Below are 490,456 nucleotides of genomic sequence, written 5' to 3' on the forward strand. Positions count from 1 at the left end.
TGACTGATGAAAATCAGTGACAGCACTTCGGTGATGTCATGTTCTTTGGCATAGACTTGCCTCAAGGCACATAACTGAACAAATGTTCTAGTGATCAGCTATTCATCTGTTTGCTTTGTTTGTTTTTCCATGACATATTTTTCAAATGACTTTTCCCAAGTGGTTCAAAGAATCATACAAATATGACATTGAGGCAGCAAAGGGAGAGAGTCATTTCTTAACTCACTCATCAATTCCCTAGATGAATTATCAAAGAAAAAAAGTGTTAAATGATAAATATATAATAGTAGGAGAATCTAAGTTGTTTTTGGTAAAATAACAGGACTCTGATACTTCTAATTGTTCCCCAAAAAGCACATTTTGCCTATGCAGTGCATATATACATTTTGACCACAAAGTCTAAAAACCTAGATAATGTTTTATTTTTTTACGGATTGAACACCCCTGATTACTTCTGAGATGCAAATCATCTGAAGCAAAGAACCACAGATGGATGTGCAGGGGTTAATGGAAAGACCACATTAATATACCACGATCATTGCAATTTTTCATAGTGCACTGAATTATACATAGCTAACGAGGAACAACACATTAAACATATCATGGAATGCCACTGAACACATCATGTATTATAATATCAACAAACCATTTATTATATGTATAATATCAATATATATGTATGTGTGTGTGTTTCCAGTCTTTATTTGCTGTTTCCAGTCTTTATGGCCACTAGGTGTATATGTATTTACCTCTTCAGCCTTGATTTCTCATCTTCGATGCAGTCCCTTCAATTCAACCAATATTTATTGGGTAGCTGCTATGTACTGAATTGTGTCCCCCTCCTGCCCAAATTCATATGTTGAAGCCCTAATCATCCCCTATCTGGAATGCTTTCCCCTCTTTATGGTGGCAACTCTAGACCTGGCAATACCCCACACTAAAGATACACTTGATGGAAGTTCACAGTCTGTCCTGTTCTTTGTCATTGCAATCATTTTTGGAGACAGGGTCTTTATAGAGGTAATGAAGTTAAAATAGGATCTTTAGAATGTACCTTAATCCAATATTCCTGGTGTCCTTGTAAAAAGAGGAAACTAGGACATAGACAGAGAGAGATGACCATTTGAAAGCACAGCAGGAAAGGAGCTGTCTGCCAAACAAGGAGAGGCCTCAGAAGAAACCAAGCCTGCCGACACCTTGATCTCAGCCTCCTGGACCTCTAGCCTCCAGAACTGTGAGAGAATAAATATCTGCTGCTTAAGCCACCCAGTCTGTGGCACTTTATAATGGTAGCCCTAGGAACTAATACAGCAATCTACTATGAGTTAGACACTGTGACAAAAGACAGAGACTAGATATGCGCCAATAGAAAAGACACAGTTGTTAGCCTGGAGGACAATCTAGTTCTTGATTTCCAGCAACCTAAACACCAGATCCACTTGAATATCTCACCATTATGTACTTCAGATGCCACTTGTCCAAAACTGTGGCTTCCCTTGTAGGGAACAGGCTTTACTTTCTAGAGTACAGAAGGGTTCTAGCTCTTCCCTGTGGCCTCCCTCAGCACAGTGCCTCGAACCTGAGAGGCACTCAGTATCTATCTGTTGCTGTAGCAATGATATCAGTCCTCTGCTTTCAGCATTCTTCCAACCTAGAAATCCTGGAGTCATCTTGCACTCTTCCTCTCCTTCACACCTTTGTCCACTCTGTTACCTAGGCTTGTCAGTTTCTCCAAGTGTATTTTAGTTTCCCTCCTTTCTCATTCCTCGTCACTTCACATGTGGATTAACACAACCAGCTCTCCAATTGTTTCTCTTACTCCAACCTATTTTTCAAAATGTTGCCAGATGTTTCTCATTCATCCCTCTCATCCTTTAATTTGACAAACATTGCTGAACTTTTCTACAAACAAGATGCTATGCAAGGCGCTGGAGAAAACACACATGTGAATAAGACATAGTCTCTGCCCTTTGATGAACTCATGGTCTTTTGGAGGAGTCAGACACATGTGCAAAGGGAGAGTACCAATATGCAAAGTTTGGGGAAGCACATAGTTGCAGCAAATAACATTTTTCCAGAGGAACTGGGGATAAAGGAGGAGACATTAGAACCGTAATGAACAGGAGCAGGACAGACAGAGAAAGGGGACAGGACATTCCAGACAGAGAAAATTCATAATGACAAAGGCTCAGAGTTGGGGACATGGCTGGCACATTCAAGAACAGACTTGATTACTTCCTCTACTGCACGGTTTCCCAAATCTACTGCTTGGTCACCAAGGGCCTTCATAATCCATCTTTCTTTCATCTCATTCTTCCTAGATAGACCTCTTCAGCTCTAATAAAACCATTTTCCCCATTGTTTACTAAAAATAACCTGCTTCTTTCTGCTTGATGTATTTGTTACACCACCCACACACCTGGAATGCTTTTGCCTCTTTACAGTGCAACTCTAGACCTGGCAATACCCCACACTAAAGGAATACTTGATGGAAGATCACGGTCTGCCCTGTCCTTTCCCATTGCAGACATTTTTGTGATGGGCATAACTTTTTAGTTTACTATTAGGCACTAAAGACAAGTCATTCGCTTTCAGTTAGTATGTGTAGCTAACACTGTAGTGGTAGTTTAGTTATTGAGCTCGAAAGCTGGCTTAGCACTCTGTAACATGTGTGTAATCAGAATTTCTGAGCTCCAGTTGGTTGAATTCATTTGTGGTCTGATTGTGGACGTCAGAACACTCACAAGGGAGCAGGTTATGATAACTGTTCTTGCACAATAGTTGGTGTTTGTTCTAGGCAAATATCTGGGCATGTCCAGTTCTACAGATTTTATAGATAAAATGCCCCCCAAATGAACTACTCTTTAAAAATATCTACTGTAACTTCAAAAATATATATTACAAAGTATATGTAATACTCTATTTACTATATATTTATATTATATAGGGCATGTAAATCCTACATGTATGAAAGAAGCAGAAACACCTTTATAGGCAAAGATCAAGTGTTCTGCAGTTGTTAATGTTTGACTGGTACGGGTGAGATGTACCTAGGATGGGCCATGCGAGGCTCTTGCCTCACCCTATAATCTCCCCTTGGCTTTCAGATTCCGAGTACCAGCTAAGTCTCACTTCTTCCGTGAAGTCATCTTAACCTGCTCCAACCCCAGTCATTTCGCTCTTCTCATAACTCCTATTGTACTGTATCTGTATCTGAGCTGAGTTTTTCGTTGTTTGCTGGTTATTTCATGTGTTCTTGCCTTGTCTCATCAACAGTTTCTTGAATGCAGAAATCCTTTTTAAAATTAAAATTAACTTTTTTAAAATCAATTTTATTTATTTATTTTTGGCTGCGCTGGGTCTTCGTTGCTGTGCGCGGGCTTTCTCTAGTTGCAGCGAGTGGGGGCCACTCTTCATTGCGGTGCGTGGGCTTCTCATCGTGGTGGCTTCTCTTGTGGAGCACGGGCTCTAGGCGTACGGGCTTCAGTAGTTGCGGCACGTGGGCTCAGCAGTTGTGGCTCATGGTTCTAGAGCACAGGCTCAGTAGTTGTGGTGCACGGGCTTAGTTGCTCTGCGGCATGTGGGATCTTCCCGGACTGGGGCTCGAACCCATGTCCCCTGCATCGGCAGGCGGACTCTCAACCACTGCGCCACCAGGGAAGCCCCACACATGGGTTCGAGCCCCGGTCCAGGAAGATCCCACATGCCACGGAGCGGCTGGGCCCGTGAGCCATGGCCACTGAGCCTGTGCATCCGGAGCCTGTGCTCCGCAACGGGAGAGGCCACAACAGTGAGAGGCCCACGTACCGCAAAAAAAAAAAAAAAAAAAAAAAAACACTTTGTGTGTTATCTTCAACATTTTGTTTTAGAGATTTATCTTCATAAATATTGATTTAGTTCATTCATTTTAATTGCCAATTAAAGAAAACACATTCATCATTAAAAGATAAATAAAAGAAAGTACCATAATCATACCACTCTGCAATAAACATTTTTGTCTTCCTGTTTTATTTCCTTCTAGATTTTTCCTATATATTTTTTCATGAGTTCATATTGTATATAGTGTTTGTAATTTTTTATTGATTAACATATTGTGAACACATTTTCATATCAAAAATGATTCTTTTAGAAATCATCATTTTCATAAACTCATTGCTGGATATTTAGGGGATTTCAAATTATTTGCTATCATCCCATAATATCCTAACTGATGTTTTGTTCTTACTCCTTGGAATAAACTCATAGAAGAGAAACTGTTTGATCAAAGAGATGCACATTTTAAAGTATTTTATCTAGTGTTAGACTACCCTCCAGAAAAAGGTTGTAACAGTTTATATTCCCACCTGCAGGATATGAGAGTGTGTTTCTTTGCATCCTTGCCAACAATGGGTGGGGTCATTTTAGAAAATCAGAGACTATTTCTTATATTTCTCTAGTACTCCTTAAAGTGATTCAACAGAGCTGGGGACACAGTGGACACTAAGGAAAGAGTTCTGATATATTAATTAATAAGCAGTGTTCTTCCCACTACTTATAACTACTGATTTAAGTAAAAAATTATTCATTATGATTTTGATGGTCCTTGGTCTGCCTACTATAAATTAATACAGCATTTAGAAATGAAACAAATACTTTATGAATTACTGAATCATAAATTAGTGATAACTAGTTTCAAAGGTAATGTCTATAGAAACTACTCTTAAAATGAAAGCTGTCCTATCGTTCTAAGAAGTCTCTTGGGAACAAACAATTCATCTCATTTTTCTAAGAATAGGAAGTACTAAAACTTCTTCTCTGGGAAATAGGACTGTGAAATTAGGATATAAAAACCTTCCCATCCATCAGCTATTAGAGTTTTAAGAATCAGGGAAATTGTGCCAGAGAGGAAGTCAAAACCTCGTGTAGATTTTCATAGTCTCAGCATATTTTAGAACCTGTCCTTTCCTTCAGTATGAAGCGGGGGAAATCAACACTAAAATTTCTGGGGAGAGTTTTAATATTTCTATCCATTTATGAAAGTTCGTTTTATTTAAAGCTACCTCAGGGCTAGTGCAGATAGATGGATGTCCTATTTATTGTTAGGTGATTTCATTCTACAAGGCTCCTGCTGAATTATCAGAAAGATCATACTAAGGTAATAATTGGCTCCACTTTTTCCAATGTACAAATCTTTTCATCTTACGTAGAGTAGTAATCATTCAAATTAGCATAGCTTTAAAAATTACTGATTTGAAACTTCATTTAAATGGATATATCTTATAATTCTTTTACAGTATCTTTCTCTCCAGGCTTGGTTGAAGGTACTGGAATGTGTTTGTAGCTTATAAAGCATTATGCAGTGCAAAGAACATGTGAGTGGGGTCAGAAGATATGGATTCTAAACCAATATCTTCCAGCAATGCCTATTTAACTTTAGGCAAGTCACTTCAGCTCGAGGGTCCATAGTCTTCTCTACTATAAACCAAAAATCTGGCTTAGGTCAGCATTCCCCATGGTGTGTTCTATGGAACACATGTCCTATGAGATATTCCATTGAAAAGAGCGTTTCATGGTCGAATTCATTTGGGAAACGCTGCGAATTTCTAAGCTGACAGTTACCTCTTAGAAATTCACAGTTCATATTAACATAGTAAAACTACTGAAAACCCTTCTCGTTTAGAAACCTGTCGAACTTTAACATTTCTCATTTATTTGATTAAAGGGAATTGTTACTTTTTTGGAATCACACCTACTAAAATCCTGTGAAACTACAGTTCCAAAGAACACGCTTTGGTAAATGATGGATTAAGATCCTTTGAGATGCCTGGATGTGTATTACTACTCTTTCTCATACAGGTATTCAGCCAGTCCCCTGAAACCTGCTCTTCCTTCTGGGGTCTTCATTTCAGCGAAAGCCACCACTGCCATCCAGTCTGTCTCCCAAACCAGAATCCTGAGGGTCATCCCAAGTGTCTCCTTCTTATTCACTCCCTCGTATCCAATCATATATCAAATCCTGTAGATTCCACCTCCTTATTATTTCTCCCATCTAGTCCCTCCTCCCCATTTCACTGCCTCTGCTTTTATGGAGACTGGCGACATATCTCTTCTGGGCTGTTGCCATCACCTCCTAGTTTACTCTTGCCCCCAGTCTGGTTTCCCTGGTCTCCAAAACACAAACCCAGGTGGGGCTTAAAATACTGCAAAGATTTTATTTTTATTTATTAATTATTAATTAAAATACTCCAAAGATTTTTTGTATTATTTATTATTTCCCAAAGTATCAAGTTCAAACTCCTTAGTTTAGCACATGAGCCCCTTTGTTGATGAGATCCTTCTACCTTTTCCGCCCACCACTTTGACCCTTCTCTGTACGCATCCTTACAAAATGGAACTACATGCAGAGCCTCCAAGGCATGGTGCTCTTTGGTGCCTGTGTACCTGCCCTTGTCTGGAATGCCTGTTTTCTCCTTCTTCACCTGGCTAGCTCCTCTCTGTCCCTGAACATTCAGTTCAAGAATCCCCTCCCCCGAGGGAGGCTTTCCGACCTGGGAAATGGACTCCATATTCCAATTGTGATTTCTTTGCCACCTTTACTCACTAGACGGTGCACTTTTTGAGGGCAGGAGCCATCTTGTCTTGTGTTTCTTGTCTTTGCATTCCTAGGCCTTAGTTGAAGCTCAATAAACCCTTGTTAAATAAATGAATGATTTTATGGTTTAAAGGAACTGATGAGAACCCGCTCACTTTTCTCAGTGGCTGAAAGTGACTGTTTTCTAATTAGCCTTGACCAACCTGAGCACTGAGAGGAGAGAGAGTTAGCTTCCCTGGTGGTGCAGTGGTTAAGAATCCGCCTGCCAATGCAGGGGACACGGGTTTGAGCCCTGGTCCGAGAAGATCCCACATGCCATGGAGCAACTAAGGCCGTGCACCACAATTACTGGGCCTGTGTTCTAGAGCCCACAAGCCACAACTACTGAGCCCGTGTGCCACAACTACTGAAGCCTGCGTGCCTAGAGCCCGTGCTCCACAGCAAGGGAAGGCAACGCAATGAGAAGTCCGCGCACTGCAAGGAAGAGTAGCCCCCATCATCGCAACTAGACACAGCACATGGGTAGCAATGAAGACCCAACACAGCCAAAAAAAAAAATAAATAAAATAAATTAAAATAAATAAATAAATAAAAACACTCAATGGTCTATTTTTTAAAGGTTTCGATGAAGTGAATATCTTCCCTGTGCAGTTATCACACAGCCTTGTTATATAGAATTTGATGAGAATACAGAGTTACTATGTTCTGCACTCAGGTATGTATAATTCCAACAAACCTGGTCATGAGGGATACAGGGTGAGAAGCTATAGAAACATTTGTATGAATTATCACTTAAAATGTTTAAAGCTTTTGTTAATTTATTGTGCAAGGTACTATGCTAGACATTATGGCAGATATAAGGATGAATAAACTATTGTATTACATTCATTAGAAAAGATTATAATTTATTGAAATAATTATAATTAGAGGTAATGAATGATGAATTCCACAAGAAAGGAACAGAAGGCTATAGGAATTGGTCAGCAGCAGCATCTTCATTTATATGAGATAACATTATTCTACACAAGAATATTGAAGCGCTTTCAAGACTTAAAATACAAAACTGCAGTTATGTTTCTAAAGTACAGATATCTCAAGTGTGAAATGCAACTAGTAACTGTATTGTATGGTTCTAAATACCAGTTTGAAACAGATTATGTACCAGTTTGGAACAGATTGTGCAAGAGAGACCAAACCACTTCAAAGTCCTCAAGAATATCTGAAAGAAGGAATGTAATTAACCAATCCAGGATTTGGCCCCAGGACAGAGAAATGAACACTCTGGTTCTTAGAAAGGGAGCCAGGATCTCAAAAATGTACAGTAAATTTTTTGTGAAAATTCCAGATACAGATACTCTTACTTAGCAAGCAGATGGGAAGACATGGAAAAGGAATATTCACTGCAACAAATTTCAGGTCACACTCCGGATTTGTTAATTGTTTCAATGCTGTCAACAAATTTGCTTTGCATGTAGCCAGGCAAAAATGATTTAATTCTAGTTTTTTCTTCCTTTGATCAACTTTAGAAGGTCAAAATAAAGATATAAATTAAAATTTAAGTCCAAGTCAAGCCTACATCAAATTAAGCAGCATCTGAGTAACTTAGAGCTTGGTGATAAAGAATAAAGGTGCTATCACCTTACTCCTAAACCATTTCAATAAGGGGTGTGTGTGTGTGACAGAAATTAAGAACGCAAGATAAGCAAATTGCAAAGCTAAAAAATAATCGAAGATAATTGAAATGTCCAATTTCTAAAAGCTTCCTAAAATAGTGCATGAAACTGCAGAGAGAGTCATTGGCCAGAATGTGATTTCCTAAAAAAGGCCTCACACTGCAACAACGGTCAGTTTAAGTGCCTAAGGCCCCATCTGAGGGTTGCTGGAGTCCTGGAATACTCCAGCAGGAAGGTGCACGCATACAAGTCCTTGACAGACGTGCTCAAGGCTTCACTGTGTCCCAGGGCCCTCGGAGAGAGGCCGCTGGACCTGCTTCCAAGGAAAAGCGAGCAGGGGTGGAACAGCACCGTAATTTTCCTCCCTCACTCATTCATTCTCCGATTCACTGGTTCCTGGAGGCGGTTCCCAGGGACGCGCTGAGGAAAGGCGGAGCGCGGGCGGCCCCCGCTGGGTGCGGTCGGGCGCCTGGGGCTGGGGGTGAGCCTGGCGGGCCAGGGGGCGCGGACCGCGGGCGCCCGGGAGGGGCGGGCTCGGCTGCCTGCGCCGGAAGTGAGTGGCGGGTGGCGGGTGGCGGGTGGCGGGCGGGAGTGGAGGGAGCGAGCGGTCGGACTCCAGTCGGTCAGCCCGGCGGCCGCCCTGCCCTCAGCCCCGCCTTCTGCGTCTCGGCCGGACGCGGCTTCATTCGGATCCGCAGCCGCTGGGCGCTGCGGCCGCCCCGCCCGCCGCGCGCTCCGCCCAGCCCCCGCCGCCGCTGCCAGGGCGGTCGGTCAGTCAGTCAGTCACGGAGCGCGCGGCGCGGGAGCTGCGGACCTTCGCGGCGTCTCCGGAGAAGGAGCGCCGCGCCTGGGGAGGAGGCGGCGGCGGCGGCGGCGGCTGGACGAGCGCGAGCGGCGGCTGCCCAGCCCGGGGCCGCCCCGGAGCCGGGCCCGCCGGAGGACCGAGCCGTTGCCACGGTGAGTGCTCAGCCTCGCTCTCGGGCCCGGCCGGGCGCAGGGTTGGGAAGCGCTGCCGTCGCTCCCGCCTCCATTTTCCCGGCGCCCGGCCCCGCCATCCGGGCGCGTTGCGGACGGCCGAGCCTGGGGCGGGGTCGCGGCCGCGGCCGAGGCCGGGGCCGGGGCTGGTCGGACCTTGCCCGTCAGGCGGCCGGCCGGTGTTTGGGGGTCTGCGGGGCCTGGGCTGTACCCTGCGCCCCTGGGGGCCGCGACAGAGGGAGACAATGAGATGCAGGGCCGCCTGGGGAGGGTGCGGTTGGGCTTCTCCGACCCGGCACCGGGGACTGGTGGCCCGGGACCGCGGGAAGGAAAGGACTGTTCCCCCGACTAGCCACAGAAACCAGTGATTCGGTGTCTGGGGTTCCTCGGGTTTCAGTGCTCCCCATCTTTCGTAAATGAGTTCAGTGCAGAGATTTAGGAAGGCGGGGCACCTTCTGTGTCTTCTTTCTAATTAAGCAGGCTGAGTAATTGCTCCATTGCTTTTGAGCCCATCTCTTCTGCGTCTGTTTGCATTCCCGCCGGAAATCCAAACTGCAGTTCATGCGGGGGGGAGGGGGGGAGAAGGAAGGCAGTGTAATAGCATTAGGATGCCTTCGTTTTAAGACGGTTTGAAAGATGTGGTTAATAATTCAGGCGGAGTCTTAGGGTGTCCCCGCGGTGTGAGCTGGAAACCGCGTAAGTCATTGCTTGTAAGCATGAAGACGTGGCTTAGTATGAAATAAGAGCTTTGGGGAAGGGTGTAAGCGTTACATCAAATGTGACTTGTTTGTGTGTATCTCATATATTCTGTGGGAAGGGCAATTGGGGAATCTGAGCGAACTGAACGGTTCACTTAGCCTCCAGATAAGGGTTGGTGTTGTCGGCAGCATTTGTCTTGGTGATGTGGAGAGCTGCCTCTGTGTGTGAAGTCCGCGGTAAAGGAACAGTAAAGGTAACCAACCGGCTAGGGATGGGGCGTGATGGGGTTATTAAAATGGTAGTAGTGAGTCCGTAGGAATATTAAATTCAGCAAGTATTTATGGAATACCTACTATCTGTTAGGCAGGGTGGGGGATATAAAGTGAACAAGAATGCAGCGTATAGCGGTGGAAAGCTCTTTGAAGCCAGGGAAACCAGGGGCGCCGTAAGCACTGGAATTGGCTGGTAGTGTGACGTTGGATAAGCTGTTGAACTCTCAACAGTACGGTTCTCTGTCAGTAAAATGGGAATAACTAAGACCACCTGCTTACCTCCCGAGATGGCTGTCAAAGGATTAAATGAGATAATGTATGCAAAATGCCTAGCACCTTGCAGGGCACCACGGCGTTTTTAACAAATGTTAATTCCTTTTCTCTCTAGCCTACTGCTCCTGAGATTTTCTTGGGGGAAGGTGGGAGAAGTGAATGTAGGTAATTGTAATGCAATGCATTATATAATAAAATGTTGAAGGAGAGGTGCAAAATGGGGAAGTGAAGAGGCGAGGGAATAATTCTAAATTGGGAGCACTGGGGGAAAATTCATGGAAGCTGTGGCATTTAAGTGGAACCTTTAAGGATGGGTAGGATTTCAGCTGATGTAGATGGGCAGGGTGAGGACATTCCTAGTAGAGGTGGAGGAATTGAGGAACAGCAATGGGGGAAGGGCAAAATTAGAGACACTCAAAGGCTTTTTAGCTCTTGTTGAGTCTGACCTTCAAAGATTGTCTCTGTTATTTTGCTTTCTGTGTTGTGAATTTACCAGAAACCAGATTTAGTATATTCAAGTAAGTACAGAAATGTCTACAAAGCTCAATACATGATTTTTTGGATAAGACATTTTGTGGTATTTGGACTGCTTCTCTCTCCTGTTTGAATTTAATAAAGAATTATTTGTAGCTAGTTCCTTGTGATGAATAATAGTTCTATTTGGCAGAAAAAGCCGCTGATATTGTCAGTCAGAGGTCTTACTAAGATTATATAGTGAGTAACTGGCTGAAAGATATGGAGTAGTGGGCACATATTGGGTGTGTCTCAAACTCTTGATCAGTATTGTTTGTTTTCACAAATATTTTAACACTTAATTTTCAGAAGAGGTGTTTTTAACCATTGTCTTGTCTTTGAAAAGAATTAAAATGGCTTTTCTTTTGGTTTTGCTACCTTTTGGTTCCCATCCCATGCATAATTATTTATTAGATGAGCATGGTGGATGGCTATCACAATATCATTCACAGATACTTGGACACACATTATAAAATCTCATGACTTTGCCTTGGTTCTGAAGTAGTTGAATGTCAACATTAGTATTGTTGATCTCAAACACTTATTTTAGGAAAATTAATATTAGCAAAACAAGATATATGACCTCAAGCAAATCACTTTCCTTGGACTCTCAATTCCTTTACCTATAAAGTGAGAAATTTGGGTTAAATCACTGGTTTTCAATCTGTGTTTTACTGAACTCTAGAACTCTGAAGAGGACTTTCAGAGGTTCTCCAGGTGTTTTGAGTTTAATTGCATTAAAATTGTGTTTTAAACCCAGAATAATAAAAAGCAACTACTTTTTGAGATGCACTATTTTAAGTGCTTTACATGTATTGACTTATTTCATCCTTGCTATAATCCTGTGATGCAGGTTCTGTTAATATGTGAAAAAACAGGCACAGACTACAGAGCTATAAAGTGGCAGAGCTGGGTTTGAAAGCAGGCAGCATAACTCTTAAGCTTGTGTTCTTAACTACATTCCTATATTGGCCACCATAATAAATAACACGCAATTTTTTTTTATTGTGGTAAAATATACAACATAAAATTTACCATTTTAACCATTTTTAATTGTACAGTTCAGTGGTATTAAGTACATTCACATAGTTGTGCAGCCATCATCACTATCCATCTCTAGAACTTTTTCATCCTCTCAAACTGAAACTACCCATTAAACATTAACTTCCCACCCCCTTTCCCTCTGGCCCCTGGTAACCACTTTTCTACTTTGTCTCTGTGATTTTGACTACTCTAGATACTTCATATAAATGGGATCATGCAATATTTGTTTTTGCCTTTTATCTGGCTTATTTCACTTAGCACAGTATCTTTTTTTTTGAATATCAAATTTATTTTTATTTTGGGGGGGCATAATTAAACCTTTTATTTTATTATTTTTCTTAACATCTTTATTGGCGTATAATTGCTTTACAATGGTGTGTGAGTTTCTGCTTTATAACAAAGTGAATCAGTTATACATATACATATATCCCCATATCCCCTCCCTCTTACATCTCCCTCCCACTCTCCCTATCCCACCCCTCTAGGTGGTCACAAAGCACTGAGCTGATCTCCCTGTAGCACAGTATCTTTAAGATTCATCCATGTTGCAGCATGAATCAGAGTTTCATTACTTTTTAAGGCTGAGTAATATTTCATTGTATGTGTATATACCACATTTTGTTTATTCATCTGTAGATGGACATTTGGTTGTTTCCACCTCTTAGCTGTTGTAATACTGCTCTGAACATTGATGTACACATATCTACTCAGGTCCCTGCTTTCACTTCATTTGGGTATATACCCAGAAGTGGAATTGCTGGATCATATGGTAATTCTGTGTTGGATTTTTGAGGAACTGCCACACCGTTTTCTACAGCAGCTGCAGCATTTTACACATTTGCAGCTGCAGCCAGCACAAGGGTTTCAGTTTCTCCACATCCTCACCTCAACACTTGTCATTTTCTGTGTTTTTGATAATAGCCATCCTAATGAGTGTGAAGTGGTATCTCATTGTGGTTTTGATTTGTATTTTTCTAATGATTAGGGATGTGGAGCATCTTTTCATGTACTTGTTGGCCATTTGTGTATCTTCTTTGTAGAAATGTCTATCCAAGTCCGTTGCCAATTTAAAAGATCGGGTTGTTTTGCTGTTGTTGAGTTGTGGCAATTCTTTATATACTCTAGATATTAATCTCAGATCCATGATTTACAAATATTTTCTCTTATTCTGTGGGTTGCCTTTTTACTCTGTTGATAGTGTCCTTTGATGTATAAATATAAAAGTTTTTCATTTTAATGATGTCCACTTGATCTATTTTTTCTTTTGTTGCCTGTGCTTTTGGTGTCCAGGAAATCATTGCCAAATCCAACGTCATGAAGCTTTTCCCCTGTATTTTCTTCGAAGAGCTTTATAGTTTTCGCTATTATATTTAGCTCTTTGATCCATTTTGAGTTAATACTTGCATATGGTTTTAGGTAAGGGTACAACTTCATCCTTTTGGTTGTGGATATCCAGTTTTTCCAGCACCATTTTTGAAAGAACTGTCCTTTCCACATTGAATGGTCTTGGCACCCTCTTGTACATATATATAAAATTTTCTCACATTGAAAACAGTAGTGCTGCATTGGTTACACTTGCTTAATTGGGGGGGGGGGAAGCATTCCTTAGAATGAAGCTTCTTTTACTATCTCTGATTATTTGTGAATTTTAAATGGGTAAGGAAAGTTGTAGTTTGCAGTAAGTTTTTTAAAAATTCAGTCCTGTGCATGTCTATTCATATAGAATTGTCTAAACAGTACATTACTATGGCATATAAACTGCGTTTGGTTAAATGACAGGCAAGACTCAAGCCCATTCCTTTGGGGGTATACTCATCCTGTGTAAGTCAATTTGTTTAGTAACAAATGAACATGTAACACTAAGTCCTGATATCATGTTACAGTATAGATGTTTTATAGCTCATTGCAAGTTTTAGGTTTTTCTTGTTTGCCTTGTAAGCAGTTTTTAGATATTGTTACTAACTCATTTTGAAAAGAAAATTCTTATTTAAAAAATTTCTCAAATCAATTTAATTGAAACATATCCTGAGACTGCAAAAGAAACCATTAAAAGCTACTAAGAAAACAAAGCAAGTGCTGCTACCTACTTGCAACTACTTATCTGAGTGAAATAAAAACAAAACTTTACAGAAATAAATGGGTTGTTTAGGTGTCAAGACTAACATCTCTAACCCTCATTTGTCTCTTTGAGTTTTTAATAAATTATATTTGAACATAAAATGGTATTAGCAGTGCTTTTGCAGTTATATATATTTGCCATGCTGCGTAAGATTTCTTCTGGAAAAGTTTTGTTGTGAAATATTAGAAGCCCCTCAGATTATATGATGTCTACACTTCATCCTGTGCTCTTAATCACTGTCATTTTAAGATATAGTATTTACCACACTTTGGGGCAGATGTCTTAAAATACATCACTCAGGGCTTCCCTGGTGGCGCAGTGGTTGAGAGTCCGCCTGCCGATGCAGGGGACACGGGTTTGTGCCCCTGTCTGGGAAGATCCCACATGCCGCAGAGCGGCTGGGCCCGTGAGCCATGGCCGCTGAGCCTGCGCGTCCGGAGCCTGCGCGTCCGGAGCCTGCGCTCCGCAACAGTGAGAGGCCCGTGTACCGCAAAAAAACAAATCAAAACAAAAACATCACTCATAACTTATAAATTGACTTTTTAAAAAGCATATGTTCTGCTATTCATAAAATATATATTGTTACTCTGCTTTAGGCAGAGCTACGCATAATGGAGAAATCAAAGAAATAGGTATATCTCCCCTCCAAAATAGAGAGGATACTAGTTTAAGTGCAGGATACAAGGAATCAGTAGAGAATGTAATTTAAGGGAGCAGAGTGTAAAAAGAAACAGAAGAGACTGGTGTTTGTTAGACTTGGAAAAGAAGGGACAAGTCATCCCTTTACATGAGAAGAAAAGCAAGATTGCGTGGCCCATAATTGATGTCTTGTCATTTGTGTAGCTCTAAAAATGTAAGCCCCCTGGTGAAGAATGGTGAAATCTGGAGAAAATTAGAACTGTGAACATATTGAATAGGCCCAAATATTGTAGAATTACAATAGTAAGTACAGTTTTTAAATTGTACTTGAAAATTGAATGCTTTTTTGGAAATCACTTTTAGAATGATCTTACTAAGTTTGATATGTTTGAAGAAGAGTGTTAGCTAAGTCAGTACAGCAAAATAACTAGCAGTGTGACTTGAAAATACAGTATATTCTTTATGTATCCCAGACTGTACGTGCCTCTATCCATGGTTCCAAGCATAGTTTATTTTCCCTAATTTTTCTAGTCAAAATTCTACTCATCCTTTGAGTCCCAGTTCCATTGCCACACACCTTTGTGAAGCTGTTTGATACTAAGTAGAATTCATTGCCTTCCTCTTCATTCCTCTAGGCCTTACTTGATTTTCCCTATATTGTAAATAATTGTATACTGTCTTAAATCCCCGATTCTGGAGTATTGGATCTAGTTTTACTCATCTGAAGTCTCTCAGTCCCTTAAATATAATAGAAGTGCAATAAAAACGGTTTTAACGAGGACTTCCGTGGTGGCGCAGTGGTTAAGAATCCGCCTGCCAATGCACGGGACACAGGTTCAAGCCCTGGTCCGGGAAGATCCCACATGCCGCGGAGCAACTAAGCCCGTGTGCCACAACTACTGAGCCTGCGCTCTAGAGCCCAGGAGCCACAACTACTGAGCCCGCGTGCCACAACTACTGAAAAGCCCGTGTGCCTAGAGCCCACGCTCCGCAACAAGAGAAGCCACCACAATGAGAAGCCTGCACACCGCAACGAAGAGTAGCCCTCGCTCGCTGCAACTAGAGAAAGCCCGCATGCAGCAACGAAGACCCAACACAGCCCTAAATAAATAAATAAATAAAGGTTTTAATGAAAGCCATCATTTGAAGAATTCTTTATGGTTGGTGTTACATCTCCTGAAAGAATCCATAAAAATCTAATAATGTTTATTTTATTTATAAAGAACAATTCTTTCTCGCCTTATTTGGTTTATTTTATAATGTAACAAATGACTTTAGAGACTTGTGAAGGGAATCAGTGATCCTCTTTATCTGTGAATAGAGTTCTTTATAAATGTTAGTAATGGCTCAAAAACCTTTTTGTTTACCCTAAGTTTTTTAAATAAATATTTGTTTTTTAAAGCAAGCGTAATGAATACAGTGCATTATGTTTGAAAAATCTTGGTTGTACTGCTTAGTAATACGGAAATTCCAAAGTCTGGATCTTAAATTTGTTTATTTTGGTACTTGGTTTTAATGCTTGTCTTAGCTAAAAGGCAGCTCATGCAGGGACACGTACCCCAAAAGAATAACTGCCTCTTTGGCTATACTTTCTAAATGGAGATACTCATTGTTGAATTTCTGTCCATCAATTATGCAGATTTGGCTAGCAGAGTTTGCCCTTTCTATACAAACCAATGTGAGGATTTGCATTTATATGTTTTTAATAAATGTATTCAAAATCCAGGGAAACTACGTATGGAAGGCATTTAAAGAATTAGAAAATGGTTTTTCTGTGTTTAGAGTGTGCAGGTATGAGTATTCAAGATGACACACATTGACTTCTTTTGAAATACAGTTATTTTCTTACTAAAAAAATGCTTCATTTACCTTTAAGGTACACGTAGATTAACTATGTTTTTGTTTTTAAAAACAACTGCTAGGTAGCGTACTGCTAACCGTCACTGATCACAGAAAGTCAGCAAATTTAGACTTTGTGTGTGTATGTGTGAAAGATAAATGCTTAACTCATCTTTAAATTTGACAACTCTTTTAAAATACTTTGCCATGAGACAACCAGTAAACCTGTTTGGTATAAAATATTTAACTGGTCACTCCTCAACTACATCAGCAACATTCTGTAACACTTGGTGCTGTTTCTGCTTCAGCTTGTCTTTTGCGGCAGTAGTTGCATTTGAGGTTAAACCTTACTTCCCCTGCCCCAACTTTCTTTTGTTGAGGTCAAAGCAGCTGCTTCATGAAGGATTAGATAATACAGTTTTTCCATAAAATATTGTTTCTATAAAGGAAATCATTTACTGTAAGAATATGTCTTCCCTGGAACACCAGTCTCTTGTAGCAATTTGCAAAAAGGTGCGTTCTTTATTTCATTTTTTTTTTTTTTTTTTTTTTTTTTGCGGTACGCGGGCCTCTCACTGTTGTGGCCTCTCCCGTTGCGGAGCGCAGGCTCCGGACGCACAGGCTCAGCGGCCATGGCTCACGGGCCCAGCCGCTCCGCGGCATGTGGGATCTTCCCGGACCGGGACACGAACCTGTGTCCCCTGCATCGGCAGGCGGACTCTCAACCACTGTGCCACCAGGGAAGCCCCTTTATTTCATTTTTGAAAAAGATTCCAGCAAATACTATCACTCTTCCCTCCAAATATTTAGAATCATTTAGTACCAGAACACTTAGACTACTTTATATATATGATGTGTGACTGTCTGACAGGTGGCCATAATGAAGAGGCCAGTGTCGTTTTCTATAAGGATACACATGTATTATATTGTATTACATTATATGGTACTTAAAATACATATGTGTATTAAGATAAAGATTAACTAGAACTCCTAATATGTTGTTCTTATACCCTAATGGATCATCACTCATACTTCCTGGGTTATAATCACCTCCATTTTGGAAATCGCTATACAAGCTTATTGAAGTACTGTTGATAATAATGAACCTTTTATATCAAGTTCCATTTCATAGTGTATAATATACTTGTATGAAGCCATCTTAAAAATAAAGCACTTGGGACAAGACATTCTGATTTTCTTACTAATTAGAAAGAAATGTTTGTGGAAGAAAAATAGATAAATTTCAACAAAGTGAGACCTTAATAAAATTTATTCTTTTAAAAAATTTTATTTATTTATTTATTTATTTATGGCTGTGTTGGGTCTTCACTGCTGTGCACGGGCTTTCTCTAGTTGCGGCGAGCGGGGGCTACTCTTCGTTGCGGTGCGCGGGCTTCTCATTGCGGTGGCTTCTCTTGTTGTGGAGCACGGGCTCTAGGCGAGCAGGCACGCAGGCTTCAGTAGTTGTGGCACGTGGGCTCTAGAATGCAGGCTCAGTAGTTGTGGCGCAGGGGCTTAGTTGCTCCGCCTCATGTGGGATCTTCCCGGACCAGGGCTCTAACTCGTGTCCCCGGCATTGGCAGGCGGATTCTTAACCACTGCGCCATCGGGAAGCCCAATAAAATTTATTCTTTACCACAATTGAAGTTATTAGCTTATTTTAGAATCTTCAGTTTGGATTTTGCATTATGCTTTCAGGAATTAGGGTGAATTAAAAGTACCCATTTAAAATTTAATTTAGTAATTCAGTAGTGTTGATAGACACAATTTTTCCATGCCCATAGTGAGCATTTTTTTCCTTGAATCTCTAGCAAGATAGAAAACGTTTCCATGACTCTACCCTTTATCTTTCCCTTTCTTCTCTACTTCTGCAACTGCAGCCACAGTTGCTTCATCACAGATATATTTTGCCTGTTCTAGAATTTTGTATTAGTTGAATCATATGTATGTGTTCCTTTGTCTCTGACTTCTTGCCCTCAGCATGATGTTTTTAGATCCATCCATGTTATTGCTTGTATCAGTAGTTTGTTTCTTTTTATTGTGGAGTAATATATGCAATTGTACGAATATTGAATGTACCATAGATTTGTTTATCCAGTTTCCTTTTGGTGGGCACCTGGACTGTTTCCAATTTGGGACTACTGTGAAGAAAACTGCCATGAATATTTTTGTACAAGTGTTTTTGTGGACAAATGTTTCATTTCTCTTGCATAAAGGAGTGGAATTGCTAGGTCATACGTAGATGTTCCTCTTTTTAAAGACTTGTATTTGAAGAACAATATACACATGTATCATAAACGTACACTTCTACAACCTGAATACTCCTGTGTAACCAGAACATAGATGAAAAAGAAAATTACCAGTGTGCCAGAAACCCTCCTCATATTTGCTTTTCTATACGACTGCCCTGTCATGGGTAGCCACTGCCTTGACTCCTTACTCTAATTTTGCTGTAAAGTCTTTTGGTTTGCTTGTTTCTTTAAATTTTTTTTCTAATTTATTGAGGTATAATTTCCACATAATAAACTGCACGCATTAAAGGATACTGCTTGATAAGTTTTCATACACCTGTTAAGCTATCACTGCAAACAAGGTAGGGAACATATTCATCATCCCCCAGTTTCTTCACATCCCTTTGCCAGTCATGCTCCCCTCCACCTCTGTCTCCGTGCAACCTGTCACTGTAGATTAGTTTGAATTTTCTAGAATTTGATGTATGGAATCATACAGTGTTCTCTTTCAGTCGTTCTCTCTCTCTAGTCTGGTTTATTTCTATGCAGAATAATGATTTTTTTAACAAGTCTATACAAAAGTCTTTATTTTAACATTAAAAAGAAAGAATCACATGTTCTTTCTCACAGCTTTACCAGACTGAACCATCCGATAAGTTACATGCACACAGGGACTTGGCAGATTATTGCACAGCTTTTCAACGGGTTGAGTCAGGACCAAGTGGCCACCTTCCCCACAGCTGGGCTCTGAATAATGATTCAGAATAATGATTATAGATTGATATAATAGAATAATAATTTTTAGATCGATCCATATTGTTTGGATTAGTTCCTTTTTATTACTGAATGGTATTACATTATGTGTATATACCACATTTTGTTTATCCATTCACCTGTTGATAGCTATTTGGGCTGCTTTCATTTCTAGCCTTTTACTAATAAAGCCGCTGTGACATTTTGTACAAATGGAGACAGATATATGTACACATATATCTTCATGAATATGTTTTTATTTCTCTTGGATAAATACTATGAGGACATGCTGAGTTATATAGGGTACATGTATTTTTAATTTTTTAAGGAACTGGCAAACTTTTCCAAACCTGTATCATATTATGTATCCAACCGCATTATATGACAATTTTAATTACTCTACATCCTAGCACTTGGTATCGTTTTCATTCTAGCCACTGGAATGGATACATAGTGGTATCTCATTGTGCTTTTAATTTGCATCTCCCTGATTACTAATAATGTTGAGCGAATTTTCATGTTCTTATTAGCCATTTGGGAAGTGACTGTGCAAGTCTTTTGCCCATTTAAAAAATTGGGTTGTTTTATCTTTTTTAATTTAGTTGTAGCAGTTCTTTATATATTCTAGGTACAAGTCCTTTATCAGATATATTTGTGAATTTTTTTTTTTTTTTGGTGGTATGCGGGCCTCTCACTGTTGTGGCCTCTCCCATTGCGGAGCACAGGCTCCGGACGCGCAGGCTCAGCGGCCATGGCTCACGGGCCCAGCCGCTCCGCGGCATGTGGGATCTTCCCGGACCAGGGCACAAACCCGTGTCCCCTACACCGGCAGGCGGACTCTCAACCACTGCGCCACCAGGGAAGCCCTGTGAATGTTTTTTCTTAGTCTGTGGCTTCCCTGTTTATTTTTTAGTGATGTATTTCAGATAGCAGAAGTTTTGATATTGCACTTCATGAAAATGATCAATATTTCCTTTTATGGTTAGTGATTTCTTTGTCCTAATAAATCTTGGCCCACACTAAAGTTGCAAAGATATCTCCCTATGTTTTTTCCTAGGAGCATTATGATTATAGTTTTCACATTTCAGTCTGTGATTCATTTTGTTTATGGTGTGATGTAGAGGTCGAACCCCACCCCCCATCCCATGTTTATGCAATATCCATTTGTTCCAGCATCATTTATTTAAAAAAAAAAAGTGCTTTCCATTTTTGTCAATTATATCTCAGTAAAGCTGAGGAAGGCCCCCTTTCCTTTCCTCCTTTGAAATCTTCGTTGAAAATATTTGACAATAAGCGTGGGTCTATTTCTGTACTCTCCATTCTGTTACAATGATGTAATTCTCTCTTCTTTTGCTAGAATTACATTGTCTTGATTACTTAGCCTTATAGTGAGTAAGAAGTCAAGGTAGAGGATATCCCCCAAGTTCTTTTCGCAGATTGTTTTGACTATTTTAGGTCACTTGCCTTTCCATATAAATTTTAGAATTAGATATTGGGATATACACCAGGAGTGTTATCATTAAATTGGAAACCTAGTCAATATGGGGAGAATTGGCTTATAATAATATAGTATCTTCCAATCCATTAACATGGTATATCTGTCCATTTATTTAGATCTCTAATTTCTCTCAGCAGTATTTTACATTTTTCACTTGGCATAGAATAAGCACTGCTTGCTGTCCTATTTGTATCTTTTTTTTTTTTATGGCCAAATCATACTTTACACAAGCTTATTTTTATAAGTAAAGGTTTGGTATGGAGATTTTCCATTTGATAACCTTTATCTAATGCATAGATGAAGGGACCACCTGTTCTGATGTGACAGTGCTACAAATAGAGGAGACTGAAACATATCTTTAGAAACATTAAAGCAGAAGCTTACAGCTTTATAGTTATTGGCATAATTCTTTTGACTTGTATGGTTGTGGATATTAATATTTAAAGAGACTTATCTTTATTAGCATAGCCTAGTATTTTTAGAATCAGAAGTAAAACAGAATCTTATCAGTTTAATTGGAGCATTAGTTCTTACCAGAGGAGTTTGCATTTTGAGTTTGCATTTTGTAGTTTGCCTTTTCTTCCCCCTTTCATTAATAATACTAATGGAAATATGCAACTCTCAGAAATGTATAAAGAAGAAAATAAAACATAATCCTACCACCCAGAACTGATTACAGTTAAAATTTTTGGTATATTTTCTCGTGTGTGTGTGTGTGCGTGCACATGCCTGTTTATATAGCTCATTATTGTATGCATAATTTAGTTCTTCTTTCATTTAAATGCTTATATCACTAGCATTTTCCCATGCAGTAAATGCTTTATGAATAATTTACAACATCTGCATTATAATCCAGGATGGACAATAAAACACACTTGAATTTACTGAGTTTTTCTTTTTTTGTGGGATATTTAGTTGCCTTTCCCCCTCCCCGTGTGTGTGTGTGTGTGTGTGTGTGTGTGTGTGTGTGTGTGTTTAATATTTGGCTTTAATGAGCATACTTGTTCACAATCTTTGTCTGTATTTTTAATGTCTTTCTAACATTGTTTTAAAGTCAGAAAAGTTTTAAATTGAAGTGTAAGATATGATAGACATCTACATACTCATCACCAGGAGTAATCAATTGTTTATATTTTGCTTCAAATAATTTGTTGAAGGAGAAATAACAGATAAAACAAAAATCCTCCCCAGATAACAATTTGTGTTATTCTGGTGCATATTTTAGCGCATTTAACAAATGTGTGTCCATAAAATTTTACTTATTACTGTCTGTGCTTTTGAATTTTATAGAAACAATAAATTATATCTTCTTCTAAAATTTGCATATTTTACTCAACTGTGTGGTTTGAAATTATTAGTACTGGTTCTTGTAGATCCAGTTCATTCTTTTTATCAGAATAAGCCAGTTTTTCCATTCCTCTTTTGAGGGGGGTTAGTTAGATAGATAGGATGCCACAGTGAACATCCTTTTACATTTCTCCTGGTGCTTGTATCTTACATATTTGGGCACTTAGAAGTGGTATTGCAGGATCATAAGGTGCATAATCTCCAGAAGGCTCTCCAAAGCGGTGGGGAGTACATGTCCCGACCGGCAATGTTCTCATTGCTCCACATCCTCCCCGCCCCCTGGTTTTATCAGACTTACTGTTTTTTTGCCAACTTGATGAGTACGAAATGGATAATATTTTTTTCTTTAGTATGTTTTTAGAGATATTGTTATTAGGATGGGAGCACAAGGTTCTGTAGCGTATTCAGTGAAACTTTTTATGCTTGGAAATTGTATTCTTTCAGATATCCATTAAGAAATGTTTTCTAATCACACATTAAAACTTTTAAAGAGTTTTGAATAAAAGCATTGTTGTTTATGTTTATTCACAGTGGGGTATAATTGTTTTGTCTAAAGAAGTATTATCTGTCCTGGCTATAAGACTGATATTGGAGAATTGCCTAAAATGCATTAACTCTTATGTTGTGACATCTGTGTAGATAATTTAGATGATTATTTGGCTAACAGAACCTTGACTGATTTTACTTCTTGTGAGCTTTTTGGGGAAACATTTAATTTTTTAAATCATGTACAGTCAAGTAAAAATGTAATATCCAGTTGTAATTTTTTTCATTTCAACAACTGACAATTGCTTATGACACAAGAGTAGAAATGATTTACTGTGGAAATTCTGAATGTATTATTCCTACAAAAGTTGTCTTCCCTAACCCTTTTCCCTACTGTGTGTGTATGTGTATAATAATACACATTTCCAGTTTAAAATATTGTAACATGTAGGCACATTAATTTTAAAAGTAAAGAATATAAAAGATGTAAAAGTTCTGTTCTCTGTTGGAGATTGTAATAAAACTGCCTGAAGGCAGGGACCATGTCTACCCTTTAAATAGCTATATTCTCTGTGTTTTTCTGTACAGTGCCTGACTCATAGTAGTATTTCACTAAGTATTTGTTGGATGAACGATATTATTTCTTGCTAAGTAGTAATCTTAAGTGAAAAATAACTACTTTTTTAGTACAGATAAACACAGACTTAATTCTGTGTGAACCTAGAATTCTGTCAGTATTTATTCTTAAATGGTAATATTTAAGCTTTGGTTTTTTTGGTCTTCTGAGTGAGAAGCAAGCAAGTAAAGGCAAAAAAGTGGTAGTTTTTATTATAAAGAAACTCAACTCTGGATCTTTTTTTTTTTTTTTTTTTTTTGCGGTACGCGGGTCTCTCACTGTTGTGGCCTCTCCCGTTGCGGAGCACAGGCTCCGGACCGCAGGCTCAGTGGCCACAGCTCACGGGCCCAGCAGCTCCATGGCATGTGGGATCTTCCTGGACCCAGGCACGAACCCGTGTCCCCTGCATCAGCCGGCAGACTCTCAACCACTGCGCCACCAGGGAAGCCCAACTCTGGATCTATTTTTAACTGAAAAAGAAAACTAACTTTTTAGCCTAAGAATTCACTTGGAGTCCCTCTGCATGATTTAGGTGTATTTTAGCCTGTGAACGTCCAGTTCTCTCTCCATGACTTCTGACTTGACTTCCTTATTGTCTCATCTCTCTGCTCCTGTATCTTTGCCCCTAGTCCTTGTGGGCACAAAGCGCTTTCCTTTACGAGCCAAGGGTCTCATAAATTTAGTGACTTTATTGACCATTTGGAGGTTTACAAGGGAGAAATCACATGATGTGTATGTAGCCTTTTACCATCTTACAGCCTCTGCACCCCATCTGTGGCTACTTTCCCCAGCCAGCTCTTCAGACCTGCCACCATTTTTTTATCCTGTAGAGCTTTCTCAGAACTTTAGTCCCCCACTCTCAATGTAGTTTTCACAAGGAGTAGCACTGTGTTGTGTTGTCTATTGCTGTGCAATGGATCGCCCCAGAACTTAGTGGCTGAAGACAGCAGCAATCGTTTTATTATTATTTCAAATGGTTCTGGGGGTTACCCAGGCTTAGATGGTTCCCACTGGGAATGTCTCATGCAGTTGAAGTCAGGGGCAACTGGAGCTGGAGTCCTCTCAAAGGATTCCTCACTTACCTGTCTGGTGGTTGAAGCTGGGACCTCAGCTGCGTCTGTGGGCTAGTTTCTACACTTAGCCTTCTTCTGTGGCCTGGGCTTCCTCACAGCATAATGTTGGATTCCAGCAGCAGCTTTCCGAGAGAAACAGCAGGTGGAAGCTGTTAGCACTTTTGATGATCTAGTCCCCGAAGTCACTCAGCATCACTTCCTCCATAGTTCATAGGTCCTCCCCAGAGTCCAGGGAAAGGAACATAGACTTTACCTCTCAATAAAGAGTGTTAAGGCAGATTGTTGTGAGAAGAGCAAATGAGACTGGGGATATTGTTGCAGTCATTTGGAAACTATCATCTGTCTTACTATATCAGGTAGGTTTACTGATCCCCAGCTGAAATTCTGATGAACAAAATTTTATCCACCTTCTTTTATCTGAAAAAATTTCATTACAGATGATGAGGAAGTTATAGATACGTTCAAATGCCACTGCCTTTAAGAATGAAGGTTAAAAAGTAATCTTTAATCCTGCTGTCTCTGTTCGTTGGAGCATTTCAAATGTACAAATGTGTGGACTCCATCCCAGTCTCCCAATAATTAGAATGTACTGGACGGACCAAAGGCATATATTTAAAAGCTTCATGGCAACCTATTAGAGAGGATTCAAGCCTTCTGCCTGTACTCCCCATATATTTACCAGTGCCACACCACCGTCCTGTGGACTCGCTAACATTTTGAAACTTCCCTCCTCTCTTTATATTCAAAGTATATGATATCAACAGAAAACAGTGGTAGTCTGTACTAGAGTGCTAAATAGTGTGATAAGACTGTAAGTAAAAAACTGAAATTTAAACGAACATACAAGCTGTAGTCATCAGGGCAGTTTCATAAGAGTGAACTTAAATTGGATCTTGAAAAATAGATGGAGCTTAGATATGTTTTGTATTGATGGGAAACTCTTCTACTCAATTGGTTGTGAACATTATTTTTTTACTGAAGTATAATTGATATGAACATTATCTTTAATCATTTAAACAGATATCTTGGAGATGGTCAAATGGATCATTTTGCTCTCAAATGTGAAGATTAAATGCAAGGGATCTCTTTTTGATACAGTAGATATTTCTATTTTGCTTATCTGTTTCAGACATGGTTTAACAAAGTCAAAGGCATTCTTCCCTGTGACAGCCTCTGAAAGACTACTGTAGCAGTTTATCATTTTTTTCTATGCCCAAATTATTAAATCTGATTTTAAGTAAATCTGCCAATGGTGTTTAAACCCTTTTAAATGTTTTCATCAACCACCTTCTTAAATAGAGAAGTAAAGAAAACATCATTGATAGAAGCTGGGCCACAGTGAAAATAGGAAGCCCTCAGTAGATGTTACCTATACGCCAGACTCTGAAGTCTTTAATGTAGATTATTTCATGTATGCTTCACCATAAGGATGTGGGATGATTTTACAAATGAGGACACAGGTTTAGGAAGATGTGAAAGGACTAATACAAGTTCATGCAGCTATTCAGTATTCAAATCAGGTAATCTAATAACTGGAGAGCCCCAGCTCTTGACCAAATCAAGTTCATTTTCTTCATCTGGGAATGCCTATGAAACAGTGATGGAAGAAAGGACACCACTTAGCCATCTGTGGAATGACAAATTGTAACCAAGAGTGTCTTCTTTTTTGTATATTGTAGATATGGCTCCAGTCATGTGAACCTTTTAGCTATGATCAAAAACAGTGCAACAAACTTAACACTACCTGACCATTATTAGATTTGGCCAATGTGGTGAGATGAGAATCACTGATATTTTGAAACCTACCCCCCCTTTTCTTTTTTAACCCCACATGCTGTTTAGCCAAAACTTATAATGGTTAGGCATTGTTACTGGTTTCTTTAAGGTTGTAGGAAGATTAGTAAAGTTATTGGGTTTTATTTTTTTTAAATTTAATTTTAACAAAATTTTAATTTTTTGTTTAAATTTTGTTGAGAGGTTAATAAAGAACAGGTAAATGTTTTTTATTTACTTTTTAAAATAATTATTTTATTTTTGGCTGCATTGGGTCTTTGTTGCTGCGCGTGGGCTTTCTCTAGTTGTGGCGAGCGGGGGCTACTCTTCGTTGCGGTACGTGGGCTTCTCATTGTGGTGTCTTCTCTTGTTGCAGAGCACAGGCTCTAGGCGTGTGGGCTTCAGTAGTTGTGGCACACGGGCTCAGTAGTTGTGGCTGGCGGGCTCTAGAGTGCAGGCTCAGTAGTTGTGTCGCACAGGCTTAGTTACTCCGCGACATGTGGGATCTTCCTGGACCAGGGCTCGAACCCATGTCCCTGCATTGGCAGGCAGATTCTTAACCACTGCGCCACCAGGGAAGTCCTGGGTAAATGTTTTTAATCTTTCCTCTCTCTGAGACTTTCTTTGAACTTCAGTTTCCTCATTATAATAAGATGGAAGTGATACCACCTGCTTTCCTGCTTTTTCGAACTAGAGCAGTGTACTCCTAGACTCCCCTAGGTGTGTCTGTGCAAGTGCACACAGGGTTAGGGATTCAGAGGGATTGGGAATGCAGAACCATAGAATAAATGTCACCATTATCTTGGAGTTCTAAATTTATTTGATAGGCAGTTTTAAACACTTTTTCTATTTTAACTTATAGAGCAGAATGTAAAATTAATATGCAATTTTAAGATAAGATAGTTGAATTCAAAATAAATTTTAGGTGTACAGCAAGCCCACTCCAGGGATATTGCTCATTCTGTCACTGGCAGCCACTTTTCATACTTCTTGGAATCCATATTTTGTTGTGCAGTAAGTCAAATTTAATTCTTTCTTGTAATCATGACCATTTCTACTGTTCAGACAAATGAATAGATTGTGGGAGGTAAAACCGAAACCCATAAAAACCCTAACAGTATTAAATTATTAGAAGTCAAGCACCCTGAACAAGTTCTAGACTCCTGCTGAGACTTCATTTGTGTTGGGAATTCGGGTTGCAGAGAAGGTGGAAAAGCGAGCTGCCTCAAGCCCCTCCCTCCCCTTAAGCAGTATGCCTAAAGAGTAACTGGAAAAGAGGTGCTTTTCCTCTGGAATTCAGACTGGAGAGAGAAGACTGATAAATTTGAAGGGATTTAGAGTGAAGTCAGTAATGAAATAATAGAACTTCAGTCAAGAATAGGTTGAGAAGGGTGGGGAGAGGCCTTTGGATTTAACTAGTCCTTTTTTTTTTCCCCAGACTAAAAAAATGAGGTCTAAGGATTTAAATGATTTAGCCCATAGTTTCTGCTAGTTAGTGGCAGAATAAGAATTTCCAGTTTCCTGACTCCTTATCCCAGCTGGCTTAGGCTAGGAACATCTTGCAGACTTTCCTTAAACGGACCAGCTTTTCAGTGTTATTAGATAATAAAGGTTTCTGCTCTTACTAATTCATATTTAGGGCATAAAAATGAAAGATTTACTTACTTGAGTTTTCTTGTTAGCCAGAATTTGTGTTAAAATGTTAGAGGATGTTTATTTAACATCTATTGTTTAAACATTCCACAAACTCGTTCTGAAAATTTCAGTTAACTATAGACTCTCTCCTCTACCCAAAAGAAATCTTGACCATCAGTCTTATTTATTTCCATTTTTGGCTGGTTAATGTCAGGAATAATGAGCCATCTCTGGTTGGTTTTCTGACTCCTGCCACAGTAAAATACTAAGATATGCAAAGATGGAGGCAGAACTACTTTATGTGGGATTTACTAGTAAAGTGATTCTCCCCAACCTTGAGCTTCTATTCAGAATTCTGGTTAATTCTAAACATTTGTTTTAGCAACTGTATAAATTTTGGATTTTCATATGCAGGAATTTGGATTAGCTCCTTTGAAGGATACTGAGAGAGGGAAATGATGGAACAGAATGGGGAGAATCTAAAGCGTGGTATGTAAAGCAGGTTGCAGAACAGGATTACAGAATTTTAGAATGAAACCTTGGAAAGGAGAGAAAGGGATATAAAGGAGGTTGAGAGAAGAGATGCATTGTGATAAATGTATTGATAAACTTCCTAATACTTTGAATTGAATAAATTATTTGCTTAAGACTAGTTTGAGTTAGGTTTCTGTCACGTGCAGAAACCCTTACTAATACTCATTTAACTTTTTTTTAAATTTATTTTTGGCTGTGTTGGGTCTTCGTTGCTGCGCACGGGCTGTTCTCTAGTTGTGGCGAGTGGGGGCTGCTCTTCCTTGCCGTGTGTGAGCTTCTCATTGCAGTGGCTTCTCTTGTTGAGGAGCATGGGCTCTAGGTGCGCGGGTGTCAGTAGTTGCGGCACAGGGGCCCTAGAGCACGTGGGCTTCAGTAGTTGTGGCTCGAGGGCTCTAGGGTGCAGGCTTGGTAGTTGTGGCACGTGGGCTTAGTTGCTCTGCTGCACGTGGGATCTTCCCGGACCAGGGCTCGAACCCGTGTCCCCTACACTGGCAGGCGGATTCTTAACCACTGCACCACCAGGGAAGTCCCTCATTTGTTAATTTTTATAAGAGAGTCATATAACACAGCTGTTGAATCAGATCATATAATATAAAACTATTCTGCTGAAACTAAAATGCATTGTAGAATTTTTTTTTCTAAACCATTCCTCTATTATAGAGAAATTAATTTTAAATGTGTTGGTTCCTTTAAGTTAGTATTTTTGAGAGCCGGATAAATTAGCCCCCCCCTTTTTTTTAAGAAATGCACCTTTAGCTTTGAGTCATCTTAAATTAGATGTCATCTTAAATTTTAAGTCATCTAAAATTAGAAATATTTAACAAAAAAAAGTTGAAATTCAGATGAAGAATTGATTCTTTGGTAGTTGCTCTGGGGTGAAAAATGAGAACCATATGGTCTCTTTCTAGAAGCCTACAACCTAGTTGGGTGTGGAGGGTCATAAGGCAAGTGCACAAATAACCACCACACAATACAAAGCTGATTAGTGATAAATGCCATAGAGAGGTACAAAGTTCATGGGCGTCTCAGAGGAAGTAGTACCTAATTCTTCTTTTGTTTAGCAGTGTTTAAACTTTTTTTTTAGTTTTCTTTAAATTAAGATATACATACATAACATTCACTTTTTTCTTTTTTTTTGCGGTACTTGGGCCTCTCACTGTTGTGGCCTCTCCCGCTGCGGAGCACAGGCTCCGGAAGCGCAGGCTCAGCGGCCATGGCTCACGGGCCCAGCCACTCCGTGGCATGTGGGATCCTCCTGGACCGGGGCACGAACCCGCGTCCCCTGCATCGGCAGACGGACTCTCAACCACTGCGCCACCAGGGAAGCCCTAACATTCACATTTTTAAAGTGTAAGTTTCAGTGGGTTTTAATATTCACAGGTTGTGCAACTTCACCACTATCTAATTCCAGCATAAACTTTTTAAAAAATTCAAATATTTTTAGCTATGATATGCCCTCTAGTTCTTAGGCTCCACCACTCCCTACTGGTCTACATCTGGCTGCCTCTGGTCTTTATATTGGCCACCTGATTCCTGAAGGCATTTAAGTTTGCCTCCAGGCTTGAGGAGTTGTTTTTCTAGTTTCCTGTACCTTGGAAGCAAATGCCCGCATTACCCTGGGGTTGCAGGTGTGGGGAATACTGGCTGCTTGCTGTCTTGCTGAGCATCCTTTTCCCCACCTCTATCCCTTTTCCCACTCTACCCTCTGACTCCTCCAAGAATGGTCCCCACCTCTGCTGCAGCCTTTTGAGAGGGACGACTTCTGTTGCCTTCGAAAGGGCTTCCTTGGAATAAAATCCAAACTGCTTTTCTTGGCTTACAAATCCTTACATGATCTGGCTTTTTCTTCTCATCAGACTAATCTTTCTGTTCCATGACCTAGCAAACTTGTACCCTCTGCCTGGAATGCTTTTCTTTCTGATCTTTGCATGTCTGATTCTGTTTTGTCATTCATATCTCATTTTAAATATCACTACTCAGAAAGGTCTTCCCTGGTCATTGAATCTAAAGCGGCTACTTGCTCACTTTCCACACAACTCTAATTTATTTATCACCACAGTTGTCATGGGTCTGATTTTGTTGCTGTTGTTAATAATTTTCTCTCCACTAAAATGTAAGTTCAGTGTTAGTGGGTCCCTTGTTTGTCACATGTATAACTGCATCCTGAGCTTCTAGAGCAGTGTTTGGCACATAGCATGTGCTTAATACGTTTATTTGTTGAATAAATGGTTGCTTTGAACTGTGGCTCTTGCACTGGTTCATCTGCCAGTATGATTCCATTTCTGTCTTACAGAAATTTGCCAAAAATCTCAGGTCCTTTGATGCCTTTGCCGGCTCCAGCTCTCACTGCCTTTATGAGTTAATTCCCTTTTGTAATTGTTTACTGTCATTTCAATGGAATGAAATGTATTCTGTCTGTCTTTTGACAGATTGAGATGTTTTAGTCAGGTCGAAAACATGAACAACAGCCAAGTTAGGAAAGCATGGCTTGTTTTTTTGACAATACTAAGTAGTTTAGGTTGATTGAAGGGTAGAAAATAAGGTTGAGAATTTAGGTTGAGGCCATGTCAGAGAGGGTCTGAAATCATGAAGAGTTTGTACTTAATTCAGAATGTCCTGGGGAACCCTTGTGGGGTGTTCGAGCAGAATCATGACTTGAAAAGAGTTTTTAAGGAAGATTGGTCTGACAGTGATGTAATAAAGAAGAGAGGTCAGTTAGGAAGTTACTAGAATAATCTGAGGATGATTCATTGTGAATCTGAACCAAGATAGTGGTCAACAAAGTGAAAAGGAGGGCAAGGAGTTAGAAAAATATTTGAGCCTCCTGGTGCTGACACTGATAAATTTCTCTGTAATAATTACAGTTCAGCAATGTGACTTTTTGTTTTAGATGGATTGGTTGATTGTATGGGGAACTGTATTGAATATCTTCTGTCAGTAATGTGTTATAAATGTCTTTCTTAGAATTTTTACATTTATGAGAGATGAAACAGAAAGCAGACATCTCAGCTTTGTTGAGTTGGGGATATTTGGTCAACTCTGGTGCTTCATATCCCTGGATGTTGGCAAGAGGTCAGGGAATACGTTAATGAATAATGCAGGGTGGTACAAGTGTTTCACTGTTTAACTCCCTTTGTTCTCACTAAATGTAACAAAATTTTAAAAATCAAAACATCTTTTAAAAATCCCATCTTAAAGTCTATATTTAGCTTTAGCCTTATTATTTGATTAAATAGTAGTCTTTGATTTAGAACTGAATTCTGATTTCTTCCTGACCTACTTGTGATTTTAACCAACTTTTTTTTTTTTTTCACTTAGTTGCTTTATTTTTACATCTGAAGTTTGGAAATGATTGTCTTTTGCCTCTGAAAGAATTATCTGATGAGTAATTATGTTTCTAAGATGTTAAGCTTTTATTTCCATTAAGTAAAACTAATTTTATGATGACCAAACTAACCTTAAAAAGTTAACTGAGGGCTTCCCTGGTGGCGCAGTGGTTGAGAGTCCACCTGCCAATGCAGGGGACACGGGTTCGTGCCCCGGTCCGGGAAGATCCTACATGCCGCACAGCGGCTGGGCCCATGAGCCATGGCCGCTGAGCCTGCGCTTCCGGAGCCTGTACTCCACAACGGGAGAGGCCACAACAGTGAGAGGCCCACGTACCGCAAAAAAAAAAAAAAAAAAAAAAGTTAACTGAGTAAACCAGGCAAATAGAAATGGTAACACATGCATACATAATGAAAACCATATGTTGGAGAAATATGCAAGTGTTTTTTAGGGTTGTTAGGGTAAACTGCATTATTTTATTTGGTAAAAATATTTTCAACCTACGTTTTTTTCTTTAAGTTTATTTTTGAATTTTTAAAAATTCACACTCTGTCTTCCTAACTAAACTACAACTTCCTGAGGGTAGAGACTGTTCTTTCTTTTCTTTATCTCCCCTGTCTCCCTTCTCTCTTCCTTAATTTATTTTGATATAATTTTAGACTTACAAAAAAGTTGTAAGAAGAGTTACAAACAACCCCCATATTCCTTTTACCTAGATTCACCTATTGTTTACGTTTTGCCTAATTATCATTACTCTCCCCCTATATACATATTTACACACACACACACACTCACACATTTTTTTCTGAGCCAGTTAAGGATAAGTTGCAGACATTATGCCCCTTTATGGCTAAATTCTTTAGCGTATGTTTCCTAAGAATAAAGATATTCTTTTATATAACAGCAGTACAATTAATCAAAATCAGGAAACGTTTCATTGATACAGTACTATGATCTAATCTATAATCCATAGTCAAATTTTGTCAGTTGTCCCAATATTGTCCTTTATAGCTTTGTTTATACACTTAACATTTTTTCTCTGGGTCCAGGATCCCGTCCCAGTATCAAACACTGCATTTAGTCGTCCTGTCTCCTTTAAAGGTTTCCTTTAATCTGGAACATATCTTCAGCCTTTCTTTGTGCTCTTGGCCATTACATTTTTGAAAACTACAGGCCAGTTATTTTATGAAATGGCTCTTATAATTGATTTAGTAATGAATTTTTGTCAGGAATACTACAAAATGATAATGTGTCTTCTCAGTGCATTATTACAGGAAGCATAAGGTTTGCCCCAATATTGATGTTGTTAAGTTTGATAACTTGGTTAAGGCAGTGTCCCTCCAATAATCTGTGGGGCGATACTTTGAGAATATGTAAATGTCGCATCAAATATTCACCCACTAGTTTTAACATCTATTGATGGTTCTTGCCTGAATCAGTTGTTATTGCAGTGGTTGCAGTGGTGATCTTCTGTCATTTCTTCTATGTTAATTAGTTGGCATTCTACTGTAAGGATGAACTTTCTCCCCTTTTATGTTTATTTATATCAGTATAGATTTATGGATTCTTGTTTTAGTCAGTGTTATACTTTTTTTCTGTCATAATTTATTTTGATGCTTAAATTGTCCCAGAATAGGCTCCTGGGACACCCGCCCCCCCTTCCCCCCAGGCTTGCTCCTGTGTCCTTATGACATGTCCCCATCTTTATTGAGCAGTTTTTGGCACTAGATGTTCTAGGGGCTCATCTTGTTATTTTCTCTGCCCCAGCCCTGGAATCATTACTCCAAGGATCTCTGGTGACTTTTTGGGTAGAATATGTATTTAGAAACCAAGAACTGGGAACTAGGTATTCTAATTGCTACTGGGGTGTTACTGCTACAAGGCTCTTTCAGTGGACATACCTATAAACACACATACACATAATATCTAACTTTATTTCTACCCCTCCCTTTATCTCTATCTGTTTAAAACCTTGAGTTCATACTGATGATTCAAAATCCAATCCAAATGGTTTCTCTGCTGCAGGCTACGGCTGTCTGGCAGTCTCCCTTATCCCCCAAAGTATGGGCTGCCTTGAGGGGCTGCATTTCCTGCCGTGCATTTGCCTGTCTTACAGGAGAATAGGGCAAACGTGGAGAAAAACAGTAGTCGACCACCACCCTAATGAAGCTTTCAGTAATTTCAAGACAGTTTCTCCTACCCAATAGGGTAGTAAAGTTGTAGCCTCTACTTTCAGTTGAACCTGAGAGTGCATGAACAGTATTAGCCATCTCCAAAGATACATACTTATGTAGTATACATAAGTATGTATACATTATGTAGATACATACTTATGTAGTATAGCAGGAAAGGTCCCAAGTGTGGAGCAAGATGAATATCCCTGGAAGCAGTTGTGGAAGCCACACCTACACACCCACACCTACACACACACCCACACCTACACACACACCCACATATGTATATATACTGTATTAGTTTCCTAGGGCTGCTGTAACAAATCGCCGCACACTGGGTGGCTTAAAAAACAACAGAAATAATTTTCTCACAGTTTCTGAAATAAACTTGAAAAGCTGGAATATAAATGAAAGAACTTTACACTTATTATTTTTTGGTTTTGTTTTTCAGTTTTTATTGTTTATTTTTTAGTTGCCCTGTGATTTCAGATTATGGTTTGTGGTATACTGTGTAATAAGTAATTATAAAATTGATCATTAGAACATCTTATTTCTGGGAATGGTAGGAGTTTCTTTGTAGTACATTGAACTAAGATTGTTTTTTCCACTTAGATAAGGAGTTCCTGTTTGGGGTTTAGTAGATTAAGAATATCTAGTATTATGAAAATCCAGTGTAAATAAAAGAATGAATATGGTTCATCCTGTTCAAAGAATTCCTTTACTAGGGGCTGTGTTTAAGTGCTTGATAAATAAAACATTAAATTAACAAAATTGCCTTTGATTTGACTTTTAGCTCTTAGGCATTATAATACTCTGTCAACTGTTACAAGAGCTCTTGCTTGTTTTTATGCTTCTTTATATGATCTTTAGTTACCTCACAGTTAATGTACATGATAGTGAAGAGGATGTGTTAGTTACATCCTGGGTTGTCAAAAAACAGAGACATAAATAGAGAAGTAGGTATAATGGTGTGAATCACCTCCCCTAGTATTTCTCTTTCCTCTGAGTAAGGAGGGGTTCACAGTGGCTGGCCCAAGAATAGTACACCTCTGTATTTATTAGGGAGGTTCAGTTCCATGTGGAAACTTCACAAAACTTAGTTCCAGGTGTCAGCTCATTCCCAGAGGACCAGGCCATGCAAGTTTGCTCATGGCCAGTGAGTTTACTGGGCATGCTCCTGCAAAGCCTTTGGATGATATGGTACTTTGCTTCTTGTCTCTTTCAACACTTAGGAGATGGTAGCTTCCTTTATGCACAGGCCTACAAAAGGAACTTTGTTCTTAGAGAATTTGTTAATCAAGATACCTCTATGTTTACCACCTTTCCCCATAGTTAGGATTAATGTTCTCTGAAGTCATGGAAGATATTTTTTGCTTTCTTTGTATCTTGCATAATGCTATTTGTAGGCAAGGTGTTTTGAAGTGTTGGACCCCAAGTAGAACTGGGGCCTTTTCTGTTGAGGGCCACTAACCTCCGGAAAAAACTTAAGTGATTGGTTATACAGAACTTTTTATTTCTTTTTTAAAACTCACCTGATTTATAAATTAATAACAAGCTATAAAATGATGTTTAAGAAAAGGCTCACACTGGAAAAGGATCCTCAAAAACAGAACCTAGTGTGTTCATAGAACATAGATATATATAAATAAAAGAAACATATCAAGCCTGGGAAATTCAGAATTTGGGGAAAAATCAGTTTAGGTTCTCACTTTCACATTTTTTGCAAAACTAAGTTACTTATGTAAAATGCAATAATTACATAAAAGAATGAATAATAAAACTAAAAATTTATATAACCATTTATCTGATTTCTGGGCGGAGAAGAATTTACTGAACAAAACAGTGTAAGAATGTTTTTCACTATTTGTACATTTGGTAACTTAAAAAAAAAAATGTTCAGCGGTGTCTTAAAAAAAAAAAGTCCAACGAAGTTAAAAGGTAAAACCTGAGGAAAATGTTGCTATACACACAACATGTTTAATATCTTAATTCTGTAAAGTGCTCATGTAAATTCAATTGGTTTATTTTATTTTATTTTCTCCTCTTCTTCTTTTCTATCAACCTTGCCTTTATACTGTTTCAATTGGTTTATTAAATTCCCAGCTTCCATTTGGGCCGTTTACACTTGCTACCATTTAGTTCACAACAGAACTGAGTTAAGAGTTGTAGGTCCAGAGAGAAACATACCTCTTGGTGCCCTATTTAGATGAGTACTTAATAGCCCTCTATCCCCCACAGTTCTCACTTCATTTTACATTTTGTTGTGTCCTGTTTCTCTCCTTTGCCTTCTTAGCTCTGACTTCCTCCCTCCTTTTGATGGGTTCTCTTCCTCTTTTCTCGCCTTACTAAATTTAACAGTTTTTTTCCTTACTGTTTCTTTTGCCTGATTTAGGTTTCCTTCCTCTTGCTTTTATTTTGCAAGAGTTGTATCTTGCGCATTTGGGGGCACTCCTTGAACCTGGAAGTCTTCACAGCCCCCCTTCTCTGGCGTCTGTTTTTCTTTAGAATTATTTATCAGATTAGAGCAGCATAGGAGGTGTTTTTCTTTGGAAATGCATTTCTTTTATTTATTTATTTATTTATTTTACTTTTGGCTGTTTTGGGTCTTCGTTTCTGTACGAGGGCTTTCTCTAGTTGTGGCAAGTGGGGGCCACTCTTCATCGCGGTGCGCGGGCCTCTCACTGTTGCGGAGCACAGGCTCCAGACGCGCAGGCTCAGTAGTTGTGGCTCACGGGCCTAGTTGTTCCGTGGCATGTGGGATCTTCCCAGACCAGGGCTCAAACCCATGTCCCCTGCATTGGCAGGCGGACTCTCAACCACTGCACCACCAGGGAAGCCTGGAGGTGTTTTTCAAAACTGTTTTTGTGATAGAGCTACTGAAACATAACTGGACATAACTGAAATTTATTTCTAAATAACTCTGAGAAGAAGCATGGAACTTTCGCTTCTTCCATGGAGGAGGAGTAATTATGGTATGTTAATTAGGAGATCCTGATGCTGCTTAGTTTTTTTATGGTCTTTGGGAGTACTTATTCTAGGTTGTTCTGCCTTTAACCAAATTGTGGTCGTGCAAAACTGCATTACTTTTGTCTTGGAAGTCCTCCCAGTAATTATAACACACTATTGCAGTTCTCAGACTTTTGTGGGCATAAGCAATTCCCTGGGGGGACTTGTTAAAAATGTCCCCCTCCTGGAAATTAGTATTCAGATCTTGGACACGCCATTTTAAAACTGACTTTAAGAAGAAGCACCCCAGGTAATTTTGATGTAGGTCATCAGTAGACCACAGTTGGAAAAATGTTGCCATATGGCATCAAGTCCAAACTCTTTGATATGGCTTATAATGTTGCCCCTACCTCCCTCTCCAGCCCCATTTTCCATGAGTCTATGCCACACATCCTATGCTTCAGGAATGTTAAGCCACCTAGAGTTCTCAACATGTCTTAACCTTCTCACACCTTTATATACCTTGGCACATGCTGGTCCCTCTGCTTATAACCCTCTTCCCCATCTCTGCCTTGCATATTCATTCTTCAGGTCTCTACTGAAGCATCACACCTTTCCTCTCTTCTTCTCAAACGGAATTAAACCACACTGACATAACATACTCTATTGTAGCACTTAACATAGTGTTTCATCATTGTTGGTTTCCTGGTCTGTTCCCTACTAGATTATATGTACTTAAGGATGGAGTCTGTCACGTTGATCTCTCTTCCCCCAGTGTCTGGCACATGGTAGACGTAGAGTAAGTACTAAATAATATCAAAGCTTCTCTTGCCTCTTTGGAACATTAAGCATGCTAGATCTAAAGAAATGCTGTAGTAGCAGCTCTGCACTCCTGTATTCTGAGAGTTTTCACGTGTTTTTAAGTATAGAGCACTTATTTTTACAAAAAGCAATTATTCTTTAAGTGCTTTTACAAAAAGCAAGTATTTTGAATTATTTTTGAATTTTTGAATTAAAGGGACAAAAAGAGTTCGGTAATAAATAAGGTACCTTTGCTATATACCGTGTATTTTTCTTGCCACTTGTGAGTATGTGACTTGTATAAGTTGTACTTCCTCTCAAGACTTTAATTTCTGTATCTGTAATTCTCTCTAACTAATACCCATGGTGGCCTTCTAATGGTCTTTCCCTTTTCTAATAACTCTTATACAGGTACCATGTCCTCTGACTAAAATACCATTTCTCCCCCTACCTCCTTCATTTCTGTGTTTAGTTCTTCCCAGTTGCCTTCTGGAGGAAAAAAATAGGTTTGGCTTTCAAGGTCCTGTATGACCGGGTCCTTTCCTAGTCCTTGATCTTTAAATCTCACTCTTCCTTCTTGTTTTAATTTGACAGTCTCACAAAAACAGACCTTCTTCTTTGCTCTTTATAATTAGCCCTACCTGGAATATATTTATTCAAATCCTTACGTCCTACTCTAAGCCCCACCTTCTTGATGAAGATCACCATTCCATCTTGCAGTGAGGAAATTGAATAGTGAGCCAAAATATCTTCCAAGGGGAAGGTTAATAGGGAAAATATGCTTGCATGTTTTAACTTCATGGAAAATTTAGTGGGAATAATATTGTTTCATACTAAGGCATACTAAATGGATAGTTTTGTTATGTGTAGTGGAGCTTACTATGTATATTATACGTTTTTCACCTGTAGTAATTGAAGCACAATTATTCACTGTTATTTGTGAAATGAAACCAACCAGCATAAAAGCAACTATGGATCATTCCCCCATTACTTCTGTTTTCACTTCATTAATAAAATAAATGTCAACTAGTTTAAAATGTTAGTTATTATTAGCTGTAATCTATTATTTTTTCTGTAATAAACATGAGTTTGAAATAATATTCAGGCTGACTAAACTTTCTCATTACCTGAGTCCTAACTTCCTCGTTTTTTTCCAGTTGGATGTTTGCTAGGCATCTCTCAATCTGTCTTCAAAACAGAATCCACATTCTTCCTTCCTCTGCAACCTGCTCCAAGGAACAGCAGTGGGCAGGACTGTGTGCCTGGAGGGGAGAGTGGGGAGAGTGGGAATAGAGGTCAGAGAGGTCCCTGAAGGCCAGGATCACTCAGGGCCTTCTCGACCTGCCAGCGACTTTGGGCTTTGTTCTGTATTAAGTAAGTCTGCACTTTGGAAGCGTAAACCTTTTCATTTGTGGCAGGGTACATTTGTTCTTTAAGGAAATAGTTTCCCTCGGATATAATGGAGCAGGGAATTTGAGTGAAACCTTAGTATGTTCCTCCTAAAGTACCTCCTAATTTAATAGAGTAATTTAATAGTATTTGTTCTAGTATGTATTATAGTTTCCTTGGGCCTATTTCTACATCATTAAGGAAAAACATCACATTAGAAGCTATCCATTTAAATCCTTTTTTAAAAAAATTTTTAAACATCTTTATTGGAGTATAATTTCTTTACAATGGTGTGTTAGTTTCTGCTTTATATCTAATTATTTTTAAAACAAAATTTGTAAGTTCTCTTTTCTTCTTAAAAAAAATTTCCCCTTTTTGTTTGGAGAGACAGTTGACTGACTAGTGTATAATTTAATTTGCATTTTCTGCTGTCATCATTTCCAGCAGGGGCATTATGTTGGGAAAATTCAGGTTTAGAATTGTGATTTAATTGGAGACAGGACTGATATATAATAAGGAATGAATTGCCTTACCAGATTTGCTGACTTTTAGACGGTGCAGAGCCTATAAACTTTCTTGGGGCTCCTCATTTGGTGTGTGTAGTAAACAGAAACAATGCCATATTGGGGGTAGGAGAATAAGGATTAACATCAGCTTCTAGAGAATGGAGAGTGCTGTTTTAGAGTATAGATCCTTTAAGAAATGTTGTAGGACCTAAATTTTTATTGGAAAAGTCTGTGAATAAAATGTCTAAAGTTCATTTTTGTAAAATAACCCATGGGGTGACAGAAATTCAAGAAAGGACAAAATTGGCAAAAGTTACATAAATAGTAAAAGTCTAATAGTTACTTTAAATTTTTGATTTATTTTATGACTCTGTCATTGTTCCTTAGCATATGTTCCTTTACGTGAGTCAACAGTAGTCTAGATAAAACAAAATTCTTAAAATATTTGAGAGACTTTTTAAAATCCAAATAATCATTGGGTTTGAATAATAGGAAAAAAACTCACAGAACACACCAGACTTTGGTGAGGAGTCTGTAGTTCTATTTGGATCCATGACAATTTAAAATATTCATATTCATTTTGAACCGTTTAGTGTTTGCGCTGTAAAATTATGTTCCTATTGTTTCATTTTTTTTCCAGTGTAGCATCTTCCTTATGGACATTTGCAATGTGTGCTCAGAAGGGAAGCGTAGGCGTAAGTGTCATTATCTCAAAGCAGAATTCTTCCTAGAATATTTTTGCTTCTGGGTTATTGCAGTGTTTAGTTTTGAAGATTAGGGAGGAACAGGAAGTTGACTGTTAACGTTCCCAGTTATGTTGCTTGTTGGCCCTCATTATGAAGACTGAGTATTACTACTCTTAGATGTTCTCAAACTAGCAACTGTTATTCAAATAATTAAGTCACCTGGTGAGATGAGGTTTTTCTTTGCACTAACTTTTTGTTTTTAATGGGTTGATAATGTTTTTTTAAAAATTATTTATTTATTTTTGGCTGCGTTGGGTCTTTGCTGCTGCACGCAGGCTTTCTCTAGTTGTGGTGAGTGGGGGCTACTCTCTGTAAATAATTCAATAATGAATGAAAATCTTAGAAATAGTATTAATACAAGTGAACTATAAAAACCAAATGTCTTTAAGAGCCAAATTTATGCATTGGAAAATTAGTTGATCCATTTTCCATTTGTCAAGGTAGAATGCCCTGATTTATACATGCTTATAGTAGTGAAATTAAGAAATGAGAATCTCTTAAGTGGTTAAATGGGATATGATCTGATTTTCAACATTATTAGAACTAAATTCAGTTTTGATTTTGCAACATCATTTGACCGTTTCTACAAAATTTTATATGGTAAAATAAAGTTTAAAATTTAACTTCATGGCACCTCATCAGATATCTAAAATCCTTATGTATCTCATAACTGTATTTAAGGACTGCAGAAATAATTTTGTTGATTGCTGCTTTGGAGGTATAAGATGTATATAAATTCTTATTCTAGATTAAGGATATCTTTAATCTCTGAAGAACTGTTTAAGCTAACTGACAAGTTGTATTCTGAATATTGCCTAGATCCACTAGAACAAAATTTGTGTTTTCACAAACTTGAGTCAAGAGTCTGGCATGTACAATGAAGATATTCATTGTGTCCCTGGGAAAGTTAATGGGTGTTACTCCAAGTTGAAGGAAAAGGATCTGTGGTCAAGTAAATTTGGAATATGTTGGTTTAAGCAAAGCTAAGCTTTACTGAAGATTTCTCAGAGCCTTTAATATTGAAATATTTTATATTAATCAGATTAATCTTACTTTAGGAATTTTAAGTATCTGGTCAGTCATTGATCTTACTTTGTTTCGTGTAATCTTTTCCTCCTTTCACAAAATAATATGCAAGTTCCGTGTCAGATATCACGTTATTTTATTAGTGGGAAGAAAGAAAATATCTCTTCTTTCAAAGGACTTAACACGTGAAAAGTCACCACATGTAGGAAATTTTGTATATGAATTTCATGTTTTCAATTCCTGTTTTCTATTTGAATTCTAGTTCCTTGAATTTTTTTTTTTTTTTTTTTTTGCGGTACACAGGCCTCTCACCGTTGTGGCCTCTCCCGTTGCGGAGCACAGGCTCCGGACGCGCAGGCTCAGCGGCCATAGCTCACGGGCCTAGCTGCTCCGCGGCATGTGGGATCTTCCCGGACTGGGGCACGAACCCGTGTCCCCTGCATCGGTAGGCAGACTCTCAACCACTGCGCCACCAGGGAAGCCCTAGTTCCTTGAATTTTGTAGGGACTGATAGGGAAATTAGTAAAGGACAAATGGGGTAGAAAGTAAGAGTAAGATAGAAGGAAGAACTAATTCAACAAACTGAACTAGATTAAAGATTTTTGCTTTGTCTTTTCTCTGAAATGCTTTTTGGACTAAGGTTTTCATGATACATACTTATTTGAACAAATTTTTACAGAATAAATAAGATAATAACTTGCTCATTAAAGTCTTCTGAAATTTTTTTTTCTGTGGTGTTTGGGGGTGTTGCAGGATCTATTAGTGGAAAGAACTGTACTACTTTAATATCCTGTGATTAATGGGAGTGGTCTGTGATTTAAAAATCATTGTTGTGGGCTTCCCAGGTGGCGCAGTGGTTGAGAGTCCGCCTGCCGATGCAGGGGACACGGGTTCGTGCCCTGGTCCGGGAAGATCCCACGTGCCACAGAGCGGCTGGGCCCGTGAGCCACAGCCGCTGAGCCTGCGCGTCCGGAGCCTGTGCTCCACAGCGGGAGAGGCCGCAACAGTGAGAGGCCCGCGTACTGCAAAAAAAATTAAAAAAAAAAAATCATTTTTGTAAAGCAACTATACTCCAATAAAATTTTTTTTTTAAAAATCATCATTACTTATGATTCTGGTTATAATCTGATACAGTTTGTTCTTCTTTCACAATTTCCTAAAAATTTGAGACTTAATTGCTCATTTCTACTCCCTTGTTAACCTTGTCTCCACTTATGATTTCGTTTCCTTTTATAATATAATCTCTAGTTTTTAAAGTTTGACTCCAGAGAGTTGCGACATGTATCAGAACATACACTGCATGATTTTTCAAGTTCAATAGTTATTCATTATACACAAATATCTGTATTTCAGATGGAGCAGCTGTCAGATGAAGAAATTGACCATGGTGCTGAAGAAGACAGTGACAAGGAAGATCAGGACCTGGACAAAATGTTTGGAGCCTGGCTGGGGGAGCTAGACAAACTCACTCAGGTTAGAAATTGTGCTTGAAAAACTGGTTGAGGATTTTAAGTCATCACTATGTGCCAAAACTTTACTGTGTAGACATGAGGATATGAATATAGTTTATGTTTTAAAATACTGCTATAAAGGGAAAATGTCCAAAACATTAACAAGTAAATGAATAGTAACTCTAGAACACAAGATATTGTCTTCTGTGGTTATTTTAAGGAGTTAAAAAAAAAATGCTTTTGACAGAGGTTCTGTGCATCTAGAGGGATTTCTTAAAATCTGTTTCATAAATTGAGTTGCTGCCTAAAAAGTTTTAAAGCCTAAAATGTAAAAATCTAAATTTTAGCAAATTTAGTGAGTATGAACACATTTAGCAAATTTAGTGAGTATGAACACATTTTACAATATAAATAATATCCTCACATGCAGATATTTTCTATTACATGATTCCAGAATACTGACAAAATTTCATCCCCGGCTGCATTTGAAAACAGTGGCAGAGCTTTTTCATTTTGTTTTATTGGATCTTCGGTTTTAAAAAAAAGAGAACGACTTTACCCTCCAAACCAGGTCACTTTTTAGAATAAAAGCATATACTATTACAACCCCAGTTAATACATTATATTCAATATATATGAAGATAGTTATGTTTATTAAAGCAACGTTAACTTTATGACAATGGGAAAGAACATTAGAACAAAACTTATTTTCACTCATACTTAAATAATATCTCCGGGAAGAATTTTTGTGTAAATTGCTAAGTATGAGATTTGTTAACCAGTAGAAAAGTAGGTGGTAAGGTGGAAACTTAAAGTACTAGTTTGTTTCTGTATCTCTTTCTATAGCAGTCTGGGATTGAAACTGAGAAACTCTTCATGTAATTCTTACTAGATCATTTTGAAAAGCAGGTATGTTTGTGACCACAGCCTGTTAATGATGAATTTTGAGAAGAACGCTTTCAATCTTGCTAGGATTTCATAAGGATCATGCTCTTCATCTCCTATCAGAAGAAATAACAGTATTTGTGGTGATAAAGGTCTTTTATGTAGTTACCAAACCATTTCAGTTTAATTCTTAATTTTTTTTTAAAAAAGTGATTTTGGCATGGAGATGATGACTAGGCTATGCAGTTCTATGTTGAGGAGAAAAAGGAAAGAGGAAGGAAAGAAGAGGAAATAGAAAATGATAATGCTTGAAGGAAAGTATATGAGGGCCAGCTGTTATGTGTGGGATTTCCTTTTTTTTTTTTGGCCATGCTGTGTGGCTTGTAGGATCTCAGTTCCCTGACCAGGGATTGAACCCAGGCCACAGCAGTGAAAGTCCGGAATCCTAACCACTTGGTCACCAGGGAACTCCCAGGGGTTTCCTTGACTGTGGGTTTTATTGTCCATCCCCAGAATCCTAACCACTTGGTCACCAGGGAACTCCCAGGGGTTTCCTTGACTGTGGGTTTTATTGTCCATCCCTGGAGAGGGGCCAAAAAAGAGCAAAGACAGGTAAATATCAGTCCAGCCACTCTGGGTGGAGTAGACTCCATGCTACTCCACTGTAGATGGCATTTCTACTGAATACAATAAAACCTTGTATTCTTCCCTATATTTTAAATTCCCTGACATACAGATGTGAAGAGCCATTCATCAAAAAAGGTTGGCTCCTAAACTAATGCTGTGACAGTTTTTTTTTTAATGTATGAAGCTGTCTTTAGAGAGAAAACAGGTTAAAACTATTGCATAACATGGCTTGCTGCTAGCAAGTTGCTTTTTAACACTTCAGAAATTTTCAAAAAATATTTTACTTACTAAGTTGGTGGCTGAAACTTAAGTTGTTTATTTCCTCATTTTAGTTAACTACAGAGTCATCTGTGCACCTGTATTACCCAAACGATGTTAATGGATTTTCAGCTTTATATTAAATCAGTTTTAAGTGATTGTTGAATCATCTGAAATTGTTTGCAAAATTTTATATGTATTTGCATTTTTCTGGAAGAAGGTTCATGGCTTTTATCACATTCTCAATGACCTCCACTCCCACCCTGACTCCACCCCCTGCCAAAAAAATATGTTAAAAAACCACTCTACTAGATTACTCATTTCTTGGCATCAAGGAGTATTTCTTATTATTTCCCTTTTTGCCCCAGCACCATGGACACAGCAGATAATTATAATAAGTATTTGTTTATTTAAACTGATGAATAGATTGAGTTTTAATATGTTTTCAATTATATTCAGATTTTACTGAAAATATTACCTACATACTATTCTTCATTTCCACTTAGAGAAGGAGGATTAGGCCTTAAATTGCAGCAGCAGATTTTGGTTTGAGGTTGAAGGAGAATTTCCTAGCTGTTTCCCGAAACTTTGAAATAAGACACTGAATGGCTGTGGATCTCCTTCAGATGATAGCTTTAAAAACTGGATGTTACAATAGCCTGGAGATGGAAACAACCTAAGTGCCCATCATCAGATGAATGGATAAAGAAGATGTGGCACATATATACAATGGAATATTACTCAGCCATAAAAAGAAACGAAATTGAGCTATTTGTAATGAGGTGGATAGACCTAGAGTCTGTCATACAGAGTGAAGTAAGTCAGAAAGAGAAAGACAAATACTGTATGCTAACACATATATATATGGAATTTAAGGAAAAAAAATGTCATGAAGAACCTAGAGGTAAGACAGGAATAAAGGCACAGACCTACTAGAGAATGGACTTGAGGATATGGGGAGGGGGGAAGGGTGAGCTGTGACAAAGCGAGAGAGAGGCATGGACATATATACACTACCAAACGTAAGGTAGATAGCTAGTGGGAAGCATCCGCATAGCACAGGGAGATCAGCTCGGTGCTTTGTGACCGCCTGGAGCGGTGGGATAGGGAGGGTGGGAGGGAGGGAGACGCAAGAGGGAAGAGATATGGGAACATATGTATATGTATAACTGATTCACTTTGTTATAAAGCAGAAACTAACACACCATTGTAAAGCAATTATACCCCAATAAAGATGTTAAAAAAAAAAACCAAAAAAACAAATAAAAACTGGATGGACACTATCTAAATGGATTCAGTTGAAACAAATGAATAAAGAAGACAGCATTCTAATCTAATTCCATGATTCTACAAAGAGACTATTCAGCATTCTTTTTCATTTGAAATCTATTTGATAATTATAAAGAGAAATTAAAATTTTAAAAGACTAATCGTAATATTTACAAATTAATTTAAATAGACACTAAATAACTATTGACCCTTTCCCTGAATTTCTCTGTTGTAAACGCCTTATCTTCCTTATTGTAGAAAGGTTGGAGAGAAAAAAGTGTCATTTAAAAAGATGGTGAGTTGGGACTTCCCTGGTGGTCCAGTGGTAAAGAATCCACCTTAACAATGTGGGGGACGCGGGTTTGATCCCTGGTCAGGGAACTAAGATCCCACATGCCACGGGGTAACTAAGCCTGCGTGCCACAACTACTGAGCTCACGCGCCTCAACTAGAGAAGAGAAAACCTGCACGCCACAACTAGGGAGAAGCCTGCATGCTGCAACAAAAGATCCTGCATGCCTCAACGAAGATCCCGCATGCCACAGCTAAGACCTGATGCAGCCAAAAATAAATAAATTAAATAAATAAATAATTTTAAAATCTTAAAAATAAAAAAATAAAAAGGTGGTGAGTTAACTTACAAGACACCCTACCCTGAAGATCAGTGTGATTGAAGACGTAATCACAGGCAGTATAGCTGGTTACATTTTGCCCTCACCTTAGTAGAGCTTGCAAAGAACAAGGACATTGCATCATTGTTTGAAGTTGTAGCCATTAAGATCTAGGGTCTCATAATTTTGAGTCCAGAATTGTGCCTTATCTCCAGGGTAATTCATTCCAAGAATGAGGCTCTGTTGGACCAAAAACAAATTCCTTTGAAGAGAGAGAAAACAGAATTCTCTGCATTATTTCTTATCTTACCATGCCCATATTCATGTACCTAGCTTATTTTATAGTGAATTTATGTAAAACGAGCTCAGTCACTATCCATGATGTATTCAATATTTGGAAAGATATTTACTCCAAACTGTAACTATCTCAAGTGCCTTAAGTAAGCATATATCTAAAAATTGAAGAAACTATAACCAAAATGATATGAAAACCAATTATACTTTTCCTTAATGCTATTACTTAGAAGAACTTTGGTTGTATTAACTATTATACGACAGTTCACTTAATCATAAAAAAAAACTTTATTCATCTTTTTATTATAATTGAAGCCTGAATTTAATATGACTTCTTAAACTTTGTTTTTTAAAGAGTTTGGATTCTGACAAGCCCACGGAACCAATAAAAAGATCTCCTCTTCGCCAGGAAACAAACATGGCCAATTTTTCTTATCGTTTCTCCATATACAACTTGAATGGTAAGATGTAATTGGAAACAAAATGTAAAACAATGTATTAAGTTATATAATGTAGAAATAATACAGTAACAATTACAAATAGCTCAATATAAAAACCATATATGCATAACTTGACTGAGTTCTTATATTTCTTGATTTGTACATTTTATTACTAATTCAAATCATCACAGAAAAAACCAAACTGGAACATAACTAAAATAGTTTTCTAGTTGAGTTATTAATAATTGACAAAGTACATACTCAGGTAGAATCCTACAGCAAACTTAATTGCATTGTTGTATTTTCACTGGAATAAAGTCCAGTGAAAGTGAAATTACTTGTTACTAATTTAAAACCAGCCCCTCTGGCCTTTATTTAATGAACTCTACCTAGTCAGCTTTTAGTTCTTGGAACTGACATTTCAATCTGTAATTTTTTTTAGGGCTTAACATTTCTCTTTTTATGCCCTCAGATCTTTAGGTATTAACATCTCCACCAGGGCAATATTAACAACTTAGAGCCTCTGGTAAAAAATTGCATGGGGCATGTGGTTAAAACCATGGAACAGTATACAATTTTTCCATTATTTTTATCTTTCAACTCATAATTTTATCCTCCTCTGATTACTACAAATCTTAAAAGATGGACTCTTTGCTTCTAAAATTTTCTCTTGGAATTTAAAACAAAAAACTGTTAGAAATCCTGTATTTGATAGGCGTTAGGCCCAATAGGATGAATTTGTTTGCTTTTCCCCTGGCATTCATTAACTGATTTATAATAGAATGTATAAATTCTAATTCACTGTGTTCTGGAAACATGTATGTTGTTCATTGCAGAAGCTCTGAATCAGGGAGAGACTGTGGATCTGGATGCCCTAATGGCCGATCTTTGCTCAATAGAGCAGGAGCTCAGCAGTTTTGGTGCAGGAAATAGTAAGCGTCAAATCACAGAAACAAAAGCCACTCAGAAGTTACCTGCTAGCCGACATACATCAAAACATGGCACCTTGAAAGGATTGTCTTCTTCGTCTAATAGGATAACTAAACCGTCTCATGCCAACTACTCCCTGGATGACATCACCGCACAGTTAGAACAGGCCTCCTTGAGCATGGATGAGGCTGCTCAGCAGTCTGTACTAGAAGGTACTAAGTCCTTAGTAACTAATCAGCACAGGAGAACAGCGTCAGCGGGCACAGTGAGTGATGCTGAAGTACGCTCTATTAGTAACTCCTCTCGTTCAAGCATCACTTCTGCAGCCTCTAGCATGGACTCTTTGGATATTGATAAAGTAACACGCCCTCAAGAACTGGATTTGACACATCAGGGGCAGCCAATTACTGAGGTAAGTGGATGGAACTTTCTTCCCTGGTATTTCAGTATTACAATAAGGAAGAAATGATATTTTAAAAATGCAGTTCTAATCAACTTTCCTGTTTTTTCTACATTTAAAGTTTGTCAAGAATACCTCTGAGCTAAGCTTTAAAATCAGACTACAGAATATATTACCAGATATAGCAGTATCATAAAGATGATTAAGAAGAGATTTAGTTTCTTCAGTTTTATTCTTGTGACTATTTGAAGTCCTTAAATTAATGTCAGTTGTATCACATGATTAAAAAACTTGAAATATATTTAATGATATTTTGTAAAGTTATGATAGCTATTAAGCTGAAATAATTGCTTTCTAATATATGTTTATTACAAAATAACCATTTGACAAAATGACTCATATCCCCATTATAATTCTCCCAGATTCTAGCTCTCAGGGTTTACTCCATTTTATTGTCAAAGAGTTGGTGTGATGTAGTGAAAAGAGCCACTGGGCTTGGAATTGGAAAACTTGGTTCCAAGTGTTTCACCACCTATCAGACCTACATGAGTTATTCAATCTTTGTGAACTTCAATTTCTCATAAGTAAAGTGGAGCTAATAGTACATGGTCTACCTTCCTCATACGGTGGTTCAGAGAATCAGAAGTGATATGATATGCATGAACAGATTTTAAAAGATGAAGTTTTTCTGGATGTGATGGGGTGAGGGTAAGGAATGGATCTGTGATAAAATAAGTTTAGTAAAAGCTGAGCTTGATGAAGATGAATTCTTTATTGAGTTTTTTTCATCAAGGAGAAGGCAATTTTGTTATAAGGCAGCAGCAAGAAAGAAGAAAACCTATGGGGCAGAATAAAGCCAGCCTTCCATTCAGTTTATATATATAGTGCTCTCTAATACAGGGTAAAATAATTTATATTAATCAATACTAAGGTAAAATCTTATAAAACGTTGTTTAAGGAATTGCAGAGAAATTCAAAATTTACACGTGTTACTCAATATTATTGATCTTCCCACCATTGATTTAATTCATTAGGTTAATTTCCATCCATCAGTAACTCTTGGTATCCACTAGTACTTTGTTCTAGGCACTGTGGAGCACAAAAGAAGCATGAATCATGGTAGTTTGGAGATAAATTTAAGTTTTATTGCTTGTAAAGAAAGTTAGCAAATTACATCAAAGAGTAAACTTTCATTTATTTAAAATGAAACTTTTCTAAGCGGTATATATTCTATAGAGAACTTGAAAACTTATTTCTACCTTGTGATACCTGGGCGTTATATTTAGCACCAGCTACTTAGCATGCATCACTTATATCTTTTAGGCTTACCTGTTGGGAAATGAGCAATATTTTATTAGGGATGAGCTTGTTTGGTTATTCTGTGTTTTGTGTGTTGATATTCCTTCTTTCCAATCAGATTATTTTGAGTTGGGTCAAAATGCATGAGGACAGGTTATGAACTAATTAAGAATCTTGGTGTGTATGTGTGTGTTTCCATCTGTAAAATACACTCATTATAAAGTTCACTCTGTAAAGTACACTCATTATAAGTAACAATTGAAGAGCAAACAAAGTAAAAAGTGAAGTCTTCTAGCAAACACTTCACACAGTATCTAGTGGTATCCATGGGCAAGGATACCAGTGTTCAATGGTATAATATTTAATATAAGACTTTAGTATAAGGTTTGGTGAGTAAGCCAGCAAAAAGCAGGGAAAGGAGTTAAAAGTCTTCTCTGTCCAGCCTGTTCTTTTGCCTTGCCCAGGTGGGTAGAAAAGTGGCTTAACAAATCTGGAACTTGTTTCAATGTACTTTTTTTTGGATCTAGTCTGTTCTAATGCAAACCAAGAAAACTAAGAGAGGCTTGCTAGATCCCAAACCAGTGTATCAAATTACCACCAGACTCAAATACAATTTTTTAAAAAATACTTTAATTAGTTTTGCATGCATGGAGTTAAAGAGTCATATAGTTCTAGGGACTTCCCTGTTGGCACAGCGGTTAAGAATCCACCTGCCAATGCAGGGGACAGGGTTCAATCCCTGGTCTGGGAAGATCCCACATGCCGCGGAGCAACTAAGCCTGTGTGCCACAACTACTGAGCCTGCGCTCTAGAGCCCGTGAGCCACAACTACTGAAGCCTGCGGTGTGCTCCGCAACAAGAGAAGCCACCGCAATGAGAAACCTGTGCACCGCAACGAAGAGTAGCCCCCCTCGCCTCAACTAGTTAAAGCCCGTACGCAGCAACGAAGACGCAATGCAGCCAAAAATTTTAAAAAATAATAAATAAATTAATTTAAAAAACAGTCATATAGTTCTAAAGAGACTTGTTACCAAAAAAACTTTGCTACACGTGCACACACACGCTCATGCACCCTGTATTCTGCTCGCAGAGGTAAGTGCTTTCTACTCTTTCAGCTGATTCTTAGTGTATTTACCTATCATTAAATCTATAAGTATATCGCTATTTCTTGATTTTTTTTCAGTTGTATGTATTACCTACTGTCTTCTCACTTTGGTAATTAGGATATAGTTCTCCTTAGACAGTTCCCCTCTTTTCTCCCCTCCCGTTCCCCCATCCTTCGAATATATTTTGGTTGGGTAACTATTCAGTGTTTATATTATCATGACTGTATACATGCAATTTACTGCTAAACTGTATATACTTCTGTTACATTTCCTTTTGGGGACATTACCTTTTGCTTTTCCTGGAATTAAGAATTGTCTTTAGATTTCAAAATAGCTTTTTGTATGTTTATCACTATTTCTACTCCAAACTTTCTCCCAGTTGATTAAATCTCTTACTTGGTTTGAACAAAATTGGTGTTCTGTTAATTTCATCTTCTTAAAGTTCTTCTTTGTCTTTTGTAGTCTTTATTCTAGTATCATTCTTAGGTCTTTTCTCTCAGGTGGGTAAGCTTCTCCAGAGAAGATTCTTCCAATCCCCTGCATGGAGGGCATATGCTTGGCTGCCAATGCTTTAGCACTCATTTGGGAAAGAAGGCATGGGATGTGGAGTGGTCCTTAACACAACCTTCCATTTAATCCTTTCAAGTCAAGGCTATCGACATCTGGGCTACATAATTCTTTGTTGTGGGAGCTATCCTGTGCATTGTAGGATGTTTAGCAGCATCCCTGGCATCTACCCACTAGGTGCCAGTACTACATACATCCCTCCAGTTGTGACAACTAGAAATGTCTCCAGACATTGCTGTCTGTTCCCTGTGAGGCAAAATCGCCCCCATTTGAGAATCACTGTGTAAGTAGAAAGGGTTAATAATAGCAGGTCTGAGCCCTTTTTTTCATGGGAAATGACCTTGGATTTTCCTTCTCCTGGCATTCTTTACTAGAAACTTGATTAATGAATATATAACGTATCCAGGTAATATTGTTTATTGTAAATTGATGCTGATTGGTGAGTGCATATGGATCAGGAAGACTGTGAGTGAACTATAGAAGCCTGTGAAAAGACACTGAACTTGACTCCTGTTGTGCAATGTGTGACTCTTGTAGGTGAGCATGAACATATCCCTCCAGGGGCCCTGGAACCTACACTCATTGGCTGTTAAAATATGCTCCTGGTTCCTGTGAAGCATGGAGTTTCCCTAAGCCAGGGTGATTTCTGTACTTATTCACATGATCTCTTTCTCTTACAGGGTCCAAAAAAGGCCCCTGGTGGGCTGTATAAACCCCTTCTGAAAATAGCGTGCCTCATGCTAGCATGCTGTCTTTGTCTTTGTCTTTCTGCAGAACTAAATGAACCTGGTGCCAAGCTGTGGTCTTTGGGGTCCTATGAATGAATATCGGTCTGAACCTGAGACTGCTGCTGGTGGCAGGAAAGGAGGAAATCTGGGAATTAACTGCTTTCTTAAATATGCTTTCAACCAGTCCTGCTTTTAGTCCCACCTTCATTCACTTCTGCTGATTCTGGAGTCATTTGAGGCTACAGAATGTAAACTGGGGTGCTCCTCTGCTTTTCTCCAGTGCTGGCTTAGCATTCAGCTTTCCTTGGGCCTGCTGAGTGTTTTTTTTACCACTCAGCCATATGCTTTCTGGCTTCCAAATTTTTGTCATGTCTTCTTATGAGTTTGTCTTTAAAACAGCAGCAACAACCAAACCCTTTATCTATGTTTTAGTGAGATTTGGGGAGGGATTGGAACTACCTCATTGGCCATTCACAGTCTCCTTTTCATGTCTACTGTCTCTTGACCTTGGAGTGCCCCAAGGTGCAGTCCTCAGACTACCTTTCTATCTGTATCTACTCCTTTTGTGATCTTACACACTGACAACTCCCAAATTTTAATACCCTATCATTTATTTAAGGCACATTTCCCCCCCCTACATCTTAGTTCCTCTAAAAACAATGGTTCTCAACTGGGAGCTATTTTGTCCCCCAGAGGGCGTTTTTGGCTGTCAGTGATAGAAGGGTGCTCCTGGCATCTGGTGGGTAGGGGCCAGGGGTGCTGCTAAAATCCTGCAATGCACAGGACAGCCTCCACAGCAAACAAGTATCTGACCCAAAATAGTGCCAAGATTGAGGAGCCATGTTCTAAAGCAGGTGGCATCGGTCACTCACTGTCAGCAAGATGGCAATTACACTGTGTTGTGTGAAGCTGTCTGTTGACAGTTTCTGATAAAGATCAAGAAATACCAGCACTAAATCACCTTAGATTCAAGGGAATACAGGTTTCTTTAGCCAGTGCCTCTCCCCTGAACTCCAGGCTCATGCATCCTATTTCTAATCAGTATCTCCATTTGGTTATCTAATAGGTAACTCAGATTTAACTGCTCTAAAACTGAAGCCCTGATTTTTTTCTCCCAGACTTATTCCTCCTGCAGTCTTCTCCATCTCAGTTAATGGCTATTCTGTCCTTCCAGTTCATCAAGCAAAACCCTTGGAGTCTTTATCTCCTTCTCTTTTTTTTTTTCCCCACCCTGCTTCCAATCCAGCAGCCAGTTCTGTTGCCTTAACTTCAGATTATATCCAGAATTTGATCACTTCTCACCACCTTCACTGCCACCAAGCCAACCCTGTCTTGATACAGATTTTTGCAGTAGTCTCCCAATGAGTCTTCTGTGTTCACTGTTCCCTTAACAGTCTGTTATCCACATGTCAGCCAGAATGGTCCTATTAAAGGTAAGTCAGATCTTGCCCCTCCTCCTTTCAAACCCAAAGCCTTTGTATCTTACTCAGTATAAAACCAAAATCCCTACAGTGGCCTGCAGGGCCTTACCAGATCTGCTTTCCTGTTGCCTGCTCCTGTATTCCTTTCTTTCCTCCCTCCCTTACTCTGTCAGCCATACTGCCTCCCAGTTGTTCGTTGCCAGAAGTCAGAGCTTGCCTCAGAGCCTTTTCGTTTGTCCCCCTGCCTGGATGCCCTTCCCTGTGATAGTACCCCTTTACTACCTTTAGGGATTTGCTCAAAAGTCACTTTCCCAGTGAGGCCTTCTGTGATCACCCTATTTTAAAATTGAACTCCTCTTCCTCTGCCCTGTGATACTTTTTATCTCCCTTTTCTGCTTTATATTTCTCTTTATTTTATCACCATTTAAAATACTATATATTTTACTTTTTTAAAAAATAAATTTATTTATTTATGTGTGTATGTATGTATGTTTGGCTGCGGTGGGTCTTCATTGCTGCATGCAGGCTTTCTCTAGTTGCGGCGAGCAGGGGCTACTCTTCATTGCGGTGCGCAGGCTTCTCATTGCAGTGTCTTCTCGTTGTGGAGCACGTGCTCTAGGGCCACGGACTTCGGTAGTTGTGGCATGCAGGCTCAGTAGTTGTGGCTCGCGGGTTCTAGAGCACAGGCTCAGTAGTTGTGGCGCATGGGCTTAGTTGTTCCGCGGCATGTGCGATCTTCCCAGACCAGGGCTTGAACACGTGCCCCCTGCATTGGCAGGTGGATTCTTAACTACTGTGCCACCAGGGAAGTCCTTTACTTCTTTTATTTTGCTCATCTGTCTTCTCCCACTTGAATGTGAGGTCCAGGAGGAGAGGAAATTTTTGAAAAATTTCTTTGATTCCTGATGTGTCTTTAGCACCTAGAACATTATTTGGCTCGTAAGAAGCAGTCAGATATTTGAATGAGCATTTAAATATATGCACATGTTCAATCCATCTTTGTCTAGAAGTCTTGCACTCTAAAATTATCAGCAATTATTTTCTTTCAAGATAGTGGGCGGAGTGCCATGAGTGAAGTAATATGTGAACATTCTGATAGTGAAACTTTTTTTTTAGACCCCACTAAGTTCTTTAGAGGAAGTAATTATACCTGTTTTAAGAAACCTAGGACAGAATAGTTACTTGCACTGAAGTTTGGTGATACAAATACCAGTTGGAAAAATCAATTTGAGATTGGTACTATTTCGTCTTGGGGATGTGGGTATTCAAACTGCCCATTCAAAAATAAATAATTCTGTGGCTTATCTTTCTGCCTCCTTGCTCTCTGAAGCCAGCAGGGATAGGCACAGTATAATTTCACATCAGGGAGAGTATGTCTTTTTCCCCTCCTTTCTCTTTCTTGACTTTTGTTGAAATACTGTGCTTCCAGGCACTTCACATATGTTTATTTCATTTAAGCTTCCCGCTATCCCGGGCATTATTCCAAAGAAGAGATTAAGTAGGTCAAATAACTGGGAAGTCTATATTTGAATTCCAAAACTACATTTGCCTCCCAACTTTTATCAGTATCTTAAAAATAAAGTGAAGCTGATTATCAAAAATGATTATTCCCTGAATGTTAAAGAATGCTTTAAGCATAAAAATATTTTCCATGGATAAACGTAAAAATGAATTACAGAATAATTTTAGTTAGTATTCTTATAAAATCCATCAGTAATGTTCATTTGCTAAGTTTTTAAAATTAGAATTCATTGTAGTTGAAGTAAATTAGGGCTGTTTATATCTAAAGCAATGTGAAATAAATGTTGCAGCTGACTTGCTGGTACTTTTATTCACATTAACTGATAAAACAATTTTTAATAAGACAGCAGTTTTCAAATTTAAATAGTAATTTCATGTTATAAATTTTATATTAAGTAGGGTCTACTGATAAAAGGTTAGTGCTAAAATATACCTGTATATTTATTTTCTGGTGGGATTTAAGGGAATGATTCCTCTGAATTTGGCATTTTATACACATAAATGTGTTTTTAAAGTGAAAATACTTTTAGAAGCTTTTACTGAAGTTTATGGTAGATTCAAAAAGTTTTGCTGAATCTTTAAGAATATTTGATGATCGTATTATAAATATTTTGATAGGAAAAATTCCCTAAATATCTGAGCTACTAAAACTTTTCAGTGTTATATATTTTTTCCTTATGTACATAGGGTTTTTTAAATGAAATATTTCATGGATACACCATTATAACTTGTGATATGCAACACAGCATATCATAGCTTCAGGGCAATTCCTTTACTTCTTTTACTTTCCCGAACTATTTCAGGAATTAATGTGTGCAGAAATTTTGAGGTATTGGAAAGAAAACAGCAATTGTGTTGTACTATCAGGTAACATTGGCATTGAAGTCCCAAATTATTCTTAGAAAACAGCCTTTTGCTCTGAAGTATTAACCAGGTGGGAGCACAGGGCTTTCTGAAACTTTAAGAGGCCTACATATCTAAAAGATTGGGGTTATTAATTATTACAGCTACATTTCGCCTAAAATTCTAGTGGCTATGTTGCTACATCTCACTGAAATTTATTCACGTGTACCAACTTGGTGTTCAATTCTAGATTTCACTGGCCTAGTGAGATTAATAAAAGGAATAGGTATCAGATGAAAGAAGAACTGAAGATTGGTGAAAGCCAGGGGAAAAGCCTGGTCATCACTCATAGACACTTTTCAGACACACCACCCAGTCAACACTGGCATATATGCCCTGATCCTTATTGGGTGGGTTTCTTAGAAATATATGCAGTGTTTCCTTGAGGAAGTGAAAACGCATCTTTATTTGGTTTTAGGTCTGTTTTGTTTTTGTTTTCTGTTTTGCTTTGTGTTGGGAGAGCTGGTAAAGGACCTTATACTGGCTATATAATGGCCAGTTACATATCTAGGAGAGGAATAAACGGAAGAGGGAGGAAAAGAGAAAATAATATCAGCTACTATATTGAGTGCTTATTCTGTGTTGGGCATTGTGCTTTACATGCCTAACACACTGAATCTGTACAGTGCCTTGTGGAATAGGTACCATTACCTCTATTTTACAATGAAAGGAACTAAGGCAGAGTGACTAAATAACTTTCCCAAGGGTTTGAACCCAGACAGTCAGCAATACCTTGCTGTTTCATCACAGAATTGAAGGAGGATCAAGACAAGGCTAGACTGGCCAGTGCTTCTCAGATCCAGACCTAGAGACAGAACTACATGGGCAGTAGAAAAAAGGCAAAGAGATTTATGCAGCAACATCCCCATCTTGTGGTGTTTTAGTATATTCCCGAATATATTGTTAAAATTTAACAGCTATAAGCTAGCTCTAATCTAAATGAATTGAGGCTTAAATAAAATTCAGATGATGGCTGGTGGTTTCCCACTTTTGATATAATAGTAAAGTAATTATTACTCATTAATGTTTATAGCAACTTTTGGAGATAAATGCTGTCATTACACCATTTTACACATGAGGAAACAGGTTAAATAATAAGCCCAGAGTCGCATTGCCAGGAAACGACTGAGCTGGGGCTTGAAACAGGCCCTCTGGCCGCAGGGTCTGGATTCTTAACCATCATGCTATATTTATTTTTAATATTTGCGAAGAGCATATACACATATCAGTAAGAGATGATGAACGTTTTATTGAAGCATTAATGTGTGTTCACAAACCTCCACTTTCCTCCAGTTGTTATCTAAGGTGTACGCTACCAAAACGAAGTGTTTTATTTTGTAACCATGGTTTTGGTAGAAGGTCATTTCTTGATTATGGGTGGGCTCCTGTGTTCAGATCAGTGCTTCTCTATACATCCTCCCCCCACAAGATTCTGGCTCGTAAATGGTACTTTTAACACGTTACAGGTTCAGTTCAAGAAAGCAGTGATCCATAACTTGCTTTGCAGAGATTTGTGGAGAGTTTTTGAGAGATTGATAGAGAACGTGATAGCTTTATAACAAATGAAAGATTTTGAAACTGAGAAGGTATGGAGCAAAGTTTGTGTGCAGAATTGACCTTCACATTCACTTCTTGTATGTGTTTTGAGCACAGCTTTTAGATTTATGAAAGTAGTGATGAAGAAAAGATAAAAATACTACCAAAAAAAGTATTTAAATAGTAGTAGTATTTTTTGTAGTATTTAAATATTTTATGGAAATGGAACCTATTTAACGTTAAAGAAATGATTTCTATCATTGCATAATCCCTTTTCATCTTTATTAAGATAACAACATTTAATCTTTGTTTGCATATGTACTGTTTTCTATTGTCTTTGTTACTTCCCATATGTATATTCATTTTTGGTAAGGATATGTTGAATTTTAATAATATAATGGTTCCATCATACTGTTTAACATGGCATATAGGCAGCCATCTCTTGTTGAACACCTTGGATTGTGATTTTTTTTAACTAACCAGTAAGTGTTTAGAAATATGACGGGAGCTTGTGTGAGATTGAGCCTAGAGAGAATATATATTTTTTAAACTTTTTATTTTGAAACAATGTCAAATTTACAAAAATTTGAAAGAATAGTACAAAGAACTCATGAAACTCTTTACTCATGTTCACTAATTTTTAACCTTTTGCCACACTTTATTTTTTATGTATATACATTTTTTTCCTGAACCATTTGAGAGTTGGTTGCATTTATCATGCCTTTTTAGCCCTTAATACTTAAGTCTTTATTTCCTAAAAATGAGGATAATGGCATTATAGATTTGATAGGCCTCCCATTGATGCAGTGATTGACACAGCGCTATAGGATATGTTGACTGAGAAAATGTATAGAGGGGAAAGCAAAAACAGTCTTGATCTGGCCAAGCAAGTGGCATGAAGGCCAAGAAGTAATAGTTATTCATACATTCCATAAATATTGGAGCACCTAGACACTGTGACGGGCTGTAAGGGATAAAACTATGAACATAATACACAACGTCCTTAGGAGATTATAATTTATTGTCTGAGGAAAGGGGTGTCAATACAGACAACCAAAGAAGCAATTTTAGTACAGTGAGTAAAGTACTATGATAGGAAAGACAGAAACCTTGGTTAAAAGGTCATTGATGACTTTGAGAATGAATAACAGAATGTATTACAACTCAAAGGATGAAGACTTTGGAGAAGAAAGGTGGATGCTAGATTGCAGGGAATTAAGGGATAAGTGCAAGAGGTACACCGTAGCTGAATTCAAAAGTCAAAAATAATGAAAGTAAAAAATAATAGTTTAACAAGAGGAGGGTACCCAGAAGAATTGAATGTTTTTCTGTCCTTCTCAGCCCCAGTAAGCTAGACCAGTTGAGTATCAGAGACTGAGATATTAGAAGGGGAATGAGTGGGATCTAGGACATGGTTAGCTTTGGAGGGGAAAAAAGGGTATTTACTCATATAGAAGTGGAGAGAAGGATGAGAATATGGGTGTAGTTGTAGGATACATTTTAGGGATGAAGATCCTCATGATAGATGCGATTTTCTTAGAAATGGAAGGAAGTGAGGTCATAGGGAGAGGTTGAAGGATGAAACCAGGAAGTTGAAGAACTTGGAAACTACTTGTTCCCTCTAAGAACAAGCTTAGAGGGAATGACTTAGAGAGAGGAGAAAAGATTAAGAGTACTGCTAAAGAACAGTTAAGGCCCAGTTGGGGTTCCGTATGAATTGGTACTGGACACACTCTTTCTGTGTAGTTCTCCGATAGAGCTCTACTGTCCAGAAGGAGAGTGAGGTTATCCTTAAATTATCAAGGGTTAGGATCATCTGGTTCTTACCTTTTCTATTTTTGCACAGTATAATGAGGTGCATGCAACTTTTCATTACTATTTTGTTTCAATGATTCATTTCAGTGATCTTTTTCTCTTCCTGCATGATAATGAGAACTGCCCTTTTCCACCTCCTTTACCTATCATTTTCTTCCTTCCTGCATTTTCACAGCATGCTATTTCTCTGAGATGTCCCAGCAAGCAGGCCAAGCGTCATATTGACTTCACAGAAGAACAGGCTGAGCTGACACCTGTAAGTTCTGTAAACATGTCCATTGGGACTACTCAAATTTTATTAGCAAAGAGGAATGCATTCTCTACAACTCCTGATGGTGAAACCTTGTCATATATCTCAATTTTTTGAACACAAACAAAGCTTAATAAATAAGCAGAAACAAATGAGCAACTGTATGATACAGTATTATTGAATGTTAAAACTCATGGTAAGAGTATGTTGGTGGTTGTATATCTGGTATAGAGAAATTTTATATCAGAACCTTTTTTATTAAGCTAAGGGCTTCTGTAAATTTCTCAAGATATTGCTAAATTTGGCTGTTCTTCAGAAGGGGGATATCAAGTGTAATGACTCTTCTGCACTGATGCTTAACAGAAAACCTAATTTCTTCAAAAATGTATCCTCTGGTCAGTGGTTGACACACCTGGATGCTTCAGAGCTGCGCTGTTCCATACGGTAGCCACTAGCCACAAGAGGCTATTAAGCACTTCAAATGTTAATCCAAATTGAGATGTGCTATAAAGATAAAAACACATACTGGATTTTGAAGACTTAGTATGAAAAAAAGAATGTAAAATAAAAGATGCTAATATTAGTTTATTTCATCATTTTCTTTTTACTTTTTTAAAAAAGTGGTTATTAGAAAACTTTAAATTACATTTGTAGTTCATATTATATTTCCATTAGACAGTGCTGCTTCAGAGTCATCTATGAAGCATTAAAAAAAAAAAAAAAAAAGTCCCTGACCCGCACGCAGTTGAATCAGATTCCCTCTGACCTTCCCTTCTCCCCTCCTTCCCTTCCTCCCTCCCTCCCTTCCTTCCTGTCCTTTAAAAATACTGGTAGTAACCCAGTGAATTGATTCCACAACCCACTAATGGGTTATATCCTGCTTAGTGAAAAACACTTCTCCAAGCTTACCTTTGGCCCCTCCCCTACATTCTTAAGCATCAGCCCCTCGTACTGTAATATTTGCATTGTCATCTACTTGTCTCTTCCGCCCGGGCAGCAGTTCTCAGTCCTTTCAGTCCCAGTACCCCTATTTTATAACAGATAATTTATAGCAATACTTTTACTATCCCAAATGAAATTCATAGATAATATAACTTACCTACATACCTGTTTTTGTTTTTGTTTTTTTAGTGAATTTAATGCCCTAACACCTAGTATGAAGGAGAAATAGCCAAAAATAATTTATAATATTATAATGTATCTTTCAGGTTTTAAATTATTGGCCATTTAAAAACTGTACTAAAAGACACAATGAAATAGTCAAATCCTATACTTATTTATAATTAATAACTTTGGATTTAAGAAAAGTGAGATCAGAAGTCATTTTTCTAGTAAAAACAAAGCAGAAATATGGGTGGACCCAGAATTAAAACATGTTATGGCACATAATAGCAGACAAAACGTTCCTGTATATGGTAATTTTAAAAAGGGAAATAACCTTAAATGAAGTAGGGATAATGTGCTGACACAATTTATAGATTGCCAAAGAAAAGAAAATGGTGAAGTACAAAATTCTTGCAAATAAGATGATGCTTATTTATAATTGTAGTGACAAAATTATTCCCTGCCTTGTAGTGTGGGATGAGGTAGTGATAAAATGATTTTTATATTTGACTTTTTACATTACAGATTTCTCATTGTGCTATATTTTAAATAATTCTGAAAGATAGAGTAATTGAAATATTTTAAAATAATCTGTGTTAATGAAACTCAGTGAAATTCCTGCCTTTCATGTCTTTTCATTAATTTAACAGTATCTGGTTCTTAATTCTGTTAAAAGGAATATCAGCTCTCTCCTGTCATTTATTTGCATGTGACAGAGTGCACACTGATACTACCAGTTCTCATATTGGCAAATCTTACTTCAAGCTGGGTTTCCATTGGTGAGATGATTTTCCAACATAATGAATAATTCTTGGTAAATGTTGAACGGGAATTAAGTGCAGGCTTCCCTCAATTTATTTTACATGGTAAATAGCATTCCTGGAAGAGTCACTGAATATCAAAATTATATAGAAATACTTTGTTCTTATGTGTAAAATGGAGTTACTGAGTTCTAAACTCAGATTGTTATCAACAGGAATTCCCATCTATAATAAGGACATTAAAAATTCATGTGTGATGTGGGACTTGTTATTATATGACATTGTTCCGTGCTTGCAGGGCATCTAGCATTTCTGACTTCCCTCCTGATAAATACCAGTAATGCCGCCCTCCTCCTCATTGTGACAGCCCAAAATATCCCCAGCTTTTTCTGAAATGCCTCCTTGAGGGAAGCACCACCCAAGTTGAGAACCACTGATATCTCCCTTTGCTCTGTCTCTACCCTCCACCCCACCCACAGCTGCCTCCTACTCATCCTCCAGGACTCTAGGCCTTTTCAGAAATACTTTGCTGAGCCCCTAATTTGGGTTTAGACACTGCCTCTACCTCTTACTTGCTCCTATACCACTTAACATACTGTATTACAGTTGTCAGTTATCTCCCTATTAGACTCTAAACTCTGTGAGAGCAGGGAGTGCCTTTGCATCTCCAGTGCCTGGCATGGTTCCAGGTTCAACGCTGAATAAATAGTGAATAAATGAAAAAAGGAGGGAAATAGACGAGAGAGAGAAAATGGGCTGATACACCAGTGAAATGGATTAAAAATAGGCTATTGACTTTGTGTTGTTAGTGGTAAATGAAAGAAAATATAAGAAGGCCCTATTTAAATGAAGCTATGTGCATTTTTGTTACGAGCCACGTGTACCAAGACTGAGGCTGACTTAACAGTGTGCCCAGAACACTGTGTCTTTCCCTTTTCTCAGTCCTCCACCTGCACTCCACTCTCCTCATCCCTCTCGCATCTTTCTCCAGTAACCAGTTCTCGGCCACCAGCACCTCCCTCCTGAGCAATTCTAGAGCACTGTGTGACGGGCGCCAGTAGGGGAAGGAAGATAAGGCATTTATTGAAGGAAGGTGTTAGCTGCTTGTGGTTTCTAGATTTTCATTTTTTTCTGCTACAAATACTTGTGGCTTAGAGGGAACGTGGAGCCCTGGCCAGTGGTGAAGCAGTGCATGGCTGAGTGACTGTCCCAAACACAAAGGGGTTATGATCTTGTTCAGCTACTGCTTGTAGTCTCATTTTTTTAGATGTGGTGTTTTGGGGGGTCACCAACCATTAATGATTATCCTCTTTTTATTTTAAGGTATTTAAACCTTTCAGTATTTTAAAATCAGTAACTTCTACTTCTGGGTCTTTAAACAAATACAGTTAGATAATATTGTTTCTTACTGATCAGATATAGATTTTTTTAGTGATTTGAAGTCTTGAGGTGATTTGAGTTTGAAGACTGACTAAATTTTGTAAGATCCTTTTTTTTAAGTTTAAACTTGAATTTAATGTCTAGAATTATATTTACCAAAGAATAGTTTGTTTTGATGGCCTCAAGCAGAATTTTTTTTTAATTTGAAAAATAATTATCTGAATATAGATATTCTACTCATTTGGGGGATCTTTATCTGAGAAAGTAACTTTTATGAGTAAGACAGATAGGACTAGGTTTTCAAGAAATTATTTTCTATATGTTCTACATAATTACGTAAGAATACGTTTTTCCCATTATATATGAATAACAAAAAATGAATGAGAATAAGAGCAATGAAAGTTATAGTTGCTCTTTTTAATTGTCCTCAGTTTTCTTCCTGGTCTTAGCTGATTGCTAACCTCAAATTAAATTCAATTTTCAGAAACTTCTGCTTAACCTGGCGTTTTTATAGGTGAGCCAACTAATCTTTACCTTCAGGGGATTATACCATCTAGGTAAATGAGGACCTAGAGATAATTTTCTCCGTTCTTATTATTGTTTGACCTTTTAGTGCTAATATTGATGAAAACGTCCAGTTTTTGTTTTAAATCTTAGGATTTTTTTTTTTTTTAGTGTTTTTTTTCTTGTTTGTTTTGTTTTTTTTTGTTTTTGCTGTACACGGGCCTCTCACTGTTGTGGCCTCTCCCGTTGCGGAGCACAGGCTCCGGACGCGCAGGCTCAGTGGCCATGGCTCACGGGCCCAGCCACTCCGCGGCATGTGGGATCTTCCCGGACCGGGGCACGAACCCGTGTCCCCTGCATCGGCAGGCAGACTCCCAACCACTGCACCACCAGGGAAGCCCTTAGGGTTTTTTTTTTGTTTTGTTTTGTTTTTTGTTTTTTTCCCCCCCAGGAGTAGGTGAAAGGGGCAGGTATGCTTGTAAGGTTCATCTTGAACTAAAAGCTAAAAAAAAAATACAGGCAGTGACATACAATATAGCAAACCCAACACAACATAGTGCAGATATGAGCAAAGATTAAGTTAATATTATTTTCTGTAACAGTGTTTTAATTTTGAAGTTGTGTATCTTGTTATCTGTGACAATGAACTTTATGAGAGTAGGTGCTGTTCTAGTATTTCTCTCCAAAAAATTTGTTCCTCAAGAATAACTTGATATATACTTAGATTTATAAAATATAATATTATAGAATACTTTCTATAACTCTACTCAGCTGTGCCATGCATTGTTTTAAATGGTGGTTAGTAACTACATAACATTAAAAAATAAATACTAACTTAGAATTATTTAGGGATAAGCAAGTCTGAATTACACATATATCAAAACAGCAGCAATTTATACTATATGAGTTTAATAAATACAGTTGCAAAAGCATAACTTACAATGTTTACAACCTTACTAAAAAGGTTTTAAGGGGGAAGAGGACAGTTAGGGACTATGTTATTCACAAATCATTTTTATGAAAATATACTAATTGAATTCATTTAACCAACTTAAGGGAAGACACTTCATAATATTTTGTTTATATCATTCATTTGCTATACAAGTCCTTTACTTGGGCAACACAGTACTGTTAATACTGATATAATGAGTGAATTAATAAAATTTTACTGAAAACACGTGATAACATTAGGCAAAATATTTATGGACATTTTTCCTCTTGGTGTGGCTATCATTGATTTGGTCAGAAATACTTGCAAAAGTTTTAAAACTGAGGAAGGAATAGGGATAGTCATTCGTCTTTGACACCTGTTTATTTGTGCTGTGTGCACAGCAATCAGAAGCACAGCCCTAAAAGACAAATTGCTCTGTGATCTTTGCAGGGTGTGATCCATTTTCCCAGAGCTGAGGGGTCAGCAGGAGTGGGCTAGGGCATGCCTGCTGGCAATGGTGGTATCTTTCCCTCCCCCTCCTTTTCTTTTTCTTTTTTTAAATTTGGTCATATTTCATTGAGTTTAGGTAAAATATGAAATTAATGGTAGAGAATCATTCTTGCTTTGTCAACGTTATATTTTAAACACATAAAACCTCCACTGACTTCTATTGCCTTTTTTGTTTGATTGTTTTTCTCTCTCTTTTCCTGCACAAGCACTCGTATCTGGACAGGGAAACCTCCCTTCTTCTGAGAAACATTGCAGGAAAACCTTCTCATTTGCTGACCAAGGTGATACTTCTTCTTCCACCTGCATGTAAATATTTATTGCCTTATAGGTAGAATGTAATTTCTGTTTTTGACTGTGCTCTCAGATTTCTCAGGTTGTGCTTTCTTATTTTTGCACCTTTGTTCTTAATAGAGGTATTTTTTTCTCTTACTGAAGGTAATTATTTACTGATCTTAATAACTATCAGAAAATACTGAGAGTAGAAAATATTTTCAGTAATTTTTCACTAGTTTTTAACTTTCGTAAATACCTGACAGCCTGCCCAAGTGTGTTGGCACTTTTTCTAGTTTAACATTGTATTTAATTTTGAAGTCTGAAATGATTGTTTAATTTTAACTTACTTCTAATGGTCATCCATGCTGTGAGGTACTTTAGCAAACTTTGTTTTTTAATTTTTGTTTATATTATCAATGCCTCATTTAATTAAACATTTATTTATATAAACAGAATCTTACTTTACATTAGTTTAATCAAATTGGAAGAGAAGGCTGCAATTTAAATTTCTCAGTTCTCTGCCCTCAGAATGGTTTGAATCAGTCCAGCTGGATTTTCATTGGGCTTGCATTTTACAACAATTTAAAATCACTTAGCCACTGTCATCATTAACTCAGGAAGAACAGAATAGGGAAGCTGAACAGCTTTCTACCTCCTCACAAGTCATGTTTTTATTTTGTTATTTTATTTAAATAATGTTAAATTCAAGCATGTCAGACTTGGTTATAGATAGTTTCTGAAGAATATACAAAGTAATTATGGTTTATGTCTCTTAAGTTTTCATTATCGTATCAGAGGGTTTCTTTCTTTTTTTTTTTTTTTGCGGTACGCGGGCCTCTCACTGTTGTGGCCTCTCCCGTTGCGGGGCACAGGCTCCGGACGCGCAGGCTCAGCGGCCATGGCTCACGGGCCCAGCCGCTCCGCGGCATGTGGGATCTTCCCGGACTTTAAAAAATTATTTCTTCTTAACTTTATAAACTTGTGAAAGAAGATGGTAAAGCTAAAATTAAAATCTCCATGAGTAACAGCTCAAAGAGAAGACTCAAGAATCAGCAATAGGACTTCCGGGAAGATGGCAGAAGAGTAAGACTCGGAGATCACCTTCCTCCCCACAGATACACCAGAAATACATCTACGCGTGGAACAACTCCTACGGAGCACCTACTGAACGCTGGCAGAAGACCTCAGACCTCCCAAAAGGCAAGGAACCCCCCACGTACCTGGTTAGGGCAAAAGAAAAAAGAATAAACAGAGACAAAAGGATAGGGACGGGACCTGCACCAGCGGGAAGGAGCTGTGAAGGAGAAAAAGTGTCCACACACTAGGAAGCCCCTTCGCGGGCGGAGACTGCGGGTGGCGGAGTGGGGGAGCTTCGGAGCCGCGGAAGAGAGCACAGCAACAGGGGTGCGGAGGGCAAAGCAGAGAGATTCCAGCGCAGAGGATCGGGGCCGACCGGCACTCACCAGCCGAGAGGCTTGTCTGCTCGCCCGATGGGGCGGGCGGGGCTGGGAGCTGAGGCTCCGGCTTCTGTCGGAGCGCCGGGAGAGGACTGAGCTTGGCGGCGTGAACACAGCCTGCAGGGCGTTAGTGCACCGCGGCTAGCCGGGAGAGAGTCCGGGGAAAAGTCTGGACCTGCCGAAGAGGCAAGAGACTTTTTCTTCCCTCTTTGTTTCCTGGTGCACGAGGAGAGGGGATTAAGAACGCTGCTTAAGAGAGCTCCAGAAACGGGCGTGAGCCGCGGCTAAAAGTGCAGAGCCCAGAGACAGACATGAGACGCTAAGGTCGCTGCTGCCGCCACCAAGAAGCCTGTGTGTGAACACAGGTCACTATCCACACCCCCTTACGGGGAGCCTGTGCAGCCCGCCACTGCCAGGGTCCCGGGATCCAGGGACAACTCACCCGGGAGAACACACGGCGCGCCTCAGGCTAGCAACGTCACGGTGGCCTCTGCCGCCGCAGGCCCGCCCCGCACTCCGTGACCCACCCCCACCCACCCCCCCACCCCCGCCCCTGGCCTGAGTGAGCCAGAGCCTCCGAATCAGCGGCTCCTTTAACCCCGTCCTGTCTGAGCAAAGAACAGATGCCCTCTGGCAACCTACACGCACAGGCGGGGCCAAATCCAAAGCTGAGCCCCTGGGAGCTGTGAGAACAAAGAAGAGAAAGGGAAATCTCTCCCAGCAGCCTCAGAAGCAGCGGATTAAAGCTCCACAATCAACTTGATGTACCCTGCATCTGTGGAATACATGAATAGACAACGAATCATCCCAAATTAAGGAGCGGTGTGGATGAAAGACTCTTGGTGCTGCAGCCAGGAGTTAGTGCTGTGCCTCTGAGGTGGGAGAGCCAACTTCAGGACACTGGTCCACAAGAGGCCTCCCAGCTGCACATAATATCAAACGGCGAAAATCTCCCAGAGATCTCCATCTCAACGCCAGCACCCAGCTTCACTCAACAACCAGCAAGCTACAGTGCTGGACATCCTATGCCAAACAACTAGCAAGACAGGAACACAACCCCACCCATTAGCGGAGAGGCTGCCCAAAATCATAATAAGTCTACAGACACCCCAAAACACACCACCAGACGGGGACCTGCCCACCAGAAAGACAAGATCCAGCCTCATCCACCAGAACACAGGCACTAGTCCCCTCCACCAGGAAGCCTACACAACCCACTGAACCAACCTTAGCCACTGGGGACAGACACAAAAACAACAGGAACTACGAACCTTCAGCCTGCAAAAAGGAGACCCCAAACACAGTAAGATAAGCAAAATGAAAAGACAGAAAAACACAGCAGATGAAGGAGCAAGATAAAAACCCACCAGACCTAACAAATGAAGAGGAAATAGGCAGTCGACCTGAAAAAGAATTCAGAATAATGATAGTAAAGATGATCCAAAATATTGGAAATAGAATAGACAAAATGCAAGAATCAGTTAACAAGGACCTAGAAGACCTAAAGATGAAACAAACAATGATGAACAACACAATAAATGAAATGAAAAATACTCTAGATGGGATCAATAGCAGAATAACTGAGGCAGAAGAACGGATAAGTGACCTGGAAGATAAAATAGTGGAAATAACTACTGCAGAGCAGAATAAAGAAAAAAGAATGAAAAGAACTGAGGACAGTCTCAGAGACCTCTGGGACAACATTAAACGCACCAACATTCGAATTATAGGGGTTCCAGAAGAAGAAGAGAGAAAGGGACTGAGAAAATATTTGAAGAGATTATAGTTGAAAACTTCCCTAATATGGGAAAGGAAATAGTTAATCAAGTCCAGGAAGCACAGAGAGTCCCATACAAGATAAATCCAAGGAGAAATACTCCAAGACACATATTAATCAAACTGTCAAAAATTAAATACAAAGAAAACATATTAAAAGCAGCAAGGGAAAAACAACAAATAACACACAAGGGAATCCCCATAAGGTTAACAGCTGATCTTTCAGCAGAAACTCTGCAAGCCAGAAGGGAGTGGCAGGACATATTGAAAGTGTTGAAGGAGAAAAACCTGCAACCAAGATTACTCTACCCAGCAAGGATCTCATTCAGATTTGATGGAGAAATTAAAACCTTTACAGACAAGCAAAAGCTGAGAGAGTTCAGCACCACCAAACCAGCTCTACAACAACTGCTAAAGGAACTTCTCTAGGCAAGAAACACAAAAAAGGAAAAGACGTACAATAACGAACCCAAAACAATTAAGAAAATGGGAATGGGAACACACACATCGATAATTACCTTAAATGTAAATGGACTAAATGCTCGCACCAAAAGACACAGATTGGCTGAATGGATACAAAAACAAGACGCATATATTTGCTGTCTACAAGAGACCCACTTCAGACATAGAGACACATACAGACTGAAAGTAAGGGGATGGAAAAAGGTATTTCATGCAAATGGAAACCAAAAGAAAGCTGGAGTAGCAATTCTCATATCAGACAAAATAGACTTTAAAATAAAGACTATTAGAAGAGACAAAGAAGGACACTACATAATGATCAAGGGATCGATCCAAGAAGAAGATATAACAATTGTAAATATTTATGCACCCAACATAGGAGCACCTCAATACATAAGGCAAATACAGCCATAAAAGGGGAAATCGACAGTAACACATTCATAGTAGGGGACTTTAACACCCCACTTTCACCAATGGACAGATCATCCAAAATGAAAATAAATAAGGAAACACAAGCTTTAAATGATACATTAAACGAGATGGACTTAATTGATATTTATAGGACATTCCATCCAAAAACAACAGAATACACATTTTTGTCAAGTGCTCATGGAACATTCTCCAGGATAGATCATATCTTGGGTCACAAATCAAGCCTTGGTAAATTTAAGAAAATTGAAATTGTATCAAGTATCTTTTCCGACCACAACGCTCTGAGACTAGATATCAATTACAGGAAAAGATCTGTAAAAAATACAAACACATGAAGGCTAAACAATACACTACTTAATAACGAAGTGATCACTGAAGAAATCAAAGAGGAAATCAAAAAATATCTAGAAACAAATGACAATGAAGACACGACGACCCAAAATCTATGGAATGCAGCAAAAGCAGTTCTCAGAGGGAAGTTTATAGCCATACAATACTACCTTAAGAAACAGGAAACATCTCGAATAAACAACCTAACCTTGCACCTAAAGCAATTAGAGAAAGAAGAACAAAAAAACCCCAAAGTTAGCAGAAGGAAAGAAATCATAAAAATCAGATCAGAAATAAATGAAAAAGAAATGAAGGAAACGATAGCAAAGATCAATAAAACTAAAAGCTGGTTCTTTGAAAGGATAAACAAAATTGATAAACCATTAGCCAGACTCATCAAGAAAAAAAGGGAGAAGACTCAAATCAATAGAATTAGAAATGAAAAAGGAGAAGTAACAACTGACACTGCAGAAATACAAAAGATCATGAGAGATTACTACAAGCAACTCTATGCCAATAAAATGGACAACCTGGAAAAAATGGACAAATTCTTAGAAAGGCACAACTAGCCAAGACTGAATCAGGAAGAAATAGAAAATATGAACAGACCAGTCACAAGCACTGAAATTGAAACTGTGATTAAAAATCTTCCAACAAGCAAAAGCCCAGGACCAGATGGCTTCACAGGCAAATTCTATCAAACATTTAGAGAAGAGCTATCACCTATCCTTCTCAAACTTCCAAAATATAGCAGAGGGAGGAACACTCCCCAAGTCATTCTGTGAGGCCACCATCACCCTGATACCAAAACCAGACAAGGACGTCACAAAAAAAGAAAACTACAGGCCAATATCACTGATGAACATAGTTGCAAAAATCCTCAACAAAATACTAGCAAACAGAATCCAACAGCACATTAAACGGATCATACACCATGATCAAGTGGGGTTTATTCCAGGAATGCAAGGATTCTTCAATATACGCAAATCAATCAAGGTGATAAACCATATTAACAAACTGAAGGAGAAAAACCATATGATCATCTCAATAGATGCAGAGAAAGCTTTTGACAAAATTCAACACCCATTTATGATAAAAACCCTGCAGAAAGTAGGCATAGAGGGAACTTTCCTCAACATAATAAAGGCCATATATGACAAACCCACAACCAACATCGTCCTCAATGGTGAAAAACTGAAAGCATTTCCACTAAGATCAGGAACAAGACAAGGTTGCCCACTCTCACCACTCTTATTCAACATAGTTTTGGAAGTTTTAGCCACAGCAATCAGAGAAGAAAAGGAAATAAAAGGAATCCAAATCGGAAAAGAAGAAGTAAAGCTGTCACTGTTTGCAGATGACATGATACTATACATAGAGAATCCTAAAGATGCTACCAGAAAACTACTAGAGCTAATCAATGAATTTGGTAAAGTAGCAGGATACAAAATTAATGCACAGAAATCTCTGGCATTCCTATACACTAATGATGAAAAATCTGAAAGTGAAATCAAGAAAACACTCCCATTTACCATTGCAACAAAAAGAATAAAATATCTAGGAATAAAACTACCTAAGGAGACAGAAGACCTGTATGCAGAAAATTATAAGACACTGATGAAAGAAATTAAAGATGATACGAATAGATGGAGAGATATACCACGTTCTTGGATTGGAAGAATCAACATTGTGAAAATGACTATACTACCCAAAGCAATCTACAGATTCAATGCAATCCCTATCAAACTACCACTGGCATTTTTCACAGAACTAGAACAAAAAATTTCACAATTTGTATGGAAACAAAAAGGCCCCAAATAGCCAAAGCAATCTTGAGAATGAAAAACGGAGCTGGAGGAATCAGGTTTCCTGACTTCAGACTGTACTACAAAGCTACAGTAATCAAGACAGTATGGTACTGGCACAAAAACAGAAATATAGATCAATGGAACAGGATAGAAAGCCCAGAGATAAACCCACGCACATATGGTCACCTTATCTTTGACAAAGGAGGCAGGAATGTACAGTGGAGAAAGGACAGCCTCTTCAATAAGTGGTGCTGGGAAAACTGGACAGCTACATGTAAAAGTATGAGATTAGATCACTCCCTAACACCATACACAAAAATAAGCTCAAAATGGATTAAAGACCTAAATGTAAGGCCAGAAACTATCAAACTCTTAGAGGAAAACATAGGCAGGACACTCTATGACATAAATCACAGCAAGGTCCTTTTTGACCCACCTCCTAGAGAAATGGAAATAAAAACAAAAGTAAACAAATGGGACCTAATGAAACTTAAAAGCTTTTGCGCAGCAAAGGAAACCATAAACAAGACCAAAAGACAACCCTCAGAATGGGAGAAAATATTTGCAAATGAAGCAACTGACAAAGGATTAATCTCCAAAACTTATAAGCACCTCATGCAGCTTAATAACAAAAAAACAACCCAATCCAAAAATGGGCAGAAGACCTAAATAGACATTTCTCCAAAGAAGATATACAGAGTGCCAACAAACACATGAAAGAATGCTCAACATCACTAATCATTAGAGAAATGAAAATCAAAACTACAATGAGATATCATCTCACACCAGTCAGAATGGCCATCATCAAAAAATCTAGAAACAATAAATGCTGGAGAGGGTGTGGAGAAAAGGGAACCCTCTTACACTGTTGGTGGGAATGTAACTTGATACAGCCACTGTGGAGAACAGTATGGAGTTTCCTTAAAAAACTACAAATAGAACTACCATATGACCCAGCAATCCCACTACTGGGCATATACCCTGAGAAAACCATAATTCAAAAAGAGTCATGTACCAAAATGTTCATTGCAGCTCTATTTACAATAGCCCAGAGATGGAAACAACCGAAGTGTCCATCATTGGATGAATGGATAAAGAAGATGTGGCACATATATACAATGGAATATTACTCAGCCATAAAAAGAAACGAAATTGAGCTATTTGTAATGAGGTGGATAGACATAGAGTCTGTCATACAGAGTGAAGTAAGTCAGAAAGAGAGAGACAAATACTGTATGCTAACACATATATATGGAATTTAAGGAAAAAAAATGTCATGAAAAACCTAGGGGTGAAACAGGAATAAAGACACAGACCTACTAGAGAATGGACTTGAGGATATGGGGAAGGGGAAGGGGAAGCTGTGACAAAGCGAGAGAGAGGCATGGACATATATACACTACCAAACGTAAGGTAGATAGCTAATGGGAAGCAGCCGCATAGCACAGGGAGATCAGCTCGGTGCTTTGTGACCGCCTGGAGGGGTGGGATAGGGAGGGTGGGAGGGAGGGAGACGCAAGAGGGAAGAGATATGGGAACATATGTATATATATAACTGATTCATTTTGTTGTGAAGCTGAAACTAACATACCATTGTAAAACAATTATACTCCAATAAGATGTTAAAAAAAAAAAAAAAAGAATCAGCAATAAAACCCTTTCTTTTGCTTGAGTTTCTCTCCCTAAAGGAGATCTAGGAATAGGGTAGAAGCAGCTTAAAGATGAGGGAAATATAGAAATCTTAAGCATATGGTAGCCGTATACGTTATAACCAGAGCAAAGAGCAAAATTCTTCCCTGTTTCTTAGCTCTTCCTTCTCTGTTCACTCTCTCTCTGGAATCCACTCTCATAGCTTCAACTAGGGTCTCTGTTAATAGATCAGGTCTCTCTTCCTGAGAGGTCGCTGTCAGACATTTCCTGGAAGATGACCAGCACCTCCAGTTCTGCAGGTCTTCAGCTTCCTTAACCACACTCTCCCTGGGGCCTCACAATTTATATCTGTTTTCTTCTTTTGACACCTCTGTTTCTGTACACAATGCTGCCACTCTCCCACTTACCCAGGTTTGAGCCATCTGGTGCCTTTCTTGTCACTTATTATCTCAGAGCTCTAATAAGCTTGTCATAATCTGTAGGATTGGTTGAGTTCACCCATCCATTTCATTCCCATTGCCACCACCCTAAAGCAGCCTCGTATTTTTTATTAGAGCCACGACTCTTGTCTCTATTTTTGCCTGTCCCTCCTCCAGTGCATTTTGTATACTGCTCTCAGATGAAGTATAACATACTACCATTTCCATTGCCTATTTATTCACCAAATATTTGTTTAATCGTGTACTGCGTTAGGTGCTGGGATATACAATAATTTTGTATGAAGTGGACATCGTCCCTGCCCTCAGCAGCTCACAGTCTATTTAGGAATATAGGTAAAAAACGTTTACAAGCAAGCATGTAAACAAACTCTAAATCATGTTAAGTGCTATGAAGGAAACAAGGTAAGTAATAGAGAATACTGGGAGGAGGATTAGGGCTACATTTCCTTTAGATGGTAACATCATCAAAGGCCCTTATAAGGGGTGATATTTAATGTAAAGCTTGAAGGATGAAAAGAAGCCAGCTTGAGGGTGAAGGGAAATGTTCCAAGTAGAGAGGTCCAGGGAGAAAAAAGCTTGGCATGTTTGAGAAGCTGAAGAAACACTATGTTGCTGGAGCCACAGTAGTTGAGTAGTTGAATGAAGATATGAGTATCTTGATTTAGGTTTGGAGAGGTAGACAGGAATCAGATCATTCAAGGCACACTGAGGAGTTCCCCCCCCCGCCCCCCGCTAAATGCAGTGAGAATCTATTGAAGAGAATAACTTCATTCAACAAATATTTACTGAATACCTATTATGTGCCAGACACTGTTTACAACCCTTGAGATATGGCAGTGAACAGAACAGAGTTCCTATAACAGGGAGAGTAAGGTGTTTGCAAGTTTGGAAAAAATGCAGGCAGTAACTTCTCATCTCCCTTTGCCCAAGAGATGTTGATACTCACTGCAGCGTCAGAGCCATCACTACTCAGATCCAAGTGCTGGCATTACTGGTGTATGTGGCCAACATCTGACTCTAGCTACCTCTATATACTGCCCTGCTTTTATACAACAAGACATTTGATCAGGAAGGTGACTCAGTAGCATAGAACCTAAACGTTTAGGGTGGAGTGGGGGATGGAGTCAAGGACGAGGTGGCAGAAACTCCTAGATAACCAGAGCCACAGGGACCTCTCGATGTCAGTGCCCTCTACCAGAGCATGTGGCTGTTTTGAAGCTAAGTTGAGTTTATACCTCTTTCATACCACCTGTGTGGCAGTCTGGTTCCCCTTACCCAAAAGCATGGTGTCCCAGTTACTGACTCACCTCTGACCTGCACTTTTCCAAACTAGGACTTTGTAACACTGGGTAGTTAGAACACAGTAAAATGAACACAGTAACACTGCTTAGGCCAAGAATGCAAAAAGAATGCTTTGTTTGTTGGTTTCCATCCCCAATCCAGTTGTCATTATATCACTGTTAATGAAATAACTACCCCATTATACAGTTCTGAGCCAGGAGCCTCTGCAAAAACAATGCCAACCTATTTCTTCTAAGAGCAGCATTAGTGCCAGCACAGGACTATTTTGCCATAAATGGGAGCAGTGGGCAAAAGACACATTGCTGATCTGATGCCCTTAAGTCTCTGGGTACCATTTGAAAGGCTTTCCCTGACCTCCTGAAATAATAATGCATTTTTTTTCACTCTTTACTCCTTTAACCTGCTTTATTTTATTTTTTTTCATAGAACTGACCACTAACTGACTTATCTCATACCTGTTTCTTTCTTGTCTCTCGTTAAATGTAAGCTCCATGAGAGCAGGAGCTCTGTATCCCCGGCACTCAAGCCCAAGCCTGGACAGTCTCGACAAACATCTGTCATGTAAAAGAATGGTCCTCTAGTGACCATCGAGGTTTCAAGGACTGCTGTACTGTTAATCACCCTTTTCTTTGCTTCAGAGAAGTTGTAAAAATGCTTTTATATTACTGAAAGTCTTTTGTTTTTGATAAGCAGTTTTTATTTACTGTTATCCCCAAAGTGTATGTATGCTATAATCCTTAAGGACAAAAGGGACTGTGACATGGTAGAAAGAGCAAGTAGTTATTCACTTGGTAACTGCCTGTATGATCTTTGAAAGATAAGTCTTTCTGGGCCTTAATTAGTTCAGTGGACATAATAATAATAATGTTAGCCCCTGCATTATTGAGAATTAGATGAGATACATGCCTTGTAGTGTGTGGCAAGTAGGTGTTCAGTTAATATTAGTTCTCTTCTTAGTGAGAGAATCTGTTTCGTGATTTCTTCAGGGGGAAGTAGACTAGTTGTTACTATTATTATTTTGGCTCTAAGCAGTTTTATAGAATAGAACATTTTGTGGGCATTAAACTGTTCATCACTCCAAGTTTTCTTTGAATCATTTTAATTTACACAACTTTATTGTAATCTGTGACACAAACTGGACCTCAAAGAAACTGCTAACTACTCTTCAGCTCCTTAATTTCAGTCCCATTGGTTCTGAACCCACAAAGCCTTAATAATTTCTTAGCTGAAGGAATTCACTAGCCAGTTCTTTGCAACTGTAACTCTTTCTGTAAGTATTCTAATTTTTACGCTGAAGAGAATGCTGTAACATGAAGAGAATGCTGTAACACTTTGTAACCACAGCATTGGCTTTCATTTAATCATAAGATCTTAACGGAGTTTTTGTCCTTTATGTAAATTTGAGGAGGCTTGGCATTTGATGGTTATTGATAGCCACACAGGAGTTTTTCAGGTGGAAAAATAGGTTGTCTCTTGCCCTTTTAAGGGAAGGGGTAGGAGAGAAAGTTAAGTTGTTATATGTGTGAGGTATCTTTTACTTATGTTAAGGATGGTTGTGAGACAAACAGTGTGAACAAAGGGATAGCCCAAAGATAAGGGGCAGAAAACTTAAGACCTACCTGAGTTTGTCAACTTTAACAAACAGAAGAGAAGATGGGATGAATAAAGCTTTGTTCTTTGTATTAAACTTGGCCTGCAGACATTGAACAGAGATTTACCTTGCCTAAATAAGTAAACTATTAGATGTCTTCTAAGTATATAATCTAAACACATCAGCAAAGATTTATTGACCTTTCCTGTATTGCACAGCACTCTGAGCTTAAAACAATTTCTTCCTTTCTATGGTTGTTATGGTTAAAAGTACGATTCTAGCCTAAATATAGTAAATACAAGCCAACTTTCTGAGGAAGAGCATATTACCCATGGGAAGTATAAAATACTATGAATCTTGCAATTTGATACAAATATTTTTATTTCCAGTTTTGCTCCAGTGACATTCAGACTCTAATAGTTAGAGGTATTTTGATCAATTGTTTCTTCTAAAAGCTTCTAGCAGGGATTGATTATCCTTGCTAATAAACTGGAGAAGAATAAACTAAAATTTGCCTAGGTTGAAATTAAGCACACAGTTCTTAAATTCAAATTTGACCAATTTATGTATTTATTAAGAGTAGTATTTTGAGCAAATGGAAGAATAGCTGAGTTTGGATGTTAAAATAGGCCCACCTGGCTGCTCTACATAAAAATGGTTTCTTATTGATGGCTAGGAAATCTGATTGGTTTAATGTATGTTAATTGGTTGTTTCTCTTGTTTCTTTAATCCTTTCTTCCTATGTGTCAACTTTTTAGCCTATGGAGCAGAAACTGATCTGGGAGTTTAAATTAATCTTACAATTGAATGACTTTTTGTCACTGCTTCAAAAGATAGCAGTGGTTGTATTCTATTGTATTTGGTAAATAATATAATAATAAAATGGGAGTATGAAAATACTGTTTTGGTGTTTATAACCAATATCAGAATGCTACATTTAAATTTTTATATTCCATTTTTGAATAGACTATTTTTTAAGAGCAGTGTTAGGTTCACAATAAAATTGAGAAGGAGGTACAGAGGTTTCCAGTATACCGCTTGCCCTCACACGTACATAGCTTCCCCATTATCAACATCCCCCACCAGAGTGGTACGTTTGTCATAATTGATGAACAAGTGTTGACCATTATTATCACCCAGAGTCCATAGTTTACATTAGGGTTCAGTCTTGGTGTTGTACATTCTATGGCTTTGGACAAATGCGTAATGATGTGTAGCTATCATTATAGTATCATACAGAGTAGTTTCACTCCCACAAAAATCCTCTGTAGTCCACCTATTCATCCCTCCCTCTCTCCCTAACCTCTGACAGCCATTAATCTTTTTACTGTCTCCATAGTTTTACTTTTTTCAGAATGTCATATAGTTGGAATCATACAATATGTAGCCTTTTCAGGTTGGCTTCTTTCACTTAGTCATGTGCATTTAAGGTTCCTCCATGTCTTTTCATGGCTTGATAGCTCATCTTTTTTTTAGCACTGAATAATATTCCATGGTCTGGATGTAGTACAGTTTATCCATTTGTCTACTGAAGGATATCTTGGTTGCTTCCAAGTTTTGGCAGTTATAAAGAAAGCTGCTATAAGCATCTGTGCGCAGGTTTTGGGGTGGAGGTAAGTTTTCATCTCATTTCGGTAGATACTAAGGAGCTTGATTACTGGAATATTGTAAGAGCATGTTTAGTTTTGTAAGAAACCACCAAACTATCTCCTAAAGTGGCTGTACCCTTTTGCATTCCCACCAGCAATGACTGAGAGTTCCTGTTGCTCCACAACCTCACCAGCATTTGACGTTTTCAGTGTTTTGTATTTGGGCCATTCTAATATGTGTGTAGTGGTATATCGTTGTTTAAATTAAAACAACGATGGCAGTTCTCTAATGACATATGACATGAGCATCTTTTCACAGGCTATTTGCCATCTGTGTAAGCTTTGGTGAGTTCTGTTCAGGTTTTTGGCCCAGTTTTTAAATTGGGTTGTTCATTTTCTTGTTGAGCTTTAAAATTCTTTGTATATTTTGGATAATAGTCCTTTATCAGATGTGTCTGATAAATATTTTCCCCTAGTCTATGGCTTGTCTTCTCATTCTCTTGAATATTCTCTTTTTCTTAAAAATGTTATTTGGCTTTGAGGAAATCTTCTAAACGTTTTTTAACTTATGCAGATCAATCATAATATCATAAAAGAATTTGGCCTTTTAGAAGCTCATGTTTATGTTCCAGATACACAAAGCATTGATACTATCAGTTTTTCCTCTTCAGACTTTGAGATTTAAATTTGCTTTTCAGAAATATGAAGTGAAATTCGAAATTATGCCTTGGTAAATTTTTCTTCTTTATAGCAGCCATTTATACCAATATAAGGATGTGGCAAATGAGCCATGAAGAACATACAATCATTATCCCATTGAGAAAACACTCATAAAACTTCTGCTTCCCTCTTTATCTTCCAAAATATGATGAAATAACTGATTTAATAAAAACCGCTGGAAAATGCTAGTACTTAGAATTCCTGTATAGAATAGTGCTCCACTCATCAGAAACACATAGGGTTTGGTAATTTAATAATGATTTTGTTTCTCTAAGACACAGAATTCTAGAGGCTGAGAGTTTGTTTGGTTTTTGTTTTGTTTTTTTTTTTTTTTGCAGTACGCGGGCCTCTCACTGTTGTGGCCTCTCCCGTTGCGGAGCACAGGCTCCGGACACGCAGGCTCAGTGGCCATGGCTCATGGGCCCAGCCGCTCCGCGGCATGTGGGATCTTCCCAGACCAGGGCACGAACCCGTGTCCCCTGCATGGGCAGGCAGACTCTCAACCACTGCGCCACCAGGGAAGCCTGCGCATTTTAATGAGAGTTTTAATGACAGTAGTCTAGTTTTCTCATTTTATAGCCTGCTTTAAAAAGAAAAAAAAATGTATCTTATGTTAAAATATACAGTCAACATATTTTATAATTCTGTAATTTGTTTATTTGCATACAGGCGGAGGTAGGATGATTTAATCTTTTAATCAGAGGAGTATATCTAAGAATCAAGTCTTATCTTACTCCTCTCCATTGTTAAAATGCAATTCTTTGTTCTGTGTCTAATTGGGTTTACAGATAGTATTTCCAGACCTTAGTTATTATGTTAATTCACTGACTGCTTTCATTGAAATGGATCAGATTTCTGGCAAACAAACCCACTGTCCTTCCTAACCACTGTTTTCTTCTCTGTTCCACAGAGTAGTAAATACTAAGCTTGAAATGAGGGGAGTCAGCCTAGAGTGTGAAATGGAAAGAGAAGCAGTTAAAAAATAAGGAAGCCAACAGAATTTAGGAGAACAGGGAAGAATCTATTAAATGAATTGAGTTTTTGTTTTTTTGCCCTAGAAACTTTAGCTTTTTAACGAAGAATAACACATGGATTGTGGTTTTTAATCACAATCCAGAGCAGATAAAGTTTGGCTGATGTAAATAGGTTTCTCGCTTTTTTTTTTTAAGTCATATTAAGTAAAGAAATATATAATATGGCATTTTATGTTTTTCTTAGGTATTTTAGATATTTGCTAGAGCAACCAAAAGCTTAGAATTAAAAAGGAATCCTTTATTATAAGCAAAAGTTTACTTACATGAGTCTTTTTCAATTGGAGATTAATGCTACAGTGTACTATGGCCTATTGCTGGAAAGTACAAGTAAGTACCAGTGTTACAGTACTATATGTTGTTCTAGGAGAAAATAGGCAAATGTTTTAAGTATAGTTTTATTTTATTACTACTTGTAATCTAAATTTTATAAAGTAGAAATTACTGTAAGTTAAATATTTGGAAAATTATATTAGTATTTTAAGAACTTTTATCCATGAATTAATAAAAACAAAATTGCATTTAAAGACGCGAGACATTGATTATATTGTGTGATTGCTCCAAAGCAGAGTAAAACCTAAGAATTTAATGCAGCCTCCTCTATTTGTATTTGTATATTAATATGAACATACCTACATTTTTTATTAAGTATTTTTGTATGGCTGCAAAGAGATAAATTGATACTGGTTTTTTGCTATTTTTATGATGATGATATGTTTTCAGTATAACAGGACAGAACATTACTATGCAAAAAATTGCCTGTACTTTGGAGGGGGTATAAATTCAGAGTCACTGGCAGACCCACAGATACCCTCATGTTTTCCCTATCCTGAAACCTGAAATTTATCTGCTTCAGATTGACAGTTGAGAATTAAACTGTTGGATTAAATTAAAATTAAATTACTACATCACTAGAATATGAAAATCTAGTCTTATTATAAGAGATCTTCAAGTCTGCATCTTAAAAAATGTTCCTTTATAATATGTCTGCTCTCACTTTGTGAACACGGTTATTTTTAAATTGTGTTCTATATAAGTGTGTGAAGTTATATTCTTACTGAAATTTAATTTTAGCAGCATCCTTAAGGATAAAAAGACTTCTCAAATAATTCTCATTATTTTAGCATTAGTTTATCTGAAGCGCTTTGTGTTCACAGGAAGAACAGGCAGCAAAATTGAAAGCTGAGAAGATCAGAGTTGCCCTAGAGAAAATTAAAGAGGCACAAGTGAAAAAGGTGATATTTGGGCTTTTTCTTGGTTTGGGATTTTTATCTGTTTTACGGATTTATGAAGAATTGCCTTGTTTATGTAACGTAGCTCTAAGATATAGCAAGCTATAGAGGGGTATTTCTTTCAAATACATTTTTCACATGTATTTTTTTGTGGATAAAATGCATTATAAAAGAAGTACCTTTCTGGTTTTAAATTCTAAAAGGGTAAAACAAAATAGTCTTATTATAATCTTACCTGTTATTTTAATTTTTAAAAATGCATTAAATTTATTTAGTTAGGTTATCTAATACCTAATTTTAGAGTATTTTTCTTGCATAATAAATCATCATTTGTGTTTTAATTTATATTTTAGCTAAGGACATTACTCAGAACATTACTCAATATTGGAAGAAATTTCTAGAATGCCTGTTTTTTGGTTTGTATTTAATTTCCTTTTTTCCTACTATAGCTGGTGATTAGAGTCCACATGTCTGACGATAGTTCTAAAACAATGATGGTGGATGAGAGGCAGACAGTGAGACAAGTGCTGGACAACCTGATGGACAAATCTCACTGTGGTTATAGTTTAGACTGGTCTCTGGTGGAAACCATCTCTGAGTTACAAATGGGTTAGTAGTATCATTGCTATAATTACTTTTTAATTTCTATGTAATTTCAACAGTTTTCATGTTGATAAAAGCAACTTGAGACATCTTTATACTGTATTTTTTTTCTATTATATAACCCTGGCCTTTTTACATTGTTTTTTTCCCCCCAAGTGTTTTGACATTTCTTTGAGTGCAGTATCATTTCCAGTTCACTTTAGATTTTTTTTTGGCCAGAACAAAGTTGTTCTCTTTTTTTAAGTAACAAAATATTCTTTTCCCTTCAAATAAGAACCAAATATATTGAACACACTTACTAAAGACCGTTACATTTATTCACATTTGTACTGAAGTCTTTATACCACCATTTGACTTTCAGGGGAAACATAAAGCACATCTTATTTTTAGCTAGATGTACTAAGTCTTAGTTTCCTATGTTTTGTAGTTTGGTATGGTGTTTTCTAACTTTAAAAATCCCTCATTTTTTATATCATCTTTGACTCTTTTAAAAAGTGTTCTTTTTGTAATATTGTGTGATTACAGAAACCTCGCAATAATTATTTTATTAGGCTTTATTCAATCAGTAATCAATTTCAACTTGCTATTTTGTTTAAAAAATGTATTTGCATTGCTCTTACTACCTATGATATCTTTAAATATTTCACAGCAGTTTCCAGAGAAATAAAAACTTAATTATTAACACTTTTCTTTCAGAACACACATACACAACCCCCAAAACTAAACCATAAGTTAGAAGTTTATTAATATGTATAAACATGTATTCTAATAATACTTCCCTATAACTATTCTTAGAGAATTAGAAAGGTTTGAGTTCATAGATATAGTGTCACCATACACAGAAAATGTTTGGATGATAGTTTTTAGAATATTTCCATGGCCATAGTTAAAGATCCATAACTATCATTTAATCATATTTGGCACAGTGATTCAAATATAATATGTAGTCATTCAGTACTTGGTGAATGAATAAAAGAAAAGAAAACAAGGGACTACTAAGAGCCCAAAATAAGATGGTGGAAACAAACTATGACAAATGTAAATCATTCAATTAAACAACAGAGATTATTAGAAAGGATGAATGAACAAAATGCAAGTGTTTGCTGTTTACAAAAGACCTTTTACCTAAAGACACAGAAAGATTCAAAGTAAAAGGAATGTGGAAAGACACTAACCAAAAGAAAGATAATATTAACTATGTTATTATCAGGCAAAATAAACTTTTAGCAAAACGCATTACTAGAGATAAAGAGAACCATACATCTTCATCAGGCAGGTATAATCATTCTAAATTTTATCTAATAATAGCATTAAAATTTATAAAGCAAAAGTTGACAGAACTACCAGGAGAGATTCACAAGTCTACCTTCATAGTAGAAACTTTTCATCTAAGAATCTTTTCAGTGATCAGTATAATCAGGCAGACAAAAATGAATATAGATATATTTAGAACACTAATAACAGGAAAATATGCATTCTTTACAGGCAGAAATGGAGTATTTCTAAAAATTGATTCTGGTATGAGGTTATAAGCAGCTCTCAAGAAATTTCAAAAAATCATTATCTCTAGAATATGTTATTTGAACATATGTTCAATATATAGGACAAGTTCTTTGATTCCTAATTTGGAAATTAGAAAATACATCTCTGTTTAAATTTAAACAAAACTCATAGATCAAAGAAGAACTCATCTTGGAAATTTTTTGAATGACAAGAAATGAATGCTGTTAGAAGCACTTAATACCAGAATTTATGAAATGTAACTAACATGTTGGTGGTTTTTTTGTGTGTGTGTGGTACGCGGGCCTCTCACTGTTGTGGCCTCTCCCGTTGCGGAGCACAGGCTCCAGCCGCGCAGGCTCAGCGGCCATGGCTCACGGGCCCAGCCGCTCTGCGGCATGTGGGATCTTCCCGGACCGGGGCACGAACCCATGTCCCCTGCATCGGCAGGCAGACTGTCAATGACTGCGCCACCAGGGAAGCCCGCATGTTGGGTTTTTTTTAAGGGTGGGATGGGCAAAGGCTGAAGGCTGAAGAAGACCTTGAAGTCAGAAGACCTAGATTCTAGTCCTGATCCTTCCATGTAGCAGCTGTGTGACCTTTGCTGAAGTCACTTAACACCACGAGGGCATGTTTCCTTATTTGAAAATAGAGGGAAGACTAGATAATCTCTCAGGGGTGTCAGTTAAGGGTTTTGCTGTGAATTACTTCACAAGGTTTCTTGTCTTTTATGCAGTTCTGATGAATACTAACAAAATACTGATATTTTATTTTGGGACAGAGAGAATCTTTGAAGACCATGAAAACTTGGTTGAAAATCTTCTGAATTGGACAAGAGATAGCCAAAACAAGCTTATATTTATGGAGCGTATAGAAAAATATGCACTTTTCAAAAACCCACAGGTGAGACTATAGCTTACAGAGGTCAGGATTCTTAAATGTTCATATTATATAATTCTCTGACTGCTAAGTTAATAGAGTTAAAAGATTGGTAACCACCCGGTTGGAGCATTCACTACTGCCCAGGTGGCAGGCCTCAAAGAAGTTGCCAGTTCTGCAGAGCCAGATGGGATGAGCCTTTGGAGAAGCAGGATTACCTCCAGGGGGTTACCAGGTTTCTGTTCTCTCTAATTCAGAGCCGTTTTGAGCTGTTTATTTGGTGAGTTCCTTATCCCTCAAAGGAAAGTACTTGCATATTTAAGTTTCTCTACTTTTGTCATTTATCCAGTTGACACTTTGATTTATTTTATTTTTTTGAAAACCCAGTAACCTTGATTGTAAATGGTTCCACATTCTAATATATGTTACCTTTATCTATTTAGTATCTTTGCTTATTCCAAAATAATATTTGAGTTAATCCTTCCTAATACCCAAATAGTTTATAAAAATCAATAGGTGAGAGAAAACAGCCCCACTATAAAAAGTAGTAATGAGAAAAATAGTAGCAGTGTTAAAGTTATTGAATAGTTATCCTTCAGGCAGCTTAGTCATGAAACATCTTTACTGGGTATTTTTAGTGAAGAATACACATTTGGGAATACCAACAGATCTTTTTACGGATGATTGTGAAAAAATGTTTCATAAGGCTGATAATTAGAATTCAAATTTTAGTTGAGTCAAGCAAATGAGATCATGGTAGCCTCAGAGAATTTGGGATTTAGATTAAATTTTCTCCATCTGGATCAGTTAAACTCAGCATATTTTAAGGTAATTTGCCTTACTTGTTGTACTTAATAATTTGTAAACCTTTAAGGTCCTGTAAGTGTAGCTTTCATTAGATATACAAAAACATATTTGCTAGCTGTTGCATGTAATATCACCTCAGGATTTGGGGGAGGGCAGTTTACGGAATAATTCAAGATAAATGGATAAGGTAAGGAGGAGGTCAGTGTTAAGCATTTCCGTGAAGATCCCACGAACAGGTTGCTTTTCAAAGGGGTGTTCCCCTCACTCTGTGTAGGCAGGAATCAACACAGGGTTTCTGTGTCTCTAGAAGAAATCATATACATCCCTGTGCCAAGGGAATAGCAGAGTGGGTTTATCCTTTAACTTTCATCTATTCATTTTTCCAGAATTATCTTCTGGGAAAAAAGGAAACAGCTGAGATGGCAGATAGAAACAAAGAAGTGCTGTTGGAGGTATGACTTCCTTCCCTCCTTCCCCTTTTCCTGCACATTATAATATTTCAAATATTAAGCACCTTTTTTGAAGTCCAGAATGTCAGTGCTCTATATTTATAATTACAGTCGTAAATAGGGAAGCCTATTTTCTTCCATAGCCTGTTGGAGAGAGTTCAGCTGTGTGAACATTAGAACACCGAAGAACCTTGTAAAACTTATTATTTTGCCAGGCAGTGTACTAGTGGGCTAAAAGGAGTTATGAGCTTTTAGTAGCTGACAAGTGGGAGAAAAGGCTGGTCATGAAGGATGTGATTGTACTGTTTTATCTGCTTACCCAGAGAGAAATTTGAGTATAGTTAGCTACTTACAAAATATTTCAAACCTTGGCCTGAAATAACTCAAATAATTTTAAAAATCATAATGATTCTTTTTAAAAAATATATACATCTCTTTATTTTGAAGAGTAATAAAACAAATTCAAACATAATTGAATTTTTGGTTTTTGCTGATTTTAGAGAACTAAGGTCGACATTAGTATGTTTGAAAATCTGAATAAACTCTTATTTAGCAACAAGGCTATTAGGAAGATGAAGATCAGCACTAAGCTTTTCATAGGGATGCTATAGCTATAGTTAAGAAAAGTACTCTGCATAATTCCTAATTGTTTTTTTTGTTTTGGGGAGAGAGAAATTAATTCACCTTCATGTGTTCAAGTTTAGTGAGGATTTCTACTTTTCCTTTACTAAATACATGATTGATTTTTTAAATTAAATTTTTATCTAAGTATAGACATTAGAATCCAGAATTTTGAGTTTGTTTATATTCCTTTCAACCTAGTATTAAATATTCTTTGTTTTAGAAGTTTTGGTACATTGATAGTTTTTAAACTGTGAAAGTGTAATCATTCATTTAGCATGTTGCTTTCTTTTAAAATATATTCCTATTTAACGTACAGCTAATCGAAATGTGTTGTTAATTTGGAGAAAAATAAAGTCTAATGTTTATGTTAGCTCTGACACTTTGATTAAATTTAGTGTAACTATGCTGTTTATAAATGCATTTAAGTACCTTTATATGCAACTCAGTTGACATTTCACCTTAGTTTCCTCAAAACAATGTTAGGAAAAAGTTCTTAGGGATTGCCATAGTCGTTCCAGAGTAAAGCCATGTAATGTTTAGAACAGAAAGTTCTAATTGAGGTAAAATTAGCAGCATGGTTTTTATACAGAGGCATTTTGGTTGAATCACAGTGTCATGCATTTCACAGGGGTAAACACAACTTTGTTCTGAGAATCTAAAGATCGTGTCTTTCCAAATCATCTTCTTCTTTTAGGAGTGTTTTTGTGGAAGTTCTGTAACTGTACCAGAAATTGAGGGAGTCCTTTGGTTGAAAGATGATGGCAAGAAGTCCTGGAAAAAGCGTTATTTTCTCTTGCGAGCATCTGGTATTTACTATGTCCCTAAAGGAAAAGCAAAGGTGCGTCCCTTCTGCTGACTTTTAGCTTCCTTATTATGCTGATTGATTTTAATTTGTAGTGAGCATGCTAATAATGTGATCTAGGCTCTGATTTGTTTCAGCTCATGTACGACACACAAAACATTGCTTTGTTTATTGATCTATTATAAGAAAGAAGAAACCTGAAAATGTTCACTCTCTGCTCATTAGTTGGGCCCATCTCGATTCTCTTGGCAAATTTGAAATCATGCTTTTATTTCTTATTTTTGGAGCTTCTGCCAGAGTCATTTTTGCTTGTTATTGTTCGGGGGAGAATACCTTTCTAGGATTACAGGCGTTTCAGCCTTGCTTAGGTAATGTGCTTCTGCTAAGGGCCCCCATAGTAGCTGTCACTTCTGTGCTTACGGGGGGCCCAGCACTGCAGAAGATCTTTACAGGGTAACCTCATCCAGTGTTTACCACCATCCTGAGAGGTACATGTTGTCGCCCCTGTTTAACTGGCGAGGAACCCTGACTTGAGAATTGCTGTACTTGAGATACGCACTACAGGCACTGAGCTACATGATATCTCTTGTTCTTTCCAGAGAGCTCTATCATACTGTATTGTATTTAATATAAATACTATACTATATTTAAAGTCTCTTTAAAGTGCCATCCTTTCCAAGCAAGTCATTGTTTCTTATGAATGGCAAGACAGTAAGTGAAACGGACTGCCTTTTTTGTTGCATCATGGATTTAAAGAAGAAGCATCTGCAGAGAATCTCACTGTCTTGTCTTCTGCAAAATAGCAATAATTTCTACTTGGTAAAGTTTGATTCTCAGTTAGAAGCTGTTACTAGTGATATCTGCTTGTTTACACATTACTATTAATTCAGTCTTTCGGGTGTTTTTTCCGCAGGTGTCTCGGGATCTGGTGTGCTTTCTCCAGCTGGACCATGTCAATGTTTACTATGGACAGGATTATCGTAATAAATACAAAGCACCTACAGACTACTGTCTGGTGCTCAAGGTAAACATATATCTCATTTTAGGAATTTTAATTGATGTTAGACATAGAGGGGGTTATTGGACATCTTAAAATTGTTTGGATCTCCATCGAGTGTCCTATTTTTGCTTTTTTCTGTATAGGTTTTTAAAGGAATGGTAAAGGGAATTCCCTGGTGGTCCAGTGGTTAGGACTCAGCGCTTTCAGCTCCCGGAGCCTGGGTTCAATCCTTAGACGGGGAACTAAGATCCCACAAGCTGTGCATCGTGGCCAATAAATAAATGAAGGAAGGAGGGAAGGAAGGAAAGCCTGTGCTTATCCCGCAGCTGACCCTAGTTAGAGTGATGACACTAGGAAATGGATACTGAATTGTAAGCTTTGAGTCATAATATATAAAATGGATTAGATTATAAATCTGAGACTCTCATTTAATAGCTGGCTTAGTTTAGGAAGACTTAGATCAGAGCCACATGTGGGGGGAAGGGTTCTTTTCCGGTACTAACTCAGCAGAACCAACAGAGCCCGAGTTCAAAGTGGGCTGGTTCTCATCTGGTCCAGAAATAATTCTCATCTCCCTTTTCTCCTGAACTATGGCTCTGATAGCCCACACATGTATTATGATCCATCTAAGCTGTTTTTATTGATTTTTTCCCCCTATATCCAAACTTTTGAGTTTCTCATACTCATCATATCTGTACTTTTGAGAACTGACATTTTTAGTGATCTATTGGAACATTAGGAAAAGGTAACATTAAAAAGTTCAGGATAATTATGGAGATGATTACGTTTTTCTCATTACGTTTTCTCAGTAGCCCCGTGGTAACTACTTAGGTCTACATGTTTATATCATCGTTTGATTTTGCTTTTGTCTGAGAATTGTCAGTTGGGTTTGAAGAGGTGGTTTAGGATTTTGGGGTAGAGTTTTGATTGCTTTGATAAAGTTAGGTGTATTATAATGGTAGCCCTTTATTAAGTGATCGTTTTTGGAGAATACCCTATATCACTTAGTTCCAGTAGCAAATAATTTTTTAAAAGTCAGTATAAAGTAGCTTAATCCAGCAGTTTTCAAAATGAGGTCTAGGGTCCCCTGGAGTCCCTGAGACCCTGTAAAGGGACCTGTGTTGTCAGTGTTATTCTTCTAATAATGCTAAGATGTTTTTTGCCTTTTATACTCTCATTCTCTCAGAAGTGTATAATGGAGTTTTCTGAAAGGTTACATGACACGTGATGATATCTTTGCTCCCCTGGGTAGTGGAATGTGTATTTGTATACTCTTATATTTAACTTTTTCTCAGCTGTAATTTCTTATAAGGTAAATATCAATATAAATAAAAGTTATTTGAGGGTCTCATAACATGGAGACAGTAAGAATTTATTTCAGTGGCTCAAAGTTGTCAGTGAGAACCTACATTCTTTCCATCTTTCCCTGTTCCATCTTCTGCATATGGAGCTTCATAAGCTGCGTATCAGCTTATTCTCAGACCGACTTACCTCAGTCACAAATGGCCACTGCCATTTGACCCAACAAAATCCAGCAGAGGAAGAGGGACTGTTTTTTCCTGTATGTCTTTTTTTAAGAGGAAAGAAATATTTCCCAGGAGTTCTTCTAACAGCCCTCCCTTTGAGGGCCGTTGGCCCGGAGTACATGCCGACTCTTACACCAATCACTGACAGGGAACAAAGCCACCATTTTTGGTTTACACTAGTCAGAATTTGCTCTCTGAGGTGAGGGGTAGACATCCAAACAAATTGGGGTTCTATCAGAAAAGGGGTAGAGAGGAGGAGTTAGCTGTGGGGAAGGCAATCAACAGTGTCTGTTAGGGCCAGAAGTAAGTAGGACCACTGGCTAGTACTTTAATCCTTTTTGCAGCTCATAGAATTCTTAGGTTAAGAATAGTTTTGTTCTAAGGGTTTTCTTGTTTGTTTTTATAATAATGATTTGTATGCTTCGTATTTGCTTTTAGTAAAGTCGGTTAAGCTAAATTTATGTATTTATATTGCCTACCTATTTATATCTAGAAATTTTAATGTATTGAACTGAAAAAAACACCATACCACTGGGTGCAAATAATAGTAAAAATAATGGCCACCATTTACTGAAGAACTCCAGGGTGGAAGGTGCTGCACTAGAAGCACTGGACATGTCCATCTCACAAGTCTGGTCTAGAGTCCCCATTTTCCAGATGTGGAAACTGAGGTTTAAGGGATCAATTTGCCTGAGACCACTCAACTATTAGTATTTAAGATATGTCTTTCTTTCTTGTAAGTCTACACTAGATTTTGCCTATGTAAGTGTTTTATTCTTGAGCGTTTGAGTTCTGACAAACAAACCAAAAAGTGCTGCCACACAGGGTCTACACAAATGCAAATGTAAATATTTGTAGGGCCTGATCCCTTTCATCAGCTTTGAGCTTTAATGACTGAGTCTGAGTCCTTCCAGTGACATGCAGGATACAGGAAATTTATACACACTTGTAGGAGGTAATAAAACACACCATTTGGTAATTAGGTTTTTTCTTAAGATAATAAAAATAAGGGAAGAGCTTATTCATGAAATTTGACAATGTAGAAATAAATAAGATATATGTTGATGTATTATCTGAAAGAGGTACACACTTGGGACACATACGTATGCGTGTATAATTAAGTATCTTAAAGGAAACCTGTGTTTTAAAAAAATATATACCACAACAATTGTTGGAATAGAGCTCAGCTTAGCCAGGTCTAAATTTTCATCCCTTGAGAAATGAGGCAAAGTAATTTAATATGTTAGGTGGGAAGGAAAAAAATGGTTAGGATTTAGGGATGGAGTATGAATATGAACTTCTCAAACACTGTTATTAATAGAAGGATGTTATACATGATAATCATGGAAGTAACAGGGTGGTTGAGTGTTATAGTCTTATTTTTTAGCTTCTTGCATATTAGTTGAGAGAATTGATTTTCAGGCCTATATTGTTTCCAAAGTAATAAATGCATTGTACATATTCAGTAGTTTCTTTTGGTACTTGGACTAAGATGTTAGAGTATCACTTTTAGTTACAGATTAGGAATTATGTCTCAGTCTAATTTTTGGCAGGAAGGGTTTTTTCTTCCCAGGGAACTAGTGGTTGTGGCCCAGTGGAGTTAAAACACCCTGAGTCTGTTCTAGCACTTGCATTTTGTAGCCAAGGTCAAGTCACTCACCTCCCATCCAAGACTCAACTGAAAAGTACATTGGGCTGTGAAGACTAAATCTGATGACGCAGTTGAAAAGCTGCTTATTGCCCAGAGGGCACATGCTGTGGGCAGAGGGGCCTGCAGAGCAGTGCTTAGTCCACAGCAGGGAGCAGCACCCATTGCATCCCAGGTGCTGTGCCCTGTGCTTCTTCCCCCCACCCAGGTGTTCACCTCCAGAGAAGCACTGGAAGCTTCACCAAAGACTCTCTTATATGGAGTCTTCTGATTCCATGAGTTCAGTTAATTCAAAGTGAAATAAACATTCTCCTCCCTTTTTATACTCTTATATTGGTAGATTAAAACTTCCACTGACTTTGTTAAGCTTGGTAGACTTTGTTTCTTTGAAGTGTAGAAGGGGTACTGTGGAGTTTCCCATGATGTGAAGGTTTTTCTGTTTTTTGTTGGTTTGTTTTTTAACTGAAACATCTTGACCTAAAATTTAACACAAGTTTCTTTCTTGTTTATTTTGTAAAAATACTTAGGGCCATTTTATTTGGCCTTATGGATGTTTAAGAGGTATAAATTATTTGGCCATTATTCCAAAGACCTGTAATTTGTCAGGATATGTTTAAGCTTTGATAGACTTTGTTTATTTCTTAGTTCTCCAGGGGACTTAGTTGGATTTTGCCTTTAATCTTGCAGCACCCACAGATCCAGAAGAAATCTCAGTACATCAAATACCTTTGTTGTGATGACGTGAGGACCCTGCACCAGTGGGTCAATGGTATCCGCATCGCAAAGGTAGGTTTTCTTTTGGTTTGATAATGGAATGATGGGTGCTTAATGATATGGTTTTTGTTGTCACGATAATTATCCTGTTTGTTTCATGTTCATGATTTTGCCAGTGTCTAGTTTTCTCAGGCCTAAGTTTCACGTTTTAAATGTCTTTTTTTCTTGGTGATGGGGATAAGCTTTTAACACTTGGTATCCAAGGAATAATACTGCTGGTAAAAGCTTATGTAGCATCCACATGATTTATTTGGGCTTTGGAGAATGCACTGTATGATGCTTATATAGCAGAGTTTAGCCTAAACAAAAGAAATTTTTTGAAAATTAAACTGCCTTGGGGTTGGGCGAAGAATGAATAGGTGGCGCATGGAGGATTTTTAGGGTGGTGAAAATACTCATACTCTGTATGATGCAGTGGTGGGTACATGTCCTATACATTTGTCCAAACCCATAGAATGTAAACACCAAGAGTGAACCTAAGGTGACCTATGGACTTTGAGTGATTATTACATGTCCATGTAGGTTAATTGATGGTAACAAATGTACCACTCTAGTGGGGGATATTGATAATGGGAGAAACTATGCGTGTTTAGGGGCTGTGCATGTATATGGGAAATCTCTGTACCTTTCTCTCAGTTTTGCTGTGAACCTAAAACTGCTCTTAAAAAAGAAAGTCTTAACAAAGTTTTTTTAAAGGACATCTTAAGGGTGATTATACATAATGCTTGAAAGGGTATTTATTCAGTTACTTTTAAGTTAATGTAACTAAAAATAAAATTTATTACAGACATAAAATCAAAGTTGCTTTAAAAGTAACTAAAAAAACTCTTTATATTGTTAATGAACATAATCAGAATCAAGTGTTGACTTCTTGTTGCCTTTCTCAAAATGAGGACAAATAAGAGTGGATTATAATTTACTGGTATGAAAAGAATTTTTGAAGTATTATAGGTATTTTAATAGAGACTATGAGTCAGTAAACAGAAATGTGTCCCCTTTTCCTATCCCACGCATCCATACCATACCCAGTAAAGTACAGATGTCATCATTTACTGCCTTCTGTTTAGTACGGGAAGCAGCTCTACATGAACTATCAAGAGGCCTTGAAGAGGACAGAATCGGCTTATGATTGGACTTCCTTATCCAGCTCCAGCATTAAATCAGGATCCAGTTCTTCCAGCATCCCAGGTAGTTTAAAATGTCCAAAGAACTCTTTACTACCAACAGGAAGGTGTCTCTGTAGAGACTGATAGAAGACCTGGTTATCTCAGAGTGATTTTTTAAAACTAGAGCCATGCCTGATTTCTAAATTATAATCAATAGGTACATGTGCTTTTATTCATTTATTTTTTTATTTTTAGAGGCGATAATATCATGGACTAGTTCCCAAATGTGTTTGAAATGGAAAACGGGTAAAGTGGTAAAGCCGGGAGTTTTGTTGCATATTTATAAAGTTAATTTGAAACTCAATCATATTGCTGAAAACAACTGTTGATGCATAATTGGGGGCAGAAAGTTGCTTGGAGAAGAGTACTCCGAATCATGATGAAACTGCACTCCTTCCCCACAGGTTTCCTGACATTTCAGCAGAGTGGAAACAACTGGAATTAGTTCAGTATCACAGTTAAGGAAGCTATTTAAGTCATCAAATTTTGTAAAGTTTTCAGAGGAAATAGTGATACTCAAAAGGTGCTTATTTTCAGATTCCCACATCCTTTAAACAAGGATGCTGTGATCACATCTTAAGATAAATGCTTCTTTCCCTTCAAAAGTTCCGTAAATGATATCTGTGTCATCTAAAATCATAAATTTTTTCTTTGTTCTAACAGCCCATGTTATGAAATAATTACTTTAAGAAGTATTTGATTTAAAAGCTGTATGACTAGATCTCATCCCTAAATAAAAACACATCGAGAATGTGTATATACATGGGCTAGCGTACACACATATATTCTCTCTCCTGTCCACTGAGAGGGCTAGTAGCAGTGAGAACACTAAGAACCTAGACCTCGGTTTCTCAATGCCATTTTCCAAAACAAAGGATCCCAGGGCTCTGGAGTGGCTGATTCTAGGGCTGTGGCAGAGAATATATAAGATGAGCCTGGAGCATCATGTGACAAAGGAAGTACTCAAAAAAAACACCGCGATGGGGAGTCTATAAAAGGGACCCAGGACCCAACCTAAGAGAGTGCTCAGTGGCCAAAGCTGGAACAATTTGAGCAAGAAAATAACATAGTATAGGACTGCAATCCAAATTATAAAATAAATAGCCATCAGTCCATGGGGATATAAATAAGTTATTGAATTAAATAAATAAATGGAGAAGAAGAGAAAAATCTCCTGTACAGATTTCTAAGTAGATTTATACAGATGCTCTGCCCTCAAGGAGGTGGCACTTAACTCCCCTCTTGTTAAGTGTGGGCTGTGTAAAGTGACTTGCTTCCAAAGAGCACGGAGCGGGGAGGTGTAACCTTATATCTGAGAAAGCTGACAAACCATACCTCGGCCAGGTGATCACGGTAATAAGTCATATTGATAGCATGTGCCCTTGATGCAGTGTGATGAGACTGGCATCTTCCCTCTCTTGGTCTTCCTCCCCAAATCCCTTAACCTCAGAGAAAAGGCATCAGACAAATCAAAATTGAGAGACATGCGACAAAATACCTAACCAGTACTCCTCAAAACTGTCAAGGTCTTCAAAAACAAGGAGAGTCTGAGAAACTGTCATGGGAGACATGACAACTATCTGTAATATGGTAACCTGGATGGGATTCTGATCAGAAAATGGACATTGCGGAAAAACTAGTGAAATCCAAATAAAGTTTGGAGTTTAGTTAGCTTTTTTTTTTAAGTATTGTTTTATATTCTTTTTTTTCTTAATTTATTTTTTGGCTGCATCGGGTCTCAGTTGTGGCGTGCAGGATCTTTTGTTGCGGCACATGGGCTTCTCTCTAGTTGTGGCGCATGGGCTTAGTTGCCCCGCGGCATGTGGGATCTTAGTTCCCTGACCAGGGATCGAACTGGCATCCCCTGCATTGCAAGATGGATTCTTAACCACTGGACCACCAGGGAAGTCCCAGAGTTAGTTAATATTAACATGAGTGTAGGTTCATTATTCGTGACACATGGACCAGAGTATTGTAACATGTTAATAACGAGGTAAACTGGGTGCTAGGTATGTAGGAACTCTGTGCTAGTTTTGCAACTTTTCTGCAAATCTGAAACTATTCTAAAATAAAATGTTTATTAAACTTGGGGGGGGAGAAACCTTTGTGGCAATGGATTAGGAAAGGCACGGTAAGAAGAGCATGTCACAAGTAGGGTTGTAGAAAATGGAATTAAGGGAAAGATGGAGGGAAAAAATGATGTATACTATTTTATAAAAATTTATATAGCACTTAACAATTCAAGTGCTTCCACATGTTACTTTATGAAGTGGTATGGTGCCTTTTCCCACTCCAGCATCATCTATTTGTATACATCGTGTTAAGTATTAGGTAGACTTTTTCAGGTAAACTGTAAAATCATACATATTCATGCTGAAGAGAGCTCAAGAAGTCACATGTTCCAGCCTGTCATAGGCTGTTATCGTAGATATTAGATAGGGATGAAGAAAATAAAGTAGGTTTTATCCTATATTGCTTATATTTTTACCCTGAGGATACTATCTTAACTTTATCTAAAGGAGTTTGTGGCTGTTATCTTTGCAATACTTTGATGAACTTGGCTGGACTTGCTTATTAATATTGCAATCTAATAATGCCCACGTCTCACAGAGTGACTGGATGGGACTAGCTTTAACATTTGAGTCTCCACCAGATGCCAGACATGGGGCTAGGTGCTTCTGCAAGGTTATCTCACCTGACTTGGAGTCCAGTGAAATAATCTTTCCAGTTCCCTCACCCTGGATGTCAGTCAAATTACTCTGTATCCTCAGCCATTCCCAGGTCCCTTGAAGATGTCTTCATGCCCTTCAGGAAGCCAGGCTATGGTACAGCTGCTGTCTTGTGATGTCAATACCTGAATCCCTAGGAAACACCCTTCTTACTGGGGATCAGATTCTCAGTATTGTTCATTACTGGGATAAAGGAAGTAATCATCATGTATAGATCTGAATTCATAAGTGAGAAATCTCTGAGATGGTCTGGAGCAGGGGTATATAAAAAGATTGATTCTCCATGTAATGAAGATATGACTGAACAAAAAAATTCACTACTCTATTCATGGTTCATTAATTCTCTCTCCTTTTTAAATTTATTTATTTATTTTTGGTTGCGTTGGGCCTTCGTTGCTGCATGCGGGCTTTCTCTAGTTGTGGCGAGCGGGGGCTACTCTTATTTGTGGTGCACGGGCTTCTCATTGCAGTGGCTTCTCTCGTGGAGCACGGGCTCTAGGCGCGCGGGCTTCAGTAGCTGTGACACACAGGCTTAGTTGCTCTGCCGCATGTGGGATCTTCCCGGACCAGGGCTCGAACCCGTGTCCCCTGCATTGGCAGGCGGCTTCTTAACCACTGCACCATCAAGGAAGCCCTCATTAATTCTCTTATTTGCTAGGAGTTCTTACAAGACAGGCTGTCAGGATACCAATAATGTTACTTGAACCTTTTATTGCAATTATCGGTTTCTTGTGGTGAACTACTTAAAAAGAATGGAGATTTCCTATTCACCCTAGGACAAGAGAAGTTTTCTAGTGGAAAACACGGGCTGTGTTTGTGTGAAATGAGTCAGGTAAAAGTAACTTGTTGCCGCATCGCATCTGATCTTGAGTGAAAGAGTTATCCAAACATACATATTTATACGTCACAATACTGACTTATTTAATCTGATTTTTGAAAATCTGTTTCAAACAGAGTCTCAGTCCAATCACTCCAATCAGTCTGATAGCGGAGTGTCTGATACGCCACCGGCAGGACACGTCCGTTCCCAGAGCATCGTGAGCTCCATCTTCTCCGAGGCCTGGAAGCGAGGCACGCAGCTGGAAGAGTCTAGCAAGGTAACACGCTCGGGTCAGGGTAGGGGGGAAAGCTGTACTGTTCCAGGGGTGTAGCTTGTTGTTCCTTTATTAGGAATCTTTCTTGGCCTTATTTCAGTATTCTTTCTTTGCTTCTCCTCAGAAATGGACATTTGTGAATTGGCTCTGATGATCTAAGATCTCAAAAAAAAAAAAAAAAAAACCTAGCAGTTTTATCAGTGGCTCAGGATTTTAAGAAATAACACTTTCCACTCTTAAATCAGTTTGGATGGAGCAACAACACCCTCCAGTGCCAATGCCTTAATTTTCCAAAAAAGCTGCTAAGTGTTGATTATTTCTTTATTCGTTATTTAGTTTATTCAGACTCATTCCTCTATCTTCCTTTCTTTTATGCTTCTTGGCATTTCTCTGCACACTGATGAATTTTCTCAATTTATAGTTTATGTGGAAGACTAAATTCCAATTAATCCCCTTAAAATTTAGGATCCCTGAGCCTTGCATAGAAGGTGGTTCATTGACCCTGAAGGACACAAGTATAATTATTGCAAGGCTGTTTAGAAAAATAGAGAAGTTCTTTAGCCTGGTTGAAAGATACCGTATCCAACTGCCTCTGAAGTCCTGTGGGTGACCGTGTCCCAGCAGTGCTCACCTCTCAGCAGGCGAGGGCACACACCATCACAGGGAGCCAGTAGGACACCCGGCCTGGCCATTTTGTTTTCACCCAGCAATCATTGTGATTTTTCATCATTGTCAGTCTTGTCTGAATCACTTACATCAGTACGTTCATCAGTGAGAATTAAGTGGCTATTTCCCCTCAGTTTATTCCTTTATTTGCATATGTGGTTGATCCACTGGACATGGAGAGGGTGGAGGGAGGCGTATGTAGCCCAATGGGGTGGAACACTTTCTCTTAGAAAAATAAATATTTGAGAATTGGTTCTAATGACCTAAATTCTCAAGACACTGGCAGTTTAACTCCCTTATCGGAGGCTCCCACTTTTAAGAAATACTTCTTTTTCCTTCTCGTACTTCATCAATTTGAGTGGAACAGCACTATTTGGTGCTGGTGGTCCACATGTGTCGTAGACAAGCCGGGTTTACACAATTCACATACCTAAAGAAAAGTCCTTTACCTTACTAAACTTTTAATGGTGTTATCCATGTGCATTTTAAATTGTAGAACTACCCAGTTGTCATGAGAAAGGCCAAGGAAAGCAAAGGTCCACATGGTCTGTGACGAAGCAGTGTAGTCCGTCATGGCACGTAGTGTCAGAAAGTCCACGAACCCTGCCATGCAGCAGTGACAGTGTATTTGGGTCTTGACCCCCTGTGTGTTTCTTCTCCTGTTACCTCAGTCTCAGGTGCCAAATGAGAAGGCCAGCACAGCTAAGGTCTACTACACCCCTGCAGCAGCCAAGACAGGGTCAAGTTAAGGTCGGGGGTTGTTCTTTGGAAACACATTAACCTGGGTGACTCCTGTAACCAGATCTTGCGGACTAATGCTTTTATTTTGATGTGCAATTATTAAAGGAACATGTGAATGTCCTGACGGGCATTAGAACTCAGCCCCATAATGAGCCTTCTACTCTACTAACCTAAGCATTCTTGACGCTAATTAGATGTCATTCAGAATTGGAAACAAATGGTTTATCTTGGATGCTCATAGTTTGTTCAAAGAGCCTAAAAGATGTGCCCAAAGTTATTAAGCCAAGAGTTCTTCCTCTGCTCTCTCAGAAGTACTTGAACCACATTCATGCATGAGTAGCTCCATGAAATAAATGACCAGATGTGGTAATTTGGGCAGTGCCAAGAGGGGCCCACATGGGCTGGTCAGCGAGTTGTTGGCAAACTCTAGCTCCTATTTCTAGGTACATTTCCTTTACTCTAGCCTTCCAGAGTTTCCTCTCATTTTCTTCTGGCTTTTTCTGTATGATATTTTTATGATCTTTTGGCATAATGTTTATGAAGCATTTCTTTATGTATTTTCCAGTAAAACAAATGTAAAGAATACCCCCCCTTTACCTGCATTGCTGGACTTCTGTGCATGTTGGATGCAAGTGTCTCACACGAACACGAGTGTGTGTGTCAAGCTCATTCATTCCTGTGTGACTGTGCACGCCTGCTGAACATACTCATACTCTCACGTGTCTGCTCACTAGCATCAGAAAGCCGTCCTCATTCTTCGGGAGGCCCTCCACCAGCACTCCTAAACCCAGTTATGGCATCTGCTTGATGTAGATGCCGTCCTGGACTGAAAGGTGAACTCCAGCCATCACGTCTCCCTTTGCCAGAGTCCGGGGAGGCGCGGGGTGCGGTTCCGTGCTCTAACTCGGGGCAGGGTGTGTGAAAGCCAGAGGCAGAAGCCAGAGGGCCCAGCACCATCCAGACAGCTTGTGCAGCAGGACGTTTTCCCCAGGTTGTTAGGCAGCCTGGCTGTTGGAGAAGATCGTTGGGTAAACACATTTTCTCCGCGCCCTTGCTGCCCAGGGAGTTAGATTTTAGCCTCCCCGACATTGTCCATCTTTATGATCAGCTGCTGCATCCTTTCATGCATGTCTCTGTTTCCTTGCTTTTTAGTTTGACAGTCAAAGCTTACCTCTGTAACTGTTGTGTTTGTTGTGTTTTCTCTCTCCCAACCTCCCCTTTGTCCTCCTTTTAGGCCAGAATGGAGTCTGTGAATCGAGCCTACACTTCTCTCATGCCCCCTTTGTCCCCGCAGCCTAAGCCGCTCACCCCCTGCTCTGCCTCACAGCCCTCGCCGCCCCTGCCGCCGCCGCCCCCGCCCCCGCCGCCTCCCCCGCCGCCGCCGCCGCCCCCGCCCCCGCCCCTGCCCAGCCAGTCGGCCCCTTCTGGGGGCTCGGCAGCCGCGATGTTTGTCAAGTACAGCACAATAACCAGGCTGCAGAACGCCTCTCAGCATGCGGGAACCCTGTTTAAGCCTCCCCCGCCACCAGGGATGCAGCCTCCCTCCTCGACCTCACAGGCAGGGAAGCCTCAGATCCTGGTGCCGCCCAGCGGAGCCGTGCCCCCGCCGCCGCCCCCGCCGCCTCCCCCCACACCCGGCTCGGCTATGGCCCAGCTGAAGCCCGCCCCCTGCGCCCAGGCCTTGCCGCAGTTCAGCCCGCCCCCGCCCCCGCCCCCGCTGAAGATTCATCACGTGCAGCACGCAGCTCCAGCAGCCCCTCCGGCGCCGCCCCCACCTCCTCCCATCCCTGCACCCCTCCCTCCTCAGGCCCCCCCCAAACCCCCTGTGACCGTGCCGCCCGCTATGCCACAGGCTCTGTCACCTACACCTCCTCCTCCCGTCCCCCCAGTGAAAAAGCAGCCAGCGCTTCCTGTGTCTCACATTCCACCCTCTCCCCCTGCTCCTCCTGGCCCGGTCCCCCCGCCCACGCTACCCAAGCAGCAGAGCTTCTGTGTGAGGCCCCCTCCCTCTCCGCTGTCTCCGGCGCCCTCCGTGGTGAAGCAAATAGCCAGCCAGTTCCCCCCGCCTCCAACCGCCGCCCCCACGGAGGCGGCGTCCTTGAAGCCCGCTTCAGCCGCAGCAAACGTCGCCCCTCAGTCCCCGCCTGCTGTGAAAGCAAAGCCCAAGTGGCAGCCCAGCTCTACCCCTGTCCCTTCTCCGGACTTCCCTCCTCCTCCCCCCGAGAGCAGCCTGGTGTTTCCTCCGCCTCCGCCAGCCGCACCCACTGCTGCCCCTGCCCCTGACAAAAGCGGATCTCCGGGCAAAAAGACCAGTAAGACGTCCAGTCCAGGGGGAAAGAAACCTCCCCCGACCCCGCAGCGCAACTCCAGCATTAAGTCCGGCAGCTGTGCGGAGCACCCTGAGCCCAAGAGACCCTCAGTAGACAGTCTAGTCAGCAAGTTCGCAGCGCCGGAGCCCTCGGCGTCTCCCGGCAAGGAGACGCCGCAACCTCCCGCAGCGCCCCCCAAACCTGGAAAACTCAGTCTTCCCGGAGTTCTCCAGCAAGGGGGTGTGTCGGCAAAAGCATCTGTTCTGAGTGGGCGCGGCAAGGACTCCGTGGCAGAATTCCCTTCTCCTCCGTCCGATTCTGACTTTCCACCCCCTCCGCCGGAAATAGAGCTTCCTCTGCCCCCCGTAGACATTCCAGCAGTGTTCTCGGGAAGCACGTCTCCAAAAGTGGCAGTGGTTAATCCGCAGCCACAGCCGTGGGCCAAGTCGGTCAGGAAGGCCCCTCCGCCCACGCGACCCAAACGGAACGACAGCACCCGCCTCACGCAAGCCGAGACCTCCGAGCAGCCGCCAATGGCCACAGTCGTGCCACAAGTGCCCACCTCTCCCAAATCCAGCCTTAGTGTCCAGCCTGGATTCCTGGCTGACCTCAACAGGACACTGCAGCGGAAGTCCATCACGCGGCATGGCTCGCTCTCCTCCTCGCGCGTGTCTAGAGCAGAACCCACAGCCACCATGGATGATATGGCGTTGCCCCCGCCACCCCCTGAGCTGCTCTCTGAGCAACAGAAAGCCCGTTATGGAGGCAGTCATATATCAGGCTATGCAACATTGCGGAGAGGGCCGCCGCCCGCTCCCCCCAAAAGAGACCAGAACACCAAGCTCTCAAGAGATTGGTAGCTACGTAGGACTTTATTTTCGTGGGATCTGTAATCAGTTCTACAGTCAGCTCACCTGATCATCTACGAATTCAGGCGTTCAGAGCCTCTTGGTATGATGTTGCTGTTATTCAGGTAGTGTTCAGCTATATGTGTGTGTACGTGTGCAGGTACACACATAGCTATACATAGGTAGTGTGTGTTTGTATATATATGTATACATATATGTATATGTATATATATAGCTGAAAGTGATTCTATTTATTCTTTTTCTCTCCTAATCTGAAAATGGGTTTTGTGTATTTTGGGTGGCAGCGGCATGGAAGGGGATGTGTGTCCTGCCGGTCCCTTATGATTTCTATTATCTGTCATGTGGATTGGACCAAAAACTTCTGACTTATTTAGAAGGTATTTTATAAATGTCCATGCGCGGCCTATCTGTGCATGTTGTATATTATATATTAAGGATAGATGTATAATGTGCTGCTTCTCAGTTTGAGAAGACAACCAGAATGTTTGGTGTATCTATGGGGCTTTTGTGTTTGTTTTTTCCCCCAGTTGGCTGAAGTTAGAACTGCTTGACTGACATTTCATTACTATACATAAAGGGGCACTTTAATCAGGAAAACCTCTCAGCTTCATAGAACGGGTAATAGTGCAGTGTGGGGAAATTTTCAGACACTTATCTGTATGTGGTCGGTCGTGCATAGAAAAAAGTAAATACATGGTGTAACTCAACCATTCTAGTTGCAAAACTGTTGCCATGATTCCCACAGGAATCTAGGATGTATTCTGTCACAGGTAAGCCCTTCGCCTGTAACACATGGATAATTTAGTACTGTAATCCTGCATAGTTCTTTTTGTACTGTTGGGATCCTTTTCATGAGCTTGTGAAGCTTCAAGTTTGGCTTCATGATTCTTGCTTTGATTTATTGTAAGAGGATATCCAACACGACACCCTTGGAATGCTCTGTCCCAGTGTGTCTTTCGGTCACCAGTTACCTCCTTATGGTGTGTGCTGTAGGTAGATGGTGATACTAGGTGTCTGTAGACAATTGCTGTATCAGGTGTACTCAATCCTTTGTCCAGTCCAGTATGTTGCATCATGATGAAAAACAAAATCACCTTCTGAAATGCGTCTTTTTTGTATATTGCTCTCTAGAAGGATGGATGATTAGAAGAGAACAAAACTGGCCCCTGTGCAGCTGTCATTAATCAGGTTTTTTGTGGCTAGTAACGTGAAATACAAAGAATTCATTTACGTGTGGGACTATCATAGAGGGAGGGGGAAAATGAGTTTTTTGACAGTTTCACCCATAGCGACTGGAGCACACTAGGGTCCTTGCTTGTTGTAGCCTGGTTGTAGAGATTTGTCCAGGTTACCAGGTGTTCTGATGGGAGTTGTATAGTCCAAGTACAGTAAGTGACATTACATATTATGCATATGCAGTTTGCTATAACATAGAATCATTGCTCTAAGGACACACTATAATTCTGTATGCTTCACACTATACTTCTAGATGCTTTTTTTCCCCTGTGAATTTTCCTCGGTAAAGGAGAGAAATGTGTATTGGCTCATCAATTTGTGATAAATGGACCGTCAGGTCAATCTCAGAGCTGCTCTTAAACCAGAGAATAAAAACTAGCCTCCCCAGCAGTGATAAATGAGCACACCTTGTAATGAAAGTCTGTGCCTGTTATGAATAGGGATCACCAGTGCAAACTGCAAAAATCTCTGGCACTATCCCATAAGGAAAAAGCGATGCCAATACAGTGGGGCAGAGATACTAAATAATTCAAGAATAAGCAGAGTTGTGCTATGTAAACAGGATTTCCCTGTAAACCCATTCTCCAACAAAGTACTTCATCATAAAGAGAGAGTAAGAGGCACCCCCCAACTGTCACAGATGTGACAGTACACTCATGTGTTTATAGAGCAATAAGAATATACACCATCGTGCATTTGTTACAGCCCTGCTTCTTTAAAAGACACTTTTTAGGTCTTTTCAGTTGACAAAGTTTTGTGTGCCTGATATTGTTATGCTTATGAAGTGACCTTTAACACATCTGCGTTGTTAATTTAAGCATGCACAGCAATTTGAAAAACATTTGAGAAAGACTGCCGAGCTCCACTGTGACTCATGAGTGAAGTGATTTCCCAATGTCTTCTGCCTGCAGCTTTATATTCTAAGGATCGCCCTTATTTGTGGGATAAAGAGTTTCTAAGAATAGGAATCCAATGATACAAATGTTCATCACTAGGGTTTTTTGTGGTGGTGGTGGTGTTTTTTTATATGAAGGTGGGCAACTTCAGCTCTCCTTGAGGGAAACAAATCATGTGCCCTCAGTCTTCATTCCCTCCGCATTTGAGCCCTAAGATCCAGCCTTTTTTTTTCAGTGGGGGATTTCCTGGGCCTTCTTGCTTGTGTCAGTCTGGATGGTAGCCATCTGAACTGATGCTTCTGATGTATCGTTTTTCTGAAAGAGCAGACATCCTTTAGAACACTAGGGACACTAAAGAGAACAGGGCCAGAGGAGGAGCTGTATCATTTTTACCCCAGTCAGTGGCTTGTTGACTATCTGACAACAGGCCGTTTCCCTTTGTATTTCTCCAAAGACAGAAAAGGCTATTTAATCAACATTTTTTCCTCTGTGTGTGAAACAACTGAATCAAAAAAAAAACCAAAATGGTACTTTAGATACACTTCTAGTGTTTTACTCCCTAGTTTTTTTTTTAATTTTTGAATTTGGATATTTGTTAGGATGTGGTTTCATGGGGGGGTCGGGGCTTTGGAGATTACTGTTATTTTTGTACTGTTCTTCTTCCCTGGTGTGTTCAAGGAAAAAACATACTGCCAGATGACACTAGTACTGTGCCTTCTTTCACTGCCTTCTGCTCAGCAGCTCTAACTCAGCAAAGCTTCTTCAGGTCAAGGAAGAAGATCTTGGCGGCTGTCTTGGCTGTACCGAAAGATGAACAGCATAGATGAACTCACCCTGCTGTGGAGGGCAGTGCAAACAGGTGCCCATTAGAGCTAGTGACTAGATTAATTAGTGACACCCTTAACTTCTACCACATAATTTCAAAATTGGATCCAACCTATGCTTAAAGTTTTGGCACCAACTCTGAAGGGTAGCAAAGCCTGTTCTGGTTAGATTTTTCTGTACTGAAGCTTTTACTACTCAAATGCATTTTTTTTTTCCTTAGCTGCTACAGAATCATACTCTTGGAAAAAGTAACTACTACTGTAAAGGTTTACAGGTACCCACTTAACTGTAAATTGGATTTTTTTTTAATTTCTGGGGCTTTTTAAGATAAGACTGCTGACTTCAGAAAAGTCCTGGGAAACAATTTTCATCAGAACGTCTCACAGTAATAGACAAGGTAATGTCTCACAGTCCTGACATCAAGGTGCTCCTGCCCACTGACGCACATCCTGTTAAGGAAGGGCTGTGAACTCTCTTGGAAGTCCCCTCTCTATGTAAGTTTACTTGCCACTGAAAGCAGTCCTGAGTTTATCAAGAAAGTTAATCTAAACAAAATTGGGGGATCATGAAGAATAATTCCAATAGGGTAACAACTCTGAGGTCAAGGTTATTAATAGCTGTGCATCTAATTAGAGTTTCATAAGCTGCTATTCTGGGAGAATACAACTGCTAATAACTTCATGTCAAGGATGTAAGGCTACGATTAGCCTGAAAAAAACTTCAGGTAATGGTAGGATTGGTTTGATTTTACCATCAGGCCACCAACAGAACCCTTTGTCACCTTTTTTCCCTCAGCTAAACGCAGTTTTATGTTACAAACACAAGGTGATTTTAAACAAGCAAACTAACCTTTTCCTCGTTTTATGTATTACCAAATTTTTTATACAGTTTCCACATAGGTATAACTTATCTCACAGATATAAGTTCAGACCAGTTAAAACTGTATGACCCTGTGTGATTATAGGTGTAATGACTTGCTTTCAATAACACAGGCTTCATAATTTGGATTTATACACTTGATAAGAGGACGTCTCTTTCTAAAAAAATCACTTTAGGTTGCAAGTACCTTTTGCCAACCTGGAATTTTGTTTTATACACTTTCTGTCATTGCATAAAGCAAGTTATTCCTAACCCTATAGGAATATGCGACCACTCACGAAGTTGAGATTTGATCCATGGAGAGATGCAAGTAGTGCAGAATTAAGTATCCCAATATCTTTTAAGATTTATTTTCATTTAAAAATTGAATAGAAGATCATTGTTAACCCCTTTCCCAGACTCCCTCAAACTAAACAAGTGCTCGGTTCTTAATTGTGCCCTTGGAAGATCTACATGTAAAAGAAATCTGAAATTTAGCTGTACTATAAACTTGCTAAGTAAAAATAAGCTAAACACAATATACTTGATAAATACTCGAAGGAAATAATCTCCAGTTGGTTTGCTCTTTGCTTGTTGAAGTAATAAACCATTTAGAAGAGGAAACATCTGCTATAACCCCCAGTGCCTTGAACTCTTTTGGAGGATTAGCATTAAAAAAAAAAAAAAAATCCAACAGGCAAACTTTGAGGTGCTAATGAAAGAGAAGGAAAGTGTTTCTAGTTTGTGCAGAAACAGGAAAAGTGATGGTCTCACGAGAGATGGCTTCATCTACCTAAACGGGGTCTGGCTGCTTTCTACCAAAGACATTTAGAGAAGCGAGTCGAGTCAGGGTGATGGTGAATACTACATATTTAAAAGATGGCCAAGTTCAGAAGTGAATGTTGATCATGGATGGCTATTAATACCAAGCTCATCATCGAAGCCTCAACCTCTTCTTAGGCAGAACATGCTTGTGGCACTTAAAAAAAAAAAAAAAAAATCTGCATTTTGGAAACTGTCCATTGTTAAGTTTATTGTAACCTAATACCAAAAACTGCCATTTTTCATGATTACCACCTCCTATATTTTTCTCTCTACTTGTAAATAATTCCTCCTAGAAAATAAGCATTAACTGGAATGTTTCAAATGATTTTGCTTAATTTTATTATCAGCCACTAGTGAACTCCTTTTATAGAAATGTACATTTAAAATATTAGCTTGTGCTAAATGTCATAAAAACATTGTTTACTGTTTTAAAGAAAAATTGCACATTATATTTAACTGGGATTGCTCCCAGTTGCTGACATCTAAGCTGTGGGAGCTTTGCCATAAATAGATACAATGTAGGAATATACCTTACTGAAGCATGAAAAAGGCAAAAGGAACTGCGTTAAAAGTACTGGATAGAAGACGTTATTCAGATGATTATGCACAGCTCAGTAAAGATGAAGTTACAGTTTTTCTTTCAGCTTTGTAGCTATTATTTTCTTCTGCTTAAATGTACGCTCTCATTTAATTAATTATGTGCCTTGCTCCCTGATTGTGCAAACCTATATATATATAGATATATATAAGAGATATATTCAGTACTACTGACCATGTTTTTGTTCTACTGCTGGATTAAGTTATTTTCCAAGTTACTCTTGCCAGTTACTGTCAGTAAACTATTGTAATGGCTTAGGACAGTAGTCATACAGTCAGTGTAATTTTTCAGCTACGTGTTTTCCTTATGTCAGCTTATCCAATCCTTAATAAAAATACATAGATTTCATTTAAACGTTAGAACTGTACTTGACTGTTTGTTTGTGGATCGGCACCACTAAGAGCCTGGTTTTGCTGTTTATGTCAAGGTACCCAAAACAGAGAGGCTGCAACACGCACATAAAGTGTGAAGGTAAACAAACTATAATTTGATGTGTTCAACTGATTAGCCTGTAAGAAAATAACTTAAGATTTTTTTCTTTAAACAAACAAAATACAACAACTAGGTACGAACTAGTACGAAAAGAGCTGCTTTTTGTTTCAAAGGCTTGTTATCACAATCATGTCTTGGTCTGCCATGTCTGTCAAGGTATGTATAAACGTGGATTCGAATGTATTTACAAATCATGTTATCAATTACCAAACTGGGGCAAAAAGAACAGAAGGTCTCCTTTTTTATATTAAAAGAAAAGAACTGTATGTATTTCGTGGAAAGTGATCAAAACCTCAGGTTCACTTACAGCAGAAATAGGGACAGAAAGTAATTAGTGCAACAGGTACAGATTCTCTCTGACACACTTAAACTTACCACCTTAGAAAAGAGGTTACAGGAGTTCCCTGGTGGTCTAGTGGTTAGGATTCTGGGCTTTCACTGGTGTGGCCCGGGTTCAGTCCCTGGTCGGGGACCTGAGATCCCGTAAGCCACACAGCACAGCCAAAAAAAAAAAAAAAAAAGAAAGGAGAAAAGTTACTTGCAGAAATACATTCACAAGACATTTGGATACACTTTGTAGGATTTTATTTAGGCCAAGTTCTTAGTACACAGCAACAATTAATTCGAAATACAATTTCAAAATTAAAAAGTGAATGTTCCCGCAACTCATCTGGAGGTGGTTTAATGGCACACACAAGAAACGTTACTGGCAACAGACTGCTCCCTCAAATTTTCCTACATGGGTTTTTACTCAACTCATAACACCAACCCTCCCTCCGGGAGCTAAAAGTATAACTGACCAGATCACAAATTGTTTACATTCTTTTTTGTAAACCATCTTGTTAAGAAAAAGATGCATGGACACAAATATGATAAAAACTGCGTTTCCATAGAATTCTGAAGTTGCAAAAGACGTTTCCATTTTAATGTGAAAATAAGCTTTTTGTCTTTTGTTTGATTTTTTACAAAAAACCTCAAGATATTTAGCAAGGATCATTTATACACAGCTAGGCCCTGTCATTTGTCAATTTTCTTCTTTTTTTGAAGAATTATGAGATTCTCAAGAAACAGGAACAAAGATCAGCATAAAATAAACATAAGGTAATGAGCGCAATGCCTGTTTTAGAAGTGTTTTCTAAGGCTCTCTCAAATAAGGCTGTGCTGTGCTCTTTCCAGTGCCCAGACACTGTAACATTTTAGCTACATACACCTTATGGAAAAGACCATTTGTACTGAGTGTAGTTATGAAAGGGTTAAAATGAAGATTACTTTCACTAATTAAGGCTACACTCAATACACTCCTTTAGACAACACTCTGAATGGTATTTATGGAGACATAGCACATCTTTTCAAGTATCTTCCTTAAGACATCCAGTAGAACTTTAAAAGAAACATACAACACAATTAAGACAGTTGTAGAAAGAGTACCAGGCGCTGAGTCAGGAATTCTACCTTTGTTAACTAGCTGTTATTTGAAAAGGAAACATCTAAACCTCATCAGTAAAATGGTATTGAACTAAAATTTCTGAAATCTCATCTAGCTCTAAAATTCTATGATTCTAAGTAAATCATGTGAGGGAAATCATCACCTTAACACTGATCAGGAGTTCCTGGCCAAGGAAGTTCAGAAGTGAACAGATGGGAAGTGATGCAGATCCCCATTCTTTTCCAAGACGTAGCAACCACCTGCCAGTTCCTCCATCAAACACTTTTCAAAGGGAGAGGTGGCCTTCAGGACATGCCATGCTGTCTCCACTGAGGAGAAAAGGTGGTAAGAAAGTACCAAAGTACCAGTTCTTAATGCAGAAAGGTCACCTGCTAAAAGCAAATGAGCATAAGAGGATAAAAGCAAACTACTATCATTTTGATGCCTCTCAAACAGGAAAGTCTTCAGTAATATCAAGAGACTGCTGAGGAGCACAGCTACATTACAGAGACCACTGTGAAGACACATAAAACAGTCTCTCTAGCTGGGTAATAAACAGTGGCAGGAGGGGAAAAAGAAAGGGAGGGATGAAAATGTCTCACCCAGTGACTGTTAGGAATGCAGCAAGAGTAGCAGGCCCTTAACCCTACTGTAGGAACAGGAGGTGCCCCTGGAGAAGATAGAAAGCAAGTAGCCAAAAGATGGGAAACAATGAACAAGACATCTTAAAGGTTTCATATGTATTTCAAACACAGCAGGCTGAATCTCTCAAGTCTAGATTTTGACACACTGACACTTTTGGTTTTCAATTTATTGCCTAGGCCATAACGTCAACAAGGAAGTATATTTTCATTTACATCCCTATGGCCTTTCAAATAGTAATACTTTAAAAAAGGGAACAAACTCTTAACCCTCCCCCCCTTTTTTTCTTTTAAGGAAAAAGGGAGTGGACACAAGTCAAAAACACTTCAAGAGGAAAAAGATTCCCTCTAGCCTGATAAAATGGTTGCTTACTGGTCAGAGTTTAGACTTGGATCATCTTTGCCACAATACTATGTAGCATGTAAGATTTCTGCACTCATTTAGAATTACTACTACCAACCATCTTGTAGTGTATAAAAAGATAAATGGGGGAAACTTACGATAAAACAAATACTACCCTCACATACTATTAATAGCATGCAATCTATGAAATGTTACATACATTAAAAGTCTCCAATGACTTTAGGCCTGGCCCATCATTACACAGTATCCTTCCAAAATGATATATAGAATTCAAAACTATACAAAAATTTAAAATATGCAGAAAATCCAACAGGTGTTATTTTTAAAACAAAAAAATCACACACGTTAGTACTAAAAAATAAAGGAAAAATCAGCTGACCCATGGATCCCTCTGCGGCAGGTCTTCAGTCTGAAGGACTTCACTGACGTCTTCTCGGTTCCCCAATCCAGCAGGGGTCCAACAGGCAAGCTGACCACCACCAACTCCTTTTGCACAATTGTCTTCTGGGCTTCTGTAGGTGTGAGCTGTGGGCACTATTTATTGGATTTCAAAATACCCTCTGCCTTATTAGTCCAGTAAGTTTTCTCAGCGAAAAGCTATTTAAATAACTGAACATCTAATTTCAAAACAGTTTTCCTAGTTACACACCAACACTAAGAAGAGTTTAACCTCTCCAAGTATAGTCTTGGTTGCAGCCATAATGAAGCTGAAGGCTCAGAGGACACTCAAGGGCCATTACTTTGAAGGAAGACAGGGAATAAAGGGTGTCAAGGTGACCTAACAAAGCATGAAGTGTAATGTGTACTGGAGGCAAGTTAATGAAAACTAAATTCAAAGTGCTGGAGAAATCTAAAAAGAGCTAACTTGCAGTGTGTGAGAAAAAAACCTGCAACCGTGAAACAAAAATCTTGATAGGAAACACTGTACCTGGGTCTCAGTTAAATGGTGGTAAGTTTTCTGCTCTGATGACAGAGTCACAGGTGGAATATTAACTCTGTCTACACGATCTGAAACTCCCTCACACCTACCACCCTTGTTCATTTTTCAATCAAGTTCCTCTCTCTGCACTACCTATTATGTTCAAGGCCCATGTTTGAAATATATGCAGCCTACCGCCTCTCACCTTTCCCCCAGCACTGGGAAGTCACCTGGCAAAGCTCTCTTCTGGCCAAGTCACTGGGACTGGGAAGGACCCATGGTGGCTTTGGCCTGTGAGCTGGTTTATCATCACAGTATTCAGCTGCTGAGCAGCAAGGCCTCCTGGATGTTTTTCAATATTATACTGATTACAGAAGAGAGGATTAAAGCCATCTGCCTTCCAAACTCCACTGAATCTGAAGTTGTAATTGTGCAGGTGAAAAAAAAAAAAAAACTTGAATAAGTATTTGGCCTTATATCACTTATCCCACTATTCTTAGTCTGAGAGATAAGGTTCAAATCCTTACCAACAGCAGCTACTTCAAAAGCCAAACACACAGAATCAGGGGAATATTTACCTTTTCTAAGTGAGTAAATTCAGCAGTAGCTGACACCTGCCATAACATTCAGAGAGCACAGCAGCAAGCCTTTTATTCCCAGTGACTGTCGAGACTTGAAAATAACTGCTATTAAAAAAAAAACCAAAAACTATTTATCTAAATAGTGAAAGAAGTAAAGAAATAGTTGGTCTGACCTCTAAGGTCCTACTCCTCAAAACAGCACCTAAGGCAAGGGTTTAGGATGCACTTCTGCAGTTCAACCTCTCTAGAACCTTAGGGACCCTCGTGTCCACCTCTGCACGCCCACTTGAGCGCACGGACCAGGCTGCACCTGTCACACCTCTGGGTGCACTGCCAGCAGTGGCAATGCAGTCTCACACAGCAGCAGCGCAGTAGAACAAAACCACCTTCAGAATGTTTGGAGACTCAAATCATTCTTATAATCTACGAACTAAGAAACATGAAGGGATGCAAGTCAGCTCAACACTAACTCACCTGGTGCACTCGTGCTGAGAGAATGCAGGATTTACAGTGTTGAAGAGGAAATAAGCCATGTGAAACAATTATAAAAATGGTTATGTATGGTATTTAAATATTGGTTCCCCCTCCTCATCCCAGTGGAAGGAAGTGGGGCTGGGGCACACCCTGGGCCATGAGGCTAGCCACAGGCACTGCAGATCATCCAATGCCACAGATTCCGCAGGAGGAGAACTCCCACGCATGTACAGTATTCCTGAGAAAGATCCCAGATTTCTTTTCTGAATCAGTTTTAACCTGATTTGTTTCACATAGTTATGCTGTTATACCTCTGATATATTCAGAAACCGTCACTTTATTTCAGTCCAAACAGCTCAGCATAGTATAAGTGATGGCAGAAAGAGCCATTTGTTCAAACTCAGCTTGCTTTTTTGTTTTAATACTGAGGGATAAACCAAAAAAAACAAAACATAAGTAGTTTTTGTCATTTGAATCCTTCATTCATTTCACTGGAGGGGAATCCCCAGGGCCTTTTGATAATCTGGGAAGACCTGACTATTCCTGTGAGGGAAACACAGCCTTGCTGAGCTTTACTCAGAATAATGCATGATAGACTCGACATAATTCCCAGGAAAGAGCCCAGTCACTCCATTCATAACTCCTTCATACCAACCATCGTCATTCTTCTTGATGACATAAATAATGGCTCCTTCCTGAAAGGACAGCTCATCTTCCTTGTCTTTTGTATAATCATAAATTGCCACAACTAGAGGGGGAAAAAAAGGATATGAAAAAGAATAACGTTCCTAGAAAGGCAGAACCAAATAAATGAATATCTATCCTTTCTGAACTTCTGCAGCACTTCAAACACAGTGACTTTCTAAACACAGGACCCTCCCTGCGAATTCTATTTTCTAATACCCAGTCCTGCACAGTGGAATCCCATCTTGAGGTTAGGTTCAAAACTGTATAAATGGCCAAAAATAGTATTTAGTCACACTTACTGTTCAACAATCTCTCTGAAGAGATACAATCCCAGAATAGGGAAAGATGACTGTTTCTTCAGTTGAGCTTGTGTTAAAGCACCATATTATGTAAAAACACGTACCTTTAAACATTAGAATTAGACTAGTGCAGTGAGATACACTAGGAGAGGCCAGTGAAAAAATGAGAGACTGAGTGAAGAGCAGACTTCCATCTGCTTTCTCACACTTTCTAGAGCCTATGCCCATTCACTGAGAATAGTGGTTGAATTCCCACAGGTTATATGTGTGAATGACGGGCGTCTACTATATATATTCTTTCAAAACACATGCTGCATTATGCCACCAATTTAACATATCCACAGTAACAGACTAAAAGTGTTAAGAAAACCAAGATACCTGTAAGCTCTCCTATGATTTTCATTATTTAAATAACTTGGTAAATGGGGCCTTTAAATGATATCTGGGACAATCTCTGGTTCCTAAGTGTTACATTTTCCTCAATAGTTTAGTTAAATTGGGATACCCTGTAACTTGCTCAGATCCACTTGAAGATTTATCTTTTTTATAGAAAGATCCTCTATGTTTATTAAACCACTCAGAATTTCACTCATATCTCCATCTATCCATTTTAAGAAGCATATATTGACTTTGTTTTCTGTGCAACCTTAATCCTAAATAAATCATTAAGAAACAGAAACTAAAACAGGGACTTTTGATACAGTGCAATTTGTTCCAGGCCTGCTTTAAGTAAAATTCAACAGCTTTCTTAAACTCTGAATATTTGCCATTACAGTGATCTAGGATGCCAGAAAACACTTTAGAGGGACCTAGAAAGCGTTTAGTGTGTATTTCTAACATCTAAACAGATACAATTAAATGGCATACAAGTTTAAAGAGAACACAAGATATGTAGAATACTCAGTATTTCTAGTCAATGTAGTATTTTTTAGCTTTTTTGGGGGGAGTTGATAACATTCTTGATGCTTATAGAAATGCAAACCCACTGAAAAGTAATTCAGAGGAAAATATCCACAAGTCCTGTTAATTCTACACCTTCTGAATCTCTCAAACCCAAACACTTTTCTCCATCATCACACTCAACGCCCTAATCAGCGCAGCAGTCTTTAAACTGGAATACACATATCACTGTGGGGCACCTGAAGATTTTCTAAGTAGCATGAGTGACAGATGATTTTACAGAGTTTCTTTCTAGATCCTCAACTTTTATAAATCCTGCATCGAAATCTGATCTGCTTGAGATGATATCCTCTGTCAAGCATCAGTCATAAAAGTTCTCATTTCCTGTTTATCTTTCTCCTACTTAACAAAAATACAGTGATGTACTATGCTTAAGTATAAAACACCCTGAGTGCCAAAGGGACAATTCAAAATACCAGTGTGGTATTAAGAAACAGAATTACTCCACTGACTATCCCAACCTTTTTGCAACTTAAGCGGCTCCCATTCTTTTGCTTTTAACAAAAGTTAAGGTGGACTTTAACGGGGTTATCAGATGACACACCATATAAAACATGATTTTTAAAGATAGAACATTATTTGATTTTTGGCAAATAACTCTGAAGGATTTAAGAGAACTGACAGTGCTGCATGAAAAATAATTCCATTTGCATCTACTTATTTATGTGAACAAGGTTTTCAGCACCACTGCCTCAGTTGAGGCCCTAATCTCTTGCTTAGAAAGATACCCAACCTGGTCTTTCCAACTCCTATTTTTCTTTCTTTCTAATGCACACTACACTATTATCAAGTATCTTTTTTCAAAAATTAAAATCCAAATACATGGGAACTTAACATTAACCTATTTAAAATCTTCCACAATTTCCCTCTACTATCAGATTTTTTAAAAAGAAAAAAATCCAAAACACCTCAGCCTGGTATTCAAGGCCTCCCATCATTATTTACAACTTCCCTTCCTATACTCTTAGCTTGCCCACTCCCTCCCTACAACCCACCCAGGTCCCCCCAGCACAGGACATTACTCACCATGCCCTTTTGACTCAGAGGATTCCCTCTGACTGGATAGCCCTTCCTCTCTCTCTCCTCTGCCTGAGAAACTCATACTCATCATTCAAAGCACATCACATATACCATGTCCTCTGAGAAGCTTTCTGGACTCCCCAGACAGAATTAATGGCACTATTCATTTTCTGACAATCATTAATGGAGCATCCACTCTGATTTTTAGAGATACAAAGATGAATAAGACAAGGGACCGTCAGTCTTGTGAGGACAGAAGTGTTATCTGATAAGTTACCATACACTGTTTATGCTTCTACCAAGAAGTTATGTCATTGAGCTAGAAAAACACAAGAACAGATGGCTTGATAGAAGAAAGGGAAATAAAACAGGCACTGACAAGTCAATTTGTCACAAATAATTTAACGCTAGTAAACGTTACAGCCAAGACTCAATTCCAGGTCTGTCAGAGTACAAGCTTAAGACAATGTTAAGAAGGTGGGCTCAGGAGTTATGCCACCTAGTTCAGATCCCAGCTGTACCACTTATTACTTTACAGAACATACTTAACTTTCCTAAGCTGCTTTTTACTCAGCTGTATAATGGGTATTATAATAGTGCCAATACCTCAAAGCATCGTTATATTAAATGAGGCAATGTACACACAATACAGGGCCATGTGTAAACATTCTATATAAATGTTAGCTGCTTTTATTACCATTAATAACTATTATGATATATATGATATATATATACTCCTATAACACAAACATCTTCTGTCATATTCTGTAACATAAATTATTTTGAACCTCAATTTCCTAGTTTGCAAAATGGGGAAACTAACTGCCTTACATATGTAATAAGTCTTGCATCATGCCAGGCACATAATAAATAAAAGAAAATATCTTTTCTCTACCCAAGTTAAATAAAGATACTTACATATACAAATTTTCTCCACTTGGCTAATAATCAAGGGTTATGATAAACCTATGCAGTGGTTCTCAACCTTGGAACTTTAAAAAATTCTGATGCCTGCGTCCCATGTCCACAGATTCTGATTTAATAGATCTGGAAGTGCAGACATATTAAACATTCCCTAGGTGACCCTAATATGCAGACACAGTTGAGAACGAGGTCCTAAGTCTAAGATAGCAAAATAAGACATTAGGCAACAGGCTCAACATTTATGCACTCCAACAAAAAGCAATCAGTCATAAGCTGAACACGGTTATTTCTGTTTCTCCAGAAAGAGTAAGGAGGAGGTTATTTGATTTTCATGTTTTAAAAGATTTGAGCTTAACAGAGATTAACTTTGAAAAATATCTTAGGAAACAACTCAGGCATTTTCTTTTAAGCTTTAAAGAGTTATTTGGACTGAAAATAAACTTACTTTCCTCTCTTACAAATCTCTCCAGATTTTAACATGTTCACCGAAGAGGAGATTTTTAACAAGCAAATCTCTTCATTATGCTTTTCTCTTAAGGACTCACTGAGCTGGTTTTTCAGAGCTGAAAACTGTCATCACTTTGTCCAGGACAGTGTTAAAATCAGCTAAGGAATCTGTAAAACATGTCATGGAATCTGTAAAACATGTCCATGTCCAAGGCCACTGGACATTGGTACCCTAGTGTACCTTGGGCTCTTTTTTTTTCTTTTCTTAAAGCAGCTTTATTAAGAAGTAATTTAGACAAAAAACACAATCACTTAAGTTTATATTCAGTGAGTTTTCACAAATGTATGCACCTGTATACATGACAAATGAACAACTTCTACCACAATCCTTACAATGGCCATTATCCCAAAGTTTCCTTATGCCCCCATGTAGCCACTATTGGTCCCCCCAAACCACTCATCTTCTAAATTTCATTTAGATGGAATCATAAAGTATGAGTCTTTTGTGTCTAGATTCTTTCATTAGCATAATGCTTGAGATCCATCGATATCGCTGTACGTACCAGTAGTTTATTCCTCTCCATTGCTGAACAGTATTCCATTGAATGGATGGATAGCCCACAATTAGCTTATCCATTCACCAGTTGAAAGACGTATAGGTTGCTTCCAGTCTTGGCTATTAGGAATAAAGCAGCTATGAACAATCAAGTTCAAGTCTTTGTGTGAACATACATCTTCATTCCTCGTAAATAAACATCTAAGAAGGGACTGCCAGACCACCTGGTAAGTGTATATCTAACTTCATAAGAAACTGCCAACTGTTTTCCAAAGTGGCTGAAACGCTGCATTCTTACCAGCATTGTACACTGTACCAGCTCCTGTTTCACCACAGTTTCTCTGACACTTGGTATTATCAGTGTTTTTAATTGTAGCCATTCCAGAGGGTGTGTAGTGATAAGTAGTTTGGTTCATTGCAGCTTCACTTTGCATTTCCCTGACTAATAATGTTGAGTATCTTTCCATGTGCTTATTTGCAGTTCATACATCTTTTTTGATGAAGTGTTTCCAAACTGTTTTTTTCTACAAGTTGTTTGTCGTCTCCTGAGTTATTTTGCAAATATTCTTCCCAGTCTATATGGCTTGCCTTGTCATTTTCTTAACACCATCGTTACAAAAGAAAAGTTTAATTGAATGAAATTCAATTTATCATTTTTTCTTTTAAGCTTCATGTTTTTTAATGTGTTCTCTACAAAAAGTTTCCCCTAACCCCAGAACACAGATTTTCTCCTATATTTTTCTCTAGAAGTTTCACAGTTTTACATTCACATCCAAATACATTTCGAGTTAATTTTTGTGTATGGTGAGGTAATAAGGGTAGAAGTTCATGTTTTGCATATGGATATCCAATTGTTAACAGCACTATTTTTGAAAACACTATCCTTTCCCCATTGAATTACCTTGCACTTTCGTCAAAAAGTATGTGTGGATCTTTTTCTGGATTCTTTTTTTTTCTGGATTTTGATGTATATTTCTATATTTATACCACACTGTCCTGATTACTGTAGCTTTATACCAGAACTCTGAAATCAGGTAGTTTAAATCCTCCAACATTAGTCTTGTTTTTCAAAATTGTGTTGACTAAACTAGGTCTTCTGCATTTCCATTTAACTTTTAGAATCCCCTTGTCATTTTCTGTAAGAATGACTGCTGGAATTTTTATTGAGATTGCATTCAATTTATAGATCAATTTAGGAAAAACTGTCTCTTAACAATAATGATCAAAAAACATTATTTATTTCAATTTATTTAAGGCCTTTATTAAATTTATCCCTGGGAATTCCCTGACGGTCCAGTGGTTAGGACTCTGAGCTCTCATTGCCAAGGGCCCAGGTTTGATCCCTGGTTGGGGAACTAAGATCACACAAGCCACGCACCACGGCCAAAAAAAAAAAAATTGATCCCTAAGTTTTCATATTTTTGATGTTATTACAAAAGGTATTATTTTGTAAATTTCAATCTCTAATTGTTTGTTGCTAGTATATAAAAATGCGATTAATTTTGCAAATCAACTCTGTAGCCTACCATCTTGCTAAATTCGCTTTTTAGTTCTAGCAGCTTTTTTGTAGATTCCTTAGGATTTTCTATATACAAGATAATATCTTCTGCAAATAAAGATTATTTGATATTGTTCCACATATCTGTTGCTGTGTTTTTGGTCTTGGTTTTTTTCTCTGTGCCTCGTTTTGGATAGTTTCTAATGTCATATTGTCAAGGTTGCTGATCTTTTCTTCTAAGTGTCCCTTCAGATACTATATTTTTCAATCTCCAGAAATTCTATGTTTCTCTTTCTCTTTTTTAAGAAAATATATTCTGCTTCTCTCTCATGTGCATGTTTTCCTTTGCCTTCTTGGATATATGTGGCATTTATACTAGCTATACCCGTGTCTGGTAATTCCATCATCTTGGTCACTTCTGGGTCTGTTCCTACTGACTGGCTTTGCTTTTAGGTATGAGTTATATTTTCCTGACTTTTTACATGCCTTGTAATTTTTGATTGGATGCTGGTCACTATGAATTTTACTTTTTGGTGTACTGGATTTTGTTGACTCCTTTGCACAATGCTGGGTTTTGTCCTGGAACTCAGTTAAGTTACTTGAAATCAGCTGGATGTTTTCAAAGTTTGCATTTTAACATTTGTTAGGGCAGTTCAGGGCAATCTAGAGCTGAACCCCTAATCTAGGGCTAATTTCGCCCCACAACTGAGGGGACACACTTTTGAGGCCTCTTCTCAATGCCTTGTGTATTACAGGGTCTTTCTGTTCTTGCTCGTTCGGGAACATGAACTATTCCCAGGCCTGTAATTTCCAAGACTTTTTCTGCCTACTCCTTTCTGATTGTTCTTTCTCTAATCTCAGGTAGTTTCTTCACATACATGTACAGATCAGTACTCTGTCAAAGATTCAAGGAGACCCTTCTGCAGATATCCAGAGCTCTGTCCTTTGTCTCTGAGTAGTTTACCTGTTCTCCATGGTCTCCCAAAACTCTGTGATCTCTTATCTTCTCTACTCAGTGAGACTTCCAGGCTTATTTGGGTTCCAACTCCTTGCACTGTGGCGTGGAAACTGCCTCTAGATAGCAAAGCTAGAACAATTAAGGGCTCACCGTGTTTGAGTTCCTTCTTTCTGGGACCATAGTCCACCAATGCTTGTTATCTAATGTCTGAAAACCATTATCTTTTATATTTTTTCCTGGATTCATTCCTAATTGTTTTAGGAGGGAGGGTAAATCTGATTACTGTTGCTCTATCTTAGCCAGAAGTGGAAGTCCACTATTCGTTGATGTAAGCTCCCCAGGTGATTCTAACGTGCAGTCAGTTTTGAAACCCAGTGAGTTAGTAGCTTTAACTTTAACAGAAAACTTCCTTCAAGACAGCACACATTTCTTCTGAGCTGACTAGTCCTGATGACGTTTGTAAGCCTGTGTCCCAAAAGTGTCATATGATGGTTAGCTAATATATTCAGAGAAACTTTTCACCAAAAGAAATGCCAAACACCTACTCTGCAAAGAAACTGAGAAACCATATTCTTTGGAAGAAAGTTTCATATGGAGATACTTAAACTGGAATATCTGATATAAGATGCCACAAAAGAATGCTTTAAGGACTTCCCTGGTAGTCCAGTGGTTAAGAATCCGCCTTCCAGTGCAGGGGACGCAGGTTCGATCCCTGGTTGGAGAACTAAGATCCCACATGCCACAGGGCAACTAAGCCCACGTGATCTAGAGCCCACACGCCACAACTAGAGAGCCCACATGCCGCAACTACTGAGCCTGCACGCCACAACCAGAGAGCCCGTGTGCCACAACTACTGAGCCCACATGCTCTGGAGCCTGCACGCCACAACTAAAGAGAAGCCCGCGCGCCACAACAAAGAGCCCGTGTGCCTCAATGAAAGATCCTGCACACCACAACGAATATCCTGCATACCACAACTAAGACCCGATGCAGCCAACGTGAATAAATATTTTTTAAAAAATGCTTCACAGCGTGGGAGTAGGAATAACATAATTTGGAAAGATCATCCTCTTCCTGAGTCATTCCAGAGAAAAACCTCTTTTCAAAATTTCTGCCTTATAGAAACCATTCATAAAAAGCACGTTCAACGGGAACAACATATAATCGTAAATAAAAATCAGTCACAGGATTTTACCAGTGTGACTTCAAAAATCATGAACCTTGTAAACTAAATTAATTAAAATATACAGGCTAATACAGGCCAAACTTTACTTATAAGTAAAAAATAAATAAGATTCTCTTCAGTACCAGCAAATTTCATTTCTACGTACATAGAGGTTTCTTCCCATCCTTCCAGATATCCCTCTGAAACTTACCCTTTTCCAAGTAAGACCTTGGAGCCCACGGTGGGTCCTCTTCAGCATAAGGATCACTATACTCAACCACGGCTGCCTCTTCCTCTTCGTAATCTTCTGGAGGAGGAGGTGGTGGTGGGGACTCATCAAAGACTGGTTCTTCCACAGGTGGTGGTGGAGGTGGTGCATCTGAAACTAAGAATGTATCAAGCTGATAACAAAACTACACACTATGCAAAGTTCAGTGTTTCCTATCCAAGCTTCTATGTTCATGGAGTATAAACCTAGACTTGAAAATAATAATCTTTCAAAAAATAAGTAGGCAAGAGAAGTGTTCCCACCAACTCTACTGTTCCAAATCCCCAAGCTTGACTTTCTCCTCCCTTTGGGTTAGTGCTGATGGATGCTGAATAAAGTTTAGCCAAAATGATTACTACTTTTTACTTAAAATGTTCCAATTACTCAGTTAGCACTTTATAATACATTATTTCATTTAATCTTTACCTTGGGAGGTGGTGTTTTTAATCCTCATTTATGGATGTGTAAACTGGCTTTCCAAGATTAAGTACTCCAACAGTAAGTGGAAGAGCAGGAATTTGAACTCCAATGCCTCTTATCTTAAAAGCTACACTATTATGGAATGAGATCAATTCAACAACTTTAAAGTCATGTTTCATTATTCATTCAAAAGCATCAACTGAAAGCCTACCATGGCCAGCTACGATGCTCAGCACTGGGAATACAGCAGTGAGCAAAAGTCATGGAGACATGGACAACCAAACTTGCATTTACAATTAAGTGCAGTAAGTGCTTTAAGTCATCATGGAAAACAGAGCAGTAGACCACATCTCTTATGTGGGTCAGGAAAGGCTTCCTGGAACCTGAAGGATGAGTAAGAGTTAATGGCCCAGGGTGGGGGTAGATATTTCATGTCAGATGTAAAGGAAAATAACAAATACAAAGCAGGAGCCCTTCAAAGAGCTGAGCAAAGTTCAGTAGAAAGAGGCATGAGGAAGCTGGACAGCACTAAGCAGAAAGGGCCTTGTAACAGTTTGAACTCTATCCAAAGAGCAATGCGAAGCCAGAGAAGGGTTTAAGAAGATAACAGAATCACAGCTGCATTACTTAGCCCGGTATAACTGGTTCCAAATAATTCCAGACTTCTTCCAAACATCAAACTTAATATAGAGTAAATATCTGCTACCACAGAGTTATCTTCAAAATAATGTACTTGAAAGCTATAAAGATCATTCCAAAAGATAGGTATATATCTTTCCAAGGTGAGTGTTTTGAAGAGGACAACATTCATTTGAATGTGTAAGTCCTGCTATGCCTGTAAAATCAGCCACGGCTCACCTCATATACAAAGTTTCTTATTTTTATACATTTTGTAGGTGAGAAAATGTATATGACTATGGAAAGAAATGAGAAAAGATCATCCTAAAAGGTAAATATTGCACACTGTGGTAAATATTGGAGGTGCTCATTGGGGTACCTTCCAAAAAGCAGAGGTAAAATAGACTATTTTCAGAAATTAGCAAACAGAGATGCAAAGGCACCTGAAAGAGACACTGAGCCCTCAGGCCAATAAGACTGGACTATAACCAGTTAAAATACAAGAAAGAAATGTGTCGATACAAAAGGAGCATTTAGTCAGCTATGGAAGCACACAAAAAAGGAGGGACTCAAAGTGCCTGCTCTGTGTCAGATGCTTTACTAAGTGCTGGAGAAATAGCCAGTGAAAAACAAGCAAAAATCCCTGCTCTCATAGAGCTTACATTCTAGTATTGGCAATGCCCATTTCCAAAGGAGCAGGAGTCCTAAGCAACAGAATGCAAATATTTCTATCCCACGGTTGAGGCCATCCCTGTTATGAGATGCATGCATTAGGCTACATCAGCCTCATGACATTATCTCCTTCATTAGTGTAATTCCCCTAGTTCCGATTCCACACCCGTACAGCCTTATGATTGTGACATGGTTCCTATGTAGACTGCTCACAAGAAGAGAACTCATCTATCATACAGACTGTGTTCACTGCTTTAGCAATTCCTCACTAAATACAGATACAGGCCTCCTGCTCTGTAGACATCAGTCTCCTCAGCTTCCTTAATGCTTCTCTAGGAGCAAACTCGACCTGTCAATACAATTAGTTATCTGATCCTGCATGATTCAACACCAGACCACAGGCCAGCTTAAATTCACTGCCAATCTATGAGGCCTCATGGGAGACAGACTGACAATTTGGTCCCCTGGGACCCACCATGGCATGGCCATTTTTACACCTGGAATCACAGGATTGGAAGAAGATTCTCAGGCCGGCCACAAAACCCTAAAACTCCAGTGATAGACCACTAATTGTCTGAGCAACCCAGAGAAAAGTGTGGGATATCCAGTGATTAAAGAGCACCTCCTCAATTAGATGTGATCTTTCTTTTTACATGTGCCTTATTTTATATTTATTTGTCTTATCTTCACTACCAGATTTTAAGTTGTTTGAAAGTAGAGAATTTCATCGTAATTATTTTACCATCCACACTAGCTGCTCATACAATGACTGTTCATAATATTCAAATATCTGAAGTATCAGTGAATGAATGACTATTCAGCCAATCATATATAAATGACATTTTATGCCTAGAATCTGATCTACAGCATAAAGAAGACATAAACTTACTATTTTCTTGGACTCTGGCCACAAATCCCATTAAAGGTAACTGAGGAGTTACCTGTAGGATGGAGGGAGGAGGAGCAAGAGATACTGCAAAAACAAAAAGGTGCGGAGGGTAAGGGGTAAGGGCAAGTTACATTAAACGGAAAGGGTAACACAATAAAACAAACATATAAGGAGGGAAACCGCTATGCATAAACATTTTACAAGCTATCTTAAGGATCCTCTTTTGAGGGATAACTCATTAACACACAAAACAAAGTATTAGGGAAGTTTTAAAAACTTACAACAGGAAGCATTCATCATATACAGATCTATTCTTACATACAATGGCAAATTATCTTTTCATGTCAATAGCATGTCTTCTCAAAAAAAGAATTTCTTCAGATTACCATGAATAACTTGGTTTTCTGAATTTTACCTTGAAGGTTATAAGTTTAAATGTTCATCAACACAAGGGAAAAAACCATTACATGCCAACATCCTAATTTTATACTTTTCATTACTTCATTTAACAGGCAAAATTAATTGGTTTTCAGCCACTGATTAAACAAATATTCACTGACTTCCCACTAAGGTGCAAGCACTCTGCTAAGAGACCAACATCGAAACGGTTCTCTTCGAGTCAGGTCTGTGTCTTTACAATTTCTCACAGTCCCAATTCATGCCACCTACTCCAGGTACATTTTCTCCCTGAAGCTACAGAAAAATGCCAGCCTCATTCAAATCATTCCTCTCCCCCCAAAGCTATCTTTCCCTTTTAAACACCTGGTACAGCGCCTAGCACTAGTGAGCCTTCAACAAACGTCTGACGTAGATAAATACATAAATAAGCCAGGTACATGCCAAACAACTTCCCAAGATTAACTCTACAGTTATGGTTTCCTTCGGAATGGGTATACAGTATGGTGTGCATCTTCTTATAAAGACAGAACATCTTTATTAGCTTCAAATCACAGTGAAGACTAATAAAACTAAAAAGATGAGTAAGAGTCACTGCCCTCAAAAAGATCACATACTAGTTAGGAATGGAAGACAAAATAATAACCCTAACCCAACAACATCTGTAGCACTTCCCTGCAGGTGGTGGTGGTGATGGGTAGTGGAAGAGGCACTGGTGATGGTGTGGTGTCATGGTGGTGACGGAGAGGGCGGTCAGGGTTTGAGTAGGGGTGGGGCTACCCAGAAGTAACCTCTGAGCAGGTGCTTGAAGAAAAGGAGTTCGACAAGCAGACAGGCGTCGAGAAAGACAAGCCGAGAACCAAGTGAGGCAAAGGTTCTGAGGTATAAAATAGCATGACCAGCTCACAGAACCAGAAATATTTCCATATGGTTGGCATAAGATGCCCCAGAGAGAAAGTACAAAACCTGGAAAGATGAGCAGGTAGATATGCAATAGGTAAGAATCTTATATGTTAGGTGAAAGAGCGCTTAGTGGGAACACCTTGGACTTAAAGTCACCTAGCATCAAATCCCTGATTTGCTATTTCGCTGCTACTGGAACGGCAAGTTATTTTTTGAGCTTAATCCATAAATGTGAAATGAAAGAGGTAATGCAACCTACTTTACAGACTAACTGCAAAGATTTAAAAAAAAAAAAACCATGTATGCAGAAAGTCTAACCCAGGGCCTGACACACAAAAATCAAGGCAATAGAAGTGGAAAGAAAACGAGAGAACTTAGTACAGTGTGGACAAAAAGAGTATTTGGTATCTGAGGATTCAGGAAGCATATGAAGGAGTGAAACAGCTCAAGATGGTCTTAGATTTTTATCCTTCCTACCTATGAAGGTAGTGGTGCCATTAACCACATTAACCTTGGTGGGTAGTACAGGGAATGAAATGGGCTGGTGAATAGAAAAGTCAGGGAGAAATAATGAGATGTACGAAAGTAACTTAAAACATAAATATGGAAGGCAACTGGAAAGTCTGGGTTGAATCTGTGGGAAAAATCAAGAGGTACAGAGGGGGCAGTAATCAGTAAAGATAACGGTTGTGCCATGGGTAAGTGCAGGCAGAACATGTACTTATAATGGGCAGACAAGAGTTAAGCAGATAATCCTGAAGAATATCTCAGATTTAAGGGACAGAGTCACATAGCCCTAGAAATTGGTACCTTTCTTTAAAAGATACCTTGTGGTTATGTTTTTCCCTGAAGTCATACTTCTTGGTAGTAAACCCTTAAGCTGTGTGTCTGTGTCCCACTCTCAGAGGCTTGGAACAATTGCTGATATGTTCACAACACCCTGTGTTCCCAAACTTGGGGTAAGAAGACACAATGAACAGAGAAGGCGACAGAAACAAAGTAGATAAAACTGAGAGACAGCAGCAGACAAGCAACTGCACTAGAAAAGTGGAATATAAGATGATGAAATGTCCCTCTTCTGTTAGCACCCATCCCAACCTCCCCTGTAACAGAAAAGCAGGAAATTTCCCACTTCAGTCATTGTTTCTCATCAAAAAAAAAAAAAAAAGACCTTCTAGTACTCAGCTAAAAAAGAATGGTAAGGTACTTAACTTAGAACAGGGGTTTTGTAGGTAGGTTGAGTTTATTATTTTTTTAATGAATATATATATTTTTTTCTTTTCTTGTTTTGAAAGTGAAGGTCTGAAACTCCAGTGGTTTTTTTAAGAAGCCTAACAGCAGCCCAGGTAAAAAACCAGTCCCAGCTCTTCCTTAAACAGAATTACATCGTAACAAAACAAGTTAGATTTTTTTCAAAGCCAATCCAAGGCATGTTAAAAAATTCAGTTCCATATGGAGTTTACAAAGGTTGCCCCAAATTCTACTTTTTTTGCCCAGGGCAAACTTTTTACATCATGGTCCAAATTAATTTAGTTACCACAGCATTTTCTTTCTGGTCATGGAGATTTCATCAGAAAACCTGTGAACCAGAAGATCCTACTTTAGACTAGATTTATCTTCCTCAGAGTCGAACTGAAAATGAACTATTTTAGGAGAATTTAAGCAGGACTGTGATGTGACGAACTGTTTGCAATAATCAGTTCTAGTCTGAGGTATCTCATGAACAGGCAAGAGCAGAAAGTAACTATCAATTTGTTTCCACGCTATTTAGCTAAGATGATTCCTCACAAGACAAAACCCTTTCCCTATAATCACCGAAACGTCTCCAAACTTAGATTCAGTAATATTACGTTCAAACTACACAATAATGAAGTTAACGTGAAGAGAAAGGCTCAAGAAGAGACTGGAGTTTATAGAGAGATCTTAAGTAGAACTATAAGGACTATAGCTTACATTCACTCAGCAACACGGAGGTATACAAACTGTAAAAGGCTCTGCAAGCAAACCAAACTTAGAGGATGAGTCTGTGCTGATGAAATATACAGACTTCCTAAGTATGACCTTCCTGGTTATTTACAAAATCCTGGAGCATCTTCTTTGAGGTTAAAATGTACAAAGAGTTTTGAAGAAAAATTAGGCTTTTTTTTTTACTGCTTTATAAATACTCTAAGAAAATTAGACAAAATAACCACTCTAAATACTATTTCTAAAACCATTCAAGATATCACCTTTAGAGGCCATACATTTGACAGCCCATTCAAGTTTAGTTGCAAATATTTTACATTCCAGTGAGGGAAATAATTTAAGCAATTTATTTTTAAGAGTGAAATATTTTCTAAACATGGATAGTAACTTAGAACAAGGAGTATTTAAAAGTGAATCTAACTAATCATACTCAGTAAGGGAAGCTTTTTTGATGGAAAAGAATAGGGTTACCAAATAATTATCACTCCTGTAGTCTCAGAAGGGTTAAAAGAATTGGGCCATTTTTCTTATTCCTTTTCAAGTGAAAAAAAAACATCGTTTGACATTATGCCGAGAAAAAGTAGCAAATTAATCCACACAGTTTAAAAACATAACTTGTGTTTAATAATCGATGTAAAGGGTCTATTTGGTTTACTTGGTCATCTGAGAATATACTTAAACTTTTCGGGTTTTTCTAGCTTTTTTGTTCTCCCTAGAGTAAACATGCACTAACAAAAGCTAAAGATGCCTAAAATGAGGACTGGAAAACAGCTTCTTGATTGCTCTCTATACTTTGCTAAAGCCCCACCACACCTGTATTCTTCTGGAGATTTATGGTGATGCTGTAAGTTAGCTATCATTTAAAGAATATGCGTTATGGCTTTTCTTTTACAATATCACCAACCCAACATTGTTTTCTCACTGTGTCTTTTTAGTTGTTTTTTAATATCATTCAGGGAAGCCTGATATCTTCCCTGTGTAAAACACCATACTCATTCAGAAATTCCTCTTTCTCATATAACTATATACACTCACACTGCTTGGAACCAACATTCCACTTTATGAATTAGATTTTTTTAGTCTTTGTTGTAAGAAAATATGAGTAGTAGGGGGCTTCCCTGGTGGCACAGTGGTTGGGAGTCTGCCTGCCAATGAGGGGGGCGCGGGTTCGGGCCCTGGTCCGGGAGGATCCCACATGCCGCGGAGCGGCTGGGCTCGTGCACCACAGCTGCCGAGCCTGTGCTCTGGAGCCCGTGGGCCACAACTACTGGGCCTGTGCGCCTGGAGCCCATTCTCTGCAGCGAGGGGGGCCACCGCGGTCAGAGGCCCGCGCACCGCAACAGGGAGTGGCCCCCACTCCCCGCAACTAGAGAAGGACCGCGCGCGGCGGCGAAGACCCAATGCAGCCAGGGATAAATAAAATAAATAAATTTTAAAAAAAGAAAATATAAGTAGTAAAATGTAAGATATCTTTTACCAAAGGCCTTAGTACTTAAACACCATATTACTGATTCCTTACTGTTAAGGACTGAATGTTTATATCTCCCCAAAATTCATATGAAATCCTAACCTCCAATGTGATGGTATTAGAAGGTGGGGCCTTTGGGAGGTGATTAGCTCATGAGGGTGGAGCCCAAATGAATGGAATTAGTGCCCTTATAAAAGAACTCCAGAGACCGAATTAAACTTAAAAGCTTTTGCACAGCAAAGGAAACCATAAACAAAACAAAAAGACAACCTACTAAGTGGGAGAAAATATTTGCAAATGACATGACCAATAAGGAATTAATATCCAACACATATAAACAGCTCATACAACTCGACATCAAAAAAACAACCCGATTAAAAAATGGACAGAAGAACTGAAAGGACATTTTTCGAAAGAGGAAATGAAGATGGCCAACAGACACATGAAATGATGCTCAACATCACTAATCATCAGGGAAATAAAAGTCAAAACCACCATGAGATATCACCTCACACCTGTCAGAATGGCTGTCATCAAAAAGAACACAAATAACAAATGCTGGTGAGCATGTGGAGAAAAGGGAACCCTTGCACACTGTTGGTGGGGATGTAAATTGGTGCAGCCACTGTGGAAAACAGTACTGAGATTTCTCAAAAAACTAAAAACAGAACCACCATATGACCCAGCAATTCCACTCATGGGTATATATCTGAAAAACCCCCCAACAATTTGAAAAGATACATGCACCCCAATGTTCACAGCAGCATTATTTACAATTGCCAAGATATGGAAACAACCTAAGTGTTCATCAACAGATGAATGGATTAAGAGGATGTACACACACACACTGTAATACTACTCAGTCATAAAAAAGAACAAAATGGATTTGCAGCAACATGGATGTACTTGGAGGGCATGATGTTAAGTGAAATAAGTCACACAGAGAAAGACAAATACTGTATGATATCACTTATATGTGGAACCTAAAAAATACAACAAACTAGTGAATATAACAAAAAAGAAGCAGGCTCACAGTATACGTATAGAGAACAAACTAGTGGTTACCAGTGAAGGGGGGGCAATATGGGGCAGGGGGGAGTAGGAGGTATAAACTATTGGGTGAAAGACAGGCTCAAGGATGCACAATATTATGCAACATGGGGAATAGAGCCAATATTTTGTAATAATTGTAAAATGGAAAGTAACCTTTAAAAATTATATTTAAAATTTTTTTAAAAGGCATTGCCAAACAAACAAACAAACCATGGAGAGTTTTCTCTCTTTTTCCACCATGTGAGGATACAACAAGACAGCAGTCTACAACCTCAGGAGGGTCCTCACCAGAACTCAGCCATGCTGGCATGCTGATCTCTGACTTTCAGCCTCCAGAACTGTGAGAAATAAATCTCTGCTGTTTATAAGCTACCCAGTCTATGGTACTTTGTTATAGCAGCCCAAACTAAGACACTTACCAAACTAGGTTAATGTATGTAAATGTACATGTACAAATACATATGCATATTCTTCTTTACCACCAAGGTGCTTCATGTTTATATTGAAAGTAAAGACTGTTAAAACTTGTGATTAGCCCTATTTGTTTCAATGACACTCCTTGCTGATGACAAGATGAATGATAAACTAGTATTCCTATTTCTTTGGCTGGATTAGATTAAGAAACAATGAGAACCAAATAGGATTCATTTTATGTTCTAAATGAAGTGTTCCTTTCATTAACTTGCTTCTGAAATAATCTCATTAGAAAACAATTATTGTGCTCTTAGGACTTGGCACTACGCAGCGGGTGCTCCTTATTTTAATTCCTATGTTATAACGTCATTTCAAACTCAAACCAAATATAGTAGCAGTGCTGTTAGATTTACAGCTCACAGAAAACCTCACTGAATTTACAGTCACATGAATCCCAGCCTGTCAGCTCACTTCCTCAGAAGCACAAATCCATGTCAAGCCTCCAGCTGCAAAAAATATGCTCATAAAACACAAATCTGGGATCACTGTTAAACCAGGGAATTAGCTACTTGAGAAAGCACAACAAATTTTCTCATTTTAAATATGAAAAAACAAGGACCACTGTAAGACCAGTGGTAATAATACAAGAGACTTACATAATAATCTAATGCAAATAAAATGAAAGTGCATCTAACAGCCTTCGAATACTGGCTTACAAAGCATTAAGAGTGTTGCAAGAAGAACTTTTCAAAGAACATAATTTAGTTAAAATTTTTTTTTAGTTTAGAAAAAAGCACTCTGATTATTCAACTGAGTTGTAGCCAGCCTCTTTAAACAGTTACCAAATCCCCGGAGAAGAAAGGCAGAACTTAATTGAGAGAAGTACATGAAAACAAACTAACTAAATTGCCTCACACATTATGCTGAAGGCTCAACAATGGAATATTACTCAGCCATAAAAAGAAATGAAATTGAGCTATTTGTAATGAGGTGGATGGACCTAGAGTCTGTCATACAGAGTGAAGTAAGTCAGAAAGAGAAAGACAAATACCATATGCTAACACATATATATGGAATTTAAGAAAAAAAAATGTCATGAAGAACCTAGGGGTAAGACAGGAATAAAGACACAGACCTACTAGAGAATGGACTTGAGGATATGGGGAGGGGGAAGGGTAAGCTGTGACAAAGCGAGAGAGAGGCATGGACATATATACACTACCAAACGTAAGGTAGATAGCAAGTGGGAAGCAGCCGCATAGCACAGGGAGATCAGCTAGGTGCTTTGTGACCACCTAGAGGGGTGGGATAGGGAGGGTGGGAGGGAGGGAGACGCAAGAGGGAAGAGATATGGGAACAGATGTATAGGTATAACTGATTCACTTTGTTATAAAGCAGAAACTAACACACCATTGTAAAGCAATTATACTCCAATAAAGATGTAAAAAAAAAAAAAATCTCAATTCACTTTATACTTCCCATGAGTGTGAAAAATACTTTCATTAACATCATTCTTAGAGTAGGTTATTTTTCTACTTTAACATATACTTTCAAGTATGTTAAAATCAGACTTACAAAGAAGTATTAAAATATGTACTTAAAACACATTTAAATAAATAGCCTTCAAATAAATTCCACCAAGAGGTGGAATTTTTAATCAGGGTTTTCATAAGACCAGTATTTTGGTATGTACATGTATACAGCATGAAATACCCTTGTATATACTTTCTGAATATCATGTACACTTGGTCCCAAGCTGTAACAGTAAAGCATCTCTCAGCTCCATTACAGAATTGCCCCATTTTGGACTGACACCATTCTTTCAAAACTCTATTTAAGGGTAAGGAAGGGCATAAGGGTCATGAGAAATAATTGTCAAGACTTCCAAGAGGGTCAGGGAGAGAGCTTATCTTCAGCAGAGCTATGAACAGGCCATATCTAACAAATTAAAATTTAAAAATAAAATATTCATTTAAGTACAAAATAGCACCTGTACAAATATGGGTTTGGAACACATGATTTAAAAGTAGAATGTGAGAAAAGACAGGCATATTTGTCAAAATGGAGCTCAAAATGAGTTAAAAAGAATGGCACACCCAAAATCATTAAGTGTGGTCAAAGACAGCAGTGAGATAGATAGATATATGTATAACCGAATCACTTTAGTGTATATCTGAAACCAACACAACATTGTAAATCAACTATACTTCAGTAAAACAAAATTTAAAAACAAACAAGAGAAGAATAACCCCCCAAATTTTAAGGTTATAGATTTTAATTTGGTCACAGTTAACTACTAGGAAAAGAGAAACTACTCCTTTTTAAGACTCATAATGTGATCGCTGGGTAAAACAATGCACATGTATATTTCTCAAATTAAATAACCTAATGTAAATTTTTTAAAAAAGAAGTCTATTTCCATATAGGCAGATGGTAATCACACTACAGTGTGCACTGGTTAGACTATATAGTCATTTATGGTATTTAATTTACAAGAGGAACCCAAAACAATGAGGGGATCTGAATAAAGTTAACAAGAGATTCATTTCACATTCAACAAGTAGTTACTGAGCACTATTCCCAGGATATAACAGATTAAAAAACTGACAAGGTCTCAGGTTCTCATGCACTTTACATTACAATGTTGGCATCCTCCATCCCACCCTCCTACCCTTGGGAGGGTAAGAGAAAGACTTTTTTTAATATGAAGGTAGGTAGGATAGGATAGTACAATGGAAATAACATGGAACTTTGAGTCAGATGACCTAAATTCAAATCCTAACTTGATTATCACCTCAGCCTGTTTCCTCACCTGTAAAATACAGATGAAAACGATCACATGATTATAAGAATCAAATGCTATAAAAAATATAAAAGCATTCTTTAAGCTCTGTTTATGTAAGAGGAGGATCAAATTTCTTCTGCAAGATTTCAAAGGATATAACAAGGTTTCACCAAAAGGTAGACAGATTTCAGCTCCATACAATTCAGGGCTCATCCAAGATGGAATGGGCTGTCCCCTAATATTACAGGTGATCACACATGGGCTTACTGGCCTCTTGGCAAAAATCCAGAAAAACACAGTAAGTTCACGTAACATGTCCACAGTAGTCACAGAGTATAATATCTGCTCTTACCCTCTCTGGGGAAGAAGCAAAACAAATGATTATGTTTAGTATTAAATATGGGCCAGATTAGTTCTTCTGTATGCATGATGCAGCTGAAAGGTGACTGTTATATCTGGATCAGTCTGTCCAAGTCCCAGTTTTTCCATTATAGGTTTGGTAGGAGAATTGAAAAAGATAGTATAACTAACTGCCCACCATAAAGCAGCTTCAAAAATGTCATTTCCCTTTTCCTTTGCCACTTATAAACTCTGTTCATGTATGCTCAACTTTCATTATTTGCTATTCATAGAGCAAGGGTATCTGATTAAATAAGAAGGAAATACTGTTCAGCAAATATTATTTTAAAAAACAAATAATCACTAACACATTAAAAAAGATTCCGTTCAAAAAAATTAAGTTTGGGGCTTCCCTGGTGGTGCAGTGGTTGAGAGTCTACCTGCCAATGCAGGGTACACGGGTTCGAGCCCTGGTCTGGGAGGATCCCATGTGCCACGGAGCAACTAGGCCCGTGAGCCACAACTACTGAGCCTGCGCGTCTGGAGCCTGTGCTCTGCAACAAGAGAGGCCGCGACAGTGAGAGGACCGCGCACCGTGATGAAGAGTGGCCCCCGCTTGCCGCAACTAGAGAAAGCCCTCACACAGAAACGAAGACCCAACACAGCCAAAATTAAATAAATAAATAAATAAATTTAAAACTGTTAAAAAAAAATTAAGTTCTGCAACTTTATATGAAACCATGTTGACTTTTAAAAAGAGAACTGGAAAATACAGTATTAGCAACCTTGTATTCATTCTTCCACTCATTCAACAAATAGTACTAACCACCTACCATGTACTAGTCATTCGCAATTAAAGGTTTTTTTCTGTGTAATTGAAGATTTTTAATTAGATATATTCCACAGACTGCAAAAGAAAATCTAACCTGGGTTCTGGCTATAAAAAGGTCCTCCGTTCATCTGATTCTGAAGGCTTGTTTGTGAAGTTATGGAAGGAGGGCGCCTGTAGGGCAAAGAGCCCCCTATTGTTGGGGGAGTATGGCGAGTGGCAGGTCTATTCATGCTGTAGAACTGAACAGGATGACCTGGAAAAGGGACAGAACATAAATTTGTCACTAAAAGAAAATTATCTCAGACAATGAAATACTTTAGGTACAATGCCTGAATCTTAATAAGATTATTAAAAATAACAATATTTAGCTAATTTAATTGCCATCTGACAAATATTAATGCAAGGTGACAGTTATTTCTCAGTTAACAGTATATCCAAGTGCAAAAGCAGCAAAGTAGGTAAATAAAATTATGATTAGGTTTGGAAAAGCTATATCTAAATAGATTACTAATTAATATTATGATTTTATTAAATTAGTAATTTGATAGGGTTTCAAAATCATCACAATTAAAATTTATGGGGGGCTTCCCTGGTGGCGCAGTGGTTAAGAATCCTCCTGCCAATGCAGGGGACAGGGGTTCGAGCCCTGGTCCAGGAAGATCCCACATACATGCCGTGGAGCAACTAAGCCCATGCGCCACAACTACTGAGCCTGTGCTCTAGAGCCCGCGAGCCACAACTACTGAGCCCACGTGCCACAACTACTGAAGCCCGCATGCCTAGAGCCCGTGGCTCTGCAACAAGAGAAGCCACGACAATGAGAAGCCCATGCACTGCAACGTAGAGCAGCCCCCGCTTGCTGCAACTAGAGAAAGCCCACGCACAGCAACGAAGACCGAACACAGTCAAAAATAAAAACAAATTTGAAAAAGAAAATAATAAAATAAAATAAAATTTATTGCTCACTTCCTCCAAAAAAACACCAGCAATTAAACACTGAAAACTAAACTCAACAAGATGAGAAAAACGTTTAGAAAAGAAAAAGAAAAAATGTTTGACACACAGTTTTATTCCAAAATAATAATAATAGTAATAAATTTAAGGTAGCAAGCCAATTTGTTTAAAGGAAATAATAAAATATTTCAGCAAAAGGTCAAGTGACATAATTCCAAATCACATTTTTCAATCAAAAATATCCTTCTCTAAACTTAGATTATTTTGTCTTAAAATTAGAGTTTAACAAATTTACAATTATGAAAAAAAGCTAAGACACAAAAAGTGTTGTCAAAAATATCTAATTTTTAGTATGATCCTGAACGTGTTCATATTTATCAGCAATTTCATACATTTTGCTCTCTGAGAGCACTTCAACAACTAAGGCCAACAGAAGACACTCTTTCCTAATCCATCCAATTGCCTAGTTCAATCCAGTTCCTAAATTTTATCTTGACTCCAATTCTGCTTAAAATCATTAGCTAAGGGCCTACTGTACAGACAGACCAAGTACTAGAGCACCCATGAGAGAGCAGGCAAGAAAAGAGAAGGGGGAGGAATGGGGGAAGGGGAAGAGTGAGGGAGAGAAGAGGAGGGAAGAGAAAGGTGAGCGGAAGAAAAGGAGGAGGGGAGGGGAAAGGAGAGGAGAAAGGACAAGGGAAGAAGGGAAGGGAAGAGGCGAAAAGAGAAAAACACAACAATTTTTCTTCTTTTCCATGATTGTAAAATGGTTTTACGTGACTAAAACTGATCTTCAGGAACTGTTAAATTATCAAACTTGGATTCATATGGATACTCATATAAAGAATATTACAGAAGCACTCAAGAGCTGCTATAGGATTTACTCTTCATACATACGACAGTATCAAAACCTAAAACTCAATTCTGTTGTATAAAAATCTTGAGTAGTCAAGCTCAAGCACAATCCACGGTCAATTTATACAGCCATGATAAAAATGTAAAAGCATGTAAACTAATAAGCTATTTTTTAGAAGGTATATTTTGTCATTTGAATCACACATTGCTGGCATTTTAGGCATTAGTCTGTAACACCCTAATACAAACCTAGAATAATCAAGTTAAAAACTCTGATATTTAACACCATTATGAATTTTATATAGTTAGATCCAGTCTAAAACCTCCCATGTTATAAGCCATCAGTGATCCAAAGACACTACATAATCAAGACTCTATTCAAACCATTAATGAAGCATTTATTTTGCTTTGAGCTGAAAAACAAAACTATAGTTTAATTACCATAGACCTAACTATAAAAACCTGAAACTAAAAACTTCTAGAAGAAAACAAGACAAAAATCTTTTGTGACCTTGTGTAAGATAAAGAGTTTGTAAACACAACACTAAAAGCACAATCCCCAAAAGAAAAAAGAAAAAAAAAAGAGCAATGAACGAGACCATCAAAATAAAGAACTTCTGCTCTTTAAAAGACACCATTAAGAGAATGAAAAAGTAAGTCACAAAATGGAAGAAAATATTTGCAAATCACACAATTAATAAAAGGCATATTCAGAATATAAAAGGACTCAATAAGAAAACAAACAACCCAATTAAAAAGGTGTGTGAGGGGAAGCAAAAACATTTGAACAGACATTTCACCAAAGAAGATGGCAAATGAGTACATGAAAAGATGTTCTACATCATTATTCATTGGGGAAATGTCAATCAAAACCACATGAGAAACTATTATACACCTATGAGAATAGCTAAATTAAATATACATATATATATGTGTGTGTGTGTATATATGTATATAATGACAACACCATGTGCTAACAAGTACGCAGAGCAACTGGAAGTCTCACACACTGCTGGTGGGCATGCAAAATTGTACAAGCACTTTGGAAAACAATTATGCAATTTCTTACAAAGTTAAGCATTCACTTACCAGACAACCCAGCAATCCTACTCCCTAGGTGTTTACCCAAATGAAATGAAAGCCTATGCTCACACAAAAGTCTGTGTGTGAAGGTATTTGGCAGTTTTTTCACAATCACCCAAAACTGGAAATAAATCCAAATGTCCCTCAATTGGGAAAGGGATAAACAAACTCTGGTAAATCCATTCAATAGAACACTACTCAGTAATAAAAAGGAACAAAACATGTAATAATGCATAAATCTCAAATGCACTGTGCCAAAAAGCCAGACCCAAAAGGTTACGTTACATATGCTTCCATTTATGGTATTTTTACAAAGGCAAACTTTAGAAGAAAAAAAAAACAGATCAAGAGGTTGCCAGGGGCTAAGAATGAAATGAGTGAAATGGAAGGACTGCCTACAAAGGGGGCTTGGAGGAAATCTGGGGATGATAGGACTGTTCTATACCTTGACTGTAGCTGTGGTTATATCACTGTATACATTTGTCAAAACTCACATGAGTCCATACTAGAAAGGGTGAATTTTACTGTATATAAATTATACCTTAATAAAAAAGTATTTGGTGGGTGATTCAAAGATACTACATAAAAGAGATTATATTGATATAAGTTGTTAATAAGGCATTTACTTTGCCTTTTGTTAAAAAACTGTAATTATTCACTCATACAACAAATGTTGATTCAGTGCAGACTAGGAACCAGCACCTGTTATTAAATTATAATTTAATTACTAAAATGTTAACTCTAGGTGAGGGTGATTTGTCCTTTCTGGGCCTACAACTGATTTCAAGATGTATTCCTTACTCTACTGATGCAGGAGCATAACAAGATTTCTATATTTAACTAGCTAGAGTGGCCTAACAGAGTGGTATGTAGATCAAAGGACAGCTCATGTTTACATACACCCACTGCAGAAAGCTTTTCTTAAAAAGTGCTGTTACAGAAGCTATGCCATAAAACACCATCCAAAATGAATGGATTAACATGGATTTTTAAGATGTCTTTTAAAACACTTAAACACCTAGATACAGCAGCAGCACTGCACATATGTTCTATGAAGTACCTTATTAACCAGCTAAGGTGATGTGTGTCCAAACACATACATTTTTATAGTAGATAAGAACTTGTTTACTAAACCAGCATCACTATTAACTTTGAAAATATACTTTGTAGCAATTGAGCCTTTTTCTCCTTAGCCATGAAAACAAACTTTAGGTAGCAATTTTAAAACAGTAAAACACCAGTCAATCTTAAATTACAAACAAACTTGAAATCCTTAAAAAGCCCCCTAACTATGTGTTTCCAGTGCTGCTATAATAAGCAACAAATTCTGTTATAACAGACTTGTACTTTCAAACTGTTATATCAAATATTTCCTATAAAATATACCTTAAAACTACTGTCATACTTTTCTTTTTATTAATGACATAACCTGTAACAAAGAATACTTCTAATAACAACTTCTCAAAACTGTATAGAAGGGACTTCCCGGAGGTTCAGTGGTTAAGACTCTGTGCTCCCAATGCAGGAGGCATGGGTTCAATCCTTGATCAGGGAACTAAGATCCCACATGCCCAACGGCACAGCCACAAAAAAAATAAAATAAAATAACTGTAGAGAAGACAGCTCCATACTAAATTTGCAAATCTCTAGTAAATAAAATTCAAGCAATAAAAAATGTGTATTTGTGCTATTCTACTAGAAAAATGAGAAACCTTACCCTGATTCCCTCAGGAAATTCTATTCTTCGGTCACATGCCATTTTCTAGTTAGCACATTATTCTTCAGATTTTTTTTTAATACAAACCACAAACAAACAAAAATCATAAAGCCAGAGTTCCAAGTAAGAGAAGAGCCAGACAATTGGATCTGCCTGCCAAAGAATAAACCAATACTCACCTGTAGGGGGAGTGGAAGAAACAACAGGGGGAGTTGGAGAAGTGAAGCCATCAGCAAGGGTCTGGGCACCCCCAGCGGCAGTGTCTGGGGCAGTGGAGGGAGGGACAGTAGCAGGAAGAGGGGCAGGGGCAGATGCAGAAGTAGCAGGAAGGGGAGGAGTACCAGCAGAGCCAGCAGGGGCTGAGGGGAAAGAGGAGTAAGAGGCAGCATTAATGAGGCAGTTCCATCAGGCAGGATTAGAAACGGCATTAGAGAACTTAATGTTAGCTACTCGGTGCTTATCAATAACCAAAGAATAGAAGAGAGTGTTAAAAAAAAAAGAATGAGCTTATTATGTTAAAGGATTATTAAGGTTTGCAGCAAATAATTCAAGATGCTAAGGGTAATGTACAGGATTTTAAATTCATTAAAAGCATTCCTTTTTACCTGATACCCACTACTCTAGAAGAAAAGTGCTCCCTTTATATTGTTATTTTTAACATTCTGTAAATATTGATAGTATACAAAATGAAACACAACACACTACAAAATGACAGTATTCCATTTTGAAGTATACAAATCAGAAAATAAAAATATTTCAGACATAAATATCAGGTAAAAAAGAATTTAGAAAAATAACTCTTTTTCATGATTTTTAAAAAGGTATTATCTATTTGTTATTATAAGTAAGTTAAATATGTAATATTCTATCCTTACGTCTTTTCTGTCATGTTTTTAAAACTAAATTTTAACTTTGTGTCCTCAGATTAAACAAGTACATTTTTCTGTTTCAGACAAAAGAGGGTAGCATTTCAGTGACTATCAAGTTCTCAGAGTCCATGAGATTGAACTGTCAAAATTATATCTGCTCAATCCTTTGCTACCAATATGGTTCTCACACTGAGACCCCACTGTGCCCAAAGGCATGCACTGTCATAACACCAGCTGGAATTAAACACGTAACTCATTCCGGTGAAACCTCAACTCAAAGCACCAACTACGCCACAGCACCAAAGACACAAACCCAAATAACAGAGAAGTACGTGAACATAAACTCACAAATCATTTGGTTAAAAATAACAAACGCATAAAGATTTTTCAGCATTTACAGAGTCTTCGAGGGAAAAAAACCCTGATTATGAAGAAAGCCCAGTGTAATTAAATCAGAAATTGAATCCAAACTCAGCAAGCAAGGTGAAGATGAAGCACAATTCATGTTTTACCTGGAAAGACACTGGGAGGAGAAGGTGTAGGAACAGCAATGGGGACTCCCACACTCCCACTTCCACTGTTCTCCCGACTGCTGCTCCGACTACTAGGGTGGCTTCCTCCGCTACTCCCGCTGCTGCTAAAGAAACAGAAGCCACCAAAACATGAGTATTGATATACAGCAAGATACCGCCAGCATTTTCCAGAATTTTCTGAAATGAATACAGCTACAAAATGATAATTCAAAAGCCCTCCACTTAAAAGATGAATTTCTTAATAAAGTAAGGAAAAGAGCTGAGTTCAAGAAACTTGTTTTGGCTACCTTTTAATAAGCATGTATTAAAGAAACTGAGAAAGAAAAAAAATTCTCCATAAACATAGTGATAAATCATGGGGCTTGACACATAAAAATAATATTACTTTCTCTTATTCCAGTTTAATGGCTGTCTGAAGAAACCTCTTTTATAATAAAAAGTTTTCCTAAACAAATTATTTGATTAATTTTATTTGTAATGATATCATGATATACTATCCCATATTTAATGTTTTATTGCATATAGTTTTTCATCTGTAAAGTTCCACCAAAAAACAACTTGAAATTTCCCACATCTGGTCAATTATTTTTTTCAGGTCAACAATAACTATTAATCTTGCAGAGAAATCTGCACTTTGAGATGACTGTTCTCTTTCAACTTCCTGGCTGCTCAAAGTTGCATCACAACATGAGAAGAGAGAGGTAGAATCAGATGAGGTTTGGGGGAGCAGAGTGAGGAAAAGAACTTAGTGCTTGGAAAATGAGAGAGATTTAACTGAAGTTATCTGAACAAATTATGGTACTATGACCATCACATTTTGCGCTGAGGTAGAGAAAATACCTGTAAGTTCGATTTCTTTGATTCACAGAAGCTGTCCTCACAGGGCTCTGCTGCGAGGGAGCCATAGTACGGGCTGGGCTAGGTACGTAATCATTTGGTACCACTGGAGGGCGCACTGGCTCCAGTGTGCGATAGGGGGAGTGCCGCCTACAAAAAGAAGAGCGTATGTATTGTGTGATTAGCAAGTTTCGGCACAATCAATTCAGAGCTGCCAGTAGTGAAATACAGTTTGTACTCGGAGGTAGTAGAACGTGTTTTAATAAAACCCAGCTACCAATTTCAGTCTTCCCTTAAGTATCACTTCTCCATTAGGGTTTTGATGCATATTGTTGTATTTTAGTCTCCAACTTCATTTCCCTCTGCTAATGCGATTTTGTTCATTCATTCTGAGAGCACGAAGATTCTACTACCAGATAAGCCAATGTTTCCCAGACTCTCTTCTTAGATGAGTTCAAATTATTTTAGTGCCATGTCAAATTCCCCCAACTGCACTGCATAAATGCACTAATTATCCTCCTCACCTCTCTCTCCCTAACCAAAAACTCAGACAGGGTAAATCAGTCTAGAACATGGCTCCACAACCCCCGCACTGATGATCAACAGCAACCCTAACAAGTCACTTCCCTTTCTATAAGGTACAGAAATAAAACCATGTCCACACACAGAAATATATAATTTAATCTCATCTCCTTCCATTCTCACTTCACATCCTCCTTCAGCTTTCACCTTGATTGCCCTTACCTCTTACCCTCTTCACAGTTCAACATTTAAAAGGGAGAGAAGGAAAAAAAGATCACCTAAGTCTTTCTACCTTATTTGAAGTACAAAACAGACTGGATTTATTAGCATATCTCCCTCTTTTTTTCAAAATTTCCTTTTAAAAGAAAAGAATGAGAAGAGCAAGAAAGGAAATATGATAGGAAATAGGATGCACACTGGAACACTAGTAATTATTGAGTTAGTTCTCATCTTTAAGTTTCCAAATAACTTTATGACAATGATAAATACTCAACTGACACGAAACTGATATTGTGTAGATGAGATTCTGGTCTTTAACTGGATCTCAAGATGTGAAAATTAAAGAGCTTTCTTTTCCTGAAATGATGTTGCTCACCTGACTTATGTATTTCTCAATAATTCACTTCCCAAAAAGCTCCCAAGGTTCCTTTAAATACTGTTCTCCTGGACCACTCGAGTTTTGGCTCATTGATTCTGGATGAGATTACTCTGCAATGACCCTGTCTACTACGCTCAAAATCTTCTTGCATAAACAAATATACACATTACTAAAAATAAATAACAGGCACTAGACAAGATATTGGGTCAAAGAAAGAAAAAGGAACGTTAGCACCTTGGATTTAAAATACAAAAAAGGGGCTTCCCTGGTGGTGCAGTGGTTAAGAATCTGTCTGCCAATGCAGGGGACACAGGTTCGAGCCCTGATCCGGGAAGATCCCACATGCCGCAGAGCAACTAAGCCCGTGCACCACAACTACTGAGCCCGCGTGCCACAGCTACTGAAGCCCACGCGCCTAGAGCCTGTGCACCTCACCAAGAGAAGCCACCGCAATGAGAAGCCCGCACACTGCAATGAAGAGTAGCCCCCGCTCGCTGCAACTAGAGAAAGCCCGCATGCAGCAAAAAAGACCCAACACAGCCAAAAATAAATAATAAATTTATTTTAAAACATAAATAAAATAAAAGACAACAAAGTTCGGGCATCTCTGAAGTTATGATGTAAACATAAAACACCATAAAATACGAAACTGATTGATTTCCAATTTTTCCCAGACAATAAAAATGTTCTGTTTCATGCAAGAAAAAAAAAAAACCTTTGCTGAGAACCATACAATGAAGACAATGATAAAAAAAAAAAAAAAGGTAAAAAACTAGGGGCAGAGGACAAAACACGGTAGCTGGGCAAAGACCGCGAAAAAGCCAGGCTGTGACCATCAAACGGCTAGTGGTGCCCAGCCACTCTGGTCTCCAAAGACACTGCAGAGCCCTTGCTAATACACAAGGAAAACAAATACTAGTGTATGAGTAAATCTTTAAAATTGGGGAGTAACAGAAAATTTTATTTTACTAGGGTTATCTTGCTAACAATCTTGATTCAAAACCTAATTAAAATCCATTAGATACTATACATGATAGAAATACAGACATTCCACAGGAAAATAAATATTTCCTCTTGACCTGATTCTCCACTCTTACCCTGTACAATTATAACCTACCACACATCATCTACATTCTACCCTGAAGTTTAAATCTTATTTAAGCTACTAGATCCTCTCCTCTCTAATCTAAGCAGAATTTTTTGTCTACCCCGAATAAAATCATCCTATTCCTGGTTGGAAATCATTTTTATTCTTTTGTTTCACACTCTTCTAACTATAATTCCTCCTCCAACATCATCTTTCTTTGCTTGATTAGGTTGCTAGGGTTTTTTGTTTGTTTCTTTTGTTTGGTTGGTTTTTTGTTTTTTGCTTTTTTTTTTTGGTGAGGGGGCCAAAAATCAAGATTGCCAATTAAAAACTTTTAAGCATATATCACAAAGCCAATGGTAGTCAAAGCATTTTGTCTTACACATTTAAAAAAAATCCAATTCATGGTACAGTGACTCTGAAAAGTTGACAAAGGACAAATTACCCCCTTTTACAGATGAAAAAACTGAACTGCTAAGAGGCTTACTATGCAACACGACACAGCAGGAGCAGAGCTGGACCACGATTTTAGTCATCTCACTTCTGGGTGATATTATGCCCACTTGATCATGATAAACCAAGTTTTTATACTAAGATGCTATAGAGGAAAAAAGTCAAGCTTTTCCATCAATTGACCATTTCTCCCAAAGTCAAATCCGAAGCCCAAGTCTGTAGACTGAATGAAAGCTCAGTATTCTCATAAAAACACAAGATATACAGACTTCTGTATTAGGCACAGTATTTTCTTCAGAAGACAAGTTTGAATAAGAAAAATCAACTATAATACAAAAGACTAAAACTTTTCTGAAAATAGGAATTAGAGTGTAATTTATAATAAGCCATGAACTCAGGTTAGGATTTACCTAAAATTTAAAATGCATTAGAAAAATAATTTCTAAACAAAATATTTTTAAAGTATAAAGATGAAAAAAAAAGTATAAAGATGTTTCCCAGGTATAAAGTATAAAAGATGTTTTCCTTTTGGAAAAGTTACACACAAAAAAGATAACCCTAGGAAAAAAATGTTCTCTTTTCAAATATTTAAAAATAGTTTAAACATATATATTGTTTAGTTTCCACACAGCACTACATGAAATGGTTTTCAATTATTACTTAGTTACATACTCACCCAAGTGTCCCTTTCCCTGACATAGGGGGACTGGGGGGTTTCTGAGTTGGAGGTGTTGTACGCGGGAGCCCACCCATCTTCATGTTCTGGGTACTCACCTAAAAAAATTTTGAGGAAAAATCAATTTAACCTGTATGCAGTGAGACAAAGTGGCACTTTCAGGAAATAACATTATGCTATTTAACAAAGGAGGGGAAGGTTTAAATAGGAAAAAAAATTAGAGGCCATGCATTTCATATGCAATTTCTACTCTACTATCATTCTACAGTTGTACTCAAAGGACTCTTCCTAACGTGAGATTTTCAAATGATTATAAAGTTGTATGCAAAGACTTTATTTGCCATTAGGCCATCACACCAACAGATCACTGGTTAGACTATAAGATACTACATTCAATTGAAATCAAATAGGATAACTATAAAAACTTTAGTTTTTATAAAGAGTAACTCAATCAGACAATAATGCCTTTATGCAATTCCTTGTTTTTTAGATAGTAAGTTTATCATAAAAAACAAAAGACATGTTTCCCCCCAAAAAATGCAACTTTAGTTTTGATCCATTGTAAGTAGAGAATATAAAATAAAGTTATATCATATACAGAGAAAATTCCATTTTTTAAAATTGTGGATCAGCCTTACAATTCAGATTTCTTTAATGTTCTCTTATGAAGGAATCACCTACCTGAAAACTGCCAGAAGTTAAGGCATGTTCCTAAACATCTGAACCAGAAAGGTAGGGCTGAGGTATCCCATTCAACTGTGAGCGGTACAATGGCCACTGGCAATGTCCTAGTTCCAATGGGAATTAAACCCACTCAGGCCCAAAATGAAGATTAATTTAGGCATAGGAAAGATGTAACATAGTCCTAAATCAGAGCTAAGCCGTGATTCCTCACTATTCTATCCCCAACTGAAAGTGCAAGTGTGGGACAGTTGGGTGATTTGGGAACCATGGATGCCACCAAAGGAGCAAGTCAGCACTTACACAGAAAGCCCTAGAAATCTGGGTACCTTAAAGAGTTAAGAGAAGTCATGCACAAATATAGATCAAATGCAATCTCAAGTTGTTTGAGATTACCAATTGGTTAGAGTTAATAATGTTTACCACATATGTTCATACCTGACCCTATTTTAAGCCCCTAATATTCTGGATTTCCAAACACTTCAAAACAGGATCTTAACTTTTCTAATAAGAATACATCCAGAGTATTCAAATTATACTTATGAAATGAAACTGCAAGACTTCTGAAATCAGAATACACTTGTAATTTTAAAATATAAATTTTAAGAAAACAAATCATAATTATATAGAGTATTGAGGCTGACAAAATTAACTCTGGCTTAAAGGGAATATTTAAAAATCCTAAAATACGACTTGTTATCTGAATAGGCAAGAAATAATATATCAAGAAACAAACTCTTCAAATGAATAGCCCAGTGAACAAGTTGTGTGTGATGTTAAAACAATCTTTAATGACAAATGATACCTTTGAAATATCAATATTTTTAAAGTTAAGCATTCATCTATAATCCTTTTTTTATTGCTTTTAAACAACAAATACAAAACAAACTGGTTATCAAGGAAGAATAAAGATTAACTTATCCTTGCTCTCCCCCTCATTAATAAGCAGAGGGTATAATTGTATCTTAAAATGAAAATGTCAGAAGTTTTAAAAAATTAATCCACATTTGGGGAAAATTTTAGGAGTAATATGACAAATAACGAATAGCTTTTAAAACTGTATATCTTAATTTATGATACCAGAAGATTTTTAAAAGTAGTAACCGAAGTCCTTTAAGCTCAACCTTAAACAACATAAAACCCAAAGTCACTTTAAGTGATGAAGGAGAAGTAGGTGAGCCAAACACTAAACTACATCAATTTGCTAGAAACAGGAAGGAAAAGGAGCAGGGACAGAAAAAGAGTAAAACAGAATTTTATTCTATACATGGAATAGCTAAAATACTTGAAAACAGCTTTCCAACTTTGATTTGTTTAAGGTTTGGGTATATAAGGTGTTTTGATTAAATTGCAGTATCTTCTCTATAAGTCTTTTAATCTACCCAAAACATAAAATAAACAATCTATAAATTAAAATCTGGTGGACATTTCTATACATAAAACTTGATACATTTTATGATCTGTAGAATCGTCAAATGGTTCTATTTGTTTGGTTAATGGGGTTTGCATGAGTAACTTAATTCACTTAAGAAACCAAAGAGTCCCTGTGGAATGTCCAACTAATCTACTATTTTATACTTCACTGATGCTGTGCTACCTCTGTATTAAGCTAGAAGAGTATTCAATATTTCTTCAAGGTAGCTTTCCTTGTGAAAAATGTTTCTACGCTAAGTAAAACAATGAATATGCTATACAGAATATACATACTGCCATCTAATTTGAGGAAAAGGGAAAAGAACAGGAATAATTGCCAAACAAAACTTCTTATAATATAGAGCTCACCTATGATAAAAGTTAATAAACTGTATTTCACACCTAAAATAATTTGGTAAAAAATTACTTACTGGATACTCATCATGGTTCTAAAAACTACTTTGAGGGAAGTTACAGGGGGACACAACGCTTCCTGAAAAGGAGCAAAACACATGACTGAATTGTGAGTGTGGTGAAGGGGAACTTAACTAGAGAGAGAGGACATACCACAAACTCAGGATAAAGCAACACTGCACCCACTCCATAACAGCAATTCCACTTGAAGCTTTAGAAAATGTAATACACACAGGCAAAACTATCATCTGGCACATGAACGTGTAGTTGGCGGTCCTGAATCATGAACAGGAGTGCTCGTGATACTTTTCAAAGTTTTACTTGGGAACTGGAATGAAACTTTGATGGCTGATTCCAACAATATTTCAATTAATGTGGGTATTTTCTGATGCCACAAAGGAAAAGTCATCATTGAGAGCTGAGTGAAGCAGGTGTTAGCCACATGGAGAAAGAGCAGGAAAGGTCCCTTTTTTTTCCCTGCCAGAATGAAACTCTCAGAACAGAAGAAATACTTCATTTAGGTGATGAAAGTTAATGCACGATCACAACTCAAATAGTTTCCCACTGGCCTGGATGAAGAAATGCAGGTAATACCGAGAGTAAGAGCAATTCCTTTATGACCAGAGTGGTCTGCTCTCCCAGACTCTGGAGATCACTACAACTAGAACCAACCATCAGGCCAACTATTATACCTTACTACTGCTTCTAAAGTGCTCCTATCTTTCCTGCTCTATCCTTTTTTGGTAAATGCAATACCCTCCTTGAACCCTGATATATATATAGTATCATGTATTTCATATATAACACTCATTACAAATCTTAGTGATTTCCAGTACCCTGTGAACTCCAGTATTTTTTATAAAGCTGGCCAGCCAGGTATCTCTAGTTCAGAGCACATCACCTCTGCTATGAAGAAATCTCCCACGAAAAGATGACCTGTTGCAACTTAACAGTGACAGACACATTCTAAAATGATATCTGTGGTATATCCCTCATTTGAACTACCTACCACCAGACTACTAGACACAAGGGTAAAAGAATATGAAAAATAAAAGAAGACAAAGGTCTGTAAAATGATTTCTCTGCTTTTAAGGAACTTATTTTAGAACTAAGACCCACATGTTTAAAACAAAAAGTAGTATCTACAAATTATATCGAAATCTCCAAAAAAGAAATATCAATGCAAGACAAAATGGCTACAGAAGGTTTCATAGAGAAAAATCTGAGCTGGAGTGTTAACAAGTCTTAAAAAGAGCAAGATTTAAATATACTAAGAGAAGAGGAGTAGTATGTATAGGTTGTGTCTGGATGTGGCGTAGTGAGAATGGGCAGCAGCTGTGGTCAAGCATCTCTAGGCTTTCGTTCAATGCCCAGTATCGTTCCCCATTAGTTCCATCCAGTGCATAATTTTCTGGCTTCCTAGAGATCTTTATCCCTCTCCTCAGAGGATATATGTTCCTACTTCAATTCTCAGAGCCAGCAGGAAAAGAACCAGGAGATCCTCTGAAGGAGATCAAAGCTGAAATCAGGAATTCGAGTATGACTTCAGGAGAGATGTAAAATTTTTAGTAAGAGAGTTAGAAAGACAAAAAGCCTAAGGTGCCAAGAGTCCTAAAATAATCTAATACAGAGATAAGGGAATAAGAGATTAGGATTAAGGGGGGAAGAACAAATAAAGTAAGAAGAAGAAAAGAGGAATAAAGATGGACAAACTTCTGCTTGATTCTGAAAACAGTTTCTAACAACTGGCTTTTGACAAGATAGAATTGGTGGCTCAAGTCTGGAACTGATAGGCAAACCCAGATGAGTCTTCCAAAAGTTGCTGTTATTGTGGAGTTTTTCTCCCAAGTGTTGTATCGAATAAATGCTTAACAATGAACCCTCAGCTGTACCCGAGAGCTAGAAATTTGAGAGGCAATTTATCATCCTTCTGTACTGTAGGGAATGACACACAAGGTCACATGCAAAGTGAAAAGGTTAGCCCATTTTTTACATAAAGTTATGGATCTTCAAGATCCCAAGCAAAATTTTCAGAAGTGTTGTATTCTTAATGTGTTAACTGTAAAAGAAACTCCTAACCCCTCCTCATTAATTATTAAGAATCTGCTTGTACAATGTTCATCTGAAATAAATACTACAAAAACAGATCAGAAGTCTTTATTTTTTTTGCATTAAAGTAAATACACTTATTTTAAAAGTACTTAAGCTTAGCTTCATTAGTGACAACTTTCAACAGAAATATCTGTTTCAAACACATCAGTAACAAGGTCTTAAAACTCTTTTATTAAAATAAAGAGTGGGGAAAGGGTACCCCAGTTCAAGGTACATTCCACTTTTATATGGCCTCAGGTACGTATTAAAACCCCTCCAATATGGCATGCTATCCATCGGCTTTTTATACCTTTTTCTTTAAAAATATCACCACGTTGTTTTCAAAGGTCTTATGAATTAAACTCTACAACTTCTCATTCGACTGAAAAAAGTTAACCCAAATTTTAGATGAAAAGAACCATTAAACACAACCAGGACATGCTGTATAAAAGGTTAAAAGTTCAACTTTTAAGCATGGAGGTCTCTTCTGAGTCAAATCCCATGTGTCTTGTCCCAAAGTATGATATTTGTTTAGAGTATATCTGAAAGGCATCAAGTCTGACAACAATGGGAGCAAAGACAGAGCTCATAATGAGCTGAGGAGGAAATCAAATATCAGGAGACTTCCAGGGCACCTGACATAATCCACAGGTCTACAAAAATCTCAGCTGGAAAACCAGTGGACTAGTTTACTATCTGCGGTCCCTTCCAACTTTAACATTTTTAAATTCTATTTTCTATCTTAATATACTCAATTATTCCATTAATCAACCTTCTAAAGCAATTCATTTTTTCCCATCAACATTAAAAAGAGTAACGATTTGCTATATGCTGAATATTTTTTCCACTCTATTTTGTTTTGGTTCACCCAAAATTATTAACTATGTGCCACAAGTTTATAGAGATGACAGACATACTCAGAAAGAAAGATAAGAAGAAAGAGACAGAGGACTGGCACATTCTAGCTTCTAGGATGACCTCACGGTACATACTTCTCACCCTGTCAACCCCATCCCAATATAGTAGAAACAACTACATAGAGCCACAGTACTAAGGAGTGGAGCTTTTTTGGTGCAAAGAGCAAAGATGTTAAGGAATCTTATCCAAGTGTGATGTTCCCTTATTAGATCTTTCTTTCTTGGAAGCTCTCATTTCCCACTCACTCTGGCCTCTCACACAGAACAGATCCTGAACCCAGAAAGATCAAGAAGGAATCCTGGTAGGGTTTGGAAGAAATGAGCTAGGGATAGTTCCTTAGGCAAGCTGGTCTAAACTTTAAGGGGAAAGAACTGGTCCATTTTTTTTTTTTGTCTTTCCTTTAGTTAATCTTTCTGTGCACTTCTATCACTTTGGAGGTTAATGTATCAATAGCCAAAATCTGAATACAGACTTTAAGGAAAAAAAGCCAAGGTAGCCACAAGGACAGCTTCTGGTCTAATTCTACCTATTTTATGCAAAGGAATCTCCTCACTCACCGAGACTGAGGGCTTGGAGTCAACACTCCAATATACTTTTATGTACACATGAAGTACATCTGCCTGGGCTCCTCCAGTCACATCTCTCTACCATGATCTGTTAACTTTCTGTGGCCGTGGTTAGTAGCTAGTTAATGATTCAGATCTCAGTCATCTTGTCTTCTTGTTATCACTTTCTACACTGAAGACATGGCAAACAACAGGGTATATGGTAAGAATACATATTTGAAAAGGAATTATAGAATTCAGCTAAGAAAAAAAGAACAAAAATGAAATGCATGATCGATTTGGTGACAATAATTTTAGTACCATTCTATCTGACAGGCTTCTTGATTATTCTTGAATGTCTTTTCCCATTTTTCCCTCCAAAATACTAAAATGTTACTGAAACAAGTAAGAAAAGGAAATATCTTTAATTCTTAACTTGTATTTTGTTAAACACTATCATGAGCTTTTGATGCTTTGCATATAATACTCGGCTTGAAAACCTCTTAAAGTGAGTTTATACTGAAATATTTATATAGCAATTTGAAAAGACTAATTTTGTTTTTTGCAAAATACATGATACTGCAACTTAAAAAACACCCAAAACACTGAATATTTTCCAATTTTCAATTTTTTTAAGAGTGATTAAGAGTCAAGAGATAATGACATAGTGGCCACAAGGTATATAATAAAGCACACCATTTATAGAATAAAAAGGCTATTACACAGGGGGAGAGTTAAATGAAGCACATTAGCAGCCCTCCAATCCAAAACAAAATTTCTACATTTACAAAAGTCCAGCTAATTTTATTTCATAATGACATTTTATGATAGGGTAACTTACATTTCAGTTTCACAAAATATACTGACATTGCAAAATAACCATTTAGTCAACAAATATTTACTAAGTGTCTAATGTGTGTCAAGCACTGTTCTAGGCACACAGGATAGGGCAATGAACAAAACAGTCAAAAACATCTGCCCTCATGGAACATGAAGACACACAAAGTTTCATGAAAAAAAAATAAAATAAAAAAGAGTAACTAACTATTTGTTGGTTTTAAAATAAGGCCAAGTGCCAAATATCTCTTCACTCCCCATATGTAATATTCTACATAAGAACAGAGAATGGAAATCCAGCCCTGGAATCTCTTACCTTAAATCTAAGCAACCACTTAATGCATAAATGGAGCAAATAAAAGAGGTAAGGGAAAAAAGCATTGAAAGGTTAGTTGGAACTTCAGGATGTGAAGAGAAAGGAAAAAAACAAAGAAAAAACAAGTTAAGCATTCAGCATTAAAAAATAATGTTTCAGTAGATCATAGAAAGAGTGGTTAAAGCAGAATGTGTCATGAACAGGAGTTTTGTGATGAAATTATATGACACTTTTATTTAAAAACAACTTTATTAAAGATTTCTTCAAATTAGTGACCCCTAAACACTAAAATGTACAAAAAATGAAAGGGACTACAGATTCCCTAAAGAACATTTACTTGAGGATTAAATAAGAATTGGGGGATCACCTTTTTAGTATATAAGTGGGGAAGTACAAATATGATGTTTTATATTCTAAGTGCCTTTTTATCATTAAATTCGTTCAGGATCCTAAAATTTTCTATTAGCAGTTGTTAGCCTCAAATAAATCTCAAAAGATTTTCCCAAGTTAGAATAAATTTCAGTTATTAATTATCCATCCAATTGTACATCCTATTTTAACATGCTCTAATTAGTACTGTAAACTAAATGCATTAGGTGTTCATTATAAAATTAAATATCAAATTTCAGATAATAGTGCTTATATCAAAATTGTAAGAAAGAAAAAGATTTTTTAAAAAAATTTACACCATACATATTCTTTTACCTAGATCTACATTAAAGTTAGATTTAACCGATTTCTAGCCATACTTGTGTGAGGTATATTTTTTAAATTTAAATTTGCTTATATTAGACACAAATCAATTGCATGAACTGTACAGTTTCACTTATAGTCATATACGTATTTATTCAGCATCACATTTGAAAAGTCACTGTCTTTCAAATCACTGCTGAGATGCAAACTTTAAATAACCTAATCCTTAGCTGAAGCTCTGAATAGTTTCTTAAGAACGAACACCAATTTAAATGAAAGTTATATGCTCCTCAGTTGTGATTATGGTACTTTACATACATAGCAGGCACTTAAATACATTTTAAAAGATAGCCAAAATATATAATGACTATCTACTCAAAAGCAGTGGAAATACTAGTTCACATATTAGTTTTAGCTACATTATTCTCACCCAAAATGTTGAGATAAATTTGTTTTAGAAAAATTCAAAGTACAGGTTTGTTTATATATGTTCTTTCTGAAAACTAATGCCAAAAGTTTGTTGATATTTTTGAGATAAAGCAAATACTTTAATAACATACTGAATAATTTTTAATTAGTCATACTAAATCATTAAAAGATCAGAAATATAATACCACATTTATTTCCAGATCTATATGAGGTATTTTCATAACTGATTAAGCAAAACAATTCAGTCAAAGATGACTGTTTAAAACTTGACAACATAATACTAAGAAGAAAGAAGGATAACATAGTTATAGTGGTAAGAAATCTTCAGAACTACAAGTAGGCCAAGACTTGATCCTCTGGAAAGAAAAGATAAACGCTTAATTTTCTAAAGAGTTAGTTTCATTATGGGCTGTTGTTTTTAAGCTGGACAAAAATTATACTTACCTTTACTCCATGTCCAATATCATCTAGAATTGTATAGTCAATAGGTTTTCTAATATAACGAACTGGTCGTTCAAGGTTGGCTGGAGCAATAATCTTATGTGTCCTTGAAGTGTTTTTATTGGTAGTCAAAATACCAATTTCTCTTCTTGCAACTTTCTCTTTATGAATATCAACGGTCTACAAAATATAATATAAACACAACACAAAAATGTATAGCTCTTATATCCAGAAAAATAAAAATATAAATACTTAGAGGTTTAATATCATTATTCATATTCTTAACCACAATTGCTAACTTCTCCTTTTGGGACCAATACTGACTTTCTCCCTTTCTAGGCTAAAGCAAGGGATGGGAAACCATGGCTGGCAGACCAAATTTGGCCCACCACCTATTTTTTACAGCCCAAAAGCTAAGAGAGGTGTTTACATTTTTTTAATGGTTGAAAAAAGTCAAAAGAAAAATAGGTCTTGACATGTGAAAATTATATGGAATTCAAATTTCAGTTTCCATAACAAAGTTTTATTGGAACACAGTCATTCTACTTGCTTACATATTTTCACAATATAATGGCAGAGATGAGTAGTACTAACAGAGACCTTATGGCCTGCAAAGCATAAAATATTTATTAGCTGGCCCTTTACAGAAAAAGTTTGCCAACCTCTGGACTAAACATGCTAATTTTTCCCCTCTCCATTAAGACTTAACCTTATTAAGAAAGCCCCAGTGAAGGAATTCCCTGGTGGTCCACTGGTTAGGACTCCATGCTTTCACTGCTGAGGGCCTGGGTTCAATCCCTGGTTGGGGAACTAAGATCCCACAAGCCGTGCAGTGCAGCCAAAAAAAAAGAAAAATCTTCAAAAAAAAAGAAAGTCCCAGTGATTAATCTGGTTCCATTTAAAAATAACCTATTAGTATAAACTCTATTAGTGTTTAAATAATTTTTATTAAAAAAAGAGAGGCCTAAACTATAAATACAATGTTAAAATAAGAATCATTTTTTACAGAGAAACTTGTTTACTGAGGCAATGCTGCTTATATTTTATCATAACAAAATGCTTGTAAAATATTTCATTATTTTATTTATTAAATGTTCAAAATAGGATATAATTTAGTACATAACAACAATGTGTTTTTACTCAGTTTTCTATTTGCTGAGAGAGGGCGAATTTAAGCACGGGTAATTAATACACTAAAGCAGCATTTTTCAAACTGCAAGGTGCAATTTAGTGAGATGTGAGCAGCAATTATTTTAAATGAAAAAGAACAGAAATATCAGACAACATACACATAGTAAGGTATTTTTTCTTAAAATGTTATGTATATAAATACATACATTAAATTGTGTACTGGATGAAATATAAAATATATTTTTAACTGTGAGTTGCAGTTTAAAAAGTTTGAAAAATACTTCACTAAAATTTTGTTCACATCTCTTGCCACCATTCCTGGCTCAAGCAGCAATTAACAGATACTTTTGCTATTTCCTCCCCAAACATACTTTAATTTACCCTGTCTAAAGAATAACCAGGTAGTAACACAGAAATGGAAATGAAAGATAACCATCATGACATTATTAAATACAACTTTAAGAAATCTGAACACTGATTATTTATCCTTCTAAACTACCTAAAGTGTGAAAGAAACCTGAAACAAATTTGAAGCCTCCCATTTCAACCAACAGATCTTAAAAGAAACAGAATCTGTAAGTTCATAACTAATAAATATCTAAATGAAGCAACAAATCGAATACCGGCCAAGGTAGTGACCTTATCATTTTAATTATTTCTTTTTAAGACAAAAATAGGTTTTGAACTTTTTCAGTGCATATTAGAAAAATTACAAAATTTGCTTTCCTTTTCAACTGTTTGAGGGAGCTATAACAGAAAAAAAAAGGTTGCACATTAGTGACAATATTGGAATTTACTTATTTTTAACTTCAGAGAAATGGAAATTAATCATATTTTACTTTTGAATAATTTTTAATGTCTTTCTGAATTACTAAAAATATGAGCTAGGGGCTTCCCTGGTGGCGCAGTGGTTGAGAGTCTGCCTGCCGATTCAGGGGACATGGGTTCGTGCCCCGGTCCAGGAAGATCCCACATGCTGAGGAGCGGCTGGGCCGGTGAGCCGTGGCCGCTGAGCCTGCGCGTCTGTAGCCTGTGCTCCGCGACGGGAGAGGCCACAACAGTGAGAGGCCCGCGTACCACAAAACAAAACAAACAAACAAACAAAAATGAGCTAGGAAGATTTCATACTTACCAATTATACTTCAAAATAACCAAAAAACCCCAAAATATGACACTTATTTTTTATATATAACTGGTCTTTGTTATACCAATAAAAGAAAATTTATTAGAGAATGTAATCCTCTTTCAACATTGTTTTCATTCTGCTTAGTTAGAAATATAATTATTCAGAAATGAAAACAAAAGAATGTAAACCTAATCAACAATAACAGAATTCTAAACTTAGGGCAAACTGGAACTTCAAATTTTCCTGCTAGAAATATTAATAAATCTCTGGAGAATGAAAAGAGGGGTAACTTTTCATTATTATTTGCACTAAGATACAGTTATATTTTATAACAAGCACATATTTTTAAATTATTTGAAAAAACTGAGACTTTTTTAAAAGCATTAGAACAATTAGATCATACCTGGGGATTGGGGGCACTTACATATTACTTATATATTTTCTTTATGTACACATAAACACACAGCCCAAACCTGTATAAGCCATTACAGTAAGCATAAAAGAAAGACCAACACAGCAAAAGAAACGATCACAGAACTTTTATATATAAGCCAAAATAAGGGATAGTTGCTACAATAGGGCATAAAATTAGGCTCTTAGCTTCGTAGAGAAGGCAAAGTATAAATAATGAGTTACAAGAAAACATACACCCCTTCACTGGAAAAGTGACCATGTGCCCAGCACTAAACTCTTAAAGGAACTGGTTGAAGGAATTATGAGAAAAATGTTCTTTTTTGCTTCTTACATTAATTCTCATTAAAACTGAAGGCATATTTTAAAACGTAATTCTTAACAGCATATGTCTATATGAAGCCAAAATAATCTAGTTTGGTTATACGTTTCTAGTTGTCTACTCTAAAAGAATACTAGAGCAGGGCTTCTCAACAGCAACACTACCAGCATTTTGGGCCAGATAATTCTTTGTTGTGGAAGGGCTGTCCTGAGCATTGTAGGTTGTAGTGAAGCCTCCCAGTTGGTATCTATAGCACTCCCCACCCCAAGCTGTAACAACCAAAAATATCTGACGTTGCCAATTGTTCCCTTGGGGGTAAAACTGCTCTGACAGAGAACCAGTGATGTAGAAGAAGGACTAATTCATTTGTCTCATACATTATTCACTCTCAAATGTCAACTGTTTCCAAACTTTGTACAAGAGTTGATTTATGATTAATGCCTCTAGTGACTGCCAAATATCAATATTTGATGTCATTAACTTCTAAAAATCATCTAAAATAATAAAAGTAATATATGGTTAAGAAAACCCAAAGGTATAATTTGTGAATTGCCATCCTAATACCACACTGAATTGAACTGTAGGAGTTCCCGTAGACAGAATCAAATATAACTTCAGAACATGGTTATGATTTTATCTTAAGTCTGAATAACAACTTTTAATGGAGAACAATAAATCTATTACATAAATAAGGAGGAGAAAGTTTGGTCCAGAAGATTCTGAAGTTTTCAGCAATTACCTAATTCACATTTTTCAAAGATTTCTCTGGTAGAAAATACAATCATTTTCAAATTAGACAGAGTAATGTAATGAATACCCTCCATATACTTAACATCCAGCTTCAACATTCATCAACTCACAGCCAATTGTCAGTTTTAAAAGAACTTTGGTAAGGCTCCTAAAACATATTTTTAAATATGGCTTGTATGTTTTCCCTAAATCAAACTCATAGCTTTCAGTAATCACCATTGCCTTTGCCTTCACAATATACTTTGATATTACAATGCTGAAATGAATTAAGTTAAATTTTGGAAGTACGAATTCAACACTGATAGCTAGTCAGAATTTTAATAATAAGAAAAGTATTTTCCACTTATCCTGGATTTCTAAAGTTACTAGTTATATGCCAATAAACTTACTCTCATTCAGAAGAGGCCTCAATAATAGCACTCACCTATGGCAAGTGGAAAATGTGTTTAACTAGCAAAGAAGACCAAAACTAATGCAAGTACACTGCTATTAATACTATTATTGTTTGCTACCTGTTAACCAAAAAACACACCAAGTAGTATTGCTGCAACTGTGCAAGAGTTAAATATCTTTTCTCCCACAGTTCCTTAACAATTTGTTTCTCCATCCTCTAACAGCTATTGCCAAGCTGGTGTCACATGCTGCAGGCTCCCCCCATGATATTTCAACCACGCAGTGCCAAACCCAGGCTCCTCTAGAATACCTCTCATGGCCTTGACTTTCAGCTCCTCTGCAAGCCTGAGGCCCCCTCCCACACCTCCATCATGGACCCAAGCACATGCTCAGGCCACAGCAGATGACAGGAAGGTATGTATAAAGTATTTTGCTTTAGGGTTATCCATGCATTGTCCCATTACCACAGATAATTGAAAGTAGACTGTACTGGATAGCACTACCTCAGTCAGCTGCCCATCAGTGTGGGAAAACATCCGCAGTCAAACAGTTACAGTGGATTAACTCAACTAAGTTGGGTGTTTTAAAATGTGTCTCCATTTTTTTACATTAGTAAGTTAATGTTTCAAATAAGCATTTATTTATTTTAATCACAAATATGCTTTACACTATTCATCTTTCATAAAACAAATTAGTTATTCACAAACTGAATGGATAATTTTCAGTTATTTATTTTCTATAAAATGATATAAACTTAATTAGGAACTGTATAAATCCTACTTTCTATACATAATTACACACTGATAACCATTAGTGGGATTTCCTAAATTTAAAATTGGTAATTTTTAAACAAATCTATATACATAAAGTTTTTTAAATTTATTATTTATTTTTGGCTGAGTTGGGTTTTTGTTGCTGCATGAGGGCTTTACCTAGTTGTGGCGAGCAGGGGCTACTCTTCATTGCAGTGCGCAGGCTTCTCATTGCGGTGGCTTCTCTTGTTGCGGAGCCCGGGCTCTAGGCACACGGGCTTCAGTAGTTGTGGCACGCAGGCTCAGTAGTTGTGGCACACGGGCTTAGTTGCTCTGCGGCATGTGGGATCTTCCCGGACCAGGGCTCGAACCTGTGTCCCCTGCATTGGCAGGCGGATTCTTAACCACTGCACCACCGGGGAAGTCCTACATAAAGTTTTTTAAACAAAAAATTACCCTGCATGATGAGTTCCTCAGGGTTTAGACCTTCCATTGCCTTTTAGTAGTCCCTAAACCCTTAAGAAGAATCACTTCCATTCCTATATTATTTTACAGTCATTCCTTTCTATCTCCTCTACTTGTTACATGCTAACTACTTCAACACCTGGCCCAGTAAGTTCTAGTTAGCTCTTGGGAGGGTGGGAGAGACACTGCTTTGTAAGTTCTTTATGTTGCCTTTTGCCCTCTCTTGATCTTCTTCTAAGCCATGTTGAACCGAATACTGACAGTATTGACTGTTTTTAGTAGTTGAGAAGAATTTTAATTTATAAGTTTATAAGAATTTTAGCTTGAATAATGTTCTGTAAATCTTTTTTTACCTTACCAGAAATGGACACAAAATCATGGACACAGTAAATAGCTATACTGACTTAACAGCAGCTCTGTGTGCCTTGCTTATACAAGTATTCAGTAAAAATTAAATGTCTGCTCTGACAACTACACATTCTTGAAAAATATTTAACATTAATTTAACTCTTACTCTCGGCTTGAAGATTAAAAATTTCATTTATCTTTTAAATAATATGCTTCCAAAGAATTGACAGGATAACAGCAACAAAGCGAGAGGTGGAATTTCTTTAAAATTTAACACCCTTAAAATACCTAAGGTAACCCACATCAGAACCTATCCTAACACTGTCTTACAGATACAGTGAGTGTGGTATAGATTAGTACACTACCTAATACTATATGGTCTTTTTAGTATAAAAAGTTTCTGATACTAAATATTCATAATCAACTCTATCTTGTTTTTCAAAACATTTGCCATTGGGAGAATGGGTTATTACTTTGTTTTGTTGAATTATTTCTTCCTGATACATAGTTGGTAGAGTCAGTGGAATTTCCATCCTCAGATTCAAAATGAAAGTAATCTGGAAATAGTTCAGTTACATCAGAGTGATAGAGGGTTGAAGTGAGTAGGGCGCAGACTGAGGTAAACAGCAGAGCCAGCAGAATAGAAAGAAGAAAAAAGCAAATATAAATCAAGTTCATTTGTGAGAATCTCACAATTGTGAGAATAAAAATTCAAAATGGAAGACAGCTCATAAAGCATCTAATCAGTCCTATCATTTTACAGGTGAGGAAACTGAAGTTCAAATAAGTCAAATATCACACAAGTCAGCAGAAGGACCAGAGTAAAATCTAGATCCCCCACCCTCTCCCTCCCAATACTCAGTGTTCATCTCTATTAAAATGGAGAAAAGAGCTAGAGCACTAGGAGGCTGAAAAGTGGTAAGTTTCCTACCTAGGAGATAGGAAAAAGATACTGATGAGGAAAGAAATTGAATACCTCAGATATCTAATACCTACTGGTCCTTAACCACTCTACCAGACAACCCTTAACAACAACTCTTGACACCTACCATTCCAATACACATGTGATCTCATCTTTGACCTGACTGAACCTCCATTTCTTTGCTTCCTCAACCCCACTTCTCTCCAAATTCTCCCAACCTAGTATTTTTGCTCCAAATGCAAAAATAAATATGACCTCAAGATATCTTGAGAACATTGTAACTCCCTCTAAAAACATAATAATGTTTTTAATAAAGCATAATAATAATAAAATTTAAGTACCAAACATTTGAAAACCAGTATTTTGGAGCAAGAGCCTACAAACTATAGCCCACATGCCAAAACTGGCCTGTAGCCTGTTTTTATATGGTCCACAAGCTAAGAATGCTTTTTACATATTTAAACAGTTGCTTAAAAACATACAGCACAGGAATTTCTTTAAATTTAACACCCTGTGCTGTAATTACATAGAGCACCCTGTTTAAAAAATTTTATGTAGGACTTCCCCGGTGGTGCAGTGGTTAAGAATCCGCCTGCCAATGCAGGGGACACAGGTTCGAGCCCTGGTCCGGGAAGATCCCACATGCCGCAGAGCAACTAAGCCCGTGTGCCACAACTACTGAGCCTGCACTCTAGAGCCTGTGCGCCACAACTACTGAGCCTGCGTGCCACAACTACTGAAGCCCGTGTGCCTAGAGCCCGGGCTCCGCAACAAGAGAATTACAGCACAGGGTGCTGTATGTAATTACATACAGCACAGGAATTCGCTGTCAGTCCAGTGGTTAGGGCTCCACACTTCCACTGCAGGAGGCACGGGTTCGATCCCTGGGAACTAAGATCCCGGATGCCATGCAGCGTGGCCAAAACAACACAAAACAAAACATACAGCACAAAGAATCATAGGAGACTGAAACCCCATGTGGCCCACAAAGCCTAAAATATTGACTATCTAGCCCTTTACAAAAAAGTATGCCAATTCTTGCTTCAGAGTATTTACTGAGCATTTGCTTTACAAACAGAAAACATTTTCTCTTATACTATGGAATCATATTTCATTCTAAAGAGCATCAAAGAGCTTTGATATTCAATTGACTTTTAAAATAAAGGACTCTACATACATTAAATGAAACTGAAAAAAGTTTCAATCCTTAAGGTAAATGCTAAAAGTACATAAATTTTTAAAAATTTACTCATTTCTTAGCTATAGCCTCTATCAGCCCATTTCTCCTACTCAACTCCTCATCCAACATACTTCAATATATTTCATATAAACTTAACAGCTGCTGTAGAGTTGCAGATCCCTTGCTTTTCCAAGTATTGCCCTCTAGACACTCAACTCCAAAGGAAGGAGGCTCAACATATTCTTGACAGCTCTGACTCAGGCCCCTGTTATTTCTGACCTACCAATCTCTATCCATTCATCTCTCCCATTTTTTACTTATTCCATTAGAACAGCTTTAAAAGATAGTATTAAGCCATATTAATTAAATATATAAGATTTGTGTGATACTCAAAAAGAAAATGTTCTCATTAACTGAATACATATACTTACAACTTAGAGTAAACTTAATCGCCTTCCTCCTTAAGGCTGCTACACTTTTCTACCAAAGAACTACAGAATTCTAATCAGAATACAGATGATTGCTTTCATTGTCATTGTCCTACTGCCATTATCTACCCACACAATCTCACAAACTAATAAAAAGTTGTCCCTCCTTTTTAGGAACTCTAATATATTAATTTCTCTTCTGCATTTGCACTTTTCTTCTTAATTTCTTCTTTGAGTTCTTTGCCAAAATTTCAAACATGCGGAAATTTTAAGACTCTGAAGTATAAATTTCAAAATTCTACATCAGATTAGCAATATGTCAGCATCCCTTTTTCTATAAAAAACCAAGTTCATCTATTCCATCATTTAAAATGCCACTATTTCCTCTAGGAGGTCCTTTCAGAATAAAAATCTACCTCTTGCTCATTAAAATTCACCAATACTTTTTTTTTTTAGCTTAAGACACAGCAATACAACAAGCAATAAATTATATGATGTCTACAGAAGTTTATATGGAATGTGAAGAAACCGTTATAGGGGCAAATTCAGATTTAAGATTAAATAATATTAAATAACAAGAAATCCCTCTGAATGGTCTGATGGATTTAACAGAAATATAAGGTAGGGGGGACCTTCAAGATGGCACAGGAGTAAGACGTGGAGATCACCTTCCTCCCCACAAATACATCAAAAATACATCTACATGTGAAACAACAACTACAGAACATCTACTGAATGCTGGCAGAAGACCTCAGAATTCCCAAAAGGCAAGAAACTCCCCCACGTACCTGGGTAAAGCAAAAGAAAAACAGAAACAAAAGAATAGAGATGGGACCTGCACCTCTGGGAGGGAGCTGTGAAGGAGGAAAAGTTTCCACACACTAGGAAGCCCCTTCACTGGTGGAGACAGGGGGTGGGTGGGGGAGAAACTTCGGAGCCACAGAGGAGAGCACAGCAACAGGGGTGTGGAGGGCAAAGCGGAGAGATTCCCGCAGAAAGGATTGGTGCCGACCAGCACTCACCAGCCTGAGAGGCTTCTCTGCTCACCCACCGGGGCTGTCTGGGAGCTGAGGCTCGGACTTCAGAGGTCAGATCCCAGGGAGAGGACTAGGATTGGTTGCGTGAACACAGCCTGAAGGGGGCTAGTGCACTACAGCTAGCCGGGAGGGAGTCCGGGAAAAAGTCTGCACCTGCCTGAGAGGCAAGAGACCATTGTTTCAGGGTGCATGGGGAGAGGGGATTCAGAGCACCGCCTAAACAAGCTACAACTATGGGTGCGAGCCACGGCTATCAGCTCGGACACTAGAGACGGACATTAAACGCTAAGGCTGCTGCTGCAGCCACCAAGAAGCCTGTGTGCAAGCACAGGTCACTATCCACACCTCCCCTACCAGGAGCCCGTGCAGCTTGCCACTGTCAGGGTCCCGTGATCCACGGACAATTTCCCTGGGAGAACCCAAGGTGTGGCTCGGATGTTGCAATGTCACCCCAGACTCTGCCACCAGAGGCTTGCCCCACATTCCGTACCCCTCCCTCCCCCGGGCCAGAGTGAGCCAGAGCCCCCACAGGCGACCTACACACAGAGGCGGGTCGAAATCCAAAGCTGAACCCCAGAAGCTGTGCAAACAAAGAAGAGAAAGGGAAATTTCTCCCAGCAGCCTCAGGAACAGCAGATTAAATATCCACAATCAACTCGATGTACCCTGCATCAGTGGAATACCTGAACAGACAACGAATCATCCCAAAATTGAGGAGGTGGACTTTGGGAGCAACCGTAGACTTGGGGTTTGCTTTTTGCATCTATTTGTTTCTGGTTTTATGATTATCTTAGTTTAGTATTTAGAGCTTATTATTTTTTTTAACATCTTTATTAGAGTATAATTGTTTTACAATGGTGTGTTAGCTTCTGCTTTATAACAAAGTGAATCAGTTATACATATACATATGTTCCCGTATCTCTTCCCTCTTGCATCTCCCTCCCTCCCACCCTCCTTGTCCCACCTCTCTAGGTGGTCACAAAGCACCGAGCTGATCTCCCTGTGCCATGCAGCTGCTTCCCACTAGCTATCTATTTTACGTTTGGTAGTGTATATATGTCCATGCCACTGTCTCGCTTTGTCACAGCTTACCCTTCACCCTCCCCATATCCTCAAGTCCATTCTCTAGTAGGTCTGTGTCTTTATTCCTGTCTTACCCCTAGGTTCTTCATGACATTTTTTTTTCTTAAATTCCATATATATGTGTTACCATATGGTATTTGACTTTCTCTTTCTGACTTACTTCATTCTGTATGGCGGACTCTAGGTCCATTCTCCTCATTACAAATAGCTCAATTTCGTTTCTTTTTATGGCTGAAAAATATTCCATTGTATATACGTGCCATTCATCTGATGATGGACACTTAGGTTGTTTCCATCTCCGGGCTATTGTAAATATAGAGCTGCAATGAACATTTTGGTACATGACTCTTTTTGAATTATAGTTTTCTCAGGATATATGCCCAGTAGCGGGATTGCTGGGTAATATGGTAGTTCTATTTGTAGTTTTTTAAGAAACCTCCATACTGTTCTCCACAGTGGCTGTAACAATTCACATTCCCACCAGCAGTGCAAGAGTGTTTCCCTTTTCTCCACACCCTCTCCAACATTTATTGTTTCTAGATTTTTTGATGATGGCCATTCTGACCGGTGTGAGATGACATCTCATTGTAGTTTTGATTTGCATTTCTCTAATGATTAATGATGCTGAGCATTCTTTCACGTGTTTGTTGGCAGTCTGTATAACTTCTTTGGAGAAATGTCTATTTAGGTCTTCTGCCCATTTTTGGATTGGATTGTTTGTTTTTTTGATATTGAGCTGCATGAGCTGCTTGTAAATTTTGGAGATTAATCCTTTGTCAGTTGGTTCATTTGCAAATATTTTCTCCCATTCTGAGGGCTGTCTTTTAGTCTTGTTTATGGTTTCCTTTGCTGTGCAAAAGCTTTGAAGTTTCATTAGGTCCCATTTGTTTATTTTTGTTTTCATTTCATTTTCTCTAGGAAGTGGGTCAAAAAGGATCTTGCTGTGATTTATGTCATAGAGTGCTCTGCCTATGTTTTCCTCTAAGAGTTTGATAGTTTCTGGCCTTACATTTAGGTCTTTAATCCATTTTGAGCTTATTTTTGTGTATGGTGTTAGAGAGTGATCTAATCTCATACTTTTACATGTAGCTGTCCAGTTTTCCCAGCACCACTTATTGAAGAGGCTGTCCTTTCTCCACTGTACATTCCTGCCTCCTTTATCAAAGATAAGGTGACCATATGTGCGTGGGTTTAACTCTGGGCTTTCTATCCTGTTCCATGGATCTCTCTTTCGGTTTTTGTGCCAGTACCATACTGTCTTGATTACTGTAGCTTTGTAGTATAGTCTGAAGTCAGGGACCCTGATTCCTCCAGCTCCATTTTTCATTCTCAAGATTGCTTTGGCTATTCGGGGTCTTTTGTGTTTCCATACAAATTGTGAAATTTTTTGTTCTAGTTCTGTGAAAAATGCCAGTGGTAGTTTGATAGGGATTGCATTGAATCTGTAGATTGCTTCTGGTAGTAGAGACATTTTCACAATGTTGATTCTTCCAATCCACGAACATCATATATCTCTCCAACTATCTGTATCATCTTTAATCTCCTTCATCCGTGTCTTATAGTTTTCTGCATACAGGTCTTCTGTCTCCTTAGGTAGGTTTATTCCTAGATATTTTATTCTTTCTGTTGCAATGGTACATGGAAGTGTTTTCTTGATTTCGCTTTCAGATTTTTCATCATTAGTGTATAGGAATGCCAGAGATTTCTGTGCATTAATTTGGTATCCAGCTACTTTACCAAATTCATTAATTAGCTCTAGTAGTTTTCTGGTAGCATCTTTAGGATTCTCTATGTATAGTATCATATCATCTGCCAACAGTGACAGCTTTACTTCTTCTTTTCCGATTTGGATTCATTTTATTTCCTTTTCTTCTCTGATTGTTGTGGCTAAAACTTCCAAAACTATGTTGAATAAGAGTGATGAGAGTGGGCAACCTTGTCTTGTTCCTGATCATAGTTGAAATGGTTTCAGTTTTTCACCACTGAGGACAATGTTGGCTGTGGGCTTGTCATATATGGCCTTTATTATGTTGAGGAAAGTTCCCTCTATGCCTACTTTCTGCAGGGTTTTTATCATAAATGAGTGTGAATTTTGTTGAAAGCTTTCTCTGCATCTATTGAGATGATCATATGGTTTTTCTCCTTCAGTTTCTTAATATGGTGTATCACATTGATTAATTTGCGTATATTGAAGAATCCTTGCATTCCTGGAATAAACCCCACTTGATCATGGTGTATGATCCTCTTAATGTGCTGTTGGATTCTGTTTGCTAGTACTTTCTTGAGGATTTTTGCATCTATGTTCATCAGTGATATTGGCCTGTAGTTTTCTTTTTTTGTGACGTCCTTGTCTGGTTTTGGTATCAGGGTGATGGTGGCCTCATATATGAGTTTGGGAGTTTTCCTCCCTCTGCTATATTTTGGAAGAGTTTGAGAAGGATAGGTGTTATTAGCTCTTCTCTAAATGTTTGATAGAATTTGCCTGTGAAGCCAACCGGTCCTGGGCTTTGGTTTGTTGGAAGATTTTTAATCACAGTGTCAATTTCAGTGCGTGTGATTGGTCTGTTCATATTTTCTACTTCTTCCTGATTCAGACTTGGCTTGTTGTGCATTTCTCAGAATTTGCCCATTTCTTCCAGGTTGCCCATTTTATTGGCATAGAGTTGCTTGTAGTAATCTCTCATAATCTTTTGCATTTCTGCAGTGTCAGTTGTTACTTCTCCTTTTCCATTTCTCATTCTACTGATCTGAGTCTTCTCCCTTTTTTTGTGATGAGTCTGGCTAATTGTTTATCAATTTTGTTTACCTTCTCAAAGAACCAGCTGTTAGCTTTATTGATCTTTGCGATCGTTTCCTTCATTTCTTTTTCATTTATTTCTGATCTGATTTTTATGATTTCTTTCCTTCTGCTAACTTTGGGTTTTTTTTCTTTTTCTTTCCCTAATTGCTTTAGGTGTAAGGTTAGGTTGTTTACTTGAGATGTTTCCTGTTTCTTAAGGTAGGATTGTATTGCTATAAACTTCCCTCTTAGAACTGCTTTTGCTGCATCCCATAGGTTTTGGGTCGTCGTGTCTCCATTGTCATTTGTTTCTAGGTATTTTTTATTTCCTCTTTGATTTATTCAGTGTTCACTTCGCTATTAAGTAGTGTATTGTTTAGACTCCATGTGTTTGTATCTTTTACAGATATTTCCCTGTAATTGATATCTGGTCTCACAGCGTTGTGGTCGGAAAAGATACTTGATACAATTTCAATTTTCTTAAATTTACTAAGGCTTTATTTGTGACCCAAGATATGATCTATACTGGAGAATGTTCCATGAGCACTTAAGAAAAACGTGTACTCTGAGTTTTTGGATGGAATGTCCTATAAATATCAATTAGGTCCATCTTGTTTAATGTATCATTTAAAGCTTGTGTTTCCTTATTTATTTTCATTTTGGATGATCGGTCCATTGGTGAAAGTGGGGTGTTAAAGTCCCCTACTATGAATGTGTTACTGTCGATTTCCCCTTTTATGGCTGTTAGTATTTGCCTTATGTATTGAGGTTCTCCTATGTTGGGTGTATAAGTATTTACAATTGTTATATGTTCTTGGATTCATCCCTTGATCATTATGTAGTGTCCTTCTTTGTCTCTTGCAATAGTCTTTATTTTAAAGTCTGTTTTGTCTGATTAAGAATTTCTACTCTAGCTTTCTTTTGGTTTCCATTTGCATGGAATATCTTTTTCCATCCCCTTTAATTTCAGTCTGTACGTGTCTCTAGGTCTGAAGTGGGTGTCTTGTAGACAGCATATATATGGGTCTTATTTTTGTATCCATTCAGCCAATCTGTGTCTTTTGGTGCGAGCATTTAGTCCATTTACATTTAAGGTAATTATCGATATGTATGTTCCTATTCCCATTTTCTTAATTGTTTTGGGTTCGTTATTGTAGGCCTTTTCCTTCCCTTGTATTTCTTGACTACAGAAGTTCCTATAGCAGCTGTTGTAAAGCTGGTTTGGTGGTGCTGAATTCTCTCAGCTTTTGCTTGTCTGTAAAGGTTTTAATTTCTCCATCAAATCTGAATGAGATCCTTGCTGGGTAGAGTAATCTTGGTTGCAGGTTTTTCTCCTTCATCACCTTAAATATGTCCTGCCAGTCCCTTCTGGCTTGCAGAGTTTCTGCTGAAAGATCAGCTGTTAACCTTATGGGAATTCCCTTGTGTGTTATTTGTTGTTTTTCCCTTGCTGCTTTTAATATGTTTTCTTTGTGTTTAATTTTTGACAGCTTGATTAATATGTGTCTTGGTGTATTTCTCCTTGGATTTATCCTGTATGGGACTCTCTGTGCTTCCTGGACTTGAATGACTATTTCCTTTCCCAGATTATGGAAGTTTTCAACTATAATCTCTTCAAATATTTTCTCAGTCCCCTTCTTTTTCTCTTCTTCTTCTGGAACCCCTATAATTCGAATGTTGGTGTGTTTAATGTTGTCCCAGAGGTCTCTGAGACTGTCCTCTGTTCTTTTCATTCCTTTTTCTTTATTCTGGTCTGCAGTAGCTATTTCCACTATTTTATCTTCCAGGTCACTTATCTGTTCTTCTGACTCAGTTATTCTGCTATTGATCCCTTCTAGAGCATTTTAAATTTCATTTATTGTGTTGTTCATCATTGTTTATTTCATCTTTAGTTCTTCTAGGTCCTTGTTAAATGTTTCTTGCATTTTGTCTATTCTATTTCCAAGGTTTTGGATCATCTTTACTATCATTATTGTGAATTCTTTTTCAGGTAGACTGCCTAATTCCTCTTCATTTGTTAAGTCTGGTGGGTTTTTCTCTTGCTCCTTCATCTGCTGTGTGTTTTTCTGTCTTCTCATTTTGCTTATCTTACTGTGTTTGGGGTCTCCTTTTTGCAGGCTGCAGGTTCATAGTTCCCGTTGTTTTTGGTGTCTGTCCCCAGTGGCTAAGGTTGGTTCAGTGGGTTGTGTAGGCTTCCTGGTGGAGGGGACTAGTGCCTGCGTTGTGGTGGATGAGGCTGGATCTTGTCTTTCTGGTGGGCAGGTCCACGTCCGGTGGTGTGTTTTGGGGTGTCTGTGGACTTCTTATGATTTTGGGCAGCCTCTCTGCTAATGGGTGGGGTTGTGTTCCTGTCTTGCTAGTTGTTTGGCATAGGGTGTCCAGCACTGTAGCTTGCTGGTCGTTGAGTGAAGCTGGGTGCTGGTGTTGACATGGAGATCTCTGGGAGATTTTCACCGTTTGATATTATGTGGAGCTGGGAGATCTCTTGTGGACCAGTGTCCTGAAATTGGCTCTCCCACCTCAGAGCCACAGCACTGACTCCTGGCTGTAGCACCAAGAGCCTTTCATCCACACAGCTCAGAATAAGAGGGAGGAAAAGAAGAAAGAAAGAGAGAGAGAGAGAGAGAGAGAGAGAGGGAGGGAGGGAGGAAGGAAGAAGGGATGGTGGGAGGGACGGATGGAGGGAGGGAGGGAGGAAAGGAAGGAAGAAAATAAAATAAAATAAAGATAAAATAAAGTTATTAATATAAGAAAATTAATAAGAAAAAAAACGAACGTACAGAACCCTTGGACTAATGGTGGAAGCAAAGCTATACAGACAAAATGTCACACAGAAGCATACACATACACACTCACTAAAAGAGGAAAAGGGAAAAATCATAAATCTTGCTAAGTCCACCTCCTCAATTTGGGATGATTCGTTTTCTATTCATGTATTCCACAGATGCAGGGTACAGCAAGTTGATTGTGGAGCTTTAATCTGCTGCTTCTGAGGCTGCTGGGAGGGATTTCCCATTCTCTTCTTTGTTCTCACAGGTCCCAGGCCTCAGCTTTGGATTTGGCCCTGCCTCTGCGTGTAGGTCACCGGAGGGCATCTTTGCTCAGACAGGACGGGGTTAAAGGAGCAGGTGCTTTGGGGACTCTAGCTCACTCAGGCCGGGGGGATGGAGGGGTACGGAGAGTGGGGCGAGCCTGCAGCAGCAGAGGGCAACATAACGTTGCACCAGCCTGAGGCGCACCGTGCGTTCTCCCTGGGGAGTTGTCCATGGATCATGGGACCCTGGCAGTGGCGGGCTGCACTGGCTCCCCGGAAAGGGGGTGTGGATAGTGACCTGTGCTCGCACACAGGCTTCTTGGTGGCGGCAGCAGCAGCCTTAGCGTCTCATGCCCGTCTCTGGGGTTCGCGCTGTTAGCCGCAGCTCGCGCCCGTCTCTGGAGCTCCTTTAAGCAGCGCTCTTAATCCCCTCTCCTCAAACACCAGTAAACAAGGAGGGAAGAAAAAGTCTCTTTTTCCCTGGACTCCCTCCCTGCTAGCCATGGCACACTAACCCCTTCAGGCTGTGTTCACGCCGCTGACCCCAGTCCTCTCCCTGCGCTCCGACCAAAGCCCGAGCCTCAGCTTCCAGCCCCACCCGCCCCGGCGGGTGAGCAAACAAGAGTCTCGGGTTGGTGAGTGCCGGTCGGTACTGAACCTTTGCGGGAATCTCTCCGCTTTGCCCTCCGCACCCCTGTTGCTGGGCTCTCCTCCGCGGCTCCGAAGCTTTCCCTCTCCGCCACCTGCAGTGTCCACCCACAAAGGGGTTTCTAGTGTGTGCTGGGCTCTCCTCCTTCACGGCTCCCTCCCACTGGTGCAGGTCCCATCCCTATCCTTTTGTCTCTGTTTATTCTTTTTTCTTTTGCCCAACCCATGTACATGGGGACTTTCTTGCCTCTTGGGAGGTCTGAGGTTTTCTGCCAGCGTTCAGTAGGTGTTCTGTAGGAGTTGTTCCACGTGTAGATGTATTTCTGGTGTATCTGTGGGAAGGAAGGTGATCTCCGCGTCTTACTCTTCCGCCATCTTCCGCTCCTAGAGCTTATTATCATTGGTAGATCAGTTTATTGATTTGGCTGCTCTATTTTTAAAAAATATATATATATTTTTATCCTTTTTCTCTTTTTGGGTGTATGTGTATGCTTTTTTGTGTGACTTTGTACAGCTTAGCTTTTACCATTTGTCCTAGAGTTCTGTCCATTTTGGTTTTGTTTTTTTAGTATAGTTTTTAGTGCTTGTTATCTTTCGTGGATTTGTTTATTGGTTTCGTTGCCCTCTTCTTTCTTTCCTATTTTTAATTACTTTTTTATTTTTAATTACTTTTTATTTGAATAACTTTATTTTATTTTTCTTTCTTTCCTTTCTTTTCTCCCTTTCCTTCTGAGGCATGTGGCTGACAAGGTCTTGGTGCTCCAGCCAGGTGTCAGGCATGAGCCTCTAAGATGGGAGAGCCGAGTTCAGGACATTGGTCCACCAGAAACCTCCCAGCGCCACATGCTATCAAACAGCAAAAGCTCTCCCAGAGATCTCCATCTCAATGCTAAAAGGCAGCTCTACTCAACGACCTGGTAAGCCACAGGGCTGGACATCTCATGCCAAACAACTAGCAAGACAGGAACACATCCCCACCCATTAGCAAGAGGCTGCCTAAAATGATAATAGGTTCACAGACACCCAAAAACACACCACCAGACATGGTCCTGCCCAGCAGAAAGACAAGTTCCAGCTTCATCCACCAGAAAAGAGGCACCAGTCCCATCCACCAGGAAGCCTACACAACCCACTGAACCAACTTTAACCACTGGGTGCAGACACCAAAAACAATGGGAACCACGAAACTACAGCCTGTGAAAAGGAGACCCCAAACGCAGTAAGTGAAGCAAAATGAGAAGACAGAAATACACAATAAATGAAGGAGCAGGGGAAAACCCCACCAGACCAAGCAAATGTAGAGGAAATAGGCAGCCTACCTGAAAAAGAATTCAGAGTGATGACAGTAAAGATGATCCAAAACCTTGTAAATAGAATGGAGAAAATACAAGAAATGTTTAACAAGAAACTAGAAGAACTAAAGAGCAAACAAACACTGATGAACAACACAGTAAGTGAAATTAAAAATTCTCTAGAAGGAATCAATAGCAGAATAACTGAGGCAGAAGAATGGATAAGTGACCTGGATGATAAAATAGTGGAAATAACTACCACAGTACAAAATAAAGAAAAAAGAATGAAAAGAATTAAAGACAGACTCAGAGACTTCTGGGACAACATTAAACACACCAACATTCGAATTATAGGGGTCTCAGAAGAAGAAGAGAAAAACAAAGGGACTAAGAAAATATTTGAAGAGATTATAGTTGAAAACTTCCATAATATGGGAAAGGAAATAGTCATTCAAGTCCAGGAAGTACAGAGAGTCCCACACAGGATAAATCCAAGAAGAAACATGCCAAGACACATATTAATCAAACTGTCAAAAATTAAATACAAAGAAAAAATATTAAAAGCAGCAAGGGAAAAGCAACAAATAACATACAAGGGAATCCCCATAAGGTTAACAGCTGATCTTTCAGCAGAAACTCTGCAAGCCAGAAGGGTGTGGCAGGACATATTTAAAGTGATGAAAGGTAAAAACCTGCAACCAAGATTGCTCTACCCAGCAAGGATCTCATTCAGATTCGACAGAGAAATTAAAACCTTTACAGACAAGCAAAAACTAAGAGAATGCAGCACCACCAAACCAGCTTTACAACAAATGCTAAAGGAACTCCTCTAGGCAGGAAACACAGGAGATGAAAAAGACCTACAATAACAAACCCAAAACATTAAGAAAATGGTAATAGAAACATACATATCGATAATTACTTTAATGTAAATGGATTAAATGCTCCAACCAAAACACGTAGACTGGCTGAATGGATACAAAAACAAGACCCATATATATGCTGTCCACAAGAGACCCACATCAGACCTAAGGACAGATACAGACTGAAAGTAAGGGGATAGAAAAAGATATTCCAGGCAAATGGAAATCAAAAGAAAGCTGGAGTAGAAATTCTCATATCAGACAAAATGAACTTTAAAATAAAGACTACTACAAGACACAAAGAAGGACACTAATAATGATCAAGGGATTGATCCAAGAAGAAGATGTAACAATTGTAAATATTTATACACCCAACATAGGAGCACCTCAATACAAAAGGCATATGCTAACAGCCATAAAAGGGGAAATTGACAGTAACACAATCATAGTAGGGGACTTTAACACCCCACTTTCACCAATGGATAGATCCTCCAAAATGGAAATAAACAAGGAAACACAAGCTTCAAATGATACATTAAACTAGATGAACTTAAATGATATTTATAGGACGTTCCATCCAAAAACAACAGAATACACTTTCTTCTCAAGTGCTCGTGGAACATTCTCCAGTATAGATCATATCTTGGGTCACAAATGAAGCCTTGGTAAACTTCAGAAAATTGAAAACATATCAAGTATCTTTTCCGACCACGACGCTATGAGACTGGGTATCAATTACAGGAAAAAAAATCTGTAAAAAATACAAACACATGGAGGCTAAACAATGCACTACTTAATAACCAAGAGATCACTGAAGAAATCAAAAAATACCTAGAAACAAATGACAAGGAAAACACGATGACCCAAAACCTATGGGATGCAGAATAAGCAGTTCTAAAAGGGAAGTTTATAGCAATACAGTCCTACCTCAAGAAACAAGAAATATCTCAAATAAACAACCTAACCTTACACCTAATGCAATTAGAGAAAGAAGAAGAAAAAAACCACAGTGTTAGCAGAAGGTAAAAAACCATAAAGGTCAGATCAGAAATAAATGAAAAAGAAATGAAGGAAACAATAGCAAAGATCAATAAATCTAAACGCTGGATCTTTGAGAAGATAAACAAAATTGATAAACCATTAGCCAGGCTCATCAAGAAAAAAAGGGAGAAGACTCAAACGAACAGAATTAGAAATGAAAAAGGGAAGTTAACAACTCACAATGCAGAAAGAGAAAGGATCATGAGAGATTACTACAAGAAACTATATATGCCAATAAAATGGACACCCTGGAGGAAATGGAAAAACACTTAGAAAAGCACAACCTTCCAAGACTGAACCAGGAAAAAATAGAAAATATGAACAGACCAATCACACGCACTGAAATTGACACTGTGATAAAAATCTTCCAACACACAAAAGCCCAGGACCAGATGGCTTCACAGGCGAATTCTATCAAACATTTAGAGAAGAGCTAACACCTATCCTTCTCAAACTCTTCCAAAATATAGCAGACGGAGGAACACTCCCAAACTCATTCTACGAGGCCACCATCACCCTGATACCAAAACCAGAGAAGGATGTCACAAAGAAGGAAAACTACAGGCCAATATCACTGATGAACATAGATGTAAAAATCCTCAAAAAATACTAGCAAACAGAATCCCACAGCACATTAAAAGGATCATACACCATGATCAAGTGGGGTTTATTCCACGAATGCAATGATTCTTCAATATACTCAAGTCAATCAATGTGATATACCATATTAAGAAACTGAAGGAGAAAAACCATATGATCATCTCAATTGATGCAGAGAAAGCTTTTGACAAAATTCAACACCCCTTTATGATAAAAACCCTGCAGAAAGTAGGCATAGAGGGAACTTTCCTCAACATAATAAAGGCCATATATGACAAGCCCACAGCCAACATCGTCCTCAATGGTGAAAAACTGAAATCATTTCAACTAAGATCAGGAATAAGACAAGGTTGCCCACTCTCACCACTACAACACAGTTTTGGAAGTTTTAGCCACAGCAATCAGAGAAGAAAAAGAAATAAAAGGAATCAAATTGGAAAAGAAGAAGTAAAGCTGTCACTGTTTGCACATGACATGATACTACACGTAGAGAATCCTAAAGATGCTACCAGAAAACTACTAGAGCTAATCAATGAATTTGGTAAAGTAGCAGGATGCAAAATTAATGCACAGAAATCTCTGGCATTCCTATACACTAATGGTGAAAAATCTAAAAGTGAAATTACAAAACACTCCCATGTACCACTGCAACAAAAAGAATAAAATATCTCAGAACAAACCTACCTAAGGAGACAAAAGACCGGTATGCAGAAAGCTATAAGACACTGATGAAAGAAATTAAAGATGATACAAATAGATGGAGAGATATACCATGTTCTTGGATTGGAAGAATCAACATTAAGTAAATGATTCCACTACCCAAAGAAATCTACAGATTTAATGCAATCCCTATCAAACTACCACTGGCAGTTTTCACAGAACTAGAACAAAAAATTTCACAATTTGTATGGAAACACAAAAGACCCCGAATAGCCAAAGCAATCTTGAGAACGAAAAACGGAGCTGGAGGAATCAGGGTCCCTGACTTCAGACTATACTACAAAGCTACAGTAATCAAGACAGTATGGTACTGGCACAAAAACCGAAAGATAGATCAACGGAACAGGACAGAATGCCTAGAGATAAACCCACGCACATATGGTCACCTTATCTTTGATAAAGGAGGCAGGAATGTACAGTGGAGAAAAGACAGCCTCTTCAATAAGTGGTTCTGGGAAAACTGGACAGGTACATGTAAAAGTATGAGATTAGATCACTCCCTAACACCATACACAAAAATAAACTCAAAATGGATTAAAGACCTAAATGTAAGGCCAGACACTATCAAACTCTTAGAGGAAAACACAGGCAGAACACTCTATGACATAAATCACAGCAAGACCCTTTTTGATCCACCTTCTAGAGAATTGGAAATAAAAACAAAAGGGACCTAATGAAACTTCAAAGCTTTTGCACAGCAAAGGAAACCATAAACAAGACCAAAAGACAACCCTAGAATGGGAGAAGATATTTGCAAATGAAGCAACTGACAAAGGATTAATTTCTAAAATTAACAAGCAGCTCGTGCAGCTCAATAACAAAAAAACAAACAACCCAATCCCAAAACGGGCAGAAGACCTAAACAGAGATTTCTCCAGAGAAGATATACAGACTGCCAACAAACACGTGAAAGAATGCTTGACATCATTAATCATTAGAGAAATGCAAATCAAAACTACAATGAGATATAATCTCACACCGATCACAATGGCCATCATCAAAAAATCTAGAAACAATAAATGCTGGAGAGGGTGTGGAGAAAAGGGAACACTCTTGCACTGTTGGCAGGAATGTAAATTGATACAGCCACTATGGAGAACAGTATGGAGGTTCCTTAAAAAACTAAAAATAGAACTACCATATGACCCAGCAATCCCACTACTGGGCATATACCCTGAGAAAACCATAATTCAAAAAGAGTCATATACCAAAGTATTCATTGCAGCTCTATTTACATTAGCCAGGACATGGAAGCAACCTAATGGTCCATCAACAGATGAATGGATAAAGAAGATGTGGCACATATATACAATGGAATATTTCTCAGCCCTAAAAAGAAACGAAATTCAGTTATTTGTACTGAGGTGGATGGACCTACAGTCTGTCATACAGAGTGAAGTAAGTCAGAAAGAGAAAAAGAAATACCGTATGCTAACACATATATATGGAATCTAAAAAAAAAAGAAAAAAAAGGTCACGATGAACCTAGGGGCAAGACGGGAATAAATACACAGACCTACTAGAGCATGGACTTGAGGATATGGGTAGGGGGAAGGGTAAGCTGTGACAAAGTGAGAGAGTGCCATGGACATATATACACTACCATACAAAAAACAGCTATCTAGTGGGAAGCAGCCGCATAGCACAGGGAGATCTGCTCGGTGCTTTGTGACCACCTAGAGCGGTGGGATACGGGGGGTGGGAGGGAGGGAGATGCAAGAGGGAAGAGATATGGGAACATATGTATATGTATAACTGATTCACTTTGTTATAAAGCAGAAACTAAGACACCATTGTAAAGGAATTATACTCCAATTAAAATGTTAAAAAAAAAAAAATCTTCCACAAACAAAAGCACAGGACCAGATGGTTTCACAGGAGAATTCTATCCAACATTTAGAGAAGAGCTAACACCTATCCTTCTCAAACTCTTCCAAAATATAGCAGACGGAGGAACACTCCCAAACTCATTCTATGAGGCCACCATCATCTTGACACCAAAACCAGACAAAGATGTCACAAAAAAAGAAAACTACAGGCCAATATCACTGAAGAACACAGATGCAAAAATGCTCAAGAAAATACTAGCAAACAGAATCCAACAGCACATTAAAAGGATCATATACCACGATCAAGTGGGGTTTATCTCTGGAATGCAAGGATTCTTCAATATACAGAAATCAATCAGTGTGATACAGCATATTAACAAACTGAAGGAGAAAATCCATATGATCATCTCAATAGATGCAGAAAAAGCTTTTGACCAAATTCAACACCCATTTATGATAAAAACCCTTCAGAAAGTGGGCATAGAGGGAACTTACCTCTATGAAGGTAAGTAAGGTACCTCTATGAAGGTACCTCTATGAAATTAGAACACTCCCTAACACCATACTCAAAAATAAACTCAAAATGGATTCAAGACCTAAATGTAAGGTCAGACACTATCAAACTCTTAGAGGAAAACACAGGCAGAACACTCTATGACATAAATCATAGCAAGATCTTCTTTGACCCACCTCCTAGAGAAATGGAAATAAAAACAAAAATAAACAAATGAGACCTAATAAAACTTAAAAGCTTTTGTATTGCAAAGGAAACCATAAACAAGACGAAAGGACAACCCTCAGAATGGGAGAAAATATTTGCAAACGCTTCTGACAAAGGATTAATCTCCAAAATATACAAGCAGCTTGTGCAGCTCAATATGAAAACAACAAAACAATCCAATCCAAAAATGGACAGAACACCTAAATAGACATCTCCAAAGAAGATATACAGATTGCCAACAAACACATGAAAGGATGTTCAACAACACTAATCATCAGAGAAGTGCAAATCAAAACTACAATGAGGTACCACCTCACACCGGTCGGAATAGCCATCATGAAAAAATCTACAAACAATAAATGTTGGAGAGGGTGTAGAAAAAATGGAACCCTCTTGCACTGTTGGTGGGAATGTAAATTGATACAGCCCCTATGGAGAACAGTATGGAAGTTCCTTCAAAAACTAAAAATGGAACTACCATATGACCCAGCAATCCTACTACTGGGCATATATACCCTGAGAAAACCATAATTCAAAAAGAGTCACATACCACAATGTTCACTGCAGCACTATTTACAATAGCCAGGACATGGAAGCAACCTAAGTGTCCATCGACAGATGAAAGGATAAAGAAGAGGTGGCACATATATACAATGGAATATTACTCAGCCATAAAAAGAAACAAAATTGAGTTATTTGTAGTGAGGTGGATGGACCTAGAGTCTGTCATACAGAGTGAAGTAAGTCAGAAAGAGAAAAACAAATACTGTATGCCAACACATATTTATGAAATCTTAAAAAAAAAAATTGGTTCTGAAGAACCTAGGGGCAGGACAGGAATAAAGACGCAGACATAGAGAATGTCCTTGAGGACATGGGGAGGGGGAAGGGTAAGCTGGGATGAAGTGAGAGAATGACACGGGCATATATACACTACCAAATGTAAAATAGATAGCTAGTGGGAAGCAGCTGCATAGCACAGGGAGATCAACTCGGTGCTCTATTTCCAACTAGAGGGGTGGGATAAGGAGGGTGGAAGGAAGATGCAAGAAGGAGGAGATATGGGGATATACGTATACGTATAGCTGATGCACTTTGTTATACAGCAGAAACTAACACACCACTGTAAAGCAATTATACTCCACCAAATATGTTAAAAAAAAAAAAGAAGAAATATAAGGTAGACCTTACATAACTGATTCGGTTATGTGGACTATATTTAATTATATAAATTAAACCAAAGACTTTGAAAAATTGATGGATTAGTCAATTTTAGAAGAGTCCTGAACTTTTAAGATATACGAAAGTAATATGCACATTTTAAAACTCTTTTTATTCCAGAAGCATTCTAATCATTTATTCTATTTTAAAAATAGAATTGAATACCACCAAGTTACTCGAATGGCAAGAGAGTTAAAATAGAAAAGTTACAAAGATTTCAAAGAGAGGCCGACAGATCAAAATCTTTTCGTTTTAATGTTTTTAAAAATGTATTTTGCAATTAAAAATTGGTTTTTACTGTAGTAATATTTTAAATGGTCCCAAAATACAGGAATGGTTATGAAAATTATAATATATATATACAACATTATGTAGCCATCGAAAATGTTTATGAAGATCTTATAACATCATGAGAAGATGTTTATTGCAATGGTAAGTTAAAAGCAGAACTCAAAATTCCATATATAGTATAACCCCAGCTAAATTTTAAAAATCATTTAGAAGAAAAAAATATTAAAAGGAAATATATCGAAATGTTAACAGGAGATGTTTGAGTAGTGGAGAAAGGGCTTGTTTTCCTATTTTTTTCTCTTTTCTTTATGACATTTACAATGGAGAAAGTATAACATTAATTTTTTCTAAGTTCTATACAAAGATAATTTTATAAGGTCACTTAATCTATCCATTACTGAGGTAACAGAAAACAGCATTTAAACAAGTCATCAAGCTATCACATTTTAAGTGTAAAATTCGGTAAAAATTGGAAGAAAGCAGGCAAATTCTCACCTCAAGGCCGATCATTTTAACTTGACAACTGAGTTTTAATGAAACCATTAAAGTAGACTTCCCAGGACTTCCATGGTGGTGCAGTGGATAGGACTCCGAGCTCCCAATGCAGGGGGCCCAGGTTCAATTCCTGGTCAGAGAACTATATCCTACATGCATGCTGCAACTAAGAGATCGTATGCCACAACTGGGGAGCCCTTGTGCCACAACTAAGGAGCCAGCAATCCGCAACTAGGGAGGCTGCCTGCTGAAACTAAGGAGCCCTGGAGCCACAACTAAGGAGCCCATGTGCCGCAACTAAGGAGCCCACCTGCGGCAACTAAGACCTGGTGCAACCAAATAAATATTTTTTAAAAAAGATGTTTAGGGGGCTTCCCTGGTGGCGCAGTGGTTGAGAGTCCGCCTGCCAGTGCAGGGGGCGCGGGTTCATGCCCCGGTCCGGGAGGATTCCACGTGCCGCGGAGCAGCTAGGCCCATGAGCCATGGCCACTGAGCCTGCGCGTCCGGAGCCTGTGCTCTGCAACGGGAGAGGCCGCAGCAGTGAGGGGTCCGCGTACCGCAAAAAAAAAAAAAAAAAAAGATGTTTAGGGACTCCCCTGGTGGTGCAGTGGTTAAGAATCTGCCTGCCAATGCAGGGAACACGAGTTCGAGCCGTGGTCCGGGACGACCCCACATGTCACGGAGCAACTAAGCCTTTGCAACACAACTAATGAGCCTGTGCTCTAGAGCCCGTGTGCCGCAACTACTGGAGTCCGCATGCCACAACTACTGAAGCCTGCGCGCCTAGAGCCCATGCTCTCCAACAAGAGAAGCCACCGCAATGAGAAGTCCGCGCACTGCAACAAAGAGTAGCCCCCGTTCACCACAACTAGAGAAAGCCCATGCACAGTGACAAAGACCCAATGCAGACAAAAATACATAAATTTTTTTTAAAAAGATGTTTAAAATAAACAAAGTATACTTCCCTATCAAAATCACAGAGAAGATAATCACTAGACAAAAAGATAGAAACAAAAAACCTACTACTGAGTTTGTATTTTCCAAATCATACATGTGAGTTAACTCACATAATAAAGGCTGCCAGCGTTATAGATAGCCTATGTTTATTACATGTTCCTCATAGGCAAAATAGGAAAATAGTGTGGTCTTACTTGTGAAATATGATTGATTGAAGACTCCATCCTTCGAAGTTGGGACGCCTGGATATCCAGCATCTGCAGGACATTGTTGGCCAAGGTATTTATCAGATAGGCAACACTTGCTAAGGACTGGGTGGTGTAGGCTTTGGTTTCTTCTAGGGCTCGCTGCTTATCTGCTGACTAGAAAAACAAACAATCATTACTTCAAAGATAACCCATTCTATAGATCTAATCTTCAAAAATACTCATCAAAACCATTATGTTGCTGAATCTACACACACTAGTGTAAAATGCTTTGAAAACTAGTTATCAGTATTCATGTAAACCCAACAACTAAATTATTGACTTGACTTCACTAATATTTTCACGTTGAATAGGTTCATCTTTGTACAGATGCAAATAAAATCCTGAAGCTGTTGTTTAAAAAATGAGATCCGATGGATATTTTGAGTAATGACAGCAAGTACAGTACATAGCTTCTCAAGGTCACTGCTTGGAAAGGTAGCATTGATTTGAATGAGTAAATTCTGGTGTACATTTTTCTACTTTCCTGAATTCCTCTTTTCCTTTCACTCTAACATGTAAAATGCATTTATAAAGAAATGTCTGTTTAAAGTAATAATGACAAAATAATAATGATAAATAAAAATGATGAAGTAAATAAAATGGTAATAATCATGATAAATAATGATAAATTAAAATAAAAGTAATAAAAGGACACTTTCTTCCCAAGCATCTTAAGTATTATAACCCTATGGAACATAAACTGCCACGTATCATAAACCCTACTTGAAAAACGGAGAGTACACAGTAAAAAGTGGTGAAGTGATTATTTCCAAGGTCACAAAGGAAAGCAATTGTAAAGTTACATATTCTATACTGCTGGCAAACACCATTTTCTTGCCCTAGTTCTACAGAAAGACTCTACGGTTCAGTAGAATGTACACAAGTGTCTGAATCAGAAACCTTTTATCTTAATGTCAGTTCTACTATTACAGCATGTCATATTTTAAGCAGTTGTGAACATCAAGTAAGATAATGAATGTAAAACCACTTTCTAATACTATAAATCATTATATCTAACAAACATCATTACCTCTTTGAGTAGTCATTAACTGTTCAAAGTCCACTATGTCCCACTCTCCCCTCTCCCACACCGTTTAGGACTCTAAACTTCTTTAGGACTCTAAACTTCTAAACTTAGCTTAGAAAAACAGTCAAATAAGAAAAAGACACAGACAAGGATGTACACTGACAGTTAATGGTGAAAAAGAAAAAAACATGAGACTGATTAAACAATACATTCATATACTACCTTTATGCAGTAATGAAAATAGTATTGTTATGTATTACTGATATGGAAAAACATCTATGAAATAACTAATTGAAAGAGAGCTGGTTACAAAGTACCTTAACACAATCATCCTAGTTTTGTAGGTGACTGTGTATAAATGTAAGCACGAGAAAAAAGTCAGAAAAAGGCCCAAAATGTTAACGTAAGTTTTCTCTGAATGTTAGGAATGTAATTTGAGTCTTTTAATGATTTTTAATATGGTCTATTTTTTTTTTACCTTAGACATAAATACTTGTTATCAGAAAAAGTAAAGCTATATTACTTTGTAAAACCATAATGCATGCATTAATACAAAAGAGCAAACTTTAAGTGCTCTGTCCTAGTCAACTACTCACAAGGAATATTTGTAAGGAATAAGAGCACCAAAACAATTTTTTTTTTTTTTTTGGTTAAAACAATTTTTTTAATCCTTCTGAAATGTATTTTACATTTGCACACTTATTTAAACAATGATTTGGGGCTCAAGACATTTTTCTTGTTATTTCTAAGCGCCAAATGAAGCTTTAAAGTGTTGAGGCTGCTGCATGTCTGCTGTATGGATAAGTCAACCCTCGGACATTCACTAAGGTTTTATAAGAACCTAATTTTACAAGAGCGGATATTCTAAGTTTTAGAGTTTTGTGCTTGCTTCAGCAGCACATATTCTAAGTCTGAGATTGTTTTCCTATAAAGTTAAGTGCTGAATAAAAACCTGAATAAATGCAAACAGAACCTATTTAAATAAAACTGATATCAAAATTGCTGCTTTAACCTAGAAGCCTTATAAATGACAATGGAGAAGCTATAATATCTTATTTTACATATAAGAAATAGTGAACAACACTAATAGAGGTTATTTTGTAATTCTTAAACAATGTATGATAAGTAAACACCTGGGACTATATTCTTATCTTTTGCTACAACCAAGTTTAATTATCACAGTTATAGTTCATGCATTAAAGGCACTATGACACCTCAACCCAGTTATCTAATATTCCTATTTAAATGGGATTAAGTTCCTGAAAAAAAGAAGAAATTTAGATAAAGGAGAAAATTATCATAGGCTTATAGAGGAATATTATAATGTATGCTATGGTAAGTACAAATAGTCCTATGAGAAAAGATTCTTACATAGAATAAAGTGACTTATTGCCAAGAGCCATCCTAGGCAATGATTAATCCTTCCTACTTTGTTATTTCTTCACTTTCCCTCATGATACTGACTTCTTATCTCTACAAGGGGATGTTCCCAAAGACTCTTGTCTTCAGACTACTCTTCTTGCTGTACTTGCAACCCTTAGAAAGAAATTTCACTCCTTCCTTAGCTATCACTTCCAAGCACAGAATTTTTAAATCTATTTACATCTTAACTTCCATCTCTCCCAAACCCATATTTCTGTTTACATGGCACCTCACCATGTATAATGTGCCGTATCAGTATATCTATAACTCACCACCTTCCCCAAAACTACTTCCTCCTACTTTTGTTAATAACATTATTACTCCATCACCTCAGATATTTTCCAAATCTCTGTATCCTACACCTAATCCGTTTACATGATCCTTATATTCTATCTGTGCCAACATATCATTTCCTTTCTTTCAATTGCTACTGCCTACATTCTACTTCAGGCCCTCGTTATCTCTTGCCAGGACTACTATACCAGTTTCTAGGTCAGATTGTAGTATCTTACACGTGGTCCTGCAGATTCATCTTTCTAAATCAGTTCTGAAGCCCCCAGAGCTTCATCTTACCTACTTAAATAAAAAACTTTACTTATCATTTACAGTCTTCCTTAATATGGCCTATAACTTATCTTCCATTCAACCCTACTTGAACCTTAGATTACAGTTTAATTAGACTTAACAGTTCACAAAACAGACCTTGGTTTCTTACCTTTGTGCCTTTGCCTATTCTCTTCACCTGAACCCATCAACTTCACCAACAACCCATCCCCTACCTTATCATCCCTGATTGTGATACTGATCATTTCTTACTGAGAATTCCCACAGGATTTTGTTTTCAGGTTTACAGCACATACTTTATAATATCGGGCTGGCCATAAAGTTCGTTCGGGTTTTTCGCAAGGCGTTACGGAAAAACCCAAATGAACTTTTGGGCCAACCCGATATGTGCATGTTTCATTGACCCAAACTCCCACATGCCCTAGTGGAAAGACCTTGAGGGTAAGTATTATGCTTTCACATCACATTACACACAGGCATTACATATTATCTGTTGAAGTGTATCTTCCAAAATGTTCCAGAGAATCAAAGTTACTTCTATCACCCAATAGGCAGTGAGGGTGGGGAGGAAGAAGTGATATAAGAAAGATTTCTTTGACCTCCAGAAGCTTAGGCACCATCCATGGTACTCATGCCTTACTGTGTACCCCTAAAAAGAAAGTTCAAACTTGTTTTTCAATTTGATGTTCTAGGATGGGTGCTGAGAAATATGAAGAATAAGAACGTTACACCCTCTAGAGCAGCTCAAGACTGCAGTATTATTACCACTAGGTTACTACCATTATTTATTTTTCCTTTTCACTTCTACTAATAGGAAAACAGATTTGGTAGAGATTTAAGTATATAGATAATGGGGAGGGGGCAGGAAAACAATGATAATATTTAAGACGGACATGTATGGACATGCAGGAGAGAATTCTCCTCTACAGATCACACCCTTGAGATCTACTGTCTGTTTCTTTCTCTTCTCCAGCAGTAAATCTCTCACCCACTCTAGTCCAGCCTGTTACTCTACCTGGAAAATATGTAATTATTTTTGCTCTGGGTATAAACTATTACCACATTAGTTAAAGTACAGGTACTAAGTTCTCATTCAATCAGTTATCTAAAGTATTAAACAATTTCTTCTACACCTGCCATGATTAATTTCATTTCATCAGTTCATTTCAATAAACCCTTATTGACTGAATGTATATTACATGACACACATTGTACTATGTACTAGAATATGAAAATGAAACACGTTCTCTGCACTCAAGAAGACTTTAGTCCAATACAGAGAAAAGCATATAAAATAGAAAATGTCAATGCAGAATGGTCAGGGATATGAATGCCATCCAACTAGGAACACTATCTTATATGACCATCCAAGTGGAGTCTCACAGAATGGAGTTAATCCTGCCAAGCAGGAGTAAGAGAAGATATTCCAGGCAGAGCAAACAGCCTAAACAAGGGCACAGAGGCATGAAAAAGATTCTTGAATCCAGAACACATGTAAGTTTGGTATTATTAACATATCATCAGTTCACTACTGCCCCTACTTTAAGACTGAGACGTGCTGAAATTTAAGATTAGTATAGTAACTAACCGTTTTCTTTCTCACAAAATTGTTAAGAAATTAAAATATCACACATATAATTAATCTAGGTCATGGCAGAGTCATAGCACCTGATTCAATAATGGGGCTGAGGAGAGGGGAGTATACTTAGATTACCTATTTACTGAGCTTTCAATTCTGCATTCCAAAAAATCTTGTTACTAAACCAAATTGAAAAGAAAGGTCCCATCACTAAATCTCACAGAAATTAAAGTAATAGCTTCTAAAATATATGCCAAGGGCTTCCCTGGTGGCGCAGTGGTTGAGAGTCCACCTGCCGATGCAGGGGACATGGGTTCGTGCCCTGGTCTGGGAAGATCCCACAGGCCACGGAGCGGCTGGGCCCGTGAGCCATGGCCGCTGAGCCCGCACGTCTGGAGCCTGTGCTCCGCGACGGGAGAGGCCACAACAGTGAGAGGCCTGCGTACCGCAAAAAATAATAATAAAATAAAATATATGCCAATCATTATATACAAATAGAAAAATTTTGCCAAAAGACCATACAAAATATTAGAAATATACTTATGTCTTCAGAATTGTTCAAATATTAATTTCTATGATGCCTAAAAGGGAATATATTCATTTGCTTCCATACTCCTGGATGGAGAATGCAGTCTCCAAAAAAAAAAGTATGGCATTCAAATTAGAATGAGTCATACAAGTCATAGTGAAAAATAGCAAAGCACAATTAGATAAACATGGACAGTTCACCAAGGAAAGAACACAAGACAAACATGAACATGGGAAAACATTCAGCCACACAAATGATGGGGGAAAAAAACGACAGAAACAAAGCACCATTTTTACCAAGTAATTAACAAAAAAGTTTTAAAGAGCATACCTGCATCGTTTTAAATTTGCTTTGTGGTTACCTTGCTTTGGAAGACGAAGAAAGAGAAGCACATGCGATGAATGCCAAATACTCTTATGAAAGGAAAAGTAATACTGAACGTGCCAGGAGACTGCAGAAATCAAGAGAAAGGACTGTTTTAAGAGGACAACATGGTCATGCTACTAAGAAGAAAGATGAGGTCAGAAAAGTATCCAGTAAACAGCTGTGGCAATATGGAATTGCTTGATGAATTTTTAAAAAGTATTTTTAGCTGAGCAGTAGTGTAGAAATCAGATCAGAATGAATTTTAAGAATTGAGATGGATGCTGGGAAAGCAGCCCTAAGGTCCACAGAGCCGTGGTTCATTAGAGATGCCACTTAGATGTACAACAGGAGCTACCAAGGGGAAAGCTGGATGTAGGAGTCCAAAGCTCAGGAGAGAGGTCAGCGTGGGAAATAAACACTTGTCATTGGTGTATAGATGGTACTTACAGCATGAACCTAGAAGAGGATACCTGAGGAGTATAAACGCAAATCTGAGAATTCATCCCTGGGGCATGCCAACATTTCAAGGAACGACTCTCCTAAAGAGAAGCCAGCAAAGGGAGAACAAAGGAGCAGCCAGTGAGGTAGAAGGAAAGCCTGGGGAATGTGTAATCAGGGACTTAAGAGAGGAAAATATTCAGGGGAATGTTTTCCTTCAGCTGAGTTGAAAGCTGCTGAGCAGAAAAACAAGATGAGAACAAAGACATGGATCCAACATGGTGCTCATCAATGACCTTGACAAGTGACACCTCAGGGGACAGACTGTCAGGTGCAGGAAGAACTAAGTTTGAGTACCTCAAACCAGAGGACAGATCAACATGGACTCCTGTCCCCAGAGGAATACGGATGATCTTCCCCCAAGCGGATCATCTGTGCTTGCCTTGGAAAGATGAGTCTGATCTGGATGCATAGATGTCTAGGGTGAGACAGGACGTACACAGTTTGCCCAGCCAAGGAACCACGGAATCAGGTCTCCTGGGAGGAGCAAAAACCAGGTGAAGCAGAGAGCACATGGCGGGGAGTTGTGGGTAATACAGCTTGAGCTTCAGTAGAATCTGGTCATGGGTATCTGGAGCTAGCTGGAGGCCCTGAATTCCTGCTCTGGCAGGAGAACCTGCCCTTGAGGAACATGGTGATGGTAATGGGACAGCCCAAGGAAGAAGAGGAGCTGAATGTGTGTATGTTGTGGGGCAGGGTCCGGGGAAGGGGGCCAGAGGGAGAAGAGGTGCCTGAAAGGAGGACCAGTCTGACAAGCTCCTTCTTCCTTCAAGTGCCAATGCCGGCTCTCACCACCTGAGGACATCCTTCTGGAGGCTTTCCAAGGGCATAGTTTAGAGGTCCATCCTCCCCACTCCCATAAGGCCCATGCTGACTCTGGCACAAAAAAATGCTGCCCCTAGGGCAAACTGTTTCTAATTCTCACTTGAACAGGTCCTGTTGGCATTTACAACTGCTTCATGATTTCTCTTTCATTCTGAAATCCTACAACACCCGACTTGTATTGAGTGTCTCCTGTATGCCAGATGACTAAGCACATACCAGCATGAGTACTGAGTGGAGGAGGTGGCGGGTGGCAGACCTCTCCTGGGTGGAGAGGGTGGCCTTGTGGATTTCAGTCTGATGCTCCCACAGGTGTCGGTGGTTGAGTAACCTCCCTCACTCTTTATCCCACGTTCTCCGGGAATTCACCTCGTGAAACTGTCCTCTCTTCACTATACACTTGGGCCCAGCATGTCCATCCGGGGTTTTTACGTTCCATTACCTTTTCCATGTTTGGGAGCTTTCATTCTACAGATTAAAAATATTTTTTTGAAATTAAAAACAAAAAAAGAATTGAAGAAAGCACATATAGACAACTCTTTGTAAAATGTTTGGCCATACAGCAAATTAAAGAAATGGAACGAGCTAGAAGAGAATATAGTGTTAAAGAAAGGTTTATTTTAAGGTGGGAAATACCAGAGCAGTTTTACATGCTGAGATAAACAATCTAATGAGACAGGAAAGGTGGAAGAGGCAAAAGGGTTTAAGGAAAGGAACAAAATATTTGAGAAGGGGAGAGCTCAAATGGAGAGACTAGTCTTTGATTGGAGGAGAACAGTTCTTTTAGAAACTGTCGTCTTTGCAAAAAAGAAAAAGGAGAAAGTTGCTGCAGTTAAAAGGTTTATAGGGCTTCCCTGGTGGCACAGTGGTTGAGAGTCCGCCTGCCGATGCAGGGGACACGGGTTCGTGCCCTGGTCCAGGAAGATCCCACATGCCGCGGAGCGGCTGGGCCCATGAGCCATGGCCGCTGAGCCTGCGTGTCCGGAGCCTGTGCTCCGCAACGGGAGAGGCCACAACAGTGAGAAGCCCGCGTACCACAAAAAAAAAAAAAAAAAGGTTTATAGATTTTAATCTGGGAAGATGAAGATTTAGGCTAGTAGCTTTAATCTCTGAAGTATGAGGCAGGGCAATATATAAAAATGAAGAGGGCAGAGAGATTTGTGGATATAAAAAGAGAAGAAAAAAAAAAGAAAGACATGAAAATAAGACATATTTATCTCAAGGCTTCCCTGGTGGCGCAGTGGTTAAGAATCTGCCTGCCAATTCAGGGGACACGGGTTCGAGCCCTGGTCCAGGAAGATCCCACATGCCACAAAGCAACTAAGCCCGTGAGCCACAACTACAGAGCCTGTGCTCTAGAGCCCGCGTGCCACAACTACTGAGCCTGTGCTCTAGAGCCCGCAAGCCACAACTACTGAGCCCACGTGCCACAACTACTGAAGCCCACATGCCTAGAGTCTCTGCTCCGCAACCAGAGAAGCCACCACAATGAGAAGCTCACACACCGCAACAAAGAGTAGCCCCCGCTCACTGCAACTAGAGAAAGCCCGCACTCAGCAACGAAGACCTAATGCAGCCATAAATAAATAAATAAATTTATTTTTAAAAAAAAGGCCATTCTCAATTCTATCTTACTTAAAAAGAAAAAAGACATCTTTATCTCAGAAAAAACAGGGAGGATTAAACGAGATCATGTATGCCAAGAATTTAGCACAGAACTTGGCACAATAGAAGAGCTCAATAAATGATAGACCTTTTTATGTTATCTGATCTCCAGATGTAGAAAATCTTTTAAATATAAAGCAATGGTCAGGAAGGACAACTACGATCTCCAAAACTGCTATATTATAAAAGTTTTTAAATAATATAATAAAGCTTCAAAATATAGACAAGCAAATCAAAACCCTACACCCAACAGGGTAACAAACGTAAATTTAAATACACAAATTTAAGACAGAAAATTTAAAACCAACTCTGTAAACGACAGTTATATTGAAAAGACGAGCCACAAACTGGTTTAAAATATCTACAAAACATATTTGATAAAGAACCAGCATCCAAACTACGCACGGAACTCTTAAAACTCAACAGTAAGAAAACAATCAAATTTTTTAATGGGCAACAGATCTGAACAGATACCTCACCAAAGAAGATATACAGATGGCAAATAAGCATATGAAAAGATTCAACATTATATGTCATGAAGGAATTGCAAACTAAAACAACAAGATACCACTACACACCTGTTAGAACAGCTAAAATCCAAAACACTGACAACACCAAATGCTGGAGAGGAAGTGGAAGGAGAACTCTCACTCATTGCTGGTGCGAATGCAGAATGGTACAGCCACTTTGGAAGACAGACTGGCAGTTTATTACAAAACTAAATACACTCTTATCATATGATGCAGTAACCATGCTCCTCAGTATTTACTCAAATGAGCTGAAAATTTATGTTTATACAAATTTTGCACAAGGATACTCTTATTGTATGATCCAGCACTTGGTATTTTCCTAAAAGAGCTGGAAACTTATGTCTACACAAAAACCTATATATAGATATTTATAGAAGCTTTATTCATAATTGCCAAAACTTAAAAGCAACCAAGATGTCCTTGAGTAAGTGAATGGAGAAATAAACAGTTGTACATCAAACAACTGAATACTATTTAGCACTAAAAAGAAATGAGCTATCAAGCCATGAAAAGACATGGAGGAATAATAAATGTATATTACTAAGTGAAAGAAGCCAATCTGAAAAGGCTACATACTGTATGAGTTTAACTACATGACATTCTGAAAAAGGCAAAATTATGGAGACAGGAAAAAAGATCAGTGGTTGCCAGGAGTTTGTGGAAAGGGACGGGAGGGATAAATAGGTGGAACCCACCTATTTATTTTTAGGGCGGTGAAACTATTCTGTATAATACTGTAATGGTGGGTACATGTCACTATACATTTGTCAAAAATCATAGAATGTGAAACACCGAAAGCAAACCCTAATGTAAACTACAGACTTCAGTTAATAATTACAATATTGGTTCAGCTTTGATAATGTACCACACTAGTGCAGGATGTTAATAAAAGGGGCAACTGGGCGTAGGGGTTTAGGGGTATATGAGAACACTCTGTATTCCATTTTTTCTGTAAAACTAAAACTGATCTAAAATAAAAGCCCTATAACCAACATTCTTATAAGACAGTTCTATCCCAGCTACCTTCTGTTCTACTTATTTAGCCCATAGAGGAAAAAAAAAATCAGTATTTTTGCACCTCCAAACTCTAGAAGTACTAGGTCCTCCCAATACAGCTTTCTCTCTTTGCTCCATTCCAGTAGGATTTAACCTTCAGAATTTTCTCAAGAAAAGTCAGGCAGGGCTTCCCTGGTGGCGCAGTGGTTAAGAATCCACCTGCCAATGCAGGGGACATGGGTTCGAGCCCTGGTCCGGGGAGATCCCACATGCTGCAGAGCAACTAAGCCCGTGCACCACAACTACCGAGCCTGCACTCTAGAGCCCGCGTGCCACAACTACTGAAGCCCGCGCGCCTAGAGCCCATGCTCCACAACGAGAGAAGCCACCGCAGTGAGAAGCCCGCGCACCGCAGCTGAGAGTAGAGCCTGCTCACTGCAACGAAGACCCAATGCAGCGAAAGGAAAAAAAGAAAAGTCAGGCAACAATTTTCATGCCTACTCCCATATCATGCCCAGTTCAGTCAGGATCTACTCAGATCTTGCTCCCTGTGCACAGCTCAAGCATTTCTACAGATTAGCAAACCTCAAACTGGGGATGAAATCTCAATCCTCCTTTTTAGTAGACAACCCCAATTTCTATGACTGATTTTCATAAACCTCTCCTGATATATGTGGATATGAGGGAGAAGCACAGCATTTCTACCACCCTCTTATAAGAAATCTTTATTCGTTTACATACACATATGTAAATGAATGGATATATATACCTATGTATATGTATATTAATGGATATACAGAGAATAAGGGGGTGAAAAGCAGTCTCATCTCTTAGCAGGTCCTATAAGAGTAACATAACAGCCTTTATTAAAATACAGAGGTAATTGTTAAATATTGTCCTCAACTTTGGAGCCTGAACTATAACACCAAGACAACAAAATAAAGTCTCATTTAATATCCTCTTACACAAATAATTAGAAACCATATAAATGTCCAACAACAGGGAAAGAGTTACATAAATTTGGCACAACTACATCATAAGATATTTAGTATTAAAAACTGTTTATGGGGCTTCCCTGGTGGCGCAGTCGTTGAGAGTCCGCCTGCCGATGCAGGGGACACGGGTTCGTGCCCCAGTCCGGGAGGATCCCACGTGCCGCGGAGCGGCTGGGCCTGTGAGCTATGGCCGCTGAGCCTGCGCATCCAGAACCTGTGCTCCGCAACGGGAGAAGCCACAGCAGTAAGAGGCCCGCGTACCGCAAAAAAACAAAAAAGAAAACTGTTTACGGGACTTCCCTGGTGGCGCAGTGGTTAAGAATCCACCTGCCAATGCAGAGGACACGGGTTTGATCCCTGGTCCAGGAAGATCCCACATGCTGCGGAGCAACTAAGCCCGTGCACCACAACTACTGATCCTGCGCACCACAACTACTGAAGCCCACCTGCCGGAGAGCCTGCACGCCCCAACTACTGAGCCCATGCACCTCAACTACTGAAGCCTATGCACTCTAGCACCCGCGTGCCGCAACTTCTGAGCCCGTGTGCTGCAACTACTGAAGCCCACGTGCCTAGAGACCATGCTCCACAACAAGAGAAGTCACTGCAATGAGAAGCCCGCACACTGCAACCAAGAGTAGCCCCCGCTCGCCGCAACCAGAGAAAACCTGCGTGCAGCAACAAAGACCCAACACAGCCAAACACAAACAAAAACACAACAGGCTCTGCCTTTCTGTTTGCTTTAGAGCTTTCATTCTTTTTTCCTTTATAGTCATCTTCTACACTGTCTCCTGGCCAAAACAAACGAACAAAAAATAACTCAGTACAGGAAAGCAGTATTAAAGATAGTATTATCTCTTTCTTGTTCAGCATCTATTACTGTTTTTTCTGGTTAAAGAATTCCACATTCATGTGGCAAATTTAGTTCGTGGCAGTTGACACCCATTCTCCCTCCACCTTACCCATGCCACAGGTATGGACACAAGACCCAAGCTTACCTAAAGTACACCAATCCTTTGGACACTGTCTGATTTAGAGGACACTGATTCAAGTTAAGCCAGTAAGAGTCTTCTCTGGAACTTCTCTAACAGATTGGAAAATTAATTAGTTAGCAAAGGTTGCTGTGGTGGCCACAGAGACACATGTTCTGACCTCCCTTCAAGAGACCATGCTTTAGGGAGCCCAGGTGACTGACAGTCACCAGCTGCACCTTTAGAGATGGTGCTCATGCTGAGCCACACTTCTCCTAAGAAATGTATTATTCCTGAATAACAAAGTATAGATCATACTTGAAAGTAATTACCCTGATTTTGGTCCTTCCTGGTTTCATACATGGTATCAGCAACAAGAGGCAAAAGAGACTAACAAGGATCCTATTTAATCCCTGCGTTGGGTCAACATTTTCAACTCAGAAGTATCCTGATCTTGGAGTCATGCCCTTAAATGCTGGCCCAGTCTCTAGTTTGCCAAGCAAACTTCCTTTTCTGCATGGTGGGCTCATCATCTGTTGCTTCTTACCTAGCCCATATAATGAACCCAATTCTACTGATCCCCAGGCAATTTGTTATTCTGAATCAGCTCATCCCTAGTACCTAAATTCTCCTTTATACTCCTCTTGCTGAACTGCTACTTTGGCCTGTCCATACCTCTCTGTGCTTACCATCTCTGTCCTCCATCACCTACAGTGTTCTAATTCTTCTCCCCTCACATTTGCAGCTCCTCAACTGTCCTAACCTAAAAACAACTAAATTTGTTTCCCCTCATCATATCCCACTTCCCCTTTCCAGCTTCTCAAAACTCTAAGTGAAAAAATCCTCTCCACCCAAAACTGCACCTTGTGTTTAAAGCATTCTTTATCTTCTTACAAATCAGAACCTTTGTCATTCATGACTTTACATGACAATACAAACCATTTTTAAATCATTTAAAAGTTTTCTTAAAATCCTAACACAAGATATAGCAACTGAATAGAAAACTTACAAGTGTCTTAAGTGTAAAATCGCTTCAATTTCTAAATACCTAAATCTGTATGTACCAGTACATGTACTGTATATATATAGAGAGTGTCAGTATATATAAATATACTACATATTCTATATTAAGAATATAAGCGGGCTTCCGTGGTGGCGCAGTGGTTGAAGAGTCCACCTGCCGATGCAGGGGACACGGGTTCGTGCCCCGGTCCGGGAAGATCCCACATGCCGCGGAGCGGCTGGGCCTGTGCGCCATGGCCGCTGAGCCTGCGCGTCCGGAGCCTGTGCTCCGCAACGGGAGAGGCCACAACAGTGAGAGGCCCGCGTACCGCAAAAAAAAAAAAAAAAGAAGAATATAAGCTATATACTGTTCTAACTTAACAGATGAAAAAGGTTAATTCTTTCAGATCAAGCAAGGTATGAATTTGGGATCTCTGTGTAGATTCTACAAATGAGAGAAACTATAGGTGGAATTCTCTAAAATTTTTCAGTGGGTAGAGGCTTAAAAGACCCAAAGTATCAATAGGTAGATGCCTATCCACGCCCACCCTATCCCCACACACACCACTCCTCCACACACAGAGCCAGAAAAAAGAACAGGCAAGAACTTAGATCAGAAACAACGCTCCCTATGATTTGTAAGTTACCATGTAGCAATTATAAATGATGTAAGCCTGCTATTAAGAACCTTCCCAAGAGGGCTTTCTATCTCAAAATGTGATATGGAGACATTTTTACTGATAAAAGTAAGATGTCATTCATAGGAAGTCAAGTGAAAATGTAATCAGTGAAAATTCATCTATCTGCTTGGGAATTAGAAGATAAGTTCATATGGGATGGAGAGAACTATAAAGACATATGTAAAAGACTGAAAAACTGTATTTAACGTGTCATAGCGGATCACATTTTTATCTAACATTCCCTCCATCTTTATTAAAAAGAGAAAAGAAACTTCTCTCCACCTCATACCCTGGGTGTGACCTACACTAGGCCAATTCTAATACTTTTGCCCATTCTAGGCCACAGTGATTTTCTTCCAGAGAAATACAGATACATCTCTGGATTTTTTCCAACTGATTCTAGAAGAGAGAACTTTCCTTTCCTCTTAGATGTATGAGGTCTGAAACATATGTAAGGCTATCTCACAGGACACGGAGTATGCCTATCTGAAAGGACAAAGCCAACATGCAGAAAGAAACAGAAATGAGAGAGTTTGAGTTCTTGATGCCAGCCATTCCTACTTTTTCACATGGCTTGGTTAGTAACTAATACATTCACATTTTTGCTATTTGTGATTGGGCAGGAGGAGGTGCTGACTGAAGAGGAACTGACCACCACACTCAAGGTACAGTGCACGCCTGCTGAGGAGTTCAGAGAGTTTAAAGACCAGGATGGATGCGGAGATGATAAAAGGGAAGAGGACAGGGCTTCCCTGGTAGCGCAGTGGTTGAGAGTCCGCCTGCCGATGCAGGGGGATGCGGGTTCGTGCCCCAGTCTGGGAAGATCCCACATGCTGCAGAGCGGCTGGGCCCGTGAGCCATGGCCGCTGAGCCTGCGCATCCGGAGCCTGTGCTCCGCAACGGGAGAGGCCACAGCAGTGAGGGGCCCACGTATCGCGCAAAAAAAAAAAAAAAAAAAAAAAAGGGAAGAGGACAGCCTGACAATCACAAGTGTCACTAAACTCAAAACATCATGAAGACAGCTTCTTGGGGACAGTGTTTTGTTGACCCTGCAAACCTATGCCACAGACTTAAAAACTGAACAAGATTTATTCAGTAATAAGGAAGTCTACGCCAAACTCAGCTAGAAGGAACAGAACGCTTCACGGATTTCTTATGATCAGAAGATGATCTTACACCAATTGTTGGAACTGACAAGTTAGCAAGGTTCCCTGTTGCCTGAAGGAGCATCATTATGGAAAAGAACATTATTCTAAGCTGATATTCACTGATGCTTGAAAAGGAAAATATGGACCTTTTGCTTTGCTTTTCGTATTAAACACCAAGAGGAAAAGTTAAAAAAAGTTTTTTCAAATTGAGTTTCTGTCACTTGAAGCCAAGGAATCCTAAAACACTTAAAAGTGTTACTTTTAATAGCTTAATATATACTGGCTTCAGCTCTCAGTAACATGGCATCTTTAAAATAGTTGTTATGTCACCTACCTAGACAACCTATGTATATGCTAACTGGAAACAACTGAGGCAGATAAACTTGATATTCACCTCCACCCCTAAAGTATCAGTGGAGAGAAAAAGAAGGTTACTTTAGAAATAAAACAAAAGATCACTGACTAATCTTTTCGAGATTCAAAAAATAAAGTTATTTGCTGAGATTGTGGTTGGCTATTTCAGGAAAACCTATCACTACAGCCAAAGTGAGGTTTCTAGAAAATGATGAGGATAACAGAAAAGATAGGGCATTTGGGTTCTTATTCTAGCTCTGCTACTATCTTACCAGGTCATAAATAACTCACTTATACTCTCAAGAAATCAGTTACTACTTGTTACATTGGAAAATCTAGACTGTTACGTCATTTTCAGCTATAAAATACCATCATTCTTTTCTGGAATTTGGAAGTAGGTCATTTTAGATTCAACTATACATGCTTATCTAAAAAGTGACAGATCACAAGTTTTATAATAGTATCTATTTTAGGTTAGGAAAAAAATAAGTCTGGTAAATTTGACATCAAATTTGTTTTAAAACAGACAAAAGTTTTAAAACACTTTCCTTATTACTTAAAGATGCTCTCCTTTACTCAGTTGCCTTTTTAAACACATTTCAAGTATGGGAGAAAATATTTGCAAATACATGACTGATAAGGAGTTAATATCCAAAATATATGAACAGCTCATACAACTCAGTATTGAAAAAACCCAATTAAAAATGGGCGGAAGACCTGAATAGACATTTTTCCAAAGAAGATATACAAATGGTCAACAGACACATGAAAAGATGCTCAACATCACTAATCATTCACAGAAATGCAAATCAATACCACAATGAGATATCACCTCACATCTGTCAGAATGGCTATCATCCAAAAAAAAAGAAAAAAAAAAAGACCACAAATAACAAATGTTGGCAAGGATGTGGAGAAAAGGGAATCCTTGTACACTATTAGGAGGAATGTAAATTGGTGCAGCCACTGTGAAAAACAGTAAAGAGACATTTTAAAAGAATATAAAACCACAAAAAAGGGAAAACAATTTTAGAAACTCAACCCAAGAGGTCCAAATCTGACTAATAAAAACATAAAAAAAGAAAACACAGCAGAAACATCACACAATTTTTCAGAGTTAAAGAATATAAGACTCCACTAAATGTACTCATCAAATGCTTAGTACAACTGATGGAAAAAGACCAATAGCAAAAAACATCATCATGAGGAATAAATGATCCTACAAGCCTCCAGACAGGGAGAGAAAAAAAAAAACATATACAAAAAAAAAAACATCAGGAAGCAAAATGGCACCTGACTTCTCAAAAGCAACACCAAAAGCTAATAGAAAATGTAGAAATAGAAGAATGTCTTTACAATCTGAGAGAAAATTATTTCCAACCTATAATTCCTTACCAATCAAACCATCAATCTAGTGAAAGTTGAATAAGATTTTCAGCACACTTTTTTTTTTTTAAACTTTCCATGTACCGTTTCTCAGGAAGCACTGGAGGATGTACATCCTCAAAACAGAAAGGCAAGAAAGGAGGAAGCATGGAATCCAGAAAATAGCATCTACATCAAAGAGGCAAAGGAAAATCAAAGACCAATGGCAAAGAAAATTTCTGAGATGACGGCTGGGTTAATAATTCATATAATCCATATTGGAGAAGAACAGCCAAGGGCTCCAAGAAATACACTTCCTGGGAGAGGAAATAAAACTGATATTGGGAGACAATTCTCCGTGGTTCTTCTGCATTTTGTACATTGCGGTGAGCAGACGCACTGATGGTCTTTGTTTCACTATCTTTTCAAGTATGTTTGTACAGAAAACAGTCTTAGAAGATAAAGAGTATCTCCCTCTGGAGCAAGGGGCAGGTATTTTTACTGACCTACATAAAAGATTCAGGTTCCCTAAATTCAGGGTTCCTCCCAATAATGCAACCCACTGCATGTGCAGATATCACCTGGCCTTCCTCATGTCACACTGAGATCAGGGGTTTTAGGAATAAGATCAGGAGTTTTAGGAATATTATTTAGGAATAATAATAAGTGAAAATAAGGATTTTCACACTGAAAGTCAGGGGTTTTAGGAATAATGATACTCTGGCTAATGTTATTGCTGTGAGTAATAAAGTCTTATGTCTCTGACACAGGAGTCTCATGTCTTCTGCCACAGCAACCATAAAACTGTGGCTAGCTAGCCTGTTAGGTCGAAAACAGGGTTAAATTTCAGACCCTTCACAGTTTTTGACAACTGATAGATCACTAATATGCTTTAATATATTGAGATAAGATTTATACATCCAGAGGAAAGTTTAGAGATGAAACAGAGATAGATACATAAGTAATTAAGCCTTCGAAGAAGTGAGGTAATTATTAGCCCCAAGGAAAAGAAAAAATTTGCTTAGGAAAGGAAATAAAATCACCAGTCCACTGTATGATTCAGCTGTGAATATTTACATAGATATAATGGATACAATAAATCCAAACTGCTAGAAGTTATGTTGAAAAGATGGGAAAAAGTATAGGAAAGTGAAGTCACCATTTCTCATAGCAGAATTATCTAAAACTTTAAAAATAGCAACATGAACATGGACACGTGGAGGTAAAAATCAGAAGAAACATAAAAGTTGAAAGAGTCTCCAGACAGAGGGAAATCAAAAGTAAAGGGGGTACTCTTTTTTTTTGGGGGGGGTGAGGGTGTAGACATTGAATAGAATTATAACCGTGGAAATAATCAAATCTGTGTAATTCAATATGGCAGTCACTAGGCACATGTGGCTATCGAGCACTTGAAAGGTAGGTAGTAGAAATGTAAAATTTCAATTGAATTTCAATTAATTTAAATTTCAGTAACATATAAGGTCAATATACAAAGTCAATTGTATATATAGTAATAAACAATCCAAAAATTAAATTAAGAAATCAACTCCATTTACAATAGTATCCAAAAGAATAAAATACTTAGAAATCATTTTAAAATTAGAAGTATAAGACTTAGACACTGAAAACTACAAAACATTATTAAAATAAATTAAAGAACTAATTAAGTGGAAAGCCATCCCATGTTCATTGATCAGAAGACTTAATGTAATTAAGATGGCTCCCCAAGTTTATCTACAGATTCAATACAATCCCAGTCAAAATCCCAGCAGCCTTTTTGGCAGAAATTAACAAGGCATCCAAAAATTCATATGGAAATTCAAGGGATGCAGAGTAGCTGAAATAATCTTGAAAAAGCACAAAGTTGGGGGACTTCCCTTGTGGTCCAGTGGTTAAGAATACGCATTCCAATGCAGGGAACGCAGGTCCAATCCCTGGTGGAGGAACTAAGCCTGCGCACCGCAACTACTGAACCCGCGCACCACAACTAGAGAGCCCGCATGCCACAACTAGAAAGAAGCCCGCGTGCTGCAACAAAGAGCCTGCATGCCACAACTAAGACCCAACACAGCCAAAAAATAAATAAATAAATAAATATATATATATATATTTTAAAAAAGGACAAAGTTGGAGGACACATACATCAAAATTTCAAAACTACAATAATCAAGACTGTGGTACTGGGGTAAGGATATACATGGATAATGGATTAGAACTGAGAGTCCAGAAACAAAATAATATCTTTATGGGAAATTCATTTTCAAGAAAGGTGCCAAGATAATTCAATGGGGAAAGAAAAATCTTTTCAACAATCAATGCTGAGATGAATAAATGCACATGCAAAGGAATACATATGGGCCCTGTACCTCACAACATACCAAAAATTAACTCAAAACAGACCACAGATCTAAATGTAAGAGTTAAAACTATGACTCCTAGGAGGAAACACGGGAGTAAATCTTTGTGACCTTGGATTAGGTGATAGTTTCTTAGATATAATACCAAAAGCACAGAGAAAAAGAAAAAATATATATGTTGGACTTCATTAAAATTAAAAACTTGTGCATCAAAGGACACCATCACGAAAATGAAAAGAAAACCCACAGATGGAAGACAATACTGTCATCCCTCAGTATCTTTGGGGGACTGGTTCCAGACTCCCTGCAGATACCAAAATCCACCACTGCTCAAGTCCTTTATATAAAATGGCATATCCATTTTATATAACCTCAGTATCCATGGGTTCTGCATCCTCGGATTCCGTATCCTCGGGTTCTACCAATTTGATCTGCAGTTCGTTGAATCCACAGATGCGGGACCCGTTGATGGTGGGTGACTGTATTTGCAAATCAAATATCTGATAAGGGACCTGTATCCAAAATATATGAAGAATTCTTACAATTAGAAAATGAAAAGACAAACAATCCAATTTTTAAATGTGCAAAGGATTTGAATAGACATTTCTCCAAAGAAGATATACCAATGGTCAATAAACACATGAAAGGATGCTCAACATCATTAGTTGTTAGGAAAATGCGTATCAAAACAACAAAAAAGCCACGTCACACCCACTAAGACGGCTGTAAGCAAAAAGACAGTCAATAACAAGTATTGATGAGGATGTGGAGAAACTAGAACTCTTGTACAATGCTAGTGGGAATGTAAAATGGTATAACCAGCTTGGACAACAATCTCACAGTTCCACAAATAGTTAAATATAGTTGCATGTGACCTGACAATTCCATTCTTAGGTATATACCCAAGAGAAAGAAAAAATATATGCCTACATAAAAACGTATACATGAATGTTTATAATGTTACATGTTAATATATGTTCTGGTAGCATTATTCATAATAGCCAAAATGTGGAAACAACTCAAAAATCCATCAACTGAGGAATGGATAAAAAAAGTGTAGTACAGCCATTCAGCTATAAAAAGGAATGAAGCACTGATACATAATACAACGTGGATGAACCTTGAAAACACGCTAACTGAAAAAAATCTAGACATAAAAGGCCACATAGCATATGATTCCATTTCTATGAAATGTCCAGAACAAACAAAAAACCCCAAAAAACTATATTAGTAGTTGCCTAGATATAGGCAGCTGGGAGGATAAGAGGTGGTAACTCAGTGGTATGGGGTTTCTTTTTGAGGTAATGAAAATGTTCTAAAAATTAACTGTACTTATGATTGCATATATCTGTGAAGATACTAAAAACTCCTGAATTATACACTTTAAATGGGTACTTAAATGGTATGTGAATTATATCTCTATAAAACTTATTTTAAAAAAAGACAAAATGATATACTGACATATTACAATATAGTGAACCTTGAAAACATTATATTAAAGAACGCAGACACAAAAAATCACATATGAGTCCATTTATATGAAGTGTCTAGAATAGGCAAATTCATAAAGACAAAAAGATTAATGGTTGCCAGGAGGCAGAGGGAGAGGGGGATGGGGAAATGATGGCTAAAGGGTACAGGCTTCTTTCTGGAGTGATGAATATGTTCTGGAATCAGATAGTGGTGACGGTTGCACAATCTTGTGAATACAATAAAAACCCACTAAACTGTACACTTTAAATAGGTGAATTTTACAGTATGTGAAATATATCTCAATTCAAAAAATTTAAATGGCCACAAATGGCTACTGTACTAGACAGCACAGCCATAGAGGGTGCCTAAATTCAAAGCAGCCTTCGATTAGCAAGAAACAGACTTCTGTTTTCAGCCATTTGAGAAGTAGGGGCTGGGAAGAGAGCAGGAACAGACAAATTTAAGACTAGCAAAGAAGTGCTAAACATTTGGACTGTAATTGCTCAAAACTTTTGAATATAAATTCAGATGAAAGTCCAAAAGCTATAACCCAAGGATGGATGACTTCATAACAGTGTTTAACCTCTATGGGCATAAGCTTCTGAGTTTATAAAAAGAAAATTAACTACAAGAGCATTTCCCAGACTGTGCTGTAGGTCTTATTAATAGCTACTGGGCATCCAAAAACAGTTTCGAGGACTAATACATTTTGTGAAACACTACATGTAGGTAACTTAAACAGGTTTCTTTACTGCAAGACTTCCCAGAACACTTGAAATGATATTGTGTTTCGTAGGTTCAAAAGGGGCACATTATGCAGTAACTACTTTACAACAAATATTTTTACATATTACACAATTCTGGTTTGGGAAATACTGAACTATATGAGTTATAACGGTTCCACCAGCTTTAGAGCTATATGAGTTCGATCCCTGGCCCGGGAATATCCCACATGCCACAGAGCAACTAAGCCCATGCGCCACAACTACTGAGCCTGTGCTCTAGAGCCCGCGTGCCACAACTACTGAAGCCTGCATGCCTAGAGCCCATGCTCTGCAACGAGAGAAGCCACGACAATGAAAAGCCCACACACTGCAACGAAGAGTAGACCCCGCTTGCTGCAACTAGAGAAAGCCTGCACACAGCAACAAAGACCCAACACAGCCAAAAATAAAAACAAATGAATAAACTTATAAAAACAAAAACAAACAAAAAAACCTATGGGATACTGCAAAAGCAGTTCTAAGAGAGAAGTTTCTAGCAATACAACCCTACCTCAAGAAACAAGAAAAATCTCATAGAAACAATCTAACCTTACACCTAAAGGAACTAGAGAAAGAAGAACAAACAAAAACCAAAGTTAGTAGAAGGAAAGATATCATAAAGATCAGAGCAGACATAAATGAAATAGAAACAAAGAAAACGATACCAAAGATCAATAACACTAGAAGCTGGTTCTTTGAGAAGATAAACAAAATTGATAAACCATTAGCCAGACTCATTAAGAAAAAGAGGGAGAGGACTCAAATCAATAAAATTAGAAATGAAAAAGGAGAAGTTACAACAGACACCACAGAAATACAAAGCATCCTAAGAGACTACTACAAGCAACTCTATGCCAATAAAATGGACAACCTAGAAAAAAAGGACAAATTCTTGGAAAGGTATAACCTTCCAAGACTAAACCAGGAAGAAATAGAAAATATAAACAGACCAATCACAAGTAATGAAATTGAAACTGTGATTAAAAATCTCCCAACAGGGCTTCCCTGGTGGCGCAGTGGTTGAGAGTCGGCCTGCCGATGCAGGGGACACGGGTTCGTGCCCCGGTCTGGGAAGATCGCACATGCCACGGAGCGGCTGGGCCCATGAACCACGGCCGCTGAGCCTGCGCATCCGGAGCCTGTGCTATGCAGTGGGAGAGGCCGCAAGAGTGAGAGGCCAGCGTAATGCAAAAAAAAAAAAAAAAAAAAAAAAATCTCCCAACAAACAAAAGTCTAGGACTAGATGGCTTCTCAGGTGAATTCTATCAAACATTTAGAGAAGAGCTAATACCCATCCTTCTCAAACTCTTGCAAGAAACTGCAGAGGAAGGAACACTTCCAAACTCATTGTAGAAGGCCACCATCACCTTGATACCAAAACCAGACAAAGATACTACAAAAAAACAAAATTACATACCAATATCACTGATGAATATAGATACAAAAATCCTCAAGAAAATACTAGCAAACAGAATCCACCAACATATTAAAAGGATCAGACACCATGATCAAGTGGGATTTATCCCAGGGATGCAAGGATTCTTCAATAGATGCAAATCAATGAATGTGATACACCATATTAACAAACTGAAGAAGAAAAACCATATGATCATCTCAATAGATGCAGATAAGGCTTTTGACAAAATTCAACAGCCATTTATGAAAAAAACTCTCCAGAAAGTGGGCATAGAGGGAAACTACCTCAACATAATAAAGGCCATATACAACAAACCCACAGCAAACATCATTCTCAATGGTGAAAAAGTGAAAGCATTTCCTTTAAGATCAGGAACAAGACAAGGATGTCCACTCTCACCACTATTATTCAACACAGTTTTGGAAGTCCTAGCCATGGCAATCAGAGAAGAAAAATAAATAAAAGGAATCCAAATTGGAAAAGAAGAAGTAAAACTGTCACTGTTTGCAGATGACATGATACTATACATAGAGAATCCTAAAGATGCCACCAGAAAACTACTAGAGCTAATCAATGAATCTGGTAAAGTTGCAGGATACAATATTAACGCACAGAAATCTCTTGCATTCCTATACACTAACAACAAAAGATCAGAAGAGAAATTAAGGAAACAATCCCATTCACCACTGCAACAAAAAGAATAGAATACCTAGGAACAAACCTACTTAAGGAGACAAAGGACCTGTATGCAGAAAACTATAAGACACTGATGAAAGAGATCAAAGATGACACAAACAGATGGAGAGATATACCATGTTCTTGGATTTTAAGAATCAATACTGTGAAAATGACTATACTACCCCAAGCAATCTACAGATTCAGTGAAATCCCTATCAAATTGCCAGTGACATTTTTTACAGAACTAGAACAAGAAATCTTAAAATTGGTATGGAGACACAAAAGACCCTGGATAGCCAAAGCAATCTTGAGGGAAAGAAACGGAGCTGGAGGAATCAGACTCCCTGACTTCAGACTATACTATAAAGCTACAGTAATCAAGATAATATGGTAGTGGCATAAAAACAGAAATATAGATCAACAGAACAGGAGAGAAAGCCCAGAGATAAACCCACACACCTATGGTCAACTAATCTATGACAAAGGAGGCAAGGATACACAATGGAGAAAAGACAGTCTCTTCAATAAGTGGTACTGGGAAAACTGGACAGCTACGTGTAAGAGAATGAAATTACAACACTCCCTAACACCATAAACAAAAATAAACTCAAAATGGATTAAAGATCTAAATGTAAGACCGGACACTATAAAACTCTTAGAGGAAAATATAGGAAGAAGACTCTTTGACATAAATCACAGCAAGATCCTTTTTGACCCACCTCCTAGAGTAATGGAAATAAAAACAAAAATAAACAAATGGCACCTGATGAAACTTAAAAGCTTTTGTACAGCAAAGGAAACCATAAAGAAGACAAAAAGACAACCCTCAGATTGGGGGAAAATATTTGCAAACAAATCAATGGACAAAGGATTAATCTCCAAAAATTATAAACAGCTCATGCAGCTCAATATTAAAAAAACAAACAACCCAACCAAAATATGGGCAGAAGACCTAAACAGACAGTTCTCCAAAGAAGACATACAGGTGGCCAAGAGGCACATGAAAAGATGCTCAACATCACTAATTATTAGAGAAATGTAAATCAAAACTACAAAGAGGGGCTTCCCTGGTGGCGCAGTGGTTGGGAGTCTGCCTGCCGATGCAGAGGACGCGGGTTCGTGCCCCAGTCCGGGAGGATCCCACGTGCCGCGGAGCGGCTGGGCCCGTGGGTCATGGCCGCTGAGCCTGCACGTCCGGAGGCTGTGCTCCGCAACGGGAGAGGCCACAGCAGTGAGAGGCCCACGTACCACAAAAACAAAACAAAACAAAAAAAACTACAAAGAGGTATCACCTCACACCAGTCAGAATGGCCATCATCACGAAATCTACGAACAACAAATGCTGGAGAGGGTGTGGAGAAAAGGGAATCCTCTTGCACTGTTGGTGGGAATGTAAATTGATAGAGCCACTATGGAGAACAGTATGGAAGGTCCTTAAAAAACTAAAAATGGAACTACCATACGACCCAGCAATCCCACTACTGGGTATATACCCAGAGAAAACCATAATTCAAAAAGACACATGCACCCCAATGTTCATTGTAGCACTATTTACGATAGCCAGGTCATGGAAGCAACCTAAATGCCCATTAACAGACGAATGGATAAAGAAGATGTGGTACATATATACAATGGAATATTACTCAGCCATAAAAAGGAATGAAATTGGGTCATTTGTAGAGATGTGCATGGACCTAGAGACTGTCATACAAAGTAAAGTCAAGTCAGAAAGGGAAAAATAAATATCATATATTAATGCATATATGTGGAATCTAGAAAAATGGTACAAATGAACCGGTTTGCAAGGCAAAAATGGAGACACAGATGTAGAGAACAAACATATGGACCCCAGGGGGGAAAGTGGGGGGGTGGGGGTGGGATGAACTGGGAGATTGGGATTGACATTTATACACTAATATGTATAAAACAGATAACTAATAAGAACCTGCTGTATTAAAAAAAATAAAATTAAAAAAACTTCTGATGTGTTAAATCACCTCCATCTACGGAAATTCAATCTCCCTAATTCAGCCTGATGTTCACTTGCATGGTTCACTCCTCTCTGTGGAGGTAAAACACAAAAGTTACAGGGAAGGATTCAAACATCAGTCCTCAAATTTCTACTTTCTCCTTCTTCATTCTAGGTACTTTTAACATTATTCTATTTGCGAGAACAAACAGAAGTTAAACACATAAATACAAACCTCCTTTCTGTATACTCTATGACCATCATAAAAAGCAAAGATTACCACCACTAAAAGTCTCTTTTTAAAGCAAGGTATAAAAGTAATATAGAACATGAACATAATATTTTTAAAATATATGATACGTAGATGTACATGTCAAAAAGATTTAAAAGTATAAATACCAGATGTATATTCAAAATGATTAGGCAATTTTAAGTTTGTTCCTTAATATTTGTATTTTCTAATAATTTTTCAACAATAAGCATGCATTTTAATGGTTTTTATTAGGAATGTGCAATCTTTATATCATTTTAGTAACACTTTTTAATGAAACTGACTAGTAAGCCATGATTCTGTTATGCCCTTATAAACCCTTCCTGCAATTTTTAATGAATTCTGAGAGTATCCTTGCTGATAATGAGAAAAAAGGAAAGCTATTAATGACATCTTTCCCATTATTCAAAAGAAAGATTTCAGAGAAAACATTAAGGTAAATTCTTGTTTTTTTAACATCTTTATTGGAGTATAATTGCTTTACAATGTTGTGTTAGTTTCTGCCGTATAACAAAGTGAATCAGCTATACGTATACATATACCCCCATATCCCCTCCCTCTTGCATCTCCCTCCCACCATCCCTATCCCACCCCTCTAGATAGTCAAAGAACCGAGGTGATCTCCCCGTGCTATGCAGCTGCTTCCCACTAGCTAGCTATTTTACATTTGGTAGTGTATATATGTCCATGCCACTCTCTCACTTTGTCACAGCTTACCCTTCCCCCTCCCCATGTCCTCAAGTCCATTCTCTACGTCTGCGTCTTTATTCCTGTCCTGCCCCTAGGTTCTTCAGAACCTTTTTTTTTTTTTTTAGATTCCATATATTATGTGTTAGCATTCGGTATTTGTTTTTCTCTGATTTACTTCACTCTGTATGACAGACTCTAGGTCCATCCACCTCACTACAAATAACTCAATTTCATTTTTTTATGGCTGAGTAATATTCCATTGCATATATGTGCCACACCTTCTTTATCCATTCATCTGTCGACGGACACTTAGGTTGCTTCCATGTCCTGGCTATTGTAAATAGTGCTGCAGTCAACATTGTGGTACATGACTCTTTTTGAATTATGGTTTTCTCAGGGTATATGCCTAGTAGTGGGACTGCTGGGTCGTATGCTAGTTCTATTTTTAGTTTTTTAAGGACCCTCCATACTGTTCTCCATAGTGGCTGTATCAATTTACATTCCCACCAGCAGTGCAAGAGGGTTCCCTCTTCTCTACACCCCCTCCAGCATTTATCAAAACATTAAGGTAAATTCTTAATTTCTGTTCTTCTGAGCAAAGCCATTTTACTGGATGACTTTGTTCTTAATCCAAACAGTGGACAACGGGATTTTACTATGTATCTATGTGAATTAACACTCACAAAAAGGAATAACTTTCTTTTATCTAAGAAAAGGAAAAATATAAATATGAATAAGTTGGCTTTTCAGACTTACTTTAGTAAAGTAACAAATATAATCTTACTTCATCCACCAAAGCATTAAAGCAACCCATGTTATTATAAAATTCTCCGTATGTAAATATGTAGATTCCAAGTTAATCAAAAATGTTTTAAAGTTTCTGGACATTTCCTAGATTAGGAATCAATGTTTATATTTATAAATGAAGAAAAAAAAAAAACACAGGTCTTACATTTATCTCCAAAAAGTCCTTAACAATAACTTTAATCCTTTTTACAGGAAAGAAAATCAATCGGGGAAACGGGAAACTGTAGTTATCACTTTTTATCATCACATTTTAGAAAAAATATTTTGACTATCACTTTTTCTAGAGGTTGAAATAAAACAGAATCGTCTAACTTTTTACTAAAGATGATTTTTAAATTTCTAATGTTAACTGCATTATTAACCTGGAAAACTACTACTTACAACTCTGCTGTACCTGTAGATTGTGTGTGTGTGTTAATACAGGTAATATCTGATCACTCCTAATGCCAATAGATAACATTTCTGAAGGACATTTTCATGATAGAAATAATTTAAACACAGTATGTTTGTTTTCAGAAGGACAGCACACCATTTTCCTTCCTTTCCTCAATCTTCACACTAAATATAATCCACATTTAGAATATTCTTATTTACCTTATTTTTTTATACTCCAATGCATAAAACCAGCTATTTAAGGACACTGAGCAAAGAACCTTATCATTTGTTACTTATGATCAGTAGATTTGCCTTTTTTCTGCTTTACAGGCAAAAATTATATTTCCACAAAATAAAATGAGTGTTGGGTGAGTTAACTTGAGCTAATGGTTAGGACATGATGCTATAATAAGGCTAGATTGACCATTTGATCACCGATCCCACCAAATGACTTTCATCTATAGCAGGGTCACAGGCAGCATCGAAACTCCTGCTGGTCAGTTTGCTGGTCACCAAGAAGAGCCAGGCAAATGAGCAGCTGGGTCAGCACAAATCCACTATCACCATCTTCTATTTATCAACTTTACCACGAACAAATCATGTAAGAGTTGTCATCTGGGGAGAGATCCCCAACAATATCCCCACTGGATCTTAACACAGATGATAATCTAAGAGGTAAAAGTGTAAAGTTTATTTTAGATGCTAAGTTGAAGAAATAAGATATTTTAAAACCCAAGTACATTTCTATTAACCAGTATTTATACTTTGAATTTTAAAATACCATCCCATTAAATTCTGAGTCCCATTGCTAAGACAAATGATGGCAGTAACATTCTTCTCTCTTGAACTGGAATAAATGTATAAAATATATAAAAAGATGACAGTTGTTGATCCCTTTACTCTCTCAGCTTTATTAATTCAGGTACTTTTACCTTTATGTAACAACTGTAATATAAGAGGAACTATACCTTCAAATTACGATAAAAATTATCTTCCAAAGAGAGAGAAATCTGTTTCTTTTTTTTTTTAATTTAGTGGTGATAACCGCAACCCAATCAGTTTTCCACCCTCAATTTCTCTTCTGACTTGTAACTCTTTCTCATAATATGTTGCACAAGGGATTGTAATAACAACTTCAGTCCTTTTAATTTGCCTCTCCTAGAGACTGTGAATTCCCAGAGTGAGGACAGCATAGCTTCTTCCTTCTTCCCACCTGCAGCCCATTAAGAGTATAAACTGACACACTACATGGTATTCATTTGCTCACAGATCAGCCTCTCCTACTAACTACACTATGAGATTCTGTGGACACTAGGTATGAATCATCAACACTTGACACACTGCCAGGCTATAGACTTTCAAATGTATTTAGTGAAAAACTGAGCATTTTAACCTTTGAATCTCTCCTACCACACTCAGTATCAGCAAAGCACCTGATGAATATGGACAATTGTACTTTTTGTATGAATCTTTGACCCAAGTCACATTCTTTCTTTTCCTACTAGCCATACTTTCAACTGCCTCTTTGGAGGGAAAAGCCTTGGGTTATGTCTGATTTATTCTCCAATACAAATATTCCCTACAAGAAAATACAGAGTTCAAGATATGTCTAATCAAGCAAAATCTCACAATACTATCCTTGATCAACCATGTGGTCCTTACAAAATTTATGAACCTGTAAATTTTAACACCTATTTTTTTTGGTTTAAACCAAGACTTGAGAATGCTTCCCAATACAGCCGATGTTAAGAAGGATGCCTGGAGAGATGGAGGTGGGAACAGGAAAAAAAGACCATAGTAAAGGAACAATTTAACTTATTTCTTCCATTTCCACCTTCATCCCAAGAGAATTTAAATGGGAAGGGAAAAAATGGAGGTAGAACCTGTGATTCAGAATAAGCTATAAAGAAAACAAAAGATACTAACTTTGCAAACCGTGCATTTTAAACTATCCTTTCATATAATTTTTAAAGAGGAATTTTTTTTAATCCACAGTCTTTTGCTTCTTCCAGGAGCAGCTGGATTTCATCTCACCCAATATCCCCCACCTCCATACACATACATACAGCACTACCACTGTGCCAAACCAATCATCACAGGAAAAACTAAACCATGAGGATCATTTCCTAATTCTCTCTGAAAAATAATCCCCAATTTTTTCCGCAAAGACAAATTACCTATTCTAATGGGATTGAAGGGAGGTGGCGGGACGGAAGATTTCATTATCATGCAGCTTCTCACTCTCTATAGGGAGAAAAATGGCATTAACTTCCAACAAGGGACAGCTTACTCTTTTACTGTATCCCCAGTTAGAACCTAAAAACAAGCAAAAAACCAAAAACCGATCTTTTGATGCATTCAAATGAATAGAAAGCTGAGACAGTTTACTCTGCAGCAATATAACCCCTTAAAAATCCTCCAGAGCTTGGGGGATGGGGGTGACCCATCAATCCCCCCACACCCTTGCCATATGGGGGAGCAAGATTCTGTCAAATAGAAAATGCCACTCTCCGCCTCCTCCGCCATCCCGAAAATTGACTGGCACCGAGTGCGGAGGCGGCCGAGGGAAGAAGCGAGGAGGCGGGGGACACCACACACACACACACACACACCACACACACACACACCACACCACACACCCACACACACCACACCACACACCACACACACACACACGCACACACCACACCCGCACCAAGGGCTGATTCATGGCTTTTTTAAATGTTTTAAAGCTACAATTTCCTCCAACCGGAGAATTCTCACCCATTCCCCAACCCCAGCTCCCACCATGCTCCTCCCCCCGCTACATAGGGGTCAGCTGGACTGTATCCCCGCCGCGGCCTCGACCCCACGCGCCCTACGCCCCCAGGCGCGCGGCCCCCGGCCGGGGGTCCCCCACGCGCCCTCACCACCCCGAGGCCCGACGCGCCCAGGCCGGGAGATGAGTCGCACCTGGATGTAGTTGTTCTCGCAGTAATCGGCCACCCGTTCCAGATTCGTGTAACTGTCGAAGAGGGCCCGGCGGCCCCCCGGGATTTCCTCCTCCAGCAGCATCTGCAGCTCCGCCATCTTCACATCCTCCTCCTCCTCATACAGACCGCAGAGGCAGTGGCGGCAGTAGCGCCAGGGAAACCCAAGACTGGGAGAGGAGGAGCGGCGGCGACGGCGGCAGCAACCGGGAGGAGCGAGAAACACTCCCCGCCAGCGACAGGGGAGGGGGCAGCAGGAACGGGGGCGGGGCGCGAGCCGACGGACTCAGAGGACGGTCACCGCGGCGACGGCCGGCACGGCGCGCGCACGCGCGCTCGCCTCCCTCCGCCTCCGGGAGCCCGAAAAAGATTCCCACCCTTGGTCGCGCCGCCCGCCCCTCCCCCACTTCCGGCGTCTCCTAGCGACCGCGGGAGTGGGGGCCGGGATGCGCGCGGGAGTAGCGCGCGCGGTTAACCCTTCGGCCCCCGCAGGTTGCGTGGCTGGAGAAGCGCCCCGGGCTGTCTTTGTTAGTCAGGCGTGAACACCCACCCGGCTCCGCCGTCTTTTGGCCCGCGTCTTCAGCGACTCCCCTCGGTGTTATCCTCAACCTGGGGCCCAACCCCATGGTCATGGGCCTGAGGGATAACATCAGCCCACTAAACTTCCATGCAGCTTTAAGTGCCGCCCCACTTTTCATTTTTCTCTTCATCTTTGACCTCATCCATTCTCTCTGGTACAGATAAATTTCAATTTCCTAATCCCAAATTTCCTGTCCTTGGCCTTTTTTGCACCTGTTTGCCCATTGACACCGTTTCCCCCGGCCAGGTTAGCCTCTGTTCTGTTCTCCTTTGACCATCCTCCAGACTTCAGCTTTTTGCGCTTGCCTCTCTCTCTTTGCTATGCTTCCTCAGTGACCACCTTTTCTGTCATTTCTCTGAGTCTGTCAACTTCACTTTTTTCTTCGTCTGTTCCGTGTTTAAAGTTTCGAAAACGGTTTTGCTGGTACTTTCATTCCTCACAGGGCTGTTACATGGATAAAATAAAAGTTTAAAGCACCTCGGGAAACGATAAATGACACAAAAATTCAAGGTAGGTCATTTTGATCTTGCAGTTATTATTCTGTTATTCCTTAGATACTATATCTTTTTTTCCTAAATCTGACTACTACACACAATGCAATCTTAGAAAACTAAAATTCGTGACAACTGCTGAGATATTATAAAGTCCATGACCTTTATTTGTACTGTGGAAAGTCAAGGTTGACTACATTTGCAGTTTAGAGCAAGATTCATTATTTCAACTCTTGTATTTGTGATCTCTTGGCCCTCCTACAGTGATTCCCCTCCCCATTTTTTTCTTCCCAGATTATGAGGAAACTATATTATACTTTCTCAAAAAATCACTTTAATGCCTTACCATTACACATTTCTGGAGCAATCTCTGATGATGTTATATTAGCTTTATTATATGCACATTAGCAAATTGTGTTTTCTCTGTGGAACCCAAATTAAAGGATACTGAAAATGTTGTTCCAGTCCAGCTAGTTTTGTTCTTAACCACTTTAAACATCTTCTGTATTAGTGGTTCTCAAACTTAAGTGTGAAGAGCTCTTTCAAATGAAAGCTGCAAGGTCACACTTGAGATTCATTAGCTTTAGTGATGGAATGGAGTAGTTACTTAAATGGCCCATAAACATGCTTCAGGGATTAACATATTAGATCAAGCAAACTTTTCTTTGGGACTAAAGTTCAATGAATCAAAGGCTACTGTTGGAACTGTGTTAAGTCCACCAGGGTAAGTTAAATGCTAAACAGACTCCTCCCCCATTACTTGTTTCCACCTAGCATTCTTTCAAATACTGCTTAGCAATTAGCCCAATAAACAGTTCTCCCCAGAGGGATGATTCTTCATCCTAGGTATCACTGCGTGAAGATTCTAGTATGCACTTTCTCAAATTAATATGTGACTTCTTTGGATCTTAGCTTCCTTATCTGAAAAATCAAAGGGTTAAACTCAGGTCAGTTCTTAAACTTCTGAGTGGATTGGAATCACCTGCAGGGCTTGTTGAACCGCAGGATCGCTAGGCCCCAGCCCCACACTTTCTGATTCAGTTGGTCTGCCCCACTTAATAGTTCTAACAAGGTCCCAGGTGGTGCCAATGAAACTGTCCTTCTGGCTCTGAAGGTCTAAGTGGGACTCTTTGCCGAGAGAAGACCTTTTAATATTTGGCAGAATCTAAGAATTGAAGGACATAGATACACACTTCTGCTGCCACCAAGAACATTTCAGCAAAAAAGAAGACAACTACAAAATCTATACAAAGTACATGCATCGTGTGTGCATATATATTATCTGAGTGGAAGGATTGTAGGGTTTTTTGGTTTTGCGCATCTTAATTCCTCTAAAATGAGCATGGATTAGTTTATAAGAGTCCGGTGAGGCTATTATCTCCCCAAATCAGAGAGAATACTTTTATTAATGCATCCCAAGATGACATTTTTAAAGCAATTTTATCATCAGTTTGATTCAAAGTAAGCATTAAAAAGTCACAGATTTTTTACATATTAACCCAGTCATGCCAAGTGCAGTTGATGTTTTTTTTAATCTAATTGCAGGTCCTTATATTTATTTCCAAATTATGCCTTGGCTTTTTCCCAGATTTAAACCCTCATTACCATCTCCTGAAATAAATTATCTTCCTTCACATCACCTACTGATTTGATAAGCAAGACTTTGGGGTTCATTATAGCTTTCAATAAGAATGTTGAAGAATTCAAGGCCAAGAAGAGGGCCTAACGGCTTGGCCCTGGAAGACTCACTTAGTTGGTCAGAGCCATTCTCAGTATGCCTTAAACTGGGCCACTTGTGATTGTACCTTAAAGGATTCACATTTATCCAGTATTTCATCATCATAGTCACATGACTGGTGAGAAAGTGTCAAATTCTTCGGCTGAAATACAGATACTGTGGAATTCCCCTGATGTATCTCATCCTAGCAACTCTATACTTAAATGAGGAAATTAAGGTAAAGCATATAATATATTGCCTAATATTATGGGCTCTAAAGAAATAAATGTTGCTTAACTGAATTGTTTACATTGCTTATCTTATGATACCTAGAAGACATACCGATTCACTTCAGACTTTCTGCCCAGACTCTTCCTGTACACACTGACATGATAATTCATCATAAACATTGTTTTCAGGGACTTCCCTGGTGGTCCAGTGGGTAAGACTCCATGCTCCCAATGCAGGGGGCCTGGGTTCCATCCCTGGTCGGGGAACTAGATCCCACGTGCATACCACAATAAGACCACATGACACAACTAAGAAGTCCGCATGCTGCAACTAAAGATCCTGTGTGCTAAGACTTGGCACAGCCAAAATAAATAAATAAACATTAAAAAAAGGAAAAAAAGATGCTCAACATCACTAATCATCAGGGAAACGAGACATCACCTCACACATGTCAGAAGAGCTATCACCAAAAAGAATACAAAAAAAAACCCCATTATTTTCATCATTAACTCTTTGCCTCCAAATTTTCAGTCTCTTTTAAATGACATCAACCTATCAGGTTTAAAATCCTTAACATTGAGTATTAATTAGTAGTTAATACTACTGTATTTTCTCATACATTTAAAAAATTTATTAGAGAATAATATCTATGGCACCTAAAGAATACCATGTGTTTCATTTCCACACGGCACTTTCTGTAATATTTATCCCTTTTCCTGGTTTTACATTAAATGCTTGGAAACTATTAAATAAGAAACTATAAGAATGTCATCCTTCTTCATGAAGATACTTGGGACTGTTTTCTTTCTTTACCTTGAGGATCTCAAAACTAGTTTTCTGGCTGCTATATGATTTTATCAGGCAATACCAAGTTGGATATGTATGTACATACACAGTTCAACGAATGAATATATATTTCAATGAAATTTAAAAGAATTCCTTTTTAAGTAGTTAAGTTCCCTGTTTGAGATATTACACAGTAGTAATCAGGAGAAATGCAAAGCAGAGTGTTTTACTCAAGCAATGACATGGTTAACTTAGTTCTTCTTACCCCAAACAAGAAAAATAATTATCAGTGATTAATATTTTCATACACATTTATACACATTTTGGGGTTTTAATCAAATTTAAGACTACCAGGAAATTTTAATACCAAGTGCATATAATGTGTATATATTAAATTTTTGAAACAAATTTTCTGTATGTGATCAGAAGATAAATGACTGGGATCTAAGCCTTATATTTTTAGGCACACTTTATCATCTGAAACTTTGGTTTCAGTTTTAGTGATATAAACCTTGGTCTCAATTTTAGGGATACTTATTTAATGGTTAAAAATGTACCAAACTACTAAAAAAGAAGCTTTACTGTGCAATAGAGCATTCCATGCTTTATAGCTATATGAATACACATTTTAAGAAATAAGTTAAAAATGACTGGAAAGAATACAAAGAATCCTCCAAAATTAGTCTGTAAGAAAAAAAATCCCCTCCCATTTTCAGGAAGTCAGGAGTCCACAAGTCTCATACATATTTTTTTCATTTTTATTGTTAAGTTATTAAGTCATTTTTTTGTCTCTTTATTATGGAAATTACAAACATACAGTACGGAGAATGGTGTAATGAATACACAAACATCCACTGATTAGATGCAACAATGGCTTCTATTTTACCTTATATTATTCTTATGATACAGAATTTTAAAGAAAATTACAATAATCATGACATTTAACCCCTAAATACTTTATTATATATCTCTAAAAAACAAGGATATTTTGCCACATAACCACAATATTGTTGCACATCTAACAAAATCAGCAATAATCCCCTCATACTAACCAATACCCAATAAAAAGCATTTTTCAAGAAGAAATTACTCTTGAGAGAAAATAACATATACCCAAGATACAACCTGGAAGGATTGTATTTAAATATTTAGAATCGATAATAGTTTCCTGTAAGAGACAACAAAAGAGCTCCCTTTCCCGTGAAAAGTGAAAAGAGGAAAAAAGTTTTTCCATCAAACCATGAGAGTGGACAATATAAACCTGAAATTCTTCATGACAACATATCTCTGTGTATAGACATAACCAATGGGGTAGATAATTTATCTTGAAAGGCATATGGTTTTGAAGAATAAAAAGTCCTCAGTTCTTTAAGTTTCTACTAAAATTGGTTTTACATATCCCTCCCCCACAAAAACAGTGAATTTCAGAGCTAAAGCATAAAACAGATCATCCTTTCCCACAGCAGAGAGATCACCAATCAGTTCACAAAAATTGGATTTCTAAAATTAGCTACTTTTGTTCACACTTTGTCTTAAATTATGTTAAAGGTTTTATAGAGCATCAAGCCTCAAAACGTACTAACTAGGTTTTTATTACTGACAGCGATACTGACCTTCACTTAATAACATGAACTGCTAAGAGTTTGAAATATGCCAGTTTTTCTGATTATGCTTTAATACCATTAGAACCTGTATGCTGAATATTCACTGCAGCATGTATGATTTTCAAAGCTGCTAACTTTTTTTTATAACAATCTGTTCCTTATCAGTTTCAGTAATATTGCAAACAAAGAGGTTATACTTTGACAAAATTGCTAACTAAACATCATGGTATATGGTAGTAAGTCTCACTTGTATAGTACAAGGTTGCTAAGAATATCATTGACCACCGATTGCTATGTTCATGAAATGGAATGTAGAAGAGGTTAACAGCAAAAAAAGTGACTCATGATTTTCCTTGTCAAAGTAATTTTATGTAGCCTCTTGGAAAGAAAGGAGCAGAAGAGAATAACTTTGGTATTTTAAAATGGCAAGGAATACTGAATTTAACTACACTTAAAATACATCAGTAGGATTTCTTCCTTCCTCCTCCACAGGAATTAATAATATATTTCTCACAGATTTCTATTATCTAGATGTCCAACCATATGAATAAGTGAATGACTCATATCACTGAAATATTTCATAGGGTTTTATAATGATATTTCAGGGAAAAATCCCATTTTACCTTCCAGCAGAAAATGTTTGGCAATTATTAAAATACAGGAAAGTAAGAGCTCCATCAGTGAAATGGGGCTTCAGATAAGAGACTTATAGTGTACTGTATCACTTTTGCAACTTTAATAATCTGTATTATGAAATTGCTTTTAAGTTTGGCATCTATTTGTTGCCTATTTTGTAAATAATTTTAAGACATCCTAGAGAGTTTTAAATCGCTTGATGATAAATCATGAAAAAGACATTTATGGATATTTGCCAGGACAACTAGCATACAACCAGGAGGTACAGCCCTCAAAAACCACTGAGTCACAGCACCATGCTGTGTAAGGTCAGATGTGTCCAGGGCTAGCTTCATGGGCTGCAACCAGTGCAGTCCCACAGAAGCCCACACCTCAGAAGGACCCTATGTTGGGGTATAACACTTTGAAGGCACTGCAGTGAAATTCTCGAATTTTATTTGTGAATTTGTATTTTGTAAGTGAAGTCCAATGGGACCCTGGAGTATACGCCCGGGGCTTAGAGTTTACTTCCCTGCCTCCCTAGACATGTTCTCAGTTACCAGCTTCCTGCTCCCCGGTGCCCTGCACCCTGCCTGGCCTCCCTCTAACCATCCCTGCCCATTACCACTGCTGCCTTCCACCCAGAGCAGCAGTAAGATTGCATTAGGAGGAGAGTTGATGAAGGAGGCCCACTTTCTGCCACGTCACCCTCCAGGGGGGGCCTGGGAGCAGGTGTGGGGAGGGCTGGAGTCCAGCCAGCAGTTTGCTCTGCAGCATCTTGAGGCAGGGCAAGGAAGAAGTCATCTCTGCTTTGGGCTGGCCACACCACAGCATGTTCACCAGGTAACTGGGCGGGGCTCCTCTGCCTACCCCTGATCCAGGTAAACAACATTGTCCCAGCATGGAAACTTCAATCCCTTGGGGGTGGGGTGGGGAGGGGGGTCTCTCATCAACCATAGGTTAAAAGAGCAGACCCAACGGTGGGAAGGGGGGAGACTGACTTCATCCCCAGCTAAGACCCCATATTTTCATTTTGCACTGGGCACACAAATTATGTAGTTGGCCCTGATTGTGCCTCTTACAATAAAAATAAGCCCCCAAACCTTTATAAACGTCATAGCATGTCCCATCATAGATGGGACATCTCTTTTCAAGTGTTTGTTTTTAGGAGACTATTATCCTATTTCTTCCAGTTATCAATAGCATAGTATAGTAACTTAGGCAGTTCTTTTTGGCTTAGGGGGCCTTTCCTTGGTTTTAAATTCATCCTTTAGAGAATAATATGAAACCAAAAGGAAATCACATTCTGAACAAGTTTGGGGGAAAAAAAATTGTGCTAGCCTGGGCAAATTCTCATATAAAATAAGTTCTCTCAGCTTTCATTTCCCCCTTTTATAAGGCTATTGGATTAGAACATATCCGTGGAATCTCTTAAATGTAACATAGTTTTACAAAGTCTATTAAGACTAAAGTAAATTCAAAGCTAGCACATTAGTAGATCATACTTCTAATCTCAATTAATTATCTTCAGGGGTTCTTAAATTGCAAAAAAAAATTTATTATTATTATTTTTTACTATACCACAGAGGAACTAAAATATAAAACACAAACATAGCTCTTTAGCAAGCATCTCAAAATCTCAGGCAGCCATGTTGAGTTCTCAAATTCAAGTCATAGTTACCAGAAGGTACCAGTGACTACCCCCTTATTCCACTGCTTAATAAATTCATATTTCCAGAATTGAGGATGAGAATTCCTTCCTCCTAAACTTTGGGTGTCCAAAATCCTAGTCTTCTTCTCCTGGCCCCTGACGTGCAAAAGAGAGACTGACAGACAAGTGCATATGAAGTGAGGTAAAAGTAAGTGAAGAGGTCTGATAACGGTATCTCTCTAGGATTGCTGGATTGGAGTTCAGGCTAGAAGGAGTCTCTGGGGTGTCTCTGTGCACATGGCTGGCCATTGTAGAGCTGTCTCTTGTGGTTCTGAGTCAACCTATATTATGGATTAGATTTAGATGATCCCAAGGAGACTGGATCAGTTTGGGGGCTATCCAAGAGATTTAGTCCAAAATTTCCCAAACCTCCTAGGGCCCTCCTACAAATCCTCTAAATATGAAAAAAAACAGAAACTCAGAACAGACTCATGGTTCTATTTCAATCCAGAATTTCATCTTGGGTTTGAAGCCAGATCAATCTCTGATCGTGGAGAGAACAAGATGACATTTACCTTGGTGGGATCACCATGCTACAGAACTGCTCTGATGCTTGACTTGCATTTCTCAAAATTATATAATTCCCACAGGGCACCATCTAGATAGAAATACACCACAGTGCCCAATTCTTGTGATTAAACCCTGTATTGAGAAAGATGAAAACCTCAGAGACAGACATAAATTTTATACACACATTAAGAAAGGTTGTCATGGCAACTGCGCTTGAAGATATGTATTTTTAAATCTAAGTAAATTTAACATTCAAAACACATTTGCATCTCTCTCAAAGGCTCTGTATCAAGAATATTAAACAAATTTTTTCCAATTCCCTTTGCATCTACACTTCCTTGGAAGCTTAACAAAATCCTATGAATATAATAACAGCATTGACTTAAGCACCTATCTTTGGAAGACTATGAGAAAATCCAAAATGAAAGCCAAATAATGTTGCTCTTCTACTCCCAGAGGCCCTAGATTTCCCCCTCTAAAATTTTAAATTGTGAGCAGGCTAAGCCATATAATCTCTACAAGGTCCTTTTAAGCTCTAAAAATCAATTATCTATTAGCTGCTGACCTTGCAACATAGCAACAAATCATGAAAGATGAACACACCTAGTGCTGCAGTATAATTGAACAATTCATACAAATGACTATAATCAATATTGCTCTTTAACCTAGTCAAACCAATTCCTAGCTTTGTTTCGTCTCACTCTGAACAATCTCCAGGATTTCTATTCAGCATCAATGTTGACAGTTTTCCTTGATAAGATATGTAGTTTAATTCTCTTGCTCATAAACTTAAAGTAACAAAAATAATGGCTTGACTCCCAACGGTTCCTTGTGCTTCTTGCACCTCTAGAGCCTGTAACTGAAGCCTTCTGTTCTCTGTCATGTAGTCAACTACAAGTTTCTTCCTTTGTCCCTTTCAGCCACTAACCTAAAGGGTCCTTGAGTTGCTTCCAAACCCAGGACCTAGAGAGCTCAAGTGCTAGAAAGTTAAGCTTTGGCACATGAGACTCGGGTTCTTCCTCCTGGGGTGAAGCACAGAAGAGAGAGAACACAGTAAATTCCATGTCTGTTTGGCTCAGTGCTATATCCCCAGCGTCTGCAATAAGATCTGACACACATTAAGTGACCAATAAAAAAGTGTTGCCTAACTAAATGGGTCACATTTCTTTGGACAGAAATGGAAGTCAGGAGACGGAGAGAGTCAGGAGAGTAAGAGGGCTCTGTCCTCTGACAGGGAAAAGAGGAGGAGGTGAGGGAGTGAGAGAACATGGAATTCAGGTACCTTGGTTCTAATATGGTCACTCCTAGTCTGGAGAATCTCTGGACCATGCATAGGTTAAAGAACTACCTAAGACAGATGTTCCTTTAGACTCCTTTTGTCTGTAGATCATTTTGGACACGACATCTATAGATCTACTGAACACTGTATCTCCATGAAACACTGGTTTTTCAGGATAATAGGTATAACTTGAAAAAGGGGTACCTTCATCAAATACATTTGGAACACTCAGTGTTACACCAAGTTAAAATAGGTTTCCTTACAGTAGAACTTCTCAGTTCTTCCAATATATTAATATTCGTTCTGAGAAAGAATATATGTATATAAACAGAATGAATACGATCGAGGAAACTTTTTCTCAGAGTATCTCATAGGATAGGGTACCATGAGACACACTTTGGGAAATAATGCTGTTGCTAACCTAATAAAAAAAACTCTGATCCTTAAACATTTCCTAGTTTTAATGATGACCTAGTGATAAGATATAGAAGGAACAAAGGACTACTTGCTTACCAACTATTTTGGTTGATATTTTGTAGAACTATAGGCTATTATAAACCTATGTTCACACCTAATACAGGCATCACTGAAAGATGTCCATACAACATCTTCTTAAATACTTCCAGCAATGGGGTACTTAGCATATTACAAAGTGCTGTTAGCATTAGAGGTTGTGTGGCTATCTGGAAATCTTTTTCAACTATTAAGTAACTTCAATAATCTCCTTTATTCTATATGCAGAGAAAAACCTAATGAAGATTTCATTCATTTATTCAAAAATATTTACTGATTGCCTTTTTGGAGACAGGAACATTACAACTTTATCTATAATATAGTTACAAAATAAGTTTCATTCTCTACTATCATGTGTTAAAAATTAAAACAAGAATTTGCAAGTATTTTAGATGTATATAAATGTAGATTTTTTAAAAAACTACCAAACAGGATTATTTGTGACTTATTTGCTCCTGGCAGTTTAGCCATGCTATAACAAGATCCATTCCCAATCTGTAGAAAGACATCCACCAAACTGTAAACTGAATGAATGGGAAGCCGACTGGAAGAAAGAATGTCATTTCCTGCCTTTTGTTTACTGTCTAGATATTTTACAAAATGGCTCCCAGCTCAAATTTTACAATTATCCATTCACTCAGTGTCATAAAATTCTATAAATCAAACATGAAATTGATTTCTATTGTATTTTAAAAGTCTACTCCCACCCCAAAATAAGACCTTACAAAATTGAAGTAACAAAAGAAAATGTCTGAAATGCATTAAATGAAAAGTAGATCAAATTGTTCTGATTGCAATAGGTAAAAATATACGTATGTGGGAACAGGAAAAAACTTAAAACAGTTGTACAAGTGGCAGCTGAGTTGGCAATATTTAGTTTCCTTTGAGATTTCTTTTAATACTGCTGTTACATTACTCTTTTAATCATTTTCTTTAGCTATTATGAACTGTACATCATTTGAAACTATTGCTTGGTTCTCTCTTAAATAAGAACAAAACCCCACTAAACCCCACTGAAGCTATTAAGATAATCTGAAGTTTAGATCTTTTACTATTTCTTAGCTAGTATCTGCTGTCTTTATTTACAGTATTTATTCTAGCAGGAATGAAGAACTATTTTAGTTAGTCCTACCTGTACCTACTATTACTTTCTAAGGACTAAATGAGATGAGTATATAAAGAATTTGGTGTGTAACAAATGCTCATTCCAGTCCCTTGTTCTACTTTGGCAAGTTTCAGTCTCACTCCTTTTTTATCAGTGCAGATCACTGACAACGCTCAAAGCAACACAGTATCCAGCCTTTCTGGCCATGCTCATTTTCTGACTTCTGCAATAACAGCAACTGCTTTGTTGTCACTGCCTCCCTTCCCCCAACTCCTCCCCTTCTACCTTCATCATTGGTCTTAGGAACTCAGGAAACAGGCATAGGACTGGCTAAGAAGAAAAATAAGGTCGTTAGCATCAACTTGTTGACAATATAAAAACCCACCCTTGAAAATAGTGTCCATTTCTCTCGCAGCTGTCTTCTCACAGCTACTAAATGACTCCTTGATTCTACCGGCCATGTCTTCACTGTTACACACTCAGTAGAATTATGTTTTTTTAAGCAGTTTTCAATGTGTCAACATAACCGCATGTGAAAAAAAGGTACATTTTATAAAGGGTAACAGTACTTTTTATGGGTCTGGAGAAAAAAATAAACATGTCTTCAGGGAAGAATTTTAATCTGTTTCCCCCAGAGACCAAAAACAACAACAAAGATTCTTAAAATGTCCTCTTAAAAGATGAAATGCTATCTCAATTATATATTATAATTATATATTATGCTATCCCAATTATCCCTTAATTATATTGAAGATTTTTCTTAGGATAATGGAGTAATTTCATTTCTTAAATGCTCATTGTAACACCTAGATTATGCTATGACTTTAGCAACTTGGTTCTACTAATATATAACTGTTTTGATAGAATAGATGGAGAACTAAGGCCATTTTTAAAGTTGAAAAGAATAACAATATTTGAGAAGGGAAAGAGGCAGAGAAAACGACTGACAAGTCTGTGCTTACATTCTGAGTGAGAAGAATAGTAATGTTCCAGCTGTGGAAAACACTACTGGTTCATAACATATTAAATGAAGAGAACATTGTATATAATATGTCTGTAAAAATTACATGTGGATTAAAGTGTAGAAGGATCCACCTCAGAAGCTTAACACTGGTTAAGTTCAAATAGTGGTGATGGAGTTTCCTATTTTTGTGCTTCTATGTTTCCTATATTTTTCTACAATAAACCCATATAATTTTCTAACAAAAAAATAGAGCATTTTGTCTTTAAAATACACACTATTTTAATATAAAGAAAACAAATAAATTTTGATAGTCTATAAATAAGATAGAATCTATTTATATAAAAAAATGAAACTGCACATTTGTGGGCCAAACAGCATGTGAGTTTTTCATTTTTCCCAAACATATGCACAGAATTAATTGTTTTGAATTTTATTAGCACAAAGTGTGGAAGAGCCCTTTCATTCCATAAAAAATGTGTTGTGTTGATGTTTTTAACAATAAACTTCTGAACTATCAAAAAGAATGTAGATCAAAATCAGTGAAGAAATAGTTTTTAAAAAGCCAGAAAGCTATAAAACTTAAAGAGTCCTGCTAGAGCCATGCTACGAGCCATCAGTAACACTGAGGCTACTAAAATTTAGGTCATTTGACAAATACAGAGGGCCACGTAAGAACAACAGTGAATGGATAACTTATTTTACATATGATTAACAGTAATTTTTATTTTTTAAAAATCCTCTAGAAAAATGACTTATTTTTAATGTTTCAAGTTATTTATGTAACTCTGGATAAAATATGCTTATTTACCTGATTCTTCTATGCTCTATTTTCCTCGATTCCATCATTATTATACATTGTCTCACTTACTGGCAACATGCCAACACCCTGACTCTGGTTCAGTTACCCTGTTTTTGCCTTGATCATGGCTAATCAGGTCGCACTTGCTTTAAAATTCCACTGATCTCACCTGATTTTACTGACACTCGGTTTACATATCAACTGGCTACTCTAACCTTCCAGTGCCAGTTTCCAAACCAATTAAGGTACTTGGATAACAAAGGAAGATGCTCTTTATACGCAAAACCATAGAATATGATAGGCGACAGGGAATAAATGTAACAACATGCCTTTGTAGAAACATGATGCTAGGAACTAAGAATACATTTCACTTAAAGTTTCAGAATTTAAATTATTCCATAAATTAAATGTTTTTGTCAGAAATAAAGGCTGCATCTAGTTACTTAGTTTCTATGTTTAACTACTTATTACTAGGTCTAAAATGTTAGCTATATAACCATAAACACAACATAAAATAACTCAATTAATAACTAGGGTACATTCTTGAAACTAAAATTACAAGAGAAATTCAGCAGTGTCAAAAACAAGCCCATCTGCAAACATTTATCACTATTCTTCCTTTCCTCTCTATCAGCACTTGGCATACTTCCTTCATATCTCCTTTTATCTTTAAAAAAACATATTTTTAAAAAAGAGTTCTTCAAGAACAGTGTAACCAAAGAAAGCAAACTAAAATACAATGCTGTCAATAAAAAAGCATTAAATATAAAAGTTACCAGTACTAAAATGTAAATTTGAAAGATACTTATTTTTGAAAAAGCCCCAATATTTCTTTGCTTACTAGTTAGACTGATCATTTTTCTAAAAGTTTATTAGCTGTTTCCCCTTATAAAAGCTGTTTTGTCTATTTATCTACTGTATGTTTTCTTAACAATTTGTTTGACCTCTTTATATGTAATATGGATATTATCCTTTTCTGTCATATATTTTGCAATTATTTTCGACCCATCTTTGTTTTATTTCTTTTAAATTTGGTTTCAGCTTTTAGTTAATGCTCTCTCATTTCTTATGGTTAGGATATGACATAATAATAAATAAATTCAGGAATTTTTTTTTACACAAATGATGATTAGTGGAGTAACAGAGTGCTACTACAATTTCCAGCAAAAAAAGGACAGACAAGCCTCACTCTTAGTTTGCTACTTAGGAAGGACACCACTTCAAAACACATTCAGAACTAACTGTATTATTTTCCAAATGATTCAGAACTGTTCAAAATGATGAGCAATGTATAAGTCATGAAATAAACACTGTTGTCTGGGAAGGCATACAAGCAAATACAAGGTATGTTATTCACTGAATTACTCAAACCTAATAACAATGATTAAACACAAACTAATTTATACTCAGAAAATAAAAATATTAATCCAATAAATAAAATTATATAAAGTCCTTTTTTTCTTCTCCTTTTTATGTAAAGTCCCCTTTAAGAGGATTTACTAAAAGTGTGAAAATGAGTTATTTTTCTCTTTTATGAATATTTAAAAAACATTATTGTGAAAAATAATTTCTCTTCAAGAATATTAATTTTAGAGATCAAACTAAGGCTAAGAATATGAAAACAATGACATAGAAACTGATAAAACAAAAGTTAAAAGTAGAAGTCCTCCCATTAAAATTATCACTATAATAATGCAATAAGTATAAAAGTATATAATGCACTAAGAAACTCTGATATACAAAAATTCAAATTTACATGATGAAGTACTAATAGGTGTTTATATTATACAATGATGCTTGGCTTATAAAAGGATTCAATACATATTTTCTAAATGGTCATTTCCCTCAACAAAGTTAAGTGTATACAATTTTAATATCTCTTTGAAACAGTGATCCAAGCTTCCTCCTTGGATGATGTTACGAGTTCATACTTAGTTTCAATAACTTGTCCCTCCACAGAAAGTAGGTGCAGTCTCCTCACCAGTACACTCAAAAGTACTGTGGTTACCATATATGCAAACCTAGTCAGGAAGAAAGTCAACTGGTTACTAAAGATTAACAACTATACTTTAACTATATAGATTGTTCATTCTCATCAACAGTGATAAAATTATAAGTACAAAGTCTAGCATCTTTCCTTTCCTTTTCGTTTCTCTATCATCTCACCTCAGCTCTGGGCATTCCTGTGTGCCTGAGAATCCAAGCAAGGAGAAAGTCTTCATTACCGATTCATCATCAAACCGCTCTGGATCAAACCTAAAAAGAAGATTTGGGCCTGATCACAACAGAGTTCCACTGGCATGGTACATATTTACACTATAAGAACATGGGTATGTAATAAAGTTTTAAAACTACTGAAGATAGAAACTGCTCTCACATTACATTTAAATTTGACCTTTTATGTTCCCAAACTATTGAACATATATTACATCTTTTTTTGCTTACTTTTATTACTTCTATTTTATTTATTTATTTTTTTTTTTTTTGGCTACACTGGGTCTTCCTTGCTGTGAGCAGGCCTTCTCTAGTTGCAGCGAGCGAGGGCTACTCTTCACTGTGGTGCGGAAGCTTCTCATTGAGGTGGCTTCTCTTGTTGCGAAGCACGGGCTCGAGGCGCACGGGCTTCAGTAGTGGCAGTACGCAGGCTCAGTAGTTGTGGCTCGCGGGCTCTAGAGTGCAGGCTCAGTAGTTGTGCACAGGCTTAGTTGCTCTGCGGCATGTGGGATCTTCAGGACCAGGGATTGAACCCGTGTCCCCTGCATTGGCAGGCATATTCTTAATCATTGCACCACCAGGGAAACCCCTACTTCTAAAGAATAGATGCAAAATACATTTCTCTAGAATCATCGAGGAATGAAACTGTAACATGCAACTACATCATTTATGAGATTTAAGGATAAATTTATGAGATTTAAGGATAAATAATTTAAGGATAAATTAAGGATAAATTTAAGGATAAATAAATTTAGTCTGGAGACACCAGACTACAATTTCTATTAATCAATTAAATGAGACCCAAACTTATCAATAAGTGAGGGAAATGAAGAGGCTAAGAAGGATCTTTTATTGTACAGAAGTTTACTCTGTAAAAAGTCAATGGGAGCAATAACACTCTAATAAAGATGTTTAAAAAAAAAAGTCAATGAGGAAATGGATATATTAAACGAAAACAACCCACCCACCAAGGAGCATAAAAATTCCCCTCAAAAACAAGTGTTTTTAAAAGATCTAAACTCTGAGAAAAAGAAAAAGAATCCTGCTTTCATTGCCCTTTTTAAAAAGTGTAAATTACCTTTCACTTTTGGAATATACTATATTTATATTACAGTCCATATAAAAAACTGTATCAAATTTAATCAGCCTTTCCTTTTGTAAACTATCTTGAAAATTGAGACCCTAAATGTTTACTTCAAGATACCTATGTTTCCAGATTAAAAGGGAATCAAACTTGATTTTTCCAACTACTTTTTTTAATCTTTATTTTATATTGGAGTACAGTTGATTTACAATGCTGTGTTCAATTCAAGTGTACAGCAAAGTGATTCAGTTATACATACACATATATCTATTTTTTTAGAATCCTTTCCCATATAGGTTACTACAGAATATTGATTAGAGTTTCCCATGCTATACAGTAAGTTCGTGTTAATTATCTATTTTACATATAGTAGTCTGTATATGTTAATCCCAACCTCCTAGTTTATCCCTCCGCCCCACACCTCTCCCCTTTAGTAACCCTAAGTTTGTTTTCTAAGTCTGTAAGTCTGTTTCTGTGTTGTAAAAAAGTTCACTTGTATCACTCTTTTAGATTCCACATATAAGTGATATCATATGATATTTATCTTTCTCTGTCTGACTTACTTTAGTATGATAATCTCTAGGTCCTTTCATGTTGCTGCAAATGGCATTATTTCAGACTTTTTTTTATGGCTGAGTAATATTCCATTGTATATATGTACCACATCTTCTTTATCCATTCCTCTGTCAAGGGATACTTACCTTGCTTCCATGTCTTGGCTACTGTAAACAGTGCTACAATGAACACTGGGGTGTATGTATCTTTTCGAATTATGGTTTTCTCCGGATATATGCCTAGGAGTGGTATTGCTGGCTCATATGGCAACCCTATTTTTAGGTTTTAAGGAATCCCCATACTGTTCTTCATAGTGGCTGCACTAATTTACATTTCCATCAACAGTGTGGGAGGGTTCCTTTCTCTCCACACCTTCTCCAGCATTTATTGTTTGGAGACTTTTGATGATGGCCATTCTGACCGGTGTGAGGTAATACCTCATTGTAGTTTTGATTTCCATTTCTCTAATAATTAGCTATGTTGAGCATATTTTCAAGTGCTTTTTAGTCATCTTCACTAACAACGAAAGATCAGAAAGAGAAATTAAGTAAACAATTCCATTTACCATTGCATCAAAAAGAATAAAATACCTTGGAATAAACCTATCTAAGGAGGCAAAAGACCTGTACTCCAATGACTATAAGATGCTGATGAAAGAAACTGAAGATGACACAAACAGATGGATATACCACATTCTTGGATTGAAAGAATCAATATTGTCAAAATGATTATACTACACAAGGTAATCTACAGATTCAATGCAATCCCTATCAAATTACCAATGGTATTTTTTGCATACACAGAACAAAAAAATTTTTAATTTGTATGGAAACACAAAAGACCCCAGATAGCCAAAGCGATCTTGAGAAAGAAAAATGGAGCTGGAGGAATCAGGTTCCCTGACCTCTGACTATAAAGCTACAGTAAGCAAAACAGTATGGTACTGGCACAAAGACAGACCTGGAGAGCAATGGGACAGGATAGAAAGCCCAGAAATAAACCTGAGCACCTATGGTCAATTAATCTATGACAAAGGAGGCAAGAATATACAATGGAGAAGAGACAGTCTCTTCAACAAGTGGTGCTGGGAAAACTGGACAGCTACGTGTAAAAGAATGAAATTTAAACCTTCTCTACCACCATACACAAAAATAAATTCAAAATGGATTAAAGACCTAAATGTAAAACCAGATACCATAAAACTCTTAGAGGAAAACATAGGCAGAACACTCCTTGACATAAATCACAGCAATATCTTTTTGGCTCCACCTCCTAGAGTAATGAAAATAAAAACAAAAACTAACAAATGGGACTTAATTAAACTTAAAAGCTTTTGCAGAAAAAAGGAAACCATAAACAAAATGAAAAGACAACCCACAGAATGGAAGAAAATATTTGCAAATGATGTGACCAACAAGGGATTAATCTCCAAAATATACAAACAGCTCATGCAGCTCAATATCAGAAAGAGAAACAACCCAATCAAAAAATGGGCAGAAGATTTAAATAGACATTTCTCCAAAGAAGACATACAGACGTCCAACTATTTTATGAAATACCTCACAATTTTAAGGATTAAAAATAAAATGAAAATGAAAAAATAGATAATTTGGCCTCAAATGCTGAAGGATTTTTTAATCTAAAGTTTTTCAGCTTTATTGATTTATAACTGCAAAACTGTAATATATTTAAAGTGCACTACCATGTTGTTTTGGTTACTAAAGCTTGGTAACATAGTTTGAAATCAGGAAGTGTGATGCCTCCAGCTTTGTTCATTTTTCTCAAGATTGCTTTGGCTATTCTGGGTCTTTAGTGGTTCTGTGAATTTAAGGATTGTTTATTCTATTTCTATAAAAATTGACATTCGGATTTGGACAGGGATTGTACTGAATCTGTAAATTGCTTTGTCTAGTAGGGACATTTTAACAATATTAATTCTTCCAATCCATGAACACAGATTATCTTTCTATTTATTTGGGTCTTCTTCTATTATTTTCATCAATATTTTAGTTTTCAGAGTACAGATCTTTCATCTATTTGAATTTAATCCTAAGTATTTTACTATTTTTGATGCTATTGTAAATGGGATTGCTGTCTTAACTTTTCTTTCTGATAATTTGTTGTCAGTGTATAGAAAAGCAACTGACTTTTTTATATTGGTTTTGAATCATGAAACTTTACTGAATTCATTTATTAATTCTAACAGTTTTTGGTGGAATCTTTAAGGTTATCTATGTATAATATCATGTCATCTCCAAGTAAAGGCAATTTTACTTCTGCCTTTCTGATTTTATTTCCTTTTCTTTCCTAATTGCTCTGGCTAGGACTTCTAATATCATGTTGAATGAAAGTGGTGAGAGTGGGTATCCTTGTCTTGTTCCTGATCTTAGAGGAAGACCTTTCATCATTTCACCCTTGAGTATGCTGTTAGCTATAGGCATGTCAATATATGGCCTTTATTATGTTGAAGCACATTCCTTCTATACCTAATTTGTTGAGTTTTTAATCATGAAAAGATATTTACTTTTGGCAAAAGCTTTTTCTGTATCTACTGAGATGATCATACAGTTTTGTTTTGTTTTTTGTTGTTTTTGATTTTTTTGGCAGTACGCGGGCCTCTCACTGTTGTGGCCTCTCCCGTTGCGGAGCACAGGTTCCGGACGCGCAGGCTCAGCGGCCATGGCTCACGGGCCCAGCCGCTCTGCGGCATGAGGGATCTTCCCGGACCGGGGCACGAACCTGTGTCCCCTGCGTCGGCACGCGGACTCTCAACCACTGCGCCACCAGGGAAGCCCACCCTATGTATTTTGATCGGAAAATTTAGTCCATTTATGTTTAAAGAAACTATAATAGGTATGGATGTACTAATGCCATTTGGTGAACTGTTTTCCAGCAGTTTTGTAGTTCCTTTGTTCCTTTCTTCCTCTGTGATTTCATTATTTTCTACAGTGGGATGCTTTGAGTCCTTTCTCTTTATACACTGTGTATTTACTATATAGGTTTTGCTTTGTGGTTACAAGGATGATTACATAAAATATATTATGGTTATAACTGTCTATTTTAATCTGATAACAACTTAATTTCAAATGCATTGAAAAGCTCTACATTTTCACATTTCCCCCAATATTTTATGTTTCTAATGTCACATTTTACATCTTTTTATACAGTGTATCATTAATAAATTATTGCATTTAAATACTTTTGTATTTTAACCTTTATACTACAGTTATAAGTGATTTACCCACGACCATTACAATATTTGAGTATTCATATTAACTATGTATTTACCTTTACCAATGAATTTTATACTTTTATATGTTTTCATGTCACTAATTAGCATCCTTTCATTTGAGCTTGAATAACTCCCTTTAACATTTCAGCTTTTGTTTTTCTAGGAGACTCTTTACCTCTCCTTCAATTCTGAAGGACAATTTTGCCAGGTAGTGTATTCTTTTTTTTTTTTTTTTTTTTTAACATCTTTATTGGGGTATAATTGCTTTACAATGGTGTGTTAGTTTCTGCTTTATAACAAAGTGAATCAGTCATACATAAACATATGTTCCCATATGTCTTCCCTGTTGCGTCTCCCTCCCTCCCACCCTCCCCATCCCACCCCTCCAGGCTGTCACAAAGCACCAGGTAGTGTATTCTTGATTGGCAATTTTTTTCTCTTAGCACTCTGGATTTATCAGCCCACTCCCTTCTGGCCTGCAAGGTTTCTGTTGAAAAATCTGCTGAGTGTCTTATGTGGGTTCCCTTGTACATAACATGTTGCTTTTCTCTTGCTTCTTTTAAAATTCCCTCTTTGTCTTTAACTTCTGACAATTTAATTATGATGTGTGTCAGTGTGTGTCTCTTTAGATTCATCTTTTTTGGTACTCTTCAGGCTTCCTGGATCTGGATGTCTGTTTCTTTTCCCAGACAGGGAAGTTTTCAGCCATTATTTCTTTGAATATACTTTCTTTGTCCCTTTCTCTCTCTCTTCTCCTTCTTGGACAACTATAATGTGTATATTGGACTACCTGATGATATCCCATAAGTCCCTTAAGCTATATTCACTCTTCATTTTTCTTTTTGCAACTCTGATGAATTCCACTGCCCTGCCTTTAAATCTGCTGATCCTGTCTTCCACTTCATCTAATCTGCTGTTAAACCCCTGTAATGAATTTTTCAATTCAGTTACTGTATTTTTTTTTTTTTTTTGCGGTACACGGGCCTCTCACTGTTGCGGCCTCTCCCGTTGCGGAGCACAGGCTCCGGACGCGCAGGCTCAGCGGCCATGGCTCACGGGCTTAGCCGCTCCGCAACATGTGGGATCTTCCCGGACCAGGGCACGAACCCGTGTCCCCTGCATCGACAGGTGGACTCTCAACCACTGCGCCACCAGGGAAGCCCCAGTTACTGTATTCTTAAGCTCTATGATTTCTGTTTGGTACATTTTTATATTTTCTATCTCTTCACTGAAATTATCATTTTGTTCATGCACTGCTCTCCTGACCTTCGTGAGCAATCTTTATGACCATTATATTGAATTCTTTTATTAGGTACATCACTTATCTCCATTTCATTAAGATCAGTTTCTGGAAATTTATCTTGCTCTTTTGTTTGGAACATAGTCCCCTGTTTCTTCATTTTCCATGACTCCTTGTGTTGGTTTCTTTATATCAGATAAAACATTTTTCTACTTCATAATGCAACGTGAAAACTCTGAGAAAATGTTATTACCGGGCATCTTGGAACTGAGCACTTGTACAGGATGAACATCTGTCAGCAGATCTCAGGAAACTGGAAGCAAAGATTTTTCTTAGGCTTAAGGTTCGTAGTCCTGATATTGTTCCTCAGAAGGCATTTCATAAGCCTCACTGTCAGGATCCAAGGGCGTATCTTCCAGAATTCCTTCCTGGGGGGCTCCTTCTTCACTCGGGCTAATATGAAGGTGTAAGCAGGGCTGCACTTCTTTCTGGAGGTTCTAGAGTAGAAATCATTTCCTTGTGTGTTCCAGCTTCCTATGTTTGCCCACATTCCTTGGCATATGGCTTTTCATGGAAAGCCAGCAATGGCTGTTCCAGTCTTTCTCCAGTGTCATCACTTTACAGCAGACTATTTTATCTAGTAAAACAGACTGCTGTCACAGTCTTGTGTAGGAGATGAAGCTCATTAATTAGCCTAGCCTGACTTCCTGGTTGCCTCTTAAACATCTGTGATTGTCTAACCTGCTGTCTTTGTTCACAGTTGCTCCCAGTAGTTGAGGGTATGTCATGACCTGTCAGTGTCCAAAAGGAGAGGATCACAGTCAGCACCTATACACAGGCTGATAAGAAGATGGACTGCCAGGCAACAGGTAAGGATGTATGTAGTCAAACTGCTTCCAAGGAGAAACTGGGAGATGTACGTTTTTATCTGCTCCCTCTGTGCTGAGCCTGGGTGTATAGCCACAGGGGGTGTTCCTGCACCCATTTAAAAACTGTTTGTTTCTTTACTATAATCTTGTGGAACTTGTAAATGCAAGTCCCATAAGCTATCACAGCTGGGTGATGGGGGCCTGTCCCTTAGGTGGCAGATATAAAAGCTGGACTGCTAGATGTGTGGACACGCTCCTTCCTGGGAGATACTTGCAAGCTGGATTTATTGTTGGCGTAAAGTTGGGGGGAGAAGGTGAGGAAAGTACCCATCAGCTCTTCTGGGGTCCAGAAGATCACAGTCAACACCTAGATGGTGGTCATTAGAAGCCAGACCCTCAGCCAACAGCTTGTGAGGTATGTAGTCAAACTCCTTCCAGAGAAAGACTGGCAGATGGGCATTTTTGCCTGCTCCCTCTGCACTGAAAGGTGGGTGCTAACCACAAATACCTCCATGCCCATTAACATATGCTTCTTTGTTTGCTATAGTCCCGTAGGACTTATGAATGCAAGATGTACTAGCTATCAGAGCTATGAGATTTAGGGCATATCCCTCCCTCGCATGGCAGCCATAAAAGTTGGGACACTAGATGTCTGTTCAAGGGAGATGCTGGCGACCTGGTTTTATTGTTGGAGTGAACCAGAAGGAGAAGGTTGGAGGTGTGTCCACTGACTCCCCCAGGGTCCGGGGAGGATCACAGCCAGTATACCCAGACGCATGCCAATTAGAAGCTAGACCTTCAGGCAGCAGCTTGTAAAGTATGCAGTCAACCTCCTTCAGAGAAAGACTGGGAGACAGGCATTTTTTCCTGTTCCCTCTATGGTGAACCCTATGGGGACAGTCATGATGAATGTTTGTGCTCACGCTATGCTCCCATTAAGAACTGCTTCTTTGTTTGCTACAGTCCTGTGGGACTCATGAATGCAAGCCTAGATGGCTTTCGGAGGTAGATGTTTTAGGAGCCCACTCCTCAGGTGGGAGTCTTTAAAGCCAGGGCACTAAATTGTGGTCCAAAGCCTTCAATCCGCAGGGAGAAGCTGGGACTTGGGGGTTCCCTCCTGACTGTATGGCACTGGGCTGGGGGTGGGGTTTATGGCAAGAATGTGTCTCATTCTTTTCTACCTGTTTCAATGTGGGTATTTTCTCATTTGCCCAATGTGTAGGAGTCACTCAGCTAGCTCCTGGATTTTTCTCAGAGGGAATTGCTCCATGTGTAGCTGTACATTCAATGTATCTGTGTGAGGAAGGAAATTCAGAAGCCTGCTACGTCACTATCTTGGTCCCAGTCCATACTGAGGTTTTGAATGTTTGTCTTCATTCTTTTTTTTTTTTTTTAATTTTATTTATTTATTTTTAGCTGCATTGGGTCTTCCTTGCTGCATGCAGGCTTTCTCTACTTGCAGCAAGTGGCAGCTACTCTCCGTTGCAGTGTGCAGGCTTCTCATTGCAGTGGCTTCTCTTGTTGCGGAGCATTGGCTCTAGGCACGCAAGCTTCAGTAGTTGCAGCACGTGGCTTCACTAGTTGTGGCTCGCGGGCTCTAGAGCACAGGCTCAGTAGTTGTGGCACACAGGCTTAATTGCTCCATGGCAAATGGGATCTTCCTGGACCAGGGATCGAACCCATGTCCCGTGCATTGGCAGGCGGATTCTTAACCACTGTGCCACCAGGGAAGTCATGTCTTCATTCTTTTCAGTTGAGAATTCTATTTCAGTCTGTTTTTTTAAAGTTGAGAATATTTCATTATTTGGTATAGAGTAATATTTACATTATGATCCATTTAAGTCATAGAATTTGACCCAGGGTTTCTTCCTCTGAGATACTGCCAATACAATAATAATGTATTTCCATGCATTTATTTCTGTAAATAAATCATATCTAGACATTCTTCTATAGGGAGAATAAGGTAATGTCAGCTACTCACTCAAAAAAAACTTATAAAAACCACAATGAAATATCACCACATACCTATTAGAACAATTAAAATAAAAAATAGTGACAATAGTTAATGCTATTGAGGCTGCAGAGAAGCTGAATCTCTCAAAACACTGCTGCTAAGAATCTGAGAAAAATAGCCTGGCAGTTTCTTGCAAAATTAAATATGCACTAACCACATAACTCAGCAATCGTATTCTTGGGCATTTATCCTAAAAAATGAAACCCTATGTTCACACAAAACTTGTACACAGATGTTTATAACAGCTTTACTCCTAAAAGCAAAATACTGCAAACAAACCAAATGTCCTTCAGTGGGGTAAAGTTGAACAAACCCTGCACATCCATAAGATAGAATACTACTCAGCCATAAAAAGATATGCAACATCCTCTGTTGACCTCAAGAGCATTAAATATAGTGAAAAAAGTCAACCTCTTCATCTTCCTCTGTGTGACACATTTAAACTATAATTAATCAATTACCTCTACAGGATCTATCTCAGTCTACGAACATTTTTGCTACTGTGAATTAGTCTCTCAAGGATCCTCTCAAGGTGCTGACACAAATGAATCTATGGACTTTTCACAAGGGATGGGTGATGAGCTGCACAACCTAAGAAAGCTTTTCCTTGGTATACAACATTATTAATAATATTTCTTAAATTTGACTGCATTTGATTCGTAAAAATGATTTCCACACTTTAGCAGATATTCCTTTCAGTATTTTCAATCTGTAATCTAGATTCCCTGAGTGCTCTGAGGATAGGAATAGTGTCAAAAGTTCCAGCAAAGTTCTTATGCTTTTCACATTACACCTAAAGTTTATCAAAAACTTGGCATTTTTCCACATGAAATTTTTTTAAGGTTTTAAAATTTGAAATTTTCATTTTTTATAATTATAAGCATACTTTTTTTTAACCAATGTATATCTTTAATTTTGCTACAAAAGCCCCTTGGAATATAAAATTTACTTAATTTTTACAGAAGATTTTGAAGGACTGCTATTTCATTTATTAATAGATTCTCCTTTAATGTCATTGTAATATTAAAAACTAAAATGATAGGAACACTGAAAATGTCCCATCCTTATATTCCAGAAGTAGGTTTTTCTACTACTTCAACCATGCCATCAACTCTGTCCCCTGCATTTCACACAGCTCTTAGTCCGAATCAACTCAATGAATAATCTTCTTCAGGGCAGTAAATCTTAACCCATTTCTTTAAGGTGGATTTACCAGATGCCTACCTAAGAGGCAAACAATATCAACTTTATTCTTCACCTTCTCCCTCCCTTGCTGTTCTCACACATAACAATATACACACAACACCTATTTTCTGCATTTGACTAAAGAGCTTAATAATTGAGACCAAAAGAAGGAAAATAAAGAAACTGCACAACCAATACCCACTTACCAGGGCTTCCCTGGTGGTGCAGTGGTTGAGAATCCGCCTGCCATTGCAGGGGACGTGGGTTCGAGACCTGGTACGGGAAGATCCCACATGCTGCAGAGCAACTAAGCCTGTGCACCACAACTACTGAGCCTGCGCTCTAGAACCCACAAGGCACAACCACTGAGCTCGCGTGTCACAACTACTGAAGCCCACATGCCTAGAGCCCATGCTCTACAACAAGAGAAACCACTGTAATGAGAAGCCCACGCACCAGAACAAAGAGTAGACCCACTCACCACAACTAGAGAAAGCGCGTGTGCAGCAACAAAGACCCAACACAGCCAAAAATAAAATTAAGTAATTAATTTAAAAATACCCACTTATCAGTAAAATAACTCCAAAATACCAATGAAATTAAAGAATAATTGTAGAGATTAAGTAATTAAATAGATCTTAGGATAGAAGTGGTAATAGGAGAGACAAAGGGTAGCAGACAGTAGATTCATGAAAGAAAAAGCAGTGAGCAGAAGATACACAGGGAAGGCAGTGGCTTTCTTTTGTTGTATGCCTGTTACATATTGAATTTTCTCCTCAAAACTTAAAAAGGAACACAAAACATGCAAACACATAAAAATCAATAATTGCAAAGACAATGACAGAAATTTCATACTTGTATGGTGATGGCCAAGTACTGGGATCCTGAAGCACCACTCCAAGGGCATAAAGGACAAGGGTCTGCAAAAAAAAATTACTCTAGTTATTCAAGGTCTAACAGAGACAAAATGATGCCCAGAAAGCCAACTTATCTAAATGCTCTTTTAATATAGATAGTGAATAAAAAATAAAAAATAAAATAATAGAAGAAAACACAGGCCATTATTTTGATGATCTCACAGTGGGAAGGATGAGCATGTCACAAAATATCAAAGCCATAAAGGAATAACAAACTTCACTACATGAAAATTTAAAACCCGTATCCAGTAAAAATAAAACAAAAAACACACCATAAAACAAGTAGAAGATAAATAACAGACAGGAAAAAAAAATTGCCATATAAGTGACAGAATTAATATGTATAATATACAAAAAGACATATAAACTCACTAGAAAGAAGTTAAAGGAAATACAAACTGTTAATATATATATGGAAAGCTGTTCAATCTCTCCAATGATCAGGGGAAAGCAAATTAAGAGACAATTTTTCATATAAGATTCATAAATCCAGATGTGGTAAGAATATGGAAAGGAAAAACATTCTCATGCACTGTTGCTCAAAGTATAAACTGCCTTGTAGAGGGCAATTTAAATTTTACACACATGTGCTGTTTGGCCCCCAAACTCCTTTTCTAAGGCTCTCGCAATACCAGTACAAGTATACAATTTGTAAAAATGAAAAAAATTAACGTCAATCTAAATTTCCATCAATGGGGACTGCTTAAATAAATTACGGTACATTCATACAATGCAATACTATGCGTCCATTCAAAATAACGAGTTGGATCCACAGTAAGTGCCAGTTGTATCGATTGCCATGGTACACTCAATAAAAGAAAATTAAAGAATACACAGAGTACTCTTTCACATATGAATTTGGTTTTAAAAATACATACGTATACATGTATATACACACACAGAGTAATACATATATACAGAAAAAGACCTACAAAATAAACACTCAACTATTCACAGTAGTACGTGTGGAGAAATGAGCCTTTCTTTTATATTGTTTGAACTTTAAAACAAGCACATATTATTTTGTCATTTAAAACACGTGTCTTTGATTTAATAATAGGCAACATTTATTGGACACTTTAAACAATAAAATTTAAAAACACACACTAACAGAGTTGAAAAGAATAACTGAATGGGTTAAGTATACCAAATGTTTCCTACCTCCCTAGGAATGATAAATTTGTCAATTTTTCCTTCAATATCTTGAAGCCGGGCAGAAACTGGCGTCAGTCTGGCAGTCCGAACAGTTTCACAAAGTACTTGCCGACAATACCTGTTTAAAAAAATTTGTTTTTGAAGATCTTTATTTTGGGAGAGGCAGTTTGAAATGTATATACATTTTAAAGTGTCATTCAACAATTTTCATAACCTTCGTAATTTGAAATAGTCATATCATAATTCTTATTTGCTTAAAATACATTATATATTAGACGTATATAAAGTCCAGGTTGAGTAAGGATTTAAACAAATAAAAACAACTTTAAAAGTACCAGAAGAAAACTCGAAACAATATTTTTAAAATTTTTGAGTAGAAACACCTTTTTTTTTTTCTTTGCGGTACGCGGGCCTCTTACTGTTGTGGTCTCTCCCGTTGCAGAGCGCAGGCTCAGCGGCCATGGCTCACGGGCCTAGCTGCTCCACAGCATGTGGGATCTTCCCGGACCGGGGCACAAACCCATGTCCCCTGCATCAGCAGGCGGACTCTCAACCACTGCGCCACCAGGGAAGCCCCCAGTGTCTTTTATTTTTAATAAAGGATTTAATAAAAATTTTAATAAAAGACTTTTCTACTTAAAAATTATAAAAATACTGAAACAATGAAGGATACCATAAAGAAAAACACAAATATTGAATGATATGACTATGGAAGTTTTTTTTTCATACTTGCAATCATCATAAGTAAAATTAAAAGCTAAGAAGGAAAAATATTTACAGTAAATATATCCTTAATGCATCAAAGCTCTTTAAAAATTCATAATTAAAATGATCAAATACCCCAATAGAAATATGGACAGAAAATATAAAAAGCAAACCACAAAAACAAAGAAAAAATGCAAATGGCCTGGAAACCTAAGAAATGATACTCAACCTCATTAACAATGGAAAGATTGCCAATCAAAGCGAATTTTTTTACCTGCCAGATTAGCAAAGATGAACAAGAGTACTGTCACAGACAAACACTAACAAAAAATAAGGAAAAGGACATTCATATTCAGTTGGTGGAAGTATAAATTGGTACAACCTTTCTGAAGGATAACTTGGCAATATATATGAAAATATGAAGTGTGCCTCCCAATGAGAATAAAAGTTAAAATGTATTGAAATCTTGCTATGAGCCAGTTCTGTTACTTTCTATGCAGTATCTCATTTAATCCTTATAAGAAGCTCATGGATGCTATTAGTTTTTAATTTTACAGATTTTAAAAATGAGGCAATTGTTTAAAAGTGTACTGCAGGTAAGTGGTATTGGTAGGATTCAAACCCAAGTCTGTTACTCCATAGCCCCTAATCGTAAATACTACACTATTGCATATACTCTTAAATAATAATCTCATACAATGCAATACTATGCATCCATTAAAAATAACGAGTTGGATCCATAGTAAATGCCAGTTGAACCTTATTAATAGAAACAATCAGAAATATCAGCAAAGATGTAAGCATAGGAATGCTGATTTTTGTAATTTCTAAAAGCAACAAAAACAAGAGGAAACATCCTTTCCTCTTTGAACAAATATTTTTTGGGTACCTACTACATTAGAAGCACTGCATTAGATATTGAGCTACAACAGTGAACAAGACAGATACCCTCAAAGAATTTCAAAGTCTACTTGGCAGGGGAAGAGACGGAGGAAGGGACATCAAGAATGAACAATTAAAAAGCCACAGTATATTAAAAACGTAAATACAAAGAAAAAAAGGCAGAGTATAAAATAAATGTAGTTTATCATATGTAAATTATACTTCAATAAAGTTGATTAAAAATGATGGATGGCAAAGAAATCAATGTCAGATCTCCTCAGTTTAGTTTAACATGGCTCTTCTGCACAACCAGTTGAGTGTATTCCTAGAAACACGGCTTCTTATTTAGGGTGCTATAGTCAGGAAGGCTTTGAAATTACTAGTGGAGTTGCTCCATTCCAGAAATTTCTCTGATTGTTCTGTTCTGGTTTCAGTGAATACAACAGCTCACAAATTATCTGATGATATTAATTGGAATTTTATAATAGTTCTCTCCAGCCTCTCTTTAACCTCTACTTCCTCTGTGGCCATAAAGTAAAAGAAGTAAAAAAAAAAAGGGCACAGTAACTGTTATGATAAAGGAAGTTCAGGGTGTTAGGGGACACATGGCAAGGGCACCTAACTAGAGAAAGGACTTTGCAGAGAAATAAACACTTAGGCTGAGACCTGCAGAAAAAACTGGAGTTAGCTAGAGGAGGGAGGAAGAGAGAATCTCGACAAAAGCCAGAAGATAAAAAAGAGTACTTTACATTTGAAGAAAAAAAAGAATTTCAATACAGCTGAATCCAAGGGTATGAAGAGACACAAGTAATGAGATAAGGTGGGAGAGGAATGCAAGGCCTAGCTCCTGAAATGCCTTATAAGCTAAGCTGGTGAGTTTAAATTTTATCTTAAGGGCAACCAGAAGTCACTGAAGGATGTTAAGTCGGGGAGTCTGATCATATATGACTCCCCAGATATAGAAAGATGACTAGCACAGTGATTCTCAACTTTGGCTACACATTAGAATCACCTGAGAAGCTTCTGAAAATTTCTGATGCCAAGAGATTGTTGGTTTGGGATTGGTCACAGGTTATGTGTATTTTTAAAGTAGTTGAAGCGATTACAGTGTACAGTCACAGGCTCCAACAGCAATCTGGAGAATGCATAGGAGGGAAGCAAATCCAAGGCTGTTGAAATATCCCAGACAAGTTGATGGTGCTCTAGGCAGTGGGGGCAATGGAAAGAACTAAAACTAAACTTCCAACTAAATGTTATTTGGAAAGCAAAATCAACAGAACTTAGTCACTGATTGGATGTGGAGTTACTACGTACAGGAACGCTGTCCACAGCACATTTAGAGAAAAAATGGAATTTACAGAAGAGTTACATGTTTTGTACTTTTAAATGGTTTTAATTTTTTTGTGTTAAATACATATGTATATATGCATAGAAAAAGTCTGGAAAAACAATACAGATAGTTAACAATTATTATCTCTTTTACAAAGGACATTCACCTTCCACTTCATACACTTCTGTATTATAAAAACTTCAAAAAACAAGTATGTGGGAGGGAGGGAGATGTAAGAGGGAAGAGATATGGGGATATATGTATAGCTGATTCACTCTGTTATAAAGCAGAAACTAACACACCATTGTAAAGCAATTATACTCCAATAAATGTTAAAAAATTTTAAAAATAAATTAAAAAAACAAGTATGTATTACTTTTAAAATTGTAATAAAGCTTCATACATTTTAAAGAATTGGTAACAAAAGTCTCCCTGTGAAACCCATAGCTTCGAGTTCTTTCCAATGGCTGTATCCCTATCTTCTTTTCTATAGTTGAAAGATGATCCAAGGTAAGGGTGCTTGCTACCCAGTCTCAGACTTCCAACCCCCTAAGAAGTCACAGCTGTTATTTTTAAAAATCTTTTTAATTAAGGTATCACTTACATATAAAAAAAAGTATCTAGGGGCTACCCTCGTGGCGCAGTGGTTGAGAGTCCGCTTGCCGATGCAGGGGACACGGGTTTGTGTCCCGGTCCGGGAAGATCCCACATGCCGCGGAGCGGCTGGGCCCGTGAGCCATGGCCGCTGAGCCTGCGCGCCCGGAGCCTGTGCTCCGCAACGGGAGAGGCCACACAGTGAGAAGCCCGCGTACCGCAAAAAAAAAAAAAGTATCTATTTTACCTGTACAGTTTGATGAATTTTAGTAATAGTATATAATTGTGTGAACATAACCACAAGAAAGATACAGAGCATTTCCCTCACCCTAAAAAACTTTCCTCATGATCCTTTGTAATTGATCCCCTCCCCATTTCTGGCCCCAGATAACCACTGATCTACTTTCTATCACAATAGTTTTGCTTTTTCTAGAATTTCACCTAAATAAAACGTATTGTAGGCAGTTTTTGTGTTTGATTTTTTTTTTTTACTTAGCATAAAGAGATTTATCCGTGTTGTTGTGTGTATCGATATTGTGTTACTTTTCGTTACTTGGTAACATTTCCTTGTATATATATAACACAATTTATCTATTTACCAGTTGATGAACATTTGGACTACTTCCAGTTTTTGCTATCATAAATAGTATTACTATAAATGTTTGCATACAGGTCTCTGTCTGACATATGTTTTCATTTCTCTCGGGTAAATGCCTAGGAGAACTGCTGAGTCATATGGTATGTTTAACTTCATAAGATCCTGCCACATTGTTTTCTAACAGAACTGTACCATCCTGCATTTGTACCAACAAGGTGTGGATGTTCCACTTATTAGATATCACTGATACTATTTTTTTTTTTTTTTTTTTTTTTTTTGCGGTATGTGGGCCTCTCACTATTGTGGCCTCTCCCGCTGCGGAGCACAGGCTCCGGACGCACAGGCTCAGCGGCCATGGCTCACGGGCCCAGCCGCTCCAGGGCATGTGGGATCCTCCTGGACCGGGGCACGAACCCGTGTCCCCTGCATTGGCAGGAGGACTCTCAACCACTGTGCCACCAGGGAAGCCCACTGATACTATTTTATACAGGCTCATGTAAAGGTTTCCCAAAAGTACCTTAAGATTTTAAAAAGCAAGTTAAGTTATCCATTAAAATCTGTATGTAAATACTTTAAGTCCTGTAAAAATATATAGCTTTCCTAGATATTAGCATTAGCTTTAAATTAGATAAACCAACTCAAATTTACCCTTTAATGATCTCCTCTTTCCTCTTATTGTGTTCTTACCTGAGCTCCTCAATGTTCTCTGGAGTTACAGGTCCCTTCCCAAAAACTTGGTCTATCTCTTCATATAGTTTTTTCTGAACTTCTTCATAGGTGGTTAAAAAACAGACTGCCCAGGTACACACTAAGCGAAAATTTATATTAATAACAATGAAAGCAGCTAATTCATAGTTTGGGTGCAGAATAAGAAACAAATTTATAATTTTTTGGTATTTTCCTTTTTTCTGATACAAAAGATACATAAATGCTACCAAAAGATAAAACAAGACTGTTCACAAGATTTGTACTTCATTGAACAGAACATGAATATTTACAGAATATTCCCAAAAAGAGATAGTGAAATCTAGATTTCTTTCTTAAAACTGGCAAGTAATCAAAGGCACTTAATACATTTTACCTTAGATAAAATAGTAATGATAATAAATAAACTTCACATCTGGGGAAGTGTTAAATGTTGGTAACTGTGATGAACTGTTTGGTTCAATCGACCTTGTAAAATCAAAAAATTGATTTATCTGGGCTTCCCTGGTGGCGCAGTGGTTAGGAGTCCGCCTGCAGACGCAGGGGACACGGGTTCGTGCCCCGGTTCGGGAAGATCCCACATGCCGCGGAGCGGCTGGGACCGTGAGCCATGGCCGATGGGCCTGCGCGTCCGGAGCCTGTGCTCCGCAACGGGAGAGGCCACAACAGTGAGAGGCCCGTGTACCGCAAAAAAAAAAAAAAAAAAAAACTGATTTATCAATTTCCTCAGGAGCTTTAATTAAATGATTCATACAAATCAAAGTAGCAGGAGATTTACCTACAAATCATTACTCTAAATTTTTACTTGTAAAGGTAGATACACTGGTTCAAGAACTGAGACCGATTATTGCTTAGGACAGTGGTTCTCAAAACTCTTCTGGGAGGTTGCTGATGGCACAACCCCACCATCCACAGATCCTGACTCCGTAGGTTTAGGGTGTGGTCCAGGGTTCTATATTTCTAACAAATACCACAATTACTTTGATGAACATCAACACTGGAAGATCACTAGCTTATGGCTTACTTTTGCTTAAAATGGCTATGGATTATAATCACTGGGGAAATCAAAAGGTAAGAAAATTAATTACATGATGAACATAAAACAGAGGAAACAGTAGTTATATTCCCTTTAGGAATCCACTGGGATTACAATTGTTCAAATGGAACCATCCAGACACATAATATCTCTTTCCCTAGACTATGCTTGATATGACTCTATGTACAGCTCTACATTTTCTATGTCAAGTACTTCTTAAAATGCATTTAATAATTTCTACTTCTGCTTATTAATTATCTCTTTCCTGAGCTAAAGGGCTGGCTTAAATTTATCTCAAAGTTAATTTTTTTAAATGTTCGCCTAAGTCACTTATCATCCAATTCCAATGCCTGGAAAATACGTAATTCACTTTCTGCACTAAATATTATCAATAAAATCAACAGCTACCTCATGCTCAATTATTTTGATATTACTCACACCCAGAGTTCATAAAACACATAGGAGTAGCGGACTTTAACTTTTTCCTACATATGTTTCTTTATTATGGCTTTTGAGTGAACTGCAGAATTTCTATTTCACAAGTGATATGAAAACTTATGTGGACAGTGTACAATATGTACATGTATGCAATTTTACAACAATATGTAGTAATATATAATATTGAAAGATTTAGCACAAGTATTTGCATACAGTAGGCACTCATATACACTGATTGACTAGATTATCACTTAAAATTAATTTAACTGTATACACTTAATAACCTCAAACATTGGTTCTTTTGTACAACTCTATTAAAGAGTATGACAGAGGGGATAGCTTTAAAATGGGATTTTAAGCCACTTAATGTTCTTTAATTATACTATTGAATCAAGACACCATTTTATAGTTGAAAGATACCTTGGAGGTCACCCTTATTTTAGAAAAGGAAAGAAATGCAGAGTTCAGTATCTTGCTCTAGGCTAAGACTTGCTAAGTCGCAGAGGAGGGACTTTAATTAAGGTTTCCTGCCGATCTTGACTCTCAAAATTTCAGAGGTGCCTTAAAAAATAACCAACCCACATGCAAAGAAATAGCAATACTCTGAAAATTCCCCCTAAAAACTGCAAAAAAGATTAAAATATTAAATCAACCTTGGAAATGGTCACTTTTTATGGTATCCAGAGTATAAATGATTCAGATTTTTTGAAGGTCTTCAGCAAAGATATATTTTAATGTAATAAATTTTTAAACAAGTATTTAAAAGGTTTGATACATTATATCTGACACATGCTTACCTAAATTCCATTTAATCTATAATATCTGGACATGTCTAGATATCAAAAATTTTACAAAGAAGAAATACAAGAAGTTTACATTTATACTCATCCTTTTTAAAATTTTCTTAAACTGAAAGAGTTGTGAGTGAAATCCTTCAAGTTAACATAAATTCTTTAGATTTTAAACTGATGTTTTAATATCTCCTTTAGCATTTTATGTCAGTATATTTTTATGGATATACAAATTTTTACAAATACTGTATAAACAAATGGTAGTCTGATAAACTAAAAACCAGAAAGGAAACTAGAAATATATCACCCATTTTAGAATTTTAAATAATAATCACCTTCAATTCCACCAAGAGAAGAGTTCTTTTTAAATCATGATTTCTGTGGCCTATATCCTCTGCTGGTAGGTCTTAATAATAGCAGACTAGATTGAAGACAAAGTGAAAAGCCACAGCAGGAAATTGAAAAGCTCACAGCTCTGGCTGGAAAGGTGTCAATAGCAGTTCATTTTAAAGGCACTAACTAGAATTCACAATCCATAAACTGTGTCAAGAAATTTATGGCAATGTTCAGAGGTGGCACAGAGCATCTGGGGTTTAAAAAAAAAAAAAAAGGTGCCTGTGTGAATCAAGCCTTTCAAGCAAGAATAAAAAAAGAAGAACGAAGGGAAATTATAAAGAGGTCTTGCAAACAGTGTTTCCTTTATTTTAGAATAGCTTTATCCTTGTATATTTTATAACCTATCTCAAACAGAAATCAATTTATACTTACATTTTGCAGTTATTATGCAACTAGCCAGAGAAAATATCATACTGTCTTCTAGGATCTAGGAAACAAAACTAAGTTTAGAAAGTGTGAAATGTAAGGTGGCCTATATTAGGCCCTAGTAAAATCACCTAGAATACAAAATGGGAGTTAAGGAAAGGGAAAACATGTTATTTCTTTATGAGGTTTTCACTTAAAAAAAATCTATATAATAAAAAAACCAACCGAAACACTGCACTGCATTTTTGATACAGTGAACACTTACCCAGTAATATTACTGGCTCATGATACATCAAACAAACTGGTTCAGTGCCATCGTTCTAGCTTGGCCTAGAGCAGAACGAAGACTCAGGAACAGTGAAGAGCCTGCCACTGTCCTGGATCCTGATATAATTTCTGCACCCACACACACCCAGAAAACCGCTTTTGTCTATGAGCACTTGCAGGCATAGAGTAGGGCAGAAGATTCCTACACTGAACAGGTAGGTGTGGCAGTAACAGCTCCACTCCTGTCCTTTGCCTGACAACACCACAAACACACAATATCCCAGTGGTATGCTGGGGTGACAGACACACTGGGAACAAGCCAAGCTGCCACACCTGGTAATGTAGGCAGAGCAGCCTTAGTCAGTACAGGCTTATCCAAGTCCTCCTCTTTTACAGTCAGAGAACTTTGGTTCGATATTTGCTTACTCAAATATTAAATACTATATAGTTGCTTCAAAGAACTAAATAACAGGAGACTAAATACTAAATACTATTTCTGGATGATGTACAATAAAAAAGAAAAACGGGGCTTCCCTGGTGGCGCAGTGGTTGAGAGTCCGCCTGCCGATGCAGGGGACACGGGTTCGTGCCCCGGTCCAGGAGGATCCCACATGCTGCGGAGCGGCTGGGCCCGTGAGCCAAGGCTGCTGAGCCTGCGCGTCCGGAGCCTGTGCTCCGCAACAGGAGAGGCCACAACAGTGAGAGGCCCGCGTACCACAAAAAAAAAAAAAAAAGAAAAAAGCCATTGAATTCTAGGAGGGAGTCTGGGTTAATTAAAGTGGATAAAAAGCACACTCTATACATGTCTGATTATCTTTTGTTTGATAAACATTTAACAATTACATCACCTGTTGGTCATTAAGGTCCCCCTGTACTAAGGAGTCAATGAAAATATGTTCACTGAAGTTCCTTCCTTTTCGTTCTTTTATGATTTTCTTTAAAATAGATTCCAGTTGCATAAGGGCTTAGAGAAGAAAAACAAGAAAAGATTTTAGAATATAAGCATTTGTGAGGATTGAACATTTTTCTGTATCTCTACAATGTTCCTATGTGAAGAATAAAACTTTCAAAGTTAAAAGTAGTAACCAATAATGCTTTAAAAGCTAATTTATGTTTAAACTCATCCACTTACTTTTCTTCTTTTTGCTAAATTTAACACATACACCAAAAAGTGAATAAAACATACACGCACAATTTAACAAACAACTGTAAATCAAACACCCAGGTCGAGAAATAGAACAATGCTAGCCCCTTAAAGGCCTTTTACACATATATCCCTCCCCTGGTATTATTCACCTTCCTTCTAAATTCTGTCCTCTTAACTCCATTGTTCTCCCAAATCAGCACTCATTTAGAGACTGAAACAGATGTGAAATAATCAGAAAAGTAAACTTCTGACATTTGGAAGATTAATCCAACTATCAAGAAAATTATCCACAGATTTCTCAGGCCCCATCTTACTTGACCTATCATAGCATCTGATGCTGGTCACTTACTCTGTAGGAAGAACTTTTTCATTTGGCTCCTAGGATTCCACACTCTCCTGGACTCCACACTTTCCTCCCACTTTACTGCCAGCTCATTCTCAGTATCCTTTGTCGATTCCTTCTCACCTCTCAAATTTCTTAATGACGGAATGCCCAAGGTCAGGGATCTCTTTTCTTGGACCTCTCCTCTTTTTCTATTTATATTCATTACCTTGGTGATCACCATTCTCAAAGCTTTAAGTACAATCTATGTACTGAACACTTCCAAATTTATATTTCCATTTAGGATCTCTTTCCCCTGAACTTCAGTTTCATATAACTGACAATCAACTCAACATCTCCACTTCGACGTCTGAAGCATACTAAACATAAACATACCCAAAACTGAAGTCGTGCTCTTTCGCCTCAAAACTGGATCTTTCTACAGTCTGTCCCATCTTATTTCCTATTAACTTCATTTTCCAATTACTCAGGCCTAAAACTCTGGTGTCTCCTTCTCTCTTAGACCCCATATCTAATCTGGCAGTCAATATTGGTGGCTCTAACCTTCAAAATACAGAATTAATCTCTCTTACTCTTTTTTAAAAAATTTTGTATTTTCTGCTACCCGTCACCTAGTCCAAGCCAAATTATTTTTCTTGCCTGGTTCATTGCAGTAGCCCCCTAATTAGTCTCCCTGCTTCTGCTCTGAGCCCCTTTATGACAGCAGCCAGAGTAATCCTTTAAAAATATAACTCAGATTCATAATTCTGCTCAAAATCTTCCAGTGGCTTCTTCCTATCTCATAGTAGCAACCTAGTCACACCTAAGCCAGACAAAATCTGTTCCATCCCCCCAATCTTTCTGGTCTCATTTCCTTCTATTTTTCTTCTGACTCATTTCACTCCAGGCATACAGCTCCCTGATGTACCTCAAATATATCAGGAAGAATCCTACCTCAAGGATTTTGCAACTACTTGTCGTGGATATACACATGATCTGCATGGACTGGTTTCCTTATCTCTTGCAAGTGTTTGCTCAAGTCACCTAATCTTGGTGAGGCCTTTCCTAATAATCTCCCCACCCCTAGCACTTCCTATCCCCCTTGCTGATTTAATTTTCTCCATAGCAACTTTCATCTTTTAACACACTATTCAGTTTACTTATTCAGGTTCTCATCTGCCTCTTGCCACTAGAATGTGGTGCCACAAGGAGAGGAATTTTTGTTTGTTTTGTTCACTGACACCTCCCCAGGACGAAAAACATACCAGGATATTCTAGATCTTCATTATTTATAGAATTGAAGGAGTCTAGTAACATGTTAGTGATTAAAATGAGAAATTGTTAACACTGTACTGCAATGGTTCACAAACTTTGCTTACATTACAATCACGTAGGAAGCTTTTTTAAAAAACCAATCATAAAATATAAACCACACCTTGTACCAATTAAATCTGAATGTTCAGGAGCGAAAGTCAAGCTTCAAAAAAGTTTAAAAGATTCAATGTGTAGCAAAGTTTGGGAACTACTGCTGTACATTCTCTATCCTACAAGTACATGAGGATAATCTGGAGAGCTTTTATTAAAAAAAAAAAAAAAAAGATCTGACAACCAAAGCACCTCTATCCCATATTCTGAATAAACTGATTTAGGGTGGGGCCTGATCTTCAATATTTTTTGTTTTGTTCTAAGTTCCCAAAGTGATTCTAATGTACAGACCAGGTTGAGAATTACTTACTTAAAACAGAAGAAGAAGTGACCCAGCCATGAGTTTCCACTCATATAAATACCAAAACATAATCATTTTCAATAAAAGCTCAAATTTGATATATGCCCATGTTACAGTTCAAGGAGCGTATCATACTAGACAATCTACTTTTATTTAGAATCAAAGAATATAAATTATTAATTTTCCTTTTATATAAATTAAAACCAATATTTGTAAAATACATTTTTTATTAAGGGTAATTAATCCAAATGCATCCATCAAGATAGTCAGAATGGTAGACTAGCAGATAGCAGGAAACGTGTCCATTAAATTGGCTTTTCTAGACTTACGCTGGAACTGAAAGAATCACCAGAATGGTAAACCCCAAGAGGACAGGGATTTTTTTTTTTTTTTTTTTTGCGGTACACGGGCCTCTCACTGTTGTGGCCTCTCCCGTTGCAGAGCACAGGCTCCAGACGCGCAGGCTCAGCGGCCATGGCTCATGGGCCCAGCTGCTTCACCGCATGTGGGATCTTCCTGGACCGGGGCACGAACCCGTGTCCCCTGCATCGGCAGGCGGACTTTCAACCACTGCGCCACCAGGGAAGCCCGGGGACACGGATTTTTTGTCTCCTATACATACATAGAATAGTGCCTAGCACATACAGGCCTCAATAAATATTTGTTGAAAGAATGAAGGAAGAGAATCTTGGGAAGCAATATTATTATCCATGAAAAATAATCCATTATTCCAATACAGCCTATGTATTTTAATTTGCCCTGCTTACTTCCAAAGCAAAAATTGCAGCAGCTCAGAATAAACGTATTAAAGGATAACAATCATTAAATTACTGACAGAAAATATAATACAAAAGAAAAAAGGGGGGCTTCCCTGGTGGCGCAGTGGTTGAGAGTCCGCCGGCCGATGCAGGGGACGCGGGTTCGTGCCCTGGTCCGGGAAGATCCCACATGCCACAGAGCGGCTGGGCCCATGAGCCATGGCCGCTGAGCCTGCACGTCCAGAGCCTGTGCTCCGCAACGGGAGAGGCCACAACAGTGAGAGGCCCGCGTACCGCAAAAAAAAAAAAAAAAGGAGAAGACAAAAGGGGGAGCACACGTTGGGGGCCATCTTAAACTAAACTTGCTATTTTTCTGTGTAGGTTTTATAAAGTTGTAACCAATGCTAAATAGTTTTGAAAATATCTTTACTCAATGTTATAATGGCCAAGAATATTTTTATGTTGCTACATTTCTTACAGATTTATCATGTTGATATTATTTCCTTAAAAATTCCTATATTGTTGTATATTTAGTTTTTTTGGTTTTCTACTTGTAGAAATAGCATTACAAAAAAAATTCATGACTATTTTCTTATTTTAGATAATTTCACTCATTTACAACTCTTAACTTGTATTTTTAAATTACTTTCCCAGGATTGTACCCCTGACACTTTCCATTAATCCTGTAGGCTATACCAGCTCTCCAGAACCCTCATTCTGCAGTGAGTGCTAGAGTTTATTTACTAATTCACTGCTTTTTCCTTTCTTTTAAGAAAAACTTTCACAATAGGAAATGTAGGAAAAAAACATAAAGGGCCGGGAAGAGTAAGACACGGAGATCACCTTCCTCCCCACATATACCCCAGAAATACATCTACACGTGGAACAACTCCTACAGAACACCTACTGAACGCTGGCAGAAGACTTCACACCTCCCAAAAGGCAAGACACCCCCCACGTAACTGGGCAAAAGAAAAAAGAATAAACAGAGACAAAAAGATAGGGACGGGACCTGCACCAGTGGGAGGGAGCAGAGAAGGAGGAAAGGTTTCCACACACTAGGAGCCCCTTCGCGGGCGGAGACTGCGGGTGGCTCAGGGGGAAAGCTTCGGAGCCGTGGAGGAGAGCCCAGCAACAGGGGTGCGGAGGGCAAAGCTCAGAGATCCCTGCACAGAGGATCGGTGCTGACCGGCACTCACCAGCCTGAGAGGCTTGTCTGCTCACCCTCCAGGGAGGGCGGGGCTGGGAGTTGAGGCTCCGGCTTCGGTTGGAGTGCCAGGAGAGGACTGGGATTGGCGGCATGAACACAGCCTGCAGGGGGTTAGTGCGCCCCAGCTAGCCGGCAGGGAGTCCGGGGAAAAGTCTGGAGCTCCCGAAGAGGCAAGAGACTTTTTCTTCCCTCTTTGTTTCCTGCTGCGTGAGGAGAGGGGATTAAGAGCGCTGCTTAAAGGAACTCCAGAGACGGGCCTGAGCCGTGGCTAAAAGCGCTGGCCCAAGAGACGGGCATGAGACGCTAAGAATGCTGCTGCTGCCACCAAGAAGCCTGTGTGCGAGCACAGGTCACTGTCCACACCACCATTCCGGGGAGCCTGTGCAGCCCGCCACTGCCAGGGTCCCGGGATCCAAGGACAACTTCCCCAGAAGAACGCACGGCGTGCCTCAGGCTGGTGCAACGTCATGTTGGCCTTTGCTGCCGCAGGCCCGCCCTGTACTCCATGCCCCTCCACCGCTCCCCCCCCCGCCGGCCTGGATAAGTCAGAGCCGCTGAATCAGCAGCTCCTTTAACCCCGTCCTGTCTGAGCGAAGAACAGACGCCCTCCTGCAACCTACATGCAGAGGCATGTCCAAATCCAACGCTGAGCCCCTGGGAGCTGTGAAAACAAAGAAGAGAAAGGGAAATCTCTCCCAGCAGCCTCAGAAACAGCGGATTAAAGCTCCACAATCAACTTGATGTACCCTGCATCTGTGGAATACATGAATAGACAAGGAATCATCCCAAACTGAGGAGGTAGACTTTGAGAGCAAGATTTATGATTTTTTCCCCTTTTCCTCTTTTTGTGAGTGTGTATGTGTATGCTTCTGTGTGAGATTTTGTCTGTATAGCTTTGCTTCCACCACTTGTCCAAGGGTTCTATCCGTCCGTTTTTTAAAAAATTTTTTCTTAATAATTATTTTTTTTATTTTAATAACTTTATTATATTTTAAATTACTTTAATTTATTGTACTTTATCTTCTTTCCCTTTTACTCTGAGCCATGTGGATGCTGCAGCCAAGAGTCAGTGCTGTGCCTCTGAGGTGGGAGAGCCAACTTCACGACACTGGTCCACAAGAGATCTCCCAGCTACACATAATATCAAACGGTGAAAATCTCCCAGAGATCTCCATCTCAACACCAGCACCCAGCTTCACTCAACGACCAGCAAGCTACAGTGCTGGACATCCTATGCCAAACAACTAGCAAGACAGGAACACAATCCCATCCATTAGCAGAGAGGCTGCCTAAAATCATAAGCCCACAGACACCCCAAAACACACCACCAGATGTGGACCTGCCCACCAGAAAGACAAGATCCAGCCTCATCCACCAGAACACAGGCACTAGTCCCCTCCACCAGGAAGCCTATACAACCCACTGAACCAACCACAGCCACTGGGGAGAGACACCAAAAACAATGGGAACTACGAACCTGCAGCCTGCAAAAAGGAGACCCCTAACACAGTAAGATAAGCAAAATGAGAAGACAGAAAAACACAGCAGATGAAGGAGCAAGATAAAAACCCACCAGACCTAATAAATGAAGAGGAAATAGGCAGTCTACCTGAAAAAGCATCCAGAATAATGATAGTAAGGATGATCCAAAATCTTGGAAACAGAATAGACAAAATGCAAGAAACATTTAACAAGGACCTAGAAGAAATAAAGATGAAACAAACAACGATGAACAACACAATAAATGAAATTAAAAATACTCTAGATGGGATCAATAGCAGAATAACTGAGGCAGAAAAACAGATAAGTGATCTGAAAGATAAAATAGTGGAAATAAATACTGCAGAGCAGAATAAAGAAAAAGGAATGAAAAGAACTGAGGACAGTCTCAGAGACCTCTGGGACAACATTAAACACACCAACATTCGAATTATAGGGGTTCCAGAAGAAGAGAAAAAGAAAGGGACTGAGAAAATATTTGAAGAGATTATAGTTGAAAACTTCCATAATATGGGAAAGGAAATTGTTAATCATGTCCAGGAAGCCCAAAGAGTCCCATACAGGATAAATCCAAGGAGAAATACGCCAAGACACATATTAATCAAAACTGTCAAAAATTAAATACAAAGAAAACATATTAAAAGCAGCAAGGGAAAAATAACACACAAGTGAAACCCCATAAGGTTAACAGCTGATCTTTCAGCAGAAACTCTGCAAGCCAGAAGGGACTGGTAGGACATATTTAAAGTGATGAAGGAGAAAAACCTGCAACCAAGATTACTCTACCCAGCAAGGATCTCATTCAGATTTGATGGAGAAATTAAAACCTTTACAGACAAGCAAAAGCTGAGAGAGTTCAGCACCACCAAACCAGCTTTACAACTGCTAAAGGAACTTCCCTAGGCAAGAAACACAAGAGAAGGAAAAGACCTACAATAATGAACCCAAAACAGCTAAGAAAATGGGAATAGGAACATACATGTCGATAATTACCTTAAATGTAAATGGAATAAATGCTCGCACCAAAAGACACAGATTGGCTGAATGGATACAAAAACAAGACCCATATCTTTGCTGTCTACAAGAGACCCACTTCAGACCCAGAGACACATACAGACTGAAAGTAAGGGGATGGAAAAAGATATTTCATGCAAATGGAAACCAAAAGAAAGCTGGAGTAGCATTCTCATATCAGACAAAATAGACTTTAAAATAAAGACTATTAGAAGAGACAAAGAAGGACACTACATAATGATCAAGGGATCGATCCAAGAAGAAGATATAACAATTGTAAATATTTGTGCACCCAACATAGGAGCACCTCAATACATAAGGCAAATACTAACAGCCATAAAAGGGGAAATCGACAGTAACACATTCATAGTAGGGGACTTTAACACCCCACTTTCACCAATGGACAGATCATCCAAAATGAAAATAAATAAGGAAACACAAGCTTTAGATGATACATTAAACAAGAGGGACTTAATTGATATTTATAGGACATTCCATCCAAAAACAACAGAATACATGTTTTTCACAAGTGCTCATGGAACATTCTCCAGGATAGATATCTTGGGTCACAAATCAAGCCTTGGTAAATTTAAGAAAATTGAAATTGTATCAAGTCTTTTCTGACCACAGTGCTATGAGACTAGATATCAATTACAGGAAAAGATCTGTAAAATATACAAACACATGGAGGCTAAACAATACACTACTTAACAACGAAGTGATCACTGAGGAAGTCAAAGAGGAAATCAAAGAATACCTAGAAACAACTGACAATGGAGACACGACGACCCAAAATCTATGGGATGCAGCAAAAGCAGTTCTAAGAGGGAAGTTTATAGCCATACAATACTACCTTAAGAAACAGGAAACATCTCGAATAAACAACCTAACCTTGCACCTAAAGCAACTAGAGAAAGAAGAACAAAAAAACCCCAAAGTTAGCAAAAGGAAAGAAATGATAAACATCAGATCAGAAATAAATGAAAAAGAAATGAAGGAAAAAATAGCAAAGATCAATAAAACTAAAAGCTGATTCTTTGAGAAGATAAACAAAATTGATAAACCATTAGTAAGACTCATCAAGAACAAAACGGAGAAGACTCAAATCAGTAGAATTAGAAATGAAAAAGGAGAAGTAACAACTGACACTGCAGAAATACAAAGGATCATGAGAGATTACTACAAGCAACTCTATGCCAATAAAATGGACAACCTGGAAGAAATGGACAAATTCTTGGAAATGCACAACCTGCCAAGACTGAATCAGGAAGAAATAGAAAATAGGAACAGACCCATCACAAGCACTGAAATTGAAACTGTGATTAAAAATCTTCCAACGAACAAAAGCCCAGGACCAGATGGCTTCACAGGCGAATTCTATCAAACATTTAGGGAAGAGCTAACATCCATCCTTCTCAGACTGTTCCAAAATATAACAGAGGAAGGAACACTCCCAAACTCATTCTACGAGGCCACCATCACCCTGATACCAAAACCAGACAAGGATGTCACAAAGAAGGAAAACTACAGGCCAATATCACTGATGAACATAGATGTAAAAATCCTCAACAAAATACTAGCAAACAGAATCTAGCAGCACATTAAACCGATCATACACCATGATCAAGTGGGGTGTATTCCAGGAATGCAAGGATTCTTCAATATACACAAATCAATCAACGTGATACATCATATTAACAAACTGAAGGAGAAAAACCATATGATAATCTCAGTAGATGCAGAGAAAGCTTTTGACAAAATTAAACACCCATTTATGATAAAAACCCTGCAGAAAGTAGGCATAGATGGAACTTTCCTCAACATAATAAAGGCCATATATGACAAACCCACAGCCAACATCATCCTCAATGGTGAAAAAGTGAAAGCATTTCCACTAAGATCAGGAACAAGACAAGGTTGCCCACTCTCACCACTCTTATTCAACATAGTTTTGGAAGTTTTAGCCACAGCAATCAGAGAAGAAAAGGAAATAAAAGGAATCGAAATTGGAAAAGAAGAGTAAAGCTGTCACTGTTTGCACATGACATGATACTATACATAGAGAATCCTAAAGATGCTACCAGAAAACTACTAGAGCTAATCAATGAATTTGGTAAAGTAGCAGGATACAAAATTAATGCACAGAAATCTCTGGCATTCCTATACACTAATGATGAAAAATCTGAAAGTGAAATCAAGAAAACACTCCCATTTACCATTGGAACAAAAAGAATGAAATATCCAGGAATAAACCTACCTAAGGAGACAAAAGACCTATATGCAGAAAATTATAAGACACTGATGAAAGAAATTAAACATAATACAAATAAATGGAGAGATATACCATGTTCTTGGATTGGAAGAATCAACATTGTGAAAATGACTCTACTACCCAAAGCAATCTACAGATTCAATGCAATCCCCATCAAACTACCACTGGCATTTTTCACAGAACTAGAACAAAAAATTTCACAATTTGTATGGAAACACAAAAGACCCCAAATAGCCAAACCAATCTTGAGAATGAAAAATGGAGCTGGAGGAATCAGGCTCCCTAACTTCAGACTATACTACAAAGCTACAGTAATGAAGACAGTATGGTACTGGCACAAAAACAGAAAGACAGATCAATGGAACAGCATAGAAAGTCCAGAGATAAACCCACGCACATATGGTCAGCTTATCTTTGATAAAGGAGGCAGGAATGTACAGTGGAGAAAGAACAGCCTCTTCAAGAAGTGGTGCTGGGAAAACTGGATAGCTACATGTAAAAGTATGAGATTAGATCACTCCCTAGCACCATACACAAAAATAAGCTCAAAATGGATTAAAGACCTAAATGTAAGGCCAGAAACTGTCAAACTCTTAGAGGAAAACATAGACAGAACACTCTATGACATAAATCGCAGCAAGATCCTTTTTCACCCACCTCCTAGAGAAATGGAAATAAAAACAAAAATAAACAAATGGGACCTAATGAAACTTCAAAGCTTTTCCACAGCAAAGGAAACCATAAACAAGACCGAAAGACAACCCTCAGAATGGGAGAAACTATTTGCAAATGAAGCAACTGACAAAAGATTAATCTCCAAAATTTATAAGCAGCTCATGCAGCTCAATAACAAAAAAACAAACAACCCAATCCAAAAATGGGCAGAAAACCTAAATAGACATTTCTCCAAAGAAGATATACAGACTGCCAACAAACACATGAACGAATGCTCAACATCATTAATCATTAGAGAAATGCAAATCAAAACTACAATGAGGGTCTTCCCTGGTGGCGCAGTGGTTGAGAGTCCATCTGCCAATGCAGGGGACACAGGTTCGTGCCCTGGCCTGGGAAGATCCCACATGCCACGGAGCGGCTGGGCCTGTGAGCCATGGCCGCTAAGCCTGCGCGCCCAGAGCCTGTGCTCCTCAATGGGAGAGACCACAACAGTGAGAGGCCCGTGTACCACAAAAAAAAAAAAAAAAAAAAACACTACAATGAGATATCATCTCACACCAGTCAGAATCGCCATCATCAAAAACTCTAGAAACAATAAATGCTGGAGAGGGTGTGGAGAAAAAGGAACACTCTTGCACTGTTGGTGGGAATGTAAATTGATACAGCCACTGTGGAGAACAGTATGGAGGTTCCTTAAAAAACTATAAATAGAACTACCATATGACCCAGCAATCCCACTCCTGGGCATATACCCTGAGAAAACCATAATTCAAAAACAGTCATCTACCACAATATTCATTGCAGCTCTATTTACAATAGCCAGGACATGTAAGCAACCTAAATGTCCATTGACAGATGAATGGATAAAGAAGATGTTGCACATATATACAATGGAATATTACCCAGGCATAAAAAGAAATGAAACCGAATTATTTGTAGTGAGGTGGATGGAACTAGAGTCTGTCATACAGAGTGAAGTAAGTCAGAAAGAGAAAGACAAATACCGTATGCTAACACATATATATGGAATTTAAGAAAAAAAATGTCATGAAGTACCCAGGGGTAAGACAGGAATAAAGACACAGACCTACTAGAGAATGGACTTGAGGATATGGGGAGGGGGAAGGGTAAGCTGTGACAAAGCGAGAGAGAGGTATGGACATATATACACTATCAAACGTAAGGTAGATAGCTAGTGGGAAGCATCTGCATAGCACAGGGAGATCAGCTCGTTGCTTTGTGACTGCCTGGAGGGGTGGGATAGGGAGGGTGGGAGGGAGTGAGACGCAAGAGGGAAGAATATGGAAACATACGTATACATATAACTGATTCACTTTGTTATAAAGCAGAAACTAACACACCATTGGAAAGCACTTATACTCCAATAAAGATTAAAAATATAAATAAATAAATAAAGGAAGAAAATATACATGACCTATATGTTCATCAATCAGACATAGCCCCATTAAAATTAGGGCACATTTCCTTTAGTCCTTACTAAAAATTAATAGTGATAAAACTTACCATCTTCATATTGTTTTTTCCGAGTTGTACTTTTATCAAGTGATCCATCTAGAAAGCCTTTTCCAATCTCCGACCAAACCTGAAAATAGGAAAACATATCTATTACCTAATATGTAAATTTTCCAAATCATATCAAGCAATCTAAGCTAACAGCTGGAGAACCTGTCTCACTAACAGAACTGTTAATTAAACTCCCCTTTTCAAGTGGGCTGCATAATCATTTACTCCATAGTCTTTAAGGATAGGGCACAAATACATTTTAATAATTTCATTCAAAGTACTTCCAAACTAATTATAATTAGAAAGTCAAAAGTTCCCTTCCGGGCTTCCCTGGTGGCGCAGTGGTTGAGAGTCCACCTGCCGATGCAGGGGACATGGGTTTGTGCCCTGGTCTGGGAAGATCCCACATGGCGCGGAGAGGCTGGGCCCGTGAGCCATGGCCGCTGAGCCTGCGCGTCCGGAGCCTGTGCTCCGCAATGGGAGAGGCCACAACAGTGAGAGGCCCGTGAACCGCAAAAAAAAAAAAAAAGTTCCCTTCCTGAATTTCAAAGAAGTATATGCACAGGGAGGAAAAGAACACTGCAGTAGAGTCAATTCTCAATTTTTTATTATAATGGTACCAGTGGATAAGTAAAATTCATCCGGAATTCCAAATTTTTACTTCACCTGCAATACTGATAAGGTTTGGCTGAGATCCAGAAAAAGGTTAAAAATTAGTCTAAGATTTAGAGAGGGTAAACAACAGAATAGGCTTCTAATTATTTCAAAATTGGATAATTAGCCCTTAAAAAATTGTTTATAATTCAAAAGTTCTGAAAGAACCTGGGAAAGGACAAAACACTTATTAAACAATGCTAAATATTTTTTAAATTATTAATAGAGTTAAGAGTCCTCAAGTCTTATCTTACAAAGGTATGCCTTTCAGATTATTTCAATGTAAAAAATTAAACTATTAAAAGTAATGTAGGGCTTCCCTGGTAGCACAGTGGTTAAGAATCCGCCTGCCAATGCAGGGGACACAGGTTCGAGCCCTAGTCCAGGAAGATCCCACATGCCACGGAGCAACTAGGCTCGTGCGCCACAACTACTGAGCCTGCGCTCTAAAGCTCATTAGCCACAACTACTGAAGCCCGTGTGCCACAACTACTGAAGCCCGCGTGCCACAACTACTGAAGCCCACGTACCACAACTACAGAAGCCCGCGCACCTAGAGCCTGTGCTCCACAACAAGAGAAGCCACTGCAATGAGAAGCCTGCGCACCGCAACCAAGAGTAGCCCCCGCTCGCCACAACTAGAGAAAGCCCGCGCACAGCAACAAAGACCCAATGTAACCATAAATAAATAAATAAATAAATAAATAAATAATGAATTTAAGTATAGAATCTTTATTTAAAAAAAAAGTACCGTGAAAATGTAGGAATACCCTTAAAGTGAGAATGAAGTTCAGCTTTTTGCTGAACAGACAGAAATCAACAAGTCTTCTTGGATCTCTGAGACAGAGGAGGACCCAGGGCAAACTGTGGCCCCCAAGACTGGAGAGACAGGTGAAAACAGGGAGTCACACTTTACTGAAACAGATATACAAGTGGAAACTACCTCAGGAACCAGTGCTGGGGTAGGAAAACCTGAACTCTAATTGACAAATGGCTAGAGATTCAGTATGACAACTCTGACAGTTAAAAACTCCAGGGGACCCAGACACAGGGCCCCCCAAGTGAGATTTACTTCTGGGAGCTTGACCAGGTTCCCACAGTAAATATAAGAGAAAAATCCCCTTAGGTTTCCAGCAGGGGGGCTGAAAAAGGAACCCATTTAAAATAAGGCAGAGCACTCTGCTCTTCTTTAACAAGGCCTGCCCTCAGAGGGAACTCATTAGCCAGAGTCTAACCTTCTGGGGTATTAACAGAGCTGGGAAAGGGATATTCAATCCCAGTCAAGTCTAGTCTTTCCCGTGGGAGAAGGCAAGTACCGAACTCCCGCCTATGCTAGCCATCCTTTCCCACCTAAGGGGGGAGAAAAAAACTGAGAAACACTGGTGAAGTTCACAGTCCAAATGCATAGGCTCACTAAAAGACAGACCTAATCACAGGATTATGGAATGCTTCCCCTTTCTCCACACCTCACCACCACACTGCTAAAGGCCTATATACACTAGTTTCTTTTACACAGTACATCATGTCTGGCTATCAAGAAAAAGTTACGAGCCATACCAAAAGGCAAAAAACACAATTTGAAGAAACAAACCGAGCATCAGAATGGCAGGAATCTTGGAATTATCAGATCAGGAATTTAAAACAACTATGATTAATTGCTAAAGGCTCTAAAGGGTAATAGGCTAAGGGCTCTAAATGATCCTTAAGTAAAGGATAAAGTAGACAGCATGCAAGAACAGGTAGGCAATGTAAGCAGAGAGATGAAAATCCTAAGAAAGAACAACAACAACGACAAAAAACTAGAGATCAAAAACACTGTAACAGAAATGAAGAATGCCTTTGACAGGCTTATTACTGATAGTATACTGGTTTTGGCTTAGCAAAGAAGGTGTGATCTAGAGGATATATCCATTGAATCCTCAAACACAGTTTCTTACAAAACAAAAAATACTCTTTCAATATGATCCAGCAATCATACTCCTTGGTATTTACCCAAAGAAGCTGGAAATTTATGTTGATACAAAAACCTCCACAAGATATTTATGGCAGCTTTATTCATAATTGCCAAAACTTGTAAGCAACCAAGAGGTCCTTTAGCAGGTGAATGAATAAACTGTGGTACACACAATGGAATACTATCCAGCTAAAAGAACCATGAAAAGACATGGAGGGGGAATGCCCTGGTGGTCCAGTGCTTAAGAATCTGCCTTCCAATGCAAGGGATGTGGGTTCGATTCCTCATCAGGGAACTAAGTTCCCACATGCTGCAGGGCAACTAAGACCGCGTGCCCCAACTACTGAGCCCAGGTGCTCTAGAGCCCATGCACCGCAACTACTGAGCCCGCATACCACAACAAAGAACCCACACTCCGCAACGAAAGATCCCACATGGCACAACGAAGATTCCACATGCCACAGCTATCCCACATGGCAAAACAAAGATCCCAGGTGCCACAGCTAAGACCCAGCACAGCCAAATAAATAAATAAATAAATATTTTTTTTAAAAAAAAGAAAAGACAAGGAGGAAGCTTAAATATTAATACATATTGCTAAGTGAAAGAAGCCAATCTAAGGGTATATACTGTATTATTCCAATGTCATACAAAATTCTGGAAAAGGCAAAATTATGGATACAAGAAAAAGATCAGTGGTTGCTGAGACTGTGGGGGACGATATTATAATGATGGATATAGGTCATTATACATTTGTCCAAAGCCATTGAATGTACGGCATCAAGTGTGAACCCTTACATAATCTATGGACTCTGGGTGATTATTATGTGTCCAATGTAGGTTCATCCTTGGCAAAAAATGCACCATTCTAGTGAATGATATTGATAATGGGGGAGACTATGCATGTGTGGAAACAGGGGGTATATGGGAAATCTCTGTACCATCCTCTCAATTTTACTGTAAACCTAAAACTGCTTAAAAAAGAAGTCTTTTTAAAAAAGCACTATAGGGGACTTCACTGGTGGCCCAATGGTTAACACTTTGACTTCCAATGCAGAGAGTGCAGGTTCGATCCCTGGTCAGGGAGCTAAGATCCCACATGCCTCGCAGCCAAAAAACCAAAACATAAAACAGAAGCAATATTGTAACAGATTCAGTAAAGACTTTTTAAATGGTCCACATCAAAAAAATCTTCTAAAAAATAAATAAAAATTTAAAAGCACTATAAATAAACGTAAAAGCAAATGAAAATTGAGATAAAAATAAAAAGCTCTTACAGATTAGTAAGAAAAAGAAACACATTGATAGAAATATGGGTGAAGGACATGAGAAAGCATCCCACAAAAGATGAAACACAAGTTGTTCAGCAAAAATATTAAACAATGTTTAACCTCACAAACAATAAAAGAATTATAAATTTTAATCATAAAAAATCATTTTTTACTTACAAGATAGGCAGATATTTAAAAGACACATAACTCTAAATGTCAAAAGCACAAGGAAAGAGCACGCTAATGCTGGTGGGAAAATAACTGGGACAATGTTTTTGGAGGGTAGTTCAGAAACAGTATGCAGTTGGGTGTGAGGTGAACATTTTTCACATGTTAACGCCTGTGAAAGCGGTATGCATCTTATGACTGACGACATCTCCCAAGTGCTGTCAGCCAAGCAACAGTCATGGTGCAGCTGTCACTGCCTCTGCATTCACAACCTGGTTAGTGCTCCTGGTGGCACGGCTGGACAACAGCAGCCCCGGGGTGTTTCAGAAATTGAAGATCATTTAAGGCAGGATTTTAAGTCATGTTTATGGTCTGAAAACTTTTTTTTTTTTTTTTTTTTTTTTTTTTGCGGTACGCGGGCCTCTCACTGCTGTGGCCTCTCCCGTTGCGGATCACAGGCTCCGGACGCGCAGGCTCAACGGCCATGGCTCACGGGCCCAGCCGCTCCGCGGCATGTGGGATCTTCCCGGACCGGGGCACGAACCCGTGTCCCCTGCATCTGCAGGCGGACTCTCACCACTGCGCCACCAGGGAAGCCCTGGTCTGAAAACTTTGACAACTTCCAGTAATGTTAAGAAAATGCCAGATTGCTGCCAAAAATATACAATTTGAATCTAGTCACACCCAAAAATATGTAATTTGAATCTAGTCAAACCCAAATGAGGGACAGTCCACAAAATAATTATCCTGTACTTAAAAAAAAATGTCAAGGTCAAGAAACAAAGAAAAGCTGAGAAACTGTTTCACATTAAAGAGGTTTGACCACTAAAAGTAAAGAAATCTGAATATCGGCTCTGGATAAAAGTATGGTATGAATGCTAAATTTCCCAAGTTTGACAACCATGTTGTTGCTATATGAGAGAATATCCTTGTTTTTAGGATATACAGACTGAAGTATTTAGGGGGAAAGAAGCAAAATGTCTACTTTACTCTCAAATGGTTTGGGTAAGGAGAGGAGGAATGGATGGATGGATGGATGGACGGACGGACGGATGGATGGATGGATAGATAGAGAATGAATGACAAAAGCAAATGGGGCAAAATGTAAACAACTGGTGAACCTGGGCGAAGGATATTACGGGAGTTCCTAGTACTGGCTGCAACTTTTCTGTAAGTTTGAAATTATTATTTCTACTTTGAAATTCTAAGGAAAGAAAGGTAAAGAAAATGCCAGCATAAAAATACGCAGAATAGGAATAGGTATCAGCAGTTTAGAATAAAATTCTGGAAATAATAGTGGAGGTCCCGTTTTAAAACTGCGGTCTCATCAACATGAAAAAAATCAGATATCAACAACTGAGTCAAAAATTGATTCTTCGTTAAAATATGAAAACATTTTAGGAATTCCTTAGCCAATTTGTTTTAGCTGGGTAACCTGAGTAGTTTACTCTAGGAAGGGGAATTAGAGTGATTTTTCCACTTTTATTTTTACGCTCTTGAACATGTGAACGTTTTCTAAGAAATGTATATTTTTCAATCATCAAACACAAGTAATAAAACCATTTTAAAGGGAAAAATGATAATATTAAACAGTGACAGAGTGTTAAGCCACAGTGCCTAGTGATTTTGTTTTACACACATTATATTATTTAACCTGTTTTTATAGATTTGAAGAAAATAAGTGATTTCTCAGAGATCCAAAATGCAGTGAAGTAAATGACTTAAGTATGATTTGAAACAAATAAAGTAATATAATGTTGAGACTGATAAAAATAGAGAATAATAAAGTCCATATGTGAGTTCACAAAGGCAAACAGTAAACCTGTTTTCAACTGCATTAGCCTTTCTTCATATTCATTTTAGTATTTTAACACTCCATCAACTTTAATTTCTTTCTATAGAGGACGTAGTCTCTATTAAGTATGGTTTTTCTCCTTATTCTAGAAATTAGTATTATTTTATAACACACTTGGTTTTGGGTGTTTTGCCACGCCACATGGCTTGCAGGATCTCAGTTCCCCAACCAGGGATTAAACCTGGGCCACAGCAGTGAAAGCCCAAAATCCTAACCGCTAGGCCACCAGGGAACTCCCGACATACTTGCTACATATTAAAAGAAAAATTTTTTTTAGTCATTCATTTTTTAAATTTCAAAAAGTAACTGCTTAGGGACTCCCTGGTGGTGCAGTGGTCGAGAATCCACCTGCCAATGCAGGTGAAACGGGTTTGATCCCTGGTGAAGATCCCACATGCCACAGAGCAACTAAGCCCGTGTGCCACAACTACTGAAGCCCATGCGCCTAAAGCTCGTGCTCAACAAGAGAACAAGAGGAGCCACCACAAGAAGAAGCCCACGCACCGCAAGAAGAGAAGAGTTGCCCCTGCTCTCTCAACTAGAGACAGCCCACAAGCATCAATGAAGACCCAACGCAGCCAAAAATAAATAAATAATATACATAAATTTTTTTTAAAAAGTAACTGCTTAAAAAAGTAATTCTTGGGCTTCCCTGGTGGCACAGTGGTTGAGAGTCCGCCTGCCGATGCAGGGGACGCGGGTTCATGCCCCGGTCCGGGAAGATCCCACGTGCCGCAGAGCGGCTGGGCCTGTGTGTGCTCCGCAACGGGGGAGGCCACAGCGGTGAGAGGCCCGCATATTGCAAAATAAAAGAAAAAGAAAGAAAAAAAAAAAAGTAATTCTTAAATTTTTAAAAAAGGGAATTAACCTTCTTGCATTGTTTTTGGCCCCAAACAAGGAAATTCTGTACTACAGAATCTTAAACCTTCTTCTTAAGAGGCAAAGTCTACATTATTCAACTATCTAATTTGATGAAAGAGTAATTTTAAATTTGGCCCTAGACTTACTGTGCCATGATTCTTTTGGAAGCGAATGACTTCTTGTTCATCTTCAAATGTACTACCCATTACCATCTGCGTAACAGACTTCATTGCAAAGCCAAGCATATGCTGGCAGAGAGGGACATGTTGGGACTCTGGGTAGGAGAGCCACTTATCCAATAATTCTTCCGAAAGCTGAAAGAAAACAGAAAAACACAATGATTTACTATTTTCTCCTACTAAATCTTAGAAAAATCCATCAAGTAGACTCATTTCATAGAGTATACAGTTCAACTCCTTAATCACAGCAAACATTCAGGTGTTTACTGACCTGTCAGGCTAACACTGGCTCCACCAATAATTACATCCCTAATCGTTTAGGTTCAGATTCTGTCAAAGGGCTGATTTGGAAAACAAAAAAACCACAACAGTGAAAACAGAAAATATAAGTTAAATGTTCAAAGGCTGGGAAAACCTTAAACCTAAAGGAAATTAAGATATTAAAGTCTTGGCCTTCCCTGGTGGCACAGTGGTTGAGAGTCTGCCTGCCGATGCAGGGGACATGGGTTTGTGCCCCGGTCCGGGAAGATCCCATATGCCGTGGAGTGGCTGGGCCCGTGAGCCATGGCCGCTGAGCCTGCGCGTCCGGAGCCTGTGCTCCGCAACGGGAGAGGCCACAACAGTGAGAGGCCCGCATACCGCAAAAAAAAAAAAAAAAAAAAGATATTAAAGTCTTAGTATCTAATTAAAAATGGTAAAGGTTCCCCACAGACTGGCTGTGATATAGTAAACAATCAATAAATATATGAATATGTAAAAGTCCTAGACATGCTTCAGTGACAGAAACCTCTCAGAGTCTCTTTGTCATTCCTTCATCCAACGAATATTTATCAAATCCCCTGTGGAATAAAAAACAATGTGTAGGGACTTCCCTGGTGGCGCGGTGATTAAGAATCCACCTGCCAACGCAGGGGACACAGGTTCAAGCCCTGGTCCGGGAAGATCCCACATGCCGTGGAGCAACTAAGCCCATGCACCACAACTACTGAGCCCACGCTCCACAACTACTGAAGCCTGCGCACCTAGAGACCATGCTCCACAACAAGAGAAGCCACTGCAATGAGAAGCCTGCACACCGCAACGAAGAGTAGCCCCCACTTGCCGCAACTAGAGAATGCCCACGTGCTGCAACGAAGACCAAACGCAGCCACAAATAAATAAATAAATAAATAAAACAATGTGTAATAAGAAGATCAAAAGCTTTGGAGTCAGAAAAACCTTGGGTTTACTTCTGGCTCTGTCACTTAGAAGTAATGTGACTTTGCGCAATCTGCTTGACTTTTCCAAGGTTCAGGTGTCTCAACAGTTAAACAGGCATGACATCTCCCACTTTTCACGGTTGCTGTGATAGGGATAATTGTACTTACGTCACACAACACAGTTTTGTGAAGGGTTTTGTGAAGTAAAATATATAAAGCCCCTTTCATGTTAGGAACTCAAATTTAAGCTACTTTCCCATATCAACTCCATGAAAGTTTTGTCACAGTGTAAAGGACCTCCCTGATCTACACATATGCCACTAACATAATTTTGAAAATTTACCATATCTATATAATATTTTCCATTACAATTCTCTTTCAAAATGTTCCAGAAGAGGGCTTCCCTGGTGGCGCAGTGGTTGAGAGCCCGCCTGACGATGCAGGGGACACGAGTTCGTGCCAGGTCCGGGAAGATCCCACATGCCGCAGAGTGGCTGGGCCCGTGAGCCATGGCCGCTGAGCCTGCGCGTCCGGAGCCTGTGCTCCGCAACGGGAGAGGCCACAACAGTAAGAGGCCCACGTACCACAAAAATAAAACAAAAATTAAAAATAAAAATGTTCCAGAAGACAGACTGACTTCCACAATGGTGGAGTGAGGACTTTGGTGATCTCAGTCTCCCTCTAAAACAGTGAAAATACGTGCGAAACAACTAAACAACTAACATCAACCATTCCAGCACTTTGGCAATTAACCAAAACCCAGTACCCACTGAGAAGTGTCTATTCAACAGGAACAACTAAACCTTGGTAAGATAGTGGGGTCTTCAGTGTTTTAACTTAAGGTTATTTCATTTTCCTTCTCTCCCCAGCTCAACAGTAGCCAAAAGTCAACAGCACTGCAGAAAACAGAGCTCTATTAAAAGCACCATCACCACTGGTCATCAAAATGGTCACTGAAAATGGAGGACAGGGAATCCCAAGACTCTAACCCTCCCCAAAAGCATGTAATGAGCTGGTCCAAACTGTCAAAATCAACTTCTGAAAAACTCTGGAATACAGCCAAAGACTTACAACAACCAGGGGAAGCCTTGATGAAGAAAGAAGCTGTTGCTTTGTGGTAAGAAAGCACTGTGACATTTTAAACAGCCTGCCTGTAATTCCCATATCCCAGAGAGGCAGCAGCTAAGAGAACAGCAGCCCATACTCCTGGTGCAAATTGCTAGGAAGCGATACAGACATTTTTGTCAAAAAATTGTGGCTGTGGGTCTCAACCTGTCTGGCAACTCCCATCAAGGACTGGTGCAAAGGCTTCCCTTGTTTGGCCCAACTCTGAGCATTTCCAGAGCTAGGACAGGTTCCTAGGTGGCTTCTGCCGAAAACATTTAAAGGTGCAGGTATTGGCTGCAAAAGCTGGGGCATGAAACGACAGCTGGGACAAGCAATGAAAAGACCAAGAAGCCAGGGAAGGAAGGGGTTGGGAGAAGAGATAAATGTGGGAATGGGAGCTTTTAAAAGCTTCTGCAAATACCAGGGAATTAAGAAAGTCATGCACATGCCCAAGACCAGGATACATGCTCAGAAAAGGTCTGAGAAGACTAGGCTTTCACATCTGGGGTCTTCTGGCTCCATACAAGCAGAAAGTGAGAACAAAGGCAGAGCTGTATAAAACCTGGATAAGTGTTAAAGGAGGACTCCAACACAAAGCCAATCTGCAAACACTGGGAGAGCTTTTTTAATTTTCTTTTGTAAGCTTCAAGTGTTTAAGGTAAAATCTGTCGAAACACCAGCTGAGCATTAAGCTAACAGAACAGATGCTTCAGTGGCCACACATGACAAAGAATACAGACTTTACAAAAACAGTTTAGAAAAGACTAAGCAAGTGAACAACAATAATCCACAACAGATAGCAAGAACAAACTCTAAGGAAGGTGAAGAATCTGATTTCAAGATTGCCATCCACAGGTGTGCCCCCTCCGGCAGAGTCTGGATATCAGTCATGGGAGCATGGGATCTTCCTTGGGTGCTCTGTCTCAGCCCTAGAGTTGGTGACTGCTCCTTTTACCAGCTATTCTGGTATTCTTTAGAGTTATCTTTACTTCCGACTAGCTAATCTCTCATTACTCCAAATCCCCTGTTGTAGTTAATAATTCTTTATATTAAACTTTCCCTATTTAAATAATTGTGTGCTTTATCTCTCCCGACTGGACCCACACTGATAAACACTTTAAGAAACACAATTCAAGAAGAAGAGAGAGAAGGTACTAATGAGGCTAATGACATTAAAAATATAACAGAGGTACTTCCCTAGTGGTCCAGTGGTTGAGAATTCACCTTCCAATGCAGGGGATGCAGGTTCGATCCCAGGTCAGGGAACTAACATCTCACATGCCGCGGTGCAACTAAGACTGCATGTCACAACTACAGAGCCCACGCGCTCTGGAACCCGTGCAACACAACTAGAGAGCTGCTGAGCCACAAATAGAGAGAAGGTCAAGCACCACAACAGAAGATTCCATGTGCCGCAACTAAGACCTGACACAGCCAAAAATAAATAAATAAATATTTTAAAATATATATGTATAACAGAATAACTGGCAATAAAGCATGAAAAGAAATGAAAGGTATTAGGATTGGAAAAGAATAAAACTGTCACTAATCTCGGATATCATGATAAACCATTAGACTTAATAAGGAAATTTGGCAAGGTTAATGACTACAAGGTCAATACGCAGAAATCAACTGTATATATAAGTAACAAACAATGAAATTTAAAAACTGTAGCATTTATGATAGCATTTTTAAAATACCACTAAATAGGAGTAAATTTAATAAAAGATGTACAAGATCTCTACACTGAAAAGAGAAAAAATTATTGAGAAAAGCTAAAGACCAAAAAGTGGGAGGGTATTCTTCCATATTCATGGATTGGAAAATTCCATAATATTGTGGACAAAGAATGTTGCCTACCATTCCAGTAAACAACAAATGTTGCCACCATCAAGCCATCAGCCACTGCTGCCCCTCCTCCCCACATGGTGCACCCTGAAGGGATTCAGAATGGAGAAAAACAGGATACAGGCCCTAGATATGTAAGATGTATATCTAAGGAATAATTTCAATAAGTCCAGACTCTTACATCTTCTCATACATAGAAAAGCACTAAAATCACTAATTTCAGATATCTGGTTTTTGCCATTAGCAGTAGTCTTCTGATGTTTGACTACACAGTTTTTTTTCCTCAGAATATATAGGAATATATCCTGGCTCCTCCCTTACCTCTTCAGAACAGTTCCTCAGAGCCATCTGAGAGGCTGTTTCCCAGGCTATTTTTCTCAGTAAGGTCCCTGAATAAAATATAACTCACAACTTTTAGATTGTGCGTTTTTCCCCAGTCAACAATATGTAAAGGTAACTTTACATACATCAAGTGACCTACACAGTTACTTGGTTTTGACAAAGGTAACATTACAGTACAATGGAAAAAGGATGATCTTTTCGATGTTATGCTGGGTCAACTGGATAACCATACGGGAAAAAAAGGAATGTTAACCCCTTTCCTCATTCTTTACACAATAATAAACACTAAATAGATTACAGATCTAAGTTTGAAAGGTAAACAGTAAAACTACCAGAACAAAACTTAGATGAATATATTCATGACATTAAGTTAAATAAAGATTTCTCACGTAAGATTTAAAATGCAGTAAACATAAAGGCAAAAAAAATAAGTTAGACTACACTAAAATTAGTATCTGTTCATCAAAAGACAAGCTTAAGATCCTATAAAATCAAGCCACAGTAGAAGATACTTGAGATATACACGTATATAATATATATGCACACACACATGCATCCAATAAAGTTCTTAAATTCAGAATTTTTAAAAACCTCTTAAAAATCAATACAAAGAGAGAAAACCCAAAAGAAAAATGGGCAAAAGACTTGAAATAGCACTACACCAGAGTGACTATCCAACTGGTAAATAAACAAATGAAAAAATGCTTAATTTTATTCACCATCAGGAAAATGCAAATCAAAATCATAATGACAAGTCCCTCCCATCAGGGACCTGGCACAAGCCTCTTAGATAGCCTCATCCACCAGAGGGCAGACAGCAGAAGCAAGAAGAACTACAACCTTGCAGCCTGTGGAAAAAAACCACATTCACAGAAAGATAGACAACATGAAAAGGCAGAGGGCTAGGTACCAGATGAAGGAACAAGATAAAACCCCAGAAAAACAACTAAATGAAGTGGAGATAGGCAACCTTCCAGAAAAAGAATTCAGAATAATGATACTGAAGATGATCCAGGACCTCAGAAAAAGAATGGAGGCAAAGATCAAGAAGATGCAAGAAATGTTTAACAAAGACCTAGAAGAATTCAAGAACAAACAGAGATGAACAATAAAATAATTGAAATGAAAACTACACTCGAAGGAATCAATAGCAGAATAACTGAGGCAGAAGAACGGATAAGTGACCTGGAAGACAGAATGGTGGAAATCACTGCTGCAGAACAGAATAAAGAAAAAAGAATGAAAGGAAATGAAGACAGCCTAAGAGACTCTGGGACAACATTAAACACAACAACATTCGCATTATAGGGATCCCAGAAGGAGAAGAGAGAGAGAAAGGACCCAAGATAATAACTGAAAAGATTATAGTCGAAAACTTTCCTAACATGGGAAAGGAAATAGCCACCCAAGTCCAGGAAGCGCAGAAAGTCCCATACAGGATAAACCCAGGAGAAACATGCCGAGACACACAGTAATCAAACAAGCAAAAATTAAAGACAACGAAAAATTACTGAAAGCAGCAAGGGAAAAACGACAAACAACATACAGGGGAACTCCCATAAGGTTAACAGCTGATTTCTCAGCACAAACTCTACAAGCCAGAAGAGAGTGGCATGATATACTTAAAGTGATGAAAGGAAAGAACCTACAACCAAGATTACTCTACCCGGCAAGGATTTCATTCAGATTTGATAGAGAAATCAAAAGCTTTACACACAAGCAAAAGCTAAGAGAATTCAGCACCACCAAACCACCTCTACAGCAAATGCGAAAAGAACTTCTTTAAGTGGGAAACACAGAGAAGAAAGGGACCTACAAAACAAATCCAAAACAATTAAGAAAATGGTAATAGGAACATACATATCGATAATTACCTTAAATGTGAATGGATTAAATGCTCCAACCAAAAGACACAGGCTCGCTGAATGGATACAAAAACAATACCCATATATATGCTGTCTACAAGAGACCCACTTCAGACTTAGGGACACATACAGACTGAAAGTGAGGGGATGGAAAAAGATATTCCATGCAAATGGAAATCAAAAGAAAGCTGGAGTAGCAATACTCATATCAGATAAAATAGATTTTAAAATAAAAAATGTTATAAGAGACAAGGAAGGACACTACATAATGATCAAGGGATCAATCCAAGAAGATATAACAATTATAAATATATATGCACCCAACATAGGAGCACCTCCATACATAAGGCAACTGCTAACAGCTATAAAAGAAGAAATCGACAGAAACACAATAATAGTGGGGGACGTTTAACACTTCACTTACCTCGATGGACAGATCATCCAAACAGAAAATTAATAAGGAAACACAAGCTTTAAATGACACAACAGACCAGATGGACTTAATTAATATTTATAGGACATTCCATCCAAAAACAGCAGATTATGCTTTCTTCTCAAGTGCACACGGAACATTCTCCAGAATAGATCACATTTTGGGTCACAAATCAAGCCTCAGTAAATTCAAGAAAATTGAAATCATATCAAGCATCTTTTCTGACCACAGTGCCATGATACGAGAAATCAATTACAGGGAAAAAAACGTAATAAACACAAACACATGGAGGCTAAACAATATGTTACTAAATAACCAAGAGATCACTGAAGAAATCAAAGAGGAAATCAAAAAATACCTAGAGACAAATTACAATGAAAACACGACGATCCAAAACCTATGGGATGTAGCAAAAGCAGTTCTAAGAGGGAAACTTATAGCAATACAAGCCTACTTTAAGAAACAAGAATAATCACAAACAATCTAACGTTACACCTAAAGGAACTAGAGAAAGAAGAACAAACAACCCAAAGTTAGCAGAAGGAAAGAAATCGTAAAGGTCAGAGCAGAAATAAATGAAATAAAAACAAAGAAAACAATAGCAAAGATCAATAAAACTAAAAACTGGTTGAGAAGATAAACAAAATTGATAAACCATTAGCCAGACTCATCAAGAAAAAGAGGGAGAGGACTCAAATTAATAAAATTAGAAACGAAAAAGGAGAAGTTACTACGGACACCACAGAAATACAAAGCATCCTAAGAGACAACTACAAGCAACTTTATGCCAATAAAATGGACAACCTGGAAGAAATGGACAAATTCTTAGAAAGGTATAACCTTCCAAGACTGAACCAGGAAGAAACAGAACATATGAACAGATCAATCACAAGTAATGTAATTGAAACTGTAATTAAAAAGCTTCCAACAGGGCTTCCCTGGTGGCACGGTGGGTGCGAGTCCGCCTGCCGATGCAGGGGACATGGGTTTGTGCCCCGGTCCAGGAAGATCCCACATGCCGCGGAGTGGCTGGGCCCGTGAGCCATGGCCACTGAGCCTGCACGTCCGGAGCCTGTGCTCCGCAACGGGAGAGGCTGCGGCAGTGAGAGGCCCGCATACCGCAAAAAAAAAAAAGCTTCCAACAAACAAAAGTCCAGGACCAGATGGCTTCACAGGTGAATTCTGTCAAACATTCAGAGAAGAGCTAATACCCATCCTTCTCAAACTCTTCCAAAAAACTGCAGAGGAAGGAACACTCCCAAACTCATTCTATGAGGCCACCATCACCCTGATACCAAAATCAGACAAAGATACCACAAAAAAAGAAAATTACAGGCCAATATCACTGATGAATATAAATGCAAATATCCTCAACAAAATACTAGCAAACAGAATCCAACAACACATTAAAAGGATCATACACCATGATCAAGTGGGGTTTATCCCAGGGATGCAAGGATTCAATATACACAAATCAATCAATGTGATACACCATATTAACAAATTGAAGAATAAAAACCATATGACCATCTCAATAGATGCAGAAAAAGCTTTTGACAAAATTCAACACCCATTTATGATAAAAACTCTCCAGAAAGTGGGCAGAGAGGGAAACTACCTCAACAGAATAAAGGCCATATACGACAAACCCACAGCAAACATCATCCTCAATGGTGAAAAAGTGAAAGCATTTCCACTAAGATCAGGAACAAGACAAGGTTGCCCACTCTCACCACTCTTATTCAACATAGTTTTGGAAGTTTTAGCCACAGTAATCAGAGAAGAAAAGGAAATAAAAGGAATCCAAATCAGAAAAGAAGAAGTAAAGCTGTCACTGTTTGCACATGACATGATACTATACATAGAGAATCCTAAAGATACTACCAGAAAACTACTAGAGCTAATCAATGAATTTGGTAAAGTAGCAGGATACAAAATTAATGCACAGAAATCTCTGGTATTCCTATACACTAATGATGAAAAATCTGAAAGTGAAATCAAGAAAACACTCCCATTTACGACTGCAACAAAAAGAATAAAATATCTAGGAATAAACCTACCTAAGGAGACAAAAGATCTGTATGCAGAAAATTATAAGACACTGATGAAAGAAATTAAAGATGATACAAATAGATGGAGAGATACACCATGTTCTTGGATTGGAAGAATCAACATTGTGAAAATGACTCTACTACCCAAAGCAATCTACAGATTCAATGCAATCCCCATCAAACTACCAATGGCATTTTTCACAGAACTAGAACAGAAAATTTCACAGTTTGTATGGAAACACAAAAGACCCCGAATAGCCAAAGCAATCTTGAGAAAGAAAAACAGAGCTGGAGGAATCAGGCTCCCTTACTTCAGACTATACTACAAAGCCACAGTAATCAACAGAGTACGGTACTGGCACAAAAACAGAAAGATAGATCAATGGAACAGGATAGAAAGCCCAGAGATAAACCCACGCACATATGGTCACCTTATATTTGATAAAGGAGGCAGGAATGTACAGTGGAGAAAGGACAGCCTCTTCAAGAAGTGGTGCTGGGAAAACTAGACAGGTACATGTAAAAGTATGAGATTAGATCACTCTCTAACACCATACACATAAATAAGCTCAAAATGGATTAAAGACCTAAATGTAAGGCCAGACACCATCAAACTCTTAGAGGAAAACATAGGCAAAGCACTCTATGACATAAATCACAGCAAGATCCTTTTTGACCCACCTTCTAGAGAAATGGAAATAAAAACAAAAATAAACAAATGGGACCTAATGAAACTTCAAAGCTTTTGCACAGCAAAGGAAGCCATAAACAAGACCAAAAGACAACCCTCAGAATGGGAGAAAATATTTGCAAATGAAGCAACCGACAAAGTATTAATCTCCAAAATTTACAAGCAGCTCATGCAGCTCAATAACAAAAAAACAAACAACCCAATCCAAAAATGGGCAGAAGACCTAAATAGACATTTCTCCAAAGAAAATATACAGACTGCCAACAAACACATGAAAGAATGCTCAACATCATTAATCATTAGAGAAATGCAAATCAAAACTACAATGAGGTATCATCTCACACCAGTCAGAATGGCCATCATCAAAAAATCTAGAAACAATAAATGCTAGAGAGGGTGTGGAGAAAAGGGAACACTCTTGCACTGCTGGTGGGAATGTGAATTGGTTCAGCCACTATGGAGAACAGTATGGAGGTACCTTAAAAAACTACAAATAGAACTACCATATGACCCAGCAATCCCACTACTGGGCATATACCCTGAGAAAACCAAAATTCAAAAAGAGTCATGTACCAAAATGTTCATTGCAGCTCTATTTACAATAGCCCGGAGATGGAAACAACCTAAGTGCCCATCATCGGATGAATGGATAAAGAAGATGTGGCATATATATACAATGGAATATTTTTCAGCCATAAAAAGAAACGAAATTGAGCTATTTGTAATGAGGTGGATAGACCTAGAGCCTGTCATACAGAGTGAAGTAAGTCAGAAGGAGAAAGACAAATACCGTATGCTAACACATATATATGGAATTTAAGAAAAAAAAAATGTCATGAAGAACCTAGGGGTAAGGCAGGAATAAAGACGCAGACCTCCTAGAGAATGGACTTGAGGTTATGGGGAGGGGGAAGGGTGAGCTGTGACAGGGCGAGAGAGTCATGGACATATACACACTAACAAACATAGTAAGGTAGATAGCTAGTGGGAAGCAGCCGCATGGCACAGGGGTATTGGCTTGGTGCTTTGTGACAGCCTGGAGGGGTGGGATAGGGAGGGTGGGAGGGAGGGAGACGCAAGAGGGAAGACATATGGGAACATATGTTTATGTATGACTGATTCACTTTGTTATAAAGCAGAAACTAACACACCATTGTAAAGCAATTATACCCCAATAAAGATGTTAAAAAATTAAATTAAATTAAATTAAAAAAAAATACTGAACAGTACAAAAACAACAGCAGGGAACATCATTCTCCCCAAATCAACTCCTGCGTATTAGCAGCTTCCAGAAGAATAAAAGAAACCAAATACATAGTCCTAAGAAAGTCCATGAATAAAAGGCTTTGTTCTTAGAGAAAATTAAATAAATTATTGAATTTTGGTTTTAATTAGTCAATGAATTATTAAAATTGCTCCTAATGAAAATTCAGTTGACTATTCAGACTATCACTGAGAGTTGAGTGGTTCATTGTTTTTTTTTTTTTGGTTCATTGTTTTTGACTTGTACAGTAATACAGGTTAGTGTAAAGAAAATTAATATGTAGAAAACAATAAATAACTTAAAAATAAATGAAAATATAGAAATTAATTTAAATCACCCTAAATTCAACCCAGTAGCAGTAATTACTGATAACATTTTTTTTAATAGAGCTTTTCATGTTTTTCTATAGGTATGTGTATCCATGTATATGTGTACATACATGTGTGCATAAAGGTATACTTTGGACAATATATTAATACTCTACAAACTGTTCTGTATACTGGTTTTTTTCACTTACCATCTGTTATGGGTTGAATTGTGCCCCCCCCAAAGGATCTTGAAGTTTTAACCCCCAGTGCCTGTGAATGTGACCTCATTTGGGAATAGGTTCTTGCAGAAAATCAGTTTAAGGTATGCACATTAGGGTGGGCCTTAATCCAATACCACTGTGTCCTTATAAAAAGGGGAAATTTGGACACTGAAACACACACACAAACATATACACACACAGGGATACCTCATTATAAACATGAAGGCAGAGATTGGAGTGATAAGTGTACAAGCCAAGGAACACCAGAGATTACCAGCAAACTACTAGCAGCTAGGAAAGAGGCATAGAACAGATTTCCCTCATAGCCCTCAGAAGGAACCAACTCTGCTGGCAACTTGATCTTGGGCAACAGCCTCCAGAACTGTGAGACAATAAATTTCTGCGTTTAAGCCACCAAGTTTGTGCTAGCTCTAGCAAACCATCTCCCCATGTCAGTAAATAAATGTCTTTGCCACCTTAATGTTTTCATTCTAATCCATTGTACGGATTTACGATCATTCAAATAATCCTCTACTACTGGACGTTTAAGTATTTTCCAATTTCTGCTACAATAAACAATGCTTCAACAGCCATCTCTGTATATACATCTATTGCCATTTGACTTCCTTAGATATGAAATTTCTGAGTTAAGAAGTAGTTTTTAAGCTTTTGCTTTATATGGCCATGCTGCCCTGGAGAAAGCCTATATCAGCTTACAGTCTTACCAGCAATCTCAAAGTGTCCATTTCCCATACTTTGGACTGTACTAAGTGTTGTCATTTTATAAAACCTCTGTCAGTCTAACAGGTAAAAAATAACTCAGCATTGCTTTAATTGGCTTATTTCGTTCTAATTATTGGTAGGGTTTAAACAAGTTTCAAATATTTAATGGCCATTTACATGTTTTCCACAATGTACTGCACGTTTACTTCTTTAGCCATTTTTCTACTGGGGCTTCTATCTTTTCCTTAATAATGTGTAAGAGCTTCTGTACATAGCTGCTTTTTAAATGAAATCCAGGGTATATATTTCCTCAGTTCTAAGTGATAGGTAGTCAGTTTTCTGGTGACCTTTCTTCTGTGAGATATTACATGTTCCAAAAAAAAAAAAAAACAAACCTATAAATGGTATTCCTAAACATTGGACCTATAAATGGTATTCCTAAATTTGGACCATTTGGGTCAAAATTTAGGACCCAAATGGTATCCTAAAAACCTATTAGGACAATCTGTGACTTATCAGAGACTTTAACTGTGACTATCTCCCCACAGTACCAGATTATTACTGATTATGCAACTAACTGTGGAAATGCTTTCAGCCTATGCTGGTAAAGCCTTTTTTTCCCCCTTTTTAGCCATGAGCATAAAAATTTTATTATCAATATTGTCATTTGTATCACAGAACTGTGTTGTGATTTGCTCATCCATTTGTTTTGCACAGTACTCTACAAAACAATGCAAATATTAGAAATGATTCATGGAGGTTTTTACCTGACATACATATCTAGTACATCTGCTAGAGGCTTATATGAATCTCTTTTAGTTTATGAATCTTGACTATGTGTATTAGATGGGAATTCTAACAATCTGTTGATGAGCTTCACTTGATAGTATTAAACCAATGAGTTCAATAATTTTGGCTATTATTACTAAGCTGTCAATTAAGAGGGTTCTGGAAAACTGTCATAAATTCTAAAATCCAGAAAATACTTCTTAAATCAGAGTTTAACCCAAAAGTCATAGGAGCATATGGGGCTGAAGCACACAGAAGAGAGAAGTTACACTCACAGAACTAAAGTGGACGTTTACACACAGCCTTTGAGCAGAGACGGTCAGGGCAAGAAGGAACCAGAACTCACAGGATGAGGTTTGAGAGGATTAGAGAAGAGTCAGAATACAGAATTCAGATTTGGACCAAAATAAAAATAAAAAAGGCAAAAGAGGCCTTCCCTGGTGGCGCAGTGGTTGAGAGTCCACCTGCCAATGCAGGGGACATGGGTTCGTGCCCTGGTCCGGGAGGATCTCACATGCCGCGGAGCGGCTGGGCCCATGAGCAATGGCCGCTGAGCCTGCGCGTCCGGAGCCTGTGCTCCGCAACAGGAGAGGCCACAACAGTGACAGGCCCACGTACCGCAAAAATAAATAAATAAATTTAAAAAAAAAAAAAGGCAAAAGATTTATTGTGTCAATATGAAGTACAGCTTATTCTGGAGTGGTAACTCTGATAAACAGCCCTGTTCTCTTAAAGAAAAACCATTAGTAGGGAGGAAGAGGATGCTCTGACTACAGCTCTCTTCAATCATGTTCTTACTGATTAAATATTAATTGGTATTTCTGACTAATGAGTAAGCTAAGTAACTGGCTTGTGCTACGGGGTTGAAAACATAAACCTGAAACACATTTCTCATGTATGGACCCAGTCTGTGAACCAAAGCTTGAAAATATGATGGCAAGAAATGTGAAAACTGGTAAATAATTTTCCACTTTGATTTGCCGTTGATCAGATAGGAGGAGAAAAAAACGCAATACAGAGCAAGGACAAAAAAGATTGAAAATTTGGGAAAGAGAGCCTACGATTAAAGATTAAAGAAGCTAGAATTACTTAGCTTGAAGCAGAGAAGAAAGACTAATTAAGGCTTTTAACAATAAAGATTACTGAAAAGCATAATCACTGAAAGCAAAGCAAAGAGAAATAGGTAAAATTCCCTGGAGCTATACAATTAAATACAAAGATTCTTACAGACAAATGTTAGGTGTTTAAACAGAACAGAAAGAAAGGTTCTGACTGGTGAATGCTTAGACAGAGGCAACATAACTGCTTTCAGGTAGGACATTCAGGTGTGACAGGACCAGCTATGACGACCCAAGCAGGCAGCCTGAGAGGTCCAGAGAACATGATGATACAACACAGTACTGACTGGGACTTCCCTGGTGGTCCAGTGGTTAAGACTACGCACTCCCAACGTAGGGGGCCTGGGTTCAATCCCTGGTCAGGGAACTAGATTCTGCATGCCACAACTAAAGATCCCGCATACTGCAACTAAAGGTCCCGCACGCTACAATGAAGATCTCGTGTGCCACAACTAAGACCTGGCACAGCCAAATAAATATTTAAAACAAAACAAAACCAAACAGTACTGACAATAATGAGAAGGTGGAAATTTGATATACAGATGTCCTGATGGCCCTGTGAATAATGGCTATCAGTTAGAAATAGGAACTGGAAAGGAGAAAGACTAATCAGCAGCTGGCCATGGTTAAAGGCCTTGTTTGCTTAGTTTTTGGAAGCAAAACTGTGCAAAGGAGCCAACATGTTAATTAATGCTTCCGGTAAACTCAACAAGCCAGCCTCAAATCTTGAATGAAAAGTGTGAGTTTCAAACAGAATTGAAGAATAAGGAAAATATGGCATTAAGCATTTACTGAATGTAATTTTTTAAAAGTAGATACTGTAGGATGAGTCAAAATGGCATCCTCTTAAGATTTATCAGTTATTCTACAACTCAAAAAAGTCACAAAAGTCTTATAATGAGCAGTCTGAACCTTTTTTAGGAGGAATGAACAAAGTTACAGAAGGTGAGAAGGAAAAGAAAAGAAACCTGACCAAGTAGCTATTACATGCTAAATACTCTTAAGCCCTTGAAAAAGTATGTCCTCATCTGTACGATGTCTGGAATCTGTTTAAAAATAATCCAGAGAGAAAACAGGGGAGGTAAGTTGGGGTATAGATAAAGTAAGATTGCGTCTAATTTGCTAACTGTTAAAGTTTGGTGATGAGAATACAGATGTTCATTATACTATTCTATTTGTATTTAAATTTTTCATGACTTTTACACTAATTATTAGAGAAATGCAAATCAAAACTACAGTGATGTATCACCTCACACCAGTTAGAATGGGCATCATCAGAAAATCTACAAACAACAAATGCTGGAGAGGGTGTGGAGAAAAGGGAACCCTCTTGCACTGTTGGTGGGAATGTAAATTGGTACAGTCACTATGGAGAACAGTATGGAGGTTCCTTAAAAAACTAAAAATAGAACTACCATATGACTCAGAAATCCCACTACTGGGCATATACCTGAGAAAACCACAATTCAAAAAGACACATGCACCCCAGTGTTCACTGCAGCACTATTTACAGTAGCCAGGTCATGGAAGCAACCTAAATGCCCATCGACAGACGAATGGATAAAGATGATGTGGTACATATATACAATGGAGTATTACTCAGCCATAAAAAGGAACGAAATTGGGTCATTTGTAGAGATGTGGATGGATCTAGAGACTGTCATACAGAGTGCAGTAAGTCAGAAAGAGAAAAACAAATATCATATATTAACGCATATATGTGGAACCTAGAAAAATGGTACAGATGAACCGGTTTGCAGGGCAGAAATAGAGACACAAATGTAGAGAACAAATGTATGGACACCAAGGGGGGAAAGTGGGGTGGAGGGGTGATGAATTGGGAGATTGGGTTTGACACGTATACACTGATGTGTATAAAATGGATGACTAACGAGAAACTGCTGTATAGAAAAATAAATAAAATAAAATTCAAAAATTCAAAAAAAATTTTTTTCCATGGTTTTAAAAATTATTTACCATATACAATGTGAAAGTCAGTGGGGTGTATTTGTGTACTTGTGAGTGAATGTGGGTTTAATCTATATAGAACAGTAAGGACTCCTACGTAACCCTTCAAATGGGACAGATATAGGCCCATCAACTATAAAAACCCTGCATGAAAGAAGAAACGCATTAACTAAATTGGAAGCATTAATAAGGAGGTGTAGTTTCAGAGGAGCAGGAAAAATGTAAGAAAGAAGAAAATTTAACAGAACAGAAGAACGCTGGGAGGTGGGGGGAGCAGCAAACAAACAGCAGGAAAACCTACTTCTCAAACAAAGGAAGGAAAGGTATTTTTTTGAGTAGTTACTGTGTTCTAAGACCTGTTGTTAGGTATTTTACATCATGACCTCATATAATCCTCACAGCGAATTTGTAACGTGGATGCTATTATCCTCAATTTAAGATGAGGCAATAGGACCTCCCTGGCGGTCCAGTGGTTAAGACTCTGTGCTTCTAACGCAAGGGGCACAGGTTTGGCCCCTGGTCGGAAAATTAAGGGATCCCTGCAGAGTAGCCAAAAAAAAAAGAGGCAATAAAAGCTCACAAAGGCCAAGTAACACACAAAGAATCATGCAGATACTAAATGACAGAAATAGGATTCAAAGCCTTTTGCCCAAGCTTAAAGTCTCTGCTCTATACAATACTACTACTTCCCAAGAAGCTACATTAAACATACAACAAAATAAAAACTTTCTTCGAGGTACACAGATTACAGGAAAGGGGAAGGAAAACACAATATAAGAAGGGAGATAAGAAAGTCAATTTAATTTTGTTATGTAAGTATGGCCAGGTTGTCATGGTAGTAAAGAGAGTGAATGGCAGAGGGTAGGTAACTAAACTGGATATTGGAAGACGAGCTGGACAGGAGTTAGCTGAGGAGAAAATAGCAAGAACAGACCCACAGAGATAAGAGAAGAGACTATGAATTGAGGACCTGTAAGTTGGTCGGTATTCATTCACTGATTTAATAAATATTTACTGAGGGCCTACTCTACACCAAGACCCACGGATACAGTAGAAATCAAAACAGAATAGTGTCTCCCTCCGTGGAGCATACAGCTTAGGAAAGATTATTCAAAGAATTACACATAATATAATTACAAACTAGGACGTGTTGCAAAGGAAAAGCAAAGGGTGTTATGACAGCATCTAAAAGGGGGACCTTCCTAGGGACAGTGGGATGATCAGAGATGGCTTCCCTGGGGAAGTGACATCTAAACTGAGCTGAAGAATAAACATGCATTAACTAGGTGTGTGGATGGTTAGATGAGACAATCCAGGCAACAGGAACAGCATATACAGAGCCCTTGAGATAGCAGAGAACAAGGTACAGAACTAAGAGAAAACCAGGGTGGCTAGAGTATAAGCACAAATGAGAAAGTGGGAAATGAGGCTGGAAAAGTAGACAGGCCAAACCACATACGGTCTTTAAGATTACATTCAAGACTTCGGAGTTTGTCCCAAGAGCAAAGGGAAGCCACTGGAGGTTTTTGATCAGGGACTGATAAAATAAGAATTGTATTTTGAAAGTGTCTGTTCTCAGGGGTTATGAACATCCAGTCCATAGATACCAAGGGTCTGTGCATAGAATCCAGGAGTCCATGAACTTGGATGAGGGAGGAAAAAAATCTTTATTTTTCACTAACCTCTAAATAAAATTTAGCACTTCTTTCTGAATATAGGCCTTTTAACTTTGTCGCAATACAAATCTCAAATACGTTCCCATTATATTTTGGTTATTGTAAAACTCTCAAAATAATGGTTTTGTCTCTCATAACATCATTACTTTAAAATTGTGGAAGTTTGAGGAAGCATTGCTAGATCTTGTTATGTAATACATTAACAATAAAGCACTGATATTATAATACCACATGTTTTTTAAAAATAACATTTTGATAACTATATTGGTTTCCTTTGTAGTTACACATTTCCAAATGCTATTCTCCGAAGGAGTCTGTAGGTTTCACCACAACTGCAAGGGGTACATGTCTTAAAAGAAGTCTAAGAATCCCTAACAGAGGGTAGAAATTGGGGAAGGGCAGAGAGAAGGCAGAGAAACAAGCAATCCACATAAGACGATGGAAGCTTAAACCAGGATGGGAGCAGTGCTGGTGGAGTAGAGCAATTTGAAAGATATTCAGAAGGTAAAAGTGACATTAGAGACTCTTTTCAAATGTAATTTTCTAAGAGTATTTACTGTTATAAAAATACTTATCATATAATGGTAAATAAAAATGCAGTCTAAAACTATCTCTACAGTATAATGCTGATTGAAATTCTACTGTACACAGAAATGACTGGAATGATGCAAAGTATTTTAAAATGTTAAACATGGTTATCACCGGGGAATGAACAGCAGTAAAAATGTTTATTTTTTTCCTTAGGACTTCTCTAAATGTTTCCATATTTTATAAAGTGACTAGCAGAAAAAGCATAATTTTAGTTATTTTTGGAAATTTTCTTCTCTTTTCTTTTCTCTTTTTCTTTTTGGCCGAGCCACAGGGCATGCAGGACCTTAGTTCCCCGACCAGGGATGGAACCTCGAAGCCATGCTCACCCCACCCTCACCCCACGGCCGCAGTGCAAGTGCAGAGCCTTCACCTGGACGGCCAGGGAAGTCCCTGCAAATTTTTTAATGATGGGGAAACGCTTACGATACGTTTTATAGTGAAAAAGTATATAAAATTGTACATACAATATGATCTCAACCATATAAAAAATCTATAGTCAAATTATGAGTGATTTCTTTACACTATCAGATTTTCCACGTTTTCTTTAGCAACCATATATTACTTTTATAAATTACATTATTTTTAAATGGCACAAATGGATAGATTAGCTTTGGACAGAAGGAAGGATTCTTCAAGATTTAAAATAAGAAAAAAGAACCAAGGTTTGTGATGGACAGAGTCTACTGGTGGGGGAACAGGCTACTGAGGGAGTTCACACGTAAAGGACTCCATAGTCTCAGCAAAGCAGGAGGCTAGGACATCTACAGCAAGCAAAGGGGTTGGTAGGACTGGCAGTACTAGAATAAGGGTGAAGGTCTGCAACAGCCCTGTGGGAGCACAGGGAACTGTGAGGCAGTGCACAGGGCTTGGCTAAGGGTCTTCAGAAACAAAAAGGAAACGGTAAGGATTAGTATTGTTCTCAACCTTTGTAAATGATTTGCTGAGCTTCTTAAAAATGTCAGGTGCCCCTCTCAGTGATTCAGTTTGTCCAAGTAAAGGCCCAGTAGTCTGCACCTTAAACAAGAGGGAGTGTTTCAGGTGAGTTCAGACCATATTTTAGGAAATGCTGGTTTAGTCTGGTCTGAAAACAATGGACAAATCTACTGATACATAAAATGTCTTCAGGTTCTCTCTGCTCCCATCATTCCAACCTACATAGGGAGTCTAGATGTTAAGATTTTTGCTTTGTTTTTGTTTCGTTTTAGAATTTCAGGAGAATAAAAATCAGCTTAGAGGGACTTCCCTGGCGGTCCTGTGGTTAAGGCTCTGCGCTTCCACTGCAGGGAGCATGGATTCAACCCCTGGCAGGGAACTAAGATCCCACAAGCCTTGCAGTGCGGCCCGCCCCAGCAAAAAAAGAGTAAAATTCAGCTTCGAAAGACAGGTAAGAAAAGAGTAGGAAAAACAAAGACACACTAATAGTTAAAATATACAGATGGTCCCCGACATACAATTTTTCAACATTACCATGGCGCAAAAGCCATAAGCGTTCAGTAGAAACGGTCCTCTGAACTTATCTTGATCTTCTGCTGGGCTAGCGTATGAAGTACGACTCTTTGTGACGCTGGCAGCGACAGCAGCCGTAGCCCACAGCCAGCCATGGGACCATGACAGCAAAGAGCCCATAAGCTTACAACCATTCTGTACCCAGACAACAATCTATTCCTCACTTTCTGTACAGTGTTCAATAAATTACACGAGCTAGTCAACACTCTATTATAAAATAGGCTTAGTGTGAGATGACTGTGCCCAACTGCAGGCTAACGTAAGTGTTCTGAGTATGATTAAAGCAGGCTAGGCTAAGCTATGATGTCCAGGAGGTTAGGTGTATTTAAATGCATTTTCAACTTATGATATTTTTCAACTCACGATGTGTTTATCAGGACATAACCCCATCGTAACTCGAGGAAGATCCATATACTATTATCTGTATGATAGAACTCCAGGACAAACTACCTTACCTTTAGCAGGAGAGCAAAATTACTCCGCAGAGAATTAGTCACACCATTTTCATACAATTTTTTCCTCATGAGGTTTTCACTCACATTCCCACTCTCAGACTGATACCTTAATAATGACTTTAGCATGGTTTCAAAAGGGTCCGCTGAAACAGACAAATTAAACATTTCAAAGGCAAAGTAATCACTCAAAAAAAAAAAATCTCCAGCAAAAGAACAGAGATCAGGGAGGTACAGGACTGTAGCCAAGAGACTATGAACATTTTTTCACAACTCCCTTGTCTTTCCTAAATGTGAACAGTTCAAGAGGCAATAAAAATTGGCAAGAAAGGGCTTCCCTGGTGGCGCAGTGGTTGACAGTCCACCTGCCGATGCAGGGGACACGGGTTCGTGCCCCGGTGCGGGAAGATCCCACGTGCCGCAGAGCAGCGGGGCCGGTGAGCCATGGCCGCTGAGCCTGCGTGCCCGGAGCCTGTGCTCCGCAACGGGAAAGGCCACAACAGTGAGAGGCCCACGTACCACAAAAAAAAAAAAAAAAAAAATTGGCAAGAAAACAATATTCTGACTGGGAATTTCACTGTAAATCATTAATATTTACATAAATTTTCTACTCACATGACAGCAATATCTTTCACTTTGTAAAAAAAAAATCACACCACTGATTTTTAAAGCAAAATTGATTTTGTGTATGTAACTGTCAAGTATTACAGTTAAAATTATTTAGCTGAATCCAAAAATTTCTTTTCTTTTCTCCTTCATTCACTTTTAAGTGTTTCTTGTTTCCTGTTTTTTTTTGGCGGCAGCGCTGTGAGGCTCGCAGGATCTTAGTTCCCCAACCAGGGATCACACCCAGGCCCCTTGCAGTGGAAGCACAGAGTGCTAACCACTGGATCGCCAGAGAATTCCATAAGTGTTTCTTTAATGACTGTATTGTTTCCACATATGCAAAAATACACTGTCATTGTAAATAATTAAAACAACATAGATACATAGAAAATAAATTCATCTAAATGTCACCACACAGAGATAGTCACTGTTAAATATCTGAGATTTTTTTTTTTTACAGCTGTTAACATTTCTCACCAGAGAGAGACAGACAGAAAAATCTGTCAGATTTTGCAAAGAACTACAGTCCCTTCTTTCAGAGCACGTCTCTCAGTTCATTAGTGTGATCATTCGAACACCATTTACATGCTCCCCCACTTCCCCAGCACTAGACTATAAATTCCACAGGAGCAGAGGCCATGTCTGGTTATACCCATCTTTGCATTTCTTAACGGAGCCATCCTTCCACGTTGCGGAAATTCTGTGATTAAGAAAACAGACCCATGGGCTTCCCTGGTGGCGCAGTGGTTGAGAGTCCGCCTGCCGATGTAGGGGACACAGGTTCGTGCCCCGGTCCGGGAAGATCCCACATGCTGCGGAGCGGCTGGGCCCGTGAGCCATGGTCGCTGAGCCTGCGCGTCCGGAGCCTGTGCTCCGCAACAGGAAAGGCCACAACAGTGAGAGGCCCGCGTACCGCAAAAAAAGAAAAAAAGAAAAAAAAGAAAACAGACCCAGCCCAGAGAGCCTAGCTTCAAGTCCCAGCTCCATCACTAATTAGTTGTGTGACTTTGGGCAAATGACTTAGCCTCTCTGTACATCAGTTTTCTCTTCTGTAAAGTGGGGATAATCATAATACATACTTCATAAGGTGTTCTGAGGATTAAATCAGTTAACGTGTGTAAGGTCTTACAATAGTGCTGGCATATAGAAATTGCTATATGAGTATCTGAAGAACAAAATAAAATAAACCTATATCATCATATTAACTCCTGAATGTATCCTTTAATGCAGCCATTAAAAATTTTTAAGTTTTTATTATGAATAATACTAATGTCTTTTCTCATCTATGTGATTATCAGCTTATGATAATTCCTTAAGATAAGTCAAAGGTCACTGCCAACCTTCTCTCCAGATAGTTTGTAAAACATTTATACTCCATGTTTCTCCATTCCCTCACCAACAATGAGTTTTGCCAACATTTTTCATCTCCTCTAGTCAGATAAGTGAAAATCTCATATTTATTTGCATCCCACTGATTATTAGTGAGGTTGAAATCTTTTAATTTGCTTATTGGCTATTTTTATTTCTTCTTTTTTAATTACCTTGTTTTTGCCCATTTTTCCACAATTGCATTTTATTTTCTTATTAGTTTTCATTTACTTTATATATATATAGGTGGTAAATAGTTCCCCCATCTCGCTTTTAAACTTCTTCATGGTACCTTTTTACTTTACAGAAATATAGTATGTGGCCAACATTTTCCTATCTCTCTTTTTCATGGTGTTTTTTATTGTACTGAAATTTTTTCATTTTTACGTAGACAGATTTACCCATCTTGTGATTGATGGCTCTTAGATCTCGTGTCAGGTTACAAAAGGGCTTATCAACAACCCCCTCAAAAAAATTTAAGATTTAACCATTTTTTCTTCTATTACTTTTATGACTCCAAATTTTAATCATTTCTAATTTATTTTGATATAAAGAGTGAGAGAGGGACTGAGATTTATTTTTTCCAAATAGCTAACTAGTTTTCCCAAACCATTTATTACCTTTCCCCTTTATCATAAAATGCTACCTTTATCATATATACTCGGTTTGTCTACTGGGCTACCTACTCCATTCCATCAATCCGTCTAGTCCTATCACAGTACAAGATTCTTTAAGTTAATCAAGTTTTATAATACACTGTTCGACCTGATGGTACAAGAATCTCCCGCACTAATGTTCTTTCTAGATGTTTCTTAACTGCTCTTGTACCTTTACTCTTTCAGACGTACCCTGGAACTAGTTTTTCAGGTTCCAAAAAATTCCTGTTGGCATTTACACTGGGATTTTTTTCGTACATATCTATAAACTGAAGGAAGAAAATAATCATTTTACAATACTGTGTCTTAAATGAAGTAATTAATATAAAGACTTCAGCACAATGTCTGGCATATAATACAAAGTATTTAATAAATGTTAGCTATTCCTAAGAACAATGTATGGATCTTCATTTATAGACATCTACTCTAATTAAAAAGAAAATTAAACTTACATGTCTTATTGGGGTTGATATGCTGCTTTAGCACATCAACACTGCCCAAACTAACCACAAGGCGCCTGCCAAACCAGAAAGAGACCACAGGCCCATATCTCTCATGCAAATTAACCAGGAACTCGTGCAAACTTCCACTGTTCACAATATCTGGAAGATTACCATCTCTGAAAAAAGAGCAACATTTGACAAAATAATCAATTTAACATGGAAGAATCAGAAAAACAATACTAGTTGATTCTGAATTAACTGTGTCAACAGATGAGAGCAAAAATACACAAAATTCAAATTACTGCAAAATCCAAAACTGAATTATATTTGACTTCTCTCTTTCAGTAGTTACATTTGGATATGGATTTGTCTGATATTTTGAGAATTCATAACACTTCATACCAAATAAAAAAGCTACACGAGGAACATCTGACTTAGACACTGGAAAACTATCCAATTTTTGCAGCAACTCATTCTGAGATAGCAATGGACACCATCATTGGCTATTAAATCACAGGCTAATTTAAATCAGCTATGGCAACTTTTTCTTATTTCCTTCTATCTTAATCCTTTCTTTCTATTTTCAACACTGTCTGGCTAACAGAAGTGAAAGAAATTAAAGGTTTTGATTTATACAGCCTTCCTTTCTGTTCTTAACAGAGTTTAGGTAGTATGCCCAGAGATAAGTTTAGAGAAAACAAAGGAATGAAATAAACTGAGTAATCTAAAGGTACGGTTTAGTTTTGATCCAAAATTAAGAGTTGACTCTACTTGATTTAAAAAAACAACAACTCACTTTTCTTCTGTTGGAGTAATCCCTGGAATTCCTGCAGCTTGTCTGGAAGCCTTAGGGAAGAAATTTTAAAAAGTTTAGTATAATGAATTATCACATATCCCATAAGTCAGATGCATTTTCCCAAGACATCTGCAGGACCTTAAATGATGGTTTTCCAAATTGGTTGAATCTGAGATTATTTCTATATTAAAATACAAAAACTGGATTCTTTGTATTGAAAAGCATTATCCTAATATTCCTCCTCTCTATCAACTAAACTAAGGTGTTTGAAGAATTTAACATCCATTCTTCATCAATTAATACATAATCAAGTACATTTTTCTTTGTTCTGAGACTACATATGGTCCCATCTGGCTTGGCTTTCAAAAAAAAAATCAATGTCATGATTATAATAATTTCATTCCTAAAATAGTTCTCCTCTTTCTAGTCAAAGAATTTACCAAAATACAATGTGATATTCATCATTTGCTTTAATGCAGTTATTATCAGGGTCATACAGTCAGAAAGGTGTCTGGTATAGAAGTAAATAACAAAATAATTCATAGCAAATTGTTAAAGTGACAACCTCTGAAGAATGAACTATGAAAAAGTTGGGGGAATTTTCATGTTTTACAATTTTGTACTGGGTTTATGGTCGCTGGGTTTAGAGGTTAGTGTCTTTTTTTTTATTTTACAACAAGCGTATTACTTTTATAATAAGATATCTTGTAAAACTATTTTTAAATAAACTAAATATTTATAGGAAAAATAACCTAAAATAGTCAACTCCAGAATCAATTCTGAATTTTGTCAATGACTTTAGCTAGTACTAATCAGAGTTTATTTGTCTGACATTCTGCCCTTTTCCCCCCTACTTAACATTATACAAATAAATGAATATTTATTTGAACATTTAAAGGCTAAACAGTGTTCCACTATGTATCCAGAATTGTGTAATCATCTTCCTGCTATAGTGTTATAAAACATCTAGGCTATTTCTTTCTTTCATTCTCTCATTGTTATAGGTAGTGCCATGAAAATCTTTATACAACTTTACTTTTTTCCTCCTTTGGGGTATGTATGCCAAAAGAGAGATACTAGGTTGAATGATACTAACTGAAGAGTTTAACAGTTTGTACTAAATCCTATAAGAATACTATCTAGGGGCTTCCCTGGTGGTGCAGTGGTTAAGAATCTGCTTGCCAATGAAGGAGACACGGGTTCAAGCTCTGGTCCGGGAAGATCCCACATGCTGTGGAGCAACTAAGCCCGTGCACCACAGCTACTGAGCCTGCGCTCTACAGCCCGCAAGCCACAACTACTGAGCCTGTGTGCCACAACTACTGAAGCCCACGCACCTAGAGCCCCTGCTCTGCAAAAAGAGAAGCCACCGCAATGAGAAGCCTGTGCACCACAATGAAGAGTAGACCCCACTCGCCGCAACTAGAGAAAGCCCATGCGCAGCAACATAGACCCAACGCGGCCAAAAATAAATAAATAAAAATAAATTTAAAACAAACAAAAAAAAGTAGTAGTCTGAAGTGATAATCTTTCCAAAAAAAAAATACTATCTAGGTAATAGTATGTGCAACTTGCATTTAACTGATGACAATGAAACCTACAATGTAAAATTTTGTCCTACAGTCTCATCAATAATGGAAACTTGTCAAGTTTGATATTATAAAAAGTGGGGGAAAGGATGGAAGGAACTCAATTAGAAAAAGAAAAAGGCATTCATATAAAAAAAGCCAACTTTTTATTTTCTAGGTTGAAATTATTGACTGAAACAAGTTTCCTGACTTCTCTTTAAACATGGTAGATTGATAACACTCATCAATTATCTCTTCCTGAAATCCCACAAAATGAAAGTGAAGATATAAAAAAGGAGAAAATACCGATAAAGAGAATGGGAGAGGAGACAACAGTGGACGAACGATCCAACCAATTTTTTTGGAAGTGTTAAGCTGTTGGAGTAGTGATTAATTGACGTAGTTGTGAGGCCTCCTCTGGGGGTCTGCAGAGGAGAATTTCCACAAGAAGCAATCAGATTTGCACTCAGTAACCAGAAAGGCAGGGTAGGACGCAAGATTTTAACAATTAGCAAAAAGCCAGTATACAGATCCCTCAGACACCATTCTTGTGATTACCATCCTTCTGGAAAGAGACCTTGAGACTACAGATTCAGGAACAACCGGCTGGTGGGTGGTGGCCCCTATAATTCTAAGGGAAAATTATTCCCAACTTAAAATTTTACACTAAGCCAAACTATCATTCAAGTGTGAAGCTAGAACAGAAAGATTTTCACACAAGCAAGGCCTCAAAAAATGTATTTTCCTCAGAAGTCTGTGCGCTTTGCATAAGACAGCTCCTACACCAACCTCCACCCTTCAAGAGGAGAAATGAAGAGTGAGCCCCAGAACACCAGGCAAAATGCTCTCCTGCCCTTTACTATATCCACATCTTCCACATAGCTAAATTGATGAGATCCCCAAATTGGCATGCACCTGGCAAGACCCTGCCAAACTCCCTGATAATCGTAGCCTCACCACTATCATCTACCTTAAGACCATCTAGAATGTTACTATGACCTTTTTCCTTACCTACATTAGACACCACACTAAGCCCAGGACTACCATCCCCAGGTCTTCCCTCGTCCCCCAGACTCCTATTCCTACAGAAGTTTATCTTCTTTCCTGACCCATCTGTCCCCAACTCAAAACTCCACCCGATCTCAGCCACTCATTCCTATGGTTGTACACTAGGTCTTGACATTACCAATAACTTCACCATCTCCACAGTTTTAACATCAAGCATCCAAATCTCCAAGCACCTCCTATTTTCCCTTTTCACTATTTTTAACATCTTGACTCCAAAAACTATTTTTACCCCAAAAGAACTTTTAACCCACCCACTCATATACTCATTTTCCACTCTCTCCAGCTGAGATTCCATGGTCCATTATAACCACTCCCTTGCCCTATATCCTTTTGTCAAAACCACCTAGTAAAACACCAATTCTAATTAAACCCAATATTCTGTCAACTGCCCCTGATTCCACACAGATGAAGAAAAACTGCTGGAAGGGCTTCCCTGGTGGCGCAATGGTTGAGAGTCCGCCTGCCGATGCAGGGGACATGGGTTCGTGCCCCGGTCCGGGAGGAACCCACGTGCCGCAGAGCGGCTGGGCCCGTGAGCCACGGCCGCTGAGCCTGCGCTTCCGGAGCCTGTGCTCCGCAACGGGAGCGGCCACCACAGTGAGAGGCCCGCGTACCGCAAATTAAAAAAAAAACTGCTGGGGAAAAACACACCCATAATGACTAGTCTTATTTTAATTTCATGACCCTCAAGTGAGTTGCCTGGTAATCTCATTTCCCTACTCCCGCACTCTCCTAACCTTCCAGATGGCTATTTCTCAGAAAATAAGATTCACTGAAAGTTCCAGATTGTGCAATTGCAATACTCCAATCCAACCCATTTACCAGCGAGAATATTTAAGGTGTTCTGTCATTGCCAGCGATGTGTTTGGCACTGGGCTGCTGCTTTACAACTTCTTCTACAAAACCACCACCTTGCTTTGCAGATGAACCCCTCATCCATTAGTTCCTTTGTTTTCAGAACCACCTTCTGAGGTTGAAGAAGGCAAGAAGAGAAAGAAGGCCGGAAGGAGATTTCAGAGATAAAGCACTAGGCTAGGTGAAGCTCACAGCTAACCTCCCCCTGCACAGAGCTCCTTCCACGACCGCTTTATTTAGCCCGTGAGGCCCTGCAAGGAGCAAGACCCGGTCTGGACCTTAAGGACTTTGGATTTCAGGAATGAAAGTCGAAAGACAGATGGAAGAGTAGACGACAAAAGAAACACTGGGGGAGAATCCTTGGGAAAGGGGAAAGGCGTGGAGCAGCCTGGAGTTTCCTCCCAGGCACACTAGAAAATGGAACTGGAGTGGGCAGAGTTACTGCCCGAAAGCCACCAAAGCGCTTCAGACCCGCCCTTAACAGTGGCGTGGCGAGGGCAGGCGCAGGGAAGCCGGACCCGCGGACCAGCCCTCAGCCCCCGGCGGCCGCATCCGCGCTGCTGAACCACCTGCCCGCCTCACTCGGCGTCGGAAAGCGGCCGTGTGGCCCGCGCCGCTCCGTCCTCAGCGCCAGCCCCGCGCGCGCCCGCGAAGCGTCACATGCCCCGGAGCTGGACTGAGCCGGAACCGCAGCAGGAGCTCTCCCCGCACCCCCTCCGGGCCCGCCCCCTGCAGCCCGCCGCGGGCAGGGCGACGTGGATGCGGGGGAGACCGAGGCCGAGCCGGCGGTTACCGGATAGAGGTAGAGCACGGCTCCCACCAACGCCAGCAAGAAGGTAACGGCAAAAATCGCGAAGTCCAACATGGCTCCTCCGCCCGGGAGCCACGTCTCGGTTCCACGCTCGGCAGCAGCGCCTCAGCGTGCTGGGACCCGCGCAACGGAGGGGTGTGCGGGGGCGCCCGCGGGACGAGCGAACGAATGGGCCGCTGGGGGCGTGGCCTGGGCCGCCAGGGCTGGCGAGGGGAGCAAGGGAGCGCGGAGGAGCTCTGGGAGATGGGAGCCGCGCCCCGGGGCGGGATTCCGGCGGACGCGACATCTGGCACGCCCGAGACTCCAGACACGCCCACGACTCCGGGATCGAGTTGTTGGGGAGGAGGAACCCTGGCTTGGAGAAAACATTAGGCGTTATCATCGCTGTGCCCCGACCAAGACTTTTCCAAGTAGATTTAAAATATATGTAATAACAAAATCTAACTGAACTTTATTGCACATGTCTGGGTGTTCTATAATAATCTAGTGGTGTTTGGATCAAATATAAAATATAGATGCATAATTCACACATTATATATTTATTTCATAAAATTTATTTTTCTTCCCTTTACTTCAGAAGAATCTCTTTTTAAAGTCAAGATTTTTGACATCATTTGTCTTCTGTCTGCAGAAATGCCAAATTATCCTGTCTTCGGTCATTGTGGTTCTTGGATAGATTTTTTTAAAACAATTTCAGGCTTATTGAAGCATAATTTATGTATAGAATAGTTTTTTTAATTCTTTCAAATTGAAGAAATTTTGCTCTGTTGAGGCAGTAGCAACTGGAATTATCAATAAAATTTTTAAAGTAATCTTTAGCTTCAGAAATGAACAATGACTTTTATCTGTTGTGTTCAACTGTAATGGAGTTGTTGCATATGGTAACATTGTTATTGCAGCAAATATTATAAAACAGTTTAAATTTATCATAACAATTGTTATCACTTACATTGTGATTCTCACCATCTCTTAAAGCGATAACTAGATCTGTAGGGTAATATAAAGAAGTGGTACCACATTTTACTCACATCATATCTAGACCTACATATATATTATTTTAAAAGGAACAGTAATTTAATATGGAAAAGTGTTCCTAAGCTGCCAGTTGCAACCACCGTGGTCACCACAATAATTGTTCAGTACTTCCAGTCCACTAATGGAACCCTAAGAGAAGAAATAATGTTTCATTATGCAAAAATCTATTGTGTTTCTACTGAGAACAAAGATTGGCTAAAGTAATTTATCTATTTTTATCCACTTGCTCAAGCTCAAATACTCTTTCCACTGTTATATTCTCCTCCAGTTTTATAGCAGCACAGCCTACAAACCTTTATAGCATTTAGATGCAGTCACATTTTATAATATTTCAAAGATATAGAATGTGAGATATGAAGACTTTCCCTGGAGCCTGAGCAGTATTAGCTATGAGAATGGATGTTAACAGTTTCGTTGACCACAAAATCCTGATTAACCACCAAATCCTGACTGACCATCGAATACTGATTTGCCCATGCGTTCTTTAACTTTTTTATGGATTTGTGATATGTGGGTAACTCCCAAGCATGGGCCTGTCTTGCTCTGCTCTATAGGTGGTACTGTCCATATAAAAGGACACTCAGTGGGTTCCCTAGCCCTCTGATCCAAATTCTGGTTGGATTTGGCCAACGGGAAATAGTAGCATAAGATGAGAGGATGACAGGAAAGTAAAGTCAAGATAGTCATTCTACTGGCTTTCATGCTGTGGACTCACTGTTTACCATAGCACCTGTCATATGGCCCTTCCCATACAGATACCCTTTCTAGGAAATGGAACTCCCTTCTTGCCACTTCAGGCTTAGGGTTGGTGATGGCTCACCTCTGCTGCTAGTCTTGGAGCACTGAAACCTTGTGGTTTCCTTAAACCTTTCCCACACCTTCATAAATATTTCCTTTACTGAACTCTCTTTTAATTACTGGTTTCAGCATGCCATCTGTCTCCTGCTGGGACTCTGATCCACATGGTAATTATTATTGCCATTAAAATGCCTGTTTGGTGGGTGCAAATTTTTTTTCTCAATTCTAATGAATAAGGATAATCAGATACAGTTTGCCTTTACCTAGTAGAGACAGCATTACACCATCAGTGTTTTACTCCAGGACTTCGTCAGTTCTCCTCTGTGACATAATAAGATAAAATTTCTAACTTATTTGTAATGGTATTCCGCACAATATCTTGCTTGTCCATTACTCTGATGACATACTATTGAGACCTGGTGAGCATAAAGTAGAAATTTCCTAGATGCCTTAGTAAAATAATACACGCCAGAAGGTCAGAGAGAAATCTCAAAAAATATTTAGGAGTCTGTCATATTGATAAAGTTCCTACAGGTTGAGTGTATGGGGTACTTGCACATTGTATCAGCAGAGTCTGAGATGGAGTTTAAGATGCAAGATATGTAGTAAGGATTAATACATGTGAAGGAAGGAATCTGGATTGGGCAGAAAGAGAAGTGGAACTATGATGCAGGCCCAACAACTCCTAGACCAACCTATGGGGAGTTTGGAATGAGAATTACCCACAATGATTGGGCTTTGCTGGGCCTTTTTCTACACACCCACCTTACTCTCTTCCTGAGAAAAAACTTGGAAGGGAAGTTAGCCTCTGTAGTTTTTCTGAGGGCCACAACTGATACTTATTATCTTCTTTCTCCGCTATCCATGGTAGATTCTCTTCACTCAGCTACCAAGTCTTGAGGCTTGATTAGTCTGGAAGAATGACTGGATTATTCTGAACTGCCTGAGTACCTGGTAATCATGTACTTCTCAGACTATGGTTTTTCTCTTTGCAGTCACAATTGGGCAAAGAAGTACAAAGTAGTGCCCAAGTAAATCACCTGGGTTCTACACTATTACATATTCCATTGTGTAATGGCAGCTGTACCTCTTCCTAATTATCCAGGTCACATCGGCAAGCTATTCTGATGCTTTATCTGGATGGCAGCTTGTGGGTGATGTATGTGATATGACCAGTGAGTTCCATTGTCATGGGCTCCCTCCAGCACTTATTTACTGTAAAGTGGGTCCTTTGGTCTGAGGTGATGTTATGTGGAATCCCTTGCCAATGAATCAAATACTCCACTGCCCTTAAGATAATGGTGCTGGTTAAGGCCCTGTAGACATAAAGGGCAAACCATGTACATAAAATACATGTCTGTTCCTATGAGAATGAACTTGCCCTCCCAGAATGGAAGGGGGCCAAAATACATAACTTGCCAGCATGTGGCCCATGGGTCTCCTTGAGGAATTGGGCACTAAGCATTTATCTTTGTTGTTGGTGAATTGGACATTCAGTGGTAGCAATAGCTAGACCAGCCTTGGTAAGTGGAGGGTTCATGCTGTTAAGCCCATGGATAGTCTCCATTTCTGCCATTGTGGCTCCTTTGTTCATGTACCTACCCATTGCACCGGCCCTGGAGTGGCCAGTGCAGGGACTACCTGACATGAATTGGATTGGTTGTTTAGTCCACTTGATTGTTTAATGCCTCTTTCATGGTGGGTGCTAATATGTGACTCAAAGATTTTCACACTTCTTTCCCACTCTCATATGTCCATGTACCTACCTCTATCCCAGACCTTCTTGTCTCCAATCTTAAAATCTTTTTCCATTCATGTCTCTCAGCAGCTGGCCAGGCCTTTCATCACTTCCCATGATTCCATATATATGTATATATTCTAACTTTGGGTCTCTTATCTTTCCACACAAAGTAAATTACATGGTGCACCACAAAGATCTGCCCATGGAGGTGGTTTTCCCTTGCCACTGTTTTTCAAAACCACCCATAAGTAAGGCTTCAATGCTACCCATTTTTGGCTTTCCCCACATACTGAGCCATCCCATCTGTAAACGAAGCTTGGTCTTTTTCTTCCTCCTCCATCTGATCATACAAGATCACTTATAAAACCAAATGTGTTAGCTGAGGAAGGGGCACTGGTACGACAGTGGTGGATACTCTGGGGATCTGGGCTACTTGCTCATGCAGCTTATGTCTTCCCTATGGTCCTTAAGACGTGGTGGTCTGACAAGGCCTAGTGGATGATAGGCAGTGTTGGGAAACTGAGTCTCTTAAGAGCAAGGTATTAACTGCCATTTTGTTCTGGATGTATCTTTTCAAGGATGTTTGTACAGCGAACTACTTGGAAGGCAGAAATAGTCTCCTTCTGGAATAGAAGGCAGGTTTGCTTCCTCATCAGTATTAATGTTTCCCTCCAGGGCAAAGGTCAGGAAGGTGTGCTTGCAGCCCATTATAAAAGATTCAGCTTTCCTAAACTCAGATTTTTTAGCTGTGATATCAGATTGTAAAATGTATTCTTATGAGTTCATCTGCAAGTTTATAGTTGTAGGTTTTACATTTAGGTCTATAATTTGCTTCAAGTGAATAAATCATCAGTTCCAGCACCATTTGTTGAAAAGACTGTTCTTTCCTCATTTAATTATTTTGGCACATCTGTAGAAAATCAATTCATCATATATATGGCCACATCTAAAGGCCTTCTATTTACTCCTTTTGACCTACATGTTTATCCTTATGCTGGATAATCCACAATGTCTGATTCCTGTAGCTCTAATTCTTGAAATCAGAGTTAAGTCTTCCAACCTTGTTCTTTTTCAAATTGTTTTGACATTGTGTCCTTTGCATTTCCCTATAAAATTTAGAATCAGCCTTTCAGTTTCTTCAAATCTATTTTTTATTCCATTTTCCAGCCATATTCTGTAGTTTCAGTGTACATGTCCTGCAAATATTTTATTTCCTAAGTATTTAATATTTTCAAGATATTGTAAACTGTATTGTTTTGAATTACAATTTTTATTGCTAGAATACAGAAATATGATCTATTTTTGTATTTCACCTTGTATCTTGTGACTTTGCTTGGCTCATTTATTACATAAGTTCTACTGTTTTGTGTACATAGATATCTTAGAATTTTCTACATGCTTGTTAACCACAAAAGGATATTTTTACTGTCTCCTTTCCAATATGTATGCTGTTTTATTTCTTGCATTATTGCACTAGCTAGAGTCTCCAGTACAATGTTGAATAATAGTGAGAATAGGTATTCTTACCTTATTCCTAATTTAGGAAGAATTCAGTCTTTTACATTAAATATTATGTTAGCTATAGGTTTTTCATAAATATACTTTATTACGAATGTTTTCTATTTTCAGTCTACTGAGAATTATCTTAAACAGGTGACATTTTAAACATTAACCCAATCTTAAATTCATGGGATGAACCACACTTGGTCATGAGGCATTATACTTCTTAAACACTGCTAGAAATGATCTGCTAATATTCACTTAAGGATTTTCGTGTCATGGTTCATGATAGATAATGGATTGTAGTTTTTTTATTTTAGTTTTGGGAAGATGAGGGTGATGGGTAGAATTACATCTCTCTCAATATTTTTCTCTCTTGCATGCAGGATCCTAAATCCTAAATTTCCCCCATTTTTTCCTCTTTCACCGACTAGTATACAAAGCAATTGCATTTCTACATTCTTCTTAAGAATGTCTTCTGAGATTGCCATGTCAAATCCTGCACACTAAGTCCACTTTTTGTATGCAGTACTCTGATCCACTCAAACTCTTGTTCAGTATTTTTGCACTTAGGATGGGCTTTCTCTTTCTGGGAGTCTTTTTTTTTTTTATAGCTCAATCTTAGGTTCTCTAATCAACTACCCTCAAGTTTTTCTGGACTCTCCTTGCTTTCTGTAAAGGCTTACTATAGAAACTTAAGAGATAGCTCTGTTGGAATTTGCTTTTTATATTTCTATTTTTATGTAATTTGATGTTTGTCGTGTTATCTGTCTTCTTGATATCTTGAAGGCATGGGATATTTGAGGATACATTTGTTTTTGTTTATCTGTATAGTTTTTTGGAGGACATGTGGAGAGATTTAGACTTAGGTACCTATCATTATCTTAGGCACCCTGTAAGTCTAGATTCATCCAGTTTGAATCCATTAATTTTCCACCTTCCAAAATTGTACTGATTATCTTCTCTATTTTCTTTGTCCTTTTAGGCTTACGCCCTCATCCTTGTAGGTTTATGCCTTCACTGTTGTTCTGCCAGAACTCTAATATGGAGCAAACTAAAATACAGTTACTTACATTCAATCTGTTACCCTTATCCACAAATGTAAAGTGTATAGGATAGGAATAGGTCAACATCTACACTGTCAAAGTTGATGAGTAAAAGATTTTAACTGTGAAAGGAAATAAGTGTTTTTAAAAAAACCAATCTAATGTATTATTTGATTAGCTACAAATGGAGATTTCTAGCTCATAACCATGTTTCTGAGGTGGCTTTAAAATGAAAGGCTTAATACCTGTTGTTATATACAACAAAAACTGGTCAATTAACATAACATTTATCTTGTGCACGTAGGACTACAGAAGAAATTCTGCTCATATGAGAAAGAAGCAGCTATCAATTTGCTGCTTAAATACTGTATTCAATCCCTTGTCTACTCAAATAACTCAGCCAATGCTAAGTTCTAATCAGACTCTATAAAATTGAGAATTACAAACCAGCTGAAGAAAACATCATTTTTTATTTGATTCAAACCCATTTTCCTATACAAAGCTAAATTTATTATGTACAAAATAAATGCATATTCTTACAAACTGTTAGAATACAAATTTCCAAAGGACTAAAAAATGTGCAAAATTTTTAATTATCTTCATTCATGCTATACAGAAACAAATCAAACATTAGTTCATATACACACGCTGAAAAATTTTTAAACAAAATTCAATGTAACAAAACAAAACATACATCTTATATATTTAATTTTAAAAGGATGAGAAAGGGAAGAATGTATTGCACCAAATTAACAGTAGCTTCATTATAATGAGAATACTAATCAAAATTATTTATACATCTTTATTAAGTCTAAAACTTTCTCAACTTTAAAAACTTTTTTTTTTTGGCATACAAATATCCATTGAGTCACAGTTTGCACAGTCAATAATTGGATATAAATAAGGCTTAATATTCTTCTTCATGGTCAATTCCAGTAGAACAAACGACAAGGAACACTTTACGATAACTACATAACTTTTTGAATTCCTTAAATATTTAAGTAGCAGCACGATTTGCAAGTATTTTTTTTAAACAATTCCAAATTTTCATCTATCCTCCTCTGAACTGACTGTGTGTGTGTGTGTGTGTGTGTGTGTGTGTGTGTGTGTGTGTGTGCATTCAAGTCACTGTCACTTCTATGATAACACTGAAATGCTCCTATTTAATCTGGGTCCCAGAAAAACTGACGTAAGAGACAAATCATATGTGTTCAATATTTTTCAGTCTTAATGAATTCACTTCTATAGCAATGCATCTGATAGAAAATGACTGGCTAGATCTCTCATTATTTTTTGCTAATTTTTTTGCTCTAAGTCTATAAAAGCAAACAGTTGGGGGAAAGAAAGCCATACCCGTTAGGAATTCCTGAAGAGAAAAGACCAGCCATATGGTTAAAGCTAACTATAAAATAAACAGTAGCCACAAAAAATTTTTGGTGATGGTATTTATGAATCGGAGACAGCAGTAAAAAGCATAATAGGAAAAAAAAGTCAAAAATATAAAAGATCTTTAACAGTAAGATGTACTGTAATATGCCATAATTTTGGAAGAAATGTAGAAACTATTATAATTAAATGCTTTGAAAAATATCCAAGAAAACCAGTTAAAATCCCAAAGGAATAAAGTTATTCTCTTTAATCCCTATATAAGAAACTAAGAGGTTGAAATTTTTTCACTTAAGTCCAACAACTGATGTCTCCTTACCAGAACTACTTTCTAAAGTGTTTATTGATTAATATAATTTTAGCATTCTGAAGAGCAAAATATGTATATCATAGTTAAGTTTTTTCCTCCAAAATGCAAAAGGAGTATTTGTTGAATTTGTAGGTTGAGCCCAATAAATCTTAAAACACATTGCTTAGATATTGTGGGGAAATGTTTCCAAGATAAGGAACAACAAAAATAGCATTTTAACAGTAACTATTTATTTAGTACACTGGCTACCAGAGAAACTCTAGTTTTATACACATTAAGTTGCAATATATTATTAGAAAAATAAAATTTTAAAAGGTCCAATTGGAATAAGACTTCTTTTTTAAAAGTTTATATTTTAATCAATAAAATATAATTTTATTTTTCAATCCCACCTAAATCCTAACTTGTTTTCTTATTCTCAAATTACAATGCAATATTATAATAGTATTATAAATAGCTAATCAGTTTGTACACTCAAAAATAGTTATAAATTTTAAATAATGAGACAGCCATCATATTATAAGTGAAAACACACACACACACAAACATCCAAAAGTCCACTGGCAGTCAACTTTGAAAATGAATGGGTAACTTTTTCAATTCAGAGACAATATTGTGGTGTTATTATTATTGTGGTAATATTTGCAAAATAAGTTTCCAAGGAAACATATTAAAACTAAACCACAGAAAACAAATGTTGAATTAGTGAATTTCTACTTGTTCTTTTCCTCTGAATTTTCAGTTATAAGATTAAAGGCATGAAGACAAAAGTAAATACAATTTTATCTCTGTCCTTTTATTTTTCACTAAAGCCATTAGCTTCATAGGTCCAAATCCTACAATGTGTTTAGAAATCACCCACATGTGACAAATGTCAGTGAGATAATCTAAGAAGATGTATCTGATAAATTACTACAATGTATCAGAAAAGTACCTGATAAGACAGCCACTTTTACACAAGCTTCTTATACTGAAGAAAAGCATGACTCCTATAATCTAAGATGACCTTACATTTTTAATGTAGAAAATTTGAATCATTTCCAGTACAGGCCTAAATATCTTAAATGTTAATGCTTTATTTTTTTGTAACACTAAGACTTTCCATATGAAAATTTAAAGAGTATTTCCATACAGAGGCTATACCTACAAAAGTCCTCAGAAGTGCTTAGGGAATTTATCCAATGCTTTTTAATTAGGAAAACTACTGATTACTAGCTTCAACGCTGTAAGAGATCTAAGTGTACGTTTTAAATCTAGCATTTTGTTACTCATGTTTTTTATTAATAGTTTAAAATGTTACCTAACTCAGATACGCAAAATATTCACTGATAGCCACTAGGAACTAATACAAGCAAACACTTTTTTGGAGGCAAATTTTATTTATAATTTTCAAATGTGAAAGGTCTGAAGAGAGTTTATGATAAGAATAATGCAAACTGAAAAGGAAATTTGGTTGTTTCCACGGCATGCAAAACAAAGATAAGAAAGCCATTCCAAACAAATTTTAGAAAAAATGTCTTCAAGGATAATGATTAAACCTATTTTCAAATAAGCCTGTGAATATCGGATCTGATTTATAAAAATGAATGGATATAATTTCTATAGTAGAAAATATTTTAAGATTTAATATAATAACCCTGAGACAATTTTTTATACCAAGAATATCAAGTAAAGAGATTCAGAGTATCCAGAGTAGCGCTTAAACTTCTGTATATTTATAAAGCTTCACAGAGAAGTCTGATCTACAATCTCAGTTAAGAAACAATGGCCTTGAAAATGCTAGATTCAAATTAAAGAAGTAAAGTTGTGGCCAATGATGACTGATAACACTATATTGTTGCCTAATGTCATCAGAAAAAACACAACAAGGGCTCTGATATAGGAAAACTCTCTATAACAATGTTCTGGATGATCAAGTTTAAAGCAAATCAAATGTACGTATGATAAATGAATTAGGCAAAAAGAATACTGAGAACAGTATTTGTTTAAAGTGATAAAAATGTTCAAGGCTGGTCACTTACTGGGAAAGAACAGTTTTAGTTGATGAGAGAAACAGTAATTAGGACAAGCTATGAGTCTGCCTAATAAAGGAAAACAACAGATTAGATTTAGAGAAAAAAAAATGCATTTCATTTCTTATATCAGTCAAAAACTATATCCTAAAGACAGGTTTAAGAACTTATTTATGGTTTACATATTTAATGATGTATTTTAAGAGACCAACCTTCATATATATACACCCCCACAGGACATTACATATTATATAATATTATTTAATATTTATATAATATTTATATATAGTCCATGCACTTGCATCTTTTCATTGGAAAGGTGATAAAGACAATGCTATTCACTTTATAAATATAAATATATAAAAGGAGCTAACCTCTTTAAATTCAATTAAAAGATTTCCATTAGTGATTTCTTTAGTAGCAATATAAAATATACTTAAAGGCAAAGGCCATGTGTCATGTGTCATCATTAAATAAAAATAGGGTATTAAGTTAACAATTTCCTCTGCTTACTCCTATTAAAGCAAAATACAAAAAATCTTCGGTAAGGATTTAACTTTCAAATCTAAATTCTAATTAATTATGAGGGTACACTTATTCCTTCAGAAGCATTAAACTGATTTTCAGTACTAGTTCTTGAAGGATAATTTTTATATGCCTTACATAGAGAAAGAAGGAAGCCTTACATAGAGAAAGAAGGAAGCCTAGTTAATGACAAATGAATAATTGGCATTTTCTCTCCTACAAAAGGATGTGACCTGAAAAAGCACTGCGACCTAAAGGAAACGAATAGAAATGATTCATAGATGACATGAGCTTCACAGGCTTATATGATTTTAAACAACTGGCCAAGCTTCATTCATGCCCAACTCTATTTTTTCTTCTCTCCTCCAATTTTATCTAAGTAATGACAGAATACTGATTGGGAAGAGTTGAAAAAAAAATCTTATAAAGTTTCTTTATTCTCTAAATGAGTACCTCTATTGTATGTTTTAATACTTGACCTCACTTTCTAAAAAAAATCATTTCCTTAGTATAAATTGCTGCACATCATCAGGATGCTGACATTTTTATTTCTATCACGAGTGTCAAGAAACAAAAGCAGATGAAAAGTTCTTCAAAGACAACACACTTCATATAACAGCTGAGATATTATATTCATCATCTGAAATGTCCACCTGTTACTGCACTCTAATGATACTGTTCATTTCTCCCATTATACAATACAGAAATAATTTCTATGGGTAACATGTAAATACACCATAATCCCTCAAGGTATATCTTCACAGTGATTCTTATCTAGTGACTTTTAATCAGTGGTCTAAACTGTTCAAAAGAGGAATTATTCAGCCAATGCTACTACTATATTTGCTTATTTAATAAACTTTAAGTTCCATTCTTCTAGACTATTGCTAATATTCTCAAAGATTTTCCTCAAAATTTTACATTTTTGGTTTTCACTTTTTGGAAAATATTATATAAGGGTTAATCCCACTGCTCTGAACATCTACTATTACTCTAGGTAGGGTATCTACTGTGAAAAAAGCTTCTTCATATTTGTGCTATAAAATAAATGCTGCTTGTTTAGCTCCTCCATCTAAACAGTAGCAAAGTAAAATACCAAAAATTTAGGAATTTTCCCCTAATAATCTAAGTTAAATTTTTTTGTAACTTATAATCATCCAAAATAACTTCCAAAACCAATATTAAGTGACCTTAAAAATAAACATCCTTATACCAAAATCTCTAGATAAATAGGCAAAAGAAACATTTCCAAAGTTTTGATTTAGAAACAGTTTTTTAAAAATCAAATTTAAAATACGAAAACCCCATCATTTTGTTTCTCTTGACTTGAAACTTCCTAAAATATATAAGATAAAAAATGAAAATAGAATGAAAAAACAGAAGAAATAAATCTTAATATATGATAATTATCTCTATTGACTTGTTTTGAGACATTTTCACCACTAGTTACTGAAGTCCTCAAAAAGGAAACCTTCACATTTGCATATGTTCTACTTTACACTTGCTGTATCAGTTTATTTCAGTGTGATTCATCTAAAACATAACGTATTTTTACTGAATAAAACAGAGAATTTTAAATAACTGGAAAGAAAATTCTTCTATAACTTTTTACAAGTCCTAATACAAGCCAATCAAATCTATCAAAAAGTTTCCCTAAACAAAATCCTTTACTTCTCGTAAATTTTGTACTCACTCATACGATTATAAAGAAAAGGGTATTAGATACCGTGGGCAACAGGAGAGGACTACAAAGGAAGAATTTCTCAAGATTCAAGAGAAGACAATTGGATATAAGGAAATCTATAATTTGTAGAAAAAAGAATATTATTATTTTTAAAAGGTATTGTAAAAAGTCTTTTTTCCCCCAATCGCAGACCCTTTTAATAAAGCCACCCAACCATTCATTCCTGAAGAAAAAAAAAATGCAGCTAACATACAGAATTTCCACACAATTTTAAGGGATTCATAAATTCCCCCCAACCTGTGGAATCTCGGATTAAGGACACTCGTAGTTATAAAAACTTTCTAACTCAAAATATGACCTTATAAAAGTACAAAGTTTAACAATCTCTTTGAATTAAATCTATCAGCCTTTTAGTTTAAAAGCATAATGTAACATCTAGCTATGTATAATAAAATTAATTTTAATCCTGAAAGTTATACATAACATGAAATAGAAACGTGTATTTTAAAAAATTACTATATCCAAATGACTAGTTTAAGTTATGCATATCTTTTTGGTTCATTCATCAATCATATGAAATAAGTAAAAATGTTGGGTATCATTGCCAACTCCAATAATTATTGGGGGAAAACACAGTGTTTAATAAAGAAAAAGCCAAGAAATTTTGTACTTTGCACATATAAATTGAGCTGCAGATGCTACTTAAAGGACCCAGCTGTCAAAATCATAATGAGCATTTTTCCTTAACTCTTACTACTAATGAAATATATCCACAAAATGTGTCTCTAGTTTCTCTTACTCCTACTCAACATTTATTATTTAAGGATAATAATAATACATTGCAATAAATTCTCATTAGTACTATGCTAAGTAGTAGTGGGATGAGCCAATGTACCAGTTTCAAAAGTCTTGTTTTCAACTTATCATGAAAACCTGTAATTTACACTGAGTTTTAAAAATCCAAGTATGCAACAGATGCTTTTAAAATATTACCTCCAATCAGAAGTTCCATAATAAAATTGATGTATTTAGGATGATTTATTTAGTAAATAGGAGAATGATTAACTAAAGAATGTATTAAAAGCCATATCTCTCAACTGTCCCATTATTGCTACTCTTTTATTAGAAATACCTCAACTTTTGCTGTTTAGAATAAGCAAATTGAATTTAGCTTCTTTATTTTTAGAAGTTTATTTTTTTAAATGGATCTAATGATCTTTAGAAATAAACTACTAAATCTAATCAAATGTATTTTCTCAAATTCATCTTAGTGTAGACCAAGAATTAGTTAATAAGATAGATTCAGTGATGTTAACCAGAAATTTTTTTAGTGGATAATAATAATATAACCTATGACTTTATACACATACGATACCAAATTTTGGTAATCCCTAAATGATTTTCAGGGATAACAGCCCTGAAACATTTAAGATAGTTGAGAGATGTGACATTAAAGTGATTTAATATCACATTTAATCTGTCACAGATTAAAGTGACAAAGCAATAAATCAAATTTCAGTTATCCATGACAGACGGCAGAAATAACAATCACTTGGAATCTTGAGGATTATATTCAGTCTCTCCAGCTGAAATCTGGCTGAGCCGCTTGCTAGATCCCCACAATTTTCGAGAAAGTTGACCTGAGCGCATCTGTTTAAAGTAATCCAGAAAAATGAAGAAGAGATGTTATTAAGAAAGAAAAAAAATAATAAAAAATAATGAAATTGATATACAAGACAATGATTCTGTAGAATGTACAAGAAATAGGTTTTGTTAGCAGAATCATTAACATTTTAATGATTCTTAATTAATAATAATTAAAGAAAGGCTTTTCTTCATTGATTGTCTTTTAGTTGAGAAAGATTTAATACCAACGTACAACTTTTTAAATTAAATGTGCCACATATCAAAATTACAAGACTCCCTTACTTTATATATTTACAAAACTACATTTCACTTCATTAAAATAATCTTCTCAAATTATACTTAATCAGGCAACAAGACACATAGTTGTGGGGAACTTTCTCCTCTTATATTTGCAGTACTATTAATGACAATCACAATGATAAGAAGAAAGTAAAATAACACTGTGATGAAAAGGAAGTAACTTTTAAATAGTTTGATCTAAGAATGTAAAAAAATCTTTAACAATAGCATGATAAGTAATTTAGAAAATAAGAATAGCATAAGCTCTTTGAAGGTAAGAATTGTATTTTTCCACCATTAAATTTTTTATCACCTAGCACATAACAATTATTAATCAAAATTAATTGAATCAGTGGGTTAATGCCCCTCTAAAAGTGCTTATACTTCTACATAGGGCAACAAAACTCTACATGGGAAACATTTCTTAATCTAACCATATGATTTGTTGTAATTACTTCCCAAGAGCAATCTACTTTTTTTTTTTTTTTGCGGTACGCGGGCCTCTCACTGCTGTGGCCTCTCCCGTTGCGGAGCACAGGTTCCGGACGAGCAAGCTCAGCGGCCATGGCTCACGGGCCCAGCCGCTCCGCGGCATGTGGTATCTTCCCGGACCGGGGCACGAACCCGTGTCCCCTGCATTGGCAGGCAGACTCTCAACCACCGCGCCACCAGGGAAGCCCCAGCAATCTACTTTTTAAAGGTGCTTCATCTGCTTCCCTTTTTTAATGGTACTTTTCTAGGGTCTACTTATTGGAGCGATAAAAGATAACCGCAGGCAAAGACACTTTGGCATGTTTGCTTTGCATTTTCATTTCCAGATGTATTTCCAAAACCATTATTTCCATTAATCTAGTTCCACTTTAACATCTAATTTATAAATATGGATTTTATACTGACAGTATAATATGTAAAACTGATACATGGGGCTTCCCTGGTGGCGCAGTGGTTGAGAGTCCGCCTGCCGATGCAGGGGACACGGGTTCGTGCCCCGATCCCACATGCCGCGGAGCATCTAGGCCTGTGAGCCTTGGCCGCTGAGCCGGCGCGTCCGGAGCCTGTGCTCCGCAACGGGAGAGGCCACAACAGTGAGAGGCCCGTGTACCGCAAAAAAAACCCCCAAAAACAAAAAAAACTGATACATGATTTAAAAATATACATTAATCAAGATTTTGATATTTTAGATAAAAATAGATGTTGAAATAGAACTCTTTTCATAACTATTGATCTATTTAATTTCTACACGTTCACATAAAGTTGTATTTAATAAATATGCAAAATTCTGAGTACTCAATTAGATTATTTATTAATAAAGTAGGTCCATAATTCAGCTGATGGAAAATGTATTTTACAAAGATATAAAATCGATAAAAAATACTTTTATTCAAAATCTATACACAATTCAAATTCCATGTGTTGTAGACTATACATAAATCTTTCAATGAGGACCAAAAACTTATTTGGTAAATATTACAAAACACTGATGTAGGCCTATGAAATGAAGCTACTTAGGTATTTTATTTCCAATCAATTTTTTTTTAAATGTGTGCACATAACGTCATTTCATTTTTTTTTAATTCAGTAAAATTGTAAACTTAACAAATTACCTAAGTTGGAGGGCAGGCAAATTTAAAGGCACCTGAGTAAACCATAGAAAGTGAAACATACTCAAAGAGTAATGTCTAAGCAGAGTTCTCAAGTAATCATCACAGCAGAGGACAGAAGGGAAATCTTTACTTGGGAAATATATTAATCAAGAAACTCTACTACTGAATGTAAAAACGCTTAAAATGTTTCAAATGTAAGTGAAATATCGAGATACAGACTTGCTGACATTATTTGGGGAATCATTACACCTGAAACTAAATATTGTCGCAATCACTTTAATTTATTGTTTTTAAGATTTTTTTTTTTTGCGGTACGCGGGCCTCTCACTGTTGTGGCCTCTCCCGTTGGGGAGCACAGGCTCCGGACGCGCAGGCTCAACGGCCATGGCTCATGGGCCTCGCTGCTCCGCGGCATGTGGGATCTTCCCGGACCGGGGCATTAACCCGTGTCCCCTGCATCGGCAGGCGGACTCTCAACCATTGCGCCACCAGGGAAGCCCTTTTTAAGATTTTTTGATGTGGACCATTTTTTAAAGTCTTTATTGAATTTGTCACAATACTGCTTCTGTTTTATGTTTTGTTTTTTGGCCAGGAGGCACATGGGATCTTAGTTCCCCGACCAGGGATCAAACCCACACCCCTACACTGGAAGGCGAAGTCTTAACCACTGGACCACCAGGGAAGTCCCAATCACTTTAATTTAATAAGACCTCTCTTGTTAAAATAATATCCTGAAAAAGAGTATAAGGACTAACAAAACCTTAAAATATTTATTGAAAAAAAGGTTCCTATGATCTGTAATAGATTTATTATAACTACTGACAGTATGTTATTCAGTAATGTCTTCTCTTGAAATAACCCGTACAGAGGTCATTTTAGATTTCTCAGAAAAGACCAATGATACCAATAAAAATTTATAATGCTTAAATATGAGTCTGTGTAACAAAATAAATTTTCTAGAAGAATAACTAGATTACTTGGAGTATAGCCACTAAGTTTTCATAGGAACAGTGTTACATTTATATCTGAATATTCAGTAATTAATAAACCACTGGCAAATAAATTTATAGGAACTACAGGAAATTCATTGAGAATTAGCACATTTGTATGGGGATATTTGTAGTTCCAAGTTAAAGAAAAATGATGCTTTTACAAAAGTACAACTGACATACAATCATGCTGAATATTTGTTGAAATTAAAGTTAAGTATATAGTTTGGGGAATTCCCTGGCAGTCCAGTGGTTAGGACTCAGTGCTTTCACTGCCTGGGCCCAGGTTTGATCCCTGGTCAGGGAACTAAGATCCCGCAAGCTGCGCAGCATGGGCAAATTAACAAAATAATAATAATAAGGTAAGTAGTTCTGTTGTTTGAGTCTATATTTCATTTTTTACAAATGCTTTTATGTATTAAAAATTCAAGTATGTGGTCTAAAATCTAGATTTGGAAAAACAGAATAAAAGAACTTTCTTCTTCATATAGAGTTATAAACTGTTAAATGTGTGATTTCAATAATATCATAATATAAACATCACTCTTGAATACTAGTTTTATCCCCTTTCATTTACTGTAGTTTGAAAAATCAAATTTGTTTTTCAATTTGTTTATCCATAATGGAGACTTCTGATTCAGCCGGAATAAAGAACCGAAGGAATCCCCAACAGTACGGGAAACTAAATTCTTGATGCTAGGTTTTACCTCAGCTGGCTTGCCAACACCCACGACAATCAATTTGCCATCTTCTAATCCTACAAGAATATGGCTATATTCTTTGGTTACATAAACACAGTGGATAGGCGATCGCATGGCTAATGGGTTGATGCTGAGATTCAAACTAGAAGAGAAATAAAAAACACACACATAATTACATGGATATACAATGGATTCACAGAATTTTATACCTGAAAGATAACTTAATGATCATCTAATTCTGCATTCTAATTTTACAGATGTGGGAACTTAGGTTCAGAAAACCTGAGTGACACAAAGGCCCACATTTATAGTATTACTTAAAATACTTAACAGATTTTTTTTTTCTATTTCCAACATCTGTTTGCCTTCTAACCATATATATGTGCTCTCACGAAACGATTTTCACCTTGTTGATTAATGAGCAAAAGTTGGATAAAAAGGGCAAAAGCTCAAAAACTGTGTGTTGGTGGGGGATAAGGTAAATAAAATTGGTATATTTGCTTTGTCTTAAAAGATGTAATATACAATATAAAATATTTTAAAATATAATATGGTATAAAATATAACACCCCATTATGAAAAATGCTCACAGCTTTTATGATTAGAGATTGAAGAATCTTAGGATGTACATACTATGGTCTAGACTAACCTGCCAGAAGATTCCATTAATTTTTTTCTAATTTGGGATTCTCCTAACAATACCCTAAGATTAGGGTTGTAATACAAAATATTGGAAAGACGTTACTGAAATGTGGACTCAATGCTCTACCACATGAGAAAGAATGACAAAAATGAGAAGGAAAATACAAAAACAGGGAAGCGATGTTGGTACAGAAGTGATTCTGATATGAATGTAATAAGAGAACACTCTGGATCAGGAAATGATTCAGAAAAAAGGGCTTTGGGAGGGGCCAAGATACTTTGAGGAGTATAAATATGTCACAGTAAGTTTTTTAAATGAGAAGAAAAGAAAAAATGTATTTGGGCATGCAGGGAATAACAATGCTTTGTGTATATAAGTTGGTAAACATGAAGAATACCAAACTTAAAAACATATCCATTTTTCAAACATCTTTTCCTTCACTGGGTGAAGTAACAAAAGACTCCTCATCAATTTTAAACACAGACATACAAAATCAAGAACAGATGTGCTAACCTTAAAAATACTTTATTTTAGCACAATTAAAAAAATTTTTTTAAACCTAACTTTAGTTTCTAAAAATTCAAACTATAATTGTACAAATTTCCAAATCCATAATCCAGGCTTGGCACTATGAAAAAAATTTTTTCTGGCTACTTAAAAAAAATTGTTTTAATTGTGGTAAAATGTACACAACATAAAATTTTCTGCATTTAAAAAATGTACATCTATATTTCATTACCAACCCAGAAATACTTCATCTTCCCCAATTTTTTTCATAGTTGCCAAAAAAGACATGTTCATAATAAATGATGAACAAAAAGATTAGAAATCTGGGCTTCCCTGGTGGCACAGTGGTTGAGAATCTGCCTGCTAACGCAGGGGACATGGGTTCAAGCCCTGGTCTGGGAGGATCCCACATGCCGCGGAGCGACTAGGCCTGTGAGCCACAACTACTGAGCCTGCATGTCTGGAGCCTGTGCTCTGCAACAAGAGAGGCCACGATAGTGAGAGGCCCACACACTGCGATCAAGAGTGGCCCCTACTTGCCACAACTAGAGAAAGCCCTCGCACAGAAATGAAGACCCAACACAGCAAAAATAAATAAATTAATTAATAAACTCCTACCCCCAACATCAAAAAAAAAAAAAAAAAGATTAGAAATCTTAGATTACAGATTTTACTCTCTCTGGGCTGAAAATACTACCATCTTTTCCGAAGTGATATTTTAATAATTCTTATTATTTACCTGTGGAGATCTCTTATGGACAGGAATCCTTGTAAGCTGCCTGTGACAATGTGCTCTCCAATTACACATATATCTGATACTTGTTCCTTCAGGACTTGAGACCGTAGATACTTGCCATTTACAGAAAACAAATGCAATGCATTCTTATCCTGCAAAGATTAGTTGAAGCAAATTTAATGATCTCAAATTAAAACTATGACTATCACAGAATGATGACTGGGTTTAAAATTTTGGAATAAACAAATGGTTATACTTAAAGAGAAAGTAAGTAGAAATATTGTTAAAGTGATTTCAATCAGATTGCTAAGTAAATAAATATTAAACAAGTACTCCTCTTCTTTAATAGAATTAAAAATCTCACCCCTCCAAAAGAATTAAAACTCTCATCCAACAAAACCCACATTCTTAAAACAAAACTAAAAAAGTTCTCTGGGCTTCCCTGGTGGTGCAGTGGTTGAGAGTCCACCTGCCAATGCAGGGGACACGGGTTCGAGCCCTGGTCTGGGAAGATCCCACATGCCACGGAGCAACTGGGCCCGTGAGCCACAATTACTGAGCCTGCGCGTCTGGAGCCTATGCTCTGCAACAAGAGAGGCCTCGATAGTGAGAGGCCTGCGCACCGCGATGAAGAGTGGCCCCCGCTTGCCACAACTAGAGAAAGCCCTCGCACAGAAACAAAGACCCAACACAGCCATAAATAAATAAATAAAATTAAAAACAAAAAAAAAGTTATCTTAATTTTTTAAAAAGCTTTATCACCGGAAGGAAATAAACATATAAAATTCACAGTTAGTTTATTCATACCCTGTCTTGTGCAAAAAGAATTTAATTCAGTTGTAATTTCCACCTAAGCCTATGAAGTCCCACATAATCAGAAATTATTTTTGAAGTCATATAGGGCTATAGAAAGCCCTAAAACAAAATCAAACATGAGGCTAATATTGTGATAGGGAATGAACAAATTGAATGATGAAAGGAAAACATCCTTTTCAAAATATGGTGTTCTTTCCTTCTTCAGAATGCCTCCTCATATGTACACAATGTGGGAAGGAGAAGACAGGCTTACAGATAGTCTAGCCCTACTGCATGAAACTGTTATATACCTTGAGGGTGGTACTTTCTTCAATGCTGGAGTAGATGACAATATGTCCTTCCCAAGATATAGCCAAATTGGGAATGGTCAAGAGCAGAGAACTCTCACAAGGTGGTCGTAAAGTCCGCATATACTGACCTTTCTGAATGGTATGTATAATCACAGTGCCATCCTACACACAGAAAATATTAGAAAATGAGAAAAGAAAAGAAGAACAAAAAAGAAGAAAAGAAACTGAGCAAGAGAAAGAAATATGGTAAAGGAACTAAGAAAATGATTATTCTACCAAGGACACATGTACCTTAGGAAAAATTCCAATCTTGAAATTTCAAGTCTTACTAAGACCAGTAAAATCCCCAAATAGAATCTAGTCTCTTTTTTTCTGTAGTTTTCTACTTTTGCAAAGTTCAAGGCAAACACAGTATAAAATTTCTATGCTTTTACCAATTCTTCTAGAAAAAAAATTAAATATAAATATTGCCTCTGAATTTGTATTAAAGAAATCAGTATTTTTAAAGGTGAAATCTTACCCTTGATCCTGACACTGCCATGTCTAGCTCAGTGCTGATGCCAACACTCAATACCTCATCAGTGTGTCCGTACAGAATCTGAAACGGTTTAGATGCTAGGCCCACAGGAACACCTCCCTAATATAAAAACAGAATAGCAAAGGTAATTTTCTTGTATGCTATTTTCTTTAAAAAGGTTTATACTGTATTTAAACCGTCTAATCACAAACTGATATTGCAACTAGTTCTTACCACTAAGTCTACTCATACAAGTACTCATTCTTGGGTTTCTCCTTGGATTCTCAAATTATTCTCAATCTTTTCAAGCTCAAAAACTTAATCTGAAGAATTTCAAAGTTGATTGATTTGGATTAGTTTTAACAGGTATATTATTTGCCCTTTTCATCTACAGAATTATTCTTCCTTTACTTGGAAGAAACTTCTTCTATTACATCTCTGAATACTTTCTCTTTTTCATTTATTGGAGTCCTTATTTCAAGGACATCAATTATCTTTATGCTGACTTGTCTTTGATTTCTATAGCTATCATTCTTTTTCTAATTGCTTTAATCCTTTTTTTTTCATTTCTATTCACTTTACTTTAAATCTTTCTTCCATGCTAATAATTTGATTTTCAGTCACATCAAATTTGTTCCTTGATGCTTCTGCATTGGGTTTATTTATAATTGTAACAGTATTGGTTTTAGTCTCAGCTTGATTCTTCTGCAATCTCCCTTTTCATCTTATTATGCTAGTTTATAATTTCATCTTTGAGGTCCTATTTTATTGAATGATATTCTTATTATATTCTTCTAATAACACAATTTATTGCAGGGAATGTCTCTGCACTTGTTTCCTTCATCTGTTTTTAGTGTGCTTTGTTTGATACAGTACTTTCTATGATATATAATGATAGAATGTTTGAGTAGTTTCCATGGTATTTGGTTTATGATTATCATAGATAAATTCCCAGATCTTCTACGAGCATTATACAATGTAAATGAATTCTCCCTGACACTCTATTACTTGGGTCACATTTGTCTTCCTCTAAGAGTATCAGTCTGAGTGCTTAGTCCACTCTATCTAATTTTTAAATATTAAGTAATTCCTATATTATTTAATCAATTCAAGTTACAGAGGAAGATGGACTCTTCTCAAATTCATTTTATAAAGGTTGCATATCTTAATACTAAACATGCAAAGACAAAATAAAAACAGATTTATTTCACTTATAAGTAAAGAAATAACTAAAGTACTAGCAAATAAAATCCTGCAGTAAAATATAACTATATCTCATGAATTATATGGGCTTATTATAGAAATTCAAGGATGGTTCAAACCTAGGACACGTCTCAACATAATACATTACATTAAGAAAAAGTAAAACTATAAATTAAAAAAGAAAGAGAAACTGGGAAAATAGCTGTAAAGAACATTATTAGGACTACTGACAAAATTAGAACCTGGACTGTGGATTAGATAATGGTATTGTATAAATGTTAAGTATTTCAGTTTTGATAACTGCACTGTGGCTATGTATAAGAATGTCTTTGTTCTTAGAAAAAACACTGAAGTGTTTAGGGGTAAAGGAACATAGAGTTTCCAACTTTTAGAATATTCAGAAAAAAAAAGATACTGAGAAAAAGATTGGGAGAGAATGCTAAGACAAATGGCAAAAATGTGCTACCTTTGTATCTTTTCTGCAAATTGAAATTTTATTAAAACTAAAAGCCTACCAAAAAAAAAAAAAAGGAAGGAAGATAACTACTGAAATAAAATAAATTTTAAAAAACCTAGTGAAACCTAACAGCAAACAGTATACTAAATGGCACAATAATGAAGGTAATTTCATCAAAATCAGACATGAGACACGGAGGCTCACTATAATTTTCTTGCTTTATTATATTTGCTAATAATGTATGAGGGTAAGAAAATGAAATAATTAGTATATTGGAAAAGATAAAGAAAATCACTATTTTTTCAGATCACATTAATGTATATTACCTTGTTTTCAGAAAATCCAAGAAATACTAATAATTATGAGAGCTAGATAAGAGGATTTGGTAAACTGATTAGATATAAGATAACTGTATAGAAATCAATAGCTTTTTTTTTTTACTAGCAATAGTTACAAATAAAAATGATTTAAAAATCCCACTGAAACAGTCATAAAAATAGGATAATTAAAAGTAAATATAACAAAATACAGGATCTAAATGGAAAAAAATTATTAAAAAATATTATCAGTGCTTCCCTGGTGGCGCAGTGGTTGAGAGTCCGCCTGCCAATGCAGGGGACACGGGTTCGTGCCCCGGTCCGGGAAGATCCCACATGCCGCAGAGCAGCTGGGCCCGTGAGCCACGGCCGCTGAGCCTGTGCGTCTGGAGCCTGTGCTCCGCAACGGGAGAGGCCACAATAGTGAGAGGCCCGCATACCGAAAAAAAAAAAAAAAAATCAAAGGACATTGAAAAAAGACCTGAAACAAATATGGAAAGACATTTCCTATTTTTGGATAGGAATAACTATAAACATGTCAATCCATACCAAATAAATATATAAATATGATTTCATTAAGACTAAAATGAAGTTTTCTGAGGAGGATATAGTTAAAGTATTTTTGAAGTTCATACAGAAGAATAAATATTCATATAAGAACAGCTGTGGTTAATAAAGGAAACACAGTGAGAGGGGATTTGCCTTACCAAATATTAAACTACTAAAGTAAAAACATTTTGGTGTTGACACAGAAATAGATAAATGTAAAAGAATGGGGAATACAGAAAAAGATCCAGTTTAGTAGGTAATCGTTTATGCTGGCATAAATGACTTTCTACATAATTATATATCTAATATTAAATATTCTGTATTATAAAATATAGAAATGGATTAAAGATTGAAATTTTAAAAAATAAAACAAGAAAAGTGTTACAAGAACTATTTTAGATGATATTTTTATAAACTTGGAGTGAGAAAACGCCTGTTTACTTTTCTAAGCAAGGTAGAAAATCCAGAAGCCATAAAGAAAAAAGACACTTCCTTGCACCAACATTATCATGAGAGTACACAATAAGGTTGATGAAAATTCTAAATCTATAATTTCTAGTAGTTCCACCTGAAAGGAAAATAGGAATATTATCATGTTAACAAAGAAAAGAAAAATAATTGTTTTCCTAGAAGAAGTTAATAAGGAGCTATCTTTGGAAGGTAATATGAGATAAGGTCATGAATCAAACAATAAACCTAGGGAAAAAAGTGGTGATTAAGACAGAACAGAATGAGGGGTAAAAGGAGGCAAAGGAGCTCAAATAATCATTCAATGTAAGAGAAAAATTCAGTATTCTATTAGAACATCTCAATAGTATTCCCAGGGTGAATCTCTGATCCAAACCAAGAGTATTTAAATGAGTGACTACCTGTTGGGTTATCTGCCATACCATACATGTAGTATCTCTGGAACCAGAAATCAAATGTATTCCACAGTAATCTGTAGCCAAACAAGTCACAATATCTGTAAGAAAAAGGAATGTAAAAAAATGAAATGGCATAGTTTGGCTAGAACAGAATCATAAGGGCAATTTTAGGTCATGTTCAAACTATTACTAAATTAGTTGTTCTAGCAGGGAGAAATGTAGGAATGGCATTGGAAAAGCACTGGGAAAGACTGACATAAAAAAGGAGCAGCACTAAAATCATGTAGGAGAGCTTTCTTTGAGGCCACCCTTCTTTGACGGTGAAGAGTAGACATGAGGCAAGGGAATGCCTGTCAAAAATATTGGCAGGAGATTAGGTAGCTTTTAAATGGATCTCCACTTAATTTTGATACGCTTCTCTGCTCCCTTACTCTCTTATCCCCATTCACCTTCTATTCCCCCTGGAACTGCAATCCTATAGAATATGTGTCCGTAGCCAAAATAGTACATATTACACTGTAAATTCACAATATAAAATACATTTTTCCTAAACTGTAAAAACCTGAGCTAAGTGACACCTTGGGAGTCACTGGCGCAGAATTAGTAACAGACTCCATTCCCCTTCCCTAATGGGTTTATTAGGAAAAAATCTACTCAATGTTTTATTCTTACATTGAAAAGACTGAGACACTAAGAACACCAGGTTAGGAACTTCCCTGGTGGTCCAGTGGTTAAGAATCCGCCTTTCAATGTTGGGGACCTGGGTTCGATCCCTGGTCGGGGAACTAGGATACCACATGCCGCGGGGCAACTAAGCCCATGTGCAGCAACTAGAGAGCCCACAGACTCTGGAGCCCGCGTGCCACAACTACAGAGAAGCCTGCATGCCACAATGAAGAGCCCGCGTGCTGCAACAAAAGATCCCATGTGCTGCAACTAAGACCCAACACAGCCCAAAATAAATAAGTAGATAGATAGATAGATAGATAAAGGTTTTAAAAAAAAGGAAGCATCTGGTTAAACTATATTCAGCAATTTTACCTCTCTCATGCTTTACTACTAAAGAATAGGACAGTTGATTTCTTATTCAACTATGACAGATTTTTTTTTACCATTTTTTCATAAAATTCTAATTCTAACAACCAATTTTTTCAGACTTAGCCTAGCATCTTTCAGATACTATGAAGCTGTATTTAATTTATATAGTGCTTAGTATAACCAAAATACATTAGACACTCTTAAAGAAAGAATATAATATTCATAACATAACTCTATTAAAAAGTTCACTTAGCTTCAAAGGTAAAATTTATGCTTTTTATAAGGAGTATGTACTACTATTATGGTTAGGAAAAAAACAAAAAATTTTTTATGGGGAAAAAAAAGTTAATGCTTACCCATATGTCTGATATTGTGTGAAACAATTTTGCCTTTTGTAAGTGACATCACTTGAATGCTATTATCCCAGTGTCCAGCACTAAAAAGCAACTTTGCATCATGTGATACTATAAATAGCTTAGAAGTGATCTCCAGCCCTGGAGCAAAAGGTCCATTCATACTACGCTGAGTTCTGTAAACACAATTAAATATTAGACTCTTCTTTAAAAGATCACTTAGACCGATATGAACTATTTTTTAAATCTCTCCAAAAAGAAATAAAAAATAAGTCTGTTCAACTGTTCATTTTGAAATGTCTATTGATAAGTGATAAATACATTCATAAACTACATTAATCTTATATTATTCATTAAACAAAAATACATGTAACAAAATAGTCTCAAGGGTTAAGTGTAAAGAAGTTGAGATTGGTGAAGGTGTGGAAAAGATTTAAATCTTGACTTTCAAAGCCAATTTAGTAAGACTGTCAATTCTGTAAACAGCCTCAAAGTAGACAAGATAAGGGTATGCCAGGATCAGGAAAGCTGGAAGTTGGAAAGTTTAATCTATTTGCTTTTCCTGGCAATAAGGTACTAGCTGTACCTGTTCTGCTTTAAATGTTCACTTACTTACTTTGGATTTGTCACAGTTTGATCCCTGATGAATGTAAAGTAATTAGAAATGTTTCTGTCATAAGGCAGCCATCCATGGGTTCCAATAACGTAATTCATGCTTACTGTTATCTGGAAAAGAAACACATGAAGACAAACATTAAATGAAAATTAAAGAAAATGACATAGAATAACCAAATGCTCACATGATGTTAGCATTTGTCACTTAGGGAATAGTGTGGGATTGTGCACTTAAAACACGATACTCATTAAGGAAGTCTTAAAATAATTCAAATGGTTAAAAAGCTCATTGTTATCCTACTGCAAGAAAAGCTGTCCCAATGTATCTTTCTTTAGTATAAGATTATTTTCCTCAAAATTTCTCAAAGTTTACTAGTATCTATTAGTTGGCAGTCAGAAGAAATTAAGGATCAAGTCTTACCATAAAAATAAGACACCTATCATTTAGAACATAAATCATAAGTAGATCTTATGAAGAATTATTAAGAAGGTCTCCCTTTATTAGGGACAGTAACAGTGAATATTTGCATTAAAAAATGGAAAGTTTTATCTCCCTTGATAAAAGTAACAGATTACCAAAAAAAATTCAGATAACTTAAAAATATACAGGTATTAAAACTGAAAAATCACAAGAATTCTGCCACTCAAAAGTACTTACTATTTTTGTATATCTTTCTAGATGTTTTTTCTATGCAAACACACAATATGGATAATTAGAAAAATAGGTTTAACTCTGGAATTTCTACTTTTCACTGTGCTATGCTCAATTTTTATCATTTCTAAGTGACAGAATTAGAATAAGACAGACCTAGGTTTGGTCCATTTGCCAGGGTCCCTTGCTTGCTAGCTCTGTGACTTTGAGCAAGTTAATTCTGAGTTTTAATTCCTCATCTGAGGAAGGGAAATAATAATTGTGCCTATCTCACAGGATTGTTAGGTGGATTAAATGACGAAATTCAAGTACTCACTAATATGTCCTGCATGTGGACGGACATTTATCAATTCTGTATTATATCTCATTTTCATTATTCTCACTGCTTATGATAAATTTTAACATCTAGTAAGAAGTTACATCACAATTTTCTCGTACAAAAGTTCCTGGTATTTTCACATATTTATTATTCCAAATAAATTTTAGAATTACAGAACTAGGACTTCCCTGGTGGCGCAGTGGTTAAGAATCCGCCTGCCAATGAAGGGGACATGGGTTCGAGCCCTGGTCCAGGAAGATCCCACGTGCCATGGAGCAACTAAGCCCGTGAGCCACAACTACTGAGCCCACGTGCCACAACTACTGAAGCCTGCACACCTAGAGCCCGTGCTCCGCAACAAGAGAAGCCACCGCAGTGAGAAGCCTGCGCACCACAACAAAGAGTAGCCCCCGCTCACTGCAACCAGAGAAAGCCCGCGCACAGCAATGAAGACCCAATGCAGCCATAAATAAATAAATTTATTTTTTTAAAAAAGGATTACAGAACTACTTAAAAGCTCTGTAAATAAGAGATACTTTTTTTGGGGGGGGGGTACGTGGGCCTCTAACTGTTGCGGCCTCTCCCATTGCGGAGCACAGGCTCGGGACATGCAGGCTCAGCAGCCAGGGCCCACGGGTCCAGCCGCTCCACGGCATGTGGGATCCTCCCGGACCAGGGCCACCAGGGAAGCCCCTAAAAGATACATTTTTATACTTGGTCAAATTAATTCTATTTTAAAATTTTCTCTCTTTTTTTATTTGGCCGTGCTGTGCAGCATGTGGGATCTTCGTTCCCCCACCAGGCTACCAGGGATTGAACTCAGGCCCCCTGCAGTGGAAGTGTGGAGCCCTAACCACTGGACCTCCAGGGAATTCCCTTACCTATGCTTTTAAAAAAGACTTAAAAAATTTTATTTTCTCAATTTTTTTCATAAGTTGTAATGGATGTAGACATGGCAGTGTGAAAAGGTATAAATCAACTTACCAGTAACTCAGGACTGCCTTGTGAAATAAAAGAACGAGACTGATTTTTGGGGACAATGGCCTTTATTAGTGGAATACCATCACTAATTCCCTATAAAACAAAGGACAGAGGTTTAGTGGCTGGTTCTACTATCTTTATTAGGTAAAAATTATTGAAAACTTCTATTTCTTTAAAGATAAACCCTGAGATACAGCCTTGTACTCTATCAAAACATATCATCACTTAATTTTAAATATAGGAAAGGAATTATATACCATGTTTGAATGGCAGACTTGAAAGTTCTGAAACCCATCACCTCTTGTATTCCACTATGCTGCTGTTAAACAAGGATGTAGATTTCAAGGAGTGTCAACCATTTAAGACAGCCAGTGATTTAAAACCTTTCCTTTTCCCATGCCGTACTGACATGAATATAAAGTAGAAAATACAGACCATATAAGAAAACATTTCTTAAATAAGTGAAATGGGAAAACTAGTTATATTTTATGGAATTTTCCTTTTGGGTTTAACTTTCAAAAAATAGATCTATTCCATTACCTGAGGCCCTTCCTGAAAGCTACAACAAAGGACCAGAAAATAAAGACAGTCCTCAGAAAACATCCACCATTATCTTATTACAGTGTGAAAGAGAAAAACGATTTGAAATAAGTTTTTTGATAGTTTATAATTTTGATAGTTTATAAATTACACCTAACATTTATTAGATAAATTATAACCTAACATTAGTGGGTACATACGATGTGCCAGGTGCTTTTCTAAGAGCTTTATATGAACTAAATAATGATGTATAACCACATGAAGTTAATGCATATCTTTTCTCTTCATACTGTGAATTAATCAAGAGAAGACAACTGACATTGAAACAGCATAAATGGAAATGGTATCTGAAGAAATCCATTTAATAAGCCCCTTGCTTTCACTGCTACGTCAATTTTCTTCACCATTTTAATACCTAGGAAGAGAACTAAAAGAGGCCTTCTCTTTTCATATGAATGAGTGGGAAACACCTTCTTGTATGATGATGAAAAGGGATTAACAATTATTGGTACCCAAGGATATCTATTGTGTTCTTAATCCTGCTCCAGACACTGGCCCTGAGGAAAGCTACCCTGTGACCTGGGGTGGGTACAGAGAGGGGCAAATGCCATTGCATCTGCAGACAGAACTCAGAATGTATTGTACTATAAAAAACAATGCCACAAATGATTAGATATGATGAAAATACTTTTATCAGCATTACATAATATCTTATTACATGTCCATCATTTTAGGGGCCAAATAGGGTTTTGTGGGTTGCCCTATGTGTAGCCAAAAGTTAACATAGCAGGACTGAGTCTGCTCACCTTAGAAAGGCTGCTTGCAAGGTTGGCCATTGCCTGGCATCAGGGAACTTGGCAGGCAAAGACATCCTTACACTGATACAAAACTTGTCTTCAATAATACACGTGGCTCACTATGCCTAGACTATTTGTGCAAACAATCGTCTGAATACAGGCTTTTCTTTTGGGAGTCTAGAATTTTGGAATGTGCTAGGCAGAGCTGAGTCTCTAATGAGCTTCCCTGGGAGACAAAATCATGTTGTCACATTTCATTACTGGAAGAATTAAGCACCTTCAAATGATATGTAGGTACAAAGTCCAAAATATTTACGATCTGGCCCTTTAAGAAAACATTTACCACCGTTTGCTGTATGGCATGAGAGTTATTCCTTGTTCTATGCACATCTCCAATCTATTCTTAGTAACTCTTTATCATTTTGTATTCTTCCAAAAGAGTTAATATTATCCGTCCTAACCAAATTTATAGGTATTAATGCATTTCATATTCACATTCTGAACTATTCAAAGAACAGCTGACCCTTGAACAACTCAGGGGTTTGGGACACCAACCCTCCATGCATTATTATATAATTTATATATAAATATAATATCTGTATCTGCGCTTCTTCCTTATCTGCAGTTCTGCACCCACAAATTCAACCAATCCCAGATTATGTAGTACTGTAGTATTTACTATTGAAAAAAAATCCATGTATAAGTGGACCCACACTGTTCAAACCTGTATTGTTCAAGAATCAACTGTAATTCAATATGTATATTTAAACGTGAATTTGAAGGTACTCTTCCAAGAACAGCATTAACTATCTATCTTGCTCCACTTGACTATTCCTTCTGACATCATCAATTAACAATCTGACTCATGGGCCATATTTTATATGTGAGTAGACACTGTAATTAAAAGTTATTTTAGACTTCCTCTCTCTCTCTCTATATATATATATCTCAACTGACACAAAAAGCAATTTAAGTCAAATTATTCTTCCTCTTTATGTTTCCTTCGGGAGAACGTGAGGTTGGAAGAAAGAAAGCCAAAACAAACATTACAGCAGCAAACAAAAGCTTTCAACAAGGTTGTTTTAAAAAATCTAAGAACATATTACTGAAGTATTATTTACTATTTTGGATTAAGTATTCAAATCCACCCTCTCCATTAAAGAACAAAAGAAACAATGAAGTGTACAGAAATCACAGAGAAAATCCTTTGATATTATCAAATTGGATATTACCTCTATAAAAAATGACTTGAGTTCAGGGAGGTACTGAAATAAGTTAAAGGTTGAAGTGTCTGTTTTGGTTTGCTTCTGCACTGCTTCCTCTGCTGATAATCTAGAAGGGTGTGGTTCCTTCAAAAAAAATTAAGAAAAAAATAATTCCATAATTACATTAAAACATCTCTCACTATATTCCTTCATACATACCAGACTCTAGCTATGATGGATTACATACCATGCACTATTGACAACTCCTGGCTTTTGCTCAATTTCCTTGGCAGAGTTCGGGCCCTCTTCATTCCTAGAGAAACCCTACTTCTACTTTAAAGTTTTTCGTACTGATCTCTCCCTTGAATCTCTAAGGCAGAATTAACTATTCTATTATTTTTCTCAGCACACTACATTATTTAGTATTTTATTTAGTACTTATTTCTTTCTATGTTGTATTACATATAGTTGGTTATGGTCTTTCCCAACTAGACAATAGGTACCTTAATGTCAGAAAATAAGTCATATTCATTTTTGGATTTTCAACACATAGAAAAGTACCATAAATATGGTACATGCTTATGTATATGTTTGGTAAAATTAAATACATTATTCAAAAGTCAAAATTTATAATACGGGTGAATCTTTAATTCCTGAAATAAGATTTGAATGTCAATATTCTCAGGATCAAATTACAGATATTACTGCATTGCTTTTCAAATAAGTTATTATTATTCCTTACCTTTAATGTCAGAAACAAAAGATATTATCACCTTTTTAAATGAGAAGAAAATTACAAGTCAAATTAATATTCCAATGCCACAGTTAAAATGCAGAATAGAAATCTAGCTAAAGAGGATTCTATCTCCATTGCAAAATATTAGATTATGGGAAACAGATTTAAGAGCTCTAATTCAATATTTATCTCTGAATTATCCATGTATTATTCACTTTATTTGAAATCAAAAGCTGATTTTTATGTCATTTTTTTTATCTTAAAAACTAATTAGCACTGCCCTTGTAAAAAAAAAAAATAAAGCTGCTGCAAAAATATTATAGAATCTATTTCAAAGTCCAATGAAGTGTTGTGTTTTATTCTGTTACTTTTGCCTTCTGACTATCAGCAGGTAAGGAATAAAGACTGATTTCAAATATGAGTATTCTGCAAAAATCAATGTTGGAGGATTCAAACTGTTGCTAAGGAATAGTAACAATTATAAATCTTGGTCTGATAACTGAATTAACAGAAGTTCATCTATAAGCCAGAGTTTAGATATACTGTTGCTGTTATAGCTGTGGAGATTTCAGTTCAACAAATACTTACTGCCCACAAACTATATGCAAGAAAGATACAAAAATGATTTTTAAAAAGTTGCTGCCTTTAACATATTATAATATAGTGAGGCAAATGAATAAATGTACAACTAACTAAGGTGGAAGTGTCATAATTAGGATATAAATAACAGCCCATAAGAATGGAAAAATGATCTACAAGTTCAACAAGGGGCTTACAGCTATTAATTCAGAGGAAACATGGCATGGAAGAAAGGATTTGGAGTTAGATGATCATGCATCCAAATTCTGTCCCAGTCACATCCTAGTTGTATAAAGTTGGAAAAAAGTATTTGATTTTTCTAAGGTGTTGTAGGCTAGGTATTAATTTCTATGAAATATGGCTTCAACATGTAAAAAGTAAGGATAATTGAATATTTACTGTGAAGTTAGGTAAATCACTTAGCACAGTGCTTGCATAGGAAAGTATCAACTTAATAAATGGTATATTATTATGTATTCCTCATTTCCAAATTCATATACTAACAAAGATCAAGATGTCTTTGCAAGCTAATACTGGATTAACTTCTATGAATCCAAAGCTGTATGCAATCAGGAAGACAATAATTTAACTTCAGATACTAGGATGGGAAAAGAAATACAGTAATATCTATACTTTGATTTTACATATTCTGCAATTTGATTTTTAGGACTGGGTTTGGGCTCTGGATGATAAGAACCCTTTGGGGGCAGATGTCAGCTACTAAAAGTCTTATACATGCAATGAGTCCCAGTATTAGAACAGCTTTAATGGTATAACCTAACTGGTACTCAGTTAGAGCTACTTCTCCATTTAATAAAGGAGGGAGGAAGGCTCACCTGACAGGGGCCTTCAACCTCACCTTTTCCTTTCCCAGAAACAACAAAATAAATGTGATTGGCTTTCTGAGTAAATATAAATCCTTTGTAACTTAAGACGAATTGATTGAATATGTGGATTTTGACTGCAATATTTTGACATTCAAAATAGGAACAATCATGGGCTTCCCTGGTGGCGCAGTGGTTGAGAATCTGTCTGTCAATGCAGGGGACACGGGTTCAAGCCCTGGTCTGGGAAGATCCCACATGCCGCGGAGCAACTAGGCCCGTGAGCAACAACTACTGAGCCTGCATGTCTGGAGCCTGTGCCCCGCAACAAGAGGCCACGACAGTGAAAGGCCCGTGTACCGCGATGAAGAGTGGCCCCCGCTTGCCGCAACTAGAGAAAGCCCTCGCACAGAAATGGAAGACCCAACACAGCCAAAAATAAATAAATTAATAAATTAATTTTAAAAAATAGGAACAATCATTTAAATCTATTTATTTTTAAAGTGACAGTATAATTTTTTCCAAATTCTAGATAATTCTGAAATTAGGTTTTAAATCATTAAAAACCTTGAAAATTACTGGTAGTACTATTCCTTAGAAATTAAATTCTGGACTTCGGTAATCAATAACTTTTATGCTTTACCTTTAATAGTTGACAAGGTGTTTGCCCAAAATTGTTAATCATCCCTTCTAAGGCTTTTCTTTCCTTCTCATCTGTTAAGGCATCCAGATCCACAGCTCCTAAAACCAAGAGAAGTAGTCAATTCACTATAGAGCGAAAACAAATCAGCAAGCCACACAACTGTTTAACGTATCAGAGGCTGATTAGTATATTTTCAACAAAATATTATTCCATTCATCAATTTATAAAACTACTGTAAAGAGATAACTTTTAAAAAATCAGTAAAGCTTCAGATATTAAATATGTACAAAAATAAATTCCACCCACTGTTTAGAACTAAAATATTTTAAACAAAAGTTAACTGGTAGTCTATAAAAGTTTCTCTTATAAAAATGCACACTATACTCATAGTACACCTGATTGCTTTCTTCACGATAGTTAAGCTGAAAAAAGTGTAATAACCACACAAAATTACTGCTATAAATTAGTTTATCTAACAAAAGTTGGGCAAGGTGATATTCTGGCTAACTGATTATACCAGCCATACTTAATCCCTATTGTTACATAGCTAGTAATTGACCAAACTAGGTAAAGTCTGATTTCAAAGACTATGCTCCTAACCACCATGCTATACTACCTTCCTACAAAACTGTTATCAAATGAATACAGCAAGGTAAAAACATGCTTGTCTATTTACCAAAAGTCATGTGGGTTCTGCTCAAATTCATAAAACTTCACACTATTTATAATCTTTAGAACTATTAGCTCTATGGAAGGATTAGGAAAGAACTCCTTCTTAAGCCTTTCAAAGCCTTCAGAAAATGTTCTTGATCCAGAGCTAAACATTAGAATACTGTCATCTTATTATCATTGGAAGAATTTGTTATTTTAATTTTAAAAACTCTTATTTAATGTCTGCTAACTATTTAATACAGAATACTCAGACCCAACTGAATAGGATACATATGGCCAGAGATCAAAATCTTTTATGCCACCAATAATTGACATTTTAACTACTATTTTTTTAAAAAGCAGCAGCCTTTCAAATAGAAAAGATAACTAAAATTATTTTTTAAATGTAGTCTTTCTTGTGTTAAATAGTTATGCCAAAAATACCATGTATAAACACATATTAAATAATATTTTTATTAACATAAGAGAAAAAGTATAGGCTTATACCTTCATAACTACAGTAATAGAAAACATTGAGTGCCTCCACTGCAGCTGGCCCCCTCTGTTTATAGCCAAAAATCAGATCTATCCATTCATGAAGATGAGCAGAAACATATTCAGACTCCTAGAAAAAAAAACAAATTTAGCAATTCACATAGAGATACCTTCCAACTACAACGTAATGATAGGTCCTTTAAAAAAATAAGAGCATTGTAAGCATTTCCACACACAAATCTTATCACTGTAAATAAAATTATCTCAAAATCATGTTAAACATTGATCCAATTTGACTATATTCTATCTAGTAAAATGTAGACATATTTATTAATATTTACTACATATACATCTCCTAACTAATGGGTGAAGAAAATAACAAATATTCTTATAGTCCAAATAAGAACAACAAAAAAATTAATGATAGCTGTGGAATACATCTTTGTTGTGAAAATTCCACTGAAATAGTTCAGAAATTCAATTCAAGGAAACAAGGAAACTGCACTGGGGTGGACTGAAGATAGCTGAAAAATCACTCCCTCCACACACCCCCACACGGCCAACTAAGAGGTGAACTTGGTGGCAGGCAGAAGCTTAAAGAACCCGGAGCCTGTTAGTGAGGAGTTGAAAGACCGTAAGAAAATTGTTATTGGAGACAGGAGAAAAGGGAACTCATGTTTTCGTTACATGAAAGATAGAAAGGGTACCTAATGAACTCTTGGATCTGGGGACAGAGATTTCCAGGCAGAATGTTTTTAAATGCTAATTGGCTTCTTTTAGCTGCCTGTGATTATGTGTGGGAGGAGCAAGGGTGAGTTTTAAAAATGAACTGTTTGGGTTTTAAGCATAATTTTAAAAGTATATAGAGGAGCTGGGTCTTGCTGGGCACGAAAATTATTTCTCATTTCCAGGATCACTAGAAAGCAAAGACTCTCAAAGTGAGAAATGGTCTAAGTTAATGCTTAAATCAGAATGTTTCCAGTAAAATATGGCCTTGGGCAAAAGTTTAGATCAGGAGTGTGGCTAAAAAACAATCTGCTGAGATCTCAAAGATTTTAGGTTGTGTCTCACAGACCCACCTAACTAGACAATAGAGCATCTTAACCTTAAGAACATTTTCCCATTGTAGCCTCCCACTCAGCCCAAAGGAGATAATGAACTATCTCGTAAAGTCATGTGGAATGGTTTTTGCCCAACAGAGTTGATGCATAAGAAACCCATAACATTTTAAAAGAAACTGCATTAATTCAAGCTGAAAAAGTTAAAAACTGTTCAAAAAATAAAAGACTTTGGCTTCCAGCTTATCATGGTGAGGAAAGAGGCTTGCAAAGATACTCTTGTAAACAAAGTTTTTTTGTTTCAGTTTTTATGGAAAAGAATGACTCAGAGTGAAAAGCCAAGAGCCTAAGGGTAGAACAAAAAGATGCATGGAGAACCAATATCAGGGAATAGCACTGGGCCCTAGTAAAGTAACTGAGAGCATGTCCCTGCTGGAATTCTGAATTGTTATAAACAAGAGGCTAGGTGCCTCTGTTTTCTCGCTTCCTTTTGAATGTTAGTGTCTATTATAGTTTTCCTGTCCTTGTTACACCACTGTTACGTGGGGGGCAGATAACTTGTCTCCTTACTTCAGTCTTCAGATACAAGAGGAGACACTGGAGTAGTTTCATCCACACATGGATTTGATTTAGATGACTAGTAAGATTCTGGACTTCAGGCCTCATGCCTTTATGCAAGGATCAGCAAACTACTGTTTGTGGGCCAAACCTTACTAGCAGCCAGATTTGTAGATTAGCAGAACACAGCCATACCCCCATTTTCTTTTGCACTACAATGGCAGAATTTCAACACAGACTAAGTTTACAGCCAATGAAAATATTTACTAGCTGGTCTTTTACGGAAAAAGTCTGTAGAACCCTGCCTTAAGGAGCTGAGACTTTGGGAAGGTCTTGAGAGGAAGTATGTACATTTTGCATGTAGAAGGAATGTAAATACTTTGTGGCCAGAGGGCAGCCTGTGAATGGTGGATTAAAGATAGCTGCAAATTCTTTCTCACTCCAACCATTAAGAGATGGAGTTTACTTTCTTTCCTCTGGAATCTGCACTCATCCTGTTACTATTTAACCATGACAAGAAGGCAGAAGTGATACTGTGACAGTTCACAGCCTTAGGTCTCAAGAAAGTCTAGAAGCTTCCACTTTTGCATTCTTGGGGGGCCTTGAGCTGCCAGGTAAGAAGTCTGGCTAATCAGTTAGAGAGACCACATGAAGAGGAGATATCCTGAGACTACAGGGAGAGGGAGAAAAGTCAGCATCCCAGTGTCTCAAGGCAGCCTCCAGATGACTCCAACCTTAGCTGCCATATGACTGCAAGGGGATGAGAACCTTAAGTAAGACCAGAAGAACTGCCGAGTTGAGGCAAGTCAACTCACATAAGCGTGAGAAATAATAAAATGGCTATAGTTTTAAGCCACTAAATTTTGGGATAGTTTGTTACACGGCAATACATAACTGAAACACAAACTTCTAACCTCTTATTAATGAGGAGTATGTCTTCCTAAAATTCTGGACCCCTACTTACTGTCATAGATAACACAGAAGGAAGCATCTGAGAAGTTCCTGCCTAGTTAAAAAGTAACAGATTATTTTTCAGAGTTGTTTTATTTTTTCCCAATTCCTTACTCATGCATAGGGTTATTGCTTACAAATGTTAAAAAGTAATCCTGAATTTTGTAAACTTGACTAACTATGTACTAATGACAAGGAATGTTTCCAAGTACTGGCCTATTTAGTTTCAGAATCTGTAACATTTCAGTTTAGATAGAAAGCTAAGTGGGCTCTTGTGGGGGAAAAAAGCATTATCTGCAAGATAATAACACAATAGCAACATTAAACTAACTCTCACTAGTCCTTCAATTCCAAAATGGAAATTTAGCTAAAAAACTAGTAAAATTTTTAAGTGGCATTTAGGATTTATTTAGCTGTCTTATTAAAAACTTACTGGAATCCTTCAGAGGAAAAAAAAATGTACTTATTCTTGTTAGATTTGAAACAAATGTGGGAACTGTGAAAATCAAACTATGACCAAAATAGGTTCACATACAATAGGTAGATATCTCATAGAAGTGAAAAAAAAATTTTTTGCATACATCCATAGGACTGTACTACTATAGTCTCACTATATCAGAAGATCTATAACCTCAAAATAAATTACTATATTATACTTTCTAAAACAGCACATATAATAGATTACAAATTAATCCAGGAAAATAATAGATATACTTTATTCCATCATCCTCTGGAAAACACAGAGATCTTTATCTTATTGATTGTCTAATAACTAAACACAAAAATCTTACCAGAGCTTTCCTATGTTTATAGATGAAATCTTCAGCTGACTTAGCCCATTTGGGGAGAATAACATCATTTACTAGTTCTCTGGAAACTTGTAGACGACCCAAGTTAAATTCTAAGACATGTAAAAGATAAACGTATCAAATCATTTTAGATTTAAATAAATCAAGTAAAACAAATAAAAGGGTACATTACTTAGCAAAACTGAATGCTTTTCTTCTTTTATTAAGAGTAAAAGGTGAGAATCAAGTTCCTTTCTCTTTTTTTTAAATTTTTATTTTATATTGGAATATAGTTGATCAACAATGCCCTGTTAGCTTCACATGCACAGCAAAGCAACTCAGCCATACTATTCTTTTTCAAATTCTTTTCCCATTAAGGTTATTAGAGTATTGAGCAGAGTTCCCTGTGCTATACAGCAGGTCCTTGTTGGCTATGTATTTTAAATATAGCCCTGTGTACATGTCAAATCCAAACTCCCAATCTATCCCTCCCCCCCATCAAGTTCCCTTCTTGATATAAATTTATTGAACAGGTAAAAATAATTCTTATTTATTGGAATGCATTTTATCAGTTGATTAAAAAGGTAAATGAAAATAAGATAGTTTAAAATTAGTTATTAGAAGATAAATCAGATAATAGTTTATTTTTTGCTGAAAAAAGTGGAGGAAATTATAGTTATGACCAAAACCCTTAACCTGAACAAAAATGCAACAGTAAGCATTCTTCTTACATTAAAAATAATTAACATAGTCCTTCTAATGGTTAATTTACAAAATAGAGCTCCTTAGAGCTTTTTGGTGTAACTTAAAACTTAAAATGACTTGTGTTATGGAAAAACAATATATTTATATACCACTATTTTAAGTAGATACTGACATAATAAAGATTTGCTCATTCTAGTTAGAACACAGTACTTTTGACAAAACTGTCCCAAAGATGAGATTTTCTTATTCATACAGTGTGGAAAGGGAAAAGTGTTAACACAAAAGACCTTCATTAAAGATGCTGCCTAAAAATATCAGTGTGTCCTTAAAGCTGAAGACAGGTTCAAGTGTCACAGAATAATAGGATGCACAGGGTGTGTGGCCTTAACCCAACTATTGTACAGCAGATATTGTTGGGCACCTAATAGCCATTCCTCCTTATCTGGTAGAAGAACCTTGCTTTAATTCAAGTGTCCATCCTGTCTTATATTTCATGCTTATTGTAGGTGACTGGCATAGGGTTTGGTACATGACCCAGCTCTGGACAGTGAAGGGAGATTATGAGAAAGGGTTTCTCAAATTTAAGAAAGGACAGGGCTTCCCTGGTGGCACAGTGGTTGAGAGTCCGCCTGCTGATGCAGGAGACACGGGTTCGTGTCCAGGTCGGGGTGATCCCACATGCTGCACAGCCGCTGGGCTCGTGAGTCAAGGCTGCTGAGCCTGCACGTCCGGAGCCTGCGCTCCGCAACGGCAGAGGCCACAACAGTGAGAGGCCCGTGTACCGCAAAGAAAAAAAAAAAAAGAAAGGACACATATCTTGGGTCACAAATATAGCCTTGGTAAATTTAAGAAAACTGAAATCGTATCAAGTATCTTGTCTCACCACAACGCTATGAGACTAGATATCAATTACAGGAAAAGATCTGTAAAATATACAAACACATGGAGGCTAAATAAAACACTACTTAACAACGAAATGATCACTGAAGAAATCAAAGAGGAAATCAAAACCTACCTAGAAACAAAAGACAACAGAGACACGACGACCCAAAACCTATGGGATGCAGCAAAGCAGTTCTAAGAGGGAAGTTTATAGCTATACAAGCCTACCTTAAGAAACAGGAAACATCTCAAATAAACAACCTAACCTTGCACCTAAAGCAATTAGAGAAAGAAGAACAAAAAAACCCCAAAGTCAGCAGAAGGAAACAAATCATAAAGATCAGATCAGAAATAAATGAAAAAGAAATGAAGGAAACGATAGCAAAGATCAATAAAACTAAAAGCTGGTTCTTTGAGAAGATAAACAAAATTGATAAACCATTAGACAGACTCATCAAGAAAAAAAAGGGAGAAGACTCAAATCAATAGAATTACAAATGAAAAAGGAGAAGTAACAACTGACACTGCAGAAATACAAAGGATCATGAGATATTACTACAAGCAACTCTATGCCAATAAAATGGACAACCTGGAAGAAATGGACAAAATCTTAGAAATGCACAACCTGCCGACACAGAACCAGGAAGAAACAGAATATATGAACAGACCAATCACAAGCACTGAAATTGAAACTGTGATTAAAAATCTTCCAACAGGGGCTTCCCTGCTGGTGCAGTGGCTGAGAGTCCGCCTGCTGATGCAGGGGACAGGGGTTCATGCCCCGGTCTGCGAAGATCCCACATGCCATGGAGCGGCTAGGCCCATGAGCCATGGCCGCTGAGCCTGCGCATCCAGAGCCTGTGCTCCACAACGGGAGAGACCACAACAGTGAGAGGCCTGTGTACTGCAAAAAAAAAAAAAAAAAAAAACTTCCAACAAAAAAAAGCCCAGGACCAGATGGCTTCACAGGTGAATTCTATCAAACATTTACAGAAGAGCTAACACCTATCCTTCTCAAACTCTTCCAAAATATAGCAGAGGGAGGAACACTCCCAAACTCATTCTACGAGGCCACCATCACCCTGATACCAAAACCAAAGATGTTACAAAGAAAGAAAACTACAGGCGAATATCACTGATGAACATAGATGCAAAAATCCTCAACAAAATACTAGCAAATAGAATCCAACAGCACATTAAAAGGATCATACACCATGATCAAGTGGGGTTTATTCCAGGAATGCAAGGATTCTTCAATATACGCAAATCAATCAACGTGACGTACCATATTAACAAACTGAAGGAGAAAAATCATATGATCATCTCAATAGATGCAGAGAAAGCTTTTGACAAAATTCAACACGCATTTCTGATAAAAACCCTCCAGAAAGTAGGCATAGAGGGAACTTTCCTCAACATAATAAAGGCAATATATGACAAACCCACAGCCAACATCATCCTCAATGGTGAAAAACTGAAACCATTCCCACTAAGATCAGGCACAAGACAAGGTTGCCCACTCTCACCACTCTTATTCAACATAGTTTTGGAAGTTTTAGGCACAGCAATCAGAGAAGAAAAGGAAATAAAAGGAATCCAAATCGGAAAAGAAGAAGTAAAGCTGTCACTGCTTGCAGATGACATGATACTATACATAGAGAATCCTAAAGATGCTACCAGAAAACTACTAGAGCTAATCAATAAATTTGGTAAAGCAGCAGGATGCAAAATTAATGCACAGCAATCTCTGGCATTCTTACACACTAGTGATGAAAAATCTGAAAGCGAAATTAAGAAAACACTCCCATTTACCATTGCAACAAAAAGAATAAAATATCTAGGAATACACCTACCTAAGGAGACAAAAGACCTATATGTAAAAAATTATAAGACACTGATGAAAGAAATTAAAGATGACACAAATAGATGGAGATATATGTTCTTGGATTGGAAGCATCAACATTGTGAAAATGACTCTACTACCCAAAGCAATCTACAGATTCAATGCAATCCCTATCAAACTACCACTGGCATTTTTCACAGAACTAGAACAAAAAATTTCACAACTTGTATGGAAACACAAAAGACCCCGAATAGCCAAAGCAATCTTGAGAACGAAAAATGGAGCTGCAGGATTCAGGGTCCCTGACTTCAGACTATACTACAAAGCTACAGTAATCAATACAGGATGGTACTGGCACAAAAACAGAAATACAGATCAATGGAACAGGATAGAGAGCCCAGAGATAAACCCACGCACATATGGTCAGCTTATCTTTGATAAAGGAGGCAAGAATATACAGTGGAGAAAAGACAGCCTCTTCAATAAGTGGTGCTGGGAAAACTGGACAGCTACATGTAAAAGTATGAAATTAGAACACTCCCTAACACCATACACAAAAATAAACTCAAAATGGATTAAAGACCTAAATGTAAGGCCAGACACCATCAAACTCTTAGAGGAAAACATAGGCAGAACACTCTATGACATAAATCACAGCAAGATCCTTTTTGACCCACCTCCTAGAGAAAGGGAAATAAAAACAAAAATAAACAAATTGGACCTAATGAAACTTCATAGTTTTTGCACAGCAAAGGAAACCATAAACAAGACAAAAGACACCCTCAGAATGGGAGAAAATATTTGCAAATGAAGCAACTGACACAGGATTCATCACCAAAATTTACAAGCAGCTCATGCAGCTCAATAACAAAAAAACAAACAACCCAATCCAAAACTGGGCAGAAGACCTAAATAGACATTTCTCCAAAGAAGATATACAGATTGCCAACAAACACATGAAAGAATGCTCAACATCATTAATCATTAGAGAAATGGAAATCAAAACTACATGAGATATCATGTCACACCAGTCAGAATGGCCATCATCAAAAAATCTAGAAACAATAAATGCTGGAGAGGATGTGGAGAAAAGGGAACACTCTTGCACTGTTGGTGGGAATGTAAATTGATACAGCCACTATGGAGAACAGTATGGAGGTTCCTTAAAAAACTAAAAATAGAACTACCATAGGACCCAGCAATCCCACTACTAGGCATATACCCTGAGAAAACCATAATTCAAAAAGGGTATGTACCAAAATGTTCATTGCAGCTCTATTTACAATAATAGCCAGGACATGGAAGCAACCTAAGTGTCCATCAACAGATGAATGGATAAAGAAGATGTGGCACATATATACAATGGATTATTACTCAGCCATAAAAAGAAACGAAATTGAGTTATTTGTAGTGAGGTGGATGGACCTAGAGTCTGTCATACAGAATGAAGTAAGTCAGAAAGAGAAAAACAAATACCGTATGCTAACACATATATATGGAATCTAAGAAGAAAAAAAAAAAGGTCATGAAGAACCTATGGGTAAGACGGGAATAAAGACACAGACCTACTAGAGCATGGACTTGAGGATATGGGGAGGGAGAAGGGTAAGCTGTGACAAAGTGAGAGAGTGGCATGGACATATATACACTACCAAATGTATAACAGATAGCTAGTGGGAAGTAGGCGCATAGCACACGGAGATCAGCTAGGTGGTTTGTGACCACCTAGAGGGGTGGGATGGGGAGGGTTGGAGGGAGGGAGATGCAAGAGGGAAGAGATATGGGAACATATGTATATGTATAACTGATTCACTTTGTTATAAAGCAGAAACTAACACACCATTGTAAAGCAATTATACTCCAATAAAGATGTTAAAAAAAAAAAAGGACACAAAGAATTAAAAGTCCCACTTCTTTCTAAGACACTGTTGTATCTGCCTATGATGCCTGGAATTGCTTTAGTTATTTGTAATCATGACAGTAACTAGCCAAGAACAAAGCCAAAACACCCAGACCAGCAGAGTAAAAATACATAAAGAACTTGGCTTTGATGATGTTGTTAAGTTACCATATCTCAGGACTTTTATTATGGAAAGTACTTAAATTTTCTTGCTTGCACAATTTTGAGTTGGTTTTATTCATATTTGTTGTCATTCTAACACACTTTGCTTTGTCCTACCCACCTCATTTCAAATAAAGAGGCAATGTATAATTAGAAATGGAGGCCACCAGGACAGTAGTACAAGACAGCAACTAGCTGTGGTGAATGTGAGTAATTGTCAAGCTAGGCAAACCTTAAATTCTGTATCCAAATTTAATCTGCTTATTCCTACTATCCCAGATACCCTGCTTTAGAAGACTCGAATCCTCTGGCTGACTTAGAGTCTAGGATCACACATAGTCAACAGTTGCATCTGATTTTCTGAAGGTGACCACTTCTAACTGCCTTACTCTGAGAATTAGATGCCTTGCCTCCAACAACCTGCCCCAGAGTGAACAATTGAAGGTCATGAAGTCCTGGATATGCTTTCACCAGCAGAACAAACAATTCTACTGAGAAAGCAAAGGGTCAAACATTAACATTACGTGCTGAGGGAGGAAAAAGAAGTTGTAACAGCCCTTTGACACTGGAATTTCCCTAAAGAACACCAGTAGTAAGAACCTTGCCAATTTCCTTATTTGTACTTAAAATAAATCTAAACTACCTCATAGAAAAAGTATTTGGACATTTTTAAAGACCATATTTCACTCTATGATTCTTTTCTTCAAAAACATAATATGGTTTTTCAAATATTGTGGTAACTTATACCCAGTCATTTTTTTCAACTTGCCTCCTGTCTTCTGCTGTAAAAGGAGTCAGCAAATTTTTACAAGGTGTCAAAGAATAAATAGTTTTGGCTTTGTGAGCCCTATGGTCTCTGTTGCAGTTACTCAAATCTGCCATTATACTGTGAAAGCAGCCACAGTTTATGTAAATGAATTGGCTAGTTGTATTCCAATAAAACTTTATTTATAAACATATGGGTCTGCCCACAGATTTGGCCCATGAACCTATAGTTTGCTGACCCCTGGTATAAATCTTCCTCTTACCTAACACAAACACTTTTAATCCATGGAGCTTTATGGCTGAAATAGCATATAGCCATTTTTTGCTTCTCTAGTAAACCCTGTACTCTGATAAATTCTCTTACCAATTCAAATTTGACTCATTTATCTTATTCACTGTAGCACTTCTATCCGTAGAAGATAAGACTAGTACCTGAACATCATTTAAGCCTTGTCACTGAATAATACACAGACAGAATGAACCTTAAATAATCTAGAGGTCATCACAAAAATGTCCTAAAAGATATTTTTCAGGATTCTCCATTGGGACCTGTTCAGTCCAATTTTTAATCTATTTCTTACGATTTTGATTTTCCAAAAATTCTGGGAAATAGAAGAATTCAGGAATAAGTTCCTTCACATCATATGGATTGTCCATGAGAGCCTGCCAGGTAGCAGGGATGGAATGGAATTGTCGATCTGCACAGTCAAACCTGCATGTGGAGATTGAAAGAGAACAGTGAATACTGAATGAGAGCAACAACAGGCTAAAACAAACCTTTAATCTTCCTTCAGGTTTCCTCATGATTAGTTTCTCTTTATTTAACCTTTCTCTTTAACGTCTAAAAACACAAGTTGCTCTCCTTATGACAATCTTTCTTATTTTGTTGCCAGGAACTGAATACTATAATTTTAATCACTAGTATCATCTTAGTTAAAATAGATGAAAATGGCATAATTTTTAATCAGTAAAATTTATTACAGAAATTGAATAAATATTATTTGGATATTTTAAAATTACAGAGTTTAAATATCACTCTAAGTATTATAGTATTGACATACATAGTTAGCAGATCTATGGAAATGCTGCTGATTTAATCCTTGATACATAAGTATCTTTACAAACTCTTTTGCTAAAAACCAGAGGGTGTTAGGGAAATAGTTCTGTAGCTAAAGCTTTTATACTTTACTTGCATATACTACTATCTTATTTTAACTTTATTTTCAAATTCCATCCTGGGCCTATGGTAGTTGAAAGAAGCTCACGTGGTCATGCTGCAATTTTATTGTTTTGGCTAATCACAAACAGCATAAATCCCTTCTGTTTCATCTCCTTTGATAGTGTTTTCCTGGATTTATTCCATAAATGATGACTTCTAAGTGACAGTTAATGACTAATATGACTCTTTATGCCTAGGAACCTTGTTTTGAAGCAGAGCTGAACTTAGCAGAACTCTAAATTTAATTATAGTCAATGATTGTGTCATCAATAAAGTCTAATAATGGTATATTCAAATTGAAGGAGACGTACAGTTTTAATGGAAGAATCTTTTTGTTTGGGTGGGGGAGAACAGCTTTACTGATACATAATTAACATACATATAATTTGCTCTGAGTGAACAATTCAACGGCCTTCAGTATATGCAGAGCTGTGTAGCCATCACCACAACCAATTTTAGAACATTTTCATCACTCCAAAATGAAACCCTGCATCTAATAGCAGTCACTCTCCATTCACTCTCCCTCCACCCCTGAGCAACTACTAATCTATTTTGTCTCTATGGATTTGTCTATTTTAGACATTTTATGTAAATCATACAATATATGGCATTTTGTGTCTGGCTTATTTTATTCAGTGTACTGCTTTTCAAGGTTCATCTATGTTGTAGCATATATCAATCTTTCATTCCCTTTATTAACTCATGCCAGATAATATTTTATTGCATGGGTATACCACATTTTATTTATTCCTTTACCAGTTGATGGGTATTTTTGTTGTTTCCATATTTTGGCTATTATAAATAATGCTGCTAAGTACATTTGTGTACAAGTGTTTGCATGAACATATGTATTCAGTTATCTTGGGTATATACGTAGGAGTAGAATTGCTGGGTAATATGTAATTCTATCTTTAACCTTTTGAAGTACTGCCAGACTGTTTTCCACAGAGTCTGCATCATTTTACATTCCCACTGCCAGTACATAATTATTCCAATTTCTCAACATACTCATCAACAGTAGGTATTATCTGTCTTTTTTATTATAGCCATCCTCATGTGGGTAAAGAGGTATCTCAATTTGGTTTTGATTTGAATTTCCCTGATGACTAACGATGTTAATCATGTGTTTATTGGGAATTTGTAATCTTCTTTGGAGAAATGTCCATTTAGACCCTTTGTCCAGTTTTTAACTGGGTCATTTGTCTTTTTATTATTGCACTGCAAGAATTATTTATATATTCTAGATACAAGTCCCTTAACAGATCTATAATTTGCAAATATTTTCTCCTACTGAATTGGTTGTCTTTTTTACTTTCTTGATGATGTCCTTTGAAGCACAAACAGAATCTATTTTTGAAGCTTTTTAAAAAATCATTTATTCATAAAATCACTAAAAGTTGAAAAGACCCAGTTACACTTTCCTGGAAGGAAAATTACCTGCATTCATGACAAATGTAACATTTGGAGATGTGTAGTGATCAAAGCCTCTCCTTGATAGCCAAGGCTTGGTGTATTAAAGACAGGAATAAGGAACCCAGGCTAATTTTGAGAGATAAAATTTACATGGAAAGAGTAGAACAGGCAATGTTTACATAGTTTTTGATTGGGTAGAAAAAGCAAAATGATAATGGTAAAGAATAAGGCAACATGAAGACAAAATGGGAGTCAGTAGAGAGCTTCCTGGAGGATACATTGGGGAATGGAGGATTCTTGGAAAAGTTTCTTTCTTTAGGATCATTAAGAAAATGTGAAAGTTAGGTAAGTTATAACACTGACAGGTGATACGATAATACAATGGCATCACAGATCTGTTTGAGCTGCTACTAATAATGTAAGGGCCCTTATTTCTCCCTATTTTTATTCCTATTGATTAATAAATATTTTTAGGAGGACTACATAGGCATTGGTTAGGTTTGAATCTCTGGGATACATCTTGGATCAAGGTCTAAATCAGTTCTAACTCTAAATCTCTGGTAGATTCCTAAACCCAGTTGAAAATCACAAAAGTACACTGGATAGCAGTAAAAAGGAATTCACCTTAAAAGTCATTTGTGTAAGTCAGTGTGAGTGACCTGTTCTCAAACAAGTTTGGCTGCTTTTATCTAGGGAGCTAGTATATGAATTGAAATCTAACAGAGGAGAAAAAAAAGATAAGGCCCTGTTATAACAGTACATGACATGAAGGCAAAGAGTTTTCAACACTATCATACAGTCTTAAGAAAATAGCTTATTTACCCAAAACATACCTTCCACTCTGAAGCTGGATGTGGAGGGTGGTGAATGGTTCTGTACGAATAAGATAGTGCATAACCCCAGCAGAATTTGAATAGTGAGTACCATAATGAAATTTATCAATAGTTCCCATAGGATCCTCAAAATTTTCATATCTAAAAAAAGAAACTAAAGTTTTATAACCACAATAGTAAAATTAACTTAGAAAGACATATGTTTGTATTGTATTGCTGAAAACACAGTTTTTAAGAAAGTATGTATTTGTGGCCTTCCCTGGTGGTGCAGTGGTTGAGACTCCGCCTGCCGATGCAGGGGACATGGGTTCGTGCCCCGGTCTGGGAAGATCGCACATGCCACAGAGCGGCTAGGCCCGTGAGCCATGGTCGCTGAGCCTGCGCGTCTGGAGCCTGTGCTCCGCAACAGGAGAGGCCACAATAGTGAGAGGCCCGCGTACCGCCAAAAAAAAAAAAAAAAAAAAGAAACTATGTATTTGTATCATCATGTCACGTTAATAAATGAAAAAAAATTTATTACTTTTTTCTGAGCAATAAAATAGCACTAATATTGGATTTTTGAACACTTGTATTATGCAATAATATTCACTATAGATAAATTAGAAACCAGAGAGAAACTACCAAAAATGAAGAAATTTAAAATCAGTTACAATTGCACTTCCCAGAGATAATTAACGTTAACATTTTGATGAATATGTGTCAATCCTGAATTATGAATTAATATATATTTTAATATAAAAATATATTTTAATGTAAAACCACTATACATTATATATTGTTCACAACTTATTTTTTCATCTAACAATTTTCTGTTAATATCTTACAAAATATGTATAACTGATTCACTTTGCTGTACAGCAGCAACTAACACAACATTGTAAATCAACCACACGACAATAAAAAGTTTTAAAAATCTTACGAAACGACTGAATAGTCTTTTTTTTTTTTTTTTTTTTGCAGTTCGCGGGCCTCTCACTGTTGTGGCCCCTCCCGTTGCGGAGCACAGGCTCCAGACGCGCAGGCCCAGAGGCCATGGCTCACGGCCCCAGCCGCTCCGCGGCATGTGGGATCCTTCCGGACCGGGGCATGAACCCGCGTCCCCTGCATCGGCAGGTGGACTCCCAACCACTGCGCCACCAGGGAAGCCCTGAATAGTCTATTTTTAACAGGTACACGGTATTTATAAAAATTAGATCTACGAATATACAACAATTTAACTATTATAGATATTTAGGTTGTTTCTATTTTTCTGCTTATTGTAAGCATGTGATAATTAGACATCCTTTTGTGGCCAAGATAATGGAAAAAAATATAGAAGGTCAGTCAAGAATTGTAAAAATGAATGTCTAATGATCTAAAGGTAAAAGAAGGAGATGTGTATAGCACGGGGAACTCTACTCAATATTCTGTGATAACCTATATGAGTAAAGAATCTGAAAAATAATGAATATATGTATATGTATAACTGAATCACTTTGCTGTATACCTGAAACTAATACAACATTGTAAATCAACTATACTCTAATAAAATTTTTTTTAAAAAGGAAAAAAAAAAAGGAGATGGTGGAATAGAAGGTCTAAATCAGATTATCCGCAAAGGATATATATAATAATTCTGCAAGAACTATCACTGATCCTGTTAATTGTTTTGAATGGTGACATCTGAGTTCGTGGATATAGTATCTAAATAAGAATGAACAGTTTTTTGGAAGCAACAAACATTGAAAATTTTAAGCCAAAATACTAATCAGTTCATCAAGCTAAGGTAAATTTCCTTTTACATAGAAATCATGAATATTCAGGAGAATAAAGAAAGTTTTCGGGTCAAAGTCATTTGTACCTATGCAAAAAAATAAACTATTGAAATTTAAATTAAATTGTATCTTTGATTATCTATAAAATAAGTTAATTTATATGATCAGTATTTCCTGTGGAACAATGTTAACAGTGTGACTAATGGCAGTAGAGTAATATATACACAGCAAAATTCCATTTAGTACAACAAATATTAAACACTGCAAAAAGTCCTGGGGAAGATCTGCAAACAAAAAGGGGGGGAAAAATAATGTACCATCAACCCTCAAATAAATCTACAACTAAGTTTGTTTGCAGAATTGCTCTTTGTCTTTATTACCAGAAGTCATAACTGACAAGTCATCCACAAGTTCACACGGAGAAAAAGGAAAATTAAAATTAGATTATTTTTTACTGTCAGCAGCTGGCTTTGGATTAAAAAAAAGTACGAGACATTTAAAGGGTGGCTCAAAAATATATAGAACTATAAATATTTCCTTTCCTTATTCAAATATCACTTTCTAAATTTTCACACATTTCACTGTTCTTTATTCACATTATTGGTGAACAACAGGTTAGTATTATTAATTTTATATCCACCAAAATATTATATTAGATGGAATGTTAGATTTGTAGGTTATGAAGTCTAAAATACCTGGGGAGAAAAATTTCAAGAACCTATTACCATTTAGCACATACTTATTACAAGGTGAAAGAAATTCTAAACAATATAAATTTTACTTTGGTAATGAAGGGAAATACACAGACTATAGTTAAGATATTTGAAGGACAACTGATATATTTTCAAGAAAACTTAGTGAAGGAATTACCAGACTCTGATGATCAAAAGTAGTTGTGCATTTAAAAAAAGTAACACTTGGTTGGCCATAGCAGAAATCAATACAAATTCAAACAAGCTATGGGCATCTTTCAAAAGGGATGAAAAGCACTTACTTTTCTCGCATGGCTTTGGCATTTTTATCATTAACTACCCCAATTGGTTTGGATAGATCTCGAAATACAGATGGGTTATTAAGATCCAACTCGTCTGAAGTATAATCTTGTAAAATCCAGGGGAACTAAAAGAGCCACAATTTACAATTTAGACATTCCTTCCTAGAGAGGCTACCATCTCCATATCTAATATAAATGTTTATCTAAGACAAAAAGGGATAGTCTTTATTTCTTCCCTGTTGCAAATGTTTATTCATCTTTAGTTCAATAACCAGAAGCATTATTTTCTGTAATTCCACTGGAATATTTTCAATGAAGTGAAAGAAAAAGAGTTTTTATTTTTAAAATACTCTTCATATTTACATACTTCTTGAAAATAGCACAGTAGAAATATAAAGAAAGGCAAAATCAGTTTTTATGTCTTTTTAAAAATAAAAATTAGATATCATCCACATATATTTTGTGTATTAGAAAACTGAAAGGTAATTCCATATTTACAAGATTTATATAAAACTCACCACAGGATACTGCGCAAGGTCATTATAGGTTCGTCCTGCCATTGTATTTAATTGAATGAGGTAGTCAAAATTTGATATCTCTCTGTTTACCCATTTCTAGACAGCACAATAAAAGAAAAAATCAAAATTAATCTGTAACTCTTAGAAATCAGTAACTATTACTGACAGTACTAAAATAATCATATGTTCCCATTATCTCTATCATCTTTTTGATAAAGGAATGAAGCTTTAAAAAATATTTAATAGGGAGGTAAAATCAATATGCTTTTCCTAAATTCACTTCCTCTTAAAAATTGGTCTCTAGAAAAGGAAAAGAAAACTCCTACACTACAATCTAAAAAGTCTTCTATAAGAATTAAGTCTTTTCTTCAGTTAAAAAATATTTTGTTTGAATATCTTAAAACTTTTTAATTCTAGGACTGCCCAAATTTGAAATTTTTGTCATAAGTTGAAATTTTCATAAGTGTAAATATTAAAAAATCAGTATCTCAATGTACTAAATGATCTACAAATTTTAAATAAACATTATATTAACTATATTCAGAAAACTACTTTTATAGAGCAAAGGTAAATGGGATTTTGCTATAACAGATATAAAAATTTTCTAAAGGAAGACATAAACATTATTTTTTTTAATCACCTTACTGTACTTAGACTACTAATTACTCTACACAGTGTAGGCATGCTCAAGCATTTTGCTGACAGATTAATACACCCCTTTAAGTTTACTGTGTGCCTTAAGCAAAGGACATACTTACGGGAAATAGTGAGAAATTAATCTATGTATACAGATTTTATAGAAAGCCCAATTTTAACTGTACTTGAGTGCCAAACTGAGGAAACAGTACTTTAATGAATAAAGTTTATTCCACAGAAAGCAGGAAATATACTCTATTAAATAAAGCTTATTCCATAAACAACAGGAAACAATTGCTGATGGCTTTTGAACAAGAGCAACATTTAAAGATTAACACATATGTAGGAGGAAGGAGAGAGCCAGGAGACAAGAGAGCCTAATTGGAAGACTACTAAAACCCTAGAGAGCAAAAAACAAGGGCCTTTCTTTGGCTTTGGACAGTGTAAATTCAAGAGATGTTGGGATATATGTGAGGATAAAATACACGAAAGCATTAGCTTTGGCAGATAGAAGGATTGGAGAATTTTTTTTTTTTTTTGCCTTTTTTCCATGGTGTCTTTTGTATTTTCCCATTTTTTTTCTTGTGAACAGATTATTTTTATTATTAAGAAAAAAAATCCTGTGTACTACTTTTTAAAAAGAACACTATTAAAAAAGAAGAATTTAGGGCTTCCCTGGTGGCACAGTGGTTGAGAGTCCACCTGCCGATGCAGGGGACACGGGTTTGTGCCCCCGTCTGGGAAGATCCCACATGCCGCGGAGTAGCTGGGCCCGTGAGCCATGGCCGGCCGCTGAGCCTGTGCGTCCGGAGCCTGTGCTCCGCAACGGGAGAGGCCACAACAGTGAGAAGCCCGCGTACCGCAAAAAAAAAAAAAAAAAAAAAAAATAGAAAAGAAAAAGAATTTATAAGATATGCCCATGAACTGAATGACATGCGAACTGGAGACAGGGCACTGTATGTGTGAGGGAAACAGAATGATTCAAAGATAATTCATAAGATCAATCTGAATGGAAGAAGAGCAGTTGCAGAATCAAAATAAAATAATTGAAAGAAGGAAGTTTTACTTCTAAGCAAAAGTCTGAGATATAAAATGAACAGCAAATCAGTGACTTAAAATTTCCTACCTGTGTCAATCCTGATGCTTTGAATAACTCCTGTGGTGATCTGGTTCCATAACTATTTGGAGAATGAAGTGACAACAGTCTGCTATATACTTTGTTCCTAACCTATTAAAAAAAAAAAGCACTTTATGGCTTAAAAATTGATCAAGACAAACGAGGATTATGGCTTTATTAACAGATTTATTGAGATATAATTCATGTACCATAAAATTCACCCTTTAAAATATACAATTCAGTGGGCTTTTTTTAATATTCACAGAGTTGTGCAACCATTCACATTATCTAACTCTGGAACATTTCCATCATCCTCAAAAGAAACTACATACTCACTAGCCATCACTCCCCAATTTCCACTCCCTCCCATCCCCTGACAACAATTAAACTACTTTCCATCACTATGGATTTGCCAATCCTGAACATTTCATATAAATAGAGGATTGTGGTTTTAACTTCTCTATTTTACAAGGCTTAATGAAATTATGACATGTATTTTTTTTAGAACTTTATAGTATATAATGGAATAATCTTCAGACATTGAATCAAAAAACGACTTCACTTCTAGTTCAAATTTAGTTCTGTCATTTACTAATCATCTTGGCAAATCAATTAATTTACTGAGTCTCATTTGTATATTAAATATAATAATCTCTACCCTTACAGTTTTGTGAATTACTCAGGTTTATGCAAATGTAAAGAAATAAAATTAATCTTTGAACTTCAGTTTCCTCATCTATAAAAAAAGGAATGGAATTTGCCATATCTAATCTGAATGTTGCTATGAAGTTTAGATACCACATACAAATGTGCTTTTAAAACTATTTACAGATTAGGAACCAAGATGGCAGAGGAGAAGGACATGCTCTCACTCCCTCTTGTGAGAACACCAGAATCACAACTAGCTGCTGGACAGTCATTGACAGGAAGACACTGGAACTCACCAAAAAATATACCCCACATCCAAAGACAAAGGAGAAGCCACAATGAGACAGTAGGAGGGGTGCAATCACAGTAAAATCAAATCCCATAACTGCTGGGTGCGTGACTCACAGACTGGAGAACACTTATACCACAGAAGGCCACCCACTGGAGTGAAGGTTCTGAGCCCCATGTCAGGTTCCCAACTTGGGGGTCCGGCAATGGGAGGAGGAATTCCGAGAGAATCAGACTTTGAAGGATAGTGGGATTTGATGGCAGGACTTCAACAGGACTGGGAGAAAGAGACTCCACTCTTGGAGGGCACACTCAAAGTAGTGTGCGCATCGGGACCCAGGGGAAGGAGCAGTGACCTCAGGGGAGACTTAACCAGACCTACCTGCTAGTGTTGGACGGTCTCCTGCAGAGGCAGGGGGTGGCTGTGGCTCACCATGGGGACAAGGACACTGGCAGCAGAAGTTCTGGGAAGTATTCCTTGGCGTGAGCCCTCCCAGAGTCCGCCATTAGCCCCAGCAAAGAGCCCACTAGGCTCCAGTGTTGGGTTGCCTCAGGCCAAACAACCAACGGGGGGGTGGGGGGGGAGTTGGGGGGTGGAGAACGCAGCCCCACCCATCAGCAGTCAAGCAGATTAAAGTTTTCCTGAGCTCTGCCCACCAGAGAAACGGTCAGCTCTACCCACCACCGGTCCCTCCCATCAGGGAACTTGCACAAGCCTCTGACATAACCTCATCCACCAGAGGGCAGACAGCAGAAGAAGAACTACAATCCTGCAGCCTGTGGAACAAAAGCCACATTCACAGAAAGACAGACAAGATGAAAAGGCAGAGGGCTATGTACCAGATGAAGGAACAAGATAAAACCCCAGAAAAACAACTAAATGAAGTGGAGATAGGCAACCTTCCAGAAAAAGAATTCAGAACAATGATAGTAAAGATGATCCAGGACCTTGGAAAAAAAATGGAGGCAAAGATAGAGAAGATGCAAGAAATGTTTAACAAAGACCTAGAAGAATTCAAGAACAAACAGACAGAGATGAACAATATAATAACTGAAATGAAAACTACACTAGAAGGAATTAATAGCAGAATAACCGAGGCAAAAGAACGGATAAGTGATCTGGAAGACAGAATGGTGGAATTCACTGCTGCGGAAAAGAAAAAACAATGAAAAGAAATGAAGACAGCCTAAGAGACCTCTGGGACAACATTAAACACAACAACATTCTCATTATAGGGGTCCCAGAAGGAAAAGAGAGAGAGAAAGGACCAGAGAAAATATTTAAAGATATTATAGTCAAAAACTTCCCTAACATGGGAAAGGAAATAGCCACCCAAGTCCAGGAAGCACAGAGAGTCCCATACAGGATAAACCCAAGGAGAAACACGCCGAGACACACAGTAATCAAACTAGCAAAAATTAAAGACAAAGAAAAATTACTGAAAGCAGCAAGGGAAAAATGACAACATACAGGGAAACTCCCATAAGGTTAATAGCTGATTTCTCAGCACAAACTCTACAAGCCAGAAGAGAGTGGCATGATATACTTAAAGTGATGAACGGAAAGAACCTACAACCAAGATTACTCTACCTGGCAAGGATCTCATTCAGATTTGATGGAGAAATTAAAACCTTTACAGACAAGCAAAAGCTAAGAGAATTCAGCACCACCAAACCAGCTTTACAACAAATACTAAAGGACCTTCTCCAGGCAGGAAACACAAGAGAAAGAAAAGACCTACAATAACAAACCCAAAACAATGAAGAAAATGGTCATAGGAACATACATATGGATAATTACCTTAAACGTGAATGGATTAAATGCTCCAATGAAAAGACACAGACTGGCTGAATGGATACAAAAACAAGACCCATCTATATGCTGTCTACAAGAGACCCACTTCAGACTTAGGGACACATACAGACTGAAAGTGAGGGGATGGAAAAAGATATTCCATGCAAATGAAAATCAAAAGAAAGCTGGAGTAGCAATACTCATATCAGATAAAATAGACTTTAAAATGAAGAAGATATAACAATTATAAATATATATGCACCCAACACAGGAGCACCTCAATACATAAGGCAACTGCTAACAGCTATAAAACAGGAAATCGACAGTAACACATTAATAGTGGGGGACTTTAACACATCACTAAACCAATGCACAGATCATGCAAAATGAAAATAAATAAGGAAACACAAGCTTTAAATAACACAATAGACCAGACAGATTTAATTGATATTTATAGGACATTCCATCCAGAAACAGCAGATTACACTTTCTTCTCAAGTGTACACAGAACATTCTCCAGGACAGATCACATCTTGGGTCACAAATCAAGCCACAGTAAATTTAAGAAAACTGAAATCATATCAAGCAATTTTTTGGACCACAATGCTATGAGATGAGAAAAGAATCACAGGGAAAAAAACGTAAAAAACACAAAAACATGGAGGCTAAACAATATGTTACTAAATAACGAAGAGATCACTGAAGAAATCAAAGAGGAAATCATACAATACCTAGAGACAAATGGCAATGAAAACACGACGATGCAAAACCTATGGGATGCAGCAAAAGCAGTTCTAAGAGGGAAGTTTATAGCTATAAGCCTACCTCAAGAAACAAAAATCTCAAATAAACAATCTAACCGTACACCTAAAGGAAACAGAGAAAGACGAACAAACAAAACCCAAAGTTAGCAGAAGGAAAGAAGTCATAAAGATCAGAGCAGAAATAAATGAAATAGAAACAAAGAAAACAATAGCAAAGATCAATAAAACTAAAAGCTGATTCTTTGAGAAGATAAACAAAATTGATAAACCATTAGGCAGACTCATCAAGAAAAAGAGGCAGAGGACTCAAATCAATAAAATTAGAAATGAAATAGGAGAAGTTACAACAGACACCGCAGAAATACAAAGCATCCTAAGAGACTACTATAAGCAACTCTACTCCAATAAAATGGACAACCTGGAAGAAATGGACAAATTCTTAGAAAGGTATAACCTTCCAAGACTGAACCAGGAAGAAATAGAAAATATGAACAGACCAATCACAAGTAATGAAACTGAAACTGTGATTAAAAATCTCCCAACAAACAAAAGTCCAGGACCAGATGGCTTCACAGGTGAATTCTATCAAACATTTAGAGAAGAGTTAACACCTATCCTTCTCAAACTCATCCAAAAAATTGCGGAGGAAGGAACACTCTCAAACCCATTCTATGAGGCCATCATCACCCTGATACCAAAACCAGACAAAGATACCACAAAAAAAGAAAATTACAGACCAATATCACTGATGAATATACATGCAAAAATCATCAAGAAAATACTAGCAAACTGAATCCAACAACATATTAAAAGGATCAGACACCATGATCAAGTGGGATTTATCCCAGGGATGCAAGGATTCTTCAGTATACATAAATCAATCAATGTGGTAAACCATATTAACAAATTGAGGAATAAAAACCATATGATCATCTCAATAGATGCAGAAAAAGCTTTTGACAAAATTCAACACCCATTTATGATAAAAACTCTCCAGAAATGGGCATAGAGGGAACCTACCTCAACAGAATAAAGGCCATATATGACAAACCCACAGAAAACATCATTCTCAATGGTGAAAAATAGAAAGCATTTCCTCTAAGATCAGGAACAAGACAAGGATGTCCACTCTCACCACTATTATTCAACATAGTTTTGGAAGTCCTAGCCACAGCAATCAGAGAAGAAAAAGAAATAAAAGGAATCCAAATTGGAAAAGAAGAAGTAAAATGTCACTGTTTGCAGGTGACATGATACTATACATAGAGAATCCTAAAGATGCCACCAGAAAACTACTAGAGCTAACCAATGAATCTGGTAAAGTTGCAGGATACAAAATTAATGCACAGAAATCTCTTGCATTCCTATACACTAATGATGAAAAATCTGAAAGAGAAATTAAGGAAACACTCTCATTTACCATTGCAACAAAAAGAATAAAATATCTAGGAATAAACCTACCTAAAGAGACAAAAGACCTGGATGCAGAAAACTATAAGACACTGATGAAAGAAATTAAAGATGATACCAACAGATGGAGAGATATACCATGTTCTTGGATTGGAAGAATCAATATTGTGAAAATGACTATACTACCCAAAGCAATCTACAGATTCAATGCAATCCCTATCAAATTACCAATGGCATTTTTGATGGAACTAGAACAAAAAATCTTAAAATTTGTATGGAGACACAAAAGACCCCGAATAGCCAAAGCAGTCTTGAGGGAAAAAAACGGAGCTGGAGGAATCAGGCTCCCTGACTTCAGACTATACTACAAAATTACAGTAATCAAGAAAATATGGTACTGGCACAAGAACAGAAACATAGATCAATGGAACACGATAGAAAGCCCAGAGATAAACCCACGTACCTATGATCAACTAATCTATGACAAAGGAGGCAAGGATATACAATGGAGAAAAGACAGTCTCTTCAATAAGTGGTGCTGGGAAAACTGGACAGATACATGTAGAAGAATGAAATTAGAACACTCCCTAACATCATACACAAAAATAAATTCAAAATGGATTCAAGACCTAAATGTAAGACCGGACACTATAAAACTCTTCGAGGAAAACATAGGAAGAACACTCTTTGACATAAATCACAGCAAGATCTTTTTTGATCTACCTTCTAGAGTAATGGAAATAAAAACAAAAATAAACAAATGGGACCTAATGAAACTTAAAAGCTTTTGCACAGCAAAGGAAACCATAAACAAGACCAAAAGACAGCCCTCAGAATGGGAGAAAATATTTGCAAATGAATGAACGGACAAAGGATTACTCTCCAAAATATATAAACAGCTCATGCAGCTCAATATGATAAAAACAAACAATGCAATCCAAAAATGGGCAGAAGACCTAAATAGACATTTCTCCAAAGAAGACATACAGATGGCCAAGAGGCACATGAAAAGCTGCTCAACATCACTAATTATTAGAGAAATGCAAATCAAAACTACAATGAGGTATCACCTCAAATCCATTAGGATGGGCATCATCAGAAAATCTACAAACAACAAATGCTGGAGAGGGTGTGGAGAAACGGGAACCCTCTTGCACTGTTGGTGGGAATGTAAATTGATACAGCCACTATGGAGAATAGTATGGAGGTTCCTTAAAACACTAAAAATAGAATTACCATATGACCCAACAATATACTGGGCATATACCCAGAGAAAACCATAATTCAAAAAGACCCATGCACCCCAATGTTCATTGTAGCACTATTTACAATAGCCAGGTCATGGAAGCAACCTAAATGCCCATCGACAGATGAATGAATAAAGAAGATGTGGTACATATATACAATGGAATATTACTCGGCCATAAAAAGGAACGAAAGTGTGTCATTTGTAGAGATGTGGATGGATCTAGAGACTGTCATACAGAGTGAAGTAAGTCAGAAAAACAAATATCATATATTAATGCATATATGTGGAACCTAGAAAAACGGTACAGATGAACCGGTTTGCAGGGCAGAAATTGAGACACAGATAGAGAACAAACGTATAGACACCAAGGGGGGAAAGCCGCGGGGGGGGGGGGGTGGGGATGGTGGTGTGATGAATTGGGCGATTGGGATTGACATGTATACACTGATGTGTATAAAATTGATGACTAATAAGGATGTGCTGTACAAAAAAGTAAATAAAATAAAATTACAAAATTAAAAAAAAAAATAAGAGACCAGAGAGCTAGCTCTTTCTCTCTCTCTCATCCTCTCTCTCCTTCTCCCTCTCTGCCCACCATGTAAGGATACAGCATCTGTTAACCAGGAAGAAGGTGTTCACCAAGAACCTGACTGCACTGGAATCCTGCTCTTGAACTTCCAGCTTTCAGTCCAGAACTAAGAGAAATAAGTATTTGTTGTTTTTAAGCCATCCAGTCTATGGTAATTTTGTCATAGCAATCTGGATGAACTGTGTCAGTGCAGTTGACCTCATTTTCCAATTCGATGATCTGTTTGGGGCTTCATTCTATTGATACATGTCATTAGACCTTACAGATCAACCCCTAAAACTCTCCCGTACGTATCATCCAGGACACTACTCTCCAGGTCTTACATCACTCTCTGATCATCCTTCTCAGTCTCTCACCAACTCCTTTTCCTTTACCTGCTCCTTAAACTGACGATGGGGTCCACTATCATCTACTTTTCTTGTTCTGTTCTGCTCATGAGGTGATATTATTTTCTGTCATAATTTCATCTGTTATCCATATGCTGATTCCAGATCTATATTTACCACCCTAACGTCTACCTTACACTTATATTTCCAACTGGAGATATTTGTCATTTCTCCTTGGATACCCTTCTAGCATCTTATATCTATCAATAAGAATCGAACTTATTATGCCCCGAATCCACCAAAAGAATGAATTAAATAAATGGAACAAAATAAAGACATACCACTAGGCCTAAAAACAAACAAACAAACAAACAAAAAACTATTTACAAAAGCATAGTATTCAATAGGAGTGTGCTTGGTTTACTTACATAAAATAGCTTTCTAAAAAACACATACATTGTATTTTCCTATGGGGGAAAATTTATTTTTAATAGTAAAAAATTATCTTTTTGTAAAAATAGAAAAATGCTCTTTAAATGTCTGAATCAAATCATCTACAAATAAACCTGGAACTCACAAATGAACAGAAACTTAGTTATTGACTATGCTAATCCAGGTCATCTGAGAAGCAAATGCTAAGACAGAATTGAACATGCAGGATTTTATTAGGAGAGATGACAGTGAGAGAAAATGGAGAGCAAGCTAGGCAAGGTGGAGAGAGCTATCAGACTCTGATACAAGTCTGACCTCAAGTATATGACAGAGGGAAGGAAGGCTGGGGGCAAGTAACGGGTCAAAGGTTACAGAGCTAGTGGTGGAATGATCTTCGATCCACGTAACCTGGCTTCAGTGGCAATCTCTTAACCACTTACACTACGTAAGAATTTACTCTATTCCTAGAAAAACATGTTCCATTATTCTTCCTGATTACACAGGCTCCACTATTGTTGAACTGAACCCAACCTAATTTCATAAATCCAGTTATATCATATATATTGCATATTATTTCAGAACTGGATACTGTGAGACACCTATTAGCTGACACTCAATATTCTATTGACTTCTTTATCTACCTATATATAAAAACTGAAAACAAATATCCTCCAAACACTTGCACATAAATTCCAACAAAAATGCATATACTGGTTAGTCCCAAAGGTATGTATTTTTTTTTCTCTAATATATATTTTGACTCGATGAAGTAGAGTTGTGAAGTTTCATTACAGCTCACTAGTTGGAAAATAATTTCAAGCTAACAGTCTGGGGCTTCCAGAAAGTTAGCATCTTACATACCTCTTTTTTGAAATTGAGAAAGTAGTTGGATTGGTCAACATGAAAAATCTCAAGGGCTGACCTCCTTAAGTTGTACCGTCGTAGGTGAATCTCTCGAACTTGAGAGTGAGGCCACTTGAAATCAAAGCCTACTCCTGAAAACAGAAACAATCTTGTGACTGGGGTACCACAAAAAGTTACTCATGCTATGCAGAAAATATCTCCTAGTTCCTGACAAAAGTAGCACTATGGAAAAGGAATTCAGTTTCTGTATGATGAAAACCATTTGTTAAATTTATTGGATGCTTAATTTGTTTCTTTTAAGACTATTTTAAAATTCTATAGCTTTTCTACTTCCTTTCCATTGGAATAGAGAATAACTCTGAATATTATATCTTAGAAACAGTTTTCCTTTTCTCTTTATGTTGGCAGCTTAGATTTAAATATCTTTTTATTTTCAGATAAAGGATTAGGTGAAAAGCCTCTAGGAACAAGTGTACATATAAATAAAAGTAAAATTGTATTTTATAACTTCAGTTTATAGCAATCCCCTCTAGCCAAACCTTTTCAAAAACATTAATAAAAAGGAAGCATTCCCTTCAGTACATTGTTGATAATAAATTTAATTCCATACTGACTTTCCATGTCTCCTTTTACATGGTAGACTACAATTCTACAGTCCCACCTTATCGCTTTCTTCTCATTAATGATTGATAAACTGGATACTTAACTATTGAACAACAGAAATTATTCCCCCAGAACTCCTCACCGTCCTCTTTTTCAATGCTGCCATCATAGAAGTAAATGTGTTGAGTAGTGATTTCTAATCTGCCAGGAATTATGGCAATTATTGTAATGAGTTCACAGTCTTCCAACAACACCAATTTTTCTTTTTGATCCTGTTCTTCTTTCTCATTACTGTAAAAACAAAAACCAACCAAACAAACAACATCCAACAATGTATTCTGTGTAAATGGAAAAGAACATCATATTCAAATACGAATATGGTGTCTGTAAAGTCACTATCCAAGAAAGAGTACTTTAATTTTCTACAAAAACCATTCCACTGCATATTAAATTACTTAAATATGTCCAAATATACTTATTACCCAATAACTAAGTTTCAAAAAACATATGTTTTACATTTCAATTGTATATGACCCATTAAAACGAAATATAGTGAATCTTCAATACTACTGCTAGAGGATGGTTCAAACATGCAGCAATACTGGTCATGTTTTTTAGTTATATTTGGCAGACATGAATTGACCCAGGGAATAAATGAATCTGTGAATAAAGGACTGTATCATTAGTGGTGTTTCATAAATAATTATTAGAAGTATTATGATTGATTCTTAAACTGTAGAATGAGATGTTTCAAGAGCAACAAAAGCTAGAGCATCATCATCATAGCATCCCCTGATAGTGTAAATGGAGATAATACTAGGAGCCACTGTTGCCACACCATACTTAAAGTGAAGTCATCTCATATTTGGAGGACTGTTATCAAGTATGCTTTTTGGAGGAAATAACTGGGAAGGGACAGTCTTCTGGTGGCCTAGTTGACTTTTAACTGCCAAGTACAGAAATGAGAACTCCTATAACTCATGGTATGTTATTCAAGTATATCCTTCAAGCCAGCTGCTCTCTGGTCCTAGATATTTCACATTTGCCTCATTTCCAGGATAGCAATGACTAAATCTAATTTTGTTTCCAATGGATTTTGATGAGAAGCTCTACAAGTATCACCAACCTAACTGGGAATATTGCAACCATTAAAGCTAAGCTTAAAATAAAAAACTGAAAATGTTTTCCTAAATAGTGAAATTCCAATATTCACAGTGATGAAATAGAGAAAAAAGTGACCTGAGAGAGTAAATAGTCTGAAGGTTATTTCTATTCTATGAAACAAAGAGTTTTGGCTTTTCATTTGAAAATGAATGAGACTGACATCCACTGAATTCACTAGTCCTTGAAGAAAGAAAATAAAATCCCATTAAAAGGCTGACTAAAAAAATCTACCAAAACCAAAGACAGCTCCCTAGATAACTACCCCCATCCAGTTCCCTGAAAATAATCAAGGACATATTTAAAAATTACTAAAATTGTATTAACCAAAAAACCTGTTTATGCCAACAAAGGATATTATTGAACCTGGTCAATTTTTTCTTTTAATAAATTTATTTATTTATTTATTCATTTATTTTTGGCTGCATTGGGTCTTCACTGCTGTGCATGGGCTTTCTCTAGTTGCGGTGAGTGGAGGCCACTCTTCGTTGCAGTGTGTGGGCTTCCCATTGCAGTGGTTTCTCTTGTTGTGGAGCACAGGCTCTAGGCGCGCGGGCTTCAGTAGTTGTGGCACGCGGGTTCAGTACTTGTGGCTCGTGAGCTCTAGAGCGCAGGCTCAGTAGCTGTGGCACATGGGCTTAGCTGCTCCACGTCATGTGGGATCTTCCCAGACCAGGGATCGAACCCGTGTCCCCTGCATTGGCAGGTGGATTCTTAACCACTGCACCACCAGGGAAGTCCCATGAACCTGGTCAATTTATAGTATTAAAATAAGTTCTGAGAAATATTTGCCATGTGTTGTTTATAACCTAAACAAAGTGATGTCCAGAATAAATTATATACTTGAGACTTAGCTACTCATTCTTGGCTGAATGTGAGGCTTTACAATCATAACAAGTAAAAGTCAGGGCAGATGTGTAAATCATCAAATTTGAATGCATTCTCTAAACCACACACAGATCCACTGGCAAAGAGTGGCAGTCATACTGATCAAGGGGTTTAAACACAAAAAACAAACTAATCACTGGCTGACCACTAAGCTATGCTGACCCAGGGGCAACCCCTAGTAAGCAAGGCTTTAAAAATAAAGCAAAACAAAAACCCAGTAAGTACAGATATCAGTGGCATTCACTGCAGGTAAAACAGACTCCACAGACTTAATCTAGAAAAGTCACTACTAAACAAACAAAAATACAACAACAACAACCAGCATCAAGGGAGGAGATTAGAAACCAAAGTTGGTATAATTTATCTAAAATGTATGGTTTTCACAAAAATTATGAGACATAGGAAGAAACAGGAAAATACGGGCCATAAAATCAAAAGCAGTAAAAAGAAACTGTCTCTGGGGGACCTCAGATGCTCAACTTAGTAGACAAAGCCTTCAAGGTAGCTATCATAAAAATACATGAAAAGAACTAAAGGAAACTATGTTTAAAGAACCAAAGTGCATTACGGCAAAAAAAAGCCTAGTCAAATAGAGTGTTATTGATACAGAGGTAGAAATTATATATATATTTTAAAAAGGAACCAAATGAGAAATTCTGAAATTGAAAAGCACAAGGACTCAACAGCATATTTGAACTTGCAGGAGAAAGAAGCAGGGCTCTTGAAGATAGATCAAAAGAAACTGTCCAATCTGAAGAACACAAAGAAAGAAGAATCAAGCAGAATGAAAGAACCTCAAAGGGTCACCATCAAGCAAAACAACATATGTGCAAAGGGAGACCCAGAAGGAGAGAACAGAGAAAAAGGGCCAAAATATATTTGAAAAAATAATGCTGGCAACTTCTCAAATATGAAAAAAATTAATCTACACATCCAAGAAGCTCAATGAACTCCAAGCAAGATGAACACAAAGATATCCAAACATGGTCCTAAAGCCAAGGTACTAAAAGCCAAGGACAAAAAGAATAACCTAAAAGCACCAAAATACAGAACACAACAGAAAAGGTTAATAGCACATTTCTCATCAGAAACAAAAGGTAGTGAAAACCAGAAGGTAGTGGAAAGACATATTCAAAATGGTGAAAGGAAAAAACTGTCAATCAAGAATTCTGTATCTGGCAAAACTATCTTCAAAAGAAAAAGCAATGGTGCTGGGGCAACTAGAATCACATGCAAAAGAATTAATATGGACCCCTACATCACACCACATACAAAAGTTAACTCAAAATGGATCAAAGACCTAACATGAGATAAAATATAAAACTCTTAGAAAAAAATAGATGAAAGGAAATTCATCAAAATTAAAATTTTTTGTACATCGAAAGATACCAACAGAAAGTAAAAAAAAAAAACAATTCAGGGCTTCCCTGGTGGCGCAGTGGTTGAGAGTCCGCCTGCTGATGCAGGGGACATGGGTTCGTGCCCCAGTCTGGGAAGATCCCACATGCCGCGGAGCGGCTGGGCCTGTGAGCCATGGCTGCTGAGCCTGTGCGTCCGGAGCCTGTGCTCCACAATGGGAGAGGCCTCAACAGTGAGAGGCCCACGTATCGCAAAAAAAAAAAAAAAAAAAACAATTTAGTGGAAGAACATTTTTGTAAATCCTGTATCTAATAAGGGACTTGTTGCTAAAATATGTAAAGAACACTTACAACTCAATAACTAAAAGACAACCCAATTAAAAAATAGGCAAAGGATCTGCATAAAGATTTCTCCAAAAAAGACATATAAATGGCCAACAAATACATAAAAAGATGTTCAGCATCATTAGTCATTAGGGAAATGCAAATTAAAATCACAAGATACCACCTCTAACATTCTAGGATGGTACCATAAATTAAAAAAGAAAACAGAGAATAATAGAAGTTGGGGTAGATTTGGAGAAATTAGAACTTTCATACATTGCTGAGGGAATGTAAAATGGTACAGTCATTATGAAAAGTTTCACAACTCCTCAAAAGGTTAAACATAGAATTAACAAATGATCAGCAAATCCACTCCTAGTGTTTTTTTTTATACTGAAGATAAATGAAAACATAAGTTGATAGAAAAATGTGTACATGGGGCTTCCCTGGTGGCGCAGTGGTTGAGAGCCCGCCTGCCGATGCAGGGGACACAGGTTCGTACCCCGGTCCGGGAAGATCCCACATGCCGCGGAGCGGCTGGGCCCGTGAGCCATGGCCGCTAAGCCTGCGCGTCCGGAGCCTGTGCTCCGCAACGGGAGAGGCCACAACAGTGAGAGGCCCGCGTACCGAAAAAAAAAATGTGTACATGAATATTCAAGGCAATATTATTCATAATAGCCAAAAAAAAAAAAAAAATAGGAACTACATAAATGTCCATCAACTGCTGAACGGATAAACAAAAACTGTATATCCATATAATGGAATATTATTGAGCCACAAAAACAAATGGATGGAATCATTAAACTGAATGAAAAAAGCCAGACATAAAAAATAACATATTGAATGAAATACATGAAATGTTCAAAATAGGCAAATCCATAGAGAAAGAAAACCAATTAGTGGTTGCTAGAGGATGTGAGGAGAGAAAATTGGGACTGACTGTTGAAAGGTATAAGATCTCCTTTTGGGGTGATGGAAATGTTCTTGGACTAGATAGTGGTGATGTTGCACAACTCTGTGAATATACTAAAATAACACTGAACTGTGCACTTTAAAATAGTCAATTTTACGTTAAGTGAATCTCAATTTTCAAAAAATATGTCTCAATTTTTAAAAAAGTAGTCAAAAATGAAGACAAAATAAAAATCTCCACAGATAACAAAAGACTAAGAGAATTTGTGGCTTATAGACCTTCCTTACAAGGAATACTGAAGGAAGTCCTTCAGGCTTAAAAGGAAATGGCACCAGATGGCAATCTGAATGTACACCAAGAAATGAAGTGTATAAGTAGGTAAATATGCAGGGAAATATAAAGGAAAGCATAATTACATAGTTTTTTCTTCTCTTAACTGATTTAAAGACAAGTGCATAAAACAGTAAATGCATTAAACTGTACTGTTGGGCTTAAAACATATACAGGTTTAATATGTATGGTAACAAAGGAGAGATGAGAAAATGAGTATGTTTTATATTTGTTTAGGGGAAGTTTTTAAACTACAAATTCAAAATTTTAAAATATATCTAAGGCTATTTTTTCCTGGGAGAGGTTTGATAATTTGTATCTTTCAAGGAATTTGTCCATTTCATTTAAATTGTCAAATTTATTGGCATAAAGTTGCCATTTCCTTTTTTTTTTAATGATGTCTGGAATTTTTTTTAATATTTATTTATTTGTTTAGGCTGCGCTTGGTCTTAGTTGCCACACACGAAATCTTCACTGAGGCATGCAGGATCTTTAGTTGCACCATGTGGGATCTTTCAGTTGCAGAATGTGGACTTAGTTGCGGCGTGTGGACTCTTTAAGTTGCAGCATGCGAACTCTTATAGTTGTGGTATGCACGCGGGATCTAGTTCCCCGACCAGGGATCAAATCCAGGCACCCTGCATTGGGAGTGCGGAGTCTTACCCACTGGACCACCAGGGAAGTCCCTATCATTTCCTTTTAATTATTTTAATGTATTTCTTTTCAATCATTTTAGTATTTGTAATGTTATCTCCTCTCTCATTCCTGATACTGGTAATTTGTGTTGTCTTTATTTCCTAACCAATCTGGCTGGAGGTTTATTGTTTGGTTACCTGATTTTTAATAACCAACTTTTGTTTTCTTTGATCTTTTTGTTTTTTGGTTTTATCTTTCATGGACTTCTGCTTTTATCTTTATAATTTCTTCCTTTTTCTTAAAAGTTTATATTTCACCTGTACTTTCCAGATAAATACCTCAGCTGTATCCCATAAATTTGATTCATTATCATTCAACTCAAAATATTTTCTAGTTTCAAGGTCCAGCTCCAAATTAACCCAGTCCTAAGAAGCCTTCTTCAATAGTTTCAGTTATCACTAACAGACTCCTAACAGCTGATATATAGTATCAATTGTTGGATTCTGGGAATGTACAGTATTAGAATTTCAAGCAAATATTTTCCACAATTTTACAATCCCATTTCTCAGAATAAAATAATTTTAAATTCTTTCAAGTACTTATACATACATATTTACTCTGGCTGTTATTTCCTCTTCAGGAAGATCTAATTTATCCTCCTCCATATCACTAACTTTTACTTGTTTCACTACTTCCAAAAGCAGTGAATCACTGGAAGGCTGCAAGTGCTGGATACCTGTTTAAACATAAAATGTTTGTTAAACACAAAGTAGGAAAATCATATCACAGTCCTTCTGTAATTTCTGACTGTTAATTATATGAATAATATGTATAATAAGTAAGGTACTTGAAATTTTCTAAGATAAGCGACTTACTACAGAGAAGTTTTTATACATGATTTAGAGTTATCTATGGTGCTTGCCTGTGATTTTTTAAAATAATTATACATATAATACAAGGAATAAATGTTTTAAAAGATGGTATTTATCTTTAATGATGGTATTATTTATGTTTCAGAAACAGGCCAAGTAATCTCTTTAATCATATTTACTTCTAAAGCATACTACTAAGTAAGTTAAAGAATTATTCTCACTACATTAATTCAATGGAATTATTTTTACTGTGCATTTGAACTACAGAAATATTAAGAAAGAATGTGACAAATTATTTTTAACTGCAAGACAATACAAAGACCAAAAGCTGAAGTGTTCCTTTCTGGAGTGTATGGAATTTAATAGATAATTCTGATACATATATATGCAACAAATGTCATGAACTATGCATTAACGTAAGAAGGCAGAGCTAGTGTAATGGAAAGAAGATGGGCTGTGAAATGGTAAACCTAAGTTCAAATTCTATTCTGCCATTTATTAACCATATGACCCCTCTGAATCTATGTTTTTCCAACTGTGAAATGGAGATACATCACATCACACATAAAATAAATAAATGGTAGCTATTCTTATTGCACATTCATCTCTCAATTATCTGGTGGCATAAGAATAGTAATAAAAATATATGCATAATGTGCAGGTAGGACTGGAAAAAACGTATATGTTTAACTATGAATAAAGACATTTCATGTGTATAATAAAAACAATTCATGCTAAATAACAAAACACTGTAAAGATGACAAAACCTCCCTTAATTTCTCAAATGGTATCCTTGCTCTGACATACAAAATGAATTAACCTAATGTACAGCTGCATTTCTCTTTTATAAATCTGCTTTGATCACATACAAGTCTAGATAATCTGATACAAATAGAAAAATACTGACGAAAATACTTACAAACAAATATATGGAGTAGGTAAAACATTCTGCAGTTAATTCTGAAATAAACTTCAAGGAACTTTAAAGAGTTTTAAAGACTGAGGTCACTGGTTTTATACTATTATCAATTTCACTTATTACATTCATTCATTCATTCATTCAGCCGTGCTGTGCGGCTTGTGGAATCTTAGGTCCCTGACCAGGGATCGAATCCAGGCCCTCGGCAATAAAAGCGCAGAGTCCTAACCACTGGACTGCCAGGGAATTCCCCCAATTTCACTTTGAAATGTATGATTTTTTTCTTCTGTACAATTTTATTATCATCATTATACTTGGGATAATTTTGAAAACTAGGTAAAGAAAGGAACAGAGATGGAAAAAGAGAAAGGACACTGGTTTTCCTGGACTTAAAACAACTGAGACCAAGAAGAAGAAACATAAAATTATACCTGTATACGTGTGTAAGAGGGTTGAAGAAGGAGGGAAAGGGACAGGGAATTTCCTGGAGTGGGATTTATTGGCAAAAATGAAGAAAAAATAGAGAACACTCTTCCTTAAATATTACTAAATTGAAGTCATTCACCATAAGATGTTTTCTGTGTGGTAAGTATAAAATTTTAAGAGGTAGAGAAAGTATAATAGTCTCAGGACATATACTGGGAGGACAAGCTATACACACTGACCGTTCCTGTATAAGACACTCTTTGTACCATGGACAAGGCCATTATTTTACATTAAGGGAAATCACTTACTGTGTCTGATTTATTTCAGAGTATAAGACTCTAAATGGCAGGCATCGTAGCTCTCAATTTTATGGCATTTACTGTACTGGCCAATATATTAAGGCAATTTTAAAAAGTAAGATTAAAAAACTGGTACTCATTTCATCTATAACTTAGTCACTAAACATAAGGTGCACAGATGCTCAGTCAGATGGCTATAAAGGAAGGGCTTCATAAGAATTTTAGAAACTCTTTAAAATCTGTTTTGATATACTGCAAGGCTATGCATTTTTAAGCACTTTTTTCTAGAAAAAAGGCATTGGCCCATCTAGATACTAAATGTCTGGAGTTCTATACGAAGAACAGGTCATAGAAGAAAGACCTAAAGAGCTGCTAAGAATTCTAAATATTGAATATATTTAACATTAAACTCAGTTTTGGTAAGCAAAAGGCTAAGGTTAAAGGACCATGTTTTACTATACCATAATGGAGATAGAGATGATACATTTCACATCAACTACAGTATAATTTTATGAGTTTAAATTACATTTTTCCTTGAAAAACTGCGATCAATTGAAATAGGAAATAATTTTAGATTTAGGCCAAAGGCAACATACACAACCACTTAAATATCAATTATAAAATGTCACCCTTCTCTCATGATTAAATAATTTTGAAACAATGAAAACAATAACCAATCCCCACCAACACCCTCATTATCTTCAATAAATAATTAAACAGCCATTGAAACTCACCTAGATTATCTCTCAAAGCACTAGCTTCATCATGGGTTTTGAAGTTATAATTTGGCACCAATTTAAGTCTCATGCGGGAATAATTTTCTACGTTAGCTAGTTTCCAGTGAAGTGGATTTTGTTTCCTATGAATATTCATAAGTAAACAAATAAAACTATTTCGCTTAAAATTACAAAGACTGGTTATTGAAATAGAGTATCAGGTACTTTACATTTTTTTGGCACCATTTTATAAAAACATTCACATTCCTTATCTCATTTGACCCAAACAACCCTGAGAAAAAAACCAATGTTATTATGCATATCAACAGTATATACCTGAGGAATCTAAGACAGGTCCAAGATGCCATGTGATTTACAGGTACAGGAATAAGATTTGAACATAAATCTTCAGACCTACAGCTTGATATATTTTACTCTTTCACTGTTACAAGGAAGTTCTTAACTAGCTATTTAGGAGTTTATTCCAAATACAGTTTTCAAAATAAAATAATAAGTTTAGTACAAATAAAGATAATATAATTGCAAATGGATCAAAGATCTAAATATAAGAGTTAAAGCTCTTAGAGGAAACAATAGGAGTAAGTCTTCATGACCCTGGATTTGGGAATGGTTTCTTAGATAAGATATCAATAACATAAGCAACAAAAGAAAGAAACAGATAAACTGGACTTCAAAATTCAAAGCTTTTGTGCATCAAAGGCCACTATGGAGAAAGTGAAAAGACAACCTACATATTTATAGACAATATATCCAATAAGGGTCTATTATTGGAAAAAAAAAAAACCTCTTACAGTTCAACCACAAGAAGTCAAACAGTCCAATTTAAAAATGGGCAAAAGACTTGAATAGACATTTCTTTAAAGAAGATATACAAATGGCCAACAAGTACCTGAAAAGATACTCAATGTCATTAGTCATTAGGGAATTGCAATGAAATCATAAGATACCACTGCACACCCACTAGGATGACCATAATTAAAAAAAAAAAAAAGACAAGTCTTGGTAAGGTTGTGGAGAAACTGAAACCCTCAAACATTGCTGATAGGAATGTAAAATGATGCAGCTGCTGTTAAAAACCGTCTGGCAATTCTTCAGTAAGTTAAACACAGAATTACCATATGACCCAGTAATTCTTCCAGTACATAAGCAAGAGAATTAGAAACAGGTGTTGAAACACTTATCCACAGATGTTTACAGCAATACTATTCACAACAGCCACAAGGAAAGCAACACGATGTCCATCATCCATTCCACACAATGGAATATTATTCAGCCATAAAAAGGAAAGAAAGTAATGATACATGCTACAACATAGTGAAAATACTAAGCTAAATGAAAGAAGCTGGGCACAAAAGGCCACATACTGAATGACTTCATTTATATGAAATACCCAGAATAGGCAAATCCATAGAGACAGAGAGCAGATTGGTGGTTGCCAGGGGTCGGGGGAAGGGATCATAGCTAGTGACTGCTTAATGGGTCCAGGGTTTCTTTTTCAGGTGATGAAAATGTTCTGAAGCTGGACAGTGGTGATTATTACACAACATGAGGAATGTACTTAATGCCACTAAATTGTACATTTTAAAATGGTTAAAATAGCAAATTTTATATTAAGTGTATTTTACCACAATAAAAAAGGGCTGTTAAAAAATGTGTGTGTGTATAAAATATAATTCAGCAAAACAGAAGTGACTTAGGATCAAATAAAGAAATTGTAAAATATTCAAATACACATCGTCACTAACCCTAGCTCAAAGAGGTGGTATCAGGAAGACAGAAGTAAATGGAATCAAAACAAATTCTATGTCACAGGGTAAGAGTAAAGGAAATAACTCCATGGTGAAAAACATATACACACAAAGCTCTACACATACCGAACTTATAATCCATAAAAGGCAAGCAAATTAATTAAAAGTAATCTTTTAAAAATTGAACATTTTAAAAATTGGATTGGCGAGGTCACTGATTCATAAAGTTCTAGATCAGAGCTCTAAAGAAAAAAGGGTATTTAATGAATGATAGACACCTACCTTTCAGCCCAAGGTCCCCTTTCACATGTAAGATAGAGCTTTATTGCCTTCCAGCGTCTCAGAGTGGCTAACTGTGGACTGCTAAGTTGTTTAAGCATATTATTATACCTCAAGTTCTCTTGGCGTGCTTTTCGATTAAATGGCTCCACAAAAAACTCCTGAAAGAAACAGCAATAAATAATAGCACTGAATCATATATTTAGAGGTATATTTAAAATTTAATGCCGTAATTTTAAACATCTGACCCAATAAAATCAAGCAATGAAAGAAAGAAGCTGGTAACCAACAAGATTTTCTTATTCCATTAGAATCATTTCTTTAATATAATTCTAGCTATAATCTACTTGTATTTTTTAAAACTTAAGAAAGTAACTAACCAACAATAAACGTGAAGAACTTCAAAAATGTAAAGTGTCTCAACATAAGATTTTAAATCTCAGAATTATTAACCTTATACCATCAAGTAAAATGATTTTCTTTTGAGATCTTTTGATTTATAAGGCATCTGGAATGTGACTCAAGTTTAAATAAAGTAAAAGGAAGAGTAACCACATTCTACTCTACTGTTGATGGCCTGAAAGGCAATGCCAAAGACAAAAGAAATCTATAGGGGCAAATCTCTCACAATGAAAAATTCCATCACTTAAGAGTGCTACTCTCTGAACAGCATCCTAGCTAGCAAATGAATTCACATACCTATTCCAGTTTTCAGGATAAAATAGATTCTGATAATAAGTTCTACCAAGATATAACTCTAAGCCCTGAAATTAAAATTTTGAAGTTTTCAAAAAGACAAGAGGTAAGCCTGGCTTATCTAACTCACACTGACATTCATTTATGAGGAAATATTAGGAACTAAAATAGTATTTAACTTGTTTCAAACAAATAACACTGAATCACATTAAAATGAATAGTTAAAGACATTGATTTAAGAGACACCTTTTAAGGACTTCTCTGGTGGCACAAGTGGTTAAGAATCCACCTGCCAATGCAGGGGACACGGGTTTGGTCCCTGGTCCAGGAAGATCCCACATGCCACAAAGCAACTAAGCCTGTGAGCCACAACTACCGAGCCTGCACTCTGGAGCCCACGCGCCACAACTACGGAAGCCTGTGCACCCTACGAGCCCTGCCGCAACTACTGAGCCCACGTGCTGCAACTACTGAACCCGCATGCTGCAACTACTGAAGCCTGTGCACCTAGATCCCATTCTCCACAACAAGAGAAGCCACTGCATGAGAAGCCCAGGTACCACAACGAAGAGCAGCCCCCGCTCGCAGCAACTAGAGAAAGCCCACGCACAGCTATGAAGACCCAACACAGCCAAAAAAAAAAAAAAAAAAAAAGACATCTTTTAAAGAGGCAGTACAGACGTGTGTGGCTATAAGCTTTGGAACTAGACCTGGGTACAAATCTTAGGTACTTAATTCTCTGAAGCTCAGTACCATCACCTGTAAGATGGGGCTGACAGTAATTGTCATCATAAAGATTAAGATTTAATGTGCTTAATATAATGCCAGAAAAGTAGCAAGCTCTCAATAAATTATAGTTATTATTATAATTGTTACTGTAACTACTACTATATTTGTAGGAAATCAATGATTTGGGAGACAGTGTTATCGAATATTTAAAACAGATCATTGCTGAGACAACTGAAGAAGTCATGAAAGCTCCATGATAATTAAACATCAATTTCACAGTTTTGAAGTTCAAGCACATAAAGATATTCTTTTTTTTTTGGTTGTGTTGGGTCTTCGTTTGCTGCATGCGGGCTTTCTCTAGTTGTGGCGAGCGGGGGCTGCTCTTCATTGCGGTGGCTTCTCTTGTTGTGAAGCATGGGCTCTAGATGCATGGGCTTCAGTAGTTGTGGCACGTGGGCTCAGCAGTTGTGGCTCACGGGCTCTAGAGAGCAAGCTTGGTAGTTGTGGCACATGGGCTTAGTTGGTGCATGGCATGTGGGATCTTCCCGAAACAGGGATCGAACTCATGTCCCCTGCATTGGCAGGCAGATAATCTTAACCACTGCGCCACCAGGGAAGTCCTCATAAGGATATTCTTTTTTTTTTTTTAAAGGGAGAAGCAAATCTGCCTTTATTCTTAGAAAACGTGATCACCAATGATGAAAATCCAACGGCATCTACCAAAGAGCTACTATAATAAGTGAGTTTAGAAAGGCTGCAGGATACAACTTCTTCTACAGGAAGCTAACTCTTCCTAACAAAAGGCCTATATGACTGTCCTAGCAGTTTTTCTTCACTGATCTGAGACAAGGCCAGTAAGCCACAAAGCTCCTTATTCGAGTGTTTCTCGGTCGTTTGCTCTTGTCATACAAACCCAGTTTTTAAAAAAATTTTACTGAGGAGACCCAGTAGTGACTGGGATGTGGGAAACCAGCATTCTGGTGGGAGGGTACATTTTCTGTACAGTTTGGCGAGCAATTTCACACACTGCAGATTGAGAGCTTTAAATATTTAACCAATTCTACCTCTTGTAGTCTATCTTAAGAAAACAATCATTCAGGCAAAGCTCTATATACAAGCATTCCACTGAATCATTACCTATAATATGGCAAAAATTGAAAATAATTTAAACATTCAATAATGTATCTTTTATGTATCCATTCAATAATGCTTTTGAAGAACTTTTAGAAAAAGGTTCATGTTAGATGAAAAATATCAGGAAAAATGCTAAACTTGCAAAATATTATTACTGTTACATATTTACTACATAAATACAACTATAAAACTAAGAAAATATTCCAGAATGTGGACAGTAGTTAATACTGAATGACAGGACCTATCCTCTTCCACTTCTTAAACTGTCTTCAATTACGTTGTACTACTTGAATATCTGAATCACAGAACCTCCCCTCCAATCTAAGGACAAAGGAAAGAATATTTAAAGGTGCTATATTTGAAAATAAAGTCAGACATTGCATCATAGCTCAGTTTTATTTTCAGTAGTTAAGAAACATTTAAGCACCAAACAAAGCAAGTGAACCCTCAGCACCCAAGGGCCAGTAGAGGCAAAAGATGAGGCCCCCATAGTGAAGTGGCAACTACTGCAGGAATCACTGCCCTAGGAGGGATGCACTGTCTAGGAAGGGACACAAGTTTAGACCTTAACCCCTTTCCCTAGCCCTGACTTAGTGGGCAACAGGGGGCCCAAAGCGCTGCATGGTCCGGATCACCAGAGAAGGCTGGTCAAGAAAGTTGACGATGGAAATTCGGAGAAGGCGGGAATCCAGCTCTCCGGCGGACCACCAGGACGCTGCCGCTATGAGCTCCTTCCCAATCGCCCCTTGGTGCGGTTCAGCACCTGGGGCCAGGGACCCACGGGCAATCTCCGCCTCCAAGGTGGATGGGACAGGCACGCTTTGGGCAGATACGTGTGGCCGGCTTCCCGGCCCTTTGGCCGTGGATGCGGGGTGTCCGCCCGGCCCCGAAGAGTGCTGTGCCGCCGCGACACGCAGAGCTCAGTAGTTTGCAGCGGCGGCAGCATCCGCGCTGCAGGGCCCGCCCAGCCACCCCTGCCACCCCAGCTGCCCAGGACTTCAGAGTCACCCGCCATCCTGCCTGTGCCCCCCCATAAGGATATTCTCAAATCAGGTTTTCCTAGAAAAGCTAAGTGTGAAGTTAAAGAGAAAATGCTGGTTGGTATAGTAGTTGGTAGAACATCTTTGAGGGCAATATAACAGTAATTATTATCATAATTGCTCCATACCGGTAATTCCACTTATTCTAGGGAAGTCATTGTGGATAAGCATAAAAATATGACTACAGAGACGATCGATACTATTTATAATAAAGAAGAAACTGGTAAATTAGGTCTAAAACCGGGAAATAAGTTTAAATCTTCTAATACATAATATAATGGAATATTAGACAATCATATAATGGCATGGAAAAATGTTCACAGTACATTTTAAGAAAGTAGTAGCAAATGAAACTACCATTTTGGTTAAACCAAATATATACATAAAAATACAGGAAGGATAATATACCAAAATATTAGTAGTGGTGGATTACGAATGTTTCTTTTTATACCTAAGTTATGGAATAAACATGTGTTTTTATTTGGTCTTCTCTAATTTGTTTCATCTGTGTTCTCTAGTTTTTAGCATATAGATTCTATACATATTTTGTTAGATAGATATCTAAGTACTTCATTCTTTTTAGACCTATTGTAAATAGTATTTATTTAATTGCTGTTTCCAATTGCTCGTTGCTAGTATATAGAAATATGATTAAATTTTGTGTATTGATATTGTGTCCTGCAATGTTGCTAAATTCATTAATTATAGATTTCTGATAGATTCCTTAGGATTTTCTACGTAGATAATTATGTGATCTGCAAATAGTTTTATTTCTTCCTTCCCAATATAAATGCCTTTTTTTTTTCTATTCTTATTGCATTTCCTATGTCTTATAGTACAATAGTGACTAAGAAGAGTGAAAGTGAACATTCCACCCTAGTCTCTATTTTATGGGGAAAGCACTCAGTTCTTCCCCATTAAATATGAAGCTAGCTGTACAATTTTTGTAGAGATTTAGGTATTCCCTTCTAATCCTAGTTTGCTAAAAACTTTGATCATAAATAGATGCTGAATTTTCTCAAATGCTTTTTCTGCATCTACTGATATGATCATGTACTTTTTCTTGATAAGTCTATTAATGTGACTGATTATTAACTGATCATCAAATGTTGAACCAGCCTTGCATTCCCAACAGACACTCTACCTGGTTGTGATGTATTTTTTTTTATACATTGCTAGATTTGGTTTGCACCTATGTTCCCAAGGGATACTGGTCTGTAGTTTTCTTGCACTGTTTTTGTATGGTTTCAATATGAGGGTAATATTGCCTCATATAATGAGTTGGGAAGTTATGCCACTTTTCAATTTTCTGAAGAGAGTGTGAGGAATTGGTGTAACTTCTCCGTTAAACACTTGGTAAAATTTGCCACTGAAACCATCTGGGCCTAGAGTTTTCCCTCTTGGAAGGTATTTAACTATAAATTCAATTTCTTTAACAGAGAACTATCCAGGTTATCTACTTATTATTGAATTAGTTTGGGAAATTTGTAGCTGTCAAGAAATTGATCCATTTCATCTAAATCATCTTATTTATGTGCACAGATTAGCCTGTAGTCGTCCCTTATTATCATGTTGATGTCTGTGAAGTCAGTGGTGATTCATTTCTGGTATGAGTAATTTTTCACTTTTTTTCCCTCAATTTGGCTAGAAGTTTATCAATTTTATTGATATCTTAAGTAGATTTTGGTTTCATTGATTTTCTCTATTGTTTTTCTGCTTTCAATTCCGTTGATTTCTGCTCTTTAATAAGGGAATTCCCTAGTGGCCCAGTGGTTAGGACTTGGCGCTTTCACTGTGGTGGCTCAGGTTCAATCCCTGGTCGGGGAATTAAGATCCCACAAGCCGCGTGGCACGGCCAAAACAAAAAAATAACAAACAAAAAAACCAAACTAATGTAATTTAGTTTACTTTTTCAAGTTCCTTAGGGTAGAATGAACTTATACTAAAAAAGAAGAAAGGTCTCAAATTAATAAGTACTTTGTATTATAAATTTCCCTCTAAGGACTGATACATACTCAGCCTCCTTAAAGATATCTACTATCAGCCTGATAGACTTTTTACATAATCACTATGTACAGAACATTTTGATATTAATTTTTAAGTTCTTATCTGTTTTTCTTCCAATTCTCAAATAATTTTTGGACAAACAATAAGAAACACTGTTCGGACTGAAGTGCCCTGGAGCCCGAGGGGAGGGCGGCCTCACTAAGGCTGCTGGCTCTGGAGGGGCCCCACCAGCTGAAGCCGCAACAGTCCTTGGGACCGCGGGCCAGAGTGAGTATAACGTGGAGGAGCTTAAAGATGGCGGAAGAGTAAGATGCGGAATCACCTTCCTCCTCACAAATACATCAGAAATACATCTATCTACAAGTGGAACAACTCCTACAGAACACCTACTGAACGCTGGCAGAAGACCTCAGACCTCCCAAAAGGCAAGAAACTCCCCACGTACCTGGGTAGGGTAAAAGAAAAAAGAAAAAAACATAGACAAAAGAATAGGGACGGGACCTGCACCAGTGGGAGGGAGCCGTGAAGGAGGAAAGGTTTCCACACACTAGGAAGGCCCTTAGCGATCGGAGACTGCGGGTGACGGAGGGGGGAAGCTTCGGAGTCACGGAGGAGAGCACAGCAACAGGGGTGCGGAGGGCAAAGCGGAGAGATTCCCGCACAGAGGATCAGGGCCGACCGGCACTCACCAGCCCGAGAGGCTTGTCTGCTCACCCGCCGGGGCGGGCGGGGCTGCGAGCTGAGGCTCGGGCTTCGGAGGTCAAGATCCCAGGGAGAGGACTGGGGTTGGCTGCATGAACACAGCCTGAAGGGGGTTAGTGCGCCACGGCTAGCCGGGAGGGAATCCAGGAAAAGTCTGGACTTGCCGAAGAGACAAGAGACTTTTCCTTGCCTCTTTATTTCCTGGTGCTTCAGGAGAGGGTATTAAGAGCGTCGCTTAAGGGAGCTCCAGAGATGGGCGCGATTCGCGGCTATCAGCGTGGACCCCAGAAACGGGCATGAGACGCTAAGGCTGCTGCTGCTGCCACCAAGAAGCCTGCGTGCGAGCACAGGTCACTATCCACACCTCCCCTCCCGGGAGCCTGTGCAGCCCGCCACTGCCAGGGTTCCGTGATCCAGGGACAACTTACCCGTCAGAAAGCACGGCGCGCCTCAGGCTGGTGCAACGTCCCACCGGCCTCTGCCACCACAGGCTCGCCCTGCATCTGTACCCCTCCCTCGCCCCCGCCTGAGTGAGCCAGAGCCCCCGAATCAGCTGCTCCTTTAACCCTATCCTGTCTGAGTGAAGAACAGATGCCCTCAGGCGACCTACACACAGAGGCGGGGCCAAATCCAAAGATGAAGCCCGGGAGCTGTGCGAACAAAGAAGAGAAAGGGAAATCTCTCCCAGCAGCCTCAGGAGCAGCGGATTAAATCTCCACAATCAACTTGATGTACCCTGCATCTGTGAAATACCTGAATAGACAACGAATCATCCCAAATTGAGGAGGTGGACTTTGGGAGCAATGATATATATATTTTTCCAACTTTTTCTCTTTTTGTGAGTGTGTATGTGTATGCTTCTGTGTGTGATTTTGTCTGTATAGCTTTGCTTTTACCATTTGTCCTAGGGGTCTCTCCGTCCGGTTTTCTTCTTCTTTTATTACTTAAAAAAATTTTTTTCTTAATTATTTTTTATTTTAATAACTATTTTATTTTCCTTTATTTTATTTTATCTTCTTCTTTCTTTCCTTCTTTTTTTTTTTTCTCCCTTTTATTCTTAGCTGTGGGGAGGACAGACTCTTGGCGCTCCAGCCAGGCGTCAGGGCTGTGCCACTGAGGTGGGAGAGCCAAGTTCAGGACACTGGTCCACAAGAGACCTCCCAGCTCCACGTAATATCAAATGGCAAAAAACTCCCAGAGATCTCATCTGAATGCCAAGACCCACCTCCACTCAATGACCAGCAAGCTACAGTGCTGGGCACCCTATGCCAAACAACTAGCAAGACAGGAACACAACCCCACCCATTAGCAGAGAGGCTGCCTAAAATCATAATAAGACCACAGACACACCAAAACACACCACCAGACGTGGACCTGTCCACCAGAAAGACAAGATCCAGCCTCATCCACCAGAACACAGGAACTAGTCCCCTCCACCAGGAAGCCTACACAACCCACTGAACCACCCTTAGCCACTGGGGACAGACACCAAAAACAACAGAAACTACAAACCTGCAGCCTGTGAAAAGGAGACCCCAAACACAGTAAGTTAAGCAAAATGAGAAGACAGAGAAACACATAGCAGATGAAGGAGCAAGGCAAAAACCCACCAGACCAAACAAATGAAGAGGAAATAGGCACTCTACTGGAAAAAGAATTCAGAATAATGAGAGTAAAGATGATCCAAAATCTTGGAAATAGAATGGAGAAAATAAATGATTAACAAGGACCTAGAAGAACTAAAGAGCAAACAAACAATGATAAACAACACAATAAATGAAATTTAAAATTCACTACAAGGGATCAGTAGCAGAATAACTGAGGCAGAAGAATGGATAAGTGACCTGGAAGATAAAATAGTGGAAATAACTACTGCAGAGCAGAATAAACAAAAAGAATGAAAAGAAGTGAGGACAGTCTCAGAGACCTCTGGGACCACATTAAACAAACCAACATTCGAATTATAGGGGTCCCAGAAGAAAAAGAGAAAAAGAAAGGGACTGAGAAAATATTTGAAGAGAAAACAGTTGAAAACTTCCCTAATATGGGAAAGGAAATAGTTAATCAAGTCCAGGAAGCACAGCGAGTCCCATACAGGATAAATCCAAGGAAAAACATGCCAAGACACATATTAACCAAACTATCAAAAATTAAATACAAAGAACAAATATTAAAAGCAGCAAGGGAAAAACAACAAATAACACACAAGGGAATCCCCATAAGGTTAACAGCTGATCTTTCAGCAGGAACTCTGCAAGCCTGAAGGGAGTAGCAGGACATATTTAAATTGATGAAAGAGAAAAATCTACAACCAAGATTACTCTACCCAACAAGGATCTCATCAGATTTGACAGAGAAATTAAAACCTTTACAGACAAGCAAAAGCTAAGAGAATTCAGCACCACCAAACCAGCTTTACAACAAACGCTAAAGGAACTTCTCTAGGCAGGAAACACAAGAGAAGGAAAAGACCTACAATAATAAACCCAAAACGATTAAGAAAATGGTAATAGGAACATACATATCGATAATTACCTTAAATGTAAATAGATTAAATGCTCCAACCAAAAGACATAGACTGGCTGAATGGATACAAAAACAAGGCCCAGGGCTTCCCTGGTGGCGCAGTGGTTGAGAGTCCGTCTGCCAATGAACGGGACACGGGTTCGTGCCCCGGTCGGGGAAGATCCCACATGCCGCAGAGTGGCTGGGCCCGTGAGCCATGGCCGCTGAGCCTGCGTGTGCAGAGCCTGTGCTCCACAACGGGAGAGGCCACAACAGTGAGAGGCCCGCGTACCGCAAAAAAAAAAAAGGCCCATATATATGCTGTCTACAAGAGACCCACTTCAGACCTAGGGACACATGCACACTGAAAGTGAGGGGATGGAAAAAGATACTCCATGCAAATGGAAATCAAAAGAAAGAAGGAGTAGCAATTCTCATATCAGACAAAATAGACTTTAAAACAAAGACTAGTACAAGAGACAAAGGACACTACATAATGATCAAAGGATCAATCGGAGAAGAAGATATAACAATTGTTAATATTTATGCACCCAACATAGGAGACCCTCAATACATAAGGCAAATACTAACAGCCATAAAAGAGGAAATCGACAGTAACGCAATCATACTAGGGGACTTCAACACCCCACTTTCACCAAGGAACAGATCATCCAAAATTAGAATAAATAAGGAAACACAAGCTTTAAATGATACATTAAACAAGATGGACTTAATTGATATTTATAGGACATTCCTTCCAAAAACAACAGAATACACATTCATCTCAAGTGCTCATGGAACATTCTCCAGGATAGATCATATCTTGGGTCACAAATCAAGCCTTGGTAAATTTCAGAAAACTGAAACCATGTCAAGTATCTTTTCCGACCACAACACTTTGAGACTAGATATCAATTACAGGAAGAAATCTGTAAGAAATACAAACACATGGAGGGTAAACAACACACTACTTAATAACCAAGAGATCACTGAAGAAATCAAAGAGGAAATAAAAAAAAAAACCTAGAAGCAAATGACAATAAAAACACAACGACCCAAAACCTATGGGATGCAGCAAAAGCAGTTCTAAGAGGGAAGTTTATAGCTATACAAGCCTACCTTAAGAAACAAGAAACATCTCAAATAAACAACCTAACCTTACACCTAAAGCAATTAGAGAAAGAACAAAAATCCCCAAAGTTAGCAGAAGGAAACAAATCATAAAGATCAGATCAGAAATAAATGAAAAAGAAATGAAGGAAACGATAGCAAAGATCAATAAAACTAAAAGCTGGTTCTTTGAGAAGATAAACAAAGTTGATAAACCATTAGCCAGACTCATCAAGAAAAAAAGGGAGAAGACTCAAATCATTAGAATTAGAAATGAAAAAGGAGAAGTAAGAACTGACACTGCAGAAATACAAAGGATCATGAGAGATTACCAGAAGCAACTATATGCCAATAAAATGGACAACCTGGAAGAAACGGACAAATTCTTAGAAATGCACACCTTCTGAGACTGAACCAGGAAGAAATAGAAGATACGAACAGACCAATCACAAGCACTGAAATTTAAACTGTGATTAAAAATCTTCCAACAAACAAAAGCCCAGGACCAGATGGCTTCACAGGCGAATTCTATCAAGCATTTAGAGAAGAGCAAACACCTATCCTTCTCAAACTCGTCCAAAACATAGCAGAGGGGGCTTCCCTGGTGGCGCAGTGGTTGAGAGTCCTCCTGCCAATGCAGGGGACACGGGTTAGTGCCCTGGTCTGGGAAGATCCCACATGCCGCAGAGCGGATAGGCCCGTGAGCCATGGCCGCTAAGCCTGCGTGTCCGGAGCCTGTGCTCCGCAATGGCAGAGGCCACAACAGTGAGAGGCCTGCGTACTGTAAAAAAAAAAGAAAAAAAAAAAAATAGCAGAGGGAGGAACACTCCCAAACTCATTCTACGAGGCCACCATCACTCTGATACCAAAACCAGACAAGGATGTCACAAAAAAAGAAAACTACAGGCCAATATCACTGATGAACATAGATGCAAAAATCCTCACAAAATACTAGCCAACAGAATCCAACAGCACATTAAAAGGATCATACATTATGATCAAGAAGGGTTTATTCCCAGGAATGCAAGGATTCTTCAATGTATGCAAATCAATCAACATGATACACCATATTAACAAATTGAAGGAGAAAAATCTTATGATCGTCTCAAAAGATGCAGAGAAAGCTTTTGACAAAATTCAACACCCATTTCTGATAAAAACCCTCCAGAAAGTAGGCATAGAGGGAACTTTCCTCAACATAATAAAGTCCATATATGAGAAACCCACAGCCAACATGGTCCTCAATGGTGAAAACCCAAAACCATTTCCACTAAGATCAGGAAAAAGACAAGGTTGCCCACTCTCACCACTCTTATTCAACATAGTTTTGGAAGTTATAGCCACAGCAATCAGAGAAGTTAAAGAAATAAAAGGAATCCAAATTGGAAGAAAAGAAGTAAAGCTGTCACTGTTTGCAGATGACATTATACTATACATAGAGAATCCTAAAGATGCTACCAGAAAACTACTAGAGCTAATCAATGAATTTGGTAGAGTAGCAGGATACAAAATTAACACACAGAAATCTCTTGCACTCCTATACACTAATGATGAAAAATCTGAAAGTGAAATTAAGAGAACACTCCCATTTACCATTGCAACAAAAAGAATAAAATATCTAGGAATACACCTACCTAAGGAGACAAAAGACCTATATGTAAAAAATTATAAGACACTGATGAAAGAAATTAAAGATGATACAAATAGATGGAGAGAGATACCATATTCTTGGATTGGAAGAATCAACATTGTGAAAATGACTCTACTACCCAATGCAATCTACAGATTCAATGCAATCCCCATGAAACTACCACTGGCATTTTTCACAGAACTAGAACAGAAAATTTCACAGTTTGTATGGAAACACAAAAGACCCTGAATAGCCAAAGCAATCTTGAGAAAGAAAAACAGAGCTGGAGCAATCAGGCTCCGTTACTTCAGACTATACTACAAAGCTACATATGTGCCAGTATGTAATGGCACAAAAACAGAAATATACATCAATATAACAGGATAGAAAGCCCAGAGATAAACCCACGCACATATGGTCACCTTATATTTGATAAAGGAGGCAAGAATATATAGTGGAGAAAAGATAGCTTCTTCAATAAGTGGTTCTGGGAAAACTGGACAGCTACATGTAGAAGAATGAAATTAGAACACTCCCTACCACCATACACAAAAATAAACTCAAAATGGATTAAAGACCTAAATGTAAGGCCAAACACCATCAAACTCTTAGAGGAAAACATAGGCAGAACACTCTACGACATAAATCACAGCAAGATCTTTTTAGGCCCACCTCGTAGAGAAATGGAAGTAAAAACAAAAATAAACAAATGGGACATAATGAAACTTAAAAGCTTTTGCACAGCAAAGGAAACCATAAACAAGACTAAAAGACAACCCTCAGAATGGGAGAAAATATTTTCAAATGAAGCAACTGACAAAGTATTAATCTCCAAAACATACAAGCAACTCACGCAGCTCAATATCAAAAAAACAAACAGCCCAATCCAAAAATGGGCAGAAGACCTAAATAGACTGTTTCTCCAAAGAAGATATACAGATTGCCAACAAACACATGAAAGAATGCCCAACATCATTAATCATTAGAGAAATGCAAGTCAAAACTACAATGAGATATTATCTCACACCGGTCAGAATGGCCATCATCAAAAAATCTAGAAAGAATAAATGCTGGAGAGGGTGTGGAGAAAAGGGAACCCTCTTGCACTGTTGGTGGGAATGTAAATTGATACAGCCACTATGGAGAACAGTATGGAGGTTCCTTAAAAAACTAAAAATAGAACTACTGGGATTCCCTGATGGCACAGTGGTTGAGAATCCGCCTGCCGATGCAGGGGACACGGGTTCATGCCCCGGAGCGGCTGGGCCTGTGAGCCATGGCCACTGAGCCTGCGCCTCTGGAGCCTGTGCTCTGCAACGGGAGAGGCCACAACAGTGAGAGGCCCGCGTACCACACACACACAAAGAAAATGTAAATATAGTACCACCCTGCGACCCAGCAATCCCACTACTGGGCATATACCCTGAGAAAACCATAATTGAAAAAGAGTCATGTACCACAATGTTCACTGCAGCTCTATTTACAATAGCCAGGTCATGGAAGCAACCTAAGTGTCCACCAACAGATGAATGGATAAAGAAGATGTGGTACATATATACAATGGAATATGGTACATATATACCATGGAATATTACTCAGCCATAAAAAGGAACGAAACTGAGTTATTTGTAGTGAGGTGAATGGACCTAGATACTGTCATACAGAGTGAAGTAAGTCAGAAAGAGAAAAACAAATACCGTATGCTAACACATATATATGGAATCTGAAAAAAAAAAAAAAGAAAAGAAAATGGTCAGAAGAACCTAGGGGCAAGATGGAATAAAGATGCAGACCTACTAGAGAATGGACTTGAGGATACGGGGAGGGGGAAGGGTAAGCTGGGACAAAGTGAGAGAGTGGCATGGACATATATACACTACCAAACGTAAAATAGATAGCTAGTGGGAAGCAGCCACATAGCACAGGGAGATCAGCTTGGTGCTTTATGACCACCTAGAGAGGTGGGATGGGGTAGGTGGGAGGGAGGGAGACGCAAGAGGGAAGAGATATGGAGACATATGTATATGTATAACTGATTCACTTTGTTATAAAGCAGAAACTGACACACCATTGTAAAGCAATTATACTCTAATAAAGATGTTAAAAATAAATTAAAAAATAAAAAACATAAAATATTGTTCATTTTCAAAGTTCAGTCTTGTTATTACTCTCATTTGAACATTAAATGCTTGAAATCAACATAAAAAACTGGTATTAAAAACATTTAATAATTTTTACCTGAAACTTGAGCTTGCTCTCTCCCCCTTCCCGGTCTCGTTTATGCATATTCACCATTAAGGCTTCATAACAATCCTTCCAATAAAGTGCCATGCTCTCATGACCATCATAAAATGCATGGGTTTCATACTGCTTCATATAAGGTACAATCTTATAAAAAATATACATACGCAAAATTTAATGCATGCTTCCATAAAAATGATAATTTAGTAGAAAAACCCCACTCAACAAAGATGAAACTTACATATTTTTCAATGTAAACTTGCCATTCATTTGAACTGCAATATTCTTGAAAATCTTCGAAAAATGAAGAGCTTCCATTGGTAAAAGGTAAAGAAGGCAGATGCAAGTTCATGAAGAGAAGCTCATAAATTTTGGAAACCAGGGTACGGACAAGCGGAATCAGAAATGAGTATATTTCAGTCTGTTCCTTGATTGATTCACTTAGAACATGTTCCAGCTTCCCTAAAATGTAACATGCTTCATCCTGATTTTCAATCACCTTGGTCTGAAGAAGGGTGTTTAGCTTAGCTGATGCCACTGCACAAACCTGGAGTGAAATAGTAAAATAAAGCAGATATTTAATGATAACAAAGTTCTTTGGCTCCTCTTGAAGTTGTTTTTTAAAATAAATTATAAAAGTAACCCACGTTTCATTTGGAATATACAGAAAAGTTAAGAGGTTGATAATTAATCACCCCAACATCCACTCTACTCCTTCAGAGAGTTTGCAGGAATTCGGGGATGATTCCATCTCTAATTCTAAAAGATATAAACCAAACAGAATATCCAACCCCTTGCCACAGTGACTGGTTCAGGTAACTCATCTTTCAGTCAACTCATGTCACTGTCTTTGTCACATGGATTCATTCAGGGATAGCTTTATCATGCAAAGACACAACTTTTATACAATAACAGTAAAGAACTGTGAAAGGGCTTGGATTTTATCAATACCTCATCTCCAAGCTGACAAGTTAGCCTACCATTGTTTCATAGATGCTGGCAGAAGAATGAGACTCCTGGATCAGAGACGAAGATCTACAGCATTAGCAATAGCCAGAATATCAGCACTTGCCCTGTTCCCCGAAATGTAATTCCATGGTGAGAAATGAACAGAACTAGATGATGCCTGCACACCCAGTGGTTGCATTATAGGAGAGGAACCCCAAGCAAAGTGAACACAAGTCTTTTAAATTGGGTAGTAAGTGTACCTGAACGTTGCCTTGGAAGGAGACATTATCTTTATTATACTGGACAGTAAACAAACCTGCTTTTGCTCTGGAGGGAGACATCATCTCTATCTTCCCAAGCTGTTCTCTATACATGCGTCCTCAAAAAGACAGTTCATCACAAAGGCATCCAGTGTCTGTATTCACAGGAGATCCATGAAGAACTGTCTACCAACAATGACTCTAGGAAGAAGCACTCTCTTTCTCTGGATATGAACAAGGAAGCATGTAGCCTTAATTGCTGCTGGCAGTGATTTTGTGACAATTAGGGCAGTCAGCTTAAGACAAGCTGACATGATGGAGAGTAATGCTGTGAGAACAGCAAACAAATGGAACTAGAGCCTTGACTGAATCATGCCTTAAACTCATCTTAGCTATGGAATTTTCAACTATTTGAATCTTCTTAACTAAGTCAGCTTGCATTGATATTTCTGTTATTTGGAATCAAAAGCATTCTTATAGATAAAGGACAGTGAACAGGCAACTGAGTAAAGTTCCCAAGGAAAATACATATCTAGGTCACAAACCCAGGCAAAGGAATATGCTATATTACTCTTAAGCTCTGGCCTTAAACTCCATCCTAGAAAGGTAAATTGGTCATGAAGGGGCCTCATTTCATCTAGACTAGAGAAAGATGGAAGTCTTAAAACCAAAACAGGACAAATGATATAAAGTGTCTCCTTCTCCCTTAACCCTATAACCCAATTTTGGATCATATTACTTTCAAAATAAAGAAAAGCAAGGGAAAGAAGGGAAGTATTAAAAACTGACATCACTTCAAGAATATATATGTGCCTATATACAGAATCTAAAAAAAAAATGGTTATGAAGAACCTAGGGGCAGGACAGGAATAAAGATGCAAATGTAGAGAATGTACTTGAGGACGAGGGGAGGAGGAAGGGTAAGCTGGGACGAAATGAGAGAGTGGCATGCACTTATATACACTACTAAATGTAAAATAGATAGCTAGTGGGAAGCAGCTGCATAGCACAGGGAGATCAGCTCGGTGCTTTGTGACCACCTAGAGGGGTGGGATAGGGAGGGTGGGAGGGAGACGCAAGAGGGAGGAGATATGGGGATATATGTATATGTATAGCTGATTCACTTTGTTATACAGCAGAAACTAACACACCACTGTAAAGCAATTATACTCCAATAAAGATGTTAAAAAAAAAAAAAAAGAATATATGTGTACCAAAAGCTGATCTGAGCTGTATGCACATGTCTTTGCAGGCCAAGGCAACAATAAGGGATCTCAGGCAGTCTTTCCATGCAAGACTTAAAGAAGCAAACAGCATTGGAGGACACAACCTCTAAGATGGCTCAAAACTTTAACTTTTCTACTTTTAACTTAAGCCTCTACTAGTGAAGCTTCTCTACCCTTCTCAGGTTTTCCCCAAATCCCTTCACTTTAGTCTTTGAATCTACTAAAGCAGCTCAAACCCAATAGAGGCCAAGAAATGTGAGACAAAAGGTCATAAAATATCATTATCCAGGAAATACTAATGTTAATATTCTGGGCTTTTTTGCTATATGTTTTTAAAAATACTATTCACATGAAAGGTTGAATATTCAGTGATTTGCTTTTAAGTTAGTATCACAGTATTAAATAACTATAAGTTTATATGTTTATTTAAAATTATAAAGACACTTTCAGTGAATACAATGATTTACTTACCACCGACTTAACTTTGGATACACACACTACCCCCCCACACATAGATATGATAGCCCTGCCCTCACATTATAAAGAGTACTACATTATGGTCACTTGAGAAATGACAAAAAATACCTGGGCCCTAGTTCTCCTGTTTAATTACTGAGTGATGCCCCACACAAAGGCCTTTTTTTTTTTTTTTTTTTTTGCGGTACGAGGGCCTCTCACTGTTGTGGCCTCTTCCATTGCGGAGCACAAGCTCCGGACGCGCAGTCTCAGTGGCCATGGCTCACGGGCCCAGCCACTCCGCGGCATGTGGGATCTTCCCGGACCGGGGCACGAACCTGCGTCCCCTGCATCGGCAGGCGGACTCTCAACCACAGCGCCACCAGGGAAGCCCACAAAGGCATTTTTAAAAAGCTCCTCTAGGTGATTTCATGTGTAGCTAGTGAAGAGAATCACTGGCTGAGCCAAGACAACTGAAGGAGCAGAAACCCAGACAACACGGTGACCATATACTGCATCTAAATAAATCAACAACTTACTCAGTCCTGCTTTAAAGACAACCTGGGAGATCCTGGCATTGATGTGAAATCTCCTAATACTTAAATGCTGGCAATTAAATAATAATGTATGGGCCAAACAAAACAAATTTGCTAGCCAGATTCTTTTTGCAGGCAACTCTATTTAAACCCCTATAAGGGAAGGGGTTCCTTCCCCAGCCTTTAACATGCACAAACTCAGGGAAATATGCTTTTATTCCTGAGGGAGTGAAATTAAACAAGTAGCTAGTGAGAAGTATTATAGGTCACTAACTACTGGTTGATAGGATCAGTCTTACCTGTAGGTGCTGCACACTTTATTTATTTAATAAGTATTTATAGAGTGCTACTATGGTACAGGCACTGGATATTTAATCATGAGCAAATTAAAACAGACATTTTACTTCTTGGAAATCTCACCAAGGATAAAAACACTGAGGGTGATCATGAGTGGAAAAAAACAGAGTTCTAATATCTAAAAAAAGAACTACCTGGTATGCTGGCTGCAAGGGCTTTAACAGCCAGCCACCAGACTCATATTAATAAAAAAGCCAAAAAAGTTACCTTTGTTCTATTTCTAGATGGAGAAAAAAAGAAAACTACAATGAACATCTATGTGTACAAATACTGTTTGGTATTTTAGATTATTACCTCAGGATATAGTTTTAGAGTAGAATTACTAGACAAAGCATATAGTAACTTTTTTTTAAAGTTCTTAGTTCATATAATTTTCAAACTGTATTTAAAAGCTGTACAATTCAAATTTTCATCATCCACATATCAGAATGTTTATTTTTTGTTTAGCTTTTCTGCTTTTTCCATGTTTTTTCCAATGACCATGTGTTACCTTTATGATTAGGAAAAAAACCCACTATCTTTTAAAAAGTTAGTAATGTGGGGAAATGAGTTTAATATAATTGTAAGAAAAATAAAAAAGAACACAAAATTATCAAAATATATGATGGTTTTAATCATCTAAAAAAATATAAACAGAGAAAAAAACATTAAAATATTGACAGTTGTTTTCTCTTAGGCTATGGGATGAAGGATGTTTTATCTATTTTTTCTCTTTATGTTTTTTGGGTACTTTCCACAATGAGTATGTTTTCTTAAATGACTGGAAAAGAATATATGTTGAAAAATATGGTCTTTTTAAAATAGGGCAACCTTATGGTATTTTAACCTCCTCATGTTCTTATCAATATTATAGCAAGTTTATATTAGAAACGATTATCAAAAGAAAATAAAAAGGGCCAGATAAATAACCATGCGATACATGTCATGACTAATCCAATGCAGGTAGTCACAAGCATCCAATGTAAATAGAAAGATGACAGACTAAAATCTGCATGGAACTTTCCCAACCTTTAAAATTTTTGAAAATAATAAATATTCTGTGGGTCCATCTTTTATTTATCTTTATAGTAGAAACCTAGCACAATGCTAACACTTGGTAGGTATTCAGTAAGTGTTTAATAAATGAAGAAAAATGAGATAAATGTAAAACTGAATTAGTGGATTACTAAGTACAGAAAAAGATTTTGACAGAACAATTTAAAAAATAATTTTCCTAAAAATGCAAGCCCTGAACTCCACACGTATAAAAGTCTATGCAGGCTGTAGAGCTCGTAGCTATACTAAACGTAGATGATGTGAGTAATGCCCTCTAATATAAGCTATACATAAATCCTCTAAAAGGAAACCTTAAATTATACTGAATCATAAACATCAGGAAAAAAGAATCGATTAGCCGCCTCTCAAGCTTCTTTCTCATTTCACAAAACTGAAACTAGAGTTAAATCATGATATTTTTGAAACTGATTAAAAAATTAAAATGCTGAAAACATAATTGCCATTCAGTTACTGCACAAATTCCTATGTTGCATGTGAGTATATAAAATAACAAAAAAGAATCGACAAACCTGCAAATTACCCCTTCCAATGAAGCCTAGAAGCATCTGGATTTGAATCTGTGAGAGTTTCACCCATACAGGACTTTCAGAATACCAGACTGACAGACTGTTGAAGAGCAGCATCATATCCTCTAAAAGCTAACACAAAGGAAAAATTGAGAAATAAAAACATTCCATTTTTAAATCTACTGATGATGAGTTTTCCCAACAGTAATACAAATCATAAATATTTCAAAACCAATTCAATGTTCAGTTGGTAAAAAACAAAAGAATTATCCTAGTAAGAGTTACTTAACAAAAGTAACTATCACATCTGCGACTATCACATCTTATCCATGTTTATCACATCTGATTAAATATTAATGCTCTGAAAAGAGGGGATACAAAATTTCTTTCTTTGAAAGTCCTTCACTACTAAACAAATAATTTCAAAGAGATGTTACTGTACCTTCTCAGTCCACATGTTCGAATTAACTAGTCCCTCTGACTGCAGAAAGTCCTGTATGATCAGCATGAGTCGGAAAGCATTTTCAGCAGTTACTGGATTAAATTTTGCTTCTCTGTTTTCTGTGACTGCCCATTCTAACATCTTCTGTAGCAAACTAAGTATAAAACAAAGTCCTCTTAAAACCATTTTAAATTTATAAAAATAACAGGTCACCAAAAAAAAAAAACCCAGCAACAACAAATCTCGTTACTTATTAATAGGAATGTACCTCCAAAGATACAGTATCACTGGCAGGTATAAGACACTGTGGATAGAATTTAGTAATAATGAAGCAACTTTTTAATCTTTGGAGTACTTATCTTTAATATACCTAATATTAAAAGGCAAAGTAAAAGTTACCTGTTTGACTTGACCTTGAAAAAGCTATGAAAATAATTCACATTCCAGCCTCCATGAGATACTTAAAAGTTTCTTTAAAACTGAAATTGGAGGGCTTCCCTGCTGGTGCAGTGGTTGAGAGTCCGCCTGCCGATGCAGGGGACATGGGTTCGTGCCCAGGTCCGGGAAGATCCAACATGCCACGGAGCGGCTGGGCCCGTGAGCCATGGCCGCTGAGCCTGCACGTCCGGAGCCTGTGCTCCGCAACGGGAGAGGCCACAACAGTGAGAGGCCCATGTACCGCAAAAAAACAAAACAAAACAAAACAAAAAACCGAAATTGGAAATGTTAGGGAAGAAAGCCTTATGCCTTACAGAGAGTCTAGACCTATGGAAAAACAAAAAAGTAATTCTGTTCTAGTGTGCTGTTGGTACAGTGTTCTATCATATGCAGGGAACTCAAAGCTTTAGAGAAGTCATTTTCATGAAAACACTACTACCTTCCTTTAGCATGGAAGCACTCAAATTTGGACAAGACTGTAGAACACATGCACCAAGTGCTTAGATACTGCAGAAAACAACTTAAACAAGGAATATATAATCACTTAGAATCCAAATTAATGTAAGAATTAAATCTCCTCACATTGGAGTTAGTTTTGGATTTCTCTCTAGATCCCACTAGAATGGCAGACAGGAGAAGGGCTGAGCACAAAGCTTCTCCTTTTCTCTCTCTCTACATCCACTGAATACTGAATAAAGGTTCAATAACAAATATTATTTTGGACTCCTGCCCACTCTAAAAGGAGAGGGCATATCACCAATGAATGCTTACTTACATTAGTTTTATTTCATCTGATGGTCGAAGTAGCTCACTGGATATTCCTGGTTTAGTTAGTGCCGAAAACACTTGTCCCCGTTCAATCCAAGTATCGTCATCAGACTTTTCTAGTCCCTTACACATTACACAGTTCAAAATATTTGTCAGTAATTGAATAAGCTCTTCCTCACATCTCTATAAAAAAGAGAAATTAATATGAAATTATTAGAGGGAGGGGGTGTTAAAAGCAGATCACGAGAACCATCAGGTACATGAATTATAATCATGCAACATATTTTTAAGGTGGCTACATGAACCTGGAACTTTACTACGAAGGCCCTAGAGATGTAAAGATGAATAAGACACTGGCTTTGCTCTCAAGACACTCACAATTTGGTGACTTCCAGGCTTCTAATACCTTAGATCATGAGACTTGGAACATGAATAATACATGAAATTGTTAACGATCACACATTTCTGAGGTCAGACATAAAAAAAAATAAAACCACATTTGGACAAATAAGGAATCTTACCTCTTGGTTTTCAAGTAAAGGGAAGTCATCACTAAAGCCCACATCATTTGTGATGCTGCTTTCTTTGTCAGACTGCACAGAAAATGACTTAGTGGACTCTATCGGGGATGGCGTGCTAGGCAAGCTGTCTGGCATTTGACTTCCACTATCACTCAGTTCACATGAATCAATTCCACTGAGATCTAAACTCAGATGTGAAGGGTTATTATGCCAGAATTCTCCTCGATTCTCTGATTTGAAAGATAATTCTCCCATCAAGCTATCTTCTTGAAATAATGGTGTGTTTGAGTCTAGGGAGTGTCTATCCTCCAAACTCCAATGATCTGAAGACACATGAGCTGAGGCAAAAGAGCTGATTTTTTCCTCATCTGTCTTTTCATCAGAGTTCCTCTTCATATCTTCAGCTGATATATTTTTATCATTGTCTTTCATTACAACAGCCCTACTGTGCTTATGAAGAGTATTTCCATTTTCAAAATTTGCTTTTAAAAAAAGCCTAACTAAAGTGTCTTGCCAACCCACTTGTTGAGATATTTGATGTGCTGCATCTGGCTGGGACTGTAAAATCTGTAAAATCTGTGAAGAGATTAAGAATGCAAAATTCGTCAAAAAGTGTACAGTACTTTACATCAACAACAGTTTCTTTTCAGCTATTTTAATGACAAAGTAATTTAGTAAGAAACTTTGGAAGGATATACTTTCAAACGATTATATTCTTAACTAGATTAGAAAACATTTGGACGGCAGACATTGTGTTTTTAACTAATCTGCATATTACTCATTGTATATCTAGAGTTGGGACTCAAATATTTGCTGAAAGATAAAAAAGGAAAAAAAGATAAAATAATCCTCCACATACCAACACACTCACGTTATTAATTTAATTTGGTTGGAGAAAAAAATATAGATATATAGGTACATATAAAATGTATAAAATGTATATAAATGTATAAAATGTAATAAAGTTATATCCTCTCAACTAAGTACTTTCCATGAGCCTAGTACATTTGTTCAGTAAATACTGAACATCTACTATGTGCCAGGCACAGTTCTGGAACTATGGTTAGGGAGTAAACTAGAACACATAAGAAACTTTGACAGAACCTAGGTACACCAAGAATGTTTTCCCACCTTAATGGCTGCTTTTACAAAAGCATTTTTTTTCATTAACTCTACATGGTACAAACAAAACAAGAACTGAACTTTAATTCCAGAAAACTATTTCCAATGAGATGGATGCTGATATTTAGCTAGAATAAGAAACTGAAATTAAAGAGTAGACATTTACATGGCAATGTGTATGATCTCTAGTATCCCAACTGACTTCACATTTTTTGGATAAAAACAAGTTCTCAAACACTATCAGAAATGCTGTTAAGATCTTTAAGACATTTTAATCACAAAGCCAATAAACTTCTAAGTAGATGAAAAGAACTTTGGCTCCCAGTGTTTATAGAGTATCTCTTTTATCAGAATTTCTAACTCTGACAAATTTCATAGCAGGAAATGAGTTATGTTGGTACAGATTTCAAAATTAATGGTTCTTATGTACACTGATGCTGATATAGAAAGCAGTGAGTTGCAGTGAGTCATGATGACACGTTAAGTTTCTTTCCTCACTTAATGCCATCAATCAGTGAGCTACCTTTACTGTAGCAGTGCACAATAGCAATTTTAAACACATTAACTAAGTTGAACATATTAACCCTTTGGTTGGCAAAGAAACTTTTCATGATTTCATGACTTTAAAATTTTCAGACTTATTTTACAGCAATTTTATAAACACATAATGAATAAAAACTGGGCTGTACTGAAAGAGGTTTCTAATTGCACACTGAAAGGAAAAGGATCCATTTACATGACCTGCTTCAAGGAAAACATGGCAAAATCCATTAAAATGTAAAATGTGAATACTCTTTGACAGAAAAATTACATTTCATGAATTATGTCCTACATATGTATTACCATGGATAGGTAAAGACAAATGTAAAAAAATGTTCCTAACACAAGTTTGTTAATATGGTAAAACAGGAAACAATCTAAATGTCCATCAGCTGGGAACCAGATAATACTTTTATAGAATAGCCATAGAATAAAAAACTACGTAGCTGTTAAAGAGAAAGACATAACCAGATTTACTGATGGAAAGGTACTGTGACATAATTAGGGAGTAAAACTAAAAAGAAAAACAAGGAAGCAAATTAAATACTAGACTGGTCAGTGGTTGCCAGTAGAGGAGAGAGAAGGATATAATCAGGAAGAAGCGCATGGGGTAACAATTCGTCAACTTAGAGGTTAAATGAGTGGACTGAAGGTAAATCATTGTTGGAATACACTCATAAACAAACTACAGAAAATCTTTTCCACAAAGGTTAAGAGATTCAGAAACTCTAAAATATGGTGTTTGCATTAAAAATGGTCACAACAAAAGGTTCTGAATAAAGAAAATATTCTCTGGTAATACATTTTTGACTCTGGAAAGGGCATTATTTCCAGGAGCTCATGTACGGCTAAGAAGAACAAATTTATATGCTGATTTCTTATGATTATATAAAGTTAATTCACCTCAAAAAAGGAAACTATAAAATTATGTCATATAAAAGATATTAAACTTATATCTGGTGAAAAATACTCAATCTAAAAGTTCTTCACAATACAACGATACTGCAATTTTTAAAGTACATCTTTAAAGTTTACTAACCTTTCTGCAGATGACCACCCTGACATTTATACGTGCTCTGTGAGATATATATACCACAGATAACAGATCTTTGAAATTAATAGCAGGATCTATGATGGGAAAAAAAAGTTAAAATTAAATACTAGAGAAAACCAGAGAAAGAACTGTGGTAATAGTTATATATAAAGGCTGACAATCATTTCATTTTTTTTTTTTCCTGCTGTCAACAACAGATGCCCTTTATTTTTTCCCCCAACTTTATTAAGATATAATTGGCATAAAACACTGTTTAAGGTATAAAACATGATGATCTCATACATGTATATATTACAAAATGATTACACAATAAGGTCAGTTAACACATCCATTATCTCACATAGTTACTGTATTTCTTTTTGTGGTGAGGACACTTAAGGTATGTTCTCTTAGCAACTTTCAAATATACAATACAGTATTGTTAACTACAGTCACCATGCTTACCTTAGATCCCCAGAACTTACTTATAACTGGAAGTTTGTACCCCTTGTACCTTCACCTGTTTCCCCCACTGCCCCAACTCTGGCAACTACCAACCTACCCTGTCTCAATTTTTTTTCACATGTAAGTGAGATTACACAGTATTTTCCTTCTCTACCTGACTTGTTTCACTTAGCAGAATGCCCTCTAGGCTCTTATTGCAAATGGCAGGATTTCCTTCTTTTTTATGGCTAATATTCCATTTTATATATATATATATATATATATATATATATACCACATCTTTATTATTCATTCATCTATTGATGGACACTTAGGCTGTTTCCATGCCTTGACTATTGTGAATGATGGTACAATGAACATGGGGTTGCAGATCATACCTCTTTGAGATATGATTTCATTTCCTTTAGATATATACCTGGAAGAGGGATTGCTGAATCATATGGTAGTTCTATTTTTAATTTTTTAAGAACCTCCACACTGTTCTCCATAGTGGCTGCACCACTTACATTCCCACCAACAACACACAAGGGTTCCCTTTTCTCCACACCCTCACCACTAGCATGTATTATCTCGTCTCTTTGATAACCACCAAACTAACAGGAGGGAGGTGATATCTCATTGCGGTTTTGATTTTCATTTCCCCGATAATTAAGGATGATGAGCACATTTTCATGCATCTGTTGACCATTTGCATATCTTCTTTGAAAAAATGTCTATTCAGGTCCTTTGCTCATATTTTAATTGGATTTTTTGCTATTGAGTTATATGAATCCCTTATATATTTTGGATATTAACCCCTTATCAGATTTGACTTGCAAATATTTCCTCCCATTTCATAGGCTACCCTTTCATATTGTTGATGGTTTCTTTGGCTATGCAGAAGCTTTTTTAAAAAAATAAATAAATTTATTTATTTTTGGCTGCGTTGGGTCTTCACTGTTGTGTGCAGGTTATCTCTAGTTGCGGCAAGTGGGCTTCTCATTGTGGTGGCTTCTCTTGTTGTGGAGCATGGGCTCTAGGCGTGTGAGCTTCAGTAGTTGTGGCGCGCGGGCTCAGTACTTGTGGCTCATGGGCTCTACAGTGCAAGCTCAGTAGTTGTGGCACACGGGCTTAGTTGCTCCACAACATGTGGGATCTTCCCAGACCAGGGTTTGAACCCGTGTCCCCTGCACTGGCAGGCGGATTCTTAACCACTGCGCCACCAGGTAAGTCCACAGAAGCTTTTTAGTTTGACTTAGTCCCACTGTTTATTTTAACTTTTGTTGCTCGTGCTTTTGGTGTCACACGCAAAAAATCATTGCCAAGACCAAGGTCAAAGGGTTTTTCCCGTATGTTTTCTTCTAGTATTTTTACAGCTCAGTTCTTACATTTAAGTCTTTAATCCATTTGAGTTAATTTTTGTGGGTGGTGTAAGACAGGAGCCCATTCTCATTCTTTTGCAAGTGCATATCCAGTTTTACCAATCACATTTATTGAAGAGACTATCTTTCTCCATTAAGTATTCTTGGATTCCTTGTCAAATACTGGTTGACTGTACACGCATAGTTTTATTTCTAGGCTCTTGATTCTGTTCCACTTGTTTATGTGTCTATTTTTATGCATACTGCAGCATACTGTTTTGATTACTATAACTTTGTAGTATAGTTTGAAATCCGAAAGTGTGATGCCTCCAGCTTTCTTCTTTCTCAAAGAAAGAACTGTATGTAATAGTCATATAAACGCAGAAATAATTGTTTCATTTTAAATAGGAATTGTAGATATGTTCAAATTTTACAAAAACAATAGGTTTAGAATGTTTAACATCTTCCTGACTAAACCCTAAAAAGCTGTTCTTTTATTTTGATTGCCTGAACATACTGTTGATACTACTTGGATCTTATACTTGTATTTATCTTTTTATGTACATGTCTTCTCAATGAGATGATAAACCACTCAAGACAAAGAACCTTATCTGATACCTTTCTGAACCCCTAGCATCTGACAAAAATTTTATAGTTTGTAGGAACTACTTACAAAAAGGTTCATAAAAGCAAAATTAGAAACAAAAATGAATATCTGAAATTAGTTTTCATTTTCCCTTTAAGAATTTAAGCTCTGAAAGGAAAAAGAATATCTTGTACATATTTTCTCTAATGTCCTTTTCGTTTTACATAGACTGAATTATTTACTAATCACTCAGTCAATAAACATTTACTGAAGGCCTACCAAGTAAGGTACTATGCTATGCTCCAGGGAGACAAAAACAACAAAGGTACATTTGAAACAGTACCCAAGAAAAGCCCTGCTGAATCAAGTAATAGGTAATTTTAAAAGCAACCTGAGGGAAGAGGGGAAAAGAAGAAAGAATTTCAGAAGAAAAAAAAAATTCAGGGCCATCAAATAGAATTACATGACTATGAAGAACATTTCTTAAATGTATCAATATTTTAGCCTTAGTCATACCTGTATTTATAATTTGATTGGTGAGACTTTTAATGAGAGAAGTATTAACAGGTGCTTCATTAAGAAGGAGACCTAATCCTGAGTAGCCAACTTCTCTAAGCCGAATACGTTGTTTACTTCGTTCATAAACGTTCGTGCATTTCAACATCTGTTCCATAACCTGGTCACAACAGTAATATATTCTCAATATAGAGAACTAAGAACAATTGTCACTTAGGTTAATATCGAATAAATATTAGTGTACAATGTTTCTGGAGTATCATTTTATTCCTCAAGTATTAAAAAAATAGCACTAAATAGGGAAGAACACTCCATTATCTTGCTATCATTAAAAAATAAATTTAAAAATGAACTGGACTGAAATGCAACTGCATTTGAATAATTAATATGTTTAAAACCCTAGTTTATATAAATTTTTTGGTAGATGAAAGGAATACTTTAAAAATTTCTTTTAATGGCTACGGTGTAGATGGAAACAAATCCTGTAGCTTGCAAGAGGAACAAAGGTGTGCTCTGAAAGAAAACAAAGATACTTCTAGATAAATCTAGTAATCTATTTATGTGACAGTTGTCAAAATAATTTTCAACAACGAGGAAATACTTTGTGAAGCAACCCATCCATATGCTAAAATGGAAGAATGAATTAGTAACCCCATACTTCTTGGAGTTAGATCAATCTTTTACAAAGTGAGATTCTGAAAGCCTATACGGAAAGGATAATCTTGGCAAAATAATATCATGAACAACCCTGCAAGGCCATTTTTGAAGAAATAACATTAAATCTCCATATAGGAACCCTGTGTGGGCAGATGCTTTAAAGAGTAGCCTCAGGGGTCAACCATAACCAATATTCAAGAGAGACTATGTAGGACCACTTTTAATTCACTTTTGTTTCCAAAGTTTAAGAATTCTAAACATAGGCAATCCAAACATGACCCCACAAGTAGACTTTATAATGTCATACTAATGATGTAAGGGGAAACAAATGTCACAGGCAATTTGGCATAACAAACAGGAGAATAAATCATGAAAAAAAAATGTATTTGCAGTAGAAATATGACTGCCTTCTTTAATTTTAGTTAACCGAAAAGGTGGAGTGGGCTGCTTCAGCTGAAGTTCAAAGTTTGGGATATTTTGGATAGCTTAATAAAATATGTCCTACATCCTTTAGCAAGTTATTAATTTCTCTGCCTCAGTTTCTTCATCTGTAAAATGAGGATAATAATAATATCCACTTCATAAAGTTGCTGCAAGAGCTACGTAAACTAATATATAAAAAGGGTTTAGTGCCTGATAAACAGTGGATGCTAAATAAGCTTAGTATAATCTGACACATAGACCCACTGTAAGTCAAAAGGGGGATAAGAGGTTCTACATTAGTATGGCAGAGTAGATTTTCCACCGAAATTATTGATAAGATTACAATATAATTAGTTTTAAAATACATAAACAACAAAAACATGATAAATATATATCAAAACAAACTGAACAATTTAAAACTAGATGGAAGTAGACATGAAAAAAAGAATTTACATTCATAGAATGGATATGTTCCATGTAAATGCATACACCCACAAATGTCCCCAAATATAAAGACTCTTAAGACATGTTTGTACCTTAAAAATGATTTCTCTTAGTCTGTCAGAGTATTTCTGATTTAAGAGCAGGGCATAAAGTATGTCAGCATTTCCTGGTTCAAACAGCAGTAAGAAAAGTTGACCTCTAGTTGGGCTGGTACGTAGGAGACTGAAGAGTATGTCCAAAATTCCAAAAAGCTTTTAAAATTAAGCAACACAAACAACCACACTCATATATGGAAGCATAAATAAAGTCATAAACCACAAATAGTTATTTAAGTCCTCTATACCCTATGTTCTAGCTTAACTGGATTATTTGATGTCTTCTGAACCCTCCTTGCCTTTCCTCCATTAGGCTTTTGGCTTATTCCATTTCCTTTTGTATATCCTCTCACTACTCACATTCACCCGCTGAACCATTCCTATCCTGCTTGGTCCATATGAAAAGCCATCTCTTCCATGAAGCCGTTCCTAGTCTCCTCAACATGTAACACTCTCCAGTGAAAACCTCATGGGACTTCATATTTCTCTTATAGATATTATCATACTCTTTTTTGCTTCATAATTATTTATAAACATTTCTTATCTATCCCTGCCTCCATTAGGCTAAAAATGATAATTCTTTCATCATTAAATACCTACAATATCTAGTATTACTCTATGTATATGTATAATAAAAGTATTCAATAAATAATTGTTTGACTAAATTGACCAAGAAAATATCATTGGCAATGAATCATAGCAGGTGACAATACAGCTATCATCAAATAAGATGATTATTCATTATTCTAAATATGAGAAGCTTTTGAAGTAGTTCAACCCTATAAGGAAATAGCCTAAGTTAACTCTTCTATATATTACCAATTATGAAGTTATAATAACCACTGAGTACACAATGCATATATCATGATAGAGGGCAAAATATTTGAGTCAACATAAATTAAGGATGCTCAGATTTGGTGTTGAGAGTGGTATACCGAAAGAGCACAGAAAGAGCAGTAAATACACATGGGTTATTTTTCCAGGTATATCAGCTGTGTAACTTTTTAAGTCACCTAATCTCTCTGAACATCTATTTCCAAATGTGCACATGGGAAGAGTAATTCCTGGTCTGTATATTTTGTATCCGTGGTCAAATTCTACCATGCATCAGAATCACCTGGAGGGCTTGATTTGGCCATATATTTGCATTTCTAAAAAATTCCCAGGTAAGTGGGTCCATACATTGAGAACCACTGTCTTAAAGGGTAGTTCTGAGGTAAAAATGAATAGTGTACATAGAAGTATTTAAAAATAGAAATACAGTTATAATTTACTCTTTATGCAAAATTTTTATGAACCTATGATATATTAAAATTCATGTTAGAAATCTGCCTAGTAACTTTGATAACAGTTAAATATACATCATGTGGCCTACGAAAACAGATTTCAGAATTGCCAGGACAAGTATTTCCACATACTGTTTTCTAGCTAATATTTTACTATTAGCTAGAAAATAAATGTTTTATTACACTGCCATTTATTTTATTAAACTTTCAGTTAGGAGATAAAATTTACCTCTTTAACTGCTTAATAATATTATATGTGACACTATAAACATTTTACTCTTAAAATGCTATATTACATGTAAGTTTAAAAGAAGATGATATAGCAACTTAATTATTAAAAAGTAATAACAGATTTATCCAGAGCATAATACCTGTTCTTCTTCATTGATAGCAGATATATAACCCATAATACTTTGTATCTCTTCATGAGTTCCGCCTTTGCACAGAAAATATTTAATTAGTCCATACAAAGAAGTCCTTATTGTTCGAATATCATCTAGAGACAGCTCACTATATTTACAATCACTCCTGAAAGAGAAAGTAAATGGGCAAGAATTGAAATTTTTATATTTTTGTACTTTTATATATAAAAGATTTCATAGTTTAAAAGAAGTTGTTTCCACGTAATTATTAGAATTCATAGAATCTTTGGCTTCTTTTTCTTTTTAAGGAAAACCTTTTGAAGTTAGGAGTTGCAATGACAAAGACATAAATAGTTAAAACAGCTTATATTTATGCAATACTAAGACAAAAATGGTTAAAACAGCTTATATTTATGCAATACTATGTAGCAGACACAGTTCTATGTGCTTTACACATTATTAATTCATTTAATTTAATCCTCAAAACAACCATAGGAAGTCATACAGTTTTATTATCTCCTTGTCACAAAGCAGAAAACTTTAGCACAGAAAAGGTGACTAAGTTGCCTATGGCTAGACAATTAATGAAACATAATATTCAAACCCAGTGTATGTGATCCACTGTTCATCATTTTAACCTCCACAACATCCTGGCTCTCTGAAGTTAAAGGTATTAGAACTGCTGGAAAATAAACAATCTAGATGTTCCAATCAAGTAACAGAAACAATATCAAACTGAGAAAGAATAAGGATATCATACCCATAATAAATCCTAAGTGTATCTAGGAGAAACTGTACACCATACTTCTTTCGGAAAACTCTCCTGCTGTCCTTGATGATGGTGGAAAGATATTGTATGTGACCTAAAATAGAAAGTTCACTCTTCAATTATATACCTAAAATAAAGTCACATAAGTAGTAATACATTTCTAAAACAACTATAAAATTTATCCAACAGCCTGCTCTCACCAATTCGAAAGGGAAAATCGCCACGGTTCCAAATACGGAAGTCAAAGAGTAAATACTGATACATTTGTTGCAGGAGCTGCATATTTTTCTCTAATGATACCTGCTCAATGAGTAACTGAATTGCCATCAATACATTAACATCCATCAAGGTGCTTGGCACCTGAAATCCAAATAGAAGAGGGTTCTGTAAAGTTCAGTGTAAATAACTGTCATTAAGCTATAATTTGAAATGATTAATTCAGAACATCTACTAAATATAAAACGCTTGGTTAGAAAAATATAAACAATTTAAACATTATTTTTTCTGATGTAACTCTAGAACATATTCCTAAAATAGTGTCTTTAAATGATGAAATATCCCAAATACCAAAGTTAACACACAAGGTCCTTATATCAAAGATTATACACTGTTATGTAAGATATGTAGTTCTTGTATAAGGTGATTCAAGTTTTAAAAAGCGGCTTGTGAAATAAATTATATCCATTAATATAACTTAAGCTATAATAGTATAATTTAAAAAATATATTTAATAAAAAATATATATATATATTTATTTATTGGAAAGAAAAAACCTCAACACTAACTGGTAATTACAATCATCAGTCACATGTACATAACGTTAGACTAGCTCACCTTTTGAAGTAAGGCACCAAGAATGGCAACTCCATGGGAGTGAATAAGATTGTCCTGGTTAATAGGATGTCTTTGAATAAAGTGTTTCACAATCAAGATAAATGTTGCAATTAAATTTCTCTCTAGTCTTGACTCTGTGGATTTGTGAAGATGTCATTAATTATCATAATTATGCTAATCACTTTTGTATCACATGTTCTATATCATATGCATATTATAACAAACAAGGAATTTGGTTCAGGAATTTGCATCCAAAGGTCACTTGCAGAACATAAATATCAGAGAAATCAGTGACTGCATATTATATACTTATATGAACATGTAAATATTTTCTCTACCATAAATTTAACAATGTTGTCCGATTTCTGCTAACAGTACAAACTAAGGATAGTCAAGAGTATAATCAACATCTTAAGTGTTTTCACTGAAGTATTATGCACTTTCTGAACTCCATTAGTAAAATTAGGGATGGACTACTTCAGCTACAAATGGTTAAGTTTCTTCATCATGGTAGCAAGACATTTCAATCTATCTTTCAATTAATTCTCAAGTTTCTCAACGACTAGTTCACGTTAATTTCAGCTTAATACCTGATGCCTTTGTGGAGTTCAATACCACCCAATCTCCTTCTACAGGTGTTATCAGTTCAGGAACTGTGCTTTCATTCAATCCCTCAGGAATCTGTCCTTCACCAAAGTGGCTGATTTGTTCCATTAGAGGAAAAAGTACATTTACTCCACCTATGCAGTTTATGCTGTCCTGAAAGAGGAAACTACAATTTTTTAATCTTATAAAACACAGTCAATTTTCTCATTTAATACCTACACAGCATGTATGAGGTTACAATTTGCTAAACCTTTAAGTAAAGTATATGATGGTCTAAGCTAAAGGAACCCTTGTACAGGTATATGCTTTAAAGAGCAGCCTCAAGGGTCACCAAAATCAATACTCAAGAGACAAGGCCAGACCATTTTAATACACCTTTGTTTTCCCAAGTTTACGAATTCCCAACATAGGCAATCTAAACATGACCCCATAAGTAGACTTCACAACGTAACACTAGTGATATAAGAGGTAACAACTGTCACAAGGCAATTAGTCACAACAAACAGGAGAACAAGTCATGAAAAAAAAGAATGTATTTGCAGTACAAATATGACTGACTCCTCTACTTTAAGTTTACAAAAAAGGTGGAGTGAGTGGCTTCAACTGAAGTTCAAAGTGACTGACTATTCTGGATAGCTTAACAAAATATATTCAGTATCTTAGACAAGTTACTAATTCCCCTAGCCTCAGTTTCTTCATCTGTAAGATGAGGATAATATTAATTCCCACTTTGTAAAGTTGTTACAAGGATGAGATAAGCTAATACATGAAAAGTGCTTAGTGCCTGACATACAATGGGTGTTATATAAGATTAGCTATTATTAACTGCTAAAATGTTCTGAACTGCCGTGTTTACATACCTTAAGTCCGTAAACCACCTCTTCATAGTCTTTGCCTGTTTTTCATATTGATTTTTAAAGGCTTTTTACAGTAAGTAAACTAGAATTTTGGATGGGAAGTGTTTTTTTCCCCAGTTGTCATGTCATTTAACTTCTTTTGGCTTTGATTTTGCTTCAGTATAAAAAAGCAATAGTCTTGTTCTTGATAATTCTGTTCCTTTTTGATTTCTACATATCTATACTCAAGGCAACAAAGACTGCTTTGATTTTCAAGTATAATGTATAACACAAATAATCAGCTTTCTCTATATAAGTAATCCATAAAACTATCCTTACAAAACCAATCTTATACATGACATCAAAAGTTAACTTACGAATTGGCAAACACATCATAAATCTTACTATGTAAACAGGTAAGAATAAGTGTCCTTATCTCAACTAAGGATTAATCTCCAAAATACATAAACAGATCATGCAGCTCAATATTAAAAAGACAAACAACCCAATCAAAAAATGGGCAGAAGACCTAAATAGACATTTCTCCAAAGAAGACATACAGATGGCCAAGAGGCACATGAAAAGCTACTCAACATCTCTAATTACTAGAGAAACACAAATCAAAACTGCAATGAGGTATTATCTCACACCAGTTAGAATGGGCATCATCAGAAAACCTACAAGCAACAAATGCCGGAGAGGGTGTGGAGAAAAGGGAACACTCTTGCACTGCTGGTGGGAATGTAAATTGATACAGACATTATGGAGAACAGTATGGAGGGTCCTTAAAAAACTAAAAATAGAATTACCATATGACCCAGCAATCCCACTACTAGGCATATACCCAGAGAAAACCATAATTCAAAGAGACACATGCACCCCAATGTTCATTGCAGCACTATTTACAATAGCCAGGTCATGGAAGCAACCTAAATCCCCATCGACAGACGAATGGATAAAGATGTGGTACATATACACAATGGAATATTACTCAGCCATAACAAGGAATGAAATTGGGTCTTTTGTAGAGATGTGGATGGATCTAGAGACTGTCATACAGAGTGAAGTAAGTCAGAAAAAGAGAAACAAATATCGTATATTAACGAATATATGTGGAATCTAGAAAAATGGTACAGATGAACTGGTTTGCAAGGCAGAAATAGAGACACAGATGTAGAGAACAAACGTATGGAAACCAAGGGGGAGAAAGCGGGTGGGGGGGGGGTATGTGGGGGTGGGTGGGATGAATTGGGAGATTGGGATTGACATATATACACTAATATGTAAAAAATAGATAACTAATAAGAACATGCTGTATAAAAATAAATACAATAAAATTCAAATTGAAAAAACTTACAAATTGGCAAACAAGTCATAAATCTTACTATGCTAACAGGTAAGAATAGGTGTTCTTATCTCAAAGTCAAAGAGAAAAAAGCTTTATACCACATGAATAACATGAGATTAAAACAAACTTATGGATTCATTTTTACATAGAAGAATTATCCTAATGATTTCTGTTCATTGAAACAATAAGCATATTTTATTGGTATTAAATGACTAGAAGACAAAAGTTTTGTTTTTGTTGTTTTGCTGATTTATCAGCAAGTTCCAGTATAACTATATTTTATATTTATTTTTATTTTACTTAGGCTGTAATTTCTATTTAATATATCTTTTAAGGAAATCCTGTATTTTAGAAATAGGATATCTCTGACTTTCACATTAGCCCAAATAATCTTTACTAGTTTAATCACTCAGTCAACAATGTTATTATGTATCCCTGTGCCAGGCACTGGGGGAAAAAGCAGTGTTCCCTCCTTTGAAGTTCTTAAGGACTACTGGAGAATCAAGCAAGCAAACAGTTAACTATTCACCATGATAAGTGAAATAACAGAAACTGCTATAGGTACTCCTGACAAGAATAGTTAACTCCATCTTGGGAAATAAGTAGAGGACTTTAAATAGAAGCAAAGACATTACATCCAGCTAAGACATAAATATGAGGCACATGAAAAAGGCAGACAAGATATAATGGCTAGACGGGGTTATGAAGAAGAGGAAAAATTACTCATCTTTAACCTCAGAGAGGAAAGATCTAAGTTTGTTTAAAGCTGATGGACAGGAGACGAATGTGATATAGGAGAAAAGGGATAATCAAAGAAGTCTCTGAGGGGTTGAAATCTGTTACACAGTTTTAGGGATTAAATACCTTAAAAGTGGAGCTATTAACGAGGGCAGCATATTTTTCTTATGAAAACTGCTAAGCTCATGGCATAGTTTAAAAAGGTAATTACGTTACAAACAAATCAAATAGTCATTCAACTACTTATTTATTATCCTTCAAACTGTGTATCTGCAAACATTTTAAACAGGACTTATTCAGATCAATCTGGTGGTGCTCAAAAGACAAAAGTTTTTAAAGGATCAGTACACTTAAATAATACGTTGCCCATCGTTCATCATTAACTTACCTTAATGTCCCAGTTTACTACTTTGTTTCCTGTTAACCTTCCATGCAAACAATTAGTAGATAAATCAAGACAGATTGAATTTTTGCAGGCCTAAAAATAAAAGAAAAATATGGCAAACAGCTAAGAACAATGAAGACAAAACATAATTTTAACTATATATGGAACATTTCACCATAATTTTAAAAGGTATATAGTATAGTCAAGGATAAGATGCTTACAATATTAAGTTTAGTATTACTATTCTCTGATAGTCTTTTAAAAGAATCAGGGACTAGATTCTAATGCACTCACTCATCAAATGCAGGTCACTGCTGCTTGTCATCTGACAGATAAGGATTAGCTAGAACTTACCATTTACCAATCACACAGTTTAAAATTCCTTCTATTCTAAACCAATATATGCAAACAGATTTTTGACTTTTTAAAAAATTCAATGTTTTATTCCCATTAGTACAGAAAATTATATCACAATACAAAAATCAAACCACAGGCACAAGACATTATTTTCCCTTATATTACTGACAATTTTAGTTATATTCAAATTAAGAGCTTTGTCTGCAACTCTAGAAACTGTTAAAGTTATTTGTTAACTTCCATAAAGGTTTATAAACCAGGGAACCTCACATGTAACCTGTGAACTGGCAGATAATGAAACATTCTTGAATCTAATCCCCAGACCAAAAGAAAATAAAGAAACCTACAAATTTTAGCACAGATGATGTGGTTGTTGCTTTTCTCTTAAGGCAACTGAGAAACATTGATTTAATAAAGTAAATGTAAATTGAGTTTACATTTAACTCAATGTAAACTGTATTAGTCTCCGAGACAGAAAAGTCTTTCTCCAATTACTACCTTAGTTTGGTACTATGTATCTATGACCTGTCCAAACACAGTAATCTCCCTATGGTATGACTGCCTCCAGTCTCTCTCTCCAATCCAACTTTGACACTGTAGCTCAAGACCTTTTTCTAAAATGCAAACCTGATCATATCACTCTTCTTAAAATCCTATCCATTGCCTACTATTTAGCCTGGCATAAGAGGTTTGCTATGATTTGGCCTCCACTTGGCCCTCTAACTTCATTTCTGGCCAACTGCTCCCACTCAGTGACCTATACCCAAATACACACAGAATCCAGCTTTACATTCTATGCCTTTGTAGGTGTTGCTCACTGAACATCCCTCCCTTTACTCCGCCTTTTAAAACACAAATCAAACCATCTTTTCTATGATATTCTATCCTCCTGGAAGAACCAACCACTCTTCCTTTGTACCCACACTGTATTCTGTATATAATTCCAACACAAAAATATTGTATAGTGGTTAAGCATTAAACAGGTTAGGTATTAACTAGAATTATGAGGCTAGGCAAGTTACTTATCTTTCCTCAGCCTCAGACAACTAGAGCTTAGAAAAGATACAAAGAGTAGAACATAACCCTCCGAGCTTTTGTAAAGATTAAGTGAAACAGTACATGTGAAACATTTAGCATAGTGCTTAATACATTGTAAACACCGAATAAATGGTAGCTAAAAAATGCTTATAAAATTATATTGCACTTATTTTTTACACATTTATTTCACTTTAGACTGTAAGCTTCTTAAAGCCAGAGGTTTTAACTTACTCATCTTTGTATCCTAAAAGTTCAGACAACTCTTGGCACAAAGAGAACACTCAAAAATTTTTAAATTGATGGTTAAACACCTCCTACAAATAAGTACAAAGATGAAAAACTGTTGACTGTTAAAATTTCCTGGAGTAGCTTTTCCCAAACTACCACTTGTTAATAAGTGAAATGAAAATCAAAATGCGTTCTATGTTCAAATAACTGGTGAAAAAGTAGGATAAAACAAATGTGAACTAGTTTCTTTATAAGCAGAATTTTTCAAGTGTATAATCCATCTCCAAGAAGGATATACAGAATGCAACATTCCCTCAACGTTATTTAACCACAGAATTCTTGTATCATGATATGTTACCATTTTCAAGAAATGTTCCTCCAATAAACTGTTTTATTGTATATATTTGTCATATCCGGTTTTGTGACCAAAAATAGCTATTTTAAATATTACAGAATTTTTACTTCCAAAAGTAAAAATTCAACCTTAATATTATTAAAATCAAAGTTACTTTGAAAAAAGGATATGCCAAAAAGACTCAGTTAGTCATCACATGTCTAGACATGTCACCGATTAGTGAGATTAAGTCCAATTATTTCCTATCCAGCTATACGGAATAGTTGTAATGAAAATAAGTATAAGAGATAGTCCCTGGAGGAAAAAAAGAAAGAGATAGTCCCTGCCAGGAAATAACTTAAAATCTAGTTTGGTAAACAAACATGTATATCCTTGGGAAAAAGTATTATAAAAACCAAACAAATAAAAAATAAGAGACTCAAGAGATATTATAACCAATGCAATGTTCAAATGGATCCAAGATTAAATTTTTAAAAGGCTCAACAAATATTTTGGGGAAAACTGGGAAAATTTGAACATGGGTTGTAAAGGACATGAATTATTGATCATTTTCTCAGGGAGGTTAATGATTATGTTGTAAAGTTTAGGAGTAAAGTGTCTTGATTGCTATGTTGATCTGCTTTCACAAATGATTTGAGATAGACAGATGAAGACCAAGTGCAGCAAAATGTTAGTAACTGGTGAATTTAGGTAAAGAGTATACAGGATTTCACTTTACCATTCTTTCAACTTCTCTCTAGGTTTGAAATTAATCAAAATTAAAAGTTAAGGGGAAATACCACCTGACAAGTAAATTTTATTAGGTTACACATAAACAAGTGTTCAAAGTAATAAATTATGACAATGTACTAGCTGGTTCAACTAGCGGGGGAAAGGTCTATGATGTATAATATCACACAACAGAAGCAACTTCTGGGTTAAAGTAACATTAAATATAATGAAGGCAATTAATATTGTTTATGCCACTTCTCCCTTTTCTTCCTCCCAGTTCTACCTTTGATCTTTCCCTCAGCCCTTGCTAACCTCAATTACTTTCACTAGATAAACGACTTTTCTTGAAGGAAAAAGGACTGGGCATGGTATGCGTATATGTAGCTTTTCTTCTCCTTCTGATGTAAACATTTCTTTTGTTTTCTTGTTAACCACATTTTAAAAATAAACAGGGAATTCCCTGGCAGTCCAGTGGTTAGAACTCTGCGCTCTCACTGCCGAGGGCCCAGGTTCATTCCCTGGTCAGGGAACTAAGATCCCACAAGCCGCGCAGCCAAAAAATTTAAAAAATAAACAAAGAAAAAGTTGAGCACAATTCTGTTTCAACTCTCCTTCCAAAAAAGAAGAATACATTTAAACAATTTCATTTACTGAAGTTGATTCATTAGTACAAATTCCCACTATAACCATTTCCATTCATACGACTGGGATGACATAATGATAACACTTGAACCACAGCTGAGAACTGCAGCTTAATTTTTACTGCTTCTCATCTTCTTTTGAAAATTAATAATTTTTAACAGTAATTCAAGCCCCTTCTTCTCAATTACCCACTGAAATGACAAAAGGAATAAAAATGGAATTTTAGTTCACAGCATAGTTACAGCTAGATGGACAGTCCATGCATTTACTCTGACCTTTGCAGTGTAGTGAAGAAGGATGTTACCAGGCAGGTCAGCCATGTCAGACTCTTGAAACTTCCAAGGGCTTAAACAGTTTGGACCTGAAAATTATTTATACACACATACACACACAAATCATTGAATATATATGGCCTCCTCAGGTCTGTGTAATCAGAAAAAAAATTTTAATTAAGCTGTTTCAAGCTTCTTATATAACACAGTTAAAACACATTAGCCAAAATGTACTTTATTTTTATATCACATCCAATTCGTCTAACACCTAGTAAAGTTCGGAGAGGGGGTAGATCAATCTCTACTACAGAAAGGAAATTTTATATAGCATTAAAAACTAATATAAAACATAACAAAGTTTATACATTTATCAAATGTAAAACAATTCAAATTTGTAAGATAAAACAGCAAAACAACCAATCAATAATGTGAATAGATATCACAGAAATGGAACAGCAAATGAGTAGGAAAAAACTCTTGACCTTACTAAAAAAAAAAACAAAAACAAAACTACAAATTAAAGCAAGGTTCCATTTGACATCAAAAAATGGAGGAAACAGTATTTACCATTCCATCTTAATGAGGCTGTAGTGAGTTGGATATACTTATGTGTTACTGGTAGGCACTGTCAATTGTTATATCCGTTATGAAAACTGAGTAGGTAACATGTATTGAGATCTATAAAAATATTCACACCCTTTGAATATTTATCCTGGGAACTTATCATAAGCAAATCCATCAAAATACAAAAAAAAAAAAAAATTGGTACAATAGTTCATCATATTTAATCTTTGAAGTTTATAACTATTAAAAATTATAAACAACCTAAGTAAATCATGCATTATGAATCTAATGAAATATTATGTAGCCATTAAAAATAATCATTATAATACATAACAAATAATTATTATTTATAAGAGTAGAATTTTAAGTAGGAAAATTGTAAGAGCAAAATCCAAACTATATAGCTATAATGACTACACTAAATGACTTACTATTAACTTGGAATTTATTTAGATTAAAGGTCAACTTCAAATATTTTGGTGAGTTTTAAAGTAACGACAAGGTTCTAATACAAACTTTTTAAGTGTGGACAGAGACATCCATCTCAAAACTCCATGTAATCTAAAAAAAGACATTCTGACAAATAATAAGCTAAGCTGCAGAGTTAATGTACATAACTACTTATAGGCTTAACTCCTGAATTTTGCAAACAGTTATGATCCAATAACAACCAGTGTGTATCTTTAAAATCAGAGCCAAGGGCTTCCCTGGTGGTGCAGTGGTTGAGAGTCCACCTGCCGATGCAGAGGACATGGGTTCGCGCCCCGGTCCGATCCCACATGCCGCGGAGCGGCTGGGCCCGTGAGCCATGGCCACTGAGCCCGCACGTCTGGAGCCTGTGCTCCACAACGGGAGAGGCCACAACAGTGAGAGGCCCGCGTACTGCAAAAAAAAACAACCAAAAAAAACCCAAAAAATAAAAGTAAAATCAGAGCCAAATGAAAAAGTAAAAGCGAAAACAAAAACTTGTAATTTTATCCAAGAGCTCCTAATTCTAATGCCTTCATGAATTCTTCAGATATATTACTATATAAATTATAAAAATGACAAGTTTTGAATAAGACTCATATGACTCCAGAATCAGTTGTGTGACTTCTTATGAAGACAAACTTACACTTTGTTTCATCAATGTATTAAAATCTGTCAAAAGCACCGGCAGTATTACAGATTGAATTGTGTACTCGCCCACTCAAAATTCCTATGTTGAAGCTCTAACCCCCAGTGTGACTGTATTTGGAGATAGGGCCTGTAAGGGGTAATTAAGGCTAAATGATGTCATAAAAGTCGGGCCCTAATTCAATAGGGCCCCTTACAAGAAGAGGAAAAGACAGCAGAGATCTCTCTCTGCACATACACACAGAGAACATATTCCATGTGAGGACAGAGCAAGAAGGCAGCCATCTACAAGCCAGGAATAGAGGATTCACTAGAGACCAAGCCTGACGGAAACTTGATCTTGAATTCTAGCTTCCAGAATTCTGAGAAAATAGTGTTTAAGCTATCTGGTCTGTGGTATTTTGTTATAGCAGTCCTAATAGACTAACACAGGCAGTATTATGGATGATATTTGAAATATTTCTCAAAGTTTTGTTTTTTTATGCATATCAAAAAATGTATAGTATACTATAATTAATTATAATGTACTTGAAAGTTGTGAAGAGAGTAAATCTTAAATGTTATCATCACACACGTTAAAAAATGGTAATTATGTGAGGGTATGGAGGTGTTAACCAACTTTATTACAGTAATCATTTTGCAGGGTATACGTGTATCAAATCAGCACATTGCATACCTTAAACTTATGTATGTTATAATGTCAATATCTCAATAAAGCTAAGGGGAGTAAAAGTATGATGTGTGGTGGGCTTTTTCTTCCCTTCAGTTCCAGTTAAAACAAATATAGTTGACCCTTGAACAACATGAGGTGAACTGTGTAGGTCCACTCATATGTGGATTGTTTTCAATAGTAAATAGACAGTACCACAATCCGCAGATGCAGAACCATGCATACAAAGGAACTGCATATATATGGAGGGCCGACATAAGTTATATGTGGATTTTTGACTTCATGAAGGATTGGCACCCCTAACCCTAGAGTTGTTCAATGGCCAACTGTACATTCTTTAGATCAAATATATTCTTCAGAATATATTTAGGCAACAGAAAAAACAATTTCAGTTTAATTAGGCAGTATGATGGTACATGCTCACCTGCTAAATATAATGCCTTCACCTGAAGAGGCTGCAGTGCTTCATAGAAGATGATAACAGACCCCAGCTGACCCTCCAGAGATGTGGGACAGCCCCATTCACTGTCTTGTGTTCCAGCTGATATCAATTTGGTAATCAACTTTGATTTTTCCATTGTTCCTCCCCAGGAAGCTGATGACAAAATTCCACCAAATGATGTTCGATGAGGGGTAATGGGAGAAGAAAAAGGTGGATCTGGGATTTGGGATGGTGGAGGAGTGGTGGTTCTTTGCCCAGCTGAACCAATGCAGCAAGAAATAAAAGGCTAAAAGTAAGAAACAAACAAATATAATAAATTACACATTTTAATTAAATCTCTATCCTCATATTTAAAATAAAACAGTACATAAAATTAAGCAATACACTGAAAAACAAAGTTTTGTTTTTAGTGGATCATGCTGTGTGCATGTGTGTGTATACATAAGATATCATTACAGATGTTACATTTGGCCTATGGGATTTGGATGCATTACTTTTATAACTCACTTTACATCCTTCCGTAAAGTTTGAATTTTTGATGAGTAATTAAATTTTAATGAGTATTTAGTAAATACTCATTTACTAAATTTAATTTACTCATTTAATTTTACGCATTTTAATGAGTTTAATTTACTCATAATTTAATTTACTCATTTAATTTTAATGAGTATTTAGTAAAAGCTTTTTTACTTCACTATATTCTAAAGTAGAGAAAACCACCTTTCTCCCTTAAAATTTATAAGCAGAGAATTACACATCAGTATAATACTGCTAATTACAGATTATCCTGAAGTGATCATAGACATGAACAGCAACAAGAAATTACTGGAATCCTAGAAGGACTTGGAAAATAATCGAATCCATTCCATTATCTTCAGAAAAGGCCCTTTCAAAAATGTCCAAAAATTCTCAAAGAACTTTCACACTAATGTTGCTTAAGAATCATCTCAGTAAATAAATTCTATCTTATCCCTAACTACAATGTAAATATTTAAGGTTTCTTCATTATTGTTTTAAAATCAATGAAAAATTCGATGATGGAAAAGAGTGCATCTAAATATCTGGTATACCTGGAGAGCTTTATTAAATGATCCTTTGTCCTGCTCTATTCAATTTCTTTGGCTTTCCTGTTATGAGTCTATTCTTCTAAGACTTTAATTACATTTGTTTCTTCCTTGAATTGTTTTTTTTTATTATATGTTGTCTGACTTCATCTAATGACGACAGGCTAACAGAATTAAATATTAACTTACTATATCTTAGTATGCAGAAAACACTAAGACTTACAGGCACATATTTAGAATAAACAGAAGCTTATACATTAAACTGAAAACATTTTCAAGAGTTTGCAATCAACTGGTCCCATAAAGAGTAGGTTAGGGACTTCCCTGGTGGTCCAGTGGTAAAGAATCCACCCTACAATGCAGGGGGTGCGGGTTCGATCCCTGCTCAGGGAACTGAGATCCCACAAGCCATGGGGCAACTAAGCCCGCGCGCCTCAATGAGAGAGCCCGCGTGTCGCAAGCTATAGAGCCCACACGCCCTGGAGCCCACGTGCCCTGTCGCCCATGCACGTCACAACTAGAGAGAGAAAACCCACACACCACAACTAGAGAGAACCCGTGTGCCTAAGGAAAGATCCTGTATGCCTCAACAAAGATCCCATGTGCTGCAACTAAGACCCGACACGACCACCCCGCAAAAAAAGGAAAATAAATAAATAATAAAATAAATATTTATTAAAAAAAAAAAAAGAGTAGGTTAGATGTGCTTACTTCATTCGTGGCAGGAAATCTCAGAGGGGCAGAGACCTTCTGCTGTCCATTGTCATAGATATATACAAGGCTCTGACCAAAGGGCCTTTTTCCAGGCATGTGAACAATGGTTATGTTGTGCTGGTAAAGTAAAACATATATTTAAAAAGTAAAAATTACATTAAGTCTTTGCAATAACAAATGTTTTCAGAGTATTACTATATAACTAGTTTGTGTGAAAGGTAGAACAGTAAGTTTAAGCATAATTAAACGCTGATTAAAATGATGCTGTTAAAGTAACAATTTTGCCTGTAGTACTATAAAAGACCTTCTGACTATTCTAGAAAATCTACACACAATTGTAACATAGTACCTTTTCTGCATTTTCCAAGTCTATGAGTGTTCTTTAGAATTAATGTTTCTAATGAGAAGCATTTTATTTTTTAAGAAAAGCAACAGAAATGCACTGTTTTTTAACAATTTCTGCTCTCATTTTAAATTGTAATTCAAAATCAAATTTGATTCTAGAAAACTTGAAAGAAATATAACATTTCAATCTAATTTTTTAGCAGAAAAATGATTACCGCTGAGATTATGATAAATGGTATTAACTCCTTTATAGGTAAACTTCAACATGAATAGAACTTTAACATAAAATTAATCAACTCTCAACAAGCAGATGATAACACCTGATGTACACACACCAAACATGTGTTTTTTTTAAAGGAAAGAATCCAGAAGTTAGATGTGATGCCCTAAAGCCTTACCCAGAGGGAATCACAGAAACTGTGGTCAGGAAGCATAACTGTTGCATATTCTCTTTTCGTGCACACTGCCACAACCAACATACCTGAATGGGTAATAAAAGCTTCAAAACCCATGCCACTTCCTGTAAAAAAGCTAACAAAAGTATGTATTATCAGAACTTTTGAAGTCAGTTGTACAGTTTCATCATCACTGGGGCACACAAAACCATAACTTCACCATGAATATCTTTACAAAACACACTGTGGCTTACATTCTATTGTCACACACCATCAATCCCACCTTGCCTCAAACTTGATTTTTAAATCTTTTTTGGGCATAGCAGTTTAGTAAATTATAAAAGGTAGCCTTATACACAGAATGCCATTAGCAAACTCTAGCAAAACTATAAACTTTCAAATCTTCAAAATTCTTCCAAATAAGATTCAGAAAGAATGAATAAAGTCTTAAAAAATCACAAGGCATATTAAAATGTATTAGTTACTGAAGTAACTAAGTTTGGAAACACATAGGTTTTTCTGGTCCTTCATATAAATATATAGTAGCATCCTCAATAGAACAAAGAAATCACCATTCATTTTCAAGTTTACTATTCCTTTTTCCTCCACTTTTACAATAATTTTAAGAAGGAACTTTGTTTCCAAATTAGTTTCAGAACTTAACTAGCAAAATATTTGAGATATACAACTATTATTATGAAAGCAACAAAGCACTTATAATTAAACTGTGTACACCCTAAGGAGGAGAGGCTTCAGATAAATTGTTGTACATTTAAAAAGTAGATGCTTAGGACTTCCCTGGTGGCGCAGTGGTTAAGAATCCGCCTGCCAATGCAGGGGACACAGTTTTGAGTCCTGGTATGGGAAGATCCCACATGCCGCAGAGCAACTAAGCCCGTGTACCGCAACTACTAAGCCTGCGCTCTAGAGCCCGCGAGCCACAACTACTGAGCCCGTGTGCCACAACTACCAAAGCCTGCACGCCTAGAGCCCGTGCTCCGCAACAAGAGAAGCCACTGCAATGAGAAGCCCGTGCACCACAATGAAGAGTAGCCCCCACTCGCTGCAACTAGAGAAAGCCCACGTGCAGCAACGAAGACCCAATGCAGCCATAAATAAATAAAATAAAATAAAATAGGGGCTTCCCTGGTGGCGCCGTGGTTGAGAGTCCGCCTGCCGATGCAGAGGACACGGGTTTGTGCCCCGGTCCGGGAAGATCCCACATGCCGCGGAGCAGCCGGGCCCATGAGCCATGGCTGCTGAGCCTGCGCGTCTGGAGCCTATGCTCCGCAGCAGGAGAGGCCACAACAGTGAGAGGCCCGCTACCGCAAAATAAATAAATAAATAAATAAAAATAAAATAAAAGTTTTTTTAAAAAAAGGTATTCGAGGAATAAAAAAATAGATGCTAAGAAAAACGTTTTCCTGTTTAAGAATCACAGCATATATTATGACAGTATTCATTTATATTCCATAACTTGTACCAGTACCTGTATAATTGTTTTCTTTTTCCTCCTTTGTTAGCATTGCCAAGAGTCAACTGATCCTGATCTAAGCAAAACCAAGCGTTGAAAGAAAAGGCAGACCCTGGCCATTTCTGTATGGAAGGCACAGAAATTCCTGCCATACTATGTGACAAATTAAAATACTGCAGTGCACTCTCTAGACTTTGTTTTCGGGCCATTGTCAGGATTGCTCGAGTTACAAGAGTGGTATAGGGGTGAATGTACTCGGATTCATCCACTCTCAACAATCTTAGTAGTTGACGGATTTCTTCTGAGCTCACTGACTGACTCCCCAATGAACCATGGAGTGCAATCAAGTTCTCAGCACAAGTTCGATGGAGGGAAGAATGGGAATTAAGGGTTTCAATGATTCTAATTCCCATGTTTGCATTGACACAAGTAGTTCGACTTTGCCTATTAATACAACAAATTCTTTTCAGCCAATCAGAGATGAAGATTTGCAGGTCATGGGATTCTAGCTCTGGAAGCCACTGGATAAGAAGCAAGAGAGGCTGGACATTACTAATGCCCAAAATTCCAACTGAAGTGTGATCACCCTCTACAGCCTGTAAAGCAACATAAGAGACAAAAGGTTAGTTACCATCTTTGATACAAAAATGATGGAACTTCTTCTAATAAAGCTAAAAAAAACTCACCATATTCATAAGTTCTTTAAGTAGTTCCAGGGGTGGCTGACCCAGTGATTTTAATACTTCAAACATATGTGTATAACCAATTCTTTCTTTAAATACTTCCTAAGAGAGGAGAAATCAATACATCAAAACAGATTTTCAAAGACTGAATTTGTTAGAATATTAAAAATGTTGAGTAATACCCATTTAAGTTAATTAACAATATTAAAATATTATGAGTTCAATATTTCTGTTTTCTTAAGTCAGGTGTCTTCATCTTAAATATATTCCATATACCTTCTGGAATACAATGCTACAATAAAATACCAAAATGTAAAACAAATGGAATTAGCAAAGACTGTGTATTATAAAATTGTTATACTACTTGCAGATACCTTTACTTTCTTCACTTGATTTGTTATTAGTACAATATTACTTGAAATCAAAACAAAAATGGAGAAAAAGTGAGGAGACTTTAGGAATAAAGGAGTCAGTAGCCTCAAAGAACTAGATTAAAGACTCCTGGCAATTTTGAGTAGTGGCCAAAAAACCTGGGTACGGTTTTCCCTCTGCTCTTTGTATTGAGTTGGCCAAAAAGTGCCTTCGGTATTTAAGTAAAAATAAAAGACACATTTTTCATTTTCTTCAAGAACTTTACTGAACAATGTATTCACCCTTTTGTTCCACTACCTTCTGCCATTTTTCAGGCAACTTCATAATTCCATCTTCCCAAAATTTTTACCTTTTTGATTAAAGAACTCTTCCAAGTGCCTTTGACAGTCTTCTGGGGAATTGAAATTTTTTCCATTAAGAGAATTTTGTAAAGACCTAAATAAATGGAAATCTGAAGGTGCAATGTCTGGTGAATACGGCAGATGAATTAGAACCTCCCAGCCGAGCTGTAACAGTTTTTGCCTGGTCATCAAAGAAACATGTGGTCTTGTGTTATCCTGATGGAAGATTATGCATTTTCTGTTGACTAATTCCGGACGCTTTTTTGTCAGGTGCTGCTTTCAGTTGGTCTAATTGGGAGCAGTACTTGTTGGAATTAATCATTTGGTTTTCCGGAAGGAGCTCGTAATAGAGGACTCCCTTCCAATCCCACCATATACACAACCTCACCTTCTTTGGATGAAGACCGGTCTTTGGTGTGGTTGGTGGTGGTTCATTTCACTTGCCCCACAATCTCTCCCATTCCACATTATTGTACAGTATCCACTTTTCATCACCCATCACAATTTGTTTTAAAAATGGAACGTTTTCATTACGTTTAAGTAGAGAATCGCATGCGGAAATACAGTCAAGAAGGTTTTTTCGCTCAACTTACGTGGAGCTCAAACATCAAAGCGATTCACATAACCAAGTTGGTGCAAATGGTCTTCAACACTTGATTTGGATATTTTGAGTATATCAGCTATCTCCGGCGTATAACGTTGATTTTTCTCAATTAATGTCTCGATTTGATCACTATCAACTTCAACTGGTCTACCCGACCGTGGAGCATCATCCAGCAAGAAATCTCCAGCACGAAACTTCGCAAACCACTTTTGACACATTCGATCAGTCACAGCACCTTCTCCATACACTGCACAAATCCTTTTTTTGCATTTCGGTTGCGTTTTTACCTTTCTTGAAATAATAAAGCATAATATGCCGAAAATGATGCTTTTGTTCTTCCATCTTCAATATTAAAATGGCTATACAAAAATTCACCAATTTTGTTAAGTTCTTTTCAAAATGCACTCTGATATGACAGGTGTCATACAATCTAGCAAAACTGTTTCAAATGAAGTTAAGGACAACTAAGTGCTACTAGAGCCATCTTATGGGAAAAAAATGAACGAACCTTTTGGCCAACCCAATATCTAAATGATCTAAATTATCTGGAGCACGAAGTTCAATTTAATAAGCTCTAAGTCACACTTGGACTAGTGGGTACCAAAAGCCATAACGTAAAATGTAAAGAACACAAAAAAAACTAGCAATACTGAATTGGTCCAGTAAGTTAGGCAAAAATATATACACTCATTATAAAATCAAAAGATTTAAACAAGTATGACTAGTTGTCTCTAGGAAGGGGAATTAGTTGACTGTGGGCCAAGGATAGGAAAAAAGTCTTTCTTCAAAAGGCATTTTAAAAAATAATCTTTCGAATTTTAAGCCATGCAACACATAACATAGTTTAAAAAATTATATTTAAAAAAGACCTGGACATCATTTCAGGTTTGAATTTCATAATACAGTATAGGCAATCCATTATATTCATAAACCAATTACTTAGAACTTAAAATAATTTGTTCCTTAAGTAACTATTATAAATGGAGATTAGACTTCCATGCCAGCCTGTGATAGTTGTAAAAGCCTATTCAGCAGGAATTTAACCATGAGTTATATATAGCAACATTTATAGGGAAAGTCAGTCTCCTAACAAAAACCAATAGAAAGTAAGAAATACAACTGAAAGCATGGCTTAGGGAACAAGGAATAATTCATTTATTTCTGGTACTAAATGAAATATATTAGAAGTGGTGGATAAGAAGGTAAAATGGTAAAAATAATTATAGACACATACTTATTGAGCACTTACCTTGTGCCTGGCACTCTGCTTACCATTTTACACAGATGATGTCACTAATCCTTAAAAGTACTCAGTGGGAAAACTACTAGCACAGAATCAGCATAAGTGGACTGCAGGGCAGAGTCAGTGGTAGTGAATGAGAAGGGAAAGAAAATCCTGAGGGTCAGTGACTACAAACAAAGAAGCAGAATTTCCAAGGCCATCTGGAAAAACAAGTCCCAAATTGACAGGGCTGTTCACATGTGAAAATTTTTCATATTCTAGATGGTCATAAACTGACCAAATAGTGAAAGAGTGATTTTATTAATGAAGAAAAATTATGATATAAAATTTAATTCTTTAAATGCACTAATCAAATAATCACTTAAAATGATCCTTTCAACATTTCAACACCAGTGCTCTCTTCCCATTCGTTGACTGATGCTGTAAATCCCTAGAGCTTGCAGTCAGTCATCAATGCTTTAAATAATCCCAAAGTACTGCCCATAGGCATCTGTCTTTTAAATTATCGGCAAAGTGATTCCTACACAAAGATGAGATATTTTGTGAATTATTTCATGAGTGAAACCTTATGTATTTTATACTTTCATACATTACTTTGGGAATTATATAGTGAAAACAGGTATATCTATGATAACATTTTAGAGCTTGAGGACATATGTTTTACCTTAGCAGCTGGAGATTTGTTCATTACTGCTGTCAAAGCCTGAATGGTTGACACAGCCAAACAATCCAACTGTACCTGAAACACCTACCAGAGGAGGAAGAAAAGGTAAGAAATTAACAAATGTGTTCAAGATTTGTATTCAGTTAGGAAGCCTTTCTTCTGAAAACCTCAAAAAAATATTTAACATGCAATACATTCCTCTTCCAATGAAATGGATCTCTGAAACACTAAAACCTGTAAGAAAAGTTACATACTTGACAGAAAATAAGCCATATGTCAAGAAGAATAAGGTTACATTCACTCATTATATTAAAATGCTTTAAGGAGGAAAAAACCCACCAAGCTTAAACATGCTTTTAAAAAGTAATGGACAATCTCAAGAGGAAGGGAGGGAGGGCTATCATGGGAAATTCTTGTATGTTTTAATTTTCCTTCAAAAATACACTTGAAACTTCCTAGGTTAAAATTTCATTAGTATGTATAATAAGATGTCTAAAACAGTCTTATCTATATAGTTTCCAAACCCTGTTTTATAAATGAAATGGTATGTGCATATATCAATCAATCACATTTGCAAACAATAACATACATCTATTTTTATATAAAATGCAGAAATTTGAGGCAGAACAGAAAATGAAATATGTATCTATAAGCACTGTCATGTTTTTGAGAAGGCAAGCTTTAATGCCAGAAGTTGTAAGAAAAAATAAATACCAGCTCCATTTTGTCTATTTCTGTTTAAGCTTCATTATAAAGAAGAGATGTGTTAAATTTCAGGGCAGTACATTCATAGAAAAAGAAACAAAAACAAAAACAAAATAGAACATCAACAATGTAAAAAAACTGAACGTGAATGTTATATCAACAGACTTAGTCAACCATGAAAGCATAGTGTGAGGACTAGAAAGTTGTAAAAATTACTAGAAAGTTGTAAAAATTACCCCAAAATCTGCTTTTGGTAATATATTACTATGACTTGAAGCTCGTTACCCCACAAATAGAATTTTCCTCTCTGCCTCCCACTAAAAATGATCTGAGTAAAGGGGGACTGATTAGATCTTTGTCATTGTGAGCTCAGCTCTATCATTTTCAGGCAAGTTATTTAAGCTGGTATCTTGGTTTTTGTTGATGTTGTTTGTTTATTAAACATTATTACAAAAAATAAACATATTGCATGTGTAATAAACATCATATGCATTAAACATTCTGCATACAGAATATCATAAAACTAAGATTTTTTTTCTTGACTTTATTGTAGAGGACTAGGCATCACAGTACCTATAATCAGGAATACTAATTGTCAACCTCTAAGAGATTATTATAACATTTTATAAATATATATAAGAAGACTTTAAGAGGAACTAACACTTATATGGAAATCCAGAACGGTAGCCTGTAATTGATATTTGACATCCAGAAGAGAATAGATTATCATGTCTCTTTTTATACCACAGCTCTATTTATACACCTGGACATTAAGATAATGCTAATAATATGTTAATAAAAGATATCACATAAGCTCTCTCACAAACATTCTGGGAAAGACAAATAACAAAGCAATTTTTATAGGTAGTTTCTGCCAAACTAAATTGCCTAATGTATTGTGAAAAGCAAGATAAATTGTATATGTCTGCCTTATACCCGTGTAAAGGTGAGTTTTTAGAAAAGAAAAAAGTTAAATTTTATGCTAAATTAAGACTCAAAGAGCTCGGCATCTTCTTCCCTTCCTCCAAGATTTGGGTTGTCCATTGATTGTAATAATCATTTGTCAACAAGAGGCAAAGAATCAAGATATTAAAACTGATCAAACATATTCACGAACAAAGCCCTAAGGTCCCAATACACCACAATGCTTAGAAAAAGAAGCCCCCAAAATATGGAGTCATCACTAGGTGGACAGCACTGATATTGGGATTCCATTCCTGTACTTTATATTTCCTCAAATTGAAAAGAAGACACACATACATAGATGGAATCCTGTCAATCGATCGTTTATATCCCTCACCAAAATTTCAATATATTTATCTTTTAGATGAAAGCATTTATTTTTAAATTTTTCAACAATTTTCAAAAATAATTAATGAAGATTAGAAATAGATAATGTTTGTATACTTTAAAATATAAGAAGAAAAGTACAGGAATAGGTGCTCCCATTGACTGATTTTGGACTTCAGCTGAAACAAGATGCAGGCTTTGTAGATACCTGGTCCTCATTCATTTCTGTCAGTAATTTGTTGGCAAGGTCTTTCTCGTTCTTGTCTGCCACCTTACTGTTAGCATTTAAAAATAGCTGTTAAAAACAGAGACAAGAATAATGGAGAAAGAACATTAAATTGTTACCTATAAGCAGAAGTGAAGCTTAAATGGATTTCCATATCTCTTGAAATAAATCCAAGAATCCACTCATGAAGTATACCACTCTTAAAATGACAATCAACTGTCCACTTTTTGGATTACTAACTAACATTAGTTCATAAACTATGTAATTAATTATCATTTATTTCTCTCTGAAACTCAAAGTTACCAAAATAAGAAACAACAGCAATAATTAAATAATTATTAGGAATACTTAGTTAATATTCCTGAATTCTTAAAGAATCAGCAGGGAATGACTCATAGAAGAGAAGGAAACTGCTATTGAGACAGACTAAAGATACTGTAGTAAATAATGTATAGTAAGGGTTCTGCAGCCACATAGGTGTGTGAAATGCTATTAAACTAACTTTAAAAAGGGGTCTTTCTGGAAATGCTCCTCAGAGTCTCGAATATGCTAATGTGTACTTTGACAAGGGAGGTCAGTGTGTAGTATTTCCCAAATTTATCTGACCACACATTTTGTTAAAAATTTTGTTAACAGTATTCTCCAAAATTATCAAGAGTTGAGCATAATTTATATTACTCTGTACAGTAGAAAGATGGATTAGGATTACCTCTGACATACATTGAAACTGCCCTTTTCTGAAAGAAATGAAAGAATCAAGTAGTTTGGCTTACATAAATAAAACCCAGCATCCCAAAAGATCTCAGTCAGTTTGGGTAAAGAGGAAAATAATTCAAATGAGAGTGAAAAGGGAGAGAAAGTTAGATTTATAAAGGGAGTTATCAAGAGCATCCTAAGAAGGAAGTTCTTCTTAGGAACTACTATCATTTCAGAAATTGAAAACAAAAATCCAGTAATGTGCTGAAAAAATGCAATATAAAATAAAATGGATAATAGTAAGGTATGCAAGAGCATAAGTAACGCTAAACCTAAAAATAGGTTAGTGTACACAATACAGGCTTTGGAATCAGAAACCTGCATTTGAATCTTGGTTCTGCTACTTATAAGCTGTCTGGTTTTAAGGAAAACTACTTAAATTCTCCGAGTTTGTTTTCTCAGAAATGAAAAGAATAAGATATCATGAAATTGGCGTGCAGATTAAATGAGATAATCCATGTTAGGTTATTAGCCTAGAAACTGGCATACAACAAGGGTGAAATAAATGAATGCTGGTATTATTATTATCACCAAAGATTTTAAAACAGTAATATTCCATATTGTCTAGGTGTAATAACACAGGACTGCTCAAAACTGATGAAAGTAAAAATAAGTAAAGTCTTTCCAGAAAGCAATCCATATCAGGATTCTTTTAAAAAGTTCTTACTCTTTAAATCAGTAATTGTATTTCTAGGAATCTACTCAAAGAAACAGTCAGAAATTGACACTAAGATTTTGGAAAAGAAATGCTCACTTCAATTCTGTTTACAACAGCAAAAAATTAGAAACCAGTCAAGTATCAACATAATAGAATACGTTAATAAATTATGGTTCATCCATAGGTTGAAAGAGAAATCCTCAAATTTTCTGGTCTAAAGACCCCTTAACACTCTTTAAAAAATTACTGAGAACCCCAATGAACTGAACTTTTATTTATGTGGGTTACATCTATCAATATTTACCATATCAGAAATTAAAATCAAGGCGTTTAAAAAATATTTATTTATTCAAAAAATAAATCCATTACAAGTTTATACAAAAACATGTTTATGAAAAATAACTATATTTTCCAAAATATACCTTAGTGAGGATGGCACTGCTTTTACATTTTTGCAAATCTCTTTAAATGTCTGACTTAAGATAAGACAGATGAACTCTCCTATCTGCTTTTTTTTTTTTTTTTTTTGCGGTACGCGGGCCTCTCACTGTGGTGGCCTCTGCCGTTGCGGAGCAGAGGCTCCGGACGCGCAGGCTCAGCGGCCATGGCTCACAGCCCTAGCCGCTCCGCGGCATGTGGGATCTTCCCGGACTGGGGCACGAATCCGTGTTCCCTGCATCGGCAGGCGGACTCTCAACCACTGTGCCACCAGGAAAGCCCTCCTATCTGCTTTTGCGTTCAAACTTTTATAATGTTGTTTTGGTTACAGTTTAAGAAGAAAATTAACTTCAAAAAGAAATTTTGTTAAGATTAGACTTCGCAGACTCCCTAAAATGATCTTGGGGATTCCATACTTTGAGAACTGCTGTGTTGAAATACCTGCAGTCATTAAAAGCAATCTTTTGAAAAATATGATGGCATATGGAAAGACTCATGATATAACACAATTAAAAGCAGAATAAAAAAATATTCAGTAGTATTCCAATTTTGTAAAGGAAAATACATCCACATTAAAAATATATATGCAAATATTATGTATATTTTGCAACATTTTAAATACTATATATATGCTTTGTAAAAAAATATTTTTATGCTTTTTTCCTCCAAAATCTCTATATTGATTGTGTATTGTTCTAGAAGATAAATAAATATCTATTTTTTTAAAAATGAAAAGAAACTTGCTCAAGGTCACTAAGACAATGTGTATAAATCCAGACAGATTTGATTCCCAAAGTCAGGCTTTCAACTACACCATTTTGTCTATTCACTCCTAACAATCTTTTCCATAAAGTATCCCTTGGTTGCTCCTTTCATAAATTCTCATTCTTACTAAGACTGTCATGATGATAAATTTGTTGTAGTTGATTTTAAGGAGTAGATGTGGAGAAGAAAGAGAAGAAATTAAAGAAAACAAATCAAAGAAGATGAGCGACACCACAATATCAAAAGCTTTCCAGAATCTTATGACTTAAGTCCTCAAATGGAACTTTATATATTTACAATATATTTTTGAAAAAATGATTTCAACTAGCAAAGTGCTAAAGTCCATGTAATGGTTTTGAATTCTACTCTTTGCTACTAGAAATTTGCTGTTATTTTCTTCACATTAATTCAAATATTTTTGAACAGCTTAAAAAAAACTTACATTAACTCAAAGCATATCCCCCTTTCAAAATTCAATATAGTAAAACAAAATAATTCTTAAATATTTAAAGTTCATCATACCTATCATAAAAGTTAAATATATGATTTCATGGAACTGTATTTTAAATATGTTATAGTATGATGAAACTCATTTTGACAAGCCCAGAAGTCTTTACACAAATACTCAAGGAAATTAATGTGTACTTAAACTGGTTGGTGAATCTCATGCAAAAAGAAAGCATAGAAACTGCAACAGTCACCCTAAAGATTTCTGTGTAATTCATAAATTGTTTATGACACTTTAAGCGTTAGTTGATAATGCTTCCAATGGGTGTGAATATTTAAATGAGGAATTGTCTTGATTCTGTATTACTGTATAAAAGAGTAAATGATTCATTCCTTATTAACAAATAACAATTTAAACAGAAATCAATCATAGACATCTGTAGCATTCTATAACACATCTGGGAACTTAAGTTTTCACAAGATGCCAAACATTTTTATATATTCATAAATCATATCACCTCTCTCCATCAAACATGTTTGTATATACAGTAAATAAAACCTATAATTCTCTTATATTTAGTGCACAGAAAACATTTTTTCTACTGACTAAACAGTGACCTTAAGTACCAGTAATACAGTTACAAAACTACATATAACAATGAACTTAGGGTCAGAATACCTGGGTAAGAAATCCTACCTCCATCATATATTAGTGTTAAACCCTGGGCTAATCACTTAATCTCTTAGGACACATTTCCTCATTACTATAATAAAAGAGTTGGGCAGTTTATTTCAAACATTCCCCCTTGTTTTTATTATTTTAAAATTTTTTTATTAAATCATCTTAACTAATTTATTATATTTTTTAATAAGTTTATTTATTTAATTTATTTTATTTTTGGCTGCGTTGGGTCTTCGTTGCTGCATGCAGGCTTTTCTCTGGTTGCAGTGAGCAGAGGCTACTCTTGGTTGCGGTGCACGGGCTCTGGGATGCGGGTTTCAGTAACTCTGGCATGTGGGCTCAGTAGTTGTGGGACACGGGCTTAGTTGCTCCATGCATGTGGGATCTTCCCGGACCAGGGGTCGAACCCGTGTCCCCTGCATTAGCAGGCAGATTCTTAACCACTGTGCCACCAACGAAGGCCCCCCCCTTGTTTTTAAAACTTAATGAGTCCAGATGTGGCACATATATACAATGGAATATTACTCAGCCATAAAAAGGAACGAAACTGAGTTATCTGTAGTGAGGCAGATGGACCTAGAGACTGTCATTCAGAGTGAAGTAAGTCAGAAAGAGAAAGACAAATACCGTATGCTAACACATATATATGGAATCTGAAAAAAAAAAAAGGTCATGAAGAACCTAGGGGCAAGACGGGAATAAAGATGCAGACCTACTAGAGAATGAACTTGAGGATACAGGGAGGTGGAAGGGTAAGCTGGGACAAAGTGAGAGAGTGGCATGGACATATATACACTACCAAACATAAAATAGATAGCTAGTGGGAAGTAGCCGCATAGCACAGGGAGATCAGCTCAGTGCTTTGTGACCACCTAGAGGGGTGGGATAGGGAGGGTGGGAGGGAGGGAGATGCAAGAGGGAAGAGATATGGGGACATATGTATATGTATAACTGATTCACTTCGTTATAAAACAGAAACTAACACACCATTGTAAAGCTATTATACTCCAATAAAAATGTTAAAAAAAAAAAAAACACTTAATGAGTCTAAAGTTTAGTGAGGAATCTACAGGGAGTCTGACTAGAATATTCCACAAATAAAGACTACTGCCAGGAGAGAAGGCTCAGGTCCCAAAGTCTAGTTTTCCCCTCTGAAATTGGTTTCTTCTCTACCATTTCCTGTTTCAAAACAAAATGTGATAAATGGTAACAAATACTTAAATTTTAAAATGGTATGACTACCAGCAAGTTTCTAGATCTAAATGATAAGAAACTTTGGCTTATAACATAGAAGAGTAAATATTAGCTCACCATCATGACCGCTATGTCAAACAGTTCTGTATTTTTAAAAGATACTGCTGACCATGATATGATAGAGATTTTTAATTATGTCTTAGTTTCATATACTGTATAAATGCACATGTGAGATCTTGCCTTTATTACTGAAGTTGTCTTTATAACTGATAAAGCCACGCTGCATTTTTACAACAAACAGAAGGTTTTATAAACATTTCTCTTATGCTGCTTTCACCTCCCTAGGATTTCTTTCCCAAGAATGATTTTTAAAAGGCGGACAGAGAGATCTTGACTCTACAGTGATAATTTGGTACTTCTGTTGACTTCATAAATATTCATTATGACTTACTTTATCAATATATTATTTCCTATTTTATGCTATTCTTCACAATTTTACTATAAGTTAAGCAATATAGTGACATAAATGTTTTCAAGGATACCCCTCCTAACAGAGTGGAAAAATTCAAGGAGCTGACGTTAAAATTCTTATTCTGGAATATTCTCACAGAATCAGAAGGGATCCCCAGTATTTTTCAACAGGGAATTCATGAAAGGAATATTTCAAATAGAAAGGTAAAAGCTCTTTGAAGTAGTTTTACTTTCAAAGGCTTCTCAAGAAGGTTTCTGGTACCATCTTGAAATTTATGGAAACATATAATAATCAGAGATATTAGTTATTATGTACTTACACACAAATCTGCTACAAGTGTAAATTAGTAAAAACTTTTAAAAATAAGCAAATTGGAAGTATACATCAAGAACCTTAATAGTATTTTTATTTTTCTACTTTTCTACATTTTCCACTTATAAGTTTACACACAATGTTCTCTATTTAAAAAAATTTATGCCCTTTGATCTAATAATTGTACTAGAAATAGAATTCTGTTCTATGAAACTTTAAAGGGTTATGTAATCACAAACAAAATTGTAAACAAATTAAGAATTTACCAATAGGGAATAGTTAAGTAAGCTATGGTACATCCACTCAATATAATAACATGTAAATATTAAAATCATAACACACGAATATGCTAATGAAATAATCTTAAGTGAAACAAAAGTGCAAAAACATATGCCATCAAATGCTCATACTAAATTTTAACAATGCATAACAAAAAAGACTTTGAAACTTAACAACAAAAAAGCTAAAAAACCCAATTAAAAAATGCACCAAGGACTTGAATAGATATTTCTCTAAAGATGACACATAAATGGCCAGTAAGCACATGAAAAGATGCTCAGCATCACTAATCATTAGAGAAAAGCAAATCAAACTACAATGAGATACCACCTCACATCCATTGAGATGGCTACTATCAAAAAAAAAGAAGAGGAAGAAGAGGAGGAGGAGGAAGAAGGAGAAGAGGAGGAGGAGGAAGAGGAAGAAGAGGAAGGGGAAGAGGAAGAGGAGGTAGAGGAAGAAGAAGAAGGACGAGAAGGAGAAGAGGAAGAAGAAGAAGAAAACAAGTGTTGATAAGAATGTGGAGAAACTGGAACCTTTGTGCAGTGTTGGTGGCAATGTAAAATGGTGCAGCTACTATGGAAAACAGTAAGGTGGTTCCTCAAAAAATTAAAAATTTAATTACTATATGATCCAGCAAACCCACTTCTGGATATATACCCAAAAGAATTTAAAGTAGGGTCTTGAAGAGATATTTGTATACTCATGTTCATAGCAACATTATCCATGATAGCCAAAAGGTAGAATCAACACAAGAGTCCATCAAAAGATGAATGAATAAACAAAATGTGGTATATACATATGTATACATACATTGAGATACTATTCAGTCTTAAAAAGAAAGGAAATTCTGCAGTATGCTACAACATGGATGAATCTTGAGGATATTATGCTGAATGAAATAAGCCAGTCACAAAAAATCAAACACTGTACAATTCCACCTATACGAGGTACTTAGAGTAGCAAAATCACAGAGACAGCAAGAACAGTAGTTGCCAAGGGCTGAACGGAGAGGAGAATGTAGAGTTGTTTAATGGATATAGAGCTTTAGTTTTACAAGATGAAGAGTTATGGGGGATGGATGGTGGTAATGGTTGCGACAACAACGTGAATGTATTTAATACCACTGAACTGTATACTTAAAAATGATTAAGATGGTAAATTGTACGTTATGTGTATTTTACCACAATAAAAAAATTTAGTTATAGTTATGCTCAAAATAGAATCAAAACATAAACAAAATAACCGCTTCTTAAAATCAAAGACAACAATAATAGTAATAATAGAAAAATACCTTGCAGTTCTGTAGCAGTCGTATGAGATGTTCAAAGCAATTACTGTTAAGAAAAATAGCCTGAAGAACAGGCCTATCTCTGCAGTCTAACATGGCTGTAATGGTATCTATGAAATTAAAAACAAAACTGTCCATTAATAAAGTGGAAAATCTGGGATCACAGAAATATTCACTCTAGCCATATACTTAATTTAGGCTTTTTGGCTAACAAACAGATGTAAATTAATAGGAAATAATAAAGAGGGGGAATAGAAAACAAAACCTGTACTTATTACTTGATAAGAAAAGTGAAAAAAAATGTGAACATTTTTATACTTTATTATTAAAAATATTTATTTTTTTATATATAAGAATGATATATATATTTCCCAGAGATTTACTTAGGTGTTCTTCCATTATAACTTAAGTGTAATAAACTGTGGTTCCCAACTTGCTATGAATAAGCAACACTTGGTTATGTCTGGCAACACTGTCTCATTTCTATAGTATAAAATTAACATATGGCTATCACGAAAATGAGACTTAGGTAATTAATCCATTGGTGATGATGCTTTGGTCTTGTTTCCTACTGAAAGGATGTCCCCACTCAGAAATCAAGGGATATTTGACATAGGTAATATGCAAGTTCATAATAAAAAAGAAGTCCATTCAATATAGACTCAAATTTCCTTATAAACTTATAATTTATAATAATTATAAAACGTGACATGTTATAACATATAAAAGAATAGAAACTATATAAGATGAATCATTTTCCTACAAAAACACTATTGTTATGAATCATTAAGTTTCACTGAGATTTTGATGTCCAATATTTTTAAATTGGACACCACACACATACCCACACAAACATTTTTTAAAGTCTCTAGGGCTATACAACAAACCATTAATGTTGGTTATGTTGGGTGGCAGGATACAAAAACTTTTTTTCACTTATCTGAATTTTCTAGTTTAGCTATAATGAAAATATTTTACTTCTATAAAAAGGAACTCTCAGTTAATAATATTAGTATCTATCAATCTAACAGGAGTACAAAAAGAAATCACGTATATTGGTGAAGGAGCTTGCAGGGAGGCGGGAGATGGGGAGAGAGAGAAAGAAGCACAGAATGACACGAAACAACCAACACAAAGAGAGGGAAAGAAAAACAAGACACATACACACAGAGGATCTGAGGAATCAAAACAAAACAAGAAACCAGAAACTCTCAAAAGGAAGGACATACTGAAGTGATTTCTACAGAGATGTATTAGAAGCACATAAAAAATTGATCATATGTGATTCTTTGCCATAGGTTAGAAACTACAAATGGCACTTTCTGAAAATTTACTTTTCCTAGAATTTCAAAATCACAGCTGATTTACTTTTGAACATTGATGCTTTTAGTGGATTACAACTTTCAAAAGAGAATATAGAGGCTCGATTTTGTCACTGTTAAAGCAAATATGTGAAAGACAAATCAATTCCATATTATTTTGAAGTCAAATCTAAATAGTCACACAATATCTGAATTACACAATCAATATTTTCTATACAATAGCCTTGAATTCTTAATGAAAATGGAGAATATAAAGGTAAAAAAAAAACCAAACTAGATTCAGAGAAAACTGAATATAATAAACTTCATCTAATACTCACTCAGCATTTTGATCTGTAGAGCTATGAACCGGCTTTCCCACAGTCTGGACCTCCTTTGATTAGGTAAAGCTGAATGATCTGAATTTAGCAATTTAAAATAGTTCTCCAAAATAGTGCTGGTTTCCACTTGACGCTGATCAGAGCTGCTAGTGAGAAGGATATGTACCACCTCTGTAAGGCACTTCAGAGTAAGTTCTACCTTCCTACCCACTTCTTCAGGATTTCCTTCCTCCCAAGAATCGCAATCGGCCAAAACTCTCATGAGAACCTCCATGGTGGCTGGAGAAATTGCTTGCAAAGCATTCCTCTGAAACATGAGAGACTAAAATTGAAACCCAAATCTAACAGAAGTGCTGTATGTTTTCAAAAACAAAGAGAATTTAATAAATCTGCAGACAACTTTTTCTTTATCAATCAACATTGAAAAAATTTTACACAGATACTTTGACAGACACCGCTGGTGTTTTACACATATTAGGTCTTCATTTCTTCACTAATAGAATTCTGATTTTATTCAGATAGTCATCTGCCCATGTAGAAAACTTACTTACCACCCTCCCTTGTAGCTAGGGGTAGCCATGTGACATAGTTCTGGTCAAGAATATATGCCAGTAGACCATGAAGAGGATATCACTTTACAAATAAAAAAGGGAAGGATCCTTTGCTTTTGGCTTTTTCACCCTTTTCTTGCCTGAAATGCAGACAAGAAGCTTGGAGCCACCTTTATATCATGAGGAAACAAGCCCCAGAATTAAAGTAGCAGGCTACAGAGCAGAACAGGAACACAAGGACCTTAGTCCCTGATGATATCATTGAGTTGCTGTGCTATCCCAGAACCGCCTGCATCTGGATTTCTTATGCAAGAATAAAAATAAACACGTCGATTTGGCCAAGCCTCTCTCAGGTTTTCTATTGGTTATAGCAAATGACATATATCATTTATATCATATTATCCCAAATAATATAGATATATAAGAGGACTGGCTTGGCTCTGATTCTACAAATATATTTCTGAAACTCTAAGTAACTGGTAGCTATTTGAGGTGATCCATTAAGCTTGAAATAAATATGTTGCCCTAAATTGTTAAATTCATAAATAATAAATCAGAGTATAATTATGTAAAATCATCTGAAAGTAATAACACTTAGGCCATTTGGACTGATTATCAATATGATAAATAATATCAATAATAACAAGTGCTACTATGGAAAAAATTGCTGATGGCCCATCCAACATCAATTTTCCTCTGCTTCCTTATTAACAGAGCCCCTGATGTTTTTGCTGGACACATGGCTACCAGGAATAAACATTACATTTCCTAACCTCCCCTGCTGTTAAGGAGGCTGAGGAAACAAGTTTTATCAAATTTTTTATCTGAACATATTTGCAACTTGCAGCTATCTGATGGAGTTTGGCAAATGAGATACTGTCAGCTTTTCAGTATCTCCTTCAAAGATAATTGGCACCTGCCATTTGTCTCCTTCTTCACCTCCCCCTCCATCTTTGTGCCCAAAATGTAGACATGGTGGCCAAAACTCTAGAAGCTATTTTGTACCACAAGAAATAATAGTAAGGATAACAAATTGACATTCAAAAGGTACCTGAGTCCCTGAAGAGGTTAGAGCCACCAGATTAACTCTGGACTGCTTACAGCTATTTTTTTTTTTTAAACAAAAGAAAAAAGGTAAACTTCTAACTTAAGCTAGTAGAACTTCAGTATTTACTGCTACTTTCAAGGAATCATAAATCTGATACCCCTGTGATATACTTCATTCTTATAAGCACAGTGTTTTACATATATTATGTGTCATTTGGTCCTTATGACTGCCCTATAAGTGTTACTATTTCCACATTACAAATAGAGAAACTAAACAAATGTAAACAGTTTATCCAAGGTCACACAACTAGTTAGAAATGACATAGGATTCAAACCTATGTCAGTCTGGCTCCAGAGCCCCTGCTCTTAACATAGCACAAAACAGCATAAATATGCCAGTGGGAAGCCAGGCATGATGGTTTGGAAAGGGAGATCAATCACTGGACTTTTTTGACTCTGTGACAAAGCCATTATTATGCCTTTAACTATTCATCTAAATACCCTTGTACTGAGGCTATATTCAACAGCCTTCTGATTTCAATAGATTTGTAACTACAGCTATGACCTGATTATAAGGATTTTGAGTATTTTCAGTACATAAAATAATAAATTGGGCTTCCAACCTATTTGATTTCCATGTGAGTTTTAATAACTGGAGGTCTCTCGGGGCTCGATTACCCCAGGCCCTAACAAGAACAAGTCTGGGTATATTCAAAAAGGGAACAGGATCCAACCAGCTTCAGCATCAGTCAAAAACAATGTCATTTCCAATTTTACTCATGTACACTTATTAATTCTTATTCTTAGTAGTGGAGAAATGATGGAAATTGGGAGGTACTGAGGCAAAAGAAGGATATTAGCTAATAAAGGAAGGTGACAAAGCAAACAACCTGAAAAACAGGATTCTGGTCACCATTCCTCTCACTACAGAGACTCTTATCTTCTACTAGAGTGCAGAGGAGAGGGCAAGGTGGCCCACTAGGAAACCCAAGCAGTATTATTAGCAATACCTGTGATTTTTGTCATCAATAGAAATCATATACATTTTCACGTATTATAGTTGTTGTAGTGTCTTGAAACATCATTTACCCTCATCTCTTCTTTGAAATTACATTAGTCACTAGACTTGCTGCTGTATTTTTTTATTTGATGTGTTATAAAGAAGCACATTACTATGTTACAAACTTGTTTTGTTAATATTTTAGTAACTGCATTTCAGTATAGTTTCCTTTGTGATCATATGTATTTTATTTTAGGCATGTGAAAACATTCTGACAAGGGGCTATATCAGACTGCCAAAGGGGTATGTGATATAAAATGTGTTAGAAACCTCTGATCTAAACTGTGTGGCTAAACAAAACAAGTAGAATGTTCCTTCTGAACTATAATCCTGTTTTCAACTAGTAGTTAGATTCAAAGTTTACTACAGACAGCTTTTAAGATGTTCAATTTAAATAAATAAATAAAATTACTAGAACTTCTTTCTTATAAATAATTTAAAAATTAGTTCAGTTTGTTGAAAAATGCATACAAGCCATGTATATATGCATTTAATAAGTAAAAATAGACAGCAGAGTGACTAAATTCATATGTCTTAGGAAATCAAATGGCTAGAGTTTTATTTCATCAAATGAACTAACAGGGATGACTATCCTCTACATTCTAAAGTAAGAACTGGAAGCTGAAAGTTAATACAACTAAGAACTTCAAATACCAAGAACTGTTAAATCTAGTTATTTATGCAATAATTTTATTGTTAATGCTAATATTATTACTTAGGTTTTTTGGAACTTAATAAATAAAAGAAGTAAGTAAATTAAGTTTTAAACAAGATCTAAACTCAAAAAAATATTTGTATGGTTCATGAAATTTTTAAAGAGACAAAGAATTCATTAAATAATCTATGGAAAACTTTTTGTAATGTTTACTATCGTTTCATAGGTTAACTTTCAACATGTTCCTCACCTGCCCACCAGCTACAATGGCTCCAAAGAGATGCAATAAGCAACACTTAAGACTTTCCTTGAGATGCTCACTTTCTTGAAAACATTCTGTGAATATAATACACAAAATAAATAAATAAGGTTTCTCTTTCACAGTATGACTGATCTCTAAGGAATGTCTGACACAGAAACATCAGAAACGATTTGTGTAGCTGATTCCCTTTGCTGCACAGTAGAAGCTAACACAACATTGTAAAGCAACTATATTCCAGTAAAAATTAATTATAACAAAACAAAACAGAACAAAATTTAAAAAAAAGATGTGTAAAAGGCTAAAATTTGTTAAAAGGCAAAGTTAACATGCATTTTTTTTCATAGGAAAGGAAAAGAGAAACCATCAATCAGGGAGCATTTTAGATACTTTCTTTATGTTACCTCATTTAATTCTCATAATACTCCATACGAGGATGATATTTTGCCCCCATTTATAAAGGAGCAAATGGAAGGTCAAAATTTAATACGGTGCCTAAAGTCACCCGGTTACTAAGTGACAGAGTTACAAATTAACCCAAATCTGCAATAAAACTAGACGTCTTTTTACTACTAGAACTACTGCTTATTAGTATAACTATTATTATTCAATTATAAAACTGAAAGAGTTAGATAAAAAGATCTCCTGGGTCCACTCCAGGGCCAATATTCTAAAGCTCTAGTACCAATAGTAACCTTTCTTTTAACATAATTTTATTGTTTTTAAAAGGTTATACAGGGCTTCCCTGGTGGTACAGTGGTTGAGAGTCCGCCTGCCGATGCGGGGGACACGGGTTCATGCCCCGGTCCGGGAGGATCCCGCATGCCACGGAGCGGCTAGGCCCGTGGGCCGTGGCCGCTGGGCCTGCGCGTCCGGAGGCTGTGCTCCGCAACGGAAGAGGCCACAGCAGTGAGAGGCCCACGTACCGCAAAAAAAAAAAAAAAAGGTTATACATGCACATTACACAGAAAATTTTAAACAGCATAAAAGAACTGACAAGGAAAAGCAAGTTTCCCTCTAACCTATTCCTCAATCCACCTTGCTCTCCACACCTTTTAAAAAAAAAAAAAAAAAGCAAACAAGCTCTACATATATTATTGCATTATGCTTTTTTTCTTAATACATTATGCTTAATACATTCTGGGCATTATTACATCTTAACATATACATCTGCATTATTCATCAGTAGTGGAATGACTAGAGAGCATTTCACTACAATGACGTACCTTAATTTACTTAACCAGTTCTCTACTGATAAACATTTATGCTTTTCCATTTTCTTTTGATACTACTAACAATCCAGTAATGAATATCCTTTTGCATACATCATTACACACAAAGACAAGATAATAACAATAGAATTATATGCCATTTTTATACATAAGAAACATTACCAAAAAGAAACAATTTTGAGTTAAAGTGTATTGATAGAAATTTACATTTAAAAAATTAAGTCATTCCAGCTATGCTGGAATAACTGTCACTACACATGTTTTCCTGCTATAAATAACTAGAAAATTGGAAAAAATAGGCTCTAGAGATTTTTAGGTTCTAGAAATTGTCCTTCTATTGTGAAACACAAGAGAAGGAAAGCAAAGTAAACCCAAGGATCACCTCAGCTTTTGGTTTGTAGACATTTTCTGAACAAATGCAGAGAAAAGGGGAACCCTAAAAGAACATGGCTATTTGCTGAGTTAGGAGACAGATAAAAAGTTTGGGGAGGCCTAGGCAACTGGAATTTGTAAAGCAGTACTTGAATGGAGGAAGCTCTACATACAGAGAAAGCAATCCAGAAATATGCAAAGGGCTCACTTTGAGTCCAAGTACCAGTCCTAAATTATAGTATGAAATCCCACAAGACAGGCAAAAACCTACCAAGAAGTTGTAAACTGAAATTTCAGATTTCACACAGATGATAGAGTTCTATTCAGCCACAGAGGACATACAGAAAACAAATTCTAATCATAAGCTTGCTGGAGTGTCAGATACTATACTAGTATCTGACAAAACAGGCAAGGAATATCACCAAGGCAAGGCAAAGAATATCACCATGGATACGAAGGGACATTTCATTATCAAAAAACAGGTCATGAAGATAAGGCTTTTCAAAAAATTTGCAATAGTTTATTTTAAAGACTTTACAACTACAAGTACTTGGGATAAATATTTGGGGATAAATTAACAAAATATGTGCACAATCTATGTGCTGAAAACTATGTAACACTGGTTAAAGAAATAAACATACAAATAAACAATGAGATATATCAGATTCATGAATTGGAAGTCTCAATATTCTTAAGGTGGCAATTCTCCTCAAATGGTTCCATAGATTCAATACAATCCCAATCAAAATCCCAGCAATCTTTTTTGTAACAATACTGAAAAATGGATTCTAAAATATATATAAAAATGCTAATGATCCAGAATAATGAAAACAATTTGAAAAGGAAGAACAAAGTTGGAGGTCTTAATGACTTCAGGACTTAGTATAAAGTCACAATAATCAATACAGCGTGGTAACAGCATACAGGTAGACATGTGAAACAAAAAAGAGAATCCAGAAGTCAACCCATGTTTTATGGTCAACAGATTTTTGACAAATGTGCCAAGGTAACTCAATGGAAGAAAGAAGAGCTTTTTCAACAAATGTTGCTGTAACAATAATGAAAAACGTTATGCTAGATAGAAAATACTAACTCAAAACAGGTAACTGACCTAACAGAAGAAAACATAAGAGAATATCTTCATGACCTTGAGGTAACCAAGATTTCTTCGGTAAGGCACAAAAACCACAGATCATAAAAAAAATTTTATAAATTAGATTCCATTAATATTTAAAGCTTCTGTGTTTTAAAAGACTCAAATGAAAATGCAAATTGAATAGGATAAAATGATCTTCGTGATCAAGTGTGGAATAATTTTAGCATCAAAAACTATAACCTGGGGCTTCCCTGGTGGCGCAGTGGTTGAGAGTCTGCCTGCCGATGCAGGGGACGCGGGTTCGTGCCCCGGTCCGGAAAGATCCCACGTGCCGCGGAGCGGCTGGGCCCGTGAGCCATGGCCACTGAGCCTGTGCGTCCGGAGCCTGTGCCCCGCAGCGGGAGAGGCCACAACAGTGAGAGGCCCGCGTACCACAAAAAAAAAAAAAAACTATAACCTGATTGTAACATTGAATAAATAAAAGTTGAGTCCACAGTGATACACAAAAAAGAGAGAAATAAAACTTATATGCCCCACTAAAAGTAACTATTATTTGAACTCATTTTGAAAACAGATAGTAAAAGGGAAAGATTTAAGTACTTTATCCAGCCTTTTTGGGAACAGCTGTAGTTTATCCCCAGTTGATGAGGGAAAATTCTTTTTTACAGAATACAACAGCTGATAGAACTGTAAGGATAGAATTTGAAGACCACAATATTGCAACCCTCAATAAAATAACTGATCCAGGCAAGTATCATCAATGGATGCAAAATATTAGGTGAAAAAATGTTGAAAAATATGATATTCACCCTATGCCACAGTATCATTCCAAGGATATCTTGCAAAATTGCAAAAGGAAAAACATCTTTACAATTGAAAAATTTCACTATCACTAATGTGAATACTGATTAACAAAGGGTAGGAAAAACCCTTTCTCCTTCTCTATAGGAAAATGGACCAAGAATTATATTTCTGGAAATCTGACAAATGTGGACCATCAATGAGTGACAAATGAGTTACCAGGCAACATTGCTCATGGTAAAAATGGCCCTTGATCTGGACTAGGAAGACTATGATAACTATAAAATAACCTTGGGCTTCCCTGATTGCAACATGTAATTTAGGCATTTCCCTTCCCAGGATGTGGAAATTACATTCATCGGTTACTACAAGCTATACATGCCTTCTATGGGATACTGTACTTCAAAGCCAGAGTGGCTCACACACCCACCAATTTGGTTTCATACCCTCACTTACAAAACCCAAGAAAAGCCCTTGGAATGTTCTGAGCTCTCCTCCTGAAAAGAAACACCTACACTGTTCCATTGGCATGCTGGGTTTCCTACTGTGGACATGTGAGTTTGATTATCTAGCTGAAGGCAGTATCACTACTGGTGGTCAAGCAAAGTGGGCACTGCAATCATCTTCACCAAGCAATCAAACAAAGGACTATTTCGTTAGCAGACATTTGGTCCTGTCCAAAATGTCCATAAGATATTTGGTCCATGCCAAAAAGTCCTTGACATTTGGTCCTACCCAAAATCATGTGGCATGAACCAAATATGCTCATTTGGATAGGAGCAAATTTCAAGGACCTTTTGGCATAGCCAAGTGTCTTATGGACATTTTGGACAGGACCAAATATCAAGGATATTTTGGCGTGGACCAAATGTCATATATATTTTGGACAGGACCAACTGCCCTTCCAGGGACTATTTGTCTTATTTTATTTCTAAGAAAGAAAAAAAAAAGGAGTGACAGAATTAAAGCAAATATGGCAAAACGGCAAAATGTTAAGATCTGACCAATTTGAGTAGGAAACACAAGGTGTTCCTTTTATATTCAGCAAAATTTTCTACATTCTTAAAATATGGCAAAATCATTTCTTTAAAGAAAGAAAGCTAGAGTCCATATAGGTCATACAAACGGGGACCAATTCTTTCAAATTTATTTTCCATAAAAATTCTAAAGTTTTAAGATATACTACCGTCATTAAAACATTCAGCTCTTCTCAAAAGAAAAACACTTTGAGAACAATGAATTAAATAAAACCAAGAAGAATAATCACAACAAAACATGAATCAAGTACTCCAGTAATAGTTTCTTAGAATCTTTATCTTATAAAAACACAAAGCTGAATCAAGGTCAGAATCAGAATAAGGAACAATCAAAGTAACATCAGAATCAAAGCAAGAGAAATTAGAGCTGTTACTTACGATAAAAGAAAGGGACAAACTCCACTGTGAGAGAAGCTGGTTTATATTTCTGTCTGCTCTTTTCCACAGTACTAAGGATTCGTCTATTGTTAAAAAGAAGTTAATACCAAATTACAACATGGGCAAGTAGAGAAGGCACAATTACAAAAACAATTATAAAATAAATTTAATATTTTACTTTTGATTTGTGTACTAAATAATACATCACCAGGATTGGCATAATCTTGAAAAGCAAGTCTAGCCACTAATTTAAATGCTCACCAACTGAAAGGATTTCTTCTTTCGAATTACACAAAAATTTAAAACAATTAACGGTGAAACGTAGCAGTCACATTAAGTTTCCTAACAACTGGAAATAGAAAAAGGAAATAGCCATTTAAAATTTCCAAAATGTAAAAGAACTAGTTCAGTAGTACTGCTAATTTGATACCTAAGGTAGTAGCTTATTCCTACAGTGCAACTGAAATTCACCAGAAATCAAGCTACTCTGTGCCACTTTCTGAAATTTTATCTGGACACAAAGACTCCATACCACTGGCTTCTTCTACCTGAAGGATACAGATCCAGAGGGCTGGGATTATTTTTGTTTTTAATTACAATTTCAGTAATTTTGATGGCTGAAATATTTCTACAGACTTTGGTAAGGCCAACACAAACAGCATGTGCTTTTACAAAGAACACTTCAATTCAACACAAAATGAATCTCTTAGATGGGCATGGTGGGTGTGGGGCTTAGGGAATAAAGGTTACTGTTACAATGACATATCAGCAACTGGTGGACTGTTGAAAATCCAAAAAAAAAAAAAAGACTTTTTTCCATCCCCCAAACAAGCTCTTAACACTGTTAGAAACCTAGAAAAATGGTACAGGTGAACCGGTTTGCAGTGCAGAAATAGAGGCACAGATGTAGAGAACAAACGTATGGACACCAAGGCGGGGAAGTGGCAGGGCAGGTGGTGGTGGTGGGATGAACTGGGAGAACAGGATTGACATGTATACACTAATATGTTTAAAATGGATAACTAATAAGAACCTGCTGTATAAAAAAATAAAATAAAATTTAAAAATTTAATTAATTAATAATTAATTAAAATAATGTATAAATACGCTCCAAAATCTTTTTGCTCTCACTAAAAAAAAAGGTAGTAAAATCATGCCTTTACAGAGAGCAAGTGATTTAATAAACTTTGTTAAATCTTAAAACAACAACAACAACAAAAAAACACTGTTAGAGCCAACAAAAATGGAAAATGTTTGGAGAACAGCCACATAGAAATTCCATACATTTAAATACAATCTACTGATAAAGCACTGGATTAAGATGCCTTCTTCTCAACAATTTGAACAATATTCAATTAAGGTATTGAAATTATTTTCTTTATAATTATTACAATTGTTCCTTATAATTATATAGAAAGAAAAGCCAGTTGATCATAGAATAAGCTGAACAGGATAGGCACAGCTGGACTTAGTACTGACACACTAAAGAGTTCTAAGATCCAGATCTAATATCCAGATTCACTAGAAATCATATCAGATACCATTTGCTACTGCACTGCTTTCCAAATCTATGCCTATTTCCATTGCGTAGAGGGCTTAAGAATTATCATACTTCTGTATTTATTTTAATTTCAAATATAACATCTTAGAACATTACTGGATCTTCCTATTTAAGATCATTATCAAAACTGTTTATGTGTTTCTAACAATACAAATATTACTAGAGTTTCAAATAAAAAACTGAGTCATGCCTTAAAAAAATTAGTCATGTTGTAGAAAAAGTAATTTTAAAAGGATGAAATCTGATTTAGCTTTCAGTTAGGTTTTTCCACGTAATTATTTACATTTTGCACATTTATTATAAATTATGATATTAACTAATACATTGGATATATCCTATCCAAAAATCCTGTGCTACAAACAAAAATAAAGATTCTCATTTGATTAACATAATGAAAATGTACTCCTGCAATTTGTGATTAATGACTCATTCTAAAGGCTCTGTATTAGATGCAACATATGAACATAATTTCCATTATAATTATGCTAAAATTTAATAAGCTAAATTAAAGAGGTGAAAACTATTATACATAACACAAATATTAAAGCATAAGTAGTTTGTACTGCATGTTTTCAATAGGATAAGACAAAACAGCTAATAATGTACCATTTTTAGAACATAGTATATTTGGTTGCTCTATTATTAGCTGATATTTGGGCCAAGCGTTTAGCACCTAGTTGATGCCAATACATATCAACAGGTTGCTGAGAGGGATGCAAAATGTTTGCTTGCATCTCAGTTTTCTAAGTTTATGTCCCCTGGTCAATTTTTCTGTGCTTTTGTGTGTGTGTGTGTGTGTGTGTGTGTGTGTGCGTGTTTTCCCATCATACCTAGAACATAACTACTTTTCTTAATTTTTCAACTTTTTATCTGGAAATAAGTTCAAGCTCTTACAAAAGCTGCAAGAATAAATATAGTACAAAAAACTTCAAGTATAGTCTACCCAGGTTCACTGTTAAAACTTTATCCTAAATGCTTTATAATTTTCTCACTTCCCCCTGAAAAAAATATATATGCACATATATCTATATATGAGATATATATTTATATATACACATATTCAGACCTATAATATTTTTCAGAACATTTAAGGGAAAATTATGAATATTATAGCCTTTTACCTCTAAATACTTTAGTGAATAATTCCTAGGAATACTGTCTTACATAACACTACAGTACAGTTGTAAATTTCAATACGCTTAACATTAATGTAATACATTTATGTAATCTACCATTCATAATCCAGTATGTCAAATGACCTAATCATGTCCTATAGCATTCCCACCTTCCCACCCCTAAGTATAGTCTCCTGTCCAGGGTCAGGTATTACATTTGGCTGTCACATCTCTTCAGCATCCTTTAATCTGAAACATTTCCACAGCCTTTCTTTATGACACTTTTAAAGAATACTGTCTCCTAACCCCTCCTTTTACTCATTAAAATGTTGTTCATCTGGAGTTTGCTTGATGTTTCCATACACTTAAGATTCAGATTATGCATTCTTGGCTGGAATATTATACAAGCAATGATGGGTCCTTCTTAGAGTATCACAGTTGTAAGCACAGGATGTCCACCTGCTTCTCAATGGTGATGTTAATTTTGATCATCCAGTCAATGTACTACCCAGTACTGTACAAAATAACTACTAACTTTTCCTTTGCAACAAATAAGTAATCTGTGGAGAAACATTTTAAAACCATGCAAAAGCCATGTTCGTTATCAACACCTGCCCCTAGACTTAGCATCCTGAACCATATCTTTCCTATGATGTGTGCAAAATGCTGATTTTTTCCCAACACCAGCAGCCCCTGTACATTACTAATTGGCATTTGGCCTTCTAACGTAAGCAAGAGCCCTCTCTTCCCCCCATCTCTCTCCCTCTCTCTGTCTCTCTCTCAATCTTTATCAATCACTGGTATGGACTCATGACTCCCTTTTTCCCCCCAATGGTTTATAATTCTTTAATGAATTATTTTTGTGTATATATTGTCCCAGATTTAGCCAGTAGGAGCCCGAAGACAAAACTTAATGTAAATTATTTTTCTCGGGACTTCCCTGGTGGTCCAGTGGTAAAGAATCTGCCTTACAACACAGGGGACGCAGGTTCAATCCCTGGTCAGGGAACTAAGATCCCACATGCCACAGGGCAACTAAGCCCGTGCACCACAACTACTGAGCTTGCATGCCTCAACTAGAGCCCATGTGCCGCAAACCACAGGGCCTACACACTCTGGAACCCAACACCACAACTACAGAGCCCTCACACCCTGGAGCCTGCACGCCACAACTAGAGAAAAGCCTGCGTGCCGAAACGAAAGATGCCGCATGCCTCAATGAAGATCCCACGTGCCGACCCAACACAGCCAAAAAAAAAAAAAAAAAAAGGTGAAATAATGTTTTTTAAAAAAACTATTTTAGTCTGTGGGCAGACAATGAGTCCTACTGAACTTACACTAGGCACAAAGTAGGAAGTCAATAAATATATTGTTTGTTTTTGTTTTTTGGCTGCCATGAGGCATGCGGGATCTTAGTTCCCTGACCAGGGATCGAACCCATGTCCCCTGCAATGGAAGCGTGGAGTCTTAACCACTGGATCACCAGGGAAGTCCCAATAAATATATTTTTAAATAAATGCTTGAATGAATAAGTCATTTTCAGGAAAGATTTCTTTCCCTATTTTAGTTCCATTTGAAGAAATCTTTCTAAATATGACGGATTCTACAAATAAAATCAAAATTGGGCTAATAGATTAATCAAATCTATTAATTAAATCAAATTACACATGAAGATACGAAAAACATCCATATATTTCATCAAATAAGAAATATAATTTTCAATGGCTTTGTATTTGGAATTATGTTAATTTTAATTAAATCTGTTCTAATCTGTTTTAGCTGTATTGGTAAGCAACAAGCACAAACAATAAGAAAATATATACATTCCAAATTTCCATTTAACTTCAGAATCATATTAATATATAAAGTCTAAGTTATTGTTATAGTTCCCCTGTACAGGTCTTCCATGAGCTATACAGATTTCTCCTAATTACATGATTTATCTCCACTATGTTTCATTTTTCTATCAAAGTCAAAGAAAACCAAGTCTCACTCTCTGCTTTTACCATTTACCTCAGAAGTAGTTCATACTATTCCTGGCAAAATTGTCACGCCTATTAAAAATAATACCTGGACAGCTTCCAGCACAATTTCTGGTATATATACTGCACTCATGAAATGCCACCACTGATCATCTACTCTTAGTTCTCCTTCTTGTTGTCATCTTACACTATAACTCTTTCTATATCATGTTATAATGTTTAAATGTCTTCTTGTTTTTGGCTCTCAAAACTTGTTTTGGGGGCTTTCCTGGTGGCGGAGTGGTTAAGAATCCGCCTGCCAATGCAGGCGACACGGGTTCGAGCCCTGGTCCGGTTAGATCCCATATGCCGCGGAGCAACTGAGCCCGTGCGCCACAACTACTCAACTACTGAAGCCCGCGTGCCTAGAGACCATGCTCCGCAACAAGAGAAGCCACCACAATGAGAAGCCCGTGCACCGCAGCAAAGAGTAGCCCCCGGGTTTCCCTGGTGGCGCAATGGTTGAGAGTCCGCCTGCCGATGTAGGCGACACGGGTTCGTGTCCCGGTCCGGGAAGATCCCACATGCCGCGGAGCGACTGGGCCCATGAGCCATGGCCGCTGAGCCTGCGCATCCAGAGCCTGTGCTCCGCAACGGGAGAGGCCACAACAGTGAGAGGCCCGCGTACCGCAAAAAAAAAAAAAAAAAAGAGTAGCCCCCACTCTCAGCAACTAGAGAAAGTCCGCGTGCAGCAACAAAGACCCAACACAGCCAGAAATGAAATAAATAAATTTAAAAACAAAACTTGTTTTTGTTTTCAATTACTAATTTTATTTAGTCTGTTTTAATTTGTTCTCGGGTCTACCTTTTCATGTCTTCTCTTTCTCCCACCTTTAAATTCATTTTGCTCTTAAGGATTCCTCTAAAAGCCTCTTCTGTCATTTCCAGACTCCTCTCCTTATGTTCCTCCTTCTATATGTCTTCCTGTCTATAAATAAAAATTCTTTGTCACTGTTTCAAAACTTAAAAAACGTTACCTTAGATTTGCCATTGCTGACAAGGCTAAGGTGGGGGATGGGGAAGTAGCAATAGTGGGAGGAAGAGATATAATTTCCTTAAGAAATCTTGGCATAAATGTCAAAATTGGGGGAACATTGATTAGTTGAGAACCAAAGTGCTAAATGTGTAGAAAGGCTACAAATGGAGCACTATTATGTGCTCCTCTCTTTGAATCTTTAGAGAGTTATGAGCAGTACATAGGCAGAGGGAAAAGGCAGTGACAGTGCTGTCTGCCAACTATTTCCACGTCTACTCCTTTTAGTCACAGGGTAGAACTAACTTCCACCTTGGTCTCCCTTCTTCTTCTGGTCGCACTGTGGTAGATGGGAGCATGTAACTAGTCTTGGCCAACGAGTTCTGAATGAAAGTGAAACATGTCATATGTCATGACCAGACAAGAGCATTAAAACTGCCAATGTGAGACATTTCAGAGCTTTCTTTTCTCTTTCACATGGTAACTAGCACAGCCTTAGATGCTTGCTGTTCTGTCAGTTTAGGATCTTGAGTGACTATGATGAGTAGAGGCTCCCTGCCAACCATGGTAGACAGAGAACAGGAACAAGAAGTAAACCTTTGTTATTCTAACCCCTTGTTTGTTACTGCAGCTTATCCTGACGGATAAATCTTTGCCAAGAAAAATGCAAAGCACTTTCTCACTGGAAAAAGAGACATATTAAAGTTCAATAGAAAAGGAAGTAATCAGAAGGTCACTAGTACCTTCCCATTAATAAACAATCAAGAAAAGTATTAGAACGATGTGATGGTTAATTTCATGTGTCAATTTGGGGGGTGTTTTGGGATGAGATTAACACTTAAATTGGTGAACACTGGGTAACGGAACTGCCCTCCAGAAAGTGCCTCAACTAATTAGTTGAAAGCCTGAGCGGAACAAAAAGACTGGCATCTCCAAGCAAGGGGGAATTCTCCAGAAGAGTGCCCTCTGACTTCATCTGCACCATCAGTTCTGGTCTCCAGCCTGACTGCTTTTGAACTAGGACTGGAACTGGAACACTGGCTCTATAGCCTTCAAAGTCTAACTGCACCACTGGCTTCCCTGGGTGGCAAGGCTGCCAGGCCACATCGCAGATTTGGACTTGCCAGCCTCTATAATCATGTGAGGCAATCGCTTACAATGAAGTTCTTCACACACACACACACACACACACACACACACACACACACACACACACACACACACGGCCTGCTAGTTTTGTTTCTGTGGAGAACTCTGACTAAAGACTACAACTTTCGGGCTTCCCTGGTGGCGCAGTGGTTGAGAGTCCACCTGCCAATGCAGGGGACACGGGTACGTGCCCCGGTCTGGGAAGATCCCACACGCCGCAGAGCGGCTAGGCCCGTGAGCCGTGGCCGCTGAGCCTGCGTGTCCGGAGCCTGTGCTCCGCAGCGGGAGAGGCCACAACAGTGAGAGGCCCGCGTACCGCAAAAAAAAAAAAAAAAGACTACAACTTTCAACACATAAAGGAAAGCAAATGTATAAATAAGCAGATAGAATTGTTATATTTAATAGCTGGAGTATTTGTTCCTATTAATTCTATTAGACACTTCTTGCTTTACCTAAAGGATGTGTTATTTCAATAAAATATTACTATATAGAACATATAAAGTATTACCCCATAGTCTAATTACCCCATAGTCTACATACATGTTCTCTCAGTTACCAATCCTTCACCATTATCTAATGGTGGCTATTCAAAGTGAGGGTATCCTACCCTAAATATTCTGAAAAGCCTATTAAAAAAATCAAACATTCTAGTAACTGAAATGTTGCAGGAAGTAGGAATTGTTTATAAGTGGGTCAGGTTACACTGAAAATGAAAAAATCCTGAGATTTAAAGTACAGCAGATTAGGGAGACCTAAAAAAGAGATCTGATTGTGGGTGATAACACAACTCTTCCTATTCTTTGCCCACAGATAAGAAAGATACATGAGTTTTTAAACTCTTCCCTTTGAGCTGTGTACTGGTAATTATGCCATTGTCACTAAGCTACAAATCCATCATCTTACATGCCATCTGCTTTGTGATGCTGGAACAGTCATTCTACAAACTGTATTTCCTTTCCTCCAGCTACCTCACTCTTGGGTTCATCAATAGTGGGTACTAAACGGAGCCTGGAACGTTGAAAGAGTGAAAGGGGGACTGATGCCTTATTCCTTATTTTTTTACTGGCCAACAGTTCTTAACTATGGCATTCACAGTTGGTTTCTTTCTTCAGCTTATTTTTGGCAACACCAGAACCAGCCTCTTCACGGCTGCTCAGTGATAGCAGCACTGGCTTAGGACTCTTTCCTCAGAAGTCTCAGACCAGGCACTGCAGGACCTCTTCTCCAAAACTTCTAGTTTCTGATAACTCTAATCACTTCCCTTTGTTCCCACAGAACCAGGGAAGTAGCTGCTTCCTGAAGTTACTATCTCTGTATTACATCACTGTCCCCCTTTTGTTTTTTGAGTTCTCTAATACCTATTTAACAATCTCCTTGCATTACAATCTCTCTTTTTAAACACTGGTTTCTGACTGACACAAGCTCCACAATTAAAAATAAAAACACAAAATACTGTTAAAATTCTTTTTCAAATCATGAAATATGCTTTAAAAAAAGATAAAGTTCCTTGAAAAATATGTACACTCTACTTGATGCTACTGTGCTCTGAGATTTTACCATCAGATTATTAGCATTCAATTGCATTACAAAATAAAAGTTCAGGGTAAATTTATTATCTAGAAGTGGCGTTTATCACTAATTCATTACCTCCAATGTAGTTCTCTACCTCAGAGATAAGGATGGGGTCTTAGACACATCTTACCAACTGCTTTCATAGAGAATGAGACCTGCTTTGAAGAATTGTATATATTATGATATTTAGGTGTTAAATGAACATTATGATTTATAAGACATACCCTGAAATTCTATGCCTCCAATTCCGATATGGGTCATATAAACTTTCACAAAATGCCAATGCATGGATCACAAATTCTTCGATAGATGTCTGATCTGCCAATTCCTTCTCTTTTTTTTTGCTTTTTAACTGAGAATTTAAACATAAAATTATATGTACTTAAAAATGTTAAGCTGTATAACATACTGACCAACATCATTAAAAGACTACATGTTTCATTCATCTAATAATAATAACTCATTTTTATTCAAATAAGCCTAAGTTCCATTTGAGTGTGTAAAGGGTCAGTTAATCATATGGGTTGGATATAACCTCTCAAATTTTAAGTATTTCCTAGGAAGGATTTCAAATGGATAGACAAACGTCTTTCCAAAAAAGATGATGCTTTCAATAAGAGGGTTATTTGATGAATAAATAATAAATACATAAAATGGCAAACTGTGTCATTTAAAATAGCCATTTATAAAACACTTCAACTTTTAAATTAAAATAACAAAATGTATTAATAATTGCTTGTCTACTTTCAGATAATTGCATAAGATGCCTGAAATATATAAGTACCCACTGATAATTTTAATGATCTTCTCAATTATTACCTCCTCTGAAAACATTTAACTTTACTATGATATTTTAAAAAATAAAAACTAGTTACTCTCAGTAAAACAAAAAGGAATATATTAATTCACACCTACTTGTTGAATATAGAGTGTTGTCATAGTGATAACATGATTGATATATGAGCAAGTCCCAATTTCTTCTACGTTAGATAGATTTCTGTGAGGAAAAAAAAGAATAGCCATATATTTATTATATATGAATAATGAGAAAAATGTATGCTCATGAATTCAGGTTGGTTTTCGGAACACATGTTGGCAAATAAAATACAAAAAACAGTCATTAAAACTTAAAATCAATATGGTTATATAACTGCTTTCCCACTGAGAATGCAAAACACACCTCAAGCACCATTTAACTACTATAAACAGAGAACATTTAAGAAAGACATGCCAATTAGCATTTGTTTATTATAAAAAATTGGAAAATATCACAAAGTAGAAATAGAAAAGAAAAAGTCACTAATATTCTTACAACCCCAACGTTAGCAACTATATACATTTTGGATTATTTCTTTCCAGGTTTGTTGTTATTTTCCTATGTACTTTTTAAGCTTGGTTTTTTGTACATATCGTTGTCTTTATAACTCATGTAGTGCAGTTTTATAGTTATCATCTTGCTTTCTGAAATTATAGTTCCCCTTTTAGACTCATAATATATCTCCTCATCTATATTAAAAAGCCTTGAGAGAAGGGTGGGCATCTATACATACTCCAAGAGGGCACAGTGCATGCCTTGTTTAAAGCAGTGTGTCAACAAGTGCCTGGTGTTTAATTAAAATATGGCCCTCATTTTTGTTCCATTTTTAATAAGACTGAGGTATGACACGTAAAATGCTAACATGTACTCTTACTAATATCACCAGTCTTTTTCTTGGCATACTAAAAAAAATTCTGTTAAGACAAAAAACTCTATTGTGCTCTGAGACATTGTGACCTTGAAAAATACTTTATATCTTAAAATCCAGTAAATGCTAAAGGAACAGGAAAAATTAACTAAATTAATGAACTTAGTGTAAGAAGTCAGAATGGCATGACATCTTTGAGAAAGCAAAGAGTAAAGGCAGAGGTAAAATTCAAAGCCCCTGTGGAGGATTCTGGGAAAATAGCCAAGTGGGAAGAACCAGGAATCTGTCTCCCAACCTAGAAAACAGTTACACTGTCAAAATCAGTTTGATGTAACTATTTTGGAACCCTTGAGTCTCTGTTGAAGGCTGGCAACTTCTATGGGAAAATCTGGATGATAAATTGCAATTAATGTCCTAAATTCTGCTCAATTTCAGCTATTAGCCCAGTAGCACCTATCAATCTGCCACCCCCAGACATGTGGTAAGCAGCTGTGCACATAGTCCAGGAGCAGCTTGCTAACAGCTTGAAGAAACCAACGTAGGCAAAAAGGACCCTGTCCTCAACATATTGGAGATCGTGCTCTGATCACTGATTGCTCCTTCTGATTATAGAGGTGCAGACAAAGAGGCAGGCAGGCACTGATATTGCACATCCCCACCACTTGTTACAAGCCTCTCCCCCTCTGGCTGAAGTAATTTCCAGGGGACTTAAAGGCCATTTCCCTTTCCCCCTTCATCTTTTTGTTTTTTCCCCTTTTGGGAGCCAGATGTTAAAGACTAGGACATTCAAAAATAACAGCATAAATGGGGAAAATTAGAGAGTGACCACACATGCTGAGGGAAAGGGTCAGAGTAGATCTGAGCAGACCTTATGTTTACAACTCAGGTTGATCCTCAGCACAGAGACAATCTGTAAGGATCAAAAAATAAAACAAATAAACAAAAATAACAAAAAAAAGCAGCAAACCCCAGGAAAGGGGGTAAATCTGATTTTCAGAGTTACCACATTCTTAGATTCAAATGTCCAGTATTCAATTAAAAACAAAAATCAGAAGGCATACAAAGAAATAGGGGAATATGGCCCAGTCAAAAAAAAAAACAGAGATCAACAGAAACTCCCTGAAAAAGATCTATTAGACAAAGACTTCAAAATAACTGTCTTCAAGATGCTCAAAGTATCAATACTAAAGGAAGATGTGGAGAAAGTCAAGAAATTAATGGGTAAACAAAATGGAAATATCAGTAAGGAGATTAAAAAAAAACTAAAAAGAAACCAGAAACAAATTCTGGAACTATAATCACTATAATGAAAAATTCACTAGAGGAATTCAACGGTAGATCTGAGCTGGCAGAGGAAAGAATCAGTGAACTTGAAGATAGCACAATGGACATTATCAAGTCTGAACAACACAAAGAAAAAAGATTGAGTCTAAGAAAAAGAAGAGAAAGAAAAAGGGAAAGAGAGAATACTTAAAGAAATTATTGCTGATAATTTCCCAAATTTGATGAAGGACATGAATATGAACAGCCAAGAAGCTCAACGAACTCCAAATAAGGTGAACTCAAAGACACCCACACTGAGACACACGTTATAATCAAACTTTCAAAAGACAGACAGACTATTTGAAAATAGGAAGAGAGAAGCAAATCATCACATATAAGGGATCTTCAATACAATTATCAGCAGATTTCTTCTAAGAAACTTAGGCCAGAAGATAGTGAGAGGATACACTGAGAGTGCTAAAAGAAAAATAGCTGTCAACCAACAATCCTGTATCTGGCAAACTATCCTTCAAAAGTGAGGGAGAAATAAAGACATTCCCAGGAAACAAAAGGTAATGGAGTCTGTGATCACTCGCTCTACCCTACAAAAAATGCTAAACACTGTCCTGCAGGGTGAGAGGTAAGGACACTATCCAGCAACTCAAAGCTGCATGGAAAACTAAGATCTCAATGAAGGTAAATAAATGGGCAATTATAAAAGCTAGTATTATTGAAACAGTGATTTGTAACTGTATTCTTTGTTTTTATATAATTTAAGAGATTATATTTAAAGAAATAAAATTGTTCAGGTAAAAACTAGTATTACTGTAACTTTGGTTTGTAATTCCAAATCTTGTTTTATACATAATTTGAGACTAATGCATCTAAAATAACTATTAGCTTATGTTTGGGGGCAAACATTGTGTAAATGTAATTTTGTGACATCAGCAACCAAAAGGAGTAGGGACAGAGCCATAAAAGAGCAGAGTTTTTGTATGTTATTGATATTAAAGTGGTATAAATTCAAATTAGAATGTTATAACTTTAGAATGTTAAATGTAACACCAATGGTAGCCACAAAGAAAATATCTACAGAATGTATACAAAAGAGTATGATAAAGGGGACATCCCTGGTGGTCCAGTGGCTAAGACTCTGTGCTCCCAATGCAGGGGGCCTGGGTTCAATCCCTGGTCAGGGAACTAGAACCCGCATGCTGCAACTAAAATATCCTGCATGCTGCAACTAAGACCCGGTAGAGCCAAATAAATAAATAAATATTACAAAATAAATAAATAATGAAATGCTCGTTATAAAAAAAGAATATGATAAAGGAATTTAAATCACCACAATGAGAAGCCCATGCACTGCTACGAAGCGCAGCCCCCGCTCGCCACAACTAGAGAAAGCCCATGGGCAGCAACGGAGACCCAAAACAGCCAAAAAATAAATAAATTTAAAAAAAAACAAACTTCTGTTTTAAGGCATAAAGAAAACAAATAGAACAGTAAAAGAAGTAAATTCCTCCTTAGGAGTAATTACTTTCAATGTAAATGGATTAAAGTTTCCATTCAAAAGACACGAGACTGAATGGTGTTGATGAATGAGTGCTAGGGCAGGAATAAAGATGCAGACATTGAGAATGGACTTGAGGACACAGGGCAGGAAGTGGAGACTGGGACATAGTGACAGAGTAGCACTGACATATATACACTACCAAATGTAAAACAGCTAGTGGGAAGCAGCTACATAGCACAGGGAGATCAGCTCGGTGCTTTGTGAAGACCTAGAGGGGTGGGATAGGTAGGGTGGGAGGAAGGCTCAAAAGGGATGGGATATGGAGATATAGGTATGCATATAGCTGATTCACTGTGTTGTACAGCAGAAACTAACACAACATTGTAAAGCAATTATACTCCAATCACGATATATTAAAAAAAAAAGACAAAAAAAGAAAAGAGATTGGCAGAATGGATACAAACTCAGGATCCAACTATATACTGTCTACCTGATGTCCAAGGACACAAACAGGTTGAAACTGAAAGCAGAGGGAAAGATATTCCATGCAAAGAGTAACTCAAAGAGAGCAGAGGCTGACATACAAATATCAGACAAAATAGGTTACATGGAACAAAGAAGGACATCATATATTTTAAAAGGTACAGGGGGCAGAGTCAAGATGGCATACTAGGAGGACGCGGAATTCGCGTCTACACACAACTAGGGCACCTACCAGGCACCAGCGGGGGACCACAGACACCTAAAGGGATAGGAGGAACCCCCAGTGAGCGGGTAGGATGTGGGGCTTGGGAGGAGTGATGGGAGAGGAGAAGTGGAGGCGGGATGGGCCTGATGCCCCTGAGGGGCAGCTGGGGGAGGGGAAGGGATCCCACACCCGAAGTGGGAAACTGGGGAACCACTGGGAGGGCAGAGGATCAAAAGGGAGCATGGCCAGGTTTCTCCTGCCCACTTGGGCCCCCAGGAACCTGCTGAGATCCCAGTCCTGATCCTCTGTCCACCAAGGCCCCTTCCAGATGCATGGGTCCTGAGGGAGTGGGAAGGAGGGAAGCGGGAGCAAAAGTAAAGGCTGGACCTCCGGGACTGGCACCCCTGAGGGGTGGATGGAGGAGGGGAGGAGTTCCTACACCCAGTGGGACCCACCCACGGTTAGGGGTCCAGCAGCAATGGGGGAGACCCTGGGGGAGATGGTGGGGAAGGGGGCATGAAGGAATGGAAGGGAATGCAGTCTGTGCCTTCCCTGTCCACTTAGGTACCAGGAAGCCTGTTAGGCCCAGGCCTAATCCTCTGCCCTCAGAGCCTCTCTCCTGCCACGCAGAACCCAAGCTCCGCCCCTACACCCCAACCCAGGGCCCTACCTGTACACTCAGAGAACGCCCTCTGAGACCCCATCCGATGCACTGGGCCTAAACCCCACCCACACACCCTCACTCAGGGCCCTACCTCCAAACTCCCTAACTCCACACTCCAGAGGCCCTCCTTTCCATGTGCTGCCTCTCCACTTCCACACAGGTCCTAAGCAGAGGCCCCACCCTATGCTTGAACATCACTCTGTCAAGGCCTTACCCCCAGGGCGTTTCCAGCTGCGTGGGTCCTAAGCTTAGGAGCTGCCGCATGCTCAAAACTCATCCCCCCACCTGACTAGGTCCCGCTCCACCCTAAACCCAGCCCCTGCGTAAATTCCACCCCTGCCTAAACTTTGCCCCCTACAGCCAAGGTTTTTTTTTTTTTTTTTTTCCTCTTTTAGACTGGGGTTCTGTTTTACCTTGTTGATTCATTGTTGTCGATTCTTTATATTTTTATTTTTCCTAAAAAAACTTTTATTTTTCTAGTTTTATTCTTTATACTTCATTAACATTCTCTCCTTTTGGCTTGTTCCCCCCCCCCTTTTTTATTTTTCTTTTTACTGTTATGGTTTTATTTTACCCGGTTGGAGTTGTTTCAATTAATATATTTTTCATCTTTCTAATTTTATTTTGTTCTATATTCTTGCATATTGCACTGCTCCTTTTCTTCTTCCTTTTTTTTTTTTTTTTACCACACAACGAAGCTTGCAGGATCTTGGTTCCCAGGCCGGGAGTTGGGATCCTGTGGTGGGAGCTCCAAGTCCAAACCGCTGGACTAATGAGAAACTTAAACCCCAGGGAACATTCATCGGAGTGAGGCCCCCGGGAGGTCCTCATCTCAGCACCAAGACCCGGCTCTATCCAACTGCCTGCAAACTCCAGTGCTGGATGTCTCAGGCCAAACAACCAGGAAGACAGGAATACAGCACCACCCATTAAAAGAAAAAAAAAAGAAACGACAAAAAAATATGTTACAGATGAAGGAGCAAGGTAAATACTTACAAGACCAAATAAATGAAGATGAAATAGGCAACCTACCTGAAAAAGAATTCAGAGTAATGATAGTAAAGATGATCCAAAATCTCGGAAACAGAATGGAGAAAATACAAGAAACATTTAACAAGGATCTAGAAGAACTAAAGAGCAAACAAACAGTGATGAACAACACAGTTACTGAAATTAAAAATACTCTAGAAGGAATCAATAGCAGAATAACTGGGGCAGAAGAACAGATAAATGAGCTGGAAGATAAAATGGTAAAAATAACTGCCAGGGAGCAGAATAAAGAAAAAAGAATGAAAAGAACTGAGGACAGTCTCAGAGACCTCTGGGACAACATTAAATGCACCAACATTCGAATTATAGGGATCCCAGAAGAAGAAGAGAAAAAGAATGGGTCTGAGAAAATATTTGAAGAGATCAGAGTCGAAAACATCCCTAGCATGGGAAAGTAAACAGTCAGTCAAGTCCAGGAAGCACACAGAGTACCATACAGGAAAAACATGCTGAACCACATATTAATCATAGAGAAACATGCCGAAACACATACTAATCAAACTATCAAAAATTAAGTATGAAGAAAAAGTACTAAAAGCAGCAGGAAAAGCAACAAATAACATACAAGGGGGAATCCCCATAAGGTTAACAGCTGATCTTTTAGCAGAAACTCAGCAAAAGAGAAGGGAATGGCAGGACATATTTAAAGTCATGAAAGGGAAAAAACCTACAAGATTACTCTACCCAGCAAGGATGTCATTAAGATTCGATGGAGAAATTAAAACCTTTAGAGATAAGCAAAGGTTAAGAGAATTCAGGACCACCAAACCAGCTTTACAACAAATGCTAAAGGATCTCTAGGCAGGAAACACAAGAGAAGGAAAAGACCTACAATAACAAACCCAAAACAATTAAGAAAATGGTCATAGGAACATACATATTGATAATTACCTTAAGTGTAAATGGATTCAGTGCTCCAACCAAAAGACATAGACTAGCTGAATGGATACAAAAACAAGACCCGTGTATATGCTGTCCACAAGAGACCCACTTCAGACCAAGGGACACATACAGACTGAAAGTGAGGGGATGGAAAAAGATATTCCATGCAAATGGAAATCAAAAGAAAGCTGGAGCAGCAATTCTCATATCAGACAAAACAGACTTTAAAATAAAGACTATTACAAGAGACAAAGAAGGACACTACATAATGATCAAGGGATCAATCCAAGAAGACATAACAACTGTAAATATTTATGCACCCAACATAGGAGCACCTCAATACATAAGGCAAATGCTGACAGCCATAAAAGGGGAAATGGATGGTAACACAATAATAGTAGGGGACTTTAACACCCCACTTTCACCAATGGACAGATCATCCAAAATGAAAATAAATAAGAAAACACAAGCTTTAAATGACACATTAAATGAGACAGACTTAATTGATATTTATAGGACATTCCATCCAAAAACAACAGAATACACTTTCTTCTCAAGGGCTTATGGAACATCCTCCAGGATAGACCAGATCTTGGGTCATAAATCAAGCCTTGGTAAATTTAAGAAAACTGAAATTGTATCAAGTATCTTTTCCGACCACAACGCTATGAGACTAGATATCAATTAAAGGAAAAAAACTGTAAAAAATACAAACACATGGAGGTTAAACAATATGCTACTAAATAACCAAGAGATCACTGAAGAAATCAAAGAGGAAATCAAAAAATACCTAGAAACAAAAGACAACAGAGACACGACCACCCAAAACCTATGGGATGCAGCAAAAGCAGTTCTAAGAGGGAAGTTTATAGCTATACAACCCTACCTCAAGAAACAAGAAAAATCTCAAATAAACAACCTAACCTTACACCTAAACCAATTAGAGAAAGAAGAAAAAACCCCAAAGTTAGCAGAAGGAAAGAAATCATAAAGATCAGATCAGAAATAAATGAAAAAGGAATGAAGGAAACAATAGCAAAGATCTATAAAACAAAAAGCTGGTTCTTTGAGAAGATAAACAAAATTGATAAACCATAAGCCAGACTCATCAAGAAAAAAAGGGAGGGCTTCCCTGGTGGCACAGTGGTTGAGAATCTGCCTGCCAATGCAGGGGACACGGGTTTGAACCCTGGTCTGGGAAGATCCCACATGCCGTGGAGCAACTGGGCCCGTGAGCCACAACTACTGAGCCTATGCATCTGGAGCCTGTGCTCTGCAACAAGAGAGGCCATGGCAGTGACAGGCCCGCACATCGCGATGAAGAGTGGCCCCCACTCGCCGCAAAATGGATTAAAGACCTAAATGTAAGGTCAAACATTATAGAACTCTTAGAGGAAAACATGGGCAGAACACTCTATGACATAAATCACAGCAAGATCCTTTTTGACTCACCTCCTAGAGAAATGGAAATAAAAACAAAAATAAACAAATGGGACCTAATGAAACTTAAAAGCTTTTGCACAGCAAAGGAAACCATAAACAAGACAAAAAGAGAACCCTCAGAATGGGAGAAAATATTTGCAAAGGAAGCAAATGACAGAGGATAAATCTCCAAAATATACAAGCAGCTCATGAAGCTCAATATTAAAAAAACAACCCAATCCAAAAATGGGCAGAAGACCTAAACAGACATTTCCACAAAGAAGATATACAGATTGCTAACAAACACATGAAAAGGTGCTCAATATCACTAATCATTAGAGAAATGCAAATCAAAACTACAATGAGGTATCACCTCACACCAGTCAGAATGGCCAAAATAAAAAAATCTACAAACAACAAATGCTGGAGAGCGTGTGGAGGAAAGGAAACCCTCTTGCACTGTTTGTAGGAATGTAAATTGATACAGCCACTATGAAGAACAGTATAGAGGTTCCTTAAAAAACTAAAAATAGAACTACTATATTACCCAGCAATCCCACTCCTGGGCATATACCTTGAGAAAACCATAATTCAAAAAGAGTCATGTACCACAATGTTCAATGCAGCACTATTTATAATAGCCAGGACATGGCAGCAACCTAAGTGTCCATCGACAGATGAATGGATAAAGAAGATGTGGCACATATAAACAATGGAATATTAGTCAGCCATAAAAAAAATGAAATTGAGTTATTTGTAGTGAGGTGGATGGACCTAGAGTCTGTCATACAGACTCTGTCATACAGTGAAGTAAGTCAGAAAGAGAAAAACAAATACCGTATCCTAACACATATATATGGAATCTAAAAAAAAATGGTTCTGATGAGCCTAGGAGCAGGACAGGAATAAAGACACAGACGTAGAGAATGGACTTGAGGACACGGGGTTGGGGAAGGGTAACCTGGGATGAATTGAGAGAATAACACTGACATATATACACTACCAAATGTAAAATCGATAGCTAGTGGGAAGCAGCTACCTAGCACAGGGAGATCAGCTCAGTGCTTTGAGACCACCTAGGGGGTAGGATAAGGAGGGTGAGAGGGAGACGTAAGAGGGAGGGGATATGGGGATATACGTAGGCACATAGCTGATTTACTTTGTTATACAGCAGAAAGTAACGCAACATTGTAAAGCAATTAATACTCAAAGATGTTAAAAATAAATAAAAGGTAAAATATAATGTAATAAAAGTATATATGATATAACAAAGGTATTACACTAGCAAAAAGATATAACAATTATGAACATTTACGTATCTAATGACAGACCATCAAAACATATGAAGCAAATACTGACAGAATTGAAGAGAGAAACATATAGTTCTTCCATAATAGCTGGAGAATTCAATACCTCATCCACAATAATGGATAAAACAACTAGATAGAAGATAAGTAAAGCAACAGAGGACTTAACACAGTAAATCTAATAGCTCTAAGAAACATATACAGGTGACTCTACCCAAGAACAGAACAAACATTCTTCTCAAGTGCACTTGGGACATTTTACAAGATAGACACTATATTAGGCCACAAATTAAGTCTCAACAGATTTAAAATGACAGATATCATACAAAGTATCTTCTCTAACCGCAGCAGGATGAAGTTAAAAATCAGTAACATAAAGAGAACTGAAAAATTCACAAAACTGTGTAAATTAACAAAAATACTTTAAAATAATCAATGGATCAAAGAAGAAACCCACAAGGGAAATTAGAAAATACTTAAGATGAATGAAAAGGAAAACATTACTTACCAAAACTTATGGGAGGCAATGAAAGTGGTGCAAAGGGAGAATTTTATAGGTGTAAGTGCTTACACTAAAAAAAAAGAACAAGAAACCAACTACCTAATATTACAACTTAAGGAATCAGACAAAGATGAACAAACTAAATCCAAAGTTAGCAGAAAGAAGGAAATGATAAAGATCAGAGCAGAGATTAAAATAAATTTTTAAAAATAGAGAAAATCAATGAAAACAAAAATTAGTTCCTTGGAGACATCAACAAAATTGACAAACCTTTAGCTAGATAGACTAAGAAAAAGAGAGACGAATCAGATTACTAACATCAAAAATGAAGTGTGGATATTACTACTGATACTACAGAAATACAGAGGATTATTAAGAGAGTACTATGAACAACTGTACAACAACAAATTGAATAACATAGATGAAATGGACAAATTCCTAGAAACACAAAATCTGCCAAGATTAAACCATGATGAAATAAATAAGCTGAATAGACCTACAACTAGTAAGGAAACTGAATCAGTAATCAAAACTCTCCCAAAAAAGCAGTCCTGGACCTGATGTTTTCACTCATGAAGTCTACAAAACATTTAAAGAAGAACGAATGCCAATCCTTCTCAAATTTTTCTAAAAAACTGAAAAGGAAGGAACACTTTCTGACTCATTTTATGAGGCCAGTATTACCCTGATCCCAAAGCCAAACAAGAGACTACATGAAAACTACAAGCCAACATCCCTTATGAACATTAATGCAAAGATCTTCAACAAAATACTAGCAAAGAGAATTCAACAGTATATTAAAAGTATTACACACTATGACTAAGTGGGATTTATTCCTGTAATGCAAGGATGGTTAAACATATGAAAGCTGATCAATGTAATATGCCATATTAACAGAATAAAGGGGAAAAAAACCCAGATGATCATCTCAATTAATGCAGAAAAGCATTTGACAAAATTCAGCAACCATTCCTGATAACAACACTCAGCAAACTAGGAACAGAAGGAAACTACCTCAACATAATAAAACCTATATATAAAAATTTCACAGCAAATATCATACTAAATGGTAAAAGACTGAAAGCTTTTCCTCTAAGAACAAGAAAAGAAGACAGATTTTAAGAGGCATGTGATGCCCCTAACCCAACGGTTCTCAAATTCTTATATGCAGATTAATGGAATGTGTGAAAATTCAAAATGCCTGAGCTCTTTTGGATCAGAACTTCCATACATAAGGCTCAAACTCTGTATTTCTATTAAGCTTCCCAGTTGACATTTATGCACACCAAAATTTAAGTACCACAGACGTAATCATCTATAAGTCTGGAAATATAAGCTATGGAATAATTATACTTTCTTTGGTAAAATTATAAAATGAAAGACTAGAAAAATACATTTCACAAATGATAACGCACAGTATAAAAATGTATACGTACATGTTTATTGGTGAGGACCATATAGAAAATACCAGTGCAATAAATTCTTAAGTAAAAACTCCTGTCATTGTCTTTACTCTAAAGCAATTATTTTTTATCCTGGCTGAATCTCTCTAAGTAGATATAGTAAAAGGCTTTCCAATATAATAACAAACCACAAGCCTATTGCAAAAGCTGTACTCATCCCTAAAAGCTCCATATGAACAACAAACATCATTAATAACTAATAAATGCATTATTAGTTTGCTAATAATTATTTGAAACAGATAACTAGTTTATTTGTACCAGATACCTGCAAAGAACAATGAAGAACTTGATAAGCAAAATTGACAAGGCTTGTTGTTCTTCCTCTAACCCATCTGCCATTTTCTGAACACAGTGCAGAAGCTGGGTCCTCAGAACCTGCAGAATATTATCAGGAAGCAGAGATATTCCTGGAGGCACATCATCTACCCTACAATATAAGGGGAACAAAATAAGAAGGGTGTTTAAATACAGGACGAAAATCTGTGGCACTTTAAAGTAACTACATTTTCAGCTCAAATCCTAAAGAAGCTCTTTTAGTCCAGATATTCTGTGCCTTCCTCTCTGCATAGTACCACCAAATGGAGAGTGACATTTTAGAAGATTATTAGAGCAGAGTGGTTAGTCTTACTTCAGAGGAGTCTTACTGAGAAGAGAGAGAAAAAAAGGCTATTTAGTATTTTCAATTGTGCTATTGTTAAAGAAAATATTTAAAATATAAGATTACTTCACCTTCTACTATTTAGAAATACAATGTGTCTATACCATTTCTAAAAGAAACGGTAACTAGCAAATAAAAATGAAGTACCTCTAACTAGTTTAATATCTGTTAACTGCTTTACTAAATAAACAATATTCACCTACCTACAGGGTCCCTAAGCCATCTGATCAGAAGAGGGAGAGAAGAAAACTAGCAAAATGAAAGGAGAAAGATAGAGGTGAATGTAGAACCCCAAGCATGAGCATCAGTAGAAGACTCTTTTAAAGCAATACATCAATATTTTGTGACAGGTGGTTTCTGTGTAAGAAGACAATATGGTTCTTTATGGGCAAAAGCCAATACCAGATGTAACTGGCTCCTTGCATGTGCCTCTCACATTAAAACCCCCTAGATTCAAAGTCAGAAGCCTGCATACTAAGTTCCACCTCTGTAACATGAAGCACTTCATTTAATCTCTGAAGTTCCCTAATCTATAAAACTGTAATATCAGATATCCACCCTATTTCACTGGGCTCTGAAACCAGAAAGTCAATGTGCATTTTCAGCTTTAAAGTATGTAAAGAGGGCTTCCCTGGTGGCGCAGTGGTTGAGAGTCTGCCTGCCAATGCAGGGGACATGGGTTCGTGCCCCGGTCTGGGAGGATCCCACATGCCGCGGAGCGGCTGGGCCCGTGAGCCATGGCCGCTGAGCCTGCACGTCCGGAGCCTGTGCTCTACAACGGGAGAGGCCACGACAGTGAGAGGCCCGCGTACCGCAAAAAAAAAAAAAAAAAGTATGTAAAGAACTCTAAATATGTAATGCATTTTAAATATACTATCTCTAAAGCCTCAGAATCTTTTCATAAGCCACTGTATTATTTCCCTATCTCTGTTAAGAAAAATGCTCAAATAGCAAAGAAGCACTGTGAAGAGTTCCATGATTAAATGGCAATTATACTTTACAATAGTCTTTTCTTCAGATAATGCTTAACATGAAGTATTAGTACTATGTTTACATTGAGTAAAAGGCATTCACTGTAAACAAAGAAATTTGAAGCATCTTAGCAGTAGTCACATAAACACATATGTAAATATTATTAGCCTCTTCCTGAACCACCCTACAACATAAATTAATAAAGCATTTTATAAAATAAACACAAGTCACAAAGCATACTACCAAGGTTGCCTAATACTATATAATCATGTTCTAAAAATACATGTTTCATTTTAGTCTGGGCATCATTTCACTTGCAGCTTTGGATTCTTTCATTCTCTCTTATTTATAGATGGTATCAGAAACACTCATTTTTATATTTAATTTTTTTTTGGAGAGCTAAAAAGAGGTGATTAGAAAAACCAGAGTTAACTTCAAAATAATAAACAAACATTTAAATATAACTGATTTTCAAGATGAAGTGAAACTATTCCTCCGCACTTTTCCAAAAATGTTAAATCAACAAGCAAGAAGACATTAGATTTCCCAATATTCCATTTTAGTTATTTAAAGGAGTAGTTACTTTTGTCCTTAATTGTCCCATTTTCTATTTACACACGTTTTGATTTAACTGGGCAGAAAAAAATACTAACTTCTAAAAGAGCAATCTTTTTTTTTTTAACTGACTCTCATTATAAAATTGGGGTTTACTTAGGACATGGCATATAGACAAAGTTGGAATTTTTGGCCTTGTTCCTAATGTGATGAGGATTTAAGAATTTAGAAGAATTTTCCCACCTCTAGGACTTTATTGTCCAAAATTCTAAGCTCCTTTTGCTGAAATATCCCAAACTCCAGAAATCTTTTCCACTCCTCAATTTGCCTAGTCAATGTCTATTGTAAACAGCTGCCAATTGTTCTCTCTAACATAGGAAAAAGTCCAGCTTAAATTTCAAGGCCTTATAATCTGGTGAAAGCAATCCTTGCCTTCTATTATGAATTCTCTAACTTGGAAATTCTATAAAGTCAGTATACTTTAAATGAGGATTATCTGTGAGTTTCTTATCTTTAAGGTGACTAGACTAGTTTTACAGATCTTACATATAATATTCACTTGAAAAATTGAAAGTTTACTACAAGCAAAATCTAAATTCATGGTTCAGTTTGAAAGACAAAGATATGAAATATAATTTTAAATAAACCAACTAAATCACAAGTAAAAAAACACTCTTGAGATTCTTCATCTTACTTTAAATATAGTGGCAATATAAGTCTACATAGTGTTTTTAAAAATGACCTCCCAAGGAAGGAGACATTTATAATGTATGGATGATAACAAGTGCATCTTACAAAACCCCAAGCATTCAAAGGCCAAAATTCTGACTCCATAAGATCCTTAGGCTCATGATTTAAAATGAGCTATAAATTTTTAAAATAAAAGCACTCCTAAGTATAAACTACAAGAATATTCTTTTATGAGTAGAAATCAATAATACATAATCTTATTTTGAGTTCAAGATTTAGTACTGATTTTCAACCTTTATAAACCTGTTACAAATAATCTAATGGGGAAGAACTCTGAAACTGTATTTATAAATACAGTACTTGTGCTTTCTGAGCATAACCATATTGTTTCTTAAGTTCATTGCCTTGGTCCAAAGCGCTAATGATTTTTTTCTCTGAATTATTACAATTACCCCTTAACTGGGCTTCTTGACTTCAGTCTCAACCCTTTCCAATCCAACCTCCATAATGCCACCAAAGTGACTTTTAAAAAACAAACTTGATCATGATACTCTTTTTTTTTTTTTTAATTTATTTTATTTATTTATTTTTGGCTATGTTGGGTCTTCGCTGCTGCGCTCAGCCTTTCTCTAGTTGCGGCAAGCGGGGGCTACTCTTGGTTGCAGTGCACGGGCTTCTCATTGCGGTGGCTTCTCTTGTTGCAGAGCACATGCTCTAGGCACGTGGACTTCAGTAGTTGTGGCATGTGGGCTCAGCAGTTGTGGCTCGCGAGCTCTAGAGCACAGGCTCAGTAGTTGTGGCACACAGGCTTAGTTGCTCCGCAGCATGTGGGATCTTCCCAGACCAGGGCTCAAACCCGTGTCCCCTGCATTGGCAGGCGGATTTGTAACCACTGTGCCACCAGGGAAGTCCCATGATACTCTTATGCAGAAAATTCTTTAGTAGAGCCTTGTATCTTCCATAACAAAAAGTCAAAGTCCATTAGTAATGCATTTGTGGCACTTCATGATCTGGCTCCCATGTGATTCTCCAGGTTCAACTCACCTGTGTCTAAACTCTCACTGCTTACCTCCACCCCCAAACTGCAAATATTTTCGTCCTTGAAGATTTTTAATTCACCAGATACTTTTTCATCCTCAACCACCATCCATTTCTCTCCTCTTCTCTCAACACATCTCTATAAATGGAGTTGCTTTTGCGGCTAAAAGTATGTCCTCATTTCTCCAGCTTTTAACCACAGCAAACCTAACCTCTCTTACCTAGGTCCACAAGATGACTTGAGATACAATATGAACTTTATCTGGGAAGTGGGCCTGGGAACAGTGAGATTGCAGAAACAGATGTAGGCAGAGGAATGGGAGAAAATATTTGTAATTTCACTTATACATTTCCATAAGATGCTAATTTTTCCCTCATGATTTTCAAACCTAGTTTTAAAAAATCCTAAAACTTAACCTCTTCCAAGATGTTTATTTTTCCCTCATTTTATGATTTTCAAACCTAGTTTTTAAAAATCTGAAAACTTAACCTCCTCCAAGATGTTTTCTAAGGCCCTTCTCTAAAGCTAGGAAAAGAAGTATAATAAGTTTCAACTACAATAGAATGCCTGTCATATAATAAAGAAATTTTATGCAAATGAATAAAGTGATGCATGGTGGACCCTTAGATAGTTTCAAAAAAGGGGTTGGCCACGTCTGAATAACTCACCCCCCCCCCAACTTTCTGGGAGGGGAGAGGAGCTGGAGACTGAGTTCAATCACATGGTCAATGAAGTAATAAGACCCAACAAAACTCTGACACCCAGAGCTCAAAGAGCTTCCTTCTTTGAATGCACTGATGTTCAGGGAGAGCAACATGCCCTGACTCCAAAGGGAGAGAGCATGGAAGCCCTGCATCCAAGACCCTCCCAGGCCCTGTCCTACATGTATCCTTTATAATAATACTGTAATCATAAGTATAGGACTATCAGTGAGTTCTGTGAGTTAATCTAACAAATTATTGAACCTGAGGGAGTCATGTCAACCCCTAAATTTACAGCCTGTTGATCAGAAATGTCGGTGGCTCCCAAGACTTGCTAACGATGTCTGAAGTGAGGGCAGTCTTGTGGAGGACTTTGCCTTTAACTCATGGGATCTGGCGCTAACTCCAGGTAGTGTCAGAATTGAAGTGAATTGCAGGACACCCAGTTGCCAGTGGCTGAACAAAGTAAAGAAGAGGCTTCTAGAAGTCACGTCTAGTATCAGCAAGAAAGACTGCTGTGATCAATCAGAAATGTCTGCCGTGAAAGCAGGGTTATGTGTGTTACATAACTGCCATCCTTGTAATGTCATCAATGAAGTTTTTGTACCAAAAATTAACAAACTCACCCAAGGGTAGGAAATTAAGTGTTTCAACATACCTGGTAGGCAGCTTTTCAAAGTCAACATCTAAGAATTGTTCATAGTTAGAAACAAAATTGTCCAACCACAGCTTCAGGTAATCTGGATCTTTCTGAAATAAAACCATTTTAATATTAAGTACATCTTTCAGGAATTTTTTTAAAAAATGCTTTTACTCCTATTGAGCAGATATGAATTGATAAACCTAAAGAAACAATAATATGAAATCTCTAAATGATATACAGAAGACATATGTGTTGTTTTAAAATGTATATTAAGTATAGTGAACCCATGGCACTCACACAAGGAGCTACAATCTGGAAAATGTCCTATAAGATTCTAAACAATTTGCCCTCCCCTATCTCTGTGGCCTTATCCACTGTCACCCTGTACTATACTGGCTTCCTGGCTGTTACTGGGACATACCAGACATGCTCCCATCTCAGGCCTTTGCAATGGCTGTTTTCTCTACCCAGGACACTCTTCCATCAGATAGCTGATGGCTAATTCCTACATCTTCAAGTCATTCTTTAAATGGCTTATTCTCAATGAGGCCAAATTTTACCACCCTTTCTTAAACCTTCTCACTAACCTTTACCTTCTACCCTATTCTGTTGCCCCACCTCATGGTGCTTTCTCACCTTCTAACATACTGTATAATTTATTTATTTATTAATTTATTATCTGTCATTTCCCCTAGACTGTAGGCTTCACAATTTCAAGGCCTATCTAAGGGCCCACCACAAGTGATTTCTTTTTACTAATGGACACCAAGTGCCTAAAACAGCTCCTGGCATTGACCAGGTGCCCAATGAATTAATGAAAAATATAAAATGCAGAAATAAGATAAAATGGGAGACGGATCATTAACCTAAACATAAAAACTAAAAAAATCTTCTAAAAGAAAATACAGAATACCTTTGCAACCTTGGGGTAGACAAAGATTTCTTAGCTAGGACACAAAAATCACAAAGCAAAAAAAGAAAAAAATAATAATTTGTCTTAACCAAAATTTAAAACTTTGATTCATCAGAAGACACCATTAAGAAAATGAAAAGGCAAGCCATATGCCAGCTGAAAATATTCTCAGTACATATATCTGACAAAGGACTTGTACCAAGAATATATAAAGAACTCCTATGAATCAATGTAAATAGGACAACTCAATTTAAAAATGAGCAAAAGGTTCAGACATTTCACAAAAGAAGATACACAAATGGGCAAGTAGCATGCAAAAGCGTTCTCAACATTATTAGTTATCGAGGGAAATACAAATTAAAATGAAATGGAATACCATTACACACCCACTAGAATGGCTAAAATTTAAGACTTTCCATACCAAGTGTTGGTAAAGATGTGGAGTAACTGGAACTCACATTTCTGGTGGGAGTATAAAATGGTATAATCACTTGGAAAACAGTTTGGCAGTTTCTTTTAAACATAAATATACCACATGGCCCAGTCATTCCTCTTAAGAGAAGTGAAAACATATATCCACAAAAACAAGTTGTACAAAAACGTTCATAGAAGATTTATTTTTAATAGCCCCAAACTGGAAACAAACCAAAATTCTATCAACAAGGTTAACTGATGAATTGTGGTATATTCACACAATGGAATGCTATTCTGCAATAACAATGAATGAACTGTTGATACGACAATGAACAGAAATTTCAAAAACATGTTGAGCAAAAGACGCCAGGCATTAAGCATATACACTGTGTGATTTCACTTATACAAAGTTCTAGAGCAGGCTATGGTGACAGAAATTAGATCACTGATTGTCTTTCAGAGGACTGACTACAAAGGGGCACAAAGAAAACTTTCCTAGGTAATAGAAATTTTCCATTTGTTTTATTAGGTAGTAGTGACACAAATGTTTGCTTGTATCAAAACTCATCAAATTTGACACTTAAAATCTGTGCATTTTTTTTTAGAAGATGTTGGGGGTAGGAGTTTATTAATTAATTACTTTTGCTGTGTTGGGTCTTCATTTCTGTGCGAAGGCTTTCTCTAGTTGTGGCAAGCGGGGGGCACTCTTCATCGCGGTGCGCGGGCCTCTCACTATCGCGGCCTCTCTTGTTGCGGAGCACAGGCTCCAGACGCGCAGGCTCAGTAGTTGTGGCTCACGGGCCTACTTGCTCCGCGGCATGTGGGATCCTCCCAGACCAGGGCTCGAACCCACGTCCCCTGCATTAGCAGGCACATTCTCAACCACTGCGCCACCAGGGAAACCCAAAAATCTGTGCATTTTGAGGTCTGTAAGTTACATCTCAAAGATGATTTGAAAAAAACCATGATTCCTCAGAAATGTCTTTTTAAATATAAATTACATCATTAAAAAAGATGCTCAGGGCTTCCCTGGTGGCGCAGTGGTGGAGAGTCCGCCTGCCGATGCAGGGGACACAGGTTCGTGCCCCGGTCCGGGAGGATCCCACATGCCGCGGAGCGGCTGGGCCCGTGAGCCATGGCCGCTGAGCCTGCGCGTCCAGAGCCAACGATGCTCAAATTTGTTTCCTTCACCTCGTTAACACTTTTTTACTCCAGTCAATTTCAACATGATATCAGGAGTCTTACTTACTCATTAAATATCACTGGTTAGGTACTGCTCTTGGATAAAGGGAACTCAAATAATTTATTTCCCTAAAATAAAAGCATTACACACAAATCAGAATTCCTAACAGAATGTTCCCAGAATATGCAGACTGCTAACCTTTTGTGTATTTATTTTTTCTATTAATATACTGTTCCAAAATCAGATCATAAATTGTTATAATCCACATCATCACTGAGAAGACAGAAATATTTCAGAAAAAGAACTACCTCTTGTGAGAAATTTTCTCAAGGATTTCATTAATTGCTTTTTTCATTTCCAACCAGCACTTCATTCATTCATACATTCATCAGGATAAGACTCCAGAAATACAGGTAGCCGGAGTTTTCCTTATCATGGTTCCTTTTTAATAGAGCAGAGTTTTAATAAACTCTGTAAAAGTTCAGCACAAAACAGTTTATAATGCCATAAAGAATTAATGTATTCCTCCTCATAGTTTATTTAGAAATTCTACCATATCTAGTTCAAAGTCTGAAAGTCAGAGTTACCAAGTGTTTGGTAATTCAGAGTTTGGTGAGTACAGAGTTCTCCTACGAAGTTGAGCAACTAACTATAAAGAAAGAAATGGTACTTAAAGCTGGAAATGTTTTATTTAGTAAGAAGTGAAGCAGTTACATTTTTTTTTTTGAGATTCTGCAATGTGCAAAGTATTATAGCAGGTATTTAAAAAGTGTACATCATCCCATTTACTCCTTACAACCATCTAGAGGTTTCATTTTCCCCATTTTACAGGTTAGAAAAGCAAAGTTCTAAGGATATATAACTTATCCATAGTCATACAGCTAGTCATCAATAGTGCTGGGATTAAAATGCAAAGATATATGAATCCAACTGTGCTCTTTCTACTACACTACACTACACTGTCTTTGAACTGTGAGCAGGAATAAAATGGAGCTTAGTGGACAAAAAGAGGAAAAGAGGAACTAAGGATCAGTAAACTCAAGGCCATAAACAACTTAACACATAAAACAGCCACATTCCACACAGCCTGAGAAAACCCTTAAGAAGATCTATACTTTACTGCCAAAGGCCATAAAAGGAAAAATGTCCACACACCCAGAAACAATATTAATTAAATCTCAAGCTTAGCCACTTTCATGGTTAAGAGAGCTGGATACAATGAAACACCACAGTAGGGTCTATCTCTCCATTTGTATGATATTTATTAACACAACACACAAATGTATTAAGTACTACAGGAGCACTGAGGCCAGATTACATGGATTCTAACCCCTGCTCTGTCACTTTCTTGAACAAGTCACCCTATGTTTGCACAACAGTTTCTTCTATAAAAATGAAGATAATGATAGTAGCTTTCTTTACAGGGTTGTGAAAATTAAATAACCTAGTCAAGGGCACATAGTATATGCTAAGTATAATGTTACTTTTTTTAAAGTTATTAATTTATTTTTAAATTTATTTATTTATTTACTTATTTACTTATGGCTGCATTGGGTTTTCGTTGCTGCGCATGGTCTTTCTCTAGTTGTGGCGAGCGGGGGCTACTCTTCATTGTGGTGCACAGGCTTCTCACTGCAGTGGCTTCTCTTGTTATGGAGCACAGGCTCTAGGCACACGGGCTTCAGTAGTTGTGGCACACGGGCTCAGCAGTTGTGGCTCGCAGGATCTAGAGCACAGGCTCAGTAGTTGTGGCGCACAGGCTTAGTTGCTCCACGGCATGGGGGATCTTCCTGGACCAGAGATTGAACCCGTGTCCCCTGCATTGGCAGGCGGATTCTTAACCACTGCACCACCAGGGAAGTCCCTAATGCTATTTTTATAACCTATTATGTGCCTAAATAACGGCTCACTCACAAAACAGGAATGTCCTATGCTACACATACACATTTAAATATTTCATGATCCCCTGTGCCACATGATTTTAACTGTATTCTTTTCCTTTCAAATCTCTGCATTTGCTCTCAGTGTAACTTTGGGGAAGTTACTTCATCTCTCTGATCTGTTCCTGATCCATAAAATGAAGGTAATACTTCCCCTCATAGGGCTGTTGAAAGCACTGAATGAGATAATACATGTAAGGCACTCAGCAATACCTGACATTTAGCAAATGCTCAATAAAATAAGCAATTATAAAATAATTAAAATCAACTTTATTGATCTTGTACTCAAATATTCATCCAATCATCTGCCGTTAAGACAGTCCTTCATTTGGATTGTTATGTAGCTCCCTACAGGTCTCTGTAGCTTCAGTTTCTCTCACCTACACACAGTTACTAATGGGGTTTGTTAAATTTGAATCTAATCATCTTTTCTCTCCTGTCCAAATACTTTCAACGTCCCCCCATTACCAGAGGATGAAGTCTAAACACTTAGATGTGCTGTCCAGTGCAGTGACCACTAGCCGAATGTGATTATTTAAATTACATTAAAGCACAGGAGGCTTTTACCCTCTTATAACATCCACTCCTCCATTGGGAGGCTTTAGTGGGTAACAGAATTAAGGGGTCCATACAATTTCACCTAGTTCTTATGGGCTAGGGTTACAGGTAAGAATGGGGGAAACACCTTACTTCCTCCACACAATGATATTTGGGCTGTAGTATTCTTTCAAGTTTTATAAACTTTTAGATACATACATATATTTCAACCATATGTTGGACAACTTGCAACTTACATATGAGTTGCATTTTAAAAGTTCATTTCAGTCAGTTATATTCCTAACATATTTTTAATGTCCTAGCAAAAGAAGATAAATTCCTCCCACAGAAATACTAGGCCAGCCCTCAAGGTTTTCTAATAGAACTCAGCTGCTTCAAAAAACATTTAATAAGTACATGCCAACCATGTACCAACCAGGGACAGTGCTAGACTCTATGGACATGAAGACAAAACATAATCTTATATCAATTATTCCTCAATTTAAAAAAACCATAATCTTGTCCTCAAAGTGCTCTTTTTTCAGTAGGAAAGAAGAGCATAAACAAATATGTGCAAAACATCATGAGAGGCAGAACAGTTGTGAAAAGTATCAAAACAATACAGAGGGAGCTACTGAATCTGTCAAGGTTGGAGGTAACTGAGTAATAAAAATACTCAAAAGTTTTCACAAATCATAAACTGATATTCTCAAGGAGAGAGGAGGGGAGAGGGGAATTCCAGACAGATAGAAAATAGCAAGATATGCTCAAAGGATGTACAATATTTGGTATTGTCCCACCATGGAAAGAACAGGAAGCAGTGGGACAGGTGCATAGAATTATAAGACTGGAGAAGTCACCATTTCCTAAGCAAGTACTTAACAATACTGTCGGTTTCGATGAGAACAGATACAATTTGAAAAGTTTTAAAAAAAAGAAAAAGGAAAGATGGCTATGTTTAATCAAGTTAGAGAAGCACTAGTTAAGCAAAATTAAACAAGACTTTTAACAATACATTATCTTTAAGATGACATATGCGGGACTTCCCTGGTGGCGCACTGGTTAAGACTCCACACTCCCAATGCAGGGGGCCTGGGTTCCATTCCCTGGTCAGGGAACTGCAGCAACTAAGAGTTCGCATGCCACAACTAAGGAGCCCACCTGCCGCAACTAAGGAGCCCACGAGCCGCAACTAAGGCCAAGCGCAACCAAATAAGTAAATAAATAAATTTTAAAAAGATGAACTATGCCTTATGAACGCCATTGGAAGGGGTGAATATAATATGAAATTTCTGAAACTCATACAACCACAAACCTTATCTTCCTGACTCAATTTCATTAATTTTATCAAAGAACCAACTTTTTATTTGGTTGATCCTTTCTATTATGTTTATTATTAATTTCTGCTCTTTCCAAAAGCATTTTATTAAATGAAATCACAAACATACAAAAAAGGTGGAGAGAATGGTATGACTCAGTTTCAACAACTTTCAAATCATGCGTAACCAATCTTCTTTCACCTATAGCCCCATCCTCTAATGTTACTTTTAAGCAAACCCAGATATCATATTTCATCCACAAATATTTCAATGTATATCCATAAAAGGTATCTTTTAAAATATGACATTATCGTATCTAAAAAAATTAGCAGTTCTTTAATATCAGTTGATGTTCAAATTTTCCTGACTTGCTCACAAAAGCCTTTTTTAGATTTTTCTCTTTTTTTTGATGTAGACCATTTTTAAAGTCTTTATTGAATTTGTTACAATATTGCTTCTGTTTTATGTTTTGGTTTTTTGGCCTCGAGGCATGTGGGATCTTAGCTCCCCAACCAGGGATTGAACCCGCACCCCCTGCATTGAAAGGCAAAGTCTTAACCACTGGACCACCAAGGGAAGTCCCACAAATGCCTTTTTTAACCGATAAGATCAGGACCCAAATAAAGTCCATAAATTGCAAACTGTTGGTATATCTTTAAAGTCTTTTTAAACCTGTAGGTTTCTATTACATTTCTTTTTTTTTTTTTTTCTTTGCCCTAATTTATTTGTTGAAGACACTGGGCCATTTGTCATTTAGTATTTCTCGCATTAGGGATTTTGCTGACTACACATCTTTATGTCATTTAACATGTTCCTCAGTCCTCTGTATTTCCTGCGAAGTAGTAGATCTATAGACTGTCAGATTTAGAGATTTTTTTTTTTTCCCCAAAAAAACACAACATAGGTGGTGTTATACATGTCCTTCAAAAGATAAATTTCTAGTTATCTCTTACATGATGTTAGAAGCTACCTATTTTCTTTTCCTAGATCCAATATTTTATTATGAGTAATTTCTGTAATAAACCTTATAATTTCCTTATACCACCATGACTACTAGAAAGATTTGCAGAAGGAAGAGCTATTAATTTATTTTCAAACTCACTTCCAGATTCTTAATTAAAATTATATCCAGATACAGATTGTATTTATGTCATTCATCCCAAGCTGTTAAATAATGAATAATTTTTATTAAAATTAAACATTCCGTGATACATGTCAACCTTCTTATGTACACTTCCTTCAACAACTGAAAAACAATAAATTTCAGAATTTTCACATCAAAGAAAAAAAGCCCTCACAATTTCCTTCACTCTACTTTGGGCCTATTCTGTTCTTTCCTTGTCTTCTTGAAATGGATGATATATTAATAATATATTCCTACATAACAAATTAAATTTAGGAGCTTGAACAACAAATATCATCTCAGTTTTTCAGGGCCAAGAATTCAAAAACAGCTTAGGTGGGTGGCTGTGGCTCAGCATTTCTCACAAACCTGTAATGAAGACGGAAACTAGGGCTGCAGTCATAGCAAAGCTTAACTGGGCTGAAGGAACTTTCAACTTCACTCACGTGGTGGTTGGCAAGGTTTCAGTTGTCCGCAACATGGGCTTCTCCATAGGGCTGCACACAACATAGCAGCTTGCTTCCCCCAGAGCGAATGATCCAAGGAAAAAAAGAGTAACTGAGATGGAAACAACAGTGTCTTTTCTAATTTCGGAAATGACATACCATCAGTTTTGCCAAATTCTACTGCTCACAGACAAACCCTGATACAATGTAGGAGAGGACTATAAAAGGGTGTGAATACCAGGAGGTAGGGATCTTGAAGGCTGGCTACCACAAATGACTAGTTCATTTATTTTTAGCCTCTTTCTCTAACACATTTATAGCCATAAATTTTCCTAAGTAATGCTATAGGCACCCCCCATTTAGAAGCTCTAAAATGCTTACTTTTATCATTCAGTTCCACCTCCCCGAAATTCTAATTTTCCTTCATTACTTGTTCTTTAATCAAAGGTTTGTTTTCAAGTGTAGTTCATGACTTTTTTTTTTGCTATTTCTTCCTTAGCAACATTTCTTCCTTAACTACATTCGTGTCAGAAAACATACTCTATTTCAATCATCTGAAATTTGTTGAAACTCGCTTTAAGGTCTGTCATATCATCATTTTTGTAAATATGTGTGCTTGAAAGGAATGTATGGGTGTTGTTCTACATAAATCCCTTTTTAAATTTGTCGATCCTATTGATTAAATCTTCTGTATCTTTACTGATTTTTTTCTTTGGTCTGTTCATTCTACCAATTACTGAGAAAAAAATACTAAAATATGATAAATTGAATTAAAAAACTGCCATGATTGTCATATGTTCATTTCTCTGTAGTTCTGTCAATGCTTGCTTCAGAGACTAGGTTATGAGTTACACACAAATTTAAAACTGTTATATTTTCCTGATGAACTGTTGTTTTGCTGAAAATGACTTTATTTCACTTTCCTCTTTGAAAAAATGTCACTTGGTTGGAAATTCTACATTAGTATTTTCTTTAAAGATATCAATCCATTATTCTTTCCCTTCCATCATTATTACTGAAAAATCAGCTATTAATGTGTAATCCCTTTGAAGATAATTTTTTTTTTCCTCTGGCAGCTTTTCAGAATTTTCTCTTTCCCTTTGGTTTTCTGCAAAACCACTGTGGTTTCACTATGATGAATCTTGGTATGGAATTTGTTTTATTTTTTCTCCTTGAGTTTTACTAGACTTTCATCAATCCTGGAAAGCTCTCACCTGCAATCTCTTCAAATATTATCATTTGTTTCATGCTTTCTTTACTCTCCTTTTCAGAGTCCAATTAAATATGTGTTAAATGTTTTCATACTATCCTTCAGAACCTTCCATATTTTCCAACTCTTTGACTTCCTAGGATATATTCTAAAAGAATTCTTATGACCTCCCTTCCAACTCTCTAATTCTCTTCAGCTATCTAAACTCGTATCCAATTTATTGGTTTTTAAATATCATTATTGGGATTTCTTTCCTATTTCTAGACATCCTTTTTTACAACTGCTTTTTATACCATATTTCTCTGTTTCTAAGACATATAATTTTTTACATTTTGGGATCTTTGAAATCAAAATGCATCTTATAATTGCTGTCAGAAAGGCTGCTGTTATATTTGTCACTGCCTGTGCAAACCTGGTAACAGGTGTTCATGGTGATGTCCTTTTGCTAGATTTATGTGCACAGCTGGTACTCCAACATGTTGAGATTACCTGCTGTTCAAAATGTCTTCAAAATATCATACTAAATTAATCAGTAAAATGAAGTTATTGTGTACACAGACAGGCATGAAAACAGAGCAGCAGGGTATAATTTGACATTAATGATGAAAATCTATACTAAGATTGTTTTTCCTTTGTACTTTTGTTCATGCCTTATATGTGTCTGGAACACCCTCTGTGACTATTAAACTATTAATTCTTTAAAACCTCAATCAAATGCTACCTCTTCAACTAAGCAATCGTTGATGACTTCATTCATCCTCCCTTAGGTCCCACATCCCACAGTCTAAGTGGGAAACTGACTCTAGTTGGAAAAGCATGACCTCAGATGAACTCACAGTCAATTAACCAGATGAAAGTTATAAAATTTTGATGGAAATTCTGATAAAAACCAGTCACATCCAGGAAAGATTTGGAAACCATTTTAACACAAAGAAAAGAAGCAATATTCTAATAGAGGCCTGTGCATAAAAATAGACTTAGAATACACCAACCCCTAATGACAAAGATTTTTTTACTTTAGGTATTTCTTAAATTTTAAGTAACTATTCATTCAGATAACTATTTTAATGAAGTTCTACATTTGATCAATAGAGTGTAGAGAATTCTCAGTTAAAATTAGCAAGGCTTGAAAAGACCAACATCTAGAGTATTGGAATGTTAGGTGTAATATGTCCTGTTGCTTTTTGTGTTCATCTTGGAGTTTCACACATAGTTAACAGGTAAAGAAATTTCTGCTTCAAGTGTTTTTGGGAAGTCAGTCAAGTGATCATGTAGCACTGCGGTGCAGGATGTCAATAATTTGGAAGGTTGTGCATATATGGGGACAGGGGGTACACAGGAACCTCCTGTACTTTCTGTTCAATTTTGCTGTGAACCTAAAACTTCTCTAAAAATATAGTTTATTATTTTTTTTTAAATGACCAAATTTTTTAAAAGAGGAAAAATATTAAATTCAAGGGATAAAATGACAGTAAGTAACATGTACATACAGTAGGCATCCAATAAAAACTAGCTAAATTGGACTAAAATAAATTCCTTAGAAAGGAAAAGCATATCACTATGTATGCATTAATTAAATATAACATTGACACTTTTTAAATGGGACTTATACGTTTAAAACAATATTCAAGTTTCGTATCAGATGGAAGTTTTTCAAATTTGATATCCTAATGATTTGTAGTAGTAAATGTAACTAATTTACACAGATTTTTCAATCACATGCATAAAAGTACTTTAACTAAAAATCTCTGAATAATGAAATTTTTACTTTCTTTTGCATATCTGTATTTTCTAAATTTTCTACAGTTAACTTGTATACCTTAAATTTAAAATTTTTTAAAGCTTGTTATAAAAGTAAAACATCTTTACTACTTTTTCTTAGAGCATAAATCTAAATTAGAAAGTCTATATATTGTCATGCTTCAAATGAGGTTCATTCATTACAAAATGAAATTTTATATTTTAAAACTTAGTTAAATGTTACATTTTGACAAAAATCATAAGTCAAAATTATTCAGTAAAAAAGTATAAACCCACCTCACAATGACACCATAAATTGAAATAGTATATATCTTTCCTACTATTCTAAAGTTTATTGTCAGGAAAGATCATGTAGTAGTTAAATTAAAGGCATCAAACAAAACCACTGGGGTTTTTTTAGAGACAAACTGTTTTGAAATGCTTGAATGACTTTTGTGTGAAATGCATGGATCAGTTAATGCTTTGGTTCAACAAGAGAATAATTTTACCAGTTTAAATCTAAGTCACAAGACATAAATTAAAAGAAAATGCTGATATTCCTTAGATATAGTTAAGAATAAGTTTGAAAGGTCCTTGGCCAGATAAGCACAAAAATCAAGAGTAAACATTTTAAAACTTTAATAGCAGTTTGTCAGTGATTTTAAGTCTGCTGAATTCAATTTAAAAATAAAATGGGGGCTTGTATTTTTAACATCTTTTTTCCCCACTCTTTTTAGAACTACTTTGCTAAAGCCACCAATTAATCTCTTAACTGGAATCCAATACACACTCCATAATGCTTTTCTTCAAAGCTATGTTGAATTTGACATCCCTCTACTTTCTGAGGCAACCACTCACTCCTGGCTCTCCTCCCATTCAAACTCCTGACTCTTCTTCCTCTATCCTCCTCTTAAAAGATAATATTCTTCAGGACTCCCTGACTTTTGAACCTCTTCCCTTCTTACTCTCATGTAACTCTTCAATAATTGCCAGTATGACAACTCTCAAATCTTTATTTCCAGCACAGACGGCCTTCTGAACTCCATTTCGTGGGGTGTTTCTCTACCTAGATATCCCCCAGGCACTGCAAACTCACACGTTTACCTGAAAACCTGGTGAAGTTGCACTAGCTAACTTGGTGAATGGGATGACCTAGTACAAGTCTGCAAAACCAAAAAACCTGAAAATTATTTTAGGCTCTTCCTTTTCCCTCTTCCTCCACACCTACACATTGAAGGGCTATCAATTCAACCTTCTACCAGGGAAATTTAAATTTTGATATTCAAAAGGAAAGAATAATAAAAAAATTGTCATGCATCTTAACAACTTTTTAGAGTAGTGCATAAGCTCCTCAAGTCAAACCACAAAGGTAGTAATATTCCTTTCCTAAGGGCAAATCTCACATCTATTGACAAAAAATACTCATTTCTTGCTTTCTTTCACATCTAACTTCCTAAAATGAACATGTAATTGGTAACCAATACTACTAAGCTGATGATTTTGTTTTGTTTTGCCTTAGAGTCAAACAACATTACTTTCTTTATATACAAAGTCATTATTAAGCCAGAGTAAATTGAGAGCTATTTCTATCTACACTTTGCACATATCAGAGACTTATTAAAAATGGGTTGTGGTGGCAGGGATGGGGGAAAGGGCAGCAGGCACCATGTCGGGCCGCGAAGGTGGCAAGAAGAAGCACCTGAAGCAGCCCAAGAAGCAAGCCAAGGATATGGATGAGGAAGATAAGGCATTCAAGCAGAAACAGAAGGAAGAGCACAAGAAACTTGAGCTAAAAGCGAAGGCCGTAGGGAAAGGTCACAGGTGGAATTAAGAAATCTGGCAAAAAGCAAGCTGTTCCTTGTGCCTGAAGCAATGATGATCCTTAATTCCATTCCTGTTTAAACATCTGGATTAAACATCTGGATTCCCTGCCATAACATCTGTTGCTACTCATAGCTAGAATAAGTGTTGTCTTGGAACCTAATGCACATTTAAGAATAAACTTTTGTAAAAAAAAAAAAAAAAAAAACCATACAGTGGCTCATCTTGTCTTTAGTTCCTCTCAGCCATTTCTACCTCAGCTATGAGATCCGCATAAACCCAGCCCAGAATCCTGCCAATCCTGTGTCCTTAAGCCCCTGTCCTATCCTGAATTCTGTACCACCTGGAATTAAACCAACTCATTTGAAATGAAGAAAAAAAAAAAGGGCTAAATTATAAGGGTTGATGTATATTGGTACGCCTTGCCAAAAGTTTCACTTACAATTACAACCAAAATTGTATAAATAAATTACAATTTCCTCATTAGAAGAATATTCATTCATCCGTTTTTTTCCAAATCTATATATAAAAAGAGGTACATGCCTTTTTATCTGAATAAAACACCTATAAGTTCTGTTTTCCTTATGAAGCAAAACTTTTATTCTGAAAAGGAAGTTTACTCTGAGCTCATTGCAAAACTATCTATTTCAGTCATATTCCAGATTTAGCAGGACAAAGGGCAACAGCAGGAAATGGAGCATCACCAAGATCCAAAACAAACTTGGTTTAGAGTAAAAAAAAAAAAATCCCAAATCATTACTGGGATAATTAAGTGCTATGCTTTAAAGCAAAAATAAATAGATTAAAAATTAAGATGGGGGGACTTCCCTGGTGGCACAGTGGTTAAGAATCCTCCTGCCAATGCAGACACAGGTCTGAGCCCTGGTCCAGGAAGATCCCACATGCCGTGGAACAACTAAGCCCGTGCGCCACAACTACTGAGCCTGTGCTCTAGAGACCACGAGCCATAACTACTGAGCCCACGTGCCACAACTACTGAAGCCTGTGCACCTAGAGCCCGTGCTCTGCAACAGAAACCACTGCAATGAGAAGCCTGCACACCTCAACGAAGAGTAGCCCCCACTCACTGCAACTAGAGAAAGCCCGTGTGCAGCAACAAAGACCCAACGCAGCCAAAAATTAATTAATTTAAAAATAAAATAAAAATTAAGACGTTCATGAGCACAGCTTCATCACTACTGGTAAAAAGACAAGAGAGTATTTCCCACTATCATTATACCATATAAAGACAAAATAGAAGTAATCTTGATACACATACTCTCATGCTCATATACATATTCTTTACATGCTAATAAAGATTACATTTTTATATTTCTTAGCTTACCCTTACAGTGCATTTAAATACAGTCAATTCATTTTGTTCTCAACAACTTTGAAAGATACGCAAAATAATTATTTTTTCCATTTGAAACATGAAAAAACTGAAACATAAAGAAACTAGGTAACCTGTCTTTGGGTCCTTAAAATCAGAAACAGAATTGGGACTAAATCTTGGCTCTAATTCTGAAGTTTCACAAAATTTTCCAGTATAAATTGAATCTCAAAAAAAAAAAACAGCTAGTGACAAAAATGAACCATGAATTTCAACCCACATTGCCACATTTCAAAATGTCATGTTTTTACTCACTTTGTATCTTTTTACTGAGTTAATGCAGTTGATACTTTCCATTACACAGAACAAAAATGAATTAATCTTATCAAAGAATTTGAGGACTCAGTTTCTTCTGCATATTTCGGTGACCAACTGTAGCACTACCAAAAGGCTAAATGTTGAACAGAAATATATCCTTATGCCTATCTAAGGGGAGCACTTGAGACAGGGATACGTACGTATCTGTTCTATTCAACATATGAATTCCAAAAAGTTGTATGATAATGTAGAAACCAAAACTGTTTTCAGTGCCATCTCTCTTACCACAAGCACATTAAGAAATAATGTCAAAAGAAACAGGGAATTACATGGTGCCTAACAGAGACAATATAAACTAAAATCTTTAGATATTAAAAAATAAAGTTACCTTCTACACTTGAGAAAAGTATGCTCAGATGAGAAGTAGTTAACTACTGTACTAAAATCCAGATACAAAATTAAACCTGTTTCCAAGTTAATGTTTAACTTATAAGAGCTATATGAAATGCACTGTTGATGAAATCCTTGACCCTAGGTGGGGATGACTGTTTGGAGGCAAGAAAAATTCAGACTACATAACTTAAATTAGTAGCCTAATACATTAGTGAAAGACCCTGTATAGAGCAGGAATGCTGGGTAATCAGAAATCATCCTGCCTCTATTATGTAATAACAACTACATGAGATTAATAAATAACCTACTAGGAAGATGCATGTTCTTAACAATGCAATTAAATCCTATTCCTAGAAAGTGAAAAGTTAGACCTGAAAACTTTGGTTAAAAAAACTGCAAAAAAAAAAAAAACTGCAAAGTTTTTTATCCAAATTCTTTTGAAATATTGCATTTAATATATGGGGACCCATCTGGTAAACTCTGAAACCAGGAATTTATTTTAATTCTACTTTAAAAACTTTAATCACTAGTATTTAAGCTTGCAACTAAACCCAGACTAATGGGAAAAAGACATATTTCTATATCTCCTTAGTATTCCTTTGACCCAACAGTATTATCTAAGGGTTATTTCTGATACAGTCCTATTTAAATACCTACTGAACTTTCATAATGCTCAATGGCAACCTTTAAAACATCACTTTACATAGAACTCTATGATGGCATCTTAATATTCATCTATTGCTAACACACTGTGGAATACACGTGCCGAGGTTAGCACTGTAACAAATACAAAAGATGTCTTAACCATACATATTGCCCTGAAACAGATCTTCATAAATCTTCAAAGTCGTCTTCTTTAATCAGGTATGTATACAGTGTTTGATATGAATAGCATACCAAACAGGGCAGCACAATAATAGACAATGTTTAAATTTTAATCATTAAGGATGAACTTGATACTCAAGAAAAATAACTGGTCACCTTTGGAGGATGCTAGCAATCAAGTCATTATTCTGGAAACAAACAGAAAGAATCAAAGTTTAGGGCTTCCCCTGTGGCGCAGTGGTTGAGAATTTGCCTGCTAATGCAGGCGACACAGGTTCGAGCCCTGGTCTGGGAAGATCCCACATGCCGCAGAGCAACTAGGCCCGTGAGCCACAACTACTGAGCCTGCGCGTCTGGAGCCTGTGCTCCGCAACAAGAGAGGCCGCGATAGTGAGAGGCCCGCGCACCGTGATGAAGAGTGGCCCCTGCTTGCCACAACTAGAGAAAGCCCTCGCACAGAAACGAAGACCCAACACAGCCAAAAATAAAAAATAAATAAATTAAAAAGAAGGCTCAACATTAAAAAAAAGAATCAAAGTTTATTTTGCCTGCCTTCCCTTTAAGGAACTGTCATCAAATAACTGATGAGGGGACATTTCTCTATATATGTTCTACTCATAAATAAAGAAATGATAAAATCTGAATATCACAGTTTTGCAAACTCCTAATGACATAATTAATGCATACAGGCAAAAGTCACTGATGGCCAAGACACTCATTAATTATTCTAGCCTCCAGCCGCCAAGCAGGATGTGAATCAATCAAGTCTCTAGATCTGCCAGTTTGCAGACACCAATAGAAGTAACAATTAAAATCAAGAGAATTCAACCAGCAAAACCCAGACTGAGGAAATTCTCATGTCAAAATCTGGTTTCTTCAACAAATAAATAGAAGGGATAAAAAGTGTGGTGAGGAGGAACCCATAGATTAAAAGACTTAACAGACAAATTTTCAGCAAAATACAACATGTATGTTTTGTTTAAATATTGTGTCAACAAAACAGCAGCAAAATAAGAACATTTATGAAGCTACCAGGAAAGTTTGAAGACCAACCAGATATTTGATGGTTTAAAGAATTATATTGAGATTATGTTTTTAAGAGGAGTTCTAAGAGGAGATTATGTTTTAAGAGGAGTTCTTTTAAAATATAGATATATTTTAAAATATTTATGGATAAGATATGTTGTCTGGGATTTGCTTTAAAATAATTCAGGGGTAGAGGGAAGGGTAGTGGAGGGTTCTACATGAAACATCACTGAATATGAACGGATAGCTACTGAAGCACAGTAACAGATACAATGGATTCAGTACAGTATCCTCTCTATTTGTGCCTGTTTGAAATTTTTCACAATAAAAGCTTTAAAAAGAAAGATGAACTAAAAAGTTCTATATGATAATCCATAGAATAAGGACAAAAAAGCTCCACGTCCCTCAGAGGTCAAAATAAATGAAAATCTTATGGTAAGTTAGACAAGAATTCTCCTTGTATACACACTACTACTTGACAAATAAGAAAACTGAGACCCAAAGAGATAAGTCTTGCTCAAGGTCAAAAAACAAAGCAGCAACAAAGCCAAAACTAGACTGCACAATTGCAAGCCCAAAAAGAGATCTTAGTTGGAGCTAAGTTAAGAGAAGATTTGAGCAGTCCTGAAGTAGTCTGAAAGCCTGTCAAAGGTACAAAAAAAAAGTCTTAAAAGTTAGGAGAAAAAAAGAAAGTCAGATGGTTTGAAGGGTTATATGCTAGAGTGACAGCAATAAAGCTAGAGAGAAAGTACTATGGAGAACCAGGTATTTGGTAATCATTCTCACTAGGGAAAAGAAGTGTTAAATCTATGATGCATATTTGGAAGCTACTTGAATTCAAGGTATCGGAAGAAAAGAAACTTGTTGTCTAGCTTACAAGTAGCTTATTCATGAACTGGTGAAACATAAAATCATTATCTTAAATAATGATTTTTTTGAAAACAGTTGAAAAAAATTTTAATCTTATTAAGTGCACAAGTGATTTAAATCTTAAACATAAAAATGCGATTTATCTTCCTGTCCAAGAATAGGCTTCAAAATTTGACCATGAAGGTCCTTCATTATTTACTCAGACATTCTCATAAAAGAGTAAGGATTCACTTTTATGTTAAGTCATTAAGAACAAAATTCTGTGTTTGTCGAACAAACTACACTATCTTTTCAATAAGCACAGTGTCGCCTGAATAAAACATGAACTCGACCTAGAAACAATATAACTAATTAATAAGGCAGTGTAACCCCATTTACTTTTTGTCATTCTGAAAATGTAAAACCTAGTAAGTTTGATGGATTTTTTAAAAAATAATTTTCAAACGAGTACTGGGCATGCATACTAAAATGCATTTTAATTTTTGGCTGACATGTGTTAGTGACTGTTTTCAAGTCACTAAGAATTGGATCCCTTTTTTATTGGAAGAGTGGTCTATTTTTAAAAAGACATTTCTGGCATTAAATTACACAAGACTAAAAGCTATTTTAAAAATTCATATTAAATATTTCAAAGTATATGTCCTTCAGTAACTATAAAAAATACCAAACCAGGAAGTCATAGAAAACTCCAGTGTGGGCTCTAATATTTAATATTAAGATAACTGAGATCATCTGTTAAAGAATAACTTCAAAGAACTTTTAGTTCTTTAAAAAGCTTAAAGTATAGAAAGGGAGCCCTACAGGATAATGCAGAAACGGAAGCTGAGACTTGAGAACTTCACCACGCAGACCTAAAGTAACTTAAGGAGTAAGTTAGAGATGTTACTCTGACCCTTGCCAGTATCTTCAAAGTAGTAATATAGCTCCTAACTTGAAAAACATATTTTTAAGTAGTACCCTTCTTCTCCAATAACATAAAATCAAAGCTAACATGTAAAAATTCACATAAAGACGAATGGAGAAAAACTTATTTTTGAATGACAAAGAAAAAATAATGAGCAGTCATAATGGATAAGAGCATGGACTTGAATCAGGCAGTTGTGAGTTCCCGGCTATATACGGAAGCAGAAGGGGCTCCTTCTCACTAACCCCTTTAAACTCTGCATCAGTTTTTCTCATCAGTAAAAAGGATAATTACAGATACCCATCTCACAGGATTGTTGTGAGGATCAAGAAAGACAATGCTTATAAGGTGCTAATATCAGGGCAACCTTACAGTAACCACCTCAAATCAATAGCATTTTTATATAATAATCTTTTAATTTAAAAGATTATGAGAAAAATGCTTAATGCTCTTCTCATTAAAATATCTCTATCTGTACTCCCACTTGTGGGAGGAAAAAAAAAGCACAAACAAAAATACAAATGTTTTATTTTTCTCAAAGGTCATACTTTTACTTATATAATTTTAGGATCCCTGAAGACAAGTATCATATTAAAACCACATCCTACAGCTTTTAAGAACATGCCAATATTGTGTATGTGTTCAAACGTGAAAAACTGGAAAACAGAAAATCCTGTGTTTTTAAATTTGGGGTCATTACTATGAATAAATATACTATTATCCATTAAATAAAGCGCTAATAAGGCCAGTCACAAAATTTTATAACAAAGTATTTTAAAACTTAGAAATAAAAAGGAAAGCAGTTACCTTCGCACAATAAAGCATCCAAAGTTCAAAGAGTCTCTCTCTGGATGCCATTCTGGCTTTCACTCTGGCACTTTAATTTTTCCTCAAAAAAAAAAAGTTCAAGACCACAGCATGTTCATTTTATTTTCCAAGTTTTTCAGCCGTTACAGTAAAGCTCAAAGCAGTAGGGAAAACAAAAAGAAGTGAAACAAATGGACTGTCTTCTGGTCAATAAAATTCAGTTTCAGCAGTTACTCCAACCTATCTTCATCAGTGGTCGTTGGGCAATTAGATAAATCTGTGAAAGAGAAAAATATGCAAGGATTTGCTTTAAAAAGAGACCATGTTAATAATTATAGGTTTATCAGAACTAGAGATTTATCTACCTCATTTCCCACCAACAACCGGCTAAGCATTTACAACTGATTGGATTTCATAGAAACTTGTGTTTCAGGAAAACATCACAGCTAATACAATATATCACATCAACACAAAGTCAGAATCCTCTTGGGCAGAACTCAAAGATGAGTACTCATAACAAAAAAATGTGTCCAATGATAATAAACAAAAAAAACGCCGTTCCCATTCATACATTTTCTATAAACATAGAAAAAGTACACTTACTACTGATATATTTCAAAGACACAGAATCCCTCAGAATTTTCTAGTCTGCTTCTTCAAACTTGTTGGGAATGTTTGTCGTGTGTTGCAGGGCAGGGCGTGGGGAGGAGGGTGAAGAATTCCTGGTTTGTTTGTTTGGACAATCCTCAGAGAGTGAAAGTCGACCTGCCCACCTGGCCTCTCTACCTCTCCATCCAGTAAGAAGAAAGGAGCACGCACGCACCGGCAAAGGAAACACCCCGAGAAAGCCTCCAAATGTTTTGGGGGACCTTTAAATTTCCTCCTCGCATCCCAAACAACCGAAAGGGAGGCAAACTTAAGACGTGCCAAGCTGCCAAGTGAAGCTTTGGGGAGGGGGCAAAGCGAGCTTGGCGTCCCCCGACCCGCTATCCACGCCCTCCCGACCGCACCGGGACACACCCGGGTCAACCTCGCCCCCTCACGGCCGCCCCTCACTCTACGGCGCGTTCACCACCAAGCACCCGGAGCCCTCCCATTTCTGCCACGCAGCCCCGTCTTCCCTACGACCCGCTCCCCATCACCGCGCTCACATTGGACGACTGTGGTGCCACCGCCGCCGCCAGGCCGACATCTAACTTGCTTCCCTTGCCCTCTTCCCAAGCTCAAGCCCGTATCACCCCGCAGCTAGGCAAGAGGGCGGGAGAGGGAGGCGGGGCGACGACAGCGCGAGGCGGGGCGCGGGGCTGGGAGGAGACAGGGGCGGGGCTGTCCTCACGGCTAATGATTCCGGCCTCTAAGGATTTCCCCGCCCCGGGACAGTAGCTGCTCATTGGTCGCGAAGGCTGGGAAGGGGCGGGATGGCCTGAAGCCGCGCCCCTGCATACCTGCGCAGTCGCAGGCGACCCGGCTCTTGACGACCCGGCGGTGCGCGGCGGCGCCCGGCGGAGCGCTCTAGTCTTCCCCGAGGTGGCCGCGTAGGAGGACCGACGTGCTTACGTCCACCCACCGCCGCTGCTGCGGACTGGCAGACAGCGTTCGGCTGATGGCGTCATTTCCGCGAGTCATCTGAGGGCAGGGAACCGTACCGTGATAACTAAAGGGGATTTCTTTTCTTTTTTTTTTTTTTTGTAAAAAGGAGATTGGTTGTGGGAGTGTATAGTGAGAACAGACAGCTGCTCCCACACCCCTGCAAAAATCCTTTCCCTTCATCGTGTTTGTGCCTCATACTTTCTCTGTCGCCGGGTGTCAAGTGCAAAGGGTTTATTTTACCACTACTCAAGGCTTCAAAAGGGTCTAGCTCTTACAAGAAAAGAAACAAAAGGAAAACGGCAGCATTTACTAGCTATAGGCAACTTTGGGGGGGGGGATGTTTAAGGAGACGGGAAGACTCTTGAGATTAGTACACCTAAACATTTTTAAAACCTTTTATTGTGAAAAATGACAAGTATAGACAAAAGTAAACTAGTATAATGAAATCCTATATACCGTCGTTAATGTCCCATCTTGTTTCATCAATACCAGCAGCTGACAAACTGTAAAGAGTCAGAGAGTAAATATTTTAGGTTTTACAGACCATCCTGCTTGCAACTTAACAAAAATCAAAATAAGAATATATTATGATGTGCGAAAACTAGATGAAATTCAAGTTCCAGTGTTGTAAAGTTTGTTGGAACCCAGCCATGCCCATTCCTTCACTATTAATAGCTGCTTTCACCCCAAGGTGGCAGAGTTCACACTAATTTAAAGTAGTTGTTTGCAAATTAGGCCTTTTGAAGATCTCTTCTTGGTTCTCAAGCAGGCATGTGAAACTTAATATGTGAAAACTTCGGGGGAGGAAGGGGGAGAAATTACTCTTGCTGCAGCATCCCCCATTTTAGTAATTAGCAGCTCCATTCTCCTAGCTGCTCAGTCTCAAGAACCTAGGAAGTATCCTTGCCAGCTTTCTTATATACCTCACATTCGATCTAATCCTTTCAGCTATATCTTCAAAATATATCTGGGCTCTAACCATTTTTCTACACCACCACCACCACTACCACCCTAATGTGAGTTACCACTAAATCTTTTCTGGATTATTGCAGTAGCCTTCCAATTTGTCTCCCTGCCTCTGCCTATGCACTTTCCCCACCTATGGATTCTTCTCAACATAGCAACCAGAGTGATCTTTTAACGTAGAAATAAGATGTCACTCCTTTGCTAAAAACCGTCCATTGGTTTCCCATCCCACTTAAAAGGGCCAGCAAGGACCTGTGTTTTCCTCCCACACTTCCCTCTCTAACTTCTCCAGCTACAGTATTATTCTAGCCTTCCGTTATATCATCCAGACACATGGCTTCCTTGCTGCTCCTCAAATTCACAAAGCACACTCCAGTCTCAGGGATTTTACATAAGCTGTCCCTCTACCTAGAGTGCTCTTTCCCCAAATGTCCACACACAATCTTAAAGTCTCTGCTCAAGGATCACCTTGTCCGTTGCTATAGTCTGAACGTTTGTGTCTTCCCGAAATTTGTAAGTTGACATCCTACCCACCAAGGTGATACGTAGTATTAGGAGGTGGGGCCTTTGGGAGGTACTCAGGTCATGAGGGAGGAGTGCTCATGAATGGCATTAGTGCTCTTATAAAACAGATTTCACAGAGCTCCCTAACCCTTTATGCCATGTGAGGATACAGGAGAAGTCTGAGACCTGGAAGAGGGCATTCACCCAACCATGCTAGCACCCTAATCTTGGACTTCCAGCCTCCAGAACTACGAGAAAGAAATTTCTGATTATAAACTACCCAGTCTGTGGTATTATTATAGCAGTCCAGGCAGACAAAGACATCTGTGAAGCGTTCCCTGACATTTCTTTAGAAAGTAGCATCCCCTTTTCTCCCTTAATCTATTTTTCACTATAGTATTTATCAGATGACATATAATTTATTTGTTTATTGTGAGCTTCCCTCTGGTAAAATTAAGCACCATGAAAACAGGGACTTTGCTCTCAGGTCTTTGTATAGTGTCTTATACACAGTAGGAGCTCAATAAACATTTGCATACTGTATAATGAAATAAATTACCTATTTCACTACATGTCTCTGTACTTATTCCACCTCAAATTTTCCTCCCACTAAAAACTGTTAGTTTACAGCATGTTGGATTCATCATAAGAATAGCACTATAAAACATAAATTTAATCAAGTTATAAATTATACCGAAAATAATAAACGTGTTGTTCATAAACAAAGGTGATAATATTGTTGTACATGTTGCTTCTCAAACTTCCAAGTGCATACAAATCACCTGGGGTTCTCAGTAAACTACTGATTTTGATTGAGTAGGTCTGGGATTCAGTGGGTCAGTGGTCTGCCAAACTCCCAAGTGGCACCAATGCTGCTGATCCACAGACCACATTTCTGAGCATTAATGTTCCCACAGTTAACAGAAGATGTATTTTGCTTTGTTTTGGAAGTAGTACTGATGGATTTGCATCCATCTACTCTCATCTGCTTCACCTTCCCCTTGTGACTGGTGACACAGATATCGAAGAGATATAGTATGTGACACAAAACCAAGCCAATTGCTACCTGTAGGTGTTGAATCCTCAAGCATGATATTATTGCTGTTCGAGCCAGGAAGAGATAAATACATCATCTGGGATGACTCATGGCTGTTCCTACTGGGATACAAAGGATGGTAGTATTTTGTTTTAGGGTCTGCATCATAGGGACAGTCCTCAGCTTTGCCACCAGTAAGGAGACTCCAGGGCACTGACTTCCCCTAGTTAACTCACAAAGGACTAATATATGTAACCTGTGTGGCAGTTCGCTCCTTTCTGTCCTATAGGTCTGTAGCTATGAACTGAAGAAGAGAAAGTCAAGGAACATATTGTCTCTGAGGAATCTGCTGGTTGATTCTCTTTTCCATCTAATAATTTCAATAATGGGATAGGTTGGTACCCACCAAACTTCTGTGAACGAGGATTATCCAAGTCTAATTTCTCCTTTCCCTTTTCCCTCAGACAAAATACACACTGAATTGCAGTGGAGGATTAAGCAGTTCTTTTGCTGAAGGTTTCAAGTCTCCCAAAGATAGAGTCAGGGGGAGATCAGGAGTTATGTCTTTTTTTAGTTAATTCCTTTCCTTATACCACATAGAAGGAAACAAGCACAGTTACTCTCTGCATAGACTTAAATAAGATGTGTCTCCTGGGCAATCCCCAGTTCCCTTAGCTCTCTCAATTCTCAGTTTTCTATGCACCCTATCTTTAAGCTGTTCCTCTCCAATGTCCCCATTATCCTCACACTATAAGTGTGGGATCCAGGCCCCTCTTGAGTCTGTTAGATTCTGCTGCGTATAGATGCCAACCGTCTTCCTCTGCTGAGGCTTCTGAGGGCTCCCAGGAGTGGGGAAAAGCTTTTTTGTCAGTGGGTCCTTCAACAACACTAGGTGTCCCTCCTCCAGTGTCTTTCTAGCTACCTTTCTCGTAACAAACCTCAGGAGAATACATTTTCTTAATAAGACTGTTACTCAGCAGCCTTCTTAAATAATATGGCCTTGTTATCTAAAATCATGTTTCTGACCAACTTTTCATGGTAAAAGGCATACTCAAGAACTGAAATAGCCCCCTAAATCCACTGGATGCTTCTGTGCTCAAACAGTTTTGAATCTGATGGCAGAGTTAGGAATTTCAGTTCCCCTCACCAGATATAGCCTTGGAATGTTACTAAATTAATTAACAATGAAAATTACATCTGCCAAGATAACTGGAATATTTATGTCTCTCAGGGCATTATTTGCCATAGAAAGAATACATAAGGAGGTAAAGTATAATCTCAGGATTGCTTTTTTTATCTTGATTCAGAGCAAGTTAAATTAATTAAATTAACTGGATGAGTAGTGACATCTTGTATAATAACCTGCATGCAATCATTCCCACGATGGGCAACCTGCCAACTGAAGCAGATACTTAATTGTGCTAGAGAGAACAAAGTTTTCCCTTGGACAGGGTTGGAGGCAGATGAACAAACTTTTGCTTTTCAACCTCCCCTTTCATAAATTCTGTCCTGTCCATTTCCCTTCGATCCATACCTTTTCAGTTAGCATGGCTAGAGGCTTTTCAAGTTTATTGATCTTTTCCAAAAAACTAGCTTTTGGTTTTGTTGATTTTCAATATTGAAATATTGAATATTCAATATTCTTGCTCTTCCTTTTCTAGTTTCCTAAGGTGGAAGTTTAGATGATTGATTTTAGATCTTTCTTCTTTTCCAATATACGCATTCAATGCTGTAAATTTCCCTCTAAGCACTCCATTCGCTGCATCCCACAAGTTTCAACAAGTTGTATTTTCATTTTCATTTAGTTCAAAATGTTTTACTTTCTCATGAGATTACCTCTTTGACCATGAGTTATTTAGAAGTGTGCTGTTTAATCTCCAAATATTTCGGGATTTTTTCGAACTATCTTTCCGTTACTGATTTCTAGTTTAATTCCACTGTGGTCTGACAGCATACACTGTATAATTTCTAGTCTTCTAAATTTGTTAAGTTGTGTTTTAGAGCCGAGAATGTGGTCTATCTTGGTGAATGGTCCATGTGAGCTTGAGAATGTGTATTCTGCTATTGTTGATGAAGACACATGGATGTCAACTATATCCAGTATGACTGATGGTGCTGTTGGGTTCAACTATGTCTTTACATCTGCCCTGGATCTATTTCTGATATAATGGGAGTCTCCAACTATAATAATGGATTCATCTATTTCTCCTTGCAGTTCTATCAGTTTTTCTTCAGGTACTGTGATGCTCCCTTAGTAAGTTCATACACATTAAGAATTGTTATGTCTTCTTGGAAAACTGACCCCTTTATCATTATGTAATGCCCCACTTTATCCTTGATAATTTTCCTTGCTCTAATGTCCACTCTGTCTGAAATTAATATAGCTATTCCGGCTTTCTTTTTATTAGTGTTGGCATGTTTTATCTTTCTCCATCCATTTACTTTTAATCTATATGTGTCTTTAAAGTAGGTTTCTTGTAGACAACATATAGCTGGGCCTTGTTTTTTGACCTGCTCAACAATCTCTGCCTTTTATATAGTGTATTTAGAGCATTAATGTTTAAAATGATATTGATATAGTTGGATTAATATTTACTATATTTGTTACTGTTTTCTATTCATTGCCCTTGTTCTTTTTTTTTTTTTTTTTTTTTGCGGTATGCAAGCCTCTCACTGTTGTGACCTCTCCCGTTGTGGAGCACAGGCTCCGGACGCGCAGGCTCAGCGGCCATGGCTCACCGGCATAGCCGCTCCGCAGCATGTGGGATCTTTCCAGACCGGAGCACGAACCCGTGTCCCCTGCATTGGCAGACGGACTCTCATCCACTGCGCCACCAGGGAAGCCCTGCCCTTGTTCTTTGTTCTAATTTTTTCTTCCATTTTCTCTTCCTTTTATGGTTTTAAGGGAGCATTTTATATGATTCCGTTTCCTCTCCTTTCTTAGCATATGAGTTGTACTTTTTTTTTTTACTTTTTTTGTGGTTGCCCTAGAGTTTGCAAAATACTTTTACAACTAATCAAAGTCCACTTTCAAAAAACCCTGTACTTCTTCAAAGGCAGTGCAAGAACTTTATAACAAAATATTCTTAATTCCTCCCTCTTGTCCCTTGTATCATTATTCAGTCATTTCACTATACGTAAGTAAACATATGCATATACATACATAAGCATACATAATTGAACATACTGTTGCTATTATTATTTTGAACAATTGTCAGATCAATTAAGAAAAATAAAAATTTTTATTTTACTTTCACTTATTCTTTCTCTGATGTTTCCTTTCTTTATGTAGATCCAAGTATCTGATCTATATTGTTTTCCTTCTCTCTGAAGAACTTCTTTTAATATTTCTTGCAAGGCAGATCTACTGGCAACAATTTCCCTCAATTTTTGTTTGTCTAAGAAAGTCTTTATTTCCTCTTCACTTCTGAAGAATAATTTCATGGGGTACAGAATTCCAGGTTCGTGTTTTTTCTCTCAACACTTTATTTATTTTTCTTTTTTCTTTTTGGCTGCGTTGGGTCTTCATTGCTACACGTGGTCTTTCTCTAGTTGTGGCAAGCACGGGCTACTCTTCGTTTTGTCGTGCAGGCTTCTCATTGTGGTGGCTTCTCTTGTTGCAGTACACGGGCTCTAGGCGCACGGTCTTCAGTAGTTGTGGCTTGCAGGCTCTAGAGCACAGGCTCAGTGGTTGTGGCTCGCAACCTTAGTTGCTCCTTGGCATGTGGGATCTTCTGAGACCAGGAATCAAACCTGTGTCCCCTGCATTGGCAGGCGGATTCTAAACCACTGCACCGCCAGGGAAGTCCCCTCTCTCAACACTTTAAATATTTCACTCCATTCTACTTGCTTGAATGTTTCTGAAGAGAAGTCAGATTTAATTTTTTATCTTTGTTCCTCTATAGAAAAGGTGTTTTTTCCCCTCTGGCTTCTTTCAATATTTTTCTTTATCTTTGATTTTCTAACTTTGAATATGATATGCCCAGGTGTAGCTTTTTTTTTTTTGCATTTATCTTGCTTGGTGTTCTTTGAGATTCCTGAATCTGTGCCTTGGTGTCTGTCATTACTTCGGGGAAATTCTCAGTATTTATTGCTTCAAATATTACTTCTGTTCCTTTCTTTCATTTCTTTCTGGTATTCCCATTACACACATATTATATCTTTTGTAGTTGTCCCACGGTTCTTGGATATTCTGTCCTGTTTTTGTTTTTGTTTTGTTTCAGTCTTTTCTTCTTTTTGTTTTTCCATTTTGGAAGTTTCTACTGACATATCTCAAGCTCAAAAATTCTTCTCAGCTGTGTCCAGTCTAATAATGAGTTCATCAAAGGCTTCTTCATTTCTGTTGCAGTGTTTTTGATCTGTAGCATTTCTTTTTTATTCTTTCTTAGAATTTCCATCGCTGTTTACATTGCCCATCTCTTCTTGCATGCTGTCTACTGTATTTACTAAAGCTGTTAGCATATTAATCATAATTGTTTTAAATTTTCTGTATGATCATTCTCAACATCCCTGCCATATATAAGTCTGGTTCGGATGCTTGCTCTGTCTCTTCAAATTGTGTTTTTTGCATTTCAGTATGCTCTATAATTTTTGATAGCCAGACATGATATACTGGACAAAGGAACTGCAATTAAAGAAACCTTTAGTAATATGGCAGTAATGTGTTAGGGGAGGGGAAGTTTTCTATAGTCCTGGGATTAGGTCTCAGTCTTTTCAATGAGTCTATGCCTCTGACCTGTGTACTTCACAAATGCTTCTCAGTTTTTCCCCCCCTTAGGTGGGACAGGATGGCTACAGTGTACTGCAGTTGGGTATTTCCCTTCCCCCAAGTCAGCTAGGCTATGATAAAACCCCAATAGTTTCAGCTCTGGTAAAATAGTTTCTCTTGGTGGCAGACTTGTTAAAAAGAACAGAATGCTCTGCTTATTCGAAAATGGTTCTTTTTCCCCTCCCTCTGTCAGAAACATGAGGGGATTTTTCTCCAATATCTACTATGAGAACCTGATTGACCTCCTCGCAATAAAACTCAAAAAGTTGGGGGAGACTCCTCCATTGCTGGGACCTCCTGGAGTTTTTAACTCTCAGACTAGTTCACTCTACTCTGAGCCTCCAGTGTTTTGTCAATTACAGGTAAGTTTCTCCTACCCCCCCCACCCCACCAGTATGAATTCCTATGGAGGATTCTGTTCAGGGTTTCTGTTCTGGTAAGATTTGGTTCTCTGTACTCACCTGTCTGTCGCTGCAGTTTTGCAGGTAGTGGTTTGCCCTGTGACCTCACATCTCTGATGGAGCTAAGAAGAATTGTTCATTTTTCAGTTTGTTCAACTCTTTACTTGTTAGGACGGAGTGATAACTTTCAAGATCCTTATGTGCTGAACCCAAAACTAGAAGTCTTATCCATACCTTTTCAGTAGGTACCACACAGTTGTCTGAACTACCGTCAGACATACTAATGCAAACACTCTGATTCTGATTACACTGACTCGAATATGGGTGTTTCTAAAATTTTTTACCCATTTACAGATTCCTTTATTAAAGTGGATTACTTTATGTATTCTCCTTTAGAATCACAGAACTAGAAAACTGGAAGTTATCACAGAGATCATGGAATTCAATATCTTCATTTTAAATATTAAAAAATCAAGGCCTGAATCTGAATCAAACCAAGCCTCTAGACCAGCACTGTCCAATAGAAATTTCCGCCATGATGGAAATGTTCCACATCTGTGCTGTTTAGTACAGTAGCCACTAGCCTTATGCAACCATTGAACAATAGAAATGTGACTTGTGCAACTGAGAAATGAATTTTTAGTTGTAGTTATTTTTAACTTAGACACATGTAGCTAATGGCTACTGTATTGGACAGTGCAGCTCTAAAGCTAATTTGCATTGCAGGAAACACAGAGGATAGAGAAATAAGTTAAATGACAATTTATTAAAAATAAATTGAGGGATCTTCCTGGTGGTGCAGTGGTTAAGAATCTGCCTGCCAGTGCAGGGGACATGAGTTCGACCCCATGAGTTCGTCCGGGAAGATCCCATGTGCTGCAGAGCAACTAAGCCTGTGAGCCACAACTACTGAACCCATGCGCCACAACTACTGAAGCCTGCGCACCTACAGCCCATGCTCAACAACAAGAGAAGCCACCACAATGAGAAGCCCGCACAACACAACAGAGTAGCCCCCGCTCGCTGCAACTAGAGAAAGCCTGCATGCAGCAACAAAGACCCAACGTGGCCAAAAACAAATAAATAAATTTTTTTAAAACTTATAAAAAATAAATTGATGTCTAGAGGAGTTGACTAGCCCTGTAGCATACTGCTTATGGTTGACAGAACTAGAACTAAAACCCAGAACTCCTTAATTCTAGGCTTTTTTGACTATATTGTGCCACCTTTCAGAGTCCAAAGGTTGATGATTTTGAGCAAGTTTTCTCAACCTCAGCACTATTGACATTTTGTACTAGATACTTTTTTGTTCTGGGGAGCTTTATTGTGCATTGTAGAATGCTTAGGAGCATCTGGCATCCACCCAATAAATGCCAGTACTGTCTTCCAGTTGTGACAACCAAAAAGGTCTCCAGACAACGCCAAATATCCTGGGGACAAAAACTGGGGGCAAAACCATCCCCAGTTGAGAACCTCTGGTTCCTAGGATTTCCTAGGTACATAAGATGTCCTTTAGGACCACCAAAAGAGGCAAGGTAGGTCCAACTTAATAGTACAATGAGAACTTCAAGAATGTGATCTAGTTTTAAAACTACAAATTAGGGAATTCCCTGGCAGTCCAGTGGTTAGGACTCAGTGCTTTCACTGTCA

General features: G+C 37.3%; 5 protein-coding genes across 61 annotated transcripts; 2 read left to right on the plus strand and 3 right to left on the minus strand.

Moving 5' to 3' along the window:
• Positions 1–8,702: 8,702 nt before the first annotated feature.
• Positions 8,703–107,211, plus strand: RAPH1 (Ras association (RalGDS/AF-6) and pleckstrin homology domains 1). Of its 6 annotated transcripts, XM_060301972.1 has the most exons (16): positions 40,383–40,401; positions 42,832–42,951; positions 47,229–47,334; positions 48,150–48,655; positions 59,715–59,795; positions 65,186–65,260; positions 80,998–81,075; positions 81,522–81,681; positions 83,957–84,078; positions 85,248–85,313; positions 86,629–86,772; positions 87,650–87,760; positions 91,598–91,696; positions 92,752–92,872; positions 96,534–96,676; positions 97,836–99,299. In XM_060301972.1, the coding sequence occupies exons 2-16, from the start codon at positions 42,832–42,834 to the stop codon at positions 97,890–97,892; spliced, it is 1,989 nt and encodes a 662-aa protein (XP_060157955.1). In that variant the 5' UTR covers positions 40,383–40,401; the 3' UTR covers positions 97,893–99,299. The 6 variants fall into 6 exon arrangements, with proteins under 6 accessions (XP_060157954.1, XP_060157953.1, XP_030709984.1 ...); XM_060301971.2 differs by lacking the exons at positions 40,383–40,401; positions 59,715–59,795; positions 65,186–65,260; positions 97,836–99,299 and adding exons at positions 8,703–8,725; positions 99,315–107,211; XM_060301970.2 differs by lacking the exons at positions 40,383–40,401; positions 59,715–59,795; positions 65,186–65,260; positions 97,836–99,299 and adding exons at positions 8,779–8,797; positions 99,315–107,211.
• A 345-nt stretch (positions 107,212–107,556) lies between these two features.
• On the minus strand, positions 107,557–209,598 carry ABI2 (abl interactor 2). 50 transcript variants are annotated; one of them, XM_060301974.1, is made up of 15 exons: positions 209,246–209,595; positions 178,926–179,093; positions 151,896–152,072; positions 150,330–150,347; positions 143,115–143,212; positions 139,782–139,928; positions 138,921–139,045; positions 137,719–137,898; positions 133,025–133,183; positions 122,776–122,859; positions 120,120–120,293; positions 112,049–112,141; positions 109,799–109,931; positions 109,017–109,084; positions 107,557–108,743 (listed from the first exon to the last, which is right to left on the minus strand). In XM_060301974.1, the coding sequence occupies exons 1-14, from the start codon at positions 209,360–209,362 to the stop codon at positions 109,027–109,029; spliced, it is 1,731 nt and encodes a 576-aa protein (XP_060157957.1). In that variant the 5' UTR covers positions 209,363–209,595; the 3' UTR covers positions 107,557–108,743; positions 109,017–109,026. The 50 variants fall into 50 exon arrangements, with proteins under 50 accessions (XP_060157957.1, XP_060157959.1, XP_060157956.1 ...); XM_060301976.1 differs by having other exon boundaries at positions 107,557–109,084; positions 138,921–139,042; positions 209,246–209,596; XM_060301973.1 differs by having other exon boundaries at positions 107,557–109,084.
• Positions 209,599–213,811: 4,213 nt separating this feature from the next.
• Positions 213,812–292,306, minus strand: CYP20A1 (cytochrome P450 family 20 subfamily A member 1). 3 transcript variants are annotated; one of them, XM_030854244.3, is made up of 13 exons: positions 292,139–292,306; positions 287,855–287,904; positions 287,068–287,234; positions 283,989–284,131; positions 263,801–263,968; positions 256,892–256,970; positions 245,589–245,704; positions 244,480–244,534; positions 241,429–241,549; positions 236,639–236,750; positions 235,416–235,480; positions 224,334–224,423; positions 213,812–224,188 (listed from the first exon to the last, which is right to left on the minus strand). In XM_030854244.3, exons 1-13 carry the CDS (start codon positions 292,208–292,210, stop codon positions 224,038–224,040), a joined length of 1,389 nt encoding a protein of 462 aa, XP_030710104.1. In that variant the 5' UTR covers positions 292,211–292,306; the 3' UTR covers positions 213,812–224,037. The 3 variants fall into 3 exon arrangements, with proteins under 3 accessions (XP_030710104.1, XP_069902026.1, XP_060158005.1); XM_070045925.1 differs by lacking the exon at positions 292,139–292,306 and adding an exon at positions 289,729–289,748; XM_060302022.2 differs by lacking the exons at positions 283,989–284,131; positions 287,068–287,234; positions 287,855–287,904; positions 292,139–292,306 and adding an exon at positions 264,105–264,169.
• Positions 292,307–298,772: 6,466 nt separating this feature from the next.
• NBEAL1 (neurobeachin like 1) lies at positions 298,773–481,094 on the minus strand. The gene is made up of 56 exons (XM_060302023.1): positions 480,987–481,094; positions 479,542–479,818; positions 460,435–460,526; positions 455,427–455,588; positions 443,635–443,716; positions 442,944–443,071; positions 434,329–434,411; positions 429,404–429,489; positions 425,841–426,147; positions 424,202–424,308; positions 416,887–416,973; positions 414,684–414,767; positions 411,463–411,561; positions 410,792–411,372; positions 409,306–409,438; positions 408,560–408,679; positions 406,767–407,070; positions 403,996–404,081; positions 400,393–400,482; positions 397,067–397,235; positions 396,477–396,610; positions 395,843–396,002; positions 395,634–395,736; positions 394,883–395,039; positions 393,223–393,381; positions 391,607–391,766; positions 388,706–388,794; positions 386,005–386,580; positions 385,491–385,666; positions 384,278–384,431; positions 383,839–383,967; positions 378,732–379,037; positions 378,488–378,637; positions 364,700–364,857; positions 362,667–362,791; positions 360,026–360,152; positions 353,949–354,097; positions 353,201–353,334; positions 344,848–344,949; positions 343,086–343,181; positions 342,568–342,692; positions 339,820–339,960; positions 336,936–337,066; positions 330,101–330,210; positions 326,755–326,872; positions 325,597–325,694; positions 322,842–322,958; positions 320,276–320,365; positions 318,322–318,431; positions 317,709–317,881; positions 316,318–316,412; positions 312,926–313,042; positions 312,406–312,567; positions 311,303–311,451; positions 309,420–309,555; positions 298,773–305,843 (listed from the first exon to the last, which is right to left on the minus strand). Exons 2-56 carry the CDS (start codon positions 479,590–479,592, stop codon positions 305,742–305,744), a joined length of 8,169 nt encoding a protein of 2,722 aa, XP_060158006.1. The 5' UTR covers positions 479,593–479,818; positions 480,987–481,094; the 3' UTR covers positions 298,773–305,741.
• On the plus strand, positions 472,911–473,075 carry LOC115851912 (translation machinery-associated protein 7-like). Its single transcript, XM_060302408.1, has one exon. The coding sequence runs from the start codon at positions 472,911–472,913 to the stop codon at positions 473,073–473,075; it is 165 nt and encodes a 54-aa protein (XP_060158391.1).
• Positions 481,095–490,456: the final 9,362 nt, after the last annotated feature.

The sequence above is a fragment of the Globicephala melas genome, chromosome 7 (assembly GCF_963455315.2).
Source record: "Globicephala melas chromosome 7, mGloMel1.2, whole genome shotgun sequence".
Classification (NCBI taxonomy): domain Eukaryota; kingdom Metazoa; phylum Chordata; class Mammalia; order Artiodactyla; family Delphinidae; genus Globicephala; species Globicephala melas.

Excerpts from the sequence above, each read along its gene's own strand:
- RAPH1 (XM_060301968.2), top strand. The coding sequence starts at position 40,318 with ATGTTCCTATTGTTTCATTTTTTTTCCAGTGTAGCATCTTCCTTATGG. Across the intron at positions 87,761-91,597 it reads ACTACTGTCTGGTGCTCAAG|CACCCACAGATCCAGAAGAA; the intron begins GTAAACATATAT and ends TTAATCTTGCAG. Across the intron at positions 96,677-99,314 it reads AGCTGGAAGAGTCTAGCAAG|GCCAGAATGGAGTCTGTGAA; the intron begins GTAACACGCTCG and ends TCCTCCTTTTAG.
- ABI2 (XM_060301974.1), bottom strand. The coding sequence starts at position 209,362 with ATGGCGGAGCTGCAGATGCTGCTGGAGGAGGAAATCCCGGGGGGCCGC. Across the intron at positions 137,899-138,920 it reads TCCTCCCAGTGTCTTTCCAG|CCCCTGCTGGCTCTGCTGGT; the intron begins GTAAAACATGAA and ends CTTTCCCCTCAG. Across the intron at positions 112,142-120,119 it reads AAGGTCTTACTTGGAAAAGG|TTGTGGCAATTTATGATTAT; the intron begins GTAAGTTTCAGA and ends TTCCCCCTCTAG.
- CYP20A1 (XM_030854244.3), bottom strand. The coding sequence starts at position 292,210 with ATGTTGGACTTCGCGATTTTTGCCGTTACCTTCTTGCTGGCGTTGGTG. Across the intron at positions 287,235-287,854 it reads ATTACTCCAACAGAAGAAAA|AGATGGTAATCTTCCAGATA; the intron begins GTGAGTTGTTGT and ends CTCTTTTTTCAG. Across the intron at positions 224,189-224,333 it reads CAGGAATGCCCAGAGCTGAG|GTTTGCATATATGGTAACCA; the intron begins GTGAGATGATAG and ends CTTCCTGACTAG.
- LOC115851912 (XM_060302408.1), top strand. The coding sequence starts at position 472,911 with ATGTCGGGCCGCGAAGGTGGCAAGAAGAAGCACCTGAAGCAGCCCAAG.
- NBEAL1 (XM_060302023.1), bottom strand. The coding sequence starts at position 479,592 with ATGGCATCCAGAGAGAGACTCTTTGAACTTTGGATGCTTTATTGTGCG. Across the intron at positions 460,527-479,541 it reads GGATGCTTTATTGTGCGAAG|AAAGATCCAGATTACCTGAA; the intron begins GTAACTGCTTTC and ends GTTTTATTTCAG. Across the intron at positions 318,432-320,275 it reads AAGGCAGTCCTGAGTTACTG|ATAACAGTAAGCATGAATTA; the intron begins GTAAGTTGATTT and ends TTTCTTTTCCAG.